Below are 576,716 nucleotides of genomic sequence, written 5' to 3'. Positions count from 1 at the left end.
AGATACTGTAAATGCACTTAACTGTAAGTCGCTTTGCATACGAGCATCTGCTAAATTACTAAAATGTAAAATGTAAATATTTTACATACAAATCTCATATCACTCTATTGATTTATTGTTTTGTATTGATTTCACAAATGTATATATTGATGTCACAAATGTATCATTTGTACAGTTCTTTATAAAAAACAATGACGTTATCACATTTTACTGTGTAAAACCCATCAGTACTACTTATTCCTCTGAGAGTGAGGCGGATATATAGCATTTTGCAACAAAACAGGATTATTTGTCTCTGAAATGAAACCATCAAGTGGTTACAGTGCATTCGGAAAGTATTCAGATCCCTTGACTTTTACCACATTTTGTTACATTACAGCCATTCTAAAATGGATTTAAAAAAAATTATCCTCAGCAATCTACACACAGTACCCCATAATGACATAGCGAAAACAGGTTTTTAGAATTGTTGCAAATGTATTAAAAAGGAAAAACAGATACCTTATTTACGTAAGTATTCAGACCTTTTGCAATGAGACTCGAAATTGAGCTCAGGTGCATCCTGTTTCCAGTGATCATCCTTGAGATGTTTCGACAACTTGATTGGAGTCCACCTGTGGTAAATTCAATTGATTGGACATGATTTGGAAAGGCACACACCTGTCTATATAAGGTCCCGCTGTTGACAGTGCATGTCAGAGCAAAAACCAAGCCATGAGGTCGAACGAATTGTCCGTAGAGCTCCGAGACAGGATTGTGTCGAGGTACAGATCTGCGGAAGGGTACCAGCGTTGAAGGTCCCCAAGAACACAGTCGCCGCCATCATTCTTAAATGGAAGAAATTTGGAACCACCAAGACTATTCCTAGAGCTGGCCGCCCGGCCTAACTGAGCAATCGGGGGAGAAGGGGCTTGGTCAGGGAGGTGACCAAGAATCGATGGTCACTCTGACGAAGCTCTAGAGTTCCTCTGTGGAGATGGGAGATGCAGCACTCCATCAATCAGGCCTTTATGATAGATTGCCCAGACGTAAGCCACTCCTCAGGAAAAAGCACATTACAGCCCCCTTGGAGTTTGCCAAAAGGCACATTGACTATCAGACCATGAGAAACAAGATTCTCTGGTCTGATGAAACCAAGATTGAACTCTTTGGCCTGAATGCCAAGCGCCACGTCTGGAGGAAACCTGGCACCATCCCTACGGTGAAGCGTGGTGGTGGCAGCATCATGCTGGCGAAATGTTTTTCAGCGGAAGGGACTACGAGACTAGTCAGGATTGAGGGAAAGATGAACGGAGCAAAGTACAGAGAGATCCTTGATGAAAACCTGCTCCAGAGCGCTCAGGACCTCAGACTGGGGCGAAGGTTCACCTTCCAACAGGACAACGATCCTAAGCACACAGCCAAGACAATGCTGGAGTGGCTTTGGGACAAGTCTCTGAATGTCCTTGAGTGGCCCAGCCAGAGCCCGGACTTGAACCTGATTGAACATCTCTGGAGAGACCTGAAAATAGCTGTGCAGCGACACTCCCCATCCAACCTGACAGAGCTTGAGAGGATCTACAGAGAAGAATGGGAGAAACTCCCCAAATACAGGTGTGCCAAGCTTGTAGCATCATACCCAAGAAAACTCTATGCTGTAATCACTTCCAAAGGTTCTTCAACAAGGTACTGAGTCTGAATACTTATGTATGTTATATTTCAGTTTTTTGCACAAATTTATACAAACCTGTTTTTGCTGTGTCATTATGGGGTAATGTGTGTAGATTGAGGGGGAAACAACTATTTCATCCATTTTAGAATAAGGTTGTAACGTAACAAAATATGAAAAAAGTCAAGGGGTTTGAATACTTTCCGAAGGCACTGTTACATGTCTGTCATTGAAAAACCCCATGCAACCCCATGAAAAAACACATCTCTTTCATAAGTTCTTCAAAAAAATAACAGCTAATTTACAAACATTTCTGAAAATGGATATATAGGGTTTGGAATTAAACTCTTAATTTACGTTACTTATTGATTGATTGATTTTACATAACTAGCCTCGTCGAATACCAGGCTTCCCTAATCAGGTAAGCCTGGGGAAGTCAATGGTAGAAAGTGTCTAAAAAGGGTTGGAGACCCAGTGTAAATCAGTGACGCCTGGCAACACGTCAAACCCATCAACTCCCTTGCTTGGGCAGAGTTCCAAAGCGAGAGAAAATATGCTCTGACGTCTGAGTGAAAAGTTTCCCACTCACAGTCTCACACAGTATGTTGCCTGACTATAATATTTTATCTTGATACGTTAATAAATACATACTGTGCTCATTTTGGCATGTTTAACTGTCTAGAATATCCATTGTAATGTGCGTAGACCGTAGACTAACTAACAAAGAATTGGTAGCTAACTAGCTACCCACGAACATTGATTATTATGTTACAAGCTTGTTTTTGCTTTATGTAGTTATCTTGTTTTATCTCTATTGGTCAAAGGTAATACAGTAGCACGGGAGTGTGCTTCTCAAATGTACATTTTCATGCGTTCTCCACACTCGTCCTCACACGAACCTTCTAAATAAAACGTCATCGGAGTGACACACGTCATAACAAGCGGCACCCAATCTACGGGCATGTGGGGGGAGGGTTCTTGAAATCTAAAATAAATGCAGCGCTCAAATCTAGCCATTTCGGCTAATACAAACATCTTCAGACTTCCAAAGGAGCGGCGTAACACGAGACTAGTACATTACATTACATCTACACACAGTATTTTACATATCTGCACTAAGTATTTATTTTCTCTGAAACTCATTGATGACAATAACACCATTATCTTACGGTACTATCAACCAGCGGTGTGGACTCGAGTCACATGACTTGGACTCGAGTCAGACTCGAGTCACAAATATGATGATTTTAGAATTGACTTGACAAAATCAATAAAGGCTTGCAACTCGACTTTGACTTTAACACCAATGACTCGTGACTTAACTTGGACTTGTCTTTTGACTCAAACTGACTTGATAAGCCCAATTATTAAAAATGATGCTTTTAAAAAAAGGGTGCAGCGCATCAACTCTTCATTTAATGGATTACAGTTTGAATTTGACAGCAGCCAATCAAATTGTGCCAGTGGAGAAAAAGTTGTGCGTGGCAGTGCAGAGGAACGTCGGCAGGTGAATTCAGACAGAGCCCTTGGAAAGATGATAACCAAAATTATTATTTTGGGATATAAAGACTACGCTGTAGTCAACAAAAAATGTATTGCAACTTGCCAAACATGCGTGAAGAAAATTACAAACGGAGGCGCAACAACTTACAACTTTGTTTGACATTGGAAGCTGCACAAAGAATGGTAAGTTGTGGCTAATATAGCCGACAGCTATATATAACTTTGCTTGTGTAGCATGTAGGCTAACGTAACGTTAAATCAATGAGCCTCCACACAGTCAGTCAGTGCGGGAAAGTGATCACACACAGAGTGTGTGTGTGCGCGTGCGTTAAGGTTGGACGATTGTGTACAAGCCTACAGCACATTGCCCACACTCCAGCTGGTGGTGGGAGATGGCTTGAAATAAACAAAAGTAATGATGACTATTTCAAAGTTATCAAATATCAGCTCACTGCTGCATACAAGCACAACATTCAAAGAGGTGTTTGAGGCTGAATTTGGGGGAAAAGGCATCCCTGCTGCTGTCAACACAAGATGGAACTCAACACTGAGACAAGTGAAGGCAGTTATCCAATGTGACCATCTAAAGCTCTATCATATTCTAGAAAAGACTGGGCACAATGAGTTGTTCACAGTACGGGAGACATCCTGAAGCCTTTTGGAGAAGCAACAGATTTGACACACGGGGAGAAGATAGTCACAATCAGTTCTGTTGTTCCCTTGGTCCTGTCCATGAATCACCACCTGGAGCAGCGGAAGCCTCAAGTCCATTTCCTGAGTGGCCTGGTCAGAAGTCTCCAGGCATCCCCGAACAAAAGATTTCTTGGAATCTTCATCAATGTGAAAATGGCCAGGACACAAGATGGAATCACTGCCCCCTTTTCAGATCCAGTCTACCTCAAAGCAGCTGCCTTGGATCTGGCTTTTTCTCTGATGTGGGTGGAGCACCATGTGCTGGTCAAAGAGGAGGTGGCACAAAGAGTGAAAGGTAAATATTATTGAGTTTAATGTAACTTTTTCTCATAATTTAAATCAATTGACTGCAACAATAATACTTGTTCAGTTTAACCCACTGCATCACGAATACTCTAATACCGGCCATTTTGTTTCTGCTATGCTTTTACATGTTTTGACAGTTACTGAGTCTGCAGGATGCTGCAGGGACTGAGCAAGCTGTGCCTCTTGTTGATGAGTAAGAGCGAGAGGACCATAGCCTTGGACAATTAAAAGGGCTTTTTGCAGCACACTGTAAGAGGTAGAAGAAAGCTGTTGGGACCACTCCAGCACTACAGCTAAGTCACTACCTTGACATATGCGAAGGACAGAATGCCCTCTTGTTCTGGGCAATGAACATGAAGGCTCTTCCTTCGCTGTCCCGAGTGGCCATCAGGGTCTTGGCAGTGCCTGTCTCCAGTGCTCCGGTGGTGCGTCTCTTCAGCCATGGTGGCATCATACTGCGGCCTCATCGTGCACAAATGACTGACAGACTTTTATCGAATTTGGTCTTTTGCAAATGCAATGCATCGTAGGGCCCTGAGATAAGATAAAAAATGTAACTGTTTATGCATTACACACACACACACACACAGTCTCCATGTTCAGGTTTTATCTCCCATCTTTGGGATCTGTATTTTTTTTATCAGACATTCAGGCCAGTGTTCAAATTGTAGGCCTACTTGAAGTTCAGTAGCAGTTGTTTTGATGTACCTTTTAATAAATGATTGTAACTTTATGGCAGGATTGTTTTAGGCGTCTAAAATATATCTGGATAGAGACAGAGAGCACTACAATATTTAGTTTTTGTTGTCATATTGATGTGTCTTTCTCATGGCTACCCATGTATTTCCATGGAAATATAAAGTTTATTTGGAAAGTAATAAATGTATATATATATATTTTTTAAAGCATTCATGATTTGTGTAAATTTAATATACTAACTATTACTCTTGTTAAAAATATGAAATGGTATTACATTTTGTGAAGAGCACATTATGACTTGTTTAGGACTCGAAACTCAAAGTTTAGGACTTGTGACTTGACTTGGGACTTGCCTGTCTTGACTTGGGACTTGAGTGCTAAGACTTGAGACTTACTTGTGACTTGTAAAACAATGACTGCTATCAACATCTGCATTGCTTGCTGTTTGGGGTTTTAGGCTGGTTTTAGGCTGGGTTTCTGTATAGCACTTTGTGACATCTGCTGATTTAAAAAGGACTTTGATTGATAACACATTACATCTATCAGATTACTTCCTTGAAATCTCATGACTTTCTTACTTCTATGAAATTAGACTAACTTCCTCTAGCAGTTTATCTCGGATCCATGGACCTACCGGAAACGGGTGTATGTTGAAAAAAAAAAAAAACATACGGAACTGCTGACAGGTCATCAAAGTTTGGCATAGTCTGCACTAGCCATAACATTAAATGGAACATAAACCACGTTTCCATCCACAGTTTTTATGAGAGTAAAGCCATACCGTATACATTTTTTTTATTTTTTATTAACACACCAGCTGTGATGGAAACAGGAATTTTCTGAACAATTGTATAAATGCTGACAGATAATTTGTTCGTTCAACATGTTGGGATCTTTTTGTGTTGGTAAAATTCATTATGCAAGAAATTGAGGTGGAAATGCCTTTATGCACAAATATTGATATAATAACCATCATATCGAAGTAAACTTTTCAGTAAATATCGATTGCCGTTTGACAAATAAAAATAATATGCATAATAATCTCATCATATAGACTAGCCTACAGTGAGGGAAAAAAGTATTTGATCCCCTGCTGATTTTGTACGTTTGCCCACTGACAAAGAAATTATCAGTCTATCATTTTAATGGTAGGTTTATTTGAACAGTGAGAGACAGAATAACAACAACAAAAAATCCAGAAAAACGCATGTCAAAAATGTTATAAATTGATTTGCATTTTAATGAGGGAAATAAGTATTTGACCCCCTCTCAGTCAGAAAGATTTCTGGCTCCCAGGTGTCTTTTATACAGGTAACAAGCTGAGATTAGGAGCACACTCTTAAAGGGAGTGCTCCTAATCTCAGTTTGTTACCTGTATAAAAGACACCTGTCCACAGAAGCAATCAATCAATCAGATTCCAAACTCTCCACCATGGCCAAAACCAAAGCGCTCTCCAAGGATGTCAGGGACAAGATTGTAGACCTACACAAGGCTGGAATGGGCTACAAGACCATCGCCAAGCAGCTTGGTGAGAAGGTGACAACAGTTGGTGCGATTATTCGCAAATGGAAGAAACACAAAAGAACTGTCAATCTCCCTTGGCCTGGGGCTCCATGTAAGATCTCACCTCGTGGAGTTGCAATGATCATGAGAACAGTGAGGAATCAGCCCAGAACTACACGGGAGGATCTTGTCAATGATCTCAAGGCAGCTGGGACCATAGTCACCAAGAAAAACAATTGGTAACACACTACGCCGTGAAGGACTGCAATCCTGCAGCGCTCGCAAGGTCCCCCTGCTCAAGAAAGCACATATACATGCCCGTCTGAAGTTTGCCAATGAACATCTGAATGATTCAGAGGACAACTGGGTGAAAGTGTTGTGGTCAGATGAGACCAAAATGGAACTCTTTGGCATCAACTCAACTCGCCGTGTTTGGAGGAGGAGGAATGCTGCCTATGACCCCAAGAACTCCATCCCCACCGTCAAACATGGAGGTGGAAACATTATGCTTTGGGGGTGTTTTTCTGCTATGGGGACAGGACAACTTCACCGCATCAAAGGGACGATGGATGGGGCCATGTACTATCAAATCTTGGGTGTGAACCTCCTTCCCTCAGCCAGGGCATTGAAAATGGGTCGTGGATGGGTATTCCAGAATGACAATGACCCAAAACACACGGCCAAGGCAACAAAGGAGTGCCTCAAGAAGAAGCACATTAAGGTCCTGGAGTGACCTAGCAAGTCTCCAGACCTTAATCCCATAGAAAATCTGTGGAGGGAGCTGAAGGTTCGAGTTGCCAAACGTCAGCCTCGAAACCTTAATGACTTGGAGAAGATCTGCAAAGAGGAGTGGGACAAAACATTTTTGACATGCGTTTTTCTGGATTTTTGTTGTTGTTATTCTGTCTCTCACTGTTCAAATAAACCTACCATTAAAATTATAGACTGATCATTTCTTTGTCAGTGGGCAAACGTACAAAATCAGCAGGGGATCAAATACTTTTTTCCCTCACTGTATACCCACACTGTACAGTATCTGCTGTTGGCTAGAGCGCACATGCCAAGACCAGAGTAGGCACATTTGCTATTTAACGCAACAGTTTTTGTGACAAAACTATAAGTAGATTGGAAAATGCGATGGAAACACATTGAACTTCAGATTTTTATTCAGGACATGTTTTTGGGTGCACTACGTGATCACGCACTGATTTTTATCTGCACATCACGCGCTGATTTTTTTTTACCGTTTGTTGTAAACACCACTGGTGAAATGCACTTATTTTCTAAATGCAGATTCTAGAATATTCACATGAAAATCTGTTGTCAATTGGATGGAAATACAGTATGCTGTTGTCTTTGCATTTCAACATGTATGACATTCATGTAGGCTACTCCCATGCACCTTTGGAAGAGTTTTGTAGATTTATACGATATTTTCTCATAATTGCCATCAGATTATTGTTGATGTGTATCATTCAAGTTTAATGGAAAATGTGATGTCAGACTGTTAAAATGTGTCTTTATCCTGTTGATAACAAATTCCTTCTTTTTTTCCCCAGGATGTCCTCGTAGGCTGACCTACCAATGTCGGATCAGTATTAGGAAAGTGATGGGGAAGCATCGGCTAAAACACATCCCTTCTCTACCGCTCCCGGACCCCATTCAGAACTTCCTGCTTCACCAGAACTGACTCTGGCAGGCCTTGCCTTTGATGATCGTTATGCTATTATGAACAGTGACGGACTTACCATTAGGCAGAAGAGGCAATTGCCTCAGGCTTCACATCATAATCAAGGGGCCTCATGAGCTGGGCATAATTTAAACAAATAAAACTAGTAATCTTTTGGTTTATTTCTCAGCTTGCCCCCCCCAATCTCTGCTCGAAGGCTGGACTGCTCAGCTCATTGCTCTCATTCTTTCTCACTTCAGTAGGTTGGTTCAGCAGCAGCAAAATCTGCAGGAAGCTTCAAAGTTGCAAACGAAATGGGGAAGGTGAGTTTTGCCTGGTAATGAGGCCACATTGTTGTCAAAAATACCTCCAAAAAAGTAAATGAATCCATATGGCTGAATAATAATAAATAATAGATCAATAATTTATTTCTATACAAATACACTAAGTGTATACACACTAAGTGTACAAAACATTAGGAACACCATCGCTTTCCATGACATAGACTGACCAGGTGAATCCAGGTGAAAGCTATGACCCTATATTGATGTCATTTTTTAAATCCACTTCAATCAGTGTAGATGAAGGGGAGGAGATGGGTTAAAAAAATATTTTTACGCCTTGAGACATGGATTGTGAATGGGCAAGACAAAAGATTGAAGTGTCTTTGGGGGGTATGGTAATGTAGTTGATGCCAGGTGCACCTGTCTGTGGCTCAGTTGGTAGAGCATGGTGTTTGCAATGCCAGGGTTGTGGGTTCGATTCCCACGGGGGGCCAGTAAGGGGGGGAATGTATGAAATGAATTGAAATGTATGCATTCACTACTGTAAGTTGCTCTGGATAAGAGCGTCTGCTAAATGACAAAAAAAAATGTGTCAAGAACTGCAACGCTGCTGGGTTTTACTCGCTCAACAGTTTCCCATGTGTTTCAAGAATGGTCCACCACCCAAAGGACACCCAGCCAACTTGACACAACTGTGAGAAGCATTGGAGTCAACATGGTCCAGCATCCCTGTGGAATGCTTTCGACACCATATAGAGTCCATGCCCTCACGAATTGAGGCTACTCTGAGGGCAAAAGGGGGTACAACTCAATATTAGGAAGGTGTTCCTAATGTTTTGTACACTCAGTGTACAGTGCATCAGAAACGTTGTTTATTGCTTGTTTGCTGTGACGAAGCCTCCATTCTCTGTATGAGTCTGTATGAGTTGCTTCTTGACTTATTTGCATACCTTCCACATAATTGCAATAATTCCAAAAAACATATTTATTTTCTATTTTCTCTATAATAGGGCGTTATGTACCAGTGATCTGTAACTAAAGCAATATGTTTCCCCCTTCTTCCCGTCTTCTGTCTTTTTGCAGAACAAGAGAGCGCAATCATTTATCTTTCTCACACCCGCTTCCAATTTCAGTTTCTTTGGAAAGCACATCTTTGCCTGTCATTAGTCCTGTATATACCTGGCACTAACATGGGTCTTGTGTCCTGATCTTGTTCAAATGTACATTTAATGCGTTCTCCTCAGTTCACAATGCATCTTTTAACCCCTGTAAATCTAAACCGTTAGGGGGCGGGGTTGTTTAAGATGGTCATACTATGGCTCATTTAGCTATTTGATTTTTAATTTTAGGACCCCTTTAGGTATAATATATATATATATATAAATATAGAATTTTGAGGATTGAATAACACATTCATAAATGGCAAAAAATGCAAGAAAAAAAGAAATCATAGGGAACAAGGTTTTGAAGTGCCTGTCCTATATCTAGGTGATATAAGGAAGCTCAAGATATTATTTTTTTTTACACATTTAACCCCCTTTTTTGGAAGGTACAAAACTACCTCAATACTTCCATTAAGTAAAAATTAAAAACGGTACCGGTTACTTTATGATGAGTCCCGTGACAAAGCGGGGGATCACCATCTGGTTCATGAGTTTCCCCTTTCCATAGAGTGGTCATAATAGTTTGGAGGCTACAGACGTTTTCGCGAGAAGAACGATTTTCGGGATGTCTCATAGTCTGACAAATACCGCTGTAGCTCAGCCGCCTTCCACAGCAGATGCCATAGGTGGCCTTCTCTAGCTTAAACTGACGGATTTTGATGGGTATTTTTTTATTATGTTATTTAGAGGTCATCGTGCGGGCATATTGATGAGACTACGGCGACAAGTGAATAAACTGTCCCTACCCTCTGTTCTATTGGCGAATGTGCAATCGCTGGAGAATAAACTGGACGAGCTCCGTTGGAGACTGTCCTATCAACGGGACATTAAGAAATCCATTATACTATGCTTTTCGAAGTCATGGCTAAACAAAGACATGGATGATATACAGTTAGCTGGGTTTTCCATGCATTGACAGGACAGAACAACAGCACCTGGTAAGATCCTTGGGGGTGGGGTGTGTCTCTTTGTCAACAAAGACTGGTGTGCAATCTTTAATATTAAGGAAGTCTTGAGGTTCTGCTCAACCTGAGTTAGAATACATCATGATAAGCTGTAGACCATACTATTTACCAAGAGAGTTTTCATCTATTTTTCATAGCTGTCTATTTACCACCACAAACCGATGCTGGCACTAAGACCACACTCAATGAGCTGTATAGGGCCATAAGCAAACAAGAAAATGCTCACCCAGAGATGGTTCTCCTAGTGGCTGGTGATTTTAATGAAGGAAAACTGAAATCAGGTTTACCTCATTTCTACCAGCATGTCACCTGTGCAACTAGGTCCAATTCTACACCATCTTTACTCCACACACAGAGACGCATATAAAGTTCTCCCTCGCCCTCCATTTGGCAAATCTGACCATAATGCTATCCTCCTGATTCCTGCTTACAAGCAAAAACTCAAACAGGAAGTACCAGTGACGCGCTTAATACGGAAGTGGTCCGATGAAGCGGATGCTAAGCTACATGACTGTTTTGCTGGCATAATGTAGACTGGAATATGTTCCGGCATTCATCTGATGGCGTTGAGTTTACCACAATGCCATCGTCCCCACAGTGACAGTACATACATATCCCAATCAGAAGCCATGGATTACAGGCAACATACGCACTGAGCTAAAGGCTAGAGCTGCCGCCTTCAAGGAGTAGGACACTAATCCGGACGCTTGTAAGAAATCCCGCTATGCTCTACGATAAACCATCAAACAGGCAAAGCATCAATACACAGCAGAGATCAAATCCTACTACACCTGCTTTGATGCATGTCGGATGTGGCAGGGCTTGCAAACTATCACGAATTACAAAGGTAAACCCAGCCGAGAGCTGACCAGTGACGCAAGCCTACCAGACGAGCTAAATGCCTTCTATGTTCGTTTCGAGTCTAGCAACACTGAACCATGCCTGAGAGCGCCAGCTGTTCCAGGTGACTGTATGATCACGCTCTCCATAGCCGATGTGAGTAAGACCTTCATACAGGTGGACATTCACAAGGCGGATTACCGGTACGCGTACTCCGAGCATGTGCTGGCCAGCTGGCAGGACTTTTCACTGACATTTTCAACCTCTCCCTGACCATCCCTGTCTGTAATACCTACATGCAGACTACCATAGTCCCTGTGCCTGTAGCCATGAAATGCTTTGAAAGGCTGGTCATGGCTCACATCATCCCAGAATCCCTGGACCAACCCTAATTTGCATAACGCCCAACCAGATCCACAGATGATGCAATCTCTTGCACTCCACACTACCCTCTCCCACCTGGACAAAAGGAAGACATACCTACGCAAGAATGCTGTTGACTGCATTGACTACAGCTCAGCTTTCAACACCATAGTGCCCTCCAAGCTCATCACTAAGCTAAGGTCCCTGGGACTGAACACCTCCCTCTGCAACTGGATCCTGGACTTCCTGACGGGCAGACCCCCAGGTGGTGAGGGTAGGCAACAACACATCTGCCACACTGACCCTCAACACGGGGCCCCTCAGGGGTGCATGCTTAGTCCCCTCCTGTACTCTCTGTTCACCCACGACTGCATGGCCAGGCACGACTCCAACACCGTCATCAAGTTTGCCGATGACACGCGGTGGTGTGCCTGATCACCAACAACAATGGGAAGGAGGCCAGAGACCTGTCAGTGTGGTCCCAGAACAACAACCTCTCCCTCAATGTGAGCAAGACAAAGGAGCTTATTGTGGACTACAGGAACTGGAGGGCCGAACACATTGACAGACCTGTAGTGGAGCGGGTCGAGAGCTTAAATTTCCTCGGTGTCCACGTCGCTAAGGACCTACCATGGTCCAAACACACCAACACAGTCGTGAAGAGGGCACGACAACGCCTCTTCCCCCTCCGGAGGCTGAAAAGATTTGGCAATGGCCCTCAGATCCTCAAAGTTCTACAGCTGCACCATTGAGAGCATCTTGTCTGGCTGCACCACCGCTTGGTATGGCAACTGCTCGGCATCCGACCGTAAAGCGCTACAGAGGTTAGTGCGTATAGCCCAGTACATCACTGGGGTGGAACTCCCTGCCATCCAGGATCTCTATAACAGGCGGTGTCACCCAAGTCATACACAGTTCTCTCTGCTAAACCACAGCAAACGGTACCCGAGCGCTAAGTCCGGGACCAAAAGACTCCTGAACAGCTTCTACCCCCAAGCAATAAGACTGCTAAATAGTTAACCAAATAGCTACCCGGACTATCTGCATTGACCCTTTTGCAGTAACTCTTTTTGACTCTATGCACACACAACTGGACTCTACCCACAAACTCACACATACTTACACTGACACTCCAACCTATATAAACACACACACTCACTCACACATTGCACGTACACACAGGCACACATTTGCTACACACACTTACACACTCATCACATACGCTGCTGCTACTGTCTAGTATCTAGCCTGTTGCCTATTCACTTTACCTCTATACATATCTGCCTCAATTTCCTAGTATCCCTACACATCGACTCGGTACTGGTACCCCATGTATATAGCCAAGCTATCATTGCTCATTGTGTATTTATTCCTGGTGAATTTGGTGAATTTGAATTGTCACATGCTTTGTAAACAACAGCTGTAGACTACCGGTTAAATGCTTACTTACGGGCCCTTCCCAATTTTTTTTATTGTGTTCTGCATTGTTGGGAAGGGCCCGTAAGTAAGCATTTAACCGGTAGTCTACAGCTGTTGTTTACAAAGCATGTGACAATTCAAATTCACCAATCTAACTGTTGACTAATCCACTGAGCTAGAACCATCTTTGTCCAAAAGCATTTCAGTATAGACCCTTCCAGTCTGAGTAGAAGACATTACAACAGGAAGCACAAGCTAAGTGCTGAGTCATGTGTTATAAATATACCATAATGTTGATTGGCATTGAACTGAAGAAACAGACTGGGGCAGCTGCCCACAGCTTTGGCTACAGAACTCTGGGCAAATATCAAGATGACATCCATCGCTAAAAATAGGCCTTGGATATAAGGAAGGCTCCTTTGAGCTTTGGGGAAGACGTCTGCAAAGATTCCCATGATGCTTTATGTCCAGTTCACCAACAATCCCTGGATGTGACTGGAGCTTTGGCGTACAGTATGTTCCTGGATGCTGTGACAGTGAAAACCACATCTTGTTGGGGTTGTAAACAAAACAGTGGGGGAAAAAAGCAGGGCCTGGGAACTGTCAGGCGAGCCAGTGGTACTGGAGAACAGCAGCACTGTAGAGACCAGGGATTCTTGGTCTGGCTGGTCTGGCCAAGGAAGGAAGAGAAGGGCTCTCAAGCACTCAGACGCACACACTCAGAACCTCTCTTTACTCCTGTATTGGAGGTATATTCCACAGTCAGTCCACAAAATTGGGATTAGTTGGGATTAGTTCCATTTCTGTTCATAGCCCATTTCTCTGAAGTCTAATCCTTTCTCACAGCGTGCGCTGTACCACTGCAGCAATCACAGACTTGGAAAGCAGTACAGCGGCAGTTCAACTTAGGCTATTGGAGGGCAAGGTGGAACCCCAGTCTTTTTCATATTGTTTACACCTATCCGGTCCAACAAAACGTGTTCGCCACAAGACTCATATGGCAATGGAACTGAGCCATGGTAGACTCTGAAGCCGGCTCAGAGGGACAGCACTAATGTAGCAATGCCTCTCATTTCCCCCATTCATCAGTGGAACTGGAGGGGAGCCACTAAGCTGCCTGCCACAAGCCACACACGAGAGGTTGAGGAGTAGGCAGTCTCCCTGGACCTCTACCCTCCTGGCTCACACTGCAGTTAAACAACATTTGTATTTTCTTTTATTTATGCCATTTGTCTGACGGAAAAACACGCTATAGATTGTACTGAGGAATAAAACAGTGCTAGAGTTGACTAGACAGTTCATTTGTGTCCATTGTCCTGTCCTGTGTACCATTGTTCTTCAATGCCATGCTGTGTGAATGGAGGTCATACAATGCCTGAAAACATGAAGGTATTACTCTTTTCTTTGTTTGAAAGGGGTTTAAGAGAGATGCATTTGAGCTCTAGATGGCGTGGCAGTCTGTCTTTCTCTCTCTTACACTCCCTCTCCTCAAGGGGAGGGGAGCAAGCTGGAAACCTCAGTATCTGTGTGAGGGCTCCTTCTCCACAGATGTCATTAAACCAAGTCTCTCAATAACAGGGCATACACACACAGACACACGTAGATAAGCTGCTGTGCACTATGTTAGAGGAACATTTGTGAGGAACGGACAGTTTTCAAACCAATATCCTTCTGTGGTGAGTTTCCATTGCAAGGAGGTGCTTCAAGTGGTTTTGAACCATTACTCCCTAGGTAGTCGCCCCCCCCCCCCCCCCCCCCCCCAAAGTTTCAGCACAAACACACACAATCTTGTGGATACCCTCAGACATATCTGGATTCATATCTGGATTCATCAGCTCATGTAACATCGTCCCCACATTGTACTTACTTGATCAATTATCACTGATTGGCCAGCGAGTTCACGCATTTGGTGTTCTATTATGTTGCCTATTTTATTGTGTTATATTGTTTATGATAGAATTTATTTGTGCCACAAACTGCAATTGAAATCAGGTCTATCTGCAAATAACACCACGGTGTTCTGTTGTTATTTGACATGCAAGAGATGTTAACTGTTTTGTGGCCCACTTTTCAAGATGGCTTTTCTTCATGGAATGACCACACCACTTACTGTTGTTAAGTAGGAAACTGGAATTAAGCTTGCTTCCATGTGTGCGTGTGTGTGCACATGCACACTTTTGTGTGTGAGAAAGAGGAACTTTCTGTTCTTATTGTGAGCAAAAACAGCTGCAAGTTGTTAGTTCCACACAATCTCTTTTTGTCTACCTCTTTATCGAGACTCCTTTTTACTTGCAGTTACACTGGCATTTTACCCTGTCTGTAATTGCCATGCACCTTTGTTTGTATGATCTCATACCTAAGACTTTCCAGCACTCTTACTTTCCTCAAACGAACACACTGCTTTCTGCTGTGTTTATTTCACATCACACGAACAACAGACAAGTGCATGTTTCCAATACTTGACATTTAGATCCAAGAAAAGTGAAGCTGTATACACAAAAAGCCAGGAGGCCAACTTGATTCACTCACACGAACAGAAGACTGTCACGAAATCAAATATGAATGATTTATGGTCCAAGAGAAACAACGAGAAACACACGTGTCAGGTCAATTAAACAGGAAGGACAGGGTGTGGTGAGTGAATAAAAAATGTTGATAATATTTTATTGAAGTTTCGTAATGAAAGCCTTACCGGTGAAATACAGTTCATTAGTACGTTCACGAGTGCTTTTCCTCTACTTGCCACACACGACACACACAGGTTTCACACAAAAATTCCAGTCTTAATTGTCTGGTGTGAAAAGAGAGGAAAGTCTCTAGAGCTTTAGTAAAATCATTAAGCAAGTTATGTGGCCCGGAAATATTGAACAAGGCTTATTTACCAGTAAATGTGTGTTTGTTGTAATTAAAGGAAACCAACTTGGCTTAATGGTGTTTCATTTGGCTTTTTCCGGTAGTTGAGAAATGTGGCTTTACGCAGGAAGGAACTCAGAGCTTCTGTAATTATTGTCACAGTTTTTCCACATATTGTTGAAGACAGAATGTTACCCTTTAATATACACTGAGAATACCAAACAGTATACCCCCCATTTTGCACTCCGAACAGCCTCAATTTGTTGGGGCATGGACTCTACAATGTGTCGAAAGCGTTCCACAGAGATGCTGGCCAATGTTGATGCAAATGCTTCCCACAGTTTCATTAAGTTGGCTGGATGTCTTTTGGGTGGTGGACCATTGTTGATACACACGGGAAACTGTTGAGCGTGAAAAACCCAGCAGCATTGCAGTTCTTGACACAAACCGGTGCGCCTGGCACCTACTACCATACCCCGTTCAAAGGCACTTAAATCTTATGTCTTGTCCATTCACCCTCTGAATGGCACATGTACACAATCCATGTCACAATTGTCTCAAGGCTTAAAAATCCTTCTTTAACCTGTCTCCTAATAAGTGAGATCAATAAGGGATCATATCTTTCACCTGGATTCACCTGGTTAATCTATGTCATGGAAAGAGCAGGTGTTCTTAATGTTTTGTGCACTCAGTATACCTACTCAGCTTATAGTACTTCACCTTTATCTCCTAATTTCATTTGTTCTGTGTTACTCAACTCACTGAAGACAGCAATGTTCCACATTTTGAATGCAATAAACAAGAAACAAACACAAGAAACAAACAACAACTTTAAAGGCTAAAGGAAGTATTCATGAACCTTTTATAAAGTCCTCATAGAAGCCATGTTAAGGGTGGGAAAAGGGTTATGCCACATCTGGCAAAGTGCCAAATGTATAGACCTGTTTTAACCCTTTTTATACGATGAATTTGCTTACAAATCATGCGTGTAGCAGCGATGTAGACATTGTAAAGGGTTTCCGAAAGCTTACACCTTTAATGTTGTTGTTCGTTAAAAGTGAGGTGTCTATTATGCCAAACTACCTTATTGCTTCCATAAAGCAGGGGGGCTCATGGGAGATTTTTCCACAGCTGAGAAACGTTGGCGGGGGAACAAAGCTCGAGTCGTGGTGTCTGAGGGGACACAGACTGCCCCTCCTCACCAAACGAACTGGGAATCATCAATCTGCACAAGAAAAAAACACCATCCGACAACAAGACCCCAGGAAAAAGAAAGGAAGAAAAAGAGGAACAATAATCTCGTGGCCACCACTGTGGGAATGTTGTGAAATGGGTTTTCTTGGAGGCTCCCGGCCGGGAATCCCACACTGGAACCTGCAGGCATGGAAAGAAGGGCCCGTATCCCGGGAGAGGAGGCCTATCCAAAGGGTGTGTGAATCGGACAGTCCAGGCAGAGTGGTTCACAGGGCTCCGCACAGGATGAGGTCACTGCATCATGGATCATCCTGGGCACTCCAGCCCAATGGCACCAATATTGTACCACTGAAAATCCCCTACTACACACACACACACACACACACACACACACACACATCCTGTGTAACTCAAGCCCATGGCACCAATTTCCCATCAGGGGAGTCATGCATCCCAAAAATCAGAGGGGGCACAAAGTACGTGAGGATTGCTGGGGGTTGGTTGGAGATTTTAGCATTTTTCAAACAGCTGAAATTGCTTTATCCTGCAGTCTAGAGCCATTATCATTATGCTTAATTCTATGTCCAAAAATATCTATTTATTTTCTGCATATCTAAGCATACCTCTTGAGCTGTCTGTATCCTCCTAATCAATGTGATGACGTTGAATCAACATGGAAAGACCGAGTGTCAGGCGCACCGGTTTGTGTCAAGAACTGCAACTCTGAGGGTTTTTCACACTCATCAGTTTCAAGAATGGTCCACCACCCAAAGGACATCCAGGCAACTTGACACAACTGTGGGAAGCATTGGAGTCAACATGGCCCAGCATCCCTGTGGGAATGTTTGACACTTTGTAGTGTCCATGTCCCAACGAATTGAGGCAGTTCTGAGGGCAAAAGGGGTGGGGGGTCTGCGACTCAATATGAGGAAGGTGTTCTTAATGTTTTGTACACTCATTGTGTATATATACTGTATACATTTTGTAAACAATAAAGAAAATCAATTACGGGTCAACATCTAAATATTGCTCCCAGCGTTGATCAAAGCCCAGAACGCTTATATTCTTGATCTGATTGAGTTCTAATCCCGACTGCCTCTTTGTGAATGAGTGGAATCATGAACAGTGATTTGTTCGTTATGTTCACCTGCGTCACCTGCATTTTCCTCCCAGATTTGCCTTTTTAGAAGCATATTCACTCTCTCAAACTGCTAACTCCGCCCTCTCGCAGCACAGGCCGAGGGTCTGAGATCGAACTACCCCAGCTCGGAGTCGGCTCAAGTATTCAACTAGAGACGCTGCTTGACAGTGTGTTTGCGAGATGCTGGACAAAATGCCATTTTCAAATCCTTACGACTTCTGCAACTCCTGCCGTGTCTACAGACGTCACAAGCAAGAACTGACACTCAGAGAATGAGTTCACAACTGGTAAATAGTCGCTTATAGATATACATGTACATCTGAAGTTACATTTCGGTACCCTGAAATGTTTATAAAAGTGTGTGTGTGTGTGTGTGTGTGTCTGTGTGTGTGTGTGAGAGAGAGAGACTGACCCCCGGGTCTGACAGAGAAGGGGCCCAGCTCCAAGCCCCCGGTTGTGCACCACATCAAATCAACAATTTCCTCCCTTGGATAAGGAGCTTCCCAGATCTCCAATAAGCAGAGAGATTGAAAGAAAGAAAGAAAGAAAGAAAGAAAGAAAGAGGGAGGGAAAGAGACATTCAGAGGACTCCTTCTGGCAAAGGGCACAGTTTTGTCTGCAGCTCCCCCCCTGCTCCAAGGCTTCTCCACTTTCCCTCTGCGTCAAGGGGGATGTCCATTAAATAATGGAGTTGTCAGGTAAGCTGCCCTCTCCTGCTCCCGTCATCTCAATCAAAAACAGTTGCTTCCAAGCTGAATCTATACTGCGAGTACATTATGCCTTTGAGAAAAGATGATACTGAAAACAGTCCGTGTGTGTGGAAACGCTGGCAACAGTAGACATGTAACACACTCACGCATGGCTTTCTGAGTGCCTCTGCCCTCTTGATAACTCCCCACTCTGTCACAGCTGTCAGGCGTGTGCCGCTTGCTAAAGGTGTGTGCTGCCTGCCACAGGTATGTGTTGCTTATCCTGATTCATAAATGACCAGGGAACCTCAACTGAGAACCTGTGAAACTGAAAACACTCAAGTAAATTACTAATAACTAGCGATAAGATTAATTCCATTTAACATTCATCCCCAAAGCAAAATCGTGAGTCAGTTATTCCATTTCTCACTTGGAGGGATTATTTGTTCACTGAAATTCACTTCTGCCACAGTATTCCGCAACTCTTATTCAGAACGAAGAGTAGTGGAATGATCTGGAATCTGGATGTGTGTGGAGCGTTGCGTGACAGTGAAGCCGGAATCCAGTCCTCAGTGAATTCCATACTGGAGTACGCAGCTCTTGTGGTTTCCGAACGCTTTCTGAAGTCCAGGGGAAGAACGCTTGATTTATGCTCTTTCGAGCAGTGTCACTTCTCTGAGACCAAGCCAGAGATGAGACAGATGAGATGAGTTGATTGTGAGAGAGACAGACGAGCTTTACACACGGGTACAGTGTAGATGTCTGTCATTGCCCACCATTAATCGGTTAATAATGTGGTGTATTAGTAAATGGTATGATGTGGCCTGTTCTCGGTATGACTAGACAGGTCTGATTCTCTTATGGTTTTCATGTGGGATTCCTTCCTGCTTGCAAACCAGGTTTCCCTAATCTTGATTGAACCAGCTTGTGTGTTTTGTGGATCATTTCCAACTGTAAGAGTAGAAAGTTGAGCACAGGAGGACTCCCTCAACTATTCCAGAAGTACTCAACCACTTGGTGTCACGATCATACTGCTGAAGACAATATTTTTGTGGCACGAATACATTGTTAGCGCAAGCGGCCTTTTGAACCGTAATCAAGGTAACCATGTACTGATAGATGAATGTCTCTGTTACCATTTAGCCTACACTACAATGTTACATTAGAATGGTATGTACAACCAGCTTATTTTTTTGTAAAGAAGAGAGTGTCCTGCTGTATCATAAGTAACTAACAGTTTTAGTGGTAACAACCAGGCCACAAGTCCCTCCATCTCGCCACCTGGTATGGTGATGGTGGTGTCCTACCCAGCTAAAGACTTAGGGCATTGGGGCACACCAGCAGCGTTATTTTTTTTAGGACTGGCCTGTGAATCCTCCTCTCGCTGTTTCATCTACTGATTTGTTAAGAGGACATGCAGCCTCTGTAATTTAGCCGTCAGAGAAGGCAGGATGCTCAATTTACGGCACTCGCCTCACTTCTCATTTTCTCGCCCACACGCCAGCAGCACAGCGTGTGTGAACTCTATGGCCCCTAGCCTGAACCTCCCTGACAGGCAGAGAGCGACAGGAGAGCAGAGAGCGACAGGAGAGCAGAGAGCGACAGGAGAGCAGAGAGCGACAGGAGAGCAGAGAGCGACAGGAGAGCAGAGAGCGACAGGAGAGCAGAGAGCGACAGGAGAGCAGAGAGACGGAACATAGGGAGAGAGAGAAGGCGCAAAGAGAGAGAGACGGAGCTTAGGGAGACAGAGAAGGACGGAGCAAATAGAGAGCGAGAGAAGGACAGAGCTTTATAGCTAGCGTGTCATTCCTGATAGGACAGTCGTGGTCTCGGGGAGTGGGACGACATCTTCATGGCCCCCTTAGCGCTCTGGGCCAGCTGGTCAGCACACACACATCTGATTTTTCACTCAAACTCTAAATCAACCTGATCATTTCAGTCAAGCCACCGAGCATCTCACTTTTTTATGGAATTGTTTTCAGTCGAGCATGATTTTACGTGAAGGTCAATATTAGCAACGGTTCAAGAGATTTTGTGGAAGGCAACTGAATAAATGTTCCTTATTAGGACCTTTTTGTGCCTAAACTTAGTCATTGGTATTCTTGCGAAGTACCACCAATTCCTGATAACAACAATGGATTTGATGTAAAAAGGAAGATTGTGGTTTTGACAAGTCATAAACAGAAAGGAATGAGACCCTTGTCAAAGACCCAGTGGAGTGGAGTGAAGTGGAGGTGGTTCAGGGGCTGTGGTTGGCCACCATATTCCTAACCCCTCCCTGTGGCCAGGATCATTGTTGTCAGGTGGTCCAGGGCATAGCACCATTTACACCCACCCAAACTCCTACACCCCCCACCCACCACCACCCAATGACATTTACTATCATAAACACTGGGTGTTTTATTTTGGTCCAGGTCCGGTTCAGTGAACAAGAGACCGGGCTGAGTGTGTGTGTGACTGTGTGTGTGTGTGTGTGTGAGCGCCTGCGTGTGTAAACGGTGTGACATGGATCGCTAGTTAGCGGTGTGCGCTAGTAGCATTTCAATAAGTGACATCGCTCGCTCTGAGACCTTGAAGAAGTTGTTTCCCTTGCTCTGCAAGGACCGCAACTTTTGTGGACCGATGGGTAACGATGCTTTGCCGGAGACTGTTGTCGATGTGTTCAGAGGTTAAAGTCCAGGTTGAGGCGAGGAGAGAGACGGAAGCAATACTGTTACATGTGCCCAGGGTGTGTGTGTGTTTGTGTCAAATATGTCCTGCATGTGGGCCCATACACACTTCCTCCCATCTTCCCTCTGCTCTGGGACCCAGAGTGCATCCCATCCACCACCACCCAGCTCCAGAGAGGGGCTATAATCACCCATTCCCTCCCATTGAGAGTGGATTCCCTCCTGGCTACCACCTCCTACCCTCTCCCCCTCATTGCCGCAGCCACCTGCCCACACTCAGACAGATCCCTTCACAGCTTGACCTAATTACAAGACCCTTTAACCACTAGATTTAACCTCAAGTGTTGGCTTTTAACCTACACACCAGTATGTTGACCACATGTCAATATTAGCGTTACACTGTAGTATATATAATGTGTCAAAATCTTCTCACATGTCCACGTAGTTTCAAAACGGGTCCACATCAGTTCATAAGTGTCCGCATATGCTGAGCAGACGGTTACTAAATATGGATGCAAGCATGGATATGGATATATGGCAGATTGTGGCAATTTATGTCACTTACTGTAATGGCAACGAGACTGGTGTGGCTACAAGTCGAACCAGACTGCTCATTCCAAAGTACACCATATGACAACACACACACACCAACACCCTCCACCTTCCCCGTCTGCAGCCGTTGTCATCCCACAGAAGATATCCAGCGCTTTTTGCAACTTTACAGATCTCGCATCTCTCCTTCCTATGTATGGGCTTCTGCTCTTATATTCCCTGGCTTTAGCTGAAGAGAAGGAGCACACATTAAAGGTTGAGTTAAATCGTGATCCTTTTTTCCAGACACTGGAGACAGTGTAGCGCTTTGGGATGTTTTGACAGTGTTGTAAAGCACAGGTTCACGAAAGACGGAAAGCACAGCACGCGATCTGTGTGCTTCACGGTAACTGGCCTTGGCCTGCCTGTCCACTGATTCCCAGTGTTTACTGTCTCTGTCTGAGGAGCTCCTATAATTCAGGCAGCCCTTAATTTGAAAGATGTAGATAGATTCAGGGAAAAGCATGAAAAAAAGAATGGTTCTATTTTCTGGGGATTGTATAGTGACTGTCACAATTTCTGTCTGCCGTGAGGATGTGGATCCAATGCCGTAGTATCGTAGGCAGCTGCTGAAACAGACCCTGAATCTCCAAAATGGCCGTTATTTATTTATCTTTCATCTGGGTTTATTTATTCTTCCTCTATTCACTTGTAGGTCATTTCCTATGAGAGTAGCTTGTATATGGGATCTCTACTGTATATACATACAAAGACACCCACACATAGTACATTCTTGTTCAAGGTGACACCAACAAGTGGGCATGTACAAGCACACGCAGACGCGCACACACTATCATATGCATACAGACAATCACGCACATGTTCAGAAATAAACAGACTGTACACCCACTCTCTCATCCACATATCGTACTGTATGACATGGCACTTCCTCCTACCATACAGTAGGAAAACGAATAAAGGCAGTAGAATGTAGAGGCAGTGGAGGAGAAATTAGCTGCACACCCAGAAAGAGATCACAGGAGAATAGAGTATCATCCACCACAGTGACTTACGCTGACTCCTAGCCAGAGAGTTGTCCTTATTGTTTTAAGCCTCTTTGTTGAAATGTCTTTTCTAGAACCATTACAGAAAGGAAAGGGAAAAATGACTGAAGCTGCTGTTCTTACTCTGTAAAACTCTGGGGATCATCAGCAGACTGAGCTGCCGGAGAATAAGGAAACCAAGTGGCACGCGACGGTACTACAGCCAAACAGTCCTCAACGTGAGACGGGAGGCTAGCGTTGAACTCGACATGCGAAAGTGCGATTCATTTCAACTTGGAAGGAAAAGGTGTGATTCACACCACTTTCTCAATGCTCATAGACGTTATAAATGAATACATTTTGTATAAAAAAGAATCACATATTGCAAACGCTCCTGGTCTGTCCTGTACGTGCCTCAAGGCTTCGTTCTACACGGGTCGCACCGAGGAGGACTGCCATCCAGCATCTCCTTGTCTCCTGGAGCTCAGTGTGAATGCCATCCTCCCTCCCCCCGCTCCACCCTCCCACCCACACCCGCCTAATTCAAAGCATCTTGGGGCGAGTGCGGCGGAGAGAAGGATGTGGTTTAAGCAAACAAAAGAATCATAAAGACAGGATCAAAGGGGACCCTGGAAATCCATTCCTTCTGGGCACGTTGGATTTTGCAAATAAAATAAAAAAAGAGAAAGAGAGAAAGAAAGGAAAAAAAGAGGAAAGGAAGGAAGAAAGAAAGAAGCCGACTACATATCTCAGCTCATGCTGCTCTCTGATTGATGGAGTGGACAGGAGATCACTGCTCTCCCTCCTCCTCCACCCTCCCTTCTTCTTCCTGTCTTCTAAAGACATTCTTCTCACGTCTGAGACAAAAGGATGTGTTAAGTATTTTTCATAATGCTATTTATAAAGCATGATGTTTGACCCAATGTGTGTATGCAAGTGTGTTTGTGTGAAGGCACATGTTTCTGTGTGTGCGTGTATGCATGCGAGTGTCAAAGGCAGCCACAGATGTTGGCAGAAGTGGATGGGAATTATGAAGCGCAGGCCACCAGGAAGTAGTGTGTGTTGTGCCGTATAGAGCCCTGTGCTTGGACACACATTTAGTTAGCAGGGCCTGCAGGGCTGGGGACGTTATAGCTAGTCACAGCTGCAATGTCCCTCTACCCTTTCAGAGCAACACACACACAGGCAGGCCTATACACTTCACACACACATACACGGATACACAAAGTGGTACACAGTGGTTTGCTAGCTGAAGCCCTTCCAAGCCATGCAAGGCCCAGCCCTGTGCTCCTCCAAAACTGATATCCCCAAGACACCAGTGGATTCTGGGTCAAAAGGGAGCCTTGCTTTTGCATGAAACCACATATTTTCGGTATGATGCATCCATCCTCGCGTTTCAACTGGTGCTGACGTTTTTACACTCAATTTACAATATATAACGTCCCAGAATCCACAACACATTTTCTGTATAAAAATAAGAAAATATATTATGGACAGACATGACGCAGAATCAAACAGCCCACGCGGGTGAGACTACATAGCGTTACTCAGCTTGTTAGATTTATTTCTCAACGGATCAAAGAATTCAACATTTTCACAAAACTGGAAAAACCACAGGATGACACATTTTCCACCGCAAAAACAAATGTGAACATTTCAAACCTTGTCCATTCCAAACGAGGAAACACACAAAGGTCTGGTGGAAATACATATTCCAGATTCATCCGTGAAACTCTAGCACTTTCCCTCTCAAGGTCCAGGCTATTGTTTGACTATTTAAAGGGGTCGCATGTCCAAAGGGACTGGCACGTTTAAAGTAAGGGGGGTGTATGCTTCCAAGGTTTACGTACAAATGCAACTCATTTACCCACCCCCGCACAGGACAACGATTTAAGATCAAGGGCCTGATTACCTGCATGTCCACCAATGTCATTTACATGTTGAAATGTCCTTGTGGTCTGTCTTACATATGGAAAACACGTAGAAGACTTAAGACGCGGTGCTCACTGATCCGTATCAATATATGGACAGGTGAGACAAATAATCTGGTTGCTGCTCATTTTGTACAAGCTGGACATCCTATTAGCTGTCTGAGATACATTGGAATAGAAATGGTCAAGATGCCACGCAGGAGAGGGGACATTGAGAGGAGACTTCTTCAAAGGGAATCTTTCTGGATCCACAGGCTCAACAAACTGTCTCCTCTTGGCCTTAATGAGGAGTTCGATCTAAAACCATTTTTATAGTTTCAATGTCTAAATTGTGTTTTTGTTTTTTTATCCATGGGGTTTTTGCGGTCTGTCTTGAAGTGGGTAGAACAATGAGACTGTATGATGATGTTTCGGACCAGAGTCGAGACTCTGGACAGCGAGAGGAAAGCCTTGTACAAACTCACCAATCTGGTTGTGAGGTTTTCTACGCTCAGTGGAAGGCAAATATCCGAGGCCATTGACTTTGCAGGATTTTATTGTGCGTATCCCATTTTTACAGCTGGGTTTTTTACTGGACCAAGTCAAGTGAAGTGCCACAAAATGGGATTCACAGTATATTTATCAAAGAGACACTTTAATACAACGTGATGGATGTTTATGTACTTATAGAAACTGAACATTTCTTTGCCAACATTGGGTCAAAACAACAGGGTAGGACAAGCAACATTTGAATCTGGGAACCAACCATTTGGTATCACCTGTGGCAAACCCTCCTGAACAGCTACTGGGTGTGCAGGCATTTGCTCTAGGCCTGCGCTGCTGAGGCCTGTTGAGCAGCTGATCAGTAGAGTAAGGTGTGTTAGAGTAGGACTTGAGCAATGTAAGCCTGGTTTGATCACCCCTAGTACATACTGCTGCTGTAGTTCCAGTAAATGAGCCCTGGGGCAGAGGCAGTGTAACTCTCTGGTGTCCCCATTCTACAGCCTGGAGCTAGTCCACCAGCCTGGTCTCATAGACGAGACGTAATTTTGTAATGTTACGTTATCACGGGCTAATTAGCAACTTTTAAACTACTTACTACTTTTTAGCTACTTTGCAGCTACTTAACATATTAGCTAACCCTTCCCTTAACCTTAATCATTTTAGTTAACCCTCCCCCTAACCTTAACCATTTTAGCCAACCCTTCCCCTAACCCTAACCTTACTCCTAAACGTAACCCTAACCTAACCTAGCTAGAATTTGTAACATATCATATGTTTTGCAAATTCGTCAGGTAGTATGTTTTGCAAATTTGTAACATATAATACAAATTGTAATTGATAACATATCATACGAAATGGGTGATGGACATCCACAAATTAATTCATACCATACGAAACGTAACATATCATACTAAATGGAGCATCTTGGATTTACATATAGAACAATACGAAATGCTCTGAGACCAGGTTGAGTCCACAGGGGATTTGATCTAGCTGCCAAAGCCCCTCACAGTGAACCAGCAATAAGACGGGCCTGAGTAAGACTCGACCAAGGCAATCCTCCATGACAGCTGGCATTCCCCCGCAGCCTTAAAACAATACACATTCACTTCCCGTGATGGCAAGGAGTACACGTTTGTTTTCTCATGACGGGGAAGAAAACACCAAAATCATGTTGTGACGGTGAAAAATAAACGTGGAGATGGAAAAGAGAGAAAGAAGGCTCTAATGAACACGCAGCGCGGTGGCTAGCGTAGGGTGTCATTGCGTAATGAAGATGTACCCCTCCCACTGCTCGAACCATGCTGTGCGGAGAGCTCCCAGAGTGTCGTTCAAGAGTTAGCGTCATGAAAGGCATAGCTCCAGGTCATTAAAATACCTTTGAAAATATGGGATGCTTATCAAATAATAGGAACCACATTGACTTGGTTCCCCTGTGTAGCTTGTGTAGCTTGTGTAGCCTGGCAGTAGGTTGGTTTGACTTAGAGGGAGAGATATCTTTACCTTTCAAGTGGCCCTTTGAAGTCTGGGCCCTTTACGTGGTGCCTGGGAAAGCTGTATAGGCATTATACAGGCTTCTTCACAGTGCAATGGCTTCTACAGGGGCTGTGACCTCTGTGTCTGTTTGCGTCCCTTTCCGAAGTTCAGGTAACATGGGCGTTTGGGGGATTGGGGGGACTCTGCTGAACAGTGTACATATTAGGGCATACATGCTAGCTGCATCAAACACCCAATAAAAACTGCATCAAACATACTGTTCAGGAAGACAAAAGCAAGGGCTGAGGTAGCAGCCACCTAGCAGCCACCTAGCAGCCACTGGGGTTACTAGACGTCCTCCAGTTCCAGGTCATCATATGATCTCCGAGGAGGAATCGTCATCACATGGTCCGTTGGAATGTCTCTTGGTATTGGCACAGTCATACTCCATGATAAGCACCACTGGACGTAAAGTAAAAACCCTGATCAATTCTCCTTTAGTGGAATAAAAGGATATAGGGTTGTCCAAAAAGAAAGATGGACAGAGCATCCTGTGAAAACAGCCCAGCTAGCACAGTGGATCTGGGCCGATTCTGGCTGAGAGTCAAACTCGGCCGACGTCATGTTGCCCGAGTCTGGGCCGCCTTCGGCAGTATTACTTATGGCTAGGATGCGAGGATTGAGATCGGCCGATTCCGGTGTGAGTTATCTGAGCCAAATGTATTACTTGGGGCTCGGGCCGATTGTGGCTACTCTCTTGCAGATGGTTACACGGGCTGCTTTATATAATTAACGTTTAATTATTTATTTATTTTCCCATATTTTATGTGATCAAAAAATAAAATGTACATTTAAATAAAATTCTTTAAGAGTCCTGTTTGTGGTATTTTAGTATTTTGATACTTTGTGCAAGGCAATTGAATTAAAAACATTGTGGATGGGGCCTCCCGAGAGTCACAGCGGTCTGACACTGCATCACAGTGCAAACTGCGTTGCTACAGATGCTGGTTTGATACCCGTGCCGGCCGCAACCGGGAGACCCATGAGGCGATGCACAATTGGCCCAGGGTCATCCGGGTAAGGGGAGGGTTTGGCCGGCCGTGATGTCCTTCTCCATCGCGCTGTAGCGACTCCTCTGGCGGGCTAGGCGCATGCGCGCTGACACGGTCACCAGGTGTACAGATGTGACGGAAGAAATATATTATAAAATTATACAAAAATGTGTGGATGGGCATAATTTGTATGTGTAAAATGTATAATAGTAATATTTAAAATTACTAAATTGGGTGACTTTATATACATTTATTGACATTTGCATCAGGCTGCTTCTGGGGGGATTCTGGTAAGATGCCGGCACAATCGGCTGAATTCCGGTAGACGGAAACGGCTCGATGTACTTTGGACGATTCTGGGCAGTCATTCATTTTGATTCCGGGCCGAGTCCGACACCCGATTCCGGGCCGATTCAATCTCCCCCCCCCCCCCCCGGAAGAGGGCCACTTCTGAGCTGAGTCCTCATTGCTAGCTGGGAAGAGATTTATTTTCTTTCCATAATTATGTTTTTTCCAGTGTTAAAAGGTCCAACTGATTTATCTGGAGGCGAAATACTACGGGCTGCAAAGCACGGCGAAGATCTGATCTGCAACAGACACTTATGCTCAGAGCTGGAGGTATTACTGCGGACACACTGATTTCCATACAGAGGCCAGCGGGTTACAAAAACAGTCCTCTATTCAGGCAGATGGAGATGGGTTGGTAGTGCATGGGTGAGGGGCAGAACAGGCTGTGGGAAGGGAGGGGTAGTAGTTATGGCAGAGTGCTAGGGGTCTGGCGTAGTGGTAAGCCCCCCAGACCTCGGACCACATACAGTGCCTTCAGAAAGTATTCACGTCCCTTGACTTTATCCACATTTTGTTGAGTTACAAAGTGGGATTAAAATTGATTTAATTGTCATTTGTTGTTCTACACAAAATACACTGTAATGTCAAAGTGGAAGAAAATGTCTAACATTTGTAAAATATGAATGAAAAATAAAACACTAATATCTTGATTAGATAAGTATTCAACCTTCTATGTCATACATGTTAGAATCACCTTTGGCAGTGATTACAGCTGTGAGTGTTTCTGGGTAAGTCTCTAAAAGCTTTGCACACCTGGATTGTACAACATTTACACATTTATCATTTTCAAAATTCTTTAAGCTCTGTCAAATTGGTTGTTGATCATTGTTAGACAACCCTTTTCAGGTCTTGCCATAGATTTTCAAGCAGATTTCAGTCAAAACTGTAACTTGGCCACTAAAGAACATTCACTGTCTTCTTGGTAAGCAACTCCAGTGTAGATTTGGCCTTGTGTTTTAGGTTATTGTCCTGCTTAAAGGTGAGTTAATCTACTGGTGGAAAGCAGACTGAACCAAGTTTTTTTTTTTTGCCTGTGCTTTGTTCCATTTATTTTTTTTATCCAGAAAAACTCTTCAAGCATAGACATAACATGACGCAGCCACTACCATGCTTGAAAATATGAAGTGTGGCACTCTCAGTGATGTGTTGTATTGGATTTGCCCCAAACATAACACTGTGTATTCAGGACGGAAAGTTAATTGCTTTGCCACATTTTTTGCAATATTACTTTAGTGTCTTGTTGCAAACAGGATGCATGTTTTGAAATATTTGTATTCTGTACAGGCTTCCTTTTCACTCTGTCAATTAGATTAGTATTGTGGAGTAACTACAATGTTGTTTATCCATCCTCAGTTTTCTCCTATCACAGCCATTAAACTCTGTAACGATTTTAAAGTCACCATTGGCCTCATGGTGAAATCCCTGAGCAGTTTCCTTCCTCTCTGGCAACTGAGTTAGGAATGATGCCTGTATCTTTGTAGTGACTGGGTGTATTGATACACTATCCAAAGTGTAATAACTTCACCATGCTCAAAGGGATATTCAGTGTCTTCTTTTTTTTTTACCCATCCACCAGTAAGTGCCCTTCTTTATGAGGCATTGGAAAACCTCCCTGGTCTTTGTGGTTGAATCTGTGCTTGAAATTCACTGCTCAACTGAGGGACCTTTACAATTATCTGTGTGTGTTTTTACTCCTGAACTTATTCAGGCTTGCCATTACAATGGGTTTGGATACTCATGACATTTCAGCTTTTCATTTTGTATTATTTTGTAAACATTTCTAAAAACATAATTCCACTTTATGGGGTATTGTGTAGGCCAGTGATACACAATCTATATTTAATCATTTTTAAATTCAGGCTGTAACACAACAAAATGTGGAAAAGTTCAAGGGGTGTGAATATTTTCTTAAGGCACTGTATACTCCTGGCAAAGTAGTAGGTACCCAGCTAGCACATAACGTCCTGAGAACCATATGTTTCTTAGAGCTTGGTGAGAGTGTGGTTGTCCTGTGGTTATTTTGCATACAACCTTCCCACAACGTTCTGGAAATGGTGCAGGATAGTTGCTTGGCTTTGGAACATTCTCAGCACATTTAAGGACTTGGAAAAAAAATTATTGGTATTTCATTACTTTAATAGAACGTTTCCTAAAATGTCAAACATGGTTACATTTCATTACATTTTTGGTAATGTTCTGGTAACATTCTCCAACTGGTTTAAGAAACAATGTTCTTCTGTGGGAATTTCAATGCTTCAGCATAATGTTTTCACCAGGTTTTTGTATGGTTCTATTTAAAGTAATGTTCTCAAGTTGTTCCGAGAACGTTAAGAAACAATGTTCTCCTGTGGGAATTTCAATACTTCCGCCTAACGTTTCCTACAGGTTTCCTCATGGTTCTATTAAAGTCATGATCTCAGAACATTAAGAAAATTTTTCATACATTTAAAAAAAAAAACATTAACGTTCAAAGAACGTTCTAAGAATGTTATTAAAAAACATATACATTCCGTTCTGAGCATCAACAAAACTCTATTTTCTATCCTGTTAAGTGTGTTGGCCATTCCCACTAACTGGCAACACCTGATCTTAATGAGTATTTTTTAAATTTTGAAATAGGCTGTTTGAATAGACTAAAATGAACAGCTTTGTATGAGTAAAAAGAATACATGGCATGCTAGCTCCGTCCTGGAGGCACAGTGGACTAATTCCATGGATAGAGAATAGAAGATCATAGGTTTGAATCTCACTGATGCAAGTGAGACAATAAAAAATGTGTTTGTATGATAAAAAAAAGTATATATTTAAGATACTCTTTAATTAGGTAGGGTTTGATGTTTTCAGGAAAATGGGCAGGGACTCGGATGTCCTGTTCCACCATTTATATAATCCATTAAATAAAATGTCCCCCTATATGAATGAATGTGTTTTGATGCCTGACTGCCGTTTTTCTCAAATGTTCATGAGTAAAAGGGGGCCACGCAGGGAGAGGCGGAGAAATTCCTTCTCACGGCGTAATCAAGGTTGGGTAAACAGGTCTGTGTCATGAGGTTCCAAGGAGACTGACCGTCTGTCTTTGACATTTACCTTCCGATCAACATTCCTTCCCAGTCATACCGTCCCAGCATTTCTGATGCGTGGCTCACGCTCCCCAGCTCTGGGCCAAGCTCCAGCTCCCTCGTGGCACTTTTTCAGGAGGAAATTATTTTTCATTGCCCCCGAAAGAGCTGGCCCTTGCCAAGCGGCACTGATCCGCTCTATCCTGCTGTGGGGGTTGGCCAAGTCCTGTCTCAGTCTCCCAGGGGACAGGGCCCCGGCTTCCTCCAGCCTAGGGGGAGGCAGTAGAGAGGTCAGCTCAATGGAGAGAGGAGGTCAGCAGCCTCAGCCCAGGTTAACGCCCCCTCCACCGCCCCCTCATATACCTCTGTTCATCCCACAGAGCGGGGCCAGGCTGTATATTATCTTAAATGGACTAGTCTGACTTTTCTGAAACAGTAAGAATGTCCAATCCATCTTCACAGGGTCGTCGTTACAGGAGATCTTGTCATTCCCCTGATGTTAGTTTTGCTTCATTTCAAGTCAGGGGATGCTCATTTTTTAAAATGGGGGTTTCGACATGTGCTGTTAAAATGTGTGTTTTCGGAGTGCTCTGTTACAAGCCTGGGCAATCCTTGCCTGAAGAATGGAACTTAAAATAATCCTAACTGGCCTTGAATAGAAGGTTTTGTTGTTGTGGTTTCTTTGGTGCTCATTTCTTAAAATGGGGGTTTCGACATGTGCTGTTAAAATTTGTGTTTTCGGAGTGCTCTGTTACAAGCCTGAAGAATGGAACTTAAAATAATCCTAACTTGCCTTAAATAGAAGGTTTTGTTGTTGTGGTTTCTTTGGTGATTTCACATTGTTTGAAGAAGGGGTTTGTTTTTGTTCTGCTTTGTCACAGTTGAATTAGAGAGAACTCCATGTTAATGTCACTGCTAATTTGGAGGCTAGGTTAGCCACACACATTCCCTCTGCTACAGTCATGCTATGTGACTCTCATCTTGAGGAAGTGATGAGTCATCCTGTAAGCTAGGTGGCGCCACATGCCTGATGATGCGGCTGACTCAGCGGGAGAACTGAGAGAGAACTGTATTTAGAAGACCACCGTGGAACCTCTTTGGCTCTCCGACAATGGGTGTCTAATTTAGGACTCTATTTGTACTGCGGAAATTCAGCGTTACAGCAGGAATCTTTTTTTAGGGTGGGGGGGGGGGGAGTGATACCTAGTCAGTTGCACAATTGAATGCATTCAACCGAAATATGTGTTCCATATTTAACCCAACTAAGGCAACATTCCCGCATTAGCGGAGACTGCATTCACGGTCAACGCTCAATATGAAATTACCTATTTAAACAATTACCTTTTAAACAGCAATACAGATTGAATAGACCCCATAACCTTTATTTAGACAGTTAAGTCCATTGAGAACAAATCTAACCAATCAGTAACAATCTAGTTTGCCTCAATGGATGTTGGTGGTGAGTAAAAATTGGGGCTCATTGGACAAGACGTTACAGGAGCACCCATGGGCAAAACCTTTGGAATTTAGTTAATTTGTTTACATTTTGAAACTTTAGTTCCCTAAAACTATTGAATTTTGTGGTTTAATCCAGCAATAGGTGTAATATTATATATTTTGAATAGCCATATGAATCATATTGTTAAAATATGAGGCAACGTTCCAGGTAAACAATGACTTACTAAACATCCAGAATGTTCCGTTGAATTCAGCAGCTAACACTGAGACATTCTCGCTTGTGTATTTTGTTGGGCTCTTCACTGAGCTCTATTCCACTTCATTGAGCTATTCCCGGGCCGCCTTACCATGCTAAAAATCACCCACTAGCCCCCCAAAAAAACAAAGATCCTGAGTCCTTGGGAGTGTTGTCTGGCAAACAGGCCTCCCCAGCCTGATTCGTACCCTCACTGCGCCTGGGGAGAGGGATGGGATGAGGAGAAAAGGGAAGAATTGTGGAGCCTTTTCCGGAGCTAAAACAGACACTCCAGCGGGGAATGTGCTCAAACTGGTATCTCACAGGCCAAGGAAGAGGCCTTGGAGTGTCTAACTGTGTCTGTTGGACCCCTGCTTGATCTTTTTTTCTCCTTCTCCTTTTCCTTCTCATTCCCTCCCTCTCTCTTGCTCTCTCTCTCCCCCTTCATCAGTCGTACTCTTACTCTCTACCCCCCTCTCTCTCTCTTTCTGGTAAAAACAAAATGATTCATTGATCAAATTTTTCTCTCATGAATGCATTTTCCAGCTCCTGGGAATTGTATTTCCTGTTTCCCCTGTCCTCTGATTAGTGTTTATGTTTAGCGATCTGTTTCTTATAATCCTTTGTTTTTGCTTTTTTCCTCTCTCGTTCGTCCATATGACATCTTCCAAGATTATTCAAGGATATGGATTTAGGCGTTGGCAACAGTTGAAGCATTCAGGAAACAGCAACACCTACAGCTCAGGCCATTTGATCCAAACAATAAAACGTCCACATTCGACGGGTCTGCAATGGGAAGAGCACATTGCTGCTCAGTACAAAGAGTGGGATGTCTTTTTCTTCTCTTCCCTGCTACACTAAACAAACTGTTGTTAATTTAAACTTCAAAAAGATCTTGTTTCATTGTCATTTTTTCCAATTTGTCTGTGCACAAAACACTCTGCTAATGCTTTGATGGAATGTCTCATCTCCAAACCACATGGTACAGACATTGGTTGAGCTATCACTGCATCAAAACACGCCGTATCAAGCGTTGAGGGTTCTCTGTTTACTCTTTTGTCTTCTCTCTCACGGCGTAAAATTGGAGCAACACCGTAGCGACTGTGACCTTTCCCTGCAGGCCTCCAGGGGTTCTTGTGTTTGGCAATTATGCTTACATGGCCTCTGTGAGAGACCTCGCTTTGTTCTGCTCTGCCAACACAGACTTTACTGTGGGAGGCTTTTCACAGTGTTGACGTTGTGTTGTAATAACCAGAGAGAGTGAGAGAGAGAGAGAGAGAGGGCTCTCAGGCCCTGTTGCAATACTTTTCAAATGCATCCTCCCCTGGGTATTGGCATAACTTGATTCATGTATACATGGACTTTGTTTAGGAATATAGCATCACAAACTTCAACCTTTTAGGATAAATAAGAATTTTTAAGTATTCAAACCATTCAGGGGCAGTGGTGTTGTGCCTTCACAATCATGAACCTATGCAAGTGCTCAGAGCTAAATATGTGCAAGGGCACTTTCCCAAGAACATTGTTGTTTCTGTGCCTGGTGCAATTGTGGGATAAACATTCAGATCTTTTAGATGGTGTCTCACAGGAAACAGCACCATGGCGAAGCAGTGAGGAATTTGACTTCACACGTCTACACGTGAGCAAGAGAGTTTGCTGTCATTATTTTGGTTTTCCTTTGCTCATAGCTGTGCTCTCAATGCTAGGGTTAGTATTATGTGCTCTTGTTTCAGGGGGCATAAGTTGGCAACGACTGCGGGCACAACGGGCAACACAGGCTTTCTGGGGGGCCATGACCTCCTAGCCTGGCACTGTCACCTGTCGATATCGTCCCTTTCACCGAAACCAGCCACCTAATTGCTGTCAGATGTATGCTTTGGTGTGCGAGTGAGCAGCCAGTGTATGACTTCTCTGTTCTGAGGTTGAATTAATTTATTATGCTGTTCATAAAAAATGCTTTTGAATGTCTCGCATCGAGGCTTGAGGTTTCGAAGAGATGCGTAGGCGAAAGCCTCCCTCTGCAAGGCTTTGTTGATTCCTGTGAATATCTGTGGTGTATGGGAAGGGCGTACATAGATGATAATGTCAGATCTTACAATTAGAAACAAGGGTTAAATACAAAATGCTCAGTATGCATTTAAAATGCACCCCTTGTTGTCTATTTGCTATTTCATGAAATTCAAAATATCAATCCATAAGAGTTTGATTTCCCACCGACCGTTTTGTAATTATTTTCGTGATCACCTACTGTGCTGGCTTCAGCAACAGAGTTACATTACATAATTCTCCAAACATCTACAGTTGAAGTCGGAAGTTTACATACACCTTAGCCAAATACATTTAAACTCAGTTTTTCACAATTTCTGACACTTATTCCTAGTAAAAATTATTTGGTCAGTTAGGATCACCACTTTATATTAAGAATGTGAAATGTCAGAATAATAGTAGAGAGAATGATTTATTTCAGCTTTTATTTCTTTCATAACATTCCCAGTGGGTCAGAAGTTTACATACACTCAATTAGTATTTGGTAGCATTGCCTTTAAAATGTTTAACTTGGGTCAAACTTTTCGGGTAGCCTTCCACAAGCTTCCCAAAATAAGTTTGGTGAATTTTGGCCCATTCCTCCTGACAGAGCTGGTGTAACTGCGTCAGGTTTGTAGGCCTCCTTGCTTACACAACCTTTTTCAGTTCTGCCCACACATTTTCTATAGGATTGAGGTCAGGGCTTTGTGATGGCCCCTCCAATACCTTGACTTTGTTGTCCTTAAGCCATTTTCCACAACTTTGGAAGTATGCTTGGGGTCATTGTTCATTTGGAAGACCCATTTGCAACCAAGCTTTAACTTACTGACTGATGTCTTGAGATGTTGCTTCAATATATCCACATAATTGTCTCATAATTGCCTCATGATGCCATCTATTTTGTGAAGTGCACCAGTCTCTCCTGCAGCCAAGCAACCCCACAACGGGGTGGGGCGGCAGGGTAGACTAGTGGTTAGAGCGTTGGACTAGTAACCGCAAGGTTGCAAGTTCAAATCCCTAAGCTGACAAGGTACAAATCTGTCGTTCTTAAATGACTTGCCTAGTTAAATAAAGGTCAAATAAAAAATAAATAAACATGATGCTGCCACCCCGGTGCTTCATGGTTGGGATGGTGTTCTTCGGCTTGCAAGTCTCCCCCTTTTTCCTCCAAACATAATGATGGTCATTATGGCCAAACAGTTCTATTTTTGTTTCATCAGACCAGAGGACATTTCACCAAAAAGTTGGATCTTTGTCCGCATGTGCAGTTGCAAACCGTAGTCTGGCTTTTTTATGGCGGTTTTGGAGCAGTGGCTTCTTCCTTGCTGAGCGGCCTTTCTGGTTATGTCGATATAAGACTCGTTTTACTGTGAATATAGATACTTTTGTAACTGTTTCCTCCAACATCTTCACAAGGTCCTTTGCTGTTGTTCTGGGATTGATTTGCACTTTTCGCACAAAAGTACGTTCATCTCTAGGAGACAGAACGTGTCTCCTTCCTGAGCGGTATGACGGCTGAGCGGTCCCATGGTGTTTATACTTGCGTACTATTGTTTGTACAGATGAACGTGGTACCTTCAGGCATTTGTGATTTGCACCCAAGGATGAACCAGACTTTTTTCTGAGGTCTTGGCTGATTTCTTTTGATTTCCCCATGATGTCAAGCAAAAAGGCACTGAGTTTGAAGGTAGGCCTTGAAATACATCCACAGGTACACCTCCAATTGACTGAAATGATGTCAATTCTCCTATCAAAAGCTTCTAAAGCCATGACATCATTTTCTGGAATTTTCCAAGCTGTTTAAAGGCACAGTCAACTTAGTGTATGTAAACTTCTGACCCACTGGAATTGTGATACAGTGAATTATAAGTGAAATAATCTGTCTGTAAACAATTGTTGGAAAAATTACTTGTCATGCAGAAAGTAGATGTCCTAACCGACTTGCCAAAACTATAGTTTGTTAACAAGAAATTTGTGGAGTGGTTGAAAAACGAGTTTTAATGACTCCAACCTAAGTGTATGTAAACTTACGACTTCAGCTGTATCTTCAGCTGGAAAGCTGTTCTCCAGTCAGTGCACTTCAGGGTAGAGCACAAGGGTTCATCTTTGGTCAGAAGGTTAGGGGTGAACTTGTCAACAACGTGGAGGAAAACCACAGACGAAGCTGTCATTCTTTCAGATGGGCCCTCTTTGAAAATGCTCGCTATACTTTTAATAGTTCAACCTTCCTTCTTTTACGCGCCCGCTCTCTCTTTTATATATTCTTGGCACAACCAGGAATTCTTTCCCAGGATGGATGTTTATTTTTTTTCTTCATATGCCAGTTGGTAAGTGCGCGACTCGGCTCACATCCCTCTCCTTTTCCTACCTCCGGAATAGGGTTTTCCAGGATATATGTTTTTTATGATATATGTTGCACCATTATTTGTCGTGAATTAAACCCTATAGGTTGTAAGGACAGAAAAAGCTTTCTATGAATTCCTTTTTCATCCAATACATGACCTCTTAATATCCATTTAGAATGGGAAAACAACAAGTTTAACAGTAAAAGACAATTCAAGGCTCTGTCAAAAGAAATAGCCAAGATCTGTGACACCTCAATAAATTTGAGATTCAATGTACCGCAGAGGAAACATGTTTTTCAGTGCCGAGTCCGCCAAACAAGGTTTAATGGTGCCAACCCCTTCCTCGTGTAGGTGGATCTGGCCATGGTAACTTCCAGAGAAGCATTAGGAGTATAGGGAAGGATCAGGAAAGGATGATGATAACCAATGGTGATGGTGATTATGGCTATGGTGATGATGATGCTGTGTGTGTGTGTGTGTGGACGTGTTTAACTACACTTGTGGGAACCAGAAATTTGACAGACTGGAGACAAATGGTCAAATGCTATTTCTAGGGGGTTAAGGTTAGGGTTAGCATGAGGAGCAAGGGTTAGGAGCAAGGGTCAGTTTTAGGGTCGGGGTTAGGAGCTAGGGTTAAGTTTTGGGTTAGGCCAGGATATGGTTTAGGTTTAGGGGACTGAATTGTGTGTCCCCACAAGGTTAGTTTCATAAGACTGCGTGCGTGAATGCGTGCGTGAGTGAGTGCACAGCAGAAACACAAATGCAAGCGCACACACATGCATGCACACAGGTGCGTGTGAGTGCGCCTGGTTCGGCCCCTCTTTATCCTAACTCAAAGTGAAAACATGTTTTTATAAATGTTTGCAAATGTATTGAAAATTAAATGCAGAAATATCTCATTTACATCAGTATTCTCTCACATGAGTCAATACGTGTTAGAATCATCTTTGGCAGTGATTCCAGCTGTGAGTCTTTCTAAGTAAGTCGTTAAGAACTTTGCATACCTGGATTGTACAATATTTGACATACTTTTTAAAAATTCTTCAAGCTCTGCTCAAGCTGGTTATTGATCATTGCTAGTGTCTGATGGAAAGCAGACTGAACCAGGTTTTCCTGTAGGATTTTGCCTGTGCTAAGCTTTATTCCATGTATTTTTATCCCCCCAAAAACTCCCTAGTCCTTGCCAAAGACGAGCACACCCATAACATGATGCAGCCACCACCATGCTTGAAAGTATGAAGAGTGGTACTCAGTGTTGGACTTGCCCAAAACACAACACTTTGTATTCAGGACATGAAGTTAATTTCTTTGTCACATTCTTTGCAGTTTTACTTTAGTGCCTAATTGCAAACAGGATGCATGTTTTGGAATATTTGTATTCTGTACAGGCTTCCTTCTTTTCACAGCCATTTAGGTTAGTATTGTGGAGTAACTACAATGTTGTTGATCCATCTTCAGTTGTCTTCTATCACAGCTATTAAACTCTGTAACTATTTTAAAGTCACCATTGGCCTCATGGTGAAATCCCTGAGCGGTTTCCTTCCTCTCGAGCAACTGAGTTAGGAAGGAACCCTGTATCTTTGTAGTGACTGGGTGTATTGATACACCATCCAAAGTGTAATTAATAACTTCACCATGCTCAAAGGGATATTCAATGTCTATGTTTTTTAATTTGTACCCATCTTACAATTGGTGACCTTCTTTGTGAGGCATTCGGAAACCTCCCTGGTCTTTGGTTGAATCTGTGTTTGAAATTCACTGTTCGATTGAGGGACCTTACAGATAATTGTATGTGTGGGGTACAGAGAGGAGGTAGTCATTCAAAAATCATGGTAAACACGTATTGCACACAGAGTCCATGTGGCTTATTATGTGACTTGTTTGCTTATTTAGGCGTGCCATAAAAAGGAGTTGAAGACTTATTGACCCAAGACATTTCAGCTTTTCATTTTTGATGAATTTGTAAACATTTCTAAAAACAGAATTCCATTTTATGGGGTATTTTATGGGGTATTGACACAAAATCTCAATTTAATCAATAATAAAGATGATCAGATAACAGGTGAGGTGAAACTAGTTAAGTAACCTATGTTGTAGATGTGCCCATTTACTGTCACTATTGTTTCTAAGTGCACAATGAGAATCCACCTCCTTTGTATCCTATGCTCCCTTCATTCTCTGCCATAACATTTCCTCCACTCAGACCCTTTATGAGGAGGGGAGTGACAATGCAAAGCAACACTTCCTTTCTCAACTCCGCCCGGCAACAAACCCAGCCAGACGGTCATTAGTTCGATAATGTGTCCACCAGCTTCTCTCTGTGGTGACCTCAGAAGTCCCCTAGGCTGTTAAGGCTATCTCCTGAGGGCTGGGTGCACCTGTGTGTGAAGGCCCCGTGCCCCGGGACATCATAAGGTCTTTATTCCATTGAGGTGAAGTGGAGAGAGGGGACTGGGGTATAGCTGCTATAGTATTCACATCTGGCCTGATTAACAGAGGGATGGCTAGAGAGTACACTCCCTGGGTCCAGGGAGAAATGGCTGACCCTCTCATCCACTCTGTCAATCACAACTTGTCGGTCTCTAACTAAACTCAGCAAAAAAAGAAACGTCCTCTTACTGTCAACTGCGTTTATTTTCAGCAAACTTAACTAAATAGGTGTGATGTTCGGATGTAACGATCCTGTGCAGGTGTTGCTACATGTGGTCTGCCACTGCGAGGACGATCAGCTGTCCGTCCTGTCTCCCTGTAGCGATGTCTTAGGCGTCTCACAGTACGGACATTGCAATTTATTGCCCTGGCCACATCTGCAGTCCTCATGCCTCCTTGCAGCATGCCTAAGGCACGTTCACACAGATGAGCAGGGACCCTTGGCATCTTTCTTTTGGTGTTTTTCAGAGTCAGTAGAAAGGCCTCTTTAGTGTCCTAAGTTTTCATAACTGTGACCTTAATTGCCTTCCGTCTGTAAGCTGTTAGTGTCTTAACGACCGTTCCACAGGTGCATGTTCATTAATTGTTGGGAAACAACATAGGAAATAGTGTTTAAACCCTTTACAATGAAGATCTGTGAAGTTATTTGGATTTTTACGAATTTTCTTTGAAAGACAGGGTCCTGAAAAAGGGACGTTTCTTTTTTGGCTGAGTTTATATTGGCTTTCACTCATCTTCAAGGGGCAGAGAATGCCACCCTCTGTGAACTGTTATCCCACCTTGTCTGGCATATTTGGTTTGTCAAAAAAAAAAAATGTTTCCATTTTTTTTATCCGAAGTGTACTTTACTCGCATAAAAAGGTTGAATGGAAACCTGGTTAGTTACACACAGCAAAAGTGAGACGGCTAGAGCTGGTTGACCAGTCATCCAGGAAGAAAGTTGTGGCTATAGGCTTTAAAGCCCTCGGTCAGTCCAGCCCCCTGAAGGGGTGTTTGTGCAGGGCCAACTTTATGGGGATGATGCCTTTTCCAGAGCGGGCCAGAAGCCAGGGAGAACTGTCCCAAAGTTCTAATGAGAGTATGTGGCTGCATGTGTCACAGCCTGTGCCTGTGTTCAGAGGGCCTTGTGTAAATCCACACACATACAAGTGTGCACACACACACACACACACCAACCTTAACAAACTCCCAGTGTTACTTGAGTGAATGACTGTTTTTCTCTCAATGAATTTGGCACATTTCTGGCAACAAAGTTCCACATTCTTAAAATGTAAAGTCATATACATTCTAGTGCAATCTGCTCATATACATTCATCCAAATGGACACAGTATCTGCTGTGGATCAGAAAGTGACATAACCCCCCACCATTATGGTTCACTGGGAGACACACATGCAGACCTTCTACGTCCTTAAATAGGTGCAGCGAGGCCTGGAAATCACATCCTGTTGACTCTTTGTTGCATTCAGGAAGTGCTCTTAGCCGTGACGGGGTCCTCCAATCACATTCGAGTCCCAATCCAAACCATCTCGAGTGAGAGCTGTGGTGGAAGGCATATGAAGTTGTTCTTAAGTTGCCAGCTAGTGATACAGAGTCAGATATCTACCACACACCTGATGGCTAAGTTTAGGATTGGTGGTGGGGTAATCAGATCCTAGATCTTTGGTTAAACAAAACAGACAGGGCTATCACCTCAGTCATGGCAGTCTAAGTCTCCTATCTCTAGCAACACACATGCCCTGCCCACCTGAGGATCAGTCTGTGTCAGCCATCTACACTGTGTACAAAACATTAAGAACACCTGCTTTTTCCATCACATACTGTAGACTGACCAAGTGAAACTATGATCCCTTATTGATTACATTAAATCCACTTCAATCAGTGTAGCTGAAGGGGAGGAGACAGTTTAAAGGGATTTTTAAGCCTTGAGACAATGGATTGTGTATGTGTACCATTCAGATGGTGAATGGGCAAGACAAAATATGTAAGTGCCCTTTGAACCGGGTTTGGTAGTAGGTGCCAGGCGCAATGGTTTGAGTGTGTCAAGAACTGTAACGCTGCTGTTTTTTTGGTGGAACTGAAAAAAGTTCTAATTTAATATAGTTGAAATGTTTACAAATTAGATGCATTGAAATGAAAGCAACTTCCGAAAATGAACTCTAGGATTATAGGTATATTATGTCTGATCTCGCCAACAATGTAATGTATAAATAAGTATGTGTAATCTATAGCCAAGTTTGTTGACTTTTAATCCGAGGGTATCCTGCTATTGACACACTTGTTGAGTTATGCGACAGAATGTGACAACAACAGTAATTAATGAGGCAGTCTAGACAGCGCAGGTGAGTGCAAGTAGACTTAGACAGAGCAAGTTTTTGGTGGTTGCAACCCTGTTTTTGGTGGTTGCAACCCTTTATGTTAATGTATTCATATTTATACAAGAGGTGGGTGTTCTCCTGAGTGCTGATTGGTTAAAACCGCATTCCAGCCGGTGTCTATTCCAAAAGTTGCCACCGGCTAAATCTATGACATTAAAATGCCTATTTACTCAGTTCCATCTGACTGCGCAATCCACTGTCTCATCAGCCCAGCCAGACAATTTATAAACTTGATCTCCACTATAAAAAGCATCTAGACATTATCTCACATTTCTTTTAGAATAACATTTAGTTTTCAACAGCGGAGGTTTGTATAAACCTGCTGTCTGGCTCTCCAACATTTGCAACATTGTTTCAATATTCAAATTCGATCTCCTGCTGTCCCATAGTAATGAACGTGTCGGGACGAGAGACAGGCAGGTAGTGTTTCTCAGGCAGTCGAAATCACGAATCAGTTGGCATCATTTTTATGGATATATACAAAGAAATGTCAATTGAAAAAAAGGAAAAACGAAGCGAAGTGCAAGCAGTTTGCAGTCTTTACAGCTTCAGTTTGAAGTGATTGTGTTATCTGTGTTGTTGGCTAGCTCCTTTGAACAACAGTGTCCTGACGAGTGAGCACATTTTCTATGCTAGGCAAAATCGCACCTCATTAGATTAGATTCAACTTTGTCATTGAACAAGTACAATACAATGAAATGCAGTTAGCATCTGACCAGAAGTGCAAATAAGAGTTAAAAAAATGTACAAGTAAAGCAATTAAGTACAATCTATGTTATTAAGTGGGATGTATAAATGTGCAATGAAGGCAAATGGCAAGTACAAATGGCAAGTCTAAATGTGCAATGAAAGCAAATTGAAAGTGCAAGGAGGCATGCAACTGAAATGCAGGGAGAGCAGCAATGAGGTTACCGAGGTAGACATGTACATGTACAACTGAAAAATGTCCTTAATCAGACTTTACAAAGCAATGTCAGAGTCCAGTAGTACATTGAAGAGTGCAAAGAGAGTTGTGCAACAAGGTCCCTGAGAGGCAGTACTAAGCGGTGGGCGGGTGGATATGGCTAGTGCCATGTCATAGAGTTCAGCAGGGTTACAGTAGCTGGAAAAACACGGTTCTTAAGCCTGCTAGTGCGGGAACGTAGAGACCTGTACCGCCTGCCTGATGGTGGCATGGATGTGAAGGGTCCCTGATGACGCTGCACGTCCTACACAGACACCGAAGGTCTACGATGGCAGGGAGCTGGGTACCAGTGATGTGCCGGGAGATTTTCACAACCCGTTGCAGGGCCTTCCGGTCGGCCACAGAGCACCCTCCAAACCACACTGTGGCGCAGTTAGTCAGAATGCTCTCGACTGTGCAGCGGTAAAAGTTCCCTAGGATCTTGGGAGACAGGCGGGCCTTCTTCAGCCTCCTCAAAAAGTACAGGCGCTGCTGCGCCTTTTTGACCAGGGTTGAGGTGTTGAGGGTCCAGGAGAGGTCATCTGAGATGTAGACACCCAGGAATTGGAAGCTGGGCACACGCTCCACCTCAGTGCCATCAATGAGAACTTGGGCGTGGCTGCAGCTTTTAGACTTCCTGTTATCCACAATGACCTCCTTGGTTTTCTTTGCATTGAGGGCCAGGTTGTGATCAGCGCACCATGCAGCCAGGTGCTTGACCTCTTCCCTGTAGGCTGACTCATCATTGTCACTGATCAGACCTACCACCGTGTTGTCATCTGCGAACTTGACGATGGTGTTGGAACCGTGTACAGGAACGCAGTCGTAGGTGAAGAGGGAGTACAGGAGGGGGCTCAGCAGGCAGCCCTTTGGCACACCAGTGTTCAGGTTCAGGGTTGAGGAGGTGAAGTTGTCTAAACCTGACAGACTGGGGTCTGTTGGTCAGGAAGTCCAAAGTCCAGTTACAGAGAAAGGGGCTGATCCCTAGGTCATGGAGTTTGGTGACCAGCCTAGACTTCATTTAAAAGTCTTGGAGGCATGGTTTTTGTTTGATATTTTCTGTTAGCTCATTGTTATGGATGTATCCAAATAAATGTCACTGGAAAACAGCTTAAACAAATGCAAATGCGACTACTTTGCTGTTAATCTGGCTGCACTTTGACGTGACTGTAAATTAGCGGTAGTTGGCTAGCTAGCAAGCAAGGGATAAGAACGTTGCCAGCCAGTATGCCAATGGAACATTTAGAATGAACGACTGGGTCGCTTCCATAGATACAGAACAAAAACACTGAACGACTGGGTCGCGTCTCTAGCAACCGAGCCGATAGACCAAACGACCAGCCGGCTTGGTTAGTAACCTTAGATTTGTGTCGGGACTATCGTGTGGAAGGATTAAATAGTATGAATAAATTCATCAAAATAACATTTACAATTAAAATATGTCAATCATTATTTGAATATGTTGGTAACCCATTGTATAAAAGTGATAATGCCGGGGCCTCCCGAATGGCACAGCGTTCTAAGGCACTGCATCACAGTGCTAGAGGCGTCACTACAGACCGGGGTTCGATCCCGGGAGGCCATGATGGCTAGAGGCCATGATCGGGAGTCCCATAGAGCGGCGCACAATTGGCCCAGCGTCATCCGGGTTAGGGAAGGGTTTGGCCGGGGGGAATTTATTTGGCTCATCGCGCTCTAGCAACTCCTTGTGGCAGGCTGGGCGCCTGCAGGCTGACCTCGATCATCAGGTGAACAGTGTTTCCTCCGACACATTGGTGCAGCTGGCTTCCGGGTTAAGCGGGTGGGTGTTAAGACGCGCGGTTTGGCAGGTCATGTTTCGGAGGACGCATGACTCGACCTTTGCCTCCCGAGCCCGTTGGGGAGTTGCAGCAATGAGACAAGATAGAAAAAGGGGGTAAATTGTATTTTTGCCCTCGAAGCCAGTGTTTGCAGGACTTTGTCTCGCGCCAATACATCCTCCAGTCACTGGCTTCTCGGGCATTTTCACATAAATGGAAATACACCCAGTGTATTTATGTAAATTAGGTTTATATAATACCATTTATTTTAACAAAAAAAAAGTCAATACTAGACACCATTAGAAAATATATATATGACTGCATTCTAAGAAAAAAGTGACATTTTACAGTACATTGAATACCTAAATTCCAACTAAAATCTCTGAATCCCATTAATTATTTATCCATGCCAGTAAAATGTTTTATGTGCTATAACTCAATCATTATCTGATGGATTTTAAAAAATCTAAAAGTTTGGAGTACCTTCATCCACTGTCCAACTGTTGGATTTATTATAATTGTTGTTAAATCCTTATAACAATTTTGATGACCATTATTGCTAGCCTAGATGAAAAGAGCTGCTTGCAAACATGGCAGACTCAAAAGATTGCACTTGGCTGCCATGCCATGCCCCTGGCGTGGAGTAGACTAGTTCCCAGAGTTATTTGGAGAGAGATTTTATCCGCTTTCTCACTCAACCATTCAAACAAACAACATTTGTTTCAATGAGAGGGAATTCAACACTAGTTTATGCCCATTAGAGGTAATGCCACTATTGTTTTTTTAATGGTAAATATATGTCACATTTACACATTTTGGGGTGGGTGGGTGGATTAAGGTGTGTGTGTGTGTGTGTATCCTTGCGTGTGTCTGTGTGCTTGCGTGTGTCTATGTGTGTGTGTATCCTTGCGTGTGTCTATGTGTGTGCCTATCCTTGCGTGTGTCTGTGTGCTTGCGTGTGCCTATGTGTGTGTTGTCAGTAGTCTGGGATGCTCCAACTTTACTCTGGTTGGTAAATTGACAATTTCAATAAACGATACGAAATCACATAATTACGCACATCCCAATGAGCTTGTCATTACTTAAACTGTGCCGTTTAACTCAAAGAAACATGAAAGGGCAGGTGTGGTGGGAATTGATTTTGATAGGCTATGTTTTTAATTGGCCATTTTCTTTAAGTTATTGTTTTCTTCAAAATAACTCCCAAGTTGAGACAACTTCAAAACCAGCGACTCATTTCGACCAGATGTGTTTGTGCACCGGTTCCAAATACCTTTTCTACTTTCCAGCCTGCATAAAAGGCGCAGCGTCTGTGGAATTCGGATGTGGCCGGCCTACATGGCAAACACAACTGAGATGCTTATGTAATGGTGACGTTCTTCAGTTAAGGTCCCTGATATGTCTAGCCTCCGGTCTTTAGTGTCGTCTAGACCAGCATTTCCCAAACTCCATCCTCTGGACCCCAAGGGGTGCACGTTTAGTTTTTTGCCTTAACACTACACAGCTGATTTAAATGATCAAAGCTTGATGATTAGTTGATTATTTGAATCAGTTGTGAAGTGCTAGGGCAAAAACCAAAACATGCACCCCTTGGGGTCCCGAGGACAGAGTTTGGGAAACCCTGGTCTAGACAAACCCTAGAGGCATCATCGTTTGCCAACCAACAGATGACAGTGGATCTGTTTGCCATTTACAGGGGCAAGGTAAAAGAAAAACGACTGAAAGCTGACCCCGGCTTCATGTGTATACATATTGTTAGCTACACAGAGCAAGTCCTGTATTTGACAGCCGCTTCTTTCACTCCAAACCTGGCTAGTCAGCTGCACGTGACCTGCCACTCTGTCTGGCAGAAGGTTCTGACAAGCCCTTGCGCTCTAGGCTGTGCTTCAGGTCAAGAACAAAGCGGAAATTATTAGTAGTTCTCCGTTTTCACCATAACAACTTGATTCATTTGAATAAAGATGCTTACAATCGAAATCCTATACTTTTGTGCCAAGAGAATATACGGCTTTTAATCCTCCATTTCTAGCGGTGGAATGGAAGCCTAGGCCTACCATGTAGGCTAATAAAACATTTAAACATTTCTTAATGAGGACAGAATTCAACAGAACCATTTTTTGGGGAAAATAATCCAGATTTCTCTTCCACTACTACAAATATATTCAAATATGATAAATAAAATGCTCAACATTGTTTCGTAAGGATCTGAAACAATATTTTGATGCCACAGTTTGAGAATTAAAAGATTGTTATATGCCTATAGATGTTAGGCCTATAACCTACTGTACGTCGGCATATGCAGGACAATATAGCCTTTAAATCAGAAACAAAGGTATGTCGACTTGATGCCAAAACTTCAGTCATATCTTTGAACACATTAATTACCGCACATTTCCTCACCGTCGTTATTTACGCCAGCGTTTCTGACTCAAACTGTTTTATGGGCTTTTAACCGTGTAAAAACAAGATGTTTATCTCGACAGAAAAGCATTCATTAATCAAGTCGTTCTTTCAGTTTCAAACTCCACGTAGGTTTGAACCATAACACTGCCGTGGATAAGAAGTGGTCAGGCTTTGGAAACATTGGAGTTGTCGGTTCATTAATTACATGTAGGCTAATTATAGTAATTCGATCCTTGAAAAAAAAAAAGTTGCTTTTCAGCGTTTCCAGACGTTGAAGCAAATATAGACAAACGGGTAAAAAAGGAAATTAGTAAAACGTTTTCGTCAGGGGAGAATGGTAGCCTATCTTTCCATCGATATGAAGGTTATTTGTCTAATATGTGTGCATCCACGGTGATATTTTTATTACCTTTGGTCTTGGACCCATCCTGGCAGCCTGGTCGCATAGACTAGACGTAACATAATAAACGTAAATCCGGCCCTGAAATTAGTATGATATGTTACCTTTGGTATGATTAAATAAGGCAGATAGTTACTTAAGGCAAAAACGAAAGTAGGGTGGATGGGTGGGTGTATAACGCCCAAAGGTTGCGAGTTCAAGTCTCATCATGGACAACTTCATAATTTTAGCTAATTAGCAACCTTTCAACTACTTAACCTAACTCCTAAACTATAATACCCAAAGGTTGCGAGTTACTACTTTTTAGCTACTTTGCAACTACTTAGTATGTCACTTAACCCTAACCCTTTAACCTAACTCCTAAACTTCACCCTAATCCCTAGCTAGCGTTAGCCAGCTAGCAACTCAAAGGTTGCGAGTTCGAATCTCACGACGGACAACTTTTGCAATTTAGCCTAATTAGCAACTTTTCAACTACTTACTACTTTTCAGCTACTTTTCAACTACTTAGCATGTTAGCTAACCCTTCCCCTAACCCTAACCTTAACCCTTTTAGCTAACCCTTCCCCTAACCCTTTAACCTAACTCCTAAACTTCACCTTAACCCGTAACCCTTAGCCTAGCTAACGTTAGCCAGCTCGCTTATGTTAGCCACCTAGCTAGAATTTGTAACATATAACATTTGCAAATTGGTAACATATATTGCACGTTTTGCGAATTCATTACGTATGATAAGTTTAGCAAATTCAGAACATATTGTACGTTTTTGAAATTCGTATCATATAACACGAATTGAAATTCGTAACATATCATATGAAAGGGGTGGTGGATATCAACAAATTCATACATACCATATAAAACGTAACATATCATAATAAGCTGAACAAAAATATAAACTCAACATGTAAAGTGTTGGTCCCATGTTTCATGAGCTGAATTTAAAGATCCCAGAAATGTTCCATATGCACAAAAAGCTTATTTCTCTCATATTGTTGCATGTTGCATTTATATTTTTGTAAAGTATAAATGGAGGGTCCCGGATTTACGTACCGAATAATATGAAATACTCAGACCAGGTTGAGCCTGGAATAGTTGTCAATTGCAATAACATCTGTGATGACTTAAGCATAAATTATTTCAACGCCTTGTTAAATTTTGGAACCCTCTATTTGAGGCAGCAGAGTAGGGGACAATGAGCCTTTGATAGAAGAAAAGGTATCCCTGTAAACAAAGCAAAGGACACTGCTTTGTGTGACTTCTGCATCAGAAATAAGACTGTTGCTTGTCTGTGCTGAAAATGGACAGGCTTGCAGGTCAACATTTAATATTTAATCAGAACATTCCAGAAATGAATTCAGAATATGCCTCAGTGAAATGTATGGGCAATGTTGGATGTAGGCTATTTCCCTCATTTATTAAGATGGCATGGAACCCATCTCTTTTAGTCCGTCGGCTGGGCCTATGGAACATACTGTAGGCCTATTATAGAAGATGATAATTGTCCATCACCTCCCACCACGCGTTCACCTGTCTTATGTTAGCCCTAAATGTGCGTTTATACTAGAAGCAGCGTCGCACGGTGAAACATCGGAAGCCAAACATTTTTAATGGAAGGAAAGCGAGAGAAGTGGAGTGGGCAGGGGACCTGAACCCGAGGGAGCTGAACAGGGCAGGACTAAAGTCGGAGAAAGCTGAACTTTATCTAAATCGAAGAAAATCCTTTATTTAAATATCACAACGGGAGTGACAAATCGAAGCTCACCATAGCTTCCAACCTCTACTAGATTGGTTGACAATGGCTGTTGATACCCATCACCAGGGGCGCAACTTTCACTGGGGACGGGGGGGGACAATTTGAAATTACACTTTTTATCATTTGATTGGGATAGAAAACGAGGCAACGGTGTGCTTTAGGACAATACGGACGCCTCGAGCAGTCGGGTAGTCTGTTTGGAGTGTTTATCAGACTGGATAAAACTTTTTTTTTTATAAATAAAAATGATGTCCCCCCCCACTTCTAAAACCAAAGTTGTGCACCTGCCTAGCACTACCTAGCTTGCCAGCGAGCTTGTTAGCAACCACATGAGGGTGAGGCTAGAGTGGCCAAAGATTGTCTACTATATCGAAAAGATAGTCAAGTGACCGCTCTAACAATGGAAATACATGTACACTACCATTCAAAAGTTCAGAGTCACTTAAAAATGTCCTTGTTTTTTAAAGAAAAGCACATGTTTTGTCCTTTAAAATAACATCATATTGATCAGAAATGCAGTGCAGACATTGTTACTGTTGTAAATAACTATTGTATCTGGAAACCGCACATTTTTTATGGAATATCTACATAGGCATACAGAGGCCCATTATCAGCAACCATCACTCCTGTGTTCCAATGGCATGTTGTGAACTGAAGATCTCGTACAACTCTGTGTACTACTCCTTTCACAGAACAGCGCAAACTGGCTCTAACCAGAAGAGAAAGAGTGGGAGGCCCCGGTGCACAACTGAGCAAGAGGACAAGAGATATTAGAGTGTCTATTTTGAGAAACAGATGCCTCACAAGTCCTCAACTGGCAGCTTCATTAAATAGTACCCGCAAAACACCAGTCTCAACATCATCAGTGAAGAGGCGACTCCGGGATGCTGGCCTTCTAGGCAGAGTTGCAAAGGAAAAGCCATATCTCAGACTGGCCAATAAAAATAGAAGATTAAGATGGGCAAAAGAACACCAGACAGCAGTACTCTGCCTAGACGGCTGTGTGGTCCCATGGTGTTCATGCTTGCGTACTATTGTTTGTACAGATGAACGTGGTACCTTCAGGCATTTGGAAATTGCTCCCAATTTGCTCTACGATTTTTCTTCTGAGGTCTTGGCTGATTTCTTTGGATTTTCCCATGATGTCAAGCAAAGAGGCACTGAGTTTGAAGGTAGGCCTTGAAATACATCCACAGGTTCACCTCCAATTGACTCAAATTATGTCAATTAGCCTATCAGAAGATCCTAAAGCCATGACATCATTTTCTGGAATTTTCCAAGCTGTTTAAAGGCACAGTCAACTTAGTGTATGTAAACTTCTGACCCACTGGAATTGTGATACAGTGAGTTATAAGTGAAATAATCTGTCTGTAAACAATTGTTGGAAATATTACTTGTGTCATGCACAAAGTAGATGTCCTAACTGACTTGCCAAAACTAGTCTGTTAACAAGAAATGTGTGGAGTGGTTGAAAAATGAGTTTTAATGACTCCAACCTGAGTGTGTCAACTTTAACTGTAGATATTCTATAAAAAATAGGCCATTTCCAGCTACAATAGTCATTTACAACATTAACAATGTCTACATTGTATTTCTGATTAATTTGAATGTTATTTTAATGGACAAAAATGTGCTTTTCTTTCAAAAACAAGGACATTTTTAAGTGACCCCACTTTTGAACGGTAGTGTACATGTCCTCAAAGATGGAAGGTAGGAGGCGAGATCAGGTGAGACCATTCTAGCCAATTAGAGGGCAGATAAGTGTGTGAACAACAGGCCATAGAGATAGATAGAAAACATCTTTTTTTATCTGTGCCATTATACCATCTGTGACAGCATGGGCAGCACCATCGAGGCTATCTCCATTTCAAAGTAGTCAATTTTCTTCATTGGCTGATTGCTCCCAATTTGTAGGAATCCCCACCTAGATAGGTACTTTAAAATGGTGGAAGCCCTCAATGGCAATGTCCATGCTAAAATTGATTGTACCCATGATAAGTCTATGACAACAGGCAAAACTCCAATATAAAGTCATTTTTTTCAAAGTTGCCGACATGCCTGCTAACATCAGTGCAATCGTAACGACCTACCCATTATGAAACTTATATCCAATCAAATTATCCTCATGTAGCAAATTAGCATTTTTTGTTGTTGTTCTTGACCAAATTCAACACTCATTGACACCCATACAAAAATTCCTCACTTCGTGGGCTTTATTTTGGTGGACAGATTTTGGGCTGCTGTGGCTAGACGAGTGTCGCTTGTAAAGTGTAAACAGCTGGTAAGGATAGCTTAGCTTTCGTTTCCTAAGTCGCTTGGAACAAATGAGTGCTCCTAACTTTGAACAATTACATGCCTTCTTGATGGAGTGTGGCATATAACAGCATGACACGTAACTGAATAGAGCCTTCCCACTGCACAAACTGGTTGAATCAATGTTGTTTCACCGTAATTTGCCAACGTATTGTGACGTAGAGTCTACGTGGGAAATACATTGGATTTGAAAAAAAGTCATCAACCTTTCGGGACATTTGAAAAAAAGTAATCAACTGTTGTTTTGAGAGTGACATTTCAACCACAGGAATATGTTATCATGGTAACCAATTTAACAGAAAAACTATAAAATATGTTGCATTTGTAGCTTTGAAACAATGTCAGATATTCGACGTTATATCCACTATCAGAAAAAAAACAGTAGGCTGGATAGCACCTCCCACTGGGGGTGTTGATATATCTACAGCTATTCATTTGGTCTTCTATCCAGTGTTTTAACCAAGCCCAGCCCTGCTTAACGTTGATATTGTCACTGACTACTAGCAGTGTGCTATATTGCGAATGATAAAATCTCACTGTTGCTATTGAAGTCATTCCAAAGGGTAGGTTTAACAGAGCAAATGAAATGTAACCATCTTTTAAGTCATACAGTATATCATCAATGATAATATTTTTACATTTTAGTCATTTAGCAGACGCGCTTATCCAGAGTGACTTACAGGAGGATTATTTAAGATACTGTTTGAAGAGGTAGGGTTTCAGATGTTTTCGGAAGATGGGCAGGGACTCTGCTCTCCTAGCTTCAGGGGAAGCTGGTTCCACCATTGGGGTGCCAGGACAGAGAAGAGCTTGGACTGGGCTGAGCGGGAGTTGCCCTCACGTAGGGGTGGGAGGGCCAAGAGACCTGAGGTGGCAGAACGGAGCGTTCGTGTTGGGGTGTAGTGTGAGCATAGCCTGAAGGTAGGGGCAGTTCCGCAGGTAAGCACCATGCTCTTGTACTGGATGCGAGCTTTAACTGGAAGCCAGTAGAGTGAGCAGAGAAGCGGGGTGACATGAGAGAACTTGGGAAGGTTAGACGAGTGCCGCTTGTAAAGTGTAAACAGGCGGGCTGATGTGTTCTGGATAAGTTTCAGGGGTTTGATGGCACAAGCGGTGAGCCCAGCCAACAGCGAGTTGCAGTAGTCCAAACAGAGAACAAGTGCCTGGATTAGGACCTGTGCCACTTCCTGTGTGAGGTAGGGTTGTACTCTAAGGATGTTGTAGAGCATGAACCTGCAGGAGCGGGTCACTGATTTGATGTTTGCAGAGAACGACAGGTTGTTGTGTGGTGTGCATAGCCTGAGGCGCCCAGCCTTGAGAGAGTGGACAGGAGGATCTGATGGTTCACGGTGTCAAAGGCAGCGGATAGGTCTAGTAAGATGAGAATAGAGGAGAGAGTCAACTTTGGCAGTGCGAAGAGCCTCCGTGACATAGAGATGAGCAGTCTCATTTGCGTGACCCGTCTTGAAGCCTGACTGGTGCGGGTCAAGAAGATTTTTCTGAGAGAGATAACAAGAAAGTTGATCAGAGAAAGCATGCTGAAGTGTTTTGGAAAGAAAATAAGGGTTACAGGTCTATAGTTTTTGATGTCAGATGACTGTTTATTTCTTGAGGGGAGCAACTCAGGCCATTTTCAAGTCAGAGAGGATGCAGCCAGTGGTCAGGAATGAGTTGAGTGAAGTGAGGAATGGGAGAAGGTCTCCAGAGATGTCTGAAGAAGGGAGGGGGATGGGGTCGAGTGGGAAAGTTGTCGGGTGGCCAGACCTCACTAGTCACAGGATGTCATCTGGCGAGAGAGTGGAGAAAGAGGTCAAGGCATAGGGTAGTTCTGTGTGAGTTAGACCAGTGGACTCAATAGGCTGAGTGAATGAGTAGTGGATGTCGTCAAGTGATTGACAAAGTCGTCCGCAGAGGGGGTGGAGGATTAAGGTGTGAGGAGAAGGTGGAAAAGAGTTTCCTAGGGTTAGAGGCAGAAGCTTGACATTTAAAGTGGTATAAGGTGGCTTAAGCAGTGGATACAGTTGGAAGAGAAGGTAGATAGGAGGGAGTGGTAGGATGATATGTCCTACAGAAGTTTAGTGTCTTGTCAATGTCATAGGAGATGAGAAATAGAGTCAATCGCAGGACACCAAACTGAGTAAAACATACGTTTTTTTACTCTAGGCAAAGTTCGTCATACAAAATCCACGCAGGGATAAAACAATAACTATACATACAACGAACACGACCAACAGTAAAACAATAACGCACAAAACATAATGAATATCAGAGGGTTTAAATAGGGAAGTAATCATAACAAAATGGGAACCAGGTGTGAGCAATCAAGACATAACAAATGGACGCCGAACACCGCCCGAACAAGGAGGCACCAACTTCGGCGGAAGTCGTGACAGTTCTCCATTTTTTGCTCAGCTGCTCGCAGCCCTGTTCTGTAAGCTCGTAATGAGTCACTCAGCCACGGAGCAGGGGGGAGGGCCGAGCCGGCTGGGACGAAAGGGGACAGTGCGAGTCATAGGATGCCTAAAGGGAAGAGAGTTAGGGTCGAAGAGGCAGGAGACAGAAGGGAGAAGGATTTAGCAGAAGGGAGAGATGATAGGATAGAAGAGGAGAGAGTAGTGGGAGAGAGAGAGAGCAAAGATTGTGACAGTGCATGAGCATCTGGGTAGGGGCTGAGTGGTTAGGGTTGGAGGAAAGGGAGACAGAAAAGGAAACAAAGTAGTGATCAGAGACCTGGAGGGGGGTTGCAGTGAGATTAGTAGGCGAGCAGTCTCTAGTAAAGATGAGGTCAAGCATATTGCCTGCCTTGTGAGTTGGAGGGGATTGGGAAAGGGTTAGGTCAAAAGAGGCAAGGAGGCGAAAGTTAGAAAGAAATTAATCGAAGGCAGACGTCGGAAGGTTGAAGTTTCCAAGTACGAAGAGCGGTGAGCCATCGTCAGGAAATGAGCTTATCAAGGTGTCAAGCTCATTGAAGAACTCTCCAAGGGCACCTGGTGGGCGATAGATGACAATAATGTTAAGCTTGAGTGGACAAGTGACAGTGACAGCATGGAATTCAAATGAGGAGATGGACAGGTGAGAAAATTTCAACTTAGGAGAAATTAGTAGACCTATGCTATCACATACTATCGGACTGTGAGAGAAAACAGATAAAGAAAGAGCAGCTGTAGTAGCAGTGTTCTCTGGGGTGATCCATGTCTCCATCAGGGACAAAAAGTAAAAGGACTGAAGGGAAGCATAGGCTGAGATGAACTCAGCGTTCTTCAACGCAGATCGGCAGTTCCAAACGTTGCCAGAGACCCGGAATTCCACATGGGTTGTGCGCGCAGGGTACACTAAATTAGAAGGGTTGCAGCCAAGGGGTGGGGCGCATCTGTAAAGCCTACAGGTAGAGGTGCGAACAGCTATAGAAAACACACATGGTTGACAAAGCTAAAAAAAGATCAAAATGAGAATCTGTAAATAACTAGGTAAGATACTCAAGTGAGAGGGTGGTGTGAATAACTCAGCAGGACATCTCGGCAAAACCGTCTTTGTTCCCACCACTGACACGACCGCCGCTTACAGCTGCCGCTGAGAAACCAGGGGAGACTGAATAAATAACAGTAATTGCTGATTGCCTAGGAGAGGTGAAACCACTCCCCCCTCCAATACAGCCACTGATTACCAAAACAAGGCCCTCATTGCCCTGCCCCTTGATCCTGGTTGATGTGTTAACAGTTATCTGCAGATTTTGAGCAGTCAGCAGTTCACATACCAGTAAGGCCACCGGGAAATCGGGCAGCACTTAAAATAGATGGCCCTAGCTAGCAAAAAGACAGTACTAGAACAGATAAAGACAAAAAAATCACTCCTGGAGATATAAGGAGTCCTCTAGCTATAGAATAAAGCTTATATTATTGAGGCCTATATAGCATTTGCGAAGTCATCAACAGCTATTGATTCAATTCAACCCAGGTTTCAACTAAAATAGACAATACATATAGGCCTAGAGTTTCAAGCTTTGGTTGATTTCAAATGTAATCGTAATTTCAAATCTTCAAGTTAATAATTAATATGTTGGACTCACATCTTCATCTCAACCAAAATCTATGTTAAAGAATAGCACAAAATCAAATCAAAGTTTTTTTTAAAGTGCATTTACAGTTTGATTTGATTTGGAGACGTGAATCCAACATATCAATTATACATTTTTTTGACAAACTGGAATCAATGCCGGACTAACTCAGTGGCACAAAATCTCCTTTAAATGTTGATATTTGGTTGCGTTGACAACCAAACATAATTCAATATCGCTTTTGCTGTACATTAAATAGCCTATTAACTTGTTGACACTTAACAAATTATGTTTGATTCACATCTCCGACTAAACCAAAAATTAAAGGTTAAAGATTAGGATTAACCCAGTGGCTCAGATGAAGCTATTGAAGCATTAGATATATCTCTTTTAAATGTTGGTATTTGGTTGCATTATCAACCAAACACAATTCAATATGACTTTTATAATATGGTAAATAGCTTAAAGTTAAGGCTATCTTAGAAACTAATGTAACAGTATCTATTTTAACTTAAAATGAGAAACACATCCATGGCGACATTTTGAAATGTGCGTCCCTTTGAATCAGTATTTTATATATATATTTTATATTTTTATATTTTTATTTTATATATATTTATTTTTTTTAAAGCCTGTTATATTAAATTAAGTGCCCTTTAATATAGACCACATGGAGAATTCAATAAATCCACATTTTTTATATGAATAAAGGCTTGCTGAAGTGCCAATATTATGCATTTTGACATGTCCTTCCTTCAACCATGTATTGTCACCCACTTAATCCCAAAATGTCTCCAAGTTTCACCATCAGCCCAATATATTTTTGTTGATTTGACAAAGCTATTTCTGAAGATTATTATTTATTTGATGTGATTACTCATGTTATGGTCAACCCTGTTACGTGAACTGAACTCTAGTTTTAATATGGTGAAACTATTACTTACATTTTTTTTAAAGAAACATTCAAAAGAAACAAACATGTATTAGTCAAATCATCGACTAAAAGCTGGTGAGCTGGTTCTGCTCCTTTTTGGACATTTTCTGGTGTTTTGTGGTGGAAAACTGAGCAGGTCGATCATAACAGGTCAACCCTGTTACACATAGATAGGCAGGCTAGAAATGTTTAACAATTTCTTTTTTTTTTGTGAAGCTTACATTCAATTGCCACTCCCTGTTGCACACAACAAGCTTCAATGGCAATCTTCAATTTAAGAAGAAATCATCAACCCTGTTTCTTTATTTGGCACTTGATGGGCACTTATTATAGTATTTTTTTTAATTTAACCTCTTGAGATGAAGTTGAACATGTGCTCTTTTGACATAATGTTAAAAGGAGGTGAAATCAACGTTTTTTTGACCAAGTTACATTTCTCAAAAGGCACCAACTTGGTGGAATGACCCACATGTCTTCTTATGTAATCATAGGAAGCTTGCATATTCAAGATAGCATGCAAAGGTACAGGTCTGGGGATCTTTACAATTGCTACAATAATCTGCACAGAATCTCGAACAGCATTGACGACTTGCACTATGTTTAATGTAATATCAACTGCAAACCAGGTAATTTGGTTCTGCTATTAGATGAAGCATAGATGAAGCATAGTAACAACACATTACGTTTTTGTACAAAATATCTGGTTGAAAGCGCACTGATAGCACATTTAGATGGCAATTAAACCAACAATCTGACATTGTTTTTCCATTGGAAATTTGGTTATGCCTTTAGATGGTTGAAAGCATGGTGACAACACACTGGGAATTCAATAAACTTCTCTCAGTCTTTTTGAGTGGATGAATAAAGGTTTCAATGTCTCAATCAATTATTACTCAAATGCCCACGTTGAAATGACGTGATGTGCCCAGTGGGTTGGTACTCTAACCACTAAAGAGAAAGCAGGCCTTGCTTTCTGCGTTTGCAATGACAAACACTCCCTTTTCAACGAAAATCATAAAGACTGGTTAAATCAAACACTTATGTTAGAAAATGTAAACATACTTAGTATATACATAAAAAACATATGTACTTCCCATAGGCAGCAGACACAACATTTCATTGACTTTCGCCGTAATTAGAGGCTATCTCCTTCTGTCACAGGCCTAATAAAAGTAATAGACTTTGCGAATTTACTTGCTTTGTGTGATAAACAGACCAAAAATAATAATAATGAATAAAAATTGTTTTGTTTCAGCTTGCTTTTGTTGTTTTCTAATAGCAATTGTTAAGACAAAACGCAATAGACAAGTTGATGCAGGAAAATGATACGTGCCTGACTTGCATCAGACCATACTCAGGTTTGCTACAACATAGACTATTGCAATGGAAGCCCCTTGCATTTAAAATTCGATCTGTATTGTTGTACCAACACCCTCAACATCATTTGCTTGTCTTACGTTGCTCGTTTTGTAGGCCTATCAACTAAGTCTTAAGTTGGGGGCTGTGTCGCTTGATAATTGAGAGTGCTCTCATATGTTTCGGACAGTATTGTGTGGCACGAACTGAGATCTAATTATAAAGCTATTCTATTCAGATGCCACCCGGTTGACCAAGTGCTAGACGCGGGGAAAAACTGGGCATGAGGCCTCTCAAGGAACGAATGGCAAATAGTCTACGTCGTTTTCTTTGTAAATATGAGGCTACTCTTTGCTCTTTGTATAGGGAACAACTTGAGTAAAGTTTATAATTGGACACGTGTTTTTCTTCTGTCGGTAATTTGAAGATCAACTGATTCCTTTGTATCTAGCTCCGCTTTTTAAAAGGCAATGAGTGATCTATTGGGGGGGGGGGGGGGGGGCATATGTGTCCTAATTAGGTCCTTTTCAAGCCTTTAGAATATACGCGCGCCCCCTGCTGCAAGCACCCCGCGGCCAGACATGGAAGCCCGGGAACTATTTAATGCTCGGGATGTGCGCTGCGCGTGTCACACAGTCCAGAGATTACAAGTGACGTGTAGCGCACAATCAGACGGTCCTCACAAGCACTTTATTTTGAACTAGGGACTTTTAAACTAGGCACCGATTTCGTGCTTGCAGGCTACACGTTTTCTCCTGCCGGGTAAAAACAGCTTATTGAATTGAACAATAAGACTTTAAAATGGAAGATGTATTATTTGACTTGGATCAAGATGATACTACAAACTTTGATTTCTGGGGCCAGATGGACCTTAACTTCCAGTTCCAGGCCCAGTTGGACAGTCTACTCTTTGACTGCACCACGGTCAGCGGCCAGCTTTCGCCCTGGTCCTCGTTCGGTGGCCAGTCCATGTTCCCGGACGCGCAGCTGACCTTCACAGACCTGGACTCGCAGTCTCCCGGCCTTGGCGCTGGTGCTGAAGTGGACAGCTCCTCGGCGGACGAGCCCCACGAGTTGAGCAAGCGCAGGCCTCGGCGGTTTGTGCCCCATCACCCGTACAAGATCCAGCGACACGCCGCTAATATCCGGGAGAGGAAGAGGATGCTGAGTATCAATTCGGCGTTCGAAGAGCTGCGGTGCCACGTGCCCACCTTTCCGTATGAAAAGCGCCTGTCCAAGATTGATACCCTGAGACTCGCCATTGCCTACATTGCCCTCCTGAGAGAAATATTGATATCCGGCTGCGACCCCAAGTCATATTTGGATGAATGCATGAAGAATGGTTACAAGAATCAAACCAATGCAATATGGAACACAAGTGGTGAGCAGAAAATACAAATAGCCTAATTACTGAAAAAGTAGATGTTGTCAGAACCATGTTAGATCATGCAATGAGATTACACTTATAAACAATTCGATTCTTTGCTTGAAAGATAAGCTTTTGAATCTGTTCCATTCAAAGATTGAAAAGCTACATCGAAACTGGTGCAAAAGCTCCGACAATAGGCTATATCTGGCCCCTAGATACTTTTGCCTCCCACAAGGTCGTAATTATATGCACTTACATGTAGAAATTATCAATAGGATAACTGAGAATGTGTAATGGCTATGACTTGACCAAATAGTCTATTACAGTAGACTCCCACTGGACACAAACTGCTCGAATCAACTTTGTTTCAATGTAATTTGTGAATTATTGTGACTTGGAAAAGTGGAAAATACATTGGATTTGAAAAAAAGTCATCAACATAAACCATTGTTTTAAAGGGTGAAATTTCAACCCCAGGATTATGTCATTTTGGTAACCAAATTTCAACATAGCCAAACCTCATATAAAATATGTTGAATTTCTACTTTTAAAACAATGTTAGATCTTCAACGTTATCTCCGCTATCAGACAAAAATAAATAGGCTGGGCAGCACCTCCTACTGGAGAATTGATCAATCTACAGCTACCCTTTGGTCTCCCATCCAGGGTTTTAACCAAGCCCAGCTATGATATTTGTCACTGACTATTATTACCAATGTGCCAGTTGAGAGATCTCCACTTAAAAACGAAATATATTCACTGTTACTATGGAAGTCATTCCAAAGGGTAGGTTTAACAGAGCAAATGGAATGTTATCATACGTTATGTCAAATGTCATCAATTATACTATTTAGGCCGGTATAGCATTTGCAAAATCATCAACAGCTATTGATTACATTTAATCCCGGATTCAACAAAAAATAGACGATACATATGCCTAGGGTTTCAAAGCACTGGTTGATTTAAAATTTTATGATATGTAGTGATATTTAATGGTGTTTTGGTTGTCAATGCAACCAAATGTCAACATTTGAAGGAGATTTTTCTTCTGCTTGGATAGCACATTTTGAGGTTACTGTAACTATAAAGGTCTTCTTATGTAATCATGTATGTTCAAGAGAGAATGCATAGGTTGTTGGCTCGTCGCAGGTCTGTGGAGATCTTCACATGTGCTGTAATAATCTGTGCAATCTGCGTAAAATGGTTCTGCTATTAGATGAAGCACAGTGATAACACATTAATCTGCTGTATAAATAAACAACATATCGGACATTGTATTCCCAGTTGAACTTTGCTGTGCTTTTAAATGGTTGTAAGCGCAGTGATAGACATTTGGGTGACAACTAAACCAAAAATCCGTCATTTTTTTTCTCCATTGGAATTTGGTTGTGCTTTTAGACCGTTGAAAAAAACACATTGGAAATTCAACTCACTTTTGGCTGTCTTTTCACGTGTCCGTCTTATTTCTATTTCTGGTGTGTTTTTATTCTACTTTACTTTTTAATAATTCATTTTTTATAGTATTATTGCGTTGTTGGGAAAGAGCAAGAATGCATTTCACTGTACTAGTGCACGTGACAATAACAACTTTGACGTCATTACGGTAAATCTTTATTTTTCCATTGGAATTCTAGTTTGTAAACCAATACTGTATATGCATGGCCCATATTTTATGACTTCATGTTGGGTGTGGGACATTACCAAACCCCATTTACGAAAATTGCAAACAGCAGACAGGATAGACCCAAGGAAGGATGAGGTATCCTACCAAGTGTTTATAATTAAATTAGCACATGGAGAAGGGCAGCATATGCTAATGGCCGACAGCAAACTCCAAAGCTCATTGGCTCTTAATTGAGTTTGTGTCACTTAAACAGCTTGCTTTGTTTATGTTTGTTGTGTGTTTTATTCCCAGCTGTCTCTCTCTTTGGTGTGGGTGCTCAAAGGCTCCCCTTTACCAGAGCACAAGTATTCTCGCTGCACTCAATGGTTGGCTGTGTACTTTAGTTAACCAATTCTGTGGGGCTCCACTCCAGCCATATGGAGGGGGCATTGAGGAATGACTGTACCCCTTTGCTCAGCCCAGACCTGCGACTTATTAAACAATCATTAAAATGTATCTAAAGATGTATCTAAAGCCCCATGTTTGCCCTGCTTTTGTCCCGTTTCACTCTAGATCTGACAGCCCGGCTCTCCTGGATAAAGTGGGATTAACTCAGGATGGAGCGACCCAAGTACATGGGGGGGGGGGGGGGTGTTGGCGGGGGATTTACACCCCCTTCTCTGTCCGTGTCAATGGCAGCATCACATCAGGGGCTGAGTGACATCTGCAGACTTCTCACCAGGCCGTGCACCTCTCTCTGCAGACATCCGCGCCCCTCACAGCTTTTAATATTTGAATGTGTTGTGGATTGGTAATTGAGTGCCAGTGTTTCTTTGGAGTTGCCTGTTGTTTTACAGTGAATGGGGGACCGGGGCCAGACTCAAGCCTATGGGGATGGTGCTTGTCACAGGGGAGAGAAGCAGGCTGGCATGGGACTGAATTAACCTTGGTAATAAAAAAAATAAAAAGAATCGTATGGAGTATCATACTGAAGTGTTCATTTGAAACCTTTTGCTGTTGTTCATTAGACACTGTTACAAGGGACTTGATGATGTAAATTAGACTGTGTGACACCCACATTTCAGTAAGTTAATTTATCCTAATGAATTAATCATTGTATTTATTTAAATTAATTTATGTATTTATTCGTCAATTTGTTTATTTATTTATTATTTTGTATTGGTCATTTTGGTTCTTTTGTATTATTTTGATGGATTAACATTCCTTTTTTATTAATGATTTATTCAACTTTTTTAATGTATGGTGGCTAGTTGTTTATCTTTAATCAATTATGTATTATGTCATCAAATGGACCATTTTGATATTCCTACTACTTATTATGAAGATACCTGTATATTGTTTTTCTAGTGCTTGTGAGTATTGAGGTGAAATTGTAAAGCCGGGTTGGACTGGGGAATGGATTTGTGCTTGATGGCAAATCAGGGAATTCCTAACACAATGAAATTAGGCAGTATGTTTTCCAGATTATTCTCCCCATGCTGACTGTAATTCCTCTATGTTGGTTAGGAGTTTGAAACGAAGATGGAACGAATCCAACCAACCTGTGTGTATTTGTAATGGTTCCCGAAGCCCTGTTGGTGACATTGAATCTGCAGCTGTGGTGTCCAGGCCCACTGTAGAGACCTTTAGCTTTCCCCCTGCACACACACACACAGCAGCATTTGGTTTAGCCATTTCCCTTACGGTCAAAAGACGTACTCAGGTGACTCCACATTCTGTTCCCACTTAGCTGGCTCTATCCACTGGGACCAGCTTAGCAAGGCCTCACTGACACTGTCACTGTAAATGACTCTCAATGTCATCATGTAAATCCATGGATGTCAATGTAGTGCCTGTGCACTCATACTACGTATGGTTTAGTCAGAGACGTAGTAAACAGAGACAGAAGGAGTATTCCCAGTGCGCACACTCCCTCTGTTCTCCTGCACGTGTACTTTTAGTGCTGCTAACGACCCTCATAGGAAACAGTTACGCAGGAACACACAGCAATATGGGAAGTCCATTTGGGTGGGGGAGACTTAAGGGGTGGATGGCGGTGAGGTTCCTCAGAGGACCCTAAATGGGAGTATGGGAGTGTCATCCCTCCCACAGGTGTGTGTGTGTGTTTGTGTGTCACCTGTGGATCCATTCCCACCACCTCCTTCAGGGTTACACCCTTTCTTTAACCACCATCTTACACCACTCCCCTCCATGCCCCCCCCCCCCCCCCCCTCCATGGCCCCCCCCACCCCATATTACATAGACAGGGCAGGTGTTGTCTTTACTGTACACCTGTTTTACTTGACTGGGGATGTAAATAAGTGCTTTACACTATGGACTGTGAAATAAATAACTTTGTTAGTTTCTATGGTTGTTTACTCGACTTATATTGAGCACCATTCATCACAACATCACCAGCCATTCGTCTAATGTCACAATTCACGTAATGTACTTGATTAAACAAGTAATGTGCTTGATTATCTACTGATCTTGGAGGTAGCCTATAATGAATGACTTTCTGTCACCTTTGACTGTAAATGCTCGTTGACCACTACCTCCCTCTATTGGAAACTATTGGATAGGCATTGAGTGGTGGGGACTGGGGAGCAACCAAACATGGAACAATCTTTCAATTACAGGACAGCGACGCTTTTATCAGTCACGGTAGGAAAAATTTGTAGGAATTCAGAAAATGCAAATCACACACACAATCAAGCCTTTTCCTGGGATTTTTACAGTATGCGGTCCTTAAAAAAATTGATGTTTTATTTCCCCATCCTCTTTGGGGAAAATAACTTTATTTAACATTTTTGTTTTAACAGGTATTTTGTTACATATACAATTTACATACATTTTTACATACATGGTTGGCCTACTTTTATACACAGTATTGCATAGCATAAATATAGATTTTTTGAGATACACGTTACACAATAGTGCAGAAGGCCTACTCCAGCCTTTTACTTTGATGAAGTAGGCTAGGCTAGAAAATAGGTCTACTTACTCATGATCTCGGTCATTAAGTGTAAGGGGAAATCAGCTAATAATTTACAAGAGTGGAATAAATTGTGATTATTGGACAAAGAGAAATTATAACTTGATGGACATTCAAATTCTATCTGTCAGTGTTTTCTGTACTGAACTTAAAAATTAAGTCATCATAAACCTCTAAGGGCTCTGTTCAATCTGTATCCCTGAAGCATTACAGATAGCGAGCTACCAATGTAAAGGTAATTTCCTATTAAGCCTACATCTGCAGCGTTTACCTGGAATACAATCTCTGCGGATGCGGGAACATTGCCTTTAATTTTCAATCACGCTGTAACGCTGAATTTCCGCGATACGGATCGAATAGAGCCCTAAGTTACTGGCTATGACCCTGACCCTGGCCCCAACAGCACGCCTAGCCTAGAATGCCTTTCGTATGAGACAAGTGAGCAAAGAGATGGAAAATTCCGAGGTCCACTGCAAGCATGTCCAGTCAAGCCTTGTTCACAATACCCATAAGCACTCCGTTATGGATGTCCACAACCGAGTGGAATCACAACGCCCCCTTGCGTTTGAAGGCTCCATTGAGAGACGGAGTCCACATACTTTACGTGATAGCTAGCAACTTGTAAACAATTATCCATTCCTATAAGTGAGTACTATTTGAATAGTAGTGTTAAATATTACACATCGGCTGTTAAGCCAATTATATTATATAACTGTTGCCTCCTGTTTTAGTTTATTGTTGTGATGGTAATGACATTAGTTTTTTATGCTAATTATTAGGTAGAAGTCGCTAGCTACACTGATATCTTCAACCTAGCTTTTAGCTAGCTAGCTGCTCTGCAGCGCAACCTAGCTTGACTTGCTATAAAGTTAGAGAAACAAGTTGAGGAAAAAGTAATTAAACAAAACATGTTTTATTATCACCTGAAACAATCTATTTATCATGTCTTGAATGAAAAGGTCATATTTAGCAATCTCCCAAAATAAATGCGATCTCTGAGACGAGCAACAGGATCTCCTCTGTCTTGTGTTACAAACACTGCACGTGTCCATTCAGTAGCGTGGTAAAACGTCATGAACATGACGTATGGCATAATGAAATACGTCACAATGTGTATGGGGCACCAGTCTGTGGATTGCATCAAGACGTGTCCAGTTTATTTTTGCGTCCAATGCTTGTTTGTTGATTTAACATCCGGTTTAGTCCTACCAAAATGGACAAACTCCATAAAGTCTCGAGCACTGGGTTGCTAGTTTGCTGCGGGCTGGCAGGTCTGTTTATCGGGCGACCTCGTGAAACCCCGGGCCTCCAACCTGTGTAAATATAATTAGCGCATCGCATTCTGTTGAGCGACACAGGGATCCAAAGGAAGTAGAGCGAAACGCCTGTAAAAATGCTACAAATCTCCGGCAGAATGAAAATGAAGTTGTCAATTCATCAGTCGGCTACACTATGGAGGGTTCAATCTGGATTGGAGTAAACCCACTTTTACAACCTCGAAGCAGTTACCCTGACCTAATAGGACATGCTCAGACTGCTTATATGTGTATATGCAGGATGATAGAAATTGCCTATGTTTATTTTAAGAAAAAGCCTATTGGTTAGGCCAGGGCTTCTGATATGTTTTATGTTTGAACCTGAAATAATAATGCAACAACAGCACACAAGAAAAGTACATGATAGAAACACAATTTGAATATTAGTATAAGATAGGGGTTATGATAGGGTAAGAGTTGTACTAAGCTCATAAAGCATTTACAGCCCATTCTTCAAGAAAGAATAGGTATTATTAATTGAAATAACCATTGTGTAGACTGTGATGAACCTGTGATGACCTGTGATGACCCAATTCACTCACAGCAACATTGTTCTGTAACTGGGTTCCATCATATGGCTCTAACTTGTGATACTTCTATCAGAAGGGCAAAACATCAGCTGCCAGGAAAGGGCGGCTTTTGGAACTGTTTATTGGTGTAAGAAGAAAAATATGGCCGGCATGGCTATACTTACATGAAATCCGCTCATGGAAGGGATTCCGTGCGATATCGCACACTGAGGTCTAAGTGAAAGAAGAAGTCTCTATGGTAATGGGGGCAGGTAGCCGAGCGGTTAAAAGTGATGGGCCAGTAACTGAAAGGTGGCTGGTTTGAATCCCTGAGCCGACTAGGTGAAATATCTGTCGATATGCCCTTGATCAGGGCACTTAACCCTAATTGCTCCTGGAAGTTGCTCTGGATAAGAGCGTCTGCTAAATGACGTAAATGTAACATCACACTGCATCTGTGCTTACTTCCCATCCAAATGAATCTTCAATCACTCTGATGTTCAACTTCCACACTTCCTCGGAATAGAAAACGTTCTATTCTCTCCATCCGTCTACTCAAGCACAGTCCTCAGACAATTCATATTTTACAACTCCCCATGAAATGAGTTGCTTTCTACAAAGGCTATGTTCAATACGCATCTTTTATCTGGACTGCAGGCCCAAATTTCACTCCAGTGATAGACAGTCTGACAGACTGTGGCTTTAATAGGAAACCAAGTGTGTGTGCCTAGGAAATAAAATGCATAAAAGCTCTTACATTTTTTTATAAAGACCATTTCAGAACTCACAATATTACAAATAACAAAACATTTCATGAGGATCTCCTAAGTTACAATTAAGTTAATACATTTGATTCAAATCATTTAATTAAGAAATAACAGCATCACAAATACCTGAAGTAATTTGGAAAGGCGAGAATGGAAGAGCCATTTGATGAAGCCGAAGAGAAATGCTGACTCCACACCAGACCGACCGGTGGCCAGTCGGTCTACGCCTCTTTAATAGCTGTGAAACGCTAGTTAAATACCTCATCTGCTTTTCTCATTACCGTTCCTCTTCACAGGGCCGCTGTGCTGCTTTAGCCTGGGAGCTAATAACTCAGAGTGGTGTGTGGGGAAAGCCTGCTGTCGTCTTTACAATACGTCTCGGGGCCCTTTGCTGATGGGGCCGAACGGCAGGGGGCCTCATTTGAAGTATTCTCAGACGAGCATTGGGACCTTCAATAATTTCCTCTTTGGATTGGAATCACAGCTCTCCTGGTGCCCAGCGCAAACACTCTAAGCAGAGAGTCTAGATAAACAGAGACGCGTTAAGGCATTTCTAGTTGTTAAGCACTTAGGGGTCTGTAAGCAATTGTAGCAGTAGTTGCTTGTAATGCTAGTCTAGCCTGGATAGAGAAATTGCATGTTAGCATGTCCATACAGCCATACTTTTACTCAGTGTGTGATTTTATTATGAAGTGATCATATTGGTGTGTGGATTGAGCTCCACAAGAGTGAGGTTTATTGTGCTGTAGACAATGCACAAGTCCACTTAACTCCTTATACAAGGCCTAAGGATATGTGCCTGGGGTGTAGGCTAGGTGATACGTAGGGAGCCGGGACTGACAGTTTACTGTAAGTGTTACCTCAGTGTTGACATGCGCTGACAACGACCCCATCCCTACGTCTTAGCCAATCAGCAAAGCAAACAGGTCCCATGTTTGCCGATAGTCTTCAGTTTGGTCATCTCCCCTTCGGCCCAGTCCAGCCCAGCCTTAGCCTTCCAGACCACCTAGGCACTGTGTACCTAAACAGGGCACTGTTAACCTGGGCCCAGCAGCTATGCTTACCTTTCTAACCTTGGCACCAGGGTCACAAATGCAATGCTAATTATGCTAGCTGTGTCAGTGCAGGAGGAAGAGGAGTGAACTTCATCCTCTCAGAACCCTACTGACCGTTCCCGCTCCGTTCCCTCTCTCACTTTCTTACTTAATTAGTCTTTGACTGTCCGTCCCATCAGCAAGAAACCCTCTATTCCAGACGGTGTTTGAAGTTGGGTTCAGATCCTGGAGGTTGTACATGCATAATGAATATAATTGCGTTTTCGCCCACAGAATTGCTCTGGCAACACCGTTTTCTTTAACTGTCAAGTCAATGAAACGTGTTTGAGTTGAGTGTGAGTTGAGTCTCACTGCGGGGGGAAGCAAGGGGAGAAAGTTCATGACTTTGCACCTTGGCCCTACTTTCAGTGGAGAGAAATACCAGTTCAATTTTCCCAATTCCCAAAGCAATATGCACAGACAATGGGTACAAAGTTTTAGTTTTTTACAACATGTATGCCTCAAACATTGTTACCATGCCCAAGTGAGGCATTTTGATGGAAGTATCCAAAAAGTTTCTCCATTATATTCTCATTTATCTACAGTCTCTAAATTACACATTTCTAGCAAACTACTGATTAAACAGATAGACATATTAGAAGTAACTTTTTGTTGTTGATCCCTTTTTTGGGCCCAATATGCTAGACATTGGGCCCAGTCAGCATGTCCTGACCTGAGTGTAACTCCACAGTGAGGATAGGCTTATTGCACACAGAAGGGACAAATTCCCACCTATTTTGCTCTCTATACCCCTGAATGTACTGGAGGCCTCTGGGGGTGTCTGGCACACCGGGCCCCTGTCCACACTGGAGATTGAACATCTATGAGAAACCTGCATCATATTAAACAATCCTAAATGCTTCAAGCAGTTACACACAGTGTTACACACTGCTCCTAGACGTTTCCACTTCACAATAACAGCACTTATCAGTTGACAGGGGCAGCTCTAGCAGGGCAGAAATTTGGTGAAATTTGACATTTGGTGAACTGACTTGAGATTTAGTGCCTATGGTTTTATGGCCCCACCAACATATACTCACTGATATTGCCTCTTGCTTCATTCACCAAAGGGGCTTACCATAAATATAGGGTCTGATCATCAAACTATATTGTGGGATAAGGGCTGGCAGGTAGCCTAGTGGTTAGAGCATTGGGCCAGTAACTGAAAGGTTGCTAGATCCAATCCCCGAGCTGACAAGGTAAAAATCTGTCCTTCTGCCCCTGAACAAGGCAGTTAACCCACTTGTTCCTAGGCTGTCATTGTAAATAAGAATTTGTTCTTAACTGACTTGCCTAATAAAATGCAATTCTAGAAAATTACCTGCATGCCAGGCATATGATGTCATAAGTAAAGAAAACATTGGGCCGGTTTCCCATAAAACCTCAGCCTGGTTTTAGTCCAGACTAGGCTTAATCTACATCTGGGAAACCAGCCCCAAGTGTATATGAAATAAAAGCTCTGTTGAAACCTGGTGCCAACATGAGTCCTCATCTTGTCTGTTTTACACTTATAAGACCTGATCAAAATCAGTTCACAATGCATCTTTTAATCATCTACACCTGTTCGAAAATGTGGACATTATCTGGACATTTTGTCAATGAGTGGGGTCTTTCTCAACGTTTTATCTTACAGTAATCAGAGATTACGTTTGTAACTCTAAGAGTCTATGTTCTCCGGTGTTGTCCGAACTTGTATAACCAATACCTTTGAGGACATTTTCATTGGTAACTCTGAAGAAGTCCTCCTTACTGGAAAAGAGTGCTGCAATATGGGGAAATCTCTGCATTTTGTTGAAAAACCACTTCCTCCTTGACTGGGTCATGGTCGACGGCAGTGGTGGTTTTGGTGGTAGTCAGAGATGGACCAGCTATTGGGTAGTTCTAGCAAATGCCAGATGGGCTGGTCCATTTTTAGTCAAGCGGGCCTGTCTAAATTGAGGAAAGTAATGGGCTGATGTGTGATCCTAGAGGAAAAAATGGGCCTGTGTGTTAGAATTGCATGGCCGATTTCTGGTCCCAGTCTTTCCCTGGTAGTAGTGGTCCCTGAACAGGTGATGTTTACAGACTATAGTGTGTGTGTGGGGAATTGTTTACTCTCCTGGTTCCCTTCATGTGTCACTCAGTGTGTCCAAGGGTGGCTAACAGAGCAAAGTTTGTCCTCAGCTGCTTGTGAAAATGACAGGGGACAGAAATGCTAACGTTACAGCCAGGAGTGTATCTTTACGTGCCATACAAGACTACTCCTCGTATTAAGTTAAAGAGGTGATACAGGGTTAATTCAGTGTGCCACATCGAACGTGATGTTTAACCTTTTACTGCAGTGGGCTAAATCAGGGTCACACAGTGTTTATTGGTCATTTTAAACAAATCTACTTTGAAACAAAAGTATCCACCTCACACACATGGTTCTGGGCTGAAAGAAAGAAGACACCTCTACCATGTCCGATACAGAGTTGAAATGTATTCCATTTTGAGTTTGCATCCCAATATTACACTTTATATACATCACAGAAAGACTGTAATATAACAAAACTGTTTGACATAGAAACACCAGATTTTCGGCCTTTCCCTTTAAATAATGTTAATTAATTAGGAAATTAGGCAGAACGTGAATAACATTCCACCCATGAGGCCACTAGGTCATTTGACTGCAGGAAAGTCCTACAAGCTAAAGCAGGACATTTGTGTGTTTCAGAGTAATGACGGTACTAAGAAATGCAGGTTTGGAAATACAAGCAATATCGATTGCAATTGCAGAGCAACAGGTATCGGTATGTGACGTGAACGGTAATCTGTTCATGGGAGCAGCAAAACCAGTAGCCACATTAAAAGTGATTGCACTGTTAGTAATTGACACAAGCAGTGCTACCGATGAAAACCAGCTGGAGCTCTTTTTCTGCTGAACATCTTTTGTTCATCTTGGTATGAAACACATGCTCTCCCTCACTCTCTCACTCACTCACTCACTCACTCACTCACTCACTCACTCACTCACTCACACACACACACACCATAACACATACACACACGCGCGTGCACACACACGGATGGACACACACACATGGATGGATGGATGGATGGATGGACAGCCACACTCATACACGCGCGGGCGCGCGCACACACCACACACACACACACACACACACACACACACACACACACACACACACACACACACACACACACACACACACACACACACACACACACACACACACACACACACACACACACACACACACACACACACACTGTGCTCTCATCTGACTGCTTTAGATCCACTTGCCAAGATCATTGTAAGGGTTGCGGCCCAAACCCCGAGGTAACCAATCCTGGCATGCACATGGACAGTAAAATTCCACTCATCACAGAATGCCCCAACAAATCATCTCGTTCATAACCTTTCATAACACTTCCCTAACCTTTGTCAGATCTGAAGCCCTTGGCGGGGGCTAAACCCATCGATTTGGCTTTTTAGGCAGACGCTTCATAAAAGCCTTGACTGATGCCGCACATGCCGGGTCATCTTTTTATTATTATTTTTTCCACGTCTCCCCCCGGCCACTCGTTTTCTATTTATTACCCTGATCTGAAGTCAGCGTGCTGCATGCGGAGGATGTGTGTCGATTGATGTGACAGGCCTCTGTAGAAAAGATCTGGGCTTATTAAGGGGAGGCCGGGCCCATGTGGAGCTGGTTTGGAGGTGTCAGGGAGATATAAATGCGTCATTCTGCCCGGTTGAAATACGGCCCTGAGCTCATCTTTGATCTGATGCGGGTCATCTCATACACACACACACGCACACGCACACGCACACGCACACGCACACACACACGCACACACACACAGGAGAGAATCACCCCTCACTCTCACCAGGATAAGGCATCAATCTAACAAGTGTTTTACAACATGAAATACAGTATAAGTCAATTATGATGCACTATAAACATTGACTAGGGTCACGATAAAGACAAAAGCCCGTATAGGTTGACCCCAGGAAGAGTAGCTGTTGCTTGTGCAGTAGCTAATGGTAGAACAGCTACTCTTCCTGGGGTCCACATAAAACATACATACATGACAAACTATAAAACTGTAATAGACAAGAGCAGCTTAAGATATTAGATAAAAATGTAAAAAATGTACTTGAATTCGATGAAACTGCTTATTCTTGGACCAGGACCACATTGTATAGCCCCTAGTCACTGTTTAAGATCAGCCTCTCTAGCTTAGACCCTCTCCCCTGTTCCGCCCCCCTCTACCCTAGGTAAACTGGCCTCCTGCAACCCTGCAGACATGGAGCACAAGGTCAGGGGGCATAATCAGAGGAAATCTGTATGTGTGTGTGTGTGTGTGTGTGTGTGTGTGTGTGTGTGTGTGTGTGTGTGTGTGTGTGTGTGTGTGTGTGTGTGTGTGTGTGTGTGTGTGTGTGTGTGTGTGTGTGTGTGTGTGTGTGTGTGTGTGTGTGTCTTTTAAGTGCTGCCATGTCTATTGATGATTAATGCATATTTCTAGAATGTTAAATATTAGATACAGTATTTCTTCAAACCCAAGATATCATCAGCTTCAATTACTAGCAAACTTGACCTTTTCGGAGACTTCCCAGAGTCGGTTTTGGGAGCGCTGGACGTGGGTAAAAGCAGTGTGACATGCATTATTACCATCCTAGTCAAAGAGATACACCAGACCCGGCACAGAGATGGCCGTACAGGCAGGAACCTTTGAGGAGCTGCCAGAATGTCCTCACACCAGGCCCACTTACATGTGTTCAAATAATTGCGCAACTTCAAAAATTCGCTCTCTGCAAAAATACATCTGAGATCCGCTTATTTCCAGTAGGCTAATGTAACAAATAATACAGTAAATGCATTACGCCTCCATATTTGTAAGACATATAAACATGTAAATCTATATAGCTATTTTGTCAGAAGGCTTGGCTGCATTTTCAAGTGTTGTTTATAAAGTTAATTTCAGAGCAACACAATCTCACACTCAATTCGTGCAAATATTTACAAAATGTATTTCAGCAGATTTTGTGCGTTTTTGTGTGGCTTAATTTGTGTGAACATACACACACTTTTGTGAGACTTCATTCGTAGGAAAATTATTTTTTGGGGGGGGGCAACTTCAGAACAATCTTTTGCACTGCATCTCAATGCTTGAGGCTCACTACAGACACCCTGGTTTGATCCAGGCTGCATCACAACCGGCAGTGATTGGGAGTCGCATAGGGTGGCGCACAATTGGCCCAGGGTTGTCCAGGTTTGGCCGGTGTAGGCCATCATTGTAAATAAGATTTTGTTCTTAACTGACTTCAACAAAAAATTGGAAGTTATTACAGACAGCAATATATGATGGGCAATGGTGTTCTCCACTGCCTTTTTTTTGTCCCACATTTATTTATATAAAAAAAAAAAACATGCTAACAACCCAATTTTTTTATCAACCAGATTATCATCTAAATAATAGTAGCCTTATTTTTTTGTTAATGCCAATACTGTTTTCTATGCTTGTTGTCACTTAATACTTTAGGATACTGGTGCACTTGTAGTCAGAAAGGCCGCTTTTTTTGATGTAGGCAAGTGTAAGCCAACACGATTTTCTTCATAACGCATTTCATATTTAGTGGAGCCTACATTCCAACGTTTTCTTCATAATGCAGTGAATACAAGGCTGTCTCTGATGTTTTCTTTTTTGGTATCGATGAAGGTATTTGATTTGGGAATGGTTATACATTTTTTATGATGGGAAATTATAATACACACCATAATACACACACACACACACACACACACACACACACACACACACACACACACACACACACACACACACACACACACACACACACACACACACACACACACACACACACACACACACACACACACCACACACACACACACACACACACACACTTTGCTTGTACTCATGTTATAGCCAACTCTTGACTTTTGTATGAATTTTATTTTTAATTTTATTTAAAAAAAAAATGTTACCCCTTTTTTTCTCCCCAATTGGTAGTTACAGTCTTGTCCCATCGCTGCAACTCCCGTACAGAGTCGGGAGAGGCGAAGGTCGAGAGCCATGCGTCCTCCAAAACACAACCCTGCCAAGCCTTACTGCTTCTTGACACACTGCTCGCTTAACCAGGAAGCCAGTCGCACCAATGTGTCGGAGGAAACACCATACAACTGGCGACCATGTCAGCATGCATGCGCCCGGCCCACCACAGGAGTCGCTAGAGCGAGATGGGACAAGGACATCCCGGCAGGCCAAACCCTCCCCTATAATGAATTATTTTTAATAAAATATTTGTAGTTAGAAGTCATGTATTCATTATCTTTAACTGGTTAAGTGTTTGAAGTTTACATGTTTCAGTAATGATTAACATGGTTAAATAGTCGTAAATCTCTGTTTGATTTATCTTTTGGTATGTTGGCATTTTTATACATATTCTGTGTTTCCACTGAAGAAAGCAATAAGCTATGTTCAATGTCAGCAGCAATTTCCAGTGAGAAATGTTCAGTCTGAAGCCATTTGGCTATGGGTTTCACAGCCCTATAATAATGATACAAGTTATATCACATTAAAAAGGGTTTATTTACAACCTCTGGGGTACAGCATGTTGGGCAAAGTGGTATAGGACAGTTTGTCATTTAACCCCTAATTTGAGTTCAGTTTTCGAAATGAGAACCAAGAGGGGCCTAGCTTCGTCCTTCATGACTGGGAAAGGCCTCGATTCTAGGCAGCAGAAAATCCTACATCCATCTCACTTGATCAAACAGGATGGCTCAACAGTGATTCATATTACTGGTTTGCATCCTAAAAAAAGGATAGTTGTGTTTTGCTGCACCACACACTTACATTATGTGTCTACCCAAATGATGTGGGTCATTGTCAGGTTATATGATACAAGCTTCAGTAACAACAGAACACCATGGTTGTCATAACACTTTAAACAGGTCGTTTGTAAATGTGTAGAATGTGTTTGTTTCGGGTCCACACTGTTAAGTTAACTTATGTAAAGTAAACAGTCACAGAGGATTTTCTTCTGAATAACTGGTCAAGGCATAGCCCTTTTTATTTAGCTTCAGGCAACGTTGATGTAAGGCTTGACTACACCTGTAGTGACTACTTCTCTCCGTCACGCCCATTGTTGCTTATCCATTGTTCACTAGCTATATAAATGTAATTAAACCCAACACAATGTTGAAAAACAGAATGCTTCCCACTACTAGACGTGAGCTGGACGTGATCGCAACGCTGCCACCAATGTAGCGGAAAAAAGTGAAAGCTGCAACAGGGACTCTAACCAGGGCTCATACCTGGCAAAGTGAGCTCTAACAGCCATTGCCATGAAAGCCTAGGCAGAGGCAGTAGGCCTACAATGCAGGCATAGTCCTTGTTACAATAGTCTAAGTATAAAACATGATTGACACAACTGTAATAATCATCATGAAATGGCCTTGGAAGTGCCAACATAATTCGTTACTTTACATTATCCTGTTTAACTGCATTGATATGGCTTAATTGATCATAGTCCAGACTCGTTATAGTTCAAATACCATGCAGCTGCACGGGGGAAATTTTCTTGGCACGTCTTCTGTTTCCCCACATTTATTGATTCATTAATTTCCCCTCAAAAAATGTATCCCCATTCACCAAAAAATACCTTCATCGACACGACAACAACAAAAAACGGTCAAATAAAGCTTTTTACTCCAATCTGGCAACCCTCACCAAATCAGACATAGCACCAGGATCCGAAAGTTTTAAGCAAAAACAAGCATAGAAAACAACATTGGCATTAATCAAATAAAAGCAAAACCAACGTAAGGCTACTATTATATTATAAGTATTTCGGTGACAACCTGGTTGATTAACGATATTGGGTTGTTAACACTTTTTTATATATATATAAATACATGTGGGACACAAAAAAAGGGAGTGTAGAACACCATTGCCCAAAAAGCATTGCTTCAATAACTGTCAAAAGATTGTTCCGAAGTTTGCCCCCCAAAAATATAAAAACATTTTTTATTTTCTTACCAATTAAGTTGCACAACATTTTTGGTATTTTCACAAGAATCAAGCCAGACAAAACCACAGAAAAATGCATGAAATCTGATTAAATACTTTTAGTACATATGTACACGAATTGAGTGTGAGATTGTGTTGCTCAGAGAGGTATTGAAGTAGGCTACAGTATTTGAGTTCATATAATTGATCGTTTATAAGAATAACATTGCACAAAATCAAATCTAGATCCTGCATCTGGGTGAATATACTCACTTGTTATTAGGCTTCATCATTCACACATTTTACCAAGCAATTAAACTCATGGTGCAATTCAAGCATTTCATAATTATGAGGAAGGATTTCAATTAATTATATCTTAATACCACAAATAAATGTATAGGTAAAACACATATACAGTGGGATTTTACTCCAATGTTAAAAGCATTTTGGCAGCAGATAATTCGTCCGTTATTACGAGCCACTTGCGCACCGTTATGTATAGAAAACATGACATCACACATGAAGAGGTGGAACTTTGCCAAAACGCCAATGCGAAACGTCCACTGGAGGCATCCACAGAAACACGATAACTTTTCGGTGACTTCCACATTGTGAAAACTGGGAAAGCATACAGACTTTTCATGAATTAGTGAACAAGTGTATCTATTTCCCACTGTCTGTATAGGGTAAGTATTTTCTATGTATTCAAATTCAACCTATGCTCACAAACGAAATGTTCACTGAATTTATAGATTCATAGACTGTTCTCTCTGCACGGCAAGCGGTAGCAGCGCCTAGTCTAGGTCCAAAATGCTCCTTAAACAGCCTTTACCCCAAGCCATAAGACTGCTGAACAATTAATCAAATGGCCACCCGGACTTTTTACATTGACACCCTCCCCCCCCCTCCCCTTGTTTTTACACTGCTGCTACTCGCTGTTTATTATCTATGCATAGTCACTTTACCCCCCACCTGCATGTACAAATAACCTCGACTAACCTGTACCCCCGCACATTGACTCTGTACCCGTACCCCCTGTTATATAGCCATGCTATTGTTATTTTATTGTCTTACTTTTTATTTTATTTTTTACTTTAGTTTGTTTAGTAAATATTTTCTTAACTATATCTCTTGAACTGCATTGTTGGTTAAGGGCTTGTAAGCATTTCACGGTAAGGTCTACTACACCTGTTGTATTCCGCGCATGTGACAAATAAAAATGGATTTGATTTTGAATAGAAGGCCTATTGAGATGCATCATAGAGAGATATCAACTATATGTTATTCAGATGGTATATAAGCCTATATATATATTTAGGTTATTATGCCTATATTTATCGTTTATCTTGATGTCACTATATCAAGATAGTCAGTATTACGGAATGAAATGGGTATTGTTCAATAATATCCAATTAAGAAACAATACACTTTTCATAATCTTAATTTTGCATTTATCAAATAAACGTACTATATTTGGAATAGGAAGGCTAGAACATGAATTATTGCAGATAATAATAGTAGACCTATTGTTACTTTTGTCATATTTGATTGTTTTGACATGACAATCAAATATGTTCTGACTGAAGTCCTGGGCTGCTAGAATGATGGGGTGTAACCTAAGACTGGTCCCTCCTGTTTATTAGCTGTCCAATCAGAGCCCAATACTGCCTCCCCCTCCACTCAGACAACTATTTAGCATCTGAAACTTGGATAAAGTTTCCCCCAAAAAGTAAGGAAAAACTTCCTGCGAGAGAAGGACGGTGCCAAGCGTAGTGTATCAGACTCCCAAGAAGTAGAGAGAAGAATACTCGTAAAGTAAGACATTTTTTTTAAACGACTTTCTGTCGGTGCCTGGCTGCATATTCGGATATATTTTCTAACTCAGGCTTCAAAAGTGGAGACCGTTTTTTCTTCGATATCCTTGCATTTCTTTAAACGAGAAATGGAAGAGGGCTCAAGTTCTCCCATCTCCCCTGTGGATAGCTTAGTGACCAGCGAGGAGGAGTTGGACAGACAACAGAAAAGATTTGGAAGGAAGAGGAGACACAGTAAAAAGTCCAGCGAGGACAGCAGTCCGGGTTCCGTGAAACGGGGCAAAAAAACGAGTCCAAGCAGCAATCAGTCCTACGAGGAGTTGCAGAACCAGCGGTGCCTGGCCAACGTCAGGGAGAGGCAAAGGACACAGTCGCTCAACGAAGCCTTCTCGTCTTTACGCAAAATCATCCCCACTCTACCCTCGGATAAACTGAGCAAGATCCAGACACTAAAACTGGCCTCCAGATACATAGACTTCCTCTATCAGGTGCTGCAAAGCGACGAGATGGACAACAAGATGTCGAGCTGCAGCTACGTTGCGCACGAGAGACTCAGTTATGCTTTCTCTGTGTGGAGGATGGAGGGCGCGTGGTCAATGTCTGCAACGCACTAGCACCCAAAGCCTTTCACTCATTGCCAAAGCGGTAGGTGGCAAATGCAGCTTTACCTCCCATGAGACGAAACAAAACCAAAAATAAGTCCTAAATGATGATGATGATGATTATTATTATTATGCATAAAAGTTGTGAACATAAAGAGTAGGCCTATTCCTATAGGCTAGCCTATATCCTATTTGAAATTCGTGGACATTTTAGGGCAAATTTAACAAGTGATAATAATGGCGAACCTCACATACAGTAGCTATAGCTTTGGCACTGGTTAATGATACTGGGAAAAAAAATATTAGGTTGTGGCTTTAGCTTAAAGTCAGCGTCAGGTAGGCTATTGATTTAAAAGCGAAACCATGTCCCCTCTAATTCTATAGGTAATAACAATGGTATAGTGAATTATGTACGGAATAATTGTAACCTACCCAATTGCTCAGTGAATTTGTATGACCAAATTAATATGATAGCTCAATAGCCTACAAATAACATTCGTACACATCCATGCCATGACATACATTTCACCAGTCAGCGCGCACCTGGAGTCTGGCGCGCAGACACGCACGTGGATGACCTGAGCATGAGCCAGGTTAATACACAGTTAGACAAGTGCTCCATCAGCATTGCTTGACAACAACACTTTGCTAAATGAGAAGAGAACGGGCTTTAAAAATAAGTTAGTGAGGCTCATGGAGTACTTCATTTACAGTGCGAATATGGCTGCTTTATGATTATGGACATGGAAACTTGGTGTTATTAATGTAAATAATGGTTTTGGAACATTGTTAACTTGCCAAGCACCGAGGTAGCAACCAAAGACAACTATAAAATACGCTTCACTGACACTGGGGGAGTGAATAAGGGTAGAAACGTATGGCGGTTTTCCTAGCTGTGAGTGGCATGACAGCTCGAGAACACATTAAACTCTGCGGTGAGATGTGAGTCTTGCACTTAATCCTTGTCCGTTCTTAACGACATTTTAAGACGGAGGGCCTATGGGAGAGAGAGAGTGGTTGCCCGCATAAAAACGCAGCAGCCTTGAACAGCCTACCATGGGTAATTTACATTCACAATGGAGAACTTTCTTGTATGGAGGCCGCAGGAATGGCAGCGCTCGGGCTTGGGCCCGAGAGTTTAAACCAGCGTTTGATTAAATATGCGAGCCATTAGGCCTAACTGGCTGGTTGCAGGTAAAAAAAATGGATACGGTATTTTGAGAGTTTCTACTTCCCTTATCATTGCATACCGTTATCCAAACCGTTGTGCGGCTTTGCGCTGTAAAGCAAGTCATTGAGACTTATTTATGCATCACTACGCATGCCACGCAACAACCTGAATGCATTTGTTTTCTTGTCCAGTGCCCTTGACCTAATTAGAGTAGTGTTAATCTAATGCACATTTTGTAAAATGGAGACGGAAGAGCCTTGATATGGCATAGGCGACGTGTTCAAAAATCAAATAGGAATGCTTTGGAATGGTTTGCTGCTTCAAATAATTATTAGGAACATTGTTAATATGCCTAGGCCTAGTTCTTTCTAAAGGAGTATAGGCCACACATTCACCTATGCTTTTTAAATGACATGTCTGCCCTGAATAGATTAGACCAATTCTAGTAGGCTACAGATATTAAAGAACACATATTAAAGTCGTATATGAGTTGAACATTGATTCAAAATCGTGACAGCGAAGGACCCATTTCCAGTGAAATAATGCCTGCTTTGGATTTGTTTAGCTCCATGGACTGGAGCCATGCAGTTTACAGACCGCCCACTCGCAATCAATCGATCACCAGAAATACTTTGTTGTCGTAGGCTTTTTAAACCAGCTCTTCTGTAAAGAGGAAAAAAATAAACGACACTACGGTGATTTGTGTAAACACTGTACATTTTGAAGGTGGTCTTTCTCGAACAAAACCGGACGTCTTTTCAATGTCAAATTCTGATGTCAATGCTGTTTGGGGTTTCGTTAGCCTGTGTGGAATGTCAAAGGGAAATAAGAGAGAACCCAGAATGTCATGTCGTTTTTCTTGGGAGATGGTCTTTACATTCATTTGTTCTCATTAGACGACACAATTAAAACGTTATCAACAATTTATGAGGCTAAAATCAAAATTAGGCCTACAGACTTGGCTACTTATACGTGCATTAGCCTATAGGCTGATGTAATCAGCTTAGCTCTTTTTCCTCCTTACATTGGTTATTGAAATAAACTAATACAAATGTGTTTAACCCACACATACACACCATGTATAGCAAATTGTAGCGACTAATATTTATTAAACGAATTCAAGAAACAAAAGGGTCATCTAAAGTCGAATAGAAATATAGGCTATTTGCGGCGTTCACACTTTGCCTCGTCAATTACTGAAAGGAAATGTAGTCTTTGTAATTAATAGCCAACTGTGAATGAAGTCAAATGCATTTGCATAGACGACATTCGAAATAATATAACTGCACAAATATTTATCATAGATTTATGATGCTGTACGTTCACTCTTCCGTAGAAATGAAAACATCCTACAACGGACAGGTGCTCATATCCCTTACAGTCTGTTTGGCCTGCTCTGTTATTTTCCAGTGATGCAATTACATAGGCCACTGTGGTTTACGCACCGCATTTAAAATGAAATCCCTTTCCGTTGTTGACATATGGTTTCACTCAGGGCGAAATAATTGTTTCATTAATGACTTCCTATGCCAGTGAACGTTTCAAATAGACACTTGTGCCACCCTTAAGGCCAATAGACAATGCACGGGGTCATGGCTAGCCTTAACAATCTCTTTCAGGAATGAAGTGCAATCTAGCTATGCATGTGATGTATTAGTTATACTATATTGTAAAGCTGTTGCTTGATAATATATATGCAATACATCTGTAATATTGGTAATTGGTGCTAACATTTTGATGTTTTTTTTTTTTTTTTACCGTTATAGACTGTTTACTTCTACAAAGTATGAAGACACCAAATCTATTGAAGAACCCACGAACCTCAGAAACATTGTCAAGAGACGTAATGTGACACACAACTCTCCTGGAGTGCGTTGAGTGCAATTACCTAACACATGGAACAGTGTGAGAAGGAGTAAAAATAACCCTGAAAATCATGTTGCATACTCAGACAGTGTTGTCAGACAGTGTTGTATGACGCTTCTAGTGTCTACTGGTGCATTGTCACGTTGTTTTAATGTCGGTGATGATAGTAGGAAAAGCCATATTTTATCTTTTTGGGGAAATTATATTTCGTTCTGTTTTTAAAAACAATACATAGAAGTATATAAATGTTTCTTATTGTACATACCTGTAAGTATCTTCAGCTTGTAAGGGACCAATGCAATTTAGAATACTTTATTGAAGTACGCTCATTGGATGTTCAACTCCGTTTTTTTTTTGCCTATTTATTAAAACACATATTTTTGAATGATGAAGTTGAGCCCTTTGATTTATGTTTCCATAGAATACCGTAGCAATTGTGCCATTATCACATAGGCTATATCCCCTATATTATATATCAATGTAAATAATTCTAATAGGCTACATAAATAAAACGTTTCAACTCAAATAAACTGAGTAAAAACCATACCTTTTTTTTCTCCTGATCGTTTTGCATCTTGTTTGAGATTTAATTCAGAAAATAATTGCATTATTTATTTGTGACTAAAAAAATCCACGACACCACTGTGTGATGTGTGACTATTGTTACTCGCTAACAGTGTTTGTTTGTAGAAGGGTCTCTGACATATTTTCTCCGGATAATTTCATAGACTAGGCGAAAACAAACACTCCTTTCACTGCTTAGTGTGAGATTTTGTTGAGCTTTTCTTTCTCCTCTTGTTGTGGGGAAGAAAAAAAATCACCCGCTAAAAACCGTCAAATAAAAACTGCCGGGCTTTATTAACAGCGGGGGTAATTCGAGCCAGTTTCAAACCAAAGGCATATAAAAGTATTGTCCGCCTAAATAACAACGTAATCATTTAAATAGCGATGCCTTGAGGGGAATTCTTTAACGAGCAAGGGAGCCCGAACAACCGCAGATAACAATAACTATCGCGCAGCTTTTAAATACCGGGTCCCAAGTAGACCTCTTAATTTTCCCTTTCAATCTAACCCCACACACTCTCAAAGCATACAATTGTTTACATTCAATTTTCCCAGACTTGGTTAAGATATAAATCTCTAAACAGTGAAAGGACCTTATTGTTAACACAGTTCGCACAGTGCGGGTCACTCAGTGCAAGTTCAGCGTTTTGGCACTCATTCCACTTTGACAAACCCTTGCTATAATGTTGCTGTTGACTTTTATTGGCTTGCATGTCCATTGTCAATATATAGGGTTATTGTCATTTTGAAAAAGGTGCCAGGCCTACAAAAATTTGAATTCCACTGCACGGCGTCTTCAGGAATTATCATGTAAATGACTTGTAAAAAAGCAAACTCGCTTATGGTGGCTAACCACGATGTTAAGGCAGGTAAGACGAATTCCTATTTTTGATAACGATGCATCAACATAGAAGCCTGTCTGCAAGCTACTGGCGGACATACACCAAAAACCTGAATAAACTTTAAGATGAGCGTTCAAATCCTTGTGGAGGAAATCTGGCAGCGTTTTGAAGTGGAAGCACCTGCGATGTACAGTAATATCGTCCTCTTGGATGCTGCAGTAGGCTAGCCTTTAGCCTACTCAAATAGGAAGCTGTTAGGTGAAGTCACATAGGCCTATCTTTTCCCCCATACTCGCACCTGCATCCAATCCAGTAGCCCTAGGCCCATATTCATTGCGCGCACCTGTTCAGGGCCTCGTTTCCCAGAGATCTTCGTAGCGTTAAGATCCTCGTTAGAACTTTCTTACGATGTAGCCGAGGTGTTTTCTCTAGGAGCTGATCCGTCGTCAGTGTTGTGGAATAATTATAATGTTTAAGGTAAGATTTGAATGGAGAAAGCCGATCCGAGAGCAGCGCTGCTTTCTTTTGATCCTATCAGTACAGTATCAACACATGGTTTAGTGATACTTTAATGCATTTACTAAATGTTCTCTCTACTTGCTTGTTTGGGAAACACTTAAAAAGTAAAGATGCATCTGGTATGATCATCTTACATCGCAACTGGAAAACGAGACACTATTCAATTAAAGCAACAAGAAGAAACAAGCTTTTTTACATTTATTTTTAAATAATGCGTATTTAAGCACTAAGGACCGAGGTGGTGTGGTATATGGCCAATATACCATGGCTAAGGGATGTTCTTATGCATAACACAATGCGGCCCTTAGCGTGATATATTGGCCATATACCACAAACCACCGAGGTGCCTTATTGCTATTATAAACGGGTTATCAATGTAATTAGAGCAGTAAAAATACATGTTTTGTCATACTCATGGTATAAGGTCTGATATACCACTGCTGTCAGCCAATCAGCATTCAGGGCTTGAACCACCCTGTTAATAATTATCAATATAATATCAATATGTAATTTAACAATAGCACAGATGTTTAGCCTTCTTTGAAATAATGTTTTGTCTGTCTTACAATGATGTATAATTTAAGCCTGGAGGGGTGCATCGTTTTGCAATCTGTATGAAGAATTTGAATATATGTGGTTCTGGTTGCAATCAGATATAAAGTGGCAATTAAATGCTACATGTTATGTGGTATTAAGTGACTTATTGATTAAACCCTGGAACAAGTCAGGTATGGAAGTTCATGCAACAGTGTAGAAGGGTTTATGAATGGATAGCCTATATCCAAGTAGCCTAGAGGTCTATGCACTTCATATTCAACAGTGTAGGAGTTTATGAATGGATAGCCTATATCCAAGTAGCCTAGAGGTCTATGCACTTCATATTCAACAGTGTAGGAGTTTATGAATGGATAGCCTATATCCAAGTAGCCTAGAGGTCTATGCACTTCATATTCAATAGTAGAAGAGTTTATGAATGGATAGCCTATATCCAAGTAGCCTAGAGGTCTATGCACTTCATATTCAATAGTTGAAAAGTTTATGAATGATAGCCTATATCCCTGTAGCCTAGAGGTCTATACATTTCACATCTTGCAAGTGTGAAACGATTCTTAGCATAGTATAGGCAACTATAAGCTATGAATTTGAAAACTCGACACAAAATGTATTTTCAACATCAAATGTTAGATAATTTATTATATTAGGGCTATTTTCTTGCACTAAAAAGTTGAACTAATCAAATTCAAGAAAGTCATGTTTAGGCCAATGAGCTCATTTGAAAACGGTATTAGGCTATAGTCTTGTTGGTTGACCATGCATTGTAGTCGTGGGTAGTCATGGACGAGGTCCAGGTGGAAATCTGAGTAGGCCTATGCCAGGTCCATTTCGACCTAGTTCGGCCATTGGCTGTGCGTTTGATAACGGCTCATTATCCCGCGCGCTCACAGCCAAGCAACACGGGAAATCGCCCGGGGCCTACTGCTCCAGCAGCGCGAGAGCCCCAGATGTTTCCTGTAAAATCAGACGGAAAAAGCTACAAAATTTTAATTTGCAGTAAAAAGGGATAAAGTAAAGGTTTATGCTGTGTGCGCCTCAAATAGGATTTCATGTTCAGCAGGGTCGCTGAAATGCTAAGGTTACTTTACCATTGGGGGGGGGTTGGTGCGGCATGACTGAAGAGTTTTTTGGTGTGGTAAAGCTCAAAGTCAGCTGCAACTGCCATAGTGTCGACCCGACCTCGAATGCTTGCTTGCTATGGAATGAGTCAAGAGGGCTGAGTGTGTGAGTCAGAATATAAATGGGCATACACTGTCATTATTGGAGGAAATAGAGAAACCATTTGCCTAACTATGTAGAATTGGCTTCAGCTTTTACAAACAAAACAAGTGGGTTTTAAAGTGCTGCTATGATGATGAGGATGAGGATGACGATGAAGATTATTACTAGAATTATCATTATTAGTCAAAGTAGTTAGTGGTAGTATTTTTGTAAATTAATTTCATGAGTATGTCATAGTGGAGGTGCACAGCATTTGGTGCACCGGTTACTACAGTACTAGGCTGGGCCTATACAGTCCACTAACCCTGCCAGGAATCATTTTGACATATGGCCACCCACTCAGCCTAGCTTGAACTGTTTATTATTCCTATTTAAGTAGATCCTGATTAGTGTGAACAATAGTCACACTAATCCAGGGGCGCTGCTCAAAACATGGAACGTGACGCCCCCGTGGCCAAAAGGGAATAGACAGAGTTTCTCCTCCTCGTCCTCCTCTCTTCTCCTCCCTTCCCGTCCTTAATCAGGATCGGTAATACTTTGATCCCCTACAAAGAGGGCCCTCATCATACGTTGCACCCATGTGTAGAGAGCAGTACTCTGCACTCTGCATTGCAGATGGCCCTAAGCATGTCATCCCAACAGGAGGATAGAAGGAGCTACTTCTCTAACTTTGACATTGGCGCTTTACCGTGTGATAAAGCTGTCATGAGAATGCTATTACATGACATAACATGAGTAATAACATGGTCAGTTGACTTAATACTCTCCTGTGTTTTTTTGTGCCATCTGTTATGAGAGTGCTGTGTAACATGGCAGGTGATTGTCTCTACCTTGGTGGTACGGTGTGACAGGCGTTATGTCGTTAAGGTGATGTGTTAGTACTTCTGACAGTAGTCCTCGTATCGGTAGATGGCAGTCTGACAAAATGTGTGTGTGTGAGGTCAGTGTCGCCTCACTCATTGTAAGACAGCCCAAAAAGTCATATTTTCCAGTGTGTCAATCCACATGCTTATAGGGCTTTTCCCATACTGCGCCAAACCAAGCTGAGTTGGCCTGGAACACCATAGTTGCTGGAACTGTGGAGAAAAGGACAATGTGAGAAGTAATCTAAGCTGTGTTTGGGTCGGCACGATAGCGTATAAAAGCTGTGTGTGTGTGTGTGTGTGGCGTGTGTGTGGCGCGGTGTGTTAGCCAGGTGGGGCTTGCTTACATTGTACATAAACACCCCTACAAACTGAGGTTAGCACTCCATCGGAAAACAGAGTCTTCAGCAAATCCCCTGTCATTTGTCAGAGCAAGGGATAAGTGACGAGGTACTGGAAACTGGGCTTTGAGCACAGAGGAGTGGAGGAGTCCAGAGAGATGGATGGATGAGATGACCAGGGAGGGAGCTCCAAACACTGGATCCCTAACCATCCTCCATCTTCCATCCTCCTCCCATCCCTCTCTCTTTCTCTTCTTGCTCTCACCCAGTAGAGCAGGGTTCCCCAACTGGCGGCCCGTGGGACGAATTTGGCCCCACAAGCTTTCTGAGGTTATATATATTTTTTTTTACATAAAAGACTGTAAAAACACCAGGAAATCAGGAAAGTGATTTTAACTTAAGAAATCTGTTCCAAAGTATTCTCACACATGATAGAGAGACGCATAAGATCGTATACAAAAACGCAAGGCTTAAAAATGATTATGTTTTAGTCAAACATATCTGTTTGGGCTTCTTGCGGTCAATTTGCAGTCCACAAACTATTTGTGTTTGCCCCCTGACCATCCGCTCTAGAAAAAAACGACCCGCGGCTAAATCTAGTTGATGATCCCTGCAATAGAGGTGTCGCTATAGAGTATTTCTTGCCCACCGTCCAAGCACTACACGAGGTGTGTGTGGTTTGTGTGTGTCTGTTTGTGTGTGTGCAAGCGTGTGTCCCTGTGTCTCCCCTAAGCCACCTTCCCCCTTCATCCTTTGGAGTGCCAAACCTCCCCCTCTTCACCACTCCACATCCCCGCCCCTCCCCTCCCCTCCCCTCTCACCCTCCCCTCTCACCCTCCCCTCTCACTCCATTCCACCACAGGGAGATTTCCGCCCGGCTCTCCGAGTGGAGGAATTAAACTGGACAAGAAAATGGGTTAAGAACACTAAAGTGGTTGTAAAGATGGCTGTAAAAAAAGGCAGTGGTGGAGGAATGCCAATGTGGGCCAGGCAGCCATTGGGGAAATAACCCACCGGACTGAACTGAAGTGGCCTTCCAGCTCAAGGCCTCAGCCTGGGAGTTTGGTTTCTGTTTGTCAGTCTTTTAAGTGGGTTTAATAGTGTGGTTTCTTTTTAGACACCTGGGCCCTCTGGTCCCACACACACTCTTGCTTAGAGGACGGCATGGTTTAAAGTGCTAACTAGACATGCACACACGCACACACACACACACACATACCAGTACACACACACGTACACTCACACAATTAGAAAATGTTAAACAAAAATCATAATACGGTAGGGAACATATCCTATCCCCTTTGCCCTTCAGTTGTTGTCCTGGCAATCTCTCCCTCAACGTGATCAAGACAAAGAAGATGATTGTGGACTACAGGAAAAGGAGGACCGAGCACACCCCCATTCTCATCGACGGGGCTGTAGTGGAGCAGGTTGAGAGCTTCAAGTTCCTTGCTGTCCACATCACTAACAAACTAACATGGTCCAAACACACCAAGACAGTTGTGAAGAGGGCACGACAAAACCTATTCCACCTCAGGAGGCTGAAAAGATTTGGCATGGGTCCTCAGATCCTCAAAAGGTTCTACGGCTGCACCATTGAGAGCATCCTGACTGGTTGCGTCACTGCCTGGTATGGCAACTGCTCGGCCTCCGACCACAAGGCACTACAGAGGGTAGTGTGTGCGCTCCAGTACATCACTGGGGCCAAGGTTCCTGCCATCCAGGACTTCTATACCAGGCGGTGTTAGACGAAGGCCCCAAAAATTGTCAAAGACTCCAGTCACCCTAGTCATAGACTGTTCTCTCTGCTACCACACGGCAAGCGGTACCAGAGCGCCAAGTCTAGGTCCAAGAGGCTTCTAAACAGCTTCTACCCTCAAGCCATACCCTCAAGCATTTCCCCCCCCCCCCCATTTTACGCTGCTGCTACTCTGTTATTATCTATATATAGTCACTTTAATAGTCACTTTAACTCTATGTACATGTACATATTACCTCAATTACCTCGACACCGGTGCCCCTGCACATTGACTCTGTACAGGTACCCCCTGTATATAGTCTTACTATTGTTATTTTACTGCTGCTGTTGAATTATTTGTTACTTTTATTTCTGTTATATATTTTGGGGGTATTTTTCTTAAAACTGCATTGTTGGTTAAGGGCTTGTAAGTAAGCATTTCACTGTAAGGTTGTATTCGGTGCATGTGACAAATAAAATAACATTTGATTTTATTTGAATTCCACCTATATATTCCACCATTGGTGCAGTAACTCACTGCAGTCTCTGTCTATGGTCAGAGCTGGACTTGTGTGTCCAGCCTGTGTGATTTGTAACAGTTTAAACAGAAGGCCTTGATCCCGGTCACCTCTGTGGCTGAAACTTGATCTGGCCCCAGGCCCAGCCCCTCACTGTGACATGTTTGCACACCACACCACTTTCCTCTTCATTAGTACAGGTTCCGACCCCGGGGTCACCAGGGGTCAGCACAGGTCAGGCTACCACAGGAGCCCACGCTCTCACTCACTCTGTCCTTTTCTCCTGCCATGCGCTCTCTCTCTCTCTCTCTCTCTCTCTCTCTCTCTCGCTCTCTCTCTCTCATCCTGCCATACTCTCTCCCTCTCCCACGAGCTCACTCACTCTCCTCTTCCCTCTTTCTCCTTGTTTCCCTCCAAGCTCTCACTATCTCACTCTGTGTTCACTCTCCTTCCATGCTTTCACCAATTATGTCCTTCACAGTGAGTACTCATCTCTTACACAGTTCAGTGTTAACTGATACAGGATGATAGTAAATGGTTAGTGAACAATACAGTCCGTGTGTGTGTGTGTGTGTGTGTGTGTGTGTGTGTCTCCTCCCCCTAGTGGTAGCTGGTTGAAATAAGCAACAAAGTATTCCAGTAGAGATGAGGTTGAAATATTTTGTCTTTCTTATCTCATCATTCCAAGCAAGAAGAATGAAACCATGAATATTCTGACCTCCAGTCCTTTCACAGTACTGCGCGTAAAGCACATCTACTAGATCATGTACTTCCTACAATGCGCTGACATAGTTATTATTAGGAACGATGGGTAACATCCTTTCATGAGATTATATCTAGATAACATCTATTGCAATACAGATGGCAAAGAGAACAAGACACACACCCAACTTGAATAGGTGATGCTCCTCTTTCAGCCGATGTGAATGAAATAACAGAGCATCATAAGGTGACATGGCCAGTTTGTCTTGGCATTAACTTGCATTGTGTCGTCATACCGCTACAGGTAAAATGTTCAATAACAATCTACAATACGCACAGCAGTTCAATGGTCAATTGGTGGGAAAAAAACATGAATTAATAGTTTAACATGAATAGTTTGCAGTCAACTTTTAAAAGTTTGAAAGACTAATAACAGAAGTAGGATGACTAACACAGTAATTACCTTTACAAGCACAATTGGGGACACTTTCTTCCGGATCATCATTGTAGCTATTGTTAAAGCAAACAACAACTTTGTTAAGTTTGGGATGTGCGTGTGCTGTGGGAGTGCTGGACATGTGTGAGTGTGTGTGTTGGACGTGTGTGTGTGAGTGTGTGTGTGTTGGATGTGTGTGTGTGTGAGTTGGACGTGTGTGTGTGTGTGTGTGTGTGTGTGTGTGTGTGTGTGTGTGTGTGTGTGTGTGTGTGTGTGTGTGTGTGTGTGTGTGTGTGTGCGCGCGTGCGTGCGTGCGTGCGTGCGTGCGTGTGTGTAAGTAACAAATGCATGTGGTAATGTGTTCCTCATGTGGAGCCCATAGGATAAAACATACAGTCTCTTTAACAAGGTTACTCCTGCCTGGGGGAATTGTGGTGCCAATGATCTGAGCCGAGCTAAAATTAAAACTACTCGAGGGGGTAAAGCCCTTTCCTCTCCTCCTTTCTCTCGCATGTTCCATTTTTATTTTATTTTTTTATCTCATTGAGCAGGAAGGTGATAGGTTGCCGGTATAATTTGGTTTTACACAACAGGCATAAATTGAGATAAATTTGGCTCTGTGTGTGCCTACAGAAGGTGTGTGTGGAGAGTTAATGTGAAAAATATGACTTTAGCACTGTGGGCTACTTCGGAAGTCTCTCAAAAAGGAAGATGCAGGGAAAACATGTGAATGTCCCGAGGAGAAAGACATTCATTCCTGAAGACAAGCGAAACTCAAATATGTTACAATTGTAGGTTTTTTGCATGACATTCTTCTGGCATGTAACGGCATAGTTGTAAATGCATTTTTACATGCATATATAGTCTAGATGGAGATCGACTTTATAACAGTAGAATTTGGGGGAAACTTCCCTGTTTAATAATTCTGGGAGTGCCACCATGCAACGTGCTGTGTGCTTCCATTGGCAATGTGAGGGGTCTGATGGTCCGTGTTGTGTATTTGAAAAGTGGTGTGGGGTTTGCTTCTCTTGCTGTGTGTTTAGTCTAGTGTTGAGCCACCCCTGAGAAGAAGCGTGAGGACACACACACACACCCAAACACACACAGATGCGCACGCACGCACGCACGCACACACACACACACACACACACTTGTTTAATTATCCGTGTGGGGATCAAACAATTGGTCCCATTCAAAATCCTTAACCCTAACCATAACCTTAACCTTAACCCCAAACCCTAACCCCTAAGCCTAAAATTGCCCTTTTCCTTGTGGGGACCGGAAAAATGTCCCAAGTTGTCTTAAGTCTTCCTTGTTTTACTATCCTTGTGAGGACACACACACACACACACACACACACACTGGGGGAAAAACACCATTGGAGAAGCGTCTCACATTAAACACTGTCCCATTCAGCTCTTGCCCAGTAAGAGAGCAATGTGTGTGTGAGACAAGACGGAGCTTAGATACTAGGTCCATCTTCACCCAGTCGCTGTGACCCAGAGGCCCATCCCTTCTGTTCCTCTGGCCTGACGCACCATATAACTTACATAACAAATCCTTCCTTATTGTGCCTTGGGGAGCAGTGTGTCTGTGCGGTTATGTGTGTGTGTGTGTTTGCGAAGGACAAGATACTTGAATTTCGCCGCTGGGGCCCCTGTCATAAATACGCCATCCTTATTGCCTGTAGGTCACATGGTTACGGTTTCCGATAACTGTGATCTGTAATTTTCAGCGCTTGTCATCCCCCAGCTGTCCTCGACCTTATCCACGGCCACTCAGGCCTGCAATTAAAAATTATGTGGGAATGATGAGCCACATTCAGATACGAGGCCTTTTATAATATGGGAACTGGTAATGACAGAGCGAACTGACACGGGGAGGCAGGAAGATGTGTGGAGAGAGAGCGAGAGAGAGGGGGAAAGAGAGCGAGAGAGAGGGAGAGGGAGTGATAACCACCACAGATGGGACTGTCATTGTGGGATGAGGTGGAAAATAGCTGGGGGTTTTCTGCCAACCAATGGCCCTGCCTTCTGGGGAGTTTTGTTGTGGGAAAGAAGCGACCATTTTGGATTTTGTGGGCTGGCCATAGGAGAGGTTCCAAGATGTGTCGTAACTCAAGGGGGACGTTCAAGGGTCGCGGAGATCAGCCGCCTGCAGTGTGGGACGACGCAAAGTAATCAACGGGACGTTTGGAGTTGACAGCGAGACGGTCGGTCTGCGTGCTGGGAGCACAGTCGGTTGTTGCCTCGTCTTAGCGACCCAGGACCTGTAAAATAGGAGCGCATTATTTCGCTTTCATGTCGGCTTTGTTAGTCTCATTGGTCTCCTGACAGGTCTCTTTCACATCTTGTGAGATGGTCAATATTGTCACTCACATCTCAGTTTGCTCTGCTCCTATAGAGATGCTTGAGACTTGTCCAGGTCTCTTTGCCACATTACTGTACTCCAACCCTGTTGATTTATGAATATTCAAACATCACTTCCATTGCGACACCAGCGACATTGTTTGCATTTAGGCAGGGGAAGACTAAGGAAGACCGTACAACAGTGGTACTTTTACTGTGTTTGACTGACCAGTAGCAGGCTTGGATCTGTTTTTGTTTGGAGTGTTGTATTAACGCCCCCCCCCCCAACCCACTCCAAACACAGACAGTCTTGTGTTTATTTGGACACTGGGGTTGACCTTTGGCTCTTCCAAATGGGTGGCTAAGCGTGTGTCAGAACTCTCTACGAGAGGTGGGTGTAGAAGTCAGGCGCAGGAGAGGAGTAAATACGGGGAAAGCGTATTTATTACAGTTCATCAAAACACTACAGGCACAGACAAAAATGCAGTCCACAAAAATCCTCTAGAACAAAGTCTAGGGAAAAACACCTGATAGGAAAAAATGAACAAAATAAACGCCACCCAAAACCACAGACAGGAAAAACGCAAACAAACCCGCACGAAACAAAGTGGGTAGGGCGAGAATAAATACCCAAACTAAACAACCTAAACAAGACACAGGTGAACAATCAAAACAGACATGACCAAACGAAAAAGAAAAAAGGATCGGTGGCAGCTAGTAGACCGGCGATGATGACCGCCGAGCACCGCCCGAACAGGGAGAGGAGCCACCTTCGGTGGAAGTCGTGACAGCCTGCTTGTGGCTACTGTGAAGGCTAGGGCCTAAAGGCATCAGCATGCCTCAGTTCGGCTGGCGCCTAGCCGAACTTGGCTACACGAATCGAACGAGTGTGCTCGCATACTCCCTTAAAAAAAACGTTGAGAAAAAAAACCCTGCAATACTGTCCATTTTGAGACGCCGTAGCCAGAAGGAATCTGATAACTAAATAAATCTGATTAATTTTGACGTTTTTCCAAGGAGCTCTTAGTCGCGCAATTTTAACTAAGATGTTTGGTTCAGTATTTCTCAAGTGAAAAAATGTGCATGAAAATTATTAGTCTCTCGTTGAGTGACAACAAACACTTAATTGAAGAATCCCTACTGTTGCCTGTCACCGACGAAGGGGCGTAGACTTCGGCTTGCCTCGAGATTTTTTTGTGTGTGCACGAACAACTGAAAAAACCCTTGCCGAAGACCAAGCCAAACAAAAAATTCACAAAATATTGTCATAATATGTGCACAAACTGTTCCGAACTGTTTAGGCTGGGAAGCATGCGGACGCCTTAAGCACCTACTGCTAGTGCACATGGCAGTACGGTCAAGGGAGCTGCTCTCTTCAGTATACTAAATACCTACTGTAGGAGTCTGGGGCCTGTTCCAATAATTTAGAGATGCATCCTTCCATCTGACCTTCCTTGATCTGTAAGGGATTACCTAAGTTACCTAAGTAGGTAACACTTTATATTAAGGTCGGTTAATAAACCATTCATAAACAGTTTGTAAAGAGTTTACTTACCATTTATGAATCATTATTCCTACATTTGTAAATGACAATAAGTCATCTCTAAATAGTAACTTACGTATTTAAAAACACTATTTTAAAGTAATCATTCATGATTTGTACTGTAATTAGTAAAGTGTTTGATCATAGTATGTTCACAATTTGTAAATGATTAATAATGTACTTCTAATCAGTTATGTCATGAATGGGATATTTATTAACAGTGCATTTGAAAATCTGATTATACTTGCACTTACTAACATATTAGTTGATGATTAAGGTAAATCCTTATAACCATTTACTAATTATTAATAAACTATTTTGCAGCCCCCTAATCTAAAGTCTGTATATACTTTATAAACGTTTATAAATGACTTGTTACTCCAAAAGCGGCCCATATTAGTAGACAGTACTTGATTCTCCACCAATGGCTAAAAATAACCTAAAACTTGCAATGGTAAAAGAAGTTGCTTATAAGAATCTACATTAATCATCAACTGATGTGTTAGTAAGTGCATGTGCTCACATTTACAAATACACTCATTAACACCGAATAAATATCCCATTCATGAAATATATAAATACATGTATATGGATTTAAATGGTGAGTAAAAACATGAATCAGTTAATCATCGTACGAGTTGACAATAACTACTTTATAACTGGTTTAGATTATAAACCACATACAAATTGTGAACGTACTATGATCAAACACCTTATTGTCTTATGTCATTAATAAATAATTGACGTGTTTATAAATGCGTAAATTACTATTTAGAGATTGCTTATTGACATTTACAAATGATTAATGCATGGTTTATTAAGGGATCTTAATATAAAGGGTTACTGATAAGTGAAAAAGAGGTTTCTGGCTTTCGGTTTCATCAATTCATCCCTTTCAGATCTAGAATTACTTTAAGGGAGAAAGGAGATATTCCTATATTGAAGCATAACGTTTATTTAGTTGCAGTAGTAGAACGATTTTGTAAGTATTCACAGGGTGTCACCTCGTTATCAAGATCAGAGTGTGGATTGGAATGTGTTATCTCATACACTGGGACAGGGTCAAAAATGTCCCCTAGCCATTCACTAACCACTTCCAGCATATTGAATGTTTCCCTCTACTATTTGCTTGGTCACATATTTATAACAACAAAAAGCTGACTTGCAACATCACAGCGGCTAAGAAATGCTCAGATGTTTATGCCTTCTATGAATGTACTTTGTGGGTTAACTCATCACAATTCCCTTATTATAGAACTATCATTTTTGAAAGTATTCATACCCCTTGACTTACTCCACATTTTGTGTTACAGCCTGAATTCAAAATTAATTTGTTTTCTCTCACCCATCTACACACAATACCCCATAATGACTAAGTGAAAACATGTTTTATAAATGTTTATTGAAAATGAAATACAGAAATATCTCATTTACAAAAGTATTCACACCCCCGAGTCAATACTTTGGAGATGCACCTTTGGCAGTGATTACAGCTGTGATTCTTTTGGGGTAAGTGCCTAAGAGCTTTTCACACTTGGATTGTACAAAGTTTGCTCATTATTATTTTTTAAATAATTTAAGCTCTGTCAAGTTGATTGTTGATCATTGCTAGACAGTCATTTTCAAGTCTTGCCATAGATTCTCAAGGCAATTTAAGTCAAAATTGTAACTAGGCCACTCAGGAGCATTCAATGTTGTCTTGGTAAGCAACAGTGTGGATTTGGCCTTGTGTTTTAGGTTATTGTCCTACTGAAAGGTGCATTTGTCTCCCAGTGTCTGTTGGAAAGCAAATTGAACCAGGTTTTCTAGGATTTTGTCTGTGCTTATAGCTGTATTCAATTTCTCCCTAGTACTTACCGATGACGAGCATACCCATAAGATGATGCAGCCACCACCATTCTTGAAAATATGAAGAGTGGTACTCAGTGATGTGTTGGATTTGCCCCAAACATAACGCTTTGTATTCAGGACAAAAAGTACATTTCTTTGCCACTTTTTTTTTGCAGTATTACTTAAGTGCCTTGTTACATGTTTTGGAATATTTTTTATTCTGTACAGACTTTCTTCTTTTCACTCTGACATTAAGGTTAGTATTGTGGAGTAACTACAATGTTGTTGATCCATCCTCAGTTTTCTCATATCACAACCATTAAACTCTGTTTTAAAGTCACCATCGGGCTCATGGTGAAATCCCTGAGCGTTTTCCTTCTTCTCCGGCAACTGAGTTAGGAAGGACGCCTGTATCTTTGTAGTGAATGGGTGTATTGATACACCATCCAAAGCCTAATTAATAACTTCACCATGCTCAAAGGGATATTCAGCGTCTGCTTTATTTTTTACACATCTACGAATCTTCTTTGCGAGGCATTGACAAACCTCCCTGGTCGTTATGGTTGAATCTGTGCTTGAAATTCACTACTGGATTGATTGACTTTACACGTAATTGCATGTGTGGGGTACAGAGATGTGTTAGTTATTAAAAAAACACTATTATTGAACACTGAATGAGTCCATGCAACTTATTATGTAATTTGCTAAGCACATTTTTACTCCTGAACTTATTTAGGCTTGCCATAACAAAGGGGTTGAATACTTACTGACTCAAGACATTTCAGCTTTACATTTTTTATACATTTCTTAAATGTTCTATAAACAAAATTCCACTTTGACATGATGGGGTATTGTGTGTAGATCAGTGACACAACATCTACATTTAATACATTTTTAATTCAGGGAAAAGGGGTGTGAATACTTTCTGAAGGCACTGTATGTCCTATCTGAAGTTTGTGAGTATCTGGGTACATGACAACAAGTACGATTCATGTATGATCCAACATGGGCCTCGAGTTTGCATTACAATCATTTAGCCTTTTCTTTTTTGTTCAACCAAAGACCACTCATCTGACCATATCCCCCAGGAAATAACAACAAGACAGTGGTTTTTCCAAAACATTAGATTTTATAGTGTAGATGTCAAAGAGAAAATGTTAGAGGAAAGGTCCCAGGAAAAAAGTACTATTCTGTAACAATGGAGAGATAAAGACAATAAAAAAAACTGAATATGCATGTCATACATTTTGTAAACCTAGAACTGTTCTTTTTTTTTTAAACCACAGTGGTCACAGATATTACTGGCTGAAATGGAATGGACAACCCTGACGATGATATAGACCATTCATCTGGACAGAGCCCTTTGATATCTCCAGATGTCTCGAAACAAAACCCATCCCAACCTCAAATTATATCACACCCCCCCCCCCCAGAATAAAAATCAGTTGGTCTATGCAGTTGTCTCCCGTCTTTAGTTTCCCTAAAACAGTTTTTCTACATAAATACAATAAAATCCATTGTCTGTATGTCACAAGTGCTAGATAAAGATGTTGTGAAATATTCAAAGTCATTCAGTTTGTTGTTGACATTTTTCACAGGTAAAAAGCATATGTCAGACCAACAGGGAGCATCGTTCTTCCTCATCGTCGCTCCTGAAAAAACAGAGGAGCAAAAGAACGAGTTCCCGTGTCATGCTCTCGTTCCCATATCCCGATGCTGTAGTAAAAACCTACTTCTGTCCATTCAGTGCTCTTTCCTTGTGCAGATATGTTACAGGGACAGAGACAGGCATGCAGACACACAAACCATGCAGAGAAAGTTACAGAGGTGGTGGAAGAGTGCAGAAACCCAACAACCAGGCCCTTCAAATAAACCACAGACAATCCTCAGGCCTGGTTTTGAGGAGAGGATAAAAAGCAGGAGAAGAAGAAAAAACGCCCCATGATAAAACAATTCAAAACAAAACAAAATGTCTTTTGTTGAGCATGATTAAGAAAATGTTCAAATGACTATCTGGACACAATGATAACCAGACAGTATATAGTCCCTTTAAAAATATTGTTTGAATACAAGTGACTAAGCCATGACTGCCATTGCTGTGACTGGTGCTTCTAAGCACCCTGGGAGAGCTCTGGATGATAGCTTATAAAAAAATGCCCCCAATACAATAACAGCAACCACAATTGAGACGCAGACTGGACTTTTAACTCATAGTCTGCCCCCTTGGATGAGACTGGGTCCATTGAGATGACCCTTGACCTCACTAGTCATCTTCTACAGCCGTCAGAGGAGAGGGGCGGTTTTGGGCAGGATGGGTGAGGTTAAAGGGTGAGAGGGGAACTATTGATGGGTTAACTATGACCCTTGGGCTTATAGTGATTAGCCATTATAGGGCAACCCTTGTGTAATTATCATGTCATTCCAAGGCAAACCCTACTGAGTTACACGTCTTTTAATAGATAGTATAGAGAAGGTTTTACAAACACAGTTAAAGTGTTTGGTTGTTGGGTCAGAAAATGTTACCTATGTAAGTGCGAGCAATCCCAGTGGTCTTCGCACTGTAAACCCATGCTTACATGGGTGGGTTGTCACAGTGTTTTAATGGAGGAGACATCAGAGCTCCAGAAACAAGTGACTTATCCCTTGTTTGGGAACAACTTTTCAACTTCTCTATGTAGTGTCAGGAAGTATGAATAGAGCCTAAGTCAGTGGTGTATACTGTAAAGAAACAAATGGGATGCTACTGTACTGAACCCTCAGCCAAGGCATCCAGGAATAATGAACAGTGCCCTCTGCAACAACCAGGAAGTGCCAAACCAGACCAGCGAATGAAACATGAGCAAATCACCTTGCAATACTAACTTTTTTTCCTCCCAAAACAAGATTGTAATATGTTATAATATATAATATACTTTTAGATTTTTTTTGTCATATATAAATCTACTATGAACAGACAGTATAGTAAATACACAATTGTTGGAATCATTATACAAAGTAGAAATATTTGCATCCCCCCCCCATCTCTCCCCATCCCTCCCCGTACAACCCCAGATCCTTTCGCCATGAAAAGGAACTGAACTCTCACTTGGTCGTGAGACAAGTCAACTGTAGAAAGTGTAACAGAGAGAAAGAACTGAAAACAATCCAAAAATAACAGGAAAACAAAGAAAAAGTACAAAAACCCAAAAGACACGGAAGTACACTTCAAAAGACAAAACCGAAACAAATAAAAAAGACAAAAAAATATTGGTAAAAACCACACAAATGAAGTAGTCATCAAAACAACTGCGTTGGAAACATCCCGAAGAAAGATCAATGCAGAAACAACATCAATCTTCTCAGTTCTTCCTCCTTTACCAAAAGTAGAAACAAGTGATTATGACTTCAATGGAATAATGTAGAAGGTAGTTGCCCAGAGGCTAAACATGAGTTGAGGGTGGGGAGTCAATACACCGTATACGGATCACTATTTCATTCATTCTCCATATTCTGCACTATAGGTGTTTGAGAACTAAGTCAACTGTATGTGGTAAGAAATGTTTAGGACAGCATGCGTGCAAATGTATTGTATATACAGTTATTTAATGTGTCTCACACAAGATTGAATACACTTCCCTGTACCAAAACAAAAAAACTCCTAGCAGTAGCTATGACTACTGTGTCTGAGTGTATAAAGAGTTTGTTTACTGGATTGTGACGTGACACTCACGTACACACACACATGCACGCACCTGTTCGCTAGCACCTGACACTTGTAGAGCACCTGTGTGGACAGAGAACATGGGTGCCACTTGCTCCTCTCCGAAAACTCACAAAGGTGGCATGTCCGTCTAATTTCTCTGTCACCATGGTAACAAAGACACATATTTTGTGTGAACAAAATGCCAAAAGAGCGGCTCATTGTATCTACTGCCCCTAAATGACTGTAAGATCGTCTGAACGTTGTGACATTAGAACGTTTTGAAAGGTGAGGTGGGCAAGTTAACGAAAATGGGGCAACTGTTCTAATTCCCTCACAGAGAACAATCTTCAATGTAAAGTCATGATAGTAAAATCTGTCTTAATAAGCTTACAATACTACGTGGATCCTGACTATTGCGCTGATAGCAACGTCACGCTTTGGCTTAATTTCTTGTCTTACTACTACTATTTTTGAACAGCATTCTCGTTTAAGATGGCAAGTCTCTCTAATACAGACTACAGTGCATGCTAGCTAACTCTTTCGAAGAGGTGGCGTGTATTTGGTTAAGGGTTTATATACCAGCGAGCTACATCATTGGCTGATGTTTCAACTGTTGATTCAACCATTCAGTTCCACTGAAAAAAACGAACCGTGTTAGTCCCTGTGTAGCATGGCAACTACCTTCTAAATGACAGTAAAGGGGTTACGACGAGGTCAAAGGGAACAGGGGTGGGACAGTGGGCTACAGGGAATTCAGGGTAAACATGCCAAGGGCCTTCTGTTTATGTGCCATCGTGCTGGCATTGCCAGTCTCGCCACAACATAAGGGGATGAGGCGTGAGGGCGAGAGGAGGGCACCTCTCTCCCCTCGAAAACTCATTTAAGGCAAAGCTCTTCGTCGTGAGTTCATCGTAAAATCCACCAGGCTGGGAAAAAAAGGCACAAACTCAGTCTTTTTACTATCTGTCATCTCGAACCAGAAGACCTGGTCACACGTCCATCGTGCTCTCTCTCTCGCTCTTCCTCGCTTTGTACCTATCTTGTTACGCAAAAAATGGCTGCTTTCGCCAATCAAAAAGTTGGCCAAAAATTTCAGCAAACCCTGCGACGTCTCTCCTTTCTCAAAGTCTTCTGTGAATGGTAACGACTGAAACTTCGTAAACAGTGTCGTAATTATATCATAGGGCGCTGTTGCTGTTTTTCAGTGAAAGGAAAAAGGAACAAACGACATAAAGAAAAACGAAAGAAGAGTGCTAACTTAGAAATTCGGTGTCTGGAGTGGTACTTCAGACAGAGAGTGTCTGTTACAAAAAAAGCATGGACACTCAAGGTCACCTTAGATCCCGCTGGTCCTGGAGTAAAGACCCGAAAAGACCTGGCAACCCGAGGCTCTTTGTGTTCTGCCTCCTTACACGTCAACAACATATCGGTGGCCTTTTAGTCCGTCCTTTAAGTCCGATAGTGTCGTCTTCTGTTTCCGTTTCGTAACCGCTCAACGTTGTCCCCTGTCCTCCCCCCCGGGGCTGATGTGCCTTCTAGACAGGGCGTGGGAGGGGCCAAGGATTGGGGTCAAATTCAAACGGAGGTTAGTGGTTGGCTGAGGACTAAATGGGTGTCTGAATGGTAAAGGGGGCGTGGTCATCCCTTTACAGAGGCGCCTCCTCCTCCATAGGCTCCTCCTCGCTCCTGGAGAAAGACAGGACAATGACACGTGTCACAAACAGCACAACCATACTCTATACAACTGCAGGAAGGTGTGAGATTAGTGAGTATCGGAAGACCGTCGTCGCACACACACACACACACACACCACACACACACACACACACACACACACACACACACACACACACACACACACACACACACACACACACACACACACACACACACACACACACACACACACACACACCGCCTTGGGAGGGACGTACCTCCTCTGCTTGTTGGCCACAGAGAGGGAAGCCATGGCAGTGACGGTCTCAGCTTCCTCCGTCTCACACTGACGAGACTCGCTCAGAGAGTAGCCCAGTGTGGAGGCCCCGCGCTGCAGAGAGCGCCAGTATTTACCTACAACACATGACAGGACAAAGGTCAAAAGGTGATTATTACATAGAGCAACTGGACAAGGTGTCAAACTACGTGTGTTATCCAGGGCCGAGTGCTGCTGTTTACTCTATGGTAAATGCATGCTGGCAAATCAAATGCCAAAATCATTTGATGGTTGTACTGTAGCTTAGAGCTGGGAAATATGGACCAAAAAAAATCCATATTGCGATAAATTGGCTCAATTAATGCGATAACGATAAATAGAATACGTTTATAACATTAATGTGCACCACAGTTCTACTTGTTTAAACTACTACTACTTTGATGGTTGTAGCCATGGGACTGTTTCCTGTGTGAGTAGAGTAAAGGGTCACACACCGTGTTCCTCCAGCACCTTCTCCATGGAGTGGACGGCGTTGGGGTTGGGCCTCTGCTGCATCACCTCCTCAGGGATAGGATCCAACTGGACGGACACACGCACACAGGAGTGAGTGACAGGTTAGATACAACACGGCAAAAGCAGAACAAAAAAAAAACAGAAGATCTAAAGATCATTCTTTTTCCCCCTCTGTGGATGACTACTTCTGACTGGGGACCTCTGCCCAGTGTTGAATCACCCAGCCAGTCCAGCGGTGGAGAACAATTTCACACAATAACAAAAAGGCTCACAGATGCACTGCAGCCTCCCACTCGAGGAGCCACTCTACACCACAGGCTACAATGTGTGCTTTGTGCTGGGTCCCACTTTACACACACACATACAGTGCACACACACACACACACACACACGAAGAGAATGGAGCCGGAGGGAATAGCAGTCTTTTTACAGGCTCCTGACCAATTGTGCTATTTTGTGTATTTGTTTTGTGCTGATCGTAATGTATTTTTTTTGTATGTTTATCTCTAACCTCGATTTGGACAAGGACTTCTACTTCAATGAGTCGGAGGCGATAGACATATCGAATATCCCGAACCAGGCCCAAATCTCCGACACTTGAAGACGGCGCTATAGAGGCCGGCGCACAGGCCACCTGATGAGACTACGGCGGCGAATGAATAAATCGCCTCTACCCTCTGTTCTGTTGGCAAATGTGCAATCGCTGGAGAATAAACTGGATGAGCTCCATTCAAGACTATCCTATCAATGGGACATTAAGAACTGTAATATACTATACTTCTCTGAGTCATGGCTGAACAAGAATATTGATAATGTACTGTACATCTAGCTGGTTTTTGTATGCTTTGGCAGGACAGAACGGCAGAGTCCGGTAAGATCAGGGTTGGTGGTGTGTGTTTCTTTATTAATAAGAGCTGGTGCGCAATCTCTAATACTAAGGAATTCTCGAGGTTCCGCTCGCCTGAGTTAGAATACCTCATGATAAGCTGCAGACCATGCTATTTACCAAGAAAGTTTTCATCTGTATTTTTTTGTAGCTGACTATTTACCACCACAAATTGATGGTGGCACAGGGCTGTTTTGCTAGCACAGACTGGAATATGTTCCGGGATTTATCCGATGGCATTGAGGAGTTTACCACATCAGTCACTGGCTTCATTAATAAGTGCATCGACAATGTTGTCCCCACAATGACCATACGTACATATCCCAACCAGATGCTTGGATTACAGGCAACATCTGCACTGAGCTAAAGGCTAGAGCTGCCGCTTTCAAGGAACAGGATACTAATCCGGCCGCTTATAAGAAATCCCACTACACCCTCCGACGAACCATCAAACATGCAAAATATCAATATAGGACTAACATTGAATCCTAAAACACCGGCTCTGACGCTCATTGGATGTGGCAGGGCTTGCAAACTATCACGGAATACAAAGGAAAACCTAGCTGAGTGCTGCCCAGTGACGCACCCTACTAGACAAGCTAAATGCCTTCTATGCACACTTCAAGGCAAACAACACTGAACCATGCGTGAGAGTACAGCTATGATCACGCTCTCCGTAGCCGATGTAAGATCTTAAAACAGGTTAACATTCACAAGGCCGTAGGGCCAGATCAATTACCAGGATGCGTACTCAGAGCATCTGCTGACCAGCTGGCAAGTGTCTTCACTGACCTTTTTAACGTCTCCCTGACCCAGTCTGTAATACCTACATGTTTCAAGCAAACTACCTTAGTCCCTGTGTCTAAGAACGCCAAGGCAACCTGTCTAAATGACTACCCCCTGTAGCACTCACATCTGTAGCCATGAAATGCTTTGAAAGGTCATGGCTCATTACTAAGCTCATTACTAAGCTAAGGACCCTGGGCCTGAACACCTCCCTCTGCAACTGGATCCTGGACATCCTGACGGGCTGTCCCCAGGTGGTGAGGGTAGGCAACATCGAATCCGCCACGGTGACCCTCAACACGGGGTGCTAAATCCCCTCTTTTACTCCCTTTTCACCCATGACTGCGTGGGCGGGCATGATTCCAACACCATCATTAAGTTTGCTGATGACACGACGGTGGTAGGCCTGATCACCGACGACGAGAGCTTCAAGTTCCTCGGTGTCCACGTCACTAAGGACCTACATTGGTCCCAACACACCAACACAGTTGTGAAGAGGGCACGACAATGCCTCTTCCACCTCAGGAGGCTGAAAAGATTTGGCACGGCCCCTCAGATCCTCAAACATTTCTACAGCTGCACCATTGAGAGCATCGTGACTGGCTGCATCACCGATTGGTATGGCAACTGCTCAGCATCCGACCGTAAGGCGCTATACAGGGTAGTGAGTACAGCCTAATACATCACTGGGGACTAACTCCCTGTCACCCAGGACCTCTATAACAGGCGGTGTCAGAGGAAGACCTTGAAAATTGTCAAAGACTCCAGCCACCCAAGTAATAGACTGTTGTATCTGGTACCACACAACAAGCGGTACCGGAGCGCCAAGTCTGGAACAAAAAGGCACTTGAACAGCTTCTACCCCCAAGCCATAAGACTGCCGAACAGTTCATCAAATGGCTACTTCGACTATTTACATTGACTCCCTTTATTACAGTATTTAAAGAAAAATTTGACTTGTTTTACACTCCCTTGTTTTACACTCCCTACACTCTATGCACACACACACACACACACACACACACACACACACACACACACACACACACACACACACACACGCTGCTGCTACTCTTGTTTATTATATATCCTGATCACTTTTACCCCTACCTACATGCATACTGTATTACCTCAACTACCTCGTAGCCCTGCACATTGACTTGGTACTGATAGTCTTTGTACATATCGTTGTTATTGTTTTTATTGTGTTACTTATGTTTACTTGTGTTTTTATTTCAGCTAATATTTGTCTTACTTTTTAACTCTGCATTGTTGGGCATGGGCTCATAAGTAAGCATTTCACTGTAAAGTCTACAGCTGTTGTATTCGCGCATGTGACCAATAACATTTCATTTCACTTGACGCACACACACACACACACACACACACACACACACACACACACACACACACACACACACACACACACACACACACACACACACACACACACACACACACACACACACACACACACACACACACACACACACACCTAGGGATACTCTGACTGTTAGGAGAATCAGATGAAGGAAACAGGGCATTCCCCAACCTGCTTTTCCAATCCGGAATGATTACATTTTCCTCTGGCTCACTGTGTGTGCTGCATTTTTTTTACCCCCTTGTGAGCAGAACCATTAAAAATAAAGACCCAAATACTTCCATGTATAAACACTGGACAAAATATAGGCACACAGACGTCTTTTTGCCCTATCATAACCTTGCTGAAAAGAAAGTGGAGGAGGAGGAGACGGAGGAGGAAAAAGGGATCGCCGGTCGGTTCCGTTCGGCCCAAGCTGGATTATTTTTTAAATTAAAACAAATAGAGGGTGGGAGGGGGTGAGGAGGGCGAAGGGAGAGGCCAGTCTAGCGAGAGGGATACTTTAACCCGGCTGTGGCACGACAAGCTGCATTATACACACACATACACAAGCATGCACATATGCACACACAAACACAGCCGCACACACCAGTGAAGCGCGGGTTGACTCAATAATCCGCAGTCTCCGCGGTTATATCTGCGCGACGGGTGGGTATAGGTTCATGAAATATAGTGAGGATGAAGGGCAGGGTGGGGGTGGGCGGGTTGAATAAAGAGAAAACAAAGCATAAAAAAAAGCCATAAATGTATTATTCTTGTGCAATTCATATCTATAGGCCACATTGAGGTTTTTATTTCCTTATTTTGATCTGCCGTTAGTACATAAGCCTAAGCTTCTGGGCCTAAGTGTACGTGCACCAAACACACGGCAATCGCCAAACGCTTTAGGGAACTTGGGCAGGAAAAGTTAACAATGTCGGAGTTTAGTTCAATAAGAGAAAGCTGTGAAATGGAGAGTTGAAATTAAAAGAGATGGGCCAGAACAGTAGCCTCATATTTGGGAAAGATGTTATGTGTGATGATTGAGGCGCTACACAAATCTGACACAAGACGGGGACTTAAAATATGGCACGTCAAGGGAACTGCAAATGGAAGCAGTTTTTTCAATAAAATGATACACCAAGTGTACATTTGAACTCGGGAACAGGAGTGTTGAAATATTCTTTATTTTAGCATCTTGAGAGAATGAATGCGTGGTTAGGGGACATCTGTAAAGGTGCTATCGTTATCAGCATCATAAAAGCTGATAGTATTTCAAACACATAAAATATGCATCCAAGCCAAAGTGAAATCTTATCAGAAACATGTCGGGTCATTTTCACAGCAATTCCCTGAAAACCGTTTAGGGACAAACAGAGACATTTTTTCCAGTTTATTTTGCGTTATTGCATTTTCTCCCTGGTCCCTAAATGTCTTTGCTGTTATGCTGTTATCACATATAGTCGGGTGGTTGAGGATGGGTTATTAGCAATTGTCCGTGGGTGCGGGTGAACAAACAGCTGACCCGCACACATAGAATCACAGAATGGTTTGGGGTACAGTACAAAACACATGCACAAACACTTCCCCACACACACCAATACCCTATCATTCACTCCCTTGAGCGTAGCAGCAGTGGTGCACATGGATGGCTGCAATGCAATTTCAGCGGCTATAGAGGAAACGCGAACCTGTGTGTCTGTACTAAGATCAAGGTCTGGGGCTGTCCAACACACACATGCACATAAGAGACAACAGAGGACTTTGTTCACTTTGGGCGTCACTCACACCAGGCCACCCGAGAGTCCTAAGTGATGCACCATACCCACCAAACAGAAGTAGTTCACTCTCAAAGCACCCCTACAGAAAAACTGTTTTCACAGTATTAATATCAAAACGTGGTATGATCTGTGATATCATCCATATTCACACTGCTCTGATATCAATGGTCTTCAAGGACCCCACTAAAACTGCTGATTTGGTACAGTCCAGTCATTGCCCTTGTCAGATAACCGCTAGTTGTCTCCCATGATGAAATCGAATGATATGTCTTGTCATAGAGATCCGGCTTTTACAAAATGACACTGATTGGCACAAGGGGGGCGCAATATAAATCAACTGACTGCTGCATCATTTGTGGGGGACGACATGTTTGCTGTTGCCTTGTTTGATATGGTCACCCTAAGGGACCCTTGAAATACTGCTGAGTCAGTTCCCTATTACTCATCCTTCTTTTTCCTTTCGTTTAAGTTGGAGAAATGATTTTTTTCTCTCAGTCCTTAAAATAGTGAGCCAAGATCCACAAATGTGTGTGTGTGTGTGTGTGTCTACACCCACTACTGTGTTTGTGTTCACCTCCAGTCCCTACCAGCCAAGTCATCTCTCCACCACTAGCCCCCCCACCCCCCTTTCTCTCTTCGCCTGCCCCACCACTACCCCCAGAGACCCGCTGCCTCCAGACTGGCCTGGCACCGTAACCAGGGAGGGGGTCCCCACATGGGGCCAGGCTGGGGGGCTCGGAGGGCTGTCTGTCTGTCAGCTTGACGGGCAGCTGTAAACTTTAATGGCTCTTGTCAGCACACTCCGGGCCTATCTGGCAGGTATGACACACACGGCGCACCCCGCGGCATCCACAGTGATGCAAGGCCTTTATTTGAGTTTCTACCCCCCCCATCCTCCCTCTTCTCCATAGCAAGAAAACCATCAACTTTTTCCAACAGAGAGCGAGAGAATAGCTTTTATTGGAAGACGGTGTCCGTTGCTGCCTGCATTGTGTAAATCCAAGAATGTCTGTTTGAGTGTGGGGCACGGCCTTCAAACGCATGAGGGGGAAGCCAACAAATTCGAGACACCACGCGAACCAGAGGTTCTGAAGGAATGTGGCCCCGGAATGAAAAAAAACCCAGTGAAACCATAACACTGGGTGGGAGGAATTCGACTTGTTCAGCAGACTCAAGACACAAGGCATCTATTTTTTTTTTTTTTTTTGCACGTATGTTGGATCGACCACTGACACCAGTTGATTACGTTATGCTAATTGAACGAGCTAACTACTTATCGAGCAGAGCAGGTGACCTTTTTTGCGGCATCGTTACATTTCCGTTCGCTAAAGCGAGTGAAACGCCAAAGCCAGAGAAAGACAAAAACGGACCATGCTTAATGTAGCTAGAGGGTAAGCACAGAGGATAACCTCATCGGCGACTGGCAACAATTAGCGTATTAGCCTGTTGTTTATCAAATAATTGCTAACGACCACAATTTGGATGAGAGGGCGCAACATCTGTTTGCACACATTTGTCAATTAGTCATGAGGTCAGAGTTGACTAGCATCGTCGCCAATGCATCATTCATGAGAAATTTAACTAGAGAGGCTTTGGCGATTACGCACTCAAACAGCGAAGTAAAAAAAGGCCTGTATAGTCCATTCACCAATTTGTATCAGTTTTTCCTCCAACCTAATCCGAGCCACTTTCAAAGGGAACCCAATGCTCATTAAAACAAAGCTTGTCTTAACCTGCCAATAAAAAGGGGGAATATGTTTCTCACTGTGGAGTGGCCAGTAAAACGCTCGATGCACAGACTACAATCACACGGGAGGCAGTGGGGCTGTAAACCCAATCTAGAGGTTTTGGCCCTGATTGTGGACTTATTTAAACTCCTAGTATGTCTACATTTGAGATCGTATTCTTAGGCCAATGAGAGACCAATGAAAATGTTGGGTAATACATTTTAGTCGTGTTGCTTGAATAACATAACTGACAGCCCTGCTTCTGTGACAAACAAATAAAGCAGCAGACTAGCTGACTGGCTCATTACCCCTTCATCGCTACCTAGCATACACATCCACAAATACACACAACCCTTTTCCTCTCGATCTATCTGCCTCATCAAATCGCCGCTGGCGAGAGTCATTGCGCTGCATTCCATCTCCATTACACTGGACCTTATGCAAAGACTGATAAAACACTAGCTTCCTGCCATTTTGATTAGAGACATTTGAACTTTCTCCTTTTATCTGTTATTGTCTCCCCTGCCTTGTGTTTCTCCTTCTTGTGCCGTTAAGACTTGTTGAACCGGTCATCACACTAACGAGGGACTGATCTGCACTTGTTCAAAGACTGACTGGGCTTCCCAATGAGAAGAGGCAATGAAAAACACAGCGGGTTTGGCCAATCACCAGTGTCTAAATACGGCGGCGGCTCATGGGCAGTCAAAGGCGACTAATGAGCCGTGTGTTCCAACTCCTTATCAATGGTAATGTGGCGTTTCACGTGTGTTCCTGGCTCTGCATTTTTCCACTTGCCCAACGTCCGGAGTGAAACTCAAACCCTGGAGCTTGCTGGTTTATGACAATAGCTTCCTCCCCCGACTTCAAATGATTCCCCAATTTCCTTTGATTCTCCGATCTCTCTAGGCCTGTCAGTGACCCTGTCGTGAGAGGTGTGAGGGTAAGCGCTTTCAGATGTGGGCTGGTGACGGGGTCCCGGAGAGAAGGGCGAGAAGGGAGCCCTATGGGGCCAGGGCTGGTGCCTCTTTTTCGACTTCCAGACTCCCCGCCTTGCTCACCCATCGACCCCCAAAACAGCCTTCTCTCCTGGCTACTGAAACCTGAAACCTTCCTAGCCCCAATCCTTTCAGGAGTAGCCTTCCCTTGTTCCTCTTCTTCTTCTTCCCCCCTTTCTCTACCCTCCTTCATGGCTCCATATATTAAACCAAGCCATAACCCTCAGTGGTAAATTGAAGGAACTTTTGCGATGCAGGCTCTTGATCTGTCAATACTGTTGTTGTCGTGGCGATGACCCCAGTCATCCAATGGCACCAGTGCAGGTAAACAGATTAAGGTTATTGCATTAAGGCTCTACAGGACTTTTGTGAAGCTCCTCCTTCAAAGCAAACGTTGTTCCAGCTCAGAGCTGTTAAGATTCTAGTTCTTCTGACAGGTTGATGTTGGTCCGCTGTGGAGCTTAAATTCCCCTTCAGGCTTTGAGGTTTCTTTGGTGGGTTCAGAACAGTTTGACCGCATTTGACCATGTTTCACTCGGCCTCTCATATGCCCCAGCTTGTCCCGGTCACTCTGAATCGAAGCTGCAACCTGTTTGGGGCGCGGTCGCCTGTTGGTCGCTGCTTTCCCTTTCTCTGGGGCGGCTGGTAGCAGTGACCACGTTTTATTAGCGTGATCCAGCGTTATTGTTCTGTTTGTTTTGCATCGGGCCCAAGATCCACATTGGAGCAGAGCCATCCGGTCTTTTATGGTTCCAAGAGCTTATTTACTGCCTTGTCTGGTGGGAGGACTGGAATAACACAGGCACCTAGGCCTCTTATCAGCCAGTCCAGTCTAAGCTGACCTCTCTATCTCTTCCTAGCCTTATCCTCTATCAATAATCAACTTCACCAGCATCTAGTGCAATACTAACAGTGAGCATGACTATTCATCATACATGTGCATCCTTATCTTCACGGTTAGCCAGCTAGCTACTCTTCCAATGTCTCTCACTCGTTACTCCAGAAATGCGGACAATACGCTGGTGCGCACATGAAAAGAAATCCCAGCGGTGCCTCCAAATTTGTTACCCATTCTTTTGAGCTTATAAGGTAAACCGAAATGCCAAAGGTACTGTTTACTTGACTTTTAATCATGTAAGCATGAGGTAGCATGCGGTTTACAACAACAACAAAACATTTAGAGTACATACCACTCTTTGGTGCACTATTACACTTATCTCCCTCACTAGCTTTAAGCACCAGCTGTCAGAGCAGCTCACAGATCACTGCACCTGTACATAGCCCATCTATAATTTAGCCCAAACTACTACCTCTTCCCCTACTGTATTTATTTATTTTGCTCCTTTGCACCATATTATTTATATTTTATCTCTGAACTTTCTTCAAACTACAAATCTACCATTCCAGTGTTTTTCTTGCTATACTTTATTTACTTTGCCACCATGGCATTTTTTTGCCTTTACCTCCCTTATCTCACATCATTTGCTCACATTGTAAATAGTCTTATTTTTTTTTCTTCTACTGCATCATTGATTGTATGTTGTTTTACTCCATGTGTAACTCTGTGTTTTTGTATGTTGTCGAACTGCTTTGCTTTATCTTGGCCAGGTCGCAATTGTAAATGAGAACTTGTTCTCAACTTGCCTACCTGGTTAAATAAAGGTGAAATAAAAAATAAAATAAAAAATAAAAATTAGTGTGAGGTGTGGGTGAATGTATTGGTGTGTAATAAGAGGCAGTACATTACGAGATATAGCCCCATACACCTTGTTCATGGAGGTTTTAAACTCGCACTGGGCTAGCTGGTTAACGGCTTCAGCAGGTTATCTCCTTGTCTGTGTCCCAAAAGGGCACCCGATTCCCTACACAGTGCACTATGGGGCCCATGTTAAAAGTAGTGCACTATATAGGGAATAGGGTGCTGCTTGGGACACAGCCCTTGTCCCAACGACAGAAAACACGCAGAGGGTGTGTGTTTGTGGCCTGGGTCGGTCTGCAGCAACACTTAGAGGCGGTCACTTGCTCAAAATAAATTAAGTTTATACAAACGCAGGACTCAGGGGCCTGGAAATTCACTTTTATCAGAGGCTCTATTTCAGCCTCTGACCACTGCTCCCCCTCGGTTTTAGACATTACATCAGCACTTCATCTGTGTGTACTACCCAAAGGTCAGCACTAGCCAAGGGTCAGCACTAGCCAAGGGTCAGCACTAGCCAAGGGTCAGCACTGGCCAAGGGTCAGCACTAGCCAAGGGTTCAGCATTGGCCAACCCATTTATTGTCTTTTAATAAACGTCAGTTTATTTCAAGTGTGGATTATTCATTATTTAGATAGGACGCCATGGTCCCTATCGTGCACTACATAGGAAATAGGGTGCCATTTGGGACGCAGACAGAGAGTTTGTTCAGCTCCAGGCCCAGCCTACACACTCCCACAATTAACCTCAGTTTGTTCAACTTAAAGCTTGTTACTTCCTCCCTTCTCCCTGGCCACTGGCCATGTGATCCTCCCACATTGGGCATTGGGGACAGAGAGAGAGAAACAATAGATTAATAAGGGATGGAGAGAAAGAGAGAGGATGGAGAACAAAAAACAGGGTCCCTCTGTCTCTCTCTCCCTCTGTCAACTCACTGTTCCAGACTCTGTCTTTCTCCCCCTCTCCATCTCTCTCTCTCTGTCAACTCACTGTTCCAGACTCTCTCTTTCTCTCCCCCTCTTCATCTCTCTCTCTCTCTGTCAACTCACTGTTCCAGACTCTGTCTTTCTCCCCCTCTCCATCTCTCTCTCTCTGTCAACTCACTGTTCCAGACTCTGTCTTTCTCCCCCTCTCCATCTCTCTCTCTCTGTCAACTCACTGTTCCAGACTCTCTCTTTCTCTCCCCCTCTTCATCTCTCTCTCTCTCTCTCTGTCAACTCACTGTTCCAGACTCTCTTTCTCTCCCCCTCTCCATCTCTCTCTCTGTCAACTCACTGTTCCAGACTCTCTCTTTCTCTCCCCCTCTTCATCTCTCTCTCTCTCTCTCTGTCAACTCACTGTTCCAGACTCTCTTTCTCTCCCCCTCTCCATCTCTCTCTCTGTCAACTCACTGTTCCAGACTCTCTTTCTCTCCCCTTCTTCATCTCTCTCTCTCTGTCAACTCACTGTTCCAGACTCTCTTTCTCTCCCCCTCTTCATCTCTCTCTCTCTGTCAACTCACTGTTCCAGACTCTCTCTTTCTCTCCCCCTCTTCATCTCTCTCTCTTGGTGGCAACATTGGGCCAAGGCCCTTTAACCACCACACCTCTGGCTGAGCCTCTGATTGGACTAAATGTGTAGAGACAGTCTCCCCAAAAAGGTGCAGTGGCAAACTATTGACAACAATTATAGAAACCCCTCCCTCGTTCTTAGTCTTACCTCGATTCCTAGCAAAGCAGAGACACAGGCTTCAGAGGCATCGCAGATGGCAGTGAGGTCATGGCCCCCCTCCAGGGCCAGTACCAGGCGTCCCCCGGCCAGCCCCATCAGCTGCCTGGTCAGGTAGCCGAAACCTGGGGACAGGAAATGCCAGTGGTGGGGGTTAGAGTTCGTCTATGGCGACTCTGGCGCTTGAACGCCGATCAAAGAAATGCAGACAGAGAGTAAGGGGAGGAGGGAGAAAAGGGTATTGCATCATATTTTCTCTTTTAGGTTTTAGAAAGAGAAGGTACCAGAGATTTACTGGGGGATAAATGCATAACACGAGCCAGATTTCATCTTAATAAATGTGGCTTAGTGTTTTGGCTCGGGCCACCAGTGTTTGATCTTCTGGGGGTGCATTCCGCCATAGCACCCTCAACCCCCCTACCCCTCCTCGGACCCCCCCTCTCTGTAAGCCCCAGCTCTAGACTGAGATCTCAGAAATGGTTTTAGGGAAAGCGCTTTGCTGGCACGTCACGGTGCTGCTTTACATGGGCCAAAGACAGACGCTTTCAAACAAACTTGATCCTGTAGCTTTGTGAACATGAGGGGAGGGAAAGAGGTTTCCTGCTCTGTGGCATGAACAGGGCATTACAGTTGGATCTGATCGTATGAGTGTGTGTGTGTGTGTGTGTGTGTGTGTGTGTGTGTGTGTGTGTGTGGTTGTGTGTCACCAAAGAGTGCCATGGTTATTATTGCTGGGAGATGTGAGGTAAAGTAGGACTGGGTGTGGTGTTACTGGCGGATTACCATCACAACAGTGTTGACAGGCATGTGTCCATCATGGCAAGGATATAACTAGGCGTAACCAAAGTACATCGACGGGGCTGTAGTGGAGCAGGTTGAGAGATTCAAGTTCATTGGTGTCCACATCAACAACAAACTAGAATGGTCCAAACACACCAAGACAGTCGTGAAGAGGGCACGACAAAGCTTATTCCCCCTCAGGAGACTGAAAAGATTTGGTATGGGTCCTGAGATCCTCAAAAGGTTCTACAGTTGCAACATCGAGAGCATCCTGACTTGTTGCATCACCGCCTGGTACGGCAATTGCTCGGCCTCTGACCGCAAGGCACTACAGAGGGTAGTGCGTACGGCCCAGTACATCACTGGGACTAAGCTGCCTGCCATCCAGGACCTCTACACCAGGCGGTGTCAGAGGAAGGCCCTAAAAATTGTCAAAGACCCCAGTCACCCCAGTCATAGACTGTTCCTTCTACTACCGCATGGCAAGCGGTACCGGAGTGCCAAGTCTAGGACAAAAAGGCTTCTCAACAGATTTTACCCCCAAGCCATAAGACTCCTGAACAGGTAATCAAATGGCTACCCAGACTATTTGCATTGTGTGCCCCCCCCAACCCCTATTTTACGCTGCTGCTACTCTCTGTTTATCATATATGCATAGTCACTTTAACCATATCTACATGTACATACTACCTCAATCAGCCTGACTAACCGGTGTCTGTATGTAGCCTCGCTACCTTTATAGCCTCACTACTGTATATAGCCTGTCTTTTTACTGTTGTTTTATTTCTTTACCTACCTATTGTTCACCTAATACCTTTTTTGCACTATTGGTTAGAGCCTGTAAGTAAGCATTTCACTGTAAGGTCTACACTTGTTGTATTCGGCACACGTGACAAATAAACTTTGATTTGATTTGATATTCGATAGATTCTGGGAGTGGCTCAGGTAAATGTTAATTTGAGATTAATGAACCTGAACAAAGTGAGAGAATGAGGTCATAAATGAGGCAGGAAGTGCTTGTCATGGAATGGAATATAGATTTACCATACTATCTGTAGGCCTACTTGATGTGTCTGATTTTGTTTATCTCAACAACGATATACTGTACCACTCAAAAGTTGGGACACATCTACTCATTCAAGGGTTTTGCTTTATTTATTTTTTTACTATTTTAAACATTGTAGAATAATAGTGAAGACATCAAAACTATGAAATGACCCATATGGAATCATGTAGTAACCAAAAAAGTGTTAAACAATTCAAAATATATTTTATATTTGAGATTCTTCAAAGTAGCCACCCTTTGCCTTGATGACAGCTTCACACACTCTTGGCATTCTCTCAACCAGCTTCATGAGGTAGTCACCTGGAATGCATTTCAATTAACAGGTGTGCCTTTTTAAAAGTATGTTTGTGGAAATTCTTTCCTTCTTAATGCGTTTCAGACAATCAGTTGTGTTGTGACAAGGTAGGGTTGGTATACAGAAGATAGCCCTATTTGGTAAAAGACCATATAAGTCCATATTATGGCAAGAACAGCTCAAATAAGCAAAGAGAAACGACAGTCCATCATTACTTTAAGTCAATCTGGAAAATTTTAAGAACTTTGAAAGTTTCTTGTGCAGTCGCAGAAACCATCAAGTGCTATGATGAAACTGGCTCTCATGAGGACCGCCACAGGAAAGGAAGACCCAGAGTTGCCTCTGCTACAGAGGATAAGTTCATTAGAGTTATCAGCCTCAGAAATTACAGCCCAAATAAATGCTTCAGAGTTCAAGTACCAGACACATCTCAACATCAACTGTTCAGAGAAGACTGCATGAATCAGGCCTACATGGTTGAATTGCTGCAAAGAAACCACAACTAAAGGACACCAATAAGAAGAGACTTGCTTAGGCCAAGAAACACGAGCAATGGACATTAGACCGGTGGAAAGTACAAATTTGAGATTTTTGGTTCCAACGTGTCTTTGTGAGACGCAGAGTAGGTGAACGGATGATCTCCACATGTGTGGTTCCCACCGTGAAGCATGGAGGAGCAGGTGTGATGGTGCTTTGCTGGTGACACTGTCTGATTTATTTAGAATTCAAGGCACTTAACCAACATGGCTACCTCAGCATTCTGCAGCGATACACCATCCCATCTGGTTTGCGCTTAGTGGGACTATCATTTGTTTTTCAACAGGACAATGACCCAACACACCTCCAGGCTGTGTAAGGGCTATTTGACCAAGGAGAGTGATGGATTGCTGCATCAGATGACCTGGCCTTCACAATCACCCAACCTCAACCCAAAGCTGTCATCAAGGCAAAGGGTGGCTACTTTGAAGAATCTAAAATATTAAATATTTTGATTTGTTTAACACTTTTTTGGTTAGTACATTATTCCATGTTATTTCATAGTTTTGATGTCTTCACTATTATTCTACAATGTAGAAAATTGTAAAAAATAAAGTAAAACCCTTGAATGTGTAGGTGTGTCTAAACTTTTGACTGGTACTGTACACCGGAACAGTTAGGCCTATATTGTGAAAAATATGGTTGGTCATAGTACCACAGAAATGAATCAGATTGCACTAAAGGTTCTCCGAGAGCGACAAAGCCAGACGTCACAGTGAGATGTGATGTTTAATGGGGTGATATTCTAGAAGGTGGTATTCTAACATAGGAGGCTGATGTGGGCTAAGTAAGAGGTTTAGCAGTTAGAGGTTAGGTGAGTGATATCTTAGTTTTTTCCGTGCATACATCTAGCTTGAAAAGTAATCACTATGTCAGTTTTCCTGTTCCTCTGTGCTCATTGAATGGGTCGGGATCAAATGTAAGTACTAGAATTTGGTGATTGGTCCTTTGTCTAATGTTGAGGCCTATGCTGTAGGCTACCGCGTGCTTTTTTTTAATACCATGGTTATAGAATGACATTTTACAATCCTTCGGTAGCAACTAGCAACACACATCACACTCACATCCTCTCCCACCTTTTTTAGAGCATTTTTATTTGAAGCCAGTTTAGAAGAGATCTTTTGCCCAAACCACTTGTTTTGTCTATAGAAACAAACCTGACTTCCAAATCAGATCTAGTGAACAGTCAGTAGAGAACATAAAGAAAGAACCTTTACTATGGACGAGTGGAGTAGCATCAGTCAGGACGACTGTTGTTTCAGTGACAAGGTGGTCCTCCTAGAGCAGCGGGAGAGAAGGTTCCAGAGAGTATGCAAGCTACTGGTGAGAGACGCCCCACTCAAACTCCAACTCTTTGTGAAAAGCATGAGGAAGAGATGGAGAGCGAGGGAGAGACAAGCCGGAGAGGAGGAGGAAGACAGGAGAGAAGAGGATGGAGTTGGCAAGACTAAGAAAGAATCAGCAAAGGATGGAGGAGAGAAATCAAGAGTTATACCTTCAGTAGAATGAAAGACCGAGTGTGAAACAAAGGAACGGCAAAAGAGAAAGCTGCAGAAAAGAGCGCGAGAACAGACACAGAAAACGACTGAATTGGTGAGAAAGGTTGATGAAGAAGAGCAAGTGGATGGGTTGAGGAGGAGGATGAGAACGGGGATGAAGGGGAGGGGGAGGAAGAGGAGGAAATACATGAGGAAGAGGTAATGAAGGACATTGTGACAAAGGAGATAAAGGGTTAAATTGAACTAACCGAAAACAGGAGAGGATTGGGAGACCAACGAGGGTGTTGAAGAATGGACAGATATTGATGACAGTGAAAGTGTTGAAACAAATGAAGAGGAAAGAGAACAAGGTTGATGAAGAAAAGAGAATGGATCTCCAGAAAAATGCATGGATCATGGTGAAACTGAGGGAGAGAAAATATAAGTCATTATGCAGATGGCAATGATCTGGATGGTGAGAGAAGTATCCACAAGTGGAACGGGAAAGAGGGGGTTGAGGAAAAGAAAGGAGACCTCAAGAATTTCGGGGAAACTGAGAATGATAAAGAATCTCCATACAGTAAGGAGAGTGAGCGCGTTAAAGGGGTAGTTCACCCTAATTTCATACTTAAAAAATATTTGTCATACCATGGAAGTAATCTATGGGCCCGGAGTGAATGCAACCTACACTGAGTACATTGCAGCCACTCCTTGTCCAAACTACTTCTAAGAGAAGGATTTAAAGAGTCTGAAACTAGTGTAAAACCCCAAAAAAGACAACAGAGAATGTGGGATGCAAAAGGTCTCCTAAACTATTCAAGATTGTACAGAAAGTGTCAATAAGGAGTATCGAAACCGACCAAAGGAAACAGAAAAAGGACAAGGAAACGACTGCCGTGAAGAAGAGAGAGATGAAAAGAGACAGTCGACAATAAAGTGGGGCGGTGGCGGGTAGGACTGTTGTGGTGACCGTATTACTGTCACACCGGCAGTCATGACCACAGTCAAATTCCACATAACCGCTGAGTCACGGTAATCTCCTCCTATGACCCATTCTAAATCTAAACTCATTTCACATATTAGTAAAGACCAGATTAAATTGAGAACAGTCCGATGGGCGACAATATTATAACTTGTTGAGAGAACAGCCCTGTGTGGCCTGAGGCAAGGAACAGAGAGCAAGTTTTTCAAATCACCAATAGTCCCATCATGCAGCCCATATATGTTTTGATTTCTAAGACATTCTAAGGCTTGTATCATTCACAACTAAAGTTGCCAAAAAACTCTAAATCTAGCATATAAGACCTGTTTCAAATGATCACTTTTACACTCAGCATAGCCATTTCATTTGTGCCCTCGCTCGGGAATGTCCTTAAATATCCTTAATATTTTATTCAGCTAAGTTCAATTATATTCTTCATACTATAAAATCATACAATATAACATAATGCACAGGATTTATAAGCATATATTGTCTGCTAAATGAACTAGATAATGGATTTATTGTGATGGTGAACACCGAGTGTACAAAACTTTAGAAAGACCTGCTATTTCCATGACAGACTGACCTGGTGAATCCAGGTGAAATATATGATCCCTTATTGATGTCGCCTGTTAAATCCACTTCAATCAGTGTAGATGAAGGGAATGAGACAGGTTAAAGAAGGATTTTTAAGCCTTGAGACAATTGAGACATGGATTGTTTGTGCGCCATTCACAGGGTGAATGGGCAAGACAAAATATTTAGGTGCCTTTGAACGTGGTATGGTAGTAGATGCCAGGCACACCGGTTTGTGTCAAGAACTGCAACGCTGCTGGGTTTTTCACACTCAACAGTTTCCTGTGTGTATCAAGAATTGTCCACCACCCAAAGGACATCCAGCCAACTTGACACAACTGTGGAACGCGTTCGACACCTTGTTGAGTCCATGCCCCGATTAATTGAGGCTGTTCTGAGGGCAAAAGGGGGTGAAACTCAATATTAGGTAAGTGTTCCTAACGTTTAGTACACCCAGTAAACTGATTTATTATACTTTTTGAAATGTATATGTTTTCAAAGGCGCACATCAGGCCTAGAGATGCTAAACGTGTTTATGTTAATTAACAGTCAATTACCGTGAGACTGGCAGTCATTTGCATGACAGTGAGAAGGTGACGAAATGATGACAGCCGCAGCCCTAGTGGCGAGTCAAAAACAATCGAAGGAACAAAAGCGACAGTCTTGCAGTGAGAAGGAGGAGAAGAGAGGAAGGAGAGACCCACAGGACGACCAACCAGAAATGCTCATCACCTTCCCCTCCCTTGAATATATGTTTGGAGTGGTAGGACTGTAACGGTGTTATACTGTAGTAAGGACATAGGTGGCATGTGAGTTTCAAGTTTGGGGATGCTTATAATTTATCCTACCATTTCTACCGATCTGCGTGCCAGTTATGATTTTTCAAATGCGGATTTTTGTGGAACAGTTACATTTCAATAATCAACTTTCAATAAAAGTTTTTGTTTCTCACAATCATTGTCACGTGGTTAAACATACAAATCTTAATTAAAATGATACAAATCTAAAAGTTAAAATTCAACTAATGTGAGAGCAACACCCTCTGCCACATGGACACATTGATACACCGTGATCCATTGGCGGCTAAAGAAATCAGCGCATGGAACTCAAAGATAGCCTATAGGCCAACTTCCATCGTCAACTAAGTAAAATACATAGGCCTAAAGCTGAAAAATAAAATAGAAAATATCTTGATGAAAATACAGGTTCTTTCAATCGCATTATCTCTCTACTCCGACTGTCTGCCTCCCTTTCCATCCGTGAGCTATCTCTAGTGATGTGCAACAGTTTATCAAATCAATCAACTGGGTCCAGCCTAAAGCTGTCCTAGGCGAACTTGCAAATTGTATCAACTAGCCTATTCCGGGCCCTCAGAGGTTCCTGTGCCAGTGAGCTCTAAACAGACAGCTGTTTTTGAAGGGAAAAGTGTTTAGGTATTTTATGACGTTTCCACCGGATATATGGGATCATCAGATCATTATGCTTTTCTCTTTCACACCGTGGCTTGGTGATTGTCGAGGACAGGGGACTGTTGGAAAGATTTGCCAAATACCGTGAGGAACTATTATCATCCGCAATGGATGTTTAAAAACAACAGACTTTGTTGACTTACTGTGTGAGGTGAAGAAAAAATGACTGAGGAGCTCAGCTTATTAGTGGTGGACGTGGTGAGTTACGACAATCAGAAAACAGACATTTAGGCACTTTCCTACATTTGCATGGAGCACGCCAGGTACGTCTATGTGCGTCCAGACGCGCGTACTCCATCAACATTATCAGGATCCGAGAAACCTGACACATGTTCATTGATCACTAGCCATCAGATTCGACCTGCTTGCTCACAGCTGCACTAGGGTCGGACAGCATTCCTGTGTAGATTAAGACACCGCGGAGCCAGCGCGAGATATGGCTTGGAAACGTACCGCAATCCAGGGATGAGAAATGCATTGTACTCCGAATTGTCCCATTATCCCAACTGTTACACCGAGAAGATGTTTTTCTGGAAAACTGTTTTTTTCATCCTCATGCTAGCTAGCAGTAGCCACAGCAGCTATTATGGAATGGCACGTCACGTTGAATAACAAAGGAGCTGATTGGCTGACATTACAAAATGGCTGCGTTGGCTACTGCTAGCTAGCATGAAGACGAAAAGGGCAATTTTCCCGGGAAAACGAGCATTATTTCAATCTTCTAAATGGAGCAGTGTGGATAAAGGTAAAATTTGGTGCACATTGGCATATCCCATCCCTGCATTGAGGTACGTTTTCCGACCCATGTCTCGCGCCGGCTCCATTGTGTCTTAATCTAACCATAATCTAACCGTGTTCGAACCCCAGTGCATCTCAGTGTAAACAAGAGTTAACGGTAGAGGAGGTATCTTCTGGCAAATTGCTCACATGGAGCACTACAAACAAAACACAATGAACAAATGTACAAAACTCGTAAATTGTGGTTATGAAATAAACCCCAAATTGTTTGTCACAAGTGTAGCAAGTTGTGAATGCTACAAACAACATTTCCGTTCCGAGAAAGAGAATGGGAAATTCATGTAAATAATACATGCATTAACAGAAATGTATGTAACCAAATTACGGGAATTAATGGTACATTTATTACTGGGGATATATGTAATGGGGAATTGAGAAAAAAGAAACAATCAAAGGGCAAACAATTCACACAATGAAACAATGAATGCGCAATAATTGGTGGAAGACAGCTGAGGCATTCTGGAGAGAGAAGCACCATATCTTCACCACATTCCCCTCCCCTTCTTCTATCTATCTATTTCTAACTATCTCACCGGAGAAATCATCAGAGCGAGCAAAACAGCGCCCCTCTGTCTTACTATATGTAGCCAATGTATCTGATGCTGTCTGGCCAAAAAGAGTATGACATGCCATACTCATCTGTGACTTGTTTCAGGAAACCAGGCGTATGTCGCGGGTCACTACTTCCCAGGAGAGTCATTTGAACAAAAACTTTTTTTAATCAAAATGCGTTTTTTGGTCAGAAATGCCTTCTGGAAAATGTTATTTTTCATGTGCCTTAATAACAAACTTGAATGCCATCTGTAAATACAAATAAAATTGTTAAATTACGAGCCTCGTTGGTCTGGCCACAGAAAAAGTCAGCAACCTTCCCGCTAGCCATGATTAGCTGAAATAATGAGTGAGCTGGACATGCCGAGAGATGAGTTCGGATTGGTCTGCCATATAGCACACTTTTGTCTATTTGAGATGGTCAGTATGTGTAGGTAATCCTGTCTAAGACAGATTTTTTAAAATATATTGCGTAGAAGAAATTCATAAGTGTTGCTCTTCACTTTCTGGAGGACCGAGTTTTGTAATCAGTGAAATTAGAGTATGATAGCTAAGGAGATGGAGAAAACACCTGTCCCCTGATTACATCTACAAACTAAGGGCAACCATGGCATCCGTGCCAGGGAGAAGTGTCCATCCATGATGTATACGGTTAAGATAGTTTAGCGAGCTACATTTTCAGATATTACACATTTCTAATTTTGACAGAAAGTCGTTTTCATTTCAAGTTAAAGTGTACTGTTAGCTAGCTAGCTAGCTAATGTTAGTTGGCTGGCTGACTAATAATGTTACCTATATGATCTTATTATTCGTATCTCAGAGCCATTTGCTTTGCTAGTTATAGCTTAATGTTAGCTAGCTGGTTGGTTAGCTACCTGCAGATTCATGCAGGGTAGTAACGTCATGAGTTGGGATTATGGTTCATTGTTTACCTAGCTGTCTTAACCTGTTGGGGATAGGGGGCAGTATTTGCACGGCCGGATAAAAAACGTACCCGATTTAATCTGGTTACTACTCCTGCCCAGTAACTAGAATATGCATATAATTGTTTGATTTGGATAGAAAACACCCTAAAGTTTCTAAAACTGTTTGAATGGTGTCTGTGAGAATAACAGAACTCATATGGCAGGCCAAAACCTGAGAAGATTCCAAACAGGAAGCGCCCTCTCTGACCATTTCTTGGCCTTCTTTGTCATCTCTATCCAAAACAAAGGATCTCTGCTGTAACGTGACATTTTCTAAGGCTCCCATAGGCTCTCAGAAGGCGCCAGAACGTTGAATGATGACTCTCCAGTCTCTGGCTGAAAAACAGTAGCGCATTGGGTAAGTGGTCGATCTGAGAACAATGAGACGGGTGCGCGCGTGCACGTGAAGAGTCCATTTTACTTTCTCTGTCTTTGAACGAAAACAACGACTCCCGGTCGGAATATTATCGCTTTTTTACGAGAAAAATCGCATAAAAATTGATTTTAAACAGCGTTTGACATGCTTCGAAGTACGGTAATGGAATATTTTTAATTTTTTTGTCACGAAACGCGCCGGGCGCGTCACCCTTCTTTACCCTTTGGATAGTGTCTTGAACGCACGAACAAAACGCCGCTATTTGGATATAACTATGGATTATTTGGAACCAAACCAACATTTGTTGTTTAAGTAGAAGTCCTGGGAGTGCATTCTGACGAAGAACAGCAAAGGTAATCCAATTTTTCTTATAGTAAATCTGAGTTTGCTGAGTACCAAACTTGGTGGGTGTCAAAATAGCTAGCCTGTGATGGCCGGGCTATCTACTCAGAATATTGCAAAATGTGCTTTCACCGAAAAGCTATTTTAAAATCGGACACCGCGATTGCATAAAGGAGTTCTGTATCTATAATTCTTAAAATAATTGTTATGTTTTTTGTGAACGTTTATCGTGAGTAATTTAGTAAATTCACCGGAAGTGTTCGGTGGGAATGCTAGTCACATGCTAATGTAAAAAGCTGGTTTTTGATATAAATATGAACTTGATTGAACAAAACATGCATGTATTGTATAACATAATGTCCTAGGAGTGTCATCTGATGAAGATCATCAAAGGTTAGTGCTGCATTTAGCTGTGGTTTTGGTTTTTGTGACATTATATGCTAGCTTGAAAAATGGGTGTCTGATTATTTCTGGCTGGGTACTCTGCTGACATAATCTAATGTTTTGCTTTCGTTGTAAAGCCTTTTTGAAATCGGACAGTGTGGTTAGATTAACGAGAGTCTTGTCTTTAAAATGGTGTAAAATAGTCATATGTTTGAGAAATTGAAGTAATAGCATTTCTAAGGTATTTGAATATCGCGCCACGGGATTCCACTGGCTGTTGACTAGGGTGGGACGCAAACGTCGCACCTAGCCCAGAGAGGTTAACAAAATACTCCACTATGCAAGTAACCATTTCAATAGAATGTCACTGCGACAACTGTTGATAGACGTAGCTGGTAAATTCGCTTTGGCTATATATTCTGATTTCAGAGCACTCTCATCTGAGTGTGCCAGAGCACAGAATAACTGACAAATTTACGAATGCTCAACACCCGTGAATATGGCCGGTGTCAGTAAATGTTGGAAAAAAGCGTAAATTGTTGCCAGCAGCACAGTTGCAGTCACCAACGCTCTGGATAACATAAAACAGCCGAACCAGCTCTGCTAGGGTGAGTACAATGGTCAGTGATCTGTTCTCTCATTTGTGTCTGGAAGTAGCTAGCAAGCTAGCCAACGTTAGCCAGTTAGCTTGGGTGCTTGACTGCTGTTAGTACAGAACGCTCGGATCAACCCTTAAAGAGATGGGTGGGGCTAAAGCTTAAGAGGGTGTGAACGATGCTGAATGGGTGTAGAAAAAGAAGAGCTCTCCAGTTGGTACCAAAACATTCAAAGGCCATTTTCTCAAAAGTGAGCTTACAAGTTTATCAACATTCAAAGCAGAATAACTTTCCCATTGTTCCTCAAATGTAGTGTATGACATACTATTTTGTAGCTCTGTGTCTCTGCTTTTAACCAATGTAAAAAAAAAAAACACAATTTCAAATTTTGCTACATAAGATCGAATCAAGGCAGTTGGTCACATTATTTTGTCCAGACAGCATCAGATACATGGTCTACACATATTGAGGCAGAGAGCAGCTCTTTCACTCGCTCTGATACTTTATTGAAGATTTAGGCGTCTTTCTGTCGTAAAATAAAATATAAATATTCAATATTTTATGTGGATGGGCAATGAGGTACAGTATACAGTAGGGCGGGCCAGGCCCCCTAAAGCCTGCCTATAATGCTGGCCCTGAAGAAGAGTATTGAAAATGAAGGGAGAAAAAATATGTAGTGGATGGCAACTAGCTTGCTGAAACCCCTTGTGGGTCCAAATGCAAAAACAGGGAAATGCAGAGGTATGACACAAAGGGAAACCCACCGAAAACAGAGTACAGGAACGCTGATCTAGGATCAGTTATGTCATTTACGGAAAAATATTATATTGACAGGGAGGACCTGAACCTAGATGAGCACTCTTACTCTGAGATACTTTGTGAGTATAAGCCCTACTGATGACCAGTGATGATCACTGCAATTATCTTCTTTCCTTTATTTGAATTATTTCCTTGTTTTTTTTCTATCACTATTTTCTATACTATTCATACATTTCTTTGGGCATTTTATAAATAAAATGCATTTCTTAAAATGAAAGGGTTGTGTGTGATTTGCTTTTGTGAGACAAAGACTAAGTGTGTTTATAGAAAATCTAACACTAGTGTACACTGCGGAGTGGTCCATGGAACTCACTAGCATCAGCCACAGCAATGCTAATAGCTAGCCTAGAAAGTAGCACACTGCTACAAACCGTAGAAGTAACAGGCCCTCTCAGATCAGCCCAGCAAGAGGAATCTGATTTAAACTGATTTAAACTGTCATCTGTCAGAACGGCACATACGCACGCTGGCCAGCCACAATGTTTTATAAGTCTGAGTTTTTTTTAAGTGTGGTTGCAAGACACTCCCTCCTCATGGCCAGAACTAGTGTTTCTGCTTAACTCTGTTTACCGTTTACCACTTAGCAGGGCTCAAACACCACATCAATGCAGCCTTTCTTTTAAGGGAGATATGATCTTTAGAACATATCTGAGCGCTGCCTTTAGACTGATAGGCAGAAGGAATGCTGGTTAGGAGAGGTAACTGGGCCAATACTAAAAAATACAGCCTCCTTGCTCACTGATCAGTAAGTGATTGTAAAAGTGAAGGTATGTTTCCACTGTATTGCTTTCAGTAATCCAACCTTGTCAGATCAGTAATTACCTCAAGGAAGGAAGAAAAGAAGGATGTATTTTGAATGTATTGAATAAGGCCATTTGTTTATGGTAGGGCAGCATCATGGCTGGATACGTTTCATTCATAAGCAGTGGATTGGTGGAGAGAAAAAGAGGGGAAAGGAAGGAAGTCACTTACATTTGGCTGTTAGCTTGTACCCTCCCAGGGGTGATGCGTGGCCGTCCACAGCATCGAATCCTGAAGACACCAGGACCACGTCAGGAGCAAACTCGTTGGCGATAGGCATCACCACCGTCCTGTGAAGGGAGTGAGGAAAAAAAAGGGAGTGGGAAAGAGAGAATGAGCCAGTTAATGCCACCATCCCATGTAGTGACTCACCTAAACATCCGTACTGACAGACACCACCTAGAGCAGGGATCATCAACTAGATTCAGTCCCGGGCCAATTTCTTTCTTGAGCGGATTGTCAGGAGGCCAGAACATAATTACAAATAATTTGTAGACTGCAAAAGACCGTTTCAAACCTTGCTTACATTTGTATACGATCACATACACTGAGTGTACAAAACATTAAGGACACCTGCTCTTTCCATAACATTGACTGACCTGGTGAATCCAGAGCATTGGGCAAGTAACTGAACGGTTGCTGGTTCGAATCTTAGAGCCAACAAGGTGAAAAAAAGTCTGCTGATGTGCCCTCGAGCAAGGCACTAATTGTTCCTCTAAGTTGATTGGATAAGAGAGTCTGCTACATGACTTAAATATAGCCAATGAACCACTTACAGTGCAATGTACCTGCTCATTTAGCAGCCACTTTCATCCAAACAGTCAGAGAACAACACATAACAATACATAACCTCCTATACAGGAATCAAAGCCACATATCTGGTTTTGAGAACCACAAGCTCCAAAAAACTGAGCCATAGAAACCCCCGAACTACACAGTGAGAGAAAGGAAGAACTCAGGTCACATGTCAGGGGAGCAGTAAAAGTGAATGGGAGGAACGGAATACACAACGATACTGTGGTTCTGAGGGGACGATACATCGTTGGTCTGTGTTGATGGCTGTGTGGGTGTGCGGAGTGAGACCTTAGAATCCGCCCTCTCTCCTACAGCTGGTGGAAGGAAAATAGATAGATAGTGAATTGAGTGTTTCGGTTCAGCAACCTGTGGTTGCAGTGACTCAGTTTGTCGAGGCTGTAGTGCGAGTATTCCCTTGCACTCCCAAGTCTAGGTCGTACTCATCAAGCTTTTCACTGAACCACATATGTGCACTGTGCATGTAATTGCGCTCATAATGCGTTATACTAAGGTGACGCATAGAAAGTGATCAATCCTTTCCTCCTTATCACGACTGTTTTTAAATATTCTCTTTCCAGGTGTAGAAATACAATTTGGTTAAGTTGAATTTCTCTTTTGTGCTGTGGTCGTGTACCTGTCACTGGGTTGATCCCGGATAGAAACAGCGTCGCATAGTTGTTCCTTTTACTGATAGGCTGTCAATATAGTGTAGGTGAAGTTGCAAAAGGAATCTGCCTGCGATGTGTCAGTGTTGTGAAGTTGTCTGAGACAGTGACAGCATTGTGTAGATGTTTGTAATCATACTGCTAATTTGCTGTGGGACTTCTCTGATTGACAGTATGAATAGCTCTTCCAGTGTAGCTGAACACTGCCTGCTTTTTGGGGCCGGCAGTATTTGGGTAGGCAGTGTTTTGGTGCGAGTAAGAAGTGGCTCAGGGCCGTGTTGTAGTAACCCTCTACTTTGCTGACCTCAGGAACATGGCGCTTGTCTCCTGGCTGCGGGCATGGCGGGTGAGCGGGCAGCATGCCCAAATTTCCTGAGCCCGCTTTCTTTCCATCCCGCTATCACCGCCACAATTATAGGCCTCCACTGAGCAAACCACGCCTCCCCCCTCCCACACGCACACAGCTGTCTGCAGTGGCGGCCCAAGAGAGAGAGGAGGTATTTTCAGGAGGCTCGGTACCTCAGACAGCTGAGATACACAGAGGAGAGTGTGCGTCACTGACTGTGTCAGAATGCCTCTGGCACTTGGGTGAAGAGAATGAGTAAGAGCTCCCGAGTGGCGCAGTGGTCTAAGCCACTGCATCTCAGTGCTAGAGGCGTCACTACAGCCCCTGGTTCGATTCCGGGCTGTATCACAAACGGCCGTGATTGGGAGTCCCATAGGGCAGAGCACAATTGGCCCAGTGTCATCTGGGTTAGGGTTTGGCCGGGGTAGGCCGTCATTGTAGATAAGAATAACAAGTGACAGAGTGAGGAGGTGAAGGAGATAATGAATGAGAGGAAGAGTAGAGAATGAAAGCATACCTGGGTAGTAGAAATACATCCAAAGAGATGCAACGAGAAAGTAGTACTGTTGGGGAAGTATTTGTTCAGCTGCTATAAAGCACACACACCACACACACGTCAAGCCTCGATCAAAAACTGCACGCATCATCAACCCCTCTCTAAAACAGACGACAACCTTGGGAAAGCCACAGCGATCCATTAGAGAGCCAGTGTGAGTGGAAACATTTTTTTTTTATAGGTCTGCTATGGAGTGAATCAGTGGATATCTATGTGGTAGATGAAAAAGGCTTGGTTAATAAGGCTAGTGGATAACGAGTTTTAACAAGATTTACGACGCCGTCTTAGCTACGGGACATCCTGGGTTTGTGGGGTGGTGTCACGCCCTGACCATAGAGAGCCCTCGGGGTTCTCTATGGTGTAATAGGTCAGAGCGTGACTAGGGGGGTTTTCTAGTTATTATAGTTCTATGTTGGTGTGTGAGTATGGTTCCCAATTGAAGGCAGCTGAATATCGTTGCCTCTAATTGGGGATCATACTTAGTGTGTCCCTTTTCCCACCTGCGTTGTGGGATATTGTTTTGTTTGTATGAGTGCTACGTATTGCACGTTTGTTAATTGTTTGTTGTTTTGAAGTTTCACTGTAATAAATATGTGGAACTCTACTCACGATCGTGACAGGTGGGATCGTGACAGGTGGGATCCAAAAACCTTCCTGCCTCCATCAGCTAGTTCCTGCCTGTAAAGTGTCGTCGCTGAGGTTTGCTTTCGATGTCGAGGGAAAATGTGTACTATTCTGCTCTGCCATGGCACGCAGTCGCACCGAATGTGTTTGTTCAGATTAAAGGTGCAATATGTAGCTTTGTGTGCCTTTTAACCAAATTCACATAAAAATGTGAGTTACGGTATACATCTGTTTTTCTCATTGAAAGCAAGTCTGATAAGCGGTAGATCCGTTCTATGTGTACTATTTCTACATTTTGTTTTTGCGTCTTTTTACTTTCGGTTTAGATGGTACAATGATTCTCTATTGCTTGTTTTGTCACAAACTGAAATTAGGTGAACATTTCAGAATTTTGGCAACCAGGTAATGGCAGAGCGATTTCTACACATTGTGCCTTTAAATAAAAAGAAAGTTGAATAAAAAGTGCTTAGAACATGTTTCTGTATTACCTGTTGCACATTTAGTTTGTTCCTCAATGCATGGACCTTGGTTGGATTGTGTGCATGTGTGTCTGTGTATTGCTGTGAGAGAGTGTGTGTGTGTGTGTGTATCCCGACACTGTGTGGGAGCATGCTTGGGAGGACCTGCTAAGCCTCAGGGTTGAACACCTCTCTCCTGAGACAGTCAGGTCTAACATAAATCCCCCTGACCCACTGTAATATCCTCATCACACGCCAACACACACACTCAGACTCTCTCTCACACAAACACACGTATACGTACCACATACACACCCGCGCATTGACTCGCTACCGGTACCCCCTGTATATAGCCTCGTTATTGTTATGTAAATTCCTTGTGTTACTTTTTGATTACATTTTTTTGGTTTATTTAGTAAATATTTTATTAACTCTATTTCTTGAACTGCATTTTAGGTTAAGGGCTTGTAAGTAAGCCTTTCACGGTAAGGTCTACACCTGTAGTATTCGCCGCATGTGACAAATACAATTTGATTCAATTTGTATCTCATCCTCTCTAGCATTTCTGCGAAGATAATGCCGCCACCTCTGTGACTACTCGATGCGCCCGACCTATAAAGCTCCCCGAACCCACCGAAACCCCCTGAAGATCAGTTCCGCAGGTGGTCGCCCAACACGTCAACTTTCCCATAGAGGTGGCCCTCTGGAGTCTGCTATTCCTTCTCCTCTGATCTTTACTGGGGCATTCCTGTAGCTATTGGATTTTTCACCGATATGAGAAGACGAGATGAGCCACGTCTCTCTCTCTTTCATCTGCACTGTTTTCTTTACCTTTTTCACAGTGAGGTTGTGCACTTAGGGTTTGGGAGAGAATAGACTAGACGGAGGTGGGAGATTTAGTCAGTGTGCTGCCGTAGATGAACACTCTTTGGGGGATTGAGAAGTCTTTCTGTAGGGGACTTTGTTCACAAATAGTTCACCCAAGTTCTCAAAATGGCGTCCATTCGCTCATTGCGCTGAGTGATAAGACATGCAGACGCACTAAGACTCAAACACGAGCGCGTGCACACACACTTCTTTCAGAATGGAGGCAGCTTTTCCCTCAGTGGCATTGACAAGAAACAGGGAAACCTCCCTCTCTAGGAACTCTCTCCATCTTCCTCCTTTTCATCCCTTTGTGTGTGTGTGTGTGTGTGTTGTGTGTTTTCATGTGGACTCCTAAACAGCAGATGAGGAGGAAGACGATATAGCTTGACTGGACACACATGACTTCAGTTTACGATTGCTAATTAGCAATAGCTCATGTACAGATTCCCCCTGCGATGGACTGAGACCGATTGCGGGAGCTTAGAAGTAGAACCGTCGACTGCCAGGCACCCGAAAAGAGATCCATCCTCACCGTCCGGCCTAATCCACCCAGGAGGGGCACGCCAAGACCGGCTAGGGAAGTAAAATAGACCCCCCCCCCCCCCGGATACAATACCTCCCAAACCTACTAACCAACAAAGGGTTAACGCTAGCCATGCCTACATGTTAGGCTCAAAGGCTTTTCCGACCGTTCACAAAAAAGCATGGGAGAGCAGGCAAAGAGACAGGGTAGAAAACACATACACAGACACACACACACACACACACTTCAAAGCCTTGTCATCTGGCGTTGCGGAGAGCTGGGTTGAATTAAGCTCAATTCTCCTCTCTGTTTCCAAGTTCATGGTGAGAGAGGGAGCGAGAGGGAGAGAGAGAGACGGTGCTTCTGGTTTTCATTAGGGACCATTTTCTTATCTTTTTTTTCTCTCTCTTTCTGGAGTCTGGCTTGATCCCCTGCAAATGCAACGTGGCACTGGCTGTGAAGAAATTAGAAGATGACGCCCGCGAGGCAGGCATCCTCTTACACAGAGAGAGAGAGAGAGAACGAGAAGGGAGCGAATATGCTGCTTACAAAACAAGAGACAAAATAAGGAGTGAGATGGGGAGGATGTGTGCGTGTGTGTATGGTTTGTGTGTGTGTGTGTGTGTGTGTGTGTGAGAGTAAGTGTGTATTTGTGTCTGTGTGTCTCTGTGCTTGAGAGAGAGAGAGAAAGACATAGAAAGAGACAGAGGGAGAGGGAGAGCGGATATATGGACTGTTGGGCTATGCTGGCCTTATTCCTCTGGGTTCTGTTAATCAGAGAGGCCGAGGAGAGACTCTCACTTCCTCACTGTGGGATTGATAAGCGCCAGGGGCCAGCTGAGTGACATAAGGGGAAGACCCACGTACGCCTTCTCTAAGTTCAATTCAAGAATATTTATTGACATGGAAAGTGTAAGAATTGACATTGCCAAAGAAAACATATCAAATCAATTTCCATCTCTCCCCATCTACATTTTACATTTACATTTACGTCATTTAGCAGACGCTCTTATCCAGAGCGACTTACAAATCTACTTGTGTAGATCTCATAGCTTTGGATAGGTGTAAGCAATATGGTGGAATTTCCACCTAGCCTTTCAGAGGTTGAGGTGAAGCTAGGATGTAAAGTTAAGGTTGTATCAATCACTTACAGTATCTCATAAAGTTCATGAACTTTGCTCGCTGTCAGCCTGTCATTGCTAGAGGACTATATAACCGAATCAACTTTTAGAATATCTGTCGTGGCTGAAAACCAACGTTTTCACATTACGTTTTTTATTGTTGTGGGAAAGGAGAATTAACAAAGAGGCAACTCGAATTAACTCTGATGGCTTTTATTAGAATACATTACAAGCAGTGGGAGAAAAAAAAATAATTCATGCTGCGAGAGGTATCAGATCCTGGCAAATAGGTTCCGGAACGAAACTGTCCAAAACAGAGAGGTGCCGGATCCTGTTCCAGCAGGATCAAATGAAGCACTGGTTATACTGCTATAGAGAAAAATAGCCAATGGATGCCAAGATACATGAGGCATGACAACAACATGAGGAGCGACAACACACGGTTTTCTGGCCTGAACTACTAGTGTCACAGAGTATCAACAAACAAGATGTCTAACCCTTTCCAAACAGTTGGTCTTGCAGTTCTATCAATTGCAGCATCAACATAATGGGGCAGGATGGTTACTAACAATGCATTGTCAGAATCTTAAGAATTTTCCAAATGTAGCTTCCAAAAGATCCACTTTACACTGAGCCAACATGGGTATGATGGAAGACATTTTGGCACCAGTACGCTGTAGTTTCCCAATTCCTTTACCAGATTGACTGGTGTTGGGTGGCACTGGCTTCTATAAATTGAAGGGGGAGCTACTCTTCTTGCTTGGTTGAGAAAAAACAACAACAAAGGATAGATTTGAGCAACGCATAACATTTTGCTTTGCTTTAAATGGCTCTACAACAACAAAAGAGGCACTACCTGAAGACGGGCTACACGTGACTCAGATGGTAGGGGCAAGGCGCTTGAGGGTTTTTCACATGTGTTGCATATACTGTATAATAATATGTCGTAGGAACACATGCGCCCTAATATGTATCATGTTCCACATCTCAAATGCTGCGTAAATCCATATGACATATATGATACTGCGGCTTGTACAGCATGTGCTCCATCTGCCTTGGATGTGAGAGGGTCAGTTTGGGGTTAGGTGAGGAGCAGGGTTACAGTTGAAGTCGGAAGTTTACGTACACTTAGGTTGGAGTCATTAAAACTCATTTTTCAACCACTCCACAAATGTCTTGTTAACAAACTACAGTTTTGGCAAGTTGGTTAGGACATCTACTTTGTGCATGACACAAGTAATTCTTCCAACAATTGTTTACAGACAGATTATTTCACTTATAATTCACTGTATCACAATTCCAGTAGGTCAGAAGTTTACGTACACTAAGTTGACTGTGCCTTTAAACAGCTTGGAAAATTCCAGAAAATGATGTCATGGCTTTAGAAGCTTCTGATAGGCTAATTTACATAATTTGAGTCAATTGGAGGTGTACCTGTGGATGTATTTCAAGGCCTACCTTCAAACTCAGTGCCTCTTTGCTTGACATCATGGGAAAATCAAAAGAAATCAGCCAAGACCTCAGAAAAATAATTGTAGACCTCCACAAGTCTGGTTCATCCTTGGGAGCAATTTCCAAATGCCTGAAGGTACCACGTTCATCTGTACAAACAATAGTACACAAGTATAAACACCATGGAACCACGCAGCCGTCATACCGCTAAGGAAGGAGACGCGTTCTGTCTCCTAGAGATGAACGTACTTTGGTGCGAAAAATTGCAAATTAATCCCAGAACAACAGCAAAGGACCTTGTGAAGATGCTGGAGGAAAAGGGGACAAAAGTATCTATATCAACAGTAAAACGAGTCCTATATCGGCATAACCTGAAAGGCTGCTCAGCAAGGAAGAAGCCACTGCTCCAAAACCGCCATAAAAAAGCCAGACTATGGTTTGCAACTGCACATGGGGACAAAGATCGTAGTTTTGGAGAAATGTCCTCTGGTCTGATGAAACAAAAATAGAACTGTATGGCCATAATGACCATCGTTATGTTTGGAGGAAAAAGGGGGACGCTTGCAAGACAAAGAACACCATCCCAACCGTGAAGCACGGGGGTGGAAGCATCATGTTGTGGGGGTGCTTTGCTGCAGGAGGGACTTGTGCACTTCACAAAATAGATGGCATCATGAGGGGGGAAAATGATGTGGATATATTGAAGAAACATCTCAAGACATTAGTCAGGAAGTTCAAGCTTGGTTGCAAATGGGTCTTCCAAATGGACAATGACCCCAAGCATCCATCCAAAGTTGTGGCAAAACGGCTTAAGGACAACAAAGTCAAGGTATTGGAGTGGCCATCACAAAGCCCTGACCTCAATCCCATAGAACATTTGTGGGAAGTACTGAAAAAGCGTGTGTGAGTAAGGAGGCCTACAAATCTGACTCAGTTACACCAGCTCTGTCAGGAGGAATGGGCCAAAATTCACCCAACTTATTGTGGGAAGCTTGTGGAAGGCTACCCGAAACATTTGACCCAAGTTCAACAATTTAAAGGCAATGCTACCAAATACTAATTGAGTGTATGTAAACTTTTGACCCGCTGGGAATGTGATGAAAGAAATAAAAGCTGAAATAAATAATTCTCTCTACTATTATTCTGACATTTCACATTCTTAAAATAAAGTGGTGATTCTAACTGACCTAAGACAGGGAATTTTTACTAGGATTAAATGTTAGGAATTGTTAAAAACTGAGTTTAAATGTATTTGGCAAATGTGTATGTAAACTTCCGACTTCTACTGTATGTGGAGATTGAGATCTGGGGTACATTAGGGTGGCACGGTATCCTGGTTAGCATAGCATAGTGTGCAGCCAGCCATTCAGTGAGAGAGAGCGAGAGAGCGAGAGAGAGAGTGGCTTGATGTGTGTCTACTGGTACCGGCAGCTCAGACAGCTCATCTTCAAAGTGGGGCGTCGCGAATTGCCCTCTGCCCTGCATCCCACCATATGTCTGTGTGTGTGAGTGTGTTTGTGAGTGTATGCATGCATTCTTTGGTGGGTGGGTGAGTGTGTGTATGCACACATTGGTGCCTGTGAGCATGCGTGCGTGAGTTTCGAGTGGCGTTTGTTTTTCTGGTGTGTTTGTGTTGTGTGTCTATATGTGCTTGCTCGCATTGTGTGTGTGTGTACAGTGCGAGTGTGTAGGTGGGTTATAAATAGCCCCAGACAGCGGACCTAATGGAGTTCAGCCCTGGCATCAGCCTGCTTGGCAGATAAAAGAGGCCGCCACAAAGCTTTGCCTCGGCCGTGCACTACAACACATCATACTTCATGTTTCATGGCCTCTCAGCCATATAGAACACACTTCCTGTTATTTTTGGACGGGAGCTTTTCACACAGTCATGGTGAACCATGCCCTTTTTCCCCCAGATGAAATTCTCTCAGTACTTCTGCTCTGGATGAGATGTAATGTTGATGTAGTGTATCATGTGAATAGATATTACTGTAAAATTGACAATGTGTGGACAATATGTACACTTTTGGGACTATTTAATTGGTTCCATTGTACAGGGAAAATTAATCAAGTGCACCTGAAGCGTATGGAATTATTTGACATATGTATTTGACCGAGGTTTGACCCCAAATTATGTTAACGTGGTTGTATTCGTGAACATCACTTGTATTTTTGGCAGGGATATTTTACATCATTTGCCCAATCCGTTTTTTGTAGTCCTTTTTATGTTTTCTTCCCTCTAGAAAAATCTACTGTTGTCCTGAGTCTGCGATCAACTATTTCTATGTACTGCGTTCTAATCCTAACTGCTAACAATAGCTTACTGTCTCCGTCACTTTGGCTTAAGTTGAAAGCTGTGGACATAGACAACATAGGGTATCATTTACATTAAAGGCAAGAAGGCAATGGGTGATATCGGAGTGAATTATTCATTTAATGTGCGTCTGTAGACTTGCGGCCCTGACAGTAGGGTGTACAGTGGGGTCCAAAATGATTGACACCCTTGATAAAGATGAGCAATAATGACTGTATAAAATAAATCATTAAAATACTGAGCTATATTGCATGTTCCAATTAAAAAGTGGGAAATTATATTATTTTATAATAATATAATTTCTCAGAGAAAGATATTTTGCTTAACAAGTATATATATTTATTTTTTCTCCAAAAAGGTATGGGTCAAAATTATGATAATAATTAAAGTAGTCAAACGTTTAGTATTTGGTCCCATATTCCTAGTATTCCTAGTAAATTTGATTATAAATAAGAATAGAATATGTTTCTAAACACTTCTACATGAATGCGGATGCTACCATGATTACGGATAATCCTGAATGAATCGGGAATAATGATGAGTGAGAAAGTCACCGAGGGTCAAAGATCATACCCCCAAGACATGCTAACCTCTCACCATTACCAATAACAGGGGCGGCTAGCATGTCTTGGGGGTATGATCTTTGACCCTCGGTGACTTTCTCACTCATCATTATCTCATACTCTCAATATAGCTCAGTATTTGAATTATTTATTTTATACACTCATTATTGCTCATCTTTATCAAGGGTGTCAATTATTTTGAATCCTACTGTATATGGTTCCAGAGGTGGGAACTGTCAGGACAGATGGACCACTGGGACATTTCAGCCTGTTGAAATACAACCCTCTCCTCAGTCGAGTGCTCCCTAAGCACTCCACACTCCAACAGCCAACCCCCACCACTGCAAATTCCCCACTAAACAGGCCCCTAATTTTCTCTCTTTTTCACTCTTTTGTTTGCATGCGCTGGTGTTCCCGGCTTAAGAAAACATCACCGTACTCTGTGGTAGCTAGTCCGTGTTTGTGTGTTACCTGAAGGCAGCCAGGTACTCTGCGTCTCCCATGGGTGGTTCTAGCCCCCCGGTGAAAGCCATGTTCACATTGAAGCCCATGCCTGCCCCAGTGCCCACCTACAACACACACAACGCAACATAGGTTAGTCAACACACGCAAAATTACACACACATACACCATAACATCTGAACATTGATTGACCATTCCTCTATAGATGGACCATATCGAAGCCCTTTCTAGTAATATGTGTAGTATCTCTAGGAAAAGACTGCTGGGATTCCTGCTATTTACCTGTCAAAGCTCAGATTACAGCTGCCAGGCAAGAGCACACACTAATATATGCATGCACACACACAATTACACGCAACACACACTTTTACATTAAGTCTGTGCATTTTACAAACAACATCAATAATCTGAACTAAGTGGCGGTTGGTCTCATCATTAAGAAACATGTATCAGGAAATGCTACAATTGGACTACTGTCAATATTGTAGCAATTACTAGAGAGAGCCAACAACAGTTAAGTTTTTCTTTATGTTGCCAATTTGACTGTGAATAACAGGAACATTTCCAAAAATCTATTTTCTGGTCATTATTGGTTATTGAGCCAGGGATGGCAGAAAGTATAGTGCCCAGTGTTTGACTGAATGGTGAAACACGGCCACCATTTAATTTGATGATCAGTGTTCAATTTAGTGAGTGGTCACCAATCGGCAAAATTGCTGTAACTTTCAAAAAATTCCAAGGTTTTCCAGAAATTCCATTGGAAGATCCCGGAATCAGGAGGGAATAAGCCAGAAATCCTCCAATCAAACCTGGGGATTTGGGGAAAGTGACACGAATTTTGGAACCCTACGCTTCAGTACATTGTTTTTCATTAGCAAGAGGAAAGCATTGGTGTTGAAAAAAAATAATACATTTTTGGGATGGTAAAATGTTTTCAGTGTAAAATGATTAAAACCAGATATAAAGTATGTAGAAAATATAATAGAGCAATATATTTTTTTAATAAAAAATAATACAAATCACCAAAATAAAAACGAGACAGTTAGGAGAATCATTTTTTTTATGTCATGGCAAGGGGCCCCGATTAATTTTGTTATAATGTTTGAGTCACTAGGGCGTGTTTTTACGCTATCTGAGTGACTCAAACATAGTATTAAACATAGTATTCTCATTTTGCGTCTGAGTGACTCAAACATAGTATTAAACATAGTATTATCATTTAGCCTTGGCAAAATGAGTAAAATTGCAGAAAACGAACTTTAAAACTGCTAATTTTCTCTCTGCCCCATGGCAAAATGTGTAGAATTACAGGGAATTAGCTTTAAAACTGTAACTGTTCTCTCAGTCACATGACAAAATGTATAGAATTGCAGGAAATTAGCTTTGAAACTGCAATTTGTCTCTCAGCCCCATGACAAAATGTTTAGAATGGCAGAAAACTAGCTTTGAAACGGCAATTTGTCTCTCAACCCCCCCCCAACACTAACTTTGCCAACGCTGCTGAAAAAAATCCTAGGGGAAACACTGCACACACAGACACACACACACTCCGCCACTCACCTCATCAGGCGCTCCACTGCCGGGGAAGAAGTTGCCATCGTCGTAGCGATGGAGTGACAGATAGAGAATGTTGGGGTCGCTGTAGAATGCTTGTTGCGTGCCATTTCCATGATGAACATCCTGACAGACATGGAGAGTGGCGGGCTATGGTTACTTCCTGACTCTAACAACAGATTTAGGATCAGGTCTCCACATCCAAATCCTATCCATAAGCAATGCGCGCTAAACAACAAAATCAACCTTGAATCAGTCGTCAGATGGGCATAGAAGACTAATAGCAAGTGGAAACCAGAAAAAAAATGCTATCCATTGCCGTGCTTAGCCACTATCTAACATCCTACAACCTTTGTGACTTGTTCAGAGGGCTGTTTTAAGAGTAAGTCTGTTTTACAAATCCCATTGCTGGGTGACAATATCTATTACTTTCCATTTCATTTCAGTAGACCTTCCTACATAGTCAAACATAAAAAAGTGAAGTAAGCTTCTATATCTAGGGATTATCTCACACATGACAACTTTTAATGAAGGTTATTTTAAAACGAAGTATCTATTTCTTGATGGGACTGCTTTAGAAGTTTCGATAGAGACATTTTCTAATTCGAAAGGCCTTTAAAATGAAAAACAATGCTCCTCTTTCAGTCACTGACCTACAGTTGAAGTCGGAAGTTTACATACACCTTAGCAAAATACATTTAAACTCAGTTTTTCACAATTCCTGACATTTAATACTAGTATAAATTCCCTGTCTTAGGTCAGTTAGAATCACCACTTTATTTTAAGAATGTGAAATGTCAGAATAATAGTAGAGAGAATGATTTATTTCAGCTTTTATTTCTTTCATCATATTCCCAGTGGGTCAGAAGTTTACATACACTCAATTAGTATTTGGTAGCATTGCCTTTAAATTGTTGAACTTGGGTCAAATGTTTCGGGTACCCTTCCACAAGCTTTCCACAATAAGTTGGGTGAATTATGGCTCATTCCCCCTGACAGAGCTAGCTAGAGTAACTGAGTCAGGTTTGCAGGCCTCCTTGCTCACACACACCTTTTCAGTTCTGCCCACAAATTTTCTATAGGATTAAGGTCAGGGCTTTGTGATGGCCACTCCAATACACTGACTTCGTTGTCCTTAAGCCATTTTGCCACAACTTTGGATGTATGCTTGGGGTCATTGTCCATTTGGAAGACCCATTTGCGACCAAGCTTGAACTTCCTGACTGATGTCTTTTGATGTTTCTTCAATATATCCACATAATTTTCAACCTCATGATGCCATCTATTTTTGTGAAGTGCACAAGTCCCTCCTGCAGCAAAGCACCCCCACAATATGATGCTGCCACCCCCGTGCTTCACGGTTAGGATGGTGTTCTTCGGCTTGCAAGCCTCCCCCTTTTTCCTCCAAACATAACGATGGTCATTATGGCCAAACAGTTCTATTTTTGTTTCATCAGACCAGAGGACATTTCTCACAAAAGTACAAACTTTGTCCCCATGTGCAGTTGCAAACCATAGTCTGGCTTTTTTAAGGCGGTTTTGGAGCAGTGGCTTCTTCCTTGCTGAGCGGCCTTTCAGGTTATGTCGATATAGGACTCGTTTTACTGTGGATATAGATACTTTTGTACCTGTTTCCTCCAGCATCTTCACAAGGTCCTTTGCTGTTGTTTGGGATTGATTTGCACTTTTTCGCACCAAAGTACATTCATCTTTAGGAGACAGAGCGCGTCTCTTTCCAGAGTGGTATGACTGCTGCGTGGTCCCATGGTGTTTATACTTGCGTACTATTGTTTGTACAGATGAACGTGGTACCTTCAGGCATTCGGAAATTGCTCCCAAGGATGAACCAGACTTGTGGAGGTCTACAATTATTTTTCTGAGGTCTTGGCTGATTTCTTTTGATTTTCCCATGATGTCAAGCAAAGAGGCACTGAGTTTGAAGGTAGGCCTTGAAATACATCCACAGGTACACCTCCAATTGACTCAAATTATGTAAATTAGCCTATCAGAAGCTTCTAAAGCCATGACATCATTTTCTGGAATTTTCCAAGCTGTTTAAAGGCACAGTCAACTTAGTGTATGTAAACTTCTGACCTACTGGAATTGTGATACAGTGAATTATAAGTGAAATAATCTGTCTGCAAACAATTGTTGGAAAAATTACTTGTGTCATGCACAAAGTAGATGTCCTAACCATCTTGCCAAAACTACAGTTTGTTAACAAGAAATTTGAGGAGTGGTTGAAAAATGAGTTTTAATGACTTCAGCCTAAGTGTATGTAAACTTCTGACTTCAACTGTACATACCCTAGCTTGATAGTCTTTATAAGCAGCGCTTTTTGACACAAATGTGAGTTGTACTGATAAATGACATGACACACAGTGTCCAGCGCTCTTGCAAGATTTGGTACCAAAATTATTATGACATCAATTTGACAGATTCTAACGCCAGACATATGTCTCATATCATGTTATACAGACAGGTACTGTAAGTTGCCACTGAATAACTTGGTCTGTAAAAGCATTATATTAGACTCGCAGAACTAGGCCTGACCCCATTTAGTCGACTGGCCGATTGTTTTGTTGTTAGGCTGTTGGTGGACCAATTTTTTTTACTTGAGCGGAAGCAAAGTGTGTATATACATAAGTATGTGGACACCCATTCAAATGAGTGTATTCGGCTATTTCAGCCACACCTGTTGCTGACAGGTGCATAGAAATCGTGCACTGTCATCGCCATAGACAAACATTGGCAGTAGAATAGCCTTACTGAAGAGCTCAGTGACTTTCAACGTGGCACTGGCATAGGATGCCACCTTTCCAACAAGTCAGTTTGTAAAATTTCTGCCCTGCTAGAGCTGCCCCGTTCAACTGTAAGTGTTGTTATTGTGACGTGGAAACGGCTCAGCCGCGAAGTGGTAGGCCACACAACCCCACAGAACAGGACCGCTGAGTGCTGAAGCGTGTAAAAATATCATCAGTCCCTGGTTGCAACACTCACGACCGAGTTCCAAACTGCCACTGGAAGCAACGTCAGCACAAGAACTGTTCGTCGGGAGCTTCATGAAAGGGGTTTCCAAGGCCGAGCAGCCGCACTCAAGTCTATGCGCAATGCCAAGAGTCGGCTGGAGTGGTGTAAAGCCCGCTACCATTGGACTCTGGAGCAGTGGAAACATGTTCTCTGGAGTGATTAGTCATGCTTCACCATCTGGCAGTCCGACGGACGAATCTGTGTTTGGCAGGTGTCAGGAGAATGCTACCTGCCCCAATGCATAGTGCCATCTGTAAAGTTTGGTGGAGGAGGAGTAATGGTCTGGGGCTGTTTTTCATGGTTCGGGCTAGGTCCCTTAATTCCAGTGAAGGGAAATCTTAACGCTACAGCATACACTGACATTCTAGACATTTATGTGCTTCCATCAAACACCTTTGGGATGAATTGGAACGCAGACTACGAGCCAGGCCTAATCGCCCAACATCAGTGTCCGACCTCACAAATGTTCTTGTGGCTGAATGGAAGCAAGTCCCCGCAGTAATGTTCCAACATCTAATGGAAAGCCTTCCCAGAAGAGTGGATGCTGTTATGGCAGCAAAGGGGGGACCAACCCATGATTTTGGAATGAGGTGTTTGACGAGCAGGTGTCCACATACTTTTCGTCATGTAGTGTATATTTTTTATAGCACACGAGACACCGGTCTAACTCAAGGTCCCCAAAGCACACACATCCCTGGGTCACTCCTCTTCTCAGTTCGCTGCAGCTAGCGACTGGAACAAGCTGCAAAAAACATGCAAACTGGACCGTTTTGTCTCCATCTCTTCATCATTCAAAGACTCAATCATGGACACTCTTACTGACAGTTGTGGCTGCTTCGCGTGATGTATTGTTGTCTCTACCTTCTTGCCCTTTGTGCTGTTGTCTGTGCCCAATACTGTTTGTACCATGTTTTGTGCTGTTACCATGTTGTGTTGCTACCATGTTGTTGTCATGTTGTGTTGCTACCATGCTGTGTTTTCATGTGTTGCTGCCATGCTATTTTGTCGTCTTAGGTCTCTCTTTATGTAGTGTTGTGGTGTCTCTCTTGTCGTGATGTGTGTTTTGTCCTATATTTTATTTTTATTCCCAGCCCGTCCCCGCAGGAGGCCTTTTGCCTTCTGGTAGGCCGTCATTGTAAATAAGATTTTGATCTTAACTGACTTGCCTAGTTAAATAAAGGTTAAATGTTTTTTTTATATAAATATGAAAGATCTTTCCAGCTCTCTTTCGATAACCACTTGGTGTGTGAAAGGGAGAAATATGTAGTTGTCTGATCCGGTGGAAAGTAATTAAATAGGCCTACCTGATTACTTCTTATCCCTTGCGCAAATTACCGTAAAGATCTGTCTGTCCAGAGCTCACTGGCCCAAAATATTTTATACAATGTTGCAAGTTCGCTTGAGGTGCGTGTTGCCAGTCTGGCGCCACCTAAGCCAGTTCCACGCATCAGACCTCCAGTGCGCATACCCAGTCCGTAGTGTCCTGTTCCTGCTCCCTGCACAAGTCCTGAGGTGCGTGTTACCAGTCTGGCGCCACCCAAGCCAGTACCACGCACAAAGTCTCCAGTACGTATCCATAACCCGGTACAGCCAGTGCCTGCTGTGAGCACTCGGCCCTTAGTGCGTCTCCCCAGTCCGGTGAGACCGATTCCTGCTCCTCGCACTCTCTCTCGAGTGCGCATTCATAACCCGGTACAGCCAGTGCCTGCTGTGAGCACTCGGCCCTTAATGCGTCTTCCCAGTCCGGTGAGACCTATTCCTATTCCTGCTCCTCGCACTCTCCCTCCAGTGCGCATTCATAACCCGGTACAGCCAGTGCCTGTTGTGAGCACTCGGCCCTTAGTGCGTCTCCCCAGTCCGGTGAGACCGATTCCTGCTCCTCGAAAAAAGCCTCCAGTATGCATCCATAACCCGGTACGGCCAGTGCCTGCTGTGAGCACTCGGTCCTTAGTGCGTCTCCCCAGTCCGGTGAGACCGATTCCTGCTCCTCGTAAAAAGCCTCCAGTGATAGTCGAGGGTCCGACACCTGTAGAGATGATCCATGGCAAGGAGCCTGCAGAAACGGTCCCTAGTACGGAACCTACAACGACGCTCCTCAGCCCTGAGCCTCCGGCGACGCTCCTCAGCCCGGAGCCTCCGTTGACGCCCGGACCGGCGGCGGTCCGCAGCCCGGAGCCTCCGGCGGCGGTCCGCAGCCCGGAACCTCCGGCGGCGGTCCGCAGCCCGGAGCCTCCGGCGGCGGTCCGCAGCCCGGAGCCTCCGGCGGCGGTCCGCAGCCAAGAGCCTTCGGCGGCGGTCCGCAGCCCGGAGCCTCCGGCGGCGGTCCGCAGCCCGGAGCCTCCGGCGGCGGTCCGCAGCCCGGAGCCTCCGGCGGCGGTCCGCAGCCCGGAGCCTCCGGCGGCGGTCCGCAGCCCGGAGCCTCCGGCGGCGGTCCGCAGCCCGGAGCCTCCGGCGGCGGTCCGCAGCCCGGAGCCTTCGGCGGCGGTCCGCAGCCAAGAGCCTTCGGCCTTTGAGCCTGCAGCCCAAAGTCTTCAGCGGCGGTTGGCGGTCCGAAGCCTCCGGCGATGATCCATGGTCTGGTTCCTCCAGACATACAGAAGCGGGGGGGGGGGGGGATCAGCGGAAGGTGGGGGTACTACGCCCGGAACCAGAGCCGCCGCCATAGACATTAGTCACCCACCCTACCCTCCCTTTGTGTTTTGTTGTTGTTTTGTTGGGTTTTTGTTTGCATTCGGTGTCTGCACCTTTGGGGGGGGGGGGGGGGGGGGGGGTACTGTCATGTTCTGACCCTAGTAAGATGTCATTTTCTATAGTAGAGTAGGGCAGGGCGTGACAGGGGGTGTTTTTGGTTGTTCTATGTTTTCTATTTCTACGTTTAAGTTCTAGTTTTCTATTTCTATGTTGGGATTGTTTGGGGTTGATCTCTAATTGGAGGCAGTTGATCCTCATTGCCTCTGATTAGAGATCATATTTAAGTAGGGGTTTTTCGCTTACTGTTTTGGGGGTTATTATTTTTTGAGTAGTGTGTTTTCCTCTCTGCGTCACGGTTTGTTGTTTTGTGTTCTCAAGTATTTAAGTGTATTGCATTCAGTTTTCACGTTTAATAAATATGTGGAACTACGAACACGCTGCATTTTGGTCCGCTCCTTCAAACAGCCGTGACAATCACAGTGTGCTTAAAGCATCAGACAAGCTCAGTAGCCTATATATAGTTGTTTTTATTAACACATAGGGAAAAATACATGTTTACAAATGTGTTTAAAAAGGCGGCTCTCGGTCGACAAAGATTTTATTTTGTCGGGACATGCCCTACGCAGAACATTAACAAATGTTAATAAAGATGGGTCACATTATTTCATATAATATATGCCATTTAGCAGACAATTTTATGCAGAGCGACTTAAAGACATTCGTGCATACATTTTACGCATGAGTGGCATCAGCGGGAAACGAACCCACTACCCCCTTGCAAGCGCCATGCTCTAATGACTGAGCCCCACCTTATTCTATGTGAAAGCACAGGAAGTCCAAGGTGAACTCACCCAATCCACAATCAGGATCTTACTGACACTGAGCCTCTGCTGCAGAAGTTTAGCTGCGATGGCCACGGAGTTGAAGTAACAGAATCCCCTGTGTGATGGAGTGATGAGAGAGAGGGGGGAGGAGTGATAGAGAGAAAAAAAGAATATACAATGAGTCCAACAGGTATTGTGATTAGGGTTCTGATAATTAGATTTTGCTCTAAATCTCATACTGTTTCCATAACAACAAGATCTGATCCAATGAGAAGAAAGAAACATAAATGACGTTGGTCTTACATAGGTGTGCTCTCCTCTGCGTGGTGTCCAGGGGGCCGGACTACAGCAAAGCCGTTCTGCCAATCAGAGAAGAGGGAGCAATGTTGTTACCCATAAGGCCTTGATCAATCACAGACTAACAGACACTCGTACTGTAATAGCACAGATAAACACATAACCCCATAAACACACACGAAAATACCTAGTTACACACACACACACACACACACACACACACACACACACACACACACACACACACACACACACACACACACACACACACTTCCAGTTTCTCCATGCAGTATTCAGTTCTCTGCCTCTATGACCCTAAATCCCCTTGTGGCTCACACTTAATTGTTTTGCCATTGACAGGGAGGAGGGTCAGACACTGCCGATGACACACACACGCGAAAATGTTTATTCTATTCTACTGAGCCATTTACTTTATGTTCATATTCTTATCTTGTATTATTTCTTATTGTTGTTGCATTGTCGAGAAGGAACCTGCAAGTAAGCATTTTGTTGGACGGTATATACCATGTGTATCCTGTACTTACGACTAATAAATCTTGAAACACACACACACACACACACACACACACACACACACACACACACACACACACACACACACACACACACACACACACCACACACACACACACACACACACACACACACACACACACACACACACACACACACACACACACACAAAGGTTTGGCTGACAGCTGAGAGCAGCAGTGCGAGGCGTGGATGTTGTGTTAATGTAGGGACCTGGGGGACTCCCGCTGCTCCCGCGCCGACTGTTTACGGTCCTGGTGTAATATGGGGACATATGGGGACTGGTAGGGACGCCCAGTGTTTTCGGGGCCCTGACTGACTGTGGTATGTGTACGTGGTGAGGTGACCTGTGTCCCTGTAGTCCAGTCTAATGATGTTGAGGCAGCTGCTGTGGATTACTCTCCACCTCGCCTGGCCGCAGAGGATATTATTCTAGCAGAGGGACAGAAGGAACTCAGATTCTCTCTGACGATAGGGACCGCTTTCAAAGAGCTGTGTGTGCGAGAAAGCGAGTGTGTGTGATTTAAAGAGAGTAATGCAATTCCATTGAGTTCTATTTTAGAAACATTGATGATGCAGATGCAAGGCTCACTTGAACAGGCACGGGGGGGTGGCAGGTGATGTTATAGTCTGTTTTCCCTCCCTGGGGTTATGTGTGTGTTTGTGCGTGTGTGCTAAGATGGGGTTAAGGTGCAAGGAGGTCACTTCCTGTGATCTCTAACCCTTATGTAGAGCGCAGGCATTTTTTCATGAACCATTTCAGGTCATTATTCTTAGAAAGAGAGCGACGCCCTCCATAAATCAATCAAGATAAATGGTTGAACAAACGAGTCCATGAATGAATAAAACAAGTGAATAAATCTCAGTACCAACAACCAGTGCTGTTCAGTAAATGGCTTACATACTCAGCAACAGATACACTCCAAACAATAACCTTCAAATAACAATAGATCACATCCATTTTACGGTATGCCCCTACTGCCTCCCCTAACCAATGCTTCCAATTCCACTGGAACAAGAAGGAGAGTGAACGTGCTAGTTGAAGCCCTAAGTCCTAGCTGAAACTCTCTGCGAGCGTTAGCAATTTAGCATCCTATGCCAACGGCTGAGAGAGGGACTTTCATAAGTCTCTGTTACCTTACCCAGCTCTGCAGGTGGCTGTGGTGGGCAGGCTAATAAAGCCGGGGTGTTAGCGGGGACTATTAGCGTTAGCCAATTAGCGATGCCCGCGCACTAGGCCTCCCCGCGGAGTTCAAACGACAGTCGGGCGCTGCCAGGAGAGGCCACAGACACAGGAAGGCAGGCGGGCAGAAGGGGAGGAGTGTCTGTCTGAAAAGTGCTAATGAGAGCTTTGTGGTAGGGAGGGGGGCGGGAGGCATTCCTACCGAGTCTGGAGGTGTTAAGAGAGAGCACGGCTAACAAGGCTAAATTAATAAAGCTAAGCTAGCCCTGTGCCTAATTCAAATCAAATCAAACTTTATTTGCCACACGCCCGAATACAAGAAGTGTAGACTTTACCGTTAAATGCTTACTTACAAGCCCTGCAGTTCAAGAAGAAGAAAATATTTACCAAGTAGGCTAAAATAAAACGTAATAATAAAAAGTAACACAATAAGAATAACAATAACGAGGCTTTATACAGGGGGCACTGGTACCGAGTCAGTTTGCAGGGGTACAGGTTAGTTGAGGTAATCTGTACATGTAGGTGGGGGCGAAGTGACAATGTATAGGTAGCAAACAAACAGCGATTAGCAGCAGGGGGGGGGGGGTGTCAATGTAAATTGTCCGGTGGCTATTTTTATGAATTGATCAGCAGTCTAATAGCTTGGGGGTGGAAGCTGTTGAGGAGCCTTTTGGACTTGGCACTCCGGTACCGCTTGCCGTGCGGTAGCAGAGAAAACAGTCTATAACTTGGGTGACTGGAGTTTCTGACAATTTTATGGGCTTTCCTCTGACACCGCCTATTATATAGGTCCTGGATGGCAGGAAGCTTGGCCCAAGTGATGTACTGGGCCGTTCGAACCACCCTCTGTAGCGCCTTATGGTCAGATGTCGAGCAGTTGCCATACCAGGTGGTGATGCAACCCGTGATGCTCTCGATGGTGCAGCTGTAGAACCTATTGAGGATCTGGGGGCCCATGCCAAATATTTTCAGTCTCCTAAGTGTAAAAAGGTTTTACTGTGCCCTCTTCACGACTGTCTTGGTATGTTTGGACCATGATAGTTTGTTGGTGATGTGGACACCAAGGAACTTGAAACTCTCGACCTGCTCCACTACAGCCCCGTCGATGTTAATGGGGGCCTGTTCGGCCCGTCTTTTCCTGTTTTGCTCACATTGAGGGAGAGGTTGTTGTCCTGGCACCACACTGCCAGTTCTCTGACGACCTCCCTATAGGCCGTCTCATTGTTGTCGGTGATCAGTCCTACCACTGTTGTGTCGTCAGCAAACTTAATGATGGTGTTGGAGTCGTGTTTGGCCACGTCGTCATGGGTGAACAAGGAATACAGGAGGGGACAAAGTACACACCCCTGAGGGCCCCCAGTGTTAGGATCAGCGTGGCAGACGCATTGTTGCCTACCCTTACCACCTGGGGGCGGCCCGTCAGGAAGTCCAGGATCCAGTTGCAGAGGGAGGTGTTTAGTCCCAGAGTCCTTAGTTTAGTGATGAGCTTCGGTGGGCACTTTGGTGTTGAACGCTGAGCTGTAGTCGATGAACAGCATTCTCACATAGGTGTTACTTTTGTCCAGGTGAGAAAGGGCAGTGTGGAGCGCAATTGAGATTGCATCATCTGTGGATCTGTTGGGGCGGTATGCAAAATGGAGTGGGTCTAGGGTGTCCAGGAGGATGCTGCTGATGTGAAGCCATGACCAGCCTTTCATAGCACTTCATGGCTACCGATGTGAGTGCCACGGGGCGGTAATCATTTAGGCAGGTTACCTTCGCTTCCTTGGGCACAGGGACTATGGTGGTCTGCTTGAAACGTAGGTATTACAGACTCGGTCAGGGATAGGTTGAAAATGTCAGTGAAGACACTTGACAGTTGGTCCGCACAGGCTTTGAGTACACGTCCTGGTAATCCGTCTGGCTTTGTGAATGTTGACCTGTTTAAAGGTTTTGTTCACATCGGCTACCATGAGCTTTATCACACAGTCATACAGAACAGCTGATGTTCTCGTGCATGCTTCAGCGTTGCTTGTCTCGAAGCGAGCATAAAAGGCATTTAGCTCGCCTGGTAGGCTTGCGTCACTGGGCAGCTCCTGTCTGGGTTTCCCTTTGTAGTCCTTAATAGTTTTCAAGCCCTGCCACATCCGACGAGCGTCAGAGCCGGTGTAGTAGGATTCAATCTTAATCCTGTATTGACGCTTTGCTTGTTTGATGGTTCGTTTGAGGGCATAGCGGGATTTCTTATAAGCGTCCGGATTAGTCTCCCGCTCATTGACAGTGGCAGCTCTAGCCTTTAGCTCTGGTTGGGATATGTACATACAGTAACTGTGGGGATGACCTCATCGATACACTTATTGATGAAGTTGATGACTGAGGTGGTGTATTTCTCAATGCCATTGGATGAATCCTGGAACATATTCCAGTCTGTGCTAGCAAAACAGTCCTGCAGTGTAGCATCTGTGTCATCTGACCACTTCCGTATTGAGCGAGTCACTGGTACTTCCTGCTTTCGTTTTTGATTGTAAGCAGGAATCAGGAGGATAGAATTTTGGTCAGATTTGCCAAATGGAGGGCAGGGGAGAGCTTTGTATGCATCTCTGTGTGTGGAGTAAAGGTGGTCTTGGATTTTCTTCCCCTGGTTGCACATGTGACATGCTGGTAAAAATGAGGTAAAACTGATTTAATTTTGCCTGCATTAAAGTCCCCGGCCACTAGGAGCGCTGCTTCTGGGTGAGCATTTTCTTCTTTGCTTATGGCCTTATAGAATTGGTTGAGAGCGGTCTTAGTGCCAGCTTCGCTTTGTGGTGGTAAATAGATGGCTACGAATAATACAGATGAGATCTCTTGGTAGATAGAGTACCTTATGATAAGTTGTCGACCACACCATCTCAGGCGAGCAATACCTCGAGACTTCTTTAATATTAGACATCGCGCACCAGCTGTTATTGACAAAAAGACACACACTCCCACCCCTCGTCTTACCAGAGGTAGCGTCTCAGTTCTGCTGGTGCATGGAAAATGTCCAGAAGTTATTTTCGGTCATAAGAGACGGTAGCAGCAACATTATGTACAAAATAAGTAAAAAAATAAGTTACACAAAATGTTAAAAAAATAACAAAATTGCACAATTAGTTGGGAGAACGTAAAACATCAGCCATGTTCTTCAGCGCCACATTAATAGACCTCACTTGAGTGGGGCTAGCGTTAGCGTCGTTAATGAGGTCTAATGATCAACGCTCCACTCTGCCACCTATTCACCTGAGATGGGCTAGCATTAGCATTCTGCGTCCGACGCGAGATGGCATTATCGTTGGTAATATAGGCATTCAGACAGACAGCTAGACAAACACACGATGACGAGGGACATGGAGCTAACCTTGAGCTCTCCAGCCGCCACTTTGAACACCAGCTCCACAACGGAGCCCACAGCCAGACGAGCCGCGCTGGACGAGTGGACCTCGTTCCAAATGGTGTCGCTGTCCACCTGTGAACACAAACACACATGCACATTTATGCAATGCGCAACATATACATGTTCATGTACAATGCACAATGTAAACAGGGTAAAGCATACAATTGGACAATGTTGGACCAGGATGGCTGTGGTGCCATTTGTCCTCCCAGTCCCAACAATTCCAGAGGTAGAAAGAGTGAAGAAGATATGCGCACACAAGCTACAATACAAAAGCCCCTAACAACACTCACAATCACACACAGTGTTTACAAATCCCGTGTATTGTGTCAAAGCTTGCACAGGAAGAGCGGGGGGAAGGGACTTGATTGCTGAGCAGAAAAGAGACTCTCACAGTGAGTTATGGGTCAATCCAACTGATGTGAACGACTCCCCTTACAGACAGAAACTCAGTTTGGACAGCCAGGCTTAGTTTCTTGTATATGCGCACGCACGAATAGCCTGCTGGCACACACAAAAACACACAAGCACATGCACGTCCTGTTCGTCAATCTAAAGGGTACGGGGAACTAATTTGTTCTTCACACGTCTGTCCGTCTGTATGTGCTTCTGGTGGGATCCCATGGGGGAACACAAAAGCATGCCGGTAGAGGTGTGATTTTAACGTCCGGGAGAGCGGTGAGATGGCTTTTATTCACAGACGTGTGTCAATATTGAGCAAAGGGAGAAGTTTGGGAGAGATGAGGGATATACTGTAGATGGAGAGAAATATTAAATATTTTAAAGGGGGGGGGGAAGGCATGGAGAGTGATGTGAGATGGGGTGGGGGGAGCTGGCTAGTCCCGGTGTTGTGGAGGTATGGGTGTGCATGTGGTCAGAGAGAGAGGCCAGGCATTCATCAGTCATGGCTGATTATGCTGACACACGCCTGCTCCGTGGCCCCAATCACAGCGCACACACACAGTACTTCTACACATCTTTACTCCTCTACACACCACTAGACTACATATTGTTGCACACACACACACACTCGGCATAGATATATTACTCTTAACTCCTTGTTGTAACACTGACTGCATGTTGAAAAAAAACAACAACTTTTTGTGGATCAAGGAACCAACTTGTGGTTTCACTCACTCACTCACTCACACACACACACACACTCACACACACTCACACTCACACTCACACACACACACACACTCACACACACACACACTCACACACACACACACACACACACACACACACACACACACACACACACACACACACACACACATTCCGAGATAGAATAACCTAAGGAGAAGAAAACAGCTGGCAGAGGGAAAGACAGGTGGAGAGAGATAGAGAGAGACAGAGAGAAAGAGAGACTGGCTTCCAGTTGAAGCTCGCATCCACTACAAGCCCATGGCACTTGCCTATGGAGCAGCAAGAAGAACTGCCCCTCCCTACCATAAGGCTATATTCAAACTCTACACCCCAACCCGAGCACTCCGTTCTGCCACCTCTGGTCTCTTTGCCCTCTTGGCCCTCCAAGCTCTCCTCTGTCCTGGCACCCCAATGGTGGGACAAACTAGGACAGCAGAGTCCCTGCCCATCTCCTGAAAACGTCTGAAACCCTACCTCTTCAAACAGTATCTAAAATAATCCCACAGCACCCCCCCTTCACACTACCTCCTCACCCCCCTCCCCCACTAGCTCTGACCTTGCTACTTTATTGATGAAAACGTACGTACGGTGGCTGTGATATGTGGCTGTCTCACCTAGCTATCTTAAGATGAAAGCACCTAGCTATCTTAAGATGTAAGTCTCTCTGAATAAGAGCGTCCGCTGAATGACAACAATGTCAACGTAAATGTAGAGAGGGGATAGAGCGAGAGGGACTTTGTGGAGACCTGCAGGGTTTTTGTGAACCTCGGAGTCGCCGATAGACTCAGCATACATTGACTCTGGCGATCCCTGCCTGCTGCATTTGGCTTTCAACGGCATGAACGCTCAAGGCTAGAGTTAGAAGAGAAAAGGAAAACAGGGGGCCTTTTCAAGTCACGCCAAGAAGGACGTTGTCACGAATTATGAATCTGCGGTGCATTTACGATGCAAAGAAGACTGGGGGGGAAGAGAGGGAAATAGGTTGGGGGGAGAGGGCACGGAGGAGTTGAATGAAGAGTGACGGCTGCACCAGAGTGAGTGAGTGAGTGAGTGAGTGATCAAGGAAATGAATGATAAAGTAATCGAGTGATCAAGCTAAAAAAAAAAAGGAAGAAGACGACAAAATGTGACAATGTACCCTGGGATGAACTGAGGAGCGTGTAAAAAAGTGAAAGAAAAGATTGAGCGAGGGAGGGACACAGCGCCAAAGTATGTCACTAGTCCCTAAAGGAGAAGAAAGTGCAACGTCGGAAGGGCAGAGTAGCCTTGACGAAAGCGACTTGCAAGACTGAGACTGAGTAAGACAAGGCGAAAGACGCAAGCCAGTACAACCAAGAGCGATAGGGGGATAAAAGAGAGGAATACGAGGGACCAGGGAACCAAAGAGAGTGAGGGAACGTGTTGGAATGAAAGAGTGGCAGTTCTGCTCAGGCTGACAGGGTAATTTGATGAGCCGAGGCGCTGTGCTGGGACTACAGGAAGACAACAATTTAGCCTCATTTCCATAAAACAGAGCAGAGCCCCTTCTGTTTCCCACCGGCAGCAGCGGGCAGCACAACAGACCCAGCTAGATGCCCTCCGTGGAGAGAGAGATAGGTAAGGGGGAGAGGGATTGAAAATCAGACCTCTGTCAACATATTGATCTAGGGAGCAACAAACACACAATCTGAGTTCACACACTCCCATACACACTCCCACACATACAGTACGCAAGGGAACACACGCCCCATGAAGACAACGAAATGCAAGCATACAGACAGAGGGTCACACACATACACTAACCCAGCTGACCTTGTTCTTACCTGCCCCCCCCTCCCCCCCTCCCAACCTTCACACTGAAGGAACAGCACACCACACACACACACACACACACACACACACACACACACACACACACACACACACACACACACACACACACACACACACACACACACACACACACCACACACACACACACAGCATTGCCCCCCCAACCTCCCCCTTAACCCCCCCCTCCAGTGTCCCCCTCAACACACAGACAGCGCCCTCCCACCCACTCTACAGGACACAGCTTGTTTATAGAAAACATATGGTCACAATTACCCACTCGACAGAAAGCAGAGCAACAGTTTTGGTTGCCTCTGGTGCTCCAGGGTGGTGGTGTGTGTGTGTGTGTGTGTGTGTGTGTGTGTGTGTGTGTGTGTGTGGTGTGTGTGTGTGTGTGTGTGTGTGTGTGTGGGGATAACACACAATACCATTATTTAGACAGGGGAGAATAAGTAGGGAGTGACTTACCCCTACCCCTCCACAAGGCAGCCTCACGAACATGGGAGTCAATGAACCTGAGAGGGAGAGAGAGGAAGAAGGGGGGGTGGAGAGAGACAGAGAGAAAGAGGTTAGAGGCAACCGCCAAAATACTCCCTTGTCACACAGTATGCCCTACCAGTCTCTCCAGTCAAGAAGCATCTGCAAGATGACTACAACGTCAACTTAGACATGACATCCCCTTTGAGATATAAACTAACCTTGACCCGTGCAAATTCTAGCAAAACGTTGTAAAGTGGAAACCCCCCACACCCTTAAAACAACACCCTGCGTGATTTGAGAACATAGGCTACACCTGTGTATGTGTGTATGATTTTTAGTGCAGTCTAATCGAGAGAGCAGCATTTCACCTTTGGGCCTGAACATTTCAAATGTGTCTAGGTGACCATTCACTACTCTTAGTGGGTCCTGAGTTGACCATTAGACTTCTGCATTAATATGAATTCATATAGCAGACACTCCTAGAGCGTTGACGCATGGCAGAATATACAACATAATCACACATATTTGAAGTAAACACTTTTAAAACGGTGCAAGTGGAAATACGGAAAGTCCAACAGTCCAAAACAGTGTTTCTCTTGCGGGTACTTGGGGGTCCTTCAGGGGTACTCCAGGCAGAGCAAAATGTACACGGTGCTACAGTAACCAAAAAGGTTGGGACAAAATGACTGTTCTTCGACAGGCACTGGCTTGGTTAACTCCGATATGACAGCCAGGGTGGTCATAGTTCGATGTTTGAGCCAAGCCGTCAGTCTCCCTCTCTCTCTCTCTCTCTCTCGACCAATAGGAAATATTTAGGTGATGGATCAGAACACTTTGGGTGGAGGGAGTAAACACAGAGGGGTGATGTCATGGAACATTGTGTGTGTGTGTGTGTGTGTGTGTGTGTGTGTGTGTGTGTGTGTGTGCGCGTGCGGTCATTATTGGCAGAGAGGTAGCGGCCTTGACCGAGCTTAGGGACAGACTTGAACTAGCTCCAACTGTGGCGAGATAACGCGAGAATGGAACGACAACAAATAAAATAGCGGTTGTTTAGGTAAACAAAACAAACTCTGTGGAGCTTCCTGGCTTTTTCTTTACACAGAAGGCTATAATGCAGATAATAAAGTTGATAATGGTCTGGTAGAGGAACACTATCATTAGGCCAGCTCTGCGCTGTAATAACAGACAGCGGAGGTGTGAGAGGGGGGAGATAGCAGTCTATGGAAGACTGTTATCGTCGTATACACTCTCATACTGTAGGCAATCTTGTTCATGTACTGTACTTTGTGCATGTAAATCAAATCAAATCAAATCCAATTGTATTTGTCACAGGTGTAGACCTGACCGTGAACTGCTTACTTACAAGCCCTTAACCAACAATGCAGTTCAAGAAATAGATTTAAGAAAATATGTACCAAATAAGCTAAAGAAAAAATTAAAACGAACACAATAACATTTTCAATAACAAGGCCATATCCTTTCAATGTGTGGTGGTAGAGGTTAGTCGAGGTCATTTGTACATATAGGTAGGGGTAAAGTGACTATGCATAGATAATAAACAGCGAGTAGCAGCGGTGTAAAAACAAGGGGGGGGGCATTTGATTAATTGTTCAGCAGTCTTACGGCTTAGGGGTAGAGCTGTTAAGGAGCCTTTTGGACCTAGACTTGGCACTCCTGTAACGCTTGCAGTTCGGTAGCAGAGAGAACAGTCTATGACTTGGGTGACTTGAGTCTTTTACTATTTTTTGGGCCTTCCTCTGATACAGCCTATAGAGGTCCTGGATGGCAGGAAGCTTGGCCCCAGTGATGTACTGGGCTGTACGCACTACTCTCTGTAGCACCTTATGGTCGGATGCCGAGCAGTTGCCATACCAGGCGGTGAAGGAACCGGTCAGGATGCTCTCGATGGTGCAGCTGTAGAACGTTTTGAAGATCTGGGGACCCATGCCAAATCTTTTCAGGCTCCTGAGGGGGAAAAGGCTTTGTTGTGCCTTTTTCACAACTGTCTTGGGTGTGTTTGGACCATTATAGTTTGTTGGTGATGTGGACACCAAGGAACTTGAAATTCTCGACCCGCTTCACTACAGCCCAGTCGATGTTAATGGGGGCCTGTTCGGCCCTGCTTTTCCTGTGACCTCCTCCCTATAGGCTGTCTCATCATTGTCGGTGATCACTGTTGTGTCGTAAGAAAACTTAATGATGGTGTTGGAGTCGTGCTTGGCCACACAGTTGTGGGTGAACAGGGAGTACAGGAGGGGACTAAGCACGCACCCCTGAGGGGCCCCAGTGTTTAGTCCCAGGGTCCTTAACTTATTGATGAGCTTTGAGGGCACTATGGTGTTAAACGCTGAGCTGTAGTCAATGAACAGCATTCTCACATAGGTGTTCCTTTTGTCCAGGTGGGAATGGGCAGTGTGGAGTGCGATTGATATTGCGTCATCTGTGGATCTGTTGGGGCAGTATGTAAATTGGAGTGGGTCTAGTGTTTCCGGGAGGATGCTGTTGATGTGAGCCATGACCAGCCTTTCAAAACACTTCATGGCTACAGACGTGAGTGCTACGGGGCGGTAGTCATTTAAGCATGTTACCTTCGCTTTCTTGGGCACAGGGACTATGGTGGTTTGCTTGAAACATGTAGGTATTACAGACTCAGTTAGGGACAGGCCAATCCTAACTTCTGACATGCATTGATGTCAATGGAAGACAATGTGAAAATTTGACTTCAGTGGAAGTTGGGATTCACCCTCACTATACTGAGAGCATCTACAAAACTGATCCTGTATAGTGTATTAAGCACCAACATCCACTTGGGTATGGGCCATATCCACAAAGCATCTCAGAGTAGGTTTTCTGATCTAGGGTCACTTTAGCCTTTTAGATCATGATGAATTAGATTATTTGGACAGATCCTAGATCAGCACTGGTGTAGGACTTACTGTCTAGTTTCTGTCGGAGTGGGTTGGTTCCATACAGAAGGACGTGAGCCTCAGAGTGAACCGTCTGCAACTCCTCCAGAGTGGCTTTCCGCCCTCGGATACACTGCAGAGAGACAGAGAGACAGAGGTAGAGAGAGAGAGAGAGAGACAGAGAGACACACAGAGACCGAGAGACAGAGAGAGAAAGAAAGAGCGCGAGGGGAGAGAGAAAGAGAGAGCGGGGTAGTGAGAGAGGGAGAGAGAGAGGGGGAGAGAGCGCGAGAGAGAGTTGGTAACACTTACTATGAGACCTGTATCTGTAATGCTTTGTCCATTAGTTATAACACACTCCTGCTTTACTAATCCCCAAGGGTCACCTGAGCTTTTGATGGACAGGAGGGATGGAAAGATGAAAAGGAGGGAGTTGAGGAGGATTGGAGAGGAGGGGGGGACAGGGTAACACCTGTAGCCAGGAATCTCCAATTAGTTACAGTGGTGGTCGTAAAGGAGGACCGAAGGGTGGGTGTGTGGGTGTGTGTGTGTGTGTGTGTGTGTGTGTGTGTATGTGAGTGAAGAGAGACAAAGAGAGAAAGACAGGAGAGTGAGAGAGGAGAGCAGAGGGGAAGGGAGGGGAGGAAGTCTGGGGATGGGACTTGTTTGTTTGTTTGTGCCATTCAGGAAAAACAGAGACGGCAGCTATGCAACCGAGCGTAGCGCTGACGTATTGAGCGAGTGAGATGCAGAAGAGGTCAGACACAAACACGCACAGCGCAGAGTGTGATGCAGGACGGTTCATCCCCATTTAGGAACCATTAAACGGTGTTTATACCTCTCAGATGAAGAGTAAAGCATGTCTCTTGCTGAGCAAGTTTGTGTGTCTGTGTGGTAAGTATATGCGCGCACGTGTGCGTGTGTGTGTGTGGGGATGGTCACAGAACAGGTGCAGCGCGTGATAAGACCCACTATGATAAGACCCACTATTAGCTCAAATTCAGCTTCAACCCACTAGCAGCTTTTTATCTCTACCAGCGCTTCAAAACAACATAAAACTTCAAAAACAACCCCCTAAGCTAAACACTAGTCTAAGATCAGTTTAGAATTTTCCCCCTGAATGGTTATGGTTAGGATTTGTCAACGGTTTGCCCTACGGGCAACTTGCTGTGGGGTGTTTTGTAAACAGGGAGGTTGGTTTAACACTGCCCTCTCCTGGTCAGAAATGGAAAGTGGCGTAACGGGTCCATCTCAATAGTCCAGGTTGGATGGGCAAAGGCAGCCACTTTATACTATTGAGATAGGTTGGCAAACAAGCTTCCTCAGTTACTCTGACAGGGGGACCTGAATTTATACTCCAAAGTGGATTCCTCTCCTTAGTCTCTGCACTGATGGAAAAAAAATGACTATATGGGTGAAACCACAGAGCTGGCCACACTTTAACCTGTCCTACTACCTTAACCTGTCCTATTACTTTAACCTGTCCTATTACTCTAACCTGTCCTATTACTTCTGAATCTGTGCTGAAATGAGGGATACAATGAAAGAAAGACATGTTAGTAATTTAGCAGATGTTCTAATCCAGAGCGATTTAAAATTAGTGCATTCATGTTAAAGGTATACTTTTGGTCTTTTGGCAATGAGACAATTGATCTAATTCCCCAGAGAAAGGGGGGGGGGGGATTTCTTCAAGATACTCTTTCAAAGAGTTGTGTTTCAGACATTTTCGGAAGATGGACAAGGACGTTAGGGGAAGCCTGATCCACCATTAGGGTGCCAGGACAGAGAAGAACTGGTGCTGAGCGGGACCTGCCCTCCCGTAGGGGTGGGAGGGTCAAGACACCAGAAGTGGTAGAACGGAGTGATCGGGTTGGGGTGTAGGGTTTCCGTACCTCACACTTGCCCCTCAGTCCAGTCTCCTGCAGTCGGGACCAGATGCTCTGGATGCGTCCGGCGTGCTCCGGGTGTGTGTTGGTGTTGCCACACATACACTGGTGCTTCTGCATCAACGTGTCATACACCAGGCCTGGAGGGGAGAGGGGGAACGCACAGACACACACACACAGGGTTATGAAAGACAATGTTGATAAGACTGTTTGGGAGACATAGGTTCTGACAACAGCACACCAACACTGCACTGCTGATCAGTATGCTGGACACTGGGGCTCTCAAAGTGGTTTATGGGAGAAAGAGAGTCAAGATACATTGTTTTGTTTTCACGGAGAGAGGACAGACTAATCTAAGAGAACAGGGAGAGTGTGTGTGTGTGTGCGTGATTGAGATACAGACTACAGGTTAGAGAGAGAGTGTGTGCGTGGTGTACCTCGTGACCCGTGTATTTAGCCAAGTTATAGTTACTCATTGTGTATTTATTCTTCCTGCTATTATTTTTCTGTTTTCTCTCTCTGCATTGTTGGGCAGGTCCCGTAAACATTTCACTGTCAGTCCACACCGGTTGTTTACCAAGCATGTGACAAATACATTTTGATTTGATTCGTGTGAGCGTGCTTGTGTTTCTGTGCTTGCGGGCGCACGTGTGTTTGTGTGTCTGTGTCTACACATGCGTGTGTGAGTGAGTGTCTGTACGTATGTACATTTGTGTGTGTGATACAGACAAGGGGTGCTTGGACACTAACCAGTGGTGAAGCGAGGCTTGGTGGGCGGTTCCTGCTGTACCGCAATGGGGGGGAAGCAGGCCGAGGCGGGAGATGATTGGGCCCTGGAGAGGGGGCGGTGCACTGGGAAAGTGACTGACAGGCCGGCTGACTCCATGGAAGCCTGGTAGTTCCTTAACTGGATCATCCTCTGCTGCTCCAATAACACAGCCTGCTGCTCACACAGATACAGAGAGAGAGGAGAGAGAGAGAGAGAGAGAGAGAGAGAGAGAGAGAGAGACGGAGAGAGAGAGAGAGAGAGAGAGAGACGGAGAGAGAGACGGAGAGAGAGAGGGGAGAGAGACAGAGAGAGAGGGGAGAGAGACAGAGGGAGAGACAGAGAGAGAGGGGAGAGAGACAGAGGGAGAGAGACAGAGAGAGAGGGGAGAGAGACAGAGAGAGAGAGGGGAGAGAGACAGAGAGAGAGGGGAGAGAGACAGGGGAGAGACAGAGAGAGAGGGGAGAGAGACAGAGAGAGCGGGGAGAGAGACAGAGAGAGAGGGGAGAGAGACAGAGAGAGAGGGGAGAGAGACAGAGAGAGAGGGGAGAGCGAGGGGAGGAGAGAGAGAGAGAGAAAGGGGAAAGAGAGAGGGGAGAGAGAGAGCGAGAAGAGAGAGACAGAGAGAATGTTACACACACGTAAGCTAATACACACACACCAAATTCTGCTTTCGTGTGCATCTGTTGAACTGCTGCAAGATATCTTACTAGCCAGAAGATGGCGCTTGATGCATATGAATCTATTGTCATAAGCTAGACAGACGTGATTCAGATGTGTGAGCGGCTTTAGGAACATTAAGATACAAATGGTATGCAAGTATGCATGCATTCAGTATCATTTCACTTAGAATCAGCCCAATTCCTGCGAAAGCCTTTAGTGGCACTGGCATACTGGTATGAACGTATTTAGTATGATCACTATACTATAGGTTTTTGTCGTAAGGTGCTATTGGGATTCAGATTCTAAAACTGTACTGCCACTTAGTGAATTGCCACTACTGTAACTAACAGAGCAGGATTAGACTGGGGTATCGCTCCTGCTCTAACACTTCATTTCCCAGGGGCCCCCAGTGCTATACTTCCTGCCGGGGGATGTGGGGTGTGTGGGCGTCATGGTGACAGGAAGGACGGTGGATTGGATTTGGACCGACTGCAGGGCTGCATGTTAGACAGGGATGACATGGTGTTCTGGCTAAGTGTGTTTGTGTGTATATGTGTGTGTCGGTGTGTGTGTGGCCCTCGGGAGACTAACTCAGATTCAGCAGTAGAGAGGAGGCGTGAGGCTGACCTCAGCCATTCAGATAAAAACCTGCACGCTATTTCACTTTGTGAGTAGGAGTAGAGCGTGTGTGTCATTGTGTGTGCTTGCATGTGTGTGTGTGTGTGTTTGTTTGTGTGTCAATACAGCAAGAGTAAGTCATGTGTGGGTGTCGGTTTCTCGTGAACTGACTAAAAATGAAAATAGCCTACATTCTGTTCACTATCACACATGCAGTACACGTGTGAAGTCTTCTTTCTCGGTCTGTCCATTTGAATATTCCAGCTCTCTTCGACTGGTGTTAATCACTTTATTTTTGTTTTTATGTTGTGTGTTGAGTGTGTGTGTGTGTGTGTGTGTGTGTCTGTGTCCTCTCCTCTTCCCTCTGTCCTACCTGTCTGAAGAGCAGCTCCTGGTCGACCGTCCTCTCTCGGTTGTCCATCTCCTCTTCCTGAGGGTCCGGGGGCTCCTGCTTGACCGTCACCCCGTGCATGAGGACTCCTTCCTGGGGACACAGGGCTTGGTGCTCCCTTAGCTCCTCTTCTGTCTCCTCTGGGTGGCTCTCGTGCTGTCGACCCGGCCCTGGCTCGCTGGGCTTGGCCATCATCTGAGGGGGAGGAGAGGGAGGGGGTTGAGGTCAAAGGTTAAAAAATCTGGCAGTGGGTGTGGATAAGTTACAAATACCCGTACCAAACCTAAGTAGCGATAACTGTTGCAATACATAGTTTGGGAAATGTTCTATTTCAGGGTGACCACAAAGAAAGCCCACTTCCTTCATGCCTATGGTGGCAGTATACTATTTTCCAGATTTTCAAAAATGTTCAACGGAAATGGAGAGTCAGTCAAATGCTTCCCAAAAGGTGAGTCGGGACCCTAAGAGTGGACCGCCACAGCCAGTCCCTCTTGGGTTGTCACTAGAAACATGTTATTGTCAATCAAGTGACTCGCAGGCAGCCCAATTCTGATCATTTCTTTTCCTCCCACTAACTGGTCTTTTGACCAATCACATCAGATCTTTTCACATCAGCTCTTTTTCAGAGGACCAAATAGTGAATAAAAGACCAATTAGTGAATAAAATATCCGAATCGGGCTGTCTGTTTAAATGCAATCAAAGACATTCAAAAGCCTCATGTCATCACAAAGAAAACTGGGGAACCACTGATCTAGGAAAGCTGCAGAAGAGCCATATCTAACCATAAGGATTCAATCCTATCCTTTATTTTCTTCTCCAATGATCCAAGTGTATTCTATGAAGTGCATCTGTTATGGTACTGTTAACAGTAAGACAGGTGTTTTGGCTCCCAGTATGATCGTCTATGTGCAGACAGGTGAGGTGATACAAGTTCAAAAAGAGTTTCGCAACTACAATCTCTCTTCGCAAACATTTCCTTCGGAGCACAGAGAAATCCATAAATCCACCGAGCAACATGTCTAAATTTAAACGCACGGTAAACAAACGTCACTGCTCATGTCCAAACCGCCATCTATAAGCTCAGATGACAAGCTGACTGGCTGGCCCTTATTACTTGTTGCCAGAAGCTGGTTTGTTTAGATTATAAAGGTTAGTCCACCCACGGTCTCCGGGTTCACACAGACTCGGCATGAGAAAAAGAAAAACAGAATAGATAGAATGAGAGAGAGAGAGAGAGAGAGAGAGAGAGAGAGAGAGAGAGAGAGAGAGAGAGAGAGAAGAGAGAGCGAGAGATAGAGGTGAAGCCTCATCATAAAAGCAGAGAGAGAGAGAGAGAGAGAGAGTGAAAGAGAGAGTGTGAAGGAGAGAACGAAAAGAAAAGGAGAGAGGGCTGAGGTCTCATCATAACAGCAGGGAGAGGAAGGGAGAGCGAGAGAGAGAGAGAATGGGAGATTATCCTCTATAAACAGGAGGACAAAGAGGGTACTTCTGTACAAAAAACAAGTGCGGGAGAGAGGGATCAGGAGAGAACATCAAAGGGGAGAGAGAGGGGGAATGAAAGAGGGACTTTGGGTAAGGTAGAGGGTTTAGAGAGGAAGGCGAAGAGAGTGACAAGAGAGAAATCAGAAATGGAGTCAGAGCAGGCAGCCCAGAGAAAGTGAAAAATAATGGGGCCAGACGAAGGCAAGAGAAAACTGAAGAAAATGAGACACAGAAATAGAGAAAGAGAGCGAGAGAGAAACAGACACAGAGAGAGAGAAGGAAAGAGAAGTAAAGAGAGAGAGAGTGTAATTTCAAGACTGTGGCGGATGTCGCTGTGCCAGGCCAGCTGGGTCCATCCAGCTCGGTCGCCACGGGGATGTCAAGGGTAACTACTACACCCCCCCCCCCCCCCCCCGTCCGTCCTTCACCCCCCTTTCCAGTGTCCCAGGTCGTAGCAACCATGTCTGGCAGACGCACGCACTGGACCCTGTTGGCATGACGCCAGGGGAACCGGCTCATTGACGTCAGAGCACCAGTCTCTTGCCTCATCCCCCTCTAAACACAAGCCACTCTTTTTACACTCGCTCCCGCCACCCCTCTCTCGTTTATTCCCCCTGACTCACTCGCTCTTTTATTCCCCCTGACTCCCTCTCTCTTTTTCGCAAAATTCTCTCTATTTTTTAAAGGGGAAAATCTCTTTTGGGATTTACACCAGCTACATAAGGGATGAGGTTGTTTTGAAGTTGGATGCTAAATAAACACATTTTAAAGTTTTGGAGAGAAAGTGGGAGCCTACTGTAGATCCTTTAATGCTTAAATACTGGTAGTTAAACAACTCCTCGACACTTAATATCCAAATATACATTTTTTAAAGCTTTTCAGCTTTGCTGTACCTTTCATCCAAAACATGAAGCAAAAAGTCTCTTGAAATATGAAACTTTTTGACAGTAGATGACAACATTACCAATATGGAATTATTGATATCATGGAGACAGCTGATTCAAGTAGTAAAGTGACAAGTGAGCTCTTATGGATCACCAGCAAACAATCAATGGATCCTGAAAGTCAGCAACCCAAAAGATGACTGAGTTGTTTTAGCCGCATGCTAACCTGGATTCTACCACTCCCATTGCTTTTCAAGCAACAATGCTAATGCTAAAAGGTTGGGAAGTAAACAAAGCCATATTCCCCATATTCTTAATTGCTGACCACTGAGAATCCACATGGATCACTTGCTAGTTCTGAGGTAAATATCTGAGGTAAATATCTGAGGTAAATTTGTCATTTGGTTGAACTATCCCTTTAAAATAAAAACATTTATAGGCCCTATTCTTCATATTCTTAATCGCTGACCACTGACAATCCAATTGGATTACTCGCTAGTTCTGAGATTAATTTGTAATGTGGTAATATCCATTGTTATAGTCCATTAAACACAGTGATGTCAATGTGGCCATGTGTCAGTGAGGGACATAAGTAGGGGAAAACAACAGAGATTCAGAGGATAATAGCGTATAATCCTCAGGGAATGTCACGACACAGGAGAAATTCAGTAGGGAGAAAAAAAGAGCAATAATTATCTCTCTACGCCCCCACCCTGCTCCGGCCTTATGATTCTCTATCCTCCCTAATCACCACACACACGCAAACACACACCGAGCTCCTTCCTGTGTGACCATATAAGGAAGCGGCTTCCTCCATACGAGGCAGTTGCTATGGCGACGGAAGAAGCGAGCACAGGAACATGCACGCAGGGCAGGCAGACTCTGGCAAACACTTAGCCGATGTACAGCTGTTGTGTTGCTGCTGCTGCTGGTGGTGGGGCTGTTGCTTAATGACATAGCAGACACACGCTCACACATGTACACAATCACGCACGCCCCCAACCCCTCCCACACACACACATACACCACACACACCTTGTTGATGTGCAGTTGCTGCTGCTGGAACTGCTGCTTGTGTTTCTCCAGGAACTGCTGGTGCTGCTGCTGGACCACCAGCTGCTGCAGGGCCTGGGCGTTCTGGGGCAGAGGGGCCGACTGGGTCCTCCCCAGGGGACGGTGCTGCCCACGCAGCTTGTGGATGGAGGGCGACTGCAAGGGCAGCCCGCCCAGGCCTGAAACACAGGAAACACCGACAACATTAAGAGGGTGATCCACAAGTAACATTGGGGACCTACCAAGTGGAGGCTGGTGTGGAAGGACAGGCTGATTGGACGGGCTGGTTGTTATGGCTGGAATAGAACGAGAAGAATGGCATCAAACACATTCATTACACTGAAGAAATGACTAGGAGCCGTCTTCCTTTCACCAGCCGCCAGTGAAACCACCGCGGAAGATGGTCTTTCAAAACCAGTTTTTTTTTGGGATGATGTGTTTTGGATAGTGCCTGAGACAGAGTGGATATGCTTACAGCAGGACAGACCTAGTGGGTTCTGGGACTGCTCCAGGAGGACCATGTGCTGGAGGAGGGGGTTGTGTGCCGAGCCCCCATCAGTCAGGTAGGAGGGCAGGTGGGCCCCCGGGATGAAGGGAGTGGTTATGGAGATGCCCTGCGGCAGCCTCTCATGCATCGATAGCCTGTCACCATCCTGCTGGCCTGACGTCATCTGAAAGGAGGAAAAAATATGCAGGTGCCGGGTGGAAGTTGCCCCTAAATGCAGACCAAGGAATCATCTAACTGTAGTGTATTTCCCTCTAATATATTACGGGGCAAAATACTGCATATCAGTGAACTAATAACTCTGCCTGACTTCACTTGGAAGAGTTGGAAACATGAGAGAGAGAGAGAGAGAGAGAGAGAGAGAGAGAGAGAGAGAGAGAGAGAGAGAGAGAGAGAGAGAGAGAGAGAGAGAGAGAGAGAGAGAGAGAGAAAGAGAGAGAGGAAGGGGGGGACATTCCTTACAAAAAAAATAAAAAGGTTGAATGGGCCATCTGAGGGGGTAGAACGTGCGTCACTGACCTACTGCTGGTCATTGTCTCTCAATGGGGCCTTTCTGAAATGGAAGTGGGGCTGAAAAGCCACATACGGCAGATGGACTAGGTCTAGACAGGGCCCCCGCTATGTGGAGTCTTCCACTGTGAAAGGGCTGTGTGCGCAAGCAAGCCCTCAAAGTGGAGGAGAGGAGAAAGGAAGAACAGAGCGAGCGAGCGAGAAGAGAGCGAGAGCTAGGGAGAGAAAAGAGTACAACGGGGTGAGAGGGGAAGCCGGTGGAGAGAGAGAGAGAGAGAGTGTAGTAGGGAAAGGAAGAATGTGGGCGAGAGAAAAGGGGAGAACGTGAGATGTCAGGGTAGAGATACAGTAGAGTGCAGAAGAGGGAGAAAAAAGTACGGGGAAAAAAAGGAAAATACTAACTAACGAAAGAAAACCCAACGAACAACATACAGAAAACAAAACAAAGGAATGAATCAACAAGACAAAGAGACAGAAAGAAAGAAAGAACACAAAGAGCGAGAGAAAGCGGAAGTATGAACTCACGCTGGACGGGCCGGTGGCTGGCAGGCCCAGGGTGATGTTAGGCAGTGAGGGCGATGTGTACAGAGACAGCTGGCTCAAGGGGCCCTCTCGGCCGGCCAGCCTGTGGGCCAGGGAGGCCTGGAAACAGAGGAGCACACAGTCAGAGAAACACACACGCTGAAACACAAACACTGGCCAGATAAATAGACCCCTCTGGAAAAATAAACAGCCCCCGTGGCCTCCTGTCTACACGGGCAGTCAGGAGCACACGTTGGTTACAGAGACACACACTCAGCGCCTCAAACACTGACAAGGATACAGGGATACACATACTCTACGCACAGCCACCTGCATTTCCACCGCCACATGCACAGACACGCAAACAAACACAAGCACCCGTACGTACACACACAAACAAACACAAGCACCCGTACATACACACACAAACAAACACAAGCACCGGATCAAACAAGCATGTAAGCACATGCGCACGCACGCGCACACACACAGGCCTTATAGTGTGAGCCAACAACTAACGAGTGACACTTTATTTGGGTCTGGGCCATATGAAGCAAACAGTCCTAAGTAATGTGACTGGGAGTCAACATCAAAGCAGATTGAAAAGAGAAGAGTGTATCAGAAGTCCATGGTCACAGCAACCGAACAGCTTGATGCAGGTTCAAGTTCTAGTGGCTGCTTACCTCTACTGGACTAGCGATGCCGTTCTCATTGGTGATGTTACTGGAGCTGTTGTTGGGCGAACTGGGGCCCGAGCCAGGTGCGCTGTTGCAGGCCGATTCTGCAACAACAAAGACACAAACCACAAGACATGTGGCTCCCACACAACACGCATACTGATCAAGGTACCAGGTTGGAAACCTATCGATTTCAACCCACAGAAAAGCACTAAAGTTACAGATGCAAGGGCTGTGCGAGTTTGATCGTGTTCCGTTTGGGCTGAGTTGTGCACAGGAAGCTTACCAGCCATGTCCAGAGAGCGCTTCTTGGCAGTAGTGATTATTGGACCATCCTTCCTACGTAGCAGTGGGCTACTTCTGCGCTCTGTCACCTTCTGTTTAAGCCTGGACCGGAGCTTCAAGTTGGGCTCAGAGGCTAGAGCGAGAGAGGAAGAGCGAGAGAGGAAGAGCAAGAGGGAGAGAGAGGAAGAGGGGGTCCATTAAAAAACAACTTGAGAGCATAACATACCCAACAAAGATGACAGAAATCTAAAAAGAAGAATATGCAGATCTTAGTAAAGCCTTTTTACTGGCATCGCCATTGAGGGCATACTTGAGAGGAAAATGAATTGGGTTGAGAGCCACAGGAGGACAAGCAGCATTATATAGGTTGATCATGACACAGATGAAGAGAACGAGGATGAAGGGGCCTGGATTCTAAAACACTCAAATGGCCACCCAGACTATTTACATTGACCCATACCCCTCCCACCCCCTTTTGTTTTTACACTGCTGCTACTCGCTGTTTATTATCTATGCATAGTCACTTTACCCCTACCTGCATGTACATATTACCTCGACTAACCTGTACCCCCGCACACTGACTCGGTACACCCTGTATATAACCTCGTTATTGTTATTTTATTGCGTTACTTTAAATGTTTTACTTCAGTTTATTTAGTAAATATTTTCTTAACTCTATTTCTTGAACTGCATTGTTGGTTAAGGGCTTGTAAGTAAGCCTTTCACAGTAAGGTCTACACCTGTAGTATTCGGCGCATGTGACAAATAAAATTTGATTCGATAACATTCAGAAGCTGTTATCTTTCTGAGGAGATTCTCTATGCTCTGTCTTCCCTGGCCGTCAAAGCCTCAGAGGGCTTTTGGGCTTCTAATGACGAGAGTTCTCTCTCTTTCTGCTGCAAAACAAGCATGTCACTCTGCTCTCGCTCTCCTATCCTGCTGTGTGAAACTGTCTGTAAACAAGAAAAAAAACTCCAGACCCCAGCACACTGCCTCCCGCGGTGCGACTTCTGCTAAGCCTCGCTCAGTAGAGACCTGAGGTGAGGTCACACTTCTCCGAAATGCTTGGAGAAGAGAGCCTTTACTGGAGAGTGTTCACAATTTAGACACGGTTAGTATTAGATCGATGGCGCCAAACACCACACTGTGCTGTGGAGCCCAGAATGAAATGATCACTGCAAATGAAGCCCCGCACACGGCGCTCACCTGGTACCTCATAAAGGTTAGCCAGTTCAAGGCATTTAGTGCTAACAAGCTACTCCTTAAAGGGGCTACTTCTGGAAAGACTGACGGAGCAGATGAGAAACGACTTGATGAGATGAGCTCCAAAAATGTGACAAGGACGAGCAGCACTAGAGGCAAAGAGTTTTCCAGTCTTGGCAGCTCTTGCAGACCCCATTCTTAATCAAGCCTGTCTAAATGCCAAGCTAATGAATAGCTCTTGTTGTCAAACGCTCTCTATTAAACGAGTGTGTGTTTTTTAGTGCCCTTTTTTTCCGGGTTTGCAAACAGTCGTTTTTGTTCATTCTCGCTTTCTGTGCAGAGAGGCGGATAGCCTTCCTCTCACTCCCCTTCCCTTCAGTTAATCCGGACCAAACGTTCACCACCAGTTAACCCTTTGGCTTGGCTGGTAACCTCGTGTGAAATGGGTCTGGCTACAGAAGGCAAGCTACGCTCATTAGCGTAGGACTCAGGGCCATGTCTGCATCATCTTGGCCAAGGCGCATGGGAGTCTGGGTTTTCAGTCAGAGGATATTTGTTGTTGGTTTTCCCATCCCTTCCCTTCAGCTCCATGTATTCTTGAATGTGAAAAACAGGTATCGGTGTTGACCAGTTGACCTGTTTTAATGCACTCGGTGCAGACACAGAACACCTCTGGCCCATTTGGGACGAGCGAGGGCTTTGAGTGCGTGGAATGTATAATTTATATGAAAGTGCACTTTCAATTTGAGGGGCTGAACTTGCGGTTGAACTTATAAAACTTGATTATCAAAAAAAGAGCGGCGCTTCTTGTAAGTGGAGGGCACTTGTCCAAAAGGCTTCGTTAACAGGATCAGGGGAGACCCGGTCATGAATGTTGTGCATTAGCAGCTGGAGTGTATGGGAACACATTCAAAGAGACAATTACTCTGAAGAATTATAATGCAATCTAGCACAAATTAGCCTGACCCTTCCAATATGGCTGACCAAGCGAACAATAGTCTGAAGTAGTTGACAGTAAGGTGGTGCAGACTACTTGTATCCACAACAGCTGTCTTGACGTAAACTAGCCATAGATGGGTGATGTGTTTATTTGTGGTTTTGCCGGCAGATACTGCAGCATAGGATTTTGTGAGAATGTGCAGGAGGTGGGGGGGGGGGGGGGGGGGGGGGCTCTGTAGGGCTTGCAATAACAGGATAGTGGGTTCAATTCCCGGGACCACTCATACGTAAAGAATGACTGTACTGTAAGTCGCTTTGGATTAAAAGGGTCTACTAAATAGTATACAGTGTATTATTATATTGGTATCCGGGTATTAGAGAACGTAGATTAGAACCTTGGATAAAAAAAAGGGGAGATAATTGGAGGACGATTCTCATGCTTGACGATGACGACAGTCGTATAGTCAGGTTGCGTGACGGACTAGTAGCTTTATAAGTGAGACAGATGAAGGTGGGTTGAGCTACAGAAGCGTCGACACACTCGTTCGAATAACAGATTAGATGCAAACGCTGCATTAGCGTTCACATCTCTCCTGTCACGCTTCAGTAAAAATCTGTCTCGAACAGCCACCACATAAAACGCATGTCCCCCCTGTAAAACACTGCAACACCGCTGAATAAATAAAACACTCACTAAAGTTCCAAGGAAAGAGAGACATAAAATATGAGAGACGTCAAATTTGCCATTGCGCCTTCGGCGCTGAGCTTTATTTGCGGTGTGGTGGACTGTGGCTCAAGCAGACCAAGCGGGCCTAGGCCAAAGGACGTGGCTGGCAGCCAGGAGTGGAGAAAGGGCTGAGACGGGATGGGTGGGTAGATGGATGGAGGTTTGCGGCCGTGCCAGGGTTTTCTCGGTTCTCTCACGCTCAGAGGAGAGATGGTGGGGGTAAAGTGTTGATGCAGGCAGAACCAGGGGCTTATGGCCTGTCTGCTCTGCAGGCTGGAGGAGCCTGTGGGGGTTCACCCCGGGACGCGGTGACTTTGAAGGGTGTTAGTGCTGCCACGCCAAACGACTCACTGCAGGGGCCCACTGCTGACTCTAGCAGTCTCTCTCGCTCCGGAATGTCTATCTATGTGAATGAAGTTTTGACGTTACCTCAGAGGCAGCAAAAATCACAACAAACAATATCACTGTCTATGAAATCAAACTCCACAGCTAGGCTTTAGTCATGGTTTCTCATTTCTTCAGTGTACATTGAAAGTTCACATTGAAACATCAAGGAAACAAGCCATTTTTCACTTCAGTTTCTCCACAAACATGGTGAAAATAACATAGCTCCAGGGACAGAGATGGTCCAGTTGCTATATTACCACAGACACGATTGAGTAAGACAGGCACGATCCAGTGAGTCAAACAGAGCTACTCCAGGAAACTGAAGAGGCTCCTCATCACATTGTGAATGGGCTGTGATTATCGTACGGTTTGATGCCTGAATGAGCATCATTATCATGAAGATGAACATGGAGATGCTCATTCTACGCTAATTTCCTGAATTCTGAGTGGGTCTACATAAAAGAAAGAGACTTCTTTGGTGCTTTGTCTATTCCTCGTTAGGTTCTATTCCTGTCCGTGATATCTTCAAATCAGCGGTGAACAAAAGAACACGAGACCAGATTTTGAATCTTGAATCTGTTCGCTGAGGGTCAGTTGAAAATACTAAGAGATTGATGCATTACCGAAGATCTGATTCAACCAACTCTAAAAAACTGAAAGAGTTTCACATATCCTTAACTGGTTCCAAGGTAACTAGCATCTCAATATGCTGAAATGGCCGCTATCTTTGTGATATTTGATCCGAATACAAGTTCACCCAATATTAATATTTTATGACCAATATCTTGTTGTCGAATATATCTACTGTAACAAAAAAGTATATCTCAGAAGCTAGTTATTTAGCATGGGCATCGCTTATCAATTGCCTCCTACACTACCAGCGAAGACATTTAAAATACAGTTGGGGGATTTTAGATTCCCCACGTTCCAACTGTAAATCTCCATATTAGAGATATGAGGCTGATACGAGGGAGAGGAGACACGGATGAGCAAGGTGACATTTTCCCTCTGACATTAAAGACAGATGAAGCCTCCTCGGAAACGCGATAAGACGGCATAAAACATTTGCAGCCTCCGCCGGCAGAGCGGAGAGAAGTAGCGTCGCAAAAGGGGAAATGACACACGCCGCCGTATTGAGTGGTTTAATAACAGCTGAACGAAGATAAAAAAATTTTTTTTAATAACATGCAGAGGGCAATAAGATTTCAATGGTTGGCTAGAAAAGAGATGATAAAGAGTAAACGCGAGAGGTGTTGGTGTGGACTGGGGTGGCGGTTTGGAGAAGACAGTGTTGGAGAGTGCTGGATGGGGCTGTACGGGCAAGGGGGTGTAAAGTACAACCCGACTACACTCGGTGATATGAGGAGATGGACTTTCATTAGGAAAAGAGTGGGGGGGGGTGAAATATGTGGAGTATGCATATGATTGTAATGTACACCTTTACCTAACATATATTACAAGCCTGGTACCTGAGCTGAGCTGCTACGTGCGAATCACAAATGATCTGTGGATTCAAATAAAGCACTTCAAATGTGGATGTACAGCAGTTCTCCCTGAGTGAACAGCACAAGGCACACAGTAGCTAATCTTAAAAATGTCCAGTCCTTGGCCCTCTCCCGTTTCTGTCACGACGTTCCCGCTCGTCGCCAGGGGTGCTTATTTACCACCCGGTTCTGTTGCAAAACGTTTCTTAAAACGGAAGCAAACGGGGTGCAACCTACCTGAGTTTGTCCAATAGAAAAACTGGTTTTAGTTGCAGTAATGATTACACTGCAGGATAATGCATTCCTGTCCACATCCCCACGGGCGGCAGGGCTGTCAGCGGCCCAGAGCACACAGAGGTTGATCTCCAGCTAGGCGAGCAGGGACAGACACGGCCAAACGAGAGCAGACGCCGAGTGAATAATCCCAGTGTCACGTCCTGACCATGGTAAGCTGTTATTTTCTATGGTAGAGTAGGTCAGGGTGTGACAGGGGGGTTTTCTAGTTTAGTTTTTCTATGTTATTATGTTCTAGTTTTGTATTTATATGTTGGGTTGTTCTAGTTTTTGTATTTCTATGTTGGGCTTTGTTTGAGATGATCTCCAGGCAGCTGGCCAGGCAGCTGGTCATCGTTGTCTCTAATTGGAGGTCATATTTAAGTTGGTGTTTGTCCCACCTGGGTTTGTGGGAGATTAGTTTTGAGTAGTGTCTGTTTCACATCTGCGTCACGGTTTGTTGTTTTTTTAAATTAAGTTTATTTATGTATTTGCATAGTTTCACAGAGTAAATAAAATGTGGAACGACACACACGCTGCACTTTGGTCCGCTTCTTCCTACGACAACCGTGACACACCGCCTAGACCCCACATCACAGGCAGGGGACTCTGCGCCGAGTTTTACACAACCAAGAGTTTCTCAAAGGCTTTGAAACAGGAAATCTCCAACCAGTGCTGCTGTGGTATCAGACTCTGTGTGTTCCATAGACAACCTTTTCGTTTTCTTGTGATTCTCACATCAACAGAGTTCTCATGTTGGTGAGAATTTAGAAAACCCTACTGCACTCTTGAACCATGTCTTTCTTCAATAAAAAATATATCCCCTTAACAACGGGAACCTTTATAAATATAGAACGGAAATAAGAAAAGAAACACAGCAGAAATGCTGAAATACTCTCCTTATAAGGTCACGAAAGAGCTCTTGAATGTCAAAGATCATAGGTGAAACGTAGTAGTAACCTGGATTGATAATCTACCCCAGTGTCATATATTATCTGCCCCAACACTACAATGCTCTACACAAGACACTGCTAATGATCCAGAAGCAAAGACCGCAGGGAACTAGGGGGAAATTGGCCTGCAGTGCGTCACTGGTGTAAACACTTGTGTCACCCATGGCAACTGGCACAAGGTAACACAGTTGGCTACGTCTACTGTACATTTTTTTTATGTCTCAATATTTTGGACCCATTTCCTCTTGCTGATCCGTCACCATATCGCTTTTAACTAGCGACTATCACTTTAGCGAACACACTTTTAGATGAGTTACAGTGTGGAAAGAGGAAGTTAGAAAGGGAAGAGCTTTTTTTTTTATATATATTGAAACACAGCCAAGTGAAAGCAACAAAAAACAGTGATAGTTCACTCCGACGTGAAAAGCGATCAGGGGTCAGGTGACGGAGTCCTACCTGTCTTGCGGAGAGGAAAGTCGTCTTTGGGGTCGTACATCCCCAGGATGGCGTGGCTGTAAGGGGACATCCCTGTCTGGGGAGGGGAGCTCTGATCCAGGGAGCTATGCTGGGTCTTCCTACAGAGGGGAGACAAATACACATTTACAGTATTTCATTTGGCTCCTTCAAAGGGAGCAAAGGTCGACCTGACTTCTGAGGCGGAGGACGTCTGGTAATTGGAAGTAAGATAATTCCCCATTGTAGATAAATACATTTAACAATTGTACACAGTATGACGGATAATCATCAACATGCAATAAGATGTTGAAAAATCGAAATTCAGCTGTTCAATTATTTCTTGTCATCGTAAAATCTGCTCTTCGAGAAGCATCAAGGCACAATGGGCCCATTATTGAAAAGTCACACACACATACACGGATGAGCGTTACCACAAACACAGGATTCTCAGTTCCCTTCCCACCAGACGTAACCTGCAGACCTTTTTATTTATGGCCCGGCACTTTGCATGCCATCTCAGATTACCCACAATGCACGTGCCAAGCCTGAAGTGGTGCGGCACCCTGTGTTTGTAAACAAACCTGCACTGACAGGGCAATAAGCGGAAACAGATCTGACGGAGCCATAAAAGCTACTACTGCTGCATGGACCTGCTAGTGTGTGTACGATCTGCTGATGTTGCCCGTCTGTCTGTGCCAGTCTCTCTGACTGGGTAACAATGGTCCGTGACAGTTGATGTGGCTTCAGTAGTGTGAGGGAGAAACGGGCATCAGGTATCTGTCTGTCTGTCTGCTGAGTATCCATCTATCCTAGGCTACCATTAAAAAAGTGTGTGTACCTGTCTGTCTCTGTGTCCATTTTCCATTTTATGTGGCTACTATTTATGTGAATGCTGATTTTTACAGTAGGTGGGTAACAAACAAGTAAAGAGTAAACAAAATAATGTAAAATTCCTGTAAAACCGTCGAGTGAAATTCATATCTTAGCTAAATCAATAGAGAACGTGTCATTCATCAATAAAATGGGCGAGGCTTCAAAGTTGTTAACCGGAAGAGCAGATGTCGGCACTGGATGGCGCTGACCATTGATTGGACTAGACACAGCCTCCCTTACACATAACTTTGACAAGAAAGACACCAATGGGGAAATAAACTTCTCTCCACGCTTTGCTCTCAAGGACTTAACCATGACGACAAGTGTCAAAACTTAGGCCGTGGCTAACAGAGAACAATTTTTCACAAAAACACACTCATCAACCTATGGAAAAACAGAAGCCTACCGCAAACCAGCACAAACACACACACAACATCAAATGCGTTAGAGACAAGTCTGTGAACATCCCCCAACCCCTCACACTCTCAGAGTTAAGGAAAGAAAGAAGAGAAAGAAAGAAAGAAAGAAAGAAAGAAAGAAAGAAAGAAAGAAAGAAAGAAAGAAAGAAAGAAAGAAAGAGAGAGAAAGAGAGAGTAATTTTTCCATCTCCCAATCCACAGATCTCGCCTCATGGAAAGGTGCAGCAGTGCATGGACGAAAGGTTGAGAGAGAGAAAGAGCAAGAGCAAGAGAGAGAAAGAGGGAGGGAGGTGGAACAAAGAGGGGGAGTGAGAGAGAGAGAAACAGAGAGAGAGAGAGAGAAAGTGTGGTGCCGGTGTGTTAATATTCATCAGGTGTTGCCTCTGAAAGCCCTTTCTTTGCCCCCTCTCATTCCCCCTTATCAGAGAGCGACAGCCGAGGTGCCGGGAGATGGGTTAGGCGTCTGTGTGAGGACAGGTGAGAGAGCAGAGAGAGAGGAGGGGAGAGAGGAGGGAGGGGTGAGAGAGTTTGGATGGAGAGGTATGGCCGATGGATGAAGAAAGAGGGGGGAGGGCAGCAAGACAAAAAATGGGGGAGAGAGAGGAGAGGTAGAGAGAGAGAGAGTGAGGGACCAGGGAGAGAAAGAGAGGATGGAGGGAGAGAAGGATAGGGTGCAAAATCCAGGATAGACATACTGCAGAGGGAGGCAAAGCGTGAAGGAGACAGAACAAGAGAGCAAGAGAGATAAGGAGAGTGAGAGAGAAAGGAAATGAGTCCTTTCCTGTCGTTTCCCATTCACCACCTTATCTTTTGCCTGAGAAAAACGTAGTGTTCAAATATTTACAGAGCGAGAGAGGTGGCATCCTCTCTTCTCTTCCCTCTCTTCAAATGCACCAACTACTTAAAGACAGGAAACTGTCAATCACAAACTACAAACAGGGGCCCACTACTTTGTACAGAACCTCATTCCTTCAACAATGTACTTCAATTCAAACAAGTAGATGGGTTAAAAAGAAAAATACAGAAGACTTTAAAGATTCTAAAAGTCTAATGAGAAAAGCACAAAATATTCAACTCGGGTGAAGGCACCCAGTCACGCACACATTTCAAGTCAGAATTCGGTCCTGAATAGTAAATTCGGTCAGTGGCACAGACAGTAGAACCCAATCCTAAATAGACCCTTAGCTCTTACCCCTTGTACACTTGTGTAGATCTGAGAGGATTGCTTAAGTTGCAAGCAATATGGCGAAATTCTATAGTTTCCTAGGCAAGATGGAGCTATTACCATATTGCTTATACTTATCCAGTGGCGACTCGTCATTCAGGGCAGGTGGGGCAGAGCCCCAACTGTTTAGCTAACTTTTATTTCATTTTAGATTTTTTTGTGTGTGCCTGTTTTGCATGTTATTTTGGCATTAATATGTGTCACATATCAGTTTGCAAGCAATGTAAAAAAATCAAAATAATCATTGAGTTAATAAAGCCGCATACAAACATGGTCTCTTTTGCAGGTGTTTCAGCCTAGCACAGTGCTTTCTGTAGTGGTGGGGCAGCCAGTGGAAAATACGGAGCGCAGGGGTTGGTAATGTTCTCTAGTTGGGCTGTGATTGGCTCGCAAAATCTATGGGAAGAAATCGAAAATTCAACCCACTTGGGTGCTGCCATAGAGTTACATTAGAAGTGCTCATCCAAGAAGGCTCAAGGTCATTGGTCACTGATAAAATGACGTCAAATCACTTTGTATCTGCCGTAGCTTTGATTGGACTCATACTTTCAAAATCTTAGGTAGCAAGCTATCAGTCATCCTCATGAATCAAGTCGACAATCTTCTAGCAAATCCTTTTCAAACCTTGTCATATGAACAGAAATAATGAAGAGAAATTATACATAAAACGTATCGGTGCTCACCGGCTATTGGACATAAAAATTACACAACAAGTTGGAAATTGCAAATTCAACAATGAGTGGTTTGGAAGGAATCAGTGGCTAACTGTAAGCATTGCAAAGCAATCACTAGCCTGCTATTTAGCGGAGTGGGCTTAAAAGGATAAACATTCAACATTGGCCATGCTGTCAATCCATCATGACTTCTTCCTCGTTCAAAACAACTGGAAGCTCAGAACTGGGAACTCTCAGACTTCAGTGAGTTCAAGACAACTGGGAACTCAGAAGAAAACAAGCTCTGACTGGGAGAATAAGTAGTTTTTTTCAGAGGTCCCAGTTGTCTTGAAAGTACCATAAATCCAGAGAATGACAGATTTTGATGAAAAGTTTTGCCCACGAAGGACCGCCGCGCCACCTTCCTGTTCAAGTGAGAACAGCACAACAATGTGAATCAAAAAATGCATTGTATGCTGCTGCATAAATGATGTAATATGCCAGGGAGATATGTATACTGTAGCTAAGAAAGTAATATTAAGTGTATGTTGTGTAGTAAGCTGTTAGTAGCCCATGTGCTACTAATTTGGTCCATTTTCCTCTCATAATTTAGCCTACTGTTCTGACTTTGTGGTGCACATGTAGCCTATAACCTGTTTTAGAGAAATGTCATCATCGAATATTGTAAGAGCTTTCATTGTCTGCTTATATGCCCCCTTTATTTATCCTACGGTTCTGACTTGGTGTAAAGGGAGAACACTGTAAGAATGGCCCATGTTCTGAACTCTGTCGCTGTACATTTCAAAAGTGTTGAACAAATAGTTATATTGACTAAGTCCGTCCTATCACGCTCATTAACGTCTTAATCAAAATTACGGATTGCCTCTTATCCGCTCGTCGTCCCCTTATGCCATAGTTTGTACATCTCAATTGTCAGTAGAAACCACATTTGTTTAAGCAAGTCAGACAGATCAGCTATGTTTTTTTAAAAGGCAGTAAATGTGGCTGAATGAACTGTTTCACTGCCAGACAAAGCTCCGCTGATAGCCAGGTGTAGCAGTGGTAAGGTGTTGGGACTTCTGTTGTGACTCCGCTGTTGGGACAGCTTTATGTAGGCCCTACGTTTGTGGGCACCGTTTGTCACCATTATAGTACAATGAATCTATTGTTTAGTGTTGTGGCTTTGCTGGCATGCATAAAACATGTACAACTGTACTTATCATATCCGTTAAGGTCTACAGAAACACATAGGGGGTAGACAGAGGATAAGGGTGACTTTTGGGTTATAAGGCTGTGCAGCGTCCATGAAGAACAAAGATCTACGGCATGCCATCATTTGGCATCAGCAAGGTGCCACCATAATCAAGTAAGGCTTATCCTATGGTTGGGTAAGGATGTGGGGTGTGGGTATGACACTCACCCATACCAGTAGCGTGGGTCAGTGTTCATGCAGTGGTTGAGGCTGCGCTGAGCCAGGGCTTTCTTCTTGTTCAGGACAAACTCCTGCAGCCGCATCTTGACCTCCGTGCTGGCCACCGCGCCTGGGAGAGATGATCGAGAAGCCGAGGGTTAGGGACTACAACATTTACAGGACGTGGACTACAAATACCACCTTCAAAACAGCCTGGAGGAACACGTGTCATTCTGTTTCCTTCTACAGATATGGTTCCTCCTTAGCCTAGTAGAACCAGCCTGATAGCTACAGTACAAGGATATCAGTGTAGCGCAATCATTTCTCTAAACTCGTGAGATCAGTGTGGTAGTATGAGGCTAGTTCCTCCTGGCTTTGAATTAAACTTGAAGATAGATCTTCACATCATCTTTATGATATCACATTATGTATGGCATCATATGCAACCACCAATATCATCTTGGCATGACCCCATGATATTTAGATGAAGTACTACCTTTCTATGTCATTTCAATTCAATTTATTTAACCAGGTAGGCTAGTTGAGAACAAGTTCTCATTTGCAACTGCGACCTGGCCAAGATAAAGCATAGCAGTTCGACACATACAACAACACAGAGTTACACATGGAATAAACAAAACATACAGTCAATAATACAGTAGAAAAAAAGAAAACAAAAATCTATATACAGTGAGTGCAAATGAGGTAAGATAAGGGAGTTAAGGCAATAAATAGGCCATGGTGGCGAAGTAATGAATAGGGAACTAAATCTAACGAGAAAACAGAATCGAGACGACAACAGGATCATTCTGAGTGAGATACTAGAACGGATGTGATCTTCCCAGCTGATCTTTGTAGCCTGAAGGAGTGACTGAACAGAATTGACGTCTGTGGGAGCATAGAGTTACACAGAGTTTCCCTAGAAGGGAAAACGCACGCTTTTGTGGGAATTCCACCGAGACCGTGGCAGTTAAATTGGCAAAAATATTTTGTCTTTTTTTCTTCTTCAAACAAGGCATCACAAGGTGCGTTCTTTCACAGCGCTCTCTTTAATTACCACCTCGCCAACACGTCCCTGAGGGGAGCCTCCACAGAGGGAGAGAGAGACGGAGAGAGAGAAATGGAAAGAAAGGTAAGAGAGTGAGAGAAAAAGACCGAGAGTAAAAAGAGAGAGCAAGGGAAGTGTTTCTGTGCGTGTGTGTGCACACAATACTTCTGTAAAAGTGTCAAAGAGAAACACACAATTAGTGAAAGAAGACGGAGCTGGCAACAAGTGACTAACATGTCAAGCGGTGAAGCAGTGCGGGGGGGGGGGTACATAGGAGAATATGATGACTGCTAATATAGACGCATTTTAAATCACATTGCGGGTCCTAAGTGCTGACATCTCAATTTGTACGCCTTGCCAATGAGGCAAATAGGCTTTTATGAGACTGCCTTGGAGGCAATTTACTGCAGCACTTAACAAAGCGCCCGCTGTTTACCATCCAGCGTTACTCTAGATGCAAGCCTAGCGCCGTACATATACAGATTACAGGAAAACACAGTTTGAGATGTGGCGTTTCACGGACGCCATCTTGGCATCAAAGCACATACAAATTGCAATGTTGTTGTCAAGAAACACTTGGTGCCAATATGGCTGAGTTTGCCCCAAAATGGCTGCTTTGGTTCTGATAGTGAGGCAGTGAGGTGTTGGGTCAGGCTGCCCTGACCCAAAAGTTGTGACATTTACATCTGAAACTGTTATGGGGAGCCAAGGTGAGGGCGGTTCCAACGCTGGCAAAATGTCCGAGCTAGTGTTAGGAGAACTAGTGTTAGGAGCTTTAATGACATCTTTGGAGAGTGTGCTGTACTGTTATACAAGAGGTTGGGTAAAACATAAGTTAAAAAAAAAAAAAAAAAAACATTTGCTGGGCAGCTTTAGGAGGATTTACTGCTATTTACCCAACTCCTGCTCTCATCACTCATACTGCACCATCGACTGATGCTAATGCTAACAATGTCCCACTAATACTATGATGGTGTAGCATCAGCCATGATACTGTAGTGTTAGCCACAATGATAATACTCTTTAGCCACAATGTGATAATGTAACATTGGCCACGGTATATGATAATGTCAAGATAACCACAGCATGTGATTTAGCCACAATGCGATAATGTAATGTTAGCTTGGGGTGTGAACGTTTAAACGTTAAAACTTTTAAAAGAAAAATCTTTATCACAGTGCAGTTATCACAAAAGTACTACTAAAAAATGTGTGTTCAGTGAGCTCGGATCAACCCTTAAAGAGATGTGTGGGGCTAAAGCTTAAGAGGGTGTGAACGATGCTGAATGGGTGTAGAAAAAGAAGAGCTCTCCAGTTGGTACCAAAACATTCAAAGGTCATTTTCTCAAAAGTGAGATTACAAGTTTATCACCTTTCAATGCAGAATAACTTTCCCATTGTTCCTCAAATGCAGTGTATGATGTACCATTTTGTAGCTCTGTGTCTCTGCTTTTATCCAATGTAAAAAACCAACCATTTCAAATGTTTCTACATAAGACTGAATCAAGGCGGTCAGTCACAAATGCTCTTATTGTTTTTAACAGGAAAAAATTATAAAAATTGCAGTATAATCGTTAAGATTGTTTTCTCCATTTGTCACATCCCTAGTGTTAACCACAAAGAAATAATGCAGAATTGGCCACACTATATGATAATATAGAGTTAGCCACAACGTAGTAATATAGCATTGGCCCCGCTATATGACAACGTAATGTTAGCCCCATTATATAAATGATGTAGTTCTGAGCAACTCACTCTCCTGGCCACGCTCCTTGTTCTTGAGCAGTAGGAGTTTCTGCTCCCTCTGCTGCTTCTCCATCTCCTGCTCTTGGCGGTGTCTCTCCATTTTCCTCTGGTGCTCCAGCAGCTCCTGCTGATGCTTCAGGGCCAGGAGGTCCTGCTGGTGCTGCAACACAACGTTACCATAACGTTACCACAACCTTACTACAAGGGCGGAACAACCACCTGCTGATGCTTCAGGGCCAGGAGGTCCTGCTGGTGCTGCAACAACGTTACAACAACGTTATTACAAGGGTGGTACAACCACCTTTTCAGGGCCAGGAGGTCCTGCAACACAACGATACTACAAGAGCGGTACAACCACCTGCTGATGCTTCAGGGCCAGGAGGTCCTGCTGTTGCCGCAACAACGTTACAACAACGTTACTACAAGGGCAGTACAACCACCTGCTGATGTTTCAGGGCCAGGAGGTCCTGCAACACAACGTTACTACAAGGGCGGTACAACCGCCTGCTGATGGAGTAGAGGGAGAGGGATGGAGGGACGTGGGGGGAGAGGAGGAGGGACAGGGAGACTAAAAGGGAGGGAGATGGGGAGAGGGAGAGGAATGGAAGGGAGAGAGACATGGTCACAGATTATCTATATAAGGTGATATCAGACAAACAAAAAACACACGCTTGAACACACACTCTGACACACTTCCTTTCAATGGCAAATATGCATGTATTAGACAATATAAAACCAATATAAAAATGGCTGACGTCAATATCACTCAATTCCAACAGCTAGTATCCCCTACAGATTTCATAGCTTGGAAATAGATTATTTGAATTTCTTCTCAAGAAAAGAAGTCAGCAAGAGTGAGACTAAATGCCTAAATGACTGAATGATAAAAGCCTCACTATGGACAGTGGTACAGGTGGGTGTTGACTGGAAGGGAGCAGAATAGAATGCAGTCAGCAAGCTGTCAAGGCATAATGCAGAGCCAGTGATGTGTCGACCGGAGCTTTCAGACAGAGTTATTTTTAGCCTAGGTTGCCTCGCTCCCATTGGCTGAAGCTGCAGCCTGTTTGCAGAGCAAAATGTTTCTCTCGTTGTCACACACATGTATGAGCCAGTACACAGTTTCTCAAGGACTGGAGATCAGAAAAGCAACCCAACACAACCGGCGGATCCAGTTACATCCAACACACACACACACACACACACACACACACACACACACACACACACACACACACACACACACACACACACACACACACACACACACACACACACACACACACCGTACAGGCATGTCCACTCCTACACCCATTCTCTCTGTCCTTAAAACAGCACATTGACAATCTGTTGAGTCAGAATGCCCTCGAGCAAAGGCGATGGAGGGAGGTGGAAGAGCAGGGTGTCGGGGAGGGGGGGGGGGAACACACCTTAACATGCTCCTGTAGCTGGACCTCATGCTGGCGTGAGAGCTGCTCATGTTGCCGCTGGAACTCAGCAATGAGCAGCTGTCTCTGGATCTGCTGTTTGTGTTTGAGGGCCAACAGCTCCTGCTGCAGCTGCTGCTCCCGCTGACCTGGGACCTGTCCTTGGTGGCCCTGGTCGTCTGGTCGCGGTGCCAGGCCAAAGGGCTGGTCCATGCGCAGGTCCATGGGGATGGCGGCCGGGGGCACCTGCATGGGCAGTGCCGCTCTCACGTCGACTGTGGAGAGGCAGAGAGAGAATGGGTTACTGACTGATTTTTCATGGCTGTTGTTTCTTTATGATGTAGGGTTCAATCAAAAGAGAAAGGATAGTCTTTCCCAAGGCTCTTTCTCACACACATACATACACACACACACACACACACACACACACACACACACACACACACACACACACACACACACATAAGTAATTGCAGGTCCTATAGCAGCCCATTCAATGACATTGAATGACTCATAGAATAGACACCCGAAAGGCTAATGAGTCTTCATTCTAGGACTACACGGCACGGATGCTAGTTTAACTATGGCAGTTTTGACACACTAGGGTCAACCAACACGCTGAATGTGGCGCCAATGTACCACAATAGGAGTTTTGTGATGTTGGGAGTGACGAAAGGCTGCAAACAAAAGGACAAAACCACTGAGCGCAACTACTATGTGTGTATGTGCAAGCATTGCCACCATATGTGTGGACTGGGAATATGCTCACGAAGAGCAAGAGGAGTGGTGTGTGTATTTGTGTGTGTGTGTTTGCGTGTCTATGTGTGTGTTTGTGTGGGTGTGCGTGCATGCGCTTCTGTGTGTGCTTCTCTGTCCGTGTGTATCCCAAAAATGATCCCCACTCATTTCCACTGTGTCAGCTTACAGCAGGGCACTAATCTCAATGCCACGAGTTCAAGGGAAAAGAACAGGACTACAATGAACCTGGCCAGAAGTGAGAGAACGGATGGGGATTAGGGCCTAACAAAAGAGGTCCCCCTCAGAAAGGTCACAGAGTTTATCAATGCAGAGAACAGAATAGACAGTCAAACCTTCTTTCCCCCTCCCCCCCTATTAAATCTAAACTCTGCTGTCCCAAAGTAACTGTCGTCTTTAGGAAGTAACGATAGAAGTAGCCGATGCCAATGAGCTACATGGACAGTGAAAAGACAATCCAAAAGAGGACATATGTGACTCCTTTCAGGAAACTAGGTGTATCTCTCGTGTCACTACTTCAGAGGAGAGGCATTTAAATGTAAATATTTATTTTTTATCAAAATGCACATGTAAACTTTCATGTGCCATAATAAAAAATGTGTATGCCATCTGTAAATACAGGATTGTTAAATTACGAGCCTAGTTGGTTTAGCCACAGAAATAGGCAGGAACCTTCCCGTTAGCCATGATTGGCTGAGATAATGGATGGGCTGGACATGCTGAGAGATGAGTTCGGATTGGTCTGCCATGTAGTGCGCTTCTGTCTATAACATGAGCTGCTCAGTATATGTAGGTTATCCGCTCTCACGTGGCTTTTTTGAAAGATGCTTTCCACTTTCGGGAAGACCGATTTTTGAAATCAGTGGAATGTCCGGTGGAGGCAGAGAATGATAGCTAAGGAGATAGAGAAAATTCTGGCGTTTGATTGCAAATATGCGGAGGGAGTCAAAAAGAGAACACACAGAAGGCTGTTATAAAACGCCTGTCTCCGGATTACATCTTCAAACTAAAGGGCAACCATGGCATCCGTGACAGAGAGAGAGAAGCGACCATCCATGTATTCGGGTAAGAGAGTCTAGCTAGCTACATTTTCAGATATTATACTTTTCTAATTCTGTAAGAAAGTCATTTTCAGTTATGGTTCATTGTGGTTCATTGTCTAAACAAAAGACTCCACTATGCAAGTAACCATTTCACTCTACCGTTTATACCTTCTGCATCCTGTGCATGTGAAAAATACGCGTTGATATAGTGTGTGTTTAGCAGAGGTGGTAATGTGAAAAACAACATGCCCTGCACCAAAGTCAAATTAGGATATAAAGTTAGGCCAAAGAGACAGTGTCCAAGTTCTAAAATTCTCCGGTAGATTGCCCTGCTTTTATTTAGTAATTAGCTTGTCATTAACTTGAAAATAATGATCTTGTTGTGAGTTTATTTTCCTGTAATAATGAATACAAATGAGCTAAAGTTATAACGCTGTCAGCTATATGATCATTATTTGAACTAGCTAGCAAGCTAACCTAATGGACCAAAATATTGTTTAGAAAGTTGCTTTTAGTTGCCTGGTTTGCTAGATTGACAAATACTAAATTCATTTTTAAACAGATGGTGTTAAAATACACCAGTTATGCTATTCTGGACCACCAGGCTGATTATGTCATGCAGCCTGTCGTTTTTGTGTTTATACTTTTACATAACGACAATAACAAGCTTGATGTCGGACGACAATAGAATGTTCATGATGTCACTGTGACAACTGTCTACAGACATGTCGATAGACGTAGTATAAACCAGCCTTTATTCTTGAAATCTTTGGTTGTTTAGTAAACTACCGTACTCACTCTGTCTAGCACATGGCCTCACATGTGAATCCTTAAAGAGATGGGTGGGGCTAAGGCTTAAGAGGGTGTGAACGATGCTGAATGGGTGTAGACAAAGAAGAGCTCTCCAGTAGGTGTACCTAACCATTCAAGGTACATTTTCTCCAAAGTGGGGTTAGAGCTTTATCAACTTTCAAAGCAGAATGACTTTCCCATTGTTCCTCAACTGTAGTGTATGATGTACCATTTTCTAGCTCTGAGTCTCTACTTTTTTACATTAGATAAATGTTGCTACATGTCTCTGAGAAGAAGGGAGGGTGGGGAAAAGACAGGAGGTTGGGATAAACTTTGCCTCGGTAGGTAAGGGAGGGCAAGGATGGGAGGGATGATAAGCTTGGCTTGGGTGGGGTAAAGCGGGGAGAAAAGTGTGTGGGGGGGTGGAGAAGGAAGGTTTGGCTTGGGAGAAGGAAGGATTTAACTATACTATAATGTCATTGTATTATAATTGTTTTTACTTGCAAACCTGCTGTAAAATGATTAAGAGTTCTGGACAGATTAGGAGAGAATGTTGAGTTATTATTATTCCTTGTTTGTCATTACAGTTAAGATTCAATGGTGGTTATTTGTGAGAGTGGAGAGGGGCTCTAGAGATTGTGATGGGGGGACTGGGAGGCATCAGACACTTCTCTGAAGTGTGTGTGGGGCCTCCATTCATCCCACTTCAGCCACTCGGTGGACCCACTCTCCCCAAGTAGACCCCACCAGCCACTATACTTTCATTTAATTTAATTTACAAGGTATGCTCTATATATGTAATGTATACAATAACTATGTATTCACACTATGACTCTCCCATTCCATGGAATGCCTACCGCCCTCATATGACATATCTGCTAAAATGTTGTATCTGGTTATTCAATGATAAACAGAACAGACAAGGTTAACGTTGACTCTTTACAAGTAAAGACCAACAAAATCCAACGTATTACTAGAAACGTGCATGGGCTTCTTGATGGGGAAAAAAAGCATATGGTTCTTGAACACTTAAACAGATTGTCAGCAGATGTGATTTTCCTGCAAAAGTTACATAAAAAAAAGAGAAATGTCATATTTAAAGCGAAGCTGGGTTGGAGAGGCCTATGCTGCCACCTACTGTAACACCAGCAGAGGTGTAGGCATCCTGATAAATAAGAATACACCCTTTTCCCTTATATCCCAGCACACGGATCAAGAAGGCCATTTTCTAATGTTAAATTGTACCTTTGATGAAAAATGCACATTGATTTCATTGTATATCTCACCAGGGTCAAATCTGGTGTTTTTAGATTGGATTTGATCTAATATAGCTGGAATTCTGAGAGGAACTATTATTTTAACAGGTAATCTAAAATCATACATTCAATAATATTGACAGAAGTAGTAATAAAAAAAGGCAAATTCAAGGAGCCTCCAAGGGGGTTGAAAAATCTCATCTCTACAAATAATCTACAGGACACCTGGAGACTACTATTAGCAACTACAAAATACAAAAAAAAAAAAAAATCTCTCAAAGTAAGAAAACCTATTCAAGAATTTACTACATTTTTCCCCCCAAAAATGCACTCAACAATTATTTTTTTTTCATGATATAGTGATATCGATTCATTCTTGGTATCATGCTTAATTACACCAATAGAAAATACATTTAGAGAACAGAATATGGAGAATGAACAGAGGGCATCTTCAAGACCAGAAATGTATTAAACACGTTAATGAAAAAATAAAAACATTTACCATTACAAATGTAGACATAGAGGATAGAGAAAAGCTGACCATTAGGGGAATGATCTCATACTTGGGAAAAGTTAAGTTTGAGTTAGAAATAAACATTTAAGAGAAATAAACATTTAAGAAAAAGAATCCCTATCTTAGAAAAAGTCCATAAAAAATCTTTACAAGGTAAAAAAGAAAATCTAATGTTTTCAACAACTACAGGTTAAACTCAAATAAATCATACTACTTAATGGCAAATAAACCTGGTAAACATCTCGCAGCCCTCAAAATGAATACACACCAAACCAGTTATAATCTTAAAAGATAAAGATACAGATGCGTTAATTAGAAACAAAATTGTAATTAATGACCATTTTAAAAGTTTAGGAAAATCTATATAAATCTGAATTAAACAATAGCGGGACTGATCCTGTAGCCTTTATAGACTCAACAACCCTGAAGCAATTATGAGCGGACAATAAATAATCACTAAAAATAGAGATTAAAAGCACCAGGAATGGACAGCTTTCTCATTGAATTCTATTTAACATTTTGGGACAAAGTAGCAACCCTTATTTACACAAATGAAAACACTCAATTCAGTGTTTCCTAGTTCCATGTATCAAGCTGTTATTTCAGTCAAATTAAAAGCAGGAATATCAGGAGAGTCCCCTGCTGATTACTGACCCATAAGTTTAATAAATTGTGACAATAATAACAAAGATCATAAGCAATAGAATGCCAAAAGTTTTACCAGACTTGATACAGACCAATCAACCAGGGTTTATTGAAAATAGAGAAACAAATAGAACATATTTCAGTTAAATACAATACACAAAAAATATTGTTTATCATGGTCTGAGAGTATTTTAAGTGCCTTTTGGCAAACTCCAAGGTGACTTTCATTTGCTTTTTACTGAGGAGTTGCTTCTGTCTGGCCACTCTAACACGATGAAGATTTTTGGGGGTTTTAATCCATTTTCAAATAAGACTGTAACATAACAAAATGTGGAGAAAAGAAAGGTCTCTGAATAGTTTCCAAATGTACTGTAAATGCACTGAAGAGGAACAATGGGTACATAGAAGATGTGCAGGCTCATCCCTAGAATCTTTTCATGTGTTTATTTTCAAATAGAAAAGCTAAGAACGTAAACATTTTCATAGTTAAGAACACTATAATAACATAGAAGAAAATGAAATGTATGCTACACGAACCAAAATCACTCCCTAAAAACACAACACTATGGAAAAATCCTTATTAGCATTTCAGAATTCATCAATAAATTGGTCCACGTGACAAACTAAAGGCATAGAAACCGTAAATTACTTGGTAATAGGATATAAATGTATTTCCATGACAGCATTAAAAAGCATTATTCGATTGACCAATATAGATATTTTCAAATATATGCAACTTAAAAGTTTTATATCACAAAATTTCGATTTGAAATCTTTTGGATATCGGAGGAATCTTGAAGGAATCCTATTTGCGCCAGAAAAGGATACTCATTTGATAGGTAAGCTATACAAAACCTTGCAGATAGCCTAACTGACAATCTCTTAAATAATATATATAAACTATTGCTTTTACATTTACATTTTTTAGCAGACGCTCTTATCCAAGAGCGACTTACAGTAGTGAATACATTTCATAATTTTTTTCCCCCCGTACTTTTGGAACCAAGACTTAAAAATAACTGATATTGGCACAAGATGGAACATAACTAACCAATTGCAGTTAATTTACAGTTAACAACCTCTTACAGCTCCTTAAGGATAGGGGGCAGTATTGACAATTTTGGAAAAAATATGTGCCCATATTAAACTGCCTCCTACTCAAACTCAGAAGCTAGGATATGCATATTATTAGTAGATTTGGATAGAAAACACTCTGAAGTTTCTAAAACCGTTTGAATGGTGTCTGTGAGTATAACAGAACTCATATGGCAAGCAAAAACCTGAGAGAAATCCTACCAGGAAGTGGAAATCTGGATGCATGGGCTCTCTTCAAGTCGTTTCCTATTGAATACACAGTGATGTAGTAATAATTGTGCACTTCCTACGGCTTCCACTAGATGTCGACAGTCTTTACAAAGTTGTTTGAAGCGTCTACGATGAACAGAGACCGAATGAGAAGGAGGGGAAGTTGTTGAGGCAGGGGATGACATCACTTCTTGGCGCGCGTTCATGAGAGTGGATCCTCCGTTCCAAAACCTTTTTCAAGACACAGGAACCGTCCGGTTGAAATATTACTGAATCTTCACATTCTGAAGGCCCTAAAGATTGATGTTTTACAACGTTTGACATGTTTGACGTAAATACAACGTAAATACAACTTTTTTTTACTTTTCGTCGCGACATCGTCCGCGCGCTTCCTACACTTGGAGTAGCTTACTGGACGCGCGAACAACAAGGAGTCATTTGGACATAAATTATGGACTTTATCGAACAAAACAACATGTGTTGTGGACCTGGGATTCCCGGAAGTGCCTTCTGATGAAGATCATCAAAGGTAAGGGAATATTTCTAATGCAATGTATGATTTTAGATGACTCCAAGATGGCGGCTATCTGTATAGCCTAGTGTATTTTTCTGAGCTCAGTACTCAGATTATTGCAAAGAGTGCTTTCCTCGTGAAGCTTTTTTGAAATCTTTCATAGCGTTTGCATAAAGGAGATTTATCTATAATTCTTTGAATGACAGTTTAATTTTGTATCAATGTTTATGACAAGTATTTTTGTAAATTGTGGCGCTGATTCACCGGCAGTATTTGAGGGAAAATATTTTCTGAACGTCACGCGCCGATGTAAAATGCTATTTTTATGTATTATAAATATGAACTTTATCGAACAAAAAATGCATGTATTGTGTAACATGATGTCCTAGGAGTGTCATCTGATGAAGATCGTCAAAGGTTAGTGCTGCATTTAACTGTGTTTTGGGTATTTGTGATGCATGCTAGTTGCTTGGAAAATGGCTGTGTGGTTATTTTTGTCGATGTACTCTCCTAACATAATCTAATGTTTTGCTTTCGCTGTAAAGCCTTTTTGAAATCGGACAACGTGGTTTGATTCAGGAGAAGTGTATCTATAAAATGGTGTAAAATAGTCCTATGTTTGAGAAATAGAAATTATTAGATTTGGTTTTGAATATGGCGCTCTGATTGTTTCACTGGCTGTTGATCCCGTTAACGGGATCGGAGCGGCAAGAGGTTTTAATGCAGTATAAAAAATATATAATTTATTTTATAAGAGACAAAATTCACAAATTCTACAGAGGCAGAGTCATGTCTTATGTGTAACACTAACAATGACTCAATAATCCAAGCCTTCTGGGAATGTTATAAATTCCAAAAGTTATGGGCAGAGTTATAAAGTTGGCAGTCAGAAGTATTAGAATGAAAATTTACATTTAACCCATCTGTCTGCATATTTCAAGACATGGCATATGGGGGTGCTGTAAGATACCTGATGGGTTGGATGATACTTTTCTCATCAATCATCTTGAAAAAAGTATACTTACGAACTGAAAATCAACCAATGCTCTGTTGTTAACACAATGGAAAGGTAAAAAAAAAAAAAGGCTAATTCAAGGAGCCTCCAAGGGGGTTGAAAAATCTCATCTCTACAAATAATCTACAGGACACCTGGAGACTACTATTAGCAACTACAAAATACAAATGTTGAAAGTGCGTGAGGTGACGGAGAGAAACAAAATGGTGCGGAGAGTGATGCGGGCGCTGGCGGATGGGGGTGTGAGCATGTGGGTCTGGGCAGGTGTGATGTCGTTTGTATGTGTATGTTTTGTATTGTTTTTAAATGTTTTATCAAATTGTACAAAAAAAGAATAGTCTGCCACCCTCATCACGGGATAGCGTAAAAAATGTGCTCTGTGACGGCATGGGTATGAGGGGTGGAGGGTATGAGCACAAAGGCGGCATTGAGGGTCTATTCAGAGGGTAGGCGGGGGGTAGCAAATGCTCTTCTGGACAGGAAGCAACTTTCTGTGTGGTGTCTTTGAATAAGTAGATAGGAGCTTGTTCAGCTGGAGCCTTATTGCTTGGCATGGAGATGAAGACAAAGAGCTGCTACGTAACACATACACCATATGACGTAGACACATGCATGAACCCTGAACATAAATTCTCAGACATTTGTATAACAGTCAGTGGTACAGAGTTGGTGGTACAACAGTGACTCCAGTGAGCACAAGACGTTGAAAAGACAACATCTTTTGCTCATAGGAATGAGTCTCCGTAACCAACATGTCTTTTCAACATCTTTTACTCATAGGATAGTTTTGATATGTTTTATACCTTCAATTCAGACAGTAGCTTCAGTCCTCTGTAGGGCACAAAGGGACAATATGTGAGATGTTGGATACAATCCACACTCGGGTCTACACTGTATGTAAAGAAAAAGTAATGTCTTTCTGTTGAGCCGTGTTTTACAGTGACACTCTTAGCCTAAACGCATGTTGTTGTCTGTCTTGGCAATGACTCCCTTTTGGTTACATAAAGGATAAATAGAATTACAAAACAGAAATGGGTCAGAACGAGAGAATTAGACTTCTACGGAGAGAAGCTTTGGGGCTGAGTGAAGTAAAAACCCCAATGTCCAGACAGTTGTTCCTAGTTATCTTTCACTTGATCCCTTCTAATCTGGGTTGGTTGTGACACTCTTGGTCATTGGCCTGCCCGAGAGGAAGAGGAGGTGGATGGCTCTCACACAAACACGTATGCAGTCAAACAAATCCATACACATGTGAACACGCACAAATACATGCGCGCGCGCACACACACACACACACGCACACGCACACGCACACACACACACGCACAACACACATACAGTGCCTTCAGAAAGTATTCATTCCGCTTGATTTATTCCACATTTTGTAGTGTTCCAGCCTGAATTCAAAATGTACTAAATTGATTTTTTTCTCACTCATCAACACAGAAAACCCCATGATGACAATGTGAAAATATGTTTTTTTGAAATGTTTGCAAAGGTATTGAAATACAGAAATCTAATTTACATATGTATTCACACCCCTAAGTCATGACTTTGTAGAAGGACCTTTGGCAGCGATTGCAGCTGTCGCCAAGAGATTTCCACACCTAGATTGATACCAGCCATGAAAGCTGCCAGAGCGCGTGGGGACATTACATACATCCGCTTTGACAGTCTCATTGTCCACCCTCCCTCCCAGAAGCCTGGAAGGGATGAGAGAGCCAAGCCTATGGGTTCGTAGCCTCAACCCCCGCAGCACAGACACACACACAGACACACACACCAATTGATTAATGGACTGCTGAATGTATACATTTTCTCTCTTGCTTTGTTTGCTCTTTTCAGTATTATGCCTGTCTCTGATCAGCTACCCAGGAAAGGGCTGAAAATAGCTCATATTAATAAATGTAGCCTTAGAAATAAGGTTCATGAAGTTAATAACTTGCTAACATCAGATAACATTCATATATTAGCCATTTCTGAGACTGACTTAGATAATTCATTTGAGGATACATCAGTAGCAATACAAGGATATAACATCTATAGAAGAGACAGAAATGCTTATGGGGGAGGTGTTGCTGTATAAATTCAGAGGAATATCCCTGTAATGCTTAGAGAAGATCTTATGTCAAGTGTTAATGAAGTGTTGTGGTTGTGGGTTCACCTGGCACATCTAAAGCCTTTTCTTTTGGGGTGTTGCTATAGGCCACCAAGTACTAACAGTCAGTATATAAATAATATGTGTGAAATGCTTAATAGTGTATGAGATGTAAACAGAGAGGTCTACTTTCTTGGGGACCTGAATATTGACTGGTTTTCATCAAGCTGTCCGCTCAAGAGGAAGCTTCTTACTGTAACCAGTGCCTGTAATCTGGTTCAGGTTATTAATCAACCTACCAGGGTGTTTACTAACACTACAGGAACAAGATCATCCACATGTATCGATCACATTTTTCCTAATACTGTAGAACTTTGTTCTAAAGCTGTATCCGTACCCATTGGATGCAGTGATCACAATATAGTGGCTACATCCAGGAAAGCCAAAGTTCCAAAAGCTGGGCCTAAAATAGTGTATAAGAGATCATACAAAAGATTTTGCTGTGACTCTTTTGTGGATGATGTTAAAAATATTTGTTGGTCTGATGTAATTAATGAGGAGCATCCAGACGCTGCACTTGACGAATTTATGTAATTGCTTCGTCCAATTATTGATAAACATGCACCTGTTAAGAAACTGACAGAACTGTTAAGGCTCCATGGATTGATGAGGAATTGAAAAACTGTATGGTTGAAAGAGATGGGGCAAAAGGAGTGGCTAATAAGTCTGGCTGCACATCCGACTGGCTTACTTACTGCAAATTGAGAAATGATGTGACTAAACTCAACAAAAAGAAGAAGAAACTTTAATATGAAGCCAAGATCAATGATATAAAGAATGATGGAAATTAACTTCAGTACTTTAAATAAAATTATGGGCAGAAAGACAAATTCAACTCCATCTTTCATCAAATCAGATGGCTTATTCATCACAAAACCATTTGATGTTGCCAATTATTTTAATGATTCATTGGCTTCATTGGCAAAGTGGGCAAACGTAGGCAGGAAATGACAACAATGAACAATTGTATTCATGCATAAATAAAACAATTATGAAAGAATAGCAGTGCAAGTTAGAATTTTGTAAAGTTAGTTCGGGAGAGGTGGAATAATTGTTAACGATCAATAATGACAAACCTCCTGGCATTGACAATTTAGATGGAAAGCTACTGAGGATGGTAGCTGACTCTATAGCCACTCCTATCTATCATATTTTTTATCTGAGCCTAGAGGAAAGTCTGTCCTCAGGCCTGGAGGGAAGCCAAAGTAATTCCGCTACCCAAGAGTGGTAAAGCGGCCTTTACTGGTTCTAACAACAGACCTATAAGCTTGCTGCTACCTCTTAGCAAACTGTTGAAAAAATGGTGTTTGACCAAATACAATGCTATTTCTCTGTAAACAAATTAACAACAGACTTTCAGCATACTTATAGAGAAGGTCACTCAACATGTACTGCACTGACAAATAACTGATGATTGGGTGATAGAAATTGATAATAAGAAGATTGTGGGAGCTGTACTGTTCGATTTCAGTGCAGCCTTTGATATTATTGACCATAACCTGTTATTGAAAAAACTTATGTGCTATAGCTTTTCAACCTCTGCCATATTGTGGATTCTATCTATCTAATAGAACTCAGAGGGTTTTCTTTAATGGAAGCTTCTTTAATGTCAAACATGTAAAGTGTGGTGTACCACAGGGCAGCTCTCTAGGCCCTCTACTCTTTTATATTTTTACCAATGACCTGCCACTGGCATTAAACAAAGCATGTGTATCCATGTATACTGATGATTCAACCATATACACATCAGCAAACACAGCTAATGAAGTCACTGAAACCCTTAACAAAGAGTTGCAGTCTGTTTTGGAGTGGGTGGCCAGTAATAAACTGGCTACCCATTCCATAAATCTCTAAAACTAAGAGCATTGTATTTGGTACAAATCATATCTTAAGTTCTAGACCTCAGCTGAATCTGGTCCTGAATGGTGTGGCTGTTGAACAAGTTGAGGAGACTAAATTACTTGGCATTACCTTAGATTGCAAACTGTCATGGTCAAAACACATAGATTCAATGGTTGTAAAGATGGGGAGAGGTCTAGCCGTAATAAAGAGATGCTCTGCTTTTTTGTGACACCACACTCCAAAAAGAAAGTTCTGCAGGCTCTAGTTTTGTCTAATCTTGACTATTGTCCAGTCGTGTGGTCCAGTGCTGCAAGGAAAGACCTAGTTAAGCTGCAGCTGGCCCAGAACAGAGCGGCACATTTTGCTCTTAATTGTAATCAGAGGGCTGATATAAATACTATGCATGCCAGTCTCTCTTGGCTAAGAGTTGAGGAGAGACTGACTGCCAAATTGTTTGCATATTCAATTTACACACAGCTCTGACACACACACTTATCCCACCAGACATGCCACCAGGGGTCTTTTCACAGTCCCCAAATCCAGAACAAATTCAAGAAAAAGTACAGTAATATATAGAGCCATTATTGCATGGGACTTCCTTCCATCTCATATTGCTCAAATAAACAGCAAACCTGGTTTAAAAAACAGATAAAGCAACACCTTGCAGCACAACGCCTCTCCCCTATTTGACCTAGATAGTTTGTGTGTATGCATTTATATGAAGGCTACATGTGCCTTTTTAAAGAATTGATGTAGTTCTGTCCTTGAGCTGTTCTTGTCTATTGATGTTATGTATTATGTCATTCTGTATATGTTTCATGTTTTGAGTAGACCCCAGGAAGAGTAGCTGCTGCTTTTGCAAGAGCTAATGGGGATCCTAATAAAATACCAAATTGTGCAACATTTGCACATTATTCTTTTCAAAATTCCACCAGCTCTATCAAATTGGTTTTTGATCATTGCTGGAGAACCATTTTCAGGACTTGCCATAGATTCTCAAGTAGATTTAAGTCAAGCCTTGTGTTTTAGGTTATTGTCCTGCTGAAAGGTGAATTAATCTCCCAGTGTCTGGTTGAAAGAAGATTGAACCAGGTTTTCCTCTAGGATTTTGCCTGCGCTTAGCTCCATTCAGTTTCTTAACGATTACAAGAATAACCATAACATGATGCAGCCACCACTATGTTTGAAAATATGGAGAGTGTTACTCAGTAATGTGTGGTATTGGATTTGATCCAAACACTTTGTATTCAGGACAAAAATTGAAACATTTTGTCACATTTTTTCTAGTATTACTTTAATGCCAGGTTGCAAACAGAAACATGTTTTGAAATATTTTTATTCGGTACAAGCTTCCATCTTTTCACTCTGTCAATTAGGTTAGTATTGTGGAGTAACTACAATGTTGTTAATACATACTTAGCTTTCTCCTATCACAGCCAATCAATTCTGTTTTAAAGTCACCATTGGCCTCATGGTGAAATCGCTGAGCGGTTTCCTTCCTCTACAGCAACTGAGTTAGTAAGGACGCCTATATCTTTGTAGTGACTGGGTGTATTGATACACCATCCAAAGTGTAATTAATAACTTCACCATGCTGAAAGGGATATTCAATGCCTGCTTTTTTTTTAACCCATCTACCAATTGGTGCCCTTCTTTGCGAGGCATTGGAAAACCTCCATGGTCTTTGTGGTTGAATCTGTGTTTGAAATTCACTGCCCGATTGAGAGACCTTACAGATAATTGTATGTGTGGGGTACAGAGATGAGGTAGTCATTTAAAACTAATGTTGAACACTATTATTGCACACAAAGTGAATCCGTGCAACTTATTGTGACTTAAGCCCTTTTTGCTCCTGAACTTATTTAGGCTTGCCATAACAGAGGGGTTGAATACTTATTGACTCAAGACATTTCAGCTTTTCATTTTGAATTCATTTTTTCAAAAATATACCCCATCATTTTACATTATGGGGTACTGTGTGTAAGTCAGTGACAAAACACCTGATTTTAAAATTCAGACTGTAACAACAAAATGTGGAAAATGTCAAGGATTATGAACACTTTTTGAAGACACCGTATACAGACAGATCCACACACGTATTCATGCACAAGCCCAATGAGCAGCGCAAGTGCACGCACACTCACACTCTCAGAGCTGCAGTTTGGGTCCACACACATACTGGGTTGTAATGATGCAACCTGGCAACAGAGCAAAAAAACAATCCCACTGCAACATGAGTTTAGCGGCAGGGATTTGCTGACACGCCAAGCACTTACAGTGTGTGGGGTGGTTGTGAGTGTGAGAATGTGTGTGTGTGAGAGGCAGTATGTGTGTGTGTGTGTGCTCTGCAGAGGTGTCACTGACGGAAGGAGACATGCTGCCGTAGCTGATGGAGATTGATTTCCTGGGATCGCTGGGCGAAGCCCGTTGCATTGTGGGACGGGACACTTGGGCCACCACTTGGCTATACATCACGCCTAAATCAGCCCCCAGAGAGGTTCCTGCAGGTCTGTCTACACACACACACACACACACACACACACACACACACACACACACACACACACACACACACACACACACACACAGTAAACACACAGTAAACAGCGAAGCTATTAACACTGTACTCCATTCAATAACTCTATGCGTCTTCTATCTCATCGTGTGTGTATGCAAAACAAAGATACTCTGACCGTCTATCAGATCATCTCTATTTCCTCATATCTTTCACGAAACAGAGTGACTCAGTCAATAATGGGGACTGAAAACCATTTACAGAACTAACCAAAGTAAGTGCTTGTAGCATTCAGAGTGCAATACATGTACAAGTGCCCTAGCACACGTCAGTTCAAAACATTTCCCTCCAAATGTAACTCACTGACTTGTTTATCAGTGGTTGTATGTCTGCAGACTTAGTTTTCATAGAGCTAAAAACACTGTGTAAAAACAGCAAGCTTAACAACAGTATTACATCAAGGCATGCATACATAAGGATGCACATGGACCATATGCATACACATTAGCAGAACCGCGCATGTGTCACACACACAAACCCACATACAAATGCACATGCACAAACTCCTGGAATACTATGTGGATGCTTTCAACTCACATTTTGAGTCCACAGTGAGAGAAAGAACACCACGGTATAGAATATCAGGCTCTTTCTCTAATCGATTTCTACTATGAGGAGTGCCACCTGGCACGGTCCCAAGACCAATGCCAGCTAACTAGATATCCTGTGCAACAAAACAAGAGCATTGAAGTCTGCCCTATCAGAGGTGCCCTGGCCTCCCGACTGACCAATCACAGGGTGGCACGGTTGTGGACTATTGCTGAGATGACCAATGGCCTCTTTGGCACCGGGCGGATTTCAGCACGGGCTGCAACACTATACCTCCCTTAGGGCGGCATGCAGAGAAGGGTGGGGCTAAGACAGACTATAGTCGCAGTGGGGATGATGTGTTCCAGTGATTTTGGAGCCTTGATGTATGGAGAGCTGTCGCACTGAGCGACACACCTATCTTGACCTCTGACCTTCTGTCCATCTAGTCAAGTCTGTCTGGTAGCCTTCAGAGACTGGATGCCCATTGGCTTCTCAGGACCTTAACTACACATATCCAGCAGTTCCACAGTAGTACTCACTGTTTCCCCAGGTTTCATGTCCACCAGTTCCAATCATAACCCCTTTAGTGTAATTGTCGTCCAATGACATGCAGTAAACTTCCACCCATGTGACGTGTGCAAGGACGCAGACACAAAGACAAGCATTCTCACACCTGTCAGTGTTTCCACACACAAACAAGCAACAAACACAATGTCAAACCAAAGTAGGTCAAAACGGGGCCTTCGGAGAGAATCATTCCACACATTGAGCTCTTTCAGAAACGTCCAGGCCTCCTTATTTGCAAGCCGCACCCTCAAACATCTCCCATTTACGCACACTTTCCCAGCCCTCCACTCTTCACAAACAGCTCAAAGTGGTATGTGTCCTCACCCATTGTTGGGAGAAGAGCCACCAAGCCACAACCCCCATCTCTCTAACTAACTAGGGCTCTGGTAATACCCGGACTTGTGGCTATTGATGTGTCAGGGCGATGGCGTGGCAGTGACGTTCGCAGGAGTCCATGGTTAGCTCAGTTCCACAGAGAGGGGTTTGTTCTCTGGGCCCTGACAAAAGGTTTGGCGGTAACCCTCTGATGCCATGGACGCCATGAGGTCGTATGGGAAAAGGGGAGTCGTTGACCCTGCATGCCCTCTGAGACTAGGGAGTAATAGAGTAATTAAGATTGACTACTCCACCAGTGTCAGAGAGAACAAGGACTGGTCTGAGCTGGAGAGGCTGATCAACACACATTCACTGGAATGACCGAGTGGCTAAACAAGACAGCTCAAATTGTAGTCTTTTTTCGCGGTAACAATTTACTTTGACTACATTTCATTTCATGAAAGTGTTATAACAGCTCCCAACTGTATTATTAAAAGTTAATTTAATACTGTATATCCATAGCATATCTATAGTGCATTCATGTCATGCTATGTAAGAGCTCATATTTAGGTATCTTAATAGATGATTCATTACAATGACAGCGTAGTGTCATCATTATGGCGGTTCTCAAAAGTGTGCTTCTGGCATGTTAGTGAATATGCCAAAAGGCCAATCCATGTTTTGAAAATGATGCTGGTATATATAGCCTGTTCAAGCCCCCAAATTCCCCTAAAGGCCGGTATAAGCCTGTGACTTACCACCTTCTCCGTGCTGAGGTCAATCGTGCATGAAGATCCCCACAGGGTTCAATCCTCACTGTACATTTTACAGATCAAATCATGTAGTTGAAGGTCTATGAACTCGTTCGTAACTCATTATCTGCCCTCCTCTACATCACAATTAAGTTGTTCATACTGGTCTATAACGCACACCTGAAGGGTCTATGTATAAACTCTATGCAGTCAAAGTAAAGTCCAATCTATTTTCCCATTTACAAACCATTTATAGCTAAGCACTTCATGGTAATTAACTGTGCAGTTTGCCACTCTGATCTATAACACCAACATTAAAGGTCTATGTATAAATTATATGAAGTGAATGTAATGTCATTTCTACTTTCCCACTCATAAAGCATTTATAAACATGCCTCACGTATCAAAAATAATACGCATGATAACACAGAATGTTAAAGGAATCTTAAAGGAAATATATATATTAAGTACTTTAGAGTACTTAAGCATAGGAAGGAAATATATATATTATATATATTATGTACTTTAGAGTACTTAAGCATAATACATTGCAAGTTGGGGGAATTTCACAACAGCCGGGTTATAAAAAGTATTTTGTCCTGCTAATAGGAAACACTTGCATGATGGGCTACACCTGCTACAGTTGTGAAAAACAAGTGTTTGAAAACCTGTTTTCAAAATGCCTCCAGTTGTCCATCACTACTGTAAATAAAAACACACCATCTTGTTTACATATTGTTTACATTCTTTATTGTGTCACACGTAATGTGTATTTACCTTTCCAATTACTTTTATAGTTTGGGATTTACAAATGTGCGCTTTTAATTATTAGTTACATTGTTTAGATCGAACGTGCAGACTTTTTTTCTTTAAATGATTGTTTTATGTAGGATGCTACATTTTTGACCAGTTGCAATTCTAAGTAGGCCTAATAAAGCCTCATAGACTACCTCAGCCAGTTAAGTTATTTTATATAGGTCTAGGCTCAGAAGAAATAGACTCCAATTAAGCCCTCTTGTTGTTTGTAAAGTCAAATTAAAATAAAGATTATTGTTGAAATGAATTGGTCGACTGGTGTAGGTTTTCTCCATCTGTTGGTGTGCAACACCTGCATAACAAGATAGCTTATATTTTCAGCACCAGCCTACCCGAGCACCAGCCTACCCTGGCCAATGAAGGCCTACCCCGGCCAAACCCGCTGGGCCAATTGTGCGGTGCCCTGTGGCGCTCCCAGTCACAGTCGGATGTGATACAGCCTGAATTCGAACCACATATACACATACAGTGGGGAGAACAAGTATTTGATACACTGCCGATTTTGCAGGTTTTCCTACTTACAAAGCATGTAGAGGTCTGTAATGTTTATCATAGGTACACTTCAACTGTGAGAGACGGAATCTAAAACAAAAATCCAGAAAATCACATTGTATGATTTTTAAGTAATTAATTTGCATTTTATTGCATGACATAAGTATTTGATCACCTACCAACCAGTAAGAATTCCGGCTCTCACAGACCTGTTAGTTTTTCTTTAAGAAGCCCTCCTGTTCTCCACTCATTACCTCTAAGTTGAACTTTTAAAGGAGGAACCACTGTAGCTAGCTAGCACAGAAAGCAATTTGCTTAGGACTTCACCGAAGAGTCCTACCAACTATTGACATTTTTCTTTTGGACTTTTCTTGAGTAGATTTAACAAGGATTTATATTCAAACCATTCAAATTCAATTCTCCATTTCAGACTCATAGGAATAAATATTTTAGTGAGCAAAACATATTAACACAGGGTGGTAAGATAGCTAGCATTACCCATTACCCACTAATGTTGCATCTACTAGCTAAGCCCCTCTCACAATGTCAACACTTTTTAGAACTCATTCAATAAATGTTACAAAATCATAATAAAATTCATATAACATTTAGTATTTCACTATTTCCATTGTACTTTTGCACATTATGAACAGAAAACAGAAACCAGTTGCCTTTGTTTTGACTGCAGAGGAGACGTGAAAGGTCAGTGTGAGATCACATCTGGTTAACAGCCCAGTGTTCTTGAGGCTTCTTAGCTATTTTTGTTATTTTAAATGTGCAAACAAACAATGTCAGTCATGGAATAGTGAACAAAAAGGTAAACTAAATGTTTAATTCTTTTTATTTTTTATTACATTTTTTGTAGAAGCGAGAGGTTACCAGGAAGTAACATTTCACTGACCTCTCACCTCTCACATTCGTTCTGTGCAGCCAAAATTGAAAGAATGTCATGTTTCTGTCTCTTATTTTGTCATGTTGTTAGAGGTTCGTAACATGCAAAAGTACAATTTAGGTCTTAAAATAGTGAGATAGCTACCATTGTCAACTAAACATTTCATGAGTTTTATGATTTTGCTACTTTTATTGACCGAATTGGAAAACGTGTTGACATTGCCAGGGGCTTAGCTAGCTGCTAGCGAGCTAGCTAGCCTGCTACATTATCAAAATGCCAGCTAGCTTTAACACACTGTGTTAGTCTGAAATGGGGAATTTAATTTGAATGCTTTGAATATACATCTTTGATAAATCCATTCAAGAAAAGTAAAATTGAACATTTTTAATAGTAGGAATCGTTGGCAATGCCCTCGGGCATTAGTTTTCTGTGCTAGCTAACTTCCACCTGGAAGATCTAAATAAAATGTTAATATTTTCCTTTAGCATTCTGTGTTGTGTCTAGGGCTGGGCGGTGTCCAGATTTTCATACCTTCATATTGTTCCTGTACCATACAGGGGTATACAATATTACCGGCAGTGCACATAAGGGAAGATATTTCTTACCAAAGGTTAAAAAACATATTAAAAAAAAATATGCTAATAAATGTTAACAAAGTACTAGCGAATACCCATAGCGGATGCTAGCTAAACGAATTGCAAGGACAGACAACCCAGCTCAAGGTTATACAACTATCTCAAAAGGCTTCTCACAGTTTGCTGCACCCACAAAACAAATATTAGACAGCAGGGATGTTGATCCAGGTCTCTGCTGTAACAAAGAATTTTGATCTTTCAAGTTACCCAATTAGCTAGCAAATTAGCAAACCCTTTGCATAGCTGGAGCCCTGAGCTGGAGATTTGCTTCTGTGGACAGAATACTATCTTTTAGTATTTGTTTTATTAGTCCATTGTCGATATAGTCCAAACATGTTTTGCCTGTCAACAATCAAGTTTTTTAGAAATATAACTTTCCAAATACAGAAATACAGCCTGTATCAAGTTTTTGGGTGGAGTTTTCCTTTAAAAAGCAAAAATTCACATTTATGTAAAAACAAGCTAAAACCGTTTGAAAGGTATGGACGGTATTGAAAATCATACTGTGGGTATTTCAATACACCACGGTATACGGCATAGGCCTATACGGTATATTGCCCACCCTAGTTGTTTCCGTACTAAGTTTTTGATATGTTTATAAATGCTTTATAAATGGTTTATGAATGGTAAAATAGAAATCGCATTACATTGACTGCATGGAATTCATACATAGACCCATCATGTGTGCGTTATAGACCAGTACGGCCAATTTAATTGTCATGTGTAGGAGGGCTGTTAATGAGTTACAAAACAGTTATGATATGACCCACAACTACATGATTTGATCTGTTAAATGTACCCTAAATATGAGCTCTATAGATCAGATCTGGATATGTTTTATTAACCCTTTATATAGCAATATTTTGTTATCGATCATCAGGTCGTATTGCTTGTGTTTCCATGTCAGATGCTTCTCTTGTTTTGTTATCGCTCCATGTTCGTACTAACCATACTAACTGTATCTGCTTCCTGACTCCGTGTCTACGTTACAAATATGTCGTTTTAAAACGGCGAATACTATAACAACTATGCTTTTCAAGGGATTTGTTGAAGCCCAAGTGCAAGGCATCAGTAGACTGATCATAATTCCCCTCTTTATATGCTGGGCACAAGGGCCTTGTTCAAATACCTTTGGAATGTATCATTCCTTCCACTCTACAAATACACTCTACAACCTCGAAAGATCTGCGATAACTTCAAGGAAGGAAGCAAGGAAGGTTGTTTTTTAACAGGCCCATGTCAACACTATCCCTCTTGTCAAATAAGTGCATTTAACATTTTTGTTATCTATTCGATCAACAGTAGGTATTCCGTGCATACAATATGTATTTACATCACATTAGAACTAACTCTCCCTCTACACTCAAGTGTGGTCCAATTAGCACAATAATAAAAAAAAAAAATGTATTTTCAATATATTTTCAACCAAAAGTACCTATTTTCAACTTCTTTTTTGACCAGAAATATATTTTCAACATCTGGTGCTCATAGGAGTAGCTCATGGTGCCTGCCTCTAAGACCTCTTGAGTATAGTCTGCAGCCTTGCACAGCCACAGATCTTTGGGCAAGCGAGGGGTCCTTTCATACCCAGAATGCCTGCTCTACCGTGCCGGCCAAAGAAGGGGTTCACCTCAGACTAAACACTGCTCTCGTTTACAGGAGACACAGCCGCCACGTGCTCCGTCACTTCTTCCACCCTGCGGCCGGCAATTTCCAGGCCAGGATCTACACACACAGAAGTGCACCCCCCCATAAAGCCGAGTAAAGCAGAGAAAATGCATCTGTTGTGCCACTGTGGCACTGGAGAGGAGTGTTCGTGTTACAAGTGGCAGTAGATAGCTGGCTCCATCCAAACTCTTCCCATTAATACAAGTGCAGTAGAGGAGAGGCGCGGCAATCAATGGCTGGCGGTGCTAAGGCCAGGGCCCAGGGAATGAATACCCAATTACAGCCACTCATTCTCCCACTGTAGGGGCCAGCGAGAGCCACAGAGAGAGCCAGTGTAATCACTGCTAAAGAACCAGGGCACTCAGGGGCTAACCACGCTACCACAATAGAACGCCAAAGAGAGCTTTATTGGCTAGAGGCTTGGGTTTAGCGAAACAAGCTAACAGGCTAACGGGCTGCGTCTCGATAGCGCACGGTGGCGTCCTTTTCTAGTCACCTTTTCCTCTCGCTGCGTCGGCATGAAAGAACTGGAAAGATGGAAGCAGAGTATCAGTACATTTTCTCCATATTGCTTTCACCTGGCCTGTATTTTCAGATCAGACGAGAAGCCATTGCAGACTATTGAGAAGGACCCGAGGACGCAAGTGGAGAATTGCACAGAGCATTGTATGAGGGAAAGGCATTCAGTGAGGGAAAAAAGTATTTGATCCCCTGCTGATGTTGTACGTTTGCCCACTGACAAAGAAATGATCAGTCTATAATTTTAATGGTAGGTTTATTTGAACAGTGAGAGACAGAATAACAACAAAAAAAATCCAGAAAAACGCACGTCAAAAATGTTATAACTTGATTTGCATTTTAATGAGGGAAATAAGTATTTGACCCCCTCAATCAGAAAGATTTCTGGCTCACAGGTGTCTTTTATACAGGTAATGAGCTGAGATTAGGAGCACACTCTTAAAGGGAGTGCTCCTAATCTCAGCTTGTTACCTGATTAAAAGACACCTGTCCACAGAAGCAATCAATCAGATTCCAAACTCTCCACCATGGCCAAGACTAAAGAGCTCTCCAAGGATGTCAGGGACAAGATTGTAGACCTACACGAGGCTGGAATGGGCTACAAGACCATCGCCAAGCAGCTTGGCGAGAAGGTGACAACAATTGGTGCGATTATTCGCAAATGGAAGAAACAAAAGAACTGTCAATCTCCCTCGGCCTCCATGCAAGATCTCACCTCGTGGAGTTGCAATGATCATGAGAACGGTGAGGAATCAGCCCAGAACTACACGAGAGGATCTTGTCAATGATCTCAAGGCTGCTGGGACCATAGTCACCAAGAAAACAATTGGTAACACACTACGCCATGAAGGACTGAAATCCTGCAGCGCCCGCAAGGTCCCCCTGCTCAAGAAAGCACATATACATGCCCGTCTGAAGTTTGCTAATGAACATCTGAATGATTCAGAGGACAACTGGGTGAAAGTGTTGTGGTCAGATGAGACCAAAATGGAGCTCTTTGGCATCAACTCAACTCGCTGTGTTTGGAGGAGGAGGAATGCTGCCTATGACCCCAAGAACACCATCCCCACCGTCAAACATGGAGGTGGAAACATTATGCTTTGGGGGTGTTTTTCTGCTAAGGGGACAGGACAACTTCACCGCATCAAAGGGACGATGGACGGGGCCACGTACCGTCAAATCTTGGGTGAGAACCTCCTTCCCTCAGCCAGGGAATTGAAAATGGGTCGTGGATGGATATTCCAGCATGACAATGACCCAAAACACACGGCCAAGGCAACAAAGGAGTGGCTCAAGAAGAAGCACATTAAGGTCCTGGAGTGGCCTAGCCAGTCTCCAGACCTTAATCCCATAGAAAATCTGTGGTGGGAGCTGAAGGTTCGAGTTGCCAAACGTCAGCCTCGAAACCTTAATGACTTGGAGAAGATCTGCAAAGAGGAGTGGGACAAAATCCCTCCTGAGATGTGTACAAACCTGGTGGCCAACTACAAGAAACCTCTGACCTCTGTGATTGCCAACAAGGGTTTTGCCACCAAGTACTAAGTCATGTTTTGCAGAGGGGTCAAATACTTATTTCCCTCATTAAAATGCAAATCAATTTATAACATTTTTGACATGCGTTTTTCTGGATTTTTTTGTTATTCTGTCTCTCACTGTTCAAATAAACCTACCATTAAAATTATAGACTGATTATTTCTTTGTCAGTGGGCAAACGTACAAAATCAGCAGGGGATCAAATACTTTTTTCCCTCACTGTACACAGAAAACATACACTGGCCACTCAAATTGAATGCCACCCAAAACACGCAGGCGCGCACACAGACGCACGTTTAAGTACGCGCACACAAACACACACCAAGCTGCTTCATTCTGAATGCAGATTGTGGGTGAATAAAAGTTCCACTGGTTGGATATCCCCACTCTGGGTGGATTCCATTAGGAAGACATCACTTTGCAAGCCAGCATAATGTGACTTGATGCTGGTTTTGTGGGTGACCAGCACGTGCTTTTAACAATTGTTACGATTATTTTATAAGGGCGGCAGGTAGCCTAGCGGTTAGAGCGTTTGGGCCAGTAACCGAAAGGTCGCTGGTTTGAATACCCGAGCCGACAAGGTGAAAAATCTGTCGATGTTCCCTTGAGAAAGGCACGTAACCCTCATTTGCTCCAGGTGCTCCATACTACTATGGCTGACCCTGTAAAACAACACATTTCACTGCACCTATCCGGCGCATGTGACAATACATCTTTATCCTTTTTTTTTACTCAGGCTAACACACGTACACTGGCCACTCAAATCAAATGCCACACAAAACGCAACCTTTCCCTCCACTAGCACAGCGTATACCAAACTCCCTCCTAGATAGGCAGTACAAAGTGCAATCTCTGACAGCTACATTTAAACATGACATGTTGACAGTAAATGAAGCCTAATGTATAGCGCTGTCACTGAAACGCCGCTAGGAAGCAATTAGGCCAGCTAACAGGAGTCGTCGTTCGCTCTGTAGTTGTTGCATTTCTGGTTAAACGCTCCCACACGTCATGGCCCACACACGCGCATGCACAGACACATCTGAGGCACGCACACAGACACATCTGAGGCACGCACGCAGACACATCTGAGGCACGCACGCAGACACATCTGAGGCACGCACGCAGACACATCTGAGGCACGCACGCAGACACATCTGAGGCACGCACGCAGACACATCTGAGGCAGGCACACAGACACATTTGAGCAGGCACACAGACACATCTGAGCAGGCACACAGACACATCTGAGCAGGCACACAGACACATCTGAGCAGGCACACAGACACATCTGAGCAGGCACACAGACACATCTGAGCAGGCACACAGACATATCGCTGACATTTTAAATAAGGAGTTACAGTCAGTACCAGATTGGGTAATTAATAATAAACTTATCTTAAATATATCTAAAACCAAAAGCATTGTATTTGGTTCAGAACATTATTTAAGATGTAAACCTCAACTGGAGCGGTACATAAAGAGTGTGACCATTGAGGAAGCTGAACTCCTGGGGATAACATTGGATGGTCAGTTATCATGGTCAAGTCATATCAACAAAGTCGTTGTGAACATGGGGAGGGGTGTGTCTGCTATTAAAAGACATTCTGCGTTTGGTATGCCCTTAACTGCACACACAGAACTACTGTAACAACAACATGCATGGTAGTCCTGGTTGAGGGTTGAGATTAACTGTACCTCTTCTAGTTTTTAGCAGAAATATTACTGTGATCAACATTTCAGATTCTTTGATAACGTTCAGCTCAGACACCCATACCCCACAAGACATTCCACCAGTGGTCTCTTCACAATCCCCAAGTCCAAAACGAATTCACGTCAACGCACAGTATTATACAGAGCCTTGATCGGCAAGGAACTTCCTTCCATTTCCAATAACTCAAGCAAACAGTAAAAATGTCCTTTAAAAAAAAATGACATCTCGTGGAACGGTGTGGACTCTGAGGGGACACGCACACAAACGCACTAAACACAAATATTTGTGTTGTTGTATTGTTTGTATCATTTCTAGTAGTGTATCAGTGTTCTGTTGCTTATATCAGTGTCCTGTAACCAATCCAAATAAACAAATACATATGTAATCAAACGTAGATGCACACAAACACCCTCACAAATAAGCATCCCTGTGTGTGTGTGTGTGTGTGTGTGTGTGTGTGTGTGTGTGGTGTGTGTGTGTGTGGGTGTGTGTGTGTGTGCTGTGTGAGTGAAAGAGAGACAAAGAGCGTGGAAGCACTATCGGGTGTACTACAGAGGACGGTACCACATAAAACGTGGCTAGGAGACTGTTAAGAAACAGTGACACAAAACTGACCTTAGATCAGAAGAGTCTAGGGGGCAAGCTCCGCCTACTCCAAGTGGCCTCAATCAACAAACACATCAAGGATCATGGGAAAGATCATAGAAATCGGATATATTTATAGCGCAGGTTAAACCACAGAAGCTACTGGACTGGTACCCCCCCCCCCCCCACAGTAGGGATTAAGGATTACCATTATATCACGGCGCCAAGGACCCACACAGATGCTTTAGAGGGGAAAGAGGTTCCCTGAAGACCCCTGGAGCGAGGCAACTGGTTGGCTGGAGGGGAAAGAGGGGAGTACAGTAGGTGGACGGACCAATCGTTTTTTTGTTGTTGTCGTTTTGGGTACAGTGGGTTGCGTTTGTGGTGGAGTGTTTGTGGTTACGGTCAGAGAGCACATGGTTGTTAAAGGGGTAGGTGGCTGAGAGTAGTGTGTTTGTGTGTCCTTTTCGTGCATACATGTTACATTTGTCCAAGAGTGTATGCTGCCTCTCTCTCTCCCACCTCCCACTCTCTCTCTCTCCTACTCTCTCCCACCTCTCACTACCACTCTCTCCTTTCTCAAGCCATCTCCCTTCCCTACACCCCTCTACCTCTCTTCTTCTCCTATCCTCTCTCTCTCCCGCCCACCTCTACCTGTATGCACGGTATGTAAACACAGTGATCACAGAGGTTCCACACACAGGGGATAAACCCACAGTCAAACATACCCGACTCAGCCCTTAGGCTCCTTATTACTGTAACGTATCACTGGTTTTACATGAGGCGCTACACTCCACCTAATCTCACTCAACCACAAACTGAATCCAACCGAACTCACACTCAACCCCACTCCATCTGCCAGTCAGCTAACAGACAGTTTAGAGTCATAGGTCAAATAAATCAATGTAAGGCTTTTAAAACATCAGACGACAGCGTAATGCCAAGGGAAAAGTGGTGTTGCACTCCTCTTTCAGCCAAAGCCTCAACATCATCCTTCCTCTATTCCTCCCTTCCCTGTCTCATTTTCTTCTCTCCATCTGTGTGTTTCACACGCTGCTCTGCTTCTCTCTCCCTGTCCCTTTCTTTCTTTCGCTCGCCGTCTCTCCCTCTCCCTCCCCTTCTCTCGCCATGTGGTGCAGGGCAGACACTCTGCGCCAGGACACAGTGAAGTGGAACACACACACACACACACACACAATTTATGCGGCACACAGAAGCATTCACAAAAACACAAGACACTCCACACTAAACACTTCCCAGTCCGCACGGTACACAATTTCAAGATTACGTGACACACATAATTCCCCAAAATACGCTAACACGAATACACACACAAAAAAGAGAAAATCAATGAACTGCATATGGTAAGATACACACACACACACTTGCTCTCTCACATAAGAACACACAGAACCCACACATCCACGGCGCGCAGTAGTAGGTAGTGGCCACAGCCATCTGCTCCATTGAGTGCTCAAGGCTGCAGAGCAGAGCGTGCGATAACACATCACCACCATTCAACAAACACACAGTCTACTCAGCCTGTCCCCACACACACACACACCAACAGCCACAGACAACCCCAAACAGGCAAGCACGACACACACACACACACACACACACACACACACACACACACACACACACACACACACACACACACACACACACACACACACACAGGACTGGGTACACACTGTACAGCGCAGAGCTCCTCTCTCACCCATCAGTTGTGCTGTCCAGATGGTGTGTGGCCAACGCGATCGCTTGATCAGCCTCACTGAACCAGAGCTAAACTCTCCACCGCTGACACACCACACGCCGTAAAACACAGCCTCAAGTCCACAGCAGACGCCGGTACAGTGCTCTCAGTCGCCACCTCTCTGTTTTCTCTCTCTGTCGCTCTCCTTCTCTCACTCCGCTCTGTTTGCTCTCGCCCTCTGGCTGTGTCTCTCGCTCGTTCAGTCATCTCACTGGTCCCCTCCCCTCTTTCCCTCTCCAGGGGCTGGTGACATCAGAGGGCAGTTTTAGGCATGCTGAGTGTTTGTGCGCCTCTCTCCCCCTCTCCCTCCCTCCCTCCTTGAACAGGCTGATTTTTACAGAAGGGACAGACCTACTGTGGGGAACTCTGCTTCTCACTGTCTATATCCATCTTCCTCATTCTTTTCTTTCTCTCTAACTCTCTCCTTTCCATAGTTTAACTCTCTCTACATCTGTCACTCTCCCCCTCCTTTCCCCCTCTTCTTTTTCACCCATTTACTTCTATGTTTTTCTTTTCTTCCCTCAGCGTCCCCCTCTCTGTACTTCTGTTCATGTCTACCTCTTTTCCTATAGCTCTTTTGTCAGTCTTCTTGTCCTCCATCATTCCTCCCTATCTCGCGCATGTCTGCTCAGATACCGCCATCGAAATGCTCTCCTCTTCCATTTCACCTGTTCTCCATCCCTTCCTCATCCCTCCATCTCCATCCCTTTCCTTTTTGTTTTCTTCCCTCTCTTCCCAATCTCCTTCCCAGCCTCCCTCTCTCTCTCTCTCCCTCCCTCTCTCCCTCACCCTCCCTCTCTCCCTCCCTCCCCCTCCATATCCCTCTCTCATTAAGTCCACATGGGTTGGGTGTGATTCCAGACTGCTATATGGCCAGTCAGTGCGCAGCAGGCTCTGGTCTACAGGGAAAGTGCTCGAGAGAAGATTTACAGATTAGCAAGTCACTGTGGCGGGGTGGCGCAGCCAGACGCCACAATTAGATTGCCTCATTTCTCTCTCCATCTCTAATTCTCTATCCATCTATCAATTCCCTCTCTACATCACTATCTTTTTCCTTTTCTATCCCTTCCCTCTAACAGTCTCTTTCTCTATCTATCCCTTCTGTCTCCCTACATCTATCTCACTTAATCTCTCTCTCCTACCTATCTCAGCTCCTTTCTCTCTCTCCTTCTTCTTAGAAAATGTTTTGCTATCTAGAACCTAAAAGGGTTCTTTGGCCGTCCCCATAGCATAACCCTTTGAAGAACCCTTTTTGGTTCCAGGTAGAGTTCTACCTGGAAGCAAAATTGGTTCTCCTATGGGGACAGCTGAAGAACCCTTTTGGAACCCTTTTTCGAAGAGTGTATCCCTCAACGGTACAATCACCCCCCTCTCGCATTCTCCCTTTCCCTCCCTCGGGATCTCTCTCCACCCCTCTATAGCATGAGTTCATTCGCTGGACTAGCTGACGGATAGATCGGAGAGAAGAGAAAGATTTGCCAAAACCTTTCCTTTGGGCAGCATCTGGTTGGCTTTCCCATTCATGCATGTCTCTTCACAGTCAACAGCCAGCTGTTGCTAATGCCATCAACATCTCTGGCTGTGCATTGCTTTGCCTAATGGCCTCCTCTACCTGATCTCTCTCTGGTAACTGTAACGTGGATATGACTTTGAAGAGTACTCTGTCTACTGCTATAGCTCATTGAAATATACATATGGATATGTGCGCACCTATGCATGCATACACAGGCAAGTACACACATACTGTACATGCACACACACGCTTAATGTCCATGCACTGCACACCCACACACAAGATTAGTCAGTCATATACATGCTTTCCCATATGATTATGCGGCCGTGTGTGTGCATCGTGAGCGTGAGTATGTACCGTGTGTCTGTGAGAGGTAACGGGGAGACATTGGACACACTGTTCCACGGAGAAGATCAATGTAGCGTTTACTCCTCTGTGATCAATGCACTAAACGTATCAATAGCAGCCCTCACATATTATTATCAGCAGGATATGTCTCAAGAGGTTTTTCACAAACCAGGGCCCATATTCACAAGGCATTTCAGAGTAGGCCTGCTGAGCTAGGATCAGGTCGTCCCTGTCCATATAATCCTATTAACTATGATCTAAAAGGCTAAACTGATCCGAGTTCAGCTTTCCTATTCTGAGACTCTTCATGAATACTGGCCCAGGAAATACAAACCTATAGTTGGACAGTTCCGAGGTCCTTTCGGATAGAAAAGTTTTGTGTAAGGGCCTCCAGGGTGGTACAGGGGTCCAAGGCACTGCATCGCAGTGCTTGAGGAATCACTACAGACCCGGGTTCGTTCCCAGGCTGTGTTACAACCGGCCATGACCGAGAGTCCCATAGGGCAACGCACAATTGGCCCAGCATCGTCCGGGTTAGTGGAAGGTTTGGCCTGGGAGGCTTTACTTGGCTCATCGCACTCTAGCGACTCCTTGTGGTGGGCTGGGAGCCTGCAGGCTGACTTCGGTCGTCACTTGAACGGTGTTTCCTCCGACACATTGGTGCAGCTGGCTTCCGGGTTAAGCGGGCGGGTGTTAAGAGGCGCGGTTTGGCGGATCATGTTTCGGAGGACGCATGACTCGACCTCCGCCTCTCCCGAGCCTGTTGGGGAGTTGCAGAGATGAAGCAAGATCGTAATTGGATATCACTAAATTGGGGGAGAAAAAGGGGATAAAATACAACAAATAATAATACAAAAAAAAGTGTTGTTTAGAACCGACATGATGTTATGTAGAACAGGGAATCATGTCAGCTCTATTCCTTAGATTTCCATCCGCAACGTTCTGAACATTTCAGTTTGCAGAATACTCTGACCACCTACCAACCCTGTCCTGCTGCCCTGCTCTCCCCTGCACACAAAACACCTGGATGTGATTAGGCCACCTTATCTTTGAGCTCTAACGTGCCTGACGTCAATAACACCTAATGGCCCCCACTGTCAATGGACCAAAACACACGGGGGAAAACCCTCCTCACACACACACACACACACACACACACACACACACACACACACACACACACACACACACACACACACACACACACACACACACACACACACACACACACACACACACACACACACACACAGCAAACATAAGGAAGTATATAGATAATCATGCATGCCTAGGTGGAAGTGCACATAAAAAACATATACATTTAAAAAAAAAAAAAAAGCTTATCTCTGATAACAAATTCAGCCATGCCCACTTGTGGCTTATATAACCCATAACGAAGTTTGGTTTCTTTCCCTTTAACCTCCGCCCCACACACACACACGCACACAGACATACACGCACAGACACCTACATAGACCTCTGTGCGCACACAAACTCATATGTTTTTATTTCCACCTCTGGATTGAGGGCCACCTTGACGAGACGGAAATAGTGTCAACTTCCCTAGGCGTGGAAGGTATGGAGACGATTAGGCATATTCATGAGCCAGCACCCTTCCAAATTCCATTCCATTATTATGGAGGAAGTCTAGAGTGACAGTGAGGTGTGTTTGTTAACTTTCCTCTCCTTCTCTGGGGTGTTTTTGGGTTGTGTTCTCCGTCTGCTGGCATGAGGGAGCCGTCTAAACACCTGCCAGAACAGTGTGCTACGTGTGCGGTAAATAATGCATTGGCCGTAATGATGCAGTGTGAGTCTGTGTAGGAATCCGCGTGGCAGGCTGGCAGATGAGGATGATGAATAAGTCATGTGTCGGGAGTCCGCTCCAAAACAAGAAGCTCGGGAGGACAACGTCAACTCCGACTCCAACAGAGAGAGACTTTCACCCCTCCCTCTGCTACAATTTTTTCCTCTTTTCCCTTCGAGACACTAGCCTGACTCCAAATATGTGAAATACACCCTAATTTATTATTGATTTATATTATTTATAATACCTTGTCTCCCTCTCTCTCTTTCATTCTCTCTCCCCCTCTCTCTACAAGTTAGCCAAGACACGTTAGCCCTTTCTGCAGGAGCCTGAGACAGACATACAATCAGGTCATCACGGTGAAACACACTCCATCGAGCGGGGCCGGAGCAAGATGTGGTCGCCCCTTTGATTAATGCCACAATGTTCATTGTACATAGAGCAAACTTTAAATGAAATGTTTGAGGAATTACATATAGCGTTAGCTACTAGCTAGCATTGCCTTTCGCAGAGAGAGTGTTTGGAAACTGACAGAGGGGTTTGGTTCAGTCTGTGTGTGTTTCTGTGTGTGTGAACACGCATGCGTGCGTGCGAGAGAGACATTGTCGGAGACTGAAGGCCTTCCTTTTGCAAGTGTTTCAGGGAGCCAGCCAGAGGCCCTTTGCTAGAAGGGAGGAGCAATTATTATATTCCTGAAAACAAAGTTGATGCGTTGTTTGTTAGCTTGTTAGTTTATCCCCAGCACCTAATTGCAGCCATGAATGGCTGTTTCTTCTCATGTCAGCGCACAAGGCCACACCGAGACAAAGGATGTTCATTCAGACACACAATTGGGCTTCTACGCACACACAAACACACAAACAAAAACAAACACGGACACGCACAAGCAGACACAGACACACACAACCACACACACCTTAACACACAGATAGACAGATTCAAGCACGGGAGGTTGGAGAGAACGGGCTCGTGGTAATGACTGGAGCGGAATGAGTGGAACGGTATCAAATACATCAAACACATGGTTTCCATCCTCCCCTCTGCAGCCTCCTGTGGATTCTAGGAATAACAATCAAAATGCACAACTAAGGCTGCCTGCCTGCCTCTGCTCTGCTAACAAGCACTGTGCCCTCGAACCCATTACTGAACTAAACCAACACACCAACAACAAATCAACTTGCCTTTGTTCTGAACAACAAACAGCCTTAAATACTATTCCTGACATTTCCATCCGCAACGTTCTGAACATTTCAGCTTGCAGAAACCTCTGACCACCCACCAACCCTGTCCTGCTGCCCTGTTCTCCCCTGCACACACATTATTTATAATACCTCGTCTCCCTCTCTCGCTCTTTCATTCTCTCTACCCCTCGCTCTACAAGTTAGCCAAGACACGTTAGGCCTTTCTGCAGGAGCCTGAGACAGACATACAATCAGGTCATCACGGTGAAACACGCTACATCGAGCGGGGCCGGAGCAAGATGTGGTCGCCCCTTTGATTAATGCCACAATGTTCATTGTACATAGAGCAAACTTTAAATGAAATGTTTGAGGAATTACATATAGCGTTAGCTACTAGCTAGCATTGCCTTTCACAGAGAGAGTGTTTGGAAACTGAGAGAGGGGTTTGGTTCAGTCTGTGTGTGTTTCTGTGTGTGTGAACACGCATGCGTGCGTGCGAGAGAGACATTGTTGGAGACTGAAGGCCTTCCTTTTGCTAGACATCAATGGCCCCCCTCTTGGTTTTAAAAACAATCGGCCGGTCTGAGTTTTTGGGCGCATGACGAGCTCAACTCATCCATTTTTACTGACTCCCTCCCTCCCTCCCTCCCTTTTACTTTTCCATCCACCACTGCTTCAATGGTAATGCACTGCTAGCGTAATCAAGAGGGGTTGCAGTAGAGAGGGGGCCATTAGCCGTTAGCTATGCTAGCTCAGTCCAGCGCACTTTAAATGATGTGGATCAAAACCACGACCCTATAGTTAGCATCACTAGCACTATCAGAGGGGTACAAGAGTAGAAGCATATAAAATGGTATATATATAAAATGGCTATATACAGGGGGTACCGGTGCAGAGTCAATGTGCAGGGGCACCGGTGTCGAGGTAATTGAGGTAATATGTACATGTAGGTAGAGTTATTAAAGTGGCTATGCATAGATAATAACAGAGTAGCGTGTGGGGGGGGGGGGGGGGGGCAATTCAAATAGTCTGGGTAGCCATTTCATTAGATGTTCAGGAGTCTTACGGCTTGGGGGTAGAAGCTGTTTAGAAGCCTCTTGGACCTAGACTTGGCGCGCCGGTACCGCTTGCCGTGCGGTAGCAGGGAGAACAGCCTATGACAAGGGTGGCTGGAGTCTTTGACAATTTTTAGGGCCTTCCTCTGACACCGCCTGGTATAGAGGTCCTGGATGGCAGGAAGCTTGGCCCCAGTGATGTACTGGGCTGTACGCACTACCCTCTGTAGTGCCTTGAGGTCGGAGGCCGAGCAGTTGTCATACCAGGCAGTGATGCAACCTGTCAGGATGCTCTCGATGGTGCAGCTGTAAAACCTTTTGAGGATCTGAGGACCCATGCCAAATCTTTTCAGTCTCCTGAGGTGGAATAGGTTTTGTCGTGCCCTCTTCACGACTGTCTTGGTGTGCTTGGACCCTGTTAGTTTGTTGATGTGGACGCCAAGGAACTTGAAATTCTCAACCTGATCTACAACCGCCCCGTCGATGAGAATGGGGGCGTTCTCGGTCCTCCTTTCCCTGTAGTCCACAATCATCCATCTCCTTTGTATTGACCACGTTGAGGGAGAGGTTGTTGTCCTTGCACCACACAGGCAGGTCTCTGACCTCTTCCCTTTAGGCTGTCTCATTGTTGTCTGTGATCAGGCCTACGTGTCATCAGCAAACTTAATGATGGTGTTGGAGTTGTGCCTGGCCGTGCAGTCATGAGTGAACCGGGAGTACAGGAGGGGACTGAGCACGCACCCCTTAGGGGCCCCCGTGTTGAGGATCGGTGTGGCGGATGTTTTGTTACCTACCCTTACCACCTGGGGGCAGCCCGTCAGGAAGTCCAGGATCAGTTGCAGAGGGAGATGTTTAATCCCAGGGTCCCTAGTTTAGTGATGAGCTATGGTGTTGAACTCTGAGCTGCAGTCAATGAATAGCATTCTCACATAGGTGTTCCTTTTGTCCAGGTGTGAAAGGGCAGTGTGGAGTGCAATAGAGATTGCATCATCTGTGGATCTGTTGGGGCGGTATGCACATTTCTGGGATAATGGTGTTGATGTGACCCATGACCGGCCATTCAAAGCATTTCTTGGCTACAGATGTGAGTGCTACGGGTCTGTAGTCATTTAGGCAGGTTACCTTACTGTTCTTGGGCATGGTGGTCTGCTTGAAACATGTTGGTATTACAGACTCAGTCAGGGACAGGTTGAAAATGTCAGTGAAGACACTTGCCAGTTGGTCAGCGCATGCTCGAAGTACACGTCCTGGTAATCCGTCTGGCCCTGCGGCCTTGTGAATGTTGACCTGTTTAAAGGTCTTACTCACATCGGCTGAGGAGATCAAGATCACAGTCATCCAGAACAGCTGATGCTCTCATGCATGTTTCAGTGTTACTTGCATAGAAGCGAGCGTAGAAGTTATTTAGCTCGTCTGGTAGGCTCGCGTCACTCAACATGCATTCAACATGCTTAACAGGCCTCAGGGCAGAAGCCTATCTCCTTTTTTTGTATCTTGATGTACAAGAAGTAGCCTAACACTCCTTGTACAGGACACTAGTCTGTCCCAGGGCCTTTATTTTTATATTTAACCTTTATTTAACTAGGGAAGTCAGTTAAGAACAAATTCTTATTTACAATGATGGCCTACACCGGCCTCATCCAAGTCCATCTCCTTAACCCGTTACACTCGTGGAAATTGGTCTATATGGACAGGGCCAAATTGAAATGCTTCTAACAGAAGAACTATAAAAAGCATGACCATGGTAGCAATTGAGAGAGAACACTTTGGAGAAATGATCAGACCAAAGGTGAAGACACAGTTCACCTGACACAAGACTGAATCCAAACATTACACTTGATTTTATGTGCATTTTACATTTACTGTACTTCACACAGCATTGTTAACAACGAAATCTGAAAATACTCTGGATACATTCAGTAACATAATAAGAATATTCATTGATGTTTTGGAGTAGATGAACGATATGAAAAAAGATTACACAGGTATTGAGTGAGAGGTCTATCTGTTGTCTCTAGCTGTATAGTTATATCTAAAAAAGTATTTTTTATAACTTTTTTTTATGTTTCACTCTAGATTTTTATGAAATTCACTGAGGATGGTCCTCTCCTTCCTCATCTGAGGAGCCTCCACTGGAGAGAACCAATTTGTATTTATTATGGATCCCCATTAGCTGCTGCCAAATCAGCAGCTACTCTTCCTGGGGTCCAGCAAAATTAAGGCAGTTTATACAATTTTAAAAACATTACAATACATTCTCAGATTTCACAACACACCGTGCGCCCTCAGGCCCTTACTCCACCACTACCACATATCTACAGTACTAAATCCATGTGTATGTATAGTGAGTATGTTATCGTGTGTGTGCGCGTGCGCTTGTGTCTGTGCCAATGTTTGTGTTGCTTCACAGTCCCCGCTATTCCATAAAGGTGTTTTTTTTATCTTTTTTTTTTTTTTTAAATCTAATTTTACTGCTTGCGTCAGTTACCTGATGTGGAATAGAGTTCCATGTAGTCATGGCTCTATGTAGTACTGTGTGCCTCCCATAGTCTGTTCTGGACTTAGGGACTGTGAAGAGATGTCTTGTGGGCTATGCATGGGTGTCCGAGCTGTGTGCCAGTAGTTTAGACAGACAGCTCTGTGCATTCAACATGTCAATACCTTTCATAAATAAAAGTAGTGATGAAGTCAATATCTCCTGGCTGAAAGTGGAGAGATTGACTTCATCACTACATGCATATTATTATTATTATTTTTTATTTTTTATTTTTTTTAGTATTAGCTCTCTGTGTACATCCAAAGGCCAGCCATGCTGCCCTGTTCTGAGCCAATTTCAATTTTCCTAAGTCCTTTTTTTGTGGCACCTGACCAAACGACTAAACAGCGGTCAAGGTGCGACAAAACTAGGGCCTGTAGGACCTGCCTTGATGATAGTGTTGTTAAGAAGGCAGAGCATCGCTTTATTATAGACAGACTTCTCCCCATCTTAGCTACTACGGCATCAATATGTTTTGACCATGACAGTTTACAATCTAGTTTTACTCCAAGCAGTTTAGTCATCTCAACTTGCTCTATTTCCACATGATTTATTACAAGATTTGGTTGAGGTTTAGGGTTTAGTGAGTGTTTTGTTCCAAATACAATGCTTTTAGTTTTAGAAATATTTAGGGCTAACTTATTCCTTGCCACCCACTCTGAAACTAACTGCAGCTCTTGTTGAGTGTTGTAGTCATTTCAGTCGCTGTAGTAGCGGATGTGTACAGTCGTGGCCAAAAGTTTTGACAATGACACAAATATTAATTTCCACAAAGTTTGCTGCTTCAGTGTCTTTAGATATTTTTGTCAGATGTTACTATGGAATACTGAAGTATAATTACAAGCATTTCATAAGTGTCAAAGGCTTTTATTGACAATTACATGAAGTTGATGCTAAGAGTCAATATTTGCAGTGTTGACCCTTCTTTTTCAAGACCTCTGCAATCCGCCCTGGCATGCTGTCAATTAACTTCTGGGCCACATCCTGACTGATGGTCAAGTACAATTCTTGTCTTTCATAATTTGGTCCGATATACTTGGATGTGTAGTGTCAGCGTTTGTTGCTGGCATGTCATCCCTAAGTTTGCTTATCTTGCCAATGAAAAAGTAATTAAAGCAGTTTGCAATATCAGTGGGCTTTGTGATGAATGAGCCATCTGATTCAATGAATGATGGAGCCAAGTTGGCTTTTTTTCCGAAAATGTCATTTAAGGTGCTCCAAAGCTTTTTACTATCATTCTTTATATAATTTCTCTTTGTTTCATAGTGTAGTTTTTGAATTTTTTTAATTTAGTTTAGTCACATGATTTCTTAATTTGCAGTACATTTGCCAATCAGTTGGGTTGCCAGACTTAATTGCCATACCAGACTTAATTGCCAATCAAACTCATTGCACAATTTCTGAGCGAATATTGCATTTATAAACGGCCTCCTTTCCAGACCAGTGTGGTCTCAAACAGCCTAAGACACTCTAAACAAAACACCACTGCGGTAGGGGGTCGGGACGTTAATGTTGCTAGCGCTTACCCTAGACATCACCTCAGAGGGAGGATATTATACGCTAACATTAACCATTAGCCTCTGGCTCCATTTGGTTGGCTTCCCCATAATGGAGGCTCTTTCCCGGATCAGCTGACAGAGCTTTGGTCACAGTGGTCTAGTGTCCGGGAGCTGGAAGCCCCAACAAGGCCTTTAGACCATATGGTGGTCATGGATAATAGATACAGTAAGCTATATACTGACATATATAACCCCAGTATGGCTTTTAAAATACTTATAACAATAAGCCCTTTGCCTTAAGAGGTGAGACCGCAAGTTCAGAGGAAGAGTAGAGCGTATTAGAGGTGGGAGGGAGGAGTCTTATGTATACCGCCTTTCCACATAGCCACCTAACCCAACTATATCAAAGCTGGTACACGTGTAAACATTTATATGGTAATTTAGGTGGTGAATCGAGGGTTAATGAAGTGGAAACAGTAAACTAATGTACAGTATGGGCAGACGTTGCTCTCTGAGGTCACAATCTCCAGATGTCTTTCTCTATGGTCACTGACAGCCAGACAGACGGCGTGCCTAAATCAGACTATGCCCTATACAACATTTATAACATGGTAAAATGGAGCCTCACCACACCCATAACCACGCATGCACACACCCGCGCGCACACACACACACTCCTAGACAATAAACGCTCAACTTGATATTGCTTTCAGGATAATGCCACTAAGGCGGATAAAGTAGGTTAGCGCATTGCCCGCTCTGTCGGAAGACAAAAACAAGTCTGTGCCTCAGCTCCTTGCCTTACCCTTCACCAGATTTAATTTCAGTCTAGCCTGTGTGTGTGTGTGTGTGTGTGGTGTGTGTGTGTGTGTGTGTGTGTGTGTGTGTGTGTGTGTGTGTTTAAAGTGGTCAGACAGATATATGGAGGGCATACCCTACGGCACGTCTGCAGTTATATCATTCTGTTTGTAACTCCATTTTGCCAGACTATCTACTCTTTTACCTCTCTCATCCACTTCTTTATTTTAGCCTCCTTTCTCTTGATTTCTCTCTCCCTCTCCTTCACCCCTTTCTCCATCTCCATTCACTCCTCTCTATCCTAGTCTCTCTGTGAGATCACCAGTCCCTGGGTAGGAGGTCTATGTCAACATCATAGTGCCCTCCAAGCTCGTCACTAAGCTCGGGATCCTGCGACTGAACACCTCCCTCTGCAACTGGATCCTGGACTCCCTGACTGGCTGACCCCAGGTGGTAAGAGTAGGCAACAACAACTCCGTCATGCTGACCCTCAACATGGGGCCCTCCCAGGGGTGTGTGCTGTACTCCACGCACGACTCCAACTCCATAAAGTTTGCTGACGACACGACGGTGGTAGGCCTGATCAGCAACGGCGATGAGACAGCCTACAGGAAGGAGGTCAGAGACCTGGCAGTGTGGTGCCAGGAGCACAACCTCACCCTCAACGGCAATTAGATCAAGGAGCTGATCTTGGACTACATGAAATGGGGGTGGGTGCACACCCCCATCCACATTGATTGGGCCGCAGTGGAGAGGGTCACGAGCTTCAAGTTCCTCAGTGTCCACATCACTGAGGATTTAACATGGCACTCTCACACCAGCACAGTTGTGAAGAAGGAGGCTGAAATGATTTGGCCCCTCAGATCCTTAAGAACTTTACAGCTGCACCATCAAGAGCATCCTGACCGGTTGTACCACTGTCTGTCATGGCAACCGCACAGCCCTCGACTGGAAGGCACTACAGCGGGTGGTGAGGACAGCCCAGCGTATCACTGGGGGTGAGCTCCCAGCCATCCAGGATGTAAATGCTAGGTGGTGTCTGAGAAAGGTTTGAAATATTGCCAAAGACTCCAGCCACCCAAGGCATGGACTGCTCTTCATGCTCCGGTCCGGCAGGCAGTACTGGTGCATAAAGGCTCAGACCAACAGACTCTTAAACAGCTCATAACCCCTGGCCATAAGACTGTTAAATGGCTAACAACTACTGCTCCGTCACACCTACGCTGCTGCTAAAATTATTATTGACTAGATGCATTACTACCACTATGGTGCTGTTCATTGAATATTGATTATCATTACCATTAGTGTCCATCTATTTATCCTGCTACTGGTCAGTAATACTTCTGTTTACATGTATATGTTACCATTAGTATATTACCATAAGTATTTATATATTCCAACTACCAGTCACTTTTCAGCCCTGTTTACATGTACAGTACCAGTCAAAAGTTTGGACACACCTACTCATTATTCTACATTGTAGAATAATAGTGAAGACATAAAAAATAACATATGGAATCATGTAATAAACCTGTTGGGGGTAGGGGGCAGTATTGACACGGCCGGATAAAAAACGTACCCGATTTAATCTGGTTACTACTCCTGCCCAGTAACTAGAATATGCATATAATTATTGGCTTTGGATAGAAAACACCCTAAAGTTTCTAAAACTGTTTGAATGGTGTCTGTGAGTATAACAGAACTCATATGGCAGGCAAAAACCTGAGAAGATTCTGAACAGGAAGTGGCCTGTCTGACAAGTTGTTGTTCATCTTGGCTCTTTTTATTGAAGACTGAGGATCTTTGCTGTAACGTGACACTTCCTACGGCTCCCATAGGCTCTCAGAGCCCGGGAAAAAGCTGAATGATATCGAGGCAGCCCCAGGCTGAAACACATTATCGCCTTTGGCAAGTGGCCGATCAGAGGACAATGGGCTTAGGCACGTGCACGAGTGGACCCCGTGCTTTATTTTCTTTCGTCTGTTTACCTAAATGCAGATTCCCGGTCGGAATATTATCGCTTTTTTACGAGAAAAATGGCATAAAAATTGATTTTAAACAGCGGTTGACATGCTTCGAAGTACGGTAATGGAATATTTAGAATTTTTTTGTCACGAAATGCGTCGTGCTCGTGACCCTTCTTTACCATTCGGATAGTGTCTTGAACGCACTAACAAAACGCCGCTATTTGGATATTACAGTGGATTTTTTGGGGCCTCTCCAACATTTGTTATTGAAGTAGAAGTCCTGGGAGTGCATTGTGACGAAGAACACCAAAGGTAATAAAATGTTTCTTAAAGTAAATCTGACTTTGGTGAGTGCTAAACTTGCTGGGTGTCTAAATAGCTAGCCCTGTGATGCCGGGCTATCTACTTAGAATATCGCAAAATGTGCTTTCACCGAAAAGCTATTTTAAAATCGGACATATCGAGTGCATAGAGGAGTTCTGTATCTATAATTCTTAAAATAATTGTTATGCTTTTTGTGAACGTTTATCGTGAGTAATTTAGTAAATTTTTTGTAAATTCACCGGAAGTTTGCGGGGGGTATGCTAGTTCTGAACATCACATGCTAATGTAAAAATCTGTTTTTTGATATAAATATGAACTTGATTGAACAAAACATGCATGTATTGTATAACATAATGTCCTAGGTGTGTCATCTGATGAAGATCATCAAAGGTTAGTGCTGCATTTAGCTGTCTTCTGGGTTTTTGTGACATTATATGCTAGCTTGAAAAATGGGTGTTTGATTATTTCTGGCTGGGTACTCTGCTGACATAATCTAATGTTTTGCTTTCGTTGTAAAGCCTTTTTGAAATCGGACAGTGTGGTTAGATTAACGAGAGTATCGTCTTTAAAATGGTGTAAAATAGTCATATGTTTGAGAAATTGAAGTAATAGCATTTCTAAGGTATTTGAATAACGCGCCACGGGATTCCACTGGCTGTTACGTAGGTGGGACGAAATCGTCCCACTGGCCCTAGAGAAGTTAAACAAATCAAAATATATTATATTTTAGATTATTCAAAGTAGCCACCCTTTGCCTTGATGACAGCTTTGCACACTCTTGGCCTTCTCTCAACCAGCTTCACCTGGAATGCTTTTCCAACAGTCTTGAAGGAGTTCCCACATATGCTGAGCACTTGTTGGCTGCTTTTCCTTCACTATGCAGTCCAAATCATCCCAAACCATCTCAATTGGGTTGAGGTCGGCTGATTGTGGAGGCCAGGTCATCTGATGCAGCACTCAATTACTCTCCTTCTTGGTCAAATAGCACTTACACAGCCTGGAGGTGTTGGGTCATTGTCCTGTTGAAAAACAAATGATAGTCCCACGAAGACCAAACAAGATGGGATGGCATATCGCTGCAGAATGCTGTGGTAGATATGCTGGTTAAGTGTGCATTGTCACCAGCAAAGCACTATCACACCTCCTCCTCCATGGTTCACGGTGGGAACCACACATGCAGAGATCATTTGTTCACCTACTCTGCGTCACAAAGACACGGCAGTTAGAACCAAAAATGTCACATTTGTACTCATCAGACCAAAGGACAGATTTCCACCGGTCTAATGTCCATTGCTTGTGTTTCTTGGCCCAAGCAAGTCTCTTCTTATTGGTGTCCTTTAGTAGTGGTTTCTTTGCAGCAATTCGACCATGAAGGCTTGATTCATGCAGTCTACTCTGACCAGTTGATGTTGAGATGTGTTACTTGAACTCTGTGAAACATTTATTTGGGGTAACATTTCTGAGGCTGGTAACTCTAACAAACTTAACCTCTACAGCAGAGGTAACTCTGGGTCTTCCTTTCATGTGGCGGTCGTAATGAGAGCCAGTTTCATCATAGCGCTTGATGGATTTTGCGACTGCACTTGAAGATACTTTCAAAGTTCAAATTGACTGACCTTCTCCTCAATGTCCACCTCTTGAAAATCAGACTCTGAGGCCTCATCTTCCCTGTCACTTTCCAACCTTGTTGAGGATGGCTCGTTGTCAGGCTCAAAAAGAAAAAAAATGGCTCAGATGAACACCAATTTTTCAACCCTTGTATTGGTCGGCCTGTTGCGTGCATGGTGTGTGTGTGTGTTCCCAAACAAGGACCAGTTGCGCTCTGAGGCGGCTGATGTTGGTGGGACTTGGAGGATGATGGAGACAACAGGGGAAAGAGCCTCAGATCCACAAAGTCCCTTCCACCAGGTGGCTGATGAGATATTTTGGCACGACTGCCATATTGCATCTCCATCCCAAAGCCCTTGCTTGGAAGTGTACTTCGCCAGACTGCCAAGAACCTTGCCCTCATCCAGGCCAAGGTGGCGAGACACGGTAGTGATGACACCATAGGCCTTTTTTATCTCTGCACCAGACAGGATGCTCTTGCCAGCATACTTGGGGTCCAACAAGTACGCTACAGTGTGTATGGGCTTCAGGCAGAAGTCTTCACGCTTTTTGATGTATTTCAGAACTGCAGTTTCCTCTGCTTGGAGCAACAGTGAAGTGAGCAGGGCAGTACGGATTTCTTCTCCTACATCTGCAAGCAGAGTCTGAACATCAGACAGGATGGCATTGTCTCCCTCAATCCGTGCAATGGCTACTGCTATAGGTTTCAGGAGTTTCAGGCTGCTTACCACTCTCTCTCAAAATACATCATCCAGGAAGATTCTCTTGATGGGGCTGTCCATATTGGCAGACTGTGATATGGCCATTTCTTGGAGACTCCTTCCCCTCCAGGAGACTTTCAAACATGACAACACCACCCCAATGGGTGTTGCTGAGCAGCTTCAATGTGGTGCTCTTATTCTTCTCACTTTGCTTGGTAAGGTAGATTGCTGCTATAACTTTATGACCCTTCACATACCTAACCATTTCCTTGGCTCTCTTGTAGAGTGTATCCTGCCATGATGTCCTTGAGGAGCAGATTCAATGCATGAGCAGCACAGCCAATGGGTGTGATGTGAGGGTAAGACTCCTCCACTTTAGACCAAGCAGCCTTCATGTTCGCAGCATTGTCTGTCACCAGTGCAAATACCTTCTGTAGTCCAAGGTCACTGATGACTGCCTTTAGCTCATCTGCAATGTAGAGACCGGCGTGTCTGTTGTCCCTTGTGTCTGTGCTCTTGTAGAATACTGGTTGAGGGCTGGAGATGTTGTAGTTAATTATTCCTTGCCCACGAACATTCGACCACCCATCAGATATGATTGCAATAGAGACCGCTTTCTCTATGATTTGTTTGAACTTCACTTGAACTCCGCATACAGCAAATGAATAGATAAAGCATGTCTGGTTAGAGGGGTGTATGCTGGGCGAAGAACATTCAGACATCTCTTCCAATACACATTGCCTGTGAGCATCAGAGCTGAACCAGTTGCATACACAGCTTGAGCAAGACATTCATCAGCATTCTCTGACTACGTTCCTCCATTGAGTGAAAAAAAAAATCTGATTCCAGGAGGACCATGAGCTGTTGCTATTGATAAGGTGTCTGATCCATCATTTTCACCTCGAAAAGAAGCAGAGGGACTTTTGTCAGAGGTTGATTGGTGTGAGCAATGAGGGAACTTTATGCACTTGGCCAGATGATTCTCCATCTTTGTTGCATTCTTCAGATGATTTGGCACGGTATTTGCAAATGTACACAGCTTTTCCTTCTATATTAACAAATACAATTCCATATACAGATAAATAGTTAAGCAGTTAGATTAAACAACTCCTTTGTAAGATAAATGTTTTAAAATGAAACATGTATGGAAACAGGTGAATTAACACTCCTCAGTTAGCAAGCGCAAACCCACATGGTAGCAAAAACTAATTACCAGAAATTGTTAGCAAGTTAGAAATGATTTAAACACACTTTGCTGTAGGCTACCATTTACTAGTTAACCTCTTGCATCTAGACGTTCCGCTAGCGGAACCCCGTTCCGCCAGCGGAACCCCTAGCCAACAGCCAATGGCATCGCACGGTGCGAAATAAAAACCAAAAAAACCCAAAACCAACTAAAATACCACAATTCAATTTTCTCAAACAATCAACTATTTTAAACCATTTTAAAGATAAGACTCTTGTTAATCTAACCACATTGTCCGATTTCAAAAAGGCTTTACAGCGAAAGCAAAACATTAGATTATGTTAGAGAGAATACATAGACACAAATAATCACACAGCCATTTTCCAAGCAAGCATATATGTCACATAAACCCAAACCACAGCTAAATGCAGCACTAACCTTTGATGATCTTCATCAGATGACACTCCTAGGAAATTATGTTATACAATACATGCATGTTTTGTTCGATCAGGTTCATATTTATATCAAAAAACAGCTTTTTACATTAGCATGTGATGTTCAGAACTAGCATACCCACCGAAAACTTCCAGTGAATTTACTAAATTACTCATGATAAACGTTCACAAAATACATAAATTATTTTAAGAATTATAGATACAGAACTCCTTTATGCAATCGCTATGTCCGATTTTAAAATAGCTTTTCGGCGAAAGCACATTTTGCAATATTCTGAGTACATAGCTCGGCCATCACGGCTAGCTATTTTGACATCCGCCAACTTCGGGGTCACCTAAACTCAGAATTACTATTAGAAAAATTGGATTACCTTTGCTGTTCTTCGTCAGAATGCACTCCCAGGACTTCTACTTCAACAACAAATGTTGTTTTGGTTCCAAATAATCCATAGTTATATCCAAATACCCCTTTTGTGACAAAAAATGTCAAAATATCCCATTACCGTGCTTAGAAGCATGTCAAACGCTGTTTAAAATCAATTTTTATGCTATTTTTCTCGTAAAATAGTGATAATATTCCAACCGGGCAACGTTGTATTCATTCAAAGACTGAAAGAAAAAAATTGAGAAGTCTCGTGACCGCGCATCTCCAGTCTCACTGTCCCCAGGCTGACCACTTACAAACTCTGCTCCTATACTTTGCCCAGAGACAGCAGACACCCCATTCCACTTTCTGGCGGCTTTAGAGAGCCAATGGAAGCCTTAGAAAGTGTCACGTTACAGCACAGATGCTGTAATTTTGATAGAGATGTAACAGAAGGACAATAAATTGTCAGACAGGGCACTTCCTGCATGGAATCTTCTCAGGTTTTGGCCTGCCATATGAGTTCTGTTATACTCACAGACACCATTCAAACAGTTTTAGAAACTTTAGAGTGTTTTCTATCCAAATCTACTAATTATATGCATATTCTAGTTTCTGGGCAGGAGTAGTAACCAGATTAAATCGGGTACGTTTTTTATCCGGCCGTAAAAATACTGCCCCCTATCCCAAAGAAGTTAACAAGACATCATGTATGTCATATAAAATAGATTCACCCCACCCAGTATTGTAATCAAAACTTACCAGAAAGCATGTTGTCCTTGGCTCAGGCAGTGTAGTAGTGTGGGCTCAATAGCATCTCATTTGTGTGTAAGATCTTGAGAATCAGCTGTACATGTGATGGAAGAGTGCACTGCACATGTGATGGAAGAATGCACTGTTCATGCAGAGGGTTGCAATTCCATTGAATTGGGATAGTTTAACCAAAATATGTCACAAAACCTAGAATTGCCTTATGTGTATGTGGTTCACTGTTATAAGCTACATTTTTTGATGAATTTAAGCAAAATTCCCCAAATTCCCGGGCTTAACTTCCCATGGAAAATGTCAGAAATTTACCGGAAAGTTTCCGACCCTTTGCAACCCTAATACCACCCCTACCTTGTCACAACACAACTGTCTGGCTCAAACGCATTAAGAAGAAAATAAATTCCACAAACGTACTTTTAACAAGGCACACCTGTTAATTGAAATGCATTCCAGGTGACTACCTCATGAAGCTGGTTGAGAGAATGCCAAGAGTGTGCAAATCTGTCATCAAGGCAAAGGGTGGCTACTTTGAAGAATCTCAAATATTAAATATATTTTGATTTGGATAACACTTTTTTGGTTACTGCATGATTCCATATGTGTTATTTCATAGTTTTGATGTCTTCACTGTAATTTGACAATGTAGAAAATAGTAAAAATAAAGAAAAACCCTGGAATTAGTAGGTGGGTCCAAACCTTTGACTGGTACTATATATCTGCCTATCACATTTGACATTGTAATTTAGCAGACACTCTTATCCAGAGAGATTTACGGTTAAGTGCATTCACCTTAAGATAGCTAGGTGTGACAACCACATATCAGTCATAGTAAGTACATTTTTTCTTTAATAAAGTAGCTATCACGCCTACACTAACACCCACCCACCCACCACTTATGCTGCTGCCAGTCACTTTCTCCTAATCCCTGCCTACGTGTACAAATCTACCTCAAATACTCCAGTATCCCTGCACATTGTACATTTGGTGCTGGCACTGACGCTGTATATAGCTTCCTCTCTTATTTCTTATTGATCGTGTTTTTATACTATTTGATATCGTTGGGCAGGGCTTACACGTTCAGCATTTCACGGTACTTGTGCATGTGACAAATCAAACTTGTGTCGTCCATGCTGTACCCTGCCCCGGGTCCATCTGAAGCAGTGTTTCTTAACTCCAGTCGTGAGTACCCCCAACAGTAAACATATTTATTGTGGCCCAGGACAAGCACATCTGATTCAACTTGTCAACTCATCATCAAGCCCTCAATTAAATGAATCAGGTGTTTTTGTCCGGGGCTACAACATAAATGAGTGCTGTTGTGGGTACTCATGGAATGGAGATGGGAAACACTGATCTAAAGCTTAACATTGATGAATGTATCTTGACTTAGGTCCTTTTTACTACCGGACATAATGTGTGTGTGTAGTGTGTGTGTGTATCCTCCTAGGGATAATTGAAGTAGGGATGAAACCTGTCTCAAACAACTGGAACAACTGTTGAGTAAGCAACGAGAGAGCGTGAGGCCATTGGGTAGTATGGACGGCTATTGATCAGCCACAAGGCCAGTGGGTGTAGTATTACAGCATTACTCTGGGCCAGTCGTTCTACAGCACTAAGTGCTAAGCTAGCAGGCTCCAGCGCCTAACAACATGCGTCTTAATGGGCAGTGCGTGGGCCGAGAGTGTTCCTATTCTCTCTCAGGGACCAGACTCAATGGACTGGGAAGCTGTGAGACTCTTGATACAAGGGCCCACAAATCAATCAATCGTTCGATCAGTTTATTGGTAGGGTGATTTCATCGATAGGGAATATGAGTGATCAACTTTACTTAGTATGATGCATATATGTAAGGGATAAAGGTTTTGAAAGAAGTGAGAAGTGGGAGGAAGAGAGAGATGCTTCCATTATCATGCACTTCATGTAGTAGTCTGCTATTTTAAAAGGTAAATGTACTCAAAAACCACCAGTTCAGCAAGAGGTCAAGAAGACAAGTCCTTGAGCAATGATTGATGTGTCAGTCAATGTATGTGTGTGCGCACACGCGCATCGCCACTTACACAGCGTGTGTGTGTGTGTTGCGGTTCTCCAGAACTGAGGCAGCTGGCTCCCTGCTACCGCCCGCTTGCCCTGGCAGCACGACCGGGCACCGATGCCAACGCGGGGGACAGAGCAGGAGCCGTCAAGGCCATCTGTGAGGCTGGCACCAGGGCTCGAGTAGAGGGGGGGGGGGTGCCCCATCTGCAAACACATGTACAGCAGGCGGGTGGCCTTTCATTGTGAAAATGAACTGCCACAAATCACTCTGTGGACTCTCTGGTCCCTTAGTGGTTTAATCACTCTGCTAAAATTAGCTAAAAGTCGGTTACTCTGTTCGTTTGGAAATCTATAACTTTTGTTATCTGTTTGTTTTATAAGATACGCACATAGATGGTGCATACCAAAATAGACATATACACAAGCAAGCATGGGTTTATTACACAAGCAAACGCACACACACAGACACACACAACGCACACACACCGGCACTGCGGTCTAGTGAGCAGAATGGTCTCTGCTAACCCAGCGGTAGCTCTGCTGTAGCAGACGGCCCCCACGGAGGGGTCAAGGTGACCCGTGATGCCTGTCCTCTGGACTACTCTCCCCCTCTTCCTGTCCTCCTCTCCTGCTCACTCTTTTCCCCCTCCTCTCATCCGCAGTCCCTCTCTCCACAAGGCCAAATCCACAGCCAGTCATTACACAATGCACCTGTCTGTTTCACTCAACTACACTGCGCTATAGAGGCAATGCATTAAACATGGATCCCACCGCTGTCACCAAATGTCAAGTTTGGATCTAAATTGTATACAGCACAGACATTCTATATTTGTCTTGTTCCTTCAGTAATACAGTGCATTCGGAAAGTATTCCGACCCCTTGACGTTTTCCACATTTTGTTACGTCACAGCCTTATTCTAAAATGTATTAAATTATTATTTCCCCCCCTCATCAATCTACACACAATACCCCATAATGACAAAGATAAAACAGGTCTTTAGACATTTTTGCAAATGTATTAAAAATACATAACTCAAATAATACATTTACATAACTATTCAGACCCTTTACTCAGTACTTTGTTGAAGCACCTTTGGCAGCAATTACAACCTTGAGTCTTACATTTTACATTTTAGTCATTTAGCAGACGCTCTTATCCAGAGCGACTTACAGTAGTGAATGCACACATTTCATACATTTTTTTCCCGTACTGGTCCCCCGTGGGAATCAAACCCACAACCCTGGCGTTGCAAACACCATGCTCTACCAACTGAGCCACACAGATCTTCTTGGGTATGAAACTACAAGCTTGGCACACCTGTATTTGGGGAGCATCTCCCATTCTTCTCTGGAGATCTTCTCAAGCTCTGTCAGGATGGATGGGGAGCGTCACTGCACAGCTATTTTCAGGTCTCTCCAGAGATGTTCGATCAGGTTCAAGTCCGGGCTCTGGCTGGGCCACTCAAGGACATTCAGAGATTTGTCCTGAAGCCACTCCTGCGTTGTCTTGGCTGTGTGCTTAGGGTTGTTGTCTTGTTGGAAGGTGAACCTTCGCCCCAGTCTGAGGTCCTGAGCGCTCTGGAGAAGGTTTTCATCAAGGATCTCTCTGTACTTTGCTCCATTCACCTTTCCCTTCATCCTGACTAGTCTCCCAGTCCCTGTTGCTGAAAAACATTCCCACAGCATGATGCTGCCACCACCATGCTTCACCGTAGGGATGGTGCCAGGTTTCCTCCAGATGTGATGCTTGGCGTTCAGGCCAAAGAGTTCAATCTTGGTTTCATCAGACCAGAGAATCTTGTTTCTCATCGTCTAAGAGTATTGAGGTGCCTTTTGGCAAACTCCAAGCGGGCTGTTATGTGCCTTTTACTGAGGAGTGGCTTCCTTCTGGCCACTCTACCATAAAGGCCTGCTTTGTGGAAGGCTGCAGAGATGGTTGTCCTTATGGAAGGTTCTCCCATCTCCACAGAGAAACTCTGGAGCTCTGTCAGAGTGACCATTGGGTTCTTGGTCACCTCCCTGACCAATGCCCTTTCTTCCCCAGATTGCTCAGTTATGCCACGCAGCCAGCTCTAGGAAGAGTCCTGGTGGTTCCAAACTTCTTCCATTTAAGAATGATGGAGAGCACTGTGTTCTTTGGGACTTTCAACGCTGCAGAAATGTTTTGGTACCCTTCCCCAGATCTGTGCCTCAACACAATCCTGTCTCAGAGCTCTAAAGACAATTCCTTCAACCTCATAGCTATTGCTCTGACATGCACTGTTAACTGTGGAACCTTATATAGACAGGCCTTTCCAAATCATGTACAATCAATTGAATTTACCACAAGTGGACTCCAATCAAGTTGTAGAAACATCTCAATGATGATCAATGGAAACAGGATGCACCTGAGCTCAATTTAGAGTCTTATAGCAAAGGGTCTGAATACTTATGTAAATAAGGTATTTCTGTTTTATAATAGATTTGCAAAAATTTCTATTAACCTGTTTTGGCTTTGTCATTGATGAGGGAAAAAAAGTAATTTAATCAATTTTGGTATAAGGCTGTAACATAATAAAATGTGGAAAAAGTCAAGGGGTTTGAATACTTTCCGAATGCACTGTAAGCATCTACCAGGAAAGATAAAGCCTAGCACAAAGACATCTACTCAGGCAGTTGATGCATACAGCTTGTATTTGTAATCATGATATCTAATGGAAATGCTGGTTTATTTAAATATAGCCTAGTCATAACACGAAATACATTTTCCAACATAGAATGAGGCATGACTAAGGTTGGTCAATAACTAATAAAGTCAAAATGGGTACTTTAGTAATGAGTACAGGTTAACGTTCAGTGTTTGTTCCCCATAAAGGGGACATGAGACCAACACATGATTTGACTGGATGGATCAAAATCCCTTAAGACATAATGACTGGCATGACATGGCTGTTTAATCAGCCCCTGAATCGAACAATCTGACCACTGTATTTACAATAGAGGAACTAACACTTCCACATGTCCACCGAGCAATGAGGGAGGCTGATCTATTTTCCAACTTGTGACTAGGATGGTTGAGTGCTTTACATGACCTACACATCACACTGTAAAGACCTGAGCTATAGAGAGTGAGCTTGCGGTGTGAGTGAGTTATTGAGCGAGCGAGCAAATGAGGGAGGGAGTGAGTTAGTGAATGAGTGAGTGAGCGTGTGAATGAGGGAGTGAGTGACACAGTGCAAGAGAAAGACAGCAACAAACATCAAGAGATGTAGAATGAAATTCATGTGGCCATCGGCTGAGATGACTAAAATGACCGCCCCTACCCAGTGCAATACGACATAATACAGTGAGTGGAGGATACAGTCGGCTTTCTGTATGGGGGTATAGAGATGACATACTGCTGACATACTGCAAGCAGATGGCTCAACTAGTTCCCACTGCACCCCCCTCCCCCACCCCCACCCAGTGGGCACCCGTATAGGTGCCAGACAGGACAGACTGACCGGGGGGAGGGTCCTGCCTTCCAGTGTGTGTGTGTGTGTGTGTGTGTGTGTGTGTGTGTGTGTGTGTGTGTGTGTGTGTGTGTGTGTGTGTGTGTGGTGTGTGTGTGTGTGTGTGTGTGTGTGTGTGTGTGTGTGGTTTGCAAAACTTACTTTAGGTCAGTGTCTAGGGGGCATATTTATCTGCCTCTACTCTGGCCCAAAACCTAACCCAGGAAGCAGCTTTGAGAATAAAACACAAAATGGTAAACAGGAAGCTCATGGGCATCTTTTCCCGCCTATAAGACAGAGGGCGCAACCTAAATGGTGGCATATTCCCGATATAGTGCACTACTTATGACCAGAGCCCTATGGGTCAAAAGTAGTGCACTACAAAGGGAATAGGGTGCCATTTGGGATGGGCCCAGAGCCTTAGTGCCAGTTGATCAGCTTGCAGCATGCATTAATGATGTGGCAGCGTGTCTGTGCATGTGGTATGAAGAGGACGGGTACGCTCGCTGCAAATGGAAAGACTGAGAGGGAACGTGAGAGAGAGGGAGAAACAGAGAGAGAGTCAAATAAAAGATGTGAATAGAAAATGAATGACCAAGAGGGAGTTAGAGAAAGACAGTGTAGGACTGTGAGAGGGAGAGAAAGACAGAAAGAGCGAGAGCAGAGGGACTGTGAGAGGGAGATAGCGAGAGAGGGAAGGTGAGGGAGAGCGCGAATGAATTTGATCCGGCTCACACACAGCACTCTCCTGATTTTCATGCTCAAGTTTTGAAATGCTAATGAATCAGGGTTAATTTGCATAGTGTGCCGCTCTTCCTTTCGCTCTCTTCCGGTCTTTCTCTCTCTCTCTTTCCGTCACTCTTCCATTAACTCTCTCCAATCCTCTGCATCTCTCTTTCTCTTCTTCCCCCATCTCTCTCTCTCTCTCCCTCTTTCCCTCACCCTTCCATTAACTCTCTCCAATCCTCTGCATCTCTCTCTTCTTCCCCCATATCTCTCTCTCCCCCTCTCCATCTTCTCTCTCTCTCTCCAGCACTTAAACATTCATCTATAATTCAGCATGCTAAATAAAGGCTGCTCAGTGAAATGACTGAGACGAGCAAACAGGGTCTGTCACTTACAGTATCCCCCATCTCGTCTCCTCTCCTCCTCTCTCGTCTCCTATCCTCCTCTCTCGTCTCCTATCCTCCTCTTATCTCTCCGCTCACCACTCCTTCACTCCCTCTCCACTCCTCCTCCCCTTCACCTATGCCCTCGCTCAACAAAAGATTGGCCCAACAGGACCTTTCCCTATGAGATAGAGAGAGAGGGAGAGAAAGAGAAAGGTTGGTTAGAGAGAGCACGAGTGGGAGAGATTTAAAAAGAAAAAAGGTTATTAAAAGAGAGAGAGAATGAAAGAGAGAGCGTACTGTAGCCAACCCTGGTCTGACAGCCCACTCAATGTGTGAGTGCGTGGGCTGGTGCTAATTTGTGTAGAGAGGGAGAAAGCTGTTTTGGCTGAGGGAGAATGGGCTGAGATTAGTGGACTGTGGAACACCGGCTCCCCCCCCCCCCCACACACACACACACACACACACACACACACACACACACACACACACACACACCTAACGCATAGTAATTAAACAAGCTACACACACACACAAAACACACACACCATCAGGTGTGGGGTTCCACCTCCATTGCATCCCTCTCACCTCCCAGTTGAAGAAACGGCGAGCGTGTTACTCACACTCTATTAGTATTCACACATACAGTATCTGTCCCAACCAACCTACCCACCCATCCCTCTTCCTCCTGTTACACACATCTGTCCCAACCAACCTGCTCACCCATCCCTCTTCCTCCTGTTACACACATCTGTCCCAACCAACCTGCTCACCCATCCCTCTTCCTCCTGTTACACACATCTGTCCCAACCAACCTGCCCACCCATCCCTCTTCCTCCTGTTACACACATCTGTCCCAACCAACCTGCTCACCCATCCCTCTTCCTCCTGTTACACACATCTGTCCCAACCAACCTGCTCACCCATCCCTCTTCCTCCTGTTACACACATCTGTCCCAACCAACCTGCCCACCCATCCCTCTTCCTCCTGTTACACACATCTGTCCCAACCAACCTGCTCACCCATCCCTCTTCCTCCTGTTACACACATCTGTCCCAACCAACCTGCTCACCCATCCCTCTTCCTCCTGTTACACACATCTGTCCCAACCAACCTGCTCACCCATCCCTCTTCCTCCTGTTACACACATCTGTCCCAACCAACCTGCTCACCCATCCCTCTTCCTCCTGTTACACACATCTGTCCCAACCAACCTGCTCACCCATCCCTCTTCCTCCTGTTACACACATCTGTCCCAACCAACCTGCTCACCCATCCCTCTTCCTCCTGTTACACACATCTGTCCCAACCAACCTGCCCACCCATCCCTCGTCCTCCTGTTACACACATCTGTCCCAACCAACCTGCCCACCCATCCCTCTTCCTCCTGTTACACACATCTGTCCCAACCAACCTGCCCACCCATCCCTCTTCCTCCTGTTACACACATCTGTCCCAACCAACCTGCCCACCCATCCCTCTTCCTCCTGTTACACACATCTGTCCCAACCAACCTGCTCACCCATCCCTCTTCCTCCTGTTACACACATCTGTCCCAACCAACCTGCTCACCCATCCCTCTTCCTCCTGTTACACACATCTGTCCCAACCAACCTGCTCACCCATCCCTCTTCCTCCTGTTACACACATCTGTCCCAACCAACCTACTCACCCATCCCTCTTCCTCCTGTTACACACATCTGTCCCAACCAACCTGCTCACCCATCCCTCTTCCTCCTGTTACACACATCTGTCCCAACCAACCTACTCACCCATCCCTCTTCCTCCTGTTACACACATCTGTCCCAACCAACCTGCTCACCCATCCCTCTTCCTCCTGTTACACACATCTGTCCCAACCAACCTACTCACCCATCCCTCGTCCTCCTGTTACACACATCTGTCCCAACCAACCTGCTCACCCATCCCTCTTCCTCCTGTTACACACATCTGTCCCAACCAACCTGCTCACCCATCCCTCTTCCTCCTGTTACACACATCTGTCCCAACCAACCTCCACCCATCCCTCTTCCTCCTGTTACACACATCTGTCCCAACCAACCTGCTCACCCATCCCTCTTCCTCCTGTTACACACATCTGTCCCAACCAACCTGCTCACCCATCCCTCTTCCTCCTGTTACACACATCTGTCCCAACCAACCTGCTCCCCATCCCTCTTCCTCCTGTTACACACATCTGTCCCAACCAACCTGCTCACCCATCCCTCTTCCTCCTGTTACACACATCTGTCCCAACCAACCTGCTCACCCATCCCTCTTCCTCCTGTTACACACATCTGTCCCAACCAACCTACTCACCCATCCCTCTTCCTCCTGTTACACACATCTGTCCCAACCAACCTGCTCACCCATCCCTCTTCCTCCTGTTACACACATCTGTCCCAACCAACCTGCTCACCCATCCCTCTTCCTCCTGTTACACACATCTGTCCCAACCAACCTGCTCACCCATCCCTCTTCCTCCTGTTACACACATCTGTCCCAACCAACCTACTCACCCATCCCTCTTCCTCCTGTTACACACATCTGTCCCAACCAACCTGCTCACCCATCCCTCTTCCTCCTGTTACACACATCTGTCCCAACCAACCTACTCACCCATCCCTCTTCCTCCTGTTACACACATCTGTCCCAACCAACCTGCTCACCCATCCCTCGTCCTCCTGTTACACACATCTGTCCCAACCAACCTGCTCACCCATCCCTCTTCCTCCTGTTACACACATCTGTCCCAACCAACCTGCTCACCCATCCCTCTTCCTCCTGTTACACACATCTGTCCCAACCAACCTACCCACCCATCCCTCTTCCTCCTGTTACACACATCTGTCCCAACCAATCTACTCACCCATCCCTCGTCCTCCTGTTACACACATCTGTCCCAACCAACCTACCCACCCATCCCTCTTCCTCCTGTTACACACATCTGTCCCAACCAATCTACTCACCCATCCCTCTTCCTCCTGTTACACACATCTGTCCCAACCAACCTACCCACCCATCCCTCGTCCTCCTGTTACACACATCTGTCCCAACCAACCTACTCACCCATCCCTCTTCCTCCTGTTACACACATCTGTCCCAACCAACCTACTCACCCATCCCTCTTCCTCCTGTTACACATATCCCTCTCCACTCACTCCAGTACACTCTACCAACAGAAAGCTTACAAATACTTTGAGCATACGCTTGAGCCTGGAGTTCCAGATGGGCAAGTGTTGCACTTTTGGAGTTGACTAATAACCCACACACACAGTCGATACATTTGGCTTCGGCAGAGAGAAACCACCAACAATTAAAGTATGTATTTGGCGCCAGGTGCTGCTGACAAGCTGGAACGTTGTTGATGAGAACAGCGCTGTGGTTTTCACGCGGTGTGATGTGGGCGTCTAACACACATCCCAGTGCTCCACATCTCCATATTTCTATTCATTTTCCCTCCCTCACGTTGAGTGATAAACAGACGGAAGTGGAGGAGTTTTAATACGGCCTGGCTTTGACCTGGGCTGCATCTCAATCATCAGAAGAGGCTCCATCTCGTCATCGCCCCTCCCTCATCTGTACAGCCAAAAGAGGACTGGCCATCAATCAGAGCCTAGTTCCGCAATACGGTTTCTTCCTAAGTTCCTGCCTTCTAGGAAGTTTTTCCTAGCCCCTGTGCTCCTGTCTCTGCATTGCTTGCTCTTTCGGGTTTTAGGTTGGGTATCTGTTCAGCACTTTGAGACAACTGGCTTTATAAAATAAAATTGATTGAAATTATATACTGCTACCAACATAGAGGGTGGGTGAAAGCTATATTCTACTTATGTCCTATCAGTCTAACAGTGAGTAAAAATGACATTAAGATGTATCAGGCTTCCACCACTACGAATCTAATCTCGGTCACATTGTGACGTGTTATTGATGTGTTGATGGCGTGTCATTCCCGTGCTGGCGTAGTGTGGCGTTGGAATGGTGTTGTTTGGCTCATCCCATGTTCCTGTGAACCATGAGTGTGGAGCAAGGGCTTAGGTGACACAAAAACACACACACGTACATGTACACACACCATTAATAAAACAGAGATGTCCTGCTAAAATCAGAGAGCTTGCAGAGAGCACCTCACACACAAAGGTACGTGCGCAAACACACACAGACACATTGCACACAAAGAGACTCCAACACACTCATTCTGTCTCACCACACACACACACACACACACACACGCACGCACACACGCACACACGCACACACCACACACACACACACACACACACACACACACACACAGCACTTTGACTGAGAACTACAGCGAGTGGAGACGAGACATGCAGTCCGGTGACGAAAGAGAGAAAAGAAGAGAGGAGTTCAGATGAAGAGAGTGTTTCATTAAAACTTGTGTGCAGGTTAGAGAGGGGTTACCTGGGAACAGTAAATGGATGGTCATGCTGTTTTTGCTTATAGTTAGTGGCTTGTCCTAGAGGAGAACAACGGGATGCTACTGAGTACCCTCTTATACTGGCCTGACCTGCTGCACTCCTCGAGTGAGAGCTCACATGTGAACATTTACTATGGTTGTGGGTTCTTCGACAGCATTTGGAACAATTTGAGGGGACTTCATTAGTCTTTCCTTTGACGTTCTAGAAAGTGTTGTGGTGGCTAGATTAGATACGTCTAGGTATGTAATAAAATGCGTCACTGAAACCAGCCGGCTAGCCAGCCAACCAACCAGCCAGCCAACCAACCAGCTAGCAAGCCAGCTAGCCAACCAACCAACCAACCAGTCAGTCAGTCAGTCAGTCAGTCAGTCAGTCAGTCAGTCAGTCAGTCAGTCAGTCAGTCAGTCAGTCAGTCAGTCAGTCAGTCAGTCAGTCAGCCAACAAAACAGTCCTTCATCAACACCAACGAGCCAGCTAGCCACCCAACCAGCAACACACACAAACAGCCAACCAACCGGTCTGCCGGTCAGCAATACAAAATAAGTAAATAAAATCAACCTGGCAGTGTAACGCCACCAATCAACACGCGTTCAGACTAAGCAACATCGCAAAGTGTTTTAGAGACTGACAGACAGGGTCTGATCGAACATCTCTGGAGAGACCTGAAAATAGCTGTGCAGCAACGCTCCCCATCCAACCTGACAGCTTGAGAAGATCTGCAGAGAAGAATGGGAGATGCTCCCCAAATACAGGTGTGCCAAGCTTGTAGCGTCATACTCAAGAAGACTCTTGGCTGTAATCGCTGCCAAAGGTGCTTCAACAACATATTGAGTAAAGTCAAATCAAATCAAATGTATTTATATAGCCCTTCTTACATCAGCTGATATCTCAAAGTGCTGTACAGAAACCCAGCCTAAAACCCCAAACAGCAAGCAATGCAGGTGTAGAAGCACGGTGGCTAGGAAAAACTCCCTAGAAAGGCCAAAACCTAGGAAGAAACCTAGAGAGGAACCAGGCTATGAGGGGTGGCCAGTCCTCTTCTGGCTGTGCCGGGTGGAGATTATAACAGCACATGGCCAACATGTTCAAATGTTCATAAATGACCAGCATGGTCAAATAATAATAATCATAGTAGTTGTCGAGGGTGCAACAAGTCAGTAACACAAGAGTAAGTGTCAGTTGGCTTTTTCATAGCCGATCTTTGAGAGTATCTCTACCGCTCCTGCTGTCTCTAGAGAGTTGAAAACAGCAGGTCTGGGACAGGTAGCACGTCAGGTGAACAGGTCAGGGTTCCATAGCCGCAGGCAGAACAGTTGGAACTGGAGCAGCAGCACGGCCAGGTGAACTGGGGACAGCAAGGAGTCATCAAGCCAGGTAGTCCTGAGGCAAGGGTCTGAATACTTATGTAAATGTGATATTTCTGTTGTTTATTTTTAAGAAATTAGCAAAAATTCTAAAAGCCTGTTTTTGCTTTGTCATTATGGGGTATTGGGTGTAGATTGATGAGGGGAAAAACTATTTAAATCTATTTTAGAATAAGGCTGTAACCTAACGAAATGTGGAAAAAGTCAAGGGGTCTGAAAACGTTCCAAATGCACCGTATTTATTATGCCCATCCAAATGTTAGCTATTAAAATCAGATCCAACAATAATATCAACGGCCTAGAAATCCAGGACGTAAAAAGAAAGCTGTCATTGTACGCTGATGATCCATTTTTAAAAATCCACAATTTGGATCCCTCCACAGCCACAGAGGATCTAGATTATTTTTCTAACCTCTCTGGATTACAACAAAATTATGCTAAGTGTACTATGTTACGTATTGGATCACAAAAAAATACAACTTTTACATTACCGTGTAGTTTACCAATAAAATGGTCTGGCGGTGAAGTGGACATACTCAGTATTCATATCCCAAAAGAAAGAAATGATCTCACTACAATGCATTTTAATGAATAAGTTAGCAAAAATAGATAAGATCTTGCAACCATGGAAAGGAAAACACCTGTGTATTTCTGAAAAATATCACCCTGATTAACTCTTTAGTCATATCCCAGTTTACCTATTTGCGTATGGTTTTGACAACACCTAGCGACTTGTTTTTTGAAATTATATGAGCAAAAAATATTCAATTTTATTTGGAACGGCAAGCCAGACAAAATAAAACGGGCCTATTTATATAATGAATATTAATTCGTATGGCAGAAATGATTAAATATTAAAGCATTAGACCGGTCACTAAAGGCTTCAGTCACACAAAAGTTATACTTAAATCTGAACTAGTTCTCCAGCAGATTAGTAAGATTAATAATGACACTTTTTCCCTTTATTCAGATTACAACCTCTCACTTTCGGTTATTTGAAAAGGAAATAATCTCCAAAATATAGCTATTTTTAAAACAAGCTATAGAGAGTTGGTTGCAATTTCAGTTAAATCCACCAGAAAAGACAGAACAAACATTACAATAAATATTATGGTTAAATTCAAATATACTAATCAATCCCCCAAAAAACGATATTTTTGGAGAAAACAATGTATGAAAACGGCATAATCTTTGTAAATGATATCATAAATACGACTGGTGGAGTTATGTCACACATGCAGGTAACAAAAATATATGGAAATGTCTGCTCTACTCAAAATTACAATTAATTGCAGCATAGACGGCAAAAAATGGAAGAAGCAAGTTGAAGGGGGAGAAAGTAAGGAACTTGTCTGTCGGGCCTCCATTAAACACCATAATTGGTTAAAGAAAATTGTGATCAGTAAAAAGGTATACCAGTATCATTTAAGGACCCAAAAATGTGACAGCCGTGCCATATAGATTGCAAAATAGTTGGGAAGAGATTTTTGTCATACTGATTCCATGGCACATGGTTTATGAACTGACACGCAAAACGACGCCGGATTCAAAACGTAGAATTTTTCTATTTAAATTATAATACAAAATTATTGCAACCAATAGAATGTTATTTATATGGGGGATACAACCTTCCCGATTCTCTAGATTTTTCTGCAAAGAGACAGAAGCTTTATATTATTTATTTTGGTACTGTCCATATGTAACTTGTTTTTGGTCGCAGATCCAGGAATGGCTGAAGAATTGCAACATTTACCTGGAGTTAACCCTGCAGATAGCACTACTGGGTAATCTGAAAAGTCAAAGTCAATCGATCAATAATATAATAATAAATGTAAAATCTGTAGAAACTATGAGAATAGAAAGGTTCAGAACTTTTGTGAAGCATCACAGCACAATTGAAAAATATATGGCAAATAGAAATCAAATATGGATGGTTTTAAGAGATAGATAGGAGGAGCTGAAGGTTGGGACTAATATGTAAAACATACTGTGTCCGTAAAATATATACAGGTTAAGAACCTCTGTGAAAGAGCACAGTTTGAAAGATATGGCAAATAGAAATCAAACCGGATGGACATGGGAAATAGATGGGGAGGTTGAGGGTAGAGGAAGGACAGGACTAATAAAAAACAAAACAGAACTATTGTAAAATAGACTGTGTCCATAAAATGTATACAGTATGTATAAGCTGGAAGTAGAAGCCTAAGCGTTGTTGTTCACTAGTTTACTCCAATTAGGGGAGGGGTTGTAGGGTCAGAAAGTAATAAAGGAAAAAATATTTTTTTAAATGTATGTGTATGTATTTATTTGTATGTATGTATATATTTATATGTTATGTATATGTGTGCATGTATGTATGTGTACAGTACCACTCAAAAGTTTGGACACACCTACTCATTCAAGGGTTTTTCTTTATGTGTACTATTTTAGAAACTCAGCAAAACAAGAAACGTCCCTTTTTCAGGACCTGTCTTTCAAAGATAATTTGTAAAAATCCAAATAATGTCACAGAGCTTCATTCTAAAGGGTTTAAACACTGTTCCCCATGCTTGTTCAATGAACCATAAACAATTAATGAACATGCACCTGGTCGTTAAGACACTAACAGCTTACAGAAGGTAGGCACTTAAAGTCGCAGTTATGAAAACATAGGACACTAAAGAGGCCTTTCTACTGACTCTGAAAAACACCAAAAGAAAGATGCCCAGGGTTCCTGCTCATCTGTGTGAATGTGCCTGAGGCATGCTGCAAGGAGGCATGAGGACTGCAGATGTGGCCAGGGCAATAAATTGCAATGTCTGTACTGTGAGACGCCTAAGACAGAGCTACAGGGAGACAGGAAGGACAGCTGATCGTCCTCGCAGTAGCAGACCACGTGTAACAACAACTGCACAGGAACGGTACATCCGAACATCACAGCTGCGGGACAGGTACAGGATGGCAACAACAACTGCCCGAGTTACACCAGGAACGCAAAATCCCTCCATCAGCGCTCATACTGTCCGCAATAGGCTGGGAGAGGCTGGACTGAGGGTTTGTAGGCAGGTCCTCACCAGACATCACAGGCAACAACGTCGCCTATGGGCACAAACCCACCGTCGCTGGACCAAAAGTGCTCTTCACTGACGAGTCTCGGTTTTGTCTCACCAGGGGTAATAGTTGGATTCGCGTTTATCGTCGAAGGAATGAGCGTTACACCGAGGCCTGTACTCTGGAGCGGGATCGAGTTGGAGGTGGAGGGTCCGTCATGGTCTGGGGCAGTGTGTCACAGCATCATCGGACTGAGCTTGTTGTCATTGCAGGCAATCTCAACGCTGTGCGTCACAGGGATGACATCCTCCTCCCTCATGTGGTACCCGTCCTGCAGGCTCATCCTGACATGACCCTCTAGCATGACAATGCCACCAGCCATACTGCTCATTTTGTGCTTGATTTCCTGCAAGACAGGCATATCAGTGTTCTGCCATGGCCAGCGAAGAGCCCGGATCTCAATCCCATTGAGCACGTCTTTTTTTTTTTACCCCCCCCTTCGTTCAGGGACACATTATTCAATTTCTGTTAGTCACATGGCTGTGGAACTTGTCCAGTTTATGTCTCAGTTGTTGAATCTTGTTATGTTCATACAAATATTTACACATGTTAAGTTTGCTGAAAATAAACACAGTTGACAGTGAGAAGACGTTTCTTTTTTTGCTGAGTTTACATTGTAGAATGATAGTGAATACATCACAACTACGAACAAACACACACTGGACACTGGACTGGTGGCTTTGGGCTGTGGTCATATACTCACAATTGTTATTTTAAGGGGTAGATCAGCATTAACATTGCAGATAGATTATGGCTTAAATCAATGTAATTGCCTGCATCATTTATTATCTCTCATGTATATTTTTTTTAAATATATAAAATATAGATTTTTTTTAATATACACTGCTCAAAAAACTAAAGGGAACACTAAAATAACACATCCTAGATCTGAATTAATGAAATAATCTTATTAAATACTTTTTTCTTTACATAGTTGAATGTGCTGACAACAAAATCACACAAAAATAATAAATGGAAATCCAATTTATCAACCCATGGAGGTCTGGATTTGGAGTCACACTCAAAATTAAAGTGGAAAACCACACTACAGGCTGATCCAACTTTGATGTAATGTCCTTAAAACAAGTCAAAATGAGGCTCAGTAGTGTGTGTGGCCTCCACGTGCCTGTATGACCTCCCTACAACGCCTGGGCATGCTCCTGATGAGGTGGCAGATGGTCTCCTGAGGGATCTCCTCCCAGACCTGGACTAAAGAATCCGCCAACTCCTGGACAGTCTGTGGTACAACGTGGCGTTGGTGGAGGGAGCGAGACATGATGTCCCAGATGTGCTCAATTGGATTCAGGTCTGGGGAACGGGCGGGCCAGTCCATAGCATCAATGCCTTCCTCTTGCAGGAACTGCTGACACACTCCAGCCACATGAGGTCTAGCATTGTCTTGCATTAGGAGGAACCCAGGGCCAACCGCACCAGCATATGGTCTCACAAGGGGTCTGAGGAACTCATCTCGGTAGCTAATGGCAGTCAGGCTACCTCTGGCGAGCACATGGAGGGCTGTGCGGCCCCCCAAAGAAATGCCACCCCACACCATGACTGACCCACCGCCAAACCGGTCTTGCTGGAGGATGTTGCAGGCAGCAGAACGTTCTCCACGGCGTCTCCAGACTCTGTCACGTCTGTCACATGTGCTCAGTGTGAACCTGCTTTCATTTGGGAAGAGCACAGGGCGCCAGTGGCGAATTTGCCAATCTTGGTGTTCTCTAGCAAATGCCAAACATCCTGCACAGTGTTGGGCTGTAAGCACAACCCCCACCTGTGGACGTCGGGCCCTCATACCACCCTCATGGAGTCTGTTTCTGACCGTTTGAGCAGACACATGCACATTTGTGGCCTGCTGGAGGTCATTTTGCAGGGCTCTGGCAGTGCTCCTCCTACTCCTCCTTGCACAAAGGCGGAGGTAGCGGTCCTGCTGCTGGGTTGTTGCCCTCCTACGGCCTCCTCCACATCTCCTGATGTACTGGCCTGTCTCCTGGTAGTGCCTCCATGCTCTGGACACTACGCTGACAGACACAGCAAACCTTCTTGCCACAGCTCGCATTGATGTGCCATCCTGGATGAGCTGCACTACCTGAGCCACTTGTGTGGGTTGTAGACTCCGTCTCATGCTACCACTAGAGTGAAAGCACCGCCAGCATTCAAAAGTGACCAAAACATCAGCCAGGAAGCATAGGAACTGAGAAGTGGTCTGTGGTCCCCACCTGCAGAACCACTCCTTTATTGGGGGTGTCTAGCTAATTGCCTATAATTTCCACCTGTTGTCTATTCCATTTGCACAACAGCATGTGAAATTTATTGTCAATCAGTGTTGCTTCCTAAGTGGACAGTTTGATTTCACAGAAGTGTGATTGACTTGGGAGTTACATTGTGTTGTTTAAGTGTTCCCTTTATTTTTTTGAGCAGTATATTTTCCCTTATTGTCCCCTAACCCTTAAACCCCTAGCCTAATTGGAGTAAAATAATGGACATCAGGGTTCCGCTTCCAGCTTATACATAATATATATACAGTTGAAGTCGGAAGTTTACATAAACTTAGGTTGGAGTCATTAAAACTAGTTTTTCAACCACTCCACAAATTTCTTGTTAACAAACTATAGTTTTGGAAAGTCGGTTAGGACATCTACTTTGTGCATGACACAGAAGTTTACATACAGTAACTTGACTGTGCCTTTAAACAGCTTGGAAAATTCCAGAAAATTATGTCATGGCTTTAGAAGCTTCTGAAGCTTCAAGGCTTACCTTCAAACTCAGTGCCTCTTTGCTTGACATCATCGGAAAATCAAAAGAAATCAGCCAAGACCTCAGCAAACAAATTGTAGACCTCCACAAGTCTGGTTCATCCTTGGGAGCAATTTCCAAACGCCTGAATGTACCACGTTCATCTGTACAAACAATAGTACGCAAGTATAAACACCATGGTACCACGCAGCCATCATACCGCTCAGGAAGGACACGCCTTCTGTCTCCTAGAGATGAACGTACTTTAGTTACGAAAAGTGCAAATCAATCCCTGAACAACAGCAAAGGACCTTGTGAAGATGCTGGAGGAAACAGAAAGGTATCTATATCCACAGTTAAACAAGTCCTATATCGACATAACCTGAAAGGCCGCTCAGCAAGGAAGAAGCCACTGCTACAAAACCACCATAAAAAAGTCAGACTACCGTTTGCAACTGCACATGGGGACAAAGATCGTACTTTTTGGAGCAATTTCCTCTGGTCTGATAAAACAAAAATAGAACTGTTTGGCCATAATGACCATCGTTATGTTTGGAGGAAAAAGGGGGAGGCTTGCAAGCCGAAGAACACCATCCAAACCGTGAAGCACGGGGGTGGCAGCATCATGTTGTGGGTGTGCTTTGCTGCAGGAGGGACTGGTGCACTTCACAAAATAGATGGCATCATGAGGAAGTAAAATTATCTGGATATATTGATGCAACATCTCAAGACATCAGTCAGGAAGTTAAAGCTTGGTCGCAAATGGGTCTTCCAAATGGACAATGACCCCAAGCATACTTTCAAAGTTGTGGCAAAATGGCTTAAGGACAACAAAGTCAAGGTATTGGAGTGGCCATCACAAAGTGGCCTGACCTCAATCCTATAGAAAATGTGTGGGCATAACTAAAAAAGCGTGTGTGAGCAAGGAGGCCTACAAACCTGACTCAGTTACACCAGCTCTGTCAGGAGGAATGGACCAAAATTCACCCAACTTATTGTGGGAAGCTTGTGGAAAGCTACCCAAAACGTTTGACCCAAGTTAAACAATTTAAAGGCAATGCTACCAAATACTAATTGAGTGTATGTAAATTTCTGACCCACAGGGAAAGTGATGAAAGAAATAAAATATGAAATAAATCATTCTCTCTACTATTATTCTGACATTTCACATTCTAAAAATGAAGTGGTGATCCTAACTGACCTAAGACAGGGAATTTTTACAAGGATTAAATGTTAGGAATTGTGAAAAACTGAGTTTAAATGTAATTGGCTGAGGTGTATGTAAACTTCCGACTTCAAGTGTACATTTTACAGAAACAGTATTTACAGTACCAGTCAAAAGTTCGGACACCTACTCATTCAAGGGTTATTCTTTATTTTTACTATTATCTACACTGTAGAATAATAGTGAATACATCAAAACTTTGAAATAACACATATGGAATCATGTAGTAACCAAAAAAGTGTAATAACAAATCAAAATATATTTTAGATTTCAGATTCTTCAAAGTAGCCACCCTTTGCCTTGATGACAGCTATGCACACTCTTGGCATTCTCTGAATCAGCTTCACCTGGAATGCTTTTCCAACAGTCTAGAAGGAGTTCCCACATATGCTGAGCACTTGTTGGCTGCTTTTCCTTCACTCTGCGGTCCAACTCATCCCAAACCATCTCAATTGGGTTGAGGTTGGGTGATTGTGGATGCCAGGTCATCTGATGCAGCACTCGATCACTCTCCTTCTTGGTCAAATAGCCCTTACACAGCCTAGAGGTGTGTTGGGTTATTGTCCTGTTGAAAAACAAATGATAGTCCCACTAAGTTCAAACCAGATGGGATGGTGTATCGCTGCAGAATGCTGTGGTAGCCATACTGGTTAAATGTGCAATGAATTCTAAATAAATCACAGACAGTGTCACCAGCAAAGCACCATCACACCTCCTCTATGGTTCACGGTGGGAACCACACATGCGGAGATCATCCGTTCACCTACTCTGCGTCACAAAGACATGGGTTTGGAACCAAAACTCATCAGACCAAAGGACAGATTTATACCGGTCTAATGTCCATTTCTCATGTTTCTTGACCCAAGCAAGTCTCTTCTTCTTATTGGTGTCCTTTAGTAGTGGTTTCTTTAGAGCAATTCAACCATGAAGGCCTGATTCACGCAGTCTCCTCTGAACAGCTGATGTTGAGATGTGTCTGTTACATGAACTCTGTGAAGCATTTATTTGGGCTGCAATTTCTGTGGCTGGTAACTCTAATGAACTTATCTTCTGCAGCAGAGTTAACTCTGGGTCTTCCTTTCCTGTGGTGGTCCTCATGAGAGCCAGTTTCATCATAGCGCTTGATGGTTTTTGCGACTGCACTTGAAGAAACTTTCAAAGTTCTTGACATTTTTCAGATTGACTGACCTTCACGGCTTAAAGTAATGATGGACTGCTTATTTGAGCTGTTCTTGCCATAATATGGACTTGGTCTTTTACCAAATAGGGCTATCTTCTGTATACCAGCTCTACCTGAATGGCTTAAACACATTAAGAAGAAAATAAATTACACAAATGAACTTTTAACAAGGCACACCTGTTAAATTAAATGCATTCCAGGTGACTACCTCATGGAGCTTGTTGAGAGAATGCCAAGTGTGTGCAAAGCTGTCATCAAGGAAAAGGGTGGCTACTTGGAAGAATCGCAAATATAAAATATATTTGGATTTGTTTAACACTTTTTTTGGTTACTACATGTTCCATATGTTTTTTCATAGTTTTGATATCTATCAATGTAGAAAATAGTACAAATAAAGAAAAACCCTTGAATGAGTAGGTGTGTCCAAACTTTTGACTGGTACTGTATATACTGTTTCTGTAAAATGTATATATTATGTATAAGCTGGAGGTAGAAGCCTGTTGTTGTCCATTAGTTTACTCCAATTAGGTGAGGGATTTTAGGGTTAGGGGACAATAAGGGGAAATCTATAAAAAAAAAAAATGTTTTATATATTTACAAAAACATATATGGGGCATGGTAAATGATGCAGACAATTAAATTGATGTAAGCCACAATCTATATGCAATGTTAAAGCTGATCTACCCCCTAAAAATAACAATTGTGAGTATATGACCACAGCCCAAAGCCACCAGTCCAGTGTGTGTGAGTGTGTGTGCGTGCACAAGGGTGCGTGTGTGCGTGTATTCGCATGTGCATGTGTTGGTGTGAGTGTGTGCATTCATTCGTGTGCATGATGTGTGTGCGTATGGTGAACTAACATCTTTTCCCACTGAAATAGTCATTACCAAGTGTCATGCTCTGAGGGACGACTGTTGTGTCAGGTTGTTCCCAGCTGTTTGATACTTCACTGCACGTTCCCTGCTCCGTCTCGCAGCCACTCTCGCAAAATAAAATGACCCCTTAGCTAACATGCAGGTAATGATGATAGTATTTGACGGCGATAGTAATCCTAGCATGTAGCAACACAAGCAGTGTGTGTACGTTTACATGCACCTGTGTTCTACCATAGACTCTGTGTATGGGATTGTGGGGTTAGTATGGTTGCATGTGCGTGCAGACATGTTGCTTAGTGACGCATTCTTCCTCTGGTCTCTAGCCTTGAGCCAGACCTGCAGGGACACACATGGTAAGGCATGAGCCCACAGCAGAGCCAAACACACACCACACAGACACACAGAGGGAGAGAGAAAGAGGTTAAGAAAGAGCGGGAGAAAGAAAGAAGGAAAGAGAGCTAGAGATAAACATTGAGAGAGAGAGAGAAAGAAAGAGATAGAAAGGGGAGAAAGAGAGAGGGAAAGAGAGAGACAAAGAGAGAGGGAAAGAGAGAGAGAGAGAGAGAGAGAGAGAAGAAAGAGGGAAAGAGAGAGGGAAAGAGAGAGAGAGACAAGAAAGAGAGGAGAAAGAGATAGAAAGATGAGAAAGAGAGCGAGAAAGAAAACAAGAGAGCTTGAGAAAGAGTGAGAGAGAGAGAGTCATGGTGCTCCTACCAGATTGGATGTGGTTGAGGCCAGATGGCTTCAGAAGTTCCAAGGGCTGCTCTTTCCTGGGCAGTCCATCTGCAGGGGAGAGAAAGGAAGGAGAGTCCGTTTCAAATATGGTCCGCAGCATCGATAACAAAGGGGAATGTGTATAATCTACTGAGGCCCAGCTAAAAGACTACATATCCCAGAGAGAGAAAGAGAGAGAGAGCGATAGAAAGAGAAGGAGGGAGAGGGAGAAGCCAGGGATAGACGGCGGTAGAGAAAACCAGTTGAATGAGGAGAGGAAGAGCAGAGGAAGAGGAGGCTTCTGCCTAGCCTAGTGCTGCAACACAGTTGAAGCTGCATGTGCTCAGCGTTCTGTTATGACTTCAACGTGATTGGTTCAGTGTCTGCACAGAGAGAGAAAGGGGGAGGGAGCGAGGGAGGGAGAGGAGAGAGAAAGAGGCATGTAAAAATAAACTAATGTGAATCGAGTATGCAGGCACCTATGTATGCTTCTACTGTTTAAACAAACACATGCATTTCTCGCATGTTTGCACGTGCACACACACACACACACACACACACACACACACACGTAGGGTGCGTCTTGGTGAGGATGATAATTATAGTGGTAACATGAAAAGGCTTTGGATCAGCTCAGGGAGGACCCGGCTATAAATAGACCAGTGGGGGAGAGGGGGAGAAACACACACACACACACTCACACACACACACACACACACACACACACACACACACACACACACACACACACACACACACACACACACACACACACACACACACACGCACACACACACGCACACACGCACACACACACAGACAGTACTTGACAATCCCACACATTTAAAATGACAATCCCACACATTTAAAATGACATGATTCTCAAGCAAGCCAAAAACACACGTGAGCATACACATCCACAAACACGCTGATTGGCTAACAAAAACGAGAGACAGTAAAACATTGTTGGGCTTTCCTGCATAAAGATAGAGACACACTTTCCCTACTCACACAGCTCAGTGGAGCTTATATACTGTATATAGAACTGAATAAACAAGTCTATGGACTCACTATCACCAGACTGGTGGTGACACATACGCCTTCCCTGCTGGCTCAACACCTGTCACAGCAGCTCTCCTAAACAAACCACTGTCCCCCTCGTTTCCTTCTTCCTTCTCCTCTATCCCTCTCTCCATCCCTCCCTCCCTCCCTTCATCCATCCATCCACAATGGCGGGTAAATCATAGTAAATTGACCCGAAAGCGCGAAAGTAAGTGCGAAGGGACGTGCGAAGGGACGTGCGATGCCAACGCATGGGCTGACCGAAAAGCAGTCTATTTCTTGGGCGTACTAGTCTATGGAAAGGAAGGAAACACTCCCACTTGGAACCTGTTCCTCCTTCTATATCTCTCCGTCTCTCCTCGCTCTCCCAATACCACTGCTCCAGTCTCGTTGCTTTGACTAGCCCATCAAACCACCTTGGCAGGAGGCCGACAGCCGGGGGTGAATCAAGTGAACGGAGAGCTAAATACAGAACCACTCTAGGAGTTTTTAATGGGTGGTGGGGGGGGGGATTGGGGCACAGTGTTTACTAAGGTAGACATCCGGTGTGATTCTCTTGTCTCCCGAGCCGAAGCATCTAGAGTATATCAGCTTATGACATTTAGAAATGTCTATGTGTACACAGACCCACAAACAAAAACACACGTGGCCTGTGTGGTCCAGCGGTTACAGCCATGGACCCCCGGGACACGTGTATACTAGATTCAGGATGGGTTCTAATCCGGCTGACTAGCGCCCTTTCTTTTCAACACTTTACGATCTACTCCAAAAAAGCAACAAAATTGCAAAAGTAGCGACTACACAAAAACAATATATACAACAACAGAAACAATTGCACATTCACTGTAACTGACACCTGCATTGAGATGTGAGCAGAGCCTTAACAACATGTGGATAACAGTGGGAGATAGCCTGGCTATAATGGCTGGACAATGCCCAAGTAGAGTAGGTACACACACACACACACACACACACACACACACACACACACACACACACACACACACACACACACACACACACACACACACACACACACACACACACACACACACACAGCTTTGTTTTTCTGGGTTGCACGGCGCTATTTTCAGCCCATCCAGACTGGGGTCATGATTAATACATGATGGAGGGCGAGGAGGAGGGATTAAACATTCATATCACACACACACACACTCACGCTAAATTACTAATACATACACATCTCCAAACACACACACCCACTCTCTCAGACAAATATGCACATGGACACACACACTCTCTCAGACAAATATGCACACGCACGCACGCACGCACGCACGCACACACACATACACACATACACACACACACACACACACACACACACACACACACGTTGCATGCCTTCCCCTCTGCTGAAAAAGAAGGATGGTGGGAAGACGAACGCAAAGAGAAAGAGGGGAGACAACAAAGAGCTGGGGTGTGTGTGCGTGTGTGCGTGTCTTTGTGTGTGTGTGGTGTGTGTGTGTTGGCAGGGCTATTTTTGGAGGGGCTGGTAGAGCAGGCGGGCCGTGATGCCTGCGATGCCATAATGGCATTTTAATTAGCCAAGAGAGCAGAGAGGGGACGCGCCCCGCATCACTAACCAGCAGCCAACGCCAGGGGACACAGGCAAATCAGGAAGCGCACGCACGCACGCACACACACACACACACACACACACACACACACACACACACACACACACACACGACGCACACACACACACGCACACACATATATGTTCTTGCATGCACGCCACACACACACACACACACACACACACACACACACACACACACACACACACACACACACACACACACGTGACATGATACACTACTTTACGGTACTCAAGGTGTTCAAGTGACAAACTTCACTTCTGTCTCACTGCAAAAAGATGCATCTTATTGTGTGTGTGCGCACGTGTGTGTGTGTGCGCGCAAGTGTGTTTCTCTGCCGCAAATATAAGTCCTAATGCAGTGTCGTTACAGAGCAGGATTAGACACATTTGGATGGCAGAGATGTAAGAATTGTCGATGGGTAGCATTTGTGTGCGTGTGTGTGTGTGTGTGTGTGTGTGTGTGTGTGTGTGTGTGTGTGTGTGCTAGTAGGGTGGCAGTGGCAGATGGCAGAAAGATGACACCAAAGCCTGATGGGCCGGAGGAGGACTGGCCCGTCTGTCTCTCTCTCACACACAAACACACACACGCACACACACAAACACCCCTCCCAGAGAAGCTCCTAATTGTAATCTAACTGCACTTCTGTCCCTCCAATGCCTTCCATTCCCTTTGTGAGAATGTGTTACAACTAACACCTTATGTGACCCAAAAGGCAGAGGGAGGGAGAGAGAGAAAAAGAGGGAGAGAAGAAGGTACGACGAAGAGAAAGGGAATGAAAGTGTGAGAGAGACAACAGAAAGAGCCCATAGAGAGAGAAAGAAATGGAGAGCGGAGAGAGCACATGAGAAATAGAGTGTGTGAGAGAGCGAGGGAGAGAGATATGTGCGTGCCACAAGGGGAAGCGAGGCGTCAGGGAGGAGGGCGCATTTTCTTTTCATTAAAGCGGTGGAGTGCATTTGAACCTTGACCCCTGACAGCCAGGGAAAGAAGAGAGGGCCGTGAGGGGGCAGGTGGCCGACAAACAGTACAGCCGGCTGAGAGCACATCATCTTCTCCACGGCAACCAGAGCAAACACAGAGCAGAGATACTGGTGTGTCCTCAGGAAGCCTCACACTCAACCTCTCTCTCTCTCTCTTTAATGAAATATCAAACAGAAGGCCTTCTGGGAGGGAGGGGAGGGAGGGAGGGGATGTGGGGGGAGAGACAGAGAGAGAGAAAAGCCAAGAGGGTGAGATAGAGAGAGAAAGGGTGGCGAAAGAGACCGAGCAAGACGGAGAGCGAGAGAGAGAGAGATAAATAGCCCCCTCCAGCCTTAGGATGGGACCCAGTGAACTGTGAAGAGGCTCATCACAACATGTTTAGAGCAGACAGCAGCCTTTCAAGAGAAAAGCCCTTATCCGCAGCTAAACTGAAACAAACACATACAAATCACACACACTCTGTTTGGACCTCGCTAAGTATCCGATGGACAGATGGATTTCACTACTCAAAATAGAAAATAACAACCTATGTAAAGCTGAGCTGACCTGGAGCTCAGTCCTGCCTGGCTACCCAAATTCCATGTTCCGGCCAAACGTTAACCACGCCGACGGACGTTACTTTCTTCTACCAATGAGTCTGGATCTGAGTACCTCCCCGATGATTTCTAGAACGCAAACGCATTCGAACCGTTCTGATTGGTCCCAGAGCACGTGGGTAAAGTGGCATGTAGAAATTCGTCGTTGGCTTTGATACTCTTGATTGGTTAGAGATTATCCAAATCGCTGAAGACTTTGTTACGTAAAACACCCCTCATTTGGACATCAACATAAATCAAATTGTATTTGTCACATGCGCCGAATACAACAGGTTACCGTGAAATGCTTACTTACAAGCCCTTAACCAACAATGCAGCTCAAGAATTGACTAAATAAAGTAAAAAATACATCTAATCAAAAAAAAGTAACAAGAAAATGACATAACAATAACGAGGCTATATACAGGGTGTACCGGTACAGAGTCAATGTGCGTGGGTACAGGTTAGTCGAGGTCATTTGTAAAGTGTAAAGTGAAGACGCATAGATAATAAACAGCGAGTAGCGACAGTGTAAAAACACGGGGAGAGACAATGTAAATACTCCAGTATATCCCCGGGAACACAAACAACTTAAATGATCGTATGTAGCTAACGATAGAGCAGCGGAAGAATTCAGCTTGAGTCGTCAGGCAAGTCCCAAATATGGTCCATTTTGTGCACTGTGAGGGCTATCTAATGGACAGAAAATGTCACCCTGAGGTTCAAATGTCACGATTCCACATAGTAGTAAGGTTATTGTAACCACTCGGGTTGGCAAAGAGCTCTACTTGTCTCGAACTAGCATGTAAGAAAAGGACAATTGTGTATAATGCAATGGTAGGTGAAGTAACCGGTACGACTATGAACCATGGACAGTAAGGTTTAAAGGGAAAAGACAGATTCTGTGATGTTCCAACTGCATACGAGGTGAGGCATGTTGACAATCAGCCAAAACAAACCAGGTCAGCGTCTGGCTGAGTGGACAGATCTTCATCTTGACAGGACAGAGAGCCTGTAGCCTGAAGACTCCAATAGCCCCCTTGAGACGGGCAAATCACAAGCAAATAAATGAAGGTCAGGATTCAGGGAAAAGGCGGAGACGGCCGTGTGTGTGTGTGTGTTGTGTTGTGTCAGAGAGCCCATTAAAGGGAGCTAGTGGCGGGACCCTCAGCGGTCACCTTGATCAATAAATAGCCATAGTCCTGAGGCTTGACTCATAGGGAGGGGGTAGAGGATGGATGCATTAGCTGAATAAACATGGATGTGCTCCGTATGGTCAGTGAGGGGTGTCTGTGCCAAGTTGACCACACTGACAGGACACAGGCTGGTCGGGCAGGAAGTAGAGGGGGAGAGCGCGGGGGGGGGGCACTCCTGCCAGGCGAGACCACCCCACTGGGCACACAGCCGGTGTAGTTCAAGTGGAGCCCCCCGATCCAACACACACAGACAGAGACACATGCACACACAAACATGCATGTGTGAACGTACAGGTTGTGCGCACACACATACATACACACACTAACCCACCCACACATAACCTCAACACTCCAACAGCTCACACTTACACCTGATAGACCACTGAACAGAAGCCAAGCTGCCCCTCTCCCCCTCCCTCCCTCCCTCCCTCCCTCCCTCCCTCCCTCCCCTCCCTCCCTCCCTCCCTCTCAGCCTCAACCGGCCTCTACTCTATAACCTACACACGGTGGCCAAACTGTCTTCCCAGCGCAAACCAGACTGGACAACCCAGCCATGATGGCTGGCCTGCCAGCCAGACCAATCTACACACAGTAACCAAAACTCAGGCACCAGACAGGTGTAATCAATATGGTGATAGCGCCACCCTCTTCTATTCATATTGCTGCTAGGTGGTTTAGATTTAAAAAACCAGCACACCCAGACTCACTACATCTCAGGATGTTCATCACTGCTCCCCTCTAAGATGGGAGGGGAACGCAGGCTAGGAGGAGAGGAGCTACTCAATCCCCATGCATGATCCAAAACCCCCCCTCTCCCCCCAGAAGCCCCATAACATACCCTGCCTTTAGAACGTACAGTGAGTAGATACTCAATATGGAGTAGCGGCAGAAGGCTCGTCTCCCCAAAGGAGCAAAGGGATCCCCCGCAAAACTCAAGAAGGGCGCCCGTCAAAAAGGATCATGGGATGGTGGGGCGTCTTTGAAGCACCCTGGAGAGGATCTGCCAAGGAGTCGAGGACACTGGAGGACTTAATGGGCTATTAGGAGGGTAGGAGTGTTCTGTTGGTCGGGAGGCTGAGGAGAAGGCTCCTGTAGCAGGCATCCATCAGCCTCTCTGGAGGGGCTAGCATTAGCACGGGCTAACGGAGAGGGGGGAGAGAGAGCAAGGGGACAGTGAGAGGGCGCGGAGTGTGGGTAGATGGGGAGGGGGGTGAGTGGAAGGAGGTGGAAGAGAAGATAGGATGAGGAGAATAGAATCCCATGTTAACAGTAAACCTTGGACAAGGACACCAATACATGTCTCAAGGATTACTTCTCCCTAGCTACAGAACTGCTCTCTCTCTCTCTCTCTTCTCTCCTCTCCCTCTCTCTCAGAAAGAGGGGACCAGAGATCACTGAATGAAAAGAAATGGACACGACCATTGTGGTTACAAAGCACTTTGCACTGTAAAGCTAAATGTACCTCCCTTTTCAGATGATAACCTATATTTAAGACAATCAGCCCTATCTTTCTAAAACTGTGGTCGGATGCCAGTGTACGGGTGTGATTTCCTGACATGTAACATCATGCAGAAGTGACGCTTCTGAAAGTCATTTATCGTCACGCTCAACTCCAGGCACAGTCTAAGGGAGAATAGCATGCCTCTAACATGCTGCAAATCATCTATTCTGCATATTAACACATGCAAAAATGTACCGACATATGTAGACACACACACGGACAAACACAGTAAACACACACCCACACACACAGGTGTTAGCTCTGCGGAAACAGCTCACATTCTAACCATTACCTTCACTTAGTATTGATATTCCTAGAATGTTGTGTGCTGTTTTTTACTGAAGGTCACAGAGAATGGAGTGGATATACAGTGTGTGTGTGTGTGTGTGTGTGTGTGTGTGTGTGTGTGTGTGTGTGTGTGTGTGTGTGTGTGTGTGTGTGTGTTTTTGCATGTGTGTGTGTGTGTGTGTGTTTTTTGCGTGAGTGTGTGTTTTTTGCATGTGTGTGTGTGTGTGTGTGTGTGTGTGTGTGTGTGTGTGTGTGTGTGTGTGTGAGAGCGTGCGTGCGTGCGTTTGTCTATGCAGTGAATCACGTCTGGAGGCAGGTTCACGTCGCTGAGACAAACAGAAAGTGTGAGTCACTGCCTCTGTTCCCTGGGTGAACACGCCTTTCAGCTGGTTGAAACACACACCAATCATCCTCTCAGTCAGCGCTTGATGACACACACACACTTTACATTCACAAGAATATTGTACGTTCACAACTAGTTTGAACTAGCATTTACAGTAACATTTCCTAGGATTGTGACTCATGTTAGATGAAAAGGCATGAGCGGTCAAAACAGAAAGGAACTCAATCAAGTAAAGCTTCAACAAGAGCACTGTTCAGTTCAGTGTGTGTGTGTGTGTGTGTGTGTGTGTGTCTCTAATCTACATACATTTATCAGGAAAGGATCCACCATCTGGTATCCAAGCAGAGTTCTGATTAAAGTACATCCACTACTTAGCCCTTGTCCCCCCAGACAATGAACAGTGGGACAGTGGCGGTTCTAGACCATTTCAACTGGGGGGGGGCCAAGCTGGGGCCAGTTGTACTGTTAGAGGGGCCAGTTATATTAGACGTTATTGTTGTCATATCATTTTCTTCACTGCCTTGCAGCATTAGCAGGCAAAAGACCATGTTCATAATCACCAGTGTTCCGCGTTGCCACTGTCTAATAACGTATGTAAAAAAAAGAACGATAGCAAAAGTTAGTTATGTAAAACTTATTTCATACTCCACATTTAGGGGGGCCACAAGGGGGTACACAATTGTTGTCACAGGGGCACTGCCCCCCCCCCCAGAACCGCCCCTGCAGTGGGATCGTGCTTTACAGCCATATACACATGTACCAGTTACTAATCACCAATACCACCCTTCACCACATACAGATGTGCAAACACATTCAATTCTCATGCATCTCTCACACTGCGCACCACACAGACCTCTTGCATTCATGAACCTCAACCAGGAGTGAATGTGAAAAGCTTTATTGAAATGTGCTTTATGAAATGAACAACACACACACACACACACACACACACACACACACACACACACACACACACACACACACACACACACACACACACACACACACTCTCTGGAATAACACTACCAACAGTTCATCTAGGCTCTGGGTTTAGATACAGTCTGTGGCTGTCCCTCTGTCTCGACTGTGATGGAGCAGACCAAGTGGGGGGGACTCTGTAACACAGCAACCCACAGCCCCAGGTGTTCGGGGAAGAAGAGAGAGATTCGCGCCCCAGATCCTCCAAGAATAGCTTTGCATGCCGTGCCGTGGTGCCCAGCCAGGAGGCAGAGCACAAACAACTGGCCGCCAAGCCGTCTGGATTAAACAACATGCCCTTAGCCTGGCACTCCTTGATACCCCAGGGCTGACTGGCTTTTGTTCCTCTTTTAACCCTCCACCATGCACCCCGCATTGTTACCGTACAGAGCACTGAGGATACGGTGGGTTATGCTGCGTATGGATGAGATGCTAAATGCAATTCCTATACTAACAGTAAAGCGATAGTGTTCAGTGAAACAATGCAGCCTTAGCTTCACTAGAATGTTCTATGGAATATCTGCAAAACCGACAAGAGGAGGATTGCTAAAAACCCAGTGTTGGGTCTCTCCCCCCCCCCCACTGGGGAACGATCAGGGCTGGCTCTCTCATGGCATGCGTCCAGGGGGAGAACTTTAAAGCCATTCCTAGCGCCGACACAGAGGCCTCTGCAAATCCCTGGGTACCACCCAGTCTCTACTAATCCAACCTCCCAACCACCACGTCAATCCAATGCACGTTGGACAGGACGGGGGAGAACACCCTGAGCTTGACTTTGTTTCGAGATGGCCCTCGCTACCATTTCAGCTCCCGTTCACTTCCTGACAGACTTCCTAAGAAGGGAATATCCGAGGGTGTTTCACAGAGTTCTTATGTTCCCCACTGTGGCACACTTTTGCCACTGCTACAGTACCTGTAGCTGGTTGTTGCTGTGAACTTGAAAATCAGAGTTCAGTTGGAGTACTTTTGTTACTTTGAATGCTCTATTCAGAGCAACTTCAATGGAGTCATCTTACTGCAGCAAATTCTTTTCATAAAGCCAGGTATTGCATACAGATTAGACTACAGTATGTATTAATACTCAACAGTGAACATACCGGCATCAAAGATTGACAGTGTTCTGATTCTCCATCGTTCTCCTGAAGTATGCACTTGTTCACTCGCCTTTACACCAGTCCATTCCTTTTCAATCAATGAGGTATAGTGTACAAGTGCACACTTTGGGAGAAGGGTAGCCATTGACTTTACTCCAGAAGCAGACTGGAGTCCAACAAAAACCTCTCGTTACACATCCCCCTTGTTATATCTACTCTTATACTTTTGACAAAATAAGCTTGGAAAGAGGATACGATACAAACAAATGTAAACTTTAGTATGGCCACCTTTATCAGTTGCCTCCAAAAATGATGTGGCCCAGTTGTGTTTCAATTTTACAGATTGCGACGCAATCCACTTTCCATGCATAATCCGCCAACATTTCAAACGCTCCATCTTTGGATTTCAAGGCCCTAGCTAATAGCAGGAGAGGGTGATTCCAGGCGCAGCAACAAGTCCAAAGGGTATGAGAAGGAACCAAAACAGGCCTGCCGTCTCCACTTTATCTTGCACTGCTGCTTCCATAGGTCAGATATGATCAGGAAAGAGAGGGAGTAGAGCGGTGTGTGAAAAAGAGGGTCTGGAGGAGAAGAGAGGAGGAGAGGTGAAGAGAGGACAGGAGAGCAGAGCAGAGCAGAGTGGCTAGAAGAGGAGAGAGATTGCCAGGCCAGAAAACGCGCCTTTGGCGCACGCCACGCAAGCTGGAGCATTTTACAATAACCCAGGACATTCCAAGTAATTAGCCAAGAATGTCTTACATGTGGCTCTCTCTGACGTCAATCATGTACTTTCCAAGATTTCCCTTCTTTTTTACATTTTTTTTGCAACTGGCATTGCGTAACGCTGCTTTTGTGAGCTGCTCTTGGCATGGGTGTTACATTGGTTCAGGGGGGTGGGCCGTGGAGGGAGCTCCCAAAGTGGGCGGGGGGCACACTGACCTCAATCTAACTGACCATTTCATTTAAGAGGCTGGTGTGTGTGTGTGTGTGTGTGTGTGTGTGTGTGTGTGTGTGTGTGTGTGTGTGTGTGTGTGTGGGTAGACTCTTGGTGGGTCACTGTAACATGAGAGATACTGTACATGACATGCCCAAACATACCTCCTCTGTGAAATTCATGACAAGCTCTTATCCTTGGGGAATTCGGTAAAAACAAATAACTCGGCACAAACACAACGGAAGTTACGGAGGCTCAAATAGATCCCGATTGAACATTCTGACTGTGTCATGCCATTGACCTACAGTCTGAGCCTCCGTGGATTTCAAATGGATGTGTCATAATTAGGGTTGCACAGTGTGGGACTTTCTCCATGAGAAGTTAAGCCTGGGAATTTGGATAATTTTGCTTAAATTAATAAAAAATGTTAGCTTATAACAGTGAACCTTTTTTGTGGGATACACATGAGGTAATTATTGGTTTTGTGGCCTATTTTGGTTAAACTATCCCCAATTCAATGGAATTGCAACCCATCACATGTGCAGTGCACTCTTCCATCACATCTACAGCTGATTTTCAAGATCTTGCACACTAATGAGATGCTATTGAGCCCACACCACTACACTGTCTGAGCCAAGGACTAAATGCTTTCTGGTAAGTTTTGATTACAATACTGGGTGGGGTGAATATATTTTATATGACATACATTATTTTTGTTAACTAGTAAATGGTAGCCTATAGCAAAGTGTGTTTAAATCATTTCTAACTTGTTGTTTTCTGCTAGTTAGTTGTTGCTACCATGTGGGTTTGAGCTTCCTAACTGAGGAGTGTTAATTCACCTGTTTCCATACGTGTTTCATTTTAAAACATTTATCTTACAAAGGAGTTGTTTAATCTAACTGCTTAACTATTTATCTGTACATGGAATTGTATTATTTATTTTTTTACAGATTTCTTTCTAATCTTTACAGGAAAACGCCACAGGCACTATCTGATGTAGAAGGAAAGGCTGTGTACATTTGCAAATACCATGCAAAATCATGTGAAGAATGCAACAAAGACACAGAATCATCTGGCCAAGTGCATAAAGTTCCCTCATTGCTCACACCAATCAACCTCTGACAAAAGTCCCTCTGCTTCTATTCGAGGTGAAAATGATGAATCAGACACCTTATCAATAGCAACAGCTCATGGTCCTCCTGGAATCAGACGTTTTTTTTCACTCAATGGAGGAACGTAGTCAAAGAAATGCTGATGAATGTCTTGTTCAAGCTGTGTATGCAACTGGTTCACCTCTGATGCTCACAGGCAATGTGTATTGGAAGAGATGTCTGAATGTTCTTCGCCCAGCATACACCCCTCCAACCAGACATGCTTTATCTACTAATTTGCTGGATGCAGAGTTCAACAGAGTTCAAGTGAAGGTCAAACAAATCATAGAGAAAGCAGACTGTATTGCAATCATCACTGATGGGTGGTTGAATGTTCGTGGGCAAAGAATAATTAACTACATCATCTCCACCCCTCAACCAGTATTCTACAAGAGCACAGACACAAGGGACAACAGACACACCGGTCTCTCCATTACAGATGAGCTGAAGGCTGTCATCAATGACCTTGGACCACAGAAGGTATTTGCACTGGTGACAGACAACGCTGCGAACATAAAAGCTGCTTGGTCTAAAGTGGAGGAGTCCTACCCTTACATCACACCCATTGGCTGTGCTGCTCATGCATTGAATCTGCTCCTCAAGGACATCATGGCACTGAAAACAAAGGATACACTCTACAAGAGAGCCAAGGAAATGGTTAGGTATGTGAAGGGTCATCAAGTTATAACAGCAATCTACCTCACCAAGCAAAGTGAGAAGAATAACAGCACCACATTGAAGCTGCTCAGCAACACCTGTTGGGGTGGTGTTGTCATGTTTGAAAGTCTCCTGGAGGGGAAGGAGTCTCTCCAGTATGGACAGCCCCATCAAGAGGATCCTCCTGGATGATGTATTTTGGGAGAGAGTGGTAAGCAGCCTGAAACTCCTGAAACCTATAGCAGTAGCCATTGCACGGATTGAGGGAGACAATGCCATCCTGTCTCATGTTCAGACTCTGCTTCCAGATGTAAGAGAAGAAATCCGTACTGCCCTGCCCACTTCACTCTTGCTCCAAGCAGAGGAAACTGCAGTTCTGAAATACATCAAAAAGCGTGAAGACTTCTGCCTGAAGCCCATACATACCGCAGCGTACATGTTGGACTACAAGTATGCTGGCAAGAGCATCCTGTCTGGTGCAGCGATCAAAAAGGCCTATGGTGTCATCACTACTGTGTCTCGCCACCTTGGCCTGGATGAGGGCAAGGTTCTTGGCAGTCTGGCGAAGTACACTTCCAAGCAAGGGCTTTGGGATGGAGATGCAATATGGCAGTCGTGCCAACATATCTCATCAGCCACCTGGTGGAAGGATGTTTGTGGATCTGAGGCTCTTTCCCCTGTTGCCTCCATCATCCTCCAAATCTTACCAACATCAGCCGCCTTTGGTGTGTGTGTTTGGGAACACACACACCAAAGCACGCAACAGGCTGACCAATGCAAGGTTTGAAAGATTGGTGGCCATCCGGGCAAATTTGAGGCTTTTTGAGCCTGACAACAAGCCATTCTCAACAAGGTTGGAAAGTGACAGTGAAGATGAGGCCGCAGAGTCTGATGTTCAAGAGGTGGACAGTGAGGAGGTCCAGGGAGAAGACATGGAAGCCTGACAGGAAGACAACCAAAACTTTAGTTTCTAGACTATCATTTTACAGATGCATGGTGAAAATGTTTTAGGGAGATGCGATGAATCATTTGGGATCAATATTCCCTTTCTTTGGTTGTTCAGTGGAATCATCCCATGTGAAGAGTCAACTCATTTAATTAAAGTTCAATTCGTAACTACATTTTTTTTTCTATTGGAAGGATTTAATAATTTGCAATTATGTCAACATATGATAAGGTAAAGGGTTTATGTTTCTGTCTCCATTATGATATGGTAAATATATCCCATGCAAAAAAACATCTACATTTAAATGGTATTAATAATAGTTTGTATATATTTCCGTTAAACCCCATATATTCCCGTTAATTCCCACGGAAAGTTTCCACCTCTGAATATTCCCCAAAATGTGCAACCCTAGTCAGTAATACGTAGCCTAGATGTGGAGGGAGGAAACAGAGGCAATAAAACAATGATCTGTGCGTCGGACGGTAGCGGCGAGAAGCGAGTGGGAGGGTTTGCTCTATTGCTCTCAGGCTCTAGTGCTGATGTCATGTAAACCAGGAAGGGGGATTATCAGTAATCACACTCACTCACTCAGGTTTTAGGGAGAGTTTGCAGAGGATTACTTCCCCATCTGATGCCGAGTGGATTGCTGCGTTATCATTATGATTAAATTCCTTATGCAGGCTTGTGTATGTGCGCCTGCTTCTTTCACTGCTTGGAAGGGTAAAAAGGATTGGGGCAGGTCCACAGGCAGAAAAAGATTGTTGGCATGATTAACGGCACATGTACCGTAGCACATCTAGCCGATTCGATAAGGACAGGGTAAAGACACTTTATTTGACAGTGTCACTATGACATGGACATGACAGTGTCATAGATATAAATTAAACTGTCAATCATATGAACTTGAGTACACCCGAAAACTGTTCAAATGTTCCTTAAGTAACCACATTTCAACCCCAGTGGGTCTAAAATGTTGCTTTAGCCAAGCTCATTTCACATCATAAAAATGAAGTCATTGACTTTGGTTCCATTTGTGAACCAACATTTTAATTTACTCCCTCACTTCATTCAAAACGTACATAAACTCAGAAAAAAAAGAAACGTCCTCTCACTGTCAACTGCGTTTATTTTCAGCAAACTTAACATGTGTAAATGTTTGTATGAACATAAGATTCAACAACTGAGACATAAACTGAACAAGATCCACAGACATGTGACTAACAGAAATGGAAAAATGTGTCTCTGAACAAACGGGGGTAAAAATCAAAAGTCTGTGGCCACCAGCTGCATTAAGTACTGCAGAGCATCTCCTCCTCATGGACTGCACCAGATTTGCCAGTTCTTGCTGTGAGATGTTACCCCACTCTTCCACAAAGGCACCTGCAAGTTCCCGGACATTTCTGGGGGGAATGGCCCTAGCCCTCACCCTCCGATCCAATCGGTCCCAGAAGTGCTCAATGGGATTGAGATCCGGGCTCTTCGCTGGCCATGGCAGAACACTGACATTCCTGTCTTGCAGGAAATCACGCACAGTACGAGCAGTATGGCTGGTGGCATTGTTATGCTGGAGGGTCATGTCAGGATGAGTCTGCAGGAAGGGTACCACATGAGGGAGGAGGATGTCTTCCCTACAATGCACAACGTTGAGATTGCCTGCAATGACACCGCCCCAGACCATGACGGACCCTCCAGCTCTAAATTGATCCTGCTCCAGAGTACTGGCCTCGGTGTAACGCTCATTCCTTCGACTATAAATGTGAATCTGACCATCACCCCTGGTGACCGCGACTCGTCAGTGAAGAGCACTTTTTGCCAGGTCTGTCTGGTCCAGCGATGATGGGTTTGTGCCCATAGGCGACGTTGTTGCCTGTGATGTCTGGTGAGGACCAGCCTTACAACAGGCCTACAAGCCCTCAGTCCAGCCTCTCTCAGCCTATTGCAGACAGTCCGAGCACTGATGGAGGGATTGTGCGTTCCTGGTGTAACTCGGGCAGTTGTTGTTGCCATCCTGTACCTGTCCCGCAAGTGTGATGTTCGGATGTACCGATTCTGTGCAGGTGTTGTTACACGTAGTCTGCCACTGCGAGGACAATCAGCTGTCCGTCCTGTCTCCCTGTAGCGCTGTCTTAGGCATCTCACAGTACGGACATTACAATTTATTGCCTGGCCACATCTGCAGTCCTCATGCCTCCTTGCAGCATGCCTAAGGCACGTTCACACAGATGAGCAGGGACCCTGGGCATCTTTCTTTTGGTGTTTTTCAGAGTCAATAGAAAGGCCGCTTTAGTGTCCCCTAAGTTTTCATAACTGTGACTTTAATTGCCTACCTTCTGTAAGCTTTTAGCGTCTTAACGACTGTTCCACAGGTGCATGTTCATTAATTGTTTATGGTTCATTGAACAAGCATGGGAAACAATGTTTAATCCCTTTACAATGAAGATATGTGAAGTTATTTGGATTTTTACGAATTATCTTTGAAAGACAGGGTCCTGAAAAAGGGACGTTACTTTTTTTGCTGAGTTTATATTTAGTCGGCGATGGCTCAGTTTACTGTGTTGATTCTGAATCATACGTATTGTTCTCACTCTGGAGTTGCAGAAGAGTGATTGCCAGAGTGGGGAGCTGGTTTCAGTGTTTGCTCTCCCTCGTCTCGATGTGCTCAGAGCAGGATTGGCTGGGTTTCTGCTTGAGCCCCATTTGTTGATGCATAGATCCCATACCATCTGATGTCAACAAGCTATTCAGACGATTTAATCCACTTGTGTGAATAGAGTAAGTCCTCCAAATCGCGATCGTCATTGGCACTGCTTAGAAAGAAAGTCATCAGACAGCCAGATGAGTTGGTTTAACAGTACAATGACAAGGTCAACATTTCGAATCCTTGTGCGTCACTGGAGCTCGACGTAAAATATATATTTTAGGAAAACAAACATTTCTTAGATCTTCTCCAGAGTGCAATGACAAAGAGATTGTCCAAAATCCACTCTCCACTGGTAGGAAAGGTGTTACCGTTAAACCACCCAATTATTTTTTAAAACCAACGGTAATGTCTAAGCCTTCATTTGCAAACCAGTTTCTCCTCCTAAAGCTGAACCTCATATGGCTGAATCCAGCAAGGATGGGGGAATGTGGAAATGATAGGGCTGTCACGATGAGCTCTCTGACAAGCAGGACCATAGCCATTAACATCATGGAGGAGATGCTTTAATTATAAGATTTGCTTTATGAAACGGAGCCTTTCCTCGCTGGAGAACTCAAACCAGTAATTAGGCAAATATCGGGTGTTATAAACACAGGGTGAAACAGGTAGGACATCTCTCGGATTCTCTCATATTTTAATGTTGTCTCAGTGTAGGCATTCTAACTAAGAGGTTCACATTATCATGATGTTGAGGAGTCAGCCGTAAGACTACAGCAAGGTGTTCCCAACTAGGCCCTCAATAACTAGTTGGTTCTCATCTAGTCTTGACGCAATTCCTTGCATCCTCTCCCCTCACCTCCTTCTCAACTGCATCCAAGGTCCCTCCACTCTGACCTTCTTCTCCAGGTTGTGTATAACCAAGCAAAGATAAATTGCGAAATAGGCTAGCCTTAGGGACCAGAGCAGTATTCAAAAAGCTTCCCAGAGTAGGAGCGATGATCTAGGTTCAGGTCTCCGCTGTCCGTGTTATCCTATTCAGTGTGATCTACAAGATAAAATCTGATCCTAAATCAGCACTTTAACTCTGAGACGCTTCATACATACATCCCCAGTTGACTATGTGCTAGCTGGGGGTCACGAAGCTATAGAGAAAAAATGCTTTGTGCCCCGATCCCAGCCACAATTCGAAGAGCCATTCAAGCAGCCTGTCGTAACAACAAGGCATACTGACACATTGTCTTTGAACCGTCGAAGCCCTAATAAATGCCCCTGGCTAGCACTGAAGAAACACCACCTGGGCTCACACAAAACAAAAACAACAACGGGAGCAAAGTAAGAGAGCCTCGCTTCATGTGATTGGCTTGCTTCCTACACCAATTAAAATCTGCACGCTTGCGTGCATGCTCCGAAGCCAACACTCCAAAGAGCCTAGAATGGATTGTTTGTTTACTGCGACCCCATTGGCAAAAATGGGCTTGAACGTAGCAAGCTCAGGGTCTGAGTCTTTTCTTAAATCTTCTTTCTCCCAGCAAAGAGTTTAGTCTTGCTTTCCCAAGGTATGGAGAGAGAACCTGGAAGGGACAGTGCCTAAACTGGAGGTGGTGGCCATCCTAATGGGACAACTCTGAGAGGACATAGCGGAGGGACCAGAAGTCAAGACCAGAAACATGGCTCCACATAGAAACGAACAAACACACATGCGTACGCACACCCACACTCCCACAAACACCAATTGGTACACACATGCACACGCGCACACACACAATATTTGCTTTACATTCCCTTCAGAGCCTGAGGTTTTAGACCCAATATGACCGCTTCTCCGCCCCGCTTGACGTCAATGGGGGCAGAGGGGCCAGGCGATTACACAGTGTAAGCGGCGTAAGCCAGGGATGATTGTTTACGTAGGTCATCACCGTTGTCGTTATTATTAAGGCATTACTTCATTAGATAATGGAAGGGTCTTGATCCTCCATGGATGTAATAGTGTAGTAAAATGACGCTGGTGATATGATCTTACAGATTAGATCATTCCCTGATTCCCTTGGTGTTTCTTTGGGGAGCATGGCTTTGGATTTCTCTAATCCATTCTACTTTTACATTTTAGTAATTTAGCAGACACTCTTATCCAGTGTGTCTTACTGGAGCAATTAGGGTTAAGTGCCTTGTTCAAGGGCATAGACATATTTTTCACCTAGTCGGCTTGGGAATTTGAACGAGAGACCTTTCGGTTTCTGGCCCAATGCTTTTGGTCCATGGCCTCTTTTGGCCAACACAATCTAAACGCATGACTATGAAAACATGCGAATGACACGCAACTCAACCCAATTGCAACAGCTTTTTAAAAATGTTTTCCCCACCACATGAGTAACAAAAACAAAAGTGAGTCACTTGTGCCAAGCACAATGCTACGTTACTCTGTCGACTTCAGAGGGGGTCTGCTGTGTTCGGTTGACAGCTGCTATAGCGTGGAGGGTTAGTGAGATGCTGGGCTGATGAAACACATGGAAGGGGACTCTATTAGTGTGGTGACTATGGTCAGATCAATGAGTGGGAGGCTCAACAGTCGCCCTCTTTGTGCATCTGAGCACATGTATGAGTGTTTTATTTGTGTGTGTGAGAGAAAGACGGAGAAAGCCTTGTGTGTCTATAAATATCTGCATTTCACCCCCCAATGCTCTGGCGACCAGGGTAGCTCTCAGCATGCCCTCTCTCGCTCCATCCCCCCCTTCTCTCTCCAGTCCACCCGCACTTAATAATGCTTTCAGGCCTGGTCCGCTCCCACACAAAAAGGCTATACCACAATGGCGAAGTTGTTATAGGTTAATCCTGAAGGGACGTCTAGGAAGAAGAGGGGATGGTTTATAGCGCTAATGGTTGGTAGCCAATGGGGATGGATAATAAGGTACACTATATGACCAAAAGAATGTGGACACTTACTCGTCGAACATCTCATTCCAAAAGCATGGGCATTAATATGGAGTTGGTCCCCCCCTCGCTGTTATAACAGCCTCCACTCTTCTGGGAAGGCTTTCCACTAGATGTTGGAACATTGCTGCGGGGACTTGCTTCCATTCAGACACAAGAGCATTAGTGATGTCGGGCACTGATGTTGGGCAATTAGGCCTGGCTCGCAGTCGGTGCTCCAATTCATCCCAAAGGTGTTTGATTGGGTTGAGGTCAGGACTCTGTGCAGGACAGTCAAGTTCTTCCACACTAATCTCGATAAACCATTTCTGTATGGACCTCGCTTTGTGCCTTCTGCCCCAAAGTTGGAACCACAGAATGTCATTGGATGCTGTAGCGTTAAGATTTCCTTTCACAAGAACTAAGGGGCTTTGCCCGAACCATGAAAAAAACTGACCCAGACCATTATTCCTCCTCCACCAAAATGCACAGTTGGCATTATGCATTCGGGCAGGTAATGTTCTCGTGGCATCCGCCAAACCCAGATTCGTCCGTCGGACTGCCAGATGGTGAAGTGTAATTCATCACCCCAGAGAATGCGTTTCCACTAATCCAGAGTCCAATGGCGGCGTGCTTTACACCACTCCAGCCGACGCTGGGCATACCACATGGTGATCTTAGGCTCGTGTGCGTCTGCTCAGCCATCGAAAACCAATTTCATGAAGCTCCCGACGAAGAGTTCTTGTGCTGACGTTGCTTCCAGAGGCAGTTTGGAACTCGGTAGTGGGTTCTACAACTGAGGACAGATGATTTTTACACGCTACGCGCTTCAGCACTCAGACGGTGCCATGTTGAAAGTCACTGACTTCTTCAGTAAGGCCATTCTACTGCCAATGTTCGTCTATGGAGATTGCATGGCTTTGTGCTCGATTTTATACACCTGTTACCAACGGGTGTGGCTGAAATAGCCGAATCCACTAATGTGAAGGGGTGTCCACATACTTTAACGCATAAAGCATGAGAGGTTAACACATGCCAGTTCTAAACATAGCTTAATTTGACCCCCCAAAAAACTGTGATTCCTGTGTATTTAAAGCTCATGAGAGTTTGGAATATATGTCAACATGTGCATGTTAAAGTGATTGGGAGAAAGAGAGACTGAAAGACAGAGAGCAATGAACTCAAAGAACTCAATTTCTCCTTCAGTCGTTCATTCATCAACCCGCTGCTTGAGAACCCTATGCTGTCCCCAGAGCGTTGGCACGACGTTAGCGGACCCGCATTCTCCCCAAAGCGACATTTCTCATTAGCCGGCGCTACCCCCGCTAGCTCATTAATCTAGCTAGCGGCTAATGGGCTGCAGCAGCATCGCAGGGGAAATGAGAGAGTGGGCGGATGACAAATCTCCCCTCCACTCGCCCGGTACAACATACAGGTTGTTGCTTCTCACGCAACCCGGGCCGTGTTCAGTGGAGCGCACATCGTACGTAAAATGCAATTGAAAAAAATCTGCTTTGATAAGTTACGGTAGTACCTGCCCGTTTTACTTTGTCAAAACACTTTATGTAGTCGTTCTTATCTCAGAAGTGCCTGAGACAAGCTTATTCTCAAAAGTGCACAAAATGACAAATCACAGTGAGATGGCTATCTCAACGGGTTTATGAGTGACAGGCCAATTACCCAATGGGGAACAGATGGGAGGGGGGTCATGGTAGGGTTGTTCTCTGACTAGGCGGGACTTTAAGCTAGCGGCCAATCATCAAAAATGTCTTACGTTTTTGAGATGCTCCTACGGATGTTATAACAAAGCATAACCATGTTTTCCCATATCTCTACGGTCTCACAGATATAAAATTGATGGTTGTGTAAAACTATTTAACTACAAAAGTGGTTGAATTTATATATGTTGCAAGCTCTGATATTGCTCAAATGTGGAATACAAGTAGTCAGTTGTCTGCCCTACATACACAAACAAACAACATTAGGCTCTCTTAATGCATCTTAGAAATACAGACCTGTAAACAGATACAATAGGAGGATATATCAATACTTATGATAAGCTTGACTTTTTGGTAGCTGTTCAATAAACAAGTTTCTAACTCAAATATGTTCTCATTCAGTGCTGTATGGTCCTGCCTGACAAAAACGCATAATTACATGTTTTTTTATGTTGTGGCTATTGTAATCGTCTCTAAGGCAAGTGCACTCATACACTGAAAACTGTAATTTTTTCTAGTCCCGCTGGCTCACTGCATTTGTGTTGCACATTGGGATGATCCGGTGCACTCTTATCCTGATCAGGTTGAGCTGGCAAATTGATTCTTCCAGACAATCATGTCCACAATCCTGGCAGTCTGCCCTGGAGTTGCCTTATATGTTGACTTCAAATCAAATCAAAAAAATGTTGTCACATGCGCCGAATACAATAGTTGTAGACCTTACAGTGAAATGCTTACTTACGAGCCCCTAACCGACAGTGCAGTTTAAAAAAATACGGATAAGAATAAGAGATAAAAGTAACAAGTAATTATGTGGAGCAGTAAAAAATACAAATATATACAGGGGTGCCGTTACAGAGTCTACGTGCGGGGGCACCGGTTAGTTGAGGTAGTATGTACATGTAGGTAGAGTTCATTTAAATGACTATGCATAGATGACAACAGAGAGTGGCAGTGGTGTGTGTGGGGGGGGGGGTCAATGTGAATAGTCTGGGTAGTTCAGTAGTCTTATGGCTTGGGGGTAGAAGCTGTTTAGAAGCCTCTTGGACCTAGACTTAGTGCTCCGGTACCGCTTGCCGTGTGGTAGCAGAGAGAACAGTCTATGACTAGGGTGGCTGGAGTCTGACAATTTTCAGGGCCTTCCTCTGACACTGCCTGGTATAGAGGTCCTGGATGGCAGGAAGCTTGACCCCAGTGATGTACTGGGCCGTTCGCACTACCCTCTGTAGTGCCTTGTGGTCGGAGGCCGAGCAGATGCCATACCAGGCAGTGACGCAACCAGTCAGGATGCTCTCGATGATGCAGCTGCAGGACCTTTTGAGGATCTAAGGACCCATGCCAAATCTTTTCAGTCTCCTGAGGGGGATTAGGTTTTGTCGTGCCCCCTTCACGACTGTCATGGTGTGCTTGGACCATGTTAGTTTGTTCATGATGTGGACACCAAGGAACTTGAAGCTCTCAACCTGCTCCACTGCAGCCCCGTCGATGAGAATGGGGGTGTGCTCAGTCCTCTTTTTCCTGTAGTCCACAATCTCCTTTGTCTTGATCACATGGAGGGAGAGGTTGTTGTCCTGCCACCACACGGCCAGGTCTCTGACCTCCTCCCTATAGGCTGTCTTGTTGTTGTCGGTGATCAGGCCTACCACGGTTGTGTCATTGGCGAACTTAATGATGGTGATGGGAGTTGTGCCTGGCCATGCAGTCATGAGTGAACAGGGAGTACAGGAGGGGGCTGAGCACGCACCCCTGAGGGGCCCCTGTGTTGAGGATCAGCATGGCGGATGTGCTATTACCTACCCTTAACACTTGGGGGCAGCCTGTCAGGAAGTCCAGGATCCAGTTGCAGAGGGAGGTGTTTAGTCCAAGGGTCCTTAGCTTATTGATGAGCTTTGAGGGCACTATGGTGTTGAACAATGAGCTGTACTCAATGAATAGCATTCTCACATAGGTGTTCCTTTTGTCCAGGTGGGAAAGGGCAGTGTGGAGTGCAATAGAGACTGCATCATCTGTGGATCTGTTGCGGCGGTATGCAAATTGGAGTGGGTCTAGGGTTTCTGGGATAATGGTGTTGATGTGAGCCATGACCAGCCTTTCAAAGCACTTCATGGCTACAGACGTGTGCTACGGGTCGGTAGTCATTTAGGCAGGTTACCTTAGTGTTCTTGGGCACAGGCACTATGGTGGTCTGCTTAAAACATGTTGTATTACAGACTCAGACAGGGAGAGGTTGAAAATGTCAGTGAAAACACTTGCTAGTTGGTCAGCGCATGCTCCCAGTACACGTCCTGGTAATCCGTCTGGCCCTGCGGCCTAGTGAATCTTGACCTGTCTAAAGGTCTTAAATCAGCTGCAGAGAGTGTGATCACACAGTCTTCCGGTACAGCTGGTGCTCTCATGCATATTTCAGTGTTATTTGCCTCGAAGCGAGCATAGAAGTAGTTTAGCTCGTCTGATAGGCTTGTGTCACTGGGTAGCTCTCGGCTGTGCTTCCCTTTGTAGTCTGTAATGGTTTGCAGGCCCTGCCACATCCGATGGGCGTCAGAGCCGGTGTAGTATGACTCGATCTTAGTCCTGTATTGACGCTTTGCCTATTTGATGCTTCATCGGAGGGCATAGCGGGATTTCCTATAAGCTTCCGGGTTAGAATCCCGCTCCTTGAAAGCGGCAGCTCTAGCCTTTAGCTCAGTGCGGATGCTGCCTGTAAACCATAGTTTCTGGTTGGGGTATGTACGTACGGTCACTGTGGGGATGATGTTATCGATGCACTTACTGATGAAGCCAATAACAGATGTGGTGTACTCCTCAATGTCTTTGGAGGAATCCCGGAACAAATTCCAGTCTGTGCTAGCAAAACAGTCCTGTAGTTTAGCATCTGCTTCATCTGACCACTTTTTTATTGATCTAGTCACTGGTGCTTCCTGCTTTAATTTTTGCTTGTAAGCAGGAATCAGGAGGACAGAATTATGGTCAGATTTGCCAAATGGAGGGAGCGAGGGAGAGCTTTGTATGCATCTCTGTGTGTGGAGTATAGGTGGTCCAGAGTTCTTTTCCCTCTGGTTGCACATTTAACGTGTTGATAGAAATTAGGTAAAACTGATTTAAGTTTCCCTGCATTAAAGTCTCCGGCTATTAGGAGCGCCGCCTCTTGGTGAGCATTTTCTTGTTTGCTTATGGCGGAATACAGCTCATTCAATGCTACCTTGGTGCCAGCCTCTGACTGTGGTGGTATGTAAACAGCTACAAAGAATATAGATGAAAACTCTCTCGGTAGGTCATGTGGTCTGCAGCTTATCATGAGAAACTCTACCTCAGGCGAGCAATGGCTCGAGACTTCCTTACATATTGTGCACCAGCTGTCGTTTACAAAAATACATAGACCGCCGCCCCTTGTCTTACCAGACGCCGCTGTTCTATCCTACCGGTACATCGTATAACCAGCCAGCTGTATGTTGATATCGTCGTTGTTCAGCCACGACTCCGTGAAGCATAAGATGTTACAGGTTTTAATGTCCCATTGGTAGTTTAATCTTCCCAATAACTTGTCCATTTTATTGTCCAAAGATTGCATGTTTGCGAGCAGAATTGAGGGGAGTGGGGGTTTATTCGTTCACCTCCTACTCCTCAGAAGGTAGCCCGCCCTCCGGCCTCTCTTTCTCCGCCTCCTCTTCATGCAGATCACTGGGGTCGGGGCCTGTTCCCGAGGGAGCCGTATATCCTCCGCCTCAGTCTCGTCAGAGTCGTGAAAGAAGAAAAAGGATTCTGCTAGTCCTTGGTGAGTAATCGCAGTCCTGATGTCTAGAAGTTATTTTTGGTCATAAGAGATGGTAGCGACAACATTATGTACAAAAATAAGTTACAAACAATGCAAATAAACAAACAAAAAAACACAATCTGCTGGGGGCACGTAAAACGTCTGCCTTCTGCTCTGGCGCCATCTTGCATCATGACTTGGTGACATTATGGTGCATGAGGAGGATGCAACCATGACAAGCTCATAAGGCAGGTGTCCCCTACAATGAACCAACACAACCTGACATTCATTGACAAGAAATGCCATCAACATAGGCCTTCACATCATAGGAAGTGGACCTCTCCAATGTCAATGCCATCCTGAATCTCCCAGAACTGTCCTGGATAGACCTGCTCAAACATCAGTCCTCCCCTCAGGCAGTTACTACAGACAGAGACATCATAGAACTGGGCTGCCACATGTCAGGAGGCCATTCAACAGCCAAAATGCCATCTGGAAATTGCCATACCTATTTTGCTACCAACTATAGCTGGCCAGCACGTGACACCTGAAGTGAACTCGTATGTGAAGAATGAGCTCTCATGCTGGGGTGATTCATGGATGGGTCTTGGAAACTGTGCAGTAATCCCAACATCCAATTAACCTCTTAGTGACCCCTTAACATACGAATCCCGTTAGCGGGATCGATTTGACAACAGCCAGTGAAATAGCACAGCGCCAAATTCAAAAAACAAAGATCTCATAAATCAAATTTCTCACACATACAAGTATTATACATCATTTTAAAGATAAGATTCTCGTTAATCTAACCACAGAGTCCGAATACAAAAAGGCTTTACTGCAAAAGCAAAACATTATATTATGTTAGCACATCACCTAGACAAGAAAAGCCAAACAACCATTTTCTAAGTAAGGAGAGGCGTCACAAAAACCAGAAATACAGCTAAAATGAATTACTAACCTTTGATGATCTTCATCAGATGACACTCCCAGGACTCAATGTTACACAATACATGTATGTTTTGTTTGATAAAGTTCATATTTATATCCAAAAAACCCATTTTACATTGGCGCGTGATGTTCAGAAAATGTTTTGCCACCAAAACTCCCGGTGATTTTGCAGAGAGCCACATTAATTTACAGAAATACTCATCATAAACGTTGATAAAATATTCAACAGTTAATGAAAGAATTATAGATAAACGTCTCCTTAATGCAACCGCTGTGTCAGATTTCAAAAAAGCTTCACGGCGAAAGCACACATTTGCAATAATCTGAGTACGGCGCTCAGAAAACAACCACAAGCCAAGCAGAAACCCGCCATCTTGGAGTCAAGAAAACTCAGAAATAGTATTATAAATATTCACTTACCTTTGATGATCTTCATCAGAATGCACTCCCAGGAATCCCAGTTCAACAATAACATTTTGTAAAATGTTGTTTTGTTTGATACACTTCATCTTTATGTCCAAATACCTCCATTTTGTTTGCGTGTTAGGTTCACTACTCCAGGCGCGCGCTTGCTAACTTATACTACAGTTTGTAGAATCATGTCAAACGATGTATAGCATCAATCTTTAGGATGTTTTTAACATAAAACTTCAATAAAATTCCAACCGGACGATTCCGTTCTCTTTAGGAATGAATATGAAGTCAGCTCGCTCCCAAGCCTGTGCGCGTGACTGAACTCGTGCCTTATCCTGGGACACCTGTTTCCAGAAGCTCTTGTTGGCTGTCTGTTCACAGTAAAAGCCTGAAACAACGTTCTAAAGACTGTTGACATCTAGTGGAAGCCTTTGGAAGTGCAACATGACCCTGTAAACACTACAAATTCAATAGAAATCCACTTGAAAAACAACAAGCCTCAGATTTCCCACTTCCTGGTTGGATTTTTCTCAGGTTTTTGCCTGCCATATGAGTTCTGTTATACTCACAGACATCATTCAAACAGTGTTAGAAACTTCAGAGTGTTTTCTATCCAAATCTACTAATAATATGCATATCCTACCTTCTGGGTCTGAGTACCAGGCATTTTACTCTGGGCAGGTTTTTCATCCGGACGTGAAAATACTGCCCCGTCAAACAAGAGGCACCTTACGATGGTAAAACCTGCTGTATGTGATTATTTATGGTGGTTGGGGATTGACTGTGAGAGTGGTCTTTGTGCACAGTGATTGATCAGCTCGGCCTCCTCTGCAACCCTTTTATCGTCTATCAAAGCCCAGGGATCATCTTCAAATGTATGTGTGTGGAGCTGTGCTATGTCCCTCACAACCAACACTTCTTAGACATAGCCTATAACCTAGCTACACTCTAACCTCTCTAAGTAAGCTGAGGTCAGCCCTCACAGGTTCTATTACTTTCCACATCTACTGCTGGGCGTGGCCCAGTCTGTAATTAATGCCAACCGCCCACAGTTAATATCTGCCAAATAACCATCCTACCCGACTTCCAAAGGAATATAAAAAATAATATGTTGGATGTGACCTGCTGGATTTTATGCCATATTCAACATTAAAAAAACTCCACACACAGGCCAATTGGGCCTCTAAAGGCAAGTCTGTCTGGGACAGCACTTTCACAGACTTTCCGTCACAACCAGACAACCAACCATTTCACTACTGGAGTATTCCCAGCATCATTTAGGCTGGGATAACATTCAGTTAATCAATGGGTCTCATTGGCATGCAAGCTGCATCTGCTCACTGCCTATAAAGAACTGTAGAAATGGAAACTGATCACCCCACAGCCTAAAAACCCCACCAGTCATACAGGAAGGATGCTGTGTAAGCTGGTCAGGCCCCAGAACTACAACCACCACTAGTAAGTTAGCCACTGATAGCGGTCATCACCGTTAACTCGGACATCAGCCAGCCTCAGCCCGGTCAATTCCTGCCAGTCTGCACAGTACGATATCAACCCAGAGCATATCGGAATGTTTTTCTCTACCTCATCTCTGGATTCCTACCGCAAGATTTGAAACTTTACAACGGATCATCGCAGCTAGCTAGCTGCTATCCGATTGGCTACTCCTGGCTAATGTCTCTGTCCCGAAGCAAGCACCAGATAGCCAGGAGCTAGCCTCGAGCTAGGCCCATCTCCTGGCTAGCTGAAGAGGTCCATCAGCCAATTCTTGGGCTAGAAAACCTATTTTTCCTATTGGCCTGGACCGTTTTACTGCCGACACGGAGCACCGTCGATCCATCACGACTGGTCTGCCGACGTAGACGTCCGAGGGGGTTTCAACAGGCTCTTCTGTTGCGACGTCCCCGAAGGCCCATCTACTAGCCTGCTAGCCCCGGCCTGCTAGCTGTCTGAATCGCCATGTCTCCAGCTCGCCAAGCTACTCACTGGACCCTATGAACAGTAGGCTACACATGCCTCTCCCTAATGTCAATATGCCTTGTCTATTTCTGTTTTGGTTAGTGATTATTGTCTTATTTCACTGTAGAGCCTCCAGCCTTGCTCAATTTGCCTTACCTAGCCCTTTTGTTCCACCCCCAACACATGCGGTGACCCCACCTGGCTTAAATGGTGCCTCTAGAGACAAAACCTCTCTCATCGTCACTCAATGCCTAGGTTTACCTCCACTGTATTCACATCCTACCATACCCTTGTCTGTACATTATGCCTTGAATCTATTCTTCCACGCCCAGAAATCTTCTCCTTTTACTCTCTGTTCAGAACGCACCAGACAACCAGTTCTTATAGCCTTTAGCCGTACCCTTATCCTACTCCTCCTCTGCTCCTCTGGTGATGTAGAGGTTAACCCAGGCCCTGCAGTGCCTAGCTCCACTCCCATTCCCCAGGTGCTCTCATTTGTTGACTTCTGTAACTGTAAAAGCCTTGGATTCATGCATGTTAACATTAGAAGCCTCCTCCCTAAGTTTGTTTTATTCATTGCTTTAGCACACTCCGCCAACCCGAATGTCCTAGCTGTGTCTGAATCCTGCATAGGAAGGCCACCAAAAATCCTGAAATTTCCATCACTATCTATTACATTTTCCGTAAAGATATAACTGCCAAAGGGGGCGGAGTCGCAATCTACTGCAGCGACAGCTTGCAGAGTTCAATCATACTTTCCAGGTCTATGCCCAAACAATTAGAGCTTCTACTTTTAAAAATCCACCATTCCGGAAACAAGTCCTTCACCGTTGCCGCTTGTTATAGACCCCCTTCAGCCACCCAGCTGTGCCCTGGACACCATATGTGAATTGATTGCCCCCATCTATCAGCAGAGTTCGTACTGTTAGGTGACCTAAACTGGGACATGCTTAACACCCCAGCCGTCCTACAATATAAGCTAGATGCCCTCAATCTCACAGAAATTATCAAGGAACCTACCAGGTACAACCCTAAATCCGTAAACATGGGCACCCTGTTAGATATCATCCTGACGAACTTGCCCTCTAAATACACCTCTGCTGTCTTCAACCAGGAACTCAGCGATCATTGCCTCATTGCCTGCGTACGTAATGGGTCCACGGTCAAACTACCACCCCTCATCACTGTCAAACGCTCCCTAAAACACTCAGCGAGCAGGCCTTTCTAATTGACCTTGCCCGGGTATCCTGGAAGGATATTGACCTCATCCCGTCAGTAGAGGATGCCTAGTTGCTCTTCAAAAGTGCTTTCCTCACCATCTTAACTTCTTTGGGATAGGGGGCAGGTATTTTCACGGCCGGATAAAAAACGTACCCGATTTAATCTGGTTACTACTCCTGCCCAGAAACTAGAATATGCATATAATTAGTAGATTTGGATAGAAAACACCCTAAAGTTTCTAAAACTGTTTGAATGGTGTCTGTGAGTATAACAGAACTCATATGGCAGGCCAGAACCTGAGAAGATTCCATGCAGGAAGTGCCCTGTCTGACAATTTGTTGTCCTTCTGTTGTATCTCTATCGACATTACAGCATCTGTGCTGTAACGTCACACTTTCTAAGGCTTCCATTGGCTCTCTAAAGCCACCAAAAAGTGGAATGGGGTGTCTGCTGTCTCTGGGCAAAGTATAAGAGCAGAGTTTGTAAGTGGTCAGCCTGGGGACAGTGAGACTGGAGATGCGCGGTCACGAGAACTCGCCATGTTTTTCTTTCTCTCTTTGAATGAATACAACATTGCCGGGTTGGAATATTATTGCTATTTTACGAGAAAAATAGCATAAAAATTGATTTTAAACAGCGTTTGACATGCTTCTAAGTACGGTAATGGAATATTTTGAATTTTTTTGTCACGAAATGTGCTCGCGCGTTACCCTTCGGATAGTGACCTGAACGCACGAACAAAGCGGAGGTATTTGGATATAACTATGGATTATTTGGAACCAAAACAACATTTGTTGTTGAAGTAGAAGTCCTGGGAGTGCATTCTGACGAAGAACAGCAAAGGTAATCCAATTTTTCTAATAGTAATTCTGAGTTTAGGTGACCCCGAAGTTGGCGTATGTCAAAATAGCTAGCCGTGATGGCCGAGCTATGTACTCAGAATATTGCAAAATGTGCTTTCACCGAAAAGCTATTTTAAAATCGGACATACCGATTGCATAAAGGAGTTCTGTATCTATAATTCTTAAAATAATTGTTATGTATTTTGTGAACGTTTATAGTGAGTAATTGAGTAAATTCACCGGAAGTTTTCGGTGGGTATGCTAGTTCTGAACATCACATGCTAATGTAAAAAGCTGTTTTTCGATATAAATATGAACTTGATTGAACAAAACATGCATGTATTGTATAACATAATGTCCTAGGAGTGTCATCTGATGAAGATCATCAAAGGTTAGTGCTGCATTTAGCTGTGGTTTGGGTTTATGTGACATATATGCTTGCTTGGAAAATGGCTGTGTGATTATTTGTGTCTATGTACTCTCCTAACATAATCTAATGTTTTTCTTTCTCTGTAAAGCCTTTTTGAAATCGGACAATGTGGTTAGATTAACGAGAGTCTTATCTTTAAAATGGTGTAAAATAGTTGATTGTTTGAGGAAATTGAATTGTGGTATTTTAGTTGGTTTTGTATTTCGCGCGATGCCATTGGCTGTTGGCTAGGGGTTCCGAACGTCTAGATGCAAGAGGTTAAATAAGCATACCCCTTTCAAAAAAATGTAGAACTAAGAACAGACATAGCCCTTGGTTCACCACCAGACTTGACTGCCCTTGACCAGCACAAAAACATCCTGTGGCATTCTGCATTAGCATCGAATAGCCCCCGCGATATGCAACTTTTCAGGGAAGACAGGAACCAATATACTCAGTCAGTTAGGAAAGCAAAGGCTAGCTTTTTCAAACAGAAATTTGCATCCTGTAGCACTAATTCCAAAAAGTTTTGGGACACTGTAAATTCCATGGAGAATAAGAGCACCTCCTCCCAGCTGTCCACTGCACTGAGGATAGGAAACAGTGTCACCACCGATAAATCTACGATAATCGATAATTTCAATAAGCATTTTTCTACAGCTGGCCATGCTTTCCACCTGGCTACCCCTATCCCGGACAACATTTCAGCACTCCCTGCAGAAACTTGCCCAAGCCCCCCCTGCTTCTCTTCACCCAAATCCAGACAGCTAATGTCCTGAAAGAGCGGCAAAATCTGGATCCCTACAAATCAGCTGGGCTAGACAATCTGGACCATCTCTTTCTAAAAGTATCTGGCGAAATTGTTGCAAACCCTATTACTAGCTTATTCAACCTCTCTTTCGTATCGTCTGAGATCCCCAAATATTGGCAAGCTGCCGCTGTCATCCCCCTCTTCAAAGGGGGAGACATTCTAGACCCAAACTGTTATAGACCTATATCCATCCTGCCCTGCCTTTCTAAAATCTTCGAAAGTCAAGTTAAACAGATCACCGACCATTTCGAATCCCACCGTACCTTCTTCACTATGCACTCTGGTTTCCGAGCTGGTCATGGGTGCACCTCAGCCACGTTCAAGGTCCTAAACGATATCATAACCACCATCGATAAAAGACAGTACTGTGCAGCCGTCTTCATCGACCTGGCCAAGGCTTTCGACTCTGTCAATCACGGCATTCTTATCGGCAGACTCAATAGCCTTGGTTTCTCAAATGACTGCCTCGCCTGGTTCACCAACTACTTCTCAGATAGAGTTCAGTGTGTCAAATTCAAGGGCCTGTTGTCCGGACATCTGGAGGTCTCTATGGGGGTGCCACAGGGTTCAATTCTCGGGTCGACTCTTTTCTCTGTATATATCAATGTCGTCGCTCTTGCTGCTGGTGATTCTCTGATCCACCTCTACGCAGACAACACCATTCTGTATACATCTGCCCCTTCTTTGGACACTGTGCTAACAAACCTCCAAACGAGCTTCAATGCCAAACAAGCTTCCTTCTGAGGCTTCAACTGCTTTTAATGCAAGTAAAACTAAGTGCATGCTCTTCAACCGATTGCTGCCCGCACCCTTCCGCCCGACTAGCATCACTACTCTGGACGGTTCTGACTTAGAATATGTGGACAACTACAAATACCTAGGTGTCTGGTTAGACTGTAAACTCTCCTTCCAGACTCACATTAAGCATCTCCAATCCAAAATTAAATCTAGAATCAGCTTCCTATTTCGCAACAAAGCCTCATTCACTCATGCTGCCAAACATACCCTCGTAAAACTGACTATCTTACCAATCCTTGACTTCGGCGATGTCATTTACAAAATAGCCTCCAACACTCTACTCAGCAAACTGGATGTAGTCTATCACAGTTCCATCCGTTTTGTCACCAAAGCCCCATATACTACCCACCACTGCGACCTGTATGCTCTTGTTGGCTGGCCTTCACTACATATTCGTCGCCAAACCCACTGGCTCCAGGTCATCTATAAGTTTATGCTAGGTAAAGCCCCGCCTTACCTCAGCTCACTGGTCACCATAGCAACACCCACCTTGTAGTACGCGCTCCAGCAGGTATATTTCACTGGTCATCCCCAAAGCCAACCCTTACTTTGGATACTTTAAATTGTAATTATTTCGCCTCTATGGCCTATTTATTGCCTTACCTACCTACTCTTCTATATTTGCACACACTGTACATATATTTTTCTATTGTGTTATTGACTGTACGTTTGTTTATGTGTAACTCTGTGTTGTTGTTTTTGTCACACTGCTTTGCTTTATCTTGGCCAGGTCGCAGTTGTAAATGAGAAATTGTTCTCAACTGACCTACATGGTTAAATAAAGGTGAAATAAATAAAAAACTAGCTACATTGTCTCCTCACCCTTCTAGGACACACATGTCCAGGTCACCTCAGATACTGTACTTTCAATCAACATTGCACACTTAGTTCTGATGGGGAAAAGAGAGTGTACATACACTGCTAGAGTAGCTGGCTGTTGTATTACAGTTGCTTACGCTACGGTGTGCTTGTGTCGTGAAAAGGCTTGTTATTATATTTTGTGGATTTGCCCATTGTTGATATGCTGTAAGTGTGTGAATGAGATTAAAACATGAACACACATTGAACAATCAGTTGGCTTGGCTGATTCAAAACACAACAGAGGCATGGCAGTGCCACTCCCAAGATATTCCAAGAGCCTTAAGAAACTATTTAAAAGACAGAATAACACAATACAAAGTGAACAAGAGCTGCTTATATGCAGGCGAAGGTGTTTGAGTGTAATCATGTTTACCATATTGGACTCAGTATAACATTTATTTACACTAACAGTCTTTATAGGCATGAGTGTTATACACAATTCTGAAAAAAAATGACAAATATACATATTTAATATTTACAGGGGATTTAATTATGGAAGCCATATTGGATGTTGGACCCCATATTGGATTTGTGGCAAAAATATATGTGTGATGGCCCCCTGACTTAAATGCAAGAGACTAAAGATAAGGGCTAAAGATACAAAATCCTTTAATGAACCTTGAACCCCCAAAAATGTCCCTTAAATGTTGAAGCCCACATGTTTACTTAAGAGCCAATTACAATAGCCACAACATCAAAAATCATGTGTAATTGTATGTATTTTTGTCAGGCAGGACCATACAGTACTGAGAGCAAAGTTGTCTATTGAACAGCTACCAAAAGGTGAAGTTAACATTTACCATAAATATTCATAGTTGATATTTCCACCCATTGTATCTGTGTGATTACAGATCTATATTTCCAAAATGCGTTAAGATATCCTAAATGTTGTTTGTTTGTGTATGTAGGGCAATTGATTACTCGTATTCAAAAATGTTGCAATATCAGCGCAATATTGGGTGATGAGCTTGTGTGGCCCACCCCACCTCCACCCAGGCATTCTGCACTGTTTGAGTTAAGGGGGTGTGTCAATATATAAATTGAGCCACTTGTGCAGAAAAATATTTCTAGACAACCATCCATTTCATATATGGGAGACATTGCAGATACAGAAAAACATGGTTGTGCATTGTTATACCTCGGGCAGGGCAGTGGAGAACTGTGACTATAGAACCTAGGCCTTCAGAGGGACCAAAAACCGTCCAACGTAAAACACGCAAAGATGTAACTTAACGAGAAGCATAGAAATAGCTTTAAAGCTGTAATACCATTTTTTTTAGGTGACCTGACCAAATTCACATAGAAATGTGAGTTATAGATATTTCATTACAATTGAGTCTAAGAAGCAGTACATCTGTTCTATGTGTGTTATTTCTATGCTTCCCGTTCTGAAGTTTCGTTTTGCCATCTTTTACTTTTGGTTTTGTAGACCAGCTTCAAACAGCTGACTGTACAGTATTTTTGGTTTTGGAAAATATATTTCACAGCGGTTTAGACGGTACAATGATTCTCTACACATAAACTGAAATTAGTGAACCATTACAATTTTAGCGACCTGGAAATTTCTGCATAGTGCATAGTTAACCCTTCTCTTTCCAACACAAACTGAAGTTATGAAATCTGAAGATAAAATGTATTGTAAAGATGAAATATAAATTAAAACATGTATTTATTTATAAATATACTTCTCTGAAGGCCCTCACGGTTCCCCACTGGGATGGGGTATCTCAACATTTTGGGGGACTTGCCACTAGCCTACTAGTGAAACCATTTCTCTATCTCAGGTGTGTGTGCAAGAGCAAACCATTCCCAACACTCCTACTGATTTGCACCAGTGGTTGAAGTTCCTGGACTTTGTAAAAAAAAAATATATATTTTTTTAAGCCCCTGAATGACCGTGGGGAAACGCACACTAATAAAATAGCAATTCAGCAGTACTCATCAACATTACAACTCCTGAATGCTTGCAGAAGCTCTGTTCAATACTGACAGTCCAGAAGGCAAAACGTAGCATCTGACGTCTTCATGACGTCCTCTTCTGGTTGTAAAGTCGTTTTCTGGTTGAGAAGATTTCAGAAGACGTCATAATGACAACATTGTAAAAATTGTTGCCTGCTGGGAAACCCGGCAACAAGTGGAAAAGCAGCTCTGGAAACAGGTAGCCTTGGGGATGGCAGTTGAGCAACGTGCAATATTACTGACGTCAGAGGTGGCTTGCTTGTAGCCTATTTGTTTGGATAATGCCCATCCCAGATTAAAATACATCACAATCCACGGGAGAGATGGAGATAATCTGGTAAAGAGCAACAATGACAGAGGCAGAAACCTTAGTCCGAAGGACTAGAGTACTGCTGGTTCCTTTCTCCCTCTTTTGCCAATCCACTCAAATACGGAGTAATGGATTGATAGATTAGCATCTCTTTCTAGGCTACAAACTTCTTTACTGCATAACTGGTAAACTACATAGAAAGAGGCGATTCCACGCCAGCATGGAAGGATAATATTTTTGTTTTGGCAAATCTCACAAAGAAACTTCATTAGGAGGAAGGATGTTTGATATTCTTTTTAAGTGTGTGTGTGTGTATATATATATATATATACTGCTCCAAAAAATAAAGGGAACACTTAAACAACACATCCTAGATCTGAATGAAAGAAAAAAATCTTATTAAATAATTTTTTCTTTACATAGATGAATGTGCTGACAACAAAATCACACAAAAATAATCAATGGAAATCCAATTTATCGACCCATGGGGTCTGGATTTGGAGTCACACTCAAAATTAAAGTGGAAAACCACACTACAGGCTGATCCAACTTTGATGTAATGTCCTTAAAACAAGTAAAAATGAGGCTCAGTAGTGTGTGTGGCCTCCACATGCCTGTATGACCTCCCTACAACGCCTGGGCATGCTCCTGATGAGGTGGCGGATGGTCTCCTGAGGGATCTCCTCCCAGACCTGGACTAAAGCATCCGCCAACTCCTGGACAGTCTGTGGTGCAACGTGGCGTTGGTGGATGGAGCGAGACATGATGTCCCCGATGTGCTCAATTGGATTCAGGTCTGGGGAACGGGCGGGCCAGTCCATAGCATCAATGCCTTCCTCTTGCAGGAACTGCTGACACACTCCAGCCACATGATGTCGAGCATTGTCTTGCATTAGGAGGAACCCAGGGCCAACCGCACCAGCATATGGTCTCACAAGGGGTCTGAGGATCTCATCTCGGTACCTAATGGCAGTCAGGCTACCGCTAGCGAGCATATGGAGGGCTGTGCGGCCCCTCAAAGAAATGCCACCCCACACCATGACTGACCCACCGCCAAACCGGTCATGCTGGAGGATGTTGCAGGCAGCAGAACGTTCTCCACGGCGTCTCCAGACTCTGTCACATGCTCAGTGTGAACCTGCTTTCATCTGTGAAGAGCACAGGGCGCCAGTGGCGAATTTGCCAATCTTGGTGTTCTCTGGCAAATGCCAAACGTCCTGCACGGTGTTGGGCTGTAAGCACAACCCCCACCTGTGGACGTCGGGCCCTCATACCACCCTCATGGAGCCTGTTTCTGACCGTTTGAGCAGACACATGCACATTTGTGGCTTGCTGGAGGTGATTTTGCAGGGCTCTGGCAGTGCTCCTCCTGCTCCTCCTTGCACAAAGGCGGAGGTAGCGGTCCTGCTTCTGGGTTGTTGCCCTCCTACGGCCTCCTCCACATCTCCTGATGTACTGGCCTGTCTCCTGGTAGCTCCTCCATGCTCTGGACACTACGCTGACAGACACAGCAAACCTTCTTGCCACAGCTCGCATTGATGTGCCATCCTGGATGAGCTGCACTACCTGAGCCACTTGTGTGGGTTGTAGACTCCGTCTCATGCTACCACTAGAGTGAAAGCACCGCCAGCATTCAAAGGTGACCAAATCATCAGCCAGGAAGCATAGGAACTGAGAAGTGGTCTGTTGTCCCCACCTGCAGAACCACTCCTTTATTGGGGGTGTCTTGCTAATTGCCTATTATTTCCACCTGTTGTCTATTCCATTTGCACAAAAGCATGTGAAATTGATTGTCAATCAGTGTTGCTTCCTAAGTGGACAGTTTGATTTCACAGAAGTGTGATTGATTTTGAGTTACATTGTGTTGTTTAAGTGTTCCCTTTATTTTTTTGAGCAGTGTATATATTCGGAAGTTTACATACACTTAGGTTGGAGTCATTAAAACTCGTTTTTCAACCACTCCGCAAATTTCTTGTCAACAAACTATAGTTTTGGAAATTCGGTTAGGACATGTTCTTTGTGCATGACAAGTAATATTTCCAACAATTGTTTACAGACAGAACATTTCACTTACAATTCACTGTATCACATTCCCAGTGGGTCAGAAGTTTACATACACTAAATTGACTGTGCTTTTAAACAGCTTGGGAAATTCCTGAAAGCGATGTCATGGCTTTAGAAGCTTCTGATAGGCTAATTGCCATAATTTCAGTCAATTGGAGGTGTACCTCTGGATGTATTTCAAGGCCTAACTGCAAACTCAGTGCCTCTTTACTTGACATCATGGGAACATCAAAAGAAATCAGCCACAAAAAATTGTAGACCTCCACAACTCTGGTTCATCCTGGGAGGCAATTTCCAAATGCCTGAAGGTACCACGTTTATCTGTACAAACAATAGTAAGCAAGTATAAACACCACGGGACCACGCAGCCGTCAAACCGCTCAGGAAGGGCGCATTCTGTCTCCTAGAGATGAACGTACTTTGGTGTGAAAAGTGCAAATCAATCCCAGAACAGCAGCGAAGGACCTTGTGAAGATGCTGGAGGAAACAGGTACAAAAGTATCTATATCCACAGTAAAACGAGTCCTATATCGACATAACCTGAAAGGCTGCTCAGCAAGGAAGAATCCACTGCTCCAAAACCGCCATAAATAAGCCAGACTACGGTTTGCAACTGCACATGGGGACAAAGATCGTACTTTTTGGAGAAATGTCCTCTGGTCTGATGAAACAAAAATAGAACTGTTTGGCAATAATGACCATCGTTATGTTTGGAGAAAAAAGGGGGAGGCTTGCAAGCCGAAGAACACCATCCCAACTGTGAAGCGCTGGGGTGGCATCATCATGTTGTGGGGGTGCTTTGCTGCAGGAGGGACTGGTGCACTTCACAAAACAGTTGGCATCATGAGGACGGAAAATGATGTGGATATATTGAAGCAACATCTCAAGACGTTAGTCAGGAAGTTAAAGCTTGGTTGCAAATGGGTCTTCCAAATGGACAATGACCCCAAGCATACTTCCAAAGTCGTGGCAAAATGGCATAAGGACAACAAAGTCAAGATATTGGAGTGGCCATCACAAAGCCCTGACCTCAATCCTATAGAAAATTTGTGGGCAGAACTGAAAAAGCAGAACAAGGTAGCCTACAAACCTGACTCAGTTACACCAGCTCTGTCAGGAGGAATGGGCCATAATTCACCTAACTTATTGTGGGACGGTTGTGGAAGGCTACCCGAAATGTTTGTCCCAAGTTAAACAATTTAAAGGCAATACTAACAAATAGTAATTGAGTGTATGTAAACTTCTGACCCACTGGAAATTTGATGAAATAAATAAAAGCTGAAATGAATCACTCTACACTATTATTCTGAAATTTCACATTCTTAAAATAAAGTGGTGATCCTAGCTGACCTAAAACAGGGAATTTTTACTAGGATTAAATGTCAGCAATTGTGAAAAACTTTAAATGTATTTGGCTATGGTGTATGTAAACTTCCGACTTCAACATTGTGTATATATATATATATTATATATATATATATATATTAAATATATACAACACTCAGCAAAAAAGTAACGTCCCTTTTTCAGGACCCTGTCTTTCAAAGATAATTCGTAAAAATCCAAATAACTTTACAGATCTTCATTGTAAAGGGTTTAAACACTGTTCCCCATGCTTGTTCAATGAACCATAAACAATTGATCAACATGCACCTGTGGAATGGTCGTTAAGGCACTAACAGCTTACAGACGGTAGGCAATTAAGGTCACAGTTCTGAAAACTTAGGACACTAAAGAGGCCTTTCTACTGACTCTGAAAAACACCAAAAGAAAGACGCCCAGGGTCCCTGCTCATCTGCGTGAACGTGCCTTAGGCATGCTGCAAGACCGCATGTAACAACAACTGCACAGGATCGGTACATCCGAACATCAGACCTGCGGGACAGATACAGGATGGAAACAACAACTGCCCGAGTTACACCAGGAACGCTCAATCCCACCATCAGTGCTCAGACTGTTGTCAATAGGCTGAGAGAGGCTGGACTGAGGACTTGTGGGCCTGATTTAAGGCAGGTCATCACCAGACATCACAGGCATCACCGTCGCTGGACCAGACAGGACTGGCAAAAAGTGCTCTTCGCGGTTTTGTCTCACCAGGGGTGATAGTCGGATTCGCGTTTATTGTCGAAGGAATGAGCGTGTCCCCGAGGCCTGTACTCTGGAGCGGGATCGATTTGGAGGTGGAAGGTCCGTCATTGTCTGGGGCGGTGTGTCACAGCATCATCGGACTGAGCTGGTTGTCATTGCAGGCAATCTCAACGCTATGCGTTACAGGGAAGACATCCTCCTCCCGCATGTGGTACCCTTCCTGCAGGCTCATCCTGACATGACCCTCCAGCATAACAATGCCACCAGCCATACTGTTCTGTTCTGTAATTGATTTCCTGCAAGACAGGAATGTCAGTGTTCTGCCATGGCCAGCGAAGAGCCCGGATCTCAATCCCATTGAGCACGTCTGGGACCTGTTGGATCGGAGGGTGAGGGCTAGGGCCATTCCTCCCAGAAATGTCTGGGAACTTGCAGGTGCCTTGGTGGAAGAGTGGGGTAACATCTCACAGCAAGAACTGGCAAATCTGGTGCAGTCCATGAGGAGGAGATGCACCGCAGTACTTAATGCAGCTGGTGGCCACACCAGATACTGACTGTTACTTTTGATTTTGACCCCCCTTTTGTTCAGGGACACATTATTCCATTTCTGTTAGTCACATGTCTGTGGATCTTGTTCAGTTTATGTCTCAGTTGTTGAATCTTGTTATGTTCATACAAATATTTACACGTTAGGTTTGCTGAAAATAAATGCAGTTGACAGTGAGAGGACGTTTCTTTTTTTTTGCTGAGTTTATATATATATACATATATATATATATATATATATATATATATACATATATATACATATATTATATATATATATATATATACACACACACACACACACACACACACACTATACAGTACTATTTTCTACATTGTAGATAAATAGCGAAGACATAAAAACTATGAAATAACACATATGGAATCATGTAGTTTCCAAAAAAGTGTTCAAAATATATTTTATATTCTTCAAAGTTGCCACCCTTTGCCTTGATGAAGGCCTGATTCACGCAGTCTCCTCTGAACAGTTGATGTTGAGATGTGTCTGTTACTTAAACTCTGTGAAAAATGTATTTGGGCTGGTAATTCCAATGAACTTATCATCTGCAGCAGAGGTAACTCTGGGCCTTCCTTTCCTGTGGCGGTCCTCATTAGAGCCAGTTCCATCATAGTGTTTGATGGGTTTTGTGACTGCACTTGAAGAAACTTGAAGAGTTCTTGAAATGTTCCATTTTGACTGACCTTCATGTCTTAAAGTAATGATATGCTGTCATTTCTCTTTGCTTATTTGAGCTGTTATTGTCATAATATGGACGTGGTCTTTTACCAAATAGGGCTATCTTCTGTATTTTTTTTTATATCACCTTTATTTAACCAGGTAAGCTAGTTCAGAACAAGTTCTCATTTACAACTGCGACCTGGCCAAGATAAAGCAAAGCAGTGCAACACAAACAGCACAGAATACAACACAGAGTAAACCATCCCAACCTAGTTACACCACAACTGATTGGCTCAAATGCATTAAGGAGGAAAGAAATTCCATGAATGAACTTTTATCAAGGCACACCTGTTAATTGAAATGCATTCCAGGTGACTACCTCATGAAGCTGGCTGAAAGAATACCGAGAGTGTGCAAAGCTGTCATCAAGGCAAAAGGTGGCTACTTAGAAGAATCTCAAATATAAAATTAATTTTGATTTGTCTAACACTTTTTTTGATTACTACATGATTCCATATGTGTTATTTCATAGTTTTAATGTCTTTACTATTATTTTACAAGTACAATAGTAAAAGAAAAACCCTGGAATGAGTAGGTGTGTTGAAACGTTTCACTGGAACTGTATATATAAAAGCAAGTGGACACCACTTGAAATTAGTGGATTCGGCTATTTCAGCCACACCCGTTGCTGACAGGTACATAAAATCGAGCACAGAGCCATGCAATCTCCATAGACAACCATTGGCAGTAGAATGGTCTTACTGAAGAGCTCAGTGACTTTTAAAATTGCACCTTCATAGGATGCCACCTTTCAAACAAGTAAGTTAGTCAAATTTCTGCCCTGCTAGAGCTACCCCGGTCAACTGTAAGCACTGTTATTGTGAAGTGGAAACGTCTAGGAGCAACAACGGCTCAGCCGCGAAGTGGTAGACCACACAAGCTCACAGAAAGGAACCATCGAGTGCTGAAGTGTGTAGCGTGGAAAAAAAATCCTCTGTCCTTGGTTGCAACACTCACTATCGAGTTCCAAACCTCCTCTGGAAGCAACGTCAAAACAATAACTGTTCGTCAGGAGCTTCATGAAATGGGTTTCCATGGCCAAGCAGCCGCACACAAGCCTAAGATCACCATGCGCAATGCCAAGCGTCGACTGGAATGGTGTACAGCTAGCCGCCATTGGACTCTGGAGCAGTGGAAACGCGTTCTCTGGAGTGATTAATCATGCTTCACCATCTTGCAGTCCGACGGATGAATCTGGGTTTGGCGGATGCCAGGAGAGCGCTCCCTGCCCCAATGCATAGTGCCAATTGTAAAGTTTAGTAGAGGAGGAATGATGGTCTGGGGTGTTTTTTCATGGTTTCGGACTAGGCCCCTTAGTTCCAGTGAAGGGAAATCTTAACACTACAGCATACAATGACATTCCAGATGATTCCGTGCTTCAAACTTTATGGCAACAGTTTGGGGAAGGCCCTTTTTCAGCATGACAATGCCCCATGTACAAAGCGAGGTCTATACCAAAATGGTTCAGTGTGGAAGAACTTGACTGGCCTGCACAGAGCCCTGACCTCAACTCCATCGAACAATTTTGAGGATTAATTGGAACGCCGACTGCAAGCCAGGCCTAATCGACCAACAACAGTGTCCGACCTCACTAATGTTCTTGTGGCTGAATGGAAGCAAGTCCCCGCAGCAATGTTCCAACATCTAGTGGAAAGCTTTCCCAGAAGAGAGTAGGCTGTTATAGAAGCAAAGGGGTACCAACTCCATATTAATGCCCATGCTTTTGGAATGAGATGTTCGACGAGCAGGTGTCCACATACTTTTGGTCATGTAACGTATAATTATTGAATTACAAAGCATAACACTGTACTGTACCTAATATTATAGCTGGATGCATTGTCTGTGGTGATCATGAGGCAAAATCCCTGCCTACCACCTAGCTAGCTAGCATTATCATCAACAAATAATAGCAACATACTGTCATGTAAACAATCTGCACATCTAGATTTAGCTAGCTAGCAAACTTTAGTTGAAACAAAGCATTAGGGTATCTCGTGAGGTTCATGCATTTTAGAAGATGTCGATACCTAGAGTAGACTCCTTATTAGGTACAAAACAATCCTAATACAAGCTGCAAGCCAGCTAGCTAATACTTCTATACTTCTAGCTACATTGTCAAACACACAAAGGTTAGCAGCTAACATTAGACAGCAAGTAGCTAGCCGGCTAACTTGATTATAAAGGCAACAATGTCAACACTGACCTGAACAGGAGAACTTTGGCCATTTATTTGTGACTTTGATACTTGTCAGTGTCTGTTGTGAATGAGTCTGGCAGCAGGTGTAGCAGCTAGAGATGCTTCCTCTCACTCCACTTGAACAATGGTTGTTCAAGTGGGTGGCATTTAGCGCAAAGACACAGAATGTATCTCTCACAACACAAGCTGTGCATTCTGTTGAGAAAAGCAACTGCGGATCCGGGTTTTAAAGGAATAGTTCAAGATTTTGGCAATGTTGCCCTTTATTTACTTCCCCAGAGTTAGATGAACTCGTGGATACCATTTTTATGTCTATGTGTCCAGTATGAAGGCAGGTAGACATAGTTTCACAGACTAATGCTAACTAGCTTTAGTGCAATGACTGGAAGTCTATGGGTACTGGTCACGGTTCCACGCCGGTGGTGAAGTTCCTCATAAACTTCATTCACCATGGAGTGGAGTTTTAGTCCACTATGATTAAGACTGAAATTCCCAGGTAGGACATGTCTCATTCTTGATTGAAACTTTATACATTAATTACACTGGAAAATAGAAATGTTTCCCTTGGAGAGGTCTGTTAGAATGGCCCCTTTACCTAGCATAACCCTGTCTGGACTGAGATGACACAGGGCACTGACAGAGTTATCCAGAAGAGAGGCAAGAGAACAGACCGATTACTATAGAGAGCACTAGAGGACAGCTCTGAGAAATAAAACAGACCCGGCAAATTCAACCCATATTAAACTGTGTGTGTGTGTGTGTGTGTGTGTGTGTGTGTGTGTGTGTGTGTGTGTGTGTGTGTGTGTGTGTGTGTGTGTGTGTGTGTGTGTGTGTCTGTGTGTGTGTCTGTGTGTATACAACGCAGCCAACACTACTCCACAGAGCCTTTTAAAACTGTCAGACATAGCTACGTGTTTCCTCCCATGAAAGTGGGATAAACTGAATTCCAAATTCTCAGCAGAAGGGTGAGACAGAGAGAAGAAAACGCTGCTGCATTTATCTTAAAAGAGACCGCATTCTCCTGAAAGTATTCCTGTCTTCTCCGTATTACTGAGGTGGGGAGAGAAATCCCATCAGAGGGGGAATGTCAAGAGCTGGGAGGGAAGGTAAAAGTGACTGCGATAGAATGAATAAAGAAGACTCGGATAGTCATTGGGATAGAGAATGTGATAGAGACTTTGAGAATTCTGGTTCACACTCTGGTTCAGTGGGTCAGAGAAAGAGCACATTAGCAGACAGGCCAAACCACAGGTCACTACTTCTGCCTACTGGGCACTGTGAAATACCAGAGCACTGGCCTTAGGTCTTCCCACACTGTATGTTGGATTCAGTCTTTTACCATTATTACATGTCACACTGTACAATGTTACCAAATTAAAATCTTCATATCAACCTTGCAAGGCTACGTCAACTGACATAGGCTATGTCAACTGCAGCGGTGTATTTGCTCTGCGCATGTGCCAGCACCAGCAGTGCAAGCCTCCCTCTATACTTATGCCCGAGTGAAGTGATTTTGGGGAAACTGAAAGCATGTATCCTAGAAATAAACAGAGTACAAAACATTAGGAACACATGCTCTTTCCATGACATACTGTAGACTGACCAGGTGAATCCAGGTGAAAGCTAGGATCCCTTATTGATGTCACTTGTTAAATCCACTTCAAATCAGGGAAGATTAAGGGGAGGAGACAGGTTAAAGAAGGATTTTTAAGCCTTGAGAAAATTGAAACATGGATTGTGTATGTGTACCATTCAAAGGGGCAAGACAAAATATTTAAGTACCTTTCAACGGGTTATGGTAGTAGGTGCCAGGCACACCGGTTTGAGTGTGTCAAGGATTGCAACGCTGCTGAACAGTTTCCTGTGTATCAACAATGGTCCATCACCCAAAGTACATCCAGCCAACTTGACACAACTATGGGAAGCATTGGAGTCAACATAGGCCAGAATCCCTGTGGAATGCTATCGACACCTTGCAGAGTGCCCCAAGGAATTGAGGCTGTTCTGAGGGCAAAGGGTATGCAACTCAATATTAGGAAGGTGTTCCTAATGTTTTGTATACAGTGTAGTTTTCACATAAACTTTATATATCAGAACTCGGAATCAAATAGGGTTCCCAAAAATAACATGGTCGCTGTGGTAGAAAATGTATTTTGATTGGAGATTCTGTGCATTTATCAAAATCAAGTAGCCTGATTTCAGATGTGTCGTGTAAACAAGATTATTAAGGAAATCATTCTTCTTGCAAACCATGTAAACTTTGAAATCAAACTATTATATTAAAGGAATAATTCTGGATTTTGGCAATTATGCCCTTTATCTACTTCCCCAGAGTCAGATGAAGTCATGGTAGTTTCGCGAGCCAATGTTAACTAGCATTAGCGCAATGACTGGAAGCTTTCTTGTCATTTCGTCTTTGGGCGATTCCACGGAAGCATGGATGGGAAATATTTTTGGTATCTCAGATTGTTCTGCTAATTCTCACATAGAACCTTCATTGGGAGGAAGGATGTTCGATATACAGTACTTTTTACATTGGTATCACACATTTTTGGGGGGAAATCATGATGAAGTGGCACTTTTAAGCTCCTTTCAGACCTACACATTCCTCCTGTAACCATAAATGATACAGAAGAAAATCTTGTTTTCAATATACTCCTTATATTGTGCTCTAAAATATGGAGTATGTCTAGATTCTGAAATACAATTTTTCACATTAATTTATTCAACGTGAATAATATTAATATTAATATAATTTTTAGACAAATTGATTAAAACAATATACTCTACAAGTACATCACATTTCCAAGGTGGGCAGTCTGGTACTTTTGAAAAATATTATCAATTTTATACATAGAAATTTACATTATAGGTCATTGAAGGGATACTTTGTGATTTTGGCAATAAGGCCCTTTTTTACTTCCCCAGAGTCAGATGAACTCGTGGATACCATTTTTATGTCTCTGTGTGCAGTTTGAAGGATGTTGCTAACTAGCGCTTGCACAATTCCCTACTAGCTTTAGCACAATGACTGGAAGTCTATGGGTATGTGCTAGCATGCTAACGCTTGTGAGCATTTGCTCGCAAAACTACCTCCAACTTCCTTCATATTGGACAAAAAGACATACAAATGGTATACAGAAGTTCATCTGAATCTGGGGAAGTAGATACAATCTCAAAGTATCCCTTTAATCTGACTATTCACAATAATTAAATCGGGCCTCCCGAGTGGCACAGTGGGGTAAGGCACTGTGTTTTGGAGGACGCACGGCTCTCGACCTTCGCCTCTCCCGAGTCCGTATGGGAGTTGCAGCGATGAGACAAGACTGTAACTACCAATTGGATACCACGAAATTGGGGAGATAAAGGGGTAAAAAATAAATAAATAAATAAAAATATCGTATTATTGTGCGCATACTCAGTGTCCGCTGTGTTCTTATTGGTCAGTCACAGGGATCGGCTCGTAACACCAACTACACTACACGATAAAGACTTCATTTCTGACACTGTCAGAACTTTGTCGGCGCCTACGACTGCACATAGTGGTACTTAATTGGCAGACCTAGACCCTGTCACACTGAACGAGCCAAAGCACCTGATAATCATTTACGACCTAAGAATTTGCCCACGACGTAGACATTTTGTCTAGGATGGCAAAATCGTGGCATAAGACGGCTAAAATCGTACAGTCTGTGCGGGCCTTTAAGAGAGGGATAGGGAGGGAGAAGGAGGAAGAGAGAGATCCCTGGGTAAAGACAACAGTGGTGCTGGCGCTCCGCCCTGGGGCTCCCATGGACACCGCCGAAGCCGCCGGTGCCCAATCAAAACACACCCAGGCAAGGGGAGAGCAGAGGAATGTGGGGGTTTCATGGTGGCCATACGGACAACAGCTGTGACAGCAAAACACCACACACACACGTACAAGAAACACATAAAATCACGCAGATGCAAGGAACAAGCGAGTGGAGGCAGAGAGCCCACGTCAACTATTCCCTAGACACATGTGAGCACACTGAAACAAACACATATGAGCACCATGCAACATAAAACACGTACGCAATACAATCCACTCATGCAAGCAAGTGCATGTGTGTGCATGTCAGGATGAGTATGGACGATGAGGCTTCTGTCGCTGGTTGCTCTGCTGCCAGTGGTATTGTTCTAGTGCTTCAGAAGGAAATGGCTCCATCATTCAAACAATGGCAAACCCTGCCAGCTATTTCACCAGTTCCCTTCCAACTGTTTATGTTGATTTACCTTGAATTGAGCTGAATTCTCCATCAGAGATGTTTCCCAGTTCTCTGTGCGATCCATTTAAGACAGGTTCAACTGAGTAGGTGGTGGTGGGCTCAACAGGGGAAACACTAACAAAAAAGGATACAGTTCTCCAGGCTGCCAGGAGTTTGAAGGTCTTCGTTGCGGGGCTATCCATGGGATTAGTACCTGGAAATGTTCGAACCCAGAGTGCCGTGAGCCTAGCCTATTGAGATTGTGTAACTGGGGGGGGGGGGGGGGGGGTTATTTTCCACAAGAAGCCTAGGATTATGTCCTCACCCCACCTGCTCCTGCCACAGCTCCCTGTCCCGGTTTGAACCCTATCCCAGATTCCACCCTCGTTTCCTGAGGTAACCAACCTGACTGGAGGTCAATTTTGATTGTTTACTATACATGGTGGGGGATGGGAAATTAAGAGACAACAAGACATGGGTTCAAATATATATCTTTTTTCAGATGCATTTAGCTGCACTTGATTGAGTTTGCCTGGCACAATGTAGCCAGTGGAATAGTCCCAAAAGTACAAGCCTGCCCATATTGTCACGACTTCCGCCGAAGTTGGTGCCTCTCCTTGTTCGGGCGGCGTTCGGCGGTCGACGTCACCGGCTTTCTAGCCGCCACCGATCTATGTTTCATTGTCCATTTGTTTTGTCTTGATTGTACACACCTGGTTTCAATTACATTATTATTTATTCCCTATTTAACCCTCTGGTTCCCACATGGTTTTGTGCGTGTTTGTTCGTTGTCAAGTGTTCGCTATTTCTGTGAGCTGGAGTATTTTCCCTGCGTGGAATTATTTTGTGGTTTATTCGAGTAAAGTACGTTTTTTTACTCAGTTCTGTGTTCTGCGCCTGACTCCGTCCTACCCGCTCCACACTGACACTTGACAAATATGGCACTCCAAGCAGGCAGGAAAGGCTCAATGAAAGGCTCACTGTATTTGAAAGAAAACTATTTGAACCCTGGTCTGGAGACAAACCAAACGTTTGCACTTACTATGCTTTAAAACAGACGTCAGTCCTCATGGGTTAGTTTGAAGTTGTTGCCTGTTCCTAACTGCCATTCTGTGATGGCTAGTTTCTGCTGTTGCAGCGCTGGGGTGGGCTGCATCTGTGCTAGCCTATAGCTGGTCTAATGAACAAACTCTTCTTTTAAACAACCACAAAGGAAGATTAACCGCATATTAATACTTATTTGTAACAATAGCACACTGAATCTTGAGATTTCTTGAAAAATGATTTAATTGTAAACTTCCCTTTTGGCATATTAGTGCCTTGAGCATTCACTAAATTCATTACAAAGACAATATGCCTGCTTGGTTCATCCTCCAATGAGATTAGCTGAATGGAATAGTATGGAAAACTGTAAGAGAGGGACTGATGAGGCAGTATAATCTCAACTCCACAGTGAGCTTCATTGTTCTCCAGAGGATTTGTTTAGTCTGGTCCCACTCTTACTATGCCTTCATTTCCATCTTTCCATTGAGGACATTTTTCCACAGTAGAGGATGAATGAGAACCAAAATATTTTTGTGATGTTCAAACGATCTACTCACGATACAAGGGAACGCTATTTCTATCCCTCGAGCAGTATTGAAAATCGGTCGATACATTAAGTACTTGCTGGTTGAAAGAAACCAAGAAACTGAACGTGAGGCATCCGTAAAAGGAAAAAAAAAATAGTTCAAGGTTTGATATCTGAAGCCGCCTCCTTGTTTAACTTCAATCATATTGAAGCAGCATTTTAAACCTCTTCCCTGAATTATATCAATTAACATCGGGGAGCCTTTTCTTGGGCCTTTGCTCCAGTGAATGAGGACTCTTCTGGGACGGGTGGTGGAGGTTAAGCCCCTCTTTTGAAGATAACGCTTCGCTTTCCAGTCGCAAGGCCCAGAGACTAGACAACCACTGTAATCCACCACTGCAGGCTTTTGATTGCTCCCAGAGCAAGTCATTATTCGATTAAAAAGAAAGAAAGAGAGAAAGAGAGAAAGATTGAGAGAGTGACAGACAGAGGAGATTTACTTTTTTGGGATGTAGTGAAGGAGCAGAAAGTAAATTCTAAATGCTCCAACTAAACTGGGGTGACCTAGTGAGATGGATTAACTGCGTCTTTCCGATGACGAGGTGACACTTTGAAAAGACGTCAAACTGATGTAAACTCTCCCTATGTAGGGTATTATGGGTAACTACTGTACATTTATACCACTATATTGTAAGCTATTGTCTCAAAATCAATAACAATATACTACTCGTGAAGCTGCTGTCACATGGCAACGAGGGTAGTCACATATCAGTGTGGGGTAAATGGGGCTTGAAATGTCACCGGACCCAACCATTTGATTCCTACATATACTTATGTACCCAGCTCCATGTATCAGCTGTGTCTTTGCCAAACCCTTTCTGTAGATAACAACTAGCCTCACCATCTCCTTACCCTTCCCCTACAACTGCTGTTGTTTGCGCCTCTCCCATACCACCTATTTTTGTATTTGACTAAAACATAAAAACACTAAAACGCTTTAGAAGCAAAACTTCCCATTCTCTTTTGTTTTTTTTGTGAGCAAATGCAATTTTAAAAAGCAATATGTAAAACACATTCTACAGAACAAGTATTTTCTTAATGTCGTAAAGGGAGCAAACGGTGTTGACATCCCAAAATCGTGCTTCTCAAAATAAATGACTAGTCTTGTGATGCCAGTAATGGTCCCCCAAGTTATTCTAACATGGAACGGAAAGTATCAAACTGCTCCAAAAAAGATTTTAACAAACTGGTACTCAATTAGCAGCATTCCCTTTTGCTTAATATTGCAGAGTGAGATTACAGGAGTGAGTGTTAATTGCTATTCGTTGTTTACAATACCTTGTAAATCATTTTCTCTCTCTCTGATATCGAATAATATTGAGGATAAATCTGCACTTGGCCGTGCACTTCCCACAAACTTAAATTAATTATTTACAACCATCTGCCACAGATCAAGAGTCAGAAAAGGACTCAAGGTGCTTAACGAACCGTCATTCTCTTGGTTATCCCCCAAGCTGATATACTCTCCGAAAGACCTGGCAACCCAAGCTGACTCGTCTCAGTCTATCCAGTGTACTCTCTCCACCAGAACTGGCAACCCTTTGCTGGTGGGGAGCAGGTGGAACATTGATTGATTTTGATTTATTTATTTAATTTCAGTGTCATACACCAATGGGTGCACAGCCCATATGTGCGTATCAAATATGGCATTGGTGTTAGAAATGGGATCCTGCGCAAAGAGAAGTGGCAATGTTCTTTTGGGGGAATAACAGTGAATTGTCGATCAGCATCGACAGCACTGTGAAGGTTACAACTTCAAAAGCATTGGATAAAACTCAGGCCTTGCTTGGATCACAACATTTAAGGGGTCCTACGAGCATCCAAATCTAATAAAAAACATTATGTTCTGCGCTTCACAACAGATAAAATATCAGCTCAGATCTACCCTCATTCACGTTGGACCACACATCTGAACCGTCTCTGGAACAGCTCCTTCACAATGTATCCACACCCAATAAACCCAGCACGCTCATACTATGTAAGTTCGTAGGCCTGCGAGGGCCTTTAACTAGGGCTGGCTTGGGCCTCTCTTCTCAGCGCTTCGCCCTCTCTGTGTTTGTGTTCCAGGCAGGGGAGTTGCCCTTCATGCCGATTTATTGACGCAAGATCCCCCCGGCTTGGCCTGCCAGCAATTACTCACAGCGGGAGAGTGGAGAGGAGAGGAGAGAGAGGGGGGGCTGGCTCAGACATGTGCATATGTGTGTGCATGCTGGCTCGACATGAGTTAGCTCGACCTGGCCAGGGATGCAACCCAGTTACAAAACGCCAAGCAAAACGTACATGTCACCCAGCCAGGCATGGCCACCCAAGTCTAACATGGACAAAGGCCTTCAAGTGGAGACTGTTGCACTTGAAGTATGTAGAGAGTAGGGTGCCATTTCAGATGCAACCTAGGATGCAAGGATGCATTTCAGATGCAACCTTCAGATGCAACCTGTTCTAGAAATGGAAAAGGATTAACTCTAAAGAAGTGGACAAGGTTTCCGCTATCTTTCAAGCGAACCAGTGAAAAGTCTTAGCTCCTGGCTCCTAGGGGAGAAATGGCTTGGCAAGGAATAGCTTGTTCAAATAAAAGACAATCCCGATAACATTATCAAAAGTTATGTGGCCCTTTATCCAATATAGAATAAGGTCAGCAAAGACCTGCATTATCATGGGTCATACAGAAGGTCTGTAGAGAATCCATTTCCCAATATGTAGGACTGTGTTGTCAATCCGATCTCATTGCTGTGTTAACCTGTATTGGTCAAAGGTCACATCCACAGCAGTTCAAAGCTGACCCATGCTTGATGGGTTTCGATCATCTGTTTGCTGTTGACAAGGATTCATCTCCGTCTCAGTTTGGTAAATGTTACAACTGGGATGACTTCACTAAATGTCACTGAAAAAGACCGCTAGTTAAAAAGCTTCTGGTTTATCGTCATTTAATTTTTGTTCCATTCGCCCTGGGAGCACATTCCTTCCGCATGCCAGTGTGATGAAGCAACGGTGAAAAGAAGCAGAAAATAACACGCATGCCTCAAGATCGACGACACTGAAATTCTAATACGGCCTCATGAATTCTTTGAAGACTTTCAACAACTTCAGGGAAAAGAAACGGGTCTTCAGCCAAAGCACATGAGACAGCGAAGCAAAATAAACACGCCAGGGAAAACATGATCAGAACTCAAATGAAATATATATATATCATTTATATATATATATCCATTTATATAACCAAACTTACAATGGCAAAGAAAAAAAGTCGGGACCCACTCTACCAGAGAGAGAACGTAATAGATAACTTCGGCCTGAGACAGTAAGGCACTGCAGTGTCCAGGCTGACACATAATCCCTTGGATCCAGAACCCGAGAGAGGTCGCGCCAGCGTTCCAGAATGCCCTGACCTGCACTGGGTCAATAGCGCAACCATAAGCAATCAGTACCTGGGACCTCAGCTTGTTAGACACGGTGAAGGCGGCCAGAACATTTGGGGTGAGACAAAATTGGCCTTTCATGGGGAGGCTAACATAGCAGGATGTTTGTTGGATAAAATATACCCACAAACTTTCATCCAGTTTGGAAAAAAAGATATTTGCCAAGAAGGGTGTTACAAAGACATACAGTGCTGTGAAAAAGAATTTGCCCCCTTTCAAATTCTCTACCTTTCCATATTTTTGATACTAAATGTTATCAGATCTTCAACCAAGACCTAATATTAGTTAAAAGGAACCTGAGTGAACAAATAACACAATTACATACTTATTTCATAAACAAAGTTTAGAAACACCCAATGCCCCTGTGTGAAAAAGTAATTGCCCCCTTACACTCAATAACTGGCTGTGCCACCTTTAGCTGCAATGACTCCAACCAAACACTTCCTGTAGTTGTTGATCAGTCTCTTACGTCGTTGTGGAGGAATTTTGGCCCACTCTTCCATGCAGAACTGCTTTAACTCAGCGACATTTGTGGATTTTCAAGAATGAACTGCTTGTTTCAAGTCCTGCCACAAGATTTCAATTGGGATTAGGTCTTGACTTTGACTAGGCCATTCCAAAACTTCAAATTTGTTGATGTTTACCCATTTTCATGCTGACTTGATTATGTGTTTTCGATCATTGTCTTGCTGTATGATCCAGGACCGCTCCTGTCAATGTTGAGTAAGGACACGCACCTGATTACACATAGAATTAGGCTTAGGCTACCTGGCCTGCGCACAAATGTGCCCATTTGGGGATCTGATAGTATTTCTGATTGTCTTAACTCATCACCACTATTGAGGTGTGGAGCTTCTCAAAGTAATTTCTTCTTCACCTCAAACAGCAAGTAAACAAAGTCTGTTTTTACATCCATTGAGAATGATCATAGTTCCTCAATGTAGCCTATTTGAAAAATATTTCAAGTTCTCTCCCTTCCGATAACCACCTGGCGTGCAAGGGGAAAAGAACGTTGTGCTCTGGTTCGGTGGAAACGTCATAAAATAGGCCTACCTGATTACTTCTTATCCCTTGCACAAATAGCCTACAGTTGTGTCTATCCGGAGCTCACTTCATAGGGAAATTCTGAGGGTCCAGAATATTTTATGCAAGATTGCAAGTTTGTTAGTGCAAGCTTCTGGCTGGACCAAGTTGATAGTTGATACGTTTCATGCATAGCCAATGTAATTTATTTTTATCAGGATATTTTCTACCTGCATGTTGCAATGTTTTTATTTATTTGTTGGCTTTATGTAGGCTATTTTTACATAGTTGGTAATTGCAATAGAAGATACTTTTAGAATTATATACATTTTAATTTGGATTTAGATATAATTTTTATTAATCACATGACAATGATTTTGAGACAGTTAGACTTTATTATAAAATAAATGAAACTGTTCCACAAAAATGTGCATATGAAAATCATAACTGGCACGCAGATTGGTAGAAATTGTAAGATAAATTGGCACTCCAAATGGAAAAGGTTGTTGACCCCTGGTGTAGCCTATTACCAGCAACTTCGGGAGTGTAATGACATAATCTGTGAAGGCCAGCAGCTGCGGGAGGAGGTTCAGGAACAGGTTTTTTTCTTCTGGTTAGGCTATCTTGATCTTTGGCTCCCTCGAGTCATTTGTGTATCTTAATTACTTAATTACAGTGTGCTTAAATCACCAGACAAGCTCAGTAGCCTTCATATAGAAGATGTTATTAAAACACATTTGGAAAAATACACGGTTTAAAATATCGACCAGTTAAATAGTCGAAAGAACACTCCTCTTGGTCAACCAACTTTTGTTTTAGTCAGGGACAGCCCTAGATCCAAAACAGACAATGAAGTCTACATGAAAATGGTTAAAAAGCAACAAATTTGAAGTTTTTGAATGGCCTACTCAAAGGCCAGACCTAATCCCAATTGAGATGTGGCAGCACTTGAAACGAGCAGTTTATGCTTGAAAACCCACAAATATTGCGCCGTTAAAGCAGTTATGCATGCAAAAGTGGGACAAAATTCCTCCACAGCGATGTAAGCGACTGATCAACAACTACAGGAAGCATTTGGTTAGTCATTGCATAACCAGTTATTGAGGGTAAGGGGGCAATTACTTTTTCACACAGGGGAATTGGGTTTTGCATAACTTTGTTAATTAAATAAATAAAATAAGTATACTTTTTGGGGGTTATTTGTAAACGCAGGTTCCCTTTATCTAATATTAGGTTTTGGTTGAAGATCTGATAACATTCAGTATAATAAATATGGAAAAAGAGAGAAAATCAGAAAGGGGGCAAATACTTTTTCACGGCACTGTAGTAACTAAACACTGGTGATGCTCGGTATTGGATTGGCAGCTCAACACCATTCCGAGTAACAGTAACGTCACTGAGCAGTAAAAATGTTGGATATTTGGGCTGTGTTTGTTGGCATATCTCAACCAAAGCTCATGCTGAGTGAGCTCAACATCCTACTGTGGGTGTGGTTGGAGCTATTTGCTATTAAATGCTAGCATACTCCATGCAAAGACCACTGGATATAAAAGAGAGAGAGGGTATGATGAAGGCCTTAAGCTCTCCACAGCCAAGCTAAATTGTCCTCTCCGAGTCCCCTGTTATGGCATTAGAAAATATCTTACAAAGATGTGGTTTTAAAACTCTTAGGCAAACAAAAACACACTGAACTCAAGAATTCATCCTGCAATAAAGTCTCTTTGGTTTTGGTACTGTATTGACAACTTCTTCAAATGGAATTCTCCCCAACGATGCCATACAAAAGCAAAAATGAAAGCACTTGAGGGCATAGCCTGACTGTCTTGGGCTGCATGTCTCCGTATGACTTCAGTCTATGTGATGCAGCTAGGAAGACCGGGAGAGATGTTGGTGGGTTGTTCTTGAATTGCGGTGGCATTTGGGCAAGACATTATAGACCACTCCCCCGATAAACGTTTGCCACTGAAGGGAATGCTCAAGGTCCTTGTATATCTTTGTAATGAGTGATTTTCAAGGCAGTAACACCAATGACATAAAACAGAGGGACAGACATTATACTAGTAAAAAAAATAGGTATTTTCATAGCCTTCTTTGTTTTTATAGTTCTATACAATATAATAATAATTTTGCTCACTTTCTAGCATTCAAAATATTAGATCGCTAAAGCCCAAAGAATGTCGCTATGTCACTCCCTAAGCCTGTTCCCCCTCTCCAGTGCTCGATATCACTGGTCTATTAACCACCAGTCCTGGCAACATCATTACGCAGACCTACTGCCCATTATTACGCACACCTGGACCTCATCATCACCTTGATTAATCTCCCACCAACAAGAGCTCCAAGGTTGCCACAGTCATTTCCCTACTGACCGGGTGGGCGTTGGAGTGGGCTACAGCCGTCTGGGAGAGAGGAGAGGAAGAGCTGGGTTCCTACGAGAGGTTCATGGCTCTGTTCAGGGCGGTCTTCGACAATCCACCGGAGGTCAGAGGGAGGTGAGCGACTATTCCAACTCTGGCTGGCTGCCCAGACCGCTACGGAGTACACCCTCACCTTCCTGACCGTGGCAGCCTCCAGCGGATGGGATGAACCAGTGCTCTGCACCCCATTCTGTGGAGGACTGCGCAAGGAGGCCCACACGCAGTTGGCGTGCCGGGACGACAACCTTTCCTTGGACGCGCTCATCGTGTTGGCCATCCGTATTGACAACCTTCTTCAGGAGTGCCAGAAACTCTCTCGCCCTCCTCCTTTAGCCGTCCTGAGGCAGAGCCAGATCCCATGGAGATAGGGGTCACACACCTCTCCATGCAGAACGGCGTCACCGGAGACAGCTGGGGCTGTGTTCCTATTGCGGCCAGGAGGGGCACGTCCAGCGGTGTCCAGTGCGTCCCAACCCGAGGTCCACTGGAGCAGAGGGACGGCCCCGTGATCATCCGTTTCCCAGGGTAGGCGTGAGTATTCCTTCATCATTGTTTTCCGACAAACCCTTCCTGGTTTCCATTTCACTGGCTGGCTGTCCCTCAGGTGTTGTCGCTACAGCTCTAGTGGACGCCAGTGCTGCGGGGAATTTCATCAGCCAGGCCTTCGCCTCCTCCCTAAACATCACCTCGTACCCTTTCTCCTCTTCTTTTCTGGTCCTAGCCCTGGATATTAGACGATTGGGATCCGGCACAATCACACACATCACAGCCCCACTCACCCTCACCGTGGGACCCATGCACCAAGAAAGCCTTCCCTTCCTCATCATCACCGCACCCGTACACAAAGTCATCCTCGGCCTCCCGTGGCTCCAACATCATAAACCCACTATCTCCTGGTCGAGGATGAAAAATCACCGCCTGGTCACCAGGATGCCGGAGGATATGATTTCCCTTACCCTGTGGTTCCACGTTGGTTGAGAGTCCTGTAGGTACCCTCCAGCCCATCATTCCATCCTCCCGTATCGTTGGCCCCGTGTTTTGGGACGTAGATGTGGACATCCACCAGGCTCCAAAGAGGGAACCTGCGCCTGCTACCTGCCCTCCTGAGCGCATCTACATCCCCACAGGGGTAAGGGATTGGCTGTTGACCTGGGCGCTGGACACCAAGGTATCACCTGCACCATTCAATCCATCCCTGCGAAGTACTGGTGGCCCACCTTGGTGCAGGATGTCGCCCCCTATGTCAACTCCTGCTCCGTATGTGCCCAAAATAAATCTCCCAGGCACACTGCAGTAGGGAAACCCCTTCCCCTTCCCGTGCCTCAGCAACCTTGATACCATCTGTCATAGATTTCGTTACTGATCTCCCTTCGTCTGATGGTTTCACCACTATTATGGTTGTTGCGGTCAGATTCTCTAAATCCTGCCATCGTATCTCTCTCTCTGGTCTCCCTACAGCTCTCCACGTCACTGAGGCACTGTTCCAGAAGGTCTTCCGGCACTATGGCAATCCGGAGGACATAGTCTCCGACCGCACCCCCGATTCTTGTCACGGTTATTGAGAGCCTTCATTGAGAAGCTGGGGGCCACGGCCAGCCTCACATCCGGGTACCGGCCTCAGTCCAACGGGCAGGTGGAGAGGACCAACTAGGAGCTGGGCAGGTTCCTTAGGAGTCACTGCCAGGACCGTCAGGGTGAGTGGGCCCGGTTCCTTCCCTGGGCCAAGTATACCCAGAACTCACTTCGTCACTCCTTCTCTGGGCTGACTCCTTTCCAGTACGTGCTGGGATATCAGCCGGCCCTGGCCCCATGGACCAAGAGCCAGACCAAAGCCACTGTGGTGGATGAATGGTTCCACAACCGCAGTGAGGCTCCCGTGTTCCATCCTGGTGATCGCGTCTGCCTCTCTACCAGGAAGCTCCTGCTCCGCCTGCCATGACAGAAGCTGAGCCCCCGGTTTGTGGGCCCTTCAAGGTCCTCTGGAGGGTCAACGAAGTAAGATATCGTTTGCAACTCACCACCAACAACCGGATCTTTTCATGTTTCCCTCCACAAGCCGGTGGTTCCTGGTCCCCTGGCTGATGCCATCACCCACGACACCCCTCTGCCTCCCCTGGACATCGATGGGACCCCCGCCTATGCCGCCAGGTCCCTACTGGACTCCCAACGTCAGCGCTGTTGGGTCCCGGTGGCCAACATCCTGGACCCTAAAATGATCCGGGATTTCCATCTCCACAGTCCGGACTGGTCCACTCCTCGCCCTCGGGCCCGCACTCGAGGGCGAGGAGCGGACCAGTCCAGGATACTGTCACACCTCTCCAGTACTCGACATCGCCGGTCTTTTAACCACCGGTCCTGACACCATTACTACACACACCTGGACCTCATCATCACCTTGATTACTCTCCCTTCATTTAGCCCTCAGTAGCCTCAGTCGCCAGGCAGTATTGGTTTTGGTCACGTTCAGTACACTTCTCCTGTTTTGTTTATCTGCCTTCCCTCTTCATCACTAAATTCTTGTTCGGTTAGGCGTCAGCCAAACTGAATAATGCTGACGCCTTAATAAGGGCTTCATTGTTTGTAGTAAGACACCTGCCAGATGCTAAGGAGGAAAAGTAGGATAGACATTAACAGGCCAAATAACATAAAATAATAAAATAATCATGAAAGGTTGGCTGCAAAACACCCTGACACTGAAGACCTAACAGCAAAACACATACAAATATGAAGCCAACATGGACAGTTTACAAGTTAAAGGGTGTTATTCTGTGTTAAAGGATAACTTTTGGTTGACCATGAACTGTGGAAGTGTGTATTTGACAAACTCATAAAAAGTATGTCAAATGTGTGAGAAATGTGTGTCAACAGGGTTCTATTTTTTAATTAAGACAGCTAGGCACCTAAATGACTGGGATCCCTAACAACATATAATCTCATTCAAAAACACACCTAAACTTGTTACCATGAGATCTTCAACCAGACCACAATATCTGCACGATAGCTTCCTAACTTCTAGGAAACCTGTACAAATGTGAGAGAAATGTGATGTGTATCTCTTTCATCGAACTAGGCAAAACTACAAGCAAAAGGTCAGAAGAAAAAAAAAATGTAAAAAGGAAATGTCTGTGGTTAATCTGAAACATAATTTCCTGTGTTGCAAAATGTCACAGAATTCTGAAAATTACTATAATGATTATTTTATAAAATTGGAACTGTATTTATTTGATTCTTTATCAGTGTGTCCGTAAGTATTGTTAAGGAAAAACATTAAAAAGCAAACTCATCATGTTGTTTGAAAGCATTTTTTTTTTGTTAAATGTATTTCTGCCCAGCAGTGCTCTCATAAAACATTTACAACAAAAGACACATTCACATGTGAACTTTGTCGAGACAACTCCACATGTCAAACAGAAACGTTGGCACTGCTCTGAACTGGAGTGTCGTACAACAGACTTTTGTTCTAGCCTAGCTGGTCCACACCTGATTAACACACCTGATTCATCATCGTCAATTGAAACCACGATTAGTTGAATCACGTGTGTTATGGTAGATCTACATCTACCAGACTCGGAACGGCTTAGTATTATCTCGGACATGTGAATAAGAGTTTGGTGCGGCCTGACGTGCAATCACTTTTTTGCGACTGCCACGGGTGAAAATAAATAGCACCGGTATAACTTAATTGCGTGTCGGCTGTGTATGGGGAAAATGCTGTGGTGTCTGTTGGGCTGGAACAAAAGCCTGCACACACTATTATCAGTCTTCTCCTGGCCTGATGGCACCCATTCCAGTGGGGGGCAGAGCCCTGTAAACAGTGCAGCTACGCTGTTGGGGTTTCCATTTCAGCGCTGTTTACTTCACCCAGAGGCATGTGCACCACATATTCCTCAGACAGAGAGACAGAGACAGGCAAATGTACGCACACACACAGGTGCACACTCACACACATAAAAGTATTAGTAAACCTGACCCCATCATTGTTCACTCAAATTGTGTAGTCATAAGCAATGTTCCCGCTAAGCTGCGCACCTCCTCACCGACTGCAGTGCAGAAGAAATGCCATGCTGCGCAGAGATGCAAGAGATTGAACTTCACTGAGTTCACCCCATTAGTTTGCATTATATAGATCAACGTTTTTTCTGTGATCGAAGCAACACTATATCAGCCCCTTTTCAATGCAACAAACCAAAAGAAATCTAACTTTGCTGTAGGCAGAGCCAGAGCGCAACGGAGTAGAATTCTATTGGCAGGGGTAGCCCACTAGCCATCTTTCAATCACCCATGAGTTAATGCGCTTTTCAGATCAGTTCAGAGCGTGTGCACATTTCTTGATATTCTTTGCTAGTTAGCGAGTTGTTAGCCCAGTTTAATGATAAGTATAGGTCAGCAATGCGGAGTAACTGCTTCCTACAAGAGCAAAAAAGTGTAGGCTGCATTTCAAGCTGTCTTTGAAAAGCCAGTCTGGTAATAAAGCTTATAGCTGTGTTCGAATACCCATACGAACATACTGTATACTACATAATATAAGTTTATTTTAGTATACTGTAACTGTATCCTTTCAGTTGAGCGTACTAGCGCTTTGCCTGTCTACCGGAAATTGATCCTGTTGCTATGCAACCTCTTGCTAGCATGTTAGCATAAATTACTAACTAGACATTTTACGACTTCGTAACTTCTAGGAAACATGTACAAAATGTACAAACTAGTAAAAATAAAGAAAAACCCTTGAATGAGTAGCTGTGTCCAAACTTTTAACTGGTACTGTATATACTTAACTTACGTCACAAATAGTATGGTTAGTAGGAGTATTTGAACACAGCTTATGTCTTAATTGAAGGGGCAGTGTGTATTTTGAGTCAGGCTTGAATATGCAAATAAGGCAATAATAATAATGGTAATAATAACTAGTTGTGAAGTGGTTTCTTGCATCATACAACCCAATACAATGTACAGTCACTTATTGGGCCCATGGTGTTACAGACCACGTAAAAAATCATGAATTAATGTAAAGCCCATAATGTACAAATGTTTTCAAAAGTCTCATGCAATATATACCTGCATAGAACACCATATAGTCTACTGTAGGCTATATCATAGAAATCAAAAGCTATTTCCATGTGAAAATGTTATGGGATTTGCTCCATTGGTTTTGTTGGTAGGCCTACATTATGCTCAAATAGCCACAATAGCCTATTGGCTACTGTTTAAAACTGTAAGGGTACAGCCTCAGTGTTCACTGTAAATGTGCACCGGAAGTTGCACATAATTCACACAACGTTCCAGTTTCCAATCACAAGACCAAAATTTTGCTCAGTGCCCCAAAAAACTGGAGGGAACATTGGTCATAGGGAGCCAGGTGTGGCGGTGGTATTTCCTCATATATAAAGTTGTAGTGCTTCCCCTAGTTAACCATGACCAGGCATCAAAACGAACGCAGCCCTGCGCACAACCAACACAATGTTGCCAGGAAGTTGCAGAATCTATGGCTACGTCTCAAATGTCACCCTATTTCCTACATTGCACAGTACTATTTTCTTTAACGTAAAACATGACATCATCTCTCTACTGTGAAATATATTACAGCATCTCTGCTGTAAAGCAAAATTACAGTACTAAGCTGCCAACTCTGGTGCCAGAATACTGCTGTAAATTTACAGGGGAAAGTTTTACAGTGTGGGGCTTGGACAGAAAGCCTGATGGTTTGTTGACAGGCTATCACAATAAATAAAAGTGATACTTACGAAGACAAACACACACACACACCTTCCAGCCTTAATAGTGCGCAAACTGTGGGAATTTAAGAGAATGACACCCTAAAAAGCATAGAGAGGAGAGAAGAGAAGATTTCTTAATTTCAGAGGAGTTAGAGGGATTATTGCCTCTGTTCCCAGTGTAAGACTGCAGCGCCTCGATTAATAAATCATTAAGACATCTCAATTAGGGGGCCTACCGTGTCCCTCACTGTGGCATCGTAATCCTCCACTGCTGCTACTACTGCTGCTGTTGCTTCCGGCATGCTTGGGTTGTGTTCCCAGAATAAGCTTACCCAAGCAGTCTGGCACAGGGACAGATTTACCGGAGGAGAGGAGCAGGCACTAGAGGATTGTGTGTGTTTGCGTGTGTGTACAGTACCAGTCAAAAGTTTGGACAGACCTACTCATTCAAGGGTTTTTCTTTATTTTTACTATTTTCTACATTGTAGAATAATAGTGAAAACATTAAAACTATGAAATAACACATGAAATCATGTAGTAAACAAAAAAGTGTTAAACAAATCAAAATATAGTTTAGATTTGAGATTCTTCAAAGTAGCCACCCTTTGCCTTGATGACAGCTTGGCACACTCTTGGCATCCTGTCAACCAGCTTCACCTGGAATGCTTTTCCAACAGTCTAGAAGGAGTTCCCACATTTGCTGAGCACTTGGTGGCTGCTGTTCCTTCACTCTTCGGTCCAACTCATCTCAAACCATCCCAAACCATCAATTGGGTGGAGGTTGGGTGATTGTGGAGGCCAGGTCATCTGATGCAGCACTCCATCACTCTCCTTCTTGGTCAAATAGCCCTTACACAGCCTGGAGGTGTGTTTGGTCATTGACTTGTTGAAAAACAAATGATAGACCCACTAAGCACAAACCAGATGGGATGGCATATCGCTGCAGAATGCTGTGGTAGCCATGCTGGTTAAGTGTGCCGTGAATTCTAAATAAATCACGTACAGTGTCACCAGCAAAGCACCCCCACACCATCACACCTCCTCCTCCATGCTTCACGGTGGGAACCACACATGCAGAGATCATCATCATCCTACTCTGCGTCTTACAAAGAGATGGTGGTTGGAACCAAAAATCAAAAATTTTGACTCATGATTCCATATGTTATTTCACAGTTCTGATGTCTTCACTATTATTCTACAATGTAGAAAATAATAAAAATAAAAGAAAAACCCTGGAATGAGTAGGTCTGTCCAAACTTTTGACTGGTACTGTATGTGCACATGTGTGTGAAAGACAGTGTCTTTCCATCTGTCTGTACATGTAATCAAAAGTGAATGACGGTCGGTCAGACAGGCAATTAAAAAGCTTGACTTCACCCGGTTGAGACAACCAGGATCTTTGTGGTGTTAAGTGTTGGGTGGGTGATCCCTGCTGGATCATGGATGGTGAAACAGTTGGGGGTACCTGGCTGAAAGTTCCCTCTCTCAGATCCTGTTTCTTTAAAAGGATTAACAGGCCGAGGCAGCAGAAGGTGACGCCCAGGTCTCCAACCAGACCCATGGTGAGGGGAAAGCTCTTTACATTGTTAGATCATTCTACAGAATTAGTGAGGCAACACCACCAGGGATCTTGCTCTCTCTCTCTCTCTCTCAGACCTGTGATCAGGGATCTTTGGCCAGAGGCTCATAAAGGACTCAAGGAGCACGGTTACATACACACAATAATACAATTGTATATAATTATATAATACAATTGTATTATTGTGGATAGTCAGATTAATATAATACTCTGTTTAAAACGTTTACATACTTTGCAAGAAGAACGATTTCCCTAATAATCCTGTTTACATGGACACATCTGAAATCAGGCTACCTGATGGGACTTTTGATGAATGTAGAAAAAACTTTGCGCACAGGGTTGGGTAGGTTATAGGGATGCACGATATACCAGTGAACATATCGGAATCAGACGATATTAGCTAAAAATGCCAACATCGGTACCGGTCCATTTTAACGCTGATGATGAACATCTTTGTTTATAACGTAGGTACATGAAATAATGACGCTAGAGGTCGACCGATTATGATTTTTCAACGCCGATACCGATTTGGGGGACCAAAAAAAGCCGATGTCGATTTCTATATGTATTTGTAATGATGACAATTACGACAATACTGAATAAAAACTTTTATTTTAACTTAATATAATACATAAATTAAATCTATTTAGTCTCAAATAAATAATGAAACATGTTCAATTTGGTTTAAATAATGCAAAAACACAGTGTTGGACAAGAAAGCAAAAGTGCAATATGTGCCAAGTAAAAAAGCTAACGTTTAAGTTCCTTGATCAAAACATGAGAACATATGAAAGCTGGTGGTTCAATATTCCCAGTTCTTCAATATTCCCAGTTAAGAAGTTTTAGGTTGTAGTTATCGTAGGAATTATGATTTCTCTCTATAACATTTGTATTTCATATACAGTTGAAGTCGGAAGTTTACATACACCTTAGCTCAGTTTTTCACAATTCCTGACATTTAATCCTTGTAAACATTCCCTGTTTTAGGTCAGTTAGGATCACCACTTTATTTTAAGAATATGAAATGTCAGGATAATAGTAGGAGGAATAATTTGTTTCAGCTTTCATTTCTTTCATCACATTCTCAGCAGGTCAGAAGTTTACATACACTCAATTAGTATTTGGTAGCATTGCCTTTAAATTGTTTAACTTGGAACAAGCGTTTCAGGTAGCCTTCCACAAGCTTCCCACAATAAGTTGGGTGAATGTTGGCCCATTCCTCTTGACAGAGCTGGTGTAACTGAGTCAGGTTTGTAGGCCTCCTTGCTCGCACACACTTTTTCAGTTCTGCCCACAAATTTTCTATACGATTGAGGTCAGGGCTTTGTGATGGCCACTCCAATACCTTGACTTTGTTGTCCTTAAGAAATTTTGCAAGTATGCTTGGGGTCATTGTTTGAAAGACCCATTTGCGACAGTCAACTTAGTGTATGTAAACTCTGACCCACTGGAAAAGTGAAATAATCTGTCTGTAAACAATTGTTGGAAAGATTACTTGTGTAGATGTCCTAACCGACTTGCCAAAACGATAGTTTGTTAACAAGAAATTTGTGGAGTGGTTGAAAAACTAGTTAAAATAACTCCAACCTAAGTGTATGTAAACTTCTGACTTTAACTGTACCTTTGAATATTGGATGTTCTTATAGGCTCTTTAGTATTGCCAGCCTAATCTCAGAAGTTGATAGGCTTGAAGTCATAAAGAGCGTGTGCATCAAACATTGCTACGAGCTGCTGGCAAAACGCAGGAAAGTGCTGTTTGAATGAATGCTTACGAGCCTGCTGCTGCCTACTAGCGCTCAGTCAGACTGCTCTATCAAATCATAGACTTAATTATAATATAATAAACACAGAAATACGAGCCTTTGGTCATTAATATGGTCAAATCCGGAAACTATCATTTCGAAAACAAAACATTTCACTGAAAGAATAAACACGGAATCATTCCGTATTTTATCGAACGTGTGGAAACCATAAGTCTAAATATTGCTGTTACATTGCACAACCTTCAATGTTATATCATAATGATATAAAATTCTGGCAAATTAATTACGGTCTTCAGACAGTTCGCAACGAGCCAGGCGGCCCAAACTGTTGCATATACCCTGACTTGCACTGAACGCAAGAGAAGTGACACAATTTCCCTAGTTAATATTGTCTGCTAACATGAATTTATTTTAACTAAATATGCAGGTTTAAAAAATATATACTTCTCTGTATTGATTTTAAGAAAGGCATTGATGTTTGTGTTTAGGTACATTTGTGAAACGATTGTGCTTTTTTCGCGAATGCACTTTTGTTTAATCATCACCGTTTGGCGAAATTGAAGTAGGCTGTGATTCGATGATAAATTAACAGGCACCGCATTGATTATATGCAACGCATGACAAGCTAGTTAACCTCGAAATATCATCAACCATGTGTAGTTAACTAGTGATTATGTAAAGATTGATTGTTTTTTATAAGTAAAGTTTAATGCTAGCTAGAAACTTACCTTGGCTCCTTGAAGCCACAAGGTCCTTTTGACGCTGCACTCGCGTAACAGGTGGTCAGCCTGCCACGCAGTTTCCTCGTGGATTGCAATGTAAATTGGCCATAATCGACATCCAAAAAGGCCGATTACCGATTGTTATGAAAACTTGAAATCGGCCCTAATTAAATCGGCCATGACGCCACGTAATATGTTGCACTACACGTGCAACACAGCATTCCTAACCTTGCCCACAATGTCTGCTCAGTGGATCGAGCAGTCAACAAGTCGAGCAGTCATTTGAAAGAGTAAGACAAGAAAACTCAAAGGCGAAATCCATTAAACACCAAGATAATGGAATTCATTGCCCTTGACAATCAACCGTTCTCTGTCATGGGTGATGTGGGCTTTCACCGAGTGGTCGAGCACCGGTACATCCTTTGTTACTATTTTTCAAATGTTGCCCTACCGGAGTTACACAGTAATAGGGTCAATACTATTAGCTTCACGACTGAAATTTGGACTAGCGATATCAGCCCCATGAGCATGCTGAGTCTGACAGCACAGTGGGTCATCGAGGATTTCGTACTGAGGAAAGTCGTATTGCATGCTCAAGAATGTGCTGGTTGTCATACCGCTGCTGCCATTTTAATTGCATTTGAGAACATGTTTGAAACTTGGAAACATGAACACACTAGCTAGCTCAATTCGAACAACTGACTCGAGAAATAAGCTCATCAACTGTGCCTGCAGCAGACGTGATACCCTCTGTCATGGCACTGAAACGCCTGCTCAACAAAACTGACAGGGATATAAACAAATGTGTACAAAATTTGAGATAAGCTTCATGTGAGTATGTAACATTTCTGGGATCTTTTTTTCAGCTCATGAAACATAGGACAAACACTTTACATGTTGTGTTTATATTTTTGTTCAGTGTAGTATTCGTATTCTAATTCCTAATTCTAATGCCACCGATTCTGTCACATAAGAGTGGATTGCGCATGCCCATTCTGACTTCGCCAATGCTAAGCTAACCAGTTAGCTAGCAGCTAGTGTGCAACGTTAGTGCTGACTAGTTTCTATGGAGTGAAGATGCCCTTTTTCCCGACGAGGCGGATGTTTTTACTGGCCCACATTGGCGAATGAAACAGTTGCCCTTGACAACAGTTTGCCCCAGCAACAAAACTGCCCACACAGGCTGTGAACAAGCGATTCGGTGGCATTCTCTCTTTACTGTGTCGCCACCATGCTCGATGCTATGTACAAGGACCACTACTTCGATGCAGACAAGAAACAGGGTTTACGTGAAATGTTACATACACAGCTGGACAAGATGGAAACGGACACAGTGACAGTGCATACTGAGGAAGAGAGGCCACGGACAGAGAGCTGAAACTTCACTGCTTGACATGTATGATGCAATCCTGGTTGAGAATGAAATGACTGAACAAATGAACAACCAAACAGCACAGCAAGTAAGTGAAAGAAATAGGTTTTGATTATGTTTTACTGGTAATGGGGACATACGTAAATGACAACAAGATAACTTTTTGGTCAGTGTGGTGTGTGTGTGTGTGTGTGTGTGTGTGTGTGTGTGTGTGTGTGTGTGTGTGTGTGTGGGTGTGTAACCTTTATTTAACTAGGCAAGTCAGTTAAGAACAAATTCTTATTTACAATGACAGCCTACCCCGGCCAAACCCGGATGACGCTGGCCCAATTGTGCGATGCCCTACGGGACTCCCAATCACCGCCGGATGTGATACAGCCTGGATTCAAACCAGGGACTGTAGTGACGCCTCTTGAACTGAGATGCCGTGCTTAGAACGCGGTGTCCATGTGTGCGTCTTAACTATTTAACTGTACTAAAATGCTTAAAAGGCCACAAAAAATGTAAATATCGCTTATCGGTATCTTTTTTTTATGGAAAGGAAAATGTTGGGTATCGGCCAAAAAATGTAATATCGGTGCATCACTAGTAGATTACTTTCAAAATGTTATCCATTACAGTTAGTAGTTATCTGTCCAAAATTGTAATCAGTAAAGTAACTTTAGGAATACCCAAACTCGGTAACGTAATCTGATTACATTCAGTTACTTTTAGATTACTTTCCCCTGAAGAGGCATTAGAAGAAGACAAAAATGTATGTTACCAATTGAACGTCATCTATTGCAGGATAAATAAATGTTAAAGTTTACATAGCTGGCCATATATGGATGTTTTACTTTATGGGTTGGTTATATACAGTGGTTGCTCAACTAAAAGTTTTGCGAATATGCTGCGGGACTTAGAGGTAATTTGTGGTTTAGTACGGTACCCTGTGTCACTACTTCATTGCTCCAGACCAGCGCAAGGGGGAGTTAGAGCACTGATTAAGCTTTTAGGTCCCAAGGCGCTACTGTGTCTCTAATTGACAATAAATGGGTGACATAAACCAAATAGAAACTGATAATAGTGCACGACTTCAGCAGCAGGCTGTGAATTCTGCAAACAACGTTTCTAGCAGGACAATATATATATTGGTCATATTGGTCATGGCTCCCGAGTGGTGCACAATGAGATTGCCTTGCAGTTCTCCAGCTTTATCCCCTGAAATAGCGGTAGGCGCACGAGGTTCAAGGCACAAGGGCAGGAGGCACAGGACGTGCCGCAGAGCAGCGCACAGAAGACAGACCTAGCCCATGGGGAATGGAGGAGGAGGAAGGGGGAGGGGGGGTGGACCCCCACCCCGCCCCACTGGGTAGCACAGAGCAACACTTTAAGGGGCATTGCATTAATGATGGCGCTGACCAGGGAAACGTTCCCGCTAATCTTAGTGCCTGTCTGCACGTTCAAACTAAAACAATGTATCTAATAATGGCGCGAAAAATTCCCCTTAGATATGAATTCTGAGGGCAGAACTTATTCAATATTAGAGCATTAGACCTCTCACTAAAGGCGTCAGTCAAAAGTTATACTTAAACTGGATTTAACAAAAAATGACATGAAAAGCGCACATTTGTAAATCCCAAACTCTAAAAGTAATTGGAAAGGTAGATACAAATTATTTGTGACATTGTGCTTAAAATAAAGAATGTAAACAGGATGAAAACAAGATGCTCTGTTTTTATTTGCAGTAGTGATGGACAGCTGGAGGCATTTTGAAAACAGATTTTCTTTATTTACAGTAGTGATGGAGAGCTGGAGGCATTTTGAAAACAGATTTTCAAACAGTTGTTTTCACAAGTGTACTGTAGTACTGTAGCAGGTGTAGCCCTATCAGCAGGACAATAGACACTTTATAGCCTGGCTACTGTAGGTTTAAACATCCCCCAACTCGCAATCCCCCAACTCGCATCCCCCAACTTGCGACCAAAGAGAACAGACAAAATGGACATTGTTTTCTTCTAAGCCAGCTTCTTTCTCTGGTGCTACCCGTTCCAGGGTTAGGATTTTCAACAGGACTTGAAAATGAGCCGGAGCTGAGAGGATCACCAAAACTAAAGGTATTTTGGTTTCAGTGCATTTTCTTTCAAAAAAATGTATATAGCCTATCAATGTGTAGGCATACTGTGTAATAAAATCGATAGTTAAATACAATTTTAAAAATGATTGTGTACTAAAAACGTGAATGTGTTTTTGCAGAGCATACAACCATTCCAACAACCATCCGTGGAGATCAGTGGACAAAGGGCTGGACAACGAGCCACACTGAAAAAGCGCATGGTTGCCAAGAAAGCGATTAGTTTTGCTAGATTCTTATGTGTACGCAGCATTTTTGTGTTGGAGTCCCTTTTCATTCTTAATTTATCTACCGTTTCTATCATAGGCCACTGTAATCGATGGGGGCTCAGGGCGGTACCATTCTGCTCATCTGATGAAGGTGCACATGGTTCAGATTCAAACTTTGAAGACCGAGATCGAGTTATTGAAGGCAGACCAGCAGAAAGAGAAACATTATCTGAGGGCAGAGATACGGGCGACAGCTGATGCATTGGTCCAGAGCCAGGCGGCATTGGCAGAGTGTCACTCGGCATTGGCGGATAGTCAGGCGGCATTGGCGGATAGTCAGGCGGCATTGGCGGATAGTCAGGCGGCATTGGCGGATAGTCAGGCGGCATTGGCGGATAGTCAGGCGGCATTGGCGGAGAGTCAGGCGGCATTGGCGGAGAGTCAGGCGGAGAATAACACGTTGAAGAGGGCGAGGAACGAGATGGAGTCACAATCCATGCCAGGCACACCTGTGAGCTCTGGAACCACCTCCAACAGGCAGAGTCAACATACCTGGTGGGTTTGTCAGGTTGTCGGTTCACCCTGACATTTCCAAACCTCTTCTGACAACAGAACTTGACCAACTGCTCACCAGGCACAGCAAGGGCCGTCCGGAACCATTATGCTGTTCTGCTATTCCAAGGATGTGTGTAACCGAAGAGAGATACCACGAGTGGACACAGAATACCAACTGGGATGGATTCGGAGGCAAATGTGGCTTACCAGTGAGCCTCCGGGTGTTCATCATTAATACTGTGTCTCAAAAGTGTCTGTCCATGACTGATGCAACCCGTAAAAGCATTAAAGACAGAGTTAATAAGTACTTGAGGTCACCGAGAAAGTCTGGACATGGCCTGCTCTCCCTTATGTAAGGAATTAGGCACTTTACCATGTTTACTACAGTATGTACTGTAGGCTATGTTTACTTGTCAGACTGTACAGTAACCTAATAAACAAATCCAGGCGGCTTAATTTTAAAATTCTTTAAATGCTTTATTATCCAAATGTTTAAAGTGCGTGTGGGTGACGTCATGCAACCGCAAAATGCCAAATAAAGCATATACTGTACAGTACTGTATTTCATCAGCATCTTTATGCTTTCATTAATAAAATTATGATAAAAATATTATTTCAAAATTATGAATTACTATGGGAATAAATATTACTGAATGACAGAAATATTGGAACAAAGTATGCTAATGAATGTAAACATTGTTGCTTACTGAAAAATACTCTTTCAAACACACACAGTCACGTTGTACAGCGCCATTATGGCTATTAGCAGGGCTATCAGCAGGACAATAGACTTGCCTAGAAGGAGGATAGGGGGAGAATTCTACCGTCAAATGTATTTCTTAGTTAGGTTGGCTGTTTCAGTTTAATTCACCAGAAAAGACAGAACAAATAATACAACAAAGATTGTGGTAAAACTCAAATATACTAATTGATTAAAAAAAAAATAATAATCAATTGGAACCATTAACATGTGGAAGGGGGAAAAAAAGTATTATTATTGTTACCCCTGTTTTTCACAAGCGTAGCAGGCTGTGAATTCCGCAAACAACGTTTCTAGGATGGGCTATTAGCAGGACAACATATAGGTCATATTGGTCATGGCGCTCGAATGGCGCAGTGGTCTAAGGCACTGCATCTCAGTGCAAGAGGCATCACTACAGTCCCTAGTTCGAACCCAGGCTGTATCACATCCGGACATGATTGGGCGGCGCACAATTGGCCCAGCATCATCCGGGTTAGGGGAGGGGTTTGGCTGGCTGGGATGTCCTTGGTTTCTCTCCCTCCAAAAACACAAATAAATATTTTGGCCTTCATTAATATTATTTTGGCCTTTATTCAGATTACAAATCACTCACTTTAGTTTTTTTGAAAACAAAATAATCTCCAAAATATTGTTATATATAGCCTACCCGCTGTGGTCAACTATTTCAGCTCCGTTTCGGGCTGCTCTGAGACAAGCATGGAGAAACAAAAATGTTCAACTATATTCCATGATATTCTTAAGATATATGTGTTGACTGAATATAAGCAAGTGATGTCTGCTAAATAATCAAGTTCATGGCACAGTCATATAGCCTCGGCACCTACATAAAGCGGAGTGACTCACTCATTCATGGCTTTGGATCAAAATAAATAAGTACCAACATTCTTTCTGATAGTCTTTAATACAGAAATGTTTTGGTTATCCTGACCTGGACACCATGTACAGTATTATAATAGCCCATTATGGGCTATTCACAGGACAATATACCTTTACCAAAACCTCTCTGTATTTTGATACTTTGTGCAAGGCAATTGATCAGCATTGAGAACTTTGTGGATGGGGCCTCCCGAGTGGGTCAGTGGTCTAAGACATTGCATCGCTGTGCAAACTGCGTTGCCACAGATTATGGTTCGATACCCATTCCGGCCGCCACCGGGAGACCCATGAGGCAGCTTTTGGTTTCTCTCCCTCTCCAAACAGAAATAAATCATTCTAAATAACAAACTTTCTTTATTTACAAATTAGTGAGAATGTCTCACCCCATGTTCAAGAATGGCCTTTTTCCTCGCTCACTCTAAGTTAAATGAAAACGAAATAATCTCCAAAATATTGTTAATTTTTAAACAATTAGATTATTTTTTATTCATTTGGAATGATATAAAAGCCCCTTAGATATTCTCACAGATCAGATTTTCACTAACGAAAAATTACCCTTCGATATTAATTTAGAATTCTCCAATCCTCTTATGCTCTAATTACTGTAGCCTACTCCCGACCATCACGTTGTACAGCGCCATATTTTCCGTTCCCTGAGGGTTTCGTTTTTCGTTTTTCTTGGAATAGAAACACCATAATATTAATCAAATTAATAAACCTACATTTCTTAAAATCAATTCCATATACTATGTTCTTACAAAAAAGGTAATGCCAATATTGAAGACTATCAAATAATTCTCAAAGATGCCCTCTGGTGGTCAAAATAGCACTAACCAGCATTAATGGTAAAAATGGCTGACAATTAAATAACGTGCCATAGAAATCTGCAGCAGCCCGCAAGGTGTGCTGCAGTATGACGCAACTTTTAGGCTTCTAACCCATTGCTTTCTACTACATATAATAATACGATTAAATTATATCTTTACATTAAAAAAACGATAGCCTACCACTTCATCTTCAAGAATAGGACTTGGAAATATGGATTTATAGATTAGCCTAATTGTTTTACCTGAGCATAACCCAAAAATGAAGGACTTATTAGCCAGCCCTACTCTGTTGCTTATGATTTTGTTGTCATGGAGGACTGATTGGGCTCATTGATTCAAGTTGAAAAATAAATTCTGCGCTCATGGAATGGTATGCTTTGAGCACTACTGAAAAGAGCTATTTACATGTCAAAATGAATGCCACATGCTGCATTTGCTATAGGCCTATTGTTTACCTTTTTGTTGGTGACACTTTGATATCTTGATAATATGCAGCTGTTTAAAGGGCAAATCCACAGATGAAACAATAACAAAACGGACTCCCCGCCTCTGTTTTGGTAAAAAGCAGAGGAATGGGTCTGGAGAAATGTAACCACTCTCAGATTAATAGACAGAGCTATGGATGCAAGGACTGACCATCCATATTTTTTTAACAATGTTATGAGGCTATACAGTGTTAACATTTATAATGTTTACAAACAGAGAAAAACAAGCTTATATTTTGGGTTCTCATGGAGTGTGACAGTTGAACTAAGCTCATGGGGCATTTCTAAGTTATATTCTTCAAGAATCAATGGATATATATATATATATATATATATATATATATATATATACTGCTCAAAAAAATAAAGGGAACACTTAAACAACACATTCTAGATCTGAATGAAATAAATAATCTTATTAAATACTTTTTTCTTTATATAGTTGAATGTGTTGACAACAAAATCACACAAAAATAATCAATGGAAATCCAATTTATCAACCCATGGAGGTCTGGATTTGGAGTCACACTCAAAATTAAAGTGGAAAACCACACTACAGGCTGATCCAACTTTGATGTAATGTCCTTAAAACAAGTCAAAATGAGGCTCAGTAGTGTGTGTGGCCTCCACGTGCCTGTATGACCTCCCTACAACGCCTGGGCATGCTCCTGATGAGGTGGCGGATGGTCTCCTGAGGGATCTCCTCCCAGACCTGGACTAAAGCATCCGCCAACTCCTGGACAGTCTGTGGTGCAACGTGGCGTTGGGGAACGGGCGAGCCAGTCCATAGCATCAATGCCTTCCTCTTGCAGGAACTGCTGACACACTCCAGCCACATGAGTTCTAGCATTGTCTTGCATTAGGAGGAACCCAGGGCCAACCGCACCAGCATATGGTCTCACAAGGGGTCTGAGGATCTCATCTCGGTACCTAATGGCAGTCAGGCTACCTCTGGCGAGCACATGGAGGGCTGTGCGGCCCCCCAAAGAAATGCCACCCTACACCATGACTGACCCACCGCCAAACCGGTCATGCTGGAGGATGTTGCAGGCAGCAGAACGTTCTCCACGGCATCTCCAGACTCTGTTACGTCTGTCACGTGCTCAGTGTGAACCTGCTTTCATCTGTGAAGAGCACAGGGCACCAGTGGCGAATTTGCCAATCTTGGTGTTCTCTGGCAAATGCCAACCGTCCTGCACGGTGTTGGGCTGTAAGCACAACCCCCACCTGTGGACGTCGGGCCCTCATACCACCCTCATGGAGTCTGTTTCTGACCATTTGAGCAGACACATGCACATTTGTGGCCTGCTCGAGGTCATTTTGCAGGGCTCTGGCAGTGCTCCTCCTGCTCCTCCTTGCACAAAGGCGGAGGTAGCGGTCCTGCTGCTGGGTTGTTGCCCTCCTACGGCCTCCTCCACGTCTCCTGATGTACTGGCCTGTCTCCTGGTAGCGCCTCCATGCTCTGGACACTACGCTGACAGACACAGCAAACTTTCTTGCCACAGCTCGCATTGATGTGCCATCCTGGATGAGCTGCACTACCTGAGCCACTTGTGTGGGTTGTAGACTCCGTCTCATGCTACTCTAGAGTGAAAGCACCGCCAGCATTCAAAAGTGACCAAAACATCAGCCAGGAAGCATAGGAACTGAGAAGTGGTCTGTGGTTCCCACCTGCAGAACCACTCCTTTATTGGGGGTGTCTTGCTAATTGCCTATAATTTCCACCTGTTGTCTATTCCATTTGCACAACAGCATGTGAAATTTATTGTCAATCAGTGTTGCTTCCTAAGTGGACAGTTTGATTTCACAGAAGTGTGATTGACTTGGAGTTACATTGTGTTGTTTAAGTGTTCCCTTTATTTTTTTAAGCAGTGTATATGTCCAGAAATGGACGTAGCAACTACAGATTTCCCCTTTAAGTCTATCAAAAGTGTGCTAGTTTGAGCATGTGTCCATTAGGCCTATGGATAATTTATTTCATCAGCATGAATTGGATTGAGCAATAAAAGCCCCACTTTTATTCCATAGGCTGGGATCCGCACTATGCAGCTGTTTCAAGAGCGCATATTTCACTGGCTGTCCACTGGTTTCGAAAACAAAGATTGATAGGCAGCTTAAACTTCTTGAATTCAACCATTACTGGGTTCAAATACACATTTGGATTTGTGAACAGCCATCCACAATAACAACAATCCATAAGGCGCAAATACTGTAGCTAAAAATGAGAGAGCAGCAGTGTGATTCACAATCACATCAATGCGCTATGTAAAGATCAATAATAAGTGATATCCGTATCGCCGTAGACTACACCACTGCTGTCATCCTTACCTCCAAGTGTTTATTCAAGTTGGATAATCTTTGGATGCCGACAGCAGTCACACCATTGGAAGACATAGCTTGGACTGTAGCCTACAAAAGCCTATTCCTGCTCTTTTCCCGCAATCCATCAAACACATTTGGTATATTATCATAGTGGTCTCTCGCTCAGGTGGAACAAACTTAAACTTGCACCTTTTTTCAATCCTGCTTTGAATGTCATTGAGAAAAGTGTCAAAGATTTTTTTTCTCGTAAACATCCTTTCCGAATTTCAAAGTAATCCTCAAAGTAATCATCTAGTTTTTCAAAAGTATCTGTAATCTGATTACAATATTTTTGTAATCGGTTACTCCCCAATCCTGCTCGCACATAAGAGGGAGGCTTGTGCTACAGCTGCTGCCACATACACAGATCAAATACACCGCTGGAACGCCGACTAAGCTGTTTACATGTCCTAACAATTCTAAAGATTGCTCAGAAAACCAGGTATTTTAAATTGTATATGCAAACTTCGATTATGAGCTTACGCTCATTAGTAGTCATACTGCCTTCTGCCATAATCAGTTTAATGTTGCATTATTCGTGTGTATGTAAGCATACTCATTGTTTCCCCCATATGCATTTAGCAGCAGCAATATATAATGAAGATGTATGGATGTAGGCCCCAGGAATGTAAGCCCCAGCAATTTTCTTTATGCAAAACCATCTAAGACTCAGATCATACAAAATAATGTTACAATTACATCTGAACTGTTTTAAATCGGAATTTGATCTATGGCCTTAATATTGGGTCAAATGACATTCATTAGGCCCGTGATTCATTATTCATTACAGCTAAATAATTTAATGTATTAAATTAATAGTTTAGTTCTAAAGCGATATAAAAAAAGCACTTTGAAGCTCATTTCTGAAGCTTCTATCTTGCAATAGGTCTACACAACATAGAAATACAATTGCTTTTACACAGCACACTACGATTCCCAGAGTGCATTTCAATTCCCAGGGTGTTAGGGCTGCTCGCTGGCTACTGTTAGCAAGCCCAGACAAACTCTTACCTTGTCGACTGTAGGAATTCATCGTAGGGTACCACTCCTGAGAAGCGAAACTGATGAAGAGGATGAGGACAATGGCCTCAGTACTCCTCTTGGGGGTGTAAGATGAACACCATCCGCTATCCGGCTGGGTGAACACTGCGAGGAAGACTATGATGAAGGGGGGGGGGGGGGGGGGGCGTCTCAAGGGCTCATTCTAGACAACGCAGCTTTCAGGGTATTGCCGTTGGCTTGCTTCTTCACTCCCATGAATTCAACCTGTCAAGGGCACATGAACACACAAGTTGGAGTGAGGTTAGTCATATGTGGACCAAATATGCTGCCGTTAAATAAATACTATATAGGCATATTACTTCACATATAATGCACCTGTACAAGCCTTTGTACAGTGCCTTCGGAAGGTATTCAGACCCCTTGACTTTTTCCGCATTTTGTTACGTTTCAGCCTTATTCTAAAATAGATTAACGTTTAATGAACGTTTAAAGAAACTATGTCAATCATTATTTGAATATGTTGGTAACCCGTTGTATAACAAAGTGATAATGCCCTCGAAGCCGGTGTTTGGAGGATATATTTGCACGGTTTGCCAGCCCTCGACCTCATCTCGGGCCTAACAACACCCATGCCAATATATCCACATTTATAAAAAATAAAAAATACAGTGCATGTCAGAGCAAAAACCAAGCCATGTGGTCAAAATAATTGTACCTAGAGCTCCGAGAAAGGATTATGTCGAGGCAAAGATCTGGGGAAGGGTACCAAAAAATGTCTGCAGCATTGAAGGTCCCCAAGAACACAGTGGCCTCCATCATTCTTAAATGGAAGAATTTTGGAACCACCAAGACTCTTCCTAGAGCTGGCCAAGACTCTTCCTAGAGCTGGCCACCTGGCCAAACTGAGTAATCGGGGGAGAAGGGCCTTGGTCAAGGAGGTGACCAAGAACCCGATGGTCACTCTGACAGAGCTCCAGAGTTCCTCTGTGGAGATGGGAGAACCTTCCAAAAGGACAACCATCTCTGCAGCACTCCACCAAATCGGGCCTTCGGGAAAGATGAACAGAGCAAAGTACAGAGAGATCTTGATGAAAACCTGCTCCAGAGCGCTCAGGACCTCAGATTGGGGTAAAGGTTCACCTTCCAACAAGACAACAACCCTAAGCACACAGCCAAAACAACGCAGGAGTTGCTTCAGGACAAGTCTCTGAATGTTCTTGAGTGGCCCAGCCAGAGCCCGGACTTGAACCTGATCGAACATCTCTGGAGAGACCTGAAAATAGCTGTGCAGCAACGATCTGCAGAAAAGAATGTGAGAAACTCCTCAAATACAGGTGTGCCAAGCTTGTAGCGTCATACCCAAGAAGACTCAAGGCTGTAATCGCCACCAAAGGTGCTTCAACAAAGTACTGAGTAAAGGGTCTGAATACTTATGTAAATGTGATATCTGTTTTTTATGTTTCATAAATTAGCAGAAATGGTTTTTTTTTAAACTGTTTTTGTTTTGTCATTATGGGGCATTGTGTGTAGATTGATGAGGGGAAAAAACTATTTGATCAATTTTAGAATAAGGCTGTGATGTAACAAAATGAGGAAAAAGTCAATGCACTGTATATGTGCAGACTGTCTCTCTTTCAGTCCTGTAGAATATTAGATATCATCCTGTACAAAAATAGTCGGTCTCAATTCTAACAGAGTCTTCACTACAAGGGCAGTTTGGGTTACACGTGCTAATAATGAGATCGCCTCCAGTCCTTCCCAGTACACACGGTGCCTAAAAAGGTGCCAATGCTGTCCACAGGCTAGGGCAAACAATGAGACAGTGACAGACTCACATACAGGCAGTTACACCCACACGCGCCACACACACACACTGCCCTCTCAGTAGAGAGAGAAGTACTTAACAATGAAAAGGTCATGCCTGTATTTAACCACAGAAATAATAACAGCCAAATATGGCCTTCATTGGAGTAGGTTAATAACTTATTCAGAAGACTGGGCCTGGGCAAAACCCTAGGCCTCGGCTGCAAAAGCAGCATCAAAGCCGGTCTTACTGCTATTACGCACAATATTAACATCACCTCCGACATTCTAAACAACAGTGTTTACTTTCCGGTGTCAACGATGCACATTAGTTCCATTGCTTTGGTGAGGCTACACGACACATTGTCTCAATATATCCCCTCTGCTCCAATATAATAGTCCAACCTGTCAAACAAGACAGCATTTAGTTGTCTTCACTCGCTATTTGACACACAATACATCATTTCCAGTCTTTCCGGCATGGCACACATCCCTAAAAACAAAACACTCTCAGGCTGCCCTCCGATTCGCCCTACTTCCCCCCCCCCGAAGTGTACACGTTCATGGATTTACAAGGAATGGACAGGTGTGAGCAATATGGTTAAACACATGCTTATACCAATCCAATGGTTTGATATCAATGAGGGAGCGTGAACAAGTGGACACTTGGCTAAGTAGGGTTGAGATTTGGACTGCAGCCCTTGAACATCTGCCCTTCTGTTTCCTCAATGCAAAAGGGTTCCAAGGTCAAGCAATTATTTGACACCAAATGAAAATCAGATTCGTGTTCAGGAGGGAGAAAACGTTTAGAAACGAGGAGGTAACAACTGAACTTGTGCAATAGGAACACAGATGTTAATTTACAAAAGGCTCTGCTACGGTATGTGCCCTACTTAGTTTAATACCACTCAGGAGGAACGGGTCAAAAAGACTTACCAATACTACAGTCTGTGCTGATGAGATCTCCTCAGTGTACGTGTGCATGCGTGCGCGTGTAATAACATATGGCCTGGAGGGATCCAGTGACATAATACTCAAAGTGACAATCTGGTAAGGGGGAGTGTTGGCTTGTCGTCTGATCTGCCGCGCCATGAGAGATTTCCCAGCGCACGTTTGCGCTGCTATAGTCAACCCAGCCATATTTTTTTAAAATCAGGGGAAGTTGGGGTCTGTCGCATATAAATGTCGTAACACATAAATGTCAAACCAAAGCCATATCATGTTGAGCATTTGTGAATAGACTAAGGTTCTTGACAAACAAGGTCATTATTTTACTGTAAAAGGCTAATTTGTTCTTAATGACTAACCTGGCTAAATGAAGGTTAAATAAAATTGTCAACACTCCATTGATGGCTCATATCAATATACATGAATGATTGAGTGAACTAATAATTATCTTGCAAATCTGTCTTAACATCTCCATCTTAAAGGCCCAGTGCAGTCAAAAACATGATTTACCTGTGTTTTAGATATTTCCACACTATGAGGTTGGAATAATACTGTGAAATTGTGAAAATTATGATAATGCCCCTTTTAGCGTAAGAGATATTTAAAAAGACCGCCTGAAATTTCAGCCCAATTTGGTGAGATGGAGTTTATCACCAGGCGGTAAATTAGTTAATAGACCAACAAGAAAGAGTTCCAAACCTCTCTGCCAATAACTGCTAGTTTTCAGCTTGCCCTCCCACTGAGACCACTCCCAGACAGTCCTAGCAAAAGTCTTGCTTTAGAAATTGCTCTTTTCTAAGAAGCTATGTTTTGTTTATTTTTGAGCAGTTTAATTTAAAACAATCACAGTAAGGTATTTAATTGTTACCCAGAAATGATTTGATATTAAGAGCAAAACGGCTGCATTGGACCTTAATGTTTCCAGTTGTAGGCCCTTTTGACCGACCAATTGGATAAGAAGTGCACATCAACAATATACAGGTCTGAAAATGTCTCCTCACTTGACAGAAATGTGTCTCTTGCAGCCAATAAAATAATTCATTTCCCCAGTGCTCCGAACTGTACCGAAGGTAATCATGTCTGCATAAAAATAACATGGGGTCGAGATTGCCAGTGGTAAACAACAATTAGGGCCGTGCGGCGCGCAAAATTAATCACTGAAATGTACTTCTGGTGTTCCACAGTTACTGCCTGCCTCTCGGGCCTAATTGAGTATGAATAATTCACTCAGGGACCACAATTAACGGTAGTGTATGTACATGCCTGCGCGTATGTATCGGGAAAATGACGCGATGGCGGCTTGACACGTTATTGTGTTTTTGTTGTGGTTGGAGTTTTTCTTCTATTTATTGACAGAGGCTGCTCCTGAAAGTTTTTGTTAAGGCAGGTGATGGCTGGGGTGGAGTGGAATGGGGGGATGGAGGCTTGGATAGGAACAGGTGAGCATTTAGGGTGCAAAGCCCCTCCCCAAAAATATTGTCTGGTGTGAGGATTATGGTTGTCTGAACTCATTGGTGCTGATGGCAGGGCACTTGGGAGACAACAGGGGAGAGGAAAGGGAGAGAAGGGAAGGCGGGAGAGAGTGGAGCCTGGCTGTGCTGAGAGGAAAATGACACCTTATCTGACATGACAGAACCCTCCCCATGTTGACACAATACTCGCTGCTGCATGCTCATGTTCTCAGAGAAAAGAGAGACGAGCTGTAGCCCGCAGGTTTCACATCAATCAGCAGTTTAAAAAAAGAATACAGGCACAAGCACATACAATCGCTGGGATATTGCTCAGTGTGATGTTGGAGTTCTCGTAGGGGCAGGGAGTGTGGTATGTGTTGGCTAGGAGAGCGTGGGGGCTGGGGAGGCTCGTATCTCAAAACTGAATAGGTACAAGTCTTGACCCTTTCAATGTGTAATAGACAGCAATGCCTCCAAAACTGACAGTTCTGTCGAAAAGTAAAACATTCTCAACAGTTGACAAGAACAAAACAGCCCTTGGAAATCCAACTGACTTCCCAGTTAAGGATTTAGTCCGACGTTAGGCAGTAAAAAACGCTTCTGACTCTACATGCACTTATTTCAAGTTATTATACTAAATATCTGCGAAATATTTTATGGTGGAATGCAAACAGAGGTAACAAATATTATTCCATGTTCTCGACAAAGCTTCCTGTAATCCACAAGTCTGAGATGAGACAATTAAAACTACATTAACATTCAACTCTGGCACTGTACTATAATTGGTGCTGTTCACAGACTAAACTACTCTTCACATTAGGCTTTCTGCCATTTTGTTAGCTACAAGTACCTTGACACCGATGTCTGTCAGCTTTAAAGCTTAGAACTGTCAAACTTTGTGAACACTAGACCCTTCTACACAAGAGCTATCATTTAGATTTCTTATCGAGGCGTTGTATAGAAGTCTAAAGTGGTGAAGACACTGTAATTTATACAATGGGCGGGTCTAATCCTGAATGCTGATTGGTTAAAACCACATTCCAGCCGGTGTCTTTACAAAAGTTGCCACCGGCTAAATCTATGATGTTAAAATGCCTATTTAATATGTTCCATCTGACTGCGCAATCCACTGTCTCATCAGCCCATCCAGGCAACTAATAAACTTGATCTCCACTATAAAAAGCAGCCAGTATGGCAATGGAACATTTAGAACGTACGACTGGGTCGCGTCCATAGATACAGAACAAAAAGACTGAACGACTGGGTCGCGTCTCTAGCAACCCTTGATTTGTGTCAGGACTATATCTTGTGGAAGGATGAAATAGTATGAATAAATGTATCAAATTAACATTTAATGAAACTATGTCAATCATTATTTGAATATGTTGGTAACCCGTTGTATAAAAGTGATAATGGTTATTCTGTTGTTGAACTTTAACATTCGCTGTATCCATTATGTTATGGACTGGCTGCATATACAGAGCATTCGGAAAGTATTCAGACCCTTTGACTTTTTCCACATTTTGTTACGTTACAACCTTATTCTACAATTGATTCAATCATTTTTTTCTCTCATCAATCAACACACAATATACCCCATAATGACAAAGTGAAAACAGGTTTTTTGTAATGTTGGCAAATTTATTACATGTAACTAAATGAAATACCGTAATTTCCGGACTATTGAGCGCACCTGAATATAAGCCGCACCCACTGAATTTAAAAAAAAATATTATTTTGAACATAAATAAGCCGCACATGTCTATAAGCCGCAGGTGCCTACCGGTACATTGAAACAAATTTACTTTGCACAGGCTTTAACGAAACACGGCTTATAACAAAAATAAATAGGCTTTAAAGAAACACGGCTTGTAACAAAAATAAATAGGCTTTAACGAAACACGGCTTGTAACAAAAAATTCAAAATTAGCAGTAAGCTTTAGTTGTCTTTTTGCACTGAGTCAATTCCTCACGCTGCTGTTTCCAACGTCTTATCATCGACTCATTAAGACCAAGCTCCCGTGCAGCAGCTCTATTTCCTTTTCCAACAGCCAGATCAATCGCCTTCAACTTGAAAGCTGCATCATATGCATTTCTCCGTGTCTTTGCCATGATGAGGGTGACAAAATGACTACCGTAATCAGAATGATGGGAAGTTTGAGAGTGCTCGATTTAATCTAAACAGTAAACAAAAAAGTTGTTTGACCTTAACCCGTTCGGCAATTTCATTGGTCTAATGATAGCTTCATGCCGCCAAAAAACTGAGCACGTCACAGAATGTGTTTTTTTTTTTGTTTTTTTTTTGAAAGCGGGAAACATCCATATATTAGCCGCGTCATTGTTTAAGCCGCGAGGTTCAAAGCCTGGGAAAAAAGTTGCAGCTTATAGTCTGGAAATTACGGTACCTTATTTACATAAGTACTCAGACGCTTTGCTATTAGACTTGTAATTGAGCTCCGGTACATCCTGTTTCCATTGGTCATCCTTGAGATGTTTCTACAACTGTCTATATAAAGGTCCCACAGTTGACAGGGCATGTCAGAGCAAAAACCAAGCCATGAGGTCGAAGGAATTGTCTGTAGAGCTCTGGGACTGGATTGTGTCGAGGCACAAATCTGGGGAAGGGTACCAAAAAAATTCTGCAGCATTGAAGGTCCCCAAGAGCACAGTGGCTTACATCATTCTTAAAAGGAAGAAGTTTGGAACCACCAACACTCTTCCTAGAGCTGGCCACCCGGCCAAACTGAGCAATCGGGGGAGAAGGGCCTTGGTTACCCAATGGTCACTTTTTCAGAGCTCTAGAGTTCCTCTGTGGAGATGGGAGAAACTTCCAGAAGGACAACCATCTCTGCAGCACTCTACCAATCAGGCCTTTATGGTAGAGTGGCCAGCCGGAAGCCACTCCTCAGTAAAAGCACATGACAGCCCACATGGAGTTTGCCAAAAGGCACCTAAAGGACTCTCAGACCATGAGAAACAAGATTCTCTGGTCTGATGAAACCAAGATTGAACTGAATGCCAAGCATGAATGCCAAGTCACGTCTGGAGGAAACCCGAAAGCATCCCTACGGTGAAGCATGGTGGTGGCAGCATCATGCTGTGAGGATGTTTTTCAGCGGCAGGGACTGGGAGACTAGTCAGGATCGAGGTAAAGATGAACGGCGAAAAGTACAGAGAGATCCTTGATGAAAACCTGCTCCAGAGCACTCCGGACCTCAGACTGGGGTGAAGGTTCACCTTCCAACAGGACATCAACCCTAAGTACACAGCCAAAACAACGCAGGAGTGGCTTTGGGACAAGTCTCTGAATGTCCTTCCGTGACCCAGCCAGAGCCCGGACTTGAACCCGATCGAACATCTCTGGAGAGACCTGAAAATAGCTGTGCAACGACGCTCCCCATCCAACCTCACAGAACTTAAGAGGATCTGCAAAGAAGAAAGGGAGAAACTCCCCAAATACAGGTGTGCCAAGCTTGTAGAATCATACATAAGAAGACTCAAGGCTGTAATCGCTGCCAAAGGTTCTTCAACAAAGTACTGAGTAAAGGGTCTGAATAATTATGTAAATGTGGTATTTCTGTTCCTATTATTTTATAAAATGAACTGTTTTTGCTTTGTTATTATGGGGTATTGTGTGTAGATTGATGAGGGGGAAAAATATATTTCATCAATTTTAGAATAAGACTGTAACATAACAAAATGTGGAAAAAGTCAAAGCGTCTGAATACTTTCCGAATGCAATGTATGCAGTCATTTCTCTCAAACGTTGCCTTGTAATCTTATAGTGCAGAGTTTACTTCCTGATTTTCTAGATGCTGATCAACCATGTGGTAAAACAAACATTATTACAGCATAAAATAATGAATCCCCAAAATAATATAGGCACATAACAGGTAGTGATGGGGAGGGGGATTTGATACAGTTGCATATATGATATATCGTATTGTATTAGGGAATATCGCAATATTATTTTTGTGCTGGTTGGCTTAGGGAATTTTCCTTCATAGCTTATTCTCCGTCTTCTTTTTAAATAGGGAGCCAATTTATTTTCAGCACTTTTATTTCTAGGACTGAACAAAACCTGTCTTCTCATGGCTGTTTTCTCATGGCTCTCTCTTGTCCCTCTGCAGCAGTTAAATGGTGAGCAATATGTTTGGAATCGCAATAAAATCACAGTATCAAATCGCAATACATATAAAATCGTGATGATTGCAATACATATCGTATTGGCACCTAAGTATTGTGATCGTATCGTGAGGTCCCTGGCAATTCCCAGCACTAATAATAGGCCTACTCATTAGTCCCTGTCTAGTTTAGGCGGAATCAGCTTTTTCAGTACAGTGAAGGACTAACTTTCAAAGTTTGCACTCAATCCTATTTTACTTTTAGGTGGCAGCAACACTGATAGACATCTGGTTAATAAAATAACATCTTATCCAGTTCTATAAATGTTAGCAGCAGAGTTAAACATCTCTTCAACAGTGCAATACTATGTCAGAAATGTGCTATTTTAGTTTACAAGTTCAGCTCACTGGAGAAGAAAAGACATGGGAAATGTAAATTCTGTCATGTGTAGGCTAAGTTCTCGTCCAAGCCTCAGCATTGAGTGGTTACTTACTCAACATTGACTATAAACTCTGCTCGGCGTGTCTCTATAGTGGGAACCCTGACACCCCGCCTTGTGCCGCGGCCACAAAAGCCAGTCAATTTTCAGCCAAACAAAAAGCAGGAAGTGAACACTTTCCCTGCCATCTACCGAGCCTTCTAAACGACATCCGTGTCAACTTGCCCTCTCTACCACCATTTTACCATCGCTGTCTCTCCTTTTATTTTCTCCTACCTTCCCTCCGCAATGTCATTAACCTGTTCTCTGCCATTCTCAAACTCACGTTACCACACTCACTCCACCATTCTTCCTCCATTTCTTCACATCTCCATAGTCACCGCAGCACTTTAACAAGCAGTAGAATGAGGGAGAACGAGGCAAACTCTGTTTACTGTGCCCCGCTGGTGAGGCGTAGGCGTCATGTCACCTTGTCTCCCTGACATTAATGGACCATTAGCATTCATTAGAGCGACAACGGCAACAAACAAGACCGTTCTAATTGACAACTCTGCATAAATGCCAATTCTTGGGGACTTTTTTAAATCGTCTGGAACAGGCCAAATAAACAACGGCCGGGTCTGAGTTCCGCTCAACGGGATGCTAAACTGTTTGTTAATAGGGCTGAGGGGGCAATGGGTACAGGAGGGTGAAGCCAGGGCTATTCTCAGAGCCCCCGGCACAACGGTCTGAGAATTTGTCTATTGGCTGAGTCATGTTCAGTGGGGAGAAAACGTTTTGAAATAGAGTGAAACAGGGAGTTACGTTCAGTTAGTATCTAATAGGTTCATTTTTGTTTTCTGTTGCAAATCATTTGAAAAGTTTGCTATGATGTGCACTACTGAACACGACCCTGGCATCAAAGCATGTCCTGTGAAATCTGATGAATCTGGCCAGGTGTTGTTACGGAAAATACACATAAGATTTAAAAAAATATTGCACCACCTCTCTTAAAACGTACCATACAATATAGCACACACGTTGACTATTTGACTAAGCTTATGAGGCATTTATGTGTTTTATTCTTCAAGAATTAATGGGTAAATATCATTGATTTATACAGTAAGTCGAAAAATGAATGTAGCAATTACGGATTCTGGCTTTAAACAGATTTTTATTCTCAGCAGTAGAAAACTTGGGTTGTTACACCATTCAGTCCCATTCCCTGAGATCGAGTTGTCATTAAGGAGCGGTCCTCTGTCAGTGCCAAGTTCTTGAAAGGCTGCTATGACCTTCTTCCTGTGAGGATTGGAATTTACGAGTCAGGAACGCCAGTCCTTGAGAACTGGAATGTGGAAAAAATTGCTTCAGCTAGACGCTAGGCGCAAGAGCACAGATTAGAGCTTGTATGTTTACTACTTAACTTGAGGCCTCTGGGAGAATCTCAATTGCATTTCCTTGATTCCTCATGTCCTCTCTCCTTCTCAAAACCCATTTGATGAGAAGGTCAGAGGGCCTTCCCCTTTGACCTTCTCATCCAATGGATTTTGGGAAGGAGGCGAGGAAAGAGAATGCAATGAATAAAGGCAATGCAATTGAGACTCTCCCTCTGACTCCAGTTTAGCTAACCCTGATTCACTGATGTCACCTCCTCACCTCATATACGAACTCAAACACACACATAGGCCTACAAATACCATACCAACACATAACCCCAATAAGTCAAGTTCAACACATGCAAAAACCAACAAACTCTGACATGCACATATGAACAATCACTAACAACATCATAACATGATTAATAAGGAACAGTGCATATTCTACTAATTACACAAACTACCTCAATTCCATGTATATGCAACAGCAATGCATATAGCCTGCAAAACAAGTATTGAAATGCTGTAAAGTTAAAGCTGCAATATGAAACTTTTTGGGAGAACAGACCAAATTCAAATAGAAATGTGAGTTATAGATCTGTCAGTCTCATTGAAAGCAAGCCTAAGAAGCAGTAGATATGTTCTATGAGCGGCATTTCTATGCTTCCCATTTTTAAGTTTAGTTTTTGCGTCTTTTACACCAGCATGAAACAGCTGAAAATACAATCTTTTTGGTTATTGAAAAGAAATTCCACAGCTGTTTAGATGGTACAATGATTCTCTACACTTTACATTGCTTGTTTATTCACAAACTGAAATTAGGCGAACTATTCGAATTTTATGGTGGAGCGATTTCTGCATATTGCGCCTTTAATACAATGTTACAGGTTTAAGACAAACTTAAAGGGGCAATTTGCAGTTCAAACACCAACAAACACCAACATTTAACATTTTGGAGTAGCCTTCCACAAAGCACAAGCCAATTTTTAAGCAAATATGACATCCATGCCATAGAACATTCTGGCAATTACTAGTCTACTAATTGAAGTAAACAAGATGTCACTGAGTAGCGTAAATCGATGTGAACAGCAGGATTTGTTAAATGTCACCTGAAAACATTGTGGGGAATCCGATATGGTAAATAGGGTCCACCCTCTCTGCCCAGAGTGGGTGAAAACACACTTTGGTGATGAAATTTCACTTCCTTATGTTATAAACTACATTTCACCAAGACATATGATTATTCGTTCTGAATTGTTCAGTGAGGTCTTTCTCTTACATACGATTAAGAAAATATCCCAAAGTCGGATTTCATAACCTTATTCATCCGGTAATAAGCACCGAGCTCTGCTGACAGAGTGGTGCCGCTTTCTCACAGCGACTTTTGAGGATTTTACATGTTGTGGTGGTCGTAAAAAATTAAATTAACATGACAGGAGCGGAGCGGAATTAAATGTAAAAGGCTTTGAAAATAAAAGGTGCTTTGTTGACATTTCACAAAGATATGCTTGTTTTTGTGAGAAATATTCTAAAAAAAATAACAGGAATTTCGCATTAATATAAAAAGCATATATTAAAATACTACATGTCACGTCTCAAAATCGATATCTATCTTACCAGTATTGGTTTGGGTGTAGTGGACTACATATCATTCAACTAGCAATTTAACTACATTTTGCAGTAGCTTGGTGGGAATTAAACTAAATTAAAATCTTTGTAGTGTTTTCAGTTGTTAATTACTTTTTTTGCCATGTAGAAGCGTAGCTAACTACTGGAAGTACACACTACTTTTTTGCTCTAATAAAATAGGCAAGAAGTAATAGGCAAGAATTTCCTTTCTTTTTCAGGATCAGACCTGCCTAATTCTTTCATAAAACATAGTTTTTTTTGTTTTATAGGCTAAATTACACATTCTGCTAACATCTGACTCCAGAGTGATCTGTTCTTTTAATTTGTAGTCTATGACATTTCACATTTAGATACGATAATTTGGTAACACTTTACATGATACCCAGCGCTATAACACGTTACGACACGGTCATAACCAGGTCATAACACTATCCTGACCCATATATTTACACCTGCAGTGACATATATTGCGTTATTTTAGGACACCTACATAAGTCTCAAAACCCACATTTATTCAAATGTGTTTTTTCCCTGCCAAGAAGTTTCCTTTCATTTGAAAGTTTGTTTCTTAAGTCCTTTGTTGTTGTTGTAATGAATTCTGTTAACAGTCATGTTTTTTTCCATCATATTTTTTAAAACGTTCAGAAAATACACTTTATGACACTGTCATGAAGCATTATGGCCATCCGGTGTAACTTTACTTGGACTAAGACAATACACTTCATGACACTGTCGAGAAGCATTATGACCATCATAATCATATAAGCCAGATAGGCATATCATGTACATGCCCCCTTATGTCAGTAGTCATCAGTCGAAAAGAGGGTGTCCAGCTCCAGAAATCGGCTCATCCCAGTCATCAGCAACAGAGTATTGGGGTAGGTGCATGTCTGACATCAATTTGTGGGCAATGATCATTTAATATGGTCAGTTTCAGAAAATGTTGTATAACATAAACAAGTAACCATAAAATAACTATTGTGGTAGGTTTTGACTCTCTTATGTAGGTGTCATAACCATCCATGAAATGATGCAATATACTGTATGTCATAACAGGTCTAAATACAGTGCACTTGGAAAGTATTCAGACCCCTTGACTTTTTATGTTACAGCCTTATTCTAAAATGCATTATAGTTTTTTCCCCTCATCAATCTACGCACAATACACCATAATGACAAAGCAAAAACAGGTTAACAGAAATGTTTGCAAAAAACCCCTGAAATATCAAATTTACATAAGTATTCAGACCCTTTACTCAATAATTTGTTGAAGCACCTTTGGCAGCGATTACAGCCTCAAGTCCTCGACACACCTGTATTTGGGGAGTTTCTCCCATGCTTCTCTGCAGATCCTCTCAAGCTCTGTCAAGGTTGGATGGGGAGCGTCGCTGCACAGCTATTTTCAGGTCTCTCCAGAGATGTTCAATCAAGTCCGGGCTCTGGCTGGGCCACTCATGGACATTCAGAGACATGTCCCAAAGCCACTCCTGCGTTGTCTTGGCTGTGTGCTTAGGGACGTTATCCTGTTGGAAGGTGAACCTTCGCCCCAGTCTGAGGTCCTGACCTCTCTGCAGCAGGTTTTCATCAAGGATCTCTCTGTACTTTGCGCCATTCATCTTTCCCCTCAATCCTGACTAGTCTCCCAGTCCCTGCCGCTGAAAAACATACCCACAGCATGATGCTGCCACCACCATGCTTCACCATAGGGATGGTGCCAGGTTCCCTCTAGACGTGAGGCTTGGCATTCAGGCCTGAGAGTCCTTTATGTGCCTTTTGGCAAACTCCATTCGGGCTGTCATGTGCCTTTTACTGAGGAGTGGCTTCCGTCTTTCCATTCTACCATAAAGGCCTGATTGGCGGAGTGCTGCAGAGATGATTGTCCTTCTGGAAGGTTCTCCCATCTCCATAGAGGAACTGGAGCTCTGCCAGAGTGACCATTGGGTTCTTGGTCACCTCCCTGACCAAGGCCCTTCTCCCCCGATTGTTCAGTTTGGCTGGGGCAGCCAGCTCTAGGAAGAGTCTTGGTGGTTCCAAACTTCTTCCATTTAAGAATGATGGAGGCCATTGCTTTCTTGGGGTAATTTTTTGTTACCCTTCTCCAGATCTGTGCCTCGACACAATCCGTCTCTGAGCTCTACGGACCATTCCTTCGACCTCCTGGCTTGGTTTTTGCTCTGACATGCACGGTCAACTGCGGGACCTTATATAGACAGGTGTGTGCCTTTCCAAATCATGTCCAGTCAATTGAATTTACCACAGGTGGACTCCAATCCAGTTGTAGAAACATCTCAAGGATGATCAACAGAAACAGAATGCACCTGAGCTCAATTTCGAGTCTCATAGTAAAGAGTCAAAATACTTATCTTAATAAGGTGTTTCTGTTTTTTATACGTTTGCAAAAAAAATATATACAAACCTTTTTTTGCTTTGTCATTATGGGGTATTGTGTGTAGATTGATGAGACATTTTAGTTTCATCCATTTTAGAATAAGGCTGTAACGTAACAAAATGTGGAAAAAGTCAACGGGTCTGAATACTTTCTCGAATGCACTTTATATGTGTCATGACAGTGTTATGACACTCCGGATTAGAGAAGAAAGAGTTCAACAGCTAGCCTTTCAGCATCCAGCCTAGCTGACGCAATGCTATTTTCCATATTTTTTACCACTTTTTTTTCTCTGTGGCCTTATTTTACTCATTGGTCAAAAAATGCGTTTATGATTGGACACCCTCTAATTAGCAACCAATACCAACTCTGCTTTGAAAAATGGTGACTTGCGAATTAACTCCATTAACTACACGAAATGACATACAGGGTTTCACGAGCTACAGATTTTTAAAAACGAATTCACACAAAAGTATAAAGTGCAATAGTGTCAATTTGTAACATGCATAATCAGCGATAACCCAATTATCTTATTTCAACTAGTTCCACATTGGGGAGCTCAAGTGATAATGTAACAGTTGTGTTGGTGGAATCTTACAGGACTAACGTTACATGTTTATCCGATTTGAGTATTGGACCATGGAGATCACCGTATTGCTTCAAAATATCGCCGGTCTAAGTAATGTAGCTACTCATAAAATACATTATGACATTAAGAAGTTATCTGACATTAAGATGCTACACACCCACCACTTTCCAAAGATATATGCAACTAGGCGATACTTGAATTGAAAAAGAAAGTCAAAACCATAGCTACCAAGAAATAGACCGCGATAACAACTTCACCTCGGTCTGAATAGAGTTGCAAATAATATCAAATCAAGCCAACATAGTTTAAATTGTCCAATCTCACAACTGCTGTATCGGATTGTCGTATTTGTGTAAAAGAAAGCTACCTGAACAAACGCCCTCCTGAATGTTGTGATTTCTATCCAGGCTCCGTATGCAGCAGCCCCACTCTATCGAACATGTAGAATTTAGGACCCGTTGGAGAAAACGCCAGTGAGAGAGTCATTCACAGATTCCGCCATACTGGATTTTGGCAAACCAATAAATCACGTGTCGTGCGCTATACCTCAGTGGTCGCGCTCTCCTGCATTTCCTTAGGAGGCGGGTTCACCGAATGATGTCGGTCGGCTTGTTTGACACTGGAGTAACTTCATGTTGCCACAGAATGCTGTTCAGGGTTGAGTAGGTTACTTTCTAAATCTGTAACAGTTACTAGTTACCTGTCCAACATTGTAATTAGTAACGTAATTTTTGGATTACTTACAATTACTATCCCCTTAAAAAGCATGGATACGCTACACGACAAAAATCTTAATTTCGTTGCCTTCTCGGGACGCGGGGCCGTGACCGAAGCTAGTTTAATGTGAGCGGTTCGGGAGACGCAATATGAGGGTGATCAGCAATAGCCAATGAGAGCTCGCAAGAGAAGCCAGTGAGATGAAGAAGTTGTTTCGCATCACCCAGAATGTGTAGACTCTCGAGCAGGAGCGATGACTAGGACAACTACTAGTATGCACTACTAGTATGCGTTTGTGCTTGCCAAAGTGTCAAGTTGTTACAGCTCTGACGTTCACAAACAAGCAATGTTATTCAATTCAAAATGTTGGCTAGATACAGTATTTCAACTCTGAATGGCAATTGTGAATGTCTGACTGAAAACGTGTGTTGTAATCAGTAATGTAACTTTTGGATTACACAAAATCAGTAACGTAATCTGATTACTTTCCCCTTAAGAGGCGTTAGAAGAAGACACAAAATGTATGTTACCAATTGAATGACATTCATTGCAGGATAAAACAATGTTAAAGTTTACATAGCTGGCCATATATGGATGTTACATTTTACTTTATGGGTTGATTATGTAGGCTTCGTCTAACCCATTGCTTTCTACTACATATAATACGATTTAATTATATCTTTACATTAAAAACAAAGTCTATCAGAATTCCAGTCATTCCAATCAATGTTTATACCCCTTGATCTTCAAGAATAGGACATGGAAATATGGAAGTATAGATTAGCCAAATTGTTTTACCTGAGCATAACCCCAAAACTAAGGACTGATTAGTCAGCTCTAGTCTGTTGTTTATGATTTTGTTGTCATGGAGGACTGGTTGGGCTCATTGATTTGAGTTGGAAAAAAATGCTGCGCTCATGGCATGCTTTGCTATTTACATGTAAAAAATGAATGCCATATTCTGCATTTGCTTAAGGGCTATTGTTTACCTTTTTGTTGGTGATACTTTGATGTCTTGATAATATGCATCTGTTTATAGGGCAAATCCACAAATGAAACAATAACTAAACAGTTGCCTCACCTCTGTTTTGGTAAAAAGCTGAGGGATGGGCCTGGAGAAATGTAACCACTCTCATATTAATAGACAGAGCTATGGATGCAAGGACTGACCATCCATGATATAAAAATTATTGTTTTAACAATGTTATGAGGCTATACAGTGTTTGTTTACATTTACAATGTTCTCATGGAGTGTGACAGTTGAACTTAGCTCATGAGGCATTTATAAGTTACATTTTCAAGAATCACTGGACATACACTACCGTTCAAAAGATTGGGGTCATTTAGAAATGCCTTTGTTTTTGAAAGAAAAGCAATTTTTTTTGTCCATTAAAATAACATAAAATTGATCAGAAATAGAGTGTAGAGTGTAGTTAATGTTGTAAATGAGTATTGTAGCTGGAAACGGCAGATTTTTTTTATGGAATATCTACATAGGCCTACAGAGGCCCATTATCAGCAACCATCACTCCTGTGTTCCAATTGCACGTTGTGTTAGCTAATCCTAGTTTATCATTTTAAAGGGCTAATTGATCATTAGAAAACCCTTCACAGCTGAAAAATATTGTCCTGATTAAAGAAGCAATAAAACTGGCATTCTTTAGACTAGTTGAGTATCTAGAGCATCAGTATTTGTGGGTTCGATTACAGGCTTAAAATGTCCAGAAGCAAAGAACTTTCAATTGAAACTCATCAGTCTATTCCTGTTCTAAGAAATAAAGGCTATTCCATGCGACAAATTGCCAAGAAACTGAAGATCTCGTACAACGCTGTGTACTACTCCCTTCACAGAACAGCACAAACTGGCTCTAACCAGAAAACAAGGACACATCTAAGTAACCCCAAACTTTTGAATGGTAGTGTATATATTTTCATTTATTTAATCTTTTTCTGACTACGCAAGTCAGTTAAGAACAAATGCTTAATTACAATGACGGCCTACCCCGGCCAAACCCTAATCCGTACGACGCTGGGCCAATTGTGCACTGCCTCATGGGTCTCCCAGTCACGGCCAGCTGTGACACAGCCTGGGATCGAACCCGGGTCTGTAAGGATGCCTCAAGCACTGCGATGCAGTGCCTTTGACTGCTGTGCCACTTGAGAGGCCCCCTTTAATTGCTTTTAACAAACAATTGGTCCCCCAAAAAATGCGGCCCTCCATTGAATTTCAAAATCCCAATGTGGCCCTCGAGCCAAAAAGTTTGCCCACCGCTGTTGTACGGTGACCCCGTCTGTGCCACATCTTTTAGTGTGAGCGACACTATGTTGGCTAGACAAAAAAAACTACGGGAAAGATGGTCATCGTCATAGTGCTCTCTGACTTGTGGTCAGACTCGCTCAGGTGGAACAAACTTAAACGACCACGTTTATTCAAAGCTGAATTGAAGGTGTCATTGGGTTTTTTTTTTCCCGCAAACATCTTTTCTGAATTTAAAAGTAATCATCTATTTTTTCAAAAGTATATGTAATCTGATTAAAGCATTTTTGCTGGTAACGTAACTGATTAGTTAGTTTTTTTGTAATCAGATTACATGTAATCAGTTACTCCCCAACCCTGATGCTATTATATGGCTTTTTAAAATTGCCTATTAAACTGAGGTGGGTCCACTTTTACAATTCCCAATATGAAGTAGCTATTCTGATTGATACAATTGCCATGTTCCCAACACAATAGCAAAACAAACAGTCACTCATAGGTTGTTTTGTTTACAAGAATATTGATTTGATAAAGACTTTCAGGATCTGCTCCTACTTAAGGAGCCAATCATCTTGAAGTCATGACATATTTACATTAAGGTAGGCCTACTTAAAAAGTATTTATCAATGGGTGTATTAGTAGTTTACAAACTGTTATTAATTTATAGATAGTTTATTTTGTGTCATAAACCATTATAATACATTTGTTTAAATTGTGTCATAAACCATTATAATACATTTCTTGAAATTGTGTTAGTCATTTGGCTGCTTGCCAAGTACTGAGTTTATATATGGCTGCACTGGCAATAATGACAGTAATAATCAATAACAGTGCAGTCAAAAATAATAATGACAGTGGCTAGAAGCAGTTTGAACTAATCAACCCATTCCTCTTTGTCGTCGGGGTCATTGACGTCAGTCATTATCTGACGATTTGCTTCACCACTCAAAAAATGACGTATTGGCGTGGATTAACAAAAAGCACAAGTTAAAAGCAGATTTGGAATTTGTTCACTGCATGTCATAATCCCATAGAAAGTCAATGCATTTTCATGTGGTGGGGAAACATAAGTATGCACGCAGAAACACACGCACGCTCACACACACACACATACTTGCACACACACACACACACTTTGCGTTCAAAGACGGGAAGACTGCCAAGAATGATGCACAATCATCCAAGCTAAATAGTAGTGTTCTGAAGAATGAGAGGTTCTGTCAACATCCCATTATTTCGATATTTACTATAGAAGAAACATAGATTTCTGGTTCATGTGTTTGCAAATTACCTGCATCTACATGATTATACATGACAATGCCGTTTTGCCTAATCCAGCAGAAGTATTTGAATAAGCGATACCATTACTGGACAGACTAACTCTATAGCATCTGATGGGAGCTGTACTCAACAAAGAGCCTATAGCATAATTATTTCCAGCACATTGTGGAAAAGGCAGGTGGAGCCATCGACATCTACATTCATATATTTTTACATCACTACTGACAAATTATAAATTACGATTTTAAACTACTCTGATTGCTAAGAGCAAAACTCTGGTACTGGTCAGGACGTGACAACCAGCCTTTTCCATTCACACTGGACCTCAGTTATCAAGTGTGATCAGCACACATTTGTGCAGATATCATTTTTATGAGCAATTTCACAAACATTACGGCATTGACCAAAGTTTTCATCGCTCTGTTTAGTTATGAATTCAAGTTATGAATTAGAAAAAATGTGCATAAACAAATCATGTCACTGGTACAGCAGGCTGTTTACCCATCACATGGCATTGTTTGAGTATTTGAGCCATACTTCCCGAACATTTCCCCTTCAAAAAGAAAATGATCTTATATCACTAGCTCTTCCTCTCGAGCTACAAAAAAAAAAGTAAAAAACCAAACACTATATACACCACACTATAGCAGTCTCATCCACTCATAGGATAATGTCCATTAAACTGTTTGGCAAGGCAATTTCCCGCATTGCAAGTCAAGAGACAACACATTCAATCCCCTCCCAAAATAATGGAAAGGACTCAGTTTTGCTCTTGGCATGAAGAAACCAGCTAATTCTTCAGTGGATTGCTCAGTGAATGCACATCACCGTGATGATATTACACTCTCAGTGAAGCAAAGGAGAACCGAGCACAGCATTAAACATCAAGCTTCTCTGCTTCTGGCAATGGATGGATGGTTGGATGGATACGGAGATGGATGTCACTGAAGGGAATGGAGGTGTGTTGAGATCTGGAAGTGAGGCCTATTTTGGTCTCAGTCAGAGGAAAATATTATGATTATGTACAGTATTTCCCTGCAAGGCTTCTGCTTTCTATACCAGGGATACTATGCCACAAAGGCCTCCCATCCACTAACACTATCCAAACCCTGCTGATGTAGACCTGCATACGGTACATTTCAAGCTGGTCCATGCTGGTCAGATTCTTGTCAAACTGGTCTGACCAGCATGGTTTAGCTGGTCAAGCTGGTCTGACCAGCATGGTCTAGCTGGTTCTGCTGGCCGACCAGCCTTCGCTGTGTTTTTGCTGGTGACCAGCCTTCGTTGTGTTTTCGCTGGTGACCAGCCTTCGTTGTGTTTTTGCTGGTGACCAGCCTTCGTTGTGTTTTCGCTGGTGACCAGCCTTCGTTGTGTTTTCGCTGGTGACCTGCCTTCGTTTGTGTTTTGGACACTGGTGACCAGCATAAGCTAAAGCAAAACTAGCATCAATTCACATTATGTTGGCTTGCAAAGCAATGTTTAATTCCTATTGGAATCCAGCCAGAGTGGATTCCCACAATCTGCATTCAGAATGACTGCCAGGGTCAGAAAGACGAATAAGTAAGACTTCCCTAACCAGTGGTATTCAAACTTTTTCAGCGGGGACCCGATTTTCTTTTCACCAGAATTTCTGGTGGTCCCACCCCTTCCTCAACTATAATGACACAACCTTAAAATCGATACATTTCGATTTTTACATCAACAAATAGTAAATAACCTTAAATTCATTACATTTTAAGCTCTTTTATCAAAATATCTTTCCCAAAAATATATGTACATTGTCCCATACAATGTACACTCTTAATTTTTTGTTCCAAGAATGGTTTAATACTTTGATTTTATTTTAATTTTGGTTACCTCACTGCAATTGAATACCACCAGAGATATGGGTATAATGACGAGATACAGTACTTATTTCTCCGCACTGACAATGGGATTCATTGTCCACAGAGCGGAACAGCGGGCTGTCAAGCTCTCCCCTATTTATCTCTTTGGATTGGTGAATACATCTCATTATTTAAATATTTTTTTAAATATTTGATGAGGGAAAGTTAGATGGAAAGTTAGATGCTATGCTAGCCTCATGATTATGCATAGACTGTCTCAAATTTCACACTTTCATGTATATCATTACACTCGTAACAGTCTAAGCATTGCGGAACAATTAGATCAAATAAGTGTCATGTATAAATATAGCAGTTCATGTTTATCTTGACTAAATTCAACACTTTCTCATTGCCCCCCCTCCCCCCCCCAATACAATAACTCCCCACATAATTAATAATTAAGGATCTTCTTAACATTGACAGATTTTCGGCAGAGATAGGGCTCTCGCTTTGCCTCCCTCTCTCCGATACCACTAATAAACCATCTAAACTGGAACAACCATTTCAGTAATGGGTGCAATAAGTCCAACAAACAGATTGGATTAGTTTAAGAAAATGTATGTTATTTATCTTTATGTAACATAACATAAATGAATTGATTAGTTCATCAATCAATGTACAAAAACACAGATATTGAAACAAACAATGCTAAAAATCTAACTGGAATAGAGAATGCTGGGAACACTGCCCCATGGAAAAAATGTGTAGAATAGCATGAGATTAGCTATAAAACTGCACATTTTTCTCTCTGCCCCATAACAATATGTGTAGAATTGCAGGAAATTAGCTTTAAAACAGCAACATTTTCTCTCAGCCTCATGGCAAAATGTGTAAAATAGCATGAGATTATCTATAAAACTGCACATTTATCTCTTTGCCCCATGACAAAATGTGTAGAATTGAAGAAAGTTAGCTATTTACCTGATAAAACTGGGGGTGGGGGGCCCTTGCTCAGACCTTGCGGGGTGCCCGCGAAACTGCGGCATGCCACTGGCTGGGAAATATGATAATGATGGGCGTGGTGTTGCAGACCAGAAAAATTCGGATTACTTTCAGTGTCAACCTCACTTGGGATTAGAAATTATAGAAATGGGATAGATAGAACGGACTTCTAAGCTCCAACCCTGGCAATTTGACTGGTAAACTCATGGGTTCTCTCGCAATGGCTGCCTGGTATTGTGAAGCAATCATTTCCATGGTATTTTGAAATGTTCTATCAACTGATGCTGGACTGCCATGGTAATGTATACTGAACAAAAATATAAACTTAACATGCAAACATTTCTACGATTTTACTGAATTCATATAAGAAAATCAGTCAATTTAAATAAATTCATTAGACCCTAATCTATGAATGTTTGTAAATGTCTGTAAATTGTCTTTTCAACTTTCATTCAGAACTGAAAATGTACCTGAATTCAACGTCCGGAAAATACATATTTTCAACTTTAATTCGGAACCGAAAATGCACCTGATTTCAGCGTACGGAAAGGATGTATTTTCAACGTCAGGAAAATATGCATTTTAAACGGCCGAAAAAGACGTCTTCACAACTTTCATTCTGAACCTAAAATGAACGTAACTTCAAAGTCTGTAAAATATGTATTTTTAAATCTGATTTTGCTTACTGGGAAGTGCCTTTCTTAAGGGCACAACAGCAAGAGATGGTACATGGGATCAGAGACCAGCAGCCCTCTAGTTGCCAATTGAGTGCCCATTTTTTACACTTGCACGAGGCTTGAACAGCACCCTACTGTCTGCTGGCCTCAAGGCTAGAGGGGTGAATATACAGAGCACTAATATGGTACAACCACTCTGTTCAAAAGAAGCACAAAAGCTGTATCTTCTTGTATTATATTCATTCATATACAGATTCGCAACCCCTGGATTTGCCGCGAGTCTCTCCTTTGAATGGTGTTCCAGTGTTTTAGTATTGACTTGTAAGCCACTTTTTGTCTCTGTTCTTTCGTTTGTTGTCTGTTTGTACCTCTCTGCTTTGAACCTGTTGGCTAATTATGAGCTTGGCTCATGCTAACTGACACATCTAAAGGAATGCCGGCAGTAAATCAGATTGATAGCATTTGATTAAAATAAGAAAATGCAGCAGGGAGGCAGGCAGAGAGACAGAGAGAGTGCCAGGAAGCCAGTGGCTTCGAGATTTTTGAAAAGGGTGGCATAGTGGCATAGTGGGAGCTTTCACACTGCTGAACCCACTACTGCTACTCTGCCTGCTTGGCTGTGCTTAACAGGCTTGGCTGCCAAGTTGTGGTATACATGTCATTAATCCCGCTTATCCACTTACAGCACCTTACATTGTGGAGGAGGGATAGCTGGTCGCTGATGTTGCCGCCATTGCCACTTAGCTTCCCCTATGCTACTAAATCTAACATAGTCCACCTATTATAGCCTTGCTTTTACTTCAAATAAACCCTGTCATTGTTTTGATCATCCCAAGACGTACCAATACACCCCCCTCCATATGTATTTGGACAGTGAAGCATTTTTTTTTTTTAAATTGGCTCAGTACTCCAGCATTTTAGATTTGAGATTAAATGTTTCATATGAGGCGTCTACAGAATGTCACTTTTTATTTGAGGGTAGGCAACATTACCTCCGACATGCTGACCCTCAAAACTGCAGCCCCACAGGGGTGTGTGCTAAGTCCACTCCTGTACTCCCTGTCCATCCACTACTGCATGGCCATGCACGACTCCAACACCATCATCAAGATCACCAGTGACAATGAGACAGCCTACAGGGAAGAGGTCAGTGACCTGGCAGTGTGGTGCCAAGACAACAACCTCTCCCTCAACATCACACATATCTGTTTTACCGTTTAAAAATTAAAGTACTTTATGTATCTAGTCCCCCCTTTTGAAGAAGTCATAAGTATTTGGACAAATTCAGTGTATTGAAGTAGTCAAAAGTTGAGTATTTTGTCCCATTTTCCTACCACGCAATAATTGCATCAAGCTCGGGACTCTAAAAACTTGTTGGATGCATTTGCACTTTGTTTTGGCTGTGTTTTGCCCAATAGGAACTGAATTGTGAAGAATGAATTGTGTCATTTTGGAGTACATTTTATTGTAAATAAGAATAGAAGATGTTTCTGAACACTTTTACATTAATGTTGATGCTACCATGATTACGGATATTCATGACTGACTCATGAATAATGATGATCATACTCCCAAAATCACGAATAAACCCTCCAAAAAATGCAAGCCTCCCCTGTTAATGGTAATGTTGATAGGAATATTTTTGTTTGCCTCTGAACAGTATCTCACTCATAATTATTCATGATTCATTCATGATTTTTCTTAATCATGGTATTATCCAGATTCATTTAGAAGTGTTCAGAAACATCTTATCTACTCACTTTGAAAGAAAATTACTTAAGACACAATTCATTTTTTACCATTTAGTTACTATTGGGCAAAACATAGCCGGAAACAAAATCAAAACAAATTGCAAATGCGTTTTTAACGAGTTTGTACGAATCACAAAATTGATGTAGTCATTGCGTGCAAGAAATATGGGACTAAATACTTAACTTTTGATAACATTGATACACTGCCTTCAGAAAGTATTCCCACCCCTTGACTTTTCCACATTTTGATGTGTTACAGCCTGAATTTAAAATGGATTAAAACAAGAAATTGTCTCAATGGCCCATACAGAATCATTAATAAAAAATGAAAAGCTGAAATGTCTTGAGTCAATAAGTATTCAACCCCTTTGTTATGGCAAGACTAAATAAGTTCAGGAGCAAAATGTAGCTTAACAAGACACATAGTATGTTGCATGGACTCCCTCTGTGTGCAATAATAGTGTTTAACATCAATAACATGATTATTAAATGACTACCTCATCTCTGTACGCCACACATACAGATAATTGTAAGGTCCCTCAGTCGAGAAGGGAATTTCAAACACAGATTCAACCACAAAGACCAGGGAGGTTTTCCAATGCCTCGCAAAGGGAAGCTATTGGTAGATTGGTATAAAAAAAAGCAGACATTGAATATCCCTTTGAGAATGGTGAAGTTATTAATAACACTTTGGATGGTGTAACACCCTGGCCATAGAGAGGTTTTTTTTGTTCTTTATTTTGGTTAGGCCAGGGTGTTACATTGGGTGGGCGTTCTATGCTTTTGTATTTCTTTGTTTTGGGCCATGTGTGGCTCCCAATCAGGCACAGCTGAAGCTCGTTGTTGCTGATTGGGTGTCACACATAAGGAGCATGTTTTTCCTTTGGGTTTTGTGGGTAATTGTTTCTGTTAGTGTTTGCACCTGACAGGACTGTTTGGCTGTCAGTTTTCTTGTTTTGTTTGTATAGTGTTCTTTCTGTGATTAAATATTCAATGATGAACACTAACTCCGCTGCACCTTGGTCTACTCTCTCCCACGACAGCCGTTGCAGATGGTGTATCAATACACCCAGTCAACACAAAGATAAAGGCGTCCTTCCTAACTCAGTTGCCGGAGAGGAAGGAAACCGTTTGGGGATTTCACCATGAGGCCAATGACTTTAAAACAGTTACAGAGTTTAATGGCTGTGATAGAAGAAAACTGAGGATGGATCAACAACATTGTAGTTACTCCACAATACTAACCTAAATGACAAGAAAAAAGAAGGAAGCCTATAGAGAATACAAATATTCCAAAACATGCATCCTGTTTGCAACAAGGCACTAAAGTATAACTGCAAAACATTATCAAAGAAATTAACTTGACTTTATGTCTGGAATACACAGCGTTATGTTTGGGGCAAATCCAACACAACACATCAGAGTATAACTCTTCATATTTCAAGCATGGTGGTGGCTGCATCATGTTATGGGTATGCTTGTCATCGGCAAGAACTAGGGAGCTTTTTAGAATAAAAAGTAACAGAATAGAGAAAAGCACAGGCAAAACCCTAGAGGAAAACCTAGTTCAGTCTGCTTTCCAACAGACATTGGAAGACAAATTCACCTTTCAGCAGGACAGTAACCTAAAACACAAGTCCAAATACACACTGGAGTTGCTTACCAAGAAGACAGTGAATGTTCTTGAGTGGACTAGTTACCGTTTGGACTTAAATCGTCTTGAAAATCTATGACAAGACTTGGCTGTCTAGCATGGCTGTCTAGCAATGGTCAACAGCCAACTTGACAGAGCTTGAAAAAAAATGTAAAGTATAATGTGCAACCATTGTACAATCCAGGTTAGAGGTCGACCGATTAATCGGAATGGCCGATTAATTAGGGCCGATTTCAAGTTTTCATAACAATCGGTAATCGGTATTTTTGGACACCGATTTGCCGATTTTTTTCTTTTCTTTTTATACACCTTTATTTAACTAGGCAAGTCAGTTAAGAACACATTCTTATTTTCAATGACGGCCTAGGAACGGTGGGTTAACTGCCTTGTTCAGGGGCAGAACGATACCTTGTCAGCTCGGGGATTCGTTTTTGCAACCTTCCGGTTACTAGTCCAACGCTCTAACCACCTGCCTTATATTGCACTCCACGAGGAGCCTGCATGGCAGGCTGACTACCCGTTACGCGAGGGCAGCAAGAAGCCAAGGTAAGTTGCTACCTAGCATTAAACTTATCTTATAAAAAAACAATGAACTTTAACATAATCACTAGTTAACTACACATGGTTGATGATATTACTAGTTTATCTAGCGTGTCCTGCGTTGCATATAATCGATGCGGTGACCGGTTAATTTCTCATTGAATCACAGCCTACTTCGACAAACGGGTGATGATTTAACAAGCGCATTTGCGAAAAAAGCACTGTCGTTGCACCACTGTACCTAACCATAAACATCAATGCCTTTCTTTAAAATCAATACACAAGTATATATTTTTAAACCTGCATATTTAGTTAATATTGCCTGCTAACATGAATTTCTTATAACTAGGGAAATTGTGTCACTTCTCTTGCGTTCCGTGCAAGCAGTCAGGGTATATGCAGCAGTTTGGGCCGCCTGGCTCATTGCGAACTGTGTGAAGTCCATTTATTCCTAACAAAGGCTGTAATTAATTATGACATAACATTGAAGGTTGTACAATGTAACAGCAATATTTAGACTTAGGGAGGCCATCCGTTAGATAAAATACAGAACGGTTCCGTATTTCACTGAAAGAATAAATGTTTTGTTTTCGAAATGATAGTTTCCGGATTCGACCATTTTAATGACCAAAGGCTCGTATTTCTGTGTGTTATTATGTTATAATTAAGTCTATGATTTGATAGAGCAGTCTGACTGAGCGATGGTAGGCACCAGCTGGCTCGTAAGCATTCATTCAAACAGCACTTTTGTGCGTTTGCCAGCAGCTCTTCGCTGTGCTTCAAGCATTGTGCTGTTTATGACTTCAAGCCTATCAACTCCCGAGATTAGGCTGGTGTAACCAATGTGAAATGGCTAGCTAGTTAGCCTGGTGCGCGCTAATAGCGTTTCAAACGTCACTCGCTCTGAGACTTGGAGTAGTTGTTCCCCTTGCTCTGCATGGGTAACGCTGCTTCAAGGGTGGCTGTTGTCGATGTGTTCCTGGTTCGAGCCCAGGTAGGAGCGAGGAGAGGGACGGAAGCTATACTGTTACACTGGCAATACTAAAGTGCCTATAAGAACATCCAATAGTCAAAGGTATATGAAATACAAATCGTATAGAGAGAAATAGTCCTATAATTCCTATAATAACTACAATCTAAAACTTCTTACCTGGGAATATTGAAGACTCATGTTAAAAGGAACCACCAGCTTTCATATGTTCTCATGTTCTGAGCAAGGAACTTAAATGTTAGCTTTTTTACATGGCACATATTGCACTTTTACTTTCTTCTCCAGCACTTTGTTTTTGCGTTATTTAAACCAAATTGAACATGTTTCATTATTTATTTGAGGCTAAATTGATTTTATTGATGTATTATATTAAGTTAAAATAAGTGTTCATTCAGTATTGTTGTAATTGTCATTATTACAAATAAATGTATAAAAAAATCATCCGATTTAATCGGTATCGGCTGTTTTTGGTCCTCAAATAATCGGTATCGGCGTTGAAAAATCATAATCGGTCGACCTCTAATCCAGGTGTGCAAAGACTTACCCAGAAAGAATCACAGCTGCAATCGCTGCCAGAGGTTATTCTCACATGTTTTGACCCCGGGGTGTGAATACTTATGTAAATGAGATATATCTGTATTTAATTTTCAATACATTTGCAAACATTTCTAAAAACATGTTTTCACTTTGTCATTATGGGGTATTGTGTGTTAATGGGTGACAAAAAATCTATTTTATCCATTTTGAAATCAGGCTGAAACACAACAAAATGTGTAATAAGTCAAGGGGTATGAATACTTTCTGAAGGCACTGAGTTACAATTTTTTATTTTTTTTAAAGAAACATGGGGGATTTAACCTGCACTCTTCGGATCTGCAGCCAGATCATTAACCCTCTGCACCACCAGGGGATAGATGTGGCCTTGCGGGTTATTTTCGGTCTAACATCGTCAATCAGGACAAAACACAATTTCCGAGTTATTAAAATGTTCCTATCCTCTTCATGTGCTGTGTACTTGTAACACTGTATTTTATGATTTGGCTATTGATCTTTTTTGGACCCTTTTAATTGAAAACATCCTGGAAATATGTTGTGAGTGGATGAATGTGCTCAGGTAGCCTAGTAAAGGAGCCCTTTGAAAAATCCAATGAGAAATCTTTACGACTAGGCCCACAGAGATCCTATTGAATTAATAGGGATTCTATATGGAATTCTATGATTAGGCCCAACTACATACAGTAGGTCTGGTACCGGGATTTAAAAAAAATCTACTGTTATCCCTGACTGTCCTGTGCTGTACTGTTCTGTCCAAAGTCTATGATTGGTTCCGATTTGGTCCAGACTGCACCAAAAAAAGACAAACAAAAGACGTCCGAATCAGACAGGACCAAAAAAAGACGTCCAAAAGACGTTGCTTAGTGAGTTAACCCCTAAACTGCTCCCTTCTCGGGTGCTGCTCCGGCTTACCATGTGTTAGTATTCTGTTTCTCACAAAATGGCCAATAAAGTATCTATTCTATTATATTTTCTGCCCACAAACACACATACACACATGTCTGCCACTATCCCAGGGTGCTAATGAAACACCATATACCCCATATTGTTACTGTGCTCAACTGCACAGCCTCTCAATTCCTGGGACGTAGTGGAGCTTCTCCAGGCGTACTCGATTTACAGCTGTGGACATGTAGTTTCACATGTTTGTCAAGTACACTGTGTTTTTCATAACGTTTGGCTTAATGACTCAGATCGTACTGAAAGAGGAGTACGCTTCTCAAAAGGTGTAAGGTTGCTTTTGCTTCGGACAACAGTATATAAACCCTTTTTACATCAGGGTAAATCTTATACTCTCTGGTTCTGCACACCTACAAGAAAGCTTAATGGAGCGATACAATCCATTCTATGCCTGTTATGTGGTGAAATTTGACGAGGTGAGCTCACTCAGAAGCCCAGAACGCGTCCTTAGGGAACATTGAAAGAGACAGAAAAATGTGAGCACACAGCCAATCGAGCCAAAGTACCACGAAAGCCTTGCTACACCACACACACAGGCAATACCCACAATACCCTTCTAATCCACTGTCGACGACACCAACGCTTCCTGGCAGGACCAGGAAGAGGGCTTTTGTAGAGTGAGTGAGGGCTTAGATTTGTACCTTCCTCGCAGCGAACGCCAAGTCAGTTGGGAGCGCCGTCTCCATGGTAACGTAGGATTATCATCTCTTACATAACGACGGCTGGGCATCTAAACCCCCTAAATTAACCACAACAGTCAGTGCACTAGTTTTGTTACCAAGATTCAAGGCATCCGCTGTAAAAGTCTATAAGTAACAAATGTATAGGCTTTGTCAATAGCACAGGCGTGCTGGCACTCAGGTTTTTGAGTGACGTGATTTTTAAATCATGTACATCTAGATTGGCAACACCGAACTGGTCTTAGATCATATTGGGGTGGCAGGGTAGCCTAGTGGTTAGAGCGTTGGGCTTGTAACTGAAAGGTTGCAAGTTCAAATCCCTGAGCTGACACGGTATGAATCTGTCGTTCTGCCCCTGAACAAGGCAGTTAACCCGCTGTCATTGAAAATAAGATTTTGTAGTAAAAAAAAAAAAATGTAATCACCTATCATCTGAATCAAATTCTGTTGAGTGCCAGACCAAAGGATTCTTCTTAAAAAGATTGATCTCGACCCCGACTACAAATCCTGATATGAACACTTTGGAAGGCCACCATGGCTTTTACACAACTCTCTAGAAACTGAGGGCATATAAAGGGATATTTCACCAAAACAACAATCCTCTGTGCTTCTAATCAACACAAAACAAAATGTTTGTTACTCCCAGTATATATGACAGCATCTATTTTAAAACCTTTTATTGTATGATGAAATAGTGCAGATGCATGTAATACAACCATACTCCATTTCAAATTTGATGTACTTTTGCACATTCAGAATGCAGCATTCTGAATGTGTGCATTGTATTTATTAAACCGTTAAAACACAACATTAATTTAGCACTACTTCAGAAAAAGTAGGTTTAACATCTACCACAGTGGTAAGAAATACCAAGGGTTCCCAGCCTTCATTTTACAGTTGCGTAGCTAAAAACAGCTTTTAAAATCACATTTTTCTGAACAAAGACTTTAATATGCATTTTTCCAATTTTATGAAGACGAGAAGTCCTGAGATATTAAACATTCAGGCAGAGTTTAGGAAGACAGCAGTGCTCCCCATCAATAATGATCTGGGAGCAAGAGTTAATCTACCAGTCGCTCACTTCCAATTAGAATGATCTAATTTACATATTCAGCTGTGGAGCGCAAAATCGTCCCGTCCTCAAATCCGGCATGTGATTAAATCATAGCAAGTTTCCATTTAATGAGGTTTCCGGAAATCACTGTTTTTCAAAGGTTCAAATACCTAGACATCTTGTAGGAATGATCGCTATGCTTGAATAAAAATGTCTTCTAACTTTCCTCGCTTTAAGAGGAAGACCAGATATCTAAGATATCTGGTCCCTGAACTCCACCCTGAACTCCACGCTGGCTTGCCTCTCTCCCATCACACCCCCAGGTCATCAGGCCCCTAATGCCAAGATGGCTATCTTCTTCACCTCCTCCCTGTTGTTTGAATTAAACTAAAATAGGATTCATTAATAAAACTGAAATAGGGGAATGAGGATGTCCGTTTTGCATTACAACTTGTAAGGAGTCATCACGAAAAACAGAGTGAGAGTGATGCTTTGCGCTGTGTAATACAGACTCTAAAAGGTTGGTGTTGTCTTTCACCGTGTTATTAGAGTGTTATAAGATATGCTCACGCTGTAACCTAACACGGAGAGGGTATAAATAAACCTTTCAGGCTCGCGTACATTGCTAAGTGAAATTAAGCAAAGAAATTGGGCATTAGCTAAGCTGGAATAATTTGATACTCCACCAATTATCCATCTTTGTGAGATCAATTGCCTTAAAATCTGATCTCTTGAACTTCTCCCCATAAAAATCCTTGGGTTTACCACTTCAGTAGCAGTGGATAGATAAATATCTCTTTTTCACCCTGATCAAGTCATATTATGAGCTCAGAGACAGCCCAAAGTGTGTACACGTATGGTTCCACCCAATCTCCAAATAAAACACAAATTCATGGCATTACTGCAGCAACAGAATTATGCCATGGCTTGATGTTTTAATTATGCGATGTGGTGCCGTATCTTAGCTATCACAGAATTACACCATGTTGTGCCGTATCTTAGCTGCCAGTCAAACTCCAAAAGTTCAACTAGTACTTCATTTTACGCATTCATTCTGAATGGTTAAGGTTAGGGAAAGGGGTAAACTTAAGTTTAGTCTTTAATTCTGAGTCGTTAAGTTAAGGGTTAAGGTTCGGGAAAGGTTTAAAACAACACTAACACCACTGGGAAACCTGAACTGCGACCCTCGGAGCCTGAGGCTTAAACACCCATCCACCATCCACACAACCCTGACACGCCGCAAGCCTACTAGATGGTAATAGGTGCTCACGTTGCCCCTAGTGGACGTTAGTTGGTGGTGGCTGGTATTTTTACTGAAAGAACAATGTTTCACCAGCACATTTAGTAATAATGCTGTCTGTTCTCAACCCTGTGGCCCTTACCCAAAACTCAATTTCAGAGAACTTCTGGATTTACTAGGAACCTGTGAAATACTACTGCGTTCCAGAATACGATATTTGGGGATATTATCCTCAGCTGCATGCTTACTTTCAGCGAAACTAGACAAAATGTACACATTCGCCAGCATATCCTTAATTCTGAAGTAACACCTAATGGTGCTATCAGTCTCTTGTTCTCTTGTGTGTGGATGGCACCTTAAACAGGGTAGGACCTGGCGCTCTCTCCCTAACAGAAGAAGACACCCTAGCACAGTCGGTCTTGGGGCCCCCCTTGGTGCACGTTTTGGTTTTTGCACTAGCACTCAAATAACCAACTGATCAAAACCTAAATGTGCACCCAGGGAGGGGGCCCAAGACAGAGTTTGTGAAACCCTGCCCCAGCATAATGCAGCTTTCATTCTTAAAAGAGGGGAAGGTCCTAGCAAGGGGAATGATGGGACACCTCCTGTCATGCCGGAGGACTAATTAATAGTTTCCGGAAGAGCAGCGGCACACCAGAAAGAACCAGACAGCACTTTGTGCTAATTGCAAGCTGAAAACAATGCATCTGTCAGATAAGGATCACAGGTTGTGTAAGATATAGCACCATGGGAATGGGGTTTGATGGATGACTCAGCGATGATCTTGTTCATAATGAGAGATAAGTGTCATAAATACTGTATATCAGACAAGCAAAGAGCCAACCGCAACGCTGATAGCTAGTTAGCATAAACAACGGTAGTTATGGTAAGGACCTGGGTTTGGTCTTTTTACTGGATTTGTATTATTTCTTGCAGCGTGTAAAGCGTTGTAGGACTCCAAATGTCCGCTGGGCTTCTAAGGATTAGATCTTTATTTTTACAAGAGGTCAATCAAAGCCAGGCTGTAGAGTGTAGGGACAATCAGTTAAATAGGCAAATTAACCTCTTCAACAATAATCTGACAAGTGAAGGTGAAAGGGACTGGAAGATAAGGGTAGGAAGAGCATAAGGGAGACGAGATGCCTGTTCATTAGTGTAGCAGTCAAGTAGCGAGAGAGCTAAACAGGGCTGCAGTCATCAGAACAAATTGAATGACACACGCCTTTCTGAAAATATCTCTCTGCTCAAAGTGAGATGGGAAAAAAATTCAGCAGAGGGTAACAGATCCTGTGGACGGATAAGGGATTTAAAAGTTGTGCTTCGAACAGTGTTGAATGTTTTAGAATTTGAGGTTGAAATGTAAGGAAACTGTTTTCGGTAGCCTGACGCATTTACACTTTCCAAAAACACAGACTCAATGTATCCTCCTTGTCTACCTCCGGAGGTGGTCAGCAAGATATGATTACAACCAGACCACAATTCGTCTATGGGGTGTCTACCTCCACCATCCAATTGTGTCTAATGTGGCAATGATCCAATCACGTCGTACTTTAATATTACATGTAGTTCTAAACAGGGTCTTAGATAAGGCATCAGCCCTGTCCACAGACCCCCCCCCCCCCCCCCCCCCAGCTATCTGATCCATTTACTCAAGCTGTGTGTGAGGGTTCCCCCCTTCCCCTGCTCAATTAGTGCCCCACTATTGAGTCTTGTAAAACTTTACACACAGCACCACTCTATCCAACCTGGATTCCCACATCCAACGTTGCTAGGGATACCAGACACAACAATACTCTAACATTTATAAGCTTAATTCCTCCCAGATGCTTAGAAGACTACATTGAAACTCACTATTCATGCTACATTTCTGTTTCACACTTTTGGACTGTTTAGAAGAGCTAAAACTAAATAAATATTTTTTGGGTATTTCTTTCATGTTGTACAGTTGTGTGAAACCAGGTAACTGGAGATGTTATCCTGCTTTGCTGCCTCCTCACCGAAACCTTTTCTCCTTGTGAAATCGAAGCTGTTGCTTGTGTAAACCACGTTCCCAGGGGCAAGATCCTAAAAGCTATCAAGAGAAATTGGGTGAATTGGTTTTCACTCCATAAGACACCGCTCAGGGACTTCTGTACTCTCATCTCAACAAAGAACCTTCTAATGTGTTCGACTTCAGTATACACTATCTGTGTGAATTAGTTGATAAGGTTTCCACCTCCTTTGGTTATTAAGGATCTGACCCTTTTTTTCCAATTTTCCCCTAAAATGACATACCCAAATCTAACTCAGGACCTGAAGGATATGCATATTCTTGATGCCATTTGAAAGGAAACACTTTGAAGTTTGTGTAAATGTGAAATTAATGTAGGAGAATATAACACATTAGATCTGGTAATAAATAATACAAAGAAAAAAACATGTGTTAAGATTTTGGCCACTAGATGGCAGCAGTGTATGTGTAAAGTTTTAGACTGATTCAATGAACCATTGCATTTCTGTTCAAAATGTTGTATCAAGACTACCCAAATGTGCCTAATTGGTTTATTAATACATGTTCAAGTTAATTGTGCACTTTCCTCAAACAATAGCATGGTATTATTTCACTGTAATAGCTACTGTAAATTGAACAGTGAGTTAGATTACTTAGAATTTAAGCTTTCTGCCCATATCAGATATGTCTATGTTCTGGGAAATGTTCTTGTTACTTACAACCTCATGCTAATCACATTAGCCTACCTTAGCTCATCTATCCCGCCAGGGGGGACACCGATCCTGTAGAGGTTGGAGGTGGGGTACTCTAATTACTTTACTTTCCACTTGTCTTCAATGTGCAAATGAATAAATATTTTAAAACATCCAATAAAATCATAAGGATTTCTACTATGATAACACTCAGTATTGTACCCTCTAAGAACTTCCGTTGGATACATATGTTTGTCTCTCATGGCTTGATGGAATGATTTCCTCTCATAAAGGTCAGGAGAACAACAAAGGATCCCACAAATAGTTTTGTCAACACTCACCCAAAGTGGTGTCCTGCAAGATCGACATTCTATTCTGGAAGAGAAGTTTTCTGTCGTTCTATAGCCTGAAAGGACCCCCCAGAAGAAGTTGCCCCCACTATTGACAGTGCATTCGGAAAGCATTCAGACCCCTTTGACTCTTTTTCCACATTTTGTTACACTACAGCCTTATTCTAAAATGTATTACATGTTTTATCCCCCTCATCAATCTACACATAATATCCCATAAAGACAAAGCAGAAATAGTTTTGATTTTTGCAAATTAATTTCAAATAAAAAACAGAAATACCTTATTTACATAGGTATTCAGACGCCAACTGTGGTAAATTCAATTGGAAAGGCACACACCTGTTTATATAAGGTCCCACAGTTGTCAGTGCATGTCAGAGCAAAAACCAAGCCATGAGGCAGAAGGAATTGTCCGTTGAGCTCCGAGACAGGATTGTGTTGAGGCACAGATCTGGGGAAGAAGGGTACCAAAAATGGCTGCAGCATTGAAGTTCCCCAAGAACACAGTGGCCTCCATCATTTTTAAATGGAAGAAGTTAGGAACCACCAAGACTCTTCCTAGAGCTGGCGGCCGGCCAAACTGAGCAATCGGGGGAGAAGGGCCTTCGACTGGGAGGTGACCAAGAACCTGATGGTCACTCTGACAGAGCTCCAAAGTTCCTTTGTGGAGATGGGAGAACCTTCCAAAAGGACAACCATCTCTGCAGCACTCCACCAATCAGGCCTTTATGGTAGAGTGGCCAGACGGAAGCCACTCCTCAGTAAAACGCACATGACAACCTGCTTAGAGTTTGCCAAAAGGCACCTAAAGACTCTCAGACCATGAGAAACAAGATTCTCTGGTCTGATGAAACCAAGACTAAACTATTTGGCCTAAATGTCAAGCGTTATGTCTGGAGGAAACCTGGCACCATCCCTACAGTGAAGCATGGTGGTGGCTGCATCATGTAGTGGGAATGTTTTTCAGCGGCAGGGACTGGGAGACTAGTCAAGATCGAGGGAAAGATGAACGGAGCAAAGTGCAGAGAGATCCTTGATAGAAACCTGCTCCACAGCGCTCAGGACCTGAGACTGGAGCGAAGGTTCACCTTCCAACAGACAACGACCCTAAGCACACAGCCAAGACAACGCAGGAGTAGCTTCGGGACAAGTCTCTGAATGTCCTTGAGTGGCCCAGCCAGAGCCTGGACTTAAACCTGACCAAACATCTCTGGAGAGACCTGAAAACAGCTGTGCAGCGACGCTCCCCATCCAATTTGACAGAGCTTGAGAGGATCTGCAGAGAAAAATGGGAACAACCCCATAAATATAGATGTGCCATTTTTGTAGCGTCTTACCCAAGAAGGCATCAGACTGTTATCGCTGCCAAAGGGGCTTCAAAAAAGTACTGAGTAAAGGGTCTGAATACTTATGTAAATGTGATATTTCAGTTTTATATTTTTTATACAAAATTTCTAAAAACCTGTTTTTGCTTTGTCATTATGGGGTTTTGTGTGTAGATTGATGAGGTGAAAAAAACCGATGTAATAATTTTTAGAATAAGGCTGTAACTTACTAAAATATTGACATTGTCAATGGATCTGAATACTTTATGAAGGCACTGTAACAGTTGGCCCTAAAAGTTTTTGTAGGAAGCCAAGGAAAGCAAATAATGCCAGTATCAGTGATGGACACTTGCTAGAATGTGATCCAATACATTTATAGCCATATAGCTTGCTACTAATACAATAGCCTCACTTTTTGCACATTGTTTTGATATTAGAATGAGGCTGTCACTTGGTCAAATCATAAATCATACTCTGTACCAAATGCATTGCCTAACAATAAACATCGTACAATGTATACATATCATCTAATTTTTATGTATATTCCTAATTATTTACTTAGTATTATCAAACGTCATCCAGATGTTACACTGTTGATGTGTATGGAGTACAACATTACTAGTTACCTTGTTTTCTCCCAAAAATGGTAATAAACATAACAGCAGTGTTCCTGTAACAGAATGTGTATACTATAATATAGGTTATACCCAAGAGAGGAGGGTGTGATGGCTTGTTAGAGCACAGACATGGTTCTAACTTCAGTGGCACTCATGAGGACCCCCATAACAATTGACATTTAAATGTGTCCCCCCTAGAACATATTGTAACACTGGGAACCTTCAGTAGTCAATGTGTGATAGAACCCTGAGCACAGGAGTAGACGATAATGACGTGTGCTTTCTGTACATTGTAATCATTTATTTTCCATTATATTGTTTGCTCAGCTTGTTACCTGTGAACATTATCAGAACAGGTATTGAATGATCAATCAAACAAAACATGGACCCATTCTGTGATATATATATATATTATTTTTACAATTTCATCCACCTCCTCACTTTATTCAATATTTCAATTTTGCTGTGTGCTCAGCCTTGGTCTGCATCACTCATCTTGGGAGTCTTCAGTCCTGTAAGCCACATGAAACACATCGGTAGGTTGTTGAATTGTCATTATGTTTAGTTGGTAGAGCATGGTGTTATGCTCAGTTGGTAGAGCATGGTGTTTGCAACACCAGGGTTGTGGGTTCGAGTCCCACGGGGGACCAGTAGGGAGAAAAAAATGTATGAAATGTATGCATTCACTACTGTAAGTCGCTCTGGATAAGAGCGTCTGCTAAATGACTAAAATGTAAATGTAAATGTATCATGGATCCGGTCCATACAAGACCATTTTGCTTTTCTCAGTTTAGCCCAGAGAACTGAGAATCGGGCAGGGATTCTCTCTTTACATAGAGTTGAAGTCAGAAGTTTACATACACTTAGGTTGGAGTCATTAAAACTTGTTTTTCAACCACTCCACAATTTTCTTGTTAACAAACTATAGTTTTGGAAAGTCAGTTAGGACATCTACTTTATGCATGACACAAGTCATTTTTCCGACAATTCTTTACAGACAGATTATTTCACTTATAATTGACTGTATCACAATTCCAGTGGGTCAGAAGTTTACATACACTAAGTTCACTGTGCCTTTAAACAGCTTGAAAAATTCCAGAAAAATTATGTCATGGCTTCAGAAGCTTCTGATAGGCTAACTGACATAATTTGAGTCAATTGGAAGTGTACCTGTGGATGCATTTCAAGGCCTACCTTCATACCACGTTCATCTGTACAAACAATAGTATGCAAGTATAAACACCATGGGACCACACAGCCGTCATACCGCTCAGGAAGTAGACATGTTCGGAATATACTTTGGTCCGAAAAGTGCAAATCTAACCCAGAACAACAGCAAAGGACCTTGTGAAGATGCCTTGTGAAGATGCTTGAGGAAACAGGTACAAAAGTATCTATATCCACAGTAAAACGAGTCCTATATTGACATAACCTGAAAGGCCGCTCAGCAAGAAAGAAGCCACTGCTCCAAAACCGCCATAAAAAAAGCCAGACTACGGTTTAGAACTGCACATGGGGACAAAGATCGCACTTTTTGGAGAAATGTCCTCTGGTCTGATGAAACAAAAATAGAACTGTTAGGCCATAGTGACCATCGTTAACGAAATTCGAATATCGAAATTCTAACAACAATAGTGTGTTGAATAGACTTATTTAGGAAAAGAGCCACATCCCACTGTGCAAAAACTGATTGAATCAGCGTTGTCTCCACGTCATTTCAACAAAACAAATGTCATGTGATGATGTTGAATCAACGTGGAAAACTGATTGGATTTGATTTGGGAAAAAACCAATAACCTTTAACCTAAATCCAATGACATGGTGTCATTTTTTTTCACGTTGAATTCAGGTTAGTTGACAACTCAACCAAATGTTAATCAAAACTACACGTTGAACTGATGTCTGTGCCCATGGGGTGACTTTGAAAATGGCAGAGTAGTTAAATTCATATGGCCTCAAAATGATCCTAGTTAGTTTTTAGTTAGTTATCTATGATTCATTTCTCTTCATTCATCTTTTAAATACACACGTGGGTTTGTATGCTCCTGAAAGCCAAAGATTGAATGGGAGAGGTGGACCTTGCAGCACTACGCAAACGCCCGTTGATGCACGGTAGTGCATGTACATTTATTTTGCAATGCTGGAGCATACAAGGTGGTCGATCTGGTTTGGGTGTAACATATTGACTACATTGGCCACGCCCATGCCTCCACGTGCGCCATCGCACGCATGTTGATTTTTTTCCATCCACACTAGACACGATCATGACACACAGGTGAAAGTATCAAAACCAACTATATTAATTTGGGGGCATGTCGAAACACATGAAACATTCATGGACATTTAGCTAGCTTGCTATTGCTAGGTAATTGGTCCTATGAGATTAACAATGGATTCTTATTTTACCTGAAATACTTAGGGTCCTATTTTTTGCTGGAACTTTGTCCCGAAGTCATATGAAATCATGTGTTTCTCTACAATGACAATTCATCCACAGATAAAAAAGGAAAACCTAGTTAGTTTTTAGTTAATTATCCTTAATTAATCTCTTCTCATTTGTCTTTCAAGCATCCACTCTATTTTAGCCTTGGCTATGTAGATGCTCATTCACATGCGTAACATGTATGTGTAAATGTCTTTTGCAACGCTCGCGCACTAACACGTGGTAGTGTTAGTATGGGTAAAGCAGTGATTTACAGTTAGGTATGCTAGCTATGGCTAGCTAGCCAGCCAAACTTGTATAGTTAGAGAATAGCTAGCTAGCTACACACTTTTTGTAGCGCAGCCGTGCACGTCTCCAGAATCAAAGTGGTGTCCCAGCTGTGTTGTCATTTCACCTATCCACTTCATCCACTCATCAGCATAATATAGCTATTTTCTTACTCACCGTTTCACCGGCGTCAGCCCATCCCACATCTCCCAACAGTCGAAGTGCATTGCAGACACATTAAGCAACAGGTTGTAAACAGCAAGGAGCCCACACGTGTTAGGTCTAACATGTTTGTAGGTAGGTGGTTCCAAATGAACTAAAGCCAGCCCTATAACTGACACGTAAGTCAGAAATAACTTAGCTACACGTCATTGACACTGATTTCCACAAAGTTCATACTTTGACTAAAATGATGACTTAACTCGTTGTGCAACATCATGGGTAAGCTTTTGGTGAATTTTTGCGGGTGTGGCGTTAAAGGCTCTACATTTTGATCGCCCTGTCCCAGCTGGAATCATTCTTCCAGTATCATGTTGCCATTAATGAAGTGAAAATATTCCTGCTCGGTTTGAGGCTATCATTCCGTGTCCCACCCCACACCATTCCTTTACAATAATGTTTTCCTGCTCTAGCATTTTAAGTGGCAAGACCTCTGCCTCTTTCCTGGAAAGGGAGTTTGTGAGACATCCAGCTCTGCACAGGGAGCAAAAAGAAACAAACTCTCACACAACCCCTCACTGCTCTGCACACTTATCTTAGAGAGATTAAATAAGATATGTATTACAACTACAACTATTATGCATGTTTTACCAACTTGCAACCTACAATTCAATAATAGCAACATATTCAATGTAAAAAAAGAGAAACCAATATATCATTGGAAAACATCATCCTGTCATGTTTTTGCAAAAATTAGGCATCAACCAATTGATGCCTATGTCAATACACTGCAGACAGACTCAGACAGAAAGACGTGTCTCTTTCGCTCTATTCTCTAATTGCCCCGTCTCTCTCTTCTCTCTCCCTTCCTCCATCTCTCTACTTATTTTTGCCTCCCTGTGTCTCTTTCTCTCTAGCTCTTTATCCCCCTTCCTCTTCTCTTTCCCTACCCCTACTTTCACCCCTCCCTCATCTTCTCCATTTCTCTCTCTCTCTCCCTCCCTCACTATCCCCCTTTTCTTTCCATCCCCCATTCTCTCTCCCCCTCCCTCACTATCCCCCTTTTCTTTCCATCCCCCATTCTCTCTCCCCCTCCCTCACTCTCCCCCTCCCTCACTCTCCCCCTTTTCTCTCCATCCCCCATTCTCTCTCCCTTCTTATTTTCCTCCCTCCAACTCTTCTCATCTCTCTTTCCCTCCTCTCTCTCCCTCCTCTCCCACCTCCACAGACAGGATACTGACGCACAAAGATGCGTCAAGGGCATTGATGTATAAAGTCAATACATTGCATTCAAGGCAAGAAAGTTGATGATACAGCTACAATGGACAGACAGACAGAGAGGCAGGCAGGCAGGCAGGCAGGCAGACAGACAGACACAGTCTGTGGCGGTGGGAGAGATTATGGAGAGAGAGAGAGAGAGAGAGAAGGGAGAGAGATGAGAAGGGGGAGGGAAGGAAAAAAGGAGTGAGAAAGAATGGTGGGAGGAGGGAGAGACAGAAATGGAAAGTTGAAGGAGGGAGGGGGGAAAGAGAGAAGAGGGAGGGGAGAGAGAGTCAGACAAAAAGGTGGGAGAGAGGAGGGAGAGAGAGAAATGAGAGGAGGTGGAGGGGAAAGAGGGAGAGACAGAGAATGGGAGAGGGAGGGAGGGGGAGAGAGAGGGAGAGGGTGAAGGAGGGAGGGGAGAGAGAGAATATAAAAAAATGCAAGGAATTTGCTAAACCTAAACTCTTACTCATCACCCTTAGCTCTGGCATTTTCCCCAATATTTGGAACCAAGGACTGATCACCTCAATCCACAAAAGTGGAGGCAAATTTGACCCCGATAACTACCGTGGGATGTGTCAACAGCAACTTTGGGAAAAGACTGCATTATCATTAACAGCAGACTCCTACATTTCCTCAGTGAAAACAATGTACTGAGCAAATGTCAATGTGGCTTTTTACCAAATTACCCTACGACAGACCATATAGTCACCCTGCACACCTTGATCGACAAAGAAACAAACCAAAACAAAGGCAAAGTCTTGTCTTGATCTGTTGATTTCAAAAAAGCTTTTTACTCAATTTGGCATGAGGACCTACTATACAAGTGGATGGAAAGGGTTGTTGGGGGATAAACATACGACATTATAAAATCCATGTACACAAACAACAAGTGAGCGTTTAAAAATGGAAAAAAAACACACATTTCTTTCCACAGGGCTGTGGAGTGGGACAGGGATGCAGTATAAGACCCAACCTCTTCAACATACATATCAATGAATTGGTGAGGGCACTAGAACAGTCTGCAGCACCCGGGCTCACCCTACTAGAATCTGAAGTCCAATGCCTACTGTTTGCTGATGTGCTGGTGCTTCTGTCCCCAACCAAGGAGGGCCTACATGTCACGTTCGTCATAGGAAGGAGACCAAAGCGCAGAGTGGGTATCGTTCCACATCTTTAATTTTAATGTGAAACTTAGCAAAACATACAATAAACTACAAACAAAACACAAACCGTGACGAAAGAGGTGCAACATGCACTAACTCTTAATAATCTCCCACAAACACAGGTGGGAAAAACAACTACTTAAATATGATCCCCAATTAGAGACAAAGATGACCAGCTGCCTCTAATTGGGGATAATACAAAAATCCCAACATAGAAAAAAGAAACTAGAACCAAAACAACATAGAACTAAATAAACTAGATAAATCCCCCCAGTCACGCCCTGACCTACTCTACCATAGAAAATAAGAGCTCTCTATGGTCAGGACGTGACACTACAACAGCACCTAGATCTTCTGCACATATTCTGTCAGTCCTGGGCCCTGACAGTAAATCTCAGTAAGACAAAAATAATGGTGTTCCAAAAAAGGTCCAGTTGCCAAGACCACAAATACAAATTCCATCTAGACACAGTTGCCCTAGAGCACACAAAAAACGATACATACCTCGGCCTAAACATCAGCGCCACAGGTAACTTGCACAAAACTGTAAACGATCTGCCATCAAAAGGAACATACAATTTGACATACTATCTGGCTAACAATACTTGAATCAGTTATAGAACCCATTGCCCTTTATGGTTATGAGGTCTGGGGTCCGCTCACCAACCAAGAATTTAAAAAATGGGACAAACACCAAATTGAGACTCTGCATGCAAAATTCAGCAAAAATATCCTCTGTGCACAACATAAAACACCAAATAATGCACGCAGAGCAGAATTAGGCTGATACCCGCTAATTATCAAAATCCAGAAAAGAGCTGTTAAATTCTACAACCACCTAAAAGCAAGCTGGTCCTGGGGCTCTGTTCATAAACACAAACAGACTCCACAGAGCCCCAGGCATGCTGGTCTTCGGGCTCTGTTCACAAACACAAACAGACCCCACAGAGCCGCAGAACAGCAACACAATTATTTTATTTTTTAATTTAACTAGGCAAGTCAGTTAAGAACAAATTCTTATTTACAATGACGGCCTAGGAACAGTGGGTTAACTGCCTTGATCAGGGGCAGAACAACAGATTTTTACCTTGTCAGCTCGGGGATTCTGCCTTGTTCAGGGGCAGAACGACAGATTTTTATCTTGTCAGCTCGGGGATTCTAGAAACCTTTTGGTTACTGGCCCAACGCTCTTACCACTAGGCTACCGAATCATGCGAAAAAAAAAGATAATTAATTGACACATTGTAAAGAATCAACAAAAAACAGCGCAAACTAGAATGCTATTTAGTCCTAAACAGAGAGTACTGTACACAGTGGCAGCATACCTGACCACTGTGACTGACCCAAACTTAAGGAAAGCTTTGACTATGTACAGACTCAGTGAGCTAGCCTTGCTATTGAGAAAGGCCGCCGTAAGCAGACCTGGTTCTCAAGAGAAGACAGGCTACGTGCACACTGACCACAAAATGAGGTTGAAACTGAGCGGCACTTCCTAACCTCCTGCCAAATGTATGACCATTAGAGACAAGTATGTATATCCCTCAGATTACACAGACTCACAAAGAATTTGAAAACAAACCCAATTTTGATAAACACCCGTATCTATTGGGTAAAATACTACAGTGTGCCATCACAGCAGCAATATTTGGGACCTGTTGCCACAAGAAAAGTGCAACCAGTGAAGAACAAACACCATTGTAAATATAACACATATTTATGTTTATTTATTTTCCCTTTTGTACTTTAGCCATTTGCACATAATATGACATTTGAAATGTCTTTATTCTCTTGGAACTTTTGTGACTGTAATGTTTACTGTACATTTTTTTATTATCTATTTCACTTGCTTTGCCAATGTAAACATATGTTTCCCATGCCAATAAAGCCCTTAAATTGAAATTGAATCGAGAGATGGGGAGGGAGAAAACGAGAGAGAAGGAAAGAGAGAGGGAGAGAGTGGAGGGGGTAAAAGAAAGGGAGGGAGAGAAAAGAGGAGGGAGAGAGAATAAGGGAGGGAGGGAGAAAGATTTTTTTTTAAATGTACCTTTGACTGCCATGTATTGACATAAGCTTCAACCCTTTTGACACTCATCTTTTCCCATTGAATGCAATGTATTGACATAAGCATCAATTGGTTGACACTCAGATTTTACATTTACATTACATTTAAGTCATTTAGCAGACGCTCTTATTCAGAGCGACTTACAAATTGGTGCATTCACCTTATGATATCCAGTGGAACAACCACTTTACAATAGTGCATCTAAATCTTTTAAGGGGGGGGGGGGGGGGGGGGGGGGTTAGAAGGATTACTTTATCCTATCCTAGGTATTCCTTAAAGAGGTGGGGTTTCAGGTGTCTCTGGAAGGTGGTGATTGACTCCGCTGTCCTGGCGTCGTGAGGGAGCTTGTTCCACCATTGGGGTGCCAGAGCAGCGAACAGTTTTGACTGGGCTGAGCGGGAACTGTGCTTCCTCAGAGGTAGGGGGGCCAGCAGGCCAGAGGTGGATGAACGCAGTGCCCTTGTTTGGGTGTAGGGCCTGATCAGAGCCTGAAGGTATGGAGGTGCCGTTCCCTTCACAGCTCCGTAGGCAATCACCATGGTCTTGTAGCGGATGCGAGCTTCAACTGGAAGCCAGTGGAGAGAGCGGAGGAGCGGGGTGACGTGAGAGAACTTGGGAAGGTTGAACACCAGACGGGCTGCGGCGTTCTGGATGAGTTGTAGGGGTTTAATGGCACAGGCAGGGAGCCCAGCCAACAGCGAGTTGCAGTAATCCAGACGGGAGATGACAAGTGCCTGGATTAGGACCTGCGCCGCTTCCTGTGTGAGGCAGGGTCGTACTCTGTGAATGTTGTAGAGCATGAACCTACAGGATCGGGTCACCGCCTTGATGTTAGTGGAGAACGACAGGGTGTTGTCCAGGATCACGCCAAGGTTCTTAGCACTCTGGGAGGAAGACACAAGGGAGTTGTCAACCGTGATGGCGAGATCATGGAACGGGCAGTCCTTCCCCGGGAGGAAGAGCAGCTCCGTCTTGCCGAGGTTCAGCTTGAGGTGGTGATCCGTCATCCACACTGATATGTCTGACAGACATGCAGAGATGCGATTCGCCGCCTGGTTATCAGAAGGGGGAAAGGAGAAGATTAATTGTGTGTCGTCTGCATAGCAATGATAGGAGAGACCATATGAGGATATGACAGAGCCAAGTGACTTGGTGTATAGCGAGAATAGGAGAGGGCCTAGAACAGAGCCCTGGGGGACACCAGTGGTGAGAGCGAATGGTGCGGAGACAGATTCTCGCCACGCCACCTGGTAGGAGCGACCTGTCAGGTAGGACGCAATCCAAGCGTGGGCCGCGCCGGAGATGCCCCATTTAATGAAATGTATTGACATGAGCATCAACCCTGTGACACTAATCTTTGCCCATTGAGTGCAATGTATTACCATAAGTGTCAATAGGTTAACACTCATCTTTTCCCATTGAACACAATGTATTGAAATAAGCGTCAATTGTGTGAGACTTATCTTTTCCCATTGAATGCAATGTATTGGCATAAGCGTCATCCCAGTGACACTCATATTTTCTATTGACTGCAACATATTGACATAAGCATCAATTGGTTGCTGCTCATCTTTTTCCATTGGCACCACAAAGCTTGCTGGGAGCATGGCCAGTTGACATAAGCATCAATAGGTTGATGCCTAACTTTTAGCAAAAACATGACAGGGCGTTTTGAGGCTGATAATGGGCTGGAGAAACAGTGGCATGTCCAGGAGAAACAGTGTGCTTTGTGTGCTTGTGAAGCAGTTAGCTGTTAGGCAAAGAGGAGTGCCAACTAGGGAGCAATGCTGGCATGTGGCAGTTTGCAATCCCCATCACTCTCTCTGTGGCAGAGAGCGGGCACTTACACCCACTGAGCATTTTATTAAAACCACAAAACAAGAGCTATTCTCATCTTCCTAGTTGATGCAGGTGTCACACTTGGGGTAGAATGGTGGCAGGGTTGTTTGTGTACAGTTGCCCTGTGTGGCTGCCCTAGTGAATTAACATTGTGTCACTGAAGAGCATTCAGGTATTTTCCCCAAAATACTGACCAGTAGAAATGCAAACCAAACACTTCCTTACCATGGACTTCCATGTCACATCAGGTAAGAGCACCCCCTATGTTTTCCAAAGCCAACCTGATAAGAGGTGAATTGCATCTCCCTGGAGCTATGGTGTGTGTGTGCAGCATCTGAGCCTTTCCAATCCACAGCACAGAATAACTGATGTAACACTGCCACTTACTGGACGACTGATGACAATGACCATAGACGTGAAAAATGCTAGAAAGCTTAGCCTTTACATCAGAGGAGGCCGGTGGAAGGAGCTATAGGAGGACGGGCTCATTGTAATGGCTGGAATGGAATCAATGGAACGGAGTCAATCGCGTTGTTTCCATGTGTTTGGTACCATTCCATTGATACCATTCTAGCCATTACAATGAGCCCATCCTCCTATAGCTCCTCCCACCAGCCTCTGCTTCACATCCCATGAATGATACAAAGAGACAGTGCTGCACTACAAATAGGTGGAGTAGTTAGCCACCATGCCCAAAATAGTGGAGGGTTGCGTGGTTTTTTATTGGGCACGGGAGGGTAGTGCATTTTTTCCCTGTTTCATTCATTCTTTTGCAGGTTTTACTATATAATTTCTTCCATCCTAGCCACATTTCCTCATCTGCTTCCATGCACCATCTCTATATCAAGGTGTATCTTACCTCGACTACCCTACAACACCAGAATGCAATGAATAATTGAATTATTGTTTTCAAGTGAGTACAAAATTCTACTTTAGGCTGCAGTGAAAATGTCATTTGTATATCGGCGCAAAAGCCCTGTGATTTGAATGTTTCATTCCATTTGGATGAGTTGTAGGTCTACTCTCCACAGTTCATAAGGTCTAGAAAGGCACAGTAGCAGGCCAGTGTGGCTGTATGTTTACTTCTGATACTGAGATGCGCTGTCTGTTGCAGATCATCATTCTCCCAAATCGTCCTATAATAATGTGGCAACATATGCTCCCAGCAGGCCCAGTTATTTAGGAAAGCTTAAGGAGCGCTCTGACTACTCTTCAATCTGAGCAGCTATTCCTTGCTCACCGACAGTTGCAGTCAGAAGTTTACATAGACTTACGTTGGAGTCACTAAAACTCATTTTTCAACCACTCCACAAACTTCTTGTTAACATTTTAGTCATTTAGCAGACACGCTTAATCAGAGTGACTTACAGTAGTGAATGCATACATTTCACTTCATACATTTTTATATATTTTTTCCCCATACTGGCCCCCCGTGGGAATCGAACCCACAACCCTGGCGTTGCAAAGACCATTGCAAACACCATGCTCTACCAACTGAGCCACAGGGAGGTTAACAAACTATAGTTTTGTCAAGTCGGTCAGGACATCTACTTTGTGCATGACACAAGTAATTTTTCCAACAATTGTTTACAGACAGATTATTTCACTTATAATTCACTGTATCACAATTCCAGTGGGTCAGAAGTTTATGTACACTAAGTTGACTGTGCCTTTAAACAGTTTGGAAAATTCCAGAAAATGATGTCATGGCTTTAGAAACTTCTGATAGGCTAATTGACATCATTTGAGTCAATTGGAGGTGTACCTGTGGATGTATTTGAAGGCCTACCTTCAAACTCAGTGCCTTTTTGCTTGACATTATGGGAAAATCAAAAGAAATCAGCCAAGACCTCAGAAAAATAATTGTAGACCTCCACAAGTCTGGTTCATCCTTGGGAGCAATTTCCAAATGCCTGAAGGTACCACGTTCATCTGTACAAACAATAGTACACAAGTATAAACACCATGGGACCACGCAGCCGTCATACCGCTCAGGAAGGAGACGCATTCTGTCACCTAGAGATGAACGTACTTTTGTGCGAAAAGTGCAAATCAATCACCGAACAACAGCAAAGGACCTTGTGAAGATGCTGGAGGAAAAGTATCTATATCCACAGTAAAACGAGTCCTATATCGACATAACCTGAAAGGCCGCTCAGCAAGGAAGAAGCCACTGCTCCAAAACCGCCATAAAAAAGCCAGACTACGGTTTGCAACTGCACATGGAGAAATGTCCTCTGGTCTGATGAAACAAAAATAGAACAGTTTGGCCATAATGACCATCGTCATGTTTGGAGGAAAAAGGGGGAGGCTTGCAAGCCAAAGAACACTATCCCAACGTGAAGCACGGGGGTGGCAGCATCATGTTGTGGGGGTGCTTTGCTGCAGGAGGGACTGGTGCACTTCACAAAATAGATGGCATCATGAGGAAGTAAATTATGTGGATATATTGAAGCAATATCTCAAAACACCAGTCAGGAAGTTAAAGCTTGGTCGCAAATGGGTCTTCCAAATGGACAATGACCCCAAGCATGCTTCCAAAGTTGTGGCAAAATGGCTTAAGGATAACAAAGTCAAGGTATTGGAGTGGCCATCACAAAGCACTGACCTCATTCCTATAGAGAAAATTTGTGGGCAGAAGTGAAAAAGTGTGTGCGAGTAAGGAGGCCTACAAACCTAACTCAGTTAGGAGGAATGGGTCAAAATTCACCCAACTTATTGTGGGAAGCTTGTGGAAGGCTACCCAAAACATTTGACGCAAGTTAAACAATTAAAGGCAATGCTACCAAATACTAATTGAGTGTATGTTAACTTCTGACCCACTGGGAATGTGATGAAATAAATAAAAGCTGAAATAAATCATTCTCTCTACTATTATTCTGACATTTCACATTCTTAAAATAAAATGGTTATCCTAACTGACCTAAGACAGGGAATTTTTACTAGGATTAAATGTCAGGAATTGTGAAGAACTGAGTTTAAATGTATTTGGCTAAGGTGTATGTAAACTTCCGACTTCAACTGTAAATATTGATAATTTAACTTTTAAAATGTATTACCTTTTATATGTGGCATACACACAACCAGTCACAATGTTTTGTTATCATGGGAAAAAATGTCAAGACATCATGGGAAAGCATGCAGTTTATTAAACTACAGATTAAATAAATGATCAACTTCACAGGGTGCTGAAAGTGCACAGTGATGAGCTTGATGCTCCTTTCAATAAAAATGGAGGGTCTTAAGCTGGTGACATGATGATCAATGATTGGCTACCTTTTGACAAATAAAAGTAATCTCTCACTTTTGTTTATAATAATCTCATCATGTATTAACTATACCCACACATATCTTCGAGCTGTTGGCTAGAACACACCAGAGTGGGCACATTCGCTACACCTACAGTATGCAGCATTTTTTGTGACAAAACCATCACTAGGCCTAGAGTTGAAAATATGATGGAAACCCATTTAGCTTGTATTTTTTATTCAGTACGGGGGAATTTTACTGCAAAAGTAAATTGTATGTGCGCTACATATTTACGCACAGACTTTTATCCTAACAAGTCAATTTGATGGAAACACAAATCTGTTGTGTTTTTATGCCAATTTTTGGAATATTCGCATGGAAATCTGTTGCCAATTGGATGGGAACCTAACTATAGACACCTTAAAGACTGGCAAGTGCTCTAACTAAACTTGCAACTGGTGAATCTTCTTCTGTGAATAAAGGATACATACAGTTACAACTTGTAACTTGTGCCAAAATGGTTGTAGTTGTAAATCTGGGGTTATCTGCGCTTGTGTCTTTATGCAAGAGAAGACATGATGGCTCTGGTGTGGGCAGGGCTTTTTCTTCCTTTCTGTTGTAGTGGGGATAGTAACATTAGTATTGTAAACGAATATATTTTCCTTAAAAGTATGTTTTTTTTTCATGTTTAGCTTACATAATATAATTGAAAAGTATGCATTATGGTGTCTGTAATAGAATAAACATGCCAAAAAGTAATGTAGACATTAGCTTCCAAAACCTTTTTTACAATGGAGGAGTACCAAGATGGCTGCGTGGTGACTTCAATACAGCACCCCCTGTCAGTCAACTTGGAGACAGATGGGAAAAAAAGCATGGATGATTGAGGTCCATCTCTCCTGCCTCTGCGGAGTTTCTGACATAATAACAAGCTTTTTAGTTCATTGGAATGTGAATATGCATGTGTGAAGCAACACAAGCAGATTGTGAATGTGGCTATACTCGGCCTTGTCTCAGGATGGTAAGTTGGTGGCTGAAGACATCCCTCTAGCGGTGTGGGGGCTGCGCTTTGGCAAAGAGGGGGTGGTTATATCCTGCCTGTTTGGCCCTGTCCGGGGGTATCATCGGAAGAGGACTGGCCACCCCTCATAGCCTGGTTCCTCTCTAGGTTTCTTCCTAGGTTTTGGCCTTTCTAGGGAGTTTTTCCTAGCCACCGTGCTTCTACACCTGCATTGCTTGCTGTTTGGGGTTTTAGGCTGGGTTTCTGTACAGAACTTTGAGATATCAGCTGATGTAAGAAGGGCTATATAAATACATTTGATTTGATTTGAATAGAAGCAATATTAACTTTTTTTGTGCTAGCTAACATGACTTAGCTAGGTTGTTGACCTAAATTGTTGGATTGTTCAGCAACATTTGCAATGAATGCAAACACGGCTTTTGTACTGAAAGGAACATAATGTTTTTATTGTCATCTCCCTATAAGGCCACTTCATGCTGTGACACGGACCTGGATGGTGACATCTGCTTCAAACTGCCTTACTGAATACTGGGGCCTTCAGTGGTACCTTATCAGAGATTACAGCAAGAGTCTCTTTGTCTCGGTCTCGTAGCCAACATGTATTGTATGTAAACACTCAAATTAATCCAAACTGCTACGGACGCAAAAACTGATTTATATTCACTTGTCTATTTGTCCAATTCTTCACTATTGTCTGGCACCTGTGTGATGTCTTCTTATATACACACAGTACCAGTTTGGACACACATACTCATTCAAGGTTTTTTCTTGATTTTTACAATGTTCTACATTGTAGAATAATAGTGAAGACATCAAAACTACAAAATAACACATATGGAATCATGTAGTAACCAAAAAAGTGTTAAACAAATCAAAATATATTTTAGATTTGAGATTCTTCAAAGTAGCCACACGTTGCATTGATGACAGCTTTGCACACTCTTGGCATTCTCTCAACCAACTTCAACTGGAATGTTTTTTCAACAGTCTTGAAGGAGTTTCCACATATTCTGAACACTTGTTGGCTGCTTTTCCTTTACTCTGCGGTCCAACTCATCCCAAACCATCTCAATTGGCTTGAGGTCGGGTGATTGTGGAGGCCAGGTCATCGGATGCAGCGCTCCATCACTCCCCTTCTTGGTCGAATAGCCCTTACACAGCCTGGAGGTGTGTTGGGTCATTGTCCTGTTGAATAAAAATGATAGTCCACTAAGTCCCAAAGCAGATGGGATGGCATATCGCTGCAGAATGCTGTGGTAGCCATGCTGGTTAAGTGTGTCGTGAATTCTAAATAAATCACAGACAGTGTCACCAGCAAAACCCCCCCCACACCATCACACCTCCTCCCCCATGCTTCACGGTGGAAACCTACTCTGCATCTCACAAAGACACGGCGGTTGGAACCCAAAATCTCAAATATGGACTCATCAGACCAAAGGACAGATTTCTCAGAGCTACAAAATTGTATATCAATCACTGCATTTTGAGGAACAATGGGAAAGTAATTCTGCTTTGAAAGTTGATAAACTTTGTAAACTCACTTTTGAGAAAATTGCCTTTGAATGTTTTGGTATCTAGTGAAGATCTCTTCTTTGTCTACACCACACCCTCTTAAGCTTTAGCCCCACCCACCTCATTTCACTCTCAGAGCATTCAACGCGCACACTTGACGCTCTGGCCAATGATTTGTTTATCTCTGGATAACATGAAAACAGCCTAACCAGCTCTGCTGGTAACAATTTCATTACGCGTTTTTGCCGACGTTTACTGACACCGGCCATATTCAACAAGTGTTGTACACGTTAGCTGAAGACATGCAGCTAGCTAGCTAGGTAAACAGTGAACCTAGCTAGGTAAACAACGTGTAAGATCCCACACATCACATAACGTTTGCTAACGAGCCAGCCAGCTAACAAGAAGCTAGTTAAACACAATGAACATAGTGCCAAATCATGTCGTTACTACCATGCATGACTATTTGTATTTGTATTTATTATGGATCCCCATTAGCTGCTGCTACTCTTCCTGGGGTCCAGCATAATTAAGGCAGTTTATTCAATTTTATAAACATTACAATACATTCACAGATTTCACAACACACTGTGTGCCCTCAGGCCCCTACTCCATCACTACCACATATCTACAGTACTAAATCCATGTGTATGTGTGAATATAGTGCGTATGTTATTGTGTGTGTATGTCTGTGCCTATGTTTGTGTTGCTTCACAGTCCCTGCTGTTCCATAAGGTGTTTTTAATCTGTTTCTTTTATCTAATTTTACTGCTTGCATCAGTTACTTGATGTGGAATAGTCCTCCCATGTACTGCACTTGGGGACTGTGAAGAGACCTCTTGTGGCATGTCTTGTGGGGTATGCATGGGTGTACGAGCTGTGTGCCAGTAGTTCAGACAGACAGCTTGGTGCATTCAGCATGTCAATACCTTTCATAAATACAAGTAGTGATGAAGTCAATCTCTCCTCCACTTTGAGCCAGGAGAGATTGACATATTATTAATATTAGCTCTTTGGGTACATCCAAGGGCCATCCGTGCTGCCCTGTTCTGAGCCAATTGCAATTTTCCTAAGTCCTTTTTTGTGGCACCTGACCACACGACCACACGACTACTGAACAGTAGTCAAGGTGCGACAAAACTAGGGCCTGTAGGACCTGCCCTGTTGATAATGTTGTTAAGAAGGTAGAGCATCGCTTTATTATAGACAGACTTCTCCCCATCTTAGCTACTACGGCATCAATATGTTTTGACCATGACAGCTTACAATCCAGGGTTACTCCAAGCAGTTTAGACATCACAACTTGCTCAATTTCCGAATGATTTATTACAATATTTAGTTAGTGAATGATTTGTCCCAAATACAATGCTTTTAGTTTGTAGAAATATTTAGGACTAACTTATTCCTTGCCACCCACTCTGAAACTAACTGCAACTCTTTGTTAAGTGTTGCAGTCATTTCAGTTGTTGTAGTAGCTGACATGTATAGTGTTGAGTCATCTGCATACATAGACACTCTGGCTTTACTCAAAGTCAGTGGCATGTCATTAGTAAAAATTGAAAAAAGCAAGGGGCCTAAACAAGTACTGTACCTTGGGGATTTCCTGATTCTACCTGGATTATGTTTGAGAGGCTTCCATTAAAGAACACCCTCTGTGTTCTGTTAGACAAGTAACTCTTTATCCACATTATAGCAGGGGGTGTAAAAAAAAACACATGTGTTTTTCCAGCAGCAGACTATGATCGATAATGTCAAAAGCTGCAGTGAAGTTCTATCCTCCAGGCCGGCTCGGTCCTCCCCTCCTGCTCCGTGGCTCGACGACTCACTACGAGCTCACAGAACAGGGCTCCGGGCAGCCGAGCGGAAATGGAAGAAAACTCGCCTCCCTGCGGACCTGGCATCCTTTCACTCCCTCCTCTCTACATTCTCCTCTTCTGTCTCTGCTGCTAAAGCCACTTTCTACCACTCTAAATTCCAAGCATCTGCATCTAACCCTAGGAAGCTCTTTGCTACCTTCTCCTCCCTCCTGAATCCTCCTCCCCCTCCCCCCCCCCTCCTCCCTCTCTGCAGATGACTTCGTCAACCATTTTGAAAAGAAGGTTGACGATATCCGATCCTCGTTTGCTAAGTCAAACGACATCGCTGGTCCTGCTCACACTGCCCTACCCTGTGCTTTGACCTCTTTCTCCCCTCTCTCTCCAGATGAAATCTCGCGTCTTGTGACGGCCGGCCGCCCAACAACCTGCCCACTTGACCCTATCCCCTCCTCTCTTCTCCAGACCATTTCCGGAGACCTTCTCCCCTTCCTCACCTCGCTCATCAACTCATCCTTGACCGCTGGCTACGTCCCTTCCGTCTTCAAGAGAGCGAGAGTTGCACCCCTTCTGAAAAAACCTACACTCGATCCCTCCGATGTCAACAACTACAGACCAGTATCCCTTCTTTCTTTTCTCTCCAAAACTCTTGAACGTGCCGTCCTTGGCCAGCTCTCCTGCTATCTCTCTCAGAATGACCTTCTTGATCCTAATCAGTCAGGTTTCAAGACTGGGCATTCAACTGAGACTGCTCTTCTCTGTGTCACGGAGGCTCTCCGCACTGCTAAAGCTAACTCTCTCTCCTCTGCTCTCATCCTTCTAGACCTTTCTGCTGCCTTTGATACTGTGAACCATCAGATCCTCCTCTCCACCCTCTCCGAGTTGGGCATCTCCGGCGCGGCCCACGCTTGGATTGCGTCCTACCTGACAGGTCGCTCCTACCAGGTGGCGTGGCGAGAATCTGTCTCCGCACCATGCGCTCTCACCACTGGTGTCCCCCAGGGCTCTGTTCTAGGCCCTCTCCTATTCTCGCTATACACCAAGTCACTTGGCTCTGTCATATCCTCACATGGTCTCTCCTATCATTGCTATGCAGACGACACACAATTCATCTTCTCCTTTCCCCCTTCTGATAACCAGGCGGCGAATCGCATCTCTGCATGTCTGTCAGACATATCAGTGTGGATGACGGATCACCAGCTCAAGCTGAACCTCGGCAAGACGGAGCTGCTCTTCCTCCCGGGGAAGGACTGCCCGTTCCATGATCTCGCCATTACGGTTGACAACTCCCTTGTCCCCTCCTCCCAGAGTGCTAAGAACCTTGGCGTGATCCTGGACAACACCCTGTCGTTCTCGACTAACATCAAGGCGGTGACCCGATCCTGTAGGTTCATGCTCTACAACATTCGCAGAGTACGACCCTGCCTCACACAGGAAGCGGCGCAGGTCCTAATCCAGGCACTTGTCATCTCCCGTCTGGATTACTGCAACTCGCTGTTGGCTGGGCTCCCTGCCTGTGCCATTAAACCCCTACAACTCATCCAGAACGCCGCAGCCCGTCTGGTGTTCAACCTTCCCAAGTTCTCTCACGTCACCCCGCTCCTCCGCTCTCTCCACTGGCTTCCAGTTGAAGCTCGCATCCGCTACAAGACCATGGTGATCTGAGGAAGCACAGTTCCCGCTCAGCCCAGTCAAAACTGTTCGCTGCTCTGGCACCCCAATGGTGGAACATGCTCCCTCACGACGCCAGGACAGCGGAGTCAATCACCACCTTCCAGAGACACCTGAAACCCCACCTCTTTAAGGAATACCTAGGATAGGATAAAGTAATCCTTCTAACCCCCCCCCCCTTAAAAGATTTAGATGCACTATTGTAAAGTGGTTGTTCCACTGGATATCATAAGGTGAATGCACCAATTTGTAAGTCGCTCTGGTTAAGAGCGTCTGCTAAATGACTTAAATGTAAATGTAAGTTTAACAAGACAGCCACCACAATCTTTTTATCATCAATTTCTCTCAGCCGATCATCAGTAATTTGTGTAAGTGCTGTGCTTGTTGAGTGTCTTTCCCTATAAGCATGCTGAAAGTCTGTTGGCAATTTGTTTACTGTGAAATAGCAGGAGTAATTGTACAGGATCTATGAGGTAAGCTGCCAGATAGGGCTTATCACAACTTTTTACTTGTTAGCTAGTTACGCTTGAGCGCTTGCTAAGCTAGCTGCTTGGTAAATATCTATAGAACAGAGGCCCAGTGCAGTCAAAATTATGTTTTGATTCATATTGTACAACAGCTGGTGGAAAAAAAGTAGCCAATTGTCAGACCTGAGGAAAAGTAAAGATACCTTAATAGAAAATGAAGTAAAAGTAACCTAGGAACATACTACTTGAGTAAAAATATAAAAGTATTTGATTTTAAATATACTTACTGATAGTTGTTGGTTGAAAATACAATATACACAGGACCTTCTAATCAGCAGGTTTGCATGCTGGGAGTTTTGGCTTTGCATGGTGACATCACCATGCTGCAAATTGGTCAAAGGTGCAGTATGCAGAAATCTCTCTGCCATTTCCTGGTTGCTCAATTTCTAATAGTTAGCCTAAATTCAGTTTATGTGACAAAACAAGCAATGTATAGTGTAGAGAATCGTTATACCATCGAAACTGCTGGTAAAAATATTGTATTTTCAGCTGTTTGAAGCTAGTGTACAAAACCGAAAATAAAAGACTCAAAAACCAAAATGAAGAAAGGGAAGCATAGAAATAGCGCACATAGAACAGATCTACCGCTTCTTAGACATGCTTTCAATGAGAATGACAGATCTATAACTGACATTGACACTCTATGTGAATTTGGTCTGGTCACCCAAAAAGTGACATACTGATTGCAGCTTTAATAGACCAATAACAAAGAGAGTGACAAACATCTCTGTCAATATCAGCTAGTTTTAAGTTTTTCCCTTCCCACTCAGAACACTCCGGGACAGTCACTAGTAAAATGATTGTTTTTGCTAAAAAGCAATTTTTTCCTATTTTAATGAGAATCTAATACGTTAAGGTACTTAATTGTTACCCAGAAATGATTTGATATTGATATAAAAACAGCTGTATTGGGCCTTTAAGTTAATATTAGCCAAGAAATGTTAGCTAGCTAACTTGTGAAGGCATTTAGTAATGACCTAACTTAATTAAATTGAATGTCAGCTAAGCAGTTAGTTACTTTATTAGCAACTAATTATGCCTAGAACTGGTGAATCAGCTAAAGGACGACTGCGAAATGTAAACCACAGCTTTCAATGTTTGAAAACTAGCAAGTCCGCATTGGATAGCAGCATATAGATAATGATACTTGGCTAATATTAATTACTAAGTGTCTTTACTATGCTAGCTACTATCTAGATAGCTTCGCAGACTCTCAACCAAGGGATTTCAGCACACTATCTCACAGCCCTCTTTCAGAGACAAACTTTCAGACTCACATTAAGCATCTCCAATCCAAAAATAAATCTAGAATCGGCTTCCTATTTCGCAACAAAGCCTCCTTCACTCATGCTGCCAAACATCCACTCGTAAAACTGACTATCCTACCAATCATTGACTTCGGCGATGTCATTTACAAAATAGCCTCCAACACTCCACTCAGCAAACTGGATGTAGTCTATCACAGTGCGACCAATTTTGTCACCAAAGCCCCATATGCTACCCACCACTGTGACCTGTATGCTCTCGTTGGCTGGCCCTCACTACATATTCGTCGCCAAACCCACTGGTTCCAGGTCATCTATAAGTCTTTGCTAGGTAAATCCCCACCTTATCTCATCTCACTGGTCACCATAGCAACACCCACCCGTAGCATGCACTCCAGCAGGTATATTTCACTGGTCATCTCCAAAGCAAACACTTACTTTGGCCGCCTTTCCTTCCAGTTCTCTGCTGCCAATGACTGGAACAAATTGCAAAGAAATCACTGAAGCTGGAGACATATCTCCCTCTCTAACTTTAAACATCAGCTGTTAGAGTAGCTTACTGATCACTGTACCTGTACACAGCCAATCTGTAAATAGCACACCCAACTACCTCATCCCCATATTGTTACTTATCCTCTTACTCTTTTGCACCCCAGTATCTCTACTTGCACATCATCATCTGCACATCTATCAATCCAGTGTTAATGCTAAATTTTAATTATTTCACCTCTATGGCCTATTTATTGCCTTACCTCCCTACTCTTCCGCATTTGCACACACTGTACATAGATTTTTCAATTGTGTTATTGACTGTATGTTTGTTTATGTGTAACTCTGTGTTGTTGTTTTTGTCGCACTGCTTTGCTTTATCTTGGCCAGGTCGCAGTTGTAAATGAGAACTTGTTCTCAACTGGCGTACCTGGTTAAATAAAGGTGAAATAAAATTAAAAAATAAAATACTCTATAACTTTCTAACTACTGAAGTAGGCTCCCCTCCCCCACTGGAGCCAAGCAGGCCAGGGGGGTCTTAAACTTGCCTTTCACACCTAGGGCCCTGGCCACCGATTGGTTGTTAGGGGTCATTGTTGCCACGGGCCTTATCACACCGTGGTGTAGGCCAATCACAGGCAGATAACTTGGGTCCCAGATCCCCAATTCCTGCCTCCCCTCTCAGTCTCCCTCAAGCAGTGACCGAGAACAACACATCTGTATCTGCCCATCAAATCAAATCAAATGTTATTTGTCACATGAGCCGAATACAGCAGCAGGTATACCTTATCATAAAATTCTTACTTTCGAGCCCTTATCCAAACATGTAGTTCAAGAAATAGATTTAAGAAAATATTACTAAATAAACTAAAGTAAAAAATAACAATAGCAAGGCTTTATACAGGGGGTACCGAGTCAATGTGCAGAGGTACAGGTCAGTCGAGGTAATTTGTACATGTAGGTAGGGGTAAAGTGACTATGCAAAACTGGACTCAATTATATCTCTGGGATCGTGTGCGTGTATAAAGTGTTTTATTTTACAGCTTATACAACATACAGTGGCCTTACAAGATCATTATTTTTACTGCTTCCCATGCAAGTCAGTGTCTTATGGCAGTAAACTGAGATAATAAACAGGCAGATAAGAATATTGCTTATCTTTGGAACCCTGTTAAAATGACAACACACCTACTGTAATTCAAAGTACCACATGTTTATGCCTGATTGTGGACAGGGGTTACCTCTCAGGACACTGGCAAGTGGCTGGAATTAGTTGAAGATATATAAGATAATGGGAATATTCTTATTTGCCTGTTTTGTGTGTGTGAGCGTATGTAGTGTGTGCGTGTGTATGTGTGTGTTGGAATGTCAGATTAAGTATGTGAGTGTGTGGGTAGAGTCCAGTGAGTGTGCATAGAGTCAGTGCAAAAAATGGTCAATGCAAAAAGTCTAGGTAGCCAGACAAAATTCATGGACAAATATAATGTTCAATATAAAGACAAAACAGGAAAAAGCATTGGTTATAGGCTACTGATTAGGCTACTGTGCGCCTCTGCTGGCAAAATTGATGCCATAACCAATTGTGTACCGCTAAGACCTGCTTTTGGTGAGTCTTAACCATCACTAGTAGCTCTGCTTGAAATTGGCACATTGGTGCATGTTTTTTAGGACACACCTCAAATATTTCTACCTCTCCCACGACACACTTAAAATAGTGAGCTGATATAAGACAGGTAAATTACCAACCCTGGCGCCAGTGTTGGAAAATAGCAGAGTGCTGGCTTTTACAAGTCAAAATTGCAATAGAACGTCCGTTGAACCCTAGTGCCGCCTTAATGCCAGCTGAAAATAGGGCCCTGTGTATATAATTCATTAAATGTTATGAAATGTATGACCTATTTTTTGTTCAAGAGAAATGCTCACAGGAATATCCATGTCAATGGTGTGTGTACTGGGAGGGGAGTCAGGTGCAGGAGAGTTGTGAACAGGCGCACACTTTATTTAGGCAGGAGAAATCAATAGACGGACGCCACTGCGTCGAAACCTCCAGCCAATATGCCAAAGTGCAAAACGCGGAAACTGTCACAATAATTATATACAAACAAACATGACACGTAACACGAAACGATCTCACACAAAGACATGAGGGGGAACAGAGGAATAAATACATGTAGTGTGATTGGGGAATGAAAACCAGGTGTGCAGGGAACAAGACAAAACAAATGGATAAATGAAAAATGGAGCGGCGATGGCTAGAAAGCCGGTGACGTTGACCGCCGAACGCCGCCCGAACAAGGAGAGGAACCGACTTCAGCGGAAGTCGTGACAGTAACCCCCCCCCTTGACGCGCGGCTCCAGCAGTGTGCCGACACTGGCCTCGGGGATGACCCGGAGGGCGAGGCGCAGGGCGATCCGGCCGGCGACGGTGGAACTCCCGCAGCAGTTTAGGGTCCAACACATCCGCCACCGGAACCCAGCACCTCTCCTCCGGACCATACCCCTCCCACTCCACGAGGTACTGAAGGCCCCTCGCCCGACGCCTCGAAACCAGGATGGAACGGATGGAGTACGCCGGGGCCCCCTCGATGTCCAGAGGGGGTGGAGGAACCTCCCGCACCTCAGACTCCTGGAGCGGGCCAGCCACCATCGGCCTGAGGAGAGACACATGGAACGAGGGGTTAATATGGTAATCGGGAGGAAGCTGTAACCTGTAACATACCTCGTTCACTCTCCTCAGCCAAGGTGGGCCACCAGTACTTCCCAGTCAGACAGCGCACCGTCCGACCGATCCCTGGATGACCAGAGGAGGGTGATGTGTGGGCCCAATAGATCAACTGGTCACGGACAGCAGACGGAACGTACCGACGCCCGACGGGACACTGGAGTGGAGCGGGCTCTGTACGCAACGCCTGCTCAATGTCCGCGTCCAGCTCCCACACGACCGGCGCTACCAGGCAGGAGGGCCGCTCCTCTGTGTCATACAGCTGGGACAGTGCGTCTGCCTTCACATTGTGGGAACCTGGTCTGTAGGACAGGGTGACACAAAATGGGTAAAGAACATGGCCCACCTTGCCTGACGAGGATTCAGTCTCCTAGCTGCCCGGATGTACTCCAGGTTGCGGTGTTCAGTCCAGATGAGGAAAGGGTGTTTAGCCCCCTCAAGCCAATGTCTCCACACCTTCAAAGCCTTAACCACAGCCAACAGCTCCCGGTCCCCCACATCATAGTTCCGCTCTGCTGGGCTGAGCTTCTTCGAAAAGACAGGGGCGGAGCTTCGGTGGCGTGCCCGAGCGCTGAGAGAGCACGGCTCATATCCCAGCCTCGGACGCATTCCACCTCCACTATGAATGCCAAATAGGGATCCGGATGGGCCAGCACGGGAGCCGAGGTAAACAGAGCTCTTAGGTGCCCAAAAGCCCTGTCAGCCTCAACCGACCACTGCAGACGTACAGGACCCCCCTTCAGCAGTGAGGTAATGGGAGCAGCCACCTGGCGAATACCCCGGATAAATCTCCGGAAAACAAACAGGTACAAACAGGTGGACAACAGAGGACTCTGGATGAGAGTGGTGCAGACTCACCTGGGGTGACGCCAGAGTGTCCTGCCTGCTGCCTCGACTCCCAGAGGGACCAACCCTGTACCGACTGGTAGTGTGACCTCTGCGGCCACAGATGATGCACGTGAAGGCCCCTCCTCCAGCATCCCTATGCGCAGCCCCTCCCAGCTCCATGGGCACCGGAGCGGGGGTGCTGGAAGATGGAACCGACAGAGCCCCCTCTGGACGTCCGCGGGTGACCAGCAGGTTATCCAACCGGATGGACAGATCCATCAGTTGGTCAAAAGTGATGGTGGCATCCCTGCAGGCCAACTTCCATCGGACGTCCTCACGCAGGCTGCATCGGTAGTGGTCGATGAGGGCCCTGTCGTTCTATCCTGCTCCGAGGCCAAGGTCCGGAATTCCAGTGCGAACTCCTGTGCTCTCCTCATCCCCTGCCTCAAATGGAAGAGCCGGGTGAACTCCTCGAAGTGTTCCAACGCCGCGTCTCCTTCTCCCCGTACGGCGTTTGCTCACTCCAGAGCTCTCCCCGAGAGGCATGAGACGAGGGCGGACACTCTCTCCCTTCCCGAGGGAGCTGGGTGAACGGTGGCCAGGTATAGGTCCAGTTGTAAGAGGAACCCCTGGCACTGTGCTGCCGTTCCATCATACTCCGTGGGAAGGGAGAAACACATCCCACTGGAACTGGATCCGGACGGGACGGGTAGCGGTAACCCCGGTTGCGCTGGTCGAGGTGCTGGAGAGACTTCCTGTCTGGACAACGCGATCCATCATGGCACCGAGATGATGCAGCATTGCTGAGTGTTCCTGGGCGCGCTCCTCGACTCCTCTGACCTGGGTACCTACTCCTGCTGACTCCATGGTTGGGTGTGAGATTCTGTCAATGGTGTGTGTACTGGGAGTGGAGTCAGGTGCAGGAGAGCAGAGAGTTGTGAACAGGCGCACACTTTATTTAGGCAGGAGAAACCAATAGATGGACACCACTGCGTCGAAACCTCCAGCCAATATGCCAAAGTGCAAAACGCGCATCTGTCACAATAATTATGTACAAACAAATAAACATACCTCGTGAAATAAAACACGGAATAAACGCACACCAGAATAGCGCCTCAAACATGACACGTAACACGAAACGATCTCACACAAAGACATGAGGGGGAACAGAGGAATATATACATGTAGTGTGATTGGGGAATGAAAACCAGGTGTGCAGGGAACAAGACAAAACAAATGGATAAATGAAAAATGGAGCGGCGATGGCTAGAAAGCCGGTGACGTCGACCGCCGAACGCCGCCCGAACAAGGAGAGGAGCCGACTTCGGCGGAAGTCGTGACAATTGCACCTTGCAAATAAATAGCATTGCACTATACATTTTCATATTATATCCTGTTAACATCCTAAGTATGAAACATGTATCAGTCATCTCTTTGAATTCTAAAATGTGATCAAAGAAAATGTGTGATACATAAAATACCACTATTTTTTGGGGCCATTTGTCCTTCATACTTTTTCAATAATCAGCTCTTACTGTACCTTTGCCAGGAAACAAGTGATGGAGGAGATTTTACACATTGGCGTGGGCATGGAGGGCATGTTTTAGCTGCAGCTGCCCCGCATCCCTCAGCTCTTCAAGATGGCTCAGCGTCACCCAAGAGTGTGCCAGTTCTCCATATGCCAAAACAACTAATTCAGCATATTGCTCAAGGACCTCTGGCAGCTCTGCGCTTTCCTAGCCCCATATCTGGATCTAAGGACCTCTGTTAAAGAAACAGAGTGATGCAAGACCACAAGGGGTTTGAGGCCAATTCCATTCGCTGGTCCAGGAGGGTCTGATAGCAGGACAATGCAGGCTGACTGTACTAGCTGAGTTCACCTGTAGGCAAAAGGTGAGCCAAGGACAGGGGCACTTTAAAATGAGTTACTACTCGACTCTGAAGGTACTGGAAGTAGTCCCTGGAGCCCATGGGAAGGGATTGACTGCAGTCAAAGGCATCAATCCCTGATGGAATGGCTAAGGGCTTGGTGCTTAAGTCCCTTACTAAGTGATTGCACCAAGTCTTGTGGGTGCAAGAAGCATGACGTCTTGTGGGTCATCCTCCTCTTGACATTAGCAGCAATAGAGACACAGTACAAACGAGAGAGAATCCTCCCTATGGATCCCATCTTGGTTTTAGTGGAAGTCCACACAGTATAAGCCTTTTATAATGGTGTTATTTACTAACTTGAACTCTCTCACACACACAGACCCTGTGCGTTTCAAAATCATGACATTGATGCGATGGTTTATGATGCTTGTAATGACGGTCACAACCTTGAGTGCCTCTGATAAAGTCAGAGGGTTCACACAGAAGACAGAAGGGCCTCACCAGGACATATCTGAGCAGAGGTAAAAAATAATAGACTTTCAGCACCACTACATTATAAACGCACTTTATTTAATTAATTAGAACTTCTAGAATTTATAATCATGTCGAAAGCATTAAAACATTTATAAGCATTTATAATGGCTTATTCGTTAAAGTTATTATAAAGTGTTACAGATTAAATGCTTTTTGTTTTAATGAGGACTAATTTCAAGACAACGCCCTCTGTTTTACAATCATCATTTTAAATTGACATCATGTATAACTTGTATACCATTGTCAAGTATGGACATTTTAAATATCACTATACAGGACTGTTTTGCAGACAGAAATGTCACCCGTTAAATATAGCTTTGAATAATGGTCTAACTGATACGTTTCCCTCTCAGACATGAATTGTCTGATAATAACAGCATTTCATAGACATTTTTTATTTAACCTTTATTTAACTAGGCAAGTCAGTTAAGAACAAATTCTTATTTACAATGACGGCCCACCCCGGCCAAACCCTAACCCGGACGACACTGGGCCAATTGTGCCGGTTGTGATACAGCCTGGAATTGAAGGGGTCTGCAGTGTGATACAAACTACAGGGTCTGTAGTGACGCCTCTAGCACTGAGATCCAGTGCCTTAGACCGCTGCGCCACATCAAGGACTACAGTATTTTCATTATGCATATCTCATTTCACCTTTAAGAGGCGGTGGAAGGGGGGCCCTGGGACTTTGCATGATGTCACTAACTATCATGCATTCTGATTGCATTGAGGAAAATGAGTATACACTGTGACCTAAAAGGAGTAAACACTGCATTGTAAACCTTTGTTCTAACCCATAGACCAGAGGATCTGATGCAACAGCTTCCTCTATTGGACAACTGATGACAATAATCACAGACTGGAAATGCTACAAAAGTTAGTGTTGCCTGTATTTCTCAAAAGAACAAGTGATGGCACTGTTTGGGGATGGTGATTTATTTTACAATTTAAAAACACAATTCAACCACACACGGATAACACATTTAAAAATAAAAGAGGATAATGCAATAAAGTAAAAAAAAAAAACTGATTTCCATTGTGGCCCTCTTTGATGCAGATGGAGATATAATCAACAACCCATTTGTCATATTCCACAAATAATCAACCACTTTTCAAGTACAGTATTTGCAGATTGTTTAGAAACTATGGGGCCATACTTGCGAACATCCGAAAAAGTTAACGTTTTAGTTTAAGTTTAAGCACCAGACAATTAAAATTGACATCGACGTAGTTACACGTGATCTGTTCCCATCACAAAACCTGGTACATTTAGCCCTATGCTAATCTCACCAGGTGGCCGTGATTATATAAGGTGAAATTTTAGCAAATGTATGAAAAATGAAATATCTCATTTACGTAAGTATTCACACCCCTGAGTCAATACGTTGTAGAAGCACCTTCTGCAACAATTATAGCTGTGAATCATTCTGGTTAAGTCTCTAAGAGCTTTGCACACCTGGATTGTACAATATTTGAACATTATACATTTAAAAATTCTTCAAGCTCTGTCAAGATGGTTATTGATCATTGCAACAGACATTTCCATGTCTTGCCATAGATTTCCAAGCCAATTTAAGTATAAAAACCGTAACTAGACCACTCAGAAACATTCAACGTCGTCTTGGTAAGCAACTCAAGTGTATTTTGGCCTATTTCCCCAACATAACACTTTAGATTCAGGACATAAAGTTAGTTTCTTTGCCATTTTACTTTAGTGCCTTATTGCAAACAGGATGTATGTTTTGGAATATTTTTATTCTGTACAGGTTTCCTTCTTTTCACTCTGTCAATTAGGTTAATATTGTGGAGTAACTACAATGTTGTTGATCCATCCTCAGTTTTCTCCTATGTTAAAGTCAACATTAGCTTCATGGTGAAATCCCTGAGTGGTTTCCTCTCCGCAACTGAGTTAGGAAGGTCACATGTACCTTTGTATTGACTGCGTGTATTGATACACCATCCAAAGTGTAATTAATAACTTCACCATGTTTAAAGGGATATTACATGTCTGCTTTTAACATTTTTACCCATCACCAATAGGTGCCCTTCTTTCCGAGGCATTGGAAAACCTCCATGATCTTTGTGGTTGAATCTGTGTTTGAAATTCACCGCTTGAATGAGGGATATTACAGATAATTGTATGTGTGGGGTACAGTTATGAGGTAGTCATTCAAAAATCATTTTATTGATGTTTAACACTATCATTGCACACAGAGTGAGTCCATGCAACTTATGAGATTTGTTAGCCAAGTTTTACTCCTGAACTTATTTAGGATTGCCATAACAAAGGGGTTGAATACTTATTGACTCAAGACATTCCAGCTTTTCATTTTAAATTAATTTGTAAACATTTCTAAAAACATAGAAACATAATAACACTTTGACATTATGGGGTATTGTGTGTACAAATGGATATACACTACCGTTCAAAAGTTTGGGGTCACTTAGAAATGCCCTTGTTTTTGAAAGAAAAGCACATTTTTTCAATTAAAATAACATCAAATTGATCAGAAATACAGCGTAGACATTGTTAATGTTGTAAATGACTATTGTAGCTGGAAACTGCAGATTTTTTTATGGAATATCTACATAGGCCCATTATCAGCAACCATCTTTCCTGTGTTCCAATGGCACGTTGTGTTAGCTAATCCACGTTTATCATTTTAAAAGGGTAATTGATCATTAGAAAACTCTTTTGCAATTATGTTAGCACAGCTGAAAACTGTTGTCCTGATTAAAGAAGCAATAGAACTGGCCTTCTTTAGACTAGTTGAGTATCTGGAGCATCAGCATTTGTGTATACTGTATTCTAGTCAAGGCCATCCTATTCAACTATTGCTGTACATATACTATTCTATCTTACGTATTCTTCAGGTATACTACAAAATCTACCCATATAATAACCAAAATGTCTATACATCCCATCACACACACACACACACACACACATATATATATACATATATATATATATATATATATATATATATATACATATATATATATATATATACATATATATATATATACATATATAAAAATATATATATAAATATATATATATAAATATATATACATATATATATATACACAGTACCAGTCAAAGGTTTGGACACAACTCCTCATTCAAGGGTTTTTCTTTATTTTGACTATTTTCTAGACATCAAAACTATGAAATAACGCATATGGAATCATGTAGTAACCACAAAAGTGTTAAACAAATCAAAATATATATTTATATTTGAGATTCTTCAAAGCAGCCCCCCTTTGCCTTGATGACAGCATTGCACACTTTTGGCATTCTCTCAACCAGCTTCACCTGGAATGCTTATCCAACAGTCTTGAAGGATGTTATATCTACCGTAGCTTTGATTGGAGTGATCATGTCAACATCATACTTTCAAAATCTTAGCTAGCAAGCTACCAGTCATCATCATGAATCAAGTCGACAATCTACTGGCAAATCCTTTTCAATCCTTGTCATTTGAAGACAAATAATGAAGAGAAATTATAGATAAAATGTATCGGTGCTCATCGGCCATTGGACATAAACATTACACAACATGTTGGAAATCGCAAATTCAACAATGAGTGTTTGCAAAGCAATCAGTGGCCTTCTATTCAGTGGAGTGGATTTGTTTAAGGGTCTCTTAAATGGATAAACATTCAACATTGGCCAAGCTGTCAATCCAGCATGACTTCTGCCGCTTTCAAAAGAACTGGAAACTCGGAACTGGGAAATCTCAGACTTCAGTGAGTTCAAGACAACTTGGAACTCTGGAAAAAAATGAGCTCCGACTGGGAAAATACATCTCTGAATTCCAAGTCGGGAACTCTGGCATCTTTCTAGAGATCTGACCTGAGGATCACTGACGTCATGATTCAACCTTGTTTTTTTTCTTCAAAATTTCCAGTTGTTTTGAAAGCACCATAAATCCAGAGAATGCCAGACTTTGATGACAAAGTTTGATGACAAAATTTGCCCACGAAGGACCGACATTCCACCTTCCTGTTCAAGTGACACCAGCACAACAAAGTGAGTCCAAAAATGTATTTTATGCTGCTGCATAAATTATGTAACATGCCAGGGAGTTATGTATTCTGTAGCTAAGAAAGTAATACTATGTCTCTGTTGTGTAGTAACCTGTTAGTAGCCCATGTGCCTCACCCTAATAATTTGGTCCCTTTCCCCTCATAATTTAGTCTACTGTTCTGATTTGGTGGTGCACATGTAGTCTATAACCTGTTTTAGAGAAATGTTATCATTGAATATTGTAAGAGCTTATATGCCCCCTTTATTTATCCTATGGTTCTGACTTGGTGAACAGGGAAAATACTGTAAAAACGGCCCATGTTCTGAGTTATGTCGCTGTACTTTTCAAAAGTGCTGATCCAATAGTTATATTGACTATGTCCGTCCTAGCTCGCTCATTAATGTCTTAATTGAAATTATGGATTGCCTCTTATTCGCTTGTCGTCCCCTTATGCCATAGTCTGTACATCTCAATTGTCAGTAGAAACCACATTCGTTTAAGCAAGTCAGTCATAACAGCTATGTTTTTTAAAAGGCAGTAAATGAGACTGATTGAACTGTTTCACTGCCAGACAAGACTCTGCTGATAGCCAGGTGTAGTGGTGGTAAGGATTCACTCCAAAGTGCTGAAAAGAGATCTCAGCTTAATGTAGGCCCTAACAGTTTGTGGGCACCGCTTGTCACCGTTATAGTGCAATTCATGTATTGTTTAGTGTTGTGTAGTGGCTTTGCTGGCATGCATCTAAAAAATATGTTGGGGGAGTTTGCCCCAGCAAGATTTACATACTAAAATCGCCACTGGCAAGGATGAATAGATTGTTATCGTTTATATGGCTTTGCCGGTTAAAATAAACATAGAGAAAGGGCCCTTTAGAATGAAACAGTAACAAGACCAGGACAAGAAACTGGATATATTACAGTATGGCTGGGAGTTAATCACACAATCACGTGCATGTAGGCTATACAGTGCTTGACGTGGGCAGCACCTAACATTTTCAACTGCTTGAGTGCCTGCACCTCTTATACAATATTACACGTTTTGTGGAGCTCCTGCACCTAAATATAAACAGTACAGACATACATACTGTATGCGTCTTGGTTTTGTATTTGTTTTGTGGCTCCGCAACTTCTAGCCCTCACCCATCCTCACCTCTCTCCCTCCACATTTGAAAGATGGATAGATTGTGGCCTTAGCCAACCATGTAGTAGCCGTGCACCTCACCCTTGTGCATCCCCTGACCATTAACTGTTTCTAGGTTCCTATTGGTCAGTTAGCCCGACCCATGCTCTTACAAGGGTACAACTATATGCCTCAGGTAGGCCTCAGCTCGACATTTTCCTTCCCAGTGTTATCCTTGTGAGAGCGTGGTTGGATTTATGCCTTTGGGGTGCGTGCATAAAAGTCAGTTCGCTATTTGTTATAGACCAAATCAGAAAATCGTTAACAAAGCTGTTCTGGTAGTTCCGGATTGTAAGTGTCGTAAAGCTGGACTTGAGAAAGCACAGGAATGCATACGAAACTATGTGCAGACCACCACCGGACTAGCTAGATTATCTACTGAATAATGAATGTTTTCTAATATTTCTATAAAATCATCAACACTACTTATTCTATTGTTATTGAGCCTTCATTTTCCTAGGTTGGTAGCTAGATAGCTAGTTTGCTTTCTTCATGGAGGAAACAATAGCTAGCTACAAAGCTACAGTGGTTGCAGCTGACCTGTATGCTAGCCAAAGCCTCATATGTTTTTCTAAATACATAACCAGCCAGCAGCTATCTCTAATATAAAAATAGCAACAATTATCTCACGGTATTTTAACTTATCCAATTTTCACCCACCGGCACTGTGCAGCATGCATCAGGGTTCGTACAGACAGTGGCAAGTCAAATTCAAGGACTTTTCAAGGACTTTGTAATTTGAGTAGTGATGAGCAGAGTTTTGGGACATGCCTACTGGTGAACACACATTTCCTATTCGCATTACTCCAGTTTAATAACTGTTTTTATTGGGCATTTGGGAATCTACTATTTAATAGTTACGAAAAAGTGTCTTGCTTCCGACTGGCAGCTTTAGTGTCGCCGTTCAGGAGAAGGAAAACTGCCACCAGAACGGCAGGAGCACTGCTGCCGCTTGATAAAGTGGAATATCGCGGGCGCCCCGTGAATGAGACAATTGGCAAAAAAGCTCTGGGGGTTCTTGCAGAGAAAAAGTCACATAATGTAGAACTGGTGCCAGCCCAGGATGCTACGTTGTGACTTTCCCCCTTCATGTGGCTCTTCAGGGCCGATTCACCCATGCTCGCAATGTCAAAGTCTGACACATTTTTTGGCACCTTGGTTGGGTACAGTGATGTTGTTGTAAAAAAAGATGGGTAAACTATACTGAACATAAATATAAGACCCAACAGTTTTATACCTGGCCACCGTTCACCAAAGTGTTGGTCCCATCTTTCATGAGCTGAAATTAAATATTCCAGAAATTTTCCATACCCACAAAAGGCAGGGTTAAATCTACATTTGCCCAGCATTTTAGCTATCGATTTGACATTTGGCGGCACCTAATCAGTCAGTTCTGTACCTGCCTGGCTGAGTGGCAGTGTGGGTGGAACAGCCACAGCATGAAACACGTGAGGAAATAAAACTTGGTACCAAGTAAGCTAAAACCTCTGGCCCACATCAGGCCTGATTCCGGCATGCCAGATCTAAAATTGATGGCCCAGGTCTGGCAGCCGGATCCGGCCCGAGTCCGAAATTAATGATGGTACAGCCCTTCAGGCCAGATCTGGCAACCTGAACTGAACCAAAGCTGCCATTTTAGGGCCAAAATCGGCCCAGCAATGGCACAAATCCACTCAATTCCCCTAGCTAACAAGCAAGGGATAAGAACATTGCCAGCCTGCATAGCAAACAAACAAATAGAATGCACAAAAAGTCCACTTCTCTAGCAACCTAACCGATAGAACCAGGTTTAGTGGAAGGATGAAATAGTATGAATTTACTTATCAAAATGTAAATCTCAATGAAAACATGGGATTTTTACGAGTAAATGTTCGATCTATACATTATCTGGAACTAATTAACACGAGCAGTACCAAGTTGTCCATTATTTCCAGATAATGTGCAAAGAATCAGTGTTTATCCCTTACATGTATGTATGTGTGCATGTAAACGTATGTATGTCTCTCTGGGTCTATCCGCCATTTTCTTGCTGTTTTCGGTCCTTTCCTTTCTGCCTCCGTCTTTGTGTGGTGCAAGCTGTAGCCACCTTATGACAAACTTACCTGTCTCTCCATCCGTAGCCTGGGATGTGAAAGTGTTTCACCTGACAGTAAGAAAAAAAGAGCAAAAGAAGTAGTAACAACAATTAGTCCGATTTTGACACCACACAAACGTCCTAGAAATCACACTCCGGACCTCAAATGGGAAGCACATCAAAACAACACAATAACCACAGAGGTTTTCAATTTCAACACTGAGTCAAACAGATCAAGAGATATAAGTATGTACCTGTTGTAGCACCACCGTGTGGTCAATCTGAATGTGCTTACATACAGTTCATTCGGAAAGTATTCAGACCCCTTCACTTTTTCCACATTTTGTTATATTACAGCCTTATTAAAAAATGTATTAAATACATGTTTTACTCATCAATGGACACACAATACCTCATAATGCCAAAATGAAAACAGGTTTTTAGAAATGTTTGCAAACTAATAGAAAATAAAAAAAACTGAAATTCCTTATTTGCATAGTGTTCAGACCCTTTGCTATGAGACTCAAAATTGAGCTCAGGTGCATCCTGTTTCCATTGATCATCCTTGAGATGTTTCTTCAACTTGATTGGAATCCACCTGTGGTAAATTTGGTTGATTGGACCTGATTTGGAAAGGCAAATCTGTCTATAAAAGGTCCCACAGTCAGGGACGCAAACTGGTGAGGGCCCAAAAAGGTGCCAAATCGTTTTTTGCACTAAAACACACAAAAAAAAATCCATGCTACAGGACCATTCAAAAGTATGGACACACCTACTCATTTAAGGGTTTTTCTTTATTCTGACTATTTTCTACATTGTAGAATAATAGTGAAGACGTCAAAACTATGAAATAACACATATGGAATCATGTAGTAACCAAAAAAGTGTTAAAGAAATCAAAATATAATTTATATTTGAGATTCTTCAAAGTAGCCACCCTTTGCCCAGATGACAACTTTGCACACTTTTGGCATTCTCTCAACCAGCTTAATGAGGAATGCTTTTCCAACAGTTTTGAAGGAGTTGCCACATGTGCTGAGTACTTGTTGGCTGCTTTTCCTTCACTCTGCAGTCCAACTCATCTCAATGTAGAAAATAGTAGAAATAAAGAAAAACCCTTGAATGAGGTGTGTCCAAACTTTTGACTGGTACTGTATATCCGCTTTAAAATGCTAATTTCTAGTTAATTTTAGGCTGGATACCTTCTTGAAATACAGGTATTAACTGTGTACTAATTAAACAACAAAGAATATGATCTACATGATCGGTCTCTGTGTAAAAGTGGTTCCTTGTGAACCTAACTCATAGCTTAACGTTTTTAGGAAAGCAATCCAATGTTATTTGTTGCCTAGACTTTACTGTAAATGAAACTCAAGTCCACAGAATAAACAATACATTAATATTACAGTTAGCCATGACAACCTTTATAATAGAACGCTTGTGACCACACATCTAAATATTGCACGTGGGAAAAAAAAACATCTTAAAGTAGAAATAGAATGAAACTATTATATTGGCTACGATTATAGTGGCCACTATAGTAGACATCGACCAAGTGCTCAAGGCTACATGTGTGCAAAAATAACGTCCACTGAGTAAAAAATTGAATAATCCCCCCTCACTCAAACAAGTGTTACAGTATATCAAGTTCAACCCACCAAAAAATAATAACTTTCATAAAGAGCCACCTATACAGTAACTCTTGGGGTTTTTGGTTGATTAAGAAAGCTTAGTTTTATACTGGTTGATGTAGTCGAGTCAATATATGTGATGCTGTGATGCTGTACAGACCAACAGAACAGAAAAGTAAAGTAGAAAAAAGACTTTACGAACAGACAATAATAGTAATAAAAGTAATAGATTTCAGAGGTAAAGTTAAACGAAACCCAAATAGAACTTTCTCCTTTTCTATACTCACATACATATTCACAACACTTTAAATAATATATTAATTGCTAACATAAAACATAGTCCATAAAATTAAGGTCAATGGAAGTAGAAAACAAATGCTGAAGGCCAGCATCCCGGAGTCGCCTCTTCACTGTTGACTTTGAGACTGGTGTTTTGCGGGTACTATTTAATGAAGCTGCCAGTTGAGGACTTGTGAGGCGTCTGTTTCTCAAACTAGACACTAATGTACTTGTCCTCTTGCTCAGTTGTGCACCAGGGCCTCCCACAAGTTCTATGGATCTATGGATGTTCTATGGATGTACAGTGATGAATGTCCCTTCTTATCTTGTAGTAAGAAGTATGTTTTGTTAATGAGGAGCAGGTGATTGGATTACCAATTTTGAAGGATCCATTTGATATATCCAAACTGGTGGAGAGAGAGCTGGGTAAAGTGAAGGCTGTGAAGATCACGAGAGGTGGGCTTGTTTAGATTTTTTTATTCTTCTGAGGATCAGAAGTAGCGTGTGTTGCGTCGTACACGATTAGATACGTTTGTTGTGTCTGTTGTTTCTCTTTGGAACAGGTCACCCTTCAAGGGGGTAATATGTGCTGTTTCGTGGGAAGTCGATGTGGCAGAGATTAAAAATATTCCTGGAGTGATTGATGCTCGTCGGATAATGAACGAAGAAAAAGTGAAGTCTGTTCTTTTTTTAGTCTCTCTACTCGAGTGCAGTTGGGATATATAAACTAGAGTCAGAGCACTTGTTCCAAGACCAATGCAGTGTGATCACTGTAAAGCTTTTAGACATGTTTCAAGTGTTTGCAGAAGGGAGAAGCTGAGATGTTGTGGAAAATATCATGTGTTTTTAAAAGTGATGAAAATATGATATGTTGCCACGTCTTTGGAATGCCCAACAAGGGTGAAAGAGAATGAGGTGGCCAAAGTCAGGGCTGCCCAGAGCATTTCATATGCAGCGGCTGTTCAAAGGGTTGAGGGTTCGAATGGTGCTCCTGAAGAGTCCATGGTGGTGGATAGGCCTTCAATGAAGGCTGCGGTGTGTGCCGTTCAACAGCAGGACCCAGATATGTTAAAGGAAAGAAGGTGGACTTTGTGGCCTTTTATAGCTATGGTGATTAATGGCACTGACAAGGTGGAGAGCAAGTCCAGAGGAAACTCAATATCATTGTGAATGCGGCAGAACGGTTCCTGGGACTGAAAGACTTCTCGGCAGAGGAGTTGCATGGAGTATTGTCCCAAGCCGTACCATCCTCTCAGGGCATAGAGCCTGATAAGGGAGATACAGAGATTTGAAGGAATAAGTGGGAGTTTTGTGGTTTTGTCAATGTGCCTTTTTTTGGTGGATCAAGTTAGGGAAAACTCTGGGTTTTATTTTTACTTTTTGTTTTTTCAAACCCATCCATTTGGTGGCGGTAATACACCTTTTGGGGTTGTAGTCTGCCATAAAACCCACAGAAAAAGAACTATTTTTTTTCAGTGCCAAACAATCCATCCCGATGTGTGTTTGAAGTGGAGGGAGTACAGGGCTTAGCATCTCTCTCTCGAAAAATTGATTTTGGCTTGGAAATGTTAAATATTGTCAGAAGGCGTCAGGTAATTTGTTAAGGGAGGAGGATTGACAGGAAAGGGAGAGGAGGTTGAAAAGATGGAGGGAGGCAGAGGATTGGTTTGAATCTGTTGAAGCTAGCAATAACAAGGGAGAAGGTATGTCGAGGAAGATTGGTGTCCCGTTCAGAGTGAGCCAGACACCAGTTCGAATTCTGGAGGTAAAATGAATGGGGTAGAAGGTGTTGTGAGGAGACTGAGCCTTGCATTGATGTACATGGTTATGATAAAGATACGTTTGGTCCAGTGGAAGTGAGATTTTTGAAGAGGGTGGAACCAGGCCTTTTGGCTGATCCATGGGTGGTTTCAGGTTGGGCGGAAAAGATAGTGGGTGCTGTTGAGTCTGTGAAGGTAATCCGAAGTGGACTTGTGATGTTTGTGTTTCTTCAGATCAGAGGGAACTTGGGTCAAGATCTGTTTCTTGCTTTGCTCTTAGGGACAGGGCACCATTGAAAGGAGTGATTTCTGGCGTAGCATTAAGTGTGGAGTTGGAGCAATTGAAGTTGAAGATTCCTGGAGTTTGTGACGCCTGCCGTTATCCTGTTAGCGCAGTGAATTCCCCACAAACACAACAATTATGGTCATGTCTCAGCAGTGTGTAGGAGGGAGATTCCTAGATGTGGGAAGTGTGCAGGAGGGCATGGGATAGAGGATTGTGTAGTTTCAGTGGATAAAGTTGTATGAGTCAATTGTAGGAGTGCACATGCTGCTGGGTATCGGAAGTACCTGGTGTAAGAGAGGCAGGTTGAGGTGACTAGAGTCAGAGTAGTGCAGGTGTCATATGCTGAGGCAGTGAAGAATGTAGAGGAAGATAGGTGAGGGATTCTGAGAGGATCCCTGTGAATAGTAGATATGTGCCAGCACAGAGGGACAGGCCAATAACTGATACGCTTCAGTAGGGTTGGCTTCTAGCTTTCATAGCAATGGTTATCAACTGTACTGCAGAAATGGAACGTAAATCACCGAAAATAGATGTTGTGGTGGCAGCTGTAGAGAAGTACTTGGGGGTAGGAGATTTGACTTCAGAAGAGTTACAGGGTGTGTTGAGTGGTAGTGTCCCGTCTTCTCGGGTTGTCGGCCTGTGGTAGAATCAGATAGGGTTAAAGTAGTGGAATAAGGAGATGGGTTTTAATGAGTGTAGGGTAATTTAAAAATATATATTCCCCCCCCCCCTTCCAATATTGTATCACAAAGTGTAATGGATATATATTACAGTTCAGTTGGGGGCAGTAATGCAACATATAGGATGCCAACCACCGTTAAACCTCACCGAAGAAGAACAATCAGTGCCTTGGAAGAACTCCAGCATTTATCTATTTTATTTCCTCTATGTGCATGTGTCCAATATCCAACGTGAGTAACCCACCATATATTTCCATATTCCTTTCTGGTTTGTGTCAATCAATGTGCATCTGAAGATGCACTGTTTTGAATAGTGGTAGAATGTTTTGATGGTAATGTTGGATATGCCTGGAAATGAATTCATTTTGTAATTGCTTTAGAGGGAATTATTGTTTTATGAAGAGAATTATGACATGGAAATAATCGGTTTGATATAATTATGGTTTGGCTGCTGGCTATGAGATTGTTGTGTATGACAAGTAATATTTATGATATACAATATGATCATGTGAATTCTTTATATGAAATATGCTCATGTAAATGTTTTTCTTAGCACATACAAATCAATGCTGGAAATGTAAATTATTTGAAAGAAGAAAATAAATGTGGGCTCATACTCACTAAACCTGAACATCAAGTCTCTCTGCCCTATCCTCGTCCTCTAACTGTTTGAGCTCCTACCTCACCCAGAGCATTCTTAAATAGGCAACCTGCCTTAACAGGTAGATATGTAGGGGTAAAGTGTCTAGGCAGATAGTCTGGTTAACTATTTACTCTCATGGCTTGGGGGTAGAAGCTGTTCAGGGTCCTGTTGGTTCCAGACTCGGTGTATCAGTACCGCTTGCTGTGTGGTAGCAGAGACCACTTGGTATAGAGGTCCTGAATGGCAGGGAGCTCGGGCCCCAGTGATGTAGCAACTTGCGGTCGGATGCCAAGCAGTTGCCATACCAGGCAGCGATGCAGCTATTCAAGATGCTTTCAATGGCGTAGCTATAGAACTTTTTGAGGCTCTGAGGGCCCACGCCAAATCTTTTCATCCACCTGAGGGGAAGAGGCATTGTTGTGCCTTCTTCACGACTGTGTTGGTATGTGGACCATGTTAATTCCTTAATGATGTGGACACTTGAGGAACTTGAAGCTCTCGACCTGCTCCACTACAACCCCGTCGAGCCCCATCCTGAATGGGAAATACATTATCACCATCACAGCAATACAATGCCTTGGAAAAGTATCCCCTTTGCAGCGTCTAATTTTGTCGAAGTTTCACATTTTGTTACCTGGCATTTGGACACATTCAATTCTCCAAATGTCAAAGGTACTGTACCCATACCTTAATGGTAGCCTCACTTTGGTAAAGGATGGGAATATCACTGGCCCTTCCTCCAATCGACATATGCCCCCCGAGAGGAGAGCATAGAAAGGAGGGGGCTGATGTGTTATGAAAACTGACCGCATGGCCTTGTGGACTGTCCAGCATAAGGTCCACATTTTAAAAGTATTCCAAAATGTGTTTAAGGCAATAGTGGAGTACAGAAATCTGTACATCTGAAAGAGGAAATACAGAGCGGTGCAAGACTACAAGGGGTTTGAGGTCTACTTCCATTAGCTGCTCCAGGAGGGTCTGATAGCAGGACAATGCAGGCTGACTGGACTGGCTGGGTTCACCTGTGGGCAAAAGGTGTTCCCACTTTGAAGTGAGTTACTCCCCAGACGACTGCAGTCAAAGGTATCAATGGTTCATCCTCCTGACACCAGCAGTCATAGAGGCACATCAGGTACAGAGAGAGAACCTGCATCGGGTTCTTCAGCTTGGAAGTAGAACGGTACAGTCCAGACAGTAAGCCTTTCATAGCAATGTTATTCACCTGCTTGAACTCTTGCATTATTTATGTAATCGTGCCAGATAACGCACTTCAACTCTTCAAAGTTACCATTGATAACGGTCTATAACTGGTATACTTTGGACTTGCTGAAACAGTGATTTATTGCTGGGGTTTTGGCTCAATTGCTAAATCTGTAATTGTTTCCTCCATTTGCCCTTATAGGGCAGTACTTGACAGGTGAATACAATACAGTGGAAGCGCAGACACTAGGAGGGATCATTGGTAAATGTAATTAAATATGTCATTCAAACCAAGCACCAGCAAACCCTCATAGGATGACATTTGTCAATATCCCCAAATTATGATGCCGCAAAACATGTTTGGAACACTGCAGCTAGGATTTGCATCGATGTGATCAAATAAGTACGGCCCTCACACTAATTACAAAATCAATCCAGCTGCAAATCCTGTGAGTGCCAAGATATTTTGCTGACACAATTCAGTGTTATATTGTAGACAGAAAATGTACATACCTAATATACACCAGCCTACACATTGCATTACATACAATTTGCAGATACTCAAGGTAGACATGAATTTATTTGAAAAAGTTTAAGAAATAAAAAAGTACTAAAGCAAGTATAAAAAAATAGTTTTGAGATGAGTTTACACTTAATGGCACTGCTGTTAGAGTGCACTGACAGCATCAGATCACATTCAAGGCATTGGGTCATTTTAACCTTCAAAAGATAACATGAACATTTGCATTATAGACGATCATGTTCAAGGCATTGGGTTGTTTTAACCGTTAAAAGATAAAACAGACTGGAGCATGGGGGTCATTCTTAACACTTTAAGGCTTTTGAATTTGATTTGCATCAGAGTACGGTAACATGCACACAATACGGTTTGTGCATAACCAGATGAATGTATAATAGTTTGTTTTAAAGCTTTGCAATGACAATTTCCCTAATAATCCTTAAATAAATGCAGAAAATCATCAAAATAAACATTTGACCATGTTATTTTTGTGACACCTGTTTGATTCTGAGTTTGGACATATAAAGTTTGTATGCGAACTATTTCTAAGATGCATACTTTCAGTTTTTCCGAACTCACTTGCAGATAAGAGGGAGGCTTGCACTACTGGTGCTGGCACATGGCAGATCAAACACACCGCTGGAATGCCGAATCAGCCATCTTAATAATTCTACAGATTTCAGAAAACCAGGTGTTTTAATCAGCGTACGCTTACTTCGATTTCAACATTACGCCGATTCAAGATGAGCAGAGTCGTGTTTACATGGCTATTGCCATAAGTTTAACATCGAATTATTAGTGTGCATGTAAATGGACTCACTGCCTCAATGAACCGAGCATACGATTTTGAAATGTGTAGAGAAGTAACAAAGCCATAAATATACAGGTCCAAATTTCAGGGGAAACACACAATGTATAAAAAAATAACCCAGAGTTAGGGGGTAATTGGCTTGCTTTCTGAAAATGCTATTTGACAGATGAAATGCTTTGTTAACTGGACCTGGACCCCCCCCTTCATAATTGTTACTAGTTGGTCACAGTGGCCTTAAAGCAGTGGTATTCAAACATTTTTAGCAGGACCCCATTTCCCCACCCTCACAAAAATGTATTGCAACCCCACCCCGAATCGAAGGATTTTTTTGGTGCGATTTCCAATCTTTACATCAACAAATAACCTTCAATTCATTACGCATTCATCTCTTATCAAAATGAAGAAACCAATAGATACATTTACTGAAAACAATTTATTTTCTAATTATCTTTCTCAAAATGTTTATTGTCCCATACAAAAATGTGTACAAAACTATTTGGGCATGACCACAACTTTGAATACCACTGCCTTAAAGGCTTCATTTTGCACTTCCAAGTGTCAATATCATCCAAACATTTACCATATAAAACTAAATGAAAGAACAGTATCAAAAGCATGTGTTACATAAACATACAAGATAATGTACATGAATTCAAGCATTACCCAGGTTTTTGATCCTTTGGACAAAGGTGCCAAAAAAGGCTTCCAGTTCCCAGACTTGGCATCAGATTTGGGGGGTTCATGATCAAAGTAAGTTATTTCTGCAAACTACGTATTGCTGTTGGTGTGCTACAACTCAAATATAACAGTTACAACTGGTGGTTGACACATAGTTTTAACCATTTACTAATTGTAAGCTGTTGCACATGGAAGACAGTTATTCACTGCATAATATCACCAACACCCTCTGAATTGGCCACTTAGTACCTTTTCTTATGCTCAACAGCAGAGAGCCCTGTCTATTACCATACCAGTTCAAACACTGACTCACTGTGGTTCCTTGTTCCTCACAAAACACACACAAAAAATAATTTGACATGGTTTTGGGGGACACTTTGCTTGCCCTTACCCTCTTGGAATGGCTGAAATGTAAACTACAGTTTTACGTTCAAGGCCAACTTGAAACGGACTACTCTAAACTCCAGCAAAGAGGAATAACTACAAACTACTAAAGGAAGTTCAACAAAACAGCACAGCTGCCCTGAGAGACTAATAGGCATGTTCTGAAAACAGTTGGGTCACTTTGGATCTTCAGACATGGTCAAGTGTAGCTGGGTAGGAAGAGCCTGCTCGTTGAGTTTGGCATGTTTTAGTTGAGCGTTCACTGGCCTCAATACTGAAAGGCAGACCAATTCATCCTCCTTGAGTCACATATACACAATACCTGTTCCCACACAATGCTCCCTCATACCCCCACTGTCCCAGATGCGAGAATATATCATTAGAGGGCCAGGTGGGCAAATGAAGAAGTTAGGCTCGCAAACCTGAAGGCAAAAGGAGAAAAATGTAATGTCAGTTTCAAGTAGACAATAATTGTACCTCATCCACAACATCCATTAATTGATTCGAACCACTGTAAAATGACAATTACATGCAAAATACTACAGAAGTATTATTATGTAACCAACATGTTATACTTTTTGTGACGCATGCCAGAGCCCAGATAAACACACCTTTCTCGCAGGTGCTGCTCTGCTTCTCCTGGGCAAAGTTGAGGCGGTTCTGCTCCACGGCCGTCCCGTTGGACTCTGGGCTGCTGCTCCGCGACGGACTGCTGTTGTCCTCGTTCAGGTGGGCCAGGTCCAGGTGCTGCTGGGCCAGCTTCAGGTGCCTCCTCAGCCTCTCCAGCTCCTGCTGTGAAGTCTCGTCCCCAAACGACTCACGGCCCGAGTCGCCCAGGTTGTAGTCCAACCGCATGCCCTTGGGGTCCTTCTTCAGAGCTGTGGTGTAGCCCGGAGGAGCTGTGGGGACCCGGTGGCCACATAGTGTGGGACGCTGGCTAGCCAGTTGGTGGGGAATTGGGGGGCGAGGACGAGGGCGGCAGAGACAGTCCCGGATGCCGCTATAGCCCAGGTGGAGGATCTCCAGCAAGGTGAAGAGCAGACAGAGGGCACTCACCCCGTACATGATGAGCAAGAAGATAGTCTTCTCTGTGGGGCGCGACACAAAGCAGTCCACTGTGTGCGGGCAGGGGGAGCGTTTGCACACGTACGAGGGAGACACCTCCAGGCCGTAGAGGATATACTGGCCGAACAGAAAGGAGACCTCGAAAGCAGCACGCGACAACAGCTGGAAGATGTACACCTTCATGAGGCCATTGCGCTTGATGCGCCGGCGCCCGTCATGCTTCTTGTTGGGCTTCTCCTCTTTCTTCTTCTCCTTCTCCACCTCAATCTCCTCCGAGATCATGGGATCCTCCTCACCATTATCCTCCGCCTCCTCGTAGTTCCGGTTGGTCCCTAGGCTCACCATGGGCATTGTCCTACCACGGGGCCTGTATTCCTCGTCGTCCATGCGGGCAATCTTGTGCATGGCAAAGCCCAGGTACATGACGGTGGGGGTGGTGATCATGATCACCTGGAAGACCCAGAAACGGATGTGCGAGAGCGGCGCAAAAGCGTCGTAGCACACATTTTCGCAACCGGGCTGGTGCGTATTGCACACAAACTTGCTCTGTTCATCGTAGTAGATGGATTCGCCTCCTACAGCCGTCAACACAATGCGGAAGACGATGAGCAGCGTGAGCCAGATCTTGCCCACAAAAGTGGAATGGTTGGAGATCTCATCCAAGAGACGCGTCAGGAAACTCCAGCTCATGGTGACTCCGGAGTGGGGGGAGAGGGACACTCAACTCTATATGGGGGGAGTGGAGAAAAAGTGAGCAAAACAGATTATATAGGCTTACACCATTTTGTATAGCTCCTGAGAGTGAGGCAGTACTATGCAATATTCAACTTACATTTTTATTGAATCATATTTTACTATTTGGATTTCTCAAGAATGGTGTCTAAACCGACTCTATAACGACAACCTCTCAACTGCCAGAAGTGTGCAGCTCATTGCTGAAAAAATGACGAGACGGATTCCTCCTCAGTACGAGAGTTTGCAACACGTGTGAGCACCAAAGACACACACCCCTAAACGATTCCAACTTCATTGCCAATTATTCCTGGGAAATTCAGACCAGCTATTGGATAAGAATAGTTATGTAGAACAAAGACCAGACTGTTTGACAAATTTCCCTCATGGACTATTCTAGTGGATATAGGAGGCTTGCTTGTCATCAAATATCTCAACTCTTTAGGCAAATACTATAGCCTATAAGTTTAGCACAAATCTGTTTCAGTGCCCACAAATACTACAATATTGAAACTGCCCACATAATATGAAGAGAAGACCTCTATTGCCTGCAGAGGACCAGTACGTTTACTACACCAACCAACTGAAGTGTGTAAATGTGATATACGCAGAGGCTACTAATAAAAGTATAAAATGGGTCCGTGTGAAGTATGCCTCTTTCTGTTTGTCAGTACAGGCCTCTATGAAAGTGTCAGTCAATTAATGGATACTCATATGGTCTATTTGATTGGTAATATTAAAAAAAAAAAAAAAAAAAAAAAAAAACGCTAGCAAAACCAGATGGCTCAAGGAATTAAAAGGCACATAGCACGATAGATGAGCAAATGCACCTATATCTTGCCTTAGCTGCAATGTACTACCATTAGGAGACAGATGTGGTGAGCCATCAGAAAGATATCACTAATATCCACCAGATGGCATTAACATCAATGTAAGTGTCTCACAAAGGCAGCCCTCATGAGTTTTGCTCAGTATGGATAATACCAGTTCTGTCAGCTTTTCCTTCTTGAGATGTCACAAGCTTGGGCAAGGATCTCATGAAATGGGCACTAAATATATATTTACTCCAAACTACATCAATGAGCTATGCACAGTACATTTCAGAAACTGATGATTTGAGCATTGTAAATTCTTGACCATAAACTGCCTTAGATAGGGGATTTTCAAACACACCCAAAAGCCTGGATGAAAGGTAACTAACCTTAAAAAGAGGCAGTCTCATTGCTAAATCCATGTTTGTACTTTTAAATTAATGAAAAATATGAAACTCAAATGCCTCAAGAGCTTAGTTCAACTGTCCTACCCCATCAGAAAACAAAATATAACCTTGTTTACGACATTGCTGGCCCTTTTTAATCAAGTTCTGGCCTGGATTAGATCTTATCTGTCGGAAAGATATCAGTTTGTCTCAGTGGGTGGTTTGTCCTCTGACAAATCAACTGTAAATGTTGGTGTTCCTCAAGACTCCATTTTAGGACCACTATTGTTTTCACTATATATTTTACCTCTTGGTGATGTCATTCGGAAACATAAGTTGGTGTTTGAAGATATCCCTCTAGTGGAGTGGGGACTGTGCTTTGGCAAAGTGGGTGGGGTTATATCCTGCCCGTTTGGCCCTGTCCGGTGGTATCGTCAGACGGGGCCACAGTGTCTCCTGACTCCTCCTGTCTCAGTCTCCAGTATTTATGCTGCAGTAGTTTATGTGTCGGGGGGCTAGGGTCAGTCTGTCATATCTGGAGTATTTCTCCTGTCTTATCTGGTGTCCTGTGTGAATTTAAGTATGCTCTCTCTAATTCCTTTCTCTCTCTCTCTCTGAGGACCTGAGCCCTAGGACCATGCCTCAGGACTACCTGGCCTGATGACTCCTTGCTGTCCCCAGTCCACCTGGCCGTGCTGCTGCTCCAGTTTCAACTGTTCTGCCTGCGGCTATGAAACTCTGACCTGTTCACCGGACGTGCTACCTGTCCCAGACCTGCTGTTTTCAACAATCTCGAGTAGAGGTCGACCGATTATGATCTTTCAATGCCGATACCGATTATTGGAGGACCAAAACAAAGCTGATGCCGATTAAATCGGCCAAATTTTCCCCCCCCCCGTTCCTAGGCCGTCATTGAAAATAAGAATGTGTTCTTAACTGACTTGCCTAGTTAAATAAAGGTGAAAAAAAAAACAAAAAAAAAACCGGCCAAATCGGCATCCAAAAATACCGATTTCCGATTGTTATGGAAAGTTGAAATCGGCCCTAATTAAATCGGCCATTCCGATTAATCGGTCGACCTCTAATCTCGAGACAGCAGGAGCGGTAGAGATACTCTGAATGATCGGCTATGAATTGCCAACTGACATTTACTCCTGGAGGTGCTGACCTGTTGCACCCTCGACAACCACTGACTATTATTATTTGACCCTGCTGGTCATCTATGAACATCTTGGCCATGTTCTGTTATAATCTCCACCTGGCACAGCCAGAAGAGGACTGGCCACCCTTCCATAGCCTGGTTCCTCTCTAGGTTTCTTCCTAGGTTCTGGCCTTTCTAGGGAGTTTTTCCTAGCCACCGTGCTTCTACAACTGCATTGCTTGCTGTTTGGGGTTTTAGGCTGGGTTTCTGTACAGCACTTTGTGACATCAGCTGATGTAAGAAGGGCTTTATAAATGAATGATTTATTGTTTACAGACAATTTAATTGAAAACAAACATTGTTAGCCTCAAAACCTAGTTCAAACTATCATTTTGATTTCATGGGTGGCCCCGTCTATGAATTTGTGAGTGAGTCCATCTCTCCAGCCCCATCCAGAAGCTATTTACATTAAAAAGTAGGGGCTTTGTTGTTGTTTCAACTGCAGATTGCCTCTTTAATATCTCATAGAAAACGTACAAATTCCAAGCACGTTCCAACGTCAGAGCGGTCTAGCCTGAATGTACAGGGTGGTGGGGAGGGCAAGCAGTAGGCTGCTCACGCCGAAGAACTGGCCTCAGTGGCTCTAAAAGTACATTTATGCTATTTTGCCTTTTTTAAAATAAAATAAAAACAGGTAACCATTCTACCCCTTGTACACGAATACGCAGAGTTTCCAGGCAGAGAAAAGCTATTACACACGGCCGTAGAAAATGGGTTAATTAGAAATCTACGTTTCTACTGTGCCCTCGTGTTGCGTTCGATAGCTTCCATCACCTTCATCCCCTCGCACAACGAAGGAACAAGCTAGCATATATCAAGATATCAATTAGCTAACTACATATTTAGCTACCTATTTCTCCCTAGTAACACTTACCAAACAGTTGACTGATTGGCTATCTAAACTAGACAGAGAGGATAGCTACTTACATCAAAATATTGAAAAGCAGTAGTTAGGTGAAAAACAATTGCTTCAAGCAGCCGAGCTAACGTTAGCGCACAACACTCAGAAACACAAAACATATCCTAAACACAAACTAATGCTCAGTTTTGTTGGTTGACGTATTTGTTATTAATCTTACCTTGAATCCTACTTACTCCGTTTCTAAATTCCTTGAATTTTGCCTATAGGCTATGCCTTAAAAAATGTTCCTCAAATGTCTGGTCACTTTCCTCTCCACTATAGAAAAAAAAAAGCTTCACTTTATTACCCGCATTCGAAAAATACTGGGGGAGACAGACAAAGAACATCCCTAAATCGCAATTTTCTCCTCCCCTACGCGCGAATGCACCCCACCCCCCTCTTCAGGACCTTCTCATGAAATCCGAGACAAGGATCTACGTCGACACTCTTCATCCTCAGAACCTGACTATTTGTTTTTCATACAATGCGATACACACAGTTGTGTGCTCCCGACAGTCAGCCACCAAAACAGATTTAGCCGTTTACATTGCAAATGACGACGGCAGTACAATTTCTCAAAAAAATGATGTCCCTCTCTCTCTCTTGAGTTCATAGACAGACTATGGCTGGGCGTAATGCAATGTTCATTTGTTCTCACAATAAACTGTTTGCGATATTAACAAGAACATCAATAACTATAACAACCACAATGTAGAATTTGTACGCACATCTCTGTCATAATGAAATGTATGTATGCACCCCTATAATAGAGATTCAAGAAAATTGCAATTTACTTACTACTGTAAAATTTCAGTTAGCACAACTAGGCAACTGTCGCAGTATGTCTATGATAATTATGATTTACAGTCTGCTGAGTTTTACCTGCATGCTGGTGATGTGGGAATTTGAAAATGATGCTACAATCCTCATTGTTGTGGGATGTGCCCCCAGCTGTTATGTGGCACATAGCCGCCCCCCCCCCCCCCCCCCCCCCCAAGTAGTTATTATTTGAAACCTTTCCTCCTTCTCGACACTTTCTTTGGCAAGATGGGGGTGGGAATCATTCCTCCCAGACTAGCTTCCATATACAGTACATTTTTACCCTCCATTGTCATCAGTTGGCACACGCAGGAAGTACATCAAAGGCACTCCAGTCTTCTGTGGGATAGAGATGTGTGGTCTTTTCATCCACACAACGATGTCATCAACTAGACATAATTCCACTAGATTGAGTACATTCTGTATGTTTCACTGTTCAATTATTTCAGCCATCTCAGAGGGTAGCCTACCATTTGGTTGCCAGCCAGTCAGTCAATGATCATGGTCATTGTTCTTCCTGTATTCACAGAAATTCAAGCAACATCGCTATGCAATTGGCAAGTAAGCAGATGTATTGTGTTCAATAAATTGCTTGCGAAAAGACTTCATGATTGTAAATGACCGAGTTGTATTGTCTGGCCAAGGCAGTTTGCCACTCAAAGCCCATCATACTGCTTTTCACTGCAAACAGGTCAGAGATGGAATGTGCTCCCCTTCCCTCTTCTTGGGGAGATTTCACAAGCGTGCTTTCATTCATGGATTTCAATGTGGGGTCCCCTCATTGACTAGACTTACAAGCTTCCTTTTCACCACAGAGGCAGAAACTCTAAACAGCAGGAACCCAAAACGTAGTGGTTATTCAAGTTGCTTGACAATAGTGTGCTGTTAAGATTTGCTTTGTGCTCTGGAGTGCAGCTTGCTCTTTCCCATTGGGCGGCTCACAATTGGCTCAGCGTCGTTCTGGTTTGGCAGGTGTAAGCGGACATTGTAAGTAAAAATGTGTTCATAACAGACTTGCCTAGTTAAATAAAGGTTAAATAAAACAATGTTTACTCTGATCACATTTCTCCGGAATGGAACGTCCATCGTGTTACAACTGTTGGCGTAACATGACCAAACTCTAGGTAAAGGTGCTTTGTCCAACAGTTGCTTATTCCATTTGTGCCACTGTGTATGACCTGTGTAGGCTAGTGGTTGAATCATCCCCTCGTGATGTTTGTCTTCCTCAATGCCACATACTCCCTGCTTTTGAGAAAGGTCAAAACGGGCGTTTGCCTGAATATTTTCGTTCTGCCGTGAGTTTACCCATTAAGGAGTTATAGACAGCTCTTTTGTCAGTGTAATAGGCAGAGGAAGAAGGAATGGGGGAGTGAGTGGCAGAGAAAATTAGAAATGAAACCCAGGGGTATAAACCATACTTTGGAGCACGGTAAAAAAAAAGGATATCACAACAAAGAAGGGTAAAATCACCCTGGGAACTCACCACTTTAAAATCATTGGTTATTCAACTACATTGCAAACTGATATTCCCCACCAATTCCACCCCTGGTTGTCCTTAAACATTTGAAATACGAATTGTCACAGAATTGACTAGCTATACACTTGAAGTATTCTGGTCGACAGAGGAAAAACTCACACCTACATACAGTATGTGCCAACAGCATTAACTCAAAATCCATCCCCACCCTCTTCCCCAAGAAAAGATGGCTGTGCCTGTTTTAGTCACTGGGCAACAAATCTGTGGATGTGGAATTGCACTACGCTGCCCTCAGCAACTCTATAGCCTTTCTCTGTCCAAGCCCTTAGTCATGCTGATGTGCTTTGAGGCAGTTGAATTATTAGAGCCTTATCTCACTCCCCCACTGGTTGTGATGTTCCCCTCACATTCTTGAGGTGTTCTCCATACCATCACACTGGCTCACAATAGACCATGACGTTTGTAAGATGTTGTATCAATGTTGGATCAATTGTCGTTTTAGTGTTTGCAAGACTCTTTACACTTACAGATCCAGAGATAATGGACATACACGTGACGCTACTGTGTCCTGTTTGGGAGGTGGTTTTGGTTCACGTTTGCGGTCCAAAACAAACATTTTGCGGGTTGGGTTCAGTTTGAATAATTATAAGAATAGCATCTTAACACTTTTTATTAACACTCTTTTTCTGTTTACCTTGTATAACTTCATTCTGAAGGTATGGGTTACATATCAGAGGCACAAGACAGACTGTTTGTTCACGTTGCAAGATCAATCTATGATTCAAAGCTTTGTGGTGCCTTTCGCCGTTACTACACGGAATATACCCCTGACTGGTGCTTGCAACTCTGCTGTCCATGTGTTTTTGATAATGTCTATTTGCTGTGTTGTTTTATATGGTACTTGATGTTGTAATGATGGTTGATGATGTTTATAACTGGATGGGCTATGAAACAATAAAATGTCTATCTGTGGTTCAGTCAGACGGATTGCTTTCAATAAACATATTGTTTGTGTTGTGACATACATTCATACATTCATAGCCGCCCCAATGCCTCAGCCAAATGCAAAACACTTGTATCATAAACACGCTCAATCCCACTTGGAAATCCCATTCATGGAATTCTGGTGCATACCGAAGGCGGTGTGATTATTAGTTGCACCTGTTAGTTTTTGGCAATTCCATTACTGAGCATACAGTAATTAAGTTCAGCAGTAAATTTTCTCTGCATTTTTACTACTTCATTCACAGTTTGAGGAAGTGAAGCCAGGTGCCAGCAAGCCTAATGCTTCCCATCTGTGTTTGTGGGCCGTTGTAGCCTAATGTAGTACCTTGGAGCTCAGTTTACAACTGATTTAAGGCTAAATTCATTCATAAAACAGTCGCACACTGCTGTGTAAAGCCTCAAGCCCTAAGGTCACTTATAAGTGGCAAATTTACATATGTAAAACAATAATTGCATTGACTGTTGGGAGGAACAGTGGCTAAAGGCGGTGCCGTAGAAATGCAAATGGCCATCTTGCACTGAAATTGTAATTTTGGAGAGAAATTTATTGAACTTTTTGTATGCTGTACAGTAATCTCCTTTTTGTTGACATCTGAGGCATTTTCTCTTTTTATGATTATAGAGTAAATAGTGTAGTTTGTTTGGTGGATAGTGTAGTTTGTTTGGTGGATAGTGTAGTTTGTTTGGTGGACAGTGTAGTTTGTTTGGTGGATAGTGTAGTTTGTTTGGTGGATAGTGTAGTTTGTTTGGTGGATAGTGTAATTTGTTTGGTGTATAGTGTAGTTTGTTTGGTGGATAGAGTAGTTTGTTTGGTGGATAGTGTAATTTGTTTGGTGGATAGTGTAGGTTGTTTGGTGGATAGTGTAGTTTGTTTGGTGGGCTCTTTTTAAGGTGAAACAAATTTTAGAACGCAATAGGATGCAAATGGGGACACTGTCCTGCAGTCATGCACACCCCACTACTGGGGAGACAAGGCAACCGATTCCCACCTAGTAGCACCTCAGCTCAGTGTATTGGGTCATAGGGGTCGGGACACACAGGTTGGCCTGGTGGGCTTTTGAGGGTTTAAGACATCAGCATGCTTCAGTTCAGCTGGCGCCTAGCCAAACTTGGCTAGCCGAACAGAACAAGTGTGCTCACATATTCTTTTAAAAGACCTTCGCTTGAAAAATTAGAAAAAGCGGCAATAGTACTGTTTGTCCATTTTGAGACACCGTAGCCTCAAAATAGTAATTTATTTTGACGTTTTTGCTAAAGAGATCTTAGTCATGCAATTTTACATTTCATTTTTCAAAGAAAAATGTGCATGAAAACGTGTCGTCTCTCGTTGAATGTCCCTACTGTTGACCAATCACCGACAAAGGGGCGTAGACTTCGACTCCGAACTTCGGCTTGCCTTCAGATATTTTTTGGTGTGCCTGAAGAGCCGGAAAAACCCACACCGAAGTCCAAAACGAACAAAAACATCCCAAAATGTCATCATAATATATGCACAAACTGTTTCAGCTGGGAAGCATGCGGACACCTTTGGGGGATGGGTGGGCGCCTAGGCGGGCTTTGTGAGGGGGGATGGGGGTGTTGGTGGTAGTCAGCTGGGGGGGGGTTGATGTTTCTCCTATTTCAGTCCAGGCTCCTTTGCATCATCACCGTGTGCACGCAGGCATGCAAGCACACACACACACCAATCATTGTGGGGTTACACTCGGAATAGTGCATGGTGGGGCACACAAAAGAACCCACAACCCATATAGGAAAGAGGGGTACTGGGTTGCCATGGAAACAGGCGGCTCTACCCCGGAACAGATGGTAGGAGGTGAGGGGGATCAGGTTGGTTAAAGTGGCGGGAGCTAAAGATGATTATTTTCCCCCTAAACTTGAGCTTCTAAGCTGGAATTTCTTTAAAGTGTGCCTGCCAAAAACATACGGTAGTCATACAGTAGTTCCCTGAAATTACAAGAGGATCCTAATTTGCTGTTGTTAATACATGATAATCCTAATTGGCAATAATGTTGTTGATTGACCCAGGCAGCTTTTCAGTGCATATGTCACTCTGACCCAAACTAGACTGAGAATGAATTAAGAACTGGAACAAGGGACTTGAGAATGATTTGTCCTGACCCCAATATGAAAGTATTGTAGGCGACATGGACACTTGGCAATTTGTATTTGTTATGTAACCTTTATTTAACTAGGCAAGTCAGTTAAGAACAAATTCTTATTTACAATGACGGCCTACCTCGGCCAAACCTTAACCCGGACGATGCTGTGCCAATTGTGCGCAGCCCTATGGGACTCCCAATCACGGCCGGTTGTGATACAGCCTGGAATCGAACCAGGGTCTGTAGTGACTCCTCTGACACTGAGATGCAGTGCCTTAGACTGCTGCTTTAGTTGCCCTACCCTCTGCTCTGACATATAGGCCCCCCTAATGAACTGTATGTTATTTATAGATTTAGTAACGGTTACTTGTTTTTTCTTTAACCTATTGTGTCTTTACTTCAGATCACCCTCACACAACACAAACATGGTTGTGAAGAACAAGGACAGCTACTATTGGAATGGAGTAGCCTACACTTCAAGGATCAGAAAACTTGGGACACCCTCCCCCACTAGATCCCCCCTCTAGATCCCATCTGGTCTCAGATGAGCTTTGTAGAATCACTGCTTTGCTTTGCAAACAGCACTCCCCCAGTAGCTACTCCTACAGAAGCTAGTTTGTGTACTTTCTAATGTTTGCTAACTCCCTCAACACAGTCATTCCTTCATAGGGTGGAAACATAACTTTAAACCTGTGTTTAACTTATATATACAAAAGTATGTGGACACCCCTTCAAATGACTGGATTTGGCTATATCAACCACACCCGTTGCTGACAGGTGTATAAAATCGAGCACACAGCCATGCAATTGCCATAGACAAACATTGGCAGTATAATGGCCTTACTGAAGAGCTCAGTGACTTTCAACGTGGAACCGTCATAGTATGCCACCTTTCCAGCAAGTCAGTTTGTCAAATTCTGCCCTGCTAGAGCTGCCCCGGTCAACTGTAAGTGCTGTTAATGTGAAGTGGAAACTTCTAGGAGCAACTATGATCTCAGCTGCTAAGTGGTAGGCCACACAAGCTCACAGAACGGGACCACTGAGTGCTGAAGCGCATGGTACGTAAAAATCGTCTGTCCTTGGTTGCAACACTCTCTACCGACTTCCAAACTGCCTCTGGAAGCAACATCAGGACAAGAACTGTTAGTCGGGAGCTTCATGAAATGGGTGTCCATGGACAAGCAGCCGCACACAAGCCTAAGGTCACCATGAGCAATGCCAAGCATCAGCTGGAGTGCTGTAAAGCTTGCCGCCATTGGAGTCTGGAGATGTGGAAACTTGTTCTCTGGAGTGATGAATCACGGTTCACCATCTGGCAGTTCAACGGACCAATCTGGGTTTGGCGCATGCCAGGAGAATGCTACCTGCCGTAATGCATAGTGCCAACTGTAAAGTTTGGTGGAGGAGAAATAATGGTCTGGGGCTGTTTTTCATGGTTTGGGCTAGGCCCTTTACTTCAAGTGAAGGGAAATCTTAACATTACAGCATACAATGACATTTTAGACGATTCTGTGCTTCCAACTTTGTGGCAACAGTTTGGGAAGGCTCTTTTGTTTCAGCATGACAATGCCCCCGTGTATTCAGAAATGGTTTTATCCAGATTGGTGTTGAACTTGACTGGCCTGCACAGAGCCCTGACCTCAAACCCATCGAACACTTTCGGGATGATTTGGAATGCCGACTGCGAGCCAGGCCTAATCGCCCAATATCAGTGCCCGACCTCACTAATGCTCTTGTCGCTGAATGGAAGTAAGTCCCCACAGCAATGTTCCAACATCTAGTGGAAAGCCTTCCCAGAAGAGTGGAGGCTGTTATAGCAGCTAAGGGAGGACCAACTCCATATTAATGCCCATGATTTTGGAATGAGATGTTTGACGAGCACATACTTTTGATCATGTAGTGTATCTCTAATTTCAATATGAGTAGAGATTAATATAAAACTGAGGTTGCTAATTCAACAATTTTTTTTATAACCATGTACCATGTATGGGCAGCTTATTAAATTCATGATTTAACATTTTCAGCAGATGACAAATAAACACTTGTTTTTGTGACCTTGTATTCTACCTTTTCAGAGCCTTGGTGTATTTTTTTGCACATTTTTTTTGCTAAATAAATGTTGGGTTTTGAAGAAGTGATTAAAGTTTTGAGAAATATGCTCGAGCATTGGAGAAAAACGTCAGCATGACATAGACATAAATATAATGTGAGGCTTGGCTGCCTTGGTGACTGGGACGGATGCCAAAGAGCTACATCAGCCCACGTATTTTGGAATTACTTTTCACAATGAACAATGAGATGGTCTAAAAAACACTATTCAGAGAATAAGCATGAATGGGAGAACACATCACATCTGTTCTCAGAATAGTGAATACTGAGGAAACTCACAGATGGGCAATCACTCACTTTTTTTTACATGCTGAGTGTCACGTCCTGACCAGTAAAAGGGGTTATTTGTCATTGTAGTTTGGTCAGGGCGTGGCAGGGGGTGTTTGTTTGTGTGTTTCGGTGTTTTTGGTTTATGTTCTATGTTATCTATTTCTATGTGTTTATCTAGTTTTCTATTTCTATGTTGGGTTTTGGCAATGACCTCCAATTAGAGTCAGCTGGTTGTCGTTGTCTCTAATTGGAGGCCATATTTAGTGGGGTTTGTTTTCACTTGTGTTTTGTGGGTGGTTGTTTACCTGTATAGCCTGTGTTGCCTTACGGAACTGTTTCGTTGTTTGTTTATTTTGTTTAAGTGTTTTTCTTTAATAAATTAAGAAGATGAGCACTTTACCCGCTGCGCCTTGGTCCAATCCTTACGACGCCCTTGACACTGAGGAGAGGACAGGGGCCAGAAGTGAGAGTGTGAAATTAACTTTAAGCTTTGGTTATTTGGTTATTTATACACTACCAGTCAAAAGTTTTAGAACACCTACTCATTCAAGGATTTTTCTTTATTGTTACTGTTCTCTACATTGTAGAATAATAGTGAAGACATCAAAACTGTGAAAAAACACATGGAATCACATAGTAACCAAGAAAATGTTAAACAAATCAAAATATATTTTATATTTGAGATTATTCAAATAGCCACCCTTTGCCTTGATGACAGCTTTGCACACTCTTGGCATTCTCTCAACCAGCTTCATGAGGTAGTCACCTGGAAAGCATTTCAATTAACAGGTGTGCATTCTTAAAGGTTAATTTGTGTAATTTATTTCTTTCCTTAATGCATTTGGGCCAATCAGTTGTGTTGTGACAAGGTAGAGGGGGTATACAGAAGATAGCCCTATTTGGTGAAAGACCAAGTGTATATTTAGGCAAGAACAGCTCAAATAAGCAAACAGAAATGACCGTGCATCATTACTTTAAGACATGAAAGTCAGTCAATATGGAACCTATCAAAATTCTTGAAATGTTCCATATTGACTGACTTTCATGTCTTAAAGTCGCAAAAACCATCAAGCGCTATGATGAAACTGGCTCTCATGAGGACTGCCACAGGAATGGAAGACCCAGAGTTACCTCTGCTGCAGAGGATAAGTTCATTTGATTTTTTTATTTATTTATTTTTATTTCACCTTTATTTAACCAGGTAGGCAAGTTGAGAACAAGTTCTCATTTACAATTGCGACCTGGCCAAGATAAAGCAAAGCAGTTCGACAACATACAAAAACACAGAGTTACACATGGAGTAAAACAACATACAATCAATGATGCAGTAGAAGAAAAAAAATAAGACTATATACAATGTGAGCAAATGATGTGAGATAAGGGAGGTAAAGGCAAAAAAATGCCATGGTGGCAAAGTAAATAAAGTATAGCAAGAAGAACACTGGAATGGTAGATTTGTAGTTTGAAGAAAGTTCAAAGATAAAATATAAATAATATGGTGCAAAGGAGCAAAATAAATTAAATAAATAAATACAGTAGGGGAAGAGGTAGTAGTTTGGGCTAAATTATAGATACGCTATGTACAGGTGCAGTGATCTGTGAGCTGCTCTGACAGCTGGTGCTTAAAGCTAGTGAGGGAGATAAGTGTTTCCAGTTTCAGAGATTTTTGTAGTTCATTCCAGTCATTGGCAGCAGAGAACTGGAAGGAGAGACGACCAAAGGAGGAGTTGGCTTTAGGGGTGACCAGAGAGATATACCTGCTGGAGCGCGTGCTACAGGTGGGTGCTGCTATGGTGACCAGTGAGCGGTGATAAGGGGGGACTTTACCTAGCAGAGTCTTGTAGATGACCTGGAGCCAATGTGTTTGGCGACGATTATGAAGCGAAGGCCAGCCAACGAGAGCGTACAGGTCGCAGTGGTGGGTAGTATATGGGGCTTTGGTGACAAAACGGATGGCACTGTGATAGACTGCATCCAGCTTGTTGAGTAGGGTATTGGAAGCTATTTTGTAAATGACATCGCCGAAGTCGAGGATTGGTAGGATGGTCAGTTTTACGAGGGTATGTTTGGCAGCATGAGTGAAGGATGCTTTGTTGCGAAATAGGAAGCCAATTCGAGATTTCACTTTGGATTGGAGATGATTGATGTGAGTCTGGAAGGAGAGTTTACAGTCTAACCAGACACCTAGGTATTTGTAGTTGTCCACAAATTCTAAGTTAGAACCGTCCAGAGAAGTGATGCTGGACAGGCGGGCAGGTGCAGGCAGCGATCGGTTGAAGAGCATGCATTTAGTTTTACTTGTGTCCAAAGAAGGGCCAGAAGTGTACAGAATGGTGTCGTCTGCGTAGAGGTGGATCAGAGATTCACCAGCAGCAAGAGCGACATCATTTATGTATACAGAGAAAAGAGTTGGCCCAAGAATTGAACCCTGTGGTACCCCCATAGAGACTGCCAGAGGTCCAGACAGTAGGCCCTCCGATTTGACACACTGAACTCTGTCAGAGAAGTAGTTGGTGAACCAGGCGACGCAATCGTTTGAGAAACCAAGGCTACTGAGTCTGCCGATGAGGATGTGGTGATTAACAGAGTCAAAAGCTTTGGCCAGGTCAATGAATACGGCAGCACAGTATTGTTTCTTATCGATGGCCGTTACGATGTCGTTTAGGACCTTGAGCGTGGCTGAGGTGCACCCATGACCAGCTCTGAAACCAGATTGCATAGCGGAGAGGGTGCAGTGGGATTTGAAATGGTCGGTAATCTGTTTGTTGACTTGGCTTTCGAAGACTTTAGAAAGGCAGGGTAGGATGGATATAGGTCTGTAGCAATTAGGGTCAAGAGTGTCACCTCCTTTGAAGAGGGGGATGACAGCAGCTGCTTTCCAATCTATGGGAATCTCAGACGACACGAAAGAGAGGTTGAACAGGCTAGTAATAGGGGTTGCAATAATTTCGGCAGATAATTTTAGAAAGAAAGGGTCCAGATTGTCAAGCCCAGCTGATTTGTAGGGGTCCAGATTTTGCAGCTCTTTCAGAACATCAGCTGAATGGATTTGGGAGAAGGAGAAATGGGGGAGGCTTGGGCGAGTAGCTGTGGGGGGTGCAGTGCTGTTGAATGCAGTAGGGGTAGTTAGGTGGAAAGCATGGCCAGCCGTAGAAAAATGCTTATTGAAATTCTCAATTATAGTGGGCTTATCGGTGGTGACAGAGTTTCCTATCCTCAGTGCAGTGGGCAGTTGGGAGGAGGTGTTCTTATTCTCCATGGACTTTACAATGTCCCAGAACTTTTTAGAGTTGGAGTTGCACGAAGCGAATTTCTGTTTGAAAAAGCTAGCCTTGGCGTTTCTAACTGCCTGTGTGTATTGGTTTCTAACTTCCCTAAAAAGTTGCTTATCGCGGGGGCAGTTGAATGCTAATGCAGAACGCCACAGGATATTTTTGTGTTGGTTAAGGGCAGTCAGGTCTGGGGAGAACCAAGGGTTATATCTGTTCCTGGTTCTAAATTTCTTGAAAGGGGCATGCTTATTTAAGATGGAGAGGAAGGCATTTAAAAAAAATAACCAGGCATCCTCTACTGACGGGATGAGGTCAATATCCTTCCAGGATACCAGGGCCAGGTCGATTAGAAAGGCTTGCTCGTTGAAATGTTTCAGGGAGCGTTTGACAGTGATGAGTGGAGGTCGTTTGACCGCTGACCCATTACGGGTGCAGGCAATGAGGCAGTGATCGCTGAGATTTTGGTTGAAAACAGCAGAGGTGTATTTAGAGGGCACGTTGGTTAGGATGATATCTATGAGGGTGCCAGTGTTTGCGGCTTTGGGGTTGTACCTGGTGGGTTCATTAATAATTTGTGTGAGATTGAGGGCATCAAGCTTGGATTGTAGGATGGCTGGGGTGTTAAGCATGTCCCAGTTTAGGTCACCTAGTAGCACGAGCTCTGAAGATAGATGGGGGGCAATCAGTTCACATATGGTGTCCAGAGCACAACTAGGGGCCGAGGGGGGTCTATAGCAGGCGGCAACGGTGAGAGACTTGTTTTTGGAGAGGTGGATTTTTAAAAGTAGAAGTTCAAATTGTTTGGGTACAGACCTGGATAGCAGGACAGAACTCTGCAGGCTATCTCTGCAGTAGATTGCAACACCGCCCCCTTTGGTCGTTCTATCTTGTCTGAAAACGTTGTAGTTAGGGATGAAGATTTCAGAGTTTTTGGTGGACTTCCTAAGCCAAGATTCAGACACAGCTAGGACATCCGGGTTGGCGGAGTGTGCTAAAGCAGTGAATAAAACAAACTTAGGGAGGAGGCTTCTAATGTTAACATGCATGAAACCAAGGTTATTACGGTTACAGAAGTCATCAAAAGAGAGCGCCTGGGGAGTAGGCGTGGAGCCAGGCACTGCAGGGCCTGGATTCACCTCTACATCCCCAGAGGAGTAGAGAAGAATAAGTATGAGGGTACGGCTAAAAGCTATAAGAATTGGTCGTCTGTGACGTCCAGAATAGAGAGAAAAAGGAGCAGGTTTCTGGGGGCGATAAAATAGCTTCAAGGTATAATGTGCAGACAAAGGTATGGTGGGATGTGAGTACAGAGGAGGTAAATCTAGGCATTTAGTGATAGTGAGAGAGATATTGTCTCTAGAAACATCATTGAAACCAGAAGATGTCATAGCATGTGTGGGTGGAGGAACTGAGAGGTTGGATAAGGTATAATGAGCAGGGCTAGAGGCTCTACAGTGATTAACATACACATCTCAACATCAACTGTTCAGAGGAGACTGTATGAATCAGTCCTTCATGATCGAATTGCTGCAAAGAAACCACTACTAAAGGACACCAATAAGAAGAAGAGACTTGCTTGGGCCAAGAAACACCAGTGTCCTGTGGTCTGGAGTCCAAATTGGAGATTTTTGGTTCCAACCCGCCGTGTCTTTGTGAGACGCGGTGTGGGTGAATGGATGATCTCTGCACGTGTATTTCCCACCGTAAAGGTAAAGACTGCTTCGACATGTTGTCTCATGGTTGTAATGAAGTTATTAGATGTGCTCAGAGACAATATGTGGTTGTGATTAGATATAATAATCATAATATAGTCCGAATGTAATTTCTATTGCGACCTCAAGAATGCAGCGCAATATTCCTTTGTCAGAATGTTCCTGCTTCTGTCTGCTTCTCTGTCCATCATCATTTGGGAGCTTTGCATTGCCTGGCTTGGCGGAGATGTTTTCTCCAGACTCCTGGAGAGAAAACAACCACCACACATTCTAGGTCCTTAAGTAGTCCTTTCTTATGAATGTGACACACTTAGTCTGAGTCAAAAATGGCATCCTATTCCCTATATAGTGCAATACCTTTGGGAATAAGGTGTAATTTGGGATGCATACTTATTATTATTATTATTATTATAATTATTAGTACCCTTTGCCTTGATGACAGCTTTGCACATGCTTGGCATTCTCTCAACCAGCTTCACCTGGAATGCTTTTCCAACAGTCTTGAAGGAGTTCCCAGATATGCTGATCACTTGTTGGTTGCTTTTCCTTCACTCTGCGATTCAACTCATCCCAAACCATCTCAATTGGGTTGTGGTCGGGTGATTGTGGAGGCCAGGTCATCTGATGCAGCACTCCATCACTCTCCTTCTTGGTCAAATAGCCCTTACACAGCCTGAAAGTTTGTTGGGTCATTGTCCATTTGGCCACTTTGAACAATCTAAAACATAAATATATTTTGATTTGTTTAACACTTTTTTGGTTACTACATGATTCCATACAGTTGAAGTCAGAAGTTTACATACACTTAGGTTGGAGTCATTAAAAGTAGTTTTTCAACCACTCCACAAATTTCTTGTTTACAAACTCTAGTTTTGGCAAGTCGGTTAGGACATCTACTTTGTGCATGACACAAGTAATTCTTCCAACAATTGTTTACAGACAGATTATTTCACTTTTCCAGTGGGTCAGAGTTTACATACACTAAGTTGACTGTGCCTTTAAACAGCTTGACATTTTCATAGTGTATTATCTTAAACCAAGTAAAGTGATACAGGATGGTAATAATGCTTCTTGGCAGTGTCATGGAGTGTTTTTTTCTACAAGTTATTTAAAATGTGATGGGGAAAAAACATGACTAAATAATTATTTACAAAGGATTTAAGAAACAAACTTTCAAACAAAAGGGAACTTCTTGGGAGGGAAAAAAATGATTTGACTAAATGTGGGTTTTGACACTTCTGTAGGTGTCAAAACCAGCCATACAACTTACACAGGTGTAAATTTATGGGTTGTGACCGTGTTATGACACAGGGTGTCAAAGTGTTAGCACAATATTACATGGTCAGGATATAGGTAAATAATTGTAGTATATGCTAGCATATTAGCAAGCAGAGCCGTGATCTCTAACAAGTTTTTATGGAGGTGCCAGTGGCACACGTCATATCCACCAACAAGTTATATTACACTATTCATGGTAATGTCTGAAAAACATTCAATGAAGATTTTCCATTGTGCAAGCCTGTTAGTCCAGGAAGAAACGTAGTCTGTGTCTGAGTAATAGAAGATGTTATGATGACTTATGCCCTCGTTTCTAACTGGTTGTTCCTGTTTCTTGGCACAAGTTTCATTACATTAGGTCTGACTTTTCCCCTAAAGGTTACACTCCCATCCCCCTCTACAGTATACTCTTGTCACGGGGCAGCTCATCTTCATCAATGCCATGAACTTGTCATAACCTGTCAAGTCATTTGTGTTTGATGGAACATCAGTAATTTTTACATCTTTGTTACAGTGAGCCTGTGGCATGCACGTGCACAGATAGGAGTAAAGCTGTGGCCAGCACATGTCCCTTTGCCCTCTCACTTGCCAAGTCCCTTTTTTTGGTAGTGTGTGTGTGTGTGTGTGTGTGTGTGTGTGTGTGTGTGTGTGTGTGTGTGTGTGTGTGTGTGTGTGTGTGTGTGTGTGTGTGTGTGTGTGTGTATATATGCACAGTTGAAGTCGGAAGTTTAAATACACTTAGGTTGGAGTCATTAAAACTAGTTTTTCAACCACTCCACAAATTTCTTGTTAACAAACTACAGTTTTGGCATGTCGGTTAGGACATCTACTTTGTGCATGACACAAGTAATTTTTCCAACAATTGTTTACAGACAGATTATTTCACTTAAAATTCACTGTATCACAATTCCAGTGGGTCAGAAGTTTACATACACTAAGTTGACTGTGCCTTTAAACAGCTTATAAAATTCCAGAAAATGATGTCATGGCTTTAGAAACTTCTGATAGGCTAATTGACATCATTTGAGTCAATTGGAGGTGTACCTGTGGATGTATCTCAAGGCTTGACATCATGGGAAAATCAAACGTAATCAGCCAAGACCTCTGAAAGAAAACTGTAGACCTCCACAAGTCTGGTTCATCCTTGGGAGCAATTTCCAAACGCCTGAAGGTACCACATTCATCTGTACAAACAATAGTACCCAAGTATAAACACCATGGGACCACGCAGCCGTCATACCGCTCAGGAAGGAGACACGTTTTGTCTCCTAGAGATGAACGTACTTTGGTTACTAAAAGTGCAAATCAATCCCAGAACAACAGCAAAGGACCTTGTGAAGATGCTGGAGGTGTCACGTCCTGACCAGTAAAGGGGTTATTTGTTATTATAGTTTGGTCAGGACGTGGCAGGGGGTATTTGTTTTATATGGTTTTGAGTGTGTGTTTATGTAGAAGGGCGTTTTATTTATGTTTCAGGGGTTTTTGGTTTAGTTCTATGTTGTACAGTTCTATGTCTGTTTCTAGGGTGTTTTATTTCTATGTTTAGTATTTGGGATTGGGGCCTTCAATTGGAGGCAGCTGGTTATCGTTGCCTCTGATTGAAGGTCCTATAATTAGGAGTTTGTTTGTTTTGGGGGATTGTGGGAGATTGTTCTTTGTACTGCTGTGTGAGCCTACAAGGCTGTTTGTCGGCCGTTTTCGTGTTTTGTTTTGTTTCGTGTTAAATAAAATGAGCATTCACATACCCGCTGCGCCTTGGTCCATCCATTACGACGACCGTGACTGGAGGAAACAGGTACAAAGTATCTATATCCACAGTAAAATGAGTCCTATATCGACATAACCTGAAAGGCCACACAGCAAGGAAGAATCCGCTGCTCAAAAACTGCCATAAAAAAGCCAGACTCCCGTTTGCAACTGCACAGGGGACAAAGATCGTAATTTTTGTAGAAATATAATTCTAGGTTCTTCAGCAGTCCTTCCTTATGAATGTGGGTTGTGGTCAGATGAAACAAAAATGAACTGTTTGGCCATAATTATGTTTGGAGGAAAAAGGGGTAGGCTTGCAAGCTGAAGAACAGCATCCCAACCGTGAAGCACGAGGGTGGCAGCATCATGTTGTGGGGGTGCTTTGCTGCAGGAGGGACTGGTGCACTTCACAAAATAGATGGCATCATGAGGCAGAAAAATTATGTAGATATATTGAAGCAACATCTCAAGACATCAGTCAGGAAGTTAAAGCTTGGTCGCAAATGGGTCTTCCAAATGGACATTGACCCCAAGCATACTTCCAAAATTGTGGCAGAACTCTACCAAATACTAATTGAGTATATGTAAACTTCTGACCCACTGGGAATGTGATGAAATAAATAAAAGCTGAATCCTTATCTCTTCTATTATTCTGACATTTCACATTCTTAAAATAAAGTGTTGATCCTAACTGACCTAAAACAGGGAATTTTTACTTGTATTAAATTCAGGAATTGTGAAAAACTGAGTTTAAATGTATTTGGCTAATTTGTATGTAAACTTCCGACTTCAACTGTATGTGTTATTTCATAGTTTTGATTTATTCACTATTATTCTACAATGTAGCAAATAGTAAAAATAAAGAAAAACCCTTGAATGAGTAGGTGTTCTAAAACGTTTGACTTGTAGTTTATCTCTCTGTGCGTCTAAGTAATTTAGGGAATCATATCCCAACACCCCCTGAGACACCCTTGGAGAGAGATCAGCCATTTTCGACTGTGACCCTGGAGCAATAAGGGCTAAGTGCCTTGCTCAAGGTCAGATCAGCCTATTTTTTACCTTGTCGGCACAGGAATTTGAACTAGAAACCTTTCGGTTACTGGCCCAAAGCTCCATCCACTAGGCTACCTGCCGCCCCGGTGTGTGTGTGGTCGCGTGTTTAGAGGGGATGTTCTCTCCTGCATCTGGTGTGTGTCTATTCCATCCGGCTCTCCTCTCATGCTTAGGCAGTGGTATCAACTATTTAACGGAGGGGCTCAGAGAAGCTTAACAGTGTGAGTCAACTTACAGTGGTAGCAATGTCTTCCCAAACAAATGAGACAGCAGTCTTAGTCATGCGTTGTTGATATGTAGCTCGGAGTGGCAATTGCCTCAGATTGCTAAAATGCCCTGGAAAGAGAGAGCATGACTAGTTGTGTGGAAACATTGATGGTTTCTATCTGGCCCATGACAGGGGTGTGTGGGAGGGGGCGTTTGGGCTGGGGTTGAACAGTACTAGTGCCATTTTAGAAGAGCGGTTTAGCAGTGTACATACAAATGACGACGTAGACAGCAATTAGCAACTGTATCAACTTCTGTTTTATATTTTATAACAAATAAAAACGGTTATATTTGACTTAAAATTATAAGTAAGTAAGAACTTTGACAATGAATCAAAATATACTGTCTATTGCGTATTCTTACATGTTGCTTGATTTCTCACATCATCAGCTAACATACCATTGTGGTGCATCAACTATATTTCCTGCATATTGTTTTGCAATAAAATACGTTGGCCCCAAGTCAATCAATTGTTGATGAAGGTAACCCACACTGGTGTTAAAACCAGCCCTATCTGACCCCGCAAGCAGTTTCTTTCAGAAATATTGTAATTGGATATTGATGCGAAACCACACCTGTACTTCAAATACAGTGTTCATTAATATTATATGGGAACCTGTAGTGTGGTTTAATTTGATCTGCTTGTTGTCACTCATATCATGAAAGATTGAACAAACAGATCTCACGATAGCTCATAATCATCAACTGGTTTGAAAGTGAAAAGCACTCGTACATTTAGAGGTTGCTTGTACACTGCCCTTGCAGAGTATCACTTGTTTATTGTGCTAAAATTTCTGCCTTTTTCTGACTTTGGTCACATTGTGCAAGACTCCCTTTTCACGGTGCTTATCTGATAGAAGGCAGCCATTCTGTCCATTCTCAGACCCCAAAGGCGCTCACTGACATTGGTCATGAGAAATCCATAAATAATGTCAGTGCAGTGCTTTTGTGTTCGAGGGTTGCCACTCAGGACCGCTACCCCCTATTCCATGCAGTGATGGAAAAAGTACTGAATTGCCATACTTGAGTAAAAGTAATGACACCATAATAGAAAATCAAATCAAATCTACGGTATTTATAAAGCCCTTTTTACATAAGCAGGTGTCACAAAGTGCTTATACAGAAACCCCAAAACCCCAAAGCAAGCCTAAAACCCCTAACAGCAAGCATTGCAGATGTAGAAGCACAGTAGCTAGGAAAAACTCCCTAGAAAGGCAGGAACCTAGGAATAAACATGGAGAAGAACCAGGCTCTGAGGCGTGGCCATTCCTCTTCTGGCTTTGCCGGGTGGAGATTATAAGAGTACATGGCCATTAAGGCCCGATTTTTCTTCAATATGTTCATAAGTTCATAGATGACCAGCAGGGTCAAATAATCACAGTGGTTGTAGAGGGTGCAACAGGTCAGTACCGCAGGAGTAAATGTCATTTGGCTTTTCATAGCCAAGCATTCAGAGGTTGAGAAAGTAGTTGCGGTAGAGACAGGGAGAGGGAGAGAGAAACAATCAAAATGTTCCACTGTAATAGTGAAGGTGTAAACTTGACAGTAGAAAACCGAAACAGTATATTTGACCTCTCAGCTTCCATATCATAAATTAAAATTAAAAATTTGATTTGATTTGATCAAATCTAAACAAAAAACCGAAAGAAATTAACAGCAAAAACCTAAGAAATAAATTGAGAAACTATCCAGCCAAAAACACAGATACCCAGAAATCCTGAGTCTATGCCATCACTATGGTGAATCACTAAAACAATACACAAATACACTACGGAAAAATAACTAACAGCACATCAGAAATCAGCTCAATGTAATTGAAGAATCCATAGACTCTAACCACTTCTGGGAAAATTGGAAAACACTAAACAAACAACAACACAAAGAGTTATCTATACAAAACCAATATGTATGGGTAAACCACTTCTCCAATAGTTTTGACCCTATAACATAGAACAAAAAGCAAAAACATATACATGATCAAATACAAATCTTAGAATCAACTATTAAAGACTACCAGAACCCACTGGATTCTCCAATTACATTGAATGAACTACAGGACAAAATACAAACCCTCCAACCCAAAAAGGCCTGTGGTGTTGTGTGAAATTATAAAATATACAGACAACAAATTCCAACTGGCTTAAACTCTTTAACATCATCCTTAGCTCTGGCATCTTCCCCAATATTTGGAACCAAGGACTGATCACCCCAATCCACAAAAGTGAAGACACATTTGACCCCAATAACTACCGTTGGATAGGGCGTCGAAAGCAACCTTAGGAAAATACTCTGCATTATCATTAACAGCAGACTCATACATTTCCTCAGTGAAAACAATGTGCAAATGTCAAATTGGCTTCTTACCAAATTACCATAAGACAGACCACGTATTCACTCTTGCACACCCGAATTGACAAACAAACAAACCAAAACAAAGGCAAAGTCTTCTCATGCTTTGTTGATTTCAAAAAAGCCTTTGACTCAATTTGGCATGAGGGTCAGCTATACAAATTGATGGAAAGTCGTGTTGGTGGAAAAACATACAACATTATAAAATCCATGTACACAAACAACAAGTGTGCGGTTAAAATTGGCAAAAACCCCCCCCATTTCTTTCCACAGGGCCATGGGGTGAGACAGGGATGCAGCTTAAGCACCACCCTCTTCAACATATATATCAACGAATTGGCGAGGGCACTAGAACAGTCTGCAGCACCCGGCCTCACCCTACTAGAATCTGAAGTCCAATGCCTACTGTTTGCTGATGAGCTGGTGCTTCTGTCCCCAACCAAGGAGGGCCTACAGCAGTGCCTAGATCTTCTGCACATATTCTGTCAGACAAATACAAATGCAAATTCCATCTAGACACTGTTGCCCTAGAGCACATAACAAACTATACATACCTCGGCCTAAACATCAGCGCCACAGGTAACTTCCCCAAAGCTGTGAACGAGCTGAGAGACAAGGCAAGAAGGGCCTTCTATGCCATCAAAAGGAACATAAAATTCGACATAACAAAGAGGATCTGGCTAAAAGTTATAGAACCCATTGTCCTTTATGGTTGTGAGGTCTGGGTTCCGCTCACCAACCAAGAATTCACAAAATGGGACAAACACCAAATTGAGAATTCTGCAAACATATCCTCAGTGTACAACGTAAAACACCAAATAATGCATGCAGAGCAGAATTATGCCGATACCCTCTAATTATCAAAATCCTGAAAAGAGACGTTAAATTCTACAACCACCTAAAAGGAAGCGATTCCCAAACCTTCCATAACAAAGCCATCAACCTGGAGAAGAGTTCCCTAAGCAAGCTCGTCCTGGGGCTCTGTTCACAAACAAACCCCACAGAGTCCCAGGACAGCAACACAATTAGACCCAACCAAATCATGAGAAAGCAAAAAGTGAATTACTTGACACCTTGGAAAGAATCACCAAAATAACTGTGCAAACAAGAATGCTATTTGGCCCTAAACAGAGAGTACACAGTGGCAGAACACCTGACCACTGTGACTGACCCAAACTTATGGAAAGCTTTGACTACAGCGAGGGAAAAAAGTATTTGATACCCTGCTGATTTTGTACGTTTGCCCACTGACAAAGAAATTATCAGTCTATAATTTTAATGGTAGGTTTATGTGAACAGTGAGAGACAGAATAACAACAAAAAAATCCAGAAAAACGCATGTCAAAAATGTTATAAATTGATTAGCATTTTAATGAGGGAAATAAGTATTTGACCCCTTTGCAAAACATGACTTAGTACTTGGTGGCAAAACCCTGTTTGGCAATCACAGAGATCAGACGTTTCTTGTAGTTGGCCACCAGGTTTGCACACATCTCAGGAGGGATTTTGTCCCACTCCTCTTTGCAGATCTTCTCCAAATCATTAAGGTTTTGAGGCTGACGTTTGGCAACTCGAACCTTCAACTCCCACCACAGATTTTCTATGGGATTAAGGTCTGGAGACTGGCTAGGCCACTCCAGGACCTTAATGTGCTTCTTCTTGAGCCACTCCTTTGTTGCCTTGGCCATGTGTTTTGGGTCATTGTCATGCTGGAATACCCATCCACGACCCATTTTCAATGCCCTGGCTGAGGGATGGAGGTCCTCACCCAAGATTTGATGGTACACGGCCCCGTCCATCATCCCTTTGATGCGGTGAAGTTGTCCTGTCCCCTTAGAAGAAAAACACCCCCAAAGCATAATGTTTCCACCTCCATGTTAGACGGTGGGGATGGTGTTCTTGGGGTCATAGGCAGCATTCCTCCTCCTCCAAACACAGCGAGTTGAGTTGATGCCAAAGAGCTCCATTTTGGTCTCATCTGACCACAACACTTTCACCCAGTTGTCCTCTGAATCATTCAGATGTTCATTGGCAAACTTCAGACGGGCATGTATATGTGCTTTCTTGAGCAGGGTGACCTTGCGGGTGCTGCAGGATTTCAGTCCTTCACGGCGTAGTGTGTTACCAATTGTTTTCTTGGTGACTATGGTCCCAGCTGCCTTGAGATCATTGACAAGATCCTCCCGTGTAGTTCTGGGCTGATTCCTCACCGTTCTCATGATCATTGCAACTCCACGAGGTGAGATCTTGCATGGAGCCCCAGGCCGAGGGAGATTGACAGTTCTTTTGTGTTACTTCCATTTGCGAATAATCGCACCAACTGTTGTCACCTTCTCACCAAGCTGCTTGGCGATGGTCTTGTAGTCCATTCCAGCCTTGTGTAGGTCTACAATCTTGTCCCTGACATACTTTGGTCTTGGCCATGGTGGAGAGTTTGGAATCTGATTGATTGATTGCTTCTGTGGACAGGTGTCTTTTATACAGGTAACAAGCTGAGATAAGGAGCACTCCCTTTAAGAGTGTGCTCCTAATCTCAGCTCGTTACATGTATAAAAGACACCTGGGAGCCAGATATCTTTCTGATTGAGAGGGGGTCAAATACTTATTTCCCTCATTAAAATGCAAATCAATTTATAACATTTTTGACATGCGTTTTTCTGGATTTTTTTGTTGTTCAAATAAACCTACCATTAAAATTATAGACTGATCATTTCTTTGTCAGTGAGCAAACGTACAAAATCAGCAGGGGATCAAATACCTTTTTCCCTCACTGTATGTACAGACTCACTGAACAAGGCCGCCGTAGGCAGACCTGCTTCTCAAGAGAAGACAGGCTATGTGTACACTGACCATAAAATGAGGTGGAAACTGAGCTTCACGTCCTAACCTTCTGCCAAATGTATGACCATATTAGAGACACATATTTCCCTCAGATTACACAGATCCATAAAGAATTCGAAAACAAACCCAATTTTGATTAAACTCCCATATCTACTGTGTGAAATACCACATTGTGCCATGACACCAGCAAGATTCGTGACCTGTTGTCACAAGGAAAGGGCAACCAGTGAAGAACAAACACCATTGTAAATACAACCCATTTTTATGTTTATTTATTTTCCCTTTTGTACTTGAACTATTTGCGCATCGTTACAACACTGTATATAGAAATAACTGTGGCCCCGTCCGACGATACCCCCGGACAGGGCCAACCAGGCAGGATATAACCCCACCCACTTTGCCAAAGCACAGCCCCCACCACAAGAGGGATATCAACAGACCACCAACTTACTACCCTGAGACAAGGCTGAGTATAGCCCATGAAGATCTCCTCCACCGCAGGAGCCTGAAATCAGACAGGAAGATCACGTCAGTGACTCAACCCACTCAAGTGACGCACCCCTCCTAGGGAAGGCATGGAAGAGCACTAGTAAGCCAGTGACTCAGTCCCCGTATTACGGTCAGAGGCAGAGAATCCCAGTGGAGAGAGGGGAGCTGGCCAGGCAGTGACGGCAAGGGCGGTTCATCGCTCCAGTGTCTTGCCATTCATCGTCGCACCCCTGGACCAGATTACACTTAAAATGACTCAAGTAAAAGGGAAAGTCACCCAGTAAAATACTACTTCAGTAAAAGTCTAAAAGTATTTGGTTTTAAATATACTGAAGTTTCAAAAGTAAATGGAATTTGCCCAATATACTTAAGTATCAAAAGTAAAAGTATAAATAACTTAATTTTCCTTATATTAACCAGACGTCACAATTTTCACGTTTTTATTTATTTACGGATAGCCAGGGGCACACTCCAACACTCAGACATCATTTACAAACAAAGCACTTATGTTTAGTGAGTCTGTCAGATCAGAGGTAGTATGAATGACCAGGGATGTTCTCTTGATAAGTGCGCAAATTGGACCATTTTCCTGTCAAAATGTAACGAGTACTTTTGGGTTTCTGGGAAAATGTATGGAGTACGAAGTACATTATTTTCTTTAGGAATGTAGTGAAGTAAAATTAAAAGTTGTCAAAAATATAAATAGTAAAGTACAGATACCCCCCAAAACATACTTATGTACTTTACACCACTGATTCCATGTCACCCTATCCTATTAAAGACAAGAAAGAGTGTGGTAGGGTTGACAAATAGGACCCAGAGTCCTCAGGGCAGGTCATCAAATCAAATTTGGGCGGTGAGAGGGGGGACCTGACCTAGGGCTGTGGCGGTCATGAAATGTTGTCAGAATGTAACTGTCATGCAAATGATGACCGGTCTCAATGTAACTGACCGTTAAGTAACATAAACACTTTAGCATCTCCAGGCCTCCACGCATAGGCCTACAAGCCACTGATGCTCGACTTTGGAACATCTACATTTTCAAAAAGTATAAATAATCTAATTGAATATATATGGCCAATATACCACGACTAAGGGCTGTATCCAGGCACTCCGCGTTGCGTTGTGCGAAAGAACAGCCCTTAGACGTGGTATATTGGTCATATACTGCACCGCCTCAGGCCTTATTGCTTAATGATATGATTTTACAGTAAGAAGAATATAATTGAACTTAGCTGAAAAAAAATAGAAAGGATATTTTTCCCATTCCTAAGCAAGTGCGCATATGAGCTAAATTGAGCGACCTATCCACTAGATTTAGAGTTATTTGGCAAGTTTAGTTGTGAATCATACAAACTTTAGAATGTCTTAGAAATAAAAACATATATGGGCTGCATGATTTTGCTATATTGATAATTTGGAAAAAGTCGCAAAAAAACCTATCACACAGTTCCTTGCTTCAGGCTTCACATGCTGTGCTGTTCTCTCATCAAGTGATAATATTCTCGCCCATCAGACTATTCTCAATTGAATCTCGTCTTTACAAATAAGTGAAATTAGTTTAAATTTAGAATGGGCCATTATCAAATGGGCAGGAACAGGAAAAAATACTTGTAATCCGTATGCACTTGAATAGCAAATGGAGGCTGCGCTTTCCTGCGGTTCTTTTTTCAGTCATGCTGGTAATCTACTCCGGTTTTACAGCAGAGCAATGTGCTGAATATTAGCAGCTGAGAAATAAATATAGTAGCAGTAGAAAGATGGGATCATCCTCTTTTTAGTAGAAAGCTGGGATCATCCTCTTTTTAGTGGAAACCAGGTAATTGCCTATTAATTATGAAAATATTTAAAAAGCTATTCAAAATCAAATCAAAATATACCATAATTGTAGGCTAACTATACTCTGTAAGCCGCCCTGCACAATCAATGAACCAACAGCATCGCCTAGGCCTATACCAGGGTTCCCCAACTGCCGGCCTGCATGCCGAATTTGGCCCACAGGAGTTTTTATTTGGCCCCCCAAGTTTTCTGAGAACAAAACCAAAACATTTCGTTGGAAATAAAAAAGTGATTTTAATTTTGGAAATCTGTTCCTAAGTGTTCCCATGCATAATAGAGAGACGTGATCATATACAAATGTAAGCCAGGTTCGAAATGATTCTGTTTTAGTCAAATATTATATCTGTTTGGGCTAATTCCTTCCAAACCACTCATTGTTGAATTCGTGATTTCCTTCTTGTTGTGTAATGTTTATAAGTTTTATCAAAAATGTATCTTATTTATTTTCTTCATATAACAAGGATTGAAAAGGATTTCCCATTAGATTGTTGACTTGATTCATGATGATGACTGCTAGCTAAGATTGTGAAAGTATGATGTCCGATCAAAGCTACTGTAGATATAACGTGATTTGATGTAATTTTATCTATGGCAAATTACCTTTTTTAATTTTTTTATTTAACAAGGCAAGTCAGTTAAGAACAAACTCTTATTTCACAATGACGGCCTACCTGACCTTTAGCCTTCTTGGACAGGCACTTCTAATGTAATTGTATGGCAGCACCCAAGGGGCTTGAATTTTTTAGCTCTACCCATAGATTTTGTAGCGACATAGTGTCTCCATGAGTGACAAAACACTGAGCCAATCACGGCACAACTAGAGAACATTACCAAACCCTACGCTCCAAATTTTGTGCTGGCTGCCCCACCACCACCACAGAATTGTTTTATTTTTTGGGTTTTTTAACTTAACTTTTATTTAACTATGCAAGTAAGTTAAGAACAAATTCGTATTTACAATGATGGCCTACCCTGGCCAAACCCGGACAATGCTGGGCCAATTGTGTGCCGCCCTATGGGACTCCCAATCATGGCTGGATGTGACGCAGCCTGGATCACTGAGCTAGGCTGAAACACTTGCATTTAGGAGATGCCTTACTCTAAAAAGCAAAAAAGGTTCATATGCAGCTTTATTAACTCAATGATTTATTTATTTGTTTTACCGCCCCAATAGATCCACAGGCGATGCCATTGCTCTGCACACTGGCCTATCCCATCTGTACAAGAGAAATACCTACGTAAAAAGCACAGGCTTCAACACCATAGTAATCTCCAAGCTCATCATTAAGCTCAGGGCCCTGGGTCTGAACCCCGCCCTGTGCCACAGGGTCCTGGACTTCCTGACGGGCTGCCCCCAGGTGGTGGAGGTAAGAAACAACACCTCCACTTCACTGATCCTCAACACAGGGGCCCCACAAGGGTGTCTGCTCAGACCCCTACTGTGCTCCCTGTTCACCCATGCCTGCGTGGCCACGCATGCCTCCAACTCGTTCAAAAAGTTTGCAGACGACACAACAGTAGTAGGCCTGATTACCAACAATGACGAGCCAGCCTATAGGGAGGAGGTGAGGGCTCTGGTGGTGTGGTGCCAGGAAAATAACCTCTCCCTCAACGTCAACAAAACGAAGGAGCTGATCGTGGACTTCAGGAAACAGCAGAGGGAGCACGGCCCCATCCACATCGACGGGACTACAGTGGAGAAGGTGGAAATCTTCAAGTTCCTCGGCGTACACATCACTGACAATCTGAAATGGTCTACGCACACAGATAGTGTGGTGAAGAAGGCGCAACAGCACCTCTTCAACCTCAGGAGGCTGAAGAAATTTGGCTTGGCCCATAAGACCCTCACAAACTTTTACAGATGCACAATTGAGAGCATCCTGTCGGGCTATATCACCCCCTGTACAGCAACTGCACCGCCCGCAACCACAGGGCTCTCCAGAGGGTCTGCCCAACGCATCACCGGGGGCACACTGCCTGCCCTCCAGGACACCTACAGCACCCGATGTCACAAGAAGGCCAAAAAGATCATCAAGGACATCAAACACCGGAGCCACAGCCTGTTCACCCTGCTATCATCCAGAAGGCAAGGTCAGTACAGGTGCATCAAAGCTGGGACTGAGAGACTGAAAAACAGCTTCTATCTAAGGCCATCAGACTGTTAAAAAGCCATCACTAGCTGGCTACCACCCGGTTACTCAACCTTGCACCTTAGAGGCTGCTGCCCTATACACATAGACATGGAATATATCATGCAAAACAGGTGGGGCTTTGGCTCACCTTCCCTCAATGAGGGGTTGCTACTTAAAGAGATACACCATTAGGTTGTCATGCAACCGGTCAAAGATTTGAAATGGTTAACTTTACAGTATTTTTAACCTTCATTTAACAAGTCAGTTAAGAACAAATTCTTATTTACAATGACGGCCTACACCGGCCAAACCCGGCCGACGCTGGGCCAATTGTGCGCCGCCCTATGGAACTCCCAATCACGGCCGGTTGTGATACAGCCTGGATCTACAGTATCTTATCTATTCCACTACGAGTCTGCCCCACTCACCTACCTGATAGGGTCCTTAATACTGTCTTAAATCACGTTAAGGACGAGCTATAAACCTAATGTGTGGTCAGTTTTCAGAAGCCACGTCAGGAGTGTAACACACAATGTAAGCAGATGTGTAAAGTGTCTACTGCCTTCTTTAGATGGCGGCTGCCATGGGTTTCAACTCATTGTCCCATATTGACATGGGAACCCCTCTAAAAACTATAAAGTGAATACATTCCTTCAGACCTACCTCAATATAAAGTTGTATTACTCAATCTGGGGACAACTGACTGGAACAGATGGATTGTGCTGATGGAGCTGAATGCCTGTGCCTTTATGGTTGTTCTCTATTGGCTGCCTCTGCAGAACTGGTGCAGCAACTGCAGAATTGTCTATGCCACCTGTTATAAAAACTGGCACAAAAGGAAGAGGAACTTTACTCTTCAGCTCTTTGTGGAACAGCTGATTACTTGCATTAGCCAAGAACATGATTTGACTTGGTGTTTGCACTTTTAGGACAAATGTACGGGTTGCAATGTGTCACGCCATATAAAAGTATTGTGGGGCGGCAGGTAGCCTAGTGGTTAGAGCGTTGGACTAGTAACTGGAAGTTTGCAAGATCGAATTCCCGAGCTGACAAGGTAAAAATCTGTCGTTCTGCCCCTGAACATGGCAGTTAACCCGCTGTTCCTAGGCCGTCATTGAAAATAAGAATTTGTTGACTTGCCTAGTTAAATAAAGGTTAAAAAAAATTAATAAATGGACATACAGGTATGTATGAGACCTGGTATAATGTTGTACAATGACACTTGGTAAAAGGTTTTACTTGTAATACTACATCCCAACTCTTCCTTTTATGAATTTCTCAGTGTTCAAATTACACAATGTTCTTCAATCTTTTGGGTTGGCATGAACTGAACTTAAGTGGTGTCGAAATGGCTTAAGATAGGTCCATACATGTCTTTGCCAGTATGAGAGAATTACGACATGAAACAAAATCTGTGATTGTGACAGACTGGGCCTGAAGTATGTTCTTTTGAGAAACAGTATCCACTTTAGCATGCATTTTTTTCAGAAAGCCTTGTATGGCAGATACTGACAGGCTGAGCTTACATCTCATGATTGGGCTGGCAGCTGCATGGTGGAGAGAGTGCGCACTATCAGAAATATTATAAATATTATGTTTCCTGCCCAACGGCATCCTTCGTGGTACTGTAATCTGAACTAACCAGACCGGTGGTAGACAACATTAGTAGGTCTATTATGACGTCACCCTTATCGGTCCCACTTTAAACAAACAACAATTTATAAAGGCTTTATATAGCATAGTCTTCAAAAGCACTCCCCAATAAACATGTTATTTAAGCTTTTCCACTCACAGCAACATAGTGTTAATTAAAAAATGTTCTCTTCCAGCAACTACTCAGTCAATAGAAACTCAATCTGACATGGAAGTAATTATGTTGTAGGTATAATGTTAAACATGTATGCCACAGGCCGGGGCCGTGCACAGACCTTTCAGAGGGCAGGTGCTCCAACTGAAATAAGGGCACCCCAGCCCGCTTGAAAAAAAAATTGTTTTAATGGTGATGGTTTTAAAATAAAGTGTTCAAAAAAGTGTTAATCAAATGTTATGTTGCTGTGACAGTACTGTTGATATTAAAACTAGGTAGCTAGCCACATACACATTCGACCAGTGACTGCATCTCAAGCCATGCATGTTTGGATAACGGGCAAGCGTAATTTCAGTACAGGGCATGCTGGGAAACAGTGGCAATTGGCGCGCACAACCTCCGTACAGGGCAGACCAACAGATGCAACCAACGAATGGGGTGGGGGGTAGCAAACTTGACTTCAAGATGACTTGCGGGCAATGGGTTCAGCAGACCCAAAACATTATATACACTGAACAAAAATATAAACGCAACATGTAAAGTGTTTCATGAGCTGAAATAAAATATCCCAAAGTTTTACATGCGCACAAAAAGGTTATTTCTCTAAATTTTTTGAGGGAGCGCACAATTGGCATGCTGACTGTAGGAATGTCCCTTGAGCTGTTGCCAGATAGTTTCATGTTTATTTATCGACCATAAGCCGACTCCAATGTAGTTTTAGACAATTTGGCAGTATGTCCAACCGGCCTCACAGCCGCGGACCACGTGTATGGCGTCCCGCAGTGAGGGGTTTGCTGTCAACGTTGTGAACAGATTGCCCCATGGTGGCGGTGGGGTTATGGTATGGGCAGGCATAAGCTATGAACAACGAACACAATTGCATTTTATCGATGGCAATTTGAATGCACAGAGATACCGTGACGAGATCCTGAGGCCCATTGTCGTGCCGTTCATCCGCCACCATCACCTCATGTTTCAGTATGATAATGCAAAAGGCCCCATGTTGCAAGGATCTGTACACAATTCCTGGAAGCTGAAAATGTTCCAGTTCTGCCATGGTCTGCATACTCACCAGACATGTCACCCATTGAGCATGCTTCGGATGCTCTGAATCGACATGTACGTCAGCGTGTTTCAGTTCACACCAATATCCAGCAACTTCATACAGCCATTGAAGAGGAGTGGGACAACATTCCACAGGCCACAATCAACAGCCTGATCAACTCTATGCGAAGAAGATGTTGCACAGCATGAGGCAAATGGTGGTCACACCAGATACTGACTGTATCCGTTTATTTTTTAAATTGTATTTGTGACCAACAGATGCATATCTGTATTCCCAGTAATGTGAAATCCATAGATTAGCTATGCAACTCATGAAACATGGGACCAACACTTCACATGTTGTGTTTATATTGTTCTGAGCCAAAATATAAACTGAACATGCAAGAATTTTGAAGATTTTACTGAGTTACAGTTCATATTAGGAAATACGTCAATTTAAATAAATAAATACACTATATGACCAAAAGTATGTGGACACCTGCTCGTCGAACATCTCATTCCAAAATCATGGGCATTAATATGGAGTTCATGCCCCCTTTGCTGCTACAACATTCTCCACTCTTCTGGGAAGGCTTTCCACTAGATGTTGGAACATTGCTGCAGGGACTTGCTTCCATTCAGCCACAAGAGCATTAGTGAGGTCGGGCACTGATGTTGGGCGATTAGGCCTGGCTCGCAGTCGGCGTTCCAATTCATCCCAAAGGTGTTCGATGGGGTTGAGGTCAGAACTTTGTGCAGGCCAGTCAAGTTCTAAGACACCAATCTTGACGAACAATTTCTGTATGGACCTCGATTTGTGCACAGGGGCATTGTCATACTTAAACAGGAAAGGGTCTTACCCCAACTTGTGCCACAAAGTTGGAAGCACAGAATCGTCTAGAATGTCATTGTATGCTGTGGCATTAAGATTTCCCTTCACTAAGGGGCCTAGCCCGAACCACGAAAAACAGCCCCAGACCATTATTCCTCCTCCACCAAACTTTACAGTTGGCACTATGCATTCGGGCAGGTAGCGTTCTCCTGGCATCCGCCAAACCCATATTCTTCCGTCTGACTGCTAGATAGTGAAGTGCGATTAATCACGCCAGAGAATACATTTCCACTGCTCCAGAGTCCAGTTTTACACCACACCACTCCAGCCAATGCTTGGCATTGTGCACGGCTGCTCGGCCACGGAATCCCATTTCATGAAGCTCCCAACGAACAGTTCTTGTGCCGATGTTGCTTCCAGAGGCAGTTTGGAACTCGGTAGTGAGTGTTGCAACCAAGGACTAACGATTTTTACGCACTACAGCACTCAGCGGTCCCGTTCTGTGAGCTTGTGTGGCCTACCACTTCACGGCTGAGCCATTGTTCCTCCTAGAAGTATCCATTTCACAATAACAGCACGTACAGTTGACTGGGGCAGCTCTAGCAGGTCAGAAATTTGACTGACTTAGCATACTATGACGGTGCCACATTGAAAGTCACTGAGCTCTTCAGTAAGGCCATTATACTGCCAGTGTTTGTCTCTGGAGATTGTATGGCTTGATTTTATACACCTGTCAGCAATGGGTGTGGCTGAAATAGCCAAATCAACTAATTTGAAGGGGTGTCCACATACGTTTGCGTTTATACAGTGTGTATGTGTATGTATGTATGTACAGTTGAAGTCAGAAGTTTACATACACCTTAGCCAAATACATTTAAACTCAGTTTTTCACAATTCCTGACATTTAATCCTAGTAAAAAGTCCCTGTTTTAGGTCAGTTAAGATCACCACAATTTAAGAATGTGAAACCTCAGAATAACAGTAGAGAAACTGTTTTATTTCAGCTTTTATTTCTTTCATCACATTCCCAGTGGGTCAGAAGTTTACATACACTCAATTAGTATTTGGTAGCATTGCCTTTAAATTGTTTAACTTGGGTCAAACGTTTCGGGTAGTCTTCCACAAGCTTCCCACAATAAGTTGGGTGAATTTTGGCCCATTCCTCCTGACAGAGCTGGTGTTAACTGAGTCAGGTTTGTAGGCCTCCTTGCTTGCACACACTGTTTCAGTTCTGCCCACAAATGTTCTATAGGAATGAGGTCAGTGCTTTGTGATGGCCACTCCAATACCTTGACTTTGTTGTCCTTAAGCCATTTTGCCACAACTTTGGAAGTATGCTTGGGGTCATTGCCCATTTGGAAGACACATTTGCGACCAAGCTTTAACTTCCTGACTGATGTCTTGAGATGTTGCTTCAATATATCCACATCATTTTTCGTCCTCATGATGTCATCTATTTTGTGAAGTGCACCAGTCCCTCCTGCAGCAAAGCACACCCACAACATGATGCTGCCACCCCCGTGCTTCACGGTTTGGATGGTGTTCTTCGGCTTGCAAGCCTCCCCCTTTTTCCTCCAAACATAACAATGGTCATTATGGCCAAACAGTTATATTTTTGTTTCATCAGACCAGAGGACATTTCTCCAAAAAGTACGATCTTTGTGCCCATGTGCAGTTGGCAAACCGTAGTCTGGAATTTTTTTATGGCGGTTTTGGAGCAGTGGCTTCTTCCTTGCTGAGCGGCCTTTCAGGTTATGTCGATATAGAACTCGTTTTACTGTGGATATAGATACTTTTGTACCTGTTTCCTCCAGCATCTTCACAAGGTTCTTTGCTGTTGTTCTGGGACTGATTTGCACTTTTCGCACCAAAGTACATTAATCTCTAGGAGACAGAACGCCTCTCCTTCCTGAGCGGTATGATGGCTGAGTGGTCCCATTGTGTTTATACAGATGAACGTGGTACCTTCAGGCGTTTGGAAATTGCTCCCAAGTATCGACCAGACTTGTGGTCTACAATTTTTTTCCCTGCGGTCTTGGCTGATTTATTTTGATTTTCCCATGATGTCAAGCAAAGAGGCACCGAGTTTGAAGGTAGGCCTTGAAATATATCCACAGGTACACCTCCAATTGACTCAAATTATGCCATTTAGCATATTAGAAGCTTCTAAAGCCATGACAATTTTCTGGAATTTTCCAAGCTGTTTAAAGGCAGTCAATTTAGTGTATGTAAACTTTTGACCCACTGGAATTGTGACAGTGAATTATGAGTGAAATAATCTGACAATGTCCTAACAGACTTGCCAAAACTATAGTTTATTAACAAGACATTTGTGGAGTGGTTAAAAAACTAGTTTGAATGACTCCAGCCTAAGTGTATCTAAACTTCCGACTGCAACATGGTGAAGTAAATATTGTTGACACTTAGGCCATGGTGTAATGCAATGTTTTGCCTTGTGTGGTAGGTTTTGTGGATTGACACTTATGTAGGTGTCATAACACGTCTAAATATACGCGTCATGACAGTATTACGACCATATAACAGGTTGACAAGTCACTGCATGTCAGCTGTTATAACTATGTCATAACGTGTTGAGATGCTAGGTGTCAAGTGTTAGCAATATTATTGTGCACAACTGGACTGTCTTCAGCCCCATAACTTGAATACACCGCCCCCATGTGGAACTTATGTCACTACAACCACTTGCTCAGAGGATCTCTACAATGGTGATCAGTTCTTCAAATTACAGAAACTGTTCAGAAAACAGCATGCCATTGGTTGCAATAGCCTACCTAGAATTATGAAGGACGCAAGTGCACTAACTCTTAGGCACAATTTGTATCACCAACTGAAAAGGCTTTTTATTTATATATAAGTGTACTATAAAATGGGAATACGATGGTTGCAATGCTCTGAAATTCTGTGTGCCAACAACAGCGTGAGTTTATATAAATGTTTTAATTGGCCAGTAAAGTAGAAGGATGAAAATACATTTATCATTGTACAGTTCTGCATAATTAAATCAAAGATAGTCCATGGTAAAATCCACACCTGCTGTGAGTAAAGGACTGCAGGGGCTGTCCTCAACAGTTATTAGCCCACAGAGTCCTGTCACTACAGATAGAAAATATTTGTCCAGAAAGACACAGGTGGAGGCATTGAAGCGGAAATTGGGCCTCCTACAGGTGGCAAGAGACTGTTCTAACACATACAAATAGGGAGCGAGACACGATGCCCATTACAGGGTCATAGATAGGTCTCTAGATAAGAGAGAGCGAGAGGGGAGTGTGTGTGTCCAGGTCAGGAAGCCATTTTGAAGTGGTCCCCCAAGGATTGCAGGTCAGCGTGAGAATTGCCTCTTGTCCCCCTTGCCTTTGTTGACGTGCTTGAAGATTTTGGCTTTGTGAGCGGGCTTGCCCTTCTGGTAGCCGAAGCCGCCGCCTCCATCCCTCTTCGTCATCTTCAGTCCTCCTTTGCTGTGAACGTCTGGAGAGGAGTGCTGGGTTAAGGGAAACACAGTACTGCACTGAATTGACCAGTTGAGAAGGCTTTTATCGTTACAACCTGTGTGTGTGTGGGGGGGGATGGGATAAAGGACGTTTGACAACAGCCATTGACAAAAAAAGGCGATGTAACACTTCAGAAACGACATTGGTGAAAATATGCCCAGGCACTTGGACGTAGAAAAGGATACTGAGGTCGACGTAGGGAGGCACATTAAAGCCGAAAGACTGTGCCACCATGGGGAGGTTGAGCGTGTTGACACTGTAGATCGCTTTGAGGGAATGAGAGTCGTACGCCCGCACATAGGACTTGTAGGCCTCCTGGGCTGACTTGTGCAGGTAGTAGTTCTTCTCAATCAGCTTATTCAGCTGCAAATAACAAATTGAGGAAACTACATTTTAGTCATTTAGCAGACGCTCTTATCCAGAGCGACTTACAGTAGTGAGTGCATACATTTCTTCCCATACTGGTCCCCCGTGGGAATCAAACCCACAACCCTGGCGTTGCAAACATCATGCTCTACCAACCTTTCTGTGGATTTGTCATTGAGATTTCAAGGCTTGTCAGATAATTGCATACACTCCACTGCGTATTTATTTGGACAGTGAAGCTAAAACTTTATATTTGGTTCTATACCACAGCATTTTGGAAGAGAGATCAAATGTTTATGAGGCGACAGTATAGAATGTCAAGTTTTATTTGGGGGTATTTTCAAATACACACAACACACTTTGAAAACTTTGCACACCTGGATTGTAAAATATTTCAATAATTTTTTTAATAATAATTAGCAAGCTCTGTGAAGTTGGTTGTTGATAGACAGCCATTTTCAAGTCTTGCCATAGATTTAAGATGATTTAAGTCAACTGTAAAAATCCTATGTAGTCTTTGTTAGCAATTCCAGTGTAGATTTTGCCTTGTGTTCAAGGTTATTGTCCTGCTGAAATGTGAATTTGTCTCCGTGGCTGTTGGAAAGCAGACTGAACATGGTTTTCCTCTAGGATTTTGCCTGCTGCATTCCGTTTCTTTTTATCCTAACAAACTCCCTAGTACTTGCCGATTACGAGCATACCCATAACATGATGCAGCCACCACCATGCCTGAAAATATGAAGAGTGGTACTCAGTGATGTGTTGGATTCACCCCAAACATAACACTTTGTATTCAGGACAAAAAGTGAATTTCTATGCCACATATTTTTGCAGTACTATTTAAGTGCCTTGTTGCAAACAGGATGCATGTTTTGTAATATTTTTTTTCCCTGTACAGGCTTCCTTTTTCCTCTAATCTAGGTTAGTATTGTGGAGTAACTACAATATTGTTGATCCATCCTCAGTTCTCATATCACAACCATTAAAACTGAAATCCCTGAGCAGTTTCCTTCCAGAGTTAAAGACGCCTGTATCTTTGTAGTGACTGGCTGTATTGATACACCATCCAAAGTGTAATTAATAACTTCACCATGCTCAAATGGAATTATTAGTATTTTTTTACACTACCAATCGGTGCCCTTGGTGTCCCCCCCCCCCCGGTTTTTGTGATTGATTCTGTGCTTGACAATCACAACTCGATTGAGGGACCTTACAGATAATTCTATGGGGTGCAGAGATGGAGTAGTCATTCAAAAACCATGTTAACCACTATTATTGAACACGGAATTAGTCCAAGCAACTTGTGAGATTTGTTAAGCACATTTTTACTCCTGGAATTATTTAGCTTGCCATACCAAAGGGGCTGAATACTTATTGACTCAAAACATCTCAGCGGTAAATGTATTCATTTCAAAAATGTTCTACAAACAAATTTCCACTGACATTCTGGGGTATTGTGTGTAGATCTGTGATAAAATCTCAATTTAAATCCTTTTAAATTCAGGCTGTAACAAAATGTGGAAAAAGTAAAGGGGTGTGAATAATTTCTGAAGGCACCATATATATGTTCAACCTTTTAGAAATGAAAGCACTATGTATCTAGTCCCCTCATTTGTGTATTGAAGTGGCCAAAAGTTTAGTATTCGGTCCCATATTCTTAGCAACGCAATGATTACATCAAGCGTGGATACAAACTTGTTAGATGCATTTGCAGTTTGTTTTGGTAGTGTGATTATCAATTGAATCAATTTTGAATTCTGGCTGTAACACAAAACATGGAATAAGGGGTGTGAATACTTTCTGAAGGCACTGCATATGAAAATACCCTCAAATAAAAGATGTTCTTTACTGTCGCCTCAAAACATTTTATCTCCAATCCAAAATGCTGGAGTACAGAGCCAAATTAAAAGTTTTAGCTTCATTGTCCAAATAAATACATTGGGGAGTGTATGTAACAGAAGTTAACTCCTGTTCAAAGGAAGAAGTTGCTTATGACTTGACCAGACCAATGAATTAGCCATTGCAGTCCACATGTGACAGATGGAATGTGAGTTAGCTCTGATTCACATGCAGAAATAAATGTGGATGAATATCTTACCTGACCCTGGATATCAGAGATCTTTGCCCAAGAGAATTCAAACTCACTCAAAGGAACCTGAGGCAAGATGAAAACACAATCTAAAATGTCATTTTATAACATATCACTGTTGAAAGACTTAATCTTTTGCATGTTTTTCTTGGTTTTGCTGGGTTGAGGTAAGGTCAGAGATGGTTGGGTTAGGGTCTTACCTTGGCTTGTTTGAGGAAGCGCAGGAAGCCCAGCTCCTCTGGCCTGAGGATTAGGAGGGCATGACCTATGCCGTTGATCCCGCGAGCCGTTCTGCCCACCCTGTGGATGTATTCCTAGGAAAAGAGGGAAGAAGTAAGGAAGAGGGAAGACAATGTGAATGCTTCACTGATGCATTGGCTAGAGATGCCTATAGGCTAGGCATTATTTCTGGCTAGTGTCAAAGCTGCATGAAAGTGTCTCAAACTTCACTAGGTACCTTGGGGTCATCTGGGGGGTCATATTGAACAATCCAGTCCACCTCAGGGATGTCCAGGCCTCTGGCCGCCACGTCTGTACAAAGCAGGATGCCTGAGTCGGCGTTACAGAACTGGAAGAAGGTGGTGGTACGCTTGGTCTGCTTTTGCTTCCCCTGAGAGATCAAAGCAAAAGGAGATTAGACGTCAGCCACAGACAGCATTGACCACAGAGGATGCCTGCTAAAGGCTTCCGCATGCTTCGGTTCGGTTGGCTAGGCGAACTGAACGTGCATGCTAGCATACTCCCTTAAAAAAGACCTTCGCAATGCTAGCTGTGCCACTAGAGATTCTGGGTTCGAGTCCAGGCTCTGTCGCAGCCGGCCGCAACCGGGAGACCCATGGGGCGGTGCACAATTGGCCCAGCATCGTTAGGGGAGGGTTTGGCCGGCAGGGATGCCTTGCCCCATCACGCACTAGCAACTCCTGTGGCGGGCCAGGCGCATGCACGCCGACACAGTCGCCAGGTGTACTGCGTTTCCTCCGACACATTGGTGCGGCTGGCTTCCAGGTTAAGTGGGCATTGTGACAAGAAGCAGTGCAGCTTGGCTAGGTTGTGTTTCGGAAGATGCATGGCTATCGACCTTCGCCTCTCCCGTTTCCCTGCGGGAGTTGCAGCGATGAGACCAGACTGTAACTACCAATTGGATACCACGAAATTAGGGAGAAAAAGGGGCATTTTTTTAAATAGAAAAGACCATCGCTTGAAAAATGAGAAAAAGCGTCAATAGTAATGTTTCTCCTTCTTGAGACACCGTAGCCAAAATAGTCCGAATTAATCTAACTCAAGAAATCTGTCATTGATTTTGACATTTTTGCCAAGCATATTACAGCATATGTTAATGTTTAATGCCACAGCACAATATTTCTTCATATCATATTATAGCACATATCATTGTGCTATAACGGTTTAAGGCCTATAGACCCAATTGTGGATGATAGAGAATGCCTTGTGGAGTCAGACTGGGGTTCACTGTAAGCAAAGCTCAAATTGAGTCAGATAATAGCCTGAAAACTTCAGACACAGAGTGTAGCCTGCAATATGTTGCTAGTCTTGGAACTACCTTGCTGTTACTCGAGACACAGATTCATTATATTTTAATTTGGGCGTAATTATCACCTGTGGTGTATATGGCTGGAGTGTCTTTTAGACTCAAAAGGGCTTAGAATAACTTCCTGAGACAAGTGAATAAAGTGAGTTGGGTCATGTTCAGCAGGCACTAAACAGATAAACCGTCAGAAACGGGAAGGTACTATCTGAACTTGTCCTATAGAACACACATTTCTGTTTTCTTTTGCAAAACGCTTTGCTATGGTGTGCCCTAATATTTACAACCCTGAGGGGTATACTACAAAGCAGGATCAAGGAGTTAGCCAGGTAACTTGCCTAAATGTTATAAAATACACTTTTTATTTTTTTTAAATAAATATAAAGATAAGCATGAAATGAACATGGTCTAATTGACTCAAGAACCCAACACGCATAATAGTTTAGCTTTCTTAATGACAGAGGTGACAACTCACGTGGATGGCCATGACAGGCAGGTCAATGTAGTTGAGCAGCTCATAGTGGAACTTGACCGACATGCAGGAGGAGAAGAACACCATCAGCTTCTTCTTGCGGTTCTTCTTCAGGAAGGTGAAGAGCAGCATGAAGCGCTTCTCTGAGGGACACACCACATAGCCCTGAAAACCAAGACAATGTTTACATATCAGACCACGCATCCCTGAAGCACCAGAGACAACCAGAGAACCACATCCCTGTCCGAAGTATATATTAACTGATGTGAGGTTTACCTATAACCTTGCTGTGGATGAGACACGGTAAGGTCTCAAACGCCCCAATACTCTAACCAAAAACATTAAAGCTTTGCTACTTTCAGATACTTTGAGTCTTGGGACAAGTGACAACTAACCGCTTAACTTAACTAGCTACAACAAGCGGACCCCCTGGCACATCATGCATGAGTATCGTCACTCTGCAGCAGTGAGTCGTTTTGTTTACCTGCTCCAGGCCGTCCACGGTTGCGTTGTCCTTGTTGTCGTCCACACCCACGTAGAGGGGCTCCTTCTTCAGGGAGATACGGGCCAGGTCCTCCACCTTGCGGGTCTGGGTGGCCGAGAACAGCATTGTCTGCCTCCGCTCTGAGGAAGAATGCACGTTGAACATGTTAAACACTGGGAGTTATACATAAAGACAAATAGCCTCATCAAACTCCATGGTACAGTATGTTCAAGGACTGTTATAGCCATGAGGTGGGTACATACTTGGCAGGAGTTTGATGATCTGCTTCAGCTCCTCCTCAAAGCCGACCTCCAGGATACGGTCAGCTTCGTCAATAATCAGACACTGGAGGTTCTTATACATGAAGCCGGCAGTATTCTACAGAGAGCAAGGGGGTGGAGAGAAACGAATGAAGAGTCCAGTACTGAATGTGTGCATAAATCTAGGTCCGACCCCATTTAGTCGACTGGTCCATTATTTGGTCGACAGATTTGTGTTGTCGAGTGGTCGCAAATTAATTGTATTTATTTTATGGCAGACACACTTGTCTCAGTGTCCATTGTGGAGGCTGCGGGGATGGCACAGTCTAGCACAGGCATCGCAAGCAAGGGTATTTGCCTTGGTATGCCAAGCAATTTGATAACATTTTGGAAATAAGTGAAATTGCATTAGTTTCAAAATTGCATTGGTTTCCATAAATGGCTACTACTTTGGACGCATTGGTTTCCATAAATGGCTACTACTTTGGACCTGACACCGTTTGAGAGAGTATTCCTTAGGTCTACAGTATGTGAAGATGTGTCTTTGGTATAATTAAAAAATGTTGAGTCGAGGAGGGGCAGTGTGGCTAAGATGCACAAGGCGCGTCTCTCCCCAGAATGTGCTCTGCTGCCAATTTTTGAACATTCATTGTTTCATAACTTCATTGTATGAATTGTTTGAGTGTTAGTGTCTATCAATTCCCCATTACATATATCACCAGTAGTACATTTACTGTTAATCCCCATCATTTTTTATCTACAATGTTTGTTTGGTTATTGTAACTTCTGTTAACGCATTCAATATATTACAGTCGTTTACCGTTCTCATTGTCGGAGTGGACATGTTATTTGCAGAGCTCAAAACGTATTTAATTTCAGAGTTTTGTCAATTTATGAATCGTCTTTTGTTTGGAGCGCTCCTGTCAATGTTGATGACTACGAGTCGGAGTAGGCAACCTGGCCTGCGAGCAAATGTAGAAATGTGCCCATTTGGGGATGTCTGATAGTATTTCTGATTGTCGTAACTCACCACCAAAGTGGAGCTTCTCAAAAAAAAAATTTTTTTTATTTATTCGCCTCAAAAAGAAAGCTGGCATGGTGTTTTTACTTGCATTGAATGACAATTAGGGCTGTCCGACAATTTCTGTGTGTTGTGGACTGAGTGTGATTTGTTCTTTCGACCAATCAATTGGTCAACATTTTAAAACGTGTATTTTTCCATACATATACACATACATATACATATATATACATATATATACATATATATATATATATATATATATATATATATATATATATATATACATACATATATATATATATATATATATACATACATACATACATACATACATACATACATACATACATACATATACACACACACCCTTTGTTTGAATAAAATAAATGATATGTAGGCGACTGAACTTGGCAGCAGAGATCAATATAGCCTAATCAGAAAGGGGGGGGGGACTGTTCCCGATCATCCTCCTCCCACTGTCATTACGCTCCTAAAGTTTCCGTCAACCTTTTCCAATTGGAGTGCCAAGTTATCGTACCATTTCTACTAATCTGCGTGCCAGTTACGATTTTCATGGAACAGTTTAATTTATAATAAAGCCTTCATATCTCAAAATCAATGTCATGTGGTTCATCAAAATTCTATCTTAAAGTAACATATTGCTATTGCCAACTCTATGCGCTGCATGAGGCAAATGATCACACCAGATACTGACTGGTTTTCTGATCCACACCCTACCTTTTTTGGGAGGAGGATCTGATCAGATGCATATCTGTATTCCCAGTCATGTGAAAGCCATAGATTAGGGCCTAATGAATTTATTTTAATTGACCAATTTCCTTATATGAACTAACACAGTAGAACCTTTGAAATTGTTGCGTTTATACACTGCTCAAAAAAATAAAGGGAACACTTAAACAACACAATGTAACTCCAAGTCAATCACACTTCTGTGAAATCAAACTGTCCACTTAGGAAGCAACACTGATTGACCATAAATTTCACATGCTGTTGTGCAAATGGAATAGACAACAGGTGGAAATTATAGGCAATTAGCAAGACACCCTCAATAAAGGAGTGGTTCTGCAGGTGGGGACCACAGACCACTTCTCAGTTCCTATGCTTCCTGGCTGATGTTTTGGTCACTTTTTAATGCTGGCGGTGCTTTCACTCTAGTGGTAGCATGAGACGGAGTCTACAACCCACACAAGTGGCTCAGGTAGTGCAGCTCATCCAGGATGGCATATCAATGCGAGCTGTGGCAAGAAGGTTTGCTGTGTCTGTCAGCGTAGTGTCCAGAGCATGGAGGCGCTACCAGGAGACAGACCAGTACATCAGGAGACGTGGAGGAGGTCGTAGGAGGGCAACAACCCAGCAGCAGGACCGCTACCTCCGCCTTTGTGCAAGGAGGAGCACTGCCAGAGCCCTGCAAAATGACCTCCAGCAGGCCACAAATGTGCATGCGTCTGCTCAAACGGTCAGAAACAGACTCCATGAGGGTGGTATGAGGGCCCGACGTCCACAGGTGGGGGTTGTGCTTACAGCCCAACACCGTGCAGGACGTTTGGCATTTGCCAGAGAACACCAAGATTGGCAAATTCGCCACTGGCGCCCTGTGCTCTTCACAGATGAAAGCAGGTTCACACTGAGCACGTGACAGAGTCTGGAGACGCCGTGGAGAACGTTCTGCTGCCTGCAACATCCTCCAGCATGACCGGTTTGGCGGTGGGTCAGTCATGGTGTGGGGTGGCATTTCTTTGGGGTGGCCGCACAGCCCTCCATGTGCTCGCCAGAGGTAGCCTGACTGCCATTAGGTACCGAGAAGAGATCCTCAGACCCCTTGAGACCATATGCTGCTGTGGTTGGCCCTGGGTTCCTCCTAATGCAAGACAATGCTAGACCTCATGTGGCTGGAATGTGTCAGCAGTTCCTGCAAGAGGAAGGCATTGATGCTATGGACTGGCCCGCCCGTTCCCCAGACCTGAATCCATTTGAGCACATCATGTCTCGCTCCATCCACCAACGCCACGTTGCACCACAGACTGTCCAGGAGTTGGCGGATGCTTTAGTCCAGGTCTGGGAGGAGATCCCTCAGGAGACCATCCGCCACCTCATCAGGAGCATGCCCAGGCGTTGTAGGGAGGTCATACAGGCACGTGGAGGCCACACACACTACTGAGCCTAATTTTGACTTGTTTTAAGGACATTACATCAAAGTTGGATCAGCCTGTAGTGTAGTTTTCCACTTTAATTTTGAGTGTGACTCCAAATCCAGACCTCCATGGGTTGATAAATTGGATTTCCATTGATTATTTTTGTGGGATTTTGTTGTCAGCAAATTCAACTATGTAAAGAAAAAAGTATTTAATAAGATTATTTATTTCATTCAGATCTAGCATGTGTTGTTTAACCTGTTAGGGCTAGGGGGCAGTATTGACACGGCTGGATAAAAAAACATACCCGATTTAATCTGGTTACCACTCCTACCCAGTAACTAGAATATGCATATACTTATTACATATGGATAGAAAACACCCTAAATTTTCTAAAACTGTTTGAATGGTGTCTGTGAGTATAACAGAACTCATTTGGCAGGCAAAACCCTGAGACATTTTCTGACAGGAAGTGGATACCTGATGTGTTGTATTACCTTTAAACCTATCCCATTGAAAAACACAGGGGCTGAGGAATATTTTGGCACTTCCTATTGCTTCCACTAGATGTCACCAGCCTTTACAAAGTGTTTTGAGTCTTCTGGAGGGAGATCTGACCGAACAAGAGCCATGGAACGATGATGTCCCATTAGACACCTGGCGCGCGAGTTCATGTTGGGTACCCTCGTTCCAATACGTTATAAAAGAGTATGCATTCGTCCACCTTGAATATTATTCATGTTCTGGTTAAAAAAGGCCCTAATGATTTATGCTATACAACATTTGACATGTTTGAACGAACGTAAATATATTTTTTCCCCTCGTTCATGACGAGAAGTCCGGCTGGCTTAGATCATGTGCTAACAAGACGGAGATTTTTGGACATAAATGATGAGCTTTTTTGAACAAAACTACATTCGTTATGGACCTGTGATACCTGGAAGTGACATCTGATGAAGAGAATCAAAGGTAATGGATTATTTACATAGTATTTTCGATTTTAGATCTCCCCAACATGACGACTAGTCTGTATCGCAACGCGTATTTTTCTGGGCGCAGTGCTCAGATTATTGCAAAGTGTGATTTCCCAGTAAGGTTATTTTTAAATCTGGCAAGTTGATTGCGTTCAAGAGATGTAAATCTATAATTCTTTAAATGACAATATAATATTTTACCAATGTTTTCTAATTTTAATTATTTAATTTGTGGTGTTGACTTGACTGCCGGTTATTGGAGGGAAACGATTTCCTCAACATCAATGCCATAGTAAAACGCTGTTTTTGGATATAAATATGAACTTGATAGAACTAAAAATGCATGCATTGTCTAACATAATGTCCTAGGAGTGTCATCTGATGGAGATTGTAAAAGGTTAGTGCATCATTTTAGCTGGTTTTATGGTTTTGGTGACCCTGTCTTTGAATTGACAAAACATTACACACAACTCTTGTAAATGTACTGTCCTAACATACTCTAAATTTATGCTTTCGCCGTAAAACCTTTTTGAAATCGTAAAACATGGTTAGATTAAGGAGATGTTTATCTTTCAAAGGGTGTAAAATAGTTGTATGTTTGAAAAATTTGAATTTTGACATTTATTTGGATTCAAATTTGCCGCTCTTGAAATGCACCTGCTGTTGATGGAGTGCACCACGGGTGGCACGCTAGCGTCCCACCTAGCCCATAGAGGTTAAGTGTTCCCTTTATTTTTTTGAGCAGTATATATTTTTTCAGTGTAAACATCTGATCCTTAGTCAACATTGCGGTGCTCAGAGGTTACCTGGTCACAACTTCGATGTAAATGAATACAGTTACCTGGAGGTGGTCAAGCAGTCTGCCGGGCGTGGCCACCAGGATGTTGACGCCATTGGCCAGCCTCTGGGCCTCGGCCGTGCGGTTGCTGCCGCCCATGATCAAGCCGAAGGTGTGCACGTGGTGGGTCATCAGCTCTTTCATCACGCCGTATGTCTGCATGGCCAACTCGCGCGTTGGGGACAAGATCACCACGCCTGTACCTTAGGATAGTGGGGAGCAGGGCTGCGTCTCAGGCACATTTCAGTTCAGTTCCTAGGCCCTTTCTTTAGACCCTACACCTTTGATGTTAGCAGAGCTAGTAAGACTGGATGGGTGAAAGGTAGAGGGAAACTGTGCCAGTCCTTTCATATCTGTGAACACCCCAAAAAAAAAAAAAAAAGGGGTCTACACACTCTACGGAGACAATAGATACAGAGCCTAGCGCAGTGTTGAAATGTCGTTTTTAGTCACAAAGGGGGCGGCTCCTTGTAATATGTTTCGCCATTCAACATACTTTTCGTGCTACCTGAAAATTGAAATGGACCTTATTCCTCGTGGAGCCGTGGGGGCAGTGTTGTCGCTTGGTTCCTTGATCTGATCAACAGGCTACGCACGAAAGTAGCATTGATAACCAAATATAACCTCAGCAACTGCTCAAACAATAAACCAAACACTGTAGCCTTATTAGAATCTACCCAAAAAGGTATTTTGTTGTGAAGTAATAACTACTGCTACACGGTAAAAACAGCTGGTAGCCATGTGCCATCTCAATTTTTTTTAGCTGATATGGGAGCGAATACATTGAAGATGCATATTAAATTGGGATAATGTTTTAAGTTACACGCACAAGTAGGCTAAAAAAATATCTGCCAGGACAAATTATTTCACATGGGTGACATGCTAAGTAACCTACACCTTACTGGCAGGCACAAAACATGATCATGTAAATCAAAACATTAACTTTCATTACATGTAGGCGTAGCTATTATTTAAATATGCAGTTAGTTCTTTCGAATTAGCTTACAGTTAGGATGATGTTTTCAACAGAAAAATCTCTGCCATCACCCAGTTGTGAACTTTGCGATTTGGGAGAAATGCATGGACCGGCGAGGTATCACGGTACCAAAATGTGTCCACGGCTCCAAAAATCCATAGATATAAGCACGTGAAGCTTGTAGCATGATGATGCAGAATGTTTATAACATTGAACCAATATAGACGGTTGAAGCAATCTACTAATCTTACCATTTCTGGGCATGAATTTAAGTTTGTAGATGAGCTCGATGGAGGGGATGAGGAAGGCCAGAGTTTTACCACTGCCAGTCTTAGCAGCAGCCAGGATATCTCTAGAAGAGTCAAAAGATAAAAAAACAAACAAAGGGAGTCATCTATCAAGTCAAAACAATATTAGCCTACTCAGTCCTTTATCAGTCCTGTAGGGCTGATTCTAGGATGCAAGTCACCAACTTTTGGTGGTCCTGGATGGATTTTACAGAGCTCTGCTTTAGAGATGCAGGGACACATGAGCAGATGGTGATTCTGCCTAACATGAAACTTGGACATAAACTGTAGGCGTACCTTCCCTCCAGTAGGGGCTGTATACTTTTGTGTTGGATCTCAGTCATGTGCTCAAAGCCCATCTCCTTCACAGCCTTTAGAGTGTTCTCACTCACCAGAGGCGCTAGAGAGGCAAATGACGTGTCCTCAAACGCACCTGAGATACAGAAACCACAGTTAACAGTTCCCACCTTTGTGGGTTTTGGCATATCACCTCCCCTGTCTGATATCTTGACTTTCTCTACGCCACAAAATCGAAAAAGGTAGAAATGTCATGTTTTAGGTCAATAAAATGTACTGCGACTGGATAATCTGTCGTTTCGCCTGATTGAACTTTTATGTTCACTAATTCTCTTTTTGAGAGAGCGGGAGGTTTTACCGACATAGCAGAGCCCACATGGACATTTAATAATGTAAATAACATGGGTGGTGGAACACGTAATAATATCATTTAGCGAATGTGGAGCCCATCGATGTTCCATTCGTTTGGAGGTAGTATTCATCATCAAACCTAAAATAGTTATAATTCGGTCCCAAATAAATGATATCATTACGTGTTCCACCACCTATGTTATTTACATTATTAAATGTCCATGTGGGCTCTGCTATGTCGGTAAAACCTCCCGCTCTCTCAAACAGAGAATTAGTGAACATAAAAGTTTAATCAGGCGAAACGACAGATTATCCAGTCAACTTTTGAAAGTCATTTTCAAGACATGCGCCCAATAAAAAGACACAGGCTTCCATATAGCCTACACAAGTTTCACACGTTGCGTGTAGCTTGTTGGCACTACAGTCAGAGGCTCGTGAACTGGGAGATCACTAATCAATGAAAAATGCAGTAGAGACAGGCACTGCCAGATGGGATGATAGATAACCTATGCCATTTACAAGTTTGTCTAACTAGCGTGAGTCAGTGGCTACTTTTTTTCCACTCTCCCTCTGGTGTCTCACACACCGCTGGCCCCTGCCCAACTTGCTTAAAGTTACACACAAAAAAAATACGAACTATTATTCTAAATAGTGAAATGATTTTAACACTAACACAGAACACGGCAAGTAGACTGACTGGGGATTACCTACAGTAAAGGACCATGGTTACCAGGAAGATAAAACACAGACAGATTATACATGTGTGTATGCTGGCAGAGGCTCAATTGTAAATAGTTCCTGGCCCATATCTAAGACTGAGAAATGATTGCTACACATAACATGCACAACTGCCAAGGCTAACATTTGGTTGTGTAAAGGCCTCTGATTGACCAATGTCTATATCATTGAACATGGAATACCTGTCAAGCCAGATGGGAGCTCTGGTTCATCTTCCTCCTCAAACTTCTCTCCTTCCCCCCTTTCCGCCTCATCCTCACTTCCCTCTTCATCATCCTCCCCCTCAACTCCCTGTTCAAGAGGCTGTGTGGGTTTGTCTGTGGTCTGATCAGCATCCTCCTCTGTCACATCCTCCTCCTTCTTCGCTTTTTTCACACCTACATTAGAAACATGTCTTTGACATGGACAACATTCACTAACTTGGGAAACTGACACTTTTAGCCATTTACCCCTTGAATGGTTCAACAACCATTCTAATAAATGACGGAGTGGCACACAACATTACCTGGCTGTTCAGTGGTGCCGAGCTTTCTTTTATTTTTCTTCTTGACAAAATGTTCTGTGTCCACCGTCGCCGACACATTCTTCTCTTTTTGCTGCTTATTCGTGGGTTTGACATTCTGTGGCTTTGATATTGCTGTGGCCACCTGACTCCTTTCATCACAACACTCCTCTGGAAGTCCGCTTGCGTCGTCTGTGAATAACGTAAGTTACACAGAATAACATATATGTTTTTAAATCACATCAACTAGGCTATCATTCAACGAACTAGCTAGGTGGCAGCAAACCTTAGCTAGCTAACTGACTGACTGGCAACTTCATTCAAATATGGCAGATATCAGTAACGGTAAGAGAGCAACGTCTCAAAACCAACAATGTACAACAATGTTTCGCTTATGTCTAAGGTTAGCAACACATTTTTAAAAAAAGCAGTACTGTAGTAGCTAGCTATAAAAACACCACAAGCTAACCGAATGGGGATCATGTTCATTCACTCGTTACAATCGTTGGTTTAGCTACGTGTATTAACTAAAATACTGTCTTTAATGCGTGATTTCCGATATAGACAACTCTGCAGAAACATCCATCAGAGACATACTAGCTAGTTAAGGTAGCTAACATAAGCAATAGCTACTTAGCCTTGCTTCGAGGTGGGCTAGCGCGATAAAGTGTCAATACAACTTGTCGACAATGATTTCGATACTGGAAAAACAGTTACCATTATCTTCCTCCTGTTTGCGTTTATGAAGTAGCTTTCGCTCTTTGTTCTTTTCGCTTCTTTTCTGGATTTTCTGCCGAAGAAGCCTCATCTGAAGATCTGCCATGATTGCAGCTGAGCACTCACACGTGGAACTCTTCTTCTTCGGTGGCGTTTATCGGTGATTGGCATCCAACGTTATGGTGCATTACCGCCACCTACTGTACTGGAGTCTGGGCCAGGGCTAAACTCAATTTTACCTGCCAGCCCCGTTGCTCTTAATTAAAAAAGAGAACAAAAGTTACCCCTTGACTTATTCCACATTTTTGTTGTGCTACAGCCTGAATTGAAAATCGAATGAATATGTTTTTCTCAGCCATCAATACACAATACCCCATAATGACAGTGAAAATGTTTTTAGAAATGTTTGCAAATGTATTGAAAATGAAATACAGAGAAAGCAATATCTCAACTGAAAGTAAACAAGTCTCCAGGCACTGATGGCTTCCCTTCAGAATGGTTCAAGACCTTCAGAGAACAACTAACACCTCTACTTAAGGCCTGTTTTAACTGGACTCTGCGGGAGGAGGGTCTCCCACCGTCATGGAGAGAGGCCATCATATCTGTAATCCCAAACGAGGGTTAAGATAAGAAGGAATGCAGTTCATATAGACCTATCGCAATTATTAACATGAATTATAAACTATATGCATCAATAATAGCCAAAAGAATGAAGAACATAATCCCAGAATTGATTGACGGAGATCAAACTGGTTTCATACAAAATAGGCAGACACAGGACAATATAAGGAGAACACTACATGGGGTGGGATTACCTATTCCAAGTTATGGAAAGATTTGGTTTCAACAAAGAAGTGATACAGTGCATCAAAACACTGTATTCATGTCTGACCGCTAGAATAAAGATAAATGGACATTTGTCACGAACTATAAAATTAGAGCGAGGGGCAAGACAACGCTGTAATATTTCACCCACTCTCTTCTCCTTGTACCTCAAACCATTAGCACAGGCAATAAGACAGGACCCAACCTTAGAGGGAAAAACAATAAGAGGCAGTGAACATAAGATGTGCATGTATGCTGATGACGTTCTGTTATTCCTTAAAGACCCAGGCTCAAGTGTACCTAGATTGATGGATGTTTTACAAACATTTGGAACATATTCAGGGTATGTGCTTAACGTACACAAGACCCAAGCCCTAGTATATCATTATACCCCACAGAAAGAGCTGAAGAGTAGGTATAACTTCCACTGGACTTCTTCATCCATTAAATATCTTGGAGTATATCTACCAAAAGATACACCCAAACTTTATTGCATGAATTACGATCACATCAACAAGAAAATATATGATGACCTAGACAGGTGGAATTCACTTCCCTTAGATCTTAGAAGTAGAATTGAAACAATCAAAATGAACATCCTGCCGAGGTTACTGTATTTGTTCCAATCACTGCCCATAGAAATCCCGCCTAAACAGTTTAGAGAATGGGATAAACGGATATCAAGGTTTATCTGGAACAGTAAGAGACCAAGAATTAGATATACAACATTACAATTACCAAAAAACTGTGGGGGTATGGCCTTACCAAACCTAAAATATTATTATGTGTCAGCCCAATTGAGACCTCTGGTGTGTTGGTGCAATTCAGAATTCGAATCCAAATGGAAAGACATTGAGACTACTTTGACAGAGACACCCATACAGTCAGTTTTGGGAAATAAGGACATGGTAATAGAAATATACAGTAGACAAAATCAGTGGATTCATTTCTCTCTGAAGACATGGTTTAGGGTAGTTAAGCAAAATAAATTAGACAGAGAGATCAAACTGCTGAGTTGGCCCACATACGACACCAGCTTCATCCCTGCAACTCAGGACAGCAGATTTAAACAATGGACGCAGAAAGGCATCACATCATTCAGTACAATTATAAAGAATGGGGACCTAGATAACGTCCAGGACCTAAGTAAAAAACATGGCTTGGATAAACAAGATTTTTACAGATACCTACAAGTTCGACACTATTTCTTAAGGGAGATAAAAGTGACTGACCCTCGAGCACCTCCAAAATTAATCCAAGTATTCACTAACGCATACAACTTGGGGAGTAACAAAAAAAATATCTCAAATCTCTACTTGGGTATTCAATTCTCAAAGAAACATTCTACAAAGTATATTAAAAAGGAATGGGAGGAGGAACTTAACATTGAAATAACTGATGAAACATGGTTGAACATATTAGAGACTCAACAAAGCGCCACCAACTCAAGGTCATAGAGAGAATTCTGATGGAAGAATGTTGTACGTTTCTTCATAACACCTAAACTGAAATCAAAACAGACTGGCTCCCTACATCCTTGTTGGAGAGAATACGGCCTATCGAGGGTGGATCTCTCTCATATCTTTTGGACTTGCCCCGCAATCGAAACCTACTGGGGAGAAATAAGATCTAACATTGGAAAAATTATGGGATTTGACAGAACAAACATTAATTTCTTTGTACTTGGGTGAAATACCTGATAAGAAAAGTACCTCTTGAAGGTCGTACTGGCAGCCAGTAAAAAGGCTATCACTAGGAAATGGCTACAAAAAGACCCTCCCACAGTGACACAATGAATAGACATTGTAAAAGAAATATACCTCATGGAGCGTATGACCTTTGCTTTAAGAACACAAGAGGAGAGGGGTCAGGAATACTGGGAAAAATGGGTTTCGTACTTGGAAAAGGTCTAATTCAAAGATGTCAATGTAACCAATATGATGAAGGTATGACGTGCACTATAACTGCCAGATCTTTTTTGTTGTTCTTTTATTTGACTTTATTTGTACTTTCTTTGTGTTCCTACAATAAAAACAAAGTATAAAAAAAGAAAAAGAAAATGAAATATAGAAACATCTCATTTACATAAGTATTCACACAATATTTTGTAGAAGCACCTGTGTAAGCCTCTAAGAGCTTTCAATACCAGGATTGTGCAATATTTTCCCATTCATATTTTAACAATTCCTCAAGGTCTGTCAAAATTGGTTGTTGATTATTGCTAGACAACCATTTTCAGGTCTTGCCCACCACCAACAGGTGCCCTTCTTTGCGAGATCAGAGATAAAACGACCTAGTTTTCGAATGTGTTGTACAACAGCTGACTAAAGACGGGGCATTAAAGAACACGTGATGTGCAGTTGAAAACGTTTCCACGATAATGGTGCCGCTTAACAATTCCATGACGAAACTTTGAAACAAAGTTGCCACTTGTTGTAGCAAACGAGTGTCATGAAATACATGCACCAGAAACAAGGTAAAATGTTTGACTTGTCAGAATTGTCAGCAAGCCAGGCTAGTTGCAGTAACTTCAAAAAGTATTCACACTGCTTGATTTCCCCCACGTTTTGTTGTGTTACAGCCTGAATTTAAAATGTATTAAATTCAGATTTTTTAGTCACTGGCCTACACACAGTACCCCATAATGTCAAAGTGGAATTATGTTTGTCTAATTTTTTATGAATTAATAAAAAATGAAAAGCTGAAATGTCTTGAGTCTGTAAGTATTAAACCCCTTAAGTTCAGGAGTAACAATTTGCTTAACAAGTTACATAAGTTTCATGGACTCACTCCGTGTTCAATAATAGTGTTTAACATGATTTTTGAATGACTACCTCATCTCTGTAACCCACACATATAGTTATTTGTAAGGTCCCTCAGTTGAGCAGTGAATTTCAAACCACAAAGACCAGGGAGGTTTTACATTGCTAGGTCAGGGATGGTCAACTCCAATCCTCGGGGGCTTGATTGGTGACATACTTTTGCCCCAGCCCCAGCTAACACGAGTCCAATAATCAACTAATCATGATTTTCAGTTTAGAATGCAATTAGTTTAATCAGGTGTGATAGTTAATTCTATAGACAAAATACTTATGAAATTGTATTCTATCTTTCAGCGAAAGGAGGTTACAATAACAATGTCAAAGGTGAAGTATCAACGCATTGAAAACTGCAAAGGACTACACCGAAATCCCAGAACTTCAGGAGAGCGGTGTTTAGAAGACTGGGTTCTCAAATCGGACTACCAAAGAGATTGATCCTGTCATCAGATGTCCCAAGACTTCCTGAAGTGCCACCACCAACAACGGCTGAGCAGCTACAACTTCGAGGAGATGTCGCCACGCAACACAGGGTGCAGTAAGCACACCTTTGAGCTGGGAAGGACCTGAGCTTCCTTGTTGTCAGACTTGGTCATTCCCGGGCAGTGAGAACCTACAGAGTACTCTGAATTATTGATGAAAGAGGTGACCTAGAGCCAAGCATATAAATCATAGAAATAAGGGAAGTTTGTGTGGGCAACAATACTTGTGAATTTTTTTAATCATTATTGTACTTTTGGAATGGTTTTTAAATGATTTACTAAACTGTTCTCTCACCAGACAAAATTAAATGGGCCTATTTATATAATGAATATGAATTCGGAGGGCAGAAATTATTCAATATTTAGGCATTAGACCTCTCACTAAAGGCTTCAGTCATACAAAAGTTATACTGAAATCCAAACTGGTTCTCTAGCAAATTAGTAAGAATGTCTCACTCTGTGTTCAAGAAAGGTCTTTTTCCCTTTATTCAGATTACAACCTCTCACTTTCAGTTATTTTAAAAGGAAATAATCTCCCAAATATCGCTATTTTTAAAACAAGCCATTGCAATTTCAGTTTAATCCACCAGAAAAGACAGAAAAAATAATACAACAAATAATGTGGTTAAACTCAAATATACTAATTGATAAATAAAACATTTTATTTATTTTTTAACAAAGGTATAATCTTCGTAAATGATATCATAAATACGACTGGTGGAGTTATGTCACACATGCAGTTAAGGACCAAACAATTGACAGCCGTGCCATATAGATTGTAAAATAGTTGGGAAGAGATTTTTGATGTATCAATTCCATGGCACATGGTTTATGAACTGATACGCAAAACGACGCTGGTGTTGTGCCGAAAATCTCCCCCCTGCCAGAATCTCCCCCCTTCGCGTGAACGCGCACATAGTCAATTCTTCATTGCTGCGACTTGCTTGCTAGTTGAGATTTACATACACTCAATTAGTATTTGGTAGCATTGCCTTTAAATTGTTTAATTTGGGTCAAACGTTTTGGGTAGTCTTCCACAAGCTTCCCACAATAAGTTGGGTGAATTTTGGCCCATTCCTCCTGACAGAGCTGGTGTAACTGAGTCAGGTTTGTAGGCCTCCTTGCTCGCACACACTTTTTCAGTACTGCCCACAAATGTTCTATAGGATTGAGGTCAGGGCTTTGTGATGGCCACTCCAATACCTTGACTTTGTTGTCCTTAAGCCATTTTGCCACAACTTTGGAAGTATGCTTGTGGTCATTATCCATTTGGAAGACCCATTTGCGACCAAGCTTTAACTTCCTGACTGATGTTTTGAGATGTTGCGTCAATATATCCACATAATTTTCCGTCCTCATGATGCTATCTATTTTGTGAAGTGCACCAGTCCCTCCTGCAGCACAGCACCCCCACAACATGATGCTGCCACCCTTGTTTTTTTCACGGTTGGGATGGTGTTCTTCGGGTTGCAAGCCTCCCCCTTTTCCCTCCAAACAGTTGCAAACCATAGTCTGGCTTTTTTATGGCGGATTTGGAGCAGTGGCTTCTTCCTTGCTGAGCGGACTTTCACGTTATGTCGATATAGGACTCGTTTTACTGTGGATATAGATACTTTTGTACCTGTTTCCTCCAGCATCTTCACAAGGTCCTTTGGAAGGTCCTTCAGGCGTTTGGAAATTGCTCCCAATGATGAACCAGACTTGTGGAGGTCTAAAAATTTTTTTGCTGAGGTCTTGACTTATTTCTTTTGATTTTCCCATGATGTCAAGCAAAGATGCACCAAGTTTGAAGGTAGGCCTTGAAATACATCCACAGGTACACCTCCAATTCAATTAGCCTCTCAGAAGCTTCTAAAGCCATGACATAGTTTTCTGGAATTTTCCAAGCTGTTTAAAGGCACAGTCAACTTAGTGTATGTAAACTTCTGACCCACTGCAATTGTGATACAGTGATTTATAAGTTAAATAAACTGTTTGTAATCAATTGTTGGAAAAATTACTTGTGTCATGCACAAAGTAGATGTCCTAACCGACTTGCCAAAACTATAGTTTGTTAACAAGAAATTTGTGGGCTGTTTGAAAAACGAGTTTTAATGACTCCAACCTAAGTGTATGTAAACTTCCGACTTGAACTGTATGTATGTATGTGTATTTTAACAAAGGTATAATCTTCGTAAATGATATCATAAATACGACTGGTGGAGTTATGTCATACATGCAGCTAACTAAAACATAAGGAAATGTCTGCTCTACCCAAAATTACAACCAACCAATTGCGGCATTACCACAAAAAACATATATGGGGGATTGGAAGTGATGCAGACATTTTAATTTGTAACTTTTTTTTAAATTGTAATTTTTTTTTCACCTTCATTTAACCAGGTAGGCAAGTTGAGAACAAGTTCTCATTTACAATTGCGACCTGGCCAAGATAAAGCAAAGCAGTTCGACAACATACAAAAACACAGAGTTACACATGGAGTAAAACAACATACAATCAATGATACAGTAGAAAAATATTGATGGAAGCTACAATCTATATTCAATATTAAAGCTGATCTACCCCCTAAAAAATGTATTAAAATCTTCTTCCTAGATAACAATGCTCCTGACGGTTTACACTTAAATTTCAGACCAACAGGTGGGTAGATATCCAGAAAGACGGATGGACTACCCTGGTGTAAATATAGTACAAAACAAGTCCCTCTGATTACACAGATCAGGTCAAATAGATTTATTAGGGAGATAAACAAGAATACAAGGTAGTCTCTGTAACCTACCTCAAATAACAAAAGCACAGTGTAAGGGAAACATTCTGATTAAGTACCGAACTAATATCATCCAGACAAGGAAAAATGAACAGAAAATGACACAATGTTATCACCAAATTGAATATTTTTCTTAATTGGGATCCAAATTTAAAATAAAGTACAGTGTAGTCATGGAAAGTGTTAAACAGTTATGTAAACATACTTGATGACTTACAGTGAGTGCATACATTTAGTGAGTGCACACATTTTCATATTATTGTTTTTTGTACTGGGGAGTGCTGGCATTGCAAGCGCCATGCTCTACCAACTGAGCCACTGAGTGTGTTGTCAAGTTCAGGAATCTCCCTGCAATTCATGCAGGTGCACCAGCAAGTTTATCCAGAGACCCTGGGATAGCTCTTTGGTACTCCATGATGTAAAAAATGACTCCAGTAGATGGGAAGCGGCCAGCTCCAACACCTCTCTGTCACATGGAATGATGCTCGAGAGACGAAGCAGGTACAGGGAGTAAAACATTTAATAAATAACGGACATGGAATGAGACAGGATCAGCGTCAGCAAACAGGTGACACAAACAAAAGACAATCAATGCAGAAGCGGGGAACAGAGCTGAGGAACTGACAAATATAGGGGAGGTAATAACATGTGAAGAGTGAGTCCAGGTGAGTCCAATATCGCTGATGCGCATGACGAGGGAAGGCAGGTGTGCTTAATGGATGATAGGAGTGCGTGATGCAGGGCAGCCTGGCACCCTCAAGCTCCGGCGCCCTCAACTAATGTACAAAACTATCATCATATTGCTATCTTGTACCAGGCAGGGAAATTCACAGTAGATATCATCAACCATGTAGCTAGCTAGCGAGCTAGCTAATTTGACATTGCTAGTGTTAGCTACCTTTCTGGCTGACAACGTGAATATTAAATGTAAACTCAACAAAAAAAGAAACGTCCTCTCACTGTCAACTGCGTTTATTTTCAGCAAACTTAACATGTGTAAATATTTGTATGAACATAACAAGATTCAACAACTGAGACATAAACTGAACAAGTTCCACAGACATGTGACTAACAGAAATGGAATAATGTGTCCCTGAACAAAGGGAGGTCAAAATCAAAAGTAACAGTCAGTATCTGGTGTGGCCACTAGCTGCATTAAGTACTGCAGTGCATCTCCTCCTCATGAACTGCACCAGATTTGCCAGTTCTTGCTGTGAGATGTTAGCCCACTCTTCCACCAAGGCACCTGCAAGTTCCCGGACATTTCTGGGGGGAAATGGCCCTAGCCCTCACCCTCCGATCCAACGGGTCCCAGACGTGCTCAATGGTATTGAGATCCGGGCTCTTCGCTGGCCATGGCAGAACACTAACATTCCTGTCTTGCAGGAAATCACGCACAGAACGAGCAGTATGGCTGGTGGCATTGTCATGCTGGAGGGTCATGTCAGGATGAGCCTGCAGGAAGGGTACTACATGAGGGAGGAGGATGTCTTCCCTGTAACGCACAGCGTTGAGATTGCCTGCAATGACAACAAGCTCAGTCTGATGATGCTGTGACACACCGCCCCAGACCATGATGGACCCTCCACCTCCAAATCGATCCCACTCCAGAGTCCAGGCCTCGGTGTAACGCTCATTCCTTGGATGATAAACGCGAACCCGACCATCACCCCTGGTGATGAGCAGGGACCCTGGGCATTTAGAAAGGCCTCTTTCTACTGACCCTGAGTCAGTAGAAAGGCCTCTTTAGTGTCCTAAGCTTTCATAACTGTGACCTTAATTGCCTACCGTCTGTAAGCTGTTAGTGTCTTAACGACTGTTCCACACGTGCATGTTCATTAATTGTTTATGGTTCATTGAACAAGCATGGGAAACAGTGTTTAAACCCTTTACAATGAAGATCTGTGAAGTTATTTGGATTTTTACGAATTATCTTTGAAAGACAGGGTCCTGAAAAAGGTACGATTCATTTTTTGCAGAGTTTTTAACATTTTTAGTACATGTTCAAATGGAATTCAGTTATCTTCAATTACCACAGCCACACAGTCAAAATTGTGTACACTGGGTTTCCACTAGATAACACAGCCACAAAGTCTCAGCGCGGATGTTGATGCCATGTCAACTAAGCAGCAACAACCAATGAGAGCTGGAGTTTCTGGGATAGCGTGTTCAAATCTTGAAAGAAAACTGCATTCTTGCCAAAGGGCTCTCCAAAATCACCTGTACACACATAGTTATGCAGTGGAGGTTTAAAGGCCCAATGCAGCCGTTTTTATATCAATATCAAACCATTTCTGGGTAACAATTAAGCACCTTACTGTAATACATTTCCATTAAATAGGCAAAAGTGGCTTTTTAGCAAGAAACTATTTATCAACCAATAATTTTGCTAGGACACCATGGAAAGCCGAAACTCCCACCCTAGCAAACCTGCTGATTAGAAGGTCCTGTGTAGATTGTATTATCAACCAGTACATTTCAGGAAATAACACTGCCCCCCCAAATAAGCACAATTTTGCAGTGTTAGTTTAATCAGTTGTAAAATATGATATAAACTATTTGTGTTTTGAAGGACTCTGTTGCTGTATATGACAAAACTGAAATGCTGAATTGTTTCAATGAGCACTTTGTATCATCTGGTAGGCTGTTTGATTCAGTGTCCTCTGTCTCTGTACAACCTTGTGTGGATCAACCAGTGAGAGCTGGTCAAACTTTTAGCTTTTTGCCATTCTCAGTGCAGGTGGTACATAAAGCCCTAAAATCCTTAGGTCAGAGAAAGCCTGCAGGTCCTGATCTTTTGGATCCCTGCTTTTTAAATCTGGCAGCTGATTTCATAGCTGAACCACTTACATATCTGTTTAATCTAACCCTGGAATGTAATGAAATTCCAAAGATCTGGAAATCAGCATTTGTCCTGCCACTTTTAAAAGGGGGAGATCCAACTATTTTAAATAATTATAGGCCAATCTCAAAGCTGTCACCCCTGGTGAAAATACTTGAAACCCTTGTGAGTGAACAGCTAAAAGAGTTTTTATTTACTAACTCTATTTTTATCAATGTACCAATCGGGTTTCAGGAAGAAGCATAGCACAATTACAGCAGCCATGAAGGTTTTAAATGATATCACTGAAGCTCTTGACAAAAAACAGCATTGTGTCTCACTTTTTATTGATCTTTCTAAGGCTTTTGATACAGTTGATCATGCTATACTAAGGCAGAGATTGTCGAGTGTAGGTCATTCAGAGCATGCAGTTGCATGGTTTGTTAACTATCTGTCTGATAGAACTCAGTGCACTCAATTTGATGGGCTTAGGTCTGTTAAATTGTCTGTCTTTAATGGTGTGCCCCAAGGCTCTGTACTTGGTCCTCTCTTATTCACTATTTATATAAATAATTTAGACAAAAATGTCCAAAATGCACAACTTCATTTTTATGCTGATGATACTGTTATTTACTGTTGTGCCTCATCTCTTACAAAAGCTTTCCAGAACTTGCAAACTGCTTTTTATACTGTTCAACATACCTTGTGTCAATTGAAGCTTATCCTCAATACTGACAAAACTAAACTAATGGTGTTTTTTAAAGCAAGAAATAGACCTCTGAACCTTTCACCTATTACTACCTGTCAGGGCAAGGAGATTGAGGTTGTAACTTCAAATAAATATCTTGGAATTTTGATTGATGATGGCCTCTCTTTTAAAATGCATATTCAACAACTTACAAAAAAATTGAAGCTGAATTTAGGATTTTATTTTAGGAATAAGGCTTGTTTTTCTTTTGAAGCCAGAAGGAGGCTAGTATCAGCTACATTTATGCCTTTACTAGACTATGGGGATATTTTATCCGCTCAGTGTTTGAGATCAATTGACACCCTTTACCATGGCACTTTGAGATTTATTTTAAACTGCAAAACCCTTACGCACCACTGCAATTTGTATACCAGGGTTGGCTGGCCTTCTCTAGTCACTCGTAGGCTCAGTCACTGGTATACTTTTATTTACAAAGCCATTTTGGGTTTACTACCTTTTTATTTGGGCATTTTTATTGTTCAGAAATGTGGTGGGTAATCTCTTCGTTCGCGGGACTTTATCCTGCTAACTGTTCCAAATGTCCGAACTGAATTTGGTAAAAGGGCTTTTATGTACTCTGCGCCATCGTCTTGGAACGCCTTACAAAATACTTTTAAACTGGAAGAACTTGTCCCGATTGGTATTTTTAAATCACTGATGAATGATCTTGAGACTGATTCCCTGACATGTCAATGTTTTTAATTTCCTGTTTTTGATTTTGTTATACTCTTGTGAATTCTATGGTTTTTACTAGATTACTTGTAGTTTTTCATGTTGTTTGTCTGCCTATCTTGGCTAGGAAGCTCTTGAAAAAGAGATTTTAAATCTCAATGAGCCCTTCCTGGTTAAATAAAGGTTAAATAAATAAAAAATAAAAAAATAAATGAAACAGGAAAAAAACAAATTTTGACTGCACTTGGCCTTTAAACATAATCTGTGTTGTATGTTTAATGTTTAACCATTGATATGTTCGACTCCATTGTTTTTCAAACCTCCTTGTTTCACAATTTTGTTGTTGCTCTGAACTAGCACACCTGATTCACCTAGTCAAGGGCTTGATGATTAGTTGACAAGTTGAATCAGGTGTGCTATCTCTGGAATGGCTGGGGGTCCCCGAGGAGAATTTTGAAAAAGGCTGTTCTACTTCAGGTAATGCTGAAATGTTTATTGTCTACCCATGGTATGTCCATCTTTTTTTGAAAACTTCCACTGGTCAAAATATATATAATGTATAAAGTATAAATAGTCCTCAATTTAGATTAGACCCTGCAAAAATACTTTACTAATGATTAGTAAATGGTTTATAAGGATATATATTAAACATTTTATTAATCATTATTACATACTTTAAAAGTGGTTATACATTTGTGAGTAACGATCTTACTAACATTTACACATGTGGGAATAATGATTAATACAGAATGAATAAACTATTTACTAATTCATTATAATGCTTTATTTCAAGGTGTTATTTTAAAGTGTTACCATAACTTTTAGTTTTTCAGAAAGATAAGCTTAAAATGGGCATGGTTTAATTCACTCAACAACCAAAAACATCAACAGTTATTTCTGGTTGTTTATTGAAGTTAGCTGAATGTTTTTACGAATTTGTTTCTCTGGTTTGAGGGGGTCTTGTGTGAAGCCTGGTCTTGGGGAACATCAGGAGGAGGCCAAAGTCAGAGGAGCGTAGGGAGCAGCCAGGTCAGTGGTAGCTGTGAGAGGTAGGAGGGAGGCAGAGTCATGTAGGGCCTTGAAAGCGTGAAGTTGAACTTTGAAGTTTATCCTCTCCTGGAGGATTTAATTACAGTACACTACTGGGAAATATCAGTTTTTTTGTTTTCATACAATGAAATGTTCTTAGTTACTATTTATTAAGAGCTTTAGTAATATTACCACTACATTGCAAACATTTTGTACTAGCCCAATGCCTATCTACTTCAGTTCAACAAACACATGGGGGCAGCAAACCTTTATTGTCAGGGAGCTGGCCAGTGAAATGCATGCTCCTTACCATTGAACCTCATATTGAAAGGATCACTGATGTGGCAGTGATTTGGGAGGGAGAATTCACATTTTCCACCATTCTACTTTGCACCTATCCAATTACATATTATCTTGTGGAGGAAAGGAAGGAATAATACAAGAAAAATACAATGACAATGGAATAATTCTCAATTATTTGAACAAATACCTGCTATTACAAAATACTGGAGGCTGAAAACAGATGTGCTAAGCAATTACTGAGGCAAGATTTCTGATCTTAATGTGTTACTTTATTTATAAGCCTTCGTGTCCCACTTCGTCATAATACTCAGAAAATCATTTGTTGTAAATTAAGCAATAAGGCACGAGGGGGTGTGGTATATGGCCAATATATCACGGCTAAGGGCTGTTCTTATGCACGATGCATCGCGGAGTGCCTGGACACAGCCATTAGCCGTGGTATATTGGCCATATACCACAAATCCCGAGGTTCCTTATTGCTTAATTATACCCCAAATGTTTATAATAATATACATACAGAAATAATGTACTGTACTGGTCGTCGTAGTAAGTGGACCAAAGCGCAGCGGGTTGAGTGCTCATTCTATAATTATTTTGAACACTTAAGGAAAACAAAACAAGAAACCGTACGAACGAACAGGATTACAGGCTAAACACAGCTATGCAATCACAACTTCCCACAAAACCCAAACAAAACACACCCCTTTATATAGGACCTTCAATCAGAGGCAGGGAGGAACAGCTGCCTCCAATTGAAGGCCAAATCAATAAACTAAACATAGAACTAAAAAGACTAGACTAGAACATAGAAATATACTAACATAGAACATAGCCCAAAACCCCCGGAAAACACTAACCAAACACCCCTCTACATAAACACACACCCCGAACCACATAAAACAAATACCCCCCTGCCACGTACTGACCAAACTACAATAACAAATAACCCCTTTACTGGTCAGAACGTGACATGTACAGTGCCTTCAGAAAGTATTTATTCCCATTGACTTACACATTTTGTTGTGTTACAGCCAGAATTCAAAATGGATTAAATAGATTCTAATATAACCTAGAATACTAGTGAAGTCATCACAACTATGAAGTAACACATGGAATCATGTAGAAAGCAAGAAAGTGTTAAACAAATCAAAATATATTTTATATTTCACATTCTTCAAAGTAGCCATCCTTTGCCTTGATGACAGCTTTGCACACTCTTGGAATTCTCTCAACCAGCTTCATGTGGTAGTCAGCTGGAATGCATTTCCATTAACAGGTGTGCCGTGCTAAAAGTTAATTTGTGGAATTTCTTTCCTTCTTAATGCGTTTGAGCCAGTCAGTTGTATCGCAACAAGGCAGGGGTGATATACAGAAGATAGCCCTATTTGGTAAAAGACCAAGTCCATCTTATGGCAAGAACAGCTCAAATAAGCAAAGAGAAATGACAGTCCATCATTACTTTAAGACATGAAGGTCTTAAAGAACTCTGAAAGTTTCTTCAAATGCAGTCTCAAAAACCATCAAGTGCTGTGATGAAACTGGCTCTCATGAGGACCACCACAGGAAAGGAAGACCCAGAATTACCTCTGCTGCAGAGGACAAGTTCATTAGAGTTACCAGCCTCAGAAATTACAGCCCAAATAAATGCTTCACAGAGTTCAAGTAACAGACACATCTCAACATCAGCTGTTCAGAGGCGACTGCATGAATCAGTTGTTCATGGTCGAATTGCTTCAAAGAAACCACTACTAAAGGACACCAATAATAAGAAGAGAATCAAGAAACACGAGCAATGGACACTTGAGCAGTGGAAATCTGTCCTTTGGTCTGATGAGTCCAAATTTGAGATTTTTGGTTCCAACTGCCGTGTCTTTGTGAGACGCAGATAGGTGAACCGATGATCTCTGCATGTGTGGTTGCCACAGTGAAGCATGGAGGAGGTGTGATGGTGGGGGTGCTTTGCTGGTGACACTGTCTGTGATTTATTTAGAATTTAAGGCACACTTAACCAGCATGGCTACCACAGCATTCTTCAGCGATACGCCATCCCATCTGGTTTGCACTTAGTGAGACTATCATTTGTTTTTCAACAGGACAATGACCCTAAACACACCTCCAGGCTGTGTAAGGACTATTTGACCAAGAAGAAGAGTGATGGTGCTGCATCAGATGACCTGGCCTCCACAATCACCCAACCTCAACCCAATTGAGATGGTTTAGGATGAGTTGGACCGCAGAGTGAAGGAAAAGCAGCCAACAAGTGCTCAGCATATGTGGAAACTCCTTCAAGACTGTTGAAAAAGCATTCCTCATGAAGCTGTTTGAGAGAATGCCAAGTGTGTACAAAGCTGTCATCAAGGCAAAGGGTGGCTACTTTGAACAATCTCAAATATAAAATATATATTTTTTGGTTACTACATGATTCCATATGTATTATTTCATAGTGTTGATGTCTTCACTATTATTCTACACTGAAGAAAATAGAAAAACCTTTAAATGAGTAGGTGTTTCCAAACTTCTGACTGGTACTGTATGTTGTAATTATATCTGCACAATATATTTTTTTGCATCAATGATTGTGAAAAATATCCTCAATGATCACACATTGGATAGAAATTTACATTTTATTTTACATTTTTGTCAATTCTAATGTGTAATGGAAGCGTATTGCCTAATGTAAAAAACAGGGTAATGCACTGTAATTTACAGTACTGTAGCATATTACATTCAAAGGGCAATTTTGAAACATGTATCTTGCATTTCTCTGCTATTGGATTAACTGGTTGTTAAAACAACTCCATTGAGAAAATATAATGATGTTGTGTTTTGGTGATTAAATCAATGTTCTCATGGTATTTCACAGTTTTGGATCAATGGTTGTGTGGTGAAAGATGTTTCCATACAAAATGAATGCACAATAAAAGCTTTTGTATATAAGACTTGCTGTGTTACAAGTGTTACCAGTTTGAAGTTTTGTACTTTTGAAAATTCACCACATTCTTGAGAAAATAGCACCAAAGCTGTGTTTACTGTTCATCAGCTGTGAACATCCCTGAACGTGCATCTACAGCTGTGGAAATCCATCTCACTAAGATGCCAACTTCAATAGAATTCATAATGATTGATGGCATCCTTTATATAGAAGACCCACCATCTCCTTCACTGGGAACTCAGATGAAGTGCTCTTGAGTCTGATCATGTATGTGTGTGTGTCTCTCTCTCCTCACTGTGTGTGTGTGTGTGCATGAGGGAGGGAGTTATCTGTGTGTTGTTAGCCTAGGTATGCATGTTTGAGTGAAACATCTTCAATTGTTGATGAGGGTATACAATATACGCAAGGATGTCATAGTTTACAGTGTGCACTTCTGAATTCTATGGGGTGGATGGTGTGTTCTAAAAATACACTTAACCTGACGTAATGTGTTTTATTTACACTGGATTTTCTATGCCCGTCGTTTATGATTAGACTTCATTCATTATAAGGAAGTCAACTTTTCTGTCACGACTTCCATCGAAGTCGGTCCATCTCCTTGTTCGGGCAGCGTTCAACCTCACCGGCCTTCTAGCCATCGCTGATCCACTTTTCATTTTCCATTTGTTTTGTCTTACACACCTGGTTTCAATTCCCCAATTACATGTTCATTATTTAAACCTCTGTGAGTAATTGTTTGTATGTAATACAGTCCATTATTGTGGGCTCACATTATTGCATTGTATTTGTTTGTATTTTGAGAAAATACATTTTTTTACTCATATCTGCTGTCCTGCGCCTGACTATATCGACGATATACTCCACTACACGCGCCAAGCATGTTTCCCTGGTGCGCAGGGTGCTTGGTCGACTGCTGGAGCATGACATTTACATTTTAGTCATTTAGCAGACGCTCTTTTTCCAGAGCGACTTACAGTAGTGAATGCATACATTTAATTAAATTTTTCATGCATGTTTTGTACTGGCCCCCCATGGGAATCAAACCCACAACCCTGGCGTTGCACACACCATGCTGGCGTTGCAAACACCATGCTCTACCAACTGAGCCACAGGGAAGTATGTCAAGGCTGAGAAAGGTCTGTTCTTCCAACAGTCCGTATCCTTCCTAGGGTACCGCATTTCCACTTCAGGGGTGGAGATGGAGAGTGACTGCATTTGAGCCGTGCGTAATTGGCCGACTCCCACCACGGTAAAGGAAGTGCAGCGGTTTCTAGAGTTTACCAATTACTACTGGAGGTTCATCCAGGGTTTTGGTCACCTGAAGGCTCTGTTTACCTCGGCTCCCGTGCTGGCTCATCCGGATCCCTCTTTGGCGTTCATAGTGGAGTTGGACGCGTCCGAGGCTGGGATAGGAGGCGTGCTATCTCAGCGCTCGGGTACGCCACCGAAGCTCCGCCCCTGGGCCTTCTTTTCGAAGAAGCTCAGCCCGGCGGAGCAAAACTATGATGTGGGGATCGGGAGCTGTTGGCTGTCGTCAAGGCTCTGAAGGCGTGGAGACATTGGCTTGAGGGGGCGAGACACCCTTTTCTCATCTGGACTGACCACCACAATTTGGAGTGCGTCCGGGTGACAAAGAGACTGAACCCTCGCCAGGCAAGGTGGGCCATGTTTTTTACCCGTTTTGTGTTCACCCTGTCCTACCGACCAGGTTCCCAGAACGCTAAGGCGGACGCACTGTCCCGGATGTATGACACAGAGGAGCGGTCCATGGATCACACTCCCATACTCCCGGCCTCTTGCCTAGTGGCACCGGTAGTGTGGGAGCTGGATGCGGATATCGAGTGTGGCGTTACGTACAGAGCCCACTCCTCTCCAGTGTACAGCTGGGCGTCTGTACGTTCCGTCTGCTGTCCGCGACCGTTTGATTTATTGGGCCCACACGTCACCCTCCTCTGGTCATCCTGGCATCGGTCGGACAGTGCGTTGTCTTAGTGGGAAGTACTGGTGGTCCACCTTGGCCAAGGACGTGAGGGTTTATGTTTCCTCCTGCTCGGTGTGCGCCTAGTGCAAGGCTCCCTGGCACCTGCCCAGAGGGAAGTTACAACCCCTACCCGTTCCACAACGGCCGTGGTCGCACCTGTTGGTGGACTTCCTGACGGATCTTCCTCCCTCACAGGGCAACACCACGATCCTGGTCGTTGTGGCTCGGTTTTCTAAGTCCTGCCGTCTCCTCCCTTTGCCCGGTCTCCCTACGGCCCTACAGACTGCAGAGGCCCTGTTCACTCACGTCTTCCGGCACTTCGGGGTGCCTGAGGACATAGTCTCTGATCGGGGTCCCCAGTTCACGTCCAGGGTCTGGAGAGCGTTCATGGAACGTCTGGTGGTCTCGGTCAGCCTCACCTCAGGTTTTCACCCTGAGAGTAACGGGCAGGTGGAGAGAGTAAACCAGGATGTAGGTAGGTTTCTGCGGTCATATTGCCAGGACCGGCCGGGAGAGTGGGCGGGGTTCACCCCCTGGGCAGAGGTGGCCCAAAACTCACTCCGCCACTCCTCCACTAACCTCTCTCCCTTCCAGTGCGTTCTGGGGTATCAGCCGGTTCTGGCACCTTGGCATCAGAGCCAGATCGAAGCTCCTGCAGTGGACGAATGGTTTAAGCGCTCGGAGGAGACCTGGGACGCCGCCCATGTGCACCTGCAATGGGTCGTGAGGCGGCAGAAGGCGAGCGCCGACCATCACCGCAGTGAGGTCCCGGTGTTCGCACCAGGGGACCGGGTCTGGCTCTCAACCCGAAACCTGCCCCCCCGCCTGCCTTGCCGGAAGCTGGGTCTGCAGTTTGTGGGGCCATTCAAAGTCCTGAGGAGACTGAACGAGGTATGCTACAGGTTACAGCTTCCCTCAGATTATCGTATTAATCCCTCATTCCATGTGTCTCTCCTCAGGCCGGTGGTGGCTGGTCCACTCCAGGAGTCTGAGGTGCGGGAGGTTCCTCCGTCCCCTCTGGACATCGAGGGGGCCCCGGCATATGCTGTTTGAACCATCCTGGACTCGAGGCGTTGGGCGAGGGGCCTTCAGTACCTCGTGGAGTGGGAGGGGTATGGTCCGGAGGAGAGATGCTGGGTGCCGGTGGAGGACATCTTGGACCCTTCATTGCTGCGGGAGTTCCACCGTCTCCATCCGGATCGCCCTGCGCCTTGTCCTCTGGGTCGTCCCCGAGGTCGGTGTCGGCGCGCTGCTGGAGCCGCGCGTCAAGGGGGGGGGTACTGTCACGACTTCCGCCGAAGTCGGTCCCTCTCCTTGTTCGGGCGGCGTTCGGCATCACTGGCCTTCTAGTCATCGCCGATCCACTTATCATTTTCCATTTGTTTTGTCTTACACACCTGGTTTCAATTCCCCAATTACTTGTTCATTATTTAAACCTCTGTTCCCCCATGTTTGTTTGTGAGTAATTGTTTGTTTGTAATACGGTCCGTTATTGTGGGCTCGCATTATTGCGTTGTATTTGTTTGTATTTTGAGTAAATACGTTTTTTACTCATATCTGCTGTCCTGCGCCTGACTCCTCCACACCAGCTCACACAGACTTTATTACATTTTCAATGTGTGATTGTATGTCACTACAACCTTTTCAAGAAACAATTAAAATATATAACTAATATGTACCATTATGAGACAATTGCAGAGGTTTATTCATTCTAGTACGAGTGGAGTCAAGCTGCTATACTTGTATGTATAGCAGCTTGGGCCCAATCTATTGACTCTTCAAAGAATTCCCCTTTTAGCTATTCTGGGAGCATCTCCTTGCCAACAGTGCTTTTTCTCATCTAAAATTACATTCTTCATGCTGCTTTAAAGCAGAGCTGGTTGATTTATCTGATTTGTGTTTTTCACTGCCATCCTAACTATCTTTGTGAGATTAAAAGATGAAAGTACAATAATGTGTCTTCATTTAAGGGGACTTAGTAGACTTCATTAATGACACACACACACACACACACACACACACACACACACACACACACACACACACACACACACACACACACACACACACACACACACCACACACACACACACACACACACACACACACACACACAGTATACCATACTGTCCATATTGAAAATATAACCATTGATTAGGCTTTGGTGATCAATCTATGGCTGCTGAAAAACATTGACACTGTTTATAGCCACATATGGTCGACGTTATCTTTTACCAGTTAAAGGTTGCACTCTGCATTATACTATGCTTTTTAATTGATTGTTATTAATTCTCAAATAAATGCTTAATAAAATATGTTTATAGAAGTTGTTGTATGCTGTTGATTGAAAATAAAATATTCAAAACTTGAACCCTGTAGGGATTTCAACTATTGTAAATTATGTTTATTGCACTTTCATCTAGCCCAACTATGAGTATCATGGGCTTTGTGCATCTGGGAAGGGATGTAATCTCAAAGTATCCATGATGCGTTCAGGACTTACTACAGCCCCATTAAAGCCCATTTTAAGGAAGGACAAACAGCGCTAAAAACAAATCAAATCAAAGTGTATTGGTCGCGTACACAGTTTAGCAGATGTTGAAGCGGGTGCAGCGAAACGCTTACATTGCTAGCTCCTAACAATGCAGTAAAATGTCAAACAACCCAAATAGCATGTTAACAGTAATCCAAATGCAATCTATAAGTATACCGTATACAGCGGATGAATACAGACAATATATACTAAGAATGATATTTACAGCAGTAGTATGTGGACACATGCTCGTCGAACATCTCATTAAAAAATAATGGAGTTGGTCCCCCTTTGCTGCTATAACAGCCTCTACTCTTCTGGGAAGGCATTCCACTAAATGTTGGAACATTGCTGTGGGGACTTGCTTCCATTCAGCCACATGAGCATGTGAGGTTGGGCGATTAGGCCCGCAGTTGGCTTTCCAATTCATCCCAAAGGTGTTTGATGGGGTTGAGGTCGGGGCTCTGTGCAGGCTAGTCAAGTTCTTCCACATCGATCTCGACAAACCATTTCGGTATGGACCTGGCTTTGTGCACGGGGGCACTGTCATGCTTATTATGATAATGGGCATAATGCCAACACAGAGATGACACTAGTGGGGCACCTACTATAAACAGGTGCATTATGAGTGTCTGATTAGGATGTTGTGACCTGTAACATGTTATACCCGAGTAAAGGATTAGGCTTGAACTTTACCAAACTCCGATGTGAGTTATTCACATACACATAAAAACAGGAGTGCCAGAAAAAGTGATGCAAGTGACAAAAGCCTAAGGGCAGCGCTCCTGCAGAAGGGGCAGCCCATTGCATTTGCTTCAAGGACATTGACACCTATGGAGCAAGGATATGCCCAAATTCAAAACGACTGCCTAGCCATAGTGTTCGCCTGTGACCGTTTTGATCAATACCTTCATGGTAGGAACTTTATCACGGTGCACATTGATCACAAGCCGCTTGAGGTTATCTTAAAAAAAAAAAGTTCCGTCTGCCCCGAAGCAACTTCAAAGGATGATGTTAAAGCTTCAGCGTTATCAAGTACAGGTAGTATACAAGAAAGGAATAGAGCTTCACATTGCAGATTTCTTGTCTAGAGCAATGCTAACAGCAACTAGTCACTCGCATTATCAGACAAATGAGACTGTATATTTATTATTATTTTAATTTTTTTCCACCTTTATTTAACCAGGTAAGCTAGTTGAGAACAAGTTCTCATTTACAACTGCGACCTGGCCAAGATAAAGCAAAGCAGTGTGACAGAAACAACAACACAGAGTTACACATGGAATAAACAAGCGTACAGTCAATAACACAATAGAAAAAAAGAAAGTCTATATACAGTGTGTGCAAATGGCATGAGGAGGTAAGGCAATAAATAGGCCATAGTAGCAGAGTAATTACAATTTAGCAGATTAACACTGATAGATGAGCAGATGATGATGAGCAGATGATGGTGTGTAAGTAGTGATACTGGTGTGCAAAAGAGCAGCAACGTAAATAAAAACAATATGGGGATGAGGTAGGTAGATTGGGTGGGCTATTTACAGATCGGTTAACTGCTCAGATAGCTGATGTTTAAAGTTAGTGAGGGAAATGTAAGTCTCCAACTACAGCGATTTTTGCAATTCGTTCCAGTCACTGGCAGCAGAGAACTGGAAGGAAAGGTGGCCAAAGCAGTTGTTGGCTTTGGGGATGACCAGTGAGATATACCTGCTGGAACGCGTGCTACGGGTGGGTGTTGTTATCATGACCAGTGAGCTGAGATAAGGCGGAGCTTTACCTAGCATAGACTTATAGATGACCTGGAGCCAGTGGGTCTGGCGACAAATATGTAGCGAGGGCCAGCCGACTAGAGGGAATCACCCGCAGCAAGAGCGACATTGTTGATATATACAGAGAAAAGAGTCGGCCCGAGAATTGAACCCTGTGGTACCCCAGAGAGACTATAGGCTCTACAGGCTGAGTTGGAAGATGTGAACCATGCTACTGATCAAAACATCTCCCCGCAGACACGGGATGCTATTAAAGCTCATTCAGCAGAACTTCTCGAATGCTTCCGTCTTTTATCCTAAGAGGCTGGCCCAAGAAAGAGTACGCCCATCCTGGTGAGGGACTACTGGACATACAGAGACGAACTCACAATTCAGGAAGAGGTTGTCAAAGGCGACAGGGTGGTAGTGCCAGAAACTCTACGCCCAATGATTCTCTCTCGTATCCATGCAGGCACTCAGGGGTCGAAGCCAGTCTCAGGAAAGACTAATTATTCTGGCCCAGCATGACCCAAGAAATTAAATATTTTGTGGCTGTGTGAAGCATGCGTAATGCTAATCTACCTAAGCAGCAAAAGGAAACGCTGCAGCCACATGACATACCAACACATCCTTGGTCTAAAGTGGGAATGGATCTGTTCACCGTAAAGAACGTTCCTTTTCTGATTATAGTGGACTACTATTCAGATTTTTGTGAGGCGGAGAAAGTGAATGACACAACTGCATCATCGACTGTTGTAAACAGCAGTTTAGCAGATATGGCATACCTGACAGTGGTATAGTTATGGATAATGGGCCACAGTTCACGAGTCAAGACTTTGCTTTGTTTGCAAAAGCCTGGGAATTCCATCATGTGACCTCTTCACCATACCACAGTCAGAGTAATGGTAAGGCGGCAGTGACTCTCATCACAAAGGCAAGGCAGGAAGGCACAGATGTGTGCAGGGGCGGTTCTGGGGGGGGGGGGGGCAGTGCCCCTGTGACAACAATTTTGGACCCCCTTGTGGCCCCCCTAAATGTGGAGAATGAAATAATTTTTACATAACACATTTTTGCTATTGTTCTTTTTTTTTACATCCGTTATTAGACAGTGGCAACGCGGAACACTAATGATTATGAACATGGTCTTTTGCCTGCTAATGCCTGCAATGCAGTGAAGAAAACGATATGACAACAATAACATCTAATGTAACTGGCCCCTCTAACAGTACAACTGGCCCCAGCTTGGCCCCCATAGTTGAAATGGTCTAGAACCGCCACTGGATGTGTGGCAAGCCATTTTGGCGTGGAGAAATACTCCCACATGGAGTCTTGGCACATGCATAAGGCACATTAGCGCAAGGTCATATGAAATGGAAGTAAAGGGCCGAAAGTGTCGAAGGAACCGGAAGGACATACGCTCAGTTCATGAGAGTGTAGGGCACAGGAGGGACACATGGGAAGACTGGGAATATCTCCTGGATGGTGTGTGCAGGACACATAATGAGGAGACGGAGAAGACCCCCACCAGGGCAATTATCTCTGAGGACCGTGCATCCACAATTTCAGGAGGCTGTGGAGTGGAGAGGCCTTCAGGCTCCCAGAGGTGCCTAACATCCCAGGAGTGCCAGGAGAGGACTTGAGGATCCCAGAGGTGCCCAATATGCTACTAGTGCAACACACTAGGAGAAGGGCTAACATAAGACCGCCCCTGCTGTATGGGGACTATGTCCCTTAAGAGATGGACAATTACTTTTTGATCTTATAAAAAATAAAGAAAAAAGTGTGATGATAATGTAAATAGTTATTTTGGGGCGGCAGGTAGCCTAGTGGTTAGAGCGTTGGACTTGTAACCGAAAGGTTGCAAGATTGAATCCCCAAACTGACAAGGAAATAATCTGTTGTTTGGCCCCTGAACAAGGCAGTTAACGCACTGTTCCTAGGCTGTCATTGAAAATAAGAATTTATTCTTCACTGAATTGCCTAGTTAAATGAAGGTAAAATAAATACAAAAATTCAATGTGGTATTAAAATGGTATGAAGTGCTCGGGCTAATTCTATATGAAAAGGAAGATGTTAAGATAATGAGTATAATACCAACCCAGAGATGGCGCTAATGGGGCACCTATCTAGGATATATAAACAGGTGCATTATGAGTGTCTGATTAGGATGTTGTGACCTGTAACATGTTGTACCTGAGTAAAGGATTAGGCTTGAACTTTACCAAACTCTCCGACATGAGTTATTCACATACACGTTAAAAACAATGCTGAAACAGGAAAGGACCTTCCCCAAACTGTTGCCACAAAGTTGGAAGCACAGAATCGTCTAGAATGTCATTGTATGCTGTAGCGTTAAGATTTCCCTTCACTGGAACTAAGGGGCCTAGCCAGAACCATGAAAAACAGCCCCAGACCATTATTCCTCCTCCACCAAACTTTACAGTTGGCACTATGCATTCGGGCAGGTAGCGTTCTCCTGGCATTCGGTAACAGTCCAATGGCGGCGAGCTTTACACCCCTCCAGCCGATGCTTGGCATTGCCCATGGTGATCTTAGGTTTGTGTGCGGCTTCTCAGCCAAGGAAGCCCATTTCATGAAGCTCCCGATGAACAGTTCTTGTACTGACGTTGGTTCCAGAGGCAGTTTGGAACTCGGTAGTGAGTGTTGCAACCGAGGACAGACAATTTTTACTTGCTACACGCTTCAGCACTCGGCGGTCCTGTTCTGTGAGCTTGTGTGGCCTACCACTGCTGACATATTACTTCCATTTGTGTTATCAGATCAGTGTAGATGTGGGAGACAATCCAAGGATTTGGACTATTGAAACACACCCAAAGCTGTCTGATGACCCTATTTCACCTGTGTTAGGTTCCCTCTGAAACATTCATAGTGGCTCCCCAACTGCAGTCTGACTGAGAGGTGGGTGTGGGGCTGCTTTAAGGCACTGTCACGATGGAGTGCCTCACTCACTCCCTGTCACTCTAGGATGCATCACTGGACAGGTAAGGGGACCAGAACACCATTGTGACAAGAACACCATTTCTCGCTGATTACTTTCCTTTGGGTTACTACACAGACTAAGAACTGAACTGGTAAAATCAATCGTTATTTCATTAGATTTCATTGATTGCACTCAAACATACAAAACGTATACAATGGTAAATGCCCTTGGATTAGCCTGCATTTGTGACTGACAGGGATTTGAACCCAGTTCTACTCGGTCTCACTGAGCTAAATCCAAAACATTAGCTTAGGGAGCCTTCCAAGTCTCAGGCAAGGTTACTCATTACGGGAGCTTGGTTTCAAACTAACCCCGTATATATTCGGGGTTTTTTTTGCGTCCATTCTGTGAGCTTGATAACACTGGATTTTGTACACATTAACTGACAACCCAGAAATAGAAGTATGCGTTCATTGATACAACAAGAGCACTGGCGCTGTGAATGTCTTTGTTGGATTTGCAACACAAAAGACTATAGCCTGCACATTTGCAACACAAGACTGCCTTGCCAAGTTACAGTTCATATTACGCTCTTCATAGACATGTCAGACTGCAGTTGGGTTTCATATGCTAATACACAGATTGTTTTTATGATCCCTGTGTGATTAGAGTTTATCATCGATGGATATGCAATTGCAGCTCGGCGCTCCGTGCGGCACATCGCACCAGCCACAAACAATTTCCCTCTTTGTCGCCACACACTTGTCATTGTAAATAAGAATTTGTTCTTAACTGACTTTCCTCGTTAAATAAAGGTTCAATTAAAAATTAAAAACACACTTGCTGAGCGGATAGGCCCTCACTGCAGATTGAGTGAAGCACAGCTCATGCTTAATTCATCAATTCAAACATAATATGTGCATATTCCTCTCTCCGAGGGAGTGTAAGCTGAACCTCATGGGTTTGTTTGGAGTGTTCGGATATAGGGAGAGTGACGTCAAGAGCGCCCACTCTGTGTTTTTCCCCAACAGATTAAAAAGCTGCAGATGTGTTGGCCAGTCCAAAAACACCCACTTGCAAGGGCTGAAGACACTGTGTGTCCTCCTTCTCCAAGTGTTCTTTTCAGCCAACTTCTTCAAATGCCACGTTTTGCCACATTCTTTCAACACTCCCTTAATTAAGCAAACTGCAAGGGGAGTGGCTTTGTGTTCTCTAACACTTTTCTTGGAGTAACACTTTCATTTAGGGTTCACAGGCTTTGTTTTTGTTTCCCTAAATTATCCTTCAGAAATATGCAGTGATATGACTGTAAACAGCTGCAGGGGTGAATCTGACAAGGTATCTCAGAGTGTTGTTCCAATATGAGGGGACTGTGTTTTTGTGTTTACATGTAGAAAATAGCCCAGATCCCCATTCACTACCGCACTCCTGCCTATGCTCATAAGCATACAAGAAAATGCTCATCCAAAGGTGGCGTTCCTAGTAGCCGGTGATTTTAATGCAGGTCAACTTAAATCCGTTTTACCTCATTTCTACTAGCATGTCACCTGTGCAACTACAGGCAAAATAATTCTAGATCACCTTTACTCCACACACAGAGAAGCAAACAAAACTCTCCCTTGCCCTCCATTTGGCAAGTCTGACCATAACTCTATCCTGCTGATTCCTGTTTACAAGCAAAAACTCAACCAGGAAGTACCACTAATACGCTCAATATGGAAGTGGTCCAACGAAGAGGATTCTAAGCTACAGGACTGTTTTTCTAGCACAGACTGGAATATGTTCCGGGATTCATTCGATGGCATTGAGGAGTTTACCACATCAATCACTGACTTAAGTGCATCGACAATGTTGTCCCTACAGTGACTGTATGTACGTATCCCAACCAGAAGCAATGGATTACAGGCAACATCCGCACTGAGCTAAAAGCCAGAGCTGCCGCTTTCAAGGAGCGTAACACTAATCCGGACGCTTATAAGAAATCCCGCTACGCCCTCCAATGAACCATCAAACAGGCAAAGTGTCAATAAAGGACTAAGATCGAATCCTACTACAGTGGCTCTCGGGTGTGGCTAGCGCTGGCGTCATGTCAAACATGGAGAGCATGCAATACGCTGCTTCTTGTTTGTTTGTATACACAATTGTGAATTTGTCTGTGCATGGTACTCGCCACAAATCTTGGTTTATAGAGTTTCTGGGCTAGACTAAAATGTGTCTCCGGTCCCAAAGACAGAGATTATGAGAGCATTTCATCAAGCACAGAGAGAGGCCATAAGGCTGTTTGTTTTGTTTTATTTTCTTTGTAAAATAATAACTATTACCTATTCTCACATATGGCATAACAGCCAAGGGGATACCAAAGCAATTTCCTTTTGTGATCTTGGCAAGAGTTCACTGCTCATGTCCACTAAATTGTGAAGAGTTTGTATGGTATATGGCCACAGTCTACATGAATGTAATAGAATATGGGACTTATTTGTTAGACATCAAATTTGACTCCTCAATATTTCTATCAAGATTTTAGAGTTAATGCGATATTGTCTGTACCTACTCTACTGATCAAGTGGGTGCATGGTTTACTCAAGTCAATCCCAGTCATTTCACTACCTTGGCTACTACCTGTTTTCTACAGATGTCGGGTCTTAACTAGATCACTCTTTTCTCGAGGAGAATTTTCCTTCTGCATCAGGAAATTCAAATGAGCCTTGTAATTCCTTAAAAATGAGCAGTTCTCTTTCTCTCAATGTTAACTCATTGGGATCAGGCCTGCTATCAAATAATATTCTCTCTCACTCGATAAAACGCTAGGCCTAAGCCCTATTACTGTAACATTAAAATGTATCTGAAATGCAGCTATACACATCAACAACTGTTGTTTTATATAGCTTAATAACACAAGTTAGATATTGCTCCGCTAGGCTACGACATAGGTGTATCCTAAGGTTACAAATTAGCTTTCAAAGTTGAGTCCAATCCTGCCCTGGGGTGGTCTAATGCCTTCAGTGGGAACATATCGGTCTACAATGTTGGTGTGGGTTTGATTCCAACTCATGAACTCAAACCCCAGATACACTTTTTTTAGTTAGGGAGTAGTCGAAATGTACACAATTGTTACCCGGACAAAAATGGGGGATGGTCATGCTTTTTTAATTTCAGTCAGGGTTTAGTATTTTTTTATTTAGTCCAGGGGAGGGTCATGTAATTTGTAATCGATTAACAAACCCAACGCAATGGTAAATCTAAGCGCTGGCGTGTCATAGGTGTCGATGAAAGGGGACCAAAGCGCAGCAGGTAAAGTGCTCATCTTCTTTTATTATTCAATAACGTGAACACTTAAACAAAAATAACAAACCGACAATCAACAGTTCCGTAAGGTACACTAACTATACGGAAAACAACCACCCCCAAAAACACAGGAAAAACAGGCTGCCTAAGTATGGCTTCCAATCAGAGACAACGAAAGACACCTGCCTCTGATTGGAAGCCATACTTGGCCACACATAGAAAAAGAAACATAGAAATAGAAAACTAGAACCAAAATCCCCTAGAACCAAAAACCCCCAAAACACACAAAACAAACACCCCCTGCCACGCCCTGACCATACTACAATTACAAATGACCCCTTTACTGGTCATGACGTGACATGGCGGTAGCGCTATAGGTTTGGGGTGTGTCAGAAATATTTGAGCTATTTTCATAAAATAATTTCGGCGCAGTGGTGGCGGTGGCATGAAAGGGCTGCGTTTTGATGAATAAAGCAGTTGTGGGTGTGTCGAAGCTTGGCCCCTCACTGGCCAATCAGAACACGCTCCATGGCTAAATATGTGGTTGCTTCAAGTTGTGTATTTATGGTCTTTTATGTATTGCCTGGGAATTAACTCCATTATAGTCTGTTAAACAGCTTACAGAAACAAAATAACAAAATCGAGATCCATCCCAAGGCCTAAAAAGAGTGTGAATAATTCTAATAAAATTCTAAACAAAACTAAACAACAACTTGTTTTACATAGGCTATGTCTAAATACACTTACACATCCAAACTTTTCACAGTAACCGGACAAAGATCCAATATAACGAGAAAGGGAAAATGTCCTCTCACTGATATACTGCTCCCAAATATGTTTTATATACATATTGGAACCATCTTACAGATCACATTCACATTTCTCCAGAAGTTGCATTGCCAAGGATGTTCTCCCCATAAAACCAGGACAGCATGGATCATTCTAATGAGTTTAGTTTTAATAAAATTCAACGAACAACAAGCAATCAACAACATCAACAATAAATACATGTAAAATGTAATGATATCATAAAATCACCAGGATATAAAAGACAGACACATTGCTGTCGAACCAGCCTTCATTATACTAGGCCTAGGTTAAAGGTAGCCTACAGTGGGATTTGGGTTCTAAGAATGTGAAACTTCATAATATGAGGTTGTCGGTACTCACCTGCCTACAATACATACTGTAGATAAAAAGGGAATGTCAGCTCACTGTTTTGCTCCTCTCAAACTTGATCTTTTAGTAAAGCTTTGGTAACTAAGATTTATTTGTGGTCTCACAAGCCAAACCCCTTATCCAAGGTCTTGACTAGCCTACTTGCATTTGGCAGGACAAAAAGAAAACAGCCTTTGTTGAGAGGAGTGGAGGCTACACTTGGTTTTTAATCAAATAAAACGAAATGGGGAAAAAGCATACATTTTTTATGTTTCTAAATCTGAAGTTTGCAGACACCAAAAGCACATTACTCTTGTTCCATGTGCATACGGGCAGTGTGCGTCACGGCTGGATAGGCTGCGTTTCCGCTGTCAAAAATCATTCCATAACCAAATGGATGAGCGATGGCCGAGCGGTTATAGGCAAGGAGCAATAGATGGTATAAAATACAGTATATACATATGATATGAGTAATGTAAGATATGTAAATATTATTTAAAGTGGCATTGTTTAAAGTAACTAGTGATCCATTTGTTAAAGTGGCCAGTGATTGGGTCTCCATGTAGGCAGCAGCCTCTCTGAGTTAATTATTGCTGTTTAGCAGTCTGACGGCCTTGAGATAGAAGCTGTTCTTCGGTCCCAGCTTTGATGCACCTGTACTGACCTTGCCTTCTGGATGGTAACGGTGTGAACAGGCAGTGGCTCGGGTTGTTGTTGTCTTAAATTATCTTTTTTGCCTTCCTGTGACATCGGGTGCTATAGGTTTCATGGAGGGCAGGTAGTTTGCCCCTGGTGATGCGTTGTGCAGACCGCACCACCCTCTGGAGAGCCTTGCGGTTGAGGGTGGAGCGGTTGCCGTACCAGGCTGTGATACAGCCCGACAGAATGCTCTCGATTGTGGATCTGTAAAAGTTAGTCAGGGTTTTGGATGACAAACCAAATTTCTTCAGCCTCCTGAGGTTTCAGTTTGTCTGTGATGTGTACGCCGAGGAACTTAAAACTTTTCACTTTCTCCACTGCAGTCCCCTCGATGTGGATAGGGGGGTGCTCCCTCTGCTGTTTCCTGAAGTCCACGATCATCTCCTTTGTTTTGTTGACATTGAGTGAGAGGTTGTTTTCCTGACACCACACTCTGAGTGCCCACACCTCCTCCCTGTTGTCTTTCTCGTCGTTGTTCGTAATCAAGCCCACGCCTGTGTTTCGCCCGCAAATTTGATGATTGAGTTGGAGGCGTGCATGGCCATGCAGTTGTGGGTGAACAGGGAATACAGGAGGGGGCTGAGCATCCACCCTTGTGGGGCCCCAGTGTTGAGGATCAGTGAGGTGGAGATGTTGTTTCCTACCTTTACCACCTGGGGGTGGCCCGTCAGAAAGTCCAGGACCCAGTTGCACAGGGAAGGGTTGAGGCCCAGGGCCTCCAGCTTGATGATGAGCTTGGAGGGTACTACGGTGTTGAAAGCTGAGCTGTAGTCAATGAACAGCATTCTTACATAGGTGTTCCTCTTGTCCAGATGGGATAGGGCAGTGTGCAGTGTGATGGCGATTGCATCCTCTGCAATCAAGAGACGGTCAAGAGACTGGACATTGGCGAGTAGTATACTCGGGAGAGGTGAGCGATGTGCCCGTCTACGGAGCCTGACCAGAAGCCCGCTCCGTCTGCCTCTTCTGCGGCGCCGTTGTTTTGGGTCACCTACTGGGATCCGATCCATTGTCCTGGGTGGTGGTCCAAACAGAGGATCCGCTTTGGGAAAGTTGTATTCCTGGTCGTAATGTTACTAAGTCGACGTTGCTCTTATATCCAATAGTTCTTCCTGGCTGTATGTAATAAGACTTAAGATTTCCTGGGGTAACAATACATAAAAAAACGAAATACTGCATAGTTTCCTAAGAATGCGAAGTGAGGCAACCATCTCTGTCGGCGCCATGAGTTCCTGTATGTTGTTATGCGGTAACGCGTTTAACCAACCGTGTTACCGCTAAAACCAGCTTTTGGTTGGTTTAAATATGCCTACCAGCACTGCCTGAAATTAGCACTTTAGATCATGTTTTTAAGAACACACAATCTGAGCACAATCAAGCTGATATAAGACAGGTAAATTACCCATCCTTGTGCAACAGTTTGAAAATAGCAGAGCGCTGGCTTTAACAGGTCTAAATTGCAAACGAAAGGGCATTTGACACTACCGCCGCCTTAACGCCAGCCGAAAATAGAGCCCTGAATGTCATATTGCTCAGTCTTGGAGAAATAGTTATTTGTTCGATGTGTGCCCAAAGCTGCTACTATACTAATGGCTATATGCCTTGGCTATTTGAAGAGCATGGTCGGAGAAGCAGAGGGCTAATTTATATTTCTATGAAAATGTACTTCCTTCCCGAGTTTTTGCGCTGCTGGGATGGTGTACAGTGCCTTCGGAAAGTATTCAGACCCCTTGACTTTTTCCACATTTTGTTACATTACAGCCTTATTCTAAAATGGATTAAATAAAACATTTCCTCAGCAATCTGACATACAGGAACTCAAGGCGCCTACAGAGATGGTCGCCTCACTTCGCGTTCTTAGGAAACTATGCAGTATTTTGTTTTTTTTATGTATTATTTCTTACATTGTTACCTCAGGAAATCTTAAGTCTTATTAAATACAGCCGGGAAGAACGATTGGATATAAGAGCAACGTCAAGAGCAACTTTTTTCTCTGTATATATCAGCGATGTCGCTCTTTCTGCTGGTGATTCCCTGATCCACCTCTACGCAGACAACACCATTCTGTATACATCTGGCCCTTCTTTGGACACTGTAAACTAACCTCCAAATGAGCTTCAATGCCATACAACACTCCTTCCGTGGCCTCCAACTGCTCTTTAACGCTAGTAAAACCAAATGCATGCTTTTCAACCGTTCACTGCCCGCACCCGCCCACCCGACTAGCATCACTACTCTGGACGGTTCTGACTTAGAATATGTGGACAACTACAAATACCTAGGTGTCTGGCTAGAGTGTAAACTCTCCTTCCAGACTCATATTAAACATCTCCAATCCAAAATTAAATCTAGAATCGGCTTCCTATTTCGCAACAAAGCCTTCTTCACTCACGCCGCCAAACATACCCTCGTAAAACTGACTATCCTACCGATCCTTGACTTCGGCGATGTAATTTACAAAATAGCTTCCAATACTCTACTCAGCAAACTGGATGCAGTCTATCACAGTGCCATCCGTTTTGTCACCAAAGCCCCTTATACCACCCACCACTGCGACCTGTATGCTCTAATCGGCTGGCCCTCGCTACATATTTGTCGCCAGACCCACTGGCTCCAGGTCATCTAAAAGTCTATGCTAGGTAAAGCTCCGCCTTATCTCAGCTCACTGGTCAGGATAACAACACCCACCCGTAGCACGCGCTCTAGCAGGTATATCTCACTGGTCATCCCCAAAGCCAACACCTGCTTTGGCCGCCTTTCCTTCCAGTTCTCTGCTGCCAATGACTGGAACAATTTGCAAAAATTGCTGAAGCTAGAGACTTATATTTCCCTCACTAACTTAAAACATCAGCTATCTGAGCAGGTAACCGATCGCTGCAGCTGTACATAGCCCATCTGTAAATAGCCCACCCAATCTACCTACCTCATCCCCATATTGTTTTTATTTACTTTTCTGCTCTTTTGCACACCAGTATTTCTACTTGCACATCACCATCTGCTCATCTATCACTCCAGTGTTAATTTGCTAAATTGTAATTACTTCGCTACTATGGCCTATTTATTGCCTTACCTCCTCACGCCATTTGCACACACTGTATACAGACTTTCTTTTTTTCTATTGTGTTACTGACTGTACGCTTGTTTATTCCATGTGTAACTCTGTGCTGTTGTTTGTGTCGCACTGCTTTGCTTTATCTTGGCCAGGTCGCAGTTGTAAATGAGAACTTGTTCTCAACTAGCTTACTTGGTTAAATAAAGGTGGCATAAAAAAGTAAATAAATAAAAATCTACACACAATATCCCATAATGACAATGCGAAAACACATTTTTAGAAGTGTTTGCAAATGTATTATTTACATAACTATTCAGACCCTTTGCTATGAGACTCAAAATTGAGCTCAGGTGCATCCTGTTTCCATTGATCATCCTTGAGATGTTTCTACAACTTGATTGGAGTCCACCTGTGGTAAATTCAATTGATTGGACATGGTTTGGAAAGGCATCTGTCTATATAAGGTCCCACAGTTCAAATCAAATGTTATTGGTCACATACACATATTTACAAGCATTTCACTACACCCGCAATAACATCTGCTAAACACGCGTATGTGACCAATAAAATTTGATTTGATTTAGCAGATGTTATTGCGGGTGTACCGAAATGCTTGTGTTCCTAGCTCCAACAGTGCAGTAGCGTCTAACAATTCACAACAATACACACAAATCTAAAAGTAAAAGAATGGAATTAAGAAATATATAAATATTAGGACGAGCAATGTCGGAGTGCAGTTGACAGGGCATGTCAGAGCAAAAACCAAGCCATGAGGTTGAAAGAATTGTCCGTAGAGCTCCAAGACAGAATTGTATTCAGGCACAGGGGAAGGGTACCAAAATATGGGCAAGAGTACGAAAATATTTCTGTAGCATTGAAGGTCCTGGAGAACACAGTGGCCTCCATCATTCTTAAATGGAAGAAGACTGGAACCACCAAGGCTCTTCCTAGAGCTGGCCGCTCGGCCAAACTGAACAATCGGGGGAGAAGGGCCTTCATCAGGGAGGTGACCAAAAACCCGATGGTCACTGACAGAGCTCTAGAGTTCGTCTGTGGAGATGGGAGAACCTTCCAGAAGGACAACCATCTCTGCAGCACTCCACCAATCAGGCCTTTATGATAGAGTGGCCAGACGGAAGCCACTCCTCAGTAAAAAACACATGACAGCTAGCTTGGAGTTTGCCAAACGGCACCTAAAGACTCTCAGACCATGAGAAACAAGATTCTCTGGTCTGATGAAACCAAGATTGAACTCTTTGGCCTGAATGCCAAGTGTCATGTCTGGACGTAACCTGGCACCATCCCTATGGTGAAGCATGGTGGTGGCAGTATCATGCTGAGGGGATGTTTTTCAGCGGCAGGGACTGGGAGACTAGTCAGGATCGAGGCAAAGATTAACGAAGCAAAGTACAAAGAGATCCTTGATGAAAACCCGCTTGTAGCATCATACCCAGGATGACTCAATGCTGAATTGCTGCCAAACATGGTTCAACAAAGTACTGAGTAAAGGGTCGGAATGCTTATGTAAATGTGATATTTCATTATTTTTATTTTTTTTATAAATGAGAAAAACAAAATAAAACCTGTTTTTGCTTTGTCATTATGGGGTATTGTGTGTAGATTGATGAAAAAAATTATTTAATCAGTTTGAGAATAAAGCAATAACGTAACAAAATGTGGAAAAAGTCAAGGGGTCTGAATACTTTCCGAAGGCACTGTATGTCCAGGATATGAGCCAAAGCAAGTGTGATTGAATTGTCAAACACTATTTTAATTACACAGACTTTTCAAAGTATCTGATAATTTGAGTTGCCATTAGACTTGATTGACATTCATTGGATCAAGATGGGCTTTCACTCCCTGGAGGCCCCAGTTCATATTTAATCTTGGCACAATCTTCAGGCCCTTTGATTGTCCATTTTGTAACGTTTCTCCATCTATATCATTATTCTGTTTCAGTCTGTATAGAGGCGGAGGAATCCAAACACATGGGGAGGGGTGATTTTCAAGGTCCCTCCGATGCTCCCTTAAGGAATGAAACCATACAATATTTATGATTTATCTGAATGCATCGTGAATATCCCCCATCACTATATTGCACATAGAAAATGTAGGTTTTGATGTATACATAATTGCCTTGGCAAATTGGTCCCATTTTGTGTGTTTAGCAGGCACTACTGCTTTGGGGTAATTCACAGGTAATTTACAGCAATTCACACTTTCTTCAAAAGAATGCCAGCTCTCAGACAAATTCTCAGTAGCCAAGACTTGTTCCAGCACAATTGTAGCTGTTTTTGCTGACATTCTGTGCACCAAAAGCCTTTTCGCATGATGTTTGATGTCTGATGTGTTGCGTTTTGACCATTCATGTTGGATAACCTCATGTTGGATAACAAGATGCGTGTCTGATGAGAGAGAGCCTAAAGGACTGACACATAATGAAAACATTCTCAATATGTGTGAAAAGCTGCAACAGCAGGGTGTGTATGAATTTGCTAGTCTAAGAGGGTTTGAAATACTCTAGCTGTTCAAATAGCAACATTATCACTGATAACATACAGTTAACTGAGTCTTTCCATCAAGAAAAATATAACAACAGATATAACCACAGTACCTGTAATGTTTTTAAGTTACAGTACCACATTGTCTGCACAAGTCATGAATAATTGATACAGTACAGACCTCTTGTTACTATAGACTGCATGGCTTGGGAGCCAACAGTGTGTTTATTGAAATAATGCAGTCCTGTGGGAAAACATAACGAGATAGAGACTATGCTGATTGCACCATTTACAGCAAGGACTCCTGGTTTCACTACGTTCCTCCATTATCAGTTGCCTTGCTCAACCACGTAACTTTCAGATGTACGGATTCACCTTTACCTGTAAAAAAGGTCAGTGTTTTATGGCTGATTTATAGCAGTAACTAACAGACATGGATTGAAATAGTATTTGTTTCTTGGAGCATTTTTATTGAGCCTGCCTGGAGTGCCAGATGGTCAGGGTTTGGACTTATGGGACTATTCCACTGGTTCCATGCACCAGGCAAGCTGTCACGCACACTATTTGAACTCAGGCCTGGTAATTAATCAACTGATCTGTGGGTCAGGGGACAGGCTGTGCTCAGGATGTGTTCTCATTGATAACAAAATATATGATTTTCACATACAAATGCAGGTTTCTGGGGCCTTATTTATCCATCATGTGTAGGCACAAATCTGTGCATAACCTATGTATGGGATCATTTCCACTCAAAGTGTGAGATTTGTCAATATGAACGTTTGCTTGAGAGTGTGTGTAGATTTTTGCACAGCCATGACCATGCATAAACACAGTGCGAAGTGGTGGAATAAGGGAACTCCTTGTCAAGCGTAGCCTAGTGAATGGGGACAATATATCTTGAAAATGGTTTAGCTACATCCAACTTTGTGATCAGAATTTATTTACACCTGTTGCACCAACCAAAAATAAGACTAGTCGTAGCTAAATCCGGCGTAAGCAATGAGCTGTCATGAGATTTGATGCTTGATGGTTGCTAGGCAGCGCCTGTTACTAGGCAGTTACCCAAGTCCTGGCAGTTCTGAAGTTTGCAGGCATGTCACTTCGTCCATTACTTCGCAAAGCCCACCACTATTCATTCATGTTTTCTTAACCACAACTGGATGGATCAGATCATTACTGTGGGAATGACTATCACTGACTGACAAAGATATTGGAATAAAGTAGGCTAAGGCATTAATCAAATTGTTACTTACTTTAACTCTCAAAATCATCTAACCGTTTAAAATAATTTAAAGCAATAGCCGTGTGTGTGTGATCAACTATAATTTCAGCATCGTTTTGATTGGGACAGCGCTGCTTTGAGACAAGCGTGGGGCCTCGTCTTGATAAATCAATCAATGTGAGATTTCTGTTTTTACTGAATCACCGTTTGGATAATTGGTTACAATTAGGCTGGAAAAATGTTAACTAAATTGAGGTGAATGCTCATGATGATAATCTTTTGTTTAGTTTGCTCATCTATTAGCGCCGATCAGAACATTTTGCTAGCATGTTAGGCTATATAGGCTCGTATAAAAAAGGGGATTATTTTATCGCTAACCTTATCACAGGGACTTTGAAGCACTAACTTACATCATCTGCATGCTGATCTTGGAATAAATTGACGATAGCAAAGATTCCATCTTTGACGACGCCACATAAATGGAACAGGTACTAGCTAGCTTAATAGTTAATATTTGCGCGCTAGCTCTGCATATTCAGCTAGTGTGTGTGCGCGATTGACTGGATTAACCTCACGTCAGTTACGTGCATTGAGTGCCTTTCAGACAGTAGATACGACCTCTCTGTTACCTAGAAAGCTAAGGAACTGGCAGTGGATCAAACCATTGTGAGGCAAAGGGTGGGGGGGGGTCGCAATCTTTTGAAACTTAAAAACGCGCTATTAAGTGTCTATAATCAGCACAATTGCTTTCATTGCGTATTATTAATATTATTTAAATTACATAGTTATGTTTCAGTGATATATTGGGAGGGACAAATCATATTTTTCCCAGGATGGGGGGGTCGTGTCCCCCCCGTCCCCCCCGGGATTTCCGCCCCTGACTAGAACTAACATAGCCCAACAAACCCCGAAACACTCTAAACAAACACCCCCTGCCACGCCCTGATCAAACTACAATAACAAACAACCTCTTTTACTGGTCAGGACGTGACAGGTGGTATCTATTAGTTTTCTCATCTACCACTGATCAGACACATTTAGCATGCAATATGGTAGCATAAAGCTTTGCATCCTCCACTGTCCCTGTCCCCCTACTGGGCTCGAACCAGTGGTTCTCTGATCGCAAACACACATGACGGACGGCCGGCCTGACAAACAGACCAGGGGTGCATTGAGCAGGACACAACGTTTTGAAATATTCAAATTATAAATGTGCTATTTCTTTTTAAAATCTAATTTCACCTTTATTTAACCAGGTAAGCTAGTTGAGAACAAGTTCTCATTTACAACTGCGACCTGGCCAAGATAAAGAAAAGCAGTGCGACACAAACAACAACACAGAGTTACACATGGAATAAACAAGTGTACAGTCAATAACACAATAGAAAAAAAGAAAGTCTATATACAGTGTGTGCAAATGGCGTGAGGAGGTAAGGCAGTAAATAAAAACAATATGGGGATAAGGTAGGTAGATTGGGTGGGCTATTTACAGATGGTCTATGTACAGCTGCAGCGATCGGTTACCTGCTCAGATAGCTGATGTTTAAAGTTAGTGAGGGAAATATAAGTCTCCAGCTTCAGCGATATTTGCAATTCGTTCCAGTCATTGGCAGCAGAGAACTGGAAGGAACGGCGGCCAAAGGAGGTGTTGGCTTTGGGGATGACCAGTGAGATATACCTGCTGGAGCGCGTGCTACGGGTGGGTGTTGTTATCGTGACCAGTGAGCTGAAATAAGGCAGAGATTTACCTAGCATAGACCTATAGATGATCTGGAGCCAGTGGGTCTGGCAACGAATATGTAGCGAGGGCCAGCCGACTAGAGCATACAGGTCACAGTTGTGGGTGGTATAAGAGGCTTTGGTGACAAAATGGATGGCACTGTGATAGACTGCATCCAGTTTGCTGAGTAGAGTATTGGAAGCTATTTTGTAAATGATATCGCCGAAGTCGAGGATCGGTAGGATAGTCAGTTTTACGAGGGTATGTTTGGCGGCGTGAGTGTAGGAGGCTTTGTTGCGAAATAGGAAGTTGATTCTAGATCATTTTGGATTGGAGATGTTTAATATGAGTCTGGAAGGAGAGTTTACACTCTAGCCAGACACCTAGGTATTTGTAGTTGTCCACATATTCTAAGTCAGAACCGTCCAGAGTAGTGATGCTAGTCGGGTGGGCGGGTGCGGGCAGCGAACGGTTGAAAGGCATGCAACCGTATGTAGAATAAACACCCCTTTCTTACGTGTAGAATAATGTATCACATTTCAGGAGAAGACCCAGATGCAGACAGTGTCGAAGTAACAAAAGTTTATTACTAGAACAGGGGGCAGGAATAACGACAGGTCAAGGCAGTGGTCAGTAATCCAGATAAGAGTCCATAAGGTACAGAACGGCAGACAGTCTCGGGGTCAGGGCAGGCAGAGGTCTATAATCCAGGGTGGTGTGACAAGGTACAGAATGACAGGCTCAGGGCAGGCAGAATGGTCAAAACCTGGAAAACTAGAAAACAGGAACTAGAAAACGACAGGAGCAAGGGGAAAACCGCTGGTAGGCTTGACGAACAAAACAAACTGGCAACAAACAAACAGAGAACATAGGTATAAATACACTGGGGATAATGGGGAAGCTGGGCGGCACCTGGAGGGGGTGGAGACAAGCACAAAGACAGGTGAAACAGATCAGGGTTTGACAACGTCGGCTCTATTCGTGTCATTTCTCTCTACAATGTTCGATAACATTTGGCTACCGAACGTGGCCCTCTTTTTCCCCCCAAAATGTAAGCTTCATTACATTACATTTTAGGGTCTGTTTTACGGATACCTGGAGAAAATTGGAATGAAAATGGATGGCCCTCCCTTCAGTAAAATACATTTTTACCCGACCCTCCCTGAAAGCTTGAAAAAAAGCCTCCCTTATACCCCAAATAATAATTAAAACAAAGTGGATAGGAGAGAACATGCCTACCATTTACCCTCACTCCTACGACAGACCAAAGGCTTTTTCAAGCGTTCAGGGAGGGTCGGGTAAAAATATATTTTACTTTATTTTTAAGTTTTAGAAACTGTTCTTCATTTTAGAAGCATTACATGGCAAAGTAGCCAGAAGGTTGTGGGTTTGCAGATCACCACGGACTAGGCTAGGAGTGAAAAGATACCCATTATAATAAAATCACTGCATGAATCTATCATCTTATTTACGGTCTAAGAAAAAAATGCCTTTTATAAATGGATTTTATGTAATTCTACATCATTTTACATGACTGGAGACAAGCAGAATCTTTCTTAAGTGCCTTTGAACGGGGTATGGTAGGTGCCAGACGTAAGGTTTGTGTCAATGCCTGCTGGGTTTTTCACACTCAATAGTTTCCCGTGTGTATCAACAATGGTCCACCACCCAAAGGACATCCAGCCAACTTTACGCAACTGTGATCAGATGATGTATCACGATGACGCTGGAGATGTAGTATGTCAATGTGTGCCCGATGATGCCCCTCATCCCTGATTCTCTGCTGGGCGCGCAATTTCATGTGCGCCTAGTGGGGTCTCAATAAAATGATCCATAGCCTATACTATAAGCTATAGGCTATAGGCTTAGGCTATACGAAGAGCATGCTCAGAGAAGCACAGGGCAATGTTAAAGAAAATGTTAAAACTTTTTGCACTGCTGGGATGGTGTACTTTACCAGTCAAAAGTTCGGACACACCTACTCCCCGAAGGAGGTCCAGATGTTAGCTTGCTACTGCTATAATTGACTTGAATAAAAACAATATGTTTCGTTGCCCACAATGACGCTATCATTTTATTGAGTTATTGACCTCACAATAAGCCATATTTGAGTAATTTACATAACTTACAATATTACGAAGCGACAGCCACGGAGATGGACGGTGCATGGGTGCTAAAAGTAGGCTAATTCGAGAAGGCCTAATTAATTTAAACAGTCTTCATTTTAATTTGACTTTAGGCTACTAACAACAGGAGGGCTTTTTGTTGAAGCCTATTTCTTCCGATTCAAGAAAATAAGAGGCAATTTTGACAGACAAAATGATAGTTTACTATCCATACATTTTGTCAGCCAATTCCTTCAGTCACGATGCACTCCGTAAAATCTCAGTGTCACTGAAGGGCTTGGTGTGTTAAGTTAAAACCAGGCCTTGAATTAAGGGGGTATGTGAGGCTTTTGTGGCTTTTCTTAAAGAAAATGTCTAAATGCATAGGCCTACCCCTAGGACCTGATTATATAAAGCGATCTATAACGATGCTTTAATCCGCAATGCTTTATGCTAGAAACAAGCTGTAAAATGCTAAGGAACGACGTCACTCTGATGCATACGGGATATCTGTGGTTTGTCTCTATGACATTCAGAGGCTGTGCTACAACCTTCTATAGCTGAGGAGACAAAAACATTATTTTGCTTGGGAAGTAATGTGTGATTGATTCTCTCACTATCAATTGACGTTTGAAATTTCAACAGGCTATTAAACATCATACTAACTCAAAATTAGTCAGGAGCAAGCCAGCCAGGTAGCTTAAGAAAGAACAAAAATTAATTATTTAAGCTGCTTTATTATTATTATTTCAAGGCTATAGCCTGCCATTTAAAAAGCAATTGTGATGCATTTGTGACACGCTACAGGCTGGCAGGAGCACTCAGCATTTCAACAACACATCAACAACAGCACTTCAACAACATGCCTATAATTTTTATTTTTTTACTTAACATTCAATTATAATGAAACGAAAAATGCCTTACTAGGCTATACAGTCTACAGTGCCTTTGAATTCACTTTTAGAAACATGACTTTGGCCAGTCTTTGGTTTGAAGATCATGCGGTGAGCTATGCATGCCTAGTTTGTTCATTTAGCTTAGCAGATGCTCTTACATTCCCCTTTCCTAGTCACAGTCAACACAAATCTATTTTGTAACAACAATATCATGGAATAAAAAACATTATTAAAAAAATTACAAGTGCATATAGGCCTACCTGCTGATATGCAGCTGCTGTGTTAAACAGCAGCCAAATTCATTGATGATCAAATACTTCAGTTGTAACTGGTTCTGTTGCGCTCAATTTTTACAGTTGATAGACACCTTTAGTACTGTTCCAAACATAGACTATCGTATTTTTAACAATAGCCTCTATAGAAATCAAAACATCTCCGGTGCTGCAGCATGCGCTCATTCGTTGCCATGCTATGTTGTGGTATTAGATTTGGGTATGTCATTTTAGATGAAAATTGGAAATAAAGGGTACGATCCTTAAATCTTTTGTCTTGCTCATTCACCCTCTGAATGGCACACCTACACAATCCATGTCTCAATTGTCTCAAGGCTTGAAAATTATTCTTTAACCTGTCTCCTCCCCTTCATCTACACTGACAGCCCTGACAAATTGAGACTGAGGGCAAAAGGCTACCTTAAGAGGGTCATAGTTACTCTCGCCGATTTCCCGCGCTTCATTGAATTTCTTCAATTCTGACATGAGGATTACCGGCGAAAAGGGGCTTGTCTCCTTTGAATATCAGCCATTTGACATTCGGTTGAGCCACATGGTCTGAGCAGACCCTTTTCCGGCTTACAGACTGAACGTCAGTCGACCTATTAGTCATTGATGTGCTACGCACTACTTACCTGGAGAAGGGAGCCAAGGGCTGACGCTGCTATCTAGGGTCCTCCAGCTAGGGTGGGCATCAGTTTCCTACTGCTTGATTCCATCTGGCACTCCGAGAAACCTGAGGGCAACATAATAGAGGGATTATTCAGCCGTGAATCAGATGGTAGCGTCCTCGGCCATTGTATGGAACTGTATCACTGTGTTGACTTTGCCGGTGTGAGTGATGCTTGTTCATACATTCCTCCCCAAGTGTGCGTATGTGTGTGGCTGTGTGTTGTGAGCGAGAGTAACTTTCATTACCGTGTCATCCCTTGTTTACTCCCTATCGCCTGCACTGTCGTTAGAGTGCCTTCACATCTTTGTTCTTCCTGGCCTACTCCCTTCGGCCTGCATTATTATCCACTCTAGTCACCATGAGAGTACTTATTTCCCCCAGATTCCCCGGAACATGTAGTAGACAGTATGTTTTTACGCAGAGGCTAGTGGCTAGGCTGGGTTGGGGAGGTTGCCCTCCTTTCCCACACCCGCCCTTCGCGAGAGGCCACAGTTCACAAAAAGGTTTATATGAAAGAGTCCGGGAGACATTAAACCTCCGATTGTATCGGGAAGCAAAGCGGTTGGCTAGGTATCCGGAGCCAAGCAAGGGTCTTGGGCGAGACCCAAGTGCTTAATATTGGAGACCGGCAGTAAGACCTGGATCACCAGCAACCCCCGATCCCCTACAGACGCCGCCGACACACCTTCTCACAGGTGTGCCATGAAGCCGTGCCTAACAGGAAAAGGGGAGATGGAGACAGTCGGGCGCAACCCAGGCGACATGGAGATGCGAGGAAAGGAGCTTGGACGAGAGCCGAAGCCACCCTCCCGGCCCAGAACCCTGCGCCTAGGGAAGGGAGAAGTGGAGGGCACAGGCCCCCTACCCAGTCCTCAGAGAGACATAGATACTCCCGCCATTTAACTGTGTTTCGTTGGTCTGTTTCGCTTGATGGCCTTCCAATCTGCACTTGTTAGATGCCCCTCCAACCGTTTTTACGGTTAAATATATATACAGTTGAAGTCGGAAGTTTACATACACCTTAGCCAAATACATTTAAACTCAGTTTTTCACAATTCCTGACATTTAATCCTAATAAAAATTCCCTGTCTTAGGTCAGTTAGGATCACCATTTTATTTTAAGAATGTGAATTGTCAGAATAATAGTAGAGAGAATTATTTATTTCAGCCGTTATTTCTTTCATCACATTCCCAGTGGGTCAAAAGTTTACATACACTCAATTAGTATTTGGTAGCATTGCCTTTAAATTGTTTAACTTGGGTCAAACATTTTGGGTAGCCTTCCACAAACCCCACAATAAGTTGGGTGAATTTTGGCGCATTCCTCCTGACAGAGCTGGTGTAACTGAGTCAGGTATGTAGGCCTCCTTGCTCGCACACACCTTTTCAGTTCTGTCCATACATTTTCGATAGGATTGAGGTCAGGGCTTTGTGATGACCACTCCAATACCTTGACTTTGTTGTCCTTAAGCCATTTTTCCACAACTTTGGAAGTATGCTTGGGTCATTGTCTATTTGGAAGACCCATTTGCAGCCAAGCTTTAACTTCCTGACTGATGTCTTGAGATGTTGCTTAAATATATATATCCACGTAATCTTCCTTTCCCATGATGCCATCTATTTTGTGAAGCGCACCAGTCCCTCCTGCAGCAAAGCACCCCCACAACATGATGCTGCCACCCCGGTGCTTCACAGTTGGGATGGTGTTCTTCAGCTTGCAAGCATCCCCCTTTTTCCTCCAAACATAATGATGGTCATTATGGCCAAACAGTTCTATTTTTGTTTCATCAGACCAGAGGACATTCCTCCAAAAAGTACAATCTTTGTCCCCATGTACAGTTGCAAACCGTTGTCTGGCTTTTTTATGGCGGTTTTGAGCAGTGGCTTCTTCCTTGCTGAGAAGCCTTATGTCGATATAGGATTTGTTTTACTGTGGATATAGCTACTTTTGTACCTGTGTCCTCCAGCATCTTCACAAGGTCCTTTGCTGTTGTTCTGGGATTGATTTGCAATTTTTGCACCAAAGTATGTTCATCTCTAGGAGACAGAACGCGTCTCCTTCCTGAGTGGTATGTCGGCTGCGTGGTCCCATGGTGTTTATACTTGCATACTATTGTTTGTACAGATGCACGTGGAAACTTCAGGCATTTGGAAATTGCTCCCAAGAATGAACCAGACTTGTGGAGGTCTACAATTTTTTTCTGAGGTCTTGGCTGATTTCTTTTGATTTTCCCATGATGTCAAGCAAAGAGGCACTGAGTTTGAAGGTAGGCCTTGAAATACATCCACAGGTACACCTCCAATTGACTCACATGATGTCAATCAGAAGCTTCTAAAGCCATGACATACTTTTCAGGAATTTTCCAAGCTGTTTAAAAGCACAGTCAACTTAGTGTATGTACAGTGGGGGGAAAAAGTATTTGATTCCCTGCTGATTTTGTACGTTTGCCCACTGACAAAGAAAGGATCAGTCTATAATTTTAATGGTAGGTTTATTTGAACAGTGAGAGACAGAATAACAACAAAAATATCGAGAAAAATGCATGTCAAAAATGGTATAAATTGATTTGCATTTTAACGAGGGAAATAAGTATTTGACCCCCTCTCAATCAGAAAGATTTCTGGCTGCCATGTGTCTTTTATACAGGTAACGAGCTGAGATTAGGAGCACACTCTTAAAGGGAGTGCTCCTAACCGCAGCTTGTTACCTGTAAAAAAGACACCTGTCCACAGAAGCAATCAATCAATCAGATTCCAAACTCCCCACCATGGCCAAGACCAAAGAGCTCTCCAAGGATGTCAGGGACAAGATCGTAGACCTACACAAGGCTGGAATGGGCTACAAGACCATCGCCAAGCAGCTTGGTGAGAAGTTGACAACAGTTGGTGCGATTATTCGCAAATGGAAGAAACACAAAAGAACTGTCAATATCCCTTGGCCTGGGGCTCCATGCAAGATTTCACCTCGTGGAGTTGCAATGATCATGAGAACGGTGAGGAATCAACCCAGAACTACACGGGAGGATCTTGTCAATGATCTCAAGGCAGCTGGGACCATAGTCAACAAGAAAACAATTGGTAACACACTACGCCGTGAAGGACTGAAATCCTGCAGCGCCCGCAAGGTCCCCCTGCTCAAGAATACATATACATGCCCGTCTGAAGTTTGCCAATGAACATCTGAATGATTCAGAGGACAACTGGGTGAAAGTGTTGTGGTCAGATGAGACCAAAATGGAGCTCTTTGGCATCAACTCAACTCGCCGTGTTTGGAGGAGGAGGAATGCTGCCTATGACCCCAAGAACACCATCCCCACTGTCAAACATGGAGGTGGAAACATTATGCTTTGGGGGTGTTTTTCTGCTAAGGGGCCATGACAACGTCACTGCATCAAAGGGACGATGGAATGGGCCATGTACCATCAAATCTTGGGTGAGAACCTCCTTCCCTCAGCCAGGGCATTGAAAATGGGTCGTGGATGGGTTTTCCAGCATGACAATGACCCAAAACACACGGCCAAGGCAACAAAGGAGTGGCTCAAGAAGAAGCACATTTAGGTCCTGGAGTGGCCTAGCCAGTCTCCAGACCTTAATCCCATAGAAAATCTGTGGAGGGAGCTGAAGGTTCGAGTTGCCAAACGTCAGCCTCGAAACCTTAATGACTTGGCGAAGATCTGCAAAGAGGAGTGGGACAAAATCCCTCCTGAGATGTGTGCAAACCTGGTGGCCAACTACAAGAAACCTCTGACCTCTGTGATTGCCAACAAGGGTTTTGCCACCAAGTACTAAGTCATGTTTTGCAGAGGGGTCAAATACTTATTTCCCTCATTACAATGCTAATCATTTTATAAATTTTTTGACATAAGTTTTTCTGGATTTTTTGTTGTTGTTATTCTGTCTCTCACTGTTCAAATAAACCTACTATTAAAATTATAGACTGATCATTTATTTGTAAGTGGGCAAACGTACAAAATCAGCAGGGGATCAAATCCTTGTATCATAGGGAATTGTGATACAGTGAACTATAACTAAAATAATCTGTAAACAATTGTTGGAAAAATTACTTGTTTTAATGACTCCAACCTAAGTGTATGTTAACTTCCAACTTCAACTGTATGTGTTCCTTTTTTTGAAGTGTATCTTATTGCCCCTTTTACTATCGTCCTGGGCTGAGGCAATCCTTATCCCGAAGTTATAGATCTGACTTGCTGACTTCCCTTACCTACATAGTTCTAATATGCCAGAGGCTGTTCACCTTGGAGACCTGGTGTGAATATGGGTACGGCCCAGCGAGAGATTTACACCCTCTCACCTTGATTTTCAAGGGCCAGCGAGAGCTCACCGGACGCCGCTGGAACTGCAACGCTTTCCAGGGATTAATATTAGGAAAGTGTTCTTAATGTATTGTACACTCAGTGTATATATGTATGACTGTGTGTGGTGTGTGCATGAGTGAGTACATGTGTGCTCAGGTGCAGAGAATTAGGGCAGGTGGTCAGTCCAGGTCTAGTGTTCAGCAGTCTGATAGCTTGCAGATAGAAACAGTCTCTGAGCCTGTTGGTATCAGACCTCATGCTCTGATACCATTTGCCCAAAGGTAAGGGAGAGAACAGCTTGTGGCTGGGGTGTGTGGGTTCCTTGATGATGCTTCTTGCCTTCCTCAGGCACCGTTTCGAGTAGATGTCCTATTGGACCTTGCGGTCGTGGACGGAGCAATTCCTGTATCAGGCAGTGATGCAACCGGTAAGGACGTTCTCGATGGTGCAGAGGTAGTATTTGGAGAGGACCCACGGCAGCATGCCAGATTTTTTTAACCGCTGTAGCAATTAGAGACAATGTTGCACCCATCTTGACAAGACTGGTGGTGGTGTTGGTCCAGGACAAGTCTTCGGTGATGTGAACGCCGAGGAACTTAAAACTCGTGACTCTCTCTACTGCAGTTCCGTTGATGTGGATTGGGGCATGTTCCCTCTACTTTCTGAAGTCAATAATCAACTCCTTTGTTTTGCTGACATTGAGGTAGAGGTTGTTGTCATGACACCACAATGCCAGTTCACTTACCTCCTCCCTATAGGCTGACTCGTCGATGTTTGTTATCAGGCCTATGACCATTGTGTCGTCAGCCAACTTGATGATGGAGTTGGTGTCGTGCAAAGCCACACAGTCGTGAGTAAACAGGGAGTACAGCAGAGGACTGCGGATACACCCTTGGAGGGTCCATGTGTTAAGCGTCAGTATGGAGGCGGTGTTGTTGCTAATCCTCACAACCTGTGGTCTGCCCTTCAGGAAGTCCAGGATATAGATGCAGAGGGTGGTATCCAGACCCAGGGCTCTGAGCTTGGTGTCGAGCTTGGAGGGAACACTAGTGTTGAATGCTGAACTGTAGTCAATGAACTGCATTCTCACATACAGTGCCTTCAGAAAGTATTCACACCCCTTGACCTTTTCCAGATTTTGTTGTGTTACAGCCTGAATTTAAAATCGATTAAATTTAGATTTTGTGTCAGTGGCCTTCACACATGATGTCAAAGTTTTTAGAAATGTTGCTGCGTCATGTTATGTGTATGTTTGTCATTGGCAAAGACTAGGGAGCTTTTTTGGGGGATAAAAAGAAACAGAATCTTAGAGCAAAACAGCTTTCCAACAGACACTGGGAGACAAATTGACCTTTCAGCAGGACAATAACCTAAAACAAAAGGCCAAATATACACTGGAGTTGCTTACCAAGATGACATTTAATGTTCCTGAGTGGCGTAGTTAAAGTTTAGACTTAAATCGGCTTGAAAATCTATGGTAAGACATGAAAATGTCTAGCAATGATCAACAACAAACTTGACAGAGATTGAATAATTTTTTTAAGAATAATGTGCAAATATTGTATAATCCAGGTGTGCAAAGCTTTTAGAGACTTGCCACTCAGAAAGACTCACAGCTGTAATCACTGCCAAAGGTAATCACTGTAATCACTGATTCTAACATGTATTGACTCAGGAGTGTGAATACTTTTTCGTTTTAAAATTTGCTAAAATGTTTTCACTTTTGTAGTGTAATATAGAAAATCCCCATCAACTGGATGAGTCACTTATGTAGGTGGATGGAAATGATCCAAACAAATAAACTACATTCATCAATCTGACTCCATTATCATGAGACTGCTTTTGGCCCATAATCGTATCCAGTGGGTATAGCCAAGGTTGCGAGCCTTGCGTCACCACTCGGAATACTGTAAGATGCACATGTCTAGGTTTACCGCTATGCAATTTTTTTACAAGGAAACACTAGTGTTGAATGCTGAACTTTGGTCAATGAACTGCATTCTCACATACAGTGCATTCGGAAAGTATTCAGACCCCTTGACTTTTTCCACATTTTGTTATATTACAGCCTTATTCTAAAATGGATTAAATAGTTTTTCTTCCTCATCAATCTACACATAATACCCCATAATGACAAAGCAAAAACATTAAAAAAAAAAATAATCTTTGCATCATTAGCCATTAGGATACTAGGAAGAGGAGGCTGTGTAGCCTGTCTTTTCAGCCTAGCTTGGAGTCCCCTTTCATCCTCTTCTTTGTCACCGGCATTGCCTTAGGTCATCTAGAGCAGGAGCAACAGGTAAACCCGCTGTGCGCGGAACAAAGGAGCGGATGTAGTATTCCAGATCTGGGAGGCTGAGACATAAGTGTGTAGCTTCTGATTCATGATCCAGAAGTCTTTGTCCGTCGTAGCAGGAAATTATTGCACAAACATTCTGAGCAAACAAAGTAATAATTAACACAAAAATTGCCATAAAAAAGCAAAATTGTGCTGGAACTGGCAAGGCCCGCACCCTCCTCAGTGCCACCATCTTATTTACTGGGTACTAGTTCGTTTTCAGCCGAATATGGTCAACTCATAGCTAGTTTATACAGTGACCACCTCACTTAGAAGGATATCTACTGACGGAAATGTAGCTAGCTAGATCACTGGCCAAGCAGTAACCACTAACTAATCGTGGCTGCATAACCTATTCTTTGATACATTTGGGTTAACTTGCTCAAATCAAGCAACACACAACAGACCATTTGTGTAAAAGTAAAAGTAACATTTAGTGGGCTCGTTTTTTGAATGATCAGACAGTGAAACTAAATAGATTGATAGCTAGCTGGTGAGGCTTTCATGTATTTCCCAATTTCATGTATTGCCCCTCCCCACCCCCAAAACATAACATTTCAGCGACAAACTGACTCTACAACATCCACAAGCTTTACAGCAGTTGTCTGAACTCTCTGTGGTGGACGTCCTTATTTCAAAAGAGGTCGTCTCACAAAACCAACTGTCCAGACCGAACCGTTGGAGATACAAACTAATATGTCACCAATATCGAAAGGGGAGACTCAATCCTCTGAGTTCTTATATATCTCCTATATCTACCTCATTTTAAAACGTTGCTATGGGCACAGCCAAACAACAAGAATTGATGGATTCAACTTCTGCTTTAATTCCTTACTGCAGCACTCTGTGGCAAAGTTGCCGCTGTAAATTATTAGGAGTCAATTTATAGAGTAAAGTAAACAAGTATAACTGTAACCATAAGATATAGTCTACATAGCCTTACTATAAAATGTTTGTGAGCATCCACACTAGAAGAAAAATGATGAACTATCGTTCTTTAGTCCTGTCAATCAACACATCCTACTGCACGCTGCCTATTAATAAGGTGTTAACGAGACCATTCAGTGCTTATAGGGTGCGTTTGTCATAGTGACAACTGCAAATAATAGGCTACTTCAATGTACATGTAGACCTAATGAAAAATTATTTAGAAACTCCTATTTAAATGTAGCAATTCATCAACAAACGCCGTTAAGCCTGCGCATCTTTCACAGCATGTCAACATTGCCTTGTTGCTCAAGTGGTTTGCAAGAGATTTCCATTTGTCAAGTATTTGTAATGTGACAGTGCAACAATGTAATCATAACCGGACAAAAGTGATCACACCAATGCACTCTCTCTCCTCAACTTTGCCAACAGTTAATTTGGCCTATGCTGTAGGCCTGTTTTACATTCAACAATTAGCAAGAGCATGCCTGCTTCTTTCCCCCGAAAAGGCTATTAGGCTTAGTATAAAAAGGATCAAAATATACGGCACATTGCTTTTGCAGCCTAGGCCTATAGCTTTTCCTGGAATTTCACGAAAACAGGAATGTCCTTTTGCAGAGAGGTTCTTTGTTGTTGTTGACAGATGAAATATCTGTGCATACCTCCAGGCTGCGCTCTGTGGTCCCCAGACACGCAAACCTCCACTACTGATTAGGCCAAGGCCAACGTTTTTAGAAAAGAATATTATTGAGCTACAATATATTATTATTCTCAAGTGATTATATGATTTCTGTAGCCTATTTTAAATTCAACAAGCTCCTCCAATAGGCTATTAGTAAATAATCTGTTGATAGAAATTCGGTAGCGTTGTCCCCATATTTGTTTTGTTAAAATCCCCAGCTACAATAAATGCGGCCTCAGCATATGTGGTTTTCAGTTTGTGTAAAGTCTAGTGTCGTTCCTGGTATCGGCTTGAGGGGGAACATACATGGTTGTGACTATAATAACCAAAGATCATTTCCTGGGAGGTAATACGGTTGACATTTGATTGTGAGGTATTCTAGGTTGGGTGAACAAAAGGACTTGAGTGTCTGTATTTTATCACACCACGAGTAGTTAATCATGAAACATACACCCCCGCCTTTCTTCTTCCTGGAGAGTTCTTTACTCCTGTCTGCACAATGAACTGAGAACCCAGCTGGCTGTATGGACAGGGACAGTATATCCCGAGAGAGCCATGATTCCATGATACAGAGTATGTTACAGTCCCTGGTGAAGGAGATCCTCGCCTTGAGCTTGTCTACTTTATTGTCCAGAGACTGAACATTAGCGAGTAATATACTCGGAAGTGGTGGATGGTGTGCCCGCCTCCTGAGTCGGACTAGAAATCCACTCCAAATACCACTTCTCTGCTGGCGGTGTCTTGGGGCAGCCTCTGGGATAAGTTCAATTGCCCTGGGGGGTATGAACAAAGGATCCAATTCAGGAAAGTCCTATTCCTGGTCATAATGCTGGTGAGTTACCGCCGTTCTGATATTCAAAAGTTCTTTCCGGCTGAACCTAATAACACAAAAAACGTTCTGGGCAAATAATGTAAGAAACAGCATTAACATTTTCTCTGGTTCTTTTACACAATGCATTGTTGCTTAGATAGGTGTTTTAAATACTGTAGTATTATGCCTCCTATTTGACTGTCAACATTTCCATGCCTTCCATAGGGATCAGACAACATATGAGATGCAAGATCTGCAACGTTATTGCGTCCAAAAACTTTGAATCGCTATAGGCTAAGGCATGGACACAGTCATTTATTGCCCTGTCTCTATACGCAAATTGCTTATGTTCCTTCAAAACATCGAGTTCCCCGAAGTCACATTTGTCAAGACAACATTGAACTGACCAATCAATAAGTCCAGGAGAGGTCCTCTCTTTTAGATGTGAAATTTGTAATTGTTGCAGTTTCTCAACTGAAAATAATGATTAAAAACAGCATATTAAGAAACTTGAAACTGTCTTCTTCGTATTTCACAAGTGTGGTTTTAGAATAAACGTGTATGGAACCTTTGCATCTCATAGGAGCAGAAAACACAATCCTCATTCTCTGGACGACTTCAGAACTGGAATATTGCAAAAAAGGTGTTCACCATTCAAATAGAATGAAGAGGAGGATAGTCCTTTTGCTGAAATTGGAGAGTGCATTCGGAAAGTATTCAGGCCCCTTGACTTTTTCCACATTACAGCCTTTTTCTAAAATGTATTAAATTATTTATTTTCTCATCAGTCGATACACAATACCTAATAATGACAAAGCGAAAACAGTAAAATAAAAAAATAAAAAAATCTCATGTCATTATGGGGTATTGTGTATAAATGTAACAGTGTAGGTTCCGTCCCTCTCTTCGCCCCAACCTGGGCTCGAACCAGGGACCCTTGCACACATCAACAACTGACACCCCACGAAGCATCGTTACCCATCGCGCCACAAAAGCCGCGGCCCTTGCAACGCAAGGGGCAACCCTACTTCAAGTCTCAGAGCGAGTGACGTCACCGATTGAAACGCTATTAGCGCGCACCACCGCTAACTAACTAGCCATTTCACATCGGTTACACTCACCCCCTCTTTGACCTCCTCCTTTTCCGCAGCAACCAATGATCTGGGTCAACAGCATCAATGTAACAGTGTAGGTTCCGTCCCTCTCTTCGCTCTTGTTTCTACAACTTGATTGGAGTCCACCTGTGGTAAATTTAATTGATTGGACATGATATATAAGGTCCCACAGTTGACAGTGCATGTCAGAGCAAAAACCAAGCCATGAGGTTGAAGGAATTGTCCGTAGAGCTCCGAGACAGGATTGTGTCCAGGCACAGATCTAGGAAAACAAAACATTTCTGCACCATTGAAGGTCCCCAAGAACACAGTGGCCTGTGCAATCAGTGGAGAAGGGCCTTGGTCAGGGAGGTGATCAAGAACCCGATAGTCACTCTGACAGAGCTCCAGAGTTCCTCTGTGGAGATGAGAGAACCTTCCAGAAGGACAACCATCTCTGCAGCACTCCACCAATCAGGCCTTTAAGGTAGAGTGGCCAAACGGAAGTCACTTCTCATTAAAAGGCACATGACAGCCCACTTGGAGTTTGCCAAACGGCACCAAAGGACTTTCAGACCATGAGAAACAAGATTCTATGGTCTGATGAAACCAAGATTGAACTCTTTGGCCTGAATGCCAAGCGTCCTATTTGGAGGAAACCTGGCACCATTCCTACGTTGAAGCATGGCAGCATCATGCTGTGGGGATTTTTTTCAGGGACTGGGAGACTCGTCAGGATCGAGGGAAAGATGAACGGAGAAAAGTACAGAGAGATCCTTGATGAAAATCTGCTCCAGAGCACTCAGAACCTCAGAGTGGGGCTAAGGTTTTCCTTCTAACAGGACAACGACCCTAAACACACAGCCAAGACAACGCAGGAGTGGCATCGGGACAAGTTTCAATGTCCTTGAATGGCCCAGCCAGAGCCCGGACTTGAACCTTAACTAACATCTCTCGAGTGACCTGAAAATACCTGTGCAGGGACACTCCCCATCCAACCTGACAGAGCTTGAGAGGATCTGAAGAGAAGAATGGGAGAAACTCCTAAAATACAGGTGTGCCAAATGTGATATTTCAGTATTATATTTGCAAAAACGTCAAAAAAAATGCTTTTGCTTTTTCATTATGAGGTATTGTGTGTAAATTGATGAGGAACATTTTTTTATTTTATTCTAAAATTGATAAGGCTGTAACGTCACAAAATGTGGAAAAAGTCAAGAGGTCTGAATACTTTCCGAATACACTGTAAGTGCCTTATTTTATATATACCTATAGCATACATAATGTATGTACAGTTGAAGTCGAAAGTTAACATACACTTAGGAACGCCTCCCCAATATCCAATGGTAGAGCGTGGCGCGAAATACAAATACCTTAAAAATGCTATAACTTCAATTTCTCAAACATATGACTATTTTACACCATTTTAAAAGACAAGACTCTCGTTAATCTAACCACATTGTCCGATTTCAAAAAGGCTTTACAGCGAAAGCAAAACATTAGATTATGTCAGGAGAGTACCCTCCCAAAAATAATCACAGCCATTTTCAAAGCAAGCATATATGTCACAAAAACCAAAACCACAGCTAAATGCAGCACTAACCTTTGATGATCTTCATCAGATGACACTCCTAGGACATTATGTTATACAATACATGCATGTTTTGTTCAATCAAGTTCATATTTATATCAAAACCAGCTTTTTACATTAGCATGTGATGTTCAGAACTAGCATACCCACCAAAAACTTCCGGTGAATTTACTAAATTACTCATGATAAACGTTCACAAAAAACGTAACAATTATTTTAAGAATTATAGATACAGAACTCCTTTATGCAATCGCGGTGTCAGATTTTAAAATAGCTTTTCGGTGAAAGCACATTTTGCAATATTCTGAGTACATAGCCCGGCCATCACGGCTAGCTAATTTGACACCCACCAAGTTTGGCCCTCACCAAACTCAGATTTACTATAAGAGAAATTGGATTACCTTTGCTGTTCTTTGTCAGAATGCACTCCCAGGACTTCTACTTCAACAACAAATGTTGTTTTGGTTCGAAATAATCCATAGTTATATCCAAATAGCTCCGTTTTGTTTGTGCGATCAAGTCACTATCCGAAGGGTGACGCGCCGGCGCATTTCGTGACAAATAATTTCAAAATATTCCATTACCGTACTTCGAACCATGTCAAACGCTGTTTAAAATCAATTTTTATGCAATTTTTCTCGTAAAATAGTGATAATATTCCAACCGGGCGACGTTGTGTTCATTCAAACACTGAAAGAAAAAAATGGAGTCGTCTCGTAGACACGCGACTCAGTGTCATTGTTCTCAGAAGGACCACTCACAAAAACCCTTGTTGTTTTTCGCCGAGAGACTGGAGAGCTCTCATTCCACTTTCTGGTGCCTTCCTAGAGCCAATGGAAGCCTTAGAAAATGTCATGTTACAGCAGAGATGCTGTATTTTATATAGAGATGCCCTAGAAGGAGAACAAATGGTCAGACAGGGCACTTCCCGTATAGAATCTTCTCAGGTTTTGGCCTGCCATATGAGTTCTGTTATACTCACAGACACCATTCAAACAGTTTTAGAAACTTTAGAGTGTTTTCTATCCAAAGCTAATAATTATATGCATATTCTAGTTTCTGGGCAGGAGTAGTAACCAGATTAAATCGGGTACGTTTTTTTATCCGGCCGTGAAAATACTGCCCCCTATCCCAAACAGGTTAAATAAAGGTGAAATAAACATAGCACCTTTCTTACAACAAATGCTTTTCAAGGTGTTCTAAGTCATGCATTGAAAAGCATGTGGCACTTAACATCCTTCCTTTTGGCAGGTCTCTATAGGTGACCAGGGGATTCTCTACCACATGCGAATGCCTCAGTGGAACTCAAATGTGTAGCCATGCAGCCTATTTTAGCAGTTCACAATATCGGCTGTACGGCTGTGGAATGCAAGTGGAGGAAGCCAGCCGTGCCCAACCAGTCAGTGGAGGATCTGTACCCGGCTGAAGACTACAACCCTCTGTCCTCTGTCCCAAGAGCCCACAGAGGAGGATCTTCAGTGGCTAAGGAACCGTCTCCGGGGCAGGTTCAGTGGAATGGCATGTTTCCTTGAACCTGAAACTAGAACAACCGCTACCCTCCCTGTCATCCCTGTCTGTACGGGACATTGTTAAAAAACAAGGGCACCTGGGGCATGCAGGCATCCTGGCTGGCATGGCGATGTCGGTGGAGGCTATACGGCAGGCAACAGTTAGACAGTGCACCAACACTAACTGGCACACCATGAGGAGAGGGAGGTTGACAGACAGCAATTATGGAGCAGTGGTTGGGGTCAACCACATTACTCCGTCACTGCTTAAAAGGATCCTCAGATCACAGTCGTTGGATGGGGTGTTGTCTATAAAGTGGGGCACAGATAACGAAGAGGAGGGCATCAAGGCATTCAAAATGGCTACTGGATTGGATGTGCAGGAGTCAGGGCTTTGGGTCATTGGGTCTGGGATTCTTGGTGCCTCATCGGATGGTCTGGTGGGCACCACAGCAATGGTGGAGGTCAAGTGTCCCTACGGTGCAAGGGACCATACCATTGAAGAGGTAGTGAAGTCAAAGGATTTCTATATCAAGGAGGGAGGATCTTACATCCTCCGTGAATACCCTCCTTACTGACACCAGGCCCAAGGTCAGTTCTACATCACTGGAAGGGACACCAGCTTTTTTTGTTGTGTTTACCATGAAAGCCTCCATCACCATCCCCTTCCAGCGAGATGACCTCTGACAGACTCATAGTACTCCTCCTGTCAGTACCTGTTTTCAGGGAAGCCAATGGTCCAAAAATTTTCCACATAGTTCATATACACACTAGGCTCGCAGAATAGGATATATTACATACATGTTTTGCTAAAAGCAGCCAACTAAAGTAATGTAGTTAACTTTGTCATGGGTACAGTGGGAATTTGTATCTGTGTTCAAATGATTTCATACCCCCTGTGTCTTACTTGCTGAAGGCCCCAGTCATCCCTGCCTGTAACTGACATTGTTGAAAAACAAGTGAACAATTAATAAAGATCATACACAAACAATAGGCTCCCAGAATAGGTTATATTACATTCAAGTTTTGCTCAAAGCAGCCAACTAAAGTAATGTAGTTAACGTAAGTTCAGTCACAACGGCTGACCTGAGTGCATCTCCTCACAGTTTCATTCAATAGTATAACACAATTCATTGCATTTTATCATGGGTTAGTGGGAATTTTTATCTGTGATGTTTAAATGATCTTACCCCCAGAGTGAGAGAGCAAATCTGCTTGCAGAGGGTGGTGCTCATCATGCACTGCTTCTCGTTGGGTGAGCCCGATGTTCCCCATGTAACACTTCTTGTCTTAAACATGGGGAAACAGGGACATAAAGTCAACATTTCGATGCATCTACAAATTCAATGTTTTACACAATATTGTATCATATTTTTAGTTACTGACCTGTGCGTCCACAGGCTTGATGTGCTGTAGTCTCCTCAACTTGACACTGGAAAACAGACATTTGGTCAGTGGTATTTTTCAATTCTGTATCACCATCTTTATCTGGACAGAAAACACATTGTTTATCATAACACTTGGATAATGTGACAAGTGGTCCCTCAACACCCAATCCTCATGCCTCATTCTTTGTTCTGATGTTTCCCAATCAACAGTCTCGATCTTCTTCTTCTGCTATGGTGGATGAGCTACCTTTTCTTGTAAATTCAGGCCATTTCTCTTTCTCACCGGAAGATGGCAGCTGAAGACTCACGTTGTCACTGGGTTTCCTGTCCGCCCATCTGAAAGACAAATAAAAAGCTACTTTTACAAGCTAGCTAAGTTGATTACTAAAATGGTAACATCTATATTAAAATACCATAACCCACAGACTTGACTATAGTAAAGGTAAAATAGACTAGGCTTTGGTCTATCTGCACATATAAAATCATACTATGTGGATGGGACATTTCTGCTGGGATGGAGGAATTTTCTGGAATGCTCAACTAGATGATCAGGACAGTCTAGGGTACTATTTGCCCGAAGAGGTGAAGTATTGCGATGAGCTATATGACTGTAATTCTGATTCTCAAGAGGAAAGTTAAAACCCTCAGCTGTGAGGTCACTGAGGAGGTCAAACAGTGATAGGGGGATTGTCTGAAAGGGACTGACATGCAGGGATGGACATAAGTGTAACATAGCCACACTTTTCCACATGGTGACATGCTAGCTAATGTTAGCCCACCAGGGCAGAGTTTATCTAGCTAGTTATGTTAGCTCATTGTATGTTTAGTCAGACTTTTCCCCAGAACCCATGGGTTGTGACATGCTAGCTAGTCCACCAGGGCTGGGATATTTAACATTAGCTAGTTAGCGCTAATCGCTAATGTTAGGCACATTTGTCGGAAAAGTACGACTACACCAAGGTGAGATATGGTGCAATGTAACTAGCTAATGTTAGCTAATGTAGCCATATAGCCAAACAAGGTGCCTAACTAGCCAGCCCATCAGCAAGCTATATCCCTGCCCTCGGTGGGCTAATGTTAGCTAGCATGTCACCATGTGAAAAAGTATGACTACACCAAAATAGCTTGTAAGCAGCTAGCAAACAGGGCTTACCTTATCACACATCTCCAGCGACGCCTCCCGCTTGGAAAATGATAAAATGCACAAGTGTGCTACAATCCGTTACATAGCACAGAACCATCCTTTCTTCTGATCAGAGAGACATAAGGTTAGCTAGTTAGCTACAAAGGCCAGAGTAATTTAAAAAAATGTAGTAATTAAAAAATGAATACACACGAGAAATACACAATATCAATTATTTACACAATAAACATAAAAAGGCTATATATCCTCATTCGGTTACTTGCTACTTGTCAATGAGTTTTGCATGGAGAAATGTGGAAGTTTTTCCTACCCTGTCCTTTAGTGATTACATCAGAGCTTGGGACAGGATGTGTGGGGGGTAATTACATGCGGATATATTTTGGGGGGTAATTACATGCGGATATATTGATAAAAGTTACCTTGCCGAGAGAGGCTTGTGCGGTTATCAAAACGTCACACCAGGGTAAGCTTACATGAAACACAGACCTTATATGAAGGAGTTCTAAAATCCCCTACGGAAAAACGAATAGTGGAAAAAGGATTGAGACCATTTCTGCGTTATACCGCTGGGTTTTATGGATATTATGACTCGTACTGTGGTACCCAATTGAAATGTTTGTAAGGAGTCTAATATCGAACCATTAGGCCCAACTTAATTTGTGATTGAATGGGATACCAATACATATTTTTCTTAATGCGATTCCAAAGCTTAAATTGCCTTCTGGAATACCTGCCACCATGGCTGAGCTTAGCTCAATGTGCTAGAGACATTTCAGCTTCAAAGGGATTTCCGTCTATAATATATGGACAGTGAATTCAGAGAATAGTTTTTGTCCTTGATAGTTTCTAATGACATTAAGGATAAAGACACCATCAAAGTGTTTAACATGTTGTTATTCTGAATCTACAATAATGCTTTGAAACCGTTTTTACCTTGCTATTATCCTCTACAGTGAGTACCTCTTCCCAACTTTCACATCCTTGGCCATCTTAGTTTGAAATACAGTACCTCGCTTTGCTCACGTCAGAGAGCTCGTTCCTGAGGCATCAAATGAAGCATACAGATAGGATAGAACACTACTTAACTGTCCGGTTGTGAAGTCAGACATCCTGGAGAAACTGTCTGAATGTATATTTCAGTTTACAGCTTATCCTTCAAGTCGACAAATATGCCAAGTTGCAGAAGCACCGGTACAAAAACACCCATGCCTTAAGGAGCCTGGGTCCTTCTCAAGCATGTACAGATGGCAAACCAGCCTGAAGTACAAGATGGGCAATTACAGAAAAAAAATGAAAGTAATCTGATGCCCACGACTGGATGTGAACTCTGCCAAGAGAAAATCAACAAGTCCGGCGAAGGTAAATTACCTCCCACACCACCCCAATGGTGAAACAAAAGACACTAGTGGGAGTAAGTGGAGCTTCTCAGGTAAAGAAAAGATACAACAACGAAAGGCAAATACATTTTCGTATTGTAGACAATATGTTGTTCAGAGCCCTCCTGTGAGTGACCTCAAAGACAGATGGCCGGCCCAGTTTCAGCCCACTCTCTCAGTAGTATCACAACCATCTGGCTTCAGTCCACCTTCATAAAAAAGCTGGACCACTACACACCATGGGTGTAACTGTGTGTTTCTGATTCTTTTAGTTTTTTTATTAGTGGGAATTTAAAGAGTCCCCACTTTAAATCTTCAACATACGTCTGATTTTTTATTAATGTCAGCCACACTTTAAATATTGTTCCACTTATTTCTGACTTATAGTTACTATTATTCTTTACAACTTCACTCCTCTTACATCGTTTAAGATGGAAACGCCATTCAAACTTTAAAACGTGCAGACTGCTCTGGAGTAGTGTTTTTGAATACAACGTCTTGATACTATTTATACTTTTTAAAATATTAAACTTTTATTAAACGTATTAAACTTCATCCACTTTCATGGTATTTCTTCAACATTCTAAAGCTTCCATTGTGGAATCATGACTTCCAGCATTCCAACATTCCATTCACTGTGAATGTAACACAATACAACTTTTGACACAAATCAGCTACTTTGACCACTTTCTCAACAAGTTACACAAAAAGGTAGTGTATGTAATCTTCCTCTATGTCTCTGCTATTCAAATCAATCTAAAATCAGTAAAAATATATATTCTACCAATCTAAAGATACAGCTGTGTGAGTAATCGCATTAACAACATTTTCGCTATCTTTTTAAAAACAACAGAAATTTTGCCCACTTTCCCAAAAAGTTAGACAAAACATTAAATGTAAGATATCTTTGTCTACTTCTATGCTATTCAAGTCTGGAATCAGAACAAATGATCTGCTACCAATCAAAAGTTACATCTGTTTGTCAGAGGTTAGAGTGATGAAAAGTAGCTACCTAATGCCAGCTAACAACTTTCTCATGTCTCATTATTGAGCAGCCCAAATAGAGCCATTGCTATGGATGCCAATGCATTTCAATGACAACAAAAGGGCCCAAAAAATAAAAGATTCTAGACCTATCGTTTAAGCTATCAACCCTAAACCAATGTTGAGATGTTCATCCTGACCCTACTTAGATTGCTTATCAAAATATTTTTCATTCTATATATACTTTTTGAACTATAACCATTTTACATGGGTTTGAATGAGAACCATCTGAATACAGAGGTAGCTATTAAAAATCGTCTTGCTCCTTGGCCAATTAAGCTACAAAAACAACTTTAAAACATTCTGGCTATCCTAACTTCCAATTCTTAAAAAATAACTTTGATCAACTATAAATATAGACATTAACATGAATAAGCATAAATGTTCCTCTAATTCTCCGCTTTTCAAATTTGAAAAAAAAATTACTAGCTAACGTCAGCCAACATCACTCTCGTCTCATTATTGAGCAGCACAAACGGAGACGTTGCTATGGATACTGACACAGGCAGAGGAACGCATGGGGTTGCACAGGCAACAATTATGAGGGTGAAGAGGGTGATTGAATTTGTGAACACCAAGAAAATCTAATCTAATCAGCTACAAGAAGGCAGCCAAGGCAATAGCGCATCGTCCTCCTTCTCAGGATTGTGCCCCTTGCTCTATATAACTCAACTGGCTAGTTTGCCTATCTGTAAAGAGAATGGCGGGCTGTATGTTGATCCTGGTGCTCTGATTGGAGAGAGCGAAGCTGTCTCCACTTCTGATTTCACCCGATTAGCCTGCTACTTTGATAAATCAATAGGCGGGGACCTTTGCTAGCAAGCTATCAATGTGGATAATATCTTACATGTGAAGTGAGAGTAGGGAAAGAAGAAGAAACGCTGATGCGCATTCTGACTAAGTGACAGCAAACATGTCTGCTCGTTGCAAGTTTTGAGTACAGGACACAGTCACACACATCTCCAGGAATACGACTTTCCCGAAGCACGACCAGGAATACAACTTTCCCGAAGCAGATCCTTTGTTCGCACCCTGCAGGGCAATTGAACTGATTCCAGAAGCTGACCCAAAACAACGCCAGTGAAAGAGGGGTACTCGGAGTGGTCTTCTAGTCCAATTTAGGAGGAACGCACAACACCCACTACTTCCGACTATATTACTCGGTAATGTTCAGTCTCTCTGGATAATAAAGTTGACGAGCTCAGGGCGCGGGTCTCTTTCCAGAGAGACATCAGGGATTGTTACATACTCTGCTTCACGGAAACATGAACATACTGTCCAAATCGGTCCAGCCAGCTGGATTCTCAGTTCATCGTGCAGACAGGAATAAATATCTCTCCGGGAAGAAGAAGAAGGGGGTGTATGTTTCATGATTAATGACTCATGGTGTAATTGTGATAACATACAGGAACTCAAGTCCTTTTGTTCACCCGATCTAGAATACCTCACAATCAAATGCCGACTTTATTATCTCCACTGCCTGTTCACCCCGCTATCATCCAGAAGGCGAGGTCAGTACAGGTGCATCAAAGCTTGGACCGAGAGACTGAAAACAGCTTCAATCTCAAGGTCATCAGACTGTTAAATAGAGATCACTAGCACATAGAGGCAGCTTCACTTTAATAATGTCTACATATCTTGCATTACCCACTTACCCATCTCATATATATATATATATACTGTATCCTATTCTACTGTATCTTATTCTATGCCATTCTGACATTGCTCGTCCATATATTTTTATATTCTTAAATCCATTCCTTTACGAGATTTGTGTGTATTGGGTATACAGTGGGGGAAAAAAGTATTTGATCCCCTGCTGATTTTGAACGTTTGCCCACTTACAAAGAAATGATCAGTCTATAATTTTCATGGTAGGTTTATATGAACAGTGAGAGACAGAATAACAACAACAAAAATCCAGAAAAACGCATGGCAGAAATGTTATTAAATTATTTGCATTTTAATGAGGGAAATAAATATTTGACCCCTCTGCAAAACATGACTTAGTACTTGGTGGCAAAACCCTTGTTGGCAATCACAGAGGTCAGACGTTTCTTGTAGTTGGCCACCAGGTTTGCACACATCTCAGGAGGGATTTTGTCCCACTCCTCTTTGCAGATCTTCTCCAAGTCATTAAGATTTCGAGGCTGATGTTTGGCAACTCGAACCTTCAGCTCCCTCCACAGATTTTCTATGGGATTAAGGTCTGGAGACTGGCTAGGCCACTCCAGGACCTTAACCTGTTAGGGCTAGGGGGCAGTATTTACACGGCCGGATAAAAAACGTACCCGATTTAATCTGGTTATTACTACTGCCCAGAAACTAGAATATGCATATAATTATTGGCTTTGGATAGAAAACACCCTAAAGTTTCTAAAACTGTTTGAATGGTGTATGTGAGTATAACAGAAATCATATGGCAGGCAAAAACCTGAGAAGATTCTGTACAGGAAGTGCCCTCTCTGACCATTCCTTGGGCTTCTTGACTCTTTTTATTGAAAACTTAGGATCTTTGCTGTAACGTGACACTTCCTACGGCTCCCATAGGCTCTCAGAACCCGGGAAAAAGCTGAATGATGTCGAGGCAGCCCCTGGCTGAAAAACATTAGCGCCTTTGGTAAGTGGTCTATCAGAGGACAATGAGACTGAGGCGCGTGCACGAGGCCACCCCATGTTTTTATTTTCTCTCTCTTTGTACTAAAACACAGATTCCCGGTCGGAATATTATAGCTTTTTTACGAGAAAAATGGCATAAAAATTGATTTTAAACAGCGGTTGACATGCTTCGAAGTACGGTAATGAAACGTGTCGGGCGCGTCACCCTTCTTTACCCTTTCGGATAGTGTCTTGAACGCACGAACAAAACGCCGCTATTTGGATATAACTATGGATTATTTTGAACCAAACCAACATTTGTTATTGAAGTAGAAGTCCTGGGAGTGCATTCTGACGAAGAACAGCAAAGGTAATAACATATTTCTTATAGTAAATCTGACTTTGGTGAGGGCTAAACTTGGTGGGTGTCTAAATAGCTAGCCCTGTGATGCCGGGCTATCTACTTAGAATATTGCAAAATGTGCTTTCACCGAAAAGCTATTTTAAAATCGGACATAGCGAGTGCATAGAGGAGTTCTGTATCTATAATTCTTAAAATAATTGTTATGTTTTTTGTGAACGTTTATCGTGAGTAATTTAGTCAATTCACCGGAAGTTTGCGGGGGGTATGCTAGGTCTGAACGTCACATGCTAATGTAAAAAGCTGGTTTTTGATATACATATGAACTTGATTGAACAAAACATGCATGTATTGTATAACATAATGTCCTAAGATTGTCATCTGATGAAGATCATCAAAGGTTAGTGCTGCATTTAGCTGTGGTTTGGGTTTATGTGACATTATATGCTAGCTTGAAAAATGGGTGTCTGATTATTTCTGGCTGGGTACTCTGCTGACATAATCTAATGTTTTGCTTTCGTTGTAAAGCCTTTTTGAAATCGGACAGTGTGGTTAGATTAACGAGAGTCTTGTCTTTAAAATGGTGTAAAATAGTCATATGTTTGAGAAATTGAAGTAATAGCATTTCTAAGGTATTTGAATAACGCGCCATGGGATTCCACTGGCTGTTACGTAGGTGGGACGAAATCGTCCCACTGGCCCTAGAGAAGTTAATGTGCTTCTTCTTGAGCCACTCCTTTGTTGCCTTGGTCGTGTGTTTTGGGTCATTGTCATGCTGGAATACCCATCCACGACCCATTTTCAATGCCCTTGCTGAGGGAAGGAGGTCCTCACCCAAGATTTGGCCCCGTCAAATGATGCGGTGAAGTTGTCCTGTCCCCTTAGTAGAAAAACACCCCCAAAGCATAATGTTTCCACCTCCATGTTTGACGGTGGAGATGGTGTTCTTGGGGTCATAGGCAGCATTCCTCCTCCTCCAAACACGCCTAGTTGAGTTGATGCCAAAGAGCTCCATTTTGGTCTCATCTGACCACAACACTTTCACCAGTTGTCCTCTGAATCATTCAGATGTTCATTGGCAAACTTCAGACGGGCATGTATATTTGCTTTCTTGAGCAGGGGGACCTTGCGGGCGCTGCAGGATTTCAGTCCTTCACGGCGTAGTGTGTTACCAATTGTTTTCTTGGTGACTATGGTCCCAGATGCCTTGAAATCATTGACAAGATCCTCCCGTGTAGTTCTGGGCTGATTCCTCACCGTTCTCATGATCATTGCAACTCCACGAGGTGAGATCTTGCATGGAGCCCCAGGCCGAGGGAGATTGACAGTTCTTTTGTGTTTCTTCCATTTGCGAATAATCGCACCAACTGTTGTCACCTTCTCACCAAGCTGCTTGGCGATGGTCTTGTAGCCCATTCCAGCCTTGTGTAGGTCTATAATCTTGTCCCTGACATCGTTGGAGAGCTCTTTGGTTTTGGCCATGGTGGAGAGCTTGGAATCTGATTGACTGATTGCTTCTGTGGACAGGTGTCTTTTATACAGGTATCAAGCTGCGGTTAGGAGCACTCCCTTTAAGAGTGTGCTCCTAATCTCAGCTCGTTACCTGTATAAAAGACACCTGGGAGCCAGAAATCTTTCTGATTGAGAGGGGGTCAAATACTTATTTCCCTCATTAAAATGCAAGTCAATTTATAACATTTTTAACATGCGTTTTTCTCGATATTTTTGTTGTTATTCTGTCTCTCACTGTTCAAATAAACCTATCATTAAAATGATAGACTGATCATTTCTTTGTCAGTGGGCAAACATACAAAATCAGCAGGGGATCAAATACTTTTTTCCCCACTGTATGTTGTGTAATTGTTAGATATTACTTGTTAGATATTATGTAGAAGCACAAGCATTTCACTACACCCACAATAACATCTGCTAAACACGTGTCTGTGACCAATGAATTTCATTTGGAGAAAAACTGAAACATGGAAAAACTAAGTGGAGAAAATGGAATTTAGGAAAAAACTAAGGCAAAAATACATTTTATAGGACACTGTGTATGAGGTGCTCAGAGGGATGTGGTTCCCCCTTGCTTGCTAGTGGGTCATTTTTCCACTGATCCCCCCTCCAGCCCAGAGAGGACTTCATGAACATCGTCCAAGTATGTTGTAAAAAATAAATTGGTATTTTTGCCTTTTGTGCTTTATTATAACAGTTGTCAAATTCTTTGGTATTATTGTAGGAGAGTGTATAAAAGTGTGGTAGTGGTAGTCCGAGTGTAGTTATTTCTGATGAAATGTGTGATCTAACTGCTCCTCAAACCAAATAAGGTTGATATAGTAGTGTTTAAAAGTAATCAGACCAATTATTTGACTACATTTAGCTTTGACAATATTTAACTGCCTTGTTTAAATACAACTTTTTAAACTTCTTCAACTACCACATAAATACTTTCAAACAGGTAAAGCAAGCCCCACAACTTTATACCATCTAGTTGTTTTTATTCTTATTGTTTTAGGTTGCTGAGTCCTGGGCTCACTGACCCCTGTTTGTGGGCTTTGCCGACAGAGCCATCGCTCAGCTAAATATTTTCCTTCCTAGTGATGAAAATGTCTGACCCTTCCATTAGAGCAAAGCACTGTTACTTCTATGGTAGTCTGGGAGCCTTATGTCAACTTTATTGACGTATGAGTGTAGGTGAAAGGGGCTGTCGGAGCTAGATACAGCAGTTGATGATCGTACGCTTGTTTGTGTGTGTGTGTGTGTGCGCATCCTACTCTGCGTGTGTGTTGCAGTAGGGGTCTTTAGTCTCTCCCATCTGCCCTCCTAGGAGCACTGTCATCATTTGCCAGATGAAAACTGCAGGGGGCATGTGTGCGCACACACACACACACACACAAATAACACACACAATTTGGATGTTACAAGTTATTGCATAACATTCCCTTTATTACAACATCCCCATCTGTTTATATTAGCATTGTTTTCATGTCTTGTTCTCTTATCTATGCCTATCTATGCGACACGTACGCACGCACGCACGCACGCACGCACACACACACACAAACACACACGCACACACACACACACGCGCACACACACACACACACACACACACACACACGTGCACACACACACACACGCACACACACACACACTTGTATTCACACTTATATTCACACTTATATTCAAACCAGAATAAAATAACAACCCTTAGAAGGAGGTATGCTGATGTTCCCAAGGCCAGTGGTGATAGAGATACCCCTTAGTTCAGTGGACAGCATTCTCATATTTAGCATGTACCAGGGGAGTGGATGTGCTGCCAGTATTCCAGCGCAGCCCCAATAAGCCACCGGATCATCCCCATTTGGTATGCCGCTTGGGCCACATTTGCAATTGACCCAAATTGTCTGACTTTCTTGCTGTGTAAATAACGGCTTTGCTACTTTATATGTATAGAGTGAGAGTAGCAGTCTCCAAATCCTTTAAATGTCCCATATTATGAATTTCCTTGTAGCTGAATGAAACCATGGATAAGGGATGGAGGATAATTTAGTAATTAAATTGGTTAACTATCGCCCTCTTACATTTATAAATCTTTATACATGCATGGTTGTGAAGTGATTTAGGCATTTGAAAATGCTTCGTAATCAATACTTTTAATACTTTAAGACAGAATCACATAGTTCAAAACAATGTTTTGTCACATTATAATAGATTGGCTATATTTGTTGAGCTGAGAGATGTAGATTTTTTCCGATTTGACAAATTGATTTAGTTAAATTGATCATACTGCAGTTAAAGTTTTTTATCCAGCTCTCCGATGCACAAGAGGGTTATTGAAACTTTGTCTCACACACTGGGATTGACCACCTATTCGGCTAAAAGACTGACACACAAAGTCATCACTATATCACACCTTTAGTCATTACTTCATGTCTTCATTAAATGTAGTCTCTGTTACACACACCATCAGTAGTGAAGGCCTACCACAACCCTCTCTGGATGCCTGCCAAATGAGCTCTTCTCAACATGAGTCCATTGAAATAAATGCCCTCTTGCATATTGTCAGTAAGACAAGGCTGTGACGGTTGGAAGAGATGCGAGCTATCTCTGCCAATCAGGCAATACTTCATGAATAATGCAGACTCATATCTGTGGACTCATCTTGAACCGATAACTTTGTTTCAACTTGAGCCTTCAGGAGGCCTCTGAAACTAGCGGTGTACCATTTGGCATGGTACACTGATTTTTTCCATAATGCATTTAAACTTATCTGACCATTATGGATGTTCCTTGTCCTCAGCGTTTGGTTAAGCAGGAAAATGATTATATTTGTAAGAAATATCGATCTACCATCATGAATAATTAACGCAGATCTCAAATAGCTACTAAATTGATACAGTATATACTGAATACAAAAATAAATGCAACATGCAACAATTTCAAAGATTTTACTGAGTTACAGATCATATAAGGAAATCAGTCAATTGAAATAAATAAATTAGGCCCTATGGATTTCACATGACTGGAACTACAGATATGCATCTGTTTGTCACAGATACCCTAAATAAAAGGTAGGGGCATGGATCAGAAAACCAGTCAGTATCTTGCATGACTACCATTTGCCCTCATGCAGCGCAACACATCTCCTTCGCATTGAGATGATCAGGCTGTTGATTATGTCCTGTGGAATGTTGTCCCACTTCAATGGCTGTGCGAAGTTTCTGGATATTGGCAGGAACTGGAACACTCTGTTGTACACGTCCATTCAGAGCATCCAAAACATGCTCAATGGGCGATATGTCTGGTGAGTATGCAGGCCATGGAAGAATTGGGATATGTTTAGCTTCCAGGAATTGTGTAAATATCCTTGCGAAATGGGGCTGTGCATTAACATTCTGAAACATGAGGTGATGGCGGTGGATGAATGGACCTCAAGATTTCGTCACGGTATATCTGTGCATTGAAATTGCCATCAATAAAATGCAATTGTGTTCATTGTCCGTAGCTTATGCCTGCCCGTACCATAACCCCACCGCCACCATGGGGCACTCCCTTCACAACGGTGACATCCGCAAACACCTCACCCACACAAGTGGTCTGTGGTTGTGAGGCCGGTAGGACTTACTTCCAAATTCTCTAAAACGACATTATAGGTGGTTTATGGTAGATATATTAATATATCAATTCTCTGGCAACAGCTCTGGTGGATATTCCTGCAGTCAGCATGCCAATTTCACGCTCCCTCAAGACTTGAGACATCTGTGATATTGTGTTATGTGACAAACGGCACGTGTTAGTTTGACCTTTTATTGACCAATCACATGGTGCACCTGTGTAATGATTATGCTGTTTAATCAGCTTCTGAGATAACCTGACAGGTGTGGCAAAGGAAAAATGCTCACTAACAGGGATGTAAACAAATTTGTGCACAAAATTTGAGCGAAATAAGCTTTTTGTTTGTATAGAACATTTTTGATATATTTTATTTCAGGTCATGAAACAAGGGACCAACACGTTTCATGTTGCGTTTATATTTTTGGAAACTGTACTTCCTGAGGTTCCAGTTGGGCATATCTACATCGTATTGAACTGAAGTCTTCTTCAATGGAAGAGAAGCTCTTCATGCCATTTTGTGGATACATTTAAAAACAGCTGATATAATTTATTTTAAATGCTTCATTGTACACTCAACCACACTTGTATCAACTCTGTATCACAGTCAAAATTTGAGAAGGAGAGCTAGACTGCTTCTCTTTCTTTGTAGCTCACACACTTTCATACTAATCCCTGTGTCTCCTTATCATCCATTATTGAATTGCCTGGACATCGAGTCAGAGGGATTAATTCAAAAGTAATTGCTGTTCATCTAATTTTGGAATTAAGGGAATTGGATCAAACTAGCTACTTTGCAAGTGCAGGATGGCTTTTCATTACCTCTGTACCCTTGTTCTTTTTCAGTGAATTGTGTGAATGATTCACTTTTGTCCCCCTGATTATCATTTAACATTCACATTTTGAATTTGAGATGACATGCGGGTTCAAAAGAGGCCAAAGAGCCAGAATGAGTATGTGTTCTCTAAAAGCCTTTATATATGCAACTACCAACAGTATTTTAACTAGGGAAACTGATGTTAGGCCTAAGTGTACTCTTATGCCTTCTCAATATGAAAGTCAAAGCTTTGTGTTTTTAGGACAGAAATGAAATGCCAACAACTTTTTTTCTGGGTAAGAGTTGTGTGGATGTGTGACCTAATAAGATTGTAACTCATTCTTCAATTTTGAAGAGGAAATTCCGATGAGGGTCTTCCCACTCAGCCAGCTGTACAAAACATTGCCGCTCTGTCCGTCTTTCTTCCCCACCACCTGCATACCACAAGCATCCTCTTCTCTGGCCCGCTGGGGATGTGCAGGCCTGGACTCAAAATCCCAGTCTGCTTACGGTATGTCAGTGCCTCATACTAAATTCATGCCCACCCACATCATGCCATCGGTCCCGTGTGGCTCAGTTGGTAGAGCATGGAGTTTGCAACGCCAAGGTTGTGGGTTTGATTCCCACGGGGGACCAGTACGGAGAAAAAAATGTATGAAATGTATGCATTCACTACTGTAAGTCGCTCTGGATAAGAGCGTCTGCTAAATGACTAAAATGTAATGTAAAAATGTAATGCCACACGCATAATTCTCACACCCGTCCTCCCTTGGTGTTCATCACTTAGAGTTTTCCCCTAATAATCGAAGAACAAAGTACTGGAGCCTGTCAGTGTGAGTGAATGGGCTACACCCATCATACCAGTCCTTAATAAGAAGCATGGTGGAATCCGGATCTGCTACCATCCATTGACAATCTTTTCGCAGGTTTAGCTGTGGGTCAAAAGTTCAGCAAAATCGAACTCTGCCAAACCTACCTGCAGATCGACCTCTGCTAAGCCTACCCGGGATAGCTACAAGGCCCTCCCCCGCCCTCCCTTCGGCAAATCAGATCACGACTCCATTCTGCTCATCCCTTCCTATAGGCAGAAACTCAAACAGGAAGTACCCATGCTAAGGTCTATTCAACGCTGGTCTGACCAATCGGAATCCATGCTTCAAGAATGTTTTGATCAAGGACAGGGACATGTTCCAGGTTGCCTATGAGAATAACATTGCCGTATAAACGGACAGGGGATGTTGTTTCCACGGTGACTATTAAAACTTAGCCAAACCCAAAACCTTGGTGATGGCAGCACAGATGTGGCCCGCTCCCAAGGACTGTGGGCGCTCTTTCTCCGTGGCCAACGTGAGTAAGACATTTAAGCGTGTTAACCCTCTCAAGGCTGCTGGCCCAGATGACATCCCTTGGGTTGTGCCGTGGCGGAGATCTTTGTGGGCTATACTCGGCCTTGTCTCAGGATGGTAAGTTGGTGGTTGAAGGTATCCCTCTAGTGGTGTGGGGGCTGTGCTTTGGAAAAGTGGGTGGGGTTATATCCTTCCTGTTTGGCCCTGTCTGGGGGTATCGTCGGATGGGGCCACAGTGTTTCCTGACCCCTCCTGTCTCAGCCTCCAGTATGTATGCTGCAGTAGTTTATGTGTCGGGGGGCTAGGGTCAGTCTGTTATATCTGGAGTATTTCTCTTGTCTTATCCGGTGTCCTGTGTGAATTTAAGTATGCTCTCTCTAATTCTCTTTTTCTTTCTTTCTCTCTTTCTTTCTTTCTCTCTCTTGGAGGACCTGAGCCCTAGGACCATGCCTCAGGACTACCTGACATGATGACTCCTTGCTGTCCCCAGTCCACCTGGCCATGCTGTTGCTCCAGTTTCAACTGTTCTGCCTGCGGCTATGGAACCCTGACCTGTTCACCGGACGTGCTACCTGTCCCAGACCTGCTGTTTTCAACTCTCTAGAGACAGCAGGAGTGGTAGAGATACTCTCAATGATCGGCTATGAAAAGCCAACTGACATTTACTCTTGAGGTGCTGACTTGTTGCACCCTCGACAACTGTGATTATTATTATTTGACCATGCTGATCATTTATGAACATTTGAACATCTTGGCCATGTTCTGTTATAATCTCCACCCGGCACAGCCAGAAGAGGACTGGCCACCCCTCATAGCCTGGTTCCTCTCTAGGTTTCTTCCTAGGTTTTGGCCTTTCTAGGGAGTTTTTCCTAGCCACCGTGCTTCTACACCTGCATTGCTTGCTGTTTGGGGTTTTAGGCTGGGTTTCTGTACAGCACTTTGAGATATCAGCTGATGTAAGAAGGGCTATATAAATACATTTGATTTGATTTGACCCCTAGCCGCGTCCTCAGAGCATGGGCAGACCAGCTGGCTGGAGTGTTTACAGACATATTCAATCTCTCCTTATCCCAGTCTACTATCCCCACTTGCTTCAAGTTGTCCACCATTGTTCCTGTACCCAAGAAAGCAAAGTTAACTGAACTAAATGACTATCCTGACGGGCCAGCCCCATGTGGTGAAGGTAGGAAACAACACCTCCACTACGCTGATCCTCAACACAGGGGCCCCACGGGTGCATGCTCAGCCCCCTGCAGTACTCTCTGTTCACCCATGACTGCGTGGCCACGCAAGCCTCCAACTCAATCATCAAGTTTGCAGATGACACAAAAGTAATAGGTCTGATTACCAACAATGATGAGACAGCCTACAGGGAGGAGGTGATTTCTTCAACCTCAGGAGGCTGTAGAAATTCGGCTTGGCCCCTAAGACGCTCACAAACTTTTACAGATGCACAACTGAGAGCATCCTGTCGGGCTTTGTCACCACCCGGTACGGCAACTGCACCACCCGCAACCGCTGGGATCTCAAGAGGGTTGCGCGATCTCCCCAACTCATCACCGGGGACATACTGCCTGCCTTCCAGGACACCTACAGCACCCAATGTCACAAGGCCAAAAATATCATCAAGGACATCAACCACTCCACTATCAGAAGGCAAGGTCAGTACAGGTGCATCAAAGCTGGGACCAGGATACTGAAAAACAACTTGAAAAACTGCTTGAGATATCAAGGCCATCAGACTATGTACATACATAGACAATGGTCACTTTAATAATGGAACACTAGTCACTTTAATAATGTTTACATAGTGTTTTACTAATTTCATATGTATATACTGTATTCTAATGTATTTTGGTCAATGCCACTCCGACATTGCTCGTCCTAATATTTATATATTTCTTAATTACATTTTTTTACTTTTAAATTTGTGTGTATTGTTGTGTAGTTAGATACTACTGCACATGGTGTGATTGTGATAACATACAGAAACTCAAGTCCTTTTGTTCACCCGCCTAGAATACCTCACAATCAAATGCCGACCGTATTACCTCCCAAGAGAATTCTCTTCGGTTATAGTCACAGCCGTGTATATTCCCCCTCAAGAACTACACTTGACTTTATGCGTTTAGGAAACCACTGTCATGACTTTACTATAATATCAATCTGATGACTGTTTTTTATCTAATCAACTAACTATGTTTAATTGTTACCCAATTAAATTAATCATGTAACAATTAACTCATTAGGATTTGGGGCACCACGAGAGCGATTATTTAAAGAGTTACCATCTCCCGAATTAAACTCTAAAGGTCTTTACCTATCACATCTATAAAGTGTCAATTTATTAATCATAATCTCGTGTCATATCATCATTCTGAACAGTCGTAACCTCCTTGCATCTGCAAAAACCCGAGCCTTACTTATGATTCAGTACTACACAAATTAGTTAAATTATTTATTTACTAGCTAACTAAATGGAAACACAGGATAAACATACACACTTAATACATTAGAAACAGTTTCCTAGTGGACTGACTTAACGTTGGTACAATTTAAACACTACTCTCACTTATAGTACTCCCATACTTCGCACATGAACCACCGCCTACTTGCAGTAAGAAATCATGAATGTATTTATGTGAAAATGCCTTGGTTCGCCGTGTATCTCTCTGAACCGGGCCGCCTTGGAAAGGGGGTTGGGCCTTTTCGCGGCACGCTTGTAAGGCTCTGATTGTCCAAAAGGGGGTTCTCTGTTGTTCTCCTCTGCAGTCGTCTGGTATCTGGTGATTTGTCGTGTAGTCCTGAACAGAACTACAGGTTTATTCTCTTTCCATTCGTTCTGGAAGATGCTTCTTTGAAGATAGGCTAGCTAGCCGTGTCGATGGTTCCCAGTGGGGTGATGAGCTTAGCATAATACGATGGTTTGAAAAGAGTAGTAGAATGGTCCCACTTAAGTTCACTTTTCTAGATACTTTACTTAGGACAGCTAATCAGCTGTATCAGTGATTGTCCGGGAGGTGACTTTATCATCTCTCTCGTGTTGAGACTCAGAGTTTCAAACCACTTTAAACATGAGCTGCAGCTCTAAATCTCTCTGGTCTGATATGTTCACTCTTAATCCATAATTTTATACAGTTTGTTCAAAGGGCAGTTCCCTCACTCAGGGGAGTAACTTGTCACTGTGCAAAGTTATGTAAAACTATTATCTCTAATGGCTCCTAAAATCATTTCCCTCTCTTAACAAAAACACTTTAATAATTTTTCATATTTCATGCACAACGCATAGGATGAACACTCCAAGTTACAGTATTTCCTTTATAACATTTTTAATGACATCACAAAATAACAACCAAAACAACATTAGTGTTCTTTGGATTGCCTCTGACCATTCCCCACATTCTATGTTAGAAGTATTCCAGTATTCACTTCAGAACTTGTTAGAGTTTAGTCGGGAAAAGTCTGTGAAACAAAGGCACATTCTGGTAAATTTGGAGAGGGAAACCTGAATCTTCTCTCCTTGATTTACAACAGGGTGTTAACCCCTACCAATTCCCTCCTCCCCCCTCTGCAGGTGAGAGGGGGTCTGGTTGAAGTTATTTATTGCAAAGCTGATCTGACCTATTTGGATCCTTACAGGACAGTCATGACACCACATATCCTGAGGCCTAATTTATTTTAGCTGGGTTTTAACAAAGCAAATTTGAGGAAAACACTACCGAAGTTCTGCCAGCACATTAACTGTAGTTCTTTCTCTAGAAAAACATTGGACCATTGCTACACAACTTTTCGAAATGCCTACAAGGCCCTCCCCCGCACTCCCTTCGGCAAATCTGATCACGACTCCATTTTTCTCCTCCTTTCCTATAGGCAGAAACTCAAACAGGAAGTCCCGTTCTTTGGACACTGACTCAGCCGCACCCACACAAGTGTGTGATGAGACTGACAGGTTGACTGCCATTACCCTCAGAGATAGGCGGGAACCTAGATGCTTGGACTTAGGATCGTACCCCTTTTTTAAATTTTCGCCTAAAATGACATACCCAAATCTAAATACCTGTAGCTCAGGATCTGAAGCAAGGATATGCATATTCTTTATACCATTTGAAAGGAAGTACTTTGAAGTTTGTGGAAATGTGAAATTAATGTAGGAGAATATAACACATCAGATCTGGTAAGATCTACAAAGATAATACAAAGAAAGATAATACAAAGAAAGATAATACAAAGAAAAAACATGCATTTTTTTGTTTGTTTTTTGTTCCATCATCTTTGAAATACAAGAAAAAGGGCACAATGTATTATTCCAGTTTAGGCACAGTTTAGATTTTGGCCACTACATAGCAGCAGTGTACGTGCAAAGTTTTAGACTGATCCAATGAACCATTGCATTTCTGTTCAAAATGATGTATCATGTCTGCCCAAATGTGCCTAATTGGTTTATTGATACATTTTCACGTTCATACTGTGCACTCTCCTCAAACAATAGCATGTTATTATTTCACTGTAATAGCTACTATAAATTGGACAATGCAGTTAGATTAACAAGAATTTAAGCTTTCTGCCCATATCAGATATGTCTATGTCTTGGGAAATGTTCTTGTTACTTACAACCTCATGCTAATCACATTAGTCACCGACCCCTTAGAGGTTAAAAACAGACTCTCCTCACAGTTCATGTTGGAGGGGAAGAATTGTTATGTATTAGGGTAGTACCATTTGCACCTTCATACTTACCGTAGTAGCATCGTGGGTGATGTGTGTTGAGCTGCATTGCAGATAAATGGTTGAAATGATTCCTGTCTCCCGTGTCATCATTACTGAGTTGTTATACAGACGTGGTTCTGAAACCCAGGAGACATAACAATTAAAAATACGATTTACGCTGCGCTTTGTGTCACTATCTCTCTGTTCAAAAAGAAGCGTTCCTGCTAGTGGGTTATTCCCTGTGCGACTACTGTCACTCTATTTTATTCTTAATTACAAAACGCCTTAAATAGCTCCTACGCATGAATCATTATTCTGTCAGGCTTACTCAGCCATACTGTGAAGTGTGCCAGTGGAAGTTCCAAAAGCCTTGAATAATCTTGACTTGATGCTCTACTAAGGACACAGTTAGCTGTGTGAATCTCTCCTTCTTAGAGTAAATGGGGTTCAAGGTGAATCCACACTCACTAATCCATAAACATCTACACGAGTGATAACGTTTTTTATCGTTTTAAGGAAGAAAGAAATACAGAATACACACAGGTTGAATCCAGACAGTAAAGTATTTAAAATACCAACAGCTCACAGTAAGGTGTTTCCCATATTCTTTGACGTACTGTATGTTCAGAATTACCTAGAACAGAAAGCACTGAAAGACTAGCCTATTTATTAGCAGCACAGTCTTCCACTTACACTGCAGTGGAGGCTAGTGACTTGAAAAATTGAGGAGGATGGGAGACTCACGGTATAGGCGCAGAACGCACAGAGACCACAAAGTGTGTTTCAAAAATCATCAAAGACTAATTATTTTAACTGAAAGCATTTAATAAAGACATTTATAGTACAATAGTATGGGGAAGGGGAATGAGAGGGCTACTTACACAGTGTTGGAAATGGATCACAGCAGTGATTGAATGAGGATATGAGGCATGAGTTGAGGTGTTCAGAGGACCTGTCTAATGAAAACCCTGTCAAACTGCAGCAACCTTATATTTGTTCATATAAATTAAATTTTGACTAGATTAGGAGGGGGATTTCCTCTACCCAGACAACACCTGATAGACAAATAACTCACAGGGCTAGGCTTGCTTTATGCATTTTTGCATCATGCAGGCCCATGCAACTGCAGGCCTTGTAAAAAAGGACTCACATCTGCCATCATTTTGATTTTAATTGATTAATTCCAGCCCAATTTTGAATATAATCTAAAAATAGTATAGTTTTCATCCCACACAGTATGTCAGATTTCTAATGTTTAGGTGTAGCCTAGGCTGCTGCAACACTTATATCATGAGTTTTGCTTGTGTCTGTCCGGAGTGGTATGTGTTATGATCTTTGCTAAATAAATACAGGACGAAAGTGCAAAGCCTACTTAAGCGCTCGCAAAAACATGTGCTGCATCAACCTCTCTAATCTAACTTTTAATGGATGATGCGATGGTAGCTATCAAATCATTCGGAATTGTATTCGACATCCCAGAAAGATTTTCAGCGTGTAAAGCATCGTAACGTTCAGTTACAGGCGGCTTGATGATAGGCTCCCTGTTAACCAGCTATACATTTGATACCAGTTGGTATTGAATGCCCTCATCTTTTCATGCTTCTTCATGATCTCAGGCAGAGGTCGACCCTCAATTTTAATTTGCATCTTTTCCGTGTACCCCAGAGAATGAAAGGGTTTCTTCAACAAAAGGTCCACAACATTTTTGGCAGCCTTGGTCATTCTACCATTCGGGCGGAGAAAACTGCACACTCGCACTGTTAACTAGCTAGCTACTGAAGTTAGTAAGGCAAATGTAAATGAATTGCACTAACTGGACACAAAAGAAAGTTCTAATCCCAAGAAAACAATGTATAATATACCTCCATCTCCTGTAATTTAAAAATAAAACTCATTTGAATTGAATAATGTCCCAAAAATGCTCAACTATCACTCTTTGCTCTTAATCTCTATCCAACAATGTCACCAAGCTTCTCAACACATAGAACCCCCATAATGCTCTTTGGCACAATCCCAATTCAACACACTAGGTTCATTCTCTGATCCTACATCTATGATTGGGCGGACAACATGTCAGTTCATACTGCAAAAGCTTTGATTGGTTGGAGGACATCCTCCGGAAGTGGTCATAATTACCATGTATGTCTATGGAAGGGGGTGAGGCCTACCAGCCTCCTAGGTTTTGTATTGAAGTCAATGTAACCAGAAGAGGACGGAAGCTAGTTGTCACTTGTGCTCCCTCGCCGGCCTCTAGGTCACCAGGCTGCTCGTTATGGTGCACACCTGTCACTATCGTTACGTGCACCTGCGCATCGTCATACTCACCTGGACTCCATCACTTCCTTGATTACCTGCCCTATATATGTCACTCCCTTTGGTTCCTTCCTCAGGCGACATTGTTTCTGTTTCAGTTTCCTGTCTGTGCGTTGTTCGTGTTTCTTGTTTTGTTCATGTTCATTTGTTTATTAAATTATGCACTCCCTGAACTTGCTTCCCGACTCTCAGCGCACATCGTTACACTAGTTGTCCTCCGGCTACACCATGGTGCTAGCCCAGACAATGCTGTTGAAGTTACTGTAGATCTCCATTGCAAACAGTGTATTTTAACCAATTATTTGGTGACATATGAATATATTTACTAGAGTTTTATCTAAAAAGGATAACTTTAATGTTTCACTATTTAAAAAAAATGAAATTTCACTGACGCGGATGGTCCTCCCCTTCCTCCCCTGAGGAGCCTCTAATGATACACTGATCAAATGTCATCAATAAATAATGCTGGAATTACCAGCCATAACGGGTCAGACTGAGTGACGCTAACTAAGCACCACGTATCTATTGCTCTGGGTTATAAATTCTGCATGGGATTTCAATACCAACCTACTGTGTAGATACAATATATTCACACCTGTCACGGCTGTCAAAAGGATCGGACCAAAATGCAGCATGGTTGCAGTTCCACATATTTATTTATTCCGTGAAACGTTGCGATACATATTTAACTAGAATAACAAAAACAGCAAACCGTGACACAGAGAGAAATAAACACTACTCAAAAGATAATCACCTACAAAAATGGGTGGGACAAACATCAGCTTAAATATGACCTCCAATTAGCGACAACGACAACCAGCTGCCTCTAATTGGAGATCATATCAAACAAAACCAACATAGAAATACAAAACTAGAAACTGAACATAGAAATACAAAACATAGACAAACACCCCCTGTCACGTCCTGACCTACTCAACCATAGAAAATAACAACTTACAATGGTCAGGACGTGACAACACCCATCAACTCCATTTTTTTTGTGTTACAGCATGAATTTAAATTTGATTACATTTAGATTTTGTCTAACTGCCCTACACACAATACCCCATAATGTCCAAGTGGAATTATGTTTTTATAAATGTTTACATATTAATTAAAAATGAAAAACGAAATCTCGAGTCAATAAGCATTCACCCTTTTGCTATGGCAAGCATAAATAAGTAGACATTTGCTTATCAAGTCACATAATAAATTGCATGGACTCACTCTGTATACAATAATTGTGTTTAATATGATTTTTGAATGACTACCTCATCTCTGTACCCCACACATCCAATTATCTGTAAAGTCCCTCAGTCGAGCAGTGACTTTCAAACACAGATTCAACCAAAAAGACCATGGAGGTTTTCCAATGCCTCACAAAGAAGGGCACCTATTGGTAGATGGTTAAAAATAAAAAGTTATTAATTACACTTGGATTGTGTATCAATACACTCAATCACAAAAAAATATACTTTAAAACAGTTAGAGTTTCAGGTAATTTCATGGCTGTGACACTGTAGGAGAAAACAGAGATTGGATCAACAACATTGAAGTTACTCTACAACACTAACCTAAATGACAGAGTGAAAAGAAGGAAGCCTGTACAGAATAAACATATACCAAAATATGCATCCTGTTTGCAATAAGGCACTAGAGTAAAACTGAAAAACATGTGGCAAAGAAATTAACTTTATGTCCTGAATACAAAGCATTATGTTTTGGGCAAATCCAACGCATCACATCACTGAGTACCACTCTTCATATTTTCAAGAATGGCGGTGGCTGCATCATGTTATGGGTATGCTTGTCATTGGCTAGGAGTAGGACACTTTTTAGGATAAAAAAACGGTCTAACGCTAAGCACAGGCACAATCCTAGAGGAAAACCTGGTTCAGTCTGCTTTCCAACAGACACTGGGAGACAAATGTACCTTTCAGCAGGACAATAACCTAAAACACAAGGCCAAATATACATTGGAGTTGCTTACCAAGAGGACATTGAATATTCCTGAGTGGCCTAGTTACAGATTTGACTAAAATCGACTTGAAAATACATGTCAAGACTTGAAAATGTCTGTATAGCAATGATCAACAACCAACTTGAAAGAGCTTGAAGAGTTTTTTAAGAATGATATGCAAATATTGTACAATCCAGGTGTGCAAAACCTTAGAAACGTACATAGAAAGACTCCCAGCTGTAATCGCCGCCAAAGGTGATTCTAACATGTATTGACTCAGGGGTGTGAATACTTATGTAAATTATATATTTCTGTATTTCATTTGACATTTATTTAGCTGTTTTCACTATTCCATTATGTATAGATGGGTGAGAAAACCCCCCACATTTAATACATTTTGAATTCAGGCTGTAGCACAATAAGATTTTGAATATATCAAATGGTATGAATACTTTCTGAAGGCACGGTCCTGTAGATGCAACAGAACTGAGCGATATAAATCAGCTCTCAGGACATTACTCTTTCATGAAAGCCACATAATTCTGACTCACAAGCTATCGTTTCATGTATGGGTGGTTTAAAATCATTCCAGGTGCTGGAATGTATACACTTCCTCATCCCTCCATCTCTCTGAGCGTAGTTTTCTCTTTTATAAAGGTAGAAGTAAATCCTTAGGGTCTCATCTCACCTTGGCCCCATAACATCAACCATGTCCCTAACGACACCCTTTAGAGCCACAATCTTTCAATTATAATTAATGGACAACATATGAATAGGGAAAAAAGGCCCTGGAGAACACGCTTGAGAGCACACAGCGATATGCGTGATGAAATAGGAGAAAGAAGGCAGACAAAGGAAGAGGTAAAGGAAAGGACGAGAGCGGAAGTGCTAGTGTAGTGATGCACAGCGGATGCTGAATAGGTGTGACCTGGCCTTAATAGGAACCTGAGTGGTAATCACAGCTAGCGTCTAGAAGGTCAACCTGCCTACTTCACCTTTCCTCGGCTATGTGTGGATTGTGAGGGTGGATGCTAAACTACTTTCTCTCCATTTTCCAAGTAGAAAAACACAGAAGTAGATGAGTCCACTAAGAAGAATGACCTCTCTCTGGTTGTGACATGGCAAATGGAAATGCTAAACTATTCATTTTAAATGATTGGGCTTGATAGATTAGAACAATTGCGGGATACAATGGGATATAATTTAATCTAAATTCTCTGTTAGATTAACTTTGTGGGTTGAGTTTGCGAGGCAAAGGGAGTGAGTGTTATTTGCTGTGTGGAACAGGCATAAACCTACGTAAAGCCATCTAAGAGTTTAATTAAATAAAGCACCGTAAAGAGAATACATTAATGTCGGAGATTACTATTTCAATATTACTGTTATTAATGCATAGTCTTATCATGGGAGAACACACGACTTAAAGGGATGGGGTTTGGCTACAAAGTGGGCTTGGATTGCAATTTCTTTTTTATATGAGGACGATAATTGTGGTAATATTTTTCCATTATGGGAATATATCATTTTTCCATTACAAGAAATAAATGAAAGCCAGCAAATGACTTCTTCTCCTCCTCATCCATATGAACAATTATATCCCAATATTCTAATTCCCCGTTCCATAGGGGAAGGAGAGAAAATATCACGGCTCAGGAGAACACCCAGATGTAGACAGTTCAAAGTAACAAAAGTTTATTACAAAAACAGGGGGCAGGCAAACGACAGGTCAAGGGCAGGGAGAGGTCAGTAATCCAGAGAATAGTCAGAAAGGTACAGAACGGCAGGCAGGCTCAGGGTCAGGGCAGGCAGAATGGTCAAAAACAGGAAAACTAGAAAACAGGGACTGGAGAAAAAACAGGAGTACGGGAAAACCACTGGTAGACTTGACGAGACAAGACGAATTGGCAACAGACAAACAGAGAACATAGGTATAAATACACTGGGGATAATAGGGAAGATGGGTGACACCTGGAGGGGGGTGGAGACAAGCACAAAGACAGGTGAAACAGATCAGGGTGTGATAGAAAAAGTGCATTGGCAGTGGTCATTTTTAATGAAAGGATTGAAGACAATACTGTCTAGTGCATAGGAAAAACTAAGCAGAGAGTGACAGATTTGAGTTCATGAGACAGAGCTCCTGTCCTACGAGAGGAGGGAGAGAAAGTGATTGTCAGTCTAGGAAGGATGCAGTGTATCTGCCTCAGGTGAAGGTAGGCACAGGAGACGACACTCTCTTTATGGTAGAGGGGGCACTGGGAAATCAAGCTGATATGTTGATTGATTACTGATTGATTGATTGACAAAATCTTTGGTACTTTAACGGTACCAATGATTGATGTTGAGCTAAGATAGATGACAATTAACTCAAGAACCAAGAAAAGAAGGCATGAGACTGTCTCTCGCCCTTCTCTTATACCCCCTCATGATCATCCTCATTTCAACGTTTCAGGAATTATTCTTGCATAAATATCAAAGAAGATTGACGAGAGTGAATAACGTACAAATGAATCCATATGGGTAAATGTGAATAGAAAACAGCTAGGGCTGTAAATAAGACAGATTAAAGAGAATGTTTGAGTGGATAAAGTTTATTGTGCTGTGCTGTCATCATCAGGCTGAAACATAATGATTACTGTCACCTGGGGTTGTTTACAGAATATGATAGAGAATTAGGTAACACTTTCATTTAAGTTGCCCCTATTACTCTGTAACTACACAGTGATAACTATAGTCATAGTAGTTACATAGGTGTTACTATGTTATTACATGGTAATTAGGTAATAGCGCTGTCAGTTATTACACAGTTGAAACAAGGAATGTGTAATTACACATCCACTTGCTGAAGGTTAATTCACGTGTAATTACTGATGTTATTACAAATGTTCTTGTTCCGCTATGTAACTAACGTTTTGTAATTACACATTTTAAAGTCACCTGACAATTACAATGTTAATAATGCGAAACAAAATGTAATACCAAGGTTGATAAATAGGCTAGGACCTGGTAACAACAATTATAACAAGGCACACCCTGTCATTAACTCCCGGTCATTCGTTTATTTCTATGTTATGACCTGGCTCAAAGGCTATACCGAATAAAGTGTAATGTAAAAACAATGTTTTTTACATAGGATATACTTATACTTAGCTACATTAGTGAATAATGGGGAAATGCTAGCTAGCTAAGGTAGCTTTACCACCCTGTGTTAGGACATTTTACTAAAATAGCGATTGCTTTGAGTCTGAAATTGGAAAATGAATTTGAATGGTTTGAATATGAATCTTTGTCAAAGAAAAGTCCAACTTAAAAATGTTCTCCTGGTTAGCCTATTTTCTGCAAATGTTGTTCCATTGTAACTACAAAGTAATAAAAAGGTGGGTTGATGGATGCATCAGAAAGTCATAAAACCAGATAAAGTATCAGTTCTCCATTTTACTAAAGGTAAGATACACAGGGGTCACAATGTGAAGAAAGACGCACGCACGCACGCACGCACACGCACGCACACGCACACACACACACACACACACACACACACACACACACACACACACACACACACACACACACACACACACACACACACACACACACACACACACACACACACACACACACTTAGTGACTGATATGCAAGGACAGTCTTTGGGATGAGAAGCCCAGTCTAAAGACTCCTGCAACGGGCTTCATTTCAGAGCCCATCTGACACTATAGTTACCCGTGACATTTTGGATGCCGATCGATGGATAGTGACCCCTCATCTTCCCACCTCAACCTTTACATGCTCAAAAGGCAGCGCCTCTCTCTGTCGAAAACGGCTTTCAAGTTGGGGGAAGCATTCCTCCGAGCTCTTCAGGATGCTCTGTGAAAACCAAACAGATGAGACACTTCACTTATTGATGCTGAAGTTCAGGAGCGAGGTGAGGGGGTTGGGCGGTGGGCAAACTCTGGCCCGCTCGCGAGGAAAACACCAACACAGGAATAGACTAGATGGCTTTTACAGCAACACCCAAACTGAAAGACACATTTCTTGTATTTTGCTCCAGATTGGTTCATTGTGTAGCTGTCAACACCCTTTCACATTATCATGCTGACTCAATCGAAGTTATAATTTTCTGTCCATTTCAGAATGCTTCCAGCAACTATGGTGGATGTGTAACCAGACCAGCTCAGCACAGCTCAGTTTGCCTTGGCTCATTTTCGCACAGTAGTGTGAAAATCCCTATTCTGTGTGGCCCAGGTTGGAACAGAACGGTGACATCGAGGTGCGTATAGCTGGCCATTTCCCCTTCATCCAATTTTGTGAGGATAAGGTCCCTCATGAAGACGCGCTCTAATAATCCTCAAATGTCACTGCGCTCAAACCCTGGGCGAAGTCAATTCTAGCTGTCACAGGCTTGGGAGGACAGCCTGCAGGTAGCATTAATATTGATGGTGCACTTGTCTCTGTGATGATCAAACCGTATGTTGGAAACTCATTTCCAGGGTCCATTCTAGGACAGATGATAGAGCCATGTATGTTAACAAGTGTCATCCCATGTGTGTATCTTCAGATAAAGAAATAGTTTGTTTGGCCATTGCAAAAACCGAGTATTAGAATCGATACACAGGTTAGCGTTTTCCATCATGAATCTTGTTCTGGGGTCTCCCGAGTGGCACGGTGGTCTAAGACACTGGATCGTAGTTGCTAGCTGTGCCACTAGAGATCTTGGTTCTGTCGCAGCTGTCTCTGTCGCAGCCGGCCACGACTGGGAGACCCATGGGGTTTGGCCTGCAGTGATGTCCTTGTCCCATCGCGCTCTAGCGACTCCTGTGGCGTGCCGGGCGCATGCACGCTGACACGGTCGCCAGGTGTACGATGTTTCCTCCGACACATTGGTGTGGATGGTTGGGTCGTGTTTCGGAGGACACATGGCTCTTGACCTTCGCCTCTCCCGAATCCGTATGGGAGTTGCAGTGATGAGACAAGACTGTAACTACCAATTGGATACCACGAAATTGGGGAGAAAAAGGGGCAAAAAGTAAACAAATAACCTTGACCCTAACCTTAACCACATTGCTAACCCTAATGCCTAACCCTAACCATAAAAATATAAACGCAACATGTGAAGTGTTAGTCCCATGAAAATAACCTTGACCCTAAACTTAACCCCATTGCTAACCCTAATGCCTAACCCTAACCTTAAATGAAGGTGCCTTCCCTGTGGCTCAGTTGGTAGAGCATGGTGTGTGCAATGCCAGCGTTGTGGGTTTGATTCCCACAGGGGGCCAGTACAAAAAAAAAATGCATGAAATGAAATGTATGCATTCACTACTGTAAGTTGCTCTGGATAAGAGTGTCTGCTAAATGACTAAAATCTAAATGAAGACCAAAAAGCACATTTTTGCTGTAATGAATTCTTACATAATTATATGCAATTTTGACTTTGCAGTGGGCCGATCTAACGGAATTTGTTCTGTTCTGCCTTCAGGACAAGATTGATGACAATAAATGTCAACCTGCATTCGATACTTGGAGACATGTAGTAACCCCAAAACATAGGTAGATGTCACTGCACCATAACATTGAGACAAGTGGAGTCATGACATATAGAACACTGACGATGCACAAAACACTCTATTTTCCAGATCTGACCTCACAGTTGTCAGGCCAGAGTACCTGAAATACTTTGAGCATTGAGTGGTTGAGAAAAAAAAAAAAAGACAATGTGAAAAAAGAGTCAGTTGACCGTTGAAAAAAGGGAAATGTTAAATGTTTGAAACTATTGAAATGAAAGTTGAATATGTCATTTTTCAGTATTAAGATTTGTTATGTACAGTAGTAAAAAAATATGTAATTGATCAGGTTGATGTATTTTGCGTAAATCTATCACAGCGGTTGAGAGAGACTCCCAGGCAAGTTCTCAAAGTGCCTGCAGTCTGCTGTAGTTTATCAGCTATCCTGGTTGCCAGGTTTTCAGGGGGAAACTGTGTATACTCATTGAGTGCGTTCAGCAGATCTCAGAGGCAATATGGCAACCTCATGCTCCTTTATACAGTTGACTGGTTCAGGCAGCCAGGCTCCCAACATGTCTATAGAGATGCCCACTGCCCAAAACCCAGTGTCTGGATGAGAATCTGGGTCATGTAATCCCTCTGGGCCCTGGAGCAGGAGATTTATGTGGGGACCAGTTTAGAATAAAAAGTCCCCATGGGGGCCATCAGGTGATCAATGGTCGGGTTCCGATTCTCTGCCGTTCTACAAAAATGTTCACTCCATTGTTTTGCTGCAAGCATGGCTGGAGGGAGATTTCACCACTGTATTCCACAGTCAATTCCTTTAAATGCGTGAAATTATAGTGCACTACTAGTCCATACTTCGGGAGAAGGGTAGAGAATTGGAATGTTACCCCTAGATATGGTGGTGGAGAAGTGCGCAGAGGGTCGAAACGAGAGGCCCTCAAAAAAAGAAGTGATTACAATGATGAGTGTGGTTCGGTGTGGAGGTGGGAAATTTCAGAGGGCTGTGCATTTTCAAATTTACTAAACAAAAATATAAATGCAACATGTAAAGTGTTGGTCCCATGTTTCATGAGCTGAAATAAAATATCCCAGAAATGTTCCATGCTGTATGCACAAAAAGCTTATTTATCTCAAATGTTGTGCACAACTTTCCCTGTTAGTGAGCATTTCACCTTTGCCAAGATAATCCATCCACCTGACAGGTTTGGCATATCAAGAAGCTGATTGAAAAGCATTATTGTTACACAGGTGCAACTTGTGCTGGGGACAATAAAAGGCCACTCTAAATTGTGCAGTTTGCCACACAACACAATGCAACAGATTACTTAAGTTTTAAGGGAGTGTGCAATTGGCATGCTGACTACAGGAAAAGTCCCCCAGAGCTGAATTTAACGTTCATTTCTCTACCACAAGCTGCCACCAACGTCGTTTTAGGGAATTTGGTAGTACATCCATCCGGCCTGTCAAAAACAGCAGACCATATGTAACCACGCCAGCGCAGGAACTCCTCATCTGGCTTCTTCACCAGCGGGATTGCCTGAGACCAGTCACCTGGACAGCTAATGAAACTGAGGAGATTTTCTGTCTGTAATAAAGCCATTTTGTGAGGGAAAACTCATTTTGATTGGCTGGGCCTTGCTCCCCTGTGGGTAGGCCTGGCTCCCAAGTGGGTGGGCCTATGCCCTCCCAGGCCCACTCAGGGCTGCGCCTCTACCCAGTCATGTGAAATCCATAGATTAGGGCCTAATGAATATATTTAAATTGACTGATTTCCTTACATGAACTGTAACTCAGTAAAATCTTTGAAAATATTGTGTTGCGTTTATTTTTTTGTTCAGTGTACAGTGCCTTGCAAAAGTATTTATCCCCCTTGGCGTTTTTCCTATTTTGTTGATATACAACCTGTAATTTAAATTTATTTTTATTTGGATTTCATGCAATGGACATACACAAAGTAGTTCAAATTGGTGAAGTGAAATAAAAAAAACGGAAAAGTGGTGCGTGCATATGTATTCACCCGCTTTGCTATGAAGCCCCTAAATAAGATCTGGTGCAACCAATTACCTTCAGAAGTCACATACTTATTTAAATAAAGTCCACTGTGTGCAATCTAAGTGTCACATGATCTGTCACATGATCTCAGTCTATATACACCTGTTCTGAAAGGCCCCAGAGCCTGCAACTCCACTAAGCGGCACCACGAATACCAAGGAGCTCTCCAAACAGGTCAGGGACAAAGTTGTGGAGAAGTACAGATCAGGGTTGGGTTATAAAAGAATATCCGCAACTTTGAACATCCCACGGAGCACCATTAAATCCATTATTAAAAACATTGAAAGAATATGGCACCACAACAAACCTGCCAAGAGAGGGCCACCCACCAAAACCCACGGACCAAGCAAGGAGGGCATTAATCAGAGAGGCAACAAAGAGACCAAAGATAACCCTGAAGGAGCTGCAAAGCTCCACAGCGGAGATTGGAGTATCTGTCCATAGGACCACTTTAAGCTGTACACGCCACAGAGCTGGGCTTTAGCGAAGAGTGGCCAGAAAAAAGCCATTGCTAAAAGAAAAAAATAAGCAAACACGTTTGGTGTTCGCCAAAAGGCATGTGGGAGACTCCACAAACATATGGAAGAAGGTACTCTGGTCATATGAGACTAAAATAGAGCTTTTTGGCCATCAAGGAAAACGCTATGTCTGGTGCAAACCCAACACCTCCCATTACCCCAAGAACACCATCCCCACAGTGAAGCATGGTGGTGGCAGCATCATGCTGTGGGGATGTTTTTCATAGGCAGGGACTGGGAAACTGGTCAGAATTGAAGGAATGATGGATGGCGCTAAATACAGGGAAATTCTTGAATGAAAGCTGTTTCACCTTCCAGCAGGACAATGACCCTAAGCATACTGCTAAAGCAAAACTTGAGTGGTTTAAGGGGAAACATTTAAATATCTTTGAATGGCCTAGTCAAAGCCCAGACCTCAATCCAATGGAGAATCTGTGGTATGACTTAAATATTGCTGAACCCATCCAACTTGAAGGATGTGGAGCAGTTTTGCCTTGAAGAATGTGCAAAAATCCCAGTGGCTAGATGTGCCAAGCCTATAGAGTCATACCTCAAGAGACTTGCAGCTGTAATTACTGCAAAAAGGTGGCTTTACAAAGTATTGACATTGTTGGGGAGGAATAGTTATGCACGCTCCAGTTATCAGTTTTTTTGTCTTATTTCTTGTTTGTTTCACAAGAAAAAATATTTTGCATCTTCAAAGTGGTAGGCATGTTGTGTAAATGAAATGATACAAACCCCCCCCAAAATCTATTTTAATTCCAGGTTGTAAGGCAACAAAATAGGAAAAATGCGAAGAGGTTGAATACTTTCGCAAGCCACTGTATATACAGTACCAGTCAAAAGTTTGGACACACCTACTCGTTCCAGGATTTTTCTTTATTTGAACTATTTTCTACACTGTAGAATAATAATGAAGACGTCAAAACTATGAAATAACACATATGGAATCATGCAGTAACCAAAAAATGTTAAACAAATCAAAATGTGTTTTATATTTGAGATTCTTCAAAGTAGCCACCCTTTGCCTTGATGACAACGTTGCACACTCTTGGCATTCTCTCAACCAGCTTCTTGAGGTAGTCACCTGAAATGCATTTCAATTAGCAGGTTTGCCTTGTTAAAAGTACATTTCTGGAATTTCTTTCCTTCTTAATGTGTTTGAGCCAATCACCTGTGTTGTGACAAGACAGGGGTGGTTTACAGAAGATAGCACTATTTGGTAAAATACCAAGTCCATATTATGGCAAGAACAGCTCAAATAAGCAAAGAGAAACAACAGTCCATCATTACCTTAAGACATGAAGGTCAGTCAATGCAGAACATTTCAAGGACTTTGAAAGTTTCTTCAAGTGCAGTCGCAAAAACCATCAAGTCGCTATGATGAAACTGGCTCTCATGGGGACCACTACAGGAAAGGAAGACCCAGAGTTACCTCTGCTGCAGAGGATATGTTCATTAGAGTTACCAGCTTCAGAAATTGCAGCCCAAATAAATGCTTCACAGAGTTCAAGTAACAGACACATCTCAACACCAACTGTTCAGAGGAGACTGTGTAAATCAGGCCTTCATGGTCAAATTGCTGCAAAGAACCCACTACTAAAGGACACCAATAAGAAGAAGAGACCTGCTTGGCCCAAGAAACAGGAGCAATGGACATTAGACCGGTGGAAATCTGTCCTTTGGTTTGATGAGTCCAAATTTGAGATTTTTGGTTCCAAACGCCATGTCTTTGTGAGATGCAGAGTAGGTGATTGGATGATCTCCGCATGTGTGGTACCCACCATGAAGCATGGAGGCGGAGGTGTGATGGTGTGTGGGTGCTTTGCTGGTGACAATGTCAGTGATATATTAGGAATTCAGGGTACACTTAACCAGCATGGCAACCACAGCATTCTGCAGTGTTACGCCATCCCATCTGGTTTGTGCTTAGTGGGACTATAATTTATTTTTCAACAGGACAATGACCCAACACACCTCCAGGCTGTGTAAGGGCTATTTGACCAAGAAGGAGAGTGATGGAGTGCTGCATCAGATGACCTGGCCTCAACAATCACCCGACCTCGACCCAATTGAGATGGTTTGGAATGAGTTGTTGTGCTGACATTGCTTCCAGAGGTAATTTGGAACTCGGCAGTGAATGTTGCAACCGAGGACAGACGATATTTACGCTCTACGCGTTTTAGCACTCGGCGGACACGTTCTGTGAGCTTGTGTGGCCTATCGCTTCGCGACTGAGCTGTTGTTGCTCCTAGACGTTTCCACTTCACAATAACAGCACTTACGGTTGACCAGGGAAGCTCTAGCAGGCAGAAATTTGACGAACTGACTTGTTGGAAAGGTGACATCCCATGACGGTTCCACATTGAATGTCACTGAGCTCTTCAGTAAGACCATTTTACTGCCAATGTTTGTCTATGGAGATTGCATTGCTGTGTGCTCGATGTTATACACCTGTCAGCAACGGGCGTGGCTGAAATAGACTAATCCACTCCTTTGAATGGCTGTCCACATACCTTTGTATATATAGTGTATATATAATTTAAAACATACAATCAATCTGCAGTTAATCAATGTTCTATTATATTAATATAATCCTGTCTGAAATAAATGTTGTAATATATAACCTGGTTCAGAAATTAATAAAATAATATCAGATTGACAGTGAATCGATAAAATTGGTTTACATTCCAGATAAAACTTTCCAGATTCCAGATTGGTTAAACGAAGATAAAACTCAGAAGTTGCCATGTGCCTCTTGTATTGCTTTATTAGCAGATGTAATATTCGCTCTCTCTCTATTTAAGGGGCTTTATTGGCATGGGAAACATATGTTTACAATCGGTCTGTTTGTTAATTAGTTATTCAACTATCTCCACATAAACTCACATTTCACTGTAAAGCCAAACTTCAGCTGGTGAGCCAGCCCTCCTCCACAGCACCCTATTAAATCCAACATGATATTTTATACATTAAAAAAAATCTGAATTCTTTACTAAAATGGGTCCATAACACGCATGTGAGAGGGAGAGAGATACACTGTAAACACCAAGGCATTTTTAACTCAAACGTCTAGACTCAAAGTCAATTAAAAGTCATGTTTGTGTACTGACTCAAAAGTCACTCCAAATGTTTATTTTAAAGATAAAAATGCGTGCTCTACTGCAGGTAGATTTTTTGGAATTGTTTTTAATATCTGTGTTTTTGCATGTAGATTGAGTGATTGATTGATTAAATGTTATGCTACACAAATATTTGTGTATTTTTTATTTCACCTTTATTTAACCAGGAAGGTAAGTTGAGAACAAGTTCTCATTTACAACTGTGACCTGGCCAAGATAAAGCAAAGCAGTTCGACACATATAACAACACAGAGTTACACATGGAGTAAAACAAACATACAGTCAATAATACAGTAGAAAAATACATCTATATACAATGTGAGCAAATGAGGTGAGATAAGGGAGGTAAAGGCAATAAATAGGCCATGGTGGCGAAGTAAATACAATAGAGCAATTAAAACACTGGAATGGTAGATTTGACAGTAGATGAGTGTGCAAAGTAGAAATACTGGGGTGCAAAGGAGCTAAATAAATAAATAAATAAATACAGTAGGGGAAGAGGTAGTTGTTTGGGCTATTTATAGATAGGCTATGTACAGGTGCAGTGATCTGTGAGCTGCTCTGACAGCTGGTGCTGAAAGCTAGTGAGGGAGATGTGTTTCCAGTTTCAGAGATTTTTGTAGTTCGTTCCAGTCATTGGCAGCAGAGAACTGGAAGGAGAGGCGGCCAAAGGAGGAATTGGCTTTGGGGGTGACAAGTGAGATATACCTGCTGGAACGCGTGCTACGGGTGGGTGCAGCTATGGTGACCAGCGAGCAGAGATAATGTGGGACTTTACCTAGCAGGGTCTTGTAGATGACCTGGAGCCAGTGGGTTTGGCGATGAATATAAAGCAAGGGCCAGCCAACGAGAGCGTACAGGTCGCAGTGGTGGGTAGTATATGGGGCTTTGGTGACAAAACGGATGGCACTGTGATAGACTGCATACAATTTGTTGAGTCGGGTGTTGGAGGCTATTTTGTAAATGACATCGCCAGTCGAGGATCGGTAAGATGGTCAGTTTTACGAGAGTATGTTTGGCAGCATGAGTGAAGGATGCTTTGTTGCGAAATAGGAAGCCAATTCTAGATTTAACTTTTGGATTGGAGATGTTTTATGTGAGTCTGGAAGGAGAGCTTACAGTCTAACCAGACACCTAGGTATTTGTAGTTGTCCACATATTCTAAGTCAGAACCGTCCAGAGTAGTGATGCTGGACGGGCGGGCAGGTGCAGGCAGCGATCGGTTGAAGAGCATGCATTTAGTTTTACTTGTATTTAAGACCAGTTGTAGGCCACGGAAGGAGAGTTGTATGGCATTGAAGCTCGTCGTGAGGGTTGTTAACACAGTGTCCAAAGATGGGCCAGAAGTATACAGAATGGTGTCGTCTGCGTAGAGGTGGATCAGAGACTCACCAGCAGCAAGAGCGACATCATTGATATATACAGAAAAGAGAGTCGGCCCAAGAATTGAACCCTGCGGCACCCCCATAGAGACTGCCAGAGGCCCAGACAACAGGCCCTCAGATTTGACACACTGAACTCTGTCGGAGAAGTAGTTGGTGAACCAGTCGAGGCAATCATTTGAGAAACCAAGGCTGTTGAGTCTGCCGATGAGGATGTGGTGATTGACAGAGTCGAAAGCCTTGGCCAGGTCAATGAATACAGCTGCACAGTACTGTTTCTTATCGATGGCGGTTAAGATATCGTTTAGGACCTTGAGCGTGGCTGAGGTGCACCCATGACCAGCTTTGAAACCAGATTGCATAGCGGAGAAGGTACGGTGGGATTCGAAATGGTTGGTGATCTGTTTGTTAACTTGGCTTTCGAAGACCTTAGAAAGGCAGGGTAGGATAGATATAGGTCTGTAGCAGTTTGGGTCAAGAGGAGGCGCAGGTCCTAATCCAGGCACTTGTCATCTCCCGTCTGGATTACTGCAACTACCTGTTGGTGGGGCTCCCTGCCTGTGCCATTAAACCCCTACAACTAATCCAGAATGCCGCAGCCCGTCTGGTGTTCAACCTTCCCAAGTTCTCTCACGTCACCTCGCTCCTCCGCACACTCCAGCTTCCAGTTGAAGCTCGCATCTGCTACAAGACCATGGTGCTTGCCTACGGAGCTGTGAGGGGAAAGGCACCTCCGTACCTTCAGGCTCTGATCAGGCCCTACACCCAAACAAGGGCACTGCGTTCATCCACCTCTGGCCTGCTGGCCCCCCTACCTCTGCGGAAGCACAGTTCCCGCTCAGCCCAGTCAAAACTGTTCGCTGCTCTGGCTCCCCAATGGTGGAACAAGCTCCCTCACGATGCCAGGCCAGCGCAGTCAATCACCACCTTCCGTAGACACATGAAACCCCACTTCTTTAACGAATACCTGGGATAGGATAAAGTAATCCTTCTAACCCCCCCCCCCCCTTAAAAGATTTAGATGCACTATTGTAAAGTGGTTGTTCCACTGGATATCATAAGGTGAATGCACCATTTTGTAAGTCGCTCTGGATAAGAGTGTCTGCTAAATGTCGTAAATGTAAATGTAAGAGTATCCCCCCCTTTGAAGAGGGGGATGACCGCAGCTGCTTTCCAATCTTTGGGAATCTCAGACGACACGAAAGAGAGGTTGAACAGGCTAGTAATAGGGGTTGCAAAAATTTTGGCAGATAATTTTAGAAAGAAAGGGTCCAGATTGTCTAGCCCTGCTGATTTGTGGGGGCCCAGATTTTGCATCTCTTTCAGAACATCAGCTGACTGGATTTGGGAGAAGGAGAAATGGGGAAGGCTTGGGCGAGTTGCTGTGGGGGGTGCAGTGCTGTTGACCGGGGTAGGGGTGGCCAGGTGGAAAGCATGGCCAGCCGCAGTAAAATGCTTTTTGAAATTCTCAATTATAGTGGATTTATTGGTGGTGACAGAGTTTCCTATCCTCAGTGCAGTGGGCAGCTGGGAGGAGGTGCTCTTATTCTCCATAGACTTTACAATGTCCCAGAACTTTTTTGAGTTTGTGTTGCAGGAAGCAAATTTCTGCTTGAAAAAGCTAGCCTTGGCTTTTCTAACTGCCTGTGTATATTGGTTTCTAACTTCCCTAAAAAGTTGCATATCACAGGGGCTGTTCGATGCTAATGCCGAACGCCACAGGATGTTTATGTGTTGGTTAAGGGCAGTGAGGTCTGGAGATAACCAAAGGCTATATCAGTTCCTGGTTCTAAATTTGTTGAACTGGGCATGCTTATTTAAGATGGTGAGGAAGGCATTTAAAAAAAAAAAAACAGGCATCCTCTACTGACGGGATGAGGTCGATATCCTTCCAGGATACCCGGGCCAGGTCGATTAGAAAGGCCTGCTCGCTGAAGTGTTTCAGGGAGCATTTGATAGTGATGAGTGGAGGTCGTTTGACCGCTGACCCATTACGGATGCAGGCAATGAGGCACTGATCACTGAGATCTTGGTTGAAAACAGCAGGTGTATTTAGAGGGCAAGTTGGTTAGGATGGTATCTATGAGGGTGCCCGTGTTTACGGCATTGGGGTTGTACCTGGTAGGTTCATTGGTAATTTGTGTGAGATTGAGGGCATCAAGCTTAGATTGTAGGATGGCCAGAGTGTTAAGTATGTCACAGTTTAGGTCACCTAGCAGCACGAACACTGAAGATAGATGGGGGGCAATCAGTTCACATATGGTATCCAGAGCACAGCTAGGGGCAGAGGGTGGTCTATAGCAGGTGGCAACGGTGAGAGACTTTTTAGAGAGGTTTTTAGAGAGGTTTTTAGAGAGGTGGATTTTTAAAAGTAGAAGTTCAAATTGTTTGGGTGCAGACCTGGATAGTAGGACAGAACTCTGCAGGCTATCTCTGCAGTAGATTGCAACACCGCCCCCTTTGGCCGTTCTATCTTGTCTGAAAATGTTGTAGTTAGGGATGGAGATTTCAGAGTTATTGGTGGTCTTCCTAAGCCAGGATTCAGACACGGCTAAGACATCCGGGTTGGCAGAGTGTGCTAAAGCAGTGAATAAAACAAAATAAAACAAAACAAAAGGGAGGAGGCTTCTAATGTTAACATGCATGAAACCATGGCTTTTACGATTACAGAATTCATCAAAAGAGAGTGCCTGGGGAATAGGAGTGGAGCTAGGCACTGCAGGGCCTGGATTCACCTCTACATCACCAGAGGAACAGAGGAGGAGTAGGATAAGGATATGGCTAAAAGCCATGAGAATTGGACGTCTAGTACGTCCGGAACAGAGACTAAAAGGAGCAGGTTTCTGGGGCGATAAAATAGATTCAAGGTATAGTGTACAGACAAAGGTATGGTAGGATGTGAATACAGTGGAGGTAAACCTAGGTATTGAGTGATGATGAAAGAGATATTGTCTCTAGAAACATCATTGAAACCAGGTGATGTCATCGCATGTGTGGGTGGTGGAACTGAAGGGTTGGATAAGGTATAATGAGCAGGGCTAGAGGCTCTACAGTGAAATAAGCCAATAAACACTAACCAGACCAGCAATGGACAAGGCATATTGACATTAAGGAGAGGCATGCTTTGCCGAGTGATCATAAGGTTCCAGTGAGTAGTGAGGTTGGTTGGGGTCACGGTGATTCAGACAGCTAGCCGAGCCATGGGTAGCAAGCTAGCAGAAGATGGAGGTCTGTTTTTAGCCACCCCATGCGTTTCCGTCGGTAGATTAGTGGGTTCCGTGTGGTAGAGGGGATCAATCCAATTGTCAAAATAGTTATAGTTATAGTGGCCTAAGAAGATTGTTCGATAGACCTGTTCAGATAGCAGCCGATATGCTCAAGACAGCTAACGATTAGCGGGCCGCAGTTAGCAGATGGGCATTCAGGTTACGTTGCGATGAAGGGGCCAGTTGAATAACTCTCTCGGGCAGATAACGTCAGAATTCCAGTCGTGAAGGCCCGGTGGGGCTCCGCATCGGCAGTAAAACGGGCCCGGATAGATGATTGTTGCCCAGGAGTGGCTGATGGAACTCTTCAGCTGGCTAGCTCCGGGATAATTGGTGTTTCCTCCGGAATTGACGTTAGCCAATAGTCACTCGGATAGCAGCTAGTTAGCTGCAAGATCCAGGTGTAAATGTCCAGAGCTTGCGGTAGAAATTCGGGGATATGGAGAGAAAATAGGTCCGGTATGCTCTGGTCTGAGTCGCGTTGTACAAAACTGGCGATAGCTTTACGAGGTGAATAATACTTTGGATTTTTTTTATTTTTATAAAAAAAACAGATCAGCACCACATTTGGTGAGGCGGGTTGCAGGAGAGTGTTTTGAAGTTGAGATAAAGAACTGTAAACCACCTTATAGAGCAAATAGATAAGCACACCTATAAAAGTATTTGCATGGCATGAGAGATGAGAAATGAGCCATTATTTGTGAAGAAAATTAGTAATTCAAACTTTTCATTTAAAATAGGGCAATTTACAGTATTTGGCTTCTGAGAAAACTGTTTAGAGCCGTTACATTTGCCTCGCATGAATGAGTTGAGTAGCCAACAGTATTCGCACAAGTAGACCGAGCTTTCTCGCACGGGCATCACTGACTGACAATCATACATGTCATAGTAAACTGGTTGTAACGAGTCCCCTGTCGGCCAATTACTCTCTATCCATCACCAACACAACATTGTTTGCTCAAAACGAAGATAACACAGATTCATAAAGGCACACTGTGATTTGTATGTATTAGTTTCTCTCGCTGCTGGAGCTGTCCAAGGTCCTGAAATATGAATGCCGGACAACAAAGTGCCGGAGTAAGCCAGAATGTTCTTCATCCCTCTTCTGATGATAAGGTAAGCAGCATCGATGTAAAGTGAACGATTATTTCATAGAGATGGATATTTTGCATGCACAGATGTGATGTTTGTCTTTGCAAGTTTGTGAGATGGTTACATTTCTGAGCAAACAAGCCATACTGAGCAAACAAGATTCCAAGGCAGGGAAAAGTGTTCTGTTTTTGTGATGTGAGATCAACAAAGTTAAGCTATAAACTTGAGTTCGGGGGACCCTGCAGGCACAATTCATGGACACACGTGATCGCAATGACACCGTTAGTTCAATCATCGTGCGAAATTGCGCTTGTGTTTGCCAACTTCTCACACAGATCATCATCAGTTTAATGATGCTGGTTGTATTACATATTTATAGGCAAAGGGCTGGATAAAAGATTTAACGCCGGACAAGTGGCGTTCCTCTTAAGGACCATCTCTGAGTGCCTTCGGTAGGAGTTGATTGAATGATTAATATGACTTTGGAGACGAGGTAGCTGAATGTATGTCAAAAAAACATTCCATTTGTTTGACCTTTCAATAGCACATACTTGGGTACTTGCTGTTTGGTTCTGAAGATCTGCATCACTTTCAATATCGGTATGTGTGTGTTTGTTTGTGCTTGTGTGTGCATGTAATGTAATGTAATGTATGTATGTATGTATGTATGTATGTATGTATGTATGTATGTATGTATGTATGTATGTATGTATGTATGTATGTATGTATGTGTGAATGAGAGAGAGAGAGAGAGAGAGAGAGAGAGAGTGTTCCCACCAGTACAAAAAAAGTATGAAAATGTATGCTCTGGATAAGAGCATCTACTAAATGACTCAAATGTAAAAATCATCTTTGTATATGTGTATGTGTGTGTGCCTGTGTGTTTGTATGGGTGAAGGGGGATTACTGATGTTGAGGGGGCTCTGGGGGGTGGGGGATCTGCGGTGAGGGGGATCTTCATTTGAAGCGTGATACCTTACAGCCTGTCTTTTTGGCTGTAGTTTACATACAGTTATGGGCTTGGAAATGAAAGACCCCAAGGATAGAGACTCAGATCTCAATGAAGTGGAACATGTGAGAACCTGTCTCTATAGTTTAGCCTACATTTGCATTAATGCATTCACATCTTTGTGTCTGTGGGCTATTCCTATTCAAAATGTAACAAAGATAAATTGTGTGTATGTGTTATAAAAAAACAAGCCTGGGAAAATAAAAACAATTCGGGCATGGACTCCCTGGAGTTTAAACAGAGAAATTAAAGTGCACATCTCACCCAGGCTATTGAATTGTGCATTTGCTTATTAATGACAATATTTTTCTGGGGATTTCCATGAAGGAACGTTGAAAGTTTCAAAGTAAGGCCCCATTGCATCTACTGCAGTGAAACACTTGGAACAATATCATGGATGCTGACACAACAGTTAAACCCCCCCAAAAAATCTTGAACACTTACATAATGAACATGTATGTCAGGTGCTTACAGTAACTGGGGAAAAACTGACATAAGTTGGATGACCCCCAAAACCTTTACATGCCTTTTCTCAACACATGCTTTTACAGGCTCCAGGCCAGTGTGCTATTAACAGTGTTCATGTACATATAAATCATTGTAATTCAGAGGTACTGCCACCACAGAACCACATTCCATGGCTTTACAGCATCAGTGACCCCCTATTGCCACTGCACTGATGCTTGACTTAGTGTATAATCACGTGATTACCAGTTCATTGGGAATTCAGTTCCCACTTGGACCATACTGCATGTAATGCCTGTAAGTTGTTTTGGTTAGCAGTGTCTGATGAATTACTTTTTCTATCGCTATATATATATAACATGGCAACATGTTATATCATTATAACATTATATTGTACATAATACTGACGTTCAATGCTACCTGGCTTACCTTACAGGGACAAATATTACCTTGAGTCTTGTGATTTGAGTTTTTGGTGCAAATCTACTTTTATTAGCAGGGTTGGGTCAATTTGAAGGCTGTTAATTCAGGAATTAAATTCAAAATCACGATTCAATAATTGAAAAAAGGACATCTATTTTGAATGACTTCTCAATAAGATGATATTAAGCAATTAATAGCAATATTAAGCCATTATAGCAATGTATACTGAGTTTGAGTTGCGTATCTCATGTCTGGCCATCAGTGTTCATCTTGGAGAAAATGGCAGTTAATACCAAGATAGAGTTAACTCTTGAGATATCTAGTGTCTGGTGTGCAGTACAATGCTCTTTGAGTCTGGCTCCGTGAAGATGCACTCAGCCTAGGGAGTCGTAGATGGCCATTGTATCAGTGTGTTTCGATTCCCTGGTGGGCATGTTGTTATATAAAGCAAATAAGTGCTTTAAAGTTGGCTAGAGAGGGACTGCATGGGTTGTTGTGGCAAGGAGAAACTCAACTCCCATGATGCTTCACTCTGCCCTGGGAGACAAGGAGCTACTAGGTCAACAGTTTTTGTTTTTGACATTGTTGTTGACACGAGTGAGCCTAGCAGAAGTGCTGTTAAAAGTAGACCCTTGTCAAAACAACACTTGTCTGCGTTCGCCAATAATAATGTTTGCCAATAATGCGTTTGCCAAGTGATCGACCTAAATGTGCATAGGACAGACATCTAAAGGCTACACTACGTATTCATAATGATATATCTATGTATCAATTACAGAAGCATTCTTACTCTTATTATGCTACAGTATGCACAATGTAGAGTCAAGGTGCAATCACGAGTTCAGCCCCTGGATCAATTTGTAAATCCTTGAGATTGGGTTCGACATTAGGTTACCTAACCTGCCAGATGAATGACCGTGCTATTATGTACAAGCTTCTTAAAAACCCAATTGGGATCATGACAAAAAAAATAATAAATGGAAACAATACCTAGAATGAGATTCACACAAGCTCTTTTTTAATAAAGGTCTTACGCTCTTAGCCCTCAGTAGACTTTCAGTTCCTGCAGTTTCTCCCAATCTTTGAGATAGTTGATATGCACAGCTCTAGATAAACAGACCCTTGTCAAAACAAATCGGACACTGTGGCTGGATTAACAAGAAGTTAAGCTTTATTTTGATGTATTACCCTTATGTTTTCGTGAATCTTGAATATTGATTTTTCTGTAGTTTGAATTTGGTGCCCTGCAATTTCACTGGATGTTGTCAAATCGATCCCGCTAACGGGATTGGCGCGGGAAGGGATCACTAACAGGTTAAATAATTTCAGTTGGAAAAGTCAGCAGGTTTGTCTTACTCATACCGGGGTCTGTGGTGGAAGCTGGCAAGTTTTGCAGTTTGTAAGCATTCTCTCCTGAATGTTTCATAGCGAGTTTCCTGAGTGAAGGTTCACCCATGCACAACAAATAAACTGACCACATATTGCATTAAAGAAACAATTGATTACAAATCTGAGATTAAATAAACATGATGGCAGATTACTGAATGCAGCTGTGAGTTAATATTGAATCATGATGGACATTCTGAGAAAGGAGATGATAGTCTGCAAATCATTTCTACTGATGATGTTTCAGAAGACCAACTGTAAAATTGTGAAAGCACTTGATGCAAATACTGTATGTATCCAATTTCATGGCTATTGGTATTGTGACAAAGATGACATGATGACATGCACTTTTAGAAAAAAAAGGTGTTATTTAAAACCTTAAAGGGTTCTTCGGCTGTCCCCGTAGGAGAACCCTTTGAAGAATCATTTTTGGCTGCAGGTAGAACCCTTTTGGTTCCAGGGAGAACCCTTTTGGGTTCCATGTAGAACCCTTTCCACAGAGGGTTCTACATGGAACCCAAAAGCGTTCTACCTGGAACCAAAAAGGGTTGCTGAAGAATCCTTTTGGAACCCTTTTTTCTAAGAGTGTGAGAACAAAAGCAGACCATGCGATTATCTGAGGACAGCGCCCCGCAATCAAACACATGAAAATCATTTTCAACCAGGCAGGTGGCGACACAAAAGTCAGAAATAACGATATAATAAATGCCTTAACTTTGAAGATCTTCTTCTGTTGGCACTCCAAAATGTCCCAGAAACATCACAAATGGTCCTTTCGTCGACAATGTCCTTCTTTATATCCCCAAAATGTCAATTTATTTGGCACGTTTGATTCAGAAATACACCGGTTCCAACTTGCCCAACATGACTACAAAGTATCTAATAAGTTACCTGCAAACTTGGTACAAACATTTCAAACAACGTTCCTAATCCAACCTCAGGTATCCTAAAACGTAAATAATCAATACAATTTAAGACGGATAAACTGTTTCCAAAACCGGATAAAAACAACGTGAAGTGTGTTCCAGTTGACACGCACCAAACAGTAGAATCCATCTGGAGTGACACTTACAAAGAACAGCCGTACTTCTTCATTTCTCAAAAGAAAAACATCAACCAATTTCTAAAGACTGTTGACATCTAGTGGAAGCCATAGGAACTGCAACCAGGGCTTTCAATAGAAAACCAATGGGAAATACTATGACCTACATTTTTTCCCCCCCTGAATGGTTTGTCCTTGGGGTTTCGCCTGCCAAATCAGTTCTGTTATACTCACAAACATTATTTTAACAGTTTTAGAGTGTTTCTATCCAAATCTACCAATTACATGCATATCCTAGCTGAGTAACAGACAGTTTACTTTGGGCACGCTTTTCATCCGGATGTGAAAATACTGCCCCCTATCCCTATTAAACATGCACAGTTGCATGTCATAAATCAAATCAAATTTATTTATATAGCCCTTCTTACATCAGCTGATATCTCAAAGTGCTGTACAGAAACCCAGCCTAAAACCCCAAACAGCAAGCAATGCAGGTGTAGAAGCACGGTGGCTAGGAAAAACTCCTTAGAAAGGCCAAAACCTAGGAAGAAACCTAGAGAGGAACCAGGCTATGAGGGGTGGCCAGTCCTCTTCTGGCTGTGCCGGGTGGAGATTATAACAGCACATGGCCAAGATGTTAAAATGTTCATAAATGACCAGCAGGGTCAAATAATAATAATCACAGTTGTCGAGGGTGTAACAAGTCAGCACCTCAAGAGTAAATGTCAGTTGGCTTTTCATAGCCGATCATTGAGAGTATCTCTACCACTCCTGCTGTCTCTAGCACGTCCGGTGAACAGGTCAGGGTTCCATAGCCGCAGGCAGAACAGTTGAAACTGGAGCAGCAGCATGACCAAGTGGACTGGTGACAGCAAGGAGTCATCATGTCAGGTAGTCCTGAGGCATGGTCCTAGGACTCAGGTCCTCCGAGAGAGAGAAAGAGAGAATGAGAGAATTAGAGAGAGCATACTTAAATTCACACAGGACACCGGATAAGACAGGAGAAATACTCCAGATATAACAGACTGACCCAAGCCCCCCAACACATAAACTACTGCAGCATAAATACTGGAGGCTGAGACAGGAGGGGTCAGGAGACACTGTGGCCCCATCCGACGATACCCCCGGACAGGGCCAAACAGGAAGGATATAACCCCACCCACTTTGCCAAAGCACAGCCCCCACACCACTAGAGGGATATCTTCAACCACCAACTTACCATCCTGAGACAAGGCCGAGTATAGCCCACAAAGATCTCCGCCACGGCACAACCCAAGGGGGGGGCGCAAACCCAGACAGGAAGACCACGTCAGTGACTCAACCCACTCAAGTGACGCACCCCTCCTAGGGACGGCATTTGTGGACAGAAAGTTTCTGATTTTTGCAATGTTACGTAGATGGAAAAAAGCTGCCCTTGAAACAGTCTTGATATGTTCTTCAAAAGAGAGATCAGGGTCCAGAGTAACGCCGAGGTCCTTCACAGTTTTATTTGAGACGACTGTACAACCATCAAGATTAATTGTCAGATTTAACAGAAGATCTCTTTGTTTCTTGGGACCTAGAATAAGCATCTCTGTTTTGTCCGAGTTTAAAAGTAGAACATTTGCAGCCATTTGCAGCCATCCACTTCCTTATGTCTGAAATACAATTCTGTCCCATACTGGGAAGTATAAGCATGAGTGCCTCATGTGCTAGTTTGATTTGACCAAACTTTTCAGCTGTTACTTCAAATCCACGGAATAGTCAGGGGTGAGTTTCCCAAAACTTTCGTAGATAAAGTACCATGTTATTTATCTTGCCGATCTAGAATCACGCCTCTGGTAGAAAAGAAAAAGTGCTTCATTTTACGAATTCCGTTTGCTCACACATAGAAGATTGACCGTCAAACAAAGGTTTTATGTTTCTCTCTTGTGGCTGTAAGGCTGGGTTGTTGAGACAAATAACTTGCAATGTACCTACAAGTCAAATACATCCAGAGATACATCCAGAGAGTAATTTTGAAAAATAACAATTCATACCAATAGTTGAATCAACAGATTAACCTCTCTAGGGTAGGGGGCAGTATAAAAAACGTACCCGATTTAATCTGGTTATTACTACTGCCCAGAAACTAGAATATGCATATAATTGTTTGATTTGGATAGAAAACACCCTAAAGTTTCTAAAACTGTTTGAAAAGTGTCTGTGAGTATAACAGAACTCATATGGCAGGCAAAAACCTGAGAAGATTCTGTACAGGAAGTCCCCTCTCTGACCATTCCTTGGCCTTCTACACTCTCTTTATTGAAAACTGAGGATCTCTGCTGTAACGTGACACTTCCTACGGCTCCCATAGGCTCTCAGAGGGCGCCAGAACATTGAATGATGACTTTGCAGCCCATGGCTGAAAAACAGTAGCGCATTTGGTAAGTGGTCGATCTGAGAACAATGAGACGGGGTGCGCGTGCACGTGAAGAGTCCATTTTAGATTTTGAGTCTTTGAACGAAAACAGGGTTTCCCGGTCGGAATATTATCGCTTTTTTACGGGAAAAATCGCATAAAAATTGATTTTAAACAGCGGTTGACGTGCTTCGAAGTACGGTAATGGAATATTTAGAATTTTTTTGTCACGATACGCGCCCTTCGTTACCCTTCGGATAGTGTCTTGAACGCACGAACAAAACAGAGATATTTGAACATAACTATGGATTATTTTGAACAAAACCAACATTTGTTATTGAAGTAGAAGTCCTGGGAGTGCATTCTGACGAAGAACAGCAAAGGTAATCCAATTTTTCTTATAGTAAATCTGACTTTGGTGAGTGCCAAACTTGGTGGGTGTCAAAATCGCTAGCCCTGTGATGGCGAGCTATCTACTCAGAATATTGCAAAATGTGCTTTTGCCGAAAAGCTATTTTAAAATCGGACATAGCAATTGCATAAAGGAGTTCTGTATCTATAATTCTTAAAATAATTGTTATGTTTATTGTGAACGTTTATCGTGAGTAATTTAGTAAATTCACCGGAAGTTTGCGGTGGGTATGCTAGTTCTGAACGTCACATGCTAATGTAAAAAGCTGGTTTTTGATATAAATATGAACTTGATTGAACAAAACATGCATGTATTGTATAACATAATGTCCTAGGAGTGTCATCTGATGAAGATCATCAAAGGTTAGTGCTGCATTTAGCTGTGGTTTTGGTTTTTGTGACATTATATGCTAGCTTGAAAAATGGGTGTCTGATTATTTCTGGCTGGGTACTCTGCTGACATAATCTAATGTTTTGCTTTCATTGTAAAGCCTTTTTGAAATCGGACAGTGTTTTTAGATTAACGAGAGTCTTGTCTTTAAAATGCTGTAAAATAGTCATATGTTTGAGAAATTGAAGTAATAGCATTTCTAAGGTATTTGAATATCGCGCCACGGGATTCCACTGGCTGTTGAGTAGGTGGGACGATTTCGTCCCACATACCCTAAATAAAGAAAGGAAAGTTGGACTACTTGCTAAGGTCACACTTCAACAGTGGTATTTTTTCTTGCATGGGATTGAGTCTTGTCCACTCTCAAGATTTGACAAGACTTTCAAGCACAAGTCTGAAATTGAGATCAGAATAATACGACTTCAGACATGTCTTTCATTTGGATATTGAAGCTCTCTTGAAACTGTGAATGTGTCACTCCATTTCTAGTTATTTTTGAATTAATCTCTATCTATCTTTCGTCTGTCTTCCTCTTCTCATCCTCTTCACATGTCGAAGAGCTCTGAAAGCAGGAAAACTGAGATCATTATCATCTCTTAAAAGGTAGAAAAAACCTAACAGGATATTGGACTCTTTGAAAATGAGGGATGGCACAAAAAAAGCCAGATGAAAGATTAAAAAGTGGGCTTGTCAAGTTGAGAAATGGAGCACTTTGACATGGCTGCCTTAAAATAGAACAAAGCTCTCTATCTGTGAGGCAGTAAAAATGGCCCTAACTGATAGAGACATTGTGCAAGGCCATGTAAGCTACTATAGCTCTCTACCTATGGAAGTGAGAGATTCAGCAGACAGCTCGGGAAGATACACTTGGCCCTAGGGACAGGATCAGTACTCTTGGGGACTGAGCACCAGTGATAGAGGCAGAGATCTCACGGACTAGGCAGAAGCCTCCCACTGCTCCATTCTGTCCGCCTGCATGGCCAGGACAGGATTATCACCTTTGTCACTTGGCTCCCCACAAATGTCACCTATTAGAGGATCACATCAGACATGGATTTGGGTCACAGGAGGGCCCTGTACTCACTCAACAAGTGGCTTAAATGGGAAGTTCTTGAAAAATAACAATCTAGATACTGGTTTTGATGAATGAAGTACTTAATTTTATTGAGAGCTAGTTTTGCTGTGTGAGCCGTTAATCCCTTCTACACTGTGTGTACAAAACATTAGGAACACCTGCTCTTTCCATGACAGACTGACGAGGTGAATTCAGGTGAAAGCTATGACCCCTTATTGATGTCACTTTTTAAATCCACTTCAATCAGTGTAGATGATTTTTAAGACTTGAGACAATTGAGAAATGGATTGTCTATGAATGCCATTCAGTAGGCGAATGGGCAAGACAAAATATTTAAGTGCCTTTGAACGTGGTATGGTAGTAGGTGCCAGGCACACTGGTTTGTGTCAAGAACTGCAGTGCTGCTGGGTTTTTCACGCTCAAAGTTTCCCTCGTGGAATGCTTTCGACACCTTGTAGAGTCCATGCCACGACGAATTGTTCTGAGTGCAAAAGGGGTGCAACTCAATATCAGGAAGGTGTTCCTGATGTTTTGTACACTCGGTGTATATCGCTACAGTACTGATTTCTTCTGTGAGGTGTCTAACCTATATCCCAGAGGACCATATGTTACAGTCTATACTGGAGCCCTCGCTAACTATGTATTTTGGACTTGCTTCATTGGCTCTAACTGGTGTGTGTAACCATCCCAACATTTTGGAAGTTCGAATTCTATCATGCTTCTGCAATGCACAAAAAGTAGAAGTTAACCATTCATTAGCTATTCTTACGCAAATGAAGTGATGATGAATGCATTAGAAGAATAAGCTGGGGCTCAAGACAGCAAACAGACAGATAATTTAATTCAAAACCCAATGGTTTTGGCACAGGAATGTGATATTGAATGAATTTTGTCACATATTTGGTGTTCATGTATATGAATCAAAGGTCAAATGCCGAACATGATTCATAGCTGATCCAGTATCTGCTACACTAGCGGTACGTGGGTAAAATCACTGAGGAAGCCAATCCAGTAAAAAATTATTCCATTTAAGAATGATGGAGACCACTGTTCTTGGGGTATCTTCAATAATGCAGACATTTTATGGTGCACTTCCCCAGATCAGTGCCTCGACACAATTCTGTCTCAGAGCTCTACAGACAATTCCTGCACTGTCAACTGTGGGACCTTATATAGACAGGTGTGTGCATTTCCCCAAAAAGTTATTTTTTTGGCTCACCCTACTTGTAGACTATTTGAACGACAATGCCATCCGCCTCTCTTTCATGTTGGCAAAACGGTCTATGGCTCTGTCCTACAGTGCACTTGAAGTTTTTGTTGTCACCTCGCGAAAATGCTTGCTAGCCTAACTTCCTCACATGGGCAACAATGTACCAGCTAAGTTAGCTAGCTCATTGACGTGAGCCTACTAGGCTACATCTAGGCTGCTACATATTGAACTTCAATCGTTTCAGTCCAGTGGCACAACATATTAATTTATGGTTAGATCAGAATCGCCACCATAATCATTGCCCTGTACAGAGAATTAAGTCCAAATCCCATCCATGGCTTAGGAAAGGGCTGATTTAGCAAACTAGCTACTACAGGACATCAACACAAGCAGACCAGAACCAAACAGACATGTTTTTCAAAAAATTATTTGTTGCTTAGGAAGTGATTTGATTTGTGTGAAGCTAAATCCAAACTGGCCTTCCTAGGCGGGCGTTTTGCTGCACCAGGACAACCCACAGCTAAGCTTAGTTCAATGCTGATTGGCTATTTATTTGATTTTTTTTTATCAGGGGAGGCCAAATGCTTGCTGGCATCAATCAATAAAATGCTATTGCGGCAACATGTTATGCTCTTTTAGTCCAGACAGCATCAGAAACATGGGATACACTTACTGAGACAGCGGGGCGCTGTTTCCCTCGCTCTGATGCTTTCTCCAATGAGAGTCAGCCACTTGCGAATTGAGGTAATATTATAAAAACAGAGAGATAGACAAAATAAAAATATTTCTTTATCATTTTTTTTTTTTTATGGTCAAATATTTGGGGAAGCCTGGCTTCCCTTGGCATCCATGAATACACACCACTGATCTACTAAAAACGGAATCACAGAACAATGAGACAGTTTCTCTGGATGTATAAATCTTAAGCATCCGGTTGGCATTTCCACTCACTACCAAATATGGTGATGAGAGGAAGCCGGCAGGCAGGCAGTGGGAGAAGATGAAGCGAGATGGATTTTGGCCGATATTCTGCTATTTTTCTAATCAATTGAACATTTGAGCTCAATACAGTTTTTTATTCTCAAAACAAAAATATTTTACAGAGTGCACTAGGTTTTGTAGACTTCACCCCTTGACAAAGTTTTAAAAAAGGTCATTGTTTAGAAGGACTACAAGGGTGAATTTAGTTATTGCACACGCGCACTTCACGGAGGAGGCGTTGCCAAACGGATATATGCAAATACAGTGCATTCGGAGAGTATTCAGTCCCCTTGACTTTTTCTACATTACAGCCTGATTCTAAAAGGAAAAAATATACAAATCCTCATCAATCTACACACAATACCCCATAATGACAAAGCAAAAACTGTTTTCAGACATTTTTGCAAATTTATATAAACCCCAAAAATATATATATCACATGTACATAAGTATTTAGAACCTTTACTCAGTACTTTGTTGAAGCACCTTTGGCAGTGATTAAAGCCTCGAGTCTTCTTGGGTATGACACTACAAGCTTGGCACAACTGTATTTGGGGAGTTTCTCCCATTCTTCTCTGCCGATCGTCTCAAACTCTGTCAGGCTGGATTGGGTAGTGTTGCTGCACAGCTATTTCCATCTCTCCAGAGATGTTCGATCGGGTTCAAGTCCGGGCTCTGCCTGGGCAGCTCAAGGACATTCAGAGACTTGTCCCGAAGCCACTCCTACGTTGTCTTGGCTGTGTGCTTAGTGTCGTTGTCCTGTTGGAAGGTGAACCTTTGACCCTGTCTGAGGTCCTGAACGCTTTGGAGCAGGTTTTCATCAAGGATCTCTCTGTACTTTGTGCCGTTAATCTTTCCCTTGATCCTGACCAATCTACCAGTCCCTGTCACTGAAAAAAATCGCCACAGCATGATGGTGCCACCACCGTGCTTTGCCGTAGGGATGGTGCCAGGTTTCCTCCAGATGTGACGCTTGGCAATCAGGCCAAAGAGTTCAATCTTGGTTTCATCAGACCAGAGAATCTTGTTTCTCGTTGTCTGAGAGTCCTTTGCCTTTTGGCAAACTTAAGCGGGCTGTCATTTGTCTTTTACTGTGGAGAGGCTTCCGTCTTACCACTCTACCATAAAGACCTAATTGGTGGACGCCATTTGGGCCCCAACTTGTGCCTCTTTCTAGAGCTCCGACTTGAAGATCACTGACATCATGATTCAACCTTGTTTGTTGTCTTGTTGTCTTGAAAAATCAGAGAATGCCAGACTTTGATGACAAAGTTTTATGGCAAAGTTTGCACACAAAAAAGGACCACAGCGCCATGTTCACGACGAATTATGTAATATGCCAGGGAGATCAGAAGCTAAGAAAGTAATACTAAGTGCATGTTGTGTAGTAAGCTGTTAGTAGCCCATGTGTCTCACCCTAAGAATTTGGTCCCTCTCCCCCTCGGAACTTACTTGGCTACTGTTCTGACTTGGTGGTGGTGCACATGTAGCCTATAGCCTGTTCTAGAGACATGTCATCATCGAATACTGTAAGAGCTTTCATTGTCTGCTTATACTGAATGCCCCTGTTATTTATTCTACGGTTCTGACTTGGTGTACATGGAGAATACTGTAAGAACGGCCCATTGTCGAAATTACAGCTTGCCTCTTATCCATTCATCGTTCCCTTATGCCATAGTTTGTACATCTCAATAGTTATATTGTCTTATTCATAATTTTAGGCAATGTTGGAATTATTTCATTGTTTTGCTAAGTTTGTGTATTATAATTAGCTCATGTGCTTTTCTTCATGAGGAGGGGATACTATATACTGTAATGTTGTTGGGTCTGTAACCATGTTTCCCAGGGACAGTCTCTTCCCATTCAAATATTTTTTATTCAACATAATGTTCAGTAATGGACCCATGTAATTACAATTGATATTGCGAGGGTTGTTTTGTTTGCGCAATGCACTGTCTGTGCGTGGGTATATTGCCTATAAAAGTGGATCCTCGTGATTGTATTTTCTTTCCTTTTTAGACCACATAGGGCTAATAAAATAATACTCTTTTGTGTAGTGGCTTTGGTGGCATGCATCTTAAAAGATTGGTTGAGTTTGCCCCACCAAGATCTATATGCTAAAATTGCCGCTGGTGCATGTGTGGAAGTACACCTCTAGCTTCCATAGCAACTCAGCATTGGTGGGGTGGAGCATCTGAGGCAGGTGTCCGTGAAATGTGTTATAGAGCAAGCAAGCCCAACAAACCAAACAAACAAAATGGGAGAAACCGCAGCGACAAATGTCAGAAGATAAGCCTGGCCTACTTTCCTTCAAAGGTGTTTCATATATATTTTTAGCAGCAAGGCCTCTCTCGGGAGTACATACAACATGCTTTTACCACTAAAAGGATGCCTAAAAGAAGGCGAGAGAGCTATTTCTTGGCTGATACATTCTTTATGAAGCTGGGCGCTTATAGGGAAATGTGGAAATCTCCTACTTGTTTCATTGTGGAGAGAGATAGTGAGGAGAGGGAGGTTCAGCAGTGCTTTTTGTGGGTAAAACAGTTGCACAGGTGTTTAAAAATCTCTCTGCATGGGGATCTTTGCTGAATCAGATTTTATCCATGTTTAGCCAGTGAGTTGAACAATATCTGGTCTGAGGAAGTTTGTTACTACATGGTTCTCCTTCAGCCTATTCACTGTAGGTTGGTTCTTTACAGACCAGGACTGGCCCATACACGTTGGTGACTTCACACTCTTACCCAACTCTGTTTATCTCACTCTACTTTGCATACACTTGGGTTCACCTTCTAACAAACAGTTTATCTGACAACACTAACACCTCTGTCTCTGCCTCACATACTAAAAATGCCCTACACGTCATCCACGCCTTAACACTCTGTTGTCACTTCCACCATCTTGATCTAATCCCTCTGTCCATTCCTAGTTGCAGTTGTTATGCAGAACCCCACAGTGTAAGTCAATCACAATTATTATGAAACTCGTCTCGTTTTTGTCCTGTTGCTTCTTCTCATCTTCCAAGACAACTGGACCACCAATGGAGAGTGCCATTATGACACGGGAGGTAGTCCTTCCCCTAAGTCAAAGACAAGATCTGAAATGTGAGATCCAGCTGGGAAGAAGCTGCATTAACCATCCGTTTTATGTTTATACAGTATGTTCCACAGCCATCCACCCCATTACAATAATCTCCCACACTCCAAAGATGCTCTCTGAAGCATGCACACGCAATCTCTGAAACAGCTTTCAAGAGCAGAACATGCTCGAGGAACAAATCCGTAGGGACGTGTGTGCTTGTGTGTACTGTATGTTAACCCTTCCATTCACCAGCCTTGCATTTGAAACAGTATTTGGTCAGAGAACATTTCAGAGACATCTGTGGTGCTCATCCACCTCACCAACTAAATAAGCAATGGCTGGTTGGCTTCGATATGAGGGGCTATGTTGGGCTTGCATGTCAGAGGTGCCGCGTGTTGTTTCTTGTTTTAAAAACAGTGAGAGCTTATTTAAAGACAGAGGGAATATTTTCAGTGTTCCGGTGTCACTCTGACCAGTGCTATAACTGTTCCATCTATGAGATTGTTGGTGCTGAGTATCTTTGCTCTGCTCTACTATTTTGACTTCTGTACTGCTAGGTGGTGGGCCGAAGCCGAAAAACGTGAAGTTGGTCAATCATCGTCGAGGGAGGAGCTGATGTTTTGTAAATGACAGTAAAATATGTTTATGATTACTATAAAATTTGTTGGCATCTTACATTTTTGCACATTTTCTCATAAGAAGTACACTGAGCACACAAAACATTAAAAACATCTGCTCTTTCCATGACATAGACTGACCAGGTGATCCCTTATTAAAGTCACTTGTTAAAGCCACTTCAATCAGTGTAGATGAAGGGGAGGAGACAGGTTAAAGAAGTATTTGTAAGCCTTGAGACATGGATTATGTATGTGTTACATTCAGAGGGTGGATGGGCAAGACAAAATATTTAAGTGCCTTTGAACGGGGTATGGTAGTAGGTGCCAGGTGCACCGGTTTGTGTCAAGAACTGCAACTCTGCTGTGTTTTTTACGCTCAGCAGTTTCTCGCGTGTATCAAGAATGGTCCACCACCCAAAAGACATCCAGCCAACTTGACACAACTGTGGGAAGCATTGGAGTCAACATGAGCCAGCATCCCTGTGTAGCACGTTCGACATCTTGTAGAGTCCAACTCAATATCTGGAAGGTGTTCCTAATGTTTGGTATACTCAGTGTATATTTCAACACACTGTCTGCTCAGGCAAATTTGCCTAACTGCTAAACTTGGAACCAATCAGAACTCCTGCACATACCACTTGTGATGAAGGCAGCCAATGGCCTGCTTCTATCGAAGAACTAAACAACACGGCCTCACATGTAGACTCGAGCTGCAGTCCGTCTTTGTCTGATGAGCACCAAAAGACTGAAATAAAATGAATATCTGTTTTTCACTTGAGATATGCAGCATACAATAGGAATTGTTTTAAATGTATGAAGAGGTAACTCCGTTGACCAATTTATTGAAAGCTAGCCAATGTTACAGTTTGACTAGCCTAGCCACAGGAGGCTAGTGTTTTATTAGCTCTCACTCAGTCAGTGAATTACATTTTTTTTATGTTTTGACATGATTATATGTCTCATTTCAAGTAATTAGCTGCAGGCTGAAAGAAACATTCAATCAATACTTTGCATAGAAACCAAAATAAAATAATGTAGATAGAAATATGTGTGTGTCATGTATGCTAGAATGGAGGTTTAAATTCTGTAGTTGCATACACATATACAGTGCATTCAGAAAGTATTCAGACTTGTTTACTTTTTCCACATTTTGTTACGTTACAGCCTTATTCTAAAGTTGATTAAATAAAAAAAATCCTCATCAATCTACACATAATGCCCCATAATGACAAAGCAAAAACAGGTTGTTAGACATTTTTGCACAATTTTTAAACATAAAAAACATATACCTTATTTACATACGTTTTCAGACCCTCGAAATTTAGCTCAAGTGCATCCTGTTTCCATTGATCATCCTTGAAAGGTTTCAACAACTTGATTGGAGTCAACCTGTGGTAAATTCAATTGATTGGACATGATTTGGAAAGGCACATACCTGTCTACATAAGGTCCCACAGTTGACAATGCATGTCAGAGCAAAAATCAAGCCACGAGGTCGAAGGATTTGTCCGTAGAGCTCAGGGGCAGGATTGTGTCGAGGCACAGATCTGGGGAAGGTTACTAAAACATTTCTGCAGTATTGAAGGTCCCCAACAACACATCATTCTGAAATGGAAGAAGTTTGGAACCACCAAGACTCTTCAGAGAGCTTGCGCAATCAGGGGAGAAGGGCCTTCGTCAGGGAGGTGATCGAGAACCCAATAGTCACTCTGATAGAGCTCCAGAGTTCCTCTGTGGAGATGGGAGAACCTTCCAGAAGGACAACCATCTCTGCAGCACTCCGCCAATCAGGCCTTTATGGTAGAATGGCTAAACGGAAGCCTCTCCTCAGTAAAAGGCACATGACAGCCCACTTGGAGTTTGCCAAAAGGCACCTAAAGGACCCTCAGACCATGAGAAACTCTGGTCTGATGAAACCAAGACTGAACTCTTTGGCCTGAATTCCAAGCGTCAAGTCTGGAGGAAACCTGGCACCATCTCTACGGTGAATCAAAGTCAAATCAAATCAAATTTTATTTGCCACATGCGCCGAATACAACAGGTGTAGACCATACAGTGAAATGCTTACTTACAAGCCCTTAACCAACAATGCAGTTAACAAAAAAAGTAAGAGATAAGAAAAACAAATAATTATGCAGCAGCAGTAAATAACAATAGCGGGGCTATATACAGGGTGTACCGGTTCAGACTCAATGTGTCAATGTGCGGGGGCATTGGTGTCAAGGTAATTGAGGTAGTTATGTACATGCAGGTAGGGTTATTAAAGTGGCTATGCATAGATAATAACAGAGAGTAGCAGCAGCGTGGGGGGGGGGGGGGGGGGGGGGGTGCAAATAGTCTGTGTAGCCATTTCATTAGCTGTTCAGGAGTTTTATGGCTTGAGGGTAGAAGCTGTTCAGAAGCCTTTTGGGCCTAGATTTGGCACTCCGGTAGCACTTGCCACGAGGTAGCAGAGAGAACAGTCTATGACTAGGTTGGCTGGAGTCTTTGAACATTTTTAGGGCTTTCCTCTGACACCGCCTGGTATAGAGGGAATAGGTGCTGTAGTGCCCTCTTCATGACTGACTCGATGTGCTTGGACCATGTTAGTTTGTTGGTGATGTGGACGCCAAGGAACTTGAAGTTCTCAACCTGCTCCACTACAGCCCCGTCTTTTCTTGTAGTCCACAATCATCTCCTTTGTCTTGATCACGTTGAGGGAGAGGTTGTTGTCCTTGCACCACATGGTCAGGTTTCTGACCTCCTCCCTATAGGCTGTCTCATCGTTGTCGGTGATCAGGTCTACCACTATTGTGTCATCAGCAAACTTAATGATGGTGTTGGAGTTGTGCCTGGCCGTGCAGTCATGAGTGAACAGGGAATACAAGAGGGGACTGAGCACGCACCCCTGAGGTGCACCCGTGTTGAGGATCAGCGTGGCGAATGTGTTGTTACCTAGCCTTACCACCTCCAGTTTCAGAGAGAGGTGTTAATTCCCAGGGTCCTTAGCTTAGTGATGAGCTTTGAGGTCACTATGGTGTTGAACGTTGAGCTGTAGTCAATGAATAGCATTCTCACATAGGTGTTCCTTTTGTCTAGGTGGGAAAGGGCAGTGTGGAGTGCAATAGAGATTGCATCATCTGTGGATCTGCTGGTGCGGTATGCAAATTGGAGTGGGTCTAGGGTTTCTGGGATAATGGTGTTGATGTGAGCCAATGACTAGCCTTTCACAGCATTTAATGGCTACAGACGTGAGTGCTACGGGTCGTTAGTCATTTAGGCAGGTTGCCTTAGTGTTCTTGGGCAAAGGTCCTATGGTGGTCTGCTTGAAACATGGACGTATTACAAACTCGGTCAGGGAGAGGTTGACAATGTCAGTGAAGATTACTTGCCATTTGGTCAGCGCATGCTCGTCTCAAAATCCGTCTGGCCCAGTGGCCTTGTAAATGTTGACCTGTTTAAAGGTCTTACTCACATTGGCTGCGGAGAGTGTGATCACACAGTCATCCGGACCAGCTGATGCTCTCATGCATGTTTCAGTGTTACTTGCCTTGAAGCAAGCATAGAAGTTATTTAGCTCATCTGGTAGGCTCGTGTCACTGGGCAGCTCTATGTTGTGCTTCCCTTTGTATTCTGTAAGAGTTTGCAAACCCTGCCACATCCGACAAGCGTCGGAGCCGGTGTAGTACGATTTGATCTTAGTACTGTGGTGACAGCATAATGCTGTGGGGATGTTTTTCAGTGGCAGGGACTGGGAGACTAGTCAGGATCAAGGGAAAGATGAACGGAGCAAAGTACAGAGAGATCCTTGATGAAAACCTGCTCCAGAGTGCTCAGGTGGTCTCAGACTGGGGTGAAGGTTCAGACTCCAACAGGACAACAACCCTAAGCACAAAGCCAAGACAATGCAGGAGTGGCTTCAGGACAAGTCTCTGAATGTCCTTGAGCTGCCCAGCCAGAGCCCGGACTTGAACCCGATCAAACATCTCTTGAGAGACCTGAATATAGCTGTGTAGCGACGATCCCATCCAACCTGACAGAGCTTGAGAAGATCAACAGAGAAGAATGGTAGAAACTGCCCAAAGACAGGTGTGCCAAGCTTGTAGCGTCATACCCAAGAAGACTCAAGGCTTTAATCGCTGCCAAAGTTGCTTCAACAAAGTAATGAGTAAAGGGTCTAAATATTTATGTATTTTGATTGTTTTTTATTTGTATTATGTTTGCTAAAATTGCTCAAAATCAGTTTTTGCTTTGTCATTATGGGGTATTGTGTGTAGATTGAGGAGGTAAAAACACCCGATTTAATCCATTTTAGAATAAGGTTGTAACGTAACAAAATGTGGATACTTATTTCCCTCATTAAAATGCAAATAAATGTATAACATTTTTGACATTTTTGACAAAATTATAGACTGATCATTTCTTTGTCAGTGGACAACCTTTCAAAATCAGCAGGGGATCAAATACTTTTTTCCCCTCACTGTATCTTTACATGACATGTTTGTGATATTCTGGAGAATACAGACCATTTCCAATGCATTTATTTTTTGTAGATATGCACCATATCCTGATAAATTCTGAATCCAGATGTGTATTTTAGACATACAGTTGAAGTCGGAAGTTTACATACACTTAGGTTGGAGTCATTAAAACTTGTTTTTCAACTACTCCACAAATTTCTTTGTAGTTTTGGCATGTCGGTTAGGACATCTACTTTGTGCATGACACAACTAATTTTTCCAACAATTGTTTACAGACAGATTATTTCAAGGCCTACATTTAAACTCAGTGCCTCTTTGCTTGACATTATGGGAAAATCAAAAGAAATCAGCCAAGACCGCAAAGAAATAATTGTAGACCTCCACAAGTCTGGTTCATCCTTGGGAGCAATTTCCAAACGTCTGAAGGTACCACGTTCATCTGTACAAACAATAGTATGCAAGTATAAACACCATGGGACCACGCAGCTGTCACACCGCTCAGGAAGGAGACACGTTCTGTCTCCTAGAGATGAACATACTTTGGTGCGAAAAGTGCAAATCAATCCCAGAACAACAGCAAATGACCTTGTGAAGATGCTGGAGGAAACAGGTACAAAAGTATCTATATCCACAGTAAAACAAGTCCTATATTGACCTAACCTGAAAGTCCCCTCAGCAAGGAAGAGCCCACTGCTCCAAAACCGCCATAAAAAAGCCAGACTACGGTTTGCAACTGTACATGGGGACAAAGATTGTACTTTTTGGAGAAATGTCCTCTGGTCTGATGAAACAAAAATAGAACTGTTTGGCCCTAATGACCATCGTTATGTTTGGAGGAAAAAGGGGGAGTCTTGCAAGCCGAAGAACACCATCCAAACCGTGAAGCACGGGGTCGCAGCATCATGTTGTGGGGGTGCTTTGCTACAGGAGGGACTGGTGCACTTCACAAAATAGATGGCGTCATGAAGAAGGAAAATTAGGTGGATATATTGAAGCAACATCTCAAGACATCAGTCAGGAAGTTAAAGCTTGGTCGCAAATGGGTCTTGCAAATGGACAATGACCCCAAGCATACTTCCAAAGTTGTGGCAAAGTGGCTTAAGGACAACAAAGTCAAGGTATTGGAGTGGCCATCACAAAGCCCTGACCTCAATCCTACTGAACATTTGTGGGCAGAACTGAAAGAGTGTGCGAGCAAGGTCTACACAACTGACTCAGTTACACTAGCTCTGTCAGGAGGAATGGGCCAAAATTCACCCAACTTATTGTGCGAAGCTTGTGGAAGGTTACCCAAAATGTTTGACCCAAGTTAAACAATTTAAAGGCAATGCTACCAAATACTAATTGAGTGTATGTAAACTTCTGACCCACTGGGAATGTGATGAAAGAAATGAAAGCTGAAATAAATCATTCTCTCTACTATTATTCTGACATTTCACATTCTTAAAATAAAGTGGTGATCCTAACTGACTTAAGACAGGGAATTTTTACTAGGATTAAATGTCAGGAATTGTGAAAAACTGAGTTTAAATGTATTTGGCTAAGGTGTATGTAAACTTCCGACTTCAATTGTATATGATATTGGGATTACTCAGAAAATCACACATGAACATTTCCTATCGTCGGATATGGACTCCTTCAATATGCTGAGATATGTGACATCCCATTTTCTATGTTCATGTTGACAAATACTGACTGTACATTCAATATATTAAGCTATATTGACTCCAGATATGCTTTCTTGGCTGAGGTCCAAATCCGGATCTTGATATGTTTTTTGATATGCTGAAAATAATGACGATTTCTGAGTTTTCAGCATATGCTCAATAATTTGACCAATATGAAATCCATGTTTTTCTTTCATGCTCAAATCATTTTTGGATTCCCTCTGGATATCATACATGGTATGGTCGGATATTGACTCATTAGATAAATAGCCCAGTACTGTAGCCTACTCCAGACCGTCATGAGTGTCTCACTCATTCATGGCTTTGGATCAAAATTAATAAGTACCAACATTCTTTCTGATAGTCTTTAATAAATAAATGTTTTGGATATCCTGACTTGGACACCATGTACAGTATTATAATAGTCCATTATGGGCTATTAGCAGGACAATATACTACATATTACCTAAATTACCTCGACTAACCTGTACCCCCGCACATTGACTCGGTACCGGCACCCACTGTATATAGGCTCGTTATTGTTATTTTATTGTTGCCCTTTTATTTTTTACTTTAATTTATTTAGTAAATATCATGACTAAATAAAAGTTTTAAAAAACTAAGAATATTAGGGATGCACCGATATGAACATTTTGGCCTATACCGATATCCGATATTTTCGTTGCCCAAAATAAAATCAATACCGACAACCAATATTTAAGATTTTAATGACCTTTTAAGCATTCTAGTCAGTTAAATAGTTACACACACACACACACACACACACACACACACACACACACACACACACACACACACACACACACACACACACACACACACACACACACACACACACACACACACACACACACACACACACACACACACACACACACACAGACCAAAAGGTTATTTTGTTGGCATTTACCATTACCAGTAAAACATAATCATAATCTGTTTTGTTGTTCATTTCTTCAGTCTCAACCAGGATTTCATCGCACATGTCAAGCAGTGAACTTTCAGCTCTGTCTGTCCATTAGCTCTCTTCCTCGGTCCCTACTGTCACTGTGTCTGTTTCCATCTTGTCCAGCTGTCTGTAACATTTCACGAAAACACTGTTTCTTGTCTGCATCGAAGTAGCGGTCCTAGTACCTAGCATGGAGATGACACAGTAAAGAGGCTCAGAGAGAATGCCACCGATTCGCTTGTTCACAGCCTCTTGTTGAGTACTTTTGCAAGTTTTAACCCCACGGTATGTGTCGGCAGTTTTGTTGAGCAGGCGTTTCAATGCCATGACAGAGGGTATCACGTCGAGGAGTTGAGGAGCTTATTTCTCGAATCAGTTGTTCGAATGGAGCTAGAAGTGTGTTCATGTTTCCAAGTTTCAAACATGTTCTCAAATGCCATTGAAATGGCAGAAGCGGTATGAGAACCAACACATTCTTGAGCATGCAATACGGCTTTCCTCAGTAAGAAATCCTCATCGACCCACTGTGTTGTCAGACAGCAGGCCCACCTCCCGGCCTACTCTGTGATCACACGGCTACCCAGCCGATGCCTCCCGGACATGGCTAGAATCCACTACTCCACCGGATACTTGCCGTAAGCTCTGGACCTTTGCAGCAGATCATCGCTGCTAGCTAGCTGCTACCGAGTGGCTATAGTGGCTAACGCCCTTTCCCCCGAAGCTAGCACCAGCTAGCCACAAGCCAGGCGTATCTCCCGGCTAGCAAACAAAATTACTACAACCACAATACCTCTTTCGCCATCTGGCCCGGACCCTTTGTCGACACGACGCCCACTGGTTCGCAGACGTAATTCCATCCGCTGTGCCCTCAACCGGCCATTGCCGGACATCGGAGCAGACGCTTCTACTTACCCCGGCCTGCTAACTTTAAACGCCATGTCTCCCGCGTGCTAGTGTAGTAATGACTACCCCACGGCTTCCCTGTTCCATCTATTTCTGTTCACTGGACCCTATGATCACTTGGCTACATAGCTGATGCCTGCTGGACTGTTCATTTATCACGGTACTCCATTTAAAAAAAAAAAAATTGTCTGTCGGCCCTAGCCCCAAACTCAGGCCCTGTGTGTAGTTAACCAACCCTCTCTGCCCATTCATCGCCATTTT

General features: G+C 42.9%; 5 protein-coding genes across 8 annotated transcripts in view; 2 read left to right on the top strand and 3 right to left on the bottom strand.

The window, feature by feature from the left end:
* The window catches only part of asb1 (ankyrin repeat and SOCS box containing 1), a 12,799-nt gene extending 3,434 nt beyond the window's left edge, over window positions 1-9,365 (top strand). The window contains exon 5 of the mRNA XM_014164290.3: window positions 7,913-9,365. Within this exon, the coding sequence (XP_014019765.1) occupies window positions 7,913-8,043 (131 nt within the window). The 3' untranslated portion in view covers window positions 8,044-9,365. The remainder of the gene's footprint in view (window positions 1-7,912) is intronic.
* A 68,376-nt stretch (window positions 9,366-77,741) lies between these two features.
* On the top strand, window positions 77,742-82,019 carry LOC106581866 (twist2). The gene is made up of 2 exons (XM_014164291.3): window positions 77,742-78,481; window positions 81,376-82,019. The coding sequence occupies exon 1, from the start codon at window positions 77,965-77,967 to the stop codon at window positions 78,448-78,450; it is 486 nt and encodes a 161-aa protein (XP_014019766.1). The 5' UTR covers window positions 77,742-77,964; the 3' UTR covers window positions 78,451-78,481; window positions 81,376-82,019.
* A 14,585-nt stretch (window positions 82,020-96,604) lies between these two features.
* Window positions 96,605-340,142, bottom strand: hdac4 (histone deacetylase 4). 4 transcript variants are annotated; one of them, XM_014164296.3, is made up of 27 exons: window positions 339,662-340,142; window positions 324,579-324,833; window positions 248,997-249,065; window positions 181,463-181,734; window positions 180,045-180,195; window positions 177,252-177,372; window positions 172,662-172,780; window positions 166,241-166,372; window positions 165,961-166,058; window positions 165,281-165,397; window positions 164,216-164,411; window positions 163,723-163,919; window positions 160,303-160,515; window positions 158,633-158,825; window positions 157,889-158,022; window positions 156,027-156,129; window positions 153,079-153,125; window positions 149,614-149,721; window positions 144,526-144,581; window positions 144,250-144,337; window positions 137,684-137,803; window positions 136,133-136,230; window positions 125,549-125,667; window positions 112,553-112,686; window positions 101,605-101,689; window positions 101,112-101,247; window positions 96,605-100,863 (listed from the first exon to the last, which is right to left on the bottom strand). In XM_014164296.3, exons 2-27 carry the CDS (start codon window positions 324,598-324,600, stop codon window positions 100,824-100,826), a joined length of 3,168 nt encoding a protein of 1,055 aa, XP_014019771.2. In that variant the 5' UTR covers window positions 324,601-324,833; window positions 339,662-340,142; the 3' UTR covers window positions 96,605-100,823. The 4 variants fall into 4 exon arrangements, with proteins under 4 accessions (XP_014019771.2, XP_014019770.2, XP_045560380.2 ...); XM_014164295.3 differs by lacking the exons at window positions 324,579-324,833; window positions 339,662-340,142 and having other exon boundaries at window positions 248,997-249,218; XM_045704424.2 differs by lacking the exons at window positions 324,579-324,833; window positions 339,662-340,142 and having other exon boundaries at window positions 164,228-164,411; window positions 248,997-249,217.
* A 62,341-nt stretch (window positions 340,143-402,483) lies between these two features.
* On the bottom strand, window positions 402,484-409,910 carry LOC106581869 (gap junction gamma-1 protein). The gene is made up of 3 exons (XM_014164302.3): window positions 409,591-409,910; window positions 404,927-406,106; window positions 402,484-404,737 (listed from the first exon to the last, which is right to left on the bottom strand). The coding sequence occupies exons 2-3, from the start codon at window positions 406,068-406,070 to the stop codon at window positions 404,724-404,726; spliced, it is 1,158 nt and encodes a 385-aa protein (XP_014019777.1). The 5' UTR covers window positions 406,071-406,106; window positions 409,591-409,910; the 3' UTR covers window positions 402,484-404,723.
* Window positions 409,911-442,794: 32,884 nt separating this feature from the next.
* Window positions 442,795-457,600, bottom strand: LOC106581870 (ATP-dependent RNA helicase DDX18). The gene is made up of 14 exons (XM_014164304.3): window positions 457,436-457,600; window positions 456,722-456,910; window positions 456,399-456,593; window positions 455,128-455,263; window positions 454,795-454,895; window positions 453,571-453,770; window positions 448,582-448,696; window positions 448,319-448,458; window positions 447,838-447,999; window positions 446,277-446,429; window positions 446,020-446,133; window positions 445,829-445,885; window positions 443,550-443,727; window positions 442,795-443,341 (listed from the first exon to the last, which is right to left on the bottom strand). The coding sequence occupies exons 1-14, from the start codon at window positions 457,539-457,541 to the stop codon at window positions 443,196-443,198; spliced, it is 1,992 nt and encodes a 663-aa protein (XP_014019779.2). The 5' UTR covers window positions 457,542-457,600; the 3' UTR covers window positions 442,795-443,195.
* Window positions 457,601-576,716: the final 119,116 nt, after the last annotated feature.

This window comes from Salmo salar, chromosome 21 (assembly GCF_965601325.2).
Source record: "Salmo salar chromosome 21, fSalSal1, whole genome shotgun sequence".
Taxonomy (NCBI): domain Eukaryota; kingdom Metazoa; phylum Chordata; class Actinopteri; order Salmoniformes; family Salmonidae; genus Salmo; species Salmo salar.
This window is presented reverse-complemented; position numbering and strand designations above follow the sequence as displayed.

Bases quoted from the DNA above. Each gene is read 5' to 3' on its own strand.
- LOC106581866 (XM_014164291.3), top strand. From the start codon at position 77,965: ATGGAAGAGGGCTCAAGTTCTCCCATCTCCCCTGTGGATAGCTTAGTG.
- hdac4 (XM_014164295.3), bottom strand. From the start codon at position 249,117: ATGCTGCGGACCATATTTGAAACGGACTCTCCTTCCTTTCTCTCCCCT. The intron at 149,722-153,078 runs GTAAGTCACTCC...TTGTGTTCACAG, and splicing joins TGCCTTGTGGAGGGGTAGGG to GTGGACAGCGACACCATTTG. The intron at 100,864-101,111 runs GTACGTCCCTCC...GTCTTTCTCCAG, and splicing joins GTGGCCAACAAGCAGAGGAG to GAGCGAGGAGGAGCCTATGG.
- LOC106581870 (XM_014164304.3), bottom strand. From the start codon at position 457,541: ATGGCAGATCTTCAGATGAGGCTTCTTCGGCAGAAAATCCAGAAAAGA. The intron at 453,771-454,794 runs GTAAGATTAGTA...CACTATCCTAAG, and splicing joins TAAATTCATGCCCAGAAATG to GTACAGGCGTGGTGATCTTG. The intron at 448,459-448,581 runs GTATGTACCCAC...ATTCTTCCTCAG, and splicing joins GATCATCAAACTCCTGCCAA to AGCGGAGGCAGACAATGCTG.
- LOC106581869 (XM_014164302.3), bottom strand. From the start codon at position 406,070: ATGAGCTGGAGTTTCCTGACGCGTCTCTTGGATGAGATCTCCAACCAT.